The sequence below is a fragment of the Somniosus microcephalus genome, chromosome 13 (assembly GCF_052327205.1).
Source record: "Somniosus microcephalus isolate GS21.2 chromosome 13, FLI_Smic_1.0, whole genome shotgun sequence".
Lineage (NCBI taxonomy): Eukaryota > Metazoa > Chordata > Chondrichthyes > Squaliformes > Somniosidae > Somniosus > Somniosus microcephalus.
In genome coordinates, this window is record NC_140999.1 from 75,121,155 (window position 1) to 75,697,870 (window position 576,716).

Genomic DNA, 576,716 nt, shown 5'->3' on the forward strand with positions numbered 1-576,716 from the left:
ACTCAGCACAAAGATGAGAGCAATGCTGATTATCTTACGGAACTACGCAAGCTATCAAAGCACTGCCAGTTCGGAACAGGACTGGCAGATACCCTACGGGACAAATTTGTCTGTGGACTCCTGAGTGAAGGAACACAGAAGAAGTTACTCTCAGAGAAAGAGCTGACGCTAGATAAGGCTTTCAGCGTGGCAGTATCGTATGAAGCAGCAGCCAGGGGAGCTGCAGAAATTCAACAAAAACCATAGGAATACGGCACCCACGAAATGACACGGGGATTTGCAAAATGTTATCGCTGCGGCAGAACTAACCATGACCAGAAGGACTGCTGGTCCAAAGACAAAATATGCAGGCAATGCGGGAAGATGGGACACATTGCACGAGTTTGCAGGTCTGGGAAGAAGACCAGCGACAACAAATAGGCTACTAAGGAACCGTACAAGAAAGTACAAAAGATGACGGACAGTAGTTCCGAAGACCAGATGAGCGATAGTGAATCCGGGAACAGGAGACTAAGCTGTCTCAAACTTCACAATGTAATCACAAAAGAGGATCACCGAACCATTTGGGTCATCCTCACGATAGCAGGGTCCCAAGTTAAAATGGAATTGGATACAGGATCAGCGCTAACCGTCATGAATCAACGAGACTATGAGCGGCTATTTTCACACATACACTTGAGAGAGACATCCATCGTCTTGACGACGTATACGGGGCAAAAAGTATACCCCAGAGGAAAAATAAGGGTGCCTGTCGAATACAATGGCAAGAAAATACAGAAATTGTATCTCTACGTACTGCCAAATGGTGGACCACCGTTATTGGGATGGGAATGGATCAGGAAGATAAACTTAGATTGGCATTCCATTCATGCAATGACAGTGGACAGTAAAAAAGATGAAGACATCACTCCTGGATGATTGTCAACAATCTTAGCTAACGCCAAAGAGGTATTTCAACAAGAACTGGGCACGCTTAAAGGCGTAACCGCCTCAATAAAAATAGAAGAGAATGCAGTTCCCACGTTTCTCAAAGCAAGACCGGTACCATATGCAATTCGCCCAGCCGTCAAGGCAGAGCTGGAGAATCTGGAGAAGGCGGGCGTGTTGTCTAAGGTCGACTGGAGCGAGTGGGCGACACCCATCATTCCTGTCATGAAGAAAACGTTAAGCAATAAGTCCGGGGAGCCAAGGAAGATTCGCATCTGTGGGGATTTCAAGGTGACGGTGAACCCATTCCTTCACACAGTACAATATCCTCTTCCAAGGATAGAAGACATCTTCGCCTCACTGTCTGGAGGGAAGCGTTTTACAAAAATTGACCTAGCACAAGCATATTTGCAGATGGAGGTTGAAGAGTCCTCTAGGAAGTATCTCACGATAAACACTCACAAAGGTCTTTACCAGTATCATCGATTGGTATTCGGTGTAGCATCGGCTCTGGCGATATGGCAAAGAGCGATGGAACAAGTCCTGCAAGGGATTCCGGGGCTCAGTGTTACTTGGACGACATCCTTGTAACAGGTGAAGATGACAGTGAACACCTTAACAACCTAGAACAGGTGCTCACTAGACTACGGGAACATGGGCTGCGAGCCAACTGCCCCAAGTGCGAATTTTTTAAGAAACAGATATCGTATTGTGGCCACGTGATTGATGAAGAGGGGTTACATAAGTCCCCTGACAAAATTGAAGTGGTTGTTAAGGCCCCAGCACCTGAAAATGTGTTGCAACTGAGGTCATTCCTCGGATTGGTGAATTACTATCATAAGTTTTTGCCGAATTTGTCGACAATTCTGCACCCACTGAACGCCCTGCTACGAACGGGGGTAGCATGGAAATGGAGCGATGATTGTAAGCGTGCTTTTCAAAAGAGTAAGGACTTAATCACTTCAAGGGAAGTTTTGGCTCACTACAACCCAGCACTGTCAATCAGGCTGGCGTGTGATGCGTCTCCCTACGGCATTGGGGCGGTACTGTCACATAAATTCCTTGATGGTTTAGAGAGGCCGATAGCTTTTGCGTCATGCTCGTTAACTTCTGCTGAGCGTAACTACGCCCAGATTGACAGAGAGGCCCTCAGCGTAGTGTGGGGGGTGAAGAAGTTCAATCACTACCTGCACGGTCAAAAATTTACTCTACTAACTGATCATCAACCTCTTGTCTCCATTTTCAACCCTCAGAAGGGCGTACCGATAATGACAGCACAACGGCTGCAGAGATGGTCCCTTTTCCTAGGGGCACACCAATATGACATCGAGTACAAAGGAACTAAACAGCATGGAAATGCTGATGGATTGTCACGTCTACCGTTGCCGACGGTGGAAGAAGAAGACCTTGCAGTGGATCCAATGGAGTTATTCCACTCGACCATAGTCAAATGTCTCCCTGTGACGAATGCAAACATAGAAAAGGAAACACGGAATGACCCGACACTATCACGGGTCTATGATTTAACGGTGAAGGGATGGCCAGCACATGGCGAACCACTGCTGCCAGCATTCTCGCCGAGAAGAGAACAGCTGTCAGTGTGCAGAGGAACCTTGATGTGTGGATCCAGAGTAGTAATTCCACCTAAGTTGACGGATAGAGTGCTCAATGAGCTTCATGAGGGTCATCTGGGTGGGGTACAAATGAAGAACTTAGCCAGAGCGTTTGTGTGGTGGCCGGGAATCGATAGAGAAATTGAAGAGATGACCAAGAGCTGTGCAGGATGCCAGAAGGTCCAAAACTCCCCACCACAAGCTCCACTGCATCCATGGGAGTGGCCCTCATCTCCATGGCAAAGGGTGCACATTGATTTTGCTGGTCCCTTCATGGACTCGATGTTTTTAATTGCGGTGGATGCACATTCAAAGTGGCCAGAGGTAATAAAAATGTCCTCAACCACCACGGAAAAAACTATCACAGTTTTACGAACCATATTCGCCAGGAATGGGCTGCCTGAACAGATTTGCTCTGACAATGGACCACAGTTTGTGTCTGAAGAGTTCCGGAGGTTCTTAAAGAACAATTGCGTTAAGCATTACACATCTGCCCCATATCATCCAGCCACTAATGGATTGGCCGAGAGGTTTGTCCAAACATTCAAGAAGGCTATCAAGGCAATGTGTAATGAAGATAAACCCCTACAACACAAGGTGGACAACTTCTTGTTTGCCTACCGGAATGCGACACGTGGTTACCAACCAAACTCCAGCCATGATGTTCTTCAATCGAAGACTACGATGCCGCTTGGATTTGGTTAAGCCAAATGTCCGAAGAGATGTGGAGAACAGGCAGTTTCAGAATATGAATGAAAGGCCGACCAGGAGTTTTAAGATAGGTCAACCAGTTTTGGCCCGGGACTACCGCACTGAGAAATGGCAGCCAGGAACGATTTGTACACGACAAGGACCTCTCATGTATACCGTGGACGTTGGGGAGAGCATTGTAAGACGCCATGCTGACCAGATTCTAGAGCCACTGGAAAACGTCAACTCCACACCACGATCTGATACACCTGGTAATGAAATTGACGTTCCAATTGCAGCTACCGCAGAACCGGTAATATTGGAAGCAGATAAACCAAACAACGACATTGATCCCGACTCAACATTGCCAGAAGAACCTGATACCCCAAAGAGGCGTTATCCAGACAGAATCAGGAAGCCTCCTCAAAGACTGAGCTTATCATTGCTTAAACTTAACCAATGTATCTAGCAACAGTAATTGTGATTGTAATTAGTTATCATTTAGTTGTTAAATGAATGTTATGTACTGTTTATCTAAAAGGGGAGGAATTGTTGTGTATGTACCTTTAAGAGAATAACTGGTCTCAGACTGCAGTACCGGCAGTGACCACCCCTGTATAAAAGGTGCTAGTGAGCCTCTGTGTTTTTAGTTTTCACTATTGACTTCCACCAGTAAAGACTTATTTTGTTCACTCCTGCTGGCCGTGTCTCAATTATTCACGGACGTAACACACATGACGTCTCAAAACGTTCTCTCCCACACCCACAGTATACATCAGTGGTCCCTCTCTTGTGGATATTGTCCCTGGTTGCCACTTTTCCGTCCGGAAATCACGAGCAAGAACTGACTGTCCCACACTGAAGCTTCTTGTTGGCTTAGCATTCAAATGTTTGAACTGTTTGTTCTCTACATCACGACGTACATTCGGTTTAAGAAGGTCCATGCGAGATCTCAGGCTCCTGTTCAGAAACATCATCGCTGGAGTCTGATTAGTGGCTGCGTGTACTGCGTTCCGGTAAGCAAAGAGGAAATTGTCTATCTTGTGTTGCAGTGGTAGATTCTCACTGTACATTGCTTTGATGGCCTTCTTGAAAGTCTGTACGAATCTTTCTGCCAAGCCATTTGTAGCTGGATGGTACGGGGCAGATGTGTAGAGCTTGATTCCATTTTTCCTCATGAAACCTTGGAATTCGTCAGAGACAAATTGTCGTCCATTGTCTGTGCAGATTTGTTCTGGTAGGCCATTTCTAGCGAACATGGTCCTCAGAACTGAAATGGTCTTTTCAGATGTGGTTAATTTCATTTTAATGACCTCGGGCCATTTGGAATGTGCATCGACTGCAATCAAGAACATGGAGTCCATGAACGGTCCAGCAAAGTCGATGTGCACACATTGCCATGGTGATGAGGGCCATTCCCATGGATGGAGAGGGGCTTGTGGTGGTGCGTTCTGGACCTTTTGACATTCTGAGCAGCTCTTTGTCAGGTCCTTGATCTGTTTGTCAATTCCCGGCCACCACACGTATCCACGGGCAAGGCTTTTCATCTTTACCGTACCTAAGTGGCCTTCATGCAGTTCATCTAGCACTCGGTTACGAAGCTTGGGAGGAATCACAACTCGTGAGCCGCACGTCAGTGTTCCCCGACACACTGATAACTGCTCCCTCCTAGCTGAGAATGCTGGAAACAATGAGTCACCATGGGCTGGCCATCCCTTCACAGTGATGTCATAAACATTTGACAATGTAGGGTCATTGCGTGTTTCTCTTTCAATGAGGGAGTTTGTCACTGGTAGCTGCTCAACTATTGTTGTGTGAAATACCTCTGCTGAGTCAACTGTTGTAGTTCTCTGAGGTGACAAACCATCGGCATTGCCATGTTGCTTGGTCCCCTTGTATTCAATGTCATAACAGGTGAGCCCCTAGGAAGAGTGACCATCGCTGCAGCCGTTGTGCCATCATCACTGGAACGCCCTTCCTTGGGTTGAAGATTGAAATGAGAGGCTGGTGGTCAGTTAACAGTGTAAACTGTTGACCATACAAGTAGTGGTTGAATTTCTTGACTCCCCACACAAAGCTGAGGGCCTCTCGGTCAATCTGTACATAATTGCATTCAGCTGTAGTCAATGATCTTGAGGCAAAGGCTAGTGGTCTTTCTGAGCTGTCTGGGAACTTATGTGACAACACGGCACCAATGCCATGGGGTGAAGCATCACATGCCAGTTGAATAGGTAAGGATGGGTCAAAGTGAGCTAGCACTTCTTCTGAAGTAATGAGTCTTTTACTCTCTTGAAAAGCTTGTTCACAGCTGTCACTCCACTTCCATTGTGACCCTGTCTGTAGCAGTGCATTTAGTGGCTGTAACACTGTGGATAGGTTGGGCAAGAACTTGTGATAGTAGTTCACCAGTCCAAGATATGATCTCAACTGAGACACATTTTCAGGTGTTGGTGCATTAATCACAGCTTCAATCTTGTCTGGAGACTTGTGTAAACCGTCCTTGTCAATCACATGTCCACAGTATGAGATTTCCTTTTTGAAAAACTCACACTTGTCTTGGTTCGCTCGGAGCCCATACTCCCATAACCTGATGAGCACCTGTTCGAGGTTGGAAAGGTGGTCATTGCCATTCTTGCCAGTAAAGATGATGTCATCAAGATAACACTGAGTACCTGGGATCCCCTGCAGGACTTGGTCCATTGCCCTTTGCCAGATTGCAGGAGCTGATGCTATTCCGAATACCAGCCGATTGTACTGGTAAAGGCCTTTGTGCGTATTTATTGTCAGGTACTTCTTTGATGCATCATCAATATCCATTTGGAGATAGGCCTGGGCCAAGTCAATCTTTGTGAAGCATTCCCCTCTTGACAGGGAAGCAAAGATGTCCTCAATGCGAGGCAATGGGTACTGTACTGTGTGGAGGACTGGGTTAACAATCACTTTAAAGTCTCTGCAGATGCGCACTTTTCTTGGCTTTCCTGGTTTTGTGCTGGAGGTTTTCTTCATCACTGGAACTATAGGTGTGGCCCATTCACTCCAATCCACCTTGGACAGGACCCCTAACTGCTCCAAGTTCTCCAGCTCTGCTTCTACTGAAGGGTGAATTGCATAAGGCACTGGTCTGGTCTTGTGGAACTTTGGATTTGCGTTCTCCTCAATCTTAATTTTTGCTTTCATGCCCTTAAGTGTTCCTATTCCCTTCTTGAACACTTCCTGAGAGTCAGAGAGTATTTGTGACAGTCTCTCAGGAGTGGCGTTGCTGTCCTCCTTTGCTGACACAAACAGTGCTTGGATGGTGTGCCAATCCAACTGTATTTTCCTGAGCCATTCGCGTCCCAGCAATGGTGGTCCTCTTATGTTCATTAATAAATAGACATTCTTATTATGAACACAGCTAGCTTTTGCTAGTTACTTTATTGAGCACATGTGGACTAGGTACTGTATCTGTAGAGGCTTCCATCTTGACTGCTGCCTTGTGGGTAGCCTAGTGCCTCATGGGTAATGTAGTCTTAATATCTATACAGCTGGGTAGTGTAGTCTTATACATACGGCTCTACCTAGTGTCCACTATAGAATGACATGTTATTGATCATTACATCCCCCTTTCTTTGAGGTTTAACAAAATCAATATCAATCAACTTTCAAGAAAACAATAAAGATAATATCAGTAACACTTTTGTTAGTGCTCTATAATCATAAACATTTTCAAAACAGTCAACACATTTTCAAAGCTTTACATTGTACTCAAAGATTAAGTCTATCAGGCTCTTTTACTTCACGTGTGGATCTTCTCAACACGGGTAAGTCTGATGTGTCTTCATGAGATTGTTCTGGCGGTGAATGACAAGATGCAGTTGCGGCATTGTCATCAATCTGCTCTTGAATAGCCTCTTGTGTTTTTAGGAGGGAACGGCGGTTCCTCCTGAGAATCTGTCCTTCCTCAGTTCTAACAGTGTATGACCTTGGTCCTACTTCCTCAAGAACTGTAGCTTTCCTGTTCCATGCATCTGGATCATCAATCCTGACAACATCATCCCTTGTCAATGGTTTTAGAGTTTTGGATGACTTGTCATAGTATGATTTCTGTTTCAGCTTTAACAGTTGAAGTCTCTGTCTCAGTTCCTCACTTTGCTGTTCTTTTGCACAGCAGGGTAGCATGGTGCGCAACTTGTGACCCATTAGTAGTTCAGCAGGTGAAGAACCACAGTCTAAAGGTGAGGCTCGGTAGATCATCTGGGCGAGATAAGGATCAGACTTGCTTTCTGTCGCTTTCTTCAGTAGCTGCTTGAGAACTTGAACACCTTTCTCTGCCTTACCATTTGACTGAGCATACAAAGGACTGGATGTGATGTGCTGAAAGTCATACTGTGCTGCAAACTGTTGCCACTCCTTACAGTTGAAGCACGGACCATTGTCGCTAACGGCAATCCTGGGAATTCCGTGTCTGGCGAAGATGGATTTCACATGCATTATGACACTGCTTGCTGTGGTGCTTGAGAGCAACGCCATCTCAGGATAGTTAGAATAGTAGTCAATCACTATTAGATAGTCTTTACCATTTAAACGAAAAAGGTCCATACCAACCTTTTGCCATGGTGCTGTTGGTATGTCAGCTACTATCATTGGTTCCTTTGCTTGTTTGTTTTGGTGTTTCTGACATGTCTCACATTTGCCTATCATGTTCTTAATGTCCTTATTTATGCCAGGCCAATAAACAGTGTCTCTTGCCCTCCTTTTGCATTTTTCAATTCCGAGGTGTCCCTCATGAATCCTTTTGAGCATGTCTTGACGTAGAGCCTGTGGAATGACTATTCTGTTCTGTTTTAGTAATAGTCCACTTGCGACACTCAATTCTGACCTTATGTGAAAATATTTTGGACAGGAACCTTTTGGCCAACCATGATGAATGCTCTCTATTACTGTTTGTAATGCTGTATCTTTTACTGTTTCTTCTGCTATTTGCTTTGATTTTGTGTCTGACACGGGCAGCGCAGCAGTGACCATACTAACATGAACATCTACGTCGTCTTCAGTAGAGCTCACGTGACTCATTGTGGGTGCTCGGGATAGTGCATCTGCTAACACTATGTATTTGCCTGGTGTGTAGATCAGTTCAAAGTCATATCTTTGCAGCTTCATCATGAGTTGTTGAATCCTTGGAGACATCTCATTCAGGTTTTTTTTTATGATGGCAACCAGAGGGCTGTGGTCTGTCTCAACTGTGAAGGTGGGAAGTCCATATATGTAGCCATGAAACTTTTCTAGTCCAACTACCAAGCCTAGACATTCCTTTTCAATCTGGGCGTATCGACACTCAGTATCAGTCATAGACCTGGAGGCATAGGCAACAGGCTTCCAATCTTCACCCTCTGCTTGTAGCAAGACCGCACCTAGGCCATCTTTTGATGCATCCGTTGACACTTTGATTCTTTTTGTTGGGTCAAAGAAGGTGAGTACAGGTGTGGTTGTCAGCACTGTTTTGAGGTTTATCCGCTCTTGTTCATGTCTTTCTGTCCATGCGAACTCATTTGTTTTATGTAGCAGGTCTCGCAGACAGGCTGTCTTGGCTGACAAGTTAGGAATGAACTTTCCAATGAAGTTTATCATCCCCATGATGCGTAGCACTCCTTTTTTGTCAGTGGGTCGGGGCATTTTGAGTATGGCGTTTACTTTTTCCATATCTGGCTCTATTCCTTTACCAGATAGATTGTCTCCTAGGAAAGGGACTTCCTGGACGCCAAACTGACACTTGGCTTTGTTGAGCTTCAGTCCATTCCAGTGTATGCTCTGTAGCACTTTAGTCAGTCTCTCATTGTGTTCTTTCAGTGCGGAGCCCCAGATAATGATGTCATCAACATAGACCCGAACTCCTTCCAGACCTTCAATTATGTGTTCCATCGCCCTATGAAAGATTTCAGATGCAGATATTATCCCAAAAGGCATTCTGAGGAAACAAGACCTGCCAAATGGTGTGTTGAAGGTACAGTATTTGAAGTATCTGGCACCTGACATTTCACTGGTGATTTCTTCTCACTTGGGAATCTGGTAGTGTTCACGTTTTATGTTTGCATTTAAGTCCTTTGGATCCATGCATATTCTTAGATCATTGTTCTTTTTCTTTACACATACCATGGAGTTAACCCAGCCTGTTGGCTCTTCGACTTTCCTGATGACTCCTAGTGTGGTCATTCTGTCCAGTTCATTCTTGAGCCGGTCACGCAGGGGTGCTGGAACTCTTCGTGGAGCATGTACCACTGGCTGAGCATCCTGCTTTAGCTGGATCTTGTAAGTGAATGGTAGAACTCCAAATCCTTTGAACACATCCTGGAAATTATTCACTACAGAATCCACCAAGTCATCTGGTCTGCTTATGGCACAGTTTATACGGTAGACTCTCTTGACCAGTTCTAAGTCCTCACAAGCTTTGTCACCTAGTAGAGAATCAAGTCTTTCAGCCACAACAGAAAACATGAGCTGATGCACTTTGTCTTTGACTGTCACTTTAAGTCTGCATACACCTAAGCTATCTATTTTCTGTCCATTATAGTCCTTCAGTAGTACTGACTTTTTCTGTATTTTGGGCTTTTCTTTCATATTGTTAATGTCACTCATACTGATAAAGTTTGCTTTTGCCCCAGTGTCTAGTTTCAAGGTAACTAATGCTCCATTTACCTGCAGTGGGATCATCCATTTGTCCTCTTTTACTGCATTAACTTTATGTTCAGCATTGTCCATTTCTGAGGGCTGCACATTTTCTGTATCCTTTTTGATATTGTCACATGACACCATTCGTACAAAATATGTCTCACTTAAATCAGTGTCCTCAATTACATTAACTCGTTGCCCATTCTTAGTTTTTACTTTTGAAAAGCATTGTTTGGCAAAGTGATTCTTTCCATTACACTTTGTGCACATTTTTCCAAATGCTGGGCATTGTTTTAACTGGTGTTTGTAACCACAGCGTTTACAATTAAAAATTTCATCCTCCGATTGCTTTTCATTTCTGTTCTGCCCACGTTTCTTCCCCTTGTAGGACACAGCACCGACAGCAGCATTATCACTCATTACAATCGCATCATTATTGATTTCACTGAAAGTCTTCGTGTGCTTTCGAGCTAGCTCACTGGCTTGGCATATTTTCACTGCATTTTCCAAATTTAGTTCGGTTTCTCTCAACAGACGTTCCCTGACTTTTTTTATCATGAATACCAAACACAATCTGGTCACGAATCATGGATGCTTTGAGCTCAGAGAAATTACATGTCTGTGCTTTCAGTTTCAGATCAGTTATAAAGCTATCAAAAGTCTCATTTTGTTGCTGTGTCCGAGAACAGAAGATGTATCTTTCATACGTCTCATTCTTCTTGGGAGAGCAATGTGCATCAAAAATTTTTAGCACATCTTCTAATTTTTCTCTGTTCTCTGGATTAAATACAAATGTATTAAATACCTCTATCGCCTGTGGGCCTGTAACCATAAGCAGCAACACTATCTTCCTTGCATCTGGCTTTGTACCGAATCTGATGGCTGCAATGTAGAGTTCGAATTGTTGTTTAAAAGTCTGCCAATTGTAGTCGATTTTTCCTGTGAGTTTCAAATTCTCCATTTCGCTTTTCACAATTTTCAGCAGATCTTCACCATCTTGGTACCATCTTATGTTCATTAATAAATAGACATTCTTATTATGAACACAGCTAGCTTTTGCTAGTTACTTTATTGAGCACATGTGGTCTAGGTACTGTATCTGTAGAGGCTTCCATCTTGACTGCTGCCTTGTGGGTAGCCTAGTGCCTCATGGGTAATGTAGTCTTAATATATATACAGCTGGGTAGTGTAGTCTTATACATACAGCTATACACAGCTCTATGGCTCCACCTAGTGTCCACTATAGAATGACATGTTATTGATCATTACAGTCCTCCATTTTTCAGTGCATAGAGGTTCAATTGTGGTATTTTTTTTTCTTTGTATGTCACTGTCACTTTTATTTTACCTTTGGGGCACACTCTTTGTCCTGTGTATGTCTTTAACAGTACTTTAGTTGGCCTTAGCAGTATGTGTGAAAACAGTCGTTTGTAGTCATGTACAGAGATCACTGTTAAAGCTGAGCCTGTGTCCAACTCCATTTTCAGCCTAACTCCTGCCACTTCTGGAGTAATCCATATTATTCTGTGATCCTCTGTCTCTTTCACACTGTGTAGTTTCAGACAAGCCAAATCCTCTCCCTCTGAGTCTGTGTCACTTAATTTTATATCTGAACTCTTTCCAGTCACGTGGTGTACCTTCTTGTATCTTTCTTTGAAAGGTTTCTTATTTTCTGTCACTTGATGTACCTTCTTGTTACTCTGTATTGTATCAGTTTTCTGCTTCTTATTTGCTTTGCAGACTCTTTGTGCCCTTGCCTGCCACATTGTCTGCAGTCTTTGTCTTTAAACCAACAGTCATTGTGGTCATGTGACATTTTGCCACAGCGATAACACTTCTTTTCTTGTTTTAGTGACATTTTATTCATTGAATATTCCAGGGATTTTTGTTGTTCAGCTATGAGCAGTAGTTTGGGGCTTAAAGGGTCTTGGAGTGTATCCACTATTTGTTTGCATGTTTTGTTTGCTGGCTTTTCAGGGGTTAATAAACTACGTAGCAGCCCATATGTCTTTGCGCCCACAACACTCAGCAAAACAGTGGCTTTCTTTTCTACCTCCACTCCGTTAGCCTCACAGTACAACTCCACTCTTTCAATGTAAGTTGCCCAGTCTTCAATGCTGCTATCAAATGCTGCAATAGTGCCAATCATCACCATTTTTTTTTTTTTCCAAACCCGTTTTTCTTTCTTTACTAGTTAGCTAGCGTCATGCAAGTCACTGTGCACTTTTCACTTGACTTATGTATCCCCTGCCTAGCTTAGCAAGCGTGCTCCATTTTCTCTGCCTTCTCGCTCCTTTCTTCCAAGTTTCGGTGTCCTCTGGATGCGATGCCAGAATCGGAAGATGTAGGTTCATAATTCTCGTCGCCAATTGGTTGTGTTTGTACCGCTATACACAACTACATAACATAATAAAGCAGCAGAGACTGAGAGTAACTTCAAGTGATCGTTACTGGTTAACTGGAACTTTGGCACTGACTATACAAATCGATACCCGTCTGTTATATACGCTCGCAACTAAGGATGTACATCCATAAAACAAATTAGTCCCTTCAATGATGTATACATTACAATACTGAGAAGCCACTGGCCTCCTTCCAGTGATGGAAGGTCACCTAGGCAATTTGGTGGAGCTTGACACTTAGATGGGCACTGACCCCTCCCACGGGTGACCTCATGGTACATGACAGTCAGTCATTGCACACATGGTATCGCCAGTTACACACGCCATATGCACAGAGGGACCGACTCTCCTGAACAAAGCCATGATGGAGCCTCTGGGAAACCAAACTCTCATGATGCAGTCAAGGCAGGCTTCAACTCACTTGATGGGTAGTTCCAGGCAACCACGAGGGACTAGTGTCAGCTTGGCTCAGTTGGTAGTCAGAAGATCGCCAGAGTCTTGAGCACATAATCTAGACTCTCACTTCAGTGGATTGCTGAGACCATGCTGCACTGTCAGAGGGGAGCAGCTCACTAACATGATGGTTAGGGGCGTGTCTTGGATGTTGACTATATGGACTTCAAGAAGGCATTTGATAATGCTCTGCAAAAATGAGAGCGCATAGAATTGGAGGTTACCTTGTGATATGGGTCATTAATTGGTTGGGAGATAGGAGACAGAGAGTGGGGATAAAGGGAACATGGTCTGATTGGCAGGGTGTGACTAGTGGTGTTCCCCAGGGATCTGTACCAAGACCTCAGCTTTTCACCATGTATAGCAATGAGATAGATAAAGGAATAGAGAATTATAAATCCAAGTTTACAGATGAGACTAAGTTAGGAGGCACAGTAAGTTGTGCGGATGGGAGCAGAAAGTGACAAGGGGACATCGACAGACTAAGTGAGTGGGCAAAACTGGCAGATGGTGTTCAATGTGGGGAAGTGTGAGGTCATCCACTTTGGATCCAAGAAAGAGATCAGAGTATTTTTCTAAATGGTGCAAAACTAGTAACTGTGAAAGAGCAGAGGTTTTGGTGTTGATTGACACAAATCGCTAAAAGCTAGTGGACAGGTACAAAGAGTAATCAAAAAGGCTAATGGAATGTTGGCCTTTATCTCAAAGGGGCTGGAATACAAAGGGGAGGAAGTGATGCTTCAGTTGTACAGCGCCTTGGTCAGACACTATCTGGACACTGCGTTCAGTTCTGGGCCCCGCACCTCAGGAAGGGTGTATTGGCCTCGGAAGGGATACAGCGCAGATTCATCTGGGACTTAAAGGATTAAATTTTGAGGACGTGTTGCTTAAGCTTGGCTTGTATTCTCTTGAGTTTAGAAGGTTGTGGAGTGATCTGATCGAGATATTTTAAATGTTTAAACGATTTGATAGGGTGGATAGGGAAAAACTATTCCATCTGGTGGGGGAATCCAGGACAAGGGGGTACAATCTTAAAATTAGAGCCAAACCATTCAGGAGTGAAATCAGGAAGCACTTTTTCACAGAAGGCAGAGAAAATGGAGTACGCTTGTTAAGCTAGGCAGGGGATACGTAAGTCAAGTGAAAAGTGCACAGTGACTTGCATGACGCTAGCTAACTAGTAAAGAAAGAAAAACGGGTTTGGAACACTCAGACCGTAGATTAGGATCTCGTGAGGAGATGCCCTCTAGCAGTGGGATGCATGAAATAGTTGACCTACAGTGACCCGAACATAGGAGAGCCCTGCACTGATTCTGGTGCATCAGGGTTGGTCGTGGTTACAGACACAAGTGGGACAAATTTCCACTCCGGTTACCAGTAAAGTAGCGTTATCGGGTGGGAGTACAAAATTGCAGAGGCAGCTGGAAGTCCTCCGCACTGCAAGAAGCTTCCTGCCATGCCCCCCCCTTCAGCTGAGGAATCAGTACTCCTCCATATTGAGCACCACTTGGAAGAAACACTGTGGGAAGCAAAGGCACAGAAGACTAGGGTACCAGACGAGCCAAGTCTGCCAGCCTGGGCCTACCTGGTGAGGGAACCAACACCTACTTGACCGACAGCCCAAGACTAGTTGAAATAAAGAGTAGCTTGCCTTACAAAAGCTAGGCTTTATTAACCTTAAAAAACCAGCAGTACATGTTAAGCACCCAGTCTCAACCAAACTGTAGAGAACTGAATTTAAGATGGCCACCACAGGTCACATGGAATCAACTAACCAATAAGTTTACAGCATATATCTCAAGGCAGGAAAACAGGCAACCAATTACAATGCTTCTTATAAAACAAGAATAATCACCACATTCACCCCTCCTTTTAAAATATACTTCAACCTAGGTAGCCTTTACAGTTTACAATTAGTTATTTATGACTAGAGCAATACATGTATAATGCCTTCAACAATTTTAAAATTTTACTATTAAATTATTAATTATTTTAAAAATCCATTTTTAATCGGTCGACCGGATATCTTGTTCGTGTCGACCTTTTTAGCCTTGGTGGAGTTCCTTGCCCTCCCACACCAGGAGACACAAAAATATCTTCTGCAGGGAGGCTATCAATATCCCGATTATCAACGGTTTCCGGATTGGAAGTCCCATTAGAAGGTAGACTGGGAGGGTCATGAACATCCATCGGAGGCACACTAAGAGAATTGTAAGTGTCTTCAATAGGATTGGAAATATTCGTAGTATCTGTGACGACATCAACATTATCTGAATTATGGCTATTGTTAATGTCCTCAGGAGAGGGCTGGCCACCACAAGGAGCTAAGTCTTTAACTGAAACCGTACTTTCTTTCCCATCTTGGAATCGAATATGAGCATATTGGGAATTTGCCTCCAATAGCTCCACCTCCTCCACTAAAGGACCATACTTTGACAGTCTAACTTGGCATCAGAGCAGTACAGGTCCCTGCATAGTAAGCCATGAAGGTACCGAATATCCCGTAGAGGATCTCCGCGGATAGTTGAAGAGCCTTTCATGGGGGGTCACATTAGTAGCCGTTGAAAGCAATGATCTAATGGAATGCAGGGCATCAGGCAGTACCATTTCCCACTGTGTATTCTTAAGGTTCCGGGATGTCAAAGCCAACATAACTGCCTTCCAGATCACCCCATTGTATCGTTCGCACTGTCCATTACCCTGGGGATTATACGGGGTAGTTCTGCTAGTAGAAATTCCCCGACTCTGGAGGTATTCCTTCAACTGGGAAGACATAAAAGAACTTCCCTGATCCGAATGGATATACGCAGGCATCCCAAAGATGACAAAAAGTTGAGTCAGACATTTAATAACTGTAGCAGCTGATACATCTGCACAAGGAAAAGCAAAAGGGAACCTTGAAAACTCATCCACAACAGTAAATATATATCGATTCTGAGTCATTGAAGGAAGAGGCCCCTTAAAATCAACGCTCAGGCGTTCAAAGGGAGAAGTAGCCTTTATAAGATGAGCTCGTTGAGGCTTAAAGAAATTCGGTTTACACCGGGCGCAGACAGAGCATGACGAAGTCATCCGCTTGACGTCTTCAACTGAAAAGGGCAAATTCTTACTGCATACGAAGTGTATCATCCTCGTAACACCAGGATGGCACAAAGCATTATGAAGATTAATAAGCGTATCTCCATGAAGCACAGAACAATAAGCCCTCGACAGCGCATCAGCGGCAACATTATCCTTCCCCGGACGTTAGGCTATATCAAAATGATAGCATGCCAACTCGATCCTCCACCTCATTATTTTATCATTCTTAATCTTTCCGAAATGTTTGACATCAAACATGAAGGACACAGATTTTTGGTCAGTTACTAACGTAAAATGTCACCCAGATAAATAATGTCTCCATTTACGCAGTGCTTTTACTATTGCGTATGCCTCTTCCTCTATTGATGAATGTCTCTGCTCACTATTGCTCAGACTACGTGAGAAAAAGGCCACAGGTCTTCCATTTTGGTTCAGGGTAGCCCCAATTGCAAAATCGGAAGCATCCGTCTCAATCACAAAGGGAACCTGCTCATCAATAGAATGCACAACTGCTCCAAGGATATCCTTTTTAAGATTATCAAAACACATCCTGGCCTCCCATGATAGAGGATATGTCATAACCCGAATAAGGGGCCAGATCTTCTGTGAGAAGTTTGCAATCCAATTAGAATAACAAGCAAACAGTCCAACAACTCGTTGCAAGGCCTTAGAATTAGTAGGGCAAGGTAACTCAATCAGTGGTCGCAGCCGTTCTGGATCTGGTTTAATCTTGTTTCCCGAGATAATATACCCCAGTAAATTTACCTCGGTGGTCGAAAAGATACACTTCTCTTTATTGAAAGTTAAGCCAACTTTTTCCGCAACTTGAAGGAATCTTTCTAGATTAAAATTGTGCTCCACCCTTGATTTGCCACACACCGTGATGTCATCTAAATATGAAAAGGTGTCAGAGAGAGAGTTATCACTTATAAAAGCATCCATTGCCCGTTGAAAACAGGCGACACCGTTAGTAACACCGAATGGTACTCGGCAAAACTGGTACAGCTTTCCGCCAGCTTCAAAGGCCGTATATGGTTTGTCCCTCTTAGCGATAGGAATCTGATGATAAGCACTCTTTAGGTCAATAGTGCTAAAAACCTTATATTGAGATACTTTATTGATAAGCTCATCAATCTTAGGCAGGGGGTACGCATCTAATTGAGTATACCTGTTAATAGTGTGAGAGTAGTCTATCACCATTCGCTTCTTATGTCTCTCATTAGTGGTGACAACTACCTGTGCCCGCCAGGGCGAAAAACTAGGTTCAATGATTCCTTCCGATAAAAGACGTTGAACTTCAGAATTAATACATTCTTTATCCTGACTGCTATACCTTCTTGACTTGGTAGCAATTGGCTTACAGTCCGGCATCAAATTGGAAAAAAGTGATAATGGAGAAATGAATAAAGAAGTTAATCCACAAATAGACAAAGGTGGCTTAGTTCCTCCGAAAGAAAGACTGAGGGACTCATGTAATTGAAGCACATCATGACCAATCAAAATGTCCGCACAGAGATTAGGCAGAACGGATAGGTGTATATCAGTATACGTATTACCTAGGAGAATTAATTTCACAAGGCAACAACCAGCTACTTGTGAGGTGAGAGCTGTCTGAGCCATACACACCTGATAGGAAGCAGGCGAAATTTTCAAACGCTTCTCCCTCACAAACTGAAGACTTATAAAGCTCTCAGTACTGCCCGTATCTATAAGGGCCTTCACTTCTAACCCATTAACTTGGGCCATAACTATAGCTTTGTTTAGGCCATGGGAAAAGGCAGCAGAAACTGATGCAATAAACGCCCTATCTAAAGGCTGAATGGTCGCAGAGGAGGCAACCGATTTGCAAACACGTGCATAATGACCTCCCTTGCCGCATTTACTACACACAGCCTCCCGGGCAGGGCACTTCTGAATCCTAGAGGCAACAGCTGCCGAAGTAGAAACTGTTTCGAAATCTGGTAAACCACTCCTATTAAATCCACCTGACTCCCTTTCATCCAGAACTGCCGAAACCACGGTTGCAGGCCGATCAAAAAGAGCATAAGAATCCGAACTTCTCTGAGCCAAATCCAATGTAGAGGCTTGCTCAAAAGCACTCTTAAGATCCAAGGTCTTATTTTCTAATATCCGCTGACGAATTGATCTAGACAGTAATCCATTAATAAATGCATCCCGTACCGACTCTTCCTTATGTTCTTCTGCAGGCACGGCCTTATAATTACAGTTAGCACCAAGGCGCCGGAGTGCTTGTAAATAAGCATCCAAGGATTCTCCCGCCTGCTGCCTACGGGCAGATAAAAGGTGATGTGCAAATACCTCATTTTTGGGTTTAACAAAAATTTTTTCCAACGTAGCAATAGCCAATTCATAAGTTTCACAGTCCAAAATATACTTATACACATCCGGAGCAATGTAGTTGATTAGTATATCCAACTTATTCAGAGATTGCTGATCCAACACGCCCAAAAAGTTTTTTAATGTACGATACCAATGTTTCCATTGATCATCCACTCCTGCAGAATTAGGGTCAGCATTAAATCGTTCCGGTTGAAGATATCGTTCCATTATAGCAAAAGGTTAATAAATTGAAATAAAGAGTAGCTTGCCTTTCAAAAGCTAGGCTTTATTAACCTTAAAAAACCAGCAGTACATGTTAAGCACCCAGTCTCAACCAAACTGTAGAGAACTGAATTTAAGATGGCCACCACAGGTCACATGGAATCAACTAACCAATAAGTTTACAGCATATATCTCAAGGCAGGAAAACAGGCAACCAATTACAATGCTTCTTATAAAACAAGATTAATCACCACACTAGTTTCACCGCCACACCCACCTCCAGTGGAATTTTACAGCTCAGGAAAAAAAAAGGGGCAGAGACATTATCGAACTGGGCACGGCCCCAAATTCCAACCTGCTGACTTGCACCGCCCCCGTGTGTGGCCCTCACCCCCGCGTATGCCCCTCGCCCCCATGTGTACCCCTCGCCCACGTGGGTGCCCCTCACTCCCCATGTGTGCCCCTCGCCCCTGTGTGTGCCCCTCACCTCCATGTGTGCACCTCACCCCCACGTGTACCCCTCGCCCCGTGTGCCTCTCACCCCCTCACCCCATGTATGCCCCTCGCCCCCATGTGTACCCCTCACCCCCTCGCCCCATGTGTGCCCCTCGCCCCCGAGTGTGCCCCTCGCCCATTTGCCCCTCGCCCCCGAGTATGCCACTCACCCCCGCGTGTGCCCCTCGCCCCCGCGTGTGCCCCTCGCCCCATGTGTGCCCCTCGCCCCCAAGTATGCCCCTCGCCCCCGCGTGTGTCCCTCGCCCCCGCGTGTACTCCTCGCCCCCTTACCCCCCTCTTACCCATGTGTGCCCCTCGCCCCCTCACCCCCATTGCCCCGTGTGTTCCCCTCGGCCCCACGTATGCCCCTCGACCCGTGTGTGCCCCTCGCCCCGTGTGTGCCCCTCCCCCCGTGTGCACCCCTCCCCACGTGTGTGCCCCTCGCCCCCTCCCCCCGCGTGTGCCCCTCCCCCCTGCGTGTTCCCCTCCATGCGTGTTCCCCCCTCGTGTGCCTCTCGCCCCGCATGTGCCCCTCCACCGTGTGTGCCCCTTCCCCCCGTGTGTGCCCCTCCCCCCGTGTGTGTGCCCCTCCCCCCGCGTGTGTGCCCCTCCCCCGCGTGTGCCCCTCCCCCGCGTGTGCCCCTCCCCCCGCGTGTGCCCCTCCCCCCGCGTGTTCCCCTCCCCCGCGTGTTCCCTCCTCGTGTGCCTCTCGCCCCGCATGTGCCCCTCCACCGTGTGTGCCCCTTCCCCCCGTGTGTACCCCTCCCCCCTGCGTTTCCCACATTATAACAGTGACTCCACTCCAAAAGTACTCCATTGGCTGTAAAGTGCTTTGAGACGTCTGGTGGCCGTGAAAGGTGCTATAGAAATGCAAGTTTTTCTTGATGTGACTCCAGACCCACAGCAATGTACTTGACTCTTCACTGCCCTCTGAGGTGGCCCAGCGAGTGACTCTGTTGTATCGAGCCACCACTACCTTCTCAGGACAACTAGCGATGGGCAATAACTGCCAGCGACACCCACATCCAGAGAATGAATTTAACAAAACAGGAATCTAACACATCGGGGGATGCAACTATCCTTCGTTTTAACATCTTTTCTCTAGTAATAAAAGCTAATGTTTTGTTTGCCTGTCTCCATAACACAAAGCCTTCAATCCCAGAATCACGCCCAGCAGTTTTACCTCTGTGATCTTCGTTATACTGGTGCATTTGTGGATATATGTCACTTCCTGCCCTCTATGTTTGGTAGAGTGACACTCCTTTATTAACTCCCAAGTTGAGAATGTTTAATTGATAAGGAAATTACTGGTAAACAAGCACATGACCTCAAGGCATAAACACTCCCCAGTACAACAAACACCGGCGCCTTCTCCAGATGACCGTGAGTAACCTCAGCGACCAACGTGACAGGAAACCAACCAGGGGTGTAAACCACTTTTACTGTGAATTGGTAAACTGCGCAATCATTCAGGTTGTTGTCATACAAGATAAGCTTACTACCTGGAATTCAAAGAACAATTCAAAGAATAAATAGTGAAAAACTGGGCCAGTGTTTGAGAGGTGAGTGCCTCCTCAGCATATTGAAGAGCCCAACTGCTTCCCCACATCGAGATGAGCTTTTAGAACAGCTCCAAACTGAGGCCCAGCACAGATAACAGACTGAGATCTTATAATGGAAATTTATTACAAGGTTAAGGCAGATACTGAGGTGTTTACATCAGCGATAGACAAAAATGTTCACTTAATTGTGACATCTACACTCCCACATTACAACAGTGACCACACTTCAAAATCACTTCATTGGCTGCAAAGCGCTTTGGGACATCCTGAGGTTGTGAAAGGCGCTCAATAAATGTAAGTCTTACACTCCTCAATATCACTGCTAATGTATGTTAATACATGCTGGAATAATGTCAATAATGGATCTCAGACAGGGCAGAGTGAAATTCTTTCGCTTGAGTTAATGGTTGGGGATGAAGTTTAATGTAAACCACGGCTGCATATTTATACACAGCTCAATTGTCCAAATATTTGTCTAAAACATTTCAGCCCCAATTCTAACCCGGGCCAGGAATCGGGTGGGTGAGAGGCTGAGGCCAGGTGGGTGGGGTAAACGCCCACCCTCTGAATCTGCAGGACATGTTTACACCAAGCACACAACGAATGAGTCATTTTATGACAGCAAATAGAAATGAAGGGCTGGGAATACATTATAATTGTTGTGTATGTAATATGTGTGCTACTTTGAACCTATGGACAGGACTGCACTACTTGTTGGGCGTAGTGATACGCAGTACCACTCCTGGCCATAGGGGTATAAATAGTACTGTGGGTACTGATCCCCCTCAGTTCCCGCCTGTGGGTATGGAGGAAATAGACGACCCTCTCACTGGTCTAGCTCAGGACGACACCGAATATTACGATGTCCTGTCCTGCCCAGCTTGTAACTTCGACTCCCAAAGTGCAGAAATCATGGAGGAGCACCAAAAGTCTACGGAACATCGGGAGAAGCTGGCTCTACGACGGAAACAGGAGGAAGAGAAGGAGGAACTGCGCATGCAGCTGGCAGCTGTGGCAGCTGACAATGGAGCCCAGAGAGTCTCCAAGAAGCAGAAAAGGAAAAGTAAAAACAGAAGATGACCCATCTGAACCATTATCACCTCTACCAGATCACACACGTGGTCTCTCCGAACGGAGCCAATTCAGTTCGGAAGTTCAAACTGTTAAATCCATGGAAGGACTATTGAATGAGTCACTCCAGCAACGTGAACCGACTACACCACAGAGATTGAATCTGTGAACTGTTTTCCGCAGAGACTGAATCTGTGATCTGTTTTGACATGAAGTTATCTATGTATCTATGTTATTCTGTTATGTAAACCTGAAGTTATATATGTATATATGTTATTACGTTATGTTAAATGGGGAGATGACTGTAAAGCTAGGAAGGGAGGAATGTTGTGTATGTAATATGTGTGCTACTTTGAACCTATGGACAGGACTGCACTACTTGTTGGGCGTAGTGATACGCAGTACCACTCCTGGCCATAGGGGTATAAATAGTACTGTGGGTACTGATCCCCCTCAGTTCCCGCCTGTGGGCATGAAGTAAAGACCTATGTATAGTCCCTACCTCCAACCAGTAAAGACCTGTTTGAGTTATACGTTTAAGTCTTTGTGTTAATTGTTCAATACAATACACATACTTAACAATAATGTTGGGACCATTGATCGTTGATTATCCCTCCTCCTCCTCCCTCCAGATATCACCACTCCATTCTCCTCCTCCAACATCTCTCCTCCATGTCACCACCCTTTCAAACTTCAACTCTTACCTGTTCCAATGTAGCTAGCACATTTCCTGCAAGCCCATGTGACCACCTGCTGGTGTGCCCCAAGATATCCTCCTTGGCCCCTCTCATTACTCCTTTGCCCAAGATGCCATTCTCCTCGCTAATATATCATTGAATGGCGGAGCAGGCTCGAGGGGCCGAATGGCCTACTCCTGCTCTTATCTTCTATGTTTCTATACTGACCCTCAGCGACACTGTCCACTAGCTTGTGATCAAATTCCCCATGTGTGCTGACAATGTTCAGCTTTACATTTCCGTCACCACCTAACATCATAACATCACTGGCCTGGGTCTCAAACCCATTTCCACTATTCCTAAAATTCATATTCACCCCCTCACTGTCTACAATATTCTCCTTGTTGACCTCCAACCTCCAACCTACACAAAACCCTGTGACCCACAGACACTCGCAGCCTAATCCCACTTGCTTGTCACTCCAGGCTGCTTCTGACCGCTTCGTCTGTCACTTCTCCCAACTCTTCTCCCAGCTACTGCTTCGTGTTGGTCCTCCTCCCTCCCAATTGTGAAATACTTGGGACGTTTTGCTGTGTTAAGACACATTTGTTTCTTTGCAATCATCGTCAACTTGGGCAGCGGGTGAGGTGTTGCTCGGGATGAACGGCTTAGGGTGATGGTGTATGGATTGCTCTAATGTGATGGCATGCTTTATTCGTGAGGAGTCTCCAGAAAGAGAAGAGAATATTTAAAATGGGGTGTGAATCCAGCGAGTGGGGGGTAGGGGGTGATGGAGCGAGCGTAAACCCTCCGCATGAAGTAATGACCGTGAGACCCAGGCTATCATAACACATGGGTTTCACCTGCGTAGCCTGCGTCAGTCTCTCACCCAAACCCGGCCGTAAGAGCAGGATTTCGGGCCGCAGGAGCCCATCGCCAGGGGTCACTGGCAGTCAGGCTAGTGATTAGGCTCCTCCCGGCCCACGAGGAAACAAAAAAAAACTAGATTTGCTTACTTTTCTGGTCCCACTGCCGTTTGCCCTCAGGTTGGGTCTGGTTGGGATGGCAGGATGGGACAGGCCTGGGGTTAAAAGTGCAGTCGGGCCCCCATGACATCATAGGAGATGAGGTTCGTTCTTGCAGCTTTAGCCCTGCCCGCCTGGCAGTATTCTAACTGCCTGCCCGGTTTCTGCCAGGCGGGCAGGGCTAAAGCCGGCCTTTTAGTGGCTACTCCCCCTTCACAATGCCCATTCACCACCGATGCCACTTCACAATTGTCATTTTTTTTTTCTCTCTGCCAAAGCTGCAAGAACGAACCTCATCTCCTTCACTCAACCCTACCCCCATTGACGTGGCATTTCCAAACATCGACAACAGGGGTGGTTTAAATCAGCAGCTTTATTAAGACAAAAATAATCTGTACATATTTACATCAACAATACTGATCTCAACATAACGAGGCCTGATGACCATACATGACCTGCAGTCACAGGGCCCTGGTTGCTGTAGGCCCGGGCGGCTCAATTTACGCTCATTAATACCACGATGCATTGGGGCAGAAACCATCCATTGACTGCTAGCAGAAACTGTAGTGTTCGGCCTATCAATCTTACTCTGCCAAAGTGTAAGGAGCTTCTGAAATTCATCGTGTTTTATTCTTCTTCTTTCATATGGTCGTACCAAAAATCAAATCAAATGTCAATATCTAAGTCAGATACCCAGGCCAAAGCTTCCTCCAGTGTGACAGCATGGTGTCTTGTAGGCTGCCTGTGAGTTTCCTCTGAGGGCAGTGCTCAATGTGCTCCAGGGGCTGATCAGGCGCTCCACAGTTGCATGATGGGGGTGCTTTAATCTTCCATCTATGGAGAAGGTGGCAGCATCTACCATGACCGGTTCTGAGGCGGTTGTCCACTGTTTGCGAGGGAGGTTTGATTGTGTTTTATTGAAACACACTGGCAGCGGGAGTGCAGGTCCAGTCAATAAGGCTCGATTACAAAGCATTCCTCCAACACTGATCGAACCTCACGAACCAAAATCTTCAGCTCGGGTTCCTTTCTCACATGAACAGCTGCCATCACTGATCAACCGCGGAGTCAGGGGGCCTGATGCGCAGTTCAGTAAAGTGCTTATAACAGACGTACCAGGTGCTGCAGAAGAAACAAAAGTGTGGGCCGAAGGATGTGGAATAGTCCGCGTAAAGTTCAGCCACAATTAGGGGTGGCCAACTCTGGTTGGATGTATTCCTGGAGGTTTTGACACATGACCTCTCGCCTTGCCCTGCCCCCCCCCCCGGCCTCCAATATTTTCATAACTAATAAATAAAACTGACCAAAGAAAATGAAAAACAACACACACAGTTTTGTTTTACTGCCCCTATGAGCTTTCACCCGGGTTGTTCAAACAACATCCTGGAGATTATTCTTCAATTCCTGGAGACTTCTGGACAATCCTGGAGGGTGGCTGTAGTGTCTGTGCTTTAAGTCAGAACTACTTTTTACAGCTCCTGTATACTGTAGTACCGGCAGTAACCACACCGGTATATAAGCTGTGAGCATGCCTCTGTACTCCAGTCTAGAGATGACCCTCCTCCAGTAAAGGCCTGTTGTTTGTTTATATACAGCATCTGTGTAATTCTTTATCCACTGAACCACGGATCTAACAGTGGCGACGAGTGTTGATGCGAATCTACCTGCATCATTAAAAAAAAAAAATAGTCAAGTCCAGGAACACAGGCGTCGACCGCGAGCAACTGCCCAGCAGTCAGGCAGAGATCCACCTTCGCTGGGGAGGCTGTGGAGAGCCGGGCTTGGTTCCCCAGCCACAACAAGCAGTAAGAGACCGACGACAGGTCCTGAGCAGACCCTTCCCGAGCAGCGGCGGCTGGAGCCGACCGATGGCAGAGAGAGAGAGCCGGGTAGCGTCGACGGGGTAAGAAAAAGGGTGAAGAGAGCAGGGCGCAGCCGGGGGTTGATCACCGAGCGGCGTCGTGGAAAAATACTGTAAAATCGGAGAGAGAGAGGGTAAGAAACAGCCGGGTTCCAGACTGAGCGGCCTCGACAAATACCAAGAGAAGAATGCACAGAGCACAGCCAGGGATCACAGGCTGATCAGGGTCCGCGGGGCGAAGCAAGGGGAGATGCAATTGAGCCGCAGAGAAGCAGGGAGAGCGCGGGAGGTGCCATTGAGCCGCGGAGAAGCAGGGAGAGTGCAGGAGGCACCATTTTGCGAAGCCGCAGCGGAGAAGACGGGCGAGCGCGGGAAGGAAGGAAAGCGCGGGAGACGCCATTTTGTGCCAGCGGAGAAGAAGGGGAAGCGCGGGAGGCGCCATTGGGGATAGTTAGCGCACAACCAAGGATGCCGAAGAGTGGCAGTATCTCTACGTTCGACAATGAAGTCGAAGATTGGGCGACATATGTGGAACGTATTGAGGTGTACTGCAGGGCGAATGAAGTGCCAGATGTTAATAAAGCACTGATTCTGTTAAATTCCATGGGTACAAAAACTTATGGGTTACTGCGAAATCTAATAACCCCAGAGAAGTCGGTAAACAAGGATTTTGGAAGCATAGTAGAAATCCTACAGGACCACTTAAGCCCCACACCGCTGCTGATAGCAGAACGATTTAAGTTCCATAAAAGGAACCAACACAAAGACGAAAGCAATGCTGAGTACCTAACGGAACTGCACAAGCTATCAAAATACTGCCAGTTTGGAGCGGGACTAGCAGACACGTTAAGGGACAAGTTTGTGTGTGGGCTACAAAGTGAAGGAACCCAGAAACGGCCTCTATCAGAAAAGGACCTTACCAAAGCTTTCAATATGGCAGTATCACATGAAGCAGCCGCAAGGGGCGCTGCAGAGATACAACGGCGACTGCAAGAATACGGCACCAACGAAATGACCTATGGAAAAGGGAAGTGCTATCGCTGCGGCAGAACAACACATGACCAGAAAGATTGTTGGTTCAAGGACCAAGTGTGCAGACAGTGTGGGAAAGCAGGACACATAGCAAGAGTCTGCAGGTCTGGGAAGAAAACCAACAGTAAGAAATCTCCACAGGAGAAGTACAAAAAGGTACACCAGGTGATGGACAGTGGTTCAGACGAACAGAAAAGTGACACAGACTCCGGAAGCAAGGAGCTGGGTTGTCTGAAACTACATAATGTAACCGAAATAGAGGATCACCAGACTATCTGGGTTACACTCAAGATAGACGGAGTCCAAGTGGAAATGGAATTGGACACAGGGTCAGCTCTAACAGTCATAAATCAAAGAGACTACAAGCGGCTATTTTCACACATACCCTTGAAAGCTACAGAGATTGTCTTGAAGACGTATACGGGGCAAAAAGTCTACCCCAAAGGAAAAATAAGGGTGAAAGTGACATATAAAGGTCAGGAAATACCTAAAATGGATATATATGTATTGCCAAATGGAGGACCACCACTGCTAGGACGTGAGTGGATCTGGAAGATACATTAACGATTTGGAGGAGGGGACTGAGTGTAACATATCAAAATTTGCAGATGATATTAAGATGGGAGGGAAAGTAGTGAGTGAGGAGGACATAAAAAACCTGCAAGGGGACATCGACAGGCTAAGTAAGTGGGCAGAGATTTGGCAGATGGAATACAATACTGGAAAGTGTGAGGTTATGCACTTTGGCAGGAAAAATCGTAGAGCAAGTTATTATTTTAATGGCAAGAAACTGGAAAGTATTGAAGTACAAAGGGATCTGGGGGTCCTGGTGCACGAAACTCAAAAGGTTAGTATGCAGGTGCAGCAAGTGATTAAGAAGGCCAATGGAATGGGGGATAGAATATAAAAATAGGGAGGTATTGCTTCAGTTGTACAAGGTATTGGTGAGACCGCACCTGGAATACTGCGTACAGTTTTGGTGTCCATACTTAAGAAAGGACATACTTGCTCTCGAGTCAGTACAAAGAAGATTCACTCGGTTAATCCCGGGGATGAGGGGATGGACATATGAGGAGAGGTTGAGTAGATTGGGACTCTACTCATTGGAGTTCAGAAGAATGAGAGGCGATCTTATTGAAACATATAAGATTGTGAAGGGGTTGGATCGGGTGGATGCGGGGAAGATGTTCCCGATGATGGGTGAAACTAGAACTAGGGGGCATAGTCTTAGAATAAGGGGCTGCTCTTTCAAAACTGAGATGAGGAGGAACTACTTCACTCAGAGGGTGGTAGGTCCATGGAATATGCTGCCCCAAAAAGCTGTAGAAGCTACATCATTACATAAATTTAAAACAGAAATAGACAGTTTCCTAGAAGTAAAGGGAATTAAGGGTTACGGGGAGCGGGCAGGAATTTGGACATGAGTCTAGGTTCGGATCGGTCATGGCCCTGTGGGTAGTGGAGCGGGCCCAGGGGCCGTGTAGCCTGATCCTGCTCCTATTTCGTGTGTCTAATTCTGTTAGATTCAGGAGATGGTTCTGTGATAGTGGATTGGCGGTTAGGATCAGATCAGCCATGATCTTATTGAATGATGGAGCAGGCTCGAGGGGCCGATTGGCCTACTCCTGCTCCTATTTCTTATGTTCTTATGTTCTTATTTAGATTGGCATTCCATACAGGCACTGAAGGTGGAGGCCAAAAAGGATGACGACGTCATACCTGGACGACTGTCAAAAATGCTAACTGACGCAAAAGAAGTGTTCCAGGAGGGACTAGGAGCACTAAAAGGAATAACAGCAACAATTAAAATAGAGAATAATGCAAGCCCAAAGTTTCTGAAGGCCAGACCAGTGCCTTACGCGATCAGACCAGCAGTTGAAGCAGAGCTGGAAGGGTTGGAACGTTCAGGAGTACTGTCCAAAGTGGACTGGAGCGAGTGGGCTACACCCATCGTCCCTGTAATGAAGAGGTCATTGAGTAATACGCCTGGGGAACCAAAGAAGATCCGCATCTGTGGGGATTTTAAGGTGACGGTGAACCCAGTCCTTCACACGGTGCAATATCTGCTTCCACGAATTGAGGATATTTTCGCCTCACTATCTGGTGGTAAACACTTCACCAAAATTGATCTAGCCCAGGCGTACTTGCAGATGGAGGTCGAAGAAGCTTCGAAACATTACCTTACGATCAACACCAATAAAGGTCTCTATCAATACAACCGGCTGGTGTTTGGAGTAGCCTCGGCTCTGGCTATCTGGCAAAGGGCGATGGATCAGGTCCTGCAAGGGATTCCAGGGACCCAGTGTTATTTGGACGACATCTTGGTCACGGGCGAAAATGACGGTGATCACCTCGCTAACTTGGGGAAGGTGCTCGCCAGATTAAAGGAATATGGGCTACGAGCTAATTGCCACAAGTGCGAGTTTTTCCAGAAACAGATCTCGTATTGCGGCCACGGCATCGATGAAGAGGGGTTACTTAAGTCCCCTGACAAGATTGAGGCAGTAGTCAAGGCTCCAGCACCGGAAAATGTGTCACAACTGCGGTCGTTCCTCGGGCTGGTAAACTATTACCACAAGTTCTTACCAAATTTGTCTACGGTACTACACCCGCTGAACACCCTACTGCAAACAGGGGTACCATGGAAGTGGGATGACGAACGTAGACGAGCTTTCCAGAAGTGTAAAGAATTGATCACATCAAAAGAGGTGTTGGCCCATTTCAACCCAGCACTACCAATTCGTTTGGCATGTGATGCATCACCCTACGGCATTGGAGCGGTGCTGTCGCACAAATTCCCAGACGGGTTGGAGAGGCCAGTGGCCTTTGCGTCTCGGTCACTAACCTCAGCCGAGCGCAACTATGCCCAGATTGACAGGGAGGCCCTCAGCCTAGTATGGGGAGTAAAAAAATTCAACCAATATCTGCATGGGCAGAAGTTCACCTTGCTGACTGACCACCAACCACTTTTCTCCATCTTTAATCCTAAGAAGGGCGTGCCAGTAATGACTGCACAGCGGTTACAAAGATGGTCCCTGTTTCTAGGGGCGAATCAATATGAAATAGAATATAAAGGCACGAAACAGCATGGGAACGCTGATGGGCTATCGCGCCTGCCACTGCCTGCGGTGGAGGAAGCACCAGCAGTGGACCCTATCGAGATATTTTATTCATCGATAATTGAAGGATTGCCAGTAACAAACACGGATATAGAGAAGGAGACCCGCAATGATCCGACGCTGTCACGGGTATATGAATTGACGGTGAGGGGATGGCCAACACATGGCGACTCACTGTTGCCAGCATTCTCATCCAGAAGAGAACAGCTGTCAGTATGCCAGGGGACAGTGATGTGTTGATCCAGAGTGGTGATTCCACCCAAGTTAAGGGAGAGAGTGCTAAAGGAGCTACATGAAGGTCATCTGGGGGGAGTGAAAATGAAAAGCCTTGCTAGGGCTTATGCGTGGTGGCCGGGAATCGATCAACAAATCGAAGACCTAACTAAGAGCTGCTTAGGATGCCAGAAGGTCCAAAATGCACCACCACATGCCCATCTACACCCATGGGAGTGGCCCTCCTCTCCATGGCAACGGGTGCACATTGATTTCGCTGGTCCATTCATGGACTCAATGTTCTTAATAGCAGTGGATGCTCATTCAAAATGGCCTGAGGTGATAAAGATGTCTTCAACCACTATAGAGAAAACGATTGCAGTCCTACGGACCATATTTGCCAGAAATGGTTTGCCAGAGCAGATCTGCTCTGATAATGGACCACAGTTTGTGTCCGACGGCCCCGTATCATCCAGCCACCAATGGATTGGCTGAGAGGTTCGTACAAACCTTTAAGAAGGCAATAAAGGCCATGTGCAACGAGGAAATTCCACTACAGCATAAGATGGACAATTTCTTATTAGCCTACCGAAACGCGACACACGCAGTTACCAACCAGACCCCGGCCATGATGTTCTTTAACAGAAGGTTGAGATCTCGCCTGGATTTGCTCAGACCAAATGTGCGAAGAAATGTTGAGGACAAACAATTCCAGCACATCAACGAGAAGCCAACAAGGAGCTTCAATGTAGGGCAACCAGTCTTGGCCCGTGACTATCGAACAGAGAAGTGGCAACCCGGAACGATATGTACAAGGCAGGGGCCATTAATGTACACAGTGGATGTCGGGGAGAACATTGTGAGACGCCACGTCGATCAGATCTTAGCGTCACAGGAAGGCGTCAACCCCATGTCTCGAGTACCTGGGGATGAACCTGACATGCCGGTAGCATCTACTTCAGACCCAGTAGCAGTGGAACCCGATGGACTACCCGATGAAAAGGGGTCAGAATCGCCTCTGCACCAAGAACAAGAACCTCCGGAAAGGTGCTATCTCGAAAGGGTCAGGAAGCCGCCCCAAAGACTGAATCTATAAATGGACTTTTTGTTATTGAATGTACATGTAAAAATGTAATTGTTATTTGAATATTAAGGGGGTATTATTAATCTAAAAAGGGAGGAATTGTAGTGTATGTGCTTTAAGTCAGAACTACTTTTCACAGCTCCTGTATACTGTAGTACCGGCAGTAACCACACCGGTATATAAGCTGTGCGCATGCCTCTGTACTCCAGGCTAGAGATGACCCTCCTCCAGTAAAGACCTGTTGTTTGTTTATATACAGCATCCGTGTAATTCTTTATCCATTGAACCACGGATCTAACCGTGGTGAGGCGATGCGGGCTGGAACTCAGAACTGCTGAGCTGGCAACACTTGTTCAGGGGCAGACTGACATTAAACGGTGGCTCGGTAGGTTAGTGCCGTTCAGGGGCAGACTGGCATTAAACGGTGGCTCGGTAGGTTAGTGCCGTTCAGGGGCAGACTGGCATTAAACGGTGGCTCGGTAGGTTAGTGCCGTTCAGGGGCAGACTGGCATTAAACGGTGGCTCGGTAGGTTAGTGCCGTTCAGGGGCAGACTGGCATTAAACGGTGGCTCGGTAGGTTAGTGCCGTTCAGGGGCAGACTGGCATTAAACGGTGGCTCGGTAGGTTAGTGCCGTTCAGGGGCTGCTGGGAGATCCTACGTTGAAACAAACGTGTCAGCCGGGGCTCAGTGGGCAGCACTCTCTCACCTTCCGAGTCAGAAGGTTGTGGGTTCAATTCCCACTCCAGAAACTTGAGTGCAAAATCTAGGCTGACACTCCAGTGCAGTGCTGAGGGAGTGCGGCACTGTTGGAGGTGCCGTCTTTTGGATGAGACGTTAAACCGAGGCCCCGTCTGTTCTCTCGGGTGGACGTAAAAGATCCCATGGCACTATTTCGAAGAGCAGGGGAGTTATCCCCGGTGTCCTGGCCAATAGTTATCCCCCAATTAGCATAACAAAAACAGATTCTCTGGTATTATCACATTGCTGTTTGTGGGATCTTGCTGCGTGCAAATTTGCTGCCACATTTCCTACATTACAACAGTGACTACACTCCAAAATTACTTCATTGGCTGTGAAGCGCTTTGGGACGTCCGGTGGTCGTGAAGGGGGCTATAGAAATGCAAGCCTTTCTTTCTTTCAACCGGGAGAGCTAATGTTTTAATACACACAAGCAGCGTGCTTTTGTTAAAGGAGTGACCACCATGTTTACACAGGGTGAGCTGCCCAAACAACCACCACTTCAGCATCGGTTATAAGATGTTCACAGTGCAAAGCAGCCCGGCAATGGAGCAACAAATCTATCAGCAACATCCAACGAGGAGCTTAGAACAGGTTTTTAGTAAAAGATTTTTAAAAGAAAGTCAGTCAGGACTGTGACTTTATGAGCAGGACATAGGGAGGGGTCAGTGCGCTGTAGACTGTACCAACAGGGCAGGAGGGAGGGGTCAGTGCGCTGTAGACTGTACCAACAGGGCAGGAGGGAGGGGTCAGTGTGCTGTAGACTTTACCAACAGGGCAGGAGGGAGGGGTCAGTGCGCTGTAGACTGTACCAACAGGGTGGAGGGAGGGGTCAGTGTGCTGTAGACTTTACCAACAGGGCGGTGGGAGGGGTCAGTGCGCTGTAGACTGTACCAATAGGGCGGTGGGAGGGGTCAGTGCGCTGTAGACTGTACCAATAGGGCGGGGGGGGGGTCAGTGTGCTGTAGACTGTACCAATAGGGCGGTGGGAAGGGGCAGTGCGCTGTTGACTGTACCAATAGGGCGGAGGGGTGGTCAGTGCGCTGTAGACTGTACCAATAGGGCGGAGGGGGGGTCAGTGCGCTGTAGACTGTACCAATAGGGTGGAGGGGGGGGGTCAGTGCGCTGTAGACTGTGCCAATAGGGCGGAGGGGCGGTCAGTGCGCTGTAGACTGTACCAATAGGGCGGTGGGAGGGGTCAGTGCGCTGTAGACTGTACCAATAGGGTGGAGGGAGGGTCAGTGCGCTGTAGACTGCACCAATAGGGTGGTGGGAGGGGTCAGTGCACTGTAGACTGTACCAACAGGGCGGTGGGAGGGGTCAGTGCGCTGTAGACTGTACCAACAGGGTGGTGGGAGGGGTCAGTGCACTGTAGACTGTACCAACAGGGCGGTGGGAGGGGTCAGTGCGCTGTAGACTGTACCAACAGGGCGGTGGGAGGGGTCAGTGCACTGTAGGCTGTACCAACAAGGCGGTGGGAGGGGTCAGTGCACTGTAGACTGTACCAACAGGGCGGTGGGAGGGGTCAGTGCGCTGTAGACTGTATCAACAGGGTGGAGGGAGCGGTCAGTGCGCTGTAGACTGCACCAGTAGGGCGGTGGGAGGGGTCAGTGCACTGTAGACTGTACCAAAAGGGCAGGAGGGAGTGGTTAGTGCACTGTAGACTGTACCAACAGGGCAGGAGGGAGGGGTCAGTGCGCTGTAGACTGTACCAACAGGGCAGGAGGGAGGGGTCAGTGCGCTATAGACTGTACCAACAGGGCGGTGGGAGGGGTCAGTGCACTGTAGACTGTACCAACAGGGCGGAGGGAGGGGCCAGTGCGCTGTAGACTGTACCAACAGGGCGGAGGGAGGGGTCAGTGCACTGTAGACTGTACCAACAGGGTGGTGGGAGGGGTCAGTGTGCTGTAGACTGTAGCAACAGGGCAGAGGGAGGGGTCAGTGCACTGTAGACTGTATCAACAGGGCGGTGGGAGGGGTCAGTGTGCTGTAGACTGTACCAACAGGGCGGAGGGAGGGGTCAGTGCACTGTAGACTGTACCAACAGGGCGGAGGGAGGGGTCAGTGCACTGTAGACTGTATCAACAGGGCGGAGGGAGGGGTCAATGCACTGTACACTGTACCAACAGGGCGGAGGGAGGGGTCAGTGTGCTGTAGACTGTACCAACAGGGCGGAGGGAGGGGTCAGTGCACTGTAGACTGTACCAACAGGGCGGAGGGAGGGGTCAGTGCAATGTGGACTTTACCAACAGGGCGATGGGAGGGGTCAGTGTGCTGTAGACTGTACCAACAGGGCGGAGGGAGGGGTCAATGCACTGTACACTGTACCAACAGGGCGGAGGGAGGGGTCAGTGTGCTGTAGACTGTACCAACAGGGCGGAGGGAGGGGTCAGTGCACTGTAGACTGTACCAACAGGGCGGAGGGAGGGGTCAGTGCAATGTGGACTTTACCAACAGGGCGATGGGAGGGGTCAGTCTGCTGTTGACTGTACCAACAGGGCGGAGGGAGGGGTCAGTGCACTCTAGACTGTATCAACAGGGCGGTGGGAGGGGTCAGTGTGCTGTAGACTGTACCAACAGGGCGGAGGGAGGGGTCAGTGCACTGTAGACTGTATCAACAGGGTGGTGGGAGGGGTCAGTGTGCTGTAGACTGTACCAACAGGGCGGAGGGAGAGGTAAGGGCGCTGTAGACTGCACCAATAGGGCGGAGGGAGGGGTCAGTTAGCTGTAGACTGTACCAATAGGGCGGAGGGAGGGGTCAGTGCACTGTAGACTGTACCAACAGGGTGGGGGGAGGGGTCAGTGCGCTGTAGACTGTATCAACAGGGCGGTGGGAGGGGTCAGTGTGCTGTAGACTGTACGAACAGGGTGGAGGGAGGGGTCAGTGCGCTGTAGACTGCACCAATAATGTGGTAAACCACTGTATTGTATATTGCCACCTCTGGGTGTCGCTGTGTATGGAGGCATGCCTCAGCTGACTCCACCCACCACTGTGTGGGTTTCGTTCTAACTTGTTCAGTCACTCACGAAGAAGCATGGTCTCTTCTTAGCTAATAAAAGCCTTATTCATCTCTTCTTTCGACTCGTCATCTCTTCTTCGACTCATCACCTTTTATGAAGTAATTGATAAGCGTATCAGTTTTATTAGCTAAAAGTTAAATGGCGACACCTGAGGAGCAACAACAGCAACGGATACAGCAGACATTGCTGAGAGCCCTCAGACCACCACGCCTGGACCTCGACCCTCAAGATGTGGGTGCATCAGCCAAGTTTGAACACTGGCTGAGCTGCTTTGAATCCTTCCTCGCAATCTCACAGGTTACAGAGGAGGATCACAAACTGAAAATTTTGACCGCCCAGGTGAGCCATCAAGTATATATGCTAATCCGGGACTCTAATACTTACGTGGCGGCCCTCGAGCTACTAAAAGGGCAATATACGCGCCCAGTGAACACAATTTACGCCCGACACCTCTTGGGATCCCGCAGGCAGCAACCGGGAGAATCGGTAGGGGCATTTGCACGGGCGCTACTGGCACTCTGCAGAGACTGCGATTGTAAAGCGGTAACGGCTGTGGAGCACGCGCAGGGACTCGCCTGTGATGCCTTCGTCAGGGGCCTCCAGTCAGACCACACCCGGCAGAGACTGCTAGAAAGCAAGGAACCCGACCTGAAGACGGCCATTGCCCTTGCGCTCTCGTTAGAGGAGGCCCACCGAAACCTCGAGGCATACCCCCGTAACGGCGCCGAGACATGGCAATCGAAACCGTGGGACACGGGACCGCCGCCCCCGGCACCAACCGCTGCAGCGACCCAACCGAGACAGCAGCCTCCGGTAAGAACTGCTTCGATGCCCAGTAACCAGGCCCAAAAATGCTATTTCTGTGGCCAGTTAAAACATCCCAGAGCGCACTGCCCAGCTAAGACAGCTACCTGCTCGGGCTGCGGGAAGAAAGGCCATTACGCTAACGCCTGCAAGGGGAAGCCAGCCAGCAGCGCAGCGTGCGGGCCGTGGGAGCAGCCATCTTATCCGCCATTTTGTGTACCCCCGGCCGCATGGCATCCGCCGCCATCGTATCCAACGCACTCAACCGCCATTTCGTCACCGGAACCGACCACCGTCTCGGCGGATGACTATAGTGACTCACTAAGCCACATACTGGCCTCCGTGACGCTGGATCAAGGCCACCCTCACCATCTATCCAGCTCCATGATGGATATCGCGGTAAACGGCCGCGCCACCAGTTGCCTGATCGACAGCGGGAGCACAGAGAGTTTCGTCCACCCCGACACGGTACGTAGCCACTCCCTCACGATTCTGCCAACGCACCATCGCATTTCTATGGCGTCCAAGTCCCAGTCAATGGACATCAGCGGCTACTGTGTGGTGACCCTGTCAGTAGGGGGCACTGAATATCAAAAATTTAAAATGCTAGTCCTGCCCCGTCTTTGCGCTGCCGTCCTGCTAGGGTTGGATTTTCAGTGCCACCTTAAGAGTGTCACACTAGCATACGGTGGACCCCTCCCCCCACTCACAGTCTGCAACCAACAACTTTTAAATCGCCCGCTGCAAACCACCTGCAGCCTTTCCACATTAAAAGTCCCCCCCCCCTCCCCTGTTCGCTAACCTCACCCGCGACCGTAAACCCATCGCTACCAAAAGCAGGCGGTACAGTGCCGGGGACAGAGCTTTTATCAGCTCTGAGGTGGAGCGGCTCTTGAAGGAGGGCATTATCGAAGGTAGCACTAGCCCCTGGCGAGCCCAGGTTGTAGTCGTTAAAACCACTGCAAAACGCCGCATGGTAATCGACTACAGCCAAACCATAAACCGGTACACCCAGCTGGACGCGTACCCCCTCCCTCGCATATCTGATATGGTCAATCAGATTGCGCAATACAAAGTATTCTCCACCATCGACCTTAAGTCAGCGTACCACCAGCTGCCCATCCGCCATGAGGACCGCCAGTATACTGCCTTCGAGGCAAACGGCCGCCTCTACCACTTCCTTAGGGTCCCCTTCGGCGTCACCAACGGGGTTTCGGTCTTCCAAAGGGAGATGGACCGAATGGTTGACCAGAACGCGCTGCGGGCAACCTTCCCCTATTTGGATAACGTCACCATCTGCGGCCACGACCAGCAGGACCACGACGTTAATCTAGCAAATTTCCTCCGTACGGCCCAACGGCTGAACCTAACGTACAATAAGGAAAAATGTATGTTTCACACCAAGCGCCTGGCCATCCTCGGCTGCGTGGTGGAGAACGGAGTCATCGGGCCCGACCCCGACAGAATGCGCCCCCTAATGGAGCTACCCCTTCCCCACTGCCGAAAAGCACTGAAGAGATGCCTGGGGTTTTTCTCCTACTACGCCCAGTGGGTGCCCCTCTATGCAGACAAAGCCAGGCCCCTCATCAAAGCCACCTCCTTCCCCCTGACACCAGAGGCGTGTGCAGCCTTCACTCTTATCAAGAACGATATCGCGAAGGCCGCAATGCACGCGGTGGATGAGTCCATCCCCTTCCAAGTGGAGAGCGATGCCTCCGACTTCGCCCTAGCCGCGACCCTTAACCAGGCGGGCAGACCCGTGGCCTTTTTCTCAAGGACCCTCCAGGGCCCCGAGACGAGACACTCCTCCGTCGAAAAGGAGGCCCAGGCTATTGTAGAAGCGGTGCGTCACTGGAGGCATTACCTGGCCGGGAAACGATTTACCCTGCTCACTGACCAGCGTTCAGTAGCTTTTATGTTTAATAATAAGCAGAGGGGTAAAATCAAGAACGACAAGATCTTGAGGTGGAGAATCGAACTCTCCACCTACAATTATGATATCTTGTATCGGCCAGGGAAACTCAATGAGCCCCCAGATGCCCTATCACGTGGTACATGCGCCAACGCGCAGAGTGTTAGGCTGCAGTCCCTCCACAATGACCTCTGCCACCCGGGGGTCACCAGGTTTTTCCATTTTATCAAATCCCGTAACCTGCCCTACTCCATCGAGGAGGTCAGGACCATGACCAAGAGCTGCCAAATCTGCGCCGAGTGCAAACCGCACTTCTATAGGCCGGACAGAGCAAGCCTGATCAAGGCCACCCGCCCCTTCGAACGCCTGAGCGTCGATTTTAAAGGGCCCCTCCCCTCCGCTGACCGCAATGTGTACTTCCTCAACATAGTTGATGAGTACTCCCGTTTCCCCTTTGCCATCCCTTGCCCAGACATGACCAGTACCACGGTCATCAAGTGTCTGAATGACATCTTCGCTCTGTTCGGGTTCCCCAGCTATATACATAGCGACAGGGGCTCATCGTTCATGAGCGACGAACTTCGGCAGTACCTGCTAACAAGAGGTATCGCCACGAGCAGGACCACCAGTTACAACCCCCGGGGGAACGGCCAGGTGGAAAGGGAGAACGCGACGGTTTGGAAGGCAGTCCTCTTAGCACTAAAATCTAAGGGCCTTCTGACCTCCCGCTGGCAGGAGGTCCTCCCTGCAGCGCTTCACTCCATTCGGTCACTGCTTTGTACTGCCACTAATGCGACCCCTCATGAGAAAATGTTCGTTTTCCCCCGGAAGTCTACATCGGGAACCTCGCTACCGGCATGGTTGACTTCTCCTGGGCCCGTCCTACTGCGGAGGCACGTGAGGACGCATAAAACGGACCCCCTGGTCGAGCGGGTGCACCTCCTACACGCCAACCCCCAGTATGCCTGGGTGACATACCCAGACGGGCGGGAGGACACGGTCTCCATACGAGATCTCGCACCCTCGGGTACCCCTGAATTACCACCGTTATCCCCCTTACCACCGTTATCCCCCTTACCACTGTTATCCCCCACCACCCCTCCCAACCCAACCCCTGCAGACGGCATGCCAAAGCCCCAGGAATCTTCGCCAACCACCCAGACACCAGACCCGACGTCGGATGCTGCAACACCACCGCCGCCACCACGACGATCAGGACGTCAGACAAGGCCTCCTGATAGACTTAACTTGTAGTACCCTTCACCCCGCCGGACTTCACATGAAACAAGGGGTGAATGTGGTAAACCACTGTATTGTATATTGCCACCTCTGGGTGGCGCTGTGTATGGAGGCATGCCTCAGCTGACTCCACCCACCACTGTGTGGGTTTCGTTCAGACTTGTTCAGTCACTCACGAAGAAGCATGGTCTCTTCTTAGCTAATAAAAGCCTTATTCATCTCTTCTTTCGACTCGTCATCTCTTCTTCGACTCATCACCTTTTATGAAGTAATTGATAAGCGTATCAAATAGGGTGGAGGGAGGGGTCAGTGAGCTGTAGTCTGTATCAATAGGGCGGTGGGAGGGGTCAGTGCGCTGTAGACTGTATCAACAGGGCGGTGGGAGGGGTCAGTGTGCTGTAGACTGTACCAACAGGGCGGAGGGAGGGGTCAGTGCGCTGTAGACTGTACCAATAGGGCGGAGGGAGGGGTCATTGCGCTGTAGACTGTACCAACAGGGCGGAGGGAGGGGTCAGTGCTATGTGGACTTTACCAACAGGGCAGAGGGAGGGGTCAGTGCGCTGTAGACTGCACCAATAGGGCGGTGGGAGGGGTCAGTGCACTGTAGACTGTATCAACAGGGCGGTGGGTGGGGTCAGTGAGCTGTAGACTGTACCAATAGGGCGATGGGAGGGGTTAGTGCGCTGTAGACTGTACCAACAGGGCGGAGGGAGGGGTCTGTGTGCTGTAGACTGTATCAACAGGGCGGTGGGTGGGGTCAGTGAGCTGTAGACTGTACCAATAGGGCGATGGGAGGGGTTAGTGCGCTGTAGACTGTACCAACAGGGCGGAGGGAGGGGTCTGTGTGCTGTAGACTGTATCAACAGGGCGGTGGGTGGGGTCAGTGAGCTGTAGACTGTACCAATAGGGCGATGGGAGGGGTTAGTGCGTGTAGACTGTACCAACAGGGCGGAGGGAGGGGTCAGTGCGCTGTGGACTGTACCAATAGGGCTGGAGGGAGGGGTAGACTGTGCATCTTTGGATACCATTATATATAAAATATCTAAATTATTTTGGCAATATCGCAATACAAGCAATATCTAACAAACAGGTTCAACAGGTTCTTATTCAACTATCTTACAGTATATTTACAGAAATTTTACAATATATACAAATAAATACTGTGTCAACAAGTAAACACAAGGTCTAAAGGGGGAGTCCAATTGTGGGGACAATCTTTTGCTCGCCAGTGCTGATTCTAGGTGTGTCGATTTGGTCCAGTGGAACATCGCCAGTAACTCCGCTCAGTGGTTGTGACTGTGGGGACTGCAATAGGGAGAAAGATAAAAGGTGAAACACAACGTCAGCGACACAGAGATGGACGTCAGTCAGCTTTCACAGCCCTGCGTAGTAACAGGTGCATCGGTTCTGCTTGTCTGCACCTTAAAGCCTGACCTGCAGCTCTGCTTGAACCTCAATACCTGTCAGCTCGAGGGAAGATGGCAGCCTCCCCATTGCCCCCTCACTGTGGCCCTGATTTAACTCCAGGTGGATTACCCACTCAGGCCGGAGTTAAAATTACAGTTGGGTCTCAACATGCTTATGGGCGCGTGTCCTTGCTGCCTGCTCAAATTGCAAATGTTGCGGTCATGGCAGCTTTCAGAGCCAGGGCGATTTTAACTGCCCACCAACCAGGTTTCTGCTGAGCGAGAAGGGTTAAAATCGCCCCAGTCCCTGTCCCACTCCACCTGGTTATGGCTTCAAGTGTTGAATGGATGGGCGACATCCTACAAAGATCTAAGACATGGAAAGTGGACCAACAGTCAAGCCAAGGTCCCAGCAGTTCCTTGGTAAACTAGTAGCTGCCACAGCCTAGGGTGGCTGGAGACCCTCACTGCTGCTGTAGAATCATATTTAAATTCCAAAAGCGTGTGATATGATTGATTATACTAGGCGAGGCGGCCCTTTAAATTTTAAATCCCTTCTCACCCCCTGCCCTCACCCCTCCCCGCCCACTCACACTGAATACTGCCTTAAAATGGTGGAGCCCAGGAACGCGAGAGCGCTTTGACACCGTGCGCTACTGAGGCACCAATGATGGCAAGTACATCAGATGATGCATTCCAGTCATCAACCAATCAGCCGCTGTCCCTTCTGGTGGATAATTCCAGAAGCAGCAGGGGAGGCGAGGCGTCCCACCGCCACGCTTCCCGCTGGTGACATGGCTGAGTCATACGGACTGAGTCTTTGATCCCAAGTTAATCAAATGGTAGGTTCTTTAAAGGACAAGGGGACTTGGAAATGCTGATACACTTTAACCAAATGGGTTTTCCAATTGCTGTCAGGCTATCAAACTGCTCCAATTCCCAGTTCACACCTCGTCTGCCTGAGTGTTGTTAACATCACCTGAGTGTTGGCCAGAAATCATTTACCTTGGAAGGAGAAACTATCACTCAAAGACTCTCTCGGGTCTTCTGTTCCCCATCTGCTTCACTACAATGTGCTAATAGGGGCCCTGTGAGCAATCATCATACAGCATTTATCACCCAGATTGTTGCCAAGCTCTCAAGGGAGTATTTGAACAGTTTCTTTAGTTTGTAAGATTACATGGGCTGGGCGACTGAACTTTTTTTGACCTTTTTGCTTCTGTATAATATCTTGTCTGTAAATAAATCGGAACAAGTAGTTTACAGCCTGTTTGAGTTGGTCTTCAGAGCTGATGGAAGGATCCCATGTTTTTTCCTGTGAGCATTATACCACAAATATGGGCTAATTGTTCGGCCTGCTTGCACTAACCCAAGCATGACAGAGATTGAAGATGTAGGCCAATTTCTGTGCACAGGCAGCAAACCCCAACCCAGAGGCCAGAGGCCAGCCCACAATTGGGCCTTGGGCCTCGGTAACATTTTTTGCCCGTCTCCCACACCGCCAATCGCCAACCAGTTTCAGCAAGGCACCGAAAACATTTGTTCGGCCCCTCATTTACATATTAGGCGGCCGCCCGGGCCACCTGCAAAGCAGCCTTTACCAATACGGTGGTGCTTGTAATGCAGGCGCAGATTGGGTCTGGGATATTGCACCCTAAAATTGGTCCTTTTTGCCCCCATCTTCTGCCCACAAAATGAGGGCAGCCAGGACTCATTTCTACCACATAGATTTTGGTTCATAAGAATTCAGTCTGGTTGTGAACACAGGTGCAGGAGTTGGGAAAAAGCCCGAACTGGAACAGAGACTCAGGGTAAAACATTGTAACGCCACTGATCTTTTTCCCTGCTATGATTCTCGGAACCCAATACTGAATTCCTGAAAACTGGACGATGGGTTTTGAACAGTTTCCACTCCCGAGTCTGAAGTTCAGGAGGAGGGCAGGCATGGAAATGGATTTCAATCGCACAATCCTGAGTCAAAGAGCTTGGAGCAGAGTCCAAACCCCAGATCTCCACTCTGCAGGTAGTTTTATATCACAATCTGATGACAGGGGGCAGGGAACGGCACCAATGCTCGACCATAGGAGGCAGCACCCACAGCTCAGGCTCTCCCACTGCTCAACCACAGGAGGCAGCACCCACACCTCAGGCACTCCCACTGCTTGACCATAGGAGGCGGCACCCACACCTCAGGCACTCCCACTGCTCGACCACAGGAGGCAGCACTCCCACTGCTCAACTGTAGGAGGCAGCACCCACATCTCAGGCACTCCCACTGCTCGACCATAGGAGGCAGTACCCACATCTCAGGCACTCCCACTGCTCGACCATAGGAGGCAGCACCCACATCTCAGGCACTCCCACTGCTCGACCATAGGAGGCAGTACCCACACCTCAGGCACTCCCACTGCTCGACCATAGGAGGCAGCACCCACATCTCAGGCACTCCCACTGCTCGACCATAGGAGGCAGCACCCACACCTCAGGCACTCCCACTGCTCGACCACAGGAGGCAGCACCCACACCTCAGGCACTCCCATTGCTCGACCACAGGAGGCAGCACCCACACCTCAGGCACTCCCACTGCTCGACCATAGGAGGCAGCACCCACATCTCAGGCACTCCCACTGCTCGACCATAGGAGGCAGCACCGTTTTGTGGAGACGGGGGAAGGAGGACAAGAAGTTCAGAGTTAGTTGCAGCTCATCCTTACCTCACAGTAGATGCCAGCTCTAGGCTGTCTGGACATTTGATGAAGATGGCTTCCTGAGAGGGGGAGATTCCAGCCAAGGAGTCCTTCAAACAGAACGCCATCCTAGAGGGACAGAGACAAATCAGTGGGTGGGTCATTATGGAAACCCAAGCTGGCTCTAAATATAACTGAACGGAAAAGGCAACTCAAATGGCTTTCTTTTAATATTTCATTGTCTAATAATCTTTCACCGAGGGTTTGGTGTAATCATCTTTTTCTCATATTTACAAAATATTTTTATTTATGGATTCTCCGTTAATGCGGCCTCACAAAGCAGGGTAACCAGGGGCCTTTAAATCGTCAGTGTGGTACAGGGTTGAGCGCTGACTCTGGTCCATCGAGAGCTTGCTGCCCACCCTGGTACGGGGAGATTCCCCAACTGTAACTTGCCTCATGTTCACGTGTCAATCAAACCAACTGCGTTAACCAATCTTCCAATAACTCAGACTCCCGTGCCCAACCTCTGCCTTGGGACACCCCGTTACAGCTTCAGCACTGATCCACAACAATGCCCAAATAAAAACAGTTATTTAAGAACACTAGTGCGATCCTTCCACTGAGTGTGGAAACATGGAGACCAAGGGGAGACACGGTGCACTGTGACACTGTTCTGCACCCAGGTCCTGACTGAGTCCAGCTGGGACACAGGGCACGAGAGGTCCTCTCTCCGGCCAGCAGTGCTGATGGGATGAGCTCGGATGGACTCGGGCAGCACTCAGCGCCAGGAGAAAACTGCTGTCTCAGTTCACGTGAATTAACAGAGATTGCTCCGGAGGCTCCACAGTGAGAGACGAAGCTGGTTTAATGAGAAACTCCACTGTTTCATCCCAGTGATGATGCAAATGAAACTACACGGCCAGAATAATACCAAGGTTATTCCAGTCTATCCTGTTAACGATGCATTTAAAAGGAAGCTAGGTAAGCACATCAGGGAGCAAGGAATAGAAGTTTATGTTGATAGGGTGAGATGAAGAGGGGTTGGGAGGAGGCTCGTGTGGAGCATGAACATCGGCATGGACCAGATGGGCCGAATGGCCTGTTTCTGTGCTGTACATTCTATGTAATTCTATTTATGTCACACAAGACAACGCCAATAGTAGCCGAGTAGCCATCGTATTTCCCAGAACACCAGTGCTGAGGGGAAGAGCATCCTTGATCTGCACCACGTCCTTATAATCGATCATTTATATCTTAAGAGAGGAAGGACAACTGCTCTTTGTATCTGTAATTGAGCTGGCGGTCCCTCGCACATGTATCAAAGCACGCCAAATCAGCTTAGAGAATATTTTTGTGCAAATCCCTCCCTCCTTACTTCTTTTGTGTTTCTCCAGACTTCACCCGGATCCTGCGAACGTGGATATCAGATTTGGAAAGGATTGAGCTGGTCCAGAGTGGCAGCTTGTACCAGGATATGGAACTCTTCATGCTTTTCCAGAGTGAATTCCAGGTTAAGGACGACTCCCACTTAAACTTAATCAGCAACAGATCTCCAATGTCCACCTCCGTCACCACCAGGAATGAGTGGGTTTTGTTGGGCGCAAACCTCTCCATGCTAAATAATGGAATGAGACAACTCGAGTGAGAATTGCTAGTGTTACAAAAGGGAAGACAAGTTATCGGTTGTGTAAGTTCTTCAGGTGTCAACTGTGGATTTAAATTATCGGACCTTGGACGCGGGGGCTTAATGTAAACTCTTGTCACATTGAGTATTCGGCAGTTGTAGCATGGTGGGTGGCACGGTACTTGGAGACCCACACAGCACATTAAGTGGCAGTAGATTGACAGAGGCAGTGCAGTTGTAGCCTGCCAACCCATGGAGATTCCCTCATCGCATTTGTGTTGCTGTGGGAGAAAAGGAGTTCTCACCAAGGTCACTCTTGTGTGCCAAAGTCAGATAGGCACCGCCAGTTAATTGGTTCAACAAAGATCAGTCACAATTCTTCTTTTCGGGTCTAACAGACCAACAGAGTGAAGTTCAAGTGGGGTGGTGTAGGGGATGGGGGTGAAACTGATCCCCAATTGTGTGTGGTTAACAGACATAAAGAAAACACAAATTGTAAAATAGAAAGGAAATCAAAGATGCAAAATGGGGAATGGAAAAAAAAATAATATTCAAGACAGCAAACCAGGCTGTCCCAAAGTAAAGAGTGCCTGATTACAGACTCTTGGCCATCGATTGAGATCAGACAACAGACAACTCAACATGGTATTAGCTTAAAGCAGTGATAAACATGGATAGATTTTGATCTAGATGGCAATGGCTCTGAAGTCTCAACTATCTTTTCGATGAGATGTTAAACCGAGGCCCCATTAGAGTCTTAAACTTAAATAAAGCCAATTACATAGGTATGAGGGGCGAGTTGGCTAAGGTAGATTGGAAAAATAGTAGATAAGCAGTGGCTAGCATTTAAAGAAATATTTCATAATTCTCAATCAAAAATACATTCCATTGAGAAACAAAGGCCTAGAAATTCAGTTGGCTGCGCCAGGCGTTAGCGCCTTAGGAGGAGCAGATCTCGAGCGCGAGGCGCTTAGCGCCCGGGCGCTGCGCGATCTGCGCCTCGCCCCAACTTCAGTAGACATTTAGCGCCGGCGCAAAGTCTTTGCACGCGCTCAGCTGCGCGCGCAGATCATGACGTCATTTCGTCGTGCAACGCCCTTTGTGCGCCCGCAACCGGAACTTCACTCGCGCCGCCCCATTGTGCGCCGGGCGGCCCTAACGACTGTGAAGTGGAACGGTACACAGCCGAGGCGGACCGCGGGGAGCGCAAATTAAAGGGCACTTACCCTGCACTATAAATGGCAGCAATTTTGCAGCATTCACTCTTGTGCAACGGATTTTTGGAGAGAGACCAAGGAAGAGAGCTTACTGCTTTGGCCCAACACTAGGACAGGTCTTTTTGGCTTCAGGCCAGAGCTGTGCAATTCTCTTTGCCTTCATTGAGGTCTCAGTGTTTGCCAGCATATTATGGGGGCTGCATTGGGTGCCAACGCTGAGTTTCAGCCTTATGTCGGAAGGGCTTACAGACGCCGTGAGAGTGTGGCAGCCCTGGCTAGATGCAGAGGGGGCAACAGGCATCGCCAAGTGAGGCCTTACCCACCCAGGGTATACCACCAGCAGTTCTCCTATCTCAACATGTCTGCCGCGCAGTGTGTTAGGAGGCTGCGATTCAGAAGGGAGGTGGTCACAGACATCTGCCAGCTGCTTCACAGAGATCTGCGTCCACAGCTGATGCGCAGGACGTCTCTGTCGGTGGCAGTGAAGGTGACGGTGGCTCTCAACTTCTATGCCACCGGCTCCTTCCAATCCGCTACTGGGGACATCGCTAACATCTCCCAGTTCGCCGTGCATTGCTGCATCTGCCAGGTGACCAATGCCCTTTTCAGAAGGAGACGTCAATTCATCTCCTTCCCCATGACCCTGGACAAGCAGCAGCAGCGTGCAGTGGGATTTGCAAGAATAGCGGGCTTCCCCATGGTGCAGGGCGCCATTGACTGCACGCATGTGGCTTTGCGGGCACCTCTGGAGCATGCCGAGGATTACCGCAACCGGAAGGGCTACCATTCCCTCAATGTACAGCTGGTGTGTGACCACAGGCAGCGCATCCTAGCTGTCAATGCCCGCTTTCCAGGCAGCAGCCACGATGCCTTTATCCTGCGACAGACAACTGCGGCTGACATGTTCCAGGCACAGCCTCACCCAAGAGGATGGCTTATCGGGGACAAAGGCTATCCTTTGTGTACCTGGCTCATGACCCCGCTCCGCGCGCCCACGACCCCTGCTGAAGAGGCATACAACGAGAGCCATCAAGCGACCAGGAACCTCATCGAACAAACAATCGGCGTCCTGAAGCAACGGTTCCACTGTCTGGATCGCTCCGGGGGAGCCCTCCAGTATTCGCAGGAGCGAGTCTCCCAATTCGTCGTCGTTTGCTGCATGCTGCACAACCTGGCTATCCGCAGGACTCAGGCACTGCCACCTCACGTTGGACCACCACCTCAGGAGGAGGAGCATGAGGAGGAGGAGGACGAGGAGTACCAGCCCAGGAGGGAGGCAGAAGGTCCAAGGGCCGCCCGTCGGCGGCTTATTGAACGTCATTTCTAGGCCCCTGTCAGGGAATGGCTTGTGCCAATGAAAGAACATGATTGCAGCCGCTGTGCAAGCCCTCAGCCGGTTAAGGCAACAAACACTTCAAAGATCAAACATGGACAATGTGAATAAATAAAATGGTTTATTGTACAAACTCAGGGCTCTTCCCACATGAAAACCAAGATCACACGAAACCCCCAAAAAACACTCACACACATGAGTCACTCCCTCAACCTGGGGAGGATTAACCAAAGATGTAAATAAAAATGGCCTCATCCTCGGCCTTCAAAAAACAACCATTCCACAAAACACAACATTTGGACACACCCTCTACTTTGTGTCCCGCGAGGGCGATGCCCTCTGCAAACTTTGCCGGCCCCTGGACGCCCTGCTGCTCCTCCTCAAAGTGAGGCCAGTGGCTGCTGCAAGGCTGGGGGAAGGCTCCTGAGGGGCACATGTCGTGACGGCAGATGCCCTTGGGGGTCGGCCTAGACGAGGTCTGGCCCTCGAGGGGCCGGCTGTTGAATGCTGCAGCTGTGGCTGGCCAGCATCAGTCGCTGCAGCAGCTCGTGGCAGCTCCACTGGGGGAGTGGCAGTGGCGGCTGGAGCAATGGGGGCAAGCTGGCGGATGGCAGGCGCTCGCTGGTCGCCTGAGACACTGGCACTCGGCCGGGCCAGCACTGCAGCATGCGCAGCAATCTGCCGAGGGACAGACCGCTGTGCTGCTGCAGCGCGCCGGGTGCCCTGGCGATGCCTGGCTGACACAGCGAGTGTGGCAGCAGTGAGTGCCCGTGTTGCCCTGTTCTGTGACCGCATCAGAGCAGCCAGTGACTGCACGGCATCACTGATCACCTGGCCAGTTGCTGCCTGACCTGCCCCGAATTCCGCCAAACTGGTGGCCTGTGAGGCCCCGAATTCGGTCACACGCCGAGACAGGGACTCGATGGCCTCAGGCATCCGTGACACTACCCCCATGAGCTCCGTGTGCCGGCGCTCTGAGTCCGCGGACATGTCCTCGAGGCGGCGCATCTCCTCGGCGTTGACCGTCTCCGGGCTGGAGGCCGGACTCTCCCTCTGGGGAGAAGGCCGCCGAGCTGGCCGACCCTTCCTGCATTGCTGGACGCCGCTGGGCCCAGCAATTGGACTCCCCTCCGACCCTTCCCCCCTCTGGGGAGAAGGCCGCTGAGCTTCCACCCCCCTCCCGCGTTTCTGCAGGCCGCTGGTCCCAGGAGCTACACTCCCCTCCGACACTTCCCCCACGCTCCCCTCCAGGGAAGACGTCTCCCCTACAGTGGCATGGCTTGCCGCGGCTGAGGGTTCCCCTGATGGGCCGCCTTCCTCTTACTCCTCCTCCTCCTCCTCTTCCGAGGGGCTGTCACTGGCAACTTCAGGGACCTCCTCCTCACCATCTGAAAGCAGGAAGGCACAAGAGTAGCTTTAGAGTGAGGAGAGGGTGTCAGCGAGGGATGCATGAGTGGTGGCATTCAGCGCATTGGTCGGACAGTGGCAAAGGATGTAGATCTGATGCGCAAGTGGGACGAGAGAGGTCCAAAAAATGATGTCCTTACCATTGGTGCCCAGAACAGGGTCGGCATCCCCAGATGCAATGGGGCCAATCACCTGGGCACCCATGATGCGCTCCACGCGCTGTTGCAGCTCGGTGAGCGGCTGGATCTGGGGTCCGCCTCCCCCGGTCACAGTCCGGCTCCTCTTATTATTGGCCAGCTTGGCCTGCAAGAGAAAGGACGGCCTCTAAGTACAGTGTGTAGCCCTGATCTTGTGTGCACTGCCTCCCATGGTCGAATAGCCTGGCCAGTGTGTAGCCCTGATCTTGTGTGCACTGCCTCCCATGGTCGAATAGCCTGGCCAGTGTGTTAAGTGTACAATGTGCAATTGATGTTCATGACTGACCCATAGCTGCTGCATGAGGGCTGGCCATTAGGGCTTTCAGGTCCCTTTGCCTATAATGTGAGGTGCACATGCAAGGATGAGGAGGACACTGGAAAGGGTACTCACCCTGACAATCCTGGCGAGGTCATTTAGTTTCTTGCGGCATTGTACCGCGCTCCTGGGGACCTCACTGTTCGATGTCACCCTGGTGGCGACATGCCTCCAGGCTCTCCGGTAGACGCGGGTCGGCGGCTTCCTCCCATCGGCTTCCTCCCATTGTCTGGGAACAAAATATGGTGTCTCTTCTCCACAGCGCTAACCAGCACCCTCAGATCAAGCTCTGAGAAGCGCTGCGCTCGTTCACGGGCCTTCTCCATACTTTGAGGCGCTATATGGGTCCAGCAGCAGTGTTCAGGCCTAGCTGGAGGGCTCCAGTGTGCAGGGCGTGGCAGCAGACCAAGTCGACCCTTCCCCCTTAAGAGCTGGCCGGCGCCAGGGTGTCTGCTGTCAATCAAGAAATGGCCGCAGCTGCGCTGCGCCCGGCCTCGGCGGTATCGCTCAGCACCTCCGGCTTAGCGCCTAAAGAGAGCCGTGCATCGCCAGTTTTAGCGCTCGAGCAAACTCTTAAGGCGAAGCTAATGAATATCGGCGAAGTGGCCTCGAATTTGCGCCGGGCGCAAACTTTAGCGACCGCCCGACTTTACCGCCCCAAAAGTGGCTATAATGAATTTCTAGGCCAAAAACTCCACAGGAAAAGTGATCCAACCGTGGCGAACTAAAGAAGTTAAGGATAGCATTAGATTGAAAGAAGATTATAATGTTGTAAAGAATAATAGTAAGCCTGAGGATTGGGAGAGTTTCAGAAATAAGCAAAGGATGACCATAAAATTGATAAAAAGGGAAAAAATAGAATGAGAGAAAACTAGCAAAGTAATAAAAACAGATTGTAAGAGCTTCTACAAGTATGTAAAAAGGAAGAGTGTAGCAAAAGTAAATGTTGGTCCCTTAGGGGCTGAGACAGGAGAAATTATGGAGAATAAGGAAATGGCAGAAATGTTAAACAAATATTTTTCATAGTAGAAGACACAAAAAGCATACCAAAAATAGTGGGGAACCAAGGGTTTAATGAGGGTGAAGAACTTAACGCAATTAATATAAGTAGAGAAAAAGTACCAGAGAAACTAATGGGACTAAAAGCCAACAAATCCCCTGGACCTGACGGCCTACATCCTAGAGTTCTAAAAGAGGTGGCTGCATTGGTGTTGATCTTCCAAAATGTCCAAATTCTAGAATGGTCCCAGCGGATTGGAAGGTAGCAAATGTAACACTGCTGTTCAAGAAAGGAGGGAGAGAGAAAACGGAACTACAGACCAGTTAGCCTGACATCAGTCATCGGGGAAATGCTGGAATCCATTGTTAAGGAAGTGGTATCAGGGCACTTAGAAAATCATAACATGATTAGGCAGAGTCAACATGGTTTTATGAAAGGGAAATGGTGTTTGACAAATTTATTAGAGTTTTTTGAGGATGTAACTAGCAGGGAAGATAAAGGGGAGACAGTGGATGTAGTACATTTGGATTTCCAAAATGTTGTGTATGTAATATGTGTGCTACTTTGAACCTATGGACAGGACTGCACTACTTGTAGGGCATAGTGATACGCAGTACCACTCCTGGCCATAGGGGTATAAATAGTACTGTGGGTACTGATCTCCCCTCAGTTCCCGCCTGTGGGCATGAAGTAAAGACCTACGTGCAGTCCCTACCTCCAACCAGTAAAGACCTGTTTGAGTTATACGTTTAAGTCTTTGTGTTAATTGTTCAATACAATACACATACTTAACACTGGCGACGAGTCAGGTTCTTACCCTGCGGCAGTTGAAGAGAGGTTTCAAACATCACCACCCCACTAGAAGCGACAGGCTTTAGGACTCTGAAGCCTCCATCAGCGACTGAGCACTGGAGTGCAGCAGCCATCCTGACAGCTTCCAGCGACTGACAGAAGTCTTTCTGCAGTTTCCTTGTTCAACCTAGGTGGTGGGGTAAGCCATGCAGCGTTGGCTGCAAAGACAGGGCTGGGGAAGTTGGAGAAGATAAGGGCGATCGCAATCCCTGATAAGAGCCACGGTGAAACGCGCGAGCGGGTAAGCCAGAGCCCGGGAGGGAGCGAGCAAGAGCCGCGCGAGCGGGTGAGCCAGAGGCCGGGAGCCGCTTCAAGTGCGAGGCGCAGCGCGGGCCAGCGATCGGGACCAAAGATAAGGGCCGCACTCGGACTGAAAGGCGCGGCGGCTGCAGAAGCTCAAGGTGCGAGAGCCGCGGTGCACAGCGCGGGCTATCGATCGCGGCGGAGATAAGGGCCGCACTCGGGGGCTGAAGGGAGACGGTGTCGGGGGACGGGTGAAGACCGCCAAGCGCGGGAAAACCGCCATTTTGTGGGCGGAGGATGACGGCAAGAGCGGGAAGCCGACATCTTGGATAGCAGTAAAAAAAAAAAAAAATCTGAGAAATTGCAAATCTGATAAAGTACTACAATGCCTAAACACGGGAATATTAGCAACTTTGATAGTGACATCGAAGATTGGGCCATATATGTTGAAAGAGTAAAAAATTATTGTAAGGCCAATAAAATTCGTGACCAAGATAAAGCTCTAACATTATTAAATTTAATGGGTGCGAAGACATACGGGCAATTGAAACACCTGTTATCACCAGATGAACCGGCGGATAAGACGTTCGATGAGATTGTTACTGTCCTGAAAGATCATCTAAACCCCACGCCGCTGATGCTAGTGGAACGATTTAAATTTTATGACAGAAGGCAGCTACAGCATGAAAGCAATGCTGAATATTTGCTGGAATTGCGTAAATTAGCGAAATATTGTCAGTTTGGAACGGGACTGACAGATGCACTACGAGACAAATTTGTGTGTGGTTTATTTAAACAAGATACACAAAAGCGACTGCTCGAGGAGAATGAGCTGACGCTTGAGAAGGCGGTCACTATGGCAGCAGCACACGAAGCCGCAGCGAGAGGCACGGCAGTAATGCAGCTACGGTCACCGGAGCTCAGTGCACACAAATTGGGTGTGAGTTCTGGCAAATGTTATCGTTGTGGAAAGACAACGCATGATCAGAACCAGTGTTGGTTTAAAACCAAGAATGTAGAACTTGTGGTAGGCTTGGACATATAGCTAGAGTATGCAGGTCAGCGAAGAAGACCAGCAACAAGAAGTCACCGCAAGGGAAATACGCAAAGGTACACAAGGTGGCCGAACAGGAGTCCGATTCAGACGCAAGCAGTATTGAACTGGCTAGCTTAAGGGTACTCAACGTTGGTAAGGGTGCAGACCTCCAGACAATTTGGGTTACTCTTCAGATAGAAGGAGTCCAAGTAAAAATGGAATTGGACACTGGATCGGCATTGTCGGTCATGAATAAGAAAGATTACAGAAGGTTATTCCAACATATTCCCCTACAGGATACGGAGATTATATTGACAACCTACACGGGGCAGAGAGTGTACCCCATTGGGACAATAAAGGTTGCAGTGGCCAACAAGGGTGAAGGAAGTCAAATAATGGACTTATATGTGCTACTGGAGGGAGGTCCACCACTACTAGGCCGGGAGTGGTTTAGAAACATAAATATGGACTGGCATTCGCTAAAAGCCATAAAGAGTGAGAACTTGGTGCAGATAATCAGCCCAGACTCTAGAACTGATGATGGTAAGACCAACCCATGTGCAAAAGACAAAGTTTCAGCAAAGAATTCCACTGAGCAACAACAACATAGTTTAACAGAGAATTCTGAGTCTGTCAAGTCTACTGATATGCACATTTTTGAGGGACACTGGGCTCGAACTCAACTCCATTTCAAACTACAACAGCAATTAGAACAAATGATTCGCCGTTTTGAGCAAGAGATGAATGAAATAAAAAAGTTCTTTGTTACAGAGTGGGAGAATCTGGAAAGTCAGCAGAAGCAGCTGATGGAGAAAATGGAGCAGGAGCACACCAACCATCTGCGCGAGGAGGCCGAACGAATCAAAGCTGATTCAGGTTCTGAAGGTGCGTGCCATAATCTGGTGTCAGAAGAGTTAACGGTCAGCCAACTCCTTCATATGCTGAGGGACAAGACTCTGAAATGGGAAAAACTTGAACACGAGCTGCGATCTTCAAAGGAAAAGGGTTCGGAGTTCTCAAAAGTCATTGAGATGGCTGATGTGATGACACAGACTGAAACGACTGCAACAGAGCAGCCATTGGATGCAAAAAGTACGCTGACTCACGTCAATGTAGAACAACAGACCGCTGAAACAGCTGCTCCGGTAGAGGGATTGCATAGTCCGATCAATCAATCTCCAAAGGAAGTTGAAGTATTAAAATCACAAATGAGGTCACTAGTAAACGACTTGCTGAAAGCCCAGAAAAAGCTGGATGCAGAGGTACACATGAAGAAGTCTCTTCAGGAAAGATGTCTGGATTTGGAACAAGAGCTGGCTAACGTCCAGCTGGGTATGGAGGAAATAGACGACCCTCTCGCTGACCTGTCGGACGACTCCGAATATTACTATGTCCTGTCCTGCCCAACTTGTAACTTCGACTCCCACCATACAGAAATCATGGAGGAGCACCGAAAGTCTACGGAACATCGGGAGAAGGTGGCTCTACGACGGAAACAGGAGGAAGAGAAGGAGGAACTGCGCATGCAGCTGGCAGCTGTGGCAGCTGACAATGGAGCCCAGAGAGTCTCCAAGAAGCAGAAAAGGAAAAGTAAAAACAGAAGATGACCCATCTGAACCATTATTACCTCTACCAGATCACACACGTGGTCCCTCCGAACGGAGCCAATTCAGTTCGGAAGTTCAAACTGTTAAATCCATGGAAGGACTATTGAATGAGTCACTCCAGCAACGTGAACCGACTACACCACAGAGATTGAATCTGTGAACTGTTTTCCACAGAGACTGAATCTGTGATCTGTTTTGACATGAAGTTATCTATGTATCTATGTTATTCTGTTATGTAAACCTGAAGTTATATATGTATATATGTTATTACGTTATGTTAAATGGGGAGATGACTGTAAAGCTAGGAAGGGAGGAATGTTGTGTATGTAATATGTGTGCTACTTTGAACCTATGGACAGGACTGCACTACTTGTAACTTCGACTCCCACCATACAGAAATCATGGAGGAGCACCGAAAGTCTACGGAACATCGGGAGAAGCATGGATAGAGGATTGGTTAACGGACAGAAAACAAAGAGTAGGGATAAATGGGTCTTTTTCAGGTTGGCAGGCTGTAACTAGTGGGGTGCCGCAAGGATCAGTGCTGGGGCCTCAGCTATTTACAATCTATATTAATGACCTAGATGAAGGGACCGAGTGTAATGTATCCACATTTGCTGACGGTACACAGCTAGGTGGGACAGTAAGCTGTGAGGAGAACACAAAGAGTCTGCAAAGGGATATAGATAGACCAAGTGAGTGGGCAGTAAGGTGGCAGATGGAGTATAATGTAGAGAAATGTGAGGTTATTCACTTTGGTAGGAAGAATAGAAAAACAGAATATTTTTTAAATGGTGAGAAACTTTTAAAAGTTGGTGTTCAGAGAGATTTGGGTGTCCTTGTGCAAGAAACACAGAAAGCTAGCATGCAGGTACAACAAGCAATAAGGAAGGCAAATGGCATGTTGGCCTTTATTGCAAGGGGTTGGAGTACAAGAGTAAGGAAGTCCTGCTACAATTGAACAGGGCCTTGGTGAGACCACACCTGGAGTACTGTGCAGTTTTGGTCTCCTTATCTAAGGAAAGATATACTTGCCTTGGAGGCGGTGCAACGAAGGTTCACTGGATTGATTCCCGGGATAAGAGGGCTGTCCGAGGATGAGAGATTGTGTAGAATGGGCCTATACTCTCTGGAGTTTAGAAGAATGAGAGGTGATCTCATTGAAACATACAAGATCCTGAAGGGGATTGACAGGATAGATGCTGAAAGGTTGTTTCCCTTGGCTGGAGTGTCTAGAACCAGGGGGCATAGTCTCAGGATAAGGGGTAGGCCATTTAAGACTGAGATGAGGAGGAATTTTTTCACTCAGCAGGTTGTGAATCTTTGGAATTCTCTGCCGCAAAGGGCTGTGGATGCTGAATCTTTGAGTATATGCAAGGCTGAGATAGGGGAATCAAGGGATTTGGAGATCGGGCGGGAAAGTGGAGTTGAGGTCGATGATCAGCCATGATCTTATTGAATGGTGGAGCAGGCTCGAGGGGCCATATGGTCTACTACTGCTCCTATTTCTTATAACCTCTCAAGTGGATGTAAAAGATCCCATGGCACTATTCGAAGAAGAGCAGGTGAGTTCTCCCCGGTGACCTGGTCAATATATATCCCTTAACAAACACTACTAAAACAGATGATCTGTCATTACCACATTGCTAATGGTGGGATCTTGCTGTGCACAAATTGGCTGCCATGTTTCCTACATTCCAACAGTGACTACACTTCAAAAGTACTTCATTGGCTTTAAAGTGCTTTGCGACGTCCTGAGGTTGTGAAAGGCGCTACAGAAATGTAAGTCTTCTACATCATTGCCATGCAGTTTCAGAGCACTTTGATTTTGTGAAGTCCGAGTTCAACATGGACACAAATTGTCGCCCAACTCAGTTGCACTTTTGATGCCTTTATGAGCTCAAACTTGAAAATGGAACTCTCACATTGACTCAGTAACACAAGGGCTCAGTAACACAAGGACTCAGTAACACAAGGGCTCAGTAACACATTGACTCAGTAACACAAGGACTCAGTAACACAAGGACTCAGTAAAACAAGGGCTCAGGAACACATTGACTCAGTAACACAAGGACACAGTAACACAAGGACTCAGTAACACAAGGAATCAGTAAAACATTGACTCAGTAAGACATGGACTCAGTAACACAAGGATTCAGTAACACAAGGACTCAGTAAAATAAGGACTCAGTAACACATTGACTCAGTAACATAAGGACTCAATAAAACAAGGACTCAGTAACACAAGGACTCAGTAACACATTGACTCAGTAACACAAGGACTCAGTAACACAAGGATTCAGAAACACAAGGACTCAGTAACACATTGACTCAGTAACACAAGGACTCAGTAACACAAGGACTCAGCAACACAAGGAATCAGTAAAACAAGGACTCAGTAATACATTGACACAGTAACACATTGACTCAGTAACACAAGGACTCAGTAACACATTGACTCAGTAACACAAGGACTCAGTAAAACATTGACTCAGTAACACAAGGACTCAGTAACACAAGGACTCAGTAACACAAGGATTCAGTAACACAAGGACTCAGTGACACAAGGACTCAGTAAAACAAGGACACAGTAACACATTGACTCAGTAACACAAGGACTCAGTAAAACAAGGATTCAGTAAAACATTGACTCAGTAACACAAGGACTCAGTAACACAAGGCTCAGTAACACAAGGACTCAGTAACACAAGGACTCAGTAACACAAGGACTCAGTAACACATTGACTCAGTAACACATTGACACAGCAACACATTGACTCAGTAACACAAGGACTCAGTAACACATTGACTCAGTAACACAAGGACTCAGTAACACATTGACTCAGTAACACAAGGACTCAGTAAAACAAGGACTCAGTAACACAAGGACTAAGTAACACAAGGACTCAGTAACACAAGGACTCAGTAACACAAGGACTCAGTAACACAAGGATTCAGTAACACAAGGACTCAGTAACACATGGACTCAGTAACACAAGGACTCAGTAACACAAGGACTCAGTAACACATGGAATCAGTAACATAAGGACTCAGTAACATAAGGACTCAGTAACACAAGGACTCAGTAACACAAGGACTCAGTAACACAAGGACTCAGTAACACAAGGACTCAGTAAGACAAGGACTCAGTCACACAAGGACTCAGTAACACAAGGACTCAGTAACACAAGGACTCAGTAAAACATTGACTCAGCAACACAAGGACTCAGTAACACAAGGAAAAAGTAACAAAAGGAGTCAGTAACACAAGGACTGAGTAACACAAGGACTCAGTAACACATTGACTCAGTAACACAAGGACTCAGTAATACAAGGACTCAGTAACACAAGGATTCTGTAACACAAGGACTCAGTAACACAAGGACTCTTTAACACATTGACTCAGTAACACAAGGACTCAGTAAAACATTGACTCAGTAACACAAGGACTCAGTAACACAAGGACTCAGTAACACAAGGATTCAGTAACACAAGGACTCAGTGACACAAGGACTCAGTAAAACAAGGACACAGTAACACATTGACTCAGTAACACAAGGACTCAGTAAAACAAGGATTCAGTAAAACATTGACTCAGTAACACAAGGACTCAGTAACACAAGGCTCAGTAACACAAGGACTCAGTAACACAAGGACTCAGTAACACAAGGACTCAGTAACACATTGACTCAGTAACACATTGACACAGCAACACATTGACTCAGTAACACAAGGACTCAGTAACACATTGACTCAGTAACACAAGGACTCAGTAACACATTGACTCAGTAACACAAGGACTCAGTAAAACAAGGACTCAGTAACACAAGGACTAAGTAACACAAGGACTCAGTAACACAAGGACTCAGTAACACAAGGACTCAGTAACACAAGGATTCAGTAACACAAGGACTCAGTAACACATGGACTCAGTAACACAAGGACTCAGTAACACAAGGACTCAGTAACACATGGAATCAGTAACATAAGGACTCAGTAACATAAGGACTCAGTAACACAAGGACTCAGTAACACAAGGACTCAGTAACACAAGGACTCAGTAACACAAGGACTCAGTAAGACAAGGACTCAGTCACACAAGGACTCAGTAACACAAGGACTCAGTAACACAAGGACTCAGTAAAACATTGACTCAGCAACACAAGGACTCAGTAACACAAGGAAAAAGTAACAAAAGGAGTCAGTAACACAAGGACTGAGTAACACAAGGACTCAGTAACACATTGACTCAGTAACACAAGGACTCAGTAATACAAGGACTCAGTAACACAAGGATTCTGTAACACAAGGACTCAGTAACACAAGGACTCTTTAACACAAGGACTCAGTAACACAAGGACTCAGTAACACATTGACTGAGTAACACAAGGACTCAGTAACACAAGGATTCAGAAACACAAGGACTCAGTAACACATTGACTCAGTAACACAAGGACTCAGTAACACAAGGACTCAGCAACACAAGGAATCAGTAAAACAAGGACTCAGTAATACATTGACTCAGTAACACATTGACTCAGTAACACATGGACTCAGTAACACATTGACTCAGTAACACAAGGACTCAGTAACACAAGGACTCAGTAACACATTGACTCAGTAACACATGGACTCAGTAACACATTGACTCAGTAACACAAGGACTCAGTAAAACATTGACTCAGTAACACAAGGACTCAGTAACACAAGGACTCAGTAACATATTGACTCAGAAATACATTGACACAGTAACACATTGACTCAGTAACTCAAGTACTCAGTAACACATTGACTCAGTAACACAAGGACTCAGTAAAACATTGACACAGTAACACAAGGACTCAGTATCACAAGGACTCAGTAACACAAGGATTCAGTAACACAAGGATTCAGTAACACAAGGACTCAGTGACACAAGGACTCAGTAACACAAGGACTCAGTAACACAAGGACTCAGTAACGCAAGGACTCAGTAACACAAGGACTCAGTAAAACAAGGACACAGTAACACATTGACTCAGTAACACAAGGACTCAGTAACACAAGGACTCAGTAAAACAAGGACTCAGTAACACAAGGACTAAGTAACACAAGGACTCAGTAACACAAGGACTCAGTAACACAAGGACTCAGTAACACAAGGATTCAGTAACACAAGGACTCAGTAACACATGGACTCAGTAACACAAGGACTCAGTAACACAAGGACTCAGTAACACATGGAATCAGTAACATAAGGACTCAGTAACATAAGGACTCAGTAACACAAGGACTCAGTAACACAAGGACTCAGTAACACAAGGACTCAGTAACACAAGGACTCAGTAAGACAAGGACTCAGTCACACAAGGACTCAGTAACACAAGGACTCAGTAACACAAGGACTCAGTAAAACATTGACTCAGCAACACAAGGACTCAGTAACACAAGGAAAAAGTAACAAAAGGAGTCAGTAACACAAGGACTGAGTAACACAAGGACTCAGTAACACATTGACTCAGTAACACAAGGACTCAGTAATACAAGGACTCAGTAACACAAGGATTCTGTAACACAAGGACTCAGTAACACAAGGACTCTTTAACACAAGGACTCCGTAACACAAGGACTCAGTAACACATTGACTGAGTAACACAAGGACTCAGTAACACAAGGATTCAGAAACACAAGGACTCAGTAACACATTGACTCAGTAACACAAGGACTCAGTAACACAAGGACTCAGCAACACAAGGAATCAGTAAAACAAGGACTCAGTAATACATTGACTCAGTAACACATTGACTCAGTAACACATGGACTCAGTAACACATTGACTCAGTAACACAAGGACTCAGTAACACAAGGACTCAGTAACACATTGACTCAGTAACACATGGACTCAGTAACACATTGACTCAGTAACACAAGGACTCAGTAAAACATTGACTCAGTAACACAAGGACTCAGTAACACAAGGACTCAGTAACATATTGACTCAGAAATACATTGACACAGTAACACATTGACTCAGTAACTCAAGTACTCAGTAACACATTGACTCAGTAACACAAGGACTCAGTAAAACATTGACACAGTAACACAAGGACTCAGTATCACAAGGACTCAGTAACACAAGGATTCAGTAACACAAGGATTCAGTAACACAAGGACTCAGTGACACAAGGACTCAGTAACACAAGGACTCAGTAACACAAGGACTCAGTAACACAAGGACTCAGTAACACAAGGACTCAGTAACGCAAGGACTCAGTAACACAAGGACTCAGTAAAACAAGGACACAGTAACACATTGACTCAGTAACACATTGACTCAGTAACACATTGACTCAGTAACACATTGACTCAGTAACACAAGGACTCAGTAATACAAGGACTCAGTAACATAAGACTCAGTAACACAAGGACTCAGTAACACATTGACTCAATAACACAAGGATTCAGTAACACAAGGACACTGTAACACAAGGACTCATTAACACAAGGACTCAGTAACACAAGGAATCAGTAACACATTGACTCAGTAACACAAGGACTCAGTAACACAAGGATTCAGTAACATAAGGACTCAGTAAAACAAGGACTCAGTAAAACAAGGACTCAGTAACACAAGGACTCAGTAACACAAGGACTCAGTAACACAAGGACTCAGTAACACATTGACTCAGTAACACAAGGACTCAGTAAAACAAGGACTCAGTAACACAAGGACTCAGTAAAACAAGGACTCAGTAACACAAGGACTCAGTCACACATTGACTCAGTAACACAAGGACTCAGTAAAACAAGGACTCAGTAACACAAGGACTAAGTAACACAAGGACTCAGTAACACAAGGACTCAGTAACACAAGGACTCAGTAACACAAGGATTCAGTAACACAAGGACTCAGTAACACATGGACTCAGTAACACAAGGACTCAGTAACACAAGGACTCAGTAACACATGGAATCAGTAACATAAGGACTCAGTAACATAAGGACTCAGTAACACAAGGACTCAGTAACACAAGGACTCAGTAACACAAGGACTCAGTAACACAAGGACTCAGTAAGACAAGGACTCAGTCACACAAGGACTCAGTAACACAAGGACTCAGTAACACAAGGACTCAGTAAAACATTGACTCAGCAACACAAGGACTCAGTAACACAAGGAAAAAGTAACAAAAGGAGTCAGTAACACAAGGACTGAGTAACACAAGGACTCAGTAACACATTGACTCAGTAACACAAGGACTCAGTAATACAAGGACTCAGTAACACAAGGATTCTGTAACACAAGGACTCAGTAACACAAGGACTCTTTAACACATTGACTCAGTAACACAAGGACTCAGTAAAACATTGACTCAGTAACACAAGGACTCAGTAACACAAGGACTCAGTAACACAAGGATTCAGTAACACAAGGACTCAGTGACACAAGGACTCAGTAAAACAAGGACACAGTAACACATTGACTCAGTAACACAAGGACTCAGTAAAACAAGGATTCAGTAAAACATTGACTCAGTAACACAAGGACTCAGTAACACAAGGCTCAGTAACACAAGGACTCAGTAACACAAGGACTCAGTAACACAAGGACTCAGTAACACATTGACTCAGTAACACATTGACACAGCAACACATTGACTCAGTAACACAAGGACTCAGTAACACATTGACTCAGTAACACAAGGACTCAGTAACACATTGACTCAGTAACACAAGGACTCAGTAAAACAAGGACTCAGTAACACAAGGACTAAGTAACACAAGGACTCAGTAACACAAGGACTCAGTAACACAAGGACTCAGTAACACAAGGATTCAGTAACACAAGGACTCAGTAACACATGGACTCAGTAACACAAGGACTCAGTAACACAAGGACTCAGTAACACATGGAATCAGTAACATAAGGACTCAGTAACATAAGGACTCAGTAACACAAGGACTCAGTAACACAAGGACTCAGTAACACAAGGACTCAGTAACACAAGGACTCAGTAAGACAAGGACTCAGTCACACAAGGACTCAGTAACACAAGGACTCAGTAACACAAGGACTCAGTAAAACATTGACTCAGCAACACAAGGACTCAGTAACACAAGGAAAAAGTAACAAAAGGAGTCAGTAACACAAGGACTGAGTAACACAAGGACTCAGTAACACATTGACTCAGTAACACAAGGACTCAGTAATACAAGGACTCAGTAACACAAGGATTCTGTAACACAAGGACTCAGTAACACAAGGACTCTTTAACACAAGGACTCCGTAACACAAGGACTCAGTAACACATTGACTGAGTAACACAAGGACTCAGTAACACAAGGATTCAGAAACACAAGGACTCAGTAACACATTGACTCAGTAACACAAGGACTCAGTAACACAAGGACTCAGCAACACAAGGAATCAGTAAAACAAGGACTCAGTAATACATTGACTCAGTAACACATTGACTCAGTAACACATGGACTCAGTAACACATTGACTCAGTAACACAAGGACTCAGTAACACAAGGACTCAGTAACACATTGACTCAGTAACACATGGACTCAGTAACACATTGACTCAGTAACACAAGGACTCAGTAAAACATTGACTCAGTAACACAAGGACTCAGTAACACAAGGACTCAGTAACATATTGACTCAGAAATACATTGACACAGTAACACATTGACTCAGTAACTCAAGTACTCAGTAACACATTGACTCAGTAACACAAGGACTCAGTAAAACATTGACACAGTAACACAAGGACTCAGTATCACAAGGACTCAGTAACACAAGGATTCAGTAACACAAGGATTCAGTAACACAAGGACTCAGTGACACAAGGACTCAGTAACACAAGGACTCAGTAACACAAGGACTCAGTAACGCAAGGACTCAGTAACACAAGGACTCAGTAAAACAAGGACACAGTAACACATTGACTCAGTAACACAAGGACTCAGTAACACATTGACTCAGTAACACAAGGACTCAGTAACACATTGACACAGTAACACAAGGACTCAGTAAAACAAGGACTCAGTAACACAAGGACTAAGTAACACAAGGACTCAGTAACACAAGGACTCAGTAACACAAGGACTCAGTAACACAAGGATTCAGTAACACAAGGACTCAGTAACACATGGACTCAGTAACACAAGGTCTCAGTAACACAAGGATTCAGTAACACATGGAATCAGTAACATAAGGACTCAGGAACATAAGGACTCAGTAACACAAGGACACAGTAACACAAGGACTCAGTAAGACAAGGACTCAGTAAGACAAGGATTCAATTACACAAAGACTCAGTAACACAAGGACTCAGTAACACATTGATTCAGTAACACAAGGACTCAGTAACACAAGGACTCAGTAACACATTGACTCAGTAACACAAGGACTCAGTAACACAAGGATTCAGTAACATAAGGACTCAGTAAAACAAGGACTCAGTAAAACAAGGACTCAGTAACACAAGGACTCAGTAACACAAGGACTCAGTAACACAAGGACTCATTCACACATTGACTCAGTAACACATTGACACAGCAACACATTGCCTCAGTAAAACACGGACTCAGTAACACATTGACTCTCTAACACAAGGACTCAGTAACACATTGACTCAGTAACACAAGGACTCAGTAAAACAAGGACTCAGTAACACAAGGACTCAGTAAACCAAGGACTCAGTAACACAAGGACTCAGTCACACATTGACTCAGTAACACATTGACTCAGTAACACATTGACTCAGTAACACATTGACACAGCAAAACATTGACTTAGTAACACAAGGACTCTGTAACACAAGGACTCAATAACACAAGGACTCATTAACACATTGACTCAGTAACACATTGACTCAGTAACACATTGACTCAGTAACACATTGACTCAGTAACACAAGGACTCAGTAACACAAGGACTCAGTTACATAAGACTCAGTAACACAAGGACTCAGTAACACATTGACTCAGCAACACATTGACTCAATAACACAAGGATTCAGTAACACAAGGACACTGTAACACAAGGACTCATTAACAGAAGGACTCAGTAACACAAGGACTCAGTAACACATTGACTCAGTAACACAAGGACTCAGTAACACAAGGATTCAGTAACATAAGGACTCAGTAAAACAAGGACTCAGTAAAAGAAGGACTCAGTAACACAAGGACTCAGTAACACAAGGACTCAGTAACACAAGGACTCAGTAACACAAGGACTCAGTGACACAAGGACAGTAACACAAGGACTCAGTCACACATTGACTCAGTAACACATTGACACAGCAACACATTGTCTCAGTAAAACACGGACTCAGTAACACATTGACTCTCTAACACAAGGACTCAGTAACACATTGACTCAGTAACACAAGGACTCAGTAAAACAAGGACTCAGTAACACAAGGACTCAGTAAAACAAGGACTCAGTAACACAAGGACTCAGTCACACATTGACTCAGTAACACATTGACTCAGTAACACATTGACTCAGTAACACAAGGACACAGTAACACATAGACTCAGTAACACAAGGACTCTGTAACACAAGGACTCTGTAACACAAGGACTCAGTAACACAAGGACTCAGTAACACAAGGACTCAGTTACATAAGGACTCAGTAACATAAGGACTCAGTAAAACAGTGACTCAGTAACACAAGGATTCAGTAAAAAAAGGACTCAGTAACACAAGGACTCAGTGACACAAGGGCTCAATAACACAAGGACTCAGTAACACAAGGACTCAGTAACACAAGGACTCAGTAACACAAGGACTCAGTAACACAAGGACTCAGTAACACATGTACTAAATAACACAAGAACTGAGCAACACATTGACTCAGTAACACAAGGACTCAGTAACACAAGGATTCAATTACACAAAGACTCAGTAACACAAGGACTCAGTAACACATTGATTCAGTAACACAAGGACTCAGTAACACAAGGACTCAGTAACACAAGGACTCAGTAACACAAGGACTCAGTAACACATTGACTCAGCAACACATTGACTCAATAACACAAGGACTCAGTAACACAAGGACACTGTAACACAAGGACTCAGTAACACATTGACTCAGTAACACAAGGACTCAGTAACACAAGGACTCAGTAACACAAGGACTCAGTAACACATTGACTCAGTAACACAAGGACTCAGTAACACAAGGATTCAGTAACATAAGGACTCAGTAAAACAAGGACTCAGTAAAACAAGGACTCAGTAACACAAGGACTCAGTAACACAAGGACTCAGTAACACAAGGACTCAGTAACACAAGGACTCAGTCACACATTGACTCAGTAACAAAAGGACTCAGTAACACATTGACTCAGTAAAACAAGGACTCAGTAAACCAAGGACTCAGTAACACAAGGACTCAGTCACACATTGACTCAGTAACACATTGACTCAGTAACACATTGACTCAGTAACACATTGACACAGCAAAACATTGACTCAGTAACACAAGGACTCTGTAACACAAGGACTCAATAACACAAGGACTCATTAACACATTGACTCAGTAACACATTGACTCAGTAACACATTGACTCAGTAACACATTGACTCAGTAACACAAGGACTCAGTAATACAAGGACTCAGTAACATAAGACTCAGTAACACAAGGACTCAGTAACACATTGACTCAATAACACAAGGATTCAGTAACACAAGGACACTGTAACACAAGGACTCATTAACACAAGGACTCAGTAACACAAGGAATCAGTAACACATTGACTCAGTAACACAAGGACTCAGTAACACAAGGATTCAGTAACATAAGGACTCAGTAAAACAAGGACTCAGTAAAACAAGGACTCAGTAACACAAGGACTCAGTAACACAAGGACTCAGTAACACAAGGACTCAGTAACACATTGACTCAGTAACACAAGGACTCAGTAAAACAAGGACTCAGTAACACAAGGACTCAGTAAAACAAGGACTCAGTAACACAAGGACTCAGTCACACATTGACTCAGTAACACACTGACTCAGTAACACATTGACTCAGTAACACAAGGACTCAGTAACACAGACTCAGTAACACAAGGACTCTGTAACACAAGGACTCTGTAACACAAGGACTCAGTAACACAAGGACTCAGTAACACAAGGACTCAGTAAGACATAGATTCAGTAACATAAGGACTCAGTAACATAAGGACTCAGTAACATAAGGACTCAGTAAAACAGTGACTCAGTAACACAAGGATTCAGTAAAAAAAGGACTCAGTAACACAAGGACTCAGTAACAAAAGGACTCAGAAACACAAGGACTCAGTAACACAAGGACTCAGTAACACAAGGACTCAGTAATACAGGGACTCAGTCACACAAGGACTCAGTAACACAAGGACTCAGTGACACAAGGGCTCAATAACACAAGGACTCAGTAACACAAGGACTCAGTAACACAAGGACTCAGTAACACAAGGACTCAGTAACACATGTACTAAATAACACAAGAACTGAGCAACACATTGACTCAGTAACACAAGGACTCAGTAACACAAGGATTCAATTACACAAAGACTCAGTAACACAAGGACTCAGTAACACATTGATTCAGTAACACAAGGACTCATTAACACAAGGACTCAGTAACACAAGGACTCAGTAACACAAGGACTCAGTAAAACAAGGACTCAGTAACACATTGACTCAGCAACACATTGACTCAATAACACAAGGACTCAGTAACACAAGGACACTGTAACACAAGGATTCATTAACACAAGGACTCAGTAACACATTGACTCAGTAACACAAGAACTCAGTAACACAAGGATTCAGTAACACAAGGACTCAGTAAAACAAGGACTCAGTAAAACAAGGACTCAGTAACACAAGGACTCAGTAACACAAGGACTCAGTAACACAAGGACTCAGTAACACATTGACTCAGTAACACAAGAACTCAGTAACACAAGGATTCAGTAACACAAGGACTCAGTAAAACAAGGACTCAGTAAAACAAGGACTCAGTAACACATTGACTCAGTAACACAAGGACTCAGTAAAACAAGGACTCAGTAACACAAGGACTCAGTAAACCAAGGACTCAGTAACACAAGGACTCAGTCACACATTGACTCAGTAACACATTGACTCAGTAACACATTGACTCAGTAACACAAGGACTCTGTAACACAAGGACTCAATAACACAAGGACTCATTAACACATTGACTCAGTAACACATTGACTCAGTAACACATTGACTCAGTAACACATTGACTCAGTAACACAAGGACTCAGTAACACAAGGACTCAGTTACATAAGACTCAGTAACACAAGGACTCAGTAACACATTGACTCAGCAACACATTGACTCAATAACACAAGGATTCAGTAACACAAGGACACTGTAACACAAGGACTCATTAACAGAAGGACTCAGTAACACAAGGACTCAGTAACACATTGACTCAGTAACACAAGGACTCAGTAACACAAGGATTCAGTAACATAAGGACTCAGTAAAACAAGGACTCAGTAAAAGAAGGACTCAGTAACACAAGGACTCAGTAACACAAGGACTCAGTAACACAAGGACTCAGTAACACAAGGACTCAGTGACACAAGGACAGTAACACAAGGACTCAGTCACACATTGACTCAGTGACACATTGACACAGCAACACATTGTCTCAGTAAAACACGGACTCAGTAACACATTGACTCTCTAACACAAGGACTCAGTAACACATTGACTCAGTAACACAAGGACTCAGTAAAACAAGGACTCAGTAACACAAGGACTCAGTAAAACAAGGACTCAGTAACACAAGGACTCAGTCACACATTGACTCAGTAACACATTGACTCAGTAACACATTGACTCAGTAACACAAGGACACAGTAACACATAGACTCAGTAACACAAGGACTCTGTAACACAAGGACTCTGTAACACAAGGACTCAGTAACACAAGGACTCAGTAACACAAGGACTCAGTTACATAAGGACTCAGTAACATAAGGACTCAGTAAAACAGTGACTCAGTAACACAAGGATTCAGTAAAAAAAGGACTCAGTAACACAAGGACTCAGTGACACAAGGGCTCAATAACACAAGGACTCAGTAACACAAGGACTCAGTAACACAAGGACTCAGTAACACAAGGACTCAGTAACACAAGGACTCAGTAACACATGTACTAAATAACACAAGAACTGAGCAACACATTGACTCAGTAACACAAGGACTCAGTAACACAAGGATTCAATTACACAAAGACTCAGTAACACAAGGACTCAGTAACACATTGATTCAGTAACACAAGGACTCAGTAACACAAGGACTCAGTAACACAAGGACTCAGTAACACAAGGACTCAGTAACACATTGACTCAGCAACACATTGACTCAATAACACAAGGACTCAGTAACACAAGGACACTGTAACACAAGGACTCATTAACAGAAGGACTCAGTAACACAAGGACTCAGTAACACAAGGACTCAGTAACACATTGACTCTGTAACACAAGGACTCAGTAACACAAGGATTCAGTAACATAAGGACTCAGTAAAACAAGGACTCAGTAAAACAAGGACTCAGTAACACAAGGACTCAGTAACACAAGGACTCAGTAACACAAGGACTCAGTAACACAAGGACTCAGTCACACATTGACTCAGTAACACAAGGACTCAGTAACACATTGACTCAGTAACACAAGGACTCAGTAAACCAAGGACTCAGTAACACAAGGACTCAGTCACACATTGACTCAGTAACACATTGACTCAGTAACACATTGACTCAGTAACACATTGACACAGCAAAACATTGACTCAGTAACACAAGGACTCTGTAACACAAGGACTCAATAACACAAGGACTCATTAACACATTGACTCAGTAACACATTGACTCAGTAACACATTGACTCAGTAACACATTGACTCAGTAACACAAGGACTCAGTAATACAAGGACTCAGTAACATAAGACTCAGTAACACAAGGACTCAGTAACACATTGACTCAATAACACAAGGACTCAGTAACACAAGGATTCAGTAACATAAGGACTCAGTAAAACAAGGACTCAGTAAAACAAGGACTCAGTAACACAAGGACTCAGTAACACAAGGACTCAGTAACACAAGGACTCAGTAACACATTGACTCAGTAACACAAGGACTCAGTAAAACAAGGACTCAGTAACACAAGGACTCAGTAAAACAAGGACTCAGTAACACAAGGACTCAGTCACACATTGACTCAGTAACACACTGACTCAGTAACACATTGACTCAGTAACACAAGGACTCAGTAACACAGACTCAGTAACACAAGGACTCTGTAACACAAGGACTCTGTAACACAAGGACTCAGTAACACAAGGACTCAGTAACACAAGGACTCAGTAAGACATAGATTCAGTAACATAAGGACTCAGTAACATAAGGACTCAGTAACATAAGGACTCAGTAAAACAGTGACTCAGTAACACAAGGATTCAGTAAAAAAAGGACTCAGTAACACAAGGACTCAGTAACAAAAGGACTCAGAAACACAAGGACTCAGTAACACAAGGACTCAGTAACACAAGGACTCAGTAATACAGGGACTCAGTCACACAAGGACTCAGTAACACAAGGACTCAGTGACACAAGGGCTCAATAACACAAGGACTCAGTAACACAAGGACTCAGTAACACAAGGACTCAGTAACACAAGGACTCAGTAACACATGTACTAAATAACACAAGAACTGAGCAACACATTGACTCAGTAACACAAGGACTCAGTAACACAAGGATTCAATTACACAAAGACTCAGTAACACAAGGACTCAGTAACACATTGATTCAATAACACAAGGACTCAGTAACACAAGGACTCAGTAACACAAGGACTCAGTAACACAAGGACTCAGTAAAACAAGGACTCAGTAACACATTGACTCAGCAACACATTGACTCAATAACACAAGGACTCAGTAACACAAGGACACTGTAACACAAGGATTCATTAACACAAGGACTCAGTAACACATTGACTCAGTAACACAAGAACTCAGTAACACAAGGATTCAGTAACACAAGGACTCAGTAAAACAAGGACTCAGTAAAACAAGGACTCAGTAACACAAGGACTCAGTAACACAAGGACTCAGTAACACAAGGACTCAGTAACACATTGACTCAGTAACACAAGAACTCAGTAACACAAGGATTCAGTAACACAAGGACTCAGTAAAACAAGGACTCAGTAAAACAAGGACTCAGTAACACAAGGACTCAGTAACACAAGGACTCAGTAACACAAGGACTCAGTAACTCAAGGACTCAGTAACACAAGGACTCAGTAACACCAGGACTCAGTCACACATTGACTCAGTAACACAAGGACTCAGTAACACATTGACTCAGTAACACAAGGACTCAGTAAAACAAGGACTCAGTAACACAAGGACTCAGTAACACAAGGACTCAGCAACACATGGACTCAGTAACACATTGACTCAGTAACACAAGGACTCAGTAACACATTGACTCAGTAACACAAGGACTCAGTAACACAAGGAATCTGTAGCACAAGGACTCAGTAACACAAGGACTCAGTAGCACAAGGACTCAGTAACACAGGGACTCAGTAACACAAGGACTCAGTAACACAAGGACTCAGTAACACATTGACTCAGTAATAGAAGGACTCAGTAACACAAGGACTCAGTAACACAAGGAGTCAGTAACACAAGGACTCAGTAACACAAGGAATCAGTAACACAAGCAGTCAGTAACACAAGGACTCAGTCAGACAAGGACTCAGTAACACAAGGACTCAGTAACACAAGGACTCAGTAACACAAGCAGTCAGTAACACAAGGACTCAGTCAGACAAGGACTCAGTAACACAAGGACTCAGTAACACAACGAATCAGTAACACAAGGACTCATTAACACAAGGAATCAGTAACACAAGGACTCAGTCACACATTGACTCAGTAACACAAGGACTCAGTAACACAAGGACTCAGTAAAACAAGGACTCAGTAAAACAATGACTCAGTAACACATTGACTCAGCAACACAAGGACTCAGTAACACAAGGACTCAGTAACACAAGGACTCAGTAAAACAAGGACTCAGTAACACATTGACTCAGTAACACAAGGACTCAGTAACACAAGGAGTCAGTAACACAAGTACTCAGTGACACAAGGACTCAGTAACACAAGGACTCAGTAACACAAGGACTCAGTAACACAGGGACCCTGTAAAACAAGGATTCAGTAACACAAGGACTCAATAACACAAGGACTCAGTAACACATTGATTCAGTAACACATTGACTCAGTAACACATTGACTCAGTAACACATTGACTCAGTAACACAAGGACTCAGTAACACATTGACTCAGTAACACAAGGACTCAGTAACACAAGGACTCAGTAACACAGGGACTCAGTAACACAAGGACTCAGTAACACATTGACTCAGAAACACTGACTCAATAACACAAGGATTCAGTAACACAAGGACTCAGTAACACAAGGACTCAGTAACACAAGGACTCAGTCACACAAGGACTCAGTAACACAAGGACTCAATAACACATTGACTCAGTAACGCATTGACTCAGTAAAACAAGGACTCAGTCACACAAGGACTCAGTAACACAAGGACTCAATAACACAAGGACTCAGTAACACAAGGACTCAGTAACACAAGGGCTCAGTAACACACTGACTCAGTAACACAAGGACTCAGTAACACAAGGTCTCAGTAACACAAGGACTCAGTAACACAAGGATTCAGTAAAGCAATGACTCAGTAACACAAGGACTCAGTTACACATTAACTCAGTAACACATTGACTCAGTAACACAAGGACTCAGTAAAACAAGGACTCAGTAACACAAGGACTCAGTAAAACTAGGACTCAGTAACACAAGGACTCAGTAACACAACGGCTCAGAAACACATTGACTCAGTAACACAAAGACTCAGTAAAACAAGGACTCAGTAAAACAAGGACTCAGTAACACAAGGACTCAGTAACACAAGGACTCAGTAACACAAGGACTCAGTAACACAAGGACCCATTAACACAAGGAATCAGTAACACAAGGACTCAGTAACACATTGACTCAGTAACACAAGGACTCAGTAAAACAAGGAATCAGTAACACAAGGACTCAGTAACACAAGGAATCAGTAACACAAGGATTCAGTAACATATTGACTCAGTAACACAAGGACTCAGTAACACAAGGACTCAGAAACACAAGGAGTCAGTAACACAAAGAGTCAGTAACACAAGGAGTCAGTAACACAAGGAGTCAGTAACACAAGGACTCAGTAACACAAGGACTCAGTAAAACAAGGATTCAGTAACACATTGACTCAGTAACACAAGGACTCAGTAACACAAGGACTCAGTAACACAAGGCTCAGTAACACAAGGACTCAGTAACACAAGGACTCAGTAATACAAGGACTCAGTAACACAAGGACTCAGTAACACAAGGACTCAGTAACACAAGGATTCAGTAACACAAGGACTCAGTAACACAAGGGCTCAGTAACACAAGGACTCACTAACACATTGACACAGCAACACATTGACTCAGTAACACAAGGACTCAGTAACACATTGACTCAGTAACACAAGGACTCAGTAACACATTGACTCAGTAACACAAGGGCTCAGTAAAACAAGGACTCAATAACACAAGGACTCAGTAACACAAGGACTCAGTAACACATGGACTCAGTAACACAAGGACTCTGTAACACAAGGACTCTGTAACACAAGGACTCAGTAACACAAGGACTCAGTAACACAAGGACTCAGTAACACATTGACTCAGTAACACAAGGACTCAGTAACACATTGACTCAGTAACACAAGGACTCAGTAACACATTGATCAGTAACACAAGGACTCAGTAAAACACGGACTCAGTAACACAAGGACTCAGTAACACAAGGACTCTGTAACACAAGGACTCAGTAACACAAGGATTCAGTAACACAACACTCAGTAACACAAGGACTCAGTAACACAAGGACTCAGTAACACATGGACTCAGTAACACAAGGACTCAGTAACACAAGGACTCAGTAACACAAGGACTCAGTAACACATTGACTCAGTAACACAAGGACTCAGTAACACAAGGACTCAGTAACACATTGACTAAATAACACAAGAACTGAGTAACACATTGACTCAGTAACACAAGGACTCAGTAACACAAGGACTCAGTAACACAAGGACTCAGTAACACAAGGACTCATTAACACAAGGACTCAGTAACACAATAACTCAGTAACACATTGACTCAGTAACACAAGGACTCAGTAACACAAGGATTCAGTAACAGGAGGACTCAGTAAAACAAGGACTCAGTAAAACAAGGACTCAGTAACACAAGGACTCAGTAACACAAGGACTCAGTAACACAATGATTCAGTCACACATTGACTCAGTAACACATTGACACAGCAACACATTGTCTCAGTAAAACAAGGACTCAATAACACATTGACTCAGTAACACAAGGACTCAGTAAAACAAGGATTCAGTAACACAAGGACTCAGTAACACAAGGACTCAGTAACACAAGGACTCAGTAACACAAGGACTCAGTAACACATTGACTCAGTAACACAAGGACTCAGTAACACATTGACACAGCAACACATTGACTCAGTAACACAAGGACTCAGTAACACATTGACTCAGTAACACAAGGACTCAGTAACACATTGACTCAGTAACACAAGGACTCAGTAACACAAGGACTCAGTAACACAAGGACTCAGTAAAACAAGGGCTCAGGAACACATTGACTCAGTAACACAAGGACACAGTAACACAAGGACTCAGTAACACAAGGAATCAGTAAAACATTGACTCAGTAAGACATGGACTCAGTAACACAAGGATTCAGCAACACAAGGACTCAGTAAAATAAGGACTCAGTAACACATTGACTCAGTAACATAAGGACTCAATAAAACAAGGACTCAGTAACACAAGGACTCAGTAACACATTGACTCAGTAACACAAGGACTCAGTAACACAAGGATTCAGAAACACAAGGGCTCAGTAACACATTGACTCAGTAACACAAGGACTCAGTAACACAAGGACTCAGCAACACAAGGAATCAGTAAAACAAGGACTCAGTAATACATTGACACAGTAACACATTGACTCAGTAACACAAGGACTCAGTAACACATTGACGCAGTAACTCAAGGACTCAGTAAAACATTGACTCAGTAACACAAGGATTCAGTAACACAAGGACTCAGTGACACAAGGACTCAGTAACACAAGGATTCAGTAACACAAGGACTCAGTGACACAAGGACTCAGTAAAACAAGGACACAGTAACACATTGACTCAGTAACACAAGGACTCAGTAAAACAAGGATTCAGTAAAACATTGACTCAGTAACACAAGGACTCAGTAACACAAGGCTCAGTAACACAAGGACTCAGTAACACAAGGACTCAGTAACACAAGGACTCAGTAACACATTGACTCAGTAACACATTGACACAGCAACACATTGACTCAGTAACACAAGGACTCAGTAAAACATTGACTCAGTAACACAAGGACTCAGTAACACATTGACTCAGTAACACAAGGACTCAGTAAAACAAGGACTCAGTAACACAAGGACTAAGTAACACAAGGACTCAGTAACACAAGGACTCAGTAACACAAGGACTCAGTAACACAAGGATTCAGTAACACAAGGACTCAGTAACACATGGACTCAGTAACACAAGGACTCAGTAACACAAGGACTCAGTAACACATGGAATCAGTAACATAAGGACTCAGTAACATAAGGACTCAGTAACACAAGGACTCAGTAACACAAGGACTCAGTAACACAAGGACTCAGTAACACAAGGACTCAGTAAGACAAGGACTCAGTCACACAAGGACTCAGTAACACAAGGACTCAGTAACACAAGGACTCAGTAACACATTGACTCAGCAACACAAGGACTCAGTAACACAAGGAAAAAGTAACACAAGGAGTCAGTAACACAAGGACTGAGTAACACAAGGACTCAGTAACACATTGCTCAGTAACACAAGGACTCAGTAATACAAGGACTCAGTAACACAAGGATTCTGTAACACAAGGACTCAGTAACACAAGGACTCTTTAACACAAGGACTCAGTAACACAAGGACTCAGTAACACATTGACTCAGTAACACAAGGACTCAGTAACACAAGGATTCAGAAACACAAGGACTCAGTAACACATTGACTCAGTAACACAATGACTCAGTAACACAAGGACTCAGCAACACAAGGAATCAGTAAAACAAGGACTCAGTAATACATTGACAGAGTAACACATTGACTCAGTAACACAAGGACTCAGTAACACATTGACTCAGTAACACAAGGACTCAGTAAAACAGTGACTCAGTAACACAAGGACTCAGTAACACAAGGACTCAGTAACATATTGACTCAGAAATACATTGACACAGTAACACATTGACTCAGTAACTCAAGTACTCAGTAACACATTGACTCAGTAACACAAGGACTCAGTAAAACATTGACTCAGTAACACAAGGACTCAGTAACACAAGGACTCAGTAACACAAGGATTCAGTAACACAAGGACTCAGTGACACAAGGACTCAGTAACACAAGGACTCAGTAACACAAGGACTCAGTAACACAAGGACTCAGTAAAACAAGGACACAGTAACACATTGACTCAGTAACACAAGGACTCAGTAAAACAAGGATTCAGTAACACATTGACTCAGTAACACAAGGACTCAGTAACAAGGACTCAGTAACACAAGGCTCAGTAACACAAGGACTCAGTAACACATTGACTCAGTAACACAAGGACTCAGTAAAACAAGGACTCAGTAACACAAGGACTAAGTAACACAAGGACCCAGTAACACAAGGACTCAGTAACACAAGGACTCAGTAACACAAGGATTCAGTAACACAAGGACTCAGTAACACATGGACTCAGTAACACAAGGACTCAGTAACACAAGGATTCAGTAACACATGGAATCAGTAACATAAGGACTCAGGAACATAAGGACTCAGTAACACAAGGACACAGTAACACAAGGACTCAGTAAGACAAGGACTCAGTAAGACAAGGATTCAATTACACAAAGACTCAGTAACACAAGGACTCAGTAACACATTGACTCAGTAACACAAGGACTCAGTAACACAAGGACTCAGTAACACATTGACTCAGTAACACAAGGACTCAGTAACACAAGGATTCAGTAACATAAGGACGCAGTAAAACAAGGACTCAGTAAAACAAGGACTCAGTAACACAAGGACTCAGTAACACAAGGACTCAGTAACACAAGGACTCAGTCACACATTGACTCAGTAACACATTGACACAGCAACACATTGCCTCAGTAAAACACGAAATCAGTAACACATTGACTCTCTAACACAAGGACTCAGTAACACATTGACTCAGTAACACAAGGACTCAGTAAAACAAGGACTCAGTAACACAAGGACTCAGTAAACCAAGGACTCAGTAACACAAGGACTCAGTCACACATTGACTCAGTAACACATTGACTCAGTCACACATTGACTCAGTAACACATTGACACAGCAAAACATTGACTCAGTAACACAAGGACTCTGTAACACAAGGACTCAATAACACAAGGACTCATTAACACATTGACTCAGTAACACATTGACTCAGTAACACATTGACTCAGTAACACATTGACTCAGTAACACAAGGACTCAGTAACACAAGGACTCAATTACATAAGACTCAGTAACACAAGGACTCAGTAACACATTGACTCAGCAACACATTGACTCAATAACACAAGGATTCAGTAACACAAGGACACTGTAACACAAGGACTCATTAACAGAAGGACTCAGTAACACAAGGACTCAGTAACACATTGACTCAGTAACACAAGGACTCAGTAACACAAGGATTCAGTAACATAAGGACTGAGTAAAACAAGGACTCAGTAAAACAAGGACTCAGTAACACAAGGACTCAGTAACACAAGGACTCAGTAACACAAGGACTCAGTAACACAAGGACTCAGTGACACAAGGACAGTAACACAAGGACTCAGTCACACATTGACTCAGTAACACATTGACACAGCAACACATTGTCTCAGTAAAACACGGACTCAGTAACACTGACTCTCTAACACAAGGACTCAGTAACACTGACTCAGTAACACAAGGACTCAGTAAAACAAGGACTCAGTAACACAAGGACTCAGTAAAACAAGGACTCAGTAACACAAGGACTCAGTCACACATTGACTCAGTAACACATTGACTCAGTAACACATTGACTCAGTAACACAAGGACACAGTAACACATAGACTCAGTAACACAAGGACTCTGTAACACAAGGACTCTGTAACACAAGGACTCAGTAACACAAGGACTCAGTAACACAAGGACTCAGTTACATAAGGACTCAGTAACATAAGGACTCAGTAAAACAGTGACTCAGTAAGACAAGGATTCAGTAAAAAAAGGACTCAGTAACACAAGGAATCAGTGACGCAAGGGCTCAATAACACAAGGACTCAGTAACACAAGGACTCAGTAACACAAGGACTCAGTAACACAAGGACTCAGTAACACAAGGACTCAGTAACACATGTACTAAATAACACAAGAACTGAGCAACACATTGACTCAGTAACACAAGGACTCAGTAACACAAGGATTCAATTACACAAAGACTCAGTAACACAAGGACTCAGTAACACATTGATTCAGTAACACAAGGACTCAGTAACACAAGGACTCAGTAACACAAGGACTCAGTAACACATTGACTCAGCAATACATTGACTCAATAACACAAGGACTCAGTAACACAAGGACATTTTAACACAAGGACTCATTAACAGAAGGACTCAGTAACACAAGGACTCAGTAACACAAGGACTCAGTAACACATTGACTCAGTAACACAAGGACTCAGTAACACAAGGATTCAGTAACATAAGGACTCAGTAAAACAAGGACTCAGTAAAACAAGGACTCAGTAACACAAGGACTCAGTAACACAAGGACTCAGTAACACAAGGACTCAGTAACACAAGGACTCAGTAACACAAGGACTCAGTAACACAAGGACTCAGTCACACATTGACTCAGTAACACAAGGACTCAGTAACACATTGACTCAGTAACACAAGGACTCAGTAAACCAAGGACTCAGTAACACAAGGACTCAGTCACACATTGACTCAGTAACACATTGACTCAGTAACACATTGACTCAGTAACACATTGACACAGCAAAACATTGACTCAGTAACACAAGGACTCTGTAACACAAGGACTCAATAACACAAGGACTCATTAACACATTGACTCAGTAACACATTGACTCAGTAACACATTGACTCAGTAACACATTGACTCAGTAACACATTGACTCAGTAACACAAGGACTCAGTAACACAAGGACTCAGTAACATAAGACTCAGTAACACAAGGACTCAGTAACACATTTACTCAATAACACAAGGATTCATTAACACAAGGACACTGTAACACAAGGACTCATTAACACAAGGACTCAGTAAGACAAGGAATCAGTAACACATTGACTCAGTAACACAAGGACTCAGTAACACAAGGATTCAATAACATAAGGATTCAGTAAAACAAGGACTCAGTAAAACAAGGACTCAGTAACACAAGGACTCAGTAACACAAGGACTCAGTAACACAAGGACTCAGTAACACAAGGACTCAGTCACACATTGATTCAGTAACACATTGACACAGCAACAAATTGTCTCAGTAAAACACGGACTCAGTAACACATTGATACTCTAACACAAGGACTCAGTTACACATTGACTCAGTAACACAAGTACTCAGTAAAACAAGGACTCAATAACACAAGGACTCAGTAAAACAAGGACTCAGTAACACAAGGACTCAGTCACACATTGACTCAGTAACACATTGACTCAGTAACACATTGACTCAGTAACACAAGGACTCAGTAACACAGACTCAGTAACACAAGGACTCTGTAACACAAGGACTCTGTAACACAAGGACTCAGTAACACAAGGACTCAGTAAGACAATGATTCAGTAACATAAGGACTCAGTAACATAAGGACTCAGTAACATAAGGACTCAGTAAAACAGTGACTCAGTAACACAAGGATTCAGTAAAAAAAGGACTCAGTAACACAAGGACTCAGTAACAAAAGGACTCAGAAACACAAGGACTCAGTAACACAAGGACTCAGTAACACAAGGACTCAGTAATACAGGGACTCAGTCACACAAGGACTCAGTAACACAAGGACTCAGTGACACAAGGGCTCAATAACACAAGGACTCAGTAACACAAGGACTCAGTAACACAAGGACTCAGTAACACAAGGACTCAGTAAAACATGTACTAAATAACACAAGAACTGAGCAACACATTGACTCAGTAACACAAGGACTCAGTAACACAAGGATTCAATTACACAAAGACTCAGTAACACAAGGACTCAGTAACACATTGATTCAGTAACACAAGGACTCAGTAACACAAGGACTCAGTAACACAAGGACTCAGTAACACAAGGACTCAGTAAAACAAGGACTCAGTAACACATTGACTCAGCAACACATTGACTCAATAACACAAGGACTCAGTAACACAAGGACACTGTAACACAAGGACTCATTAACACAAGGACTCAGTAACACAAGGACTCAGTAACACAAGGACTCAGTAACACATTGACTCAGTAACACAAGAACTCAGTAACACAAGGATTCAGTAACATAAGGACTCAGTAAAACAAGGACTCAGTAAAACAAGGACTCATTAACACAAGGACTCAGTAACACAAGGACTCAGTAACACAAGGACTCAGTAACACAAGGACTCAGTAACACCAGGACTCAGTCACACATTGACTCAGTAACACAAGGACTCAGTAACACATTGACTCAGTAACACAAGGACTCAGTAAAACAAGGACTCAGTAACACAAGGACTCAGTAACACAAGGACTCAGCAACACATGGACTCAGTAACACATTGACTCAGTAACACCAGGACTCAGTAACACATTGACTCCGTAACACAAGGAATCAGTAACACAAGGAATCTGTAGCACAAGGACTCAGTAACACAAGGACTCAGTAGCACAAGGACTCAGTAACACAGGGACTCAGTAACACAAGGACTCAGTAACACAAGGACTCAGTAACACATTGACTCAGTAATAGAAGGACTCAGTAACACAAGGACTCAGTAACACAAGGAGTCAGTAACACAAGGAGTCAGTAACACAAGGACTCAGTAACACAAGGAATCAGTAACACAAGCAGTTAGTAACACAAGGACTCAGTCAGACAAGGACTCAGTAACACAAGGACTCAGTCACACATTGACTCAGTAACACATTGACTCAGTAACACATTGACTCAGTAACACATTGACACAGCAAAACATTGACTCAGTAACACAAGGACTCTGTAACACAAGGACTCAATAACACAAGGACTCATTAACACATTGACTCAGTAACACATTGACTCAGTAACACATTGACTCAGTAACACATTGACTCAGTAACACAAGGACTCAGTAACACAAGGACTCAGTAACATAAGACTCAGTAACACAAGGACTCAGTAACACATTGACTCAATAACACAAGGATTCAGTAACACAAGGACACTGTAACACAAGGACTCATTAACACAAGGACTCAGTAACACAAGGAATCAGTAACACATTGACTCAGTAACACAAGGACTCAGTAACACAAGGATTCAGTAACATAAGGACTCAGTAAAACAAGGACTCAGTAAAACAAGGACTCAGTAACACAAGGACTCAGTAAAACAAGGACTCAGTAACACAAGGACTCAGTCACACATTGACTCAGTAACACATTGACTCAGTAACACATTGACTCAGTAACACAAGGACTCAGTAACACAGACTCAGTAACACAAGGACTCTGTAACACAAGGACTCTGTAACACAAGGACTCAGTAACACAAGGACTCAGTAACACAAGGACTCAGTAAGACAATGATTCAGTAACATAAGGACTCAGTAACATAAGGACTCAGTAAAACAGTGAATCAGTAACACAAGGATTCAGCAAAAAAAGGACTCAGTAACACAAGGACTCAGTAACAAAAGGACTCAGAAACACAAGGACTCAGAAACACAAGGACTCAGTAACACAAGGACTCAGTAACACAAGGACTCAGTAATACAGGGACTCAGTCACACAAGGACTCAGTAACACAAGGACTCAGTGACACAAGGGCTCAATAACACAAGGACTCAGTAACACAAGGACTCAGTAACACAAGGACTCAGTAACACAAGGACTCTGTAACACATGTACTAAATAACACAAGAACTGAGCAACACATTGACTCAGTAACACAAGGACTCAGTAACACAAGGATTCAATTACACAAAGACTCAGTAACACAAGGACTCAGTAACACATTGATTCAGTAACACAAGGACTCAGTAACACAAGGACTCAGTAACACAAGGACTCAGTAACACAAGGACTCAGTAAAACAAGGACTCAGTAACACATTGACTCAGCAACACATTGACTCAATAACACAAGGACTCAGTAACACAAGGACACTGTAACACAAGGACTCATTAACACAAGGACTCAGTAACACAAGGACTCAGTAACACAAGGACTCAGTAACACATTGACTCAGTAACACAAGAACTCAGTAACACAAGGATTCAGTAACATAAGGACTCAGTAAAACAAGGACTCAGTAAAACAAGGACTCAGTAACACAAGGACTCAGTAACACAAGGACTCAGTAACACAAGGACTCAGTAACACAAGGACTCAGTAACACCAGGACTCAGTCTCACATTGACTCAGTAACACAAGGACTCAGTAATACATTGACTCAGTAACACAAGGACTCAGTAAAACAAGGACTCAGTAACACAAGGACTCAGTAACACAAGGACTCAGCAACACATGGACTCAGTAACACATTGACTCAGTAGCACAAGGACTCAGTAACACAGGGACTCAGTAACACAAGGACTCAGTAACACAAGGACTCAGTAACACAAGGACTCAGTAACACATTGACTCAGTAATAGAAGGACTCAGTAACACAAGGACTCAGTAACACAAGGAGTCAGTAACACAAGGACTCAGTAACACAAGGAATCAGTAAAACAAGCAGTCAGTAACACAAGGACTCAGTCAGACAAGGACTCAGTAACACAAGGACTCAGTAACACAAGGACTCAGTAACACAAGCAGTCAGTAACACAAGGACTCAGTCAGACAAGGACTCAGTAACACAAGGACTCAGTAACACAACGAATCAGTAACACAAGGACTCATTAACACAAGGAATCAGTAACACAAGGACTCAGTCACACATTGACTCAGTAACACAAGGACTCAGTAACACAAGGACTCAGTAAAACAAGGACTCAGTAAAACAATGACTCAGTAACACATTGACTCAGTAACACAAGGACTCAGTAACACAAGGACTCAGTAACACAAGGACTCAGTAAAACAAGGACTCAGTAACACATTGACTCAGTAACACAAGGACTCAGTAACACAAGGAGTCAGTAACACAAGTACTCAGTGACACAAGGACTCAGTAACACAAGGACTCAGTAACACAAGGACTCAGTAACACAGGGACCCTGTAAAACAAGGATTCAGTAACACAAGGACTCAATAACACAAGGACTCAGTAACACATTGACTCAGTAACACATTGACTCAGTAACACATTGACTCAGTAACACAAGGACTCAGTAACACATTGAATCAGTAACACAAGGACTCAGTAACACAAGGACTCAGTAACACAGGGACTCAGTAACACAAGGACTCAGTAACACATTGACTCAGAAACACTAACTCAATAACAAAAGGACTCAGTAACACAAGGACACAGTAACACAAGGACTCAGTAACACAAGGACTCAGTAACACAAGGACTCAGTCACACAAGGACTCAGTAACACAAGGACTCAGTAACACATTGACTCAGTAACGCATTGACTCAGTAAAACAAGGACTCAGTCACACAAGGACTCAGTAACACAAGGACTCAGTAACACAAGGGCTCAGTAACACACTGACTCAGTAACACAAGGACTCAGTAACACAAGGTCTCAGTAACACAAGGACTCAGTAACACAAGGATTCAATAAAGCAATGACTCAGTAACACAAGGACTCAGTTACACATTAACTCAGTAACACATTGACTCAGTAACACAAGGACTCAGTAAAACAAGGACTCAGTAACACAAGGACTCAGTAAAACTAGGACTCAGTAACACAAGGACTCAGTAACACAAGGGCTCAGTAACACATTGACTCAGTAACACAAAGGCTCAGTAAAACAAGGACTCAGTAAAACAAGGACTCAGTAACACAAGGACTCAGAAACACAAGGACTCAGTAACACAAGGACTCAGTAACACAAGGAATCAGTAACACAAGGACTCAGTAACACATTGACTCAGTAACACAAGGACTCAGTAAAACAAGGAATCAGTAACACAAGGACTCAGTAACACAAGGAATCAGTAACACGAGGATTCAGTAACATATTGACTCAGTAACACAAGGACTCAGTAACACAAGGACTCAGAAACACAAGGAGTCAGTAACACAAAGAGTCAGTAACACAAGGAGTCAGTAACACAAGGAGTCAGTAACACAAGGACTCAGTAACACAAGGACTCAGTAAAACAAGGATTCAGTAACACATTGACTCAGTAACACAAGGACTCAGTAACACAAGGACTCAGTAACTCAAGGCTCAGTAACACAAGGACTCAGTAACACAAGGACTCAGTAATACAAGGACTCAGTAACACAAGGACTCAGTAACACAAGGACTCAGTAACACAAGGATTCAGTAACACAAGGACTCAGTAACACAAGGACTCAGTAACACAAGGGCTCAGTAACACAAGGACTCAGTAACACATTGACACAGCAACACATTGACTCAGTAACACAAGGACTCAGTAACACATGGACTCAGTAACACAAGGACTCTGTAACACAAGGACTCTGTAACACAAGGACTCAGTAACACAAGGACTCAGTAACACAAGGACTCAGTAACACATTGACTCAGTAACACAAGGACTCAGTAACACAAGGACTCAGTAACACATTGATCAGTAACACAAGGACTCAGTAAAACATGGACTCAGTAACACAAGGACTCAGTAACACAAGGACTCTATAACACAAGGACTCAGTAACACAAGGATTCAGTAACACAACACTCAGTAACACAAGGACTCAGTAACCCAAGGACTCAGTAACACATGGACTCAGTAACACAAGGACTCAGTAACACAAGGACTCAGTAACACAAGGACTCAGTAACACATTGACTCAGTAACACAAGGACTCAGTAACACAAGGACTCAGTAACACATGGACTAAATAACACAAGAACTGAGTAACACATTGACTCAGTAACACAAGGACTCAGTAACACAAGGAGTCAGTAACACATTGACTCAGTAACACAAGGACTCAGTAACACAAGGAAAAAGTAACACACGGACTCAGTAATACAAGGACTCAGTAACACAAGGATTCTGTAACACAAGGACTCAGTAACACAAGGACTCCTTAACACAAGGACTCAGTAACACAATAACTCAGTAACACATTGACTCAGTAACACAAGGACTCAGTAACACAAGGATTCAGTAACAGAAGGACTCAGTAAAACAAGGACTCAGTAAAACAAGGACTCAGTAACACAAGGACTCAGTAACACAAGGACTCAGTAACACAAGGATTCAGTCACACATTGACTCAGTAACACATTGACACAGCAACACATTGTCTCAGTAAAACAAGGACTCAATAACACATTGACTCAGTAACACAAGGACTCAGTAAAACAAGGATTCAGTAACACAAGGACTCAGTAACACAAGGACTCAGTAACACAAGGACTCAGTAACACAAGGACTCAGTAACACATTGACTCAGTAACACAAGGACTCAGTAACACATTGACACAGCAACACATTGACTCAGTAACACAAGGAGTCAGTAACACATTGACTCAGTAACACAAGGACTCAGTAACACATTGACTCAGTAACACATGGACTCTGTAACACAAGGACTCTGTAACACAAGGACTCTGTAACACAAGGACTCAGTAACACAAGGACTCAGTAACACATTGACTCAGTAACACAAGGACTCAGTAACACATTGACTCAGTAACACAAGGACTCAGTAACACAAGGAATCTGTAGCACAAGGAGTCAGTAACACAAGGACTCAGTAGCACAAGGACTCAGTAACACAGGGACTCAGTAACACAAGGACTCAGTAACACAAGGACTCAGTAACACAAGGACTCAGTAACACAAGGACTCAGTAACACATTGACTCAGTAACACAAGGACTCAGTAACACATTGACTCAGTAACAGAAGGACTCAGTAACACAAGGACTCAGTAACACAAGGAGTCAGTAACACAAGGACTCAGTAACACAAGGAATCAGTAACACAAGCAGTCAGTAACACAAGGACTCAGTCAGACAAGGACTCAGTAACACAAGGACTCAGTAACACAAGGACTCAGTAACACAAGCAGTCAGTAACACAAGGACTCAGTCAGACAAGGACTCAGTAACACAAGGACTCAGTAACACAAGGACTCAGTAACACAACGAATCAGTAACACAAGGACTCATTAACACAAGGAATCAGTAACACAAGGACTCAGTCACACATTGACTCAGTAACACAAGGACTCAGTAACACAAGGACTCAGCAAAACAAGGACTCAGTAAAACAATGACTCAGTAACACATTGACTCAGTAACACAAGGACTCAGTAACACATTGACTCAGTAACACAAGGACTCAGTAACACAAGGAGTCAGTAACACAAGTACTCAGTGACACAAGGACTCAGTAACACAAGGACTCAGTAACAGAAGGACTCAGTAACACAGGGACCCTGAAAAACAAGGATTCAGTAACAAAAGGACTCAATAACACAAGGACTCAGTAACACATTGACTCTGTAACACATTGACTCAGTAACACGTTGACTCAGTAACACAAGGACTCAGTAACACAAGGACTCAGTAACACATGGAATCAGTAACATAAGGACTCAGTAACATAAGGTCTCAGTAACACATTGACTCAGTAACACAAGGACTCAGTAAAAAAAGGACTCAGTAACACAAGGACTCAGTAACACAAGGACTCAGTAACACAAGGACTCAGTAACACAAGGACTCAGTAACACAAGGACTCAGTAACACAAGGACTCAGTAACAAATGGAATCAGTAACATAAGGACTCAGTAACATAAGGACTCAGCAACACAAGGACTCAGTAACACAAGGATTCAGTAACACAAGGACTCAGTAACACAAGGACTCAGTAACACAAGGACTCAGTAACACAAGGACTCAGCAACACAAGGACTCAGTAACACAAGGACTCAGTAACACAAGGACTCAGTAACACAAGGACTCAGTAACACAAGGACTCAGTAACATATGTACTAAATAACACAAGAACTGAGGAACACATTGACTCAGTAACACAAGGACTCAGTAACACAAGGATTCAATTCCACAAGGACTCAGTAACGCAAGGACTCAGTAACAGAAGGACTCAGTAACACAAGGACTCAGTAACACACGGACTCAGTAACACATTGACTCAGTAACACCAGGACTCAGTAAAACAAGGACTCAGTAACACATTGATTCAGTAACTCAAGGACTCAGTAACACAAGGACTCAGTAACACAAGGACTCAGTAACACAAGGACTCAGTAACACAAGGACTCAGTAACCCAAGGACCCAGTAACACAAGGACTCAGTAACACAAGGACTCAGTAACACAAGGACTCATTAACACAAGGGCTCAGTAACACAAGGACTCAGTAACACAAGGACTCAGTAAAACAAGGACTCAGTAACACAAGGACTCAGTAACACAAGGACTCAATAACACAAGGACTCAGTAACACAAGGACTCAGTAACACAAGGGCTCAGTAACACACTGACTCAGTAACACAAGGACTCAGTAACACAAGGACTCAGTAACACAAGGACTCAGTAACACAAGGATTCAGTAACACAAGGATTCAGTAACACAAGGATTCAGTAAAGCAAGGACACAGTAACACAAGGACTCAGTCACACATTAACTCAGTAACACATTGACTCAGTAACACAAGGACTCAGTAAAACAAGGACTCAGTAACACAAGGACTCAGTAAAACAAGGACTCAGTAACACAAGGACTCAGTAACACAAGGGCTCAGTAACACATTGACTCAGTAACACAAAGACTCAGTAAAACAAGGACTCAGTAAAACAAGGACTAAGTAACACAAGGACTCAGTAACACAAGGACTCAGTAACACAAGGACTGAGTAACACAAGGACTCATTAACACAAGGAATCAGTAACACAAGGACTCAGTTACACATTGACTCAGTAACACAAGGACTCAGTAAAACAAGGAATCAGTAACACAAGGACACAGTAACACAAGGAATCAGTAACACAAGGACTCAGTAACACATTGACTCAGTAACACAAGGACTCAGTAACACAAGGACTCAGTAACACAAGGAGTCAGTAACACAAAGAGTCAGTAACACAAGGAGTCAGTAACACAAGGACTCAGTAACACAAGGACTCAGTAAAACAAGGATTCAGTAACACATTGACTCAGTAACACAAGGACTCAGTAACACAAGGACTCAGTAACACAAGGCTCAGTAACACAATGACTCAGTAACACAAGGACTCAGTAACACAAGGACTCAGTAACACAAGGACTCAGTAACACAAGGACTCAGAAACACAAGGACTCAGTAACACAAGGACTCAGTAACACAAGGACTCAGTAACACAAGGACTCAGTAACACATTGACACAGCAACACATTGACTCAGTAACACAAGGAATCAGTAACACATTGACTCAGTATCACAAGGACTCAGTAACACATTGACTCAGTAACACAAGGGCTCAGTAAAACAAGGACTCAGTAACACAAGGACTCAGTAACACAAGGACTCAGTAACACATGGACTCTGTAACACAAGGACTCTGTAACACAAGGACTCTGTAACACAAGGACTCTGTAACACAAGGACTCAGTAACACAAGGACTCAGTAACACAAGGACTCAGTAACACATTGACTCAGTAACACAAGGACTCAGTAACACAAGGAATCTGTAGCACAAGGTCTCAGTAACACAAGGACTCAGTAGCACAAGGACTCAGTAAGACAGGGACTCAGTAACACAAGCACTCAGTAACACAAGGACTCAGTAACACAAGGACTCAGTAACACAAGGACTCAGTAACACATTGACTCAGTAACACAAGGACTCAGTAACACATTGACTCAGTAACAGAAGGACTCAGTAACACAAGGACTCAGTAACACAAGGAGTCAGTAACACAAGGACTCAGTAACACAAGGAATCAGTAACACAAGCAGTCAGTAACACAAGGACTCAGTCAGACAAGGACTCAGTAACACAAGGACTCAGTAACACAAGGACTCAGTAACACAAGCAGTCAGTAACACAAGGACTCAGTCAGACAAGGACTCAGTAACACAAGGACTCAGTAACACAAGGACTCAGTAACACAACGAATCAGTAACACAAGGACTCATTAACACAAGGAATCAGTAACACAAGGACTCAGTCACACATTGACTCAGTAACACAAGGACTCAGTAACACAAGGACTCAGTAAAACAAGGACTCAGTAAAACAATGACTCAGTAACACATTGACTCAGTAACACAAGGACTCAGTAACACAAGGACTCAGTAACACATTGACACAGCAACACATTGACTCAGTAACACAAGGAATCAGTAACACATTGACTCAGTATCACAAGGACTCAGTAACACATTGACTCAGTAACACAAGGGCTCAGTAAAACAAGGACTCAGTAACACAAGGACTCAGTAACACAAGGACTCAGTAACACATGGACTCTGTAACACAAGGACTCTGTAACACAAGGACTCTGTAACACAAGGACTCTGTAACACAAGGACTCAGTAACACAAGGACTCAGTAACACAAGGACTCAGTAACACATTGACTCAGTAACACAAGGACTCAGTAACACAAGGAATCTGTAGCACAAGGTCTCAGTAACACAAGGACTCAGTAGCACAAGGACTCAGTAAGACAGGGACTCAGTAACACAAGGACTCAGTAACACAAGGACTCAGTAACACAAGGACTCAGTAACACAAGGACTCAGTAACACATTGACTCAGTAACACAAGGACTCAGTAACACATTGACTCAGTAACAGAAGGACTCAGTAACACAAGGACTCAGTAACACAAGGAGTCAGTAACACAAGGACTCAGTAACACAAGGAATCAGTAACACAAGCAGTCAGTAACACAAGGACTCAGTCAGACAAGGACTCAGTAACACAAGGACTCAGTAACACAAGGACTCAGTAACACAAGCAGTCAGTAACACAAGGACTCAGTCAGACAAGGACTCAGTAACACAAGGACTCAGTAACACAAGGACTCAGTAACACAACGAATCAGTAACACAAGGACTCATTAACACAAGGAATCAGTAACACAAGGACTCAGTCACACATTGACTCAGTAACACAAGGACTCAGTAACACAAGGACTCAGTAAAACAAGGACTCAGTAAAACAATGACTCAGTAACACATTGACTCAGTAACACAAGGACTCAGTAACACAAGGACTCAGTAACACAAGGACTCAGTAAAACAAGGACTCAGTAACACATTGACTCAGTAACACAAGGACTCAGTAACACAAGGAGTCAGTAACACAAGTACTCAGTGACACAAGGACTCAGTAACACAAGGACTCAGTAACAGAAGGACTCAGTAACACAGGGACCCTGTAAAACAAGGATTCAGTAACACAAGGACTCAATAACACAAGGACTCAGTAACACATTGACTCAGTAACACATTGACTCAGTAACACATTGACTCAGTAACACAAGGACTCAGTAACACATTGACTCAGTAATACAAGGACTCAGTAACACAAGGACTCAGTAACACAGGGACTCAGTAACACAAGGACTCAGGAACACATTGACTCAGAAACACTGACTCAATAACACAAGGACTCAGTAACACAAGGACACAGTAACACAAGGACTCAGTAACACAAGGACTCAGTAACACAAGGACTCAGTAACACATTGACTCAGTAAAACAAGGACTCAGTCACACAAGGACTCAGTAACACAAGGACTCAATAACACAAGGACTCAGTAACACAAGGACTCAGTAACACAAGGGCTCAGTAACACACTGACTCAGTAACACAAGGACTCAGTAACACAAGGACTCAGTAACACAAGGACTCAGTAACACAAGGATTCAGTAAAGCAATGACTCAGTAACACAAGGACTCAGTTACACATGAACTCAGTAACACATTGACTCAGTAACACAAGGACTCAGTAAAACAAGGACTCAGTAACACAAGGACTCAGTAAAACTAGGACTCAGTAACACAAGGACTCAGTAACACAAGGGCTCAGTAACACATTGACTCAGTAACACAAAGACTCAGTAAAACAAGGACTCAGTAACACAAGGACTCAGTAACACAAGGACTCAGTAACACAAGGACTCAGTAACACAAGGACTCAGTAACACAAGGACTCATTAACACAAGGAATCAGTAACACAAGGACTCAGTAACACATTGACTCAGTAACACAAGGACTCAGTAAAACAAGGAATCAGTAACACAAGGACTCATTAACACAAGGAATCAGTAACACAAGGATTCAGTAACATATTGACTCAGTAACAGAAGGACTCAGTAACACAAGGACTCAGTAACACAAGGAGTCAGTAACACAAAGAGTCAGTAACACAAGGAGTCAGTAACACAAGGAGTCAGTAACACAAGGACTCAGTAACACAAGGACTCAGTAAAACAAGGATTCAGTAACACATTGACTCAGTAACACAAGGATTCAGTAACACAAGGACTCAGTAACACAAGGCTCAGTAACACAGGGACTCAGTAACACAAGGACTCAGTAATAAAAGGACTCAGTAACACAAGGACTCAGTAACACAAGGACTCAGTAACACAAGGATTCAGTAACACAAGGACTCAGTAACACAAGGACTCAGTAACACAAGGGCTCAGTAACACAAGGACTCAGTAACACATTGACACAGCAACACATTGACTCAGTAACACAAGGACTCAGTAACACATTGACTCAGTAACACAAGGACTCAGTAACACATTGACTCAGTAACACAAGGGCTCAGTAAAACAAGGACTCAGTAACACAAGGACTCAGTAACACAAGGACTCAGTAACACAAGGACTCAGTAACACAAGGACTCAGTAACACATTGACTCAGTAACACAAGGACTCAGTAACACATTGACTCAGTAACACAAGGACTCAGTAACACATTGATCAGTAACACAAGGACTCAGTAAAACACGGACTCAGTCACACAAGGACTCAGTAACACAAGGACTCTGTAACACAAGGACTCAGTAACACAAGGAATCAGTAACACAAGGACTCAGTTACACATTGACTCAGTAACACAAGGACTCAGTAAAACACGGACTCAGTCACACAAGGACTCAGTAACACAAGGACTCTGTAACACAAGGACTCAGTAACACAAGGAATCAGTAACACAAGGACTCAGTTACACATTGACTCAGTAACACAAGGACTCAGTAAAACAAGGAATCAGTAACACAAGGACTCAGTAACACAAGGAATCAGTAACACAAGGACTCAGTAACACATTGACTCAGTAACACAAGGACTCAGTAACACAAGGACTCAGTAACACAAGGACTCAGTAACACAAGGACTCAGTAACACAAGCAGTCAGTAACACAAGGACTCAGTCAGACAAGGACTCAGTAACACAAGGACTCAGTAACACAAGGACTCAGTAACACAACGAATCAGTAACACAAGGACTCATTAACACAAGGAATCAGTAACACAAGGACTCAGTCACACATTGACTCAGTAACACAAGGACTCAGTAACACAAGGACTCAGTAAAACAAGGACTCAGTAAAACAATGACTCAGTAACACATTGACTCAGTAACACAAGGACTCAGTAACACAAGGACTCAGTAACACAAGGACTCAGTAAAACAAGGACTCAGTAACACATTGACTCAGTAACACAAGGACTCAGTAACACAAGGAGTCAGTAACACAAGTACTCAGTGACACAAGGACTCAGTAACACAAGGACTCAGTAAAAGAAGGACTCAGTAACACAGGGACCCTGTAAAACAAGGATTCAGTAACACAAGGACTCAATAACACAAGGACTCAGTAACACATTGACTCAGTAACACATTGACTCAGTAACACATTGACTCAGTAACACAAGAACTCAGTAACACATTGACTCAGTAATACAAGGACTCAGTAACACAAGGACTCAGTAACACAGGGACTCAGTAACACAAGGTCTCAGGAACACATTGACTCAGAAACACTGACTCAATAACACAAGGACTCAGTAACACAAGGACACAGTAACACAAGGACTCAGTAACACAAGGACTCAGTAACACAAGGACTCAGTAACACATTGACTCAGTAAAACAAGGACTCAGTCACACAAGGACTCAGTAACACAAGGACTCAATAACACAAGGACTCAGTAACACAAGGACTCAGTAACACAAGGGCTCAGTAACACACTGACTCAGTAACACAAGGACTCAGTAACACAAGGACTCAGTAACACAAGGACTCAGTAACACAAGGATTCAGTAAAGCAATGACTCAGTAACACAAGGACTCAGTTACACATGAACTCAGTAACACATTGACTCAGTAACACAAGGACTCAGTAAAACAAGGACTCAGTAACACAAGGACTCAGTAAAACTAGGACTCAGTAACACAAGGACTCAGTAACACAAGGGCTCAGTAACACATTGACTCAGTAACACAAAGACTCAGTAAAACAAGGACTCAGTAAAACAAGGACTCAGTAACACAAGGACTCAGTAACACAAGGACTCAGTAACACAAGGACTCATTAACACAAGGAATCAGTAACACAAGGACTCAGTAACACATTGACTCAGTAACACAAGGACTCAGTAAAACAAGGAATCAGTAACACAAGGACTCATTAACACAAGGAATCAGTAACACAAGGATTCAGTAACATATTGACTCAGTAACAGAAGGACTCAGTAACACAAGGACTCAGTAACACAAGGAGTCAGTAACACAAAGAGTCAGTAACACAAGGAGTCAGTAACACAAGTAGTCAGTAACACAAGGACTCAGTAACACAAGGACTCAGTAAAACAAGGATTCAGTAACACATTGACTCAGTAACACAAGGATTCAGTAACACAAGGACTCAGTAACACAAGGCTCAGTAAAACAGGGACTCAGTAACACAAGGACTCAGTAATACAAGGACTCAGTAACACAAGGACTCAGTAACACAAGGACTCAGTAACACAAGGATTCAGTGACACAAGGACTCAGTAACACAAGGACTCAGTAACACAAGGGCTCAGTAACACAAGGACTCAGTAACACATTGACACAGCAACACATTGACTCAGTAACACAAGGACTCAGTAACACATTGACTCAGTAATACAAGGACTCAGTAACACATTGACTCAGTAACACAAGGGCTCAGTAAAACAAGGACTCAATAACACAAGGACTCAGTAACACAAGGACTCAGTAACACATGGACTCAGTAACACAAGGACTCTGTAACACAAGGACTCTGTAACACAAGGACTCAGTAACACAAGGACTCAGTAACACAAGGACTCAGTAACACATTGACTCAGTAACACAAGGACTCAGTAACACATTGACTCAGTAACACAAGGACTCAGTAACACATTGATCAGTAACACAAGGACTCAGTAAAACACGGACTCAGTAACACAAGGACTCAGTAACACAAGGACTCTGTAACACAAGGACTCAGTAACACAAGGATTCAGTAACACAACACTCAGTAACACAAGGACTCAGTAACCCAAGGACTCAGTAACACATGGACTCAGTAACACAAGGACTCAGTAACACAAGGACTCAGTAACACAAGGACTCAGTAACACATTGACTCAGTAACACAAGGACTCAGTAACACAAGGACTCAGTAACACATGGACTAAATAACACAAGAACTGAGTAACACATTGACTCAGTAACACAAGGACTCAGTAACACAAGGAGTCAGTAACACATTGACTCAGTAACACAAGGACTCAGTAACACAAGGAAAAAGTAACACACGGACTCAGTAATACAAGGACTCAGTAACACAAGGATTCTGTAACACAAGGACTCAGTAACACAAGGACTCCTTAACACAAGGACTCAGTAACACAATAACTCAGTAACACATGGACTCAGTAACACAAGGACTCAGTAACACAAGGATTCAGTAACAGAAGGACTCAATAAAACAAGGACTCAGTAAAACAAGGACTCAGTAACACAAGGACTCAGTAACACAAGGACTCAGTAACACAAGGATTCAGTCACACATTGACTCAGTAACACATTGACACAGCAACACATTGTCTCAGTAAAACAAGGACTCAATAACACATTGACTCAGTAACACAAGGACTCAGTAAAACAAGGATTCAGTAACACAAGGACTCAGTAACACAAGGACTCAGTAACACAAGGACTCAGTAACACAAGGACTCAGTAACACATTGACTCAGTAACACAAGGACTCAGTAACACATTGACACAGCAACACATTGACTCAGTAACACAAGGACTCAGTAACACATTGACTCAGTAACACAAGGACTCAGTAACACATTGACTCAGTAACACAAGGGCTCAGTAAAACAAGGACTCAGTAACACAAGGACTCAGTAACACAAGGACTCAGTAACACAAGGACTCTGTAACACAAGGACTCTGTAACACAAGGACTCTGTAACACAAGGACTCAGTAACACAAGGACTCAGTAACACATTGACTCAGTAACACAAGGACTCAGTAACACATTGACTCAGTAACACAAGGACTCAGTAACACAAGGTATCTGTAGCACAAGGAGTCAGTAACACAAGGACTCAGTAGCACAAGGACTCAGTAACACAGGGACTCAGTAACACAAGGACTCAGTAACACAAGGACTCAGTAACACAAGGACTCAGTAACACAAGGACTCAGTAACACATTGACTCAGTAACACAAGGACTCAGTAACACATTGACTCAGTAACAGAAGGACTCAGTAACACAAGGACTCAGTAACACAAGCAGTCAGTAACACAAGGACTCAGTAACACAAGGAATCAGTAACACAAGCAGTCAGTAACACAAGGACTCAGTCAGACAAGGACTCAGTAACACAAGGACTCAGTAACACAAGGACTCAGTAACACAAGCAGTCAGTAACACAAGGACTCAGTCAGACAAGGACTCAGTAACACAAGGACTCAGTAACACAAGGACTCAGTAACACAACGAATCAGTAACACAAGGACTCATTAACACAAGGAATCAGTAACACAAGGACTCAGTCACACATTGACTCAGTAACACAAGGACTCAGTAACACAAGGACTCAGTAAAACAAGGACTCAGTAAAACAATGACTCAGTAACACATTGACTCAGTAACACAAGGACTCAGTAACACATTGACTCAGTAACACAAGGACTCAGTAACACAAGGAGTCAGTAACACAAGTACTCAGTGACACAAGCACTCAGTAACACAAGGACTCAGTAACAGAAGGACTCAGTAACACAGGGACCCTGAAAAACAAGGATTCAGTAACAAAAGGACTCAATAACACAAGGACTCAGTAACACATTGACTCTGTAACACATTGACTCAGTAACACGTTGACGCAGTAACACAAGGACTCAGTAACACAAGGACTCAGTAACACATGGAATCAGTAACATAAGGACTCAGTAACATAAGGTCTCAGTAACACATTGACTCAGTAACACAAGGACTCAGTAAAAAAAGGACTCAGTAACACAAGGACTCAGTAACACAAGGACTCAGTAACACAAGGACTCAGTAACACAAGGACTCAGTAACACAAGGACTCAGTAACACAAGGACTCAGTAACAAATGGAATCAGTAACATAAGGACTCAGTAACATAAGGACTCAGCAACACAAGGACTCAGTAACACAAGGATTCAGTAACACAAGGACTCAGTAACACAAGGACTCAGTAACACAAGGACTCAGTAACACAAGGACTCAGCAACACAAGGACTCAGTAACACAAGGACTCAGTAACACAAGGACTCAGTAACACAAGGACTCAGTAACACAAGGACTCAGTAACATATGTACTAAATAACACAAGAACTGAGGAACACATTGACTCAGTAACACAAGGACTCAGTAACACAAGGATTCAATTCCACAAGGACTCAGTAATGCAAGGACTCAGTAACAGAAGGACTCAGTAACACAAGGACTCAGTAACACACGGACTCAGTAACACATTGACTCAGTAACACCAGGACTCAGTAAAACAAGGACTCAGTAACACATTGACTCAGTAACTCAAGGACTCAGTAACACAAGGACTCAGTAACACAAGGACTCAGTAACACAAGTACTCAGTAACACAAGGACTCAGTAACCCAAGGACTCAGTAACACAAGGACTCAGTAACACAAGGACTCAGTAACACAAGGACTCATTAACACAAGGGCTCAGTAACACAAGGACTCAGTAACACAAGGACTCAGTAAAACAAGGACTCAGTAACACAAGGACTCAGTAACACAAGGACTCAATAACACAAGGACTCAGTAACACAAGGACTCAGTAACACAAGGGCTCAGTAACACACTGACTCAGTAACACAAGGACTGAGTAACACAAGGACTCAGTAACACAAGGACTCAGTAACACAAGGATTCAGTAACACAAGGATTCAGTAACACAAGGATTCAGTAAAGCAAGGACACAGTAACACAAGGACTCAGTCACACATTAACTCAGTAACACATTGACTCAGTAACACAAGGACTCAGTAAAACAAGGACTCAGTAACACAAGGACTCAGTAAAACAAGGACTCAGTAACACAAGGACTCAGTAACACAAGGGCTCAGTAACACATTGACTCAGTAACACAAAGACTCAGTAAAACAAGGACTCAGTAAAACAAGGACTAAGTAACACAAGGACTCAGTAACACAAGGACTCAGTAACACAAGGACTGAGTAACACAAGGACTCATTAACACAAGGAATCAGTAACACAAGGACTCAGTTACACATTGACTCAGTAACACAAGGACTCAGTAAAACAAGGAATCAGTAACACAAGGACTCAGTAACACAAGGAATCAGTAACACAAGGACTCAGTAACACATTGACTCAGTAACACAAGGACTCAGTAACACAAGGACTCAGTAACACAAGGAGTCAGTAACACAAAGAGTCAGTAACACAAGGAGTCAGTAACACAAGGACTCAGTAACACAAGGACTCAGTAAAACAAGGATTCAGTAACACATTGACTCAGTAACACAAGGACTCAGTAACACAAGGACTCAGTAACACAAGGCTCAGTAACACAATGACTCAGTAACACAAGGACTCAGTAACACAAGGACTCAGTAACACAAGGACTCAGTAACACAAGGACACAGAAACACAAGGACTCAGTAACACAAGGACTCAGTAACACAAGGACTCAGTAACACAAGGACTCAGTAACACATTGACACAGCAACACATTGACTCAGTAACACAAGGAATCAGTAACACATTGACTCAGTATCACAAGGACTCAGTAACACATTGACTCAGTAACACAAGGGCTCAGTAAAACAAGGACTCAGTAACACAAGGACTCTGTAACACAAGGACTCTGTAACACAAGGACTCTGTAACACAAGGACTCAGTAACACAAGGACTCAGTAACACAAGGACTCAGTAACACATTGACTTAGTAACACAAGGACTCAGTAACACAAGGAATCTGTAGCACAAGGTCTCAGTAACACAAGGACTCAGTAGCACAAGGACTCAGTAACACAGGGACTCAGTAACACAAGGACTCAGTAACACAAGGACTCAGTAACACAAGGACTCAGTAACACAAGGACTCAGTAACACATTGACTCAGTAACACAAGGACTCAGTAACACATTGACTCAGTAACAGAAGGACTCAGTAACACAAGGACTCAGTAACACAAGGAGTCAGTAACACAAGGACTCAGTAACACAAGGAATCAGTAACACAAGCAGTCAGTAACACAAGGACTCAGTCAGACAAGGACTCAGTAACACAAGGACTCAGTAACACAAGGACTCAGTAACACAAGCAGTCAGTAACACAAGGACTCAGTCAGACAAGAACTCAGTAACACAAGGACTCAGTAACACAAGGACTCAGTAACACAACGAATCAGTAACACAAGGACTCATTAACACAAGGAATCAGTAACACAAGGACTCAGTCACACCTTGACTCAGTAACACAAGGACTCAGTAACACAAGGACTCAGTAAAACAAGGACTCAGTAAAACAATGACTCAGTAACACATTGACTCAGTAACACAAGGACTCAGTAACACAAGGACTCAGTAACACAAGGACTCAGTAAAACAAGGACTCAGTAACACATTGACTCAGTAACACAAGGACTCAGTAACACAAGGAGTCAGTAACACAAGTACTCAGTGACACAAGGACTCAGTAACACAAGGACTCAGTAACAGAAGGACTCAGTAACACAGGGACCCTGTAAAACAAGGATTCAGTAACACAAGGACTCAATAACACAAGGACTCAGTAACACATTGACTCAGTAACACATTGACTCAGTAACACATTGACTCAGTAACACAAGGACTCAGTAACACATTGACTCAGTAATACAAGGACTCAGTAACACAAGGACTCAGTAACACAGGGACTCAGTAACACAAGGACTCAGGAACACATTGACTCAGAAACACTGACTCAATAACACAAGGACTCAGTAACACAAGGACACAGTAACACAAGGACTCAGTAACACAAGGACTCAGTAACACAAGGACTCAGTAACACATTGACTCAGTAAAACAAGGACTCAGTCACACAAGGACTCAGTAACACAAGGACTCAATAACACAAGGACTCAGTAACACAAGGACTCAGTAACACAAGGGCTCAGTAACACACTGACTCAGTAACACAAGGACTCAGTAACACAAGGACTCAGTAACACAAGGACTCAGTAACACAAGGATTCAGTAAAGCAATGACTCAGTAACACAAGGACTCAGTTACACATGAACTCAGTAACACATTGACTCAGTAACACAAGGACTCAGTAAAACAAGGACTCAGTAACACAAGGACTCAGTAACACAAGGGCTCAGTAACACAAGGACTCAGTAACACAAGGACTCAGTAACACAAGGATTCAGTAAAGCAATGACTCAGTAACACAAGGACTCAGTTACACATGAACTCAGTAACACATTGACTCAGTAACACAAGGACTCAGTAAAACTAGGACTCAGTAACACAAGGACTCAGTAACACAAGGGCTCAGTAACACATTGACTCAGTAACACAAAGACTCAGTAAAACAAGGACTCAGTAAAACAAGGACTCAGTAACACAAGGACTCAGTAACACAAGGACTCAGTAACACAAGGACTCAGTAACACAAGGACTCATTAACACAAGGAATCAGTAACACAAGGACTCAGTAACACATTGACTCAGTAACACAAGGACTCAGTAAAACAAGGAATCAGTAACACAAGGACTCATTAACACAAGGAATCAGTAACACAAGGATTCAGTAACATATTGACTCAGTAACAGAAGGACTCAGTAACACAAGGACTCAGTAACACAAGGAGTCAGTAACACAAAGAGTCAGTAACACAAGGAGTCAGTAACACAAGGAGTCAGTAACACAAGGACTCAGTAACACAAGGACTCAGTAAAACAAGGATTCAGTAACACATTGACTCAGTAACACAAGGATTCAGTAACACAAGGACTCAGTAACACAAGGCTCAGTAACACAGGGACTCAGTAACACAAGGACTCAGTAATAAAAGGACTCAGTAACACAAGGACTCAGTAACACAAGGACTCAGTAACACAAGGATTCAGTAACACAAGGACTCAGTAACACAAGGACTCAGTAACACAAGGGCTCAGTAACACAAGGACTCAGTAACACATTGACACAGCAACACATTGACTCAGTAACACAAGGACTCAGTAACACATTGACTCAGTAACACAAGGACTCAGTAACACATTGACTCAGTAACACAAGGGCTCAGTAAAACAAGGACTCAGTAACACAAGGACTCAGTAACACAAGGACTCAGTAACACAAGGACTCAGTAACACAAGGACTCAGTAACACATTGACTCAGTAACACAAGGACTCAGTAACACATTGACTCAGTAACACAAGGACTCAGTAACACATTGATCAGTAACACAAGGACTCAGTAAAACAAGGAATCAGTAACACAAGGACTCAGTAACACAAGGAATCAGTAACACAAGGACTCAGTAACACATTGACTCAGTAACACAAGGACTCAGTAACACAAGGACTCAGTAACACAAGGAGTCAGTAACACAAGGACTCAGTAACACAAGGAATCAGTAACACAAGCAGTCATTAACACAAGGACTCAGTCAGACAAGGACTCAGTAACACAAGGACTCAGTAACACAAGGACTCAGTAACACAAGCAGTCAGTAACACAAGGACTCAGTCAGACAAGGACTCAGTAACACAAGGACTCAGTAACACAAGGACTCAGTAACACAACGAATCAGTAACACAAGGACTCATTAACACAAGGAATCAGTAACACAAGGACTCAGTCACACATTGACTCAGTAACACAAGGACTCAGTAACACAAGGACTCAGTAAAACAAGGACTCAGTAAAACAATGACTCAGTAACACATTGACTCAGTAACACAAGGACTCAGTAACACAAGGACTCAGTAACACAAGGACTCAGTAAAACAAGGACTCAGTAACACATTGACTCAGTAACACAAGGACTCAGTAACACAAGGAGTCAGTAACACAAGTACTCAGTGACACAAGGACTCAGTAACACAAGGACTCAGTAACAGAAGGACTCAGTAACACAGGGACCCTGTAAAACAAGGATTCAGTAACACAAGGACTCAATAACACAAGGACTCAGTAACACATTGACTCAGTAACACATTGACTCAGTAACACATTGACTCAGTAACACAAGAACTCAGTAACACATTGACTCAGTAATACAAGGACTCAGTAACACAAGGACTCAGTAACACAGGGACTCAGTAACACAAGGTCTCAGGAACACATTGACTCAGAAACACTGACTCAATAACACAAGGACTCAGTAACACAAGGACACAGTAACACAAGGACTCAGTAACACAAGGACTCAGTAACACAAGGACTCAGTAACACATTGACTCAGTAAAACAAGGACTCAGTCACACAAGGACTCAGTAACACAAGGACTCAATAACACAAGGACTCAGTAACACAAGGACTCAGTAACACAAGGGCTCAGTAACACACTGACTCAGTAACACAAGGACTCAGTAACACAAGGACTCAGTAACACAAGGACTCAGTAACACAAGGATTCAGTAAAGCAATGACTCAGTAACACAAGGACTCAGTTACACATGAACTCAGTAACACATTGACTCAGTAACACAAGGACTCAGTAAAACAAGGACTCAGTAACACAAGGACTCAGTAAAACTAGGACTCAGTAACACAAGGACTCAGTAACACAAGGGCTCAGTAACACATTGACTCAGTAACACAAAGACTCAGTAAAACAAGGACTCAGTAAAACAAGGACTCAGTAACACAAGGACTCAGTAACACAAGGACTCATTAACACAAGGAATCAGTAACACAAGGACTCAGTAACACATTGACTCAGTAACACAAGGACTCAGTAAAACAAGGAATCAGTAACACAAGGACTCATTAACACAAGGAATCAGTAACACAAGGATTCAGTAACATATTGACTCAGTAACAGAAGGACTCAGTAACACAAGGACTCAGTAACACAAGGAGTCAGTAACACAAAGAGTCAGTAACACAAGGAGTCAGTAACACAAGTAGTCAGTAACACAAGGACTCAGTAACACAAGGACTCAGTAAAACAAGGATTCAGTAACACATTGACTCAGTAACACAAGGATTCAGTAACACAAGGACTCAGTAACACAAGGCTCAGTAAAACAGGGACTCAGTAACACAAGGACTCAGTAATACAAGGACTCAGTAACACAAGGACTCAGTAACACAAGGACTCAGTAACACAAGGATTCAGTAACACAAGGACTCAGTAACACAAGGACTCAGTAACACAAGGGCTCAGTAACACAAGCACTCAGTAACACATTGACACAGCAACACATTGACTCAGTAACACAAGGACTCAGTAACACATTGACTCAGTAATACAAGGACTCAGTAACACATTGACTCAGTAACACAAGGGCTCAGTAAAACAAGGACTCAATAACACAAGGACTCAGTAACACAAGGACTCAGTAACACATGGACTCAGTAACACAAGGACTCTGTAACACAAGGACTCTGTAACACAAGGACTCAGTAACACAAGGACTCAGTAACACAAGGACTCAGTAACACATTGACTCAGTAACACAAGGACTCAGTAACACATTGACTCAGTAACACAAGGACTCAGTAACACATTGATCAGTAACACAAGGACTCAGTAAAACACGGACTCAGTAACACAAGGACTCTGTAACACAAGGACTCAGTAACACAAGGATTCAGTAACACAACACTCAGTAACACAAGGACTCAGTAACCCAAGGACTCAGTAACACATGGACTCAGTAACACAAGGACTCAGTAACACAAGGACTCAGTAACACAAGGACTCAGTAACACATTGACTCAGTAACACAAGGACTCAGTAACACAAGGACTCAGTAACACATGGACTAAATAACACAAGAACTGAGTAACACATTGACTCAGTAACACAAGGACTCAGTAACACAAGGAGTCAGTAACACATTGACTCAGTAACACAAGGACTCAGTAACACAAGGAAAAAGTAACACACGGACTCAGTAATACAAGGACTCAGTAACACAAGGATTCTGTAACACAAGGACTCAGTAACACAAGGACTCCTTAACACAAGGACTCAGTAACACAATAACTCAGTAACACATTGACTCAGTAACACAAGGACTCAGTAACACAAGGATTCAGTAACAGAAGGACTCAGTAAAACAAGGACTCAGTAAAACAAGGACTCAGTAACACAAGGACTCAGTAACACAAGGACTCAGTAACACAAGGATTCAGTCACACATTGACTCAGTAACACATTGACACAGCAACACATTGTCTCAGTAAAACAAGGACTCAATAACACATTGACTCAGTAACACAAGGACTCAGTAAAACAAGGATTCAGTAACACAAGGACTCAGTAACACAAGGACTCAGTAACACAAGGACTCAGTAACACAAGGACTCAGTAACACATTGACTCAGTAACACAAGGACTCAGTAACACATTGACACAGCAACACATTGACTCAGTAACACAAGGACTCAGTAACACATTGACTCAGTAACACAAGGACTCAGTAACACATTGACTCAGTAACACAAGGGCTCAGTAAAACAAGGACTCAGTAACACAAGGACTCAGTAACACAAGGACTCAGTAACACAAGGACTCTGTAACACAAGGACTCTTTAACACAAGGACTCTGTAACACAAGGACTCAGTAACACAAGGACTCAGTAACACATTGACTCAGTAACACAAGGACTCAGTAACACATTGACTCAGTAACACAAGGACTCAGTAACACAAGGAATCTGTAGCACAAGGAGTCAGTAACACAAGGACTCAGTAGCACAAGGACTCAGTAACACAGGGACTCAGTAACACAAGGACTCAGTAACACAAGGACTCAGTAACACAAGGACTCAGTAACACAAGGACTCAGTAACACATTGACTCAGTAACACAAGGACTCAGTAACACATTGACTCAGTAACAGAAGGACTCAGTAACACAAGGACTCAGTAACACAAGGAGTCAGTAACACAAGGACTCAGTAACACAAGGAATCAGTAACACAAGCAGTCAGTAACACAAGGACTCAGTCAGACAAGGACTCAGTAACACAAGGACTCAGTAACACAAGGACTCAGTAACACAAGCAGTCAGTAACACAAGGACTCAGTCAGACAAGGACTCAGTAACACAAGGACTCAGTAACACAAGGACTCAGTAACACAACGAATCAGTAACACAAGGACTCATTAACACAAGGAATCAGTAACACAAGGACTCAGTCACACATTGACTCAGTAACACAAGGACTCAGTAACACAAGGACTCAGTAAAACAAGGACTCAGTAAAACAATGACTCAGTAACACATTGACTCAGTAACACAAGGACTCAGTAACACATTGACTCAGTAACACAAGGACTCAGTAACACAAGGAGTCAGTAACACAAGTACTCAGTGACACAAGGACTCAGTAACACAAGGACTCAGTAACAGAAGGACTCAGTAACACAGGGACCCTGAAAAACAAGGATTCAGTAACAAAAGGACTCAATAACACAAGGACTCAGTAACACATTGGCTCTGTAACACATTGACTCAGTAACACGTTGACTCAGTAACACAAGGACTCAGTAACACAAGGACTCAGTAACACATGGAATCAGTAACATAAGGACTCAGTAACATAAGGTCTCAGTAACACATTGACTCAGTAACACAAGGACTCAGTAAAAAAAGGACTCAGTAACACAAGGACTCAGTAAAACAAGGACTCAGTAACACAAGGACTCAGTAACACAAGGACTCAGTAACACAAGGACTCAGTAACACAAGGACTCAGTAACAAATGGAATCAGTAACATAAGGACTCAGTAACATAAGGACTCAGCAACACAAGGACTCAGTAACACAAGGATTCAGTAACACAAGGACTCAGTAACACAAGGACTCAGTAACACAAGGACTCAGTAACACAAGGACTCAGCAACACAAGGACTCAGTAACACAAGGACTCAGTAACACAAGGACTCAGTAACACAAGGACTCAGTAACACAAGGACTCAGTAACATATGTACTAAATAACACAAGAACTGAGGAACACATTGACTCAGTAACACAAGGACTCAGTAACACAAGGATTCAATTCCACAAGGACTCAGTAACGCAAGGACTCAGTAACAGAAGGACTCAGTAACACAAGGACTCAGTAACACACGGACTCAGTAACACATTGACTCAGTAACACCAGGACTCAGTAAAACAAGGTCTCAGTAACACATTGACTCAGTAACTCAAGGACTCAGTAACACAAGGACTCAGTAACACAAGGACTCAGTAACACAAGGACTCAGTAACACAAGGACTCAGTAACCCAAGGACTCAGTAACACAAGGACTCAGTAACACAAGGACTCAGTAACACAAGGACTCATTAACACAAGGGCTCAGTAACACATGGACTCAGTAACACAAGGACTCAGTAAAACAAGGACTCAGTAACACAAGGACTCAGTAACACAAGGACTCAATAACACAAGGACTCAGTAACACAAGGACTCAGTAACACAAGGGCTCAGTAACACACTGACTCAGTAACACAAGGACTCAGTAACACAAGGACTCAGTAACACAAGGACTCAGTAACACAAGGATTCAGTAACACAAGGATTCAGTAACACAAGGATTCAGTAAAGCAAGGACACAGTAACACAAGGACTCAGTCACACATTAACTCAGTAACACATTGACTCAGTAACACAAGGACTCAGTAAAACAAGGACTCAGTAACACAAGGACTCAGTAAAACAAGGAATCAGTAACACAAGTACTCAGTAACACAAGGGCTCAGTAACACATTGACTCAGTAACACAAAGACTCAGTAAAACAAGGACTCAGTAAAACAAGGACTAAGTAACACAAGGACTCAGTAACACAAGGACTCAGTAACACAAGGACTGAGTAACACAAGGACTCATTAACACAAGGAATCAGTAACACAAGGACTCAGTTACACATTGACTCAGTAATACAAGGACTCAGTAAAACAAGGAATCAGTAACACAAGGACTCAGTAACACAAGGAATCAGTAACACAAGGACTCAGTAACACATTGACTCAGTAACACAAGGACTCAGTAACACAAGGACTCAGTAACACAAGGAGTCAGTAACACAAAGAGTCAGTAACACAAGGAGTCAGTAACACAAGGACTCAGTAACACAAGGACTCAGTAAAACAAGGATTCAGTAACACATTGACTCAGTAACACAAGGACTCAGTAACACAAGGACTCAGTAACACAAGGCTCAGTAACACAATGACTCAGTAACACAAGGACTCAGTAACACAAGGACTCAGTAACACAAGGACTCAGTAACACAAGGACTCAGAAACACAAGGACTCAGTAACACAAGGACTCAGTAACACAAGGACTCAGTAACACAAGGACTCAGTAACACATTGACACAGCAACACATTGACTCAGTAACACAAGGAATCAGTAACACATTGACTCAGTATCACAAGGACTCAGTAACACATTGACTCAGTAACACAAGGGCTCAGTAAAACAAGGACTCAGTAACACAAGGACTCAGTAACACAAGGACTCAGTAACACATGGACTCTGTAACACAAGGACTCTGTAACACAAGGACTCTGTAACACAAGGACTCTGTAACACAAGGACTCAGTAACACAAGGACTCAGTAACACAAGGACTCAGTAACACATTGACTCAGTAACACAAGGACTCAGTAACACAAGGAATCTGTAGCACAAGGTCTCAGTAACACAAGGACTCAGTAGCACAAGGACTCAGTAACACAGGGACTCAGTAACACAAGGACTCAGTAACACAAGGACTCAGTAACACAAGGACTCAGTAACACAAGGACTCAGTAACACATTGACTCAGTAACACAAGGACTCAGTAACACATTGACTCAGTAACAGAAGGACTCAGTAACACAAGGACTCAGTAACACAAGGAGTCAGTCACACAAGGACTCAGTAACACAAGGAATCAGTAACACAAGCAGTCAGTAACACAAGGACTCAGTCAGACAAGGACTCAGTAACACAAGGACTCAGTAACACAAGGACTCAGTAACACAAGCAGTCAGTAACACAAGGACTCAGTCAGACAAGGACTCAGTAACACAAGGACTCAGTAACACAAGGACTCAGTAACACAACGAATCAGTAAGACAAGGACTCCTTAACACAAGGAATCAGTAACACAAGGACTCAGTCACACATTGACTCAGTAACACAAGGACTCAGTAACACAAGGACTCAGTAAAACAAGGACTCAGTAAAACAATGACTCAGTAACACATTGACTCAGTAACACAAGGACTCAGTAACACAAGGACTCAGTAACACAAGGACTCAGTAAAACAAGGACTCAGTAACACATTGACTCAGTAACACAAGGACTCAGTAACACAAGGAGTCAGTAACACAAGTACTCAGTGACACAAGGACTCAGTAACACAAGGACTCAGTAACAGAAGGACTCAGTAACACAGGGACCCTGTAAAACAAGGATTCAGTAAAACAAGGACTCAATAACACAAGGACTCAGTAACACATTGACTCAGTAACACATTGATTCAGTAACACATTGACTCAGTAACACAAGGACTCAGTAACACATTGACTCAGTAATACAAGGACTCAGTAAAACAAGGACTCAGTAACACAGGGACTCAGTAACACAAGGACTCAGGAACACATTGACTCAGAAACACTGACTCAATAACACAAGGACTCAGTAACACAAGGACACAGTAACACAAGGACTCAGTAACACAAGGACTCAGTAACACAAGGACTCAGTAACACATTGACTCAGTAAAACAAGGACTCAGTCACACAAGGACTCAGTAACACAAGGACTCAATAACACAAGGACTCAGTAACACAAGGACTCAGTAACACAAGGGCTCAGTAACACACTGACTCAGTAACACAAGGACTCAGTAACACAAGGACTCAGTAACACAAGGACTCAGTAACACAAGGATTCAGTAAAGCAATGACTCAGTAACACAAGGACTCAGTTACACATGAACTCAGTAACACATTGACTCAGTAACACAAGGACTCAGTAAAACAAGGACTCAGTAACACAAGGACTCAGTAAAACTAGGACTCAGTAACACAAGGACTCAGTAACACAAGGGCTCAGTAACACATTGACTCAGTAACACAAAGACTCAGTAAAACAAGGACTCAGTAAAACAAGGACTCAGTAACACAAGGACTCAGTAACACAAGGACTCAGTAACACAAGGACTCAGTAACACAAGGACTCATTAACACAAGGAATCAGTAACACAAGGACTCAGTAACACATTGACTCAGTAACACAAGGACTCAGTAAAACAAGGAATCAGTAACACAAGGACTCATTAACACAAGGAATCAGTAACACAAGGATTCAGTAACATATTGACTCAGTAACAGAAGGACTCAGTAACACAAGGACTCAGTAACACAAGGAGTCAGTAACACAAAGAGTCAGTAACACAAGGAGTCAGTAACACAAGGAGTCAGTAACACAAGGACTCAGTAACACAAGGACTCAGTAAAACAAGGATTCAGTAACACATTGACTCAGTAACACAAGGATTCAGTAACACAAGGACTCAGTAACACAAGGCTCAGTAACACAGGGACTCAGTAACACAAGGACTCAGTAATAAAAGGACTCAGTAACACAAGGACTCAGTAACACAAGGACTCAGTAACACAAGGATTCAGTAACACAAGGACTCAGTAACACAAGGACTCAGTAACACAAGGGCTCAGTAACACAAGGAGTCAGTAACACATTGACACAGCAACACATTGACTCAGTAACACAAGGACTCAGTAACACATTGACTCAGTAACACAAGGACTCAGTAACACATTGACTCAGTAACACAAGGGCTCAGTAAAACAAGGACTCAGTAACACAAGGACTCAGTAACACAAGGACTCAGTAACACAAGGACTCAGTAACACAAGGACTCAGTAACACATTGACTCAGTAACACAAGGACTCAGTAACACATTGACTCAGTAACACAAGGACTCAGTAACACATTGATCAGTAACACAAGGACTCAGTAAAACACGGACTCAGTCACACAAGGACTCAGTAACACAAGGACTCTGTAACACAAGGACTCAGTAACACAAGGAATCAGTAACACAAGGACTCAGTTACACATTGACTCAGTAACACAAGGACTCAGTAAAACAAGGAATCAGTAACACAAGGACTCAGTAACACAAGGAATCAGTAACACAAGGACTCAGTAACACATTGACTCAGTAACACAAGGACTCAGTAACACAAGGACTCAGTAACACAAGGAGTCAGTAACACAAGGACTCAGTAACACAAGGAATCAGTAACACAAGCAGTCATTAACACAAGGACTCAGTCAGACAAGGACTCAGTAACACAAGGACTCAGTAACACAAGGACTCAGTAACACAAGCAGTCAGTAACACAAGGACTCAGTCAGACAAGGACTCAGTAACACAAGGACTCAGTAACACAAGGACTCAGTAACACAACGAATCAGTAACACAAGGACTCATTAACACAAGGAATCAGTAACACAAGGACTCAGTCACACATTGACTCAGTAACACAAGGACTCAGTAACACAAGGACTCAGTAAAACAAGGACTCAGTAAAACAATGACTCAGAAACACATTGACTCAGTAACACAAGGACTCAGTAACACAAGGACTCAGTAACACAAGGACTCAGTAAAACAAGGACTCAGTAACACATTGACTCAGTAACACAAGGACTCAGTAACACAAGGAGTCAGTAACACAAGTACTCAGTGACACAAGGACTCAGTAACACAAGGACTCAGTAACAGAAGGACTCAGTAACACAGGGACCCTGTAAAACAAGGATTCAGTAACACAAGGACTCAATAACACAAGGACTCAGTAACACATTGACTCAGTAACACATTGACTCAGTAACACATTGACTCAGTAACACAAGAACTCAGTAACACATTGACTCAGTAATACAAGGACTCAGTAACACAAGGACTCAGTAACACAGGGACTCAGTAACACAAGGTCTCAGGAACACATTGACTCAGAAACACTGACTCAATAACACAAGGACTCAGTAACACAAGGACACAGTAACACAAGGACTCAGTAACACAAGGACTCAGTAACACAAGGACTCAGTAACACATTGACTCAGTAAAACAAGGACTCAGTCACACAAGGACTCAGTAACACAAGGACTCAATAACACAAGGACTCAGTAACACAAGGACTCAGTAACACAAGGGCTCAGTAACACACTGACTCAGTAACACAAGGACTCAGTAACACAAGGACTCAGTAACACAAGGACTCAGTAACACAAGGATTCAGTAAAGCAATGACTCAGTAACACAAGGACTCAGTTACACATGAACTCAGTAACACATTGACTCAGTAACACAAGGACTCAGTAAAACAAGGACTCAGTAACACAAGGACTCAGTAAAACTAGGACTCAGTAACACAAGGACTCAGTAACACAAGGGCTCAGTAACACATTGACTCAGTAACACAAAGACTCAGTAAAACAAGGACTCAGTAAAACAAGGACTCAGTAACACAAGGACTCATTAACACAAGGACTCAGTAACACAAGGACTCATTAACACAAGGAATCAGTAACACAAGGACTCAGTAACACATTGACTCAGTAACACAAGGACTCAGTAAAACAAGGAATCAGTAACACAAGGACTCATTAACACAAGGAATCAGTAACACAAGGATTCAGTAACATATTGACTCAGTAACAGAAGGACTCAGTAACACAAGGACTCAGTAACACAAGGAGTCAGTAACACAAAGAGTCAGTAACACAAGGAGTCAGTAACACAAGTAGTCAGTAACACAAGGACTCAGTAACACAAGGACTCAGTAAAACAAGGATTCAGTAACACATTGACTCAGTAACACAAGGATTCAGTAACACAAGGACTCAGTAACACAAGGCTCAGTAAAACAGGGACTCAGTAACACAAGGACTCAGTAATACAAGGACTCAGTAACACAAGGACTCAGTAACACAAGGACTCAGTAACACAAGGATTCAGTAACACAAGGACTCAGTAACACAATGACTCAGTAACACAAGGGCTCAGTAACACAAGGACTCAGTAACACATTGACACAGCAACACATTGACTCAGTAACACAAGGACTCAGTAACACATTGACTCAGTAACACAAGGACTCAGTAACACATTGACTCAGTAACACAAGGGCTCAGTAAAACAAGGACTCAGTAACACAAGGACTCAGTAACACAAGGACTCAGTAACACAAGGACTCAGTAACACAAGGACTCAGTAACACATTGACTCAGTAACACAAGGACTCAGTAACACATTGACTCAGTAACACAAGGACTCAGTAACACATTGATCAGTAACACAAGGACTCAGTAAAACACGGACTCAGTCACACAAGGACTCAGTAACACAAGGACTCTGTAACACAAGGACTCAGTAACACAAGGAATCAGTAACACAAGGACTCAGTTACACATTGACTCAGTAACACAAGGACTCAGTAAAACAAGGAATCAGTAACACAAGGACTCAGTAACACAAGGAATCAGTAACACAAGGACTCAGTAACACATTGACTCAGTAACACAAGGACTCAGTAACACAAGGACTCAGTAACACAAGGAGTCAGTAACACAAGGACTCAGTAACACAAGGACTCAGTAACACAAAGAGTCAGTAACACAAGGAGTCAGTAACACAAGGACTCAGTAACACAAGGACTCAGTAACACAAAGAGTCAGTAACACAAGGAGTCAGTAACACAAGGACTCAGTAACACAAGGACTCAGTAAAACAAGGATTCAGTAACACATTGACTCAGTAACACAAGGACTCAGTAACACAAGGACTCAGTAACACAAGGCTCAGTAACACAATGACTCAGTAACACAAGGACTCAGTAACACAAGGACTCAGTAACACAAGGACTCAGTAACACAAGGACTCAGAAACACAAGGACTCAGTAACACAAGGACTCAGTAACACCAGGACTCAGTAACACATTGACTCAGTAACACAAGGACTCAGTAACACATTGACACAGCAACACATTGATTCAGTAACACAAGGACTCAGTAACACATTGACTCAGTAACACAAGGACTCAGTAACACATTGACTCAGTAACACAAGGGCTCAGTAAAACAAGGACTCAGTAACACAAGGACTCAGTAACACAAGGACTCAGTAACACATGGACTCTGTAACACAAGGACTCTGTAACACAAGGACTCTGTAACACAAGGACTCAGTAACACAAGGACTCAGTAACACAAGGACTCAGGAACACAAGGACTCAGTAACACATTGACTCAGTAACACAAGGACTCAGTAACACAAGGAATCTGTAGCACAAGGTCTCAGTAACACAAGGAGTCAGTAGCACAAGGACTCAGTAACACAGGGACTCAGTAACACAAGGACTCAGTAACACAAGGACTCAGTAACACAAGGACTCAGTAACACAAGGACTCAGTAACACATTGACTCAGTAACACAAGGACTCAGTAACACATTGACTCAGTAACAGAAGGACTCAGTAACACAAGGACTCAGTAACACAAGGAGTCAGTAACACAAGGACTCAGTAACACAAGGAATCAGTAACACAAGCAGTCAGTAACACAAGGACTCAGTCAGACAAGGACTCAGTAACACAAGGACTCAGTAACACAAGGACTCAGTAACACAAGCAGTCAGTAACACAAGGACTCAGTCAGACAAGGACTCAGTAACACAAGGACTCAGTAACACAAGGACTCAGTAACACAACGAATCAGTAACACAAGGACTCATTAACACAAGGAATCAGTAACACAAGGACTCAGTCACACATTGACTCAGTAACACAAGGACTCAGTAACACAAGGACTCAGTAAAACAAGGACTCAGTAAAACAATGACTCAGTAACACATTGACTCAGTAACACAAGGACTCAGTAACACAAGGACTCAGTAACACAAGGACTCAGTAAAACAAGGACTCAGTAACACATTGACTCAGTAACACAAGGACTCAGTAACACAAGGAGTCAGTAACACAAGTACTCAGTGACACAAGGACTCAGTAACACAAGGACTCAGTAACAGAAGGACTCAGTAACACAGGGACCCTGTAAAACAAGGATTCAGTAACACAAGGACTCAATAACACAAGGACTCAGTAACACATTGACTCAGTAACACATTGACTCAGTAACACAAGGACTCAGTAACACATTGACTCAGTAATACAAGGACTCAGTAACACAAGGACTCAGTAACACAGGGACTCAGTAACACAAGGACTCAGGAACACATTGACTCAGAAACACTGACTCAATAACACAAGGACTCAGTAACACAAGGACACAGTAACACAAGGACTCAGTAACACAAGGACTCAGTAACACAAGGACTCAGTAACACATTGACTCAGTAAAACAAGGACTCAGTCACACAAGGACTCAGTAACACAAGGACTCAATAACACAAGGACTCAGTAACACAAGGACTCAGTAACACAAGGACTCAGTAACACACTGACTCAGTAACACAAGGACTCAGTAACACAAGGACTCAGTAACACAAGGACTCAGTAACACAAGGATTCAGTAAAGCAATGACTCAGTAACACAAGGACTCAGTTACACATGAACTCAGTAACACATTGACTCAGTAACACAAGGACTCAGTAAAACAAGGACTCAGTAACACAAGGACTCAGTAAAACTAGGACTCAGTAACACAAGGACTCAGTAACACAAGGGCTCAGTAACACATTGACTCAGTAACACAAAGACTCAGTAAAACAAGGACTCAGTAAAACAAGGACTCAGTAACACAAGGTCTCAGTAACACAAGGACTCAGTAACACAAGGACTCAGTAACACAAGGACTCATTAACACAAGGAATCAGTAACACAAGGACTCAGTAACACATTGACTCAGTAACACAAGGACTCAGTAAAACAAGGAATCAGTAACACAAGGACTCATTAACACAAGGAATCAGTAACACAAGGATTCAGTAACATATTGACTCAGTAACAGAAGGACTCAGTAACACAAGGACTCAGTAACACAAGGAGTCAGTAACACAAAGAGTCAGTAACACAAGGAGTCAGTAACACAAGGAGTCAGTAACACAAGGACTCAGTAACACAAGGACTCAGTAAAACAAGGATTCAGTAACACATTGACTCAGTAACACAAGGATTCAGTAACACAAGGACTCAGTAACACATGGCTCAGTAACACAGGGACTCAGTAACACAAGGACTCAGTAACACAAGGACTCAGTAACACAAGGACTCAGTAACACAAGGACTCAGTAACACAAGGATTCAGTAACACAAGGACTCAGTAACACAAGGACTCAGTAACACAAGGGCTCAGTAACACAAGGACTCAGTAGCACATTGACACAACAACACATTGACTCAGTAACACAAGGACTCAGTAACACATTGACTCAGTAACACAAGGACTCAGTAACACATTGACTCAGTAACACAAGGGCTCAGTAAAACAAGGACTCAGTAACACAAGGACTCAGTAACACAAGGACTCAGTAACACAAGGACTCAGTAACACATTGACTCAGTAACACAAGGACTCAGTAACACATTGACTCAGTAACACAAGGACTCAGTAACACATTGATCAGTAACACAAGGACTCAGTAAAACACGGACTCAGTCACACAAGGACTCAGTAACACAAGGACTCTGTAACACAAGGACTCAGTAACACAAGGATTCAGTAACACAAGGACTCAGTAACACAAGGACTCAGTAACACAAGGACTCAGTAACACATGGACTCAGTAACACAAGGACTCAGTAACACAAGGACTCAGTAACACTAGGACTCAGTAACACATTGACTCAGTAACACAAGGACACAGTAACACAAGGACCCAGTAACACATGGACTAAATAACACAAGAACTGAGTAACACATTGACTCAGTAACACAAGGACTCAGTAACACAAGGACTCAGTAACACAAGGACTCAGTAACACATTGACTCAGTAACACAAGGACTCAGTAACACAAGGAAAAAGTAACACAAGGACTCAGTAATACAAGGACTCAGTAACACATTGATTCTGTAACACAAGGACTCAGTAACACAAGGACTCATTAACACAAGGACTCAGTAACACAATAACTCAGTAACACATTGACTCAGTAACACAAGGACTCAGTAACACAAGGATTCAGTAAAATAAGGACTCAGTAAAACAAGGACTCAGTAAAACAAGGACTCAGTAACACAAGGACTCAGTAACACAAGGACTCAGTAACACAAGGACTCAGTAACACAAGGACTCAGTAACACAAGGATTCAGTCGCACATTGACTCAGTAACACATTGACACAGCAACACATTGTCTCAGTAAAACAAGGACTCAATAACACATTGACTCAGTAACACAAGGACTCAGTAAAACAAGGATTCAGTAACACAAGGACTCAGTAACACAAGGACTCAGTAAAACAAGGACTCAGTAAAACAAGGACTCAGTAACACAAGGACTCAGTCACCCATTGACTCAGTAACACATTGACTCAGTAACACGTTGACTCAGTAACACAAGGACTCAGTAACACAAGGACTCAGTAACACATGGAATCAGTAACATAAGGACTCAGTAACATAAGGTCTCAGTAACACATTGACTCAGGAACACAAGGACTCAGTAAAAAAAGGACTCAGTAACACAAGGACTCAGTAACACAAGGACTCAGTAACACAAGGACTCAGTAACACAAGGACTCAGTAACACAAGGACTCAGTAACACAAGGACTCAGTAACAAATGGAATCAGTAACATAAGGACTCAGTAACATAAGGACTCAGCAACACAAGGACTCAGTAACACAAGGATTCAGTAACACAAGGACTCAGTAACACAAGGACTCAGGAGCACAAGGACTCAGTAACACAAGGACTCAGCAACACAAGGACTCAGTAACACAAGGACTCAGTAACACAAGGACTCAGTAACACAAGGACTCAGTAACACAAGGACTCAGTAACATATGTACTAAATAACACAAGAACTGAGGAACACATTGACTCAGTAACACAAGGACTCAGTAACACAAGGATTCAATTCCACAAGGACTCAGTAACGCAAGGACTCAGCAACAGAAGGACTCAGTAACACAAGGACTCAGTAACACACGGACTCAGTAACACAAGGCTCAGTAACACAAGGAGTCAGTAACACAAGGACTCAGTAACACAAGGACTCAGTAAAACAAGGATTCAGTAACACATTGACTCAGTAACACAAGGACTCAGTAACACAAGGACTCAGTAACACAAGGCTCAGTAACACAATGACTCAGGAACACAAGGACTCAGTAACACAAGGACTCAGTAACACAAGGACTCAGTAACACAAGGACTCAGAAACACAAGGACTCAGTAACACAAGGACTCAGTAACACAAGGACTCAGTAACACATTGACTCAGTAACACAAGGACTCAGTAACACATTGACACAGCAACACATTGACTCAGTAACACAAGGACTCAGTAACACATTGACTCAGTAACACAAGGACTCAGTAACACATTGACTCAGTAACACAAGGGCTCAGTAAAACAAGGACTCAGTAACACAAGGACTCAGTAACACAAGGACTCAGTAACACATGGACTCTGTAACACAAGGACTCTGTAACACAAGGACTCTGTAACACAAGGACTCAGTAACACAAGGACTCAGTAACACATTGACTCAGTAACACAAGGACACAGTAACACATTGACTCAGTAACACAAGGACTCAGTAACACAAGGAATCTGTAGCACAAGGACTCAGTAACACAAGGACTCAGTAGCACAAGGACTCAGTAACACAGGGACTCAGTAACACAAGGACTCAGTAATACAAGGACTCAGTAACACAAGGACTCAGTAACACATTGACTCAGTAACACAAGGACTCAGTAACACATTGATTCAGTAACAGAAGGACTCAGTAACACAAGGACTCAGTAACACAAGGAGTCAGTAACACAAGGACTCAGTAACACAAGGAATCAGTAACACAAGCAGTCAGTAACACAAGGACTCAGTCAGACAAGGACTCAGTAACACAAGGACTCAGTAACACAAGGACTCAGTAACACAAGCAGTCAGTAACACAAGGACTCAGTCAGACAAGGAGTCAGTAACACAAGGACTCAGTAACACAAGGACTCAGTAACACAACGAATCAGTAACACAAGGACTCATTAACACAAGGAATCAGTAACACAAGGACTCAGTCACACATTGACTCAGTAACACAAGGACTCAGTAACACAAGGACTCAGTAAAACAAGGACTCAGTAAAACAATGACTCAGTAACACATTGACTCAGTAACACAAGGACTCAGTAACACAAGGACTCAGTAACACAAGGACTCAGTAAAACAAGGACTCAGTAACACATTGACTCAGTAACACAAGGACTCAGTAACACAAGGAGTCAGTAACACAAGTACTCAGTGACACAAGGACTCAGTAACACAAGGACTCAGTAACAGAAGGACTCAGTAACACAGGGACCCTGTAAAACAAGGATTCAGTAACACAAGGACTCAATAACACAAGGACTCAGTAACACATTGACTCAGTAACACATTGACTCAGTAACACATTGACTCAGTAACACATTGACTCAGTAACACAAGGACTCAGGAACACATTGACTCAGTAACACAAGGACTCAGTAACACAAGGACTCAGTAATACAGGGACTCAGTAACACAAGGACTCAGGAACACAAGGACTCAGTAACACAAGGAGTCAGTAACACAAAGAGTCAGTAACACAAGGAGTCAGTAACACAAGGAGTCAGTAACACAAGGACTCAGTAACACAAGGACTCAGTAAAACAAGGATTCAGTAACACATTGACTCAGTAACACAAGGACTCAGTAACACAAGGACTCAGTAACACAAGGCTCAGTAACACAAGGACTCAGTAACACAAGGACTCAGTAATACAAGGACTCAGTAACACAAGGACTCAGTAACACAAGGACTCAGTAACACAAGGATTCAGTAACACAAGGACTCAGTAACACAAGGACTCAGTAACACAAGGGCTCAGTAACACAAGGACTCAGTAACACATTGACACAGCAACACATTGACTCAGTAACACAAGGACTCAGCAACACATTGACTCAGTAACACAAGGACTCAGTAACACATTGACTCAGTAACACAAGGGCTCAGTAAAACAAGGACTCAGTAACACAAGGACTCAGTAACACAAGGACTCAGTAACACCTGGACTCAGTAACACAAGGACTCTGTAACACAAGGACTGTGTAACACAAGGACTCAGTAACACAAGGACTCAGTAACACAAGGACTCAGTAACACAAGGACTCAGTAACACATTGACTCAGTAACACAAGGACTCCGTAACACATTGATCAGTAACACAAGGACTCAGTAAAACACGGACTCAGTAACACAAGGACTCAGTAACACAAGGACTCTGTAACACAACGACTCAGTAACACAAGGATTCAATAACACAAGGACTCAGTAACACAAGGACTCAGTAACACAAGGACTCAGTAACACATGGACTCAGTAACACAAGGACTCAGTAACACAAGGACTCAGTAACACAAGGACTCAGTAACACATTGACTCAGTAACACAAGGACTCAGTAACACAAAGACCCAGTAACACATGGACTAAATAACACAAGAACTGAGTAACACATTGACTCAGTAACACAAGGACTCAGTAACACAAGGACTCAGTAACACAAGGACTCAGTAACACATTGACTCAGTAACACAAGGACTCAGTAACACAAGGAAAAAGTAACACAAGGACTCAGTAATACAAGGACTCAGTAACACAAGGATTCTGTAACACAAGGACTCAGTAACACAAGGACTCATTAACACAAGGACTCAGTAACACAATAACTCAGTAACACATTGACTCAGTAACACAAGGACTCAGTAACACAAGGATTCAGTAACATAAGGACTCAGTAAAACAAGGACTCAGTAAAACAAGGATTCAGTAACACAAGGACTCAGTAACACAAGGACTCAGTAACACAAGGACTCAGTAACACAAGGACTCAGTAACACAAGGACTCAGTAACACAAGGATTCAGTCGCACATTGACTCAGTAACACATTGACACAGCAACACATTCTCAGTAAAACAAGGACTCAATAACACAAGGACTCAGTAACACAAGGACTCAGTAAAACAAGGACTCAGTAAAACAAGGACTCAGTAACACAAGGACTCAGTCACACATTGACTCAGTAACACATTGACTCAGTAACACGTTGACTCAGTAACACAAGGACTCAGTAACACAAGGACTCAGTAACACATGGAATCAGTAACATAAGGACTCAGTAACATAAGGTCTCAGTAACACATTGACTCAGTAACAAAAGGACTCAGTAAAAAAAGGACTCAGTAACACAAGGACTCAGTAACACAAGGACTCAGTAACACAAGGACTCAGTAACACAAGGACTCAGTAACACAAGGACTCAGTAACAAATGGAATCAATAACATAAGGACTCAGTAACATAAGGACTCAGCAACACAAGGACTCAGTAACACAAGGATTCAGTAACACAAGGACTCAGTAACACAAGGACTCAGTAACACAAGGACTCAGTAACACAAGGACTCAGCAACACAAGGACTCAGTAACACAAGGACTCAGTAACACAAGGACTCAGTAACACAAGGACTCAGTAACACAAGGACTCAGTAACATATGTACTAAATAACACAAGAACTGAGGAACACATTGACTCAGTAACACAAGGACTCAGTAACACAAGGATTCAATTCCACAAGGACTCAGTAACGCAAGGACTCAGTAACAGAAGGACTCAGTAACACAAGGACTCAGTAACACACGGACTCAGTAACACAATGCTCAGTAACACAAGGACTCAGTAACACAAGGACTCAGTAATACAAGGACTCAGTAACACAAGGACTCAGTAACACAAGGACTCAGTAACACAAGGATTCAGTAACACAAGGACTCAGTAACACAAGGACTCAGTAACACAAGGGCTCAGTAACACAAGGACTCAGTAACACATTGACACAGCAACACATTGACTCAGTAACACAAGGACTCAGTAACACATTGACTCAGTAACACAAGGACTCAGTAACACATTGACTCAGTAACACAAGGGCTCAGTAAAACAAGGACTCAGTAACACAAGGACTCAGTAACACAAGGACTCAGTAACACATGGACTCAGTAACACAAGGACTCTGTAACACAAGGACTCTGTAACACAAGGACTCTGTAACACAAGGACTCAGTAACACAAGGACTCAGTAACACATTGACTCAGTAACACAAGGACTCAGTAACACATTGACTCAGTAACACAAGGACTCAGTAACACATTGATCAGTAACACAAGGACTCAGTAAAACACGGACTCAGTAACACAAGGACTCAGTAACACAAGGTCTCTGTAACACAAGGACTCAGTAACACAAGGATTCAGTAACACAAGGACTCAGTAACACAAGGACTCAGTAACACAAGGACTCAGTAACACATGGACTCAGTAACACAAGGACTCAGTAACACAAGGACTCAGTAACACAAGGACTCAGTAACACATTGACTCAGTAACACAAGGACTCAGTAACACAAGGACTCAGTAACACATGGACTAAATAACACAAGAAATGAGTAACACATTGACTCAGTAACACAAGGACTCAGTAACACAAGGACTCAGTAACACAAGGACTCAGTAACACATTGACTCAGTAACACAAGGACTCAGTAACACAAGGAAAAAGTAACACAAGGACTCAGTAACACAAGGACTCATTAACACAAGGACTCAGTAACACAATAACTCAGTAACACTGACTCAGGAACACAAGGACTCAGTAACACAAGGATTCTGTAACATAAGGACTCAGTAAAACAAGGACTCAGTAAAACAAGGACTCAGTAACACAAGGACTCAGTAACACAAGGACTCAGTAACACAAGGACTCAGTAACACAAGGACTCAGTAACACAAGGATTCAGTCACACATTGACTCAGTAACACATTGACACAGCAACACATTGTCTCAGTAACACAAGGACTCAATAACACATTGACTCAGTAACACAAGGACTCAGTAAAACAAGGATTCAGTAAAACAAGGACTCAGTAACACAAGGACTCAGTAAAACAAGAACTCAGTAAAACAAGGACTCAGTAACACAAGGACTCAGTAACACAAGGACTCAGTAACACATTGACTCAGTAACACATTGACACAGCAACACATTGACTCAGTAACACAAGGACTCAGTAACACATTGACTCAGTTAGACAAGGACTCAGTAACACATTGACTCAGTAACACAAGGACTCAGTAAAACAAGGACTCAGTAACACAAGGACTAAGTAACACAAGGACTCAGTAACACAAGGACTCAGTAACACAAGGACTCAGTAACACAAGGATTCAGTAACACAAGGACTCAGTAACACATGGACTCAGTAACACAAGGACTCAGTAACACAAGGACTCAGTAACACAAGGATTCAGTAACACATGGAATCAGTAATATAAGGACTCAGGAACATAAGGACTCAGTAACACAAGGACACAGTAACACAAGGACTCAGTAAGACAAGGACTCAGTAAGACAAGGATTCAATTACACAAAGACTCAGTAACACAAGGACTCAGTAACACATTGATTCAGTAACACAAGGACTCAGTAACACAAGGACTCAGTAACACATTGACTCAGTAACACAAGGACTCAGTAACACAAGGATTCAGTAACATAAGGACTCAGTCAAACAAGGACTCAGTAAAACAAGGACTCAGTAACACAAGGACTCAGTAACACAAGGACTCAGTAACACAAGGACTCAGTCACACATTGACTCAGTAACACATTGACACAGCAACACATTGCCTCAGTAAAACACGGACTCAGTAACACATTGACTCTCTAACACAAGGACTCAGTAACACATTGACTCAGTAACACAAGGACTCAGTAAAACAAGGACTCAGTAACACAAGGACTCAGTAAACCAAGGACTCAGTAACACAAGGACTCAGTCACACATTGACTCAGTAACACATTGACTCAGTAACACATTGACTCAGTAACACATTGACACAGCAAAACATTGACTCAGTAACACAAGGACTCTGTAACACAAGGACTCAATAACACAAGGACTCATTAACACATTGACTCCTTAACACATTGACTCAGTAACACATTGACTCAGTAACAAATGGAATCAGTAACATAAGGACTCAGTAACAGAAGGACTCAGCAACACAAGGACTTATTAACACAAGGATTCTGTAACACAAGGACTCAGTAACACAAGGACTCAGTAACACAAGGACTCAGTAACACAAGGACTCAGCAACACAAGGACTCAGTAACACAAGGACTCAGTAACACAAGGACTCAGTAACATATGTACTAAATAACACAAGAACTGAGGAACACATTGACTCAGTAACACAAGGACTCAGTAACACAAGGATTCAATTCCACAAGGAATCAGTAACGCAAGGACTCAGTAACAGAAGGACTCAGTAACACAAGGACTCAGTAACACACGGACTCAGTAACACATTGACTCAGTAACACAAGGACTCAGTAAAACAAGGATTCAGTAACACATTGACTCAGTAACTCAAGGACTCAGTAACACAAGGACTCAGTATCACAAGGACTCAGCAACACAAGGACTCAGTAACACAAGGACTCAGTAACACAAGGACTCAGTAACCCAAGGACTCAGTAACACAAGGACTCAGTAACACAAGGACTCAGTAACACAAGGACTCAGTAACACAAGGACTCATTAACACAAGGGCTCAGTAACACAAGGACTCAGTAACACAAGGACTCAGTAAAACAAGGACTCAGTAACACAAGGACTCAGTAACACAAGGACTCAATAACACAAGGACTCAGTAACACAAGGACTCAGTAACACAAGCGCTCAGTAACACACTGACTCAGTAACACAAGGACTCAGTAACACAAGGACTCAGTAACACAAGGACTCAGTAACACAAGGACTCAGTAACACAAGGATTCAGTAAAGCAAGGACACAGTAACACAAGGACTCAGTCACACATTAACTCAGTAACACATTGACTCAGTAACACAAGGACTCAGTAAAACAAGGACTCAGTAACACAAGGACTCAGTAAAACAAGGACTCAGTAACACAAGGACTCAGTAACACAAGGGCTCAGTAACACATTGACTCAGTAACACAAAGACTCAGTAAAACAAGGACTCAGTAAAACAAGGACTCAGTAACACAAGGACTCAGTAACACAAGGACTCAGTAACACAAGGACTGAGTAACACAAGGACTCATTAACACAATGAATCAGTAACACAAGGACTCAGTAACACATTGACTCAGTAACACAAGGACTCAGTAAAACAAGGAATCAGTAACACAAGGACTCAGTAACACAAGGAATCAGTAACACAAGGATTCAGTAAAGCAAGGACACAGTAACAGAAGGACTCAGTAACACAAGGATTCAGTAACACAAGGATTCAGTAAAGCAAGGACACAGTAACACAAGGACTCAGTCACACATTAACTCAGTAACACATTGACTCAGTAACACAAGGACTCAGTAAAACAAGGACTCAGTAACACAAGGACTCAGTAAAACAAGGACTCAGTAACACAAGGACTCAGTAACACAAGGGCTCAGTAACACATTGGCTCAGTAACACAAAGACTCAGTAAAAGAGGGACTCAGTAAAACAAGGACTCAGTAACACAAGGACTCAGTAACACAAGGACTCAGTAACACAAGGACTGAGTAACACAAGGACTCATTAACACAAGGAATCAGTAACACAAGGACTCAGTAACACATTGACTCAGGAACACAAGGACTCAGTAAAACAAGGATACAGTAACACAAGGACTCAGTAACACAAGGAATCAGTAACACAAGGACTCAGTAACACATTGACTCAGTAACACAAGGACTCAGTAACACAAGGACTCAGTAACACAAGGAGTCAGTAACACAAAGAGTCAGTAACAGAAGGAGTCAGTAACACAAGGACTCAGTAACACAAGGACTCAGTAAAACAAGGATTCAGTAACACATTGACTCAGTAACACAAGGACTCAGTAAGACAAGGACTCAGTAACACAAGGCTCAGTAACACAATGACTCAGTAACACAATGACTCAGTAACACAAGGACTCAGTAACACATTGACTCAGTAACACAAGGACTCAGTAACACATTGACTCAGTAACACAAGGACTCAGTAAAACAAGGACTCAGTAACACAAGGACTAAGTAACACAAGGACTCAGTAACACAAGGACACAGTAACACAAGGACTCAGTAACACAAGGATTCAGTAACACAAGGACTCAGTAACACATGGACTCAGTAACACAAGGACTCAGTAAGACAAGGACTCAGTAAGACAAGGATTCAATTACACAAAGACTCAGTAACACAAGGACTCAGTAACACATTGATTCAGTAACACAAGGACTCAGTAACACAAGGACTCAGTAACACATTGACTCAGTAACACAAGGACTCAGTAACACAAGGATTCAGTAACATAAGGACTCAGTCAAACAAGGACTCAGTAAAACAAGGACTCAGTAACACAAGGATTCAGTAACACAAGGACTCAGTAACACAAGGACTCAGTCACACATTGACTCAGTAACACATTGACACAGCAACACATTGCCTCAGTAAAACACGGACTCAGTAACACATTGACTCTCTAACACAAGGACTCAGTAACACATTGACTCAGTAACACAAGGACTCAGTAAAACAAGGACTCAGTAACACAAGGACTCAGTAAACCAAGGACTCAGTAACACAAGGACTCAGTCACACATTGACTCAGTAACACATTGACTCAGTAACACATTGACTCAGTAACACATTGACACAGCAAAACATTGACTCAGTAACACAAGGACTCTGTAACACAAGGACTCAATAACACAAGGACTCTGTAACACAAGGACTCAGTAACACAAGGACTCAGTAACACATTGACTCAGTAACACAAGGACTCAGTAACACATTGACTCAGTAACACAAGGACTCAGTAACACAAGGAATCTGTAGCACAAGGACTCAGTAGCACAAGGACTCAGTAACACAGGGACTCAGTAACACAAGGACTCAGTAACACAAGGACTCAGTAACACAAGGACTCAGTAACACAAGGACTCAGTAACACATTGACTCAGTAACAGAAGGACTCAGTAACACAAGGACTCAGTAACACAAGGAGTCAGTAACACAAGGACTCAGTAACACAAGGAATCAGTAACACAAGCAGTCAGTAACACAAGGACTCAGTCAGACAAGGACTCAGTAACACAAGGACTCAGTAACACAAGGACTCAGTAACACAAGCAGTCAGTAACACAAGGACTCAGTCAGACAAGGACTCAGTAACACAAGGACTCAGTAACACAAGGACTCAGTAACACAACGAATCAGTAACACAAGGACTCATTAACACAAGGAATCAGTAACACAAGGACTCAGTCACACATTAACTCAGTAACACAAGGACTCAGTAACACAAGGACTCAGTAAAACAAGGACTCAGTAAAACAATGACTCAGTAACACTGACTCAGTAACACAAGGACTCAGTAACACAAGGACTCAGTAACACAAGGACTCAGTAAAACAAGGACTCAGTAACACATTGACTCAGTAACACAAGGACTCAGTAACACAAGGAGTCAGTAACACAAGTACTCAGCGACACAAGGACTCAGTAACACAAGGACTCAGTAACAGAAGGACTCAGTAACACAGGGACCCTGTAAAACAAGGATTCAGTAACACAAGGACTCAATAACACAAGGACTCAGTAACACATTGACTCAGTAACACATTGACTCAGTAACACATTGACTCAGTAACACAAGGACTCAGTAACACATTGACTCAGTAACACAAGGACTCAGTAACACAAGGACTCAGTAACACAGGGACTCAGTAACACAAGGACTCAGTAACACATTGACTCAGAAACACTGACTCAATAACACAAGGACTCAGTAACACAAGGACACAGTAACACAAGGACTCAGTAACACAAGGACTCAGTAACACAAGGACTCAGTCACACAAGGACTCAGTAACACAAGGACTCAGTAACACATTGACTCAGTAACGCATTGACTCAGTAAAACAAGGACTCAGTCACACAAGGACTCAGTAACACAAGGACTCAATAACACAAGGACTCAGTAACACAAGGACTCAGTAACACAAGGGCTCAGTAACACACTGACTCAGTAACACAAGGACTCAGTAACAGAAGGACTCAGTAACACAAGGACTCAGTAACACAAGGATTCAGTAAAGCAATGACTCAGTAACACAAGGACTCAGTTACACATTAACTCAGTAACACATTGACTCAGTAAAACAACGACTCAGTAAAACAAGGACTCAGTAACACAAGGACTCAGTAACACATTGACTCAGTAACACAAAGACTCAGTAAAACAACGACTCAGTAAAACAAGGACTCAGTAACACAAGGACTCAGTAACACAAGGACTCAGTAACACAAGGACTCAGTAACACAAGGACTCATTAACACAAGGAATCAGTAACACAAGGACTCAGTAACACATTGACTCAGTAACACAAGGACTCAGTAAAACAAGGAATCAGTAATACAAGGACTCAGTAACACAAGGAATCAGTAACACAAGGATTCAGTAACATATTGACTCAGTAACACAAGGACTCAGTAACACAAGGACTCAGTAACACAAGGAGTCAGTAACACAAGGACTCAGTAACACAAGGACTCAGTAACACAAGGCTCAGTAACACAAGGACTCAGTCACACAAGGACTCAGTAATACAAGGACTCAGTAACACAAGGACTCAGTAACAGAAGGACTCAGTAACACAAGGATTCAGTAACACAAGGACTCAGTAACACAAGGACTCAGTAACACAAGGGCTCAGTAACACAAGGACTCAGTAACACATTGACACAGCAACACATTGACTCAGTAACACAAGGACTCAGTAACACATTGACTCAATAACACAAGGACTCAGTAACACATTGACTCAGTAACACAAGGGCTCAGTAAAACAAGGACTCAGTAACACAAGGACTCAGTAACACAAGGACTCAGTAACACATGGACTCAGTAACACAAGGACTCTGTAACACAAGGACTCTGTAACACAAGGAGTCAGTAACACAAGGACTCAGTAACACATTGACTCAGTAACACAAGGACTCAGTAACACATTGACTCAGTCACACAAGGACTCAGTAACACATTGATCAGTAACACAAGGACTCAGGAAAACACGGACTCAGTAGCACAAGGACTCAGTAACACAAGGACTCTGTAACACAAGGACTCAGTAACACAAGGATTCAGTAACACAAGGACTCAGTAACACAAGGACTCAGTAACACAAGGACTCAGTAACACATGGACTCAGTAACACATGGACTCAGTAACACAAGGACTCAGTAACACAAGGACTCAGTAACACATTGACTCAGTAACACAAGGACTCAGTAACACAAGGACCCAGTAACACATGGACTAAATAACACAAGAACTGAGTAACACATTGACTCAGTAACACAAGGACTCAGTAACACAAGGACTCAGTAACACAAGGACTCAGTAACACAAGGGCTCAGTAACACAAGGACTCAGTAACACATTGACACAGCAACACATTGACTCAGTAACACAAGGACTCAGTAACACATGGACTCAGTAACACAAGGACTCAGTAACACATTGACTCAGTAACACAAGGGCTCAGTAAAACAAGGACTCAGTAACACAAGGACTCAGTAACACAAGGACTCAGTAACACATAGGCTCAGTAACACAAGGACTCTGTAACACAAGGACTCTGTAACACAAGGACTCAGTAACACAAGGACTCAGTAACACAAGGACTCAGTAACACATTGACTCAGCAACACAAGGACTCAGTAACACATTGACTCAGTAACACAAGGACTCAGTAACACATTGATCAGTAACACAAGGACTCAGGAAAACACGGACTCAGTAGCACAAGGACTCAGTAACACAAGGACTCTGTAACACAAGGACTCAGTAACACAAGGATTCAGTAACACAAGGACTCAGTAACACAAGGACTCAGTAACACAAGGACTCAGTAACACATGGACTCAGTAACACAAGGACTCAGTAACACAAGGACTCAGTAACACAAGGACTCAGTAACACATTGACTCAGTAACACAAGGACTCAGTAACACAAGGACCCAGTAACACATGGACTAAATAACACAAGAACTGAGTAACACATTGACTCAGTAACACAAGGACTCAGTAACACAAGGACTCAGTAACACATTGACTCAGTAACACAAGGACTCAGTAACACAAGGAAAAAGTAACACAAGGACTCAGTAATACAAGGACTCAGTAACACAAGGATTCTGTAACACAAGGACTCAGTAACACAAGGACTCATTAACACAAGGACTCAGTAACACAATAACTCAGTAACACATTGACTCAGTAACACAAGGACTCAGTAACACAAGGATTCAGTAACATAAGGACTCAGTAAAACAAGGACTCAGTAAAACAAGGACTCAGTAACACAAGGACTCAGTAACACAAGGACTCAGTAACACAAGGACTCAGTAACACAATGATTCAGTCGCACATTGATTCAGTAACACATTGACACAGCAACACATTGTCTCAGTAAAACAAGGACTCAATAACACATTGACTCAGTAACACAAGGACTCAGTAAAACAAGGATTCAGTAACACAAGGAGTCAGTAACACAAGGACTCAGTAAAACAAGGACTCAGTAAAACAAGGACTCAGTAACACAAGGACTCAGTCACACATTGACTCAGTAACACATTGACTCAGTAACACGTTGACTCTGTAACACAAGGACTCAGTAACACAAGGACTCAGTAACACATGGAATCAGTAACATAAGGACTCAGTAACATAAGGTCTCAGTAACACATTGACTCAGTAACACAAGGACTCAGTAAAAAAAGGACTCAGTAACACAAGGACTCAGTAACACAAGGACTCAGTAACACAAGGACTCAGTAACACAAGGACTCAGTAACACAAGGACTCAGTAACAAATGGAATCAGTAACATAAGGACTCAGTAACATAAGGACTCAGCAACACAAGGACTCAGTAACACAAGGATTCAGTAACACAAGGACTCAGTAACACAAGGACTCAGTAACACAAGGACTCAGCAACACAAGGACTCAGTAACACAAGGACTCAGTAACACAAGGACTCAGTAACACAAGGACTCAGTAACACAAGGACTCAGTAACATATGTACTAAATAACACAAGAACTGAGGAACACATTGACTCAGTAACACAAGGACTCAGTAACACAAGGATTCAATTCCACAAGGACTCAGTAATGCAAGGACTCAGTAACAGAAGGACTCAGTAACACAAGGACTCAGTAACACACGGACTTAGTAACACATTGACTCAGTAACACAAGGACTCAGTAAAACAAGGACTCAGTAACACATTGACTCAGTAACTCAAGGACTCAGTAACACAAGGACTCAGTAACACAAGGACTCAGTAACACAAGGACTCAGTAACACAAGGACTCAGTAACACAAGGACTCAGTAACACATTGACTCAGTAACACAAGGACTCAGTAACACAAGGATTCAGTAACATAAGGACTCAGTCAAACAAGGACTCAGTAAAACAAGGACTCAGTAACACAAGGATTCAGTAACACAAGGACTCAGTAACACAAGGACTCAGTCACACATTGACTCAGTAACACATTGACACAGCAACACATTGCCTCAGTAAAACACGGACTCAGTAACACATTGACTCTCTAACACAAGGACTCAGTAACACATTGACTCAGTAACACAAGGACTCAGTAAAACAAGGACTCAGTAACACAAGGACTCAGTAAACCAAGGACTCAGTAACACAAGGACTCAGTCACACATTGACTCAGTAACACATTGACTCAGTAACACATTGACTCAGTAACACATTGACACAGCAAAACATTGACTCAGTAACACAAGGACTCTGTAACACAAGGACTCAATAACACAAGGACTCTGTAACACAAGGACTCAGTAACACAAGGACTCAGTAACACATTGACTCAGTAACACAAGGACTCAGTAACACATTGACTCAGTAACACAAGGACTCAGTAACACAAGGAATCTGTAGCACAAGGACTCAGTAGCACAAGGACTCAGTAACACAGGGACTCAGTAACACAAGGACTCAGTAACACAAGGACTCAGTAACACAAGGACTCAGTAACACAAGGACTCAGTAACACATTGACTCAGTAACAGAAGGACTCAGTAACACAAGGACTCAGTAACACAAGGAGTCAGTAACACAAGGACTCAGTAACACAAGGAATCAGTAACACAAGCAGTCAGTAACACAAGGACTCAGTCAGACAAGGACTCAGTAACACAAGGACTCAGTAACACAAGGACTCAGTAACACAAGCAGTCAGTAACACAAGGACTCAGTCAGACAAGGACTCAGTAACACAAGGACTCAGTAACACAAGGACTCAGTAACACAACGAATCAGTAACACAAGGACTCATTAACACAAGGAATCAGTAACACAAGGACTCAGTCACACATTAACTCAGTAACACAAGGACTCAGTAACACAAGGACTCAGTAAAACAAGGACTCAGTAAAACAATGACTCAGTAACACTGACTCAGTAACACAAGGACTCAGTAACACAAGGACTCAGTAACACAAGGACTCAGTAAAACAAGGACTCAGTAACACATTGACTCAGTAACACAAGGACTCAGTAACACAAGGAGTCAGTAACACAAGTACTCAGCGACACAAGGACTCAGTAACACAAGGACTCAGTAACAGAAGGACTCAGTAACACAGGGACCCTGTAAAACAAGGATTCAGTAACACAAGGACTCAATAACACAAGGACTCAGTAACACATTGACTCAGTAACACATTGACTCAGTAACACATTGACTCAGTAACACAAGGACTCAGTAACACATTGACTCAGTAACACAAGGACTCAGTAACACAAGGACTCAGTAACACAGGGACTCAGTAACACAAGGACTCAGTAACACATTGACTCAGAAACACTGACTCAATAACACAAGGACTCAGTAACACAAGGACACAGTAACACAAGGACTCAGTAACACAAGGACTCAGTAACACAAGGACTCAGTCACACAAGGACTCAGTAACACAAGGACTCAGTAACACATTGACTCAGTAACGCATTGACTCAGTAAAACAAGGACTCAGTCACACAAGGACTCAGTAACACAAGGACTCAATAACACAAGGACTCAGTAACACAAGGACTCAGTAACACAAGGGCTCAGTAACACACTGACTCAGTAACACAAGGACTCAGTAACAGAAGGACTCAGTAACACAAGGACTCAGTAACACAAGGATTCAGTAAAGCAATGACTCAGTAACACAAGGACTCAGTTACACATTAACTCAGTAACACATTGACTCAGTAAAACAACGACTCAGTAAAACAAGGACTCAGTAACACAAGGACTCAGTAACACATTGACTCAGTAACACAAAGACTCAGTAAAACAACGACTCAGTAAAACAAGGACTCAGTAACACAAGGACTCAGTAACACAAGGACTCAGTAACACAAGGACTCAGTAACACAAGGACTCATTAACACAAGGAATCAGTAACACAAGGACTCAGTAACACATTGACTCAGTAACACAAGGACTCAGTAAAACAAGGAATCAGTAATACAAGGACTCAGTAACACAAGGAATCAGTAACACAAGGATTCAGTAACATATTGACTCAGTAACACAAGGACTCAGTAACACAAGGACTCAGTAACACAAGGAGTCAGTAACACAAGGACTCAGTAACACAAGGACTCAGTAACACAAGGCTCAGTAACACAAGGACTCAGTCACACAAGGACTCAGTAATACAAGGACTCAGTAACACAAGGACTCAGTAACAGAAGGACTCAGTAACACAAGGATTCAGTAACACAAGGACTCAGTAACACAAGGACTCAGTAACACAAGGGCTCAGTAACACAAGGACTCAGTAACACATTGACACAGCAACACATTGACTCAGTAACACAAGGACTCAGTAACACATTGACTCAGTAACACAAGGACTCAGTAACACATTGACTCAGTAACACAAGGGCTCAGTAAAACAAGGACTCAGTAACACAAGGACTCAGTAACACAAGGACTCAGTAACACATGGACTCAGTAACACAAGGACTCTGTAACACAAGGACTCTGTAACACAAGGAGTCAGTAACACAAGGACTCAGTAACACATTGACTCAGTAACACAAGGACTCAGTAACACATTGACTCAGTCACACAAGGACTCAGTAACACATTGATCAGTAACACAAGGACTCAGGAAAACACGGACTCAGTAGCACAAGGACTCAGTAACACAAGGACTCTGTAACACAAGGACTCAGTAACACAAGGATTCAGTAACACAAGGACTCAGTAACACAAGGACTCAGTAACACAAGGACTCAGTAACACATGGACTCAGTAACACATGGACTCAGTAACACAAGGACTCAGTAACACAAGGACTCAGTAACACATTGACTCAGTAACACAAGGACTCAGTAACACAAGGACCCAGTAACACATGGACTAAATAACACAAGAACTGAGTAACACATTGACTCAGTAACACAAGGACTCAGTAACACAAGGACTCAGTAACACAAGGACTCAGTAACACAAGGGCTCAGTAACACAAGGACTCAGTAACACATTGACACAGCAACACATTGACTCAGTAACACAAGGACTCAGTAACACATGGACTCAGTAACACAAGGACTCAGTAACACATTGACTCAGTAACACAAGGGCTCAGTAAAACAAGGACTCAGTAACACAAGGACTCAGTAACACAAGGACTCAGTAACACATAGGCTCAGTAACACAAGGACTCTGTAACACAAGGACTCTGTAACACAAGGACTCAGTAACACAAGGACTCAGTAACACAAGGACTCAGTAACACATTGACTCAGCAACACAAGGACTCAGTAACACATTGACTCAGTAACACAAGGACTCAGTAACACATTGATCAGTAACACAAGGACTCAGGAAAACACGGACTCAGTAGCACAAGGACTCAGTAACACAAGGACTCTGTAACACAAGGACTCAGTAACACAAGGATTCAGTAACACAAGGACTCAGTAACACAAGGACTCAGTAACACAAGGACTCAGTCACACATGGACTCAGTAACACAAGGACTCAGTAACACAAGGACTCAGTAACACAAGGACTCAGTAACACATTGACTCAGTAACACAAGGACTCAGTAACACAAGGACCCAGTAACACATGGACTAAATAACACAAGAACTGAGTAACACATTGACTCAGTAACACAAGGACTCAGTAACACAAGGACTCAGTAACACATTGACTCAGTAACACAAGGACTCAGTAACACAAGGAAAAAGTAACACAAGGACTCAGTAATACAAGGACTCAGTAACACAAGGATTCTGTAACACAAGGACTCAGTAACACAAGGACTCATTAACACAAGGACTCAGTAACACAATAACTCAGTAACACATTGACTCAGTAACACAAGGACTCAGTAACACAAGGATTCAGTAACATAAGGACTCAGTAAAACAAGGACTCAGTAAAACAAGGACTCAGTAACACAAGGACTCAGTAACACAAGGACTCAGTAACACAAGAACTCAGTAACACAATGATTCAGTCGCACATTGATTCAGTAACACATTGACACAGCAACACATTGTCTCAGTAAAACAAGGACTCAATAACACATTGACTCAGTAACACAAGGACTCAGTAAAACAAGGATTCAGTAACACAAGGACTCAGTAACACAAGGACTCAGTAAAACAAGGACTCAGTAAAACAAGGACTCAGTAACACAAGGACTCAGTCACACATTGACTCAGTAACACATTGACTCAGTAACACGTTGACTCTGTAACACAAGGACTCAGTAACACAAGGACTCAGTAACACATGGAATCAGTAACATAAGGACTCAGTAACATAAGGTCTCAGTAACACATTGACTCAGTAACACAAGGACTCAGTAAAAAAAGGACTCAGTAACACAAGGACTCAGTAACACAAGGACTCAGTAACACAAGGACTCAGTAACACAAGGACTCAGTAACACAAGGACTCAGTAACAAATGGAATCAGTAACATAAGGACTCAGTAACATAAGGACTCAGCAACACAAGGACTCAGTAACACAAGGATTCAGTAACACAAGGACTCAGTAACACAAGGACTCAGTAACACAAGGACTCAGCAACACAAGGACTCAGTAACACAAGGACTCAGTAACACAAGGACTCAGTAACACAAGGACTCAGTAACACAAGGACTCAGTAACATATGTACTAAATAACACAAGAACTGAGGAACACATTGACTCAGTAACACAAGGACTCAGTAACACAAGGATTCAATTCCACAAGGACTCAGTAATGCAAGGACTCAGTAACAGAAGGACTCAGTAACACAAGGACTCAGTAACACACGGACTTAGTAACACATTGACTCAGTAACACAAGGACTCAGTAAAACAAGGACTCAGTAACACATTGACTCAGTAACTCAAGGACTCAGTAACACAAGGACTCAGTAACACAAGGACTCAGTAACACAAGGACTCAGTAACACAAGGACTCAGTAACCCAAGGACTCAGTAACACAAGGACTCAGTAACACAAGGACTCAGTAACACAAGGACTCAGTAACACAAGGACTCAGTAACACAAGGACTCATTAACACAAGGTCTCAGTAACACAAGGACTCAGTAACACAAGGACTCAGTAAAACAAGGACTCAGTAACACAAGGACTCAGTAACACAAGGACTCAATAACACAAGGACTCAGTAACACAAGGACTCAGTAACACAAGGACTCAGTAACACAAGGACTCAGTAACACAAGGATTCAGTAACACAAGGATTCAGTTACACAAGGATTCAGTAAAGCAAGGACACAGTAACACAAGGACTCAGTCACACATTAACTCAGTAACACATTGACTCAGTAACACAAGGACTCAGTAAAACAAGGACTCAGTAACACAAGGACTCAGTAAAACAAGGACTCAGTAACACAAGGACTCAGTAACACAAGGGCTCAGTAACACATTGACTCAGTAACACAAAGACTCAGTAAAACAAGGACTCAGTAAAACAAGGACTCAGTAACACAAGGACTCAGTAACACAAGGACTCAGTAACACAAGGACTGAGTAACACAAGGACTCATTAACACAAGGAATCAGTAACACAAGGACTCAGTAACACATTGACTCAGTAACACAAGGACTCAGTAAAACAAGGAATCAGTAACACAAGGACTCAGTAACACAAGGAATCAGTAACACAAGGACTCAGTAACAAATGGAATCAGTAACATAAGGACTCAGTAACATAAGGACTCAGCAACACAAGGACTCAGTAACACAAGGATTCAGTAACACAAGGACTCAGTAACACAAGGACTCAGTAACACAAGGACTCAGTAACACAAGGACTCAGCAACACAAGGACTCAGTAACACAAGGACTCAGTAACACAAGGACTCAGTAACATATGTACTAAATAACACAAGAACTGAGGAACACATTGACTCAGTAACACAAGGACTCAGGAACACAAGGATTCAATTCCACAAGGACTCTGTAACGCAAGGACTCAGTAACAGAAGGACTCAGTAACACAAGGACTCAGTAACACACGGACTCAGTAACACATTGACTCAGTAACACAAGGACTCAGTAAAACAAGGACTCAGTAACACATTGACTCAGTAACTCAAGGACTCAGTAACACAAGGACTCAGTAACACAAGGACTCAGTAACACAAGGACTCAGTAACACAAGGACTCAGTAACACAAGGACTCAGTAACACAAGGACTCATTAACACAAGGGCTCAGTAACACAAGGACTCAGTAACACAAGGACTCAGTAAAACAAGGACTCAGTAACACAAGGACTCAGTAACACAAGGACTCAGTAACACAAGGACTCAATAACACAAGGACTCAGTAACGCAAGGACTCAGTAACAGAAGGACTCAGTAACACAAGGACTCAGTAACACACGGACTCAGTAACACATTGACTCAGTAACACAAGGACTCAGTAAAACAAGGACTCAGTAACACAAGGACTCAGTAACACAAGGACTCAGTAAAACAAGGACTCAGTAACACATTGACTCAGTAACTCAAGGACTCAGTAACACAAGGACTCAGTAACACAAGGACTCAGTAACACAAGGACTCAGTAACACAAGGACTCAGTAACACAAGGACTCAGTAACACAAGGACTCAGTACCACAAGGACTCAGTAACACAAGGGCTCAGTAACACACTGACTCAGTAACACAAGGACTCAGTAACACAAGGACTCAGTAACACAAGGACTCAGTAACACAAGGATTCAGTAACACAAGTATTCAGTAACACAAGGATTCAGTAAAGCAAGGACACAGTAACACAAGGACTCAGTCACACATTAACTCAGTAACACATTGACTCAGTAACACAAGGACTCAGTAAAACAAGGACTCAGTAACACAACGACTCAGTAAAACAAGGACTCAGTAACACAAGGACTCAGTAACACAAGGGCTCAGTAACACATTGACTCAGTAACACAAAGACTCAGTAAAACAAGGACTCAGTAAAACAAGGACTCAGTAACACAAGGACTCAGTAACACAAGGACTCAGTAACACAAGGACTGAGTAACACAAGGACTCATTAACACAAGGAATCAGTAACACAAGGACTCAGTAACACATTGACTCAGTAACACAAGGACTCAGTAAAACAAGGAATCAGTAACACAATGACTCAGTAACACAAGGAATCAGTAACACAAGGACTCAGTAACACATTGACTCAGTAACACAAGGACTCAGTAACACAAGGACTCAGTAACACACGGACTCAGTAACACATTGACTCAGTAAAACAAGGACTCAGTAAAACAAGGACTCAGTAACACATTGACTCAGTAACTCAAGGACTCAGTAACACAAGGACTCAGTAACACAAGGACTCAGTAACACAAGGACTCAGTAACACAAGGACTCAGTAACCCAAGGACTCAGTAACACAAGGACTCAGTAACACAAGGACTCAGTAACACAAGGACTCATTAACACAAGGGCTCAGTAACACAAGGACTCAGTAACACAAGGACTCAGTAAAACAAGGACTCAGTAACACAAGGACTCAGTAACACAAGGACTCAATAACACAAGGACTCAGTAACACAAGGGCTCAGTAACACACTGACTCAGTAACACAAGGACTCAGTAACACAAGGACTCAGTAACACAAGGAGTCAGTAAAACAAGGATTCAGTAACACAAGGATTCAGTAAAGCAAGGACACAGTAAAACAAGGACTCAGTCACACATCAACTCTGTAACACATTGACTCAGTAACACAAGGACTCAGTAAAACAAGGACACAGTAACACAACGACTCAGTAAAACAAGGACTCAGTAACACAAGGACTCAGTAAAACAAGGACTCAGTAACACAAGGACTCAGTAACACAAGGACTCAGTAACACAAGGACTGAGTAACACAAGGACTCATTAACACAAGGAATCAGTAACACAAGGACTCAGTAACACATTGACTCAGTAACACAAGGACTCAGTAAAACAAGGAATCAGTAACACAAGGACTCAGTAACACAAGGAATCAGTAACACAACGACTCAGTAACACATTGACTCAGTAACACAAGGACTCAGTAACACAAGGACTCAGTAACACAAGGAGTCAGTAACACAAAGAGTCAGTAACACAAGGAGTCAGTAACACAAGGACTCAGTAACACAAGGACTCAGTAAAACAAGGATTCAGTAACACATTATCTCAGTAACACAAGGACTCAGTAACACAAGGACTCAGTAACACAAGGCTCAGTAACACAATGACTCAGTAACACAAGGACTCAGTAACACAAGGACTCAGTAACACAAGGACTCAGTAACACAAGGACTCAGAAACACAAGGACTCAGTAACACAAGGACTCAGTAACACAAGGACTCAGTAACACAAGGACTCAGTAACATATGTACTAAATAACACAAGAACTGAGGAACACATTGACTCAGAAACACAAGGACTCATTAACACAAGGATTCAATTCCACAAGGACTCAGTAACGCAAGGACTCAGTAACAGAAGGACTCAGTAACACAAGGACTCAGTAACACACGGACTCAGTAACACATTGACTCAGTAACACAAGGACTCAGTAAAACAAGGACTCAGTAACACATTGACTCAGTAACTCAAGGACTCAGTAACACAAGGACTCAGTAACACAAGGACTCAGTAACACAAGGACTCAGTAACACAAGGACTCAGTAACCCAAGGACTCAGTAACACAAGGACTCAGTAACACAAGGACTCAGTAACACAAGGACTCAGTAACACAAGGGCTCAGTAACACAAGGACTCAGTAACACAAGGACTCAGTAAAACAAGGACTCAGTAACACAAGGACTCAGTAACACAAGGACTCAATAACATAAGGACTCAGTACCACAAGGACTCAGTAACACAAGGGCTCAGTAACACACTGACTCAGTAACACAAGGACTCAGTAACACAAGGACTCAGTAACACAAGGACTCAGTAACACAAGGATTCAGTAACACAAGGATCCAGTAACACAAGGATTAAGTAAAGCAAGGACACAGTAACACAAGGACTCAGTCACACATTAACTCAGTAACACATTGACTCAGTAACACAAGGACTCAGTAAAACAAGGACTCAGTAACACAACGACTCAGTAAAACAAGGACTCAGTAACACAAGGACTCAGTAACACAAGGGCTCAGTAACACATTGACTCAGTAACACAAAGACTCAGTAAAACAAGGACTCAGTAAAACAAGGACTCAGTAACACAAGGACTCAGTAACACAAGGACTCAGTAACACAAGGACTGAGTAACACAAGGACTCATTAACACAAGGAATCAGTAACACAAGGACTCAGTAACACATTGACTCTGTAACACAAGGACACAGTAAAACAAGGAATCAGTAACACAAGGACTCAGTAACACAAGGAATCAGTAACACAAGGACTCAGTAACACATTGACTCAGTAACACAAGGACTCAGTAACACAAGGACTCAGTAACACACGGACTCAGTAACACATTGACTCAGTAACACAAGGACTCAGTAAAACAAGGACTCAGTAACACATTGACTCAGTAACTCAAGGACTCAGTAACACAAGGACTCAATAACACAAGGACTCAGTAACACAAGGACTCAGTAACACAAGGACTCAGTAACCCAAGGACTCAGTAACACAAGGACTCAGTAACACAAGGACTCAGTAACACAAGGACTCATTAACACAAGGGCTCAGAAACACAAGGACTCAGTAACACAAGGACTCAGTAAAACAAGGACTCAGTAACACAAGGACTCAGTAACACAAGGACTCAATAACACAAGGACTCAGCACCACAAGGACTCAGTAACACAAGGACTCAGTAACACAAGGACTCAGTAACACAAGGACTCAGTAACACAAGGATTCAGTAACACAAGGATTCAGTAACACAAGGATTCAGTAAAGCAAGGACACAGTAACACAAGGACTCAGTCACACATCAACTCAGAAACACATTGACTCAGTAACACAAGGACTCAGTAAAACAAGGACTCAGTAACACAACGACTCAGTAAAACAAGGACTCAGTAACACAAGGACTCAGTAACACAAGGGCTCAGTAACACAAGGACTCAGTAACACAAGGAGTCAGTAACACAAGGACTCAGTAACACAAGGAGTCAGTAACACAAAGAGTCAGTAACACAAGGAGTCAGTAACACAAGGACTCAGTAACACAAGGACTCAGTAAAACAAGGATTCAGTAACACATTATCTCAGTAACACAAGGACTCAGTAACACAAGGACTCAGTAACACAAGGCTCAGTAACACAATGACTCAGTAACACAAGGACTCAGTAACACAAGGACTCAGTAACACAAGGACTCAGTAACACAAGGACTCAGAAACACAAGGACTCAGTAACACAAGGACTCAGTAACACAAGGACTCAGTAACACAAGGACTCAGTAACATATGTACTAAATAACACAAGAACTGAGGAACACATTGACTCAGAAACACAAGGACTCATTAACACAAGGATTCAATTCCACAAGGACTCAGTAACGCAAGGACTCAGTAACAGAAGGACTCAGTAACACAAGGACTCAGTAACACACGGACTCAGTAACACATTGACTCAGTAACACAAGGACTCAGTAAAACAAGGACTCAGTAACACATTGACTCAGTAACTCAAGGACTCAGTAACACAAGGACTCAGTAACACAAGGACTCAGTAACACAAGGACTCAGTAACACAAGGACTCAGTAACCCAAGGACTCAGTAACACAAGGACTCAGTAACACAAGGACTCAGTAACACAAGGACTCAGTAACACAAGGGCTCAGTAACACAAGGACTCAGTAACACAAGGACTCAGTAAAACAAGGACTCAGTAACACAAGGACTCAGTAACACAAGGACTCAATAACATAAGGACTCAGTACCACAAGGACTCAGTAACACAAGGGCTCAGTAACACACTGACTCAGTAACACAAGGACTCAGTAACACAAGGACTCAGTAACACAAGGACTCAGTAACACAAGGATTCAGTAACACAAGGATCCAGTAACACAAGGATTAAGTAAAGCAAGGACACAGTAACACAAGGACTCAGTCACACATTAACTCAGTAACACATTGACTCAGTAACACAAGGACTCAGTAAAACAAGGACTCAGTAACACAACGACTCAGTAAAACAAGGACTCAGTAACACAAGGACTCAGTAACACAAGGGCTCAGTAACACATTGACTCAGTAACACAAAGACTCAGTAAAACAAGGACTCAGTAAAACAAGGACTCAGTAACACAAGGACTCAGTAACACAAGGACTCAGTAACACAAGGACTGAGTAACACAAGGACTCATTAACACAAGGAATCAGTAACACAAGGACTCAGTAACACATTGACTCTGTAACACAAGGACACAGTAAAACAAGGAATCAGTAACACAAGGACTCAGTAACACAAGGAATCAGTAACACAAGGACTCAGTAACACATTGACTCAGTAACACAAGGACTCAGTAACACAAGGACTCAGTAACACACGGACTCAGTAACACATTGACTCAGTAACACAAGGACTCAGTAAAACAAGGACGCAGTAACACATTGACTCAGTAACTCAAGGACTCAGTAACACAAGGACTCAATAACACAAGGACTCAGTAACACAAGGACTCAGTAACACAAGGACTCAGTAACCCAAGGACTCAGTAACACAAGGACTCAGTAACACAAGGACTCAGTAACACAAGGACTCATTAACACAAGGGCTCAGAAACACAAGGACTCAGTAACACAAGGACTCAGTAAAACAAGGACTCAGTAACACAAGGACTCAGTAACACAAGGACTCAATAACACAAGGACTCAGCACCACAAGGACTCAGTAACACAAGGACTCAGTAACACAAGGACTCAGTAACACAAGGACTCAGTAACACAAGGATTCAGTAACACAAGGATTCAGTAACACAAGGATTCAGTAAAGCAAGGACACAGTAACACAAGGACTCAGTCACACATCAACTCAGAAACACATTGACTCAGTAACACAAGGACTCAGTAAAACAAGGACTCAGTAACACAACGACTCAGTAAAACAAGGACTCAGTAACACAAGGACTCAGTAACACAAGGGCTCAGTAACACATTGACTCAGTAACACAAAGACTCAGTAAAACAAGGACTCAGTAAAACAAGGACTCAGTAACACAAGGACTCAGTAACACAAGGACTCAGTAACACAAGGACTGAGTAACACAAGGACTCATTAACACAAGGAATCAGTAACACAAGGACTCAGTAACACATTGACTCAGTAACACAAGGACTCAGTAAAACAAGGAATCAGTAACACAAGGACTCAGTAACACAAGGAATCAGTAACACAAGGACTCAGTAACACATTGACTCAGTAACACAAGGACTCAGTAACACAAGGACTCAGTAACACAAGGAGTCAGTAACACAAAGAGTCAGTAACACAAGGAGTCAGTAACACAAGGACTCAGTAACACAAGGACTCAGTAAAACAAGGATTCAGTAACACATTATCTCAGTAACACAAGGACTCAGTAACACAAGGACTCAGTAACACAAGGCTCAGTAACACAATGACTCAGTAACACAAGGACTCAGTAACACAAGGACTCAGTAACACAAGGACTCAGTAACACAAGGACTCAGAAACACAAGGACTCAGTAACACAAGGACTCAGTAACACAAGGACTCAGTAACACATTGACTCAGTAACACAAGGACTCAGCAACACATTGACACAGCAACACATTGACTCAGTAACACAAGGACTCAGTAACACATTGACTCAGTAACACAAGGACTCAGTAACACATTGACTCAGTAACAAAAGGGCTCAGTAAAACAAGGACTCAGTAACACAAGGACTCAGTAACACAAGGACTCAGTAACACATGGACTCTGTAACACAAGGACTCTGTAACACAAGGACTCTGTAACACAAGGACTCAGTAACACAAGGACTCAGTAACACATTGACTCAGTAACACAAGGACTCAGTAACACATTGACTCAGTAACACAAGGACTCAGTAACACAAGGAATCTGTAGCACAAGGACTCAGTAACACAAGGACTCAGTAGCACAAGGACTCAGTAACACAGGGACTCAGTAACACAAGGACTCAGTAACACAAGGACTCAGTAACACAAGGACTCAGTAACACATTGACTCAGTAACAGAAGGACTCAGTAACACAAGGACTCATTAACACAAATATCAGTAACACAAGGACTCAGTAACACAAGGATTCAGTAACACAATCAGTCAGTAACAGAAGGACTCAGTCAGACAAGGACTCAGTAACACAAGGACTCAGTAACACAAGGACTCAGTAACACAAGCAGTCAGTAACACAAGGACGCAGTCAGACAAGGACTCAGTAACACAAGGACTCAGTAACACAAGGACTCAGTAACACAACGAATCAGTAACACAAGGACTCATTAACACAAGGAATCAGTAACACAAGGACTCAGTCACACATTGACTCAGTAACACAAGGACTCAGTAACACAAGGACTCAGTAAAACAAGGACTCAGTAAAACAAGGACTCAGTAACACATTGACTCAGTAACACAAGGACTCAGTAACACAAGGAGTCAGTAACACAAGTACTCAGTGACACAAGGACTCAGTAACACAAGGACTCAGTAACAGAAGGACTCAGTAACACAGGGACCCTGTAAAACAAGGATTCAGTAACACAAGGACTCAATAACACAAGGACTCAGTAACACATTGACTCAGTAACACATTGACTCAGTAACACATTGACTCAGTAACACATTGACTCAGTAACACAAGGACTCAGTAACACATTGACTCAGTAACACAAGGACTCAGTAACACAAGGACTCAGTAACACAGGGACTCAGTAACACAAGGACTCAGTAACACATTGACTCAGAAACACTGACTCAATAACACAAGGACTCAGTAACACAAGGACACAGTAACACAAGGACTCAGTAACACAAGGACTCAGTCACACAAGGACTCAGTAACACAAGGACTCAGTAACACATTGACTCAGTAACGCATTGACTCAGTAAAACAAGGACTCAGTCACACAAGGACTCAGTAACACAAGGACTCAATAACACAAGGACTCAGTAACACAAGGACCCAGTAAAGCAATGACTCAGTAACACAAGGACTCAGTTACACATTAACTCAGTAACACATTGACTCAGTAACACAAGGACTCAGTAAAACAAGGACTCAGTAACACAGGGACTCAGTAAAACTAGGACTCAGTAACACAAGGACTCAGTAACACAAGGGCTCAGTAACACATTGACTCAGTAACACAAAGACTCAGTAAAACAAGGACTCAGTAAAACAAGGACTCAGTAACACAAGGACTCAGTAACACAAGGACTCAGTAACACATTGACTCAGTAACACAAGGACTCAGTAACACAAGGAGTCAGTAACACAAGTACTCAGTGACACAAGGACTCAGTAACACAAGGACTCAGTAACAGAAGGACTCAGTAACACAGGGACCCTGTAAAACAAGGATTCAGTAACACAAGGACTCAATAACACAAGGACTCAGTAACACATTGACTCAGTAACACATTGACTCAGTAACACATTGACTCAGTAACACATTGACTCAGTAACACAAGGACTCAGTAACACATTGACTCAGTAACACAAGGACTCAGTAACACAAGGACTCAGTAACACAGGGACTCAGTAACACAAGGACTCAGTAACACATTGACTCAGAAACACAAGGACTCAGTAACACAAGGACACAGTAACACAAGGACTCAGTAACACAAGGACTCAGTAACACAAGGACTCAGTCACACAAGGACTCAGTAACACAAGGACTCAGTAACACATTGACTCAGTAACGCATTGACTCAGTAAAACAAGGACTCAGTCACACAAGGACTCAGTAACACAAGGATTCAATAACACAAGGACTCAGTAACACAAGGACTCAGTAACACAAGGGCTCAGTAACACACTGACTCAGTAACACAAGGACTCAGTAACACAAGGACTCAGTAACACAAGGACTCAGTAACACAAGGATTAAGTAAAGCAATGACTCAGTAACACAAGGACTCAGTTACACATTAACTCAGTAACACATTGACTCAGTAACACAAGGACTCAGTAAAACAAGGACTCAGTAACACAAGGACTCAGTAAAACTAGGACTCAGTAACACAAGGACTCAGTAACACAAGGGCTCAGTAACACATTGACTGAGTAACACAAAGACTCAGTAAAACAAGGACTCAGTAAAACAAGGACTCAGTAACACAAGGACTCAGTAACACAAGGACTCAGTAACACAAGGACTCAGTAACACAAGGACTCATTAACACAAGGAATCAGTAACACAAGGACTCAGTAACACATTGACTCAGTAACACAAGGACTCAGTAAAACAAGGAATCAGTAACACAAGGACTCAGTAACACAAGGAATCAGTAACACAAGGATTCAGTAACATATTGACTCAGTAACACAAGGACTCAGTAACACAAGGACTCAGTAACACAAGGAGTCAGTAACACAAGGACTCAGTAACACAAGGACTCAGTAACACAAGGCTCAGTAACACAAGGACTCAGTAACACAAGGACTCAGTAATACAAGGACTCAGTAACACAAGGACTCAGTAACACAAGGACTCAGTAACACAAGGACTCAGTAAAACAAGGACTCAGTAACACAAGGACTCAGTAACACAAGGACTCAGTAACACATGGACTCAGTAACACAAGGACTCTGTAACACAAGGACTCTGTAACACAAGGACTCAGTAACACAAGGACTCAGTAACACAAGGACTCAGTAACACATTGACTCAGTAACACAAGGACTCAGTAACACATTGACTCAGTAACACAAGGACTCAGTAACACATTGATCAGTAACACAAGGACTCAGTAAAACACGGACTCAGTAACACAAGGACTCAGTAACACAAGGACTCTGTAACACAAGGACTCAGTAACACAAGGATTCCGTAACACAAGGACTCAGTAACACAAGGACTCAGTAACACAAGGACTCAGTAACACATGGACTCAGTAACACAAGGACTCAGTAACACAAGGACTCAGTAACACAAGGACTCAGTAACACATTGACTCAGTAACACAAGGACTCAGTAACACAAGGACCCAGTAACACATGGACTAAATAACACAAGAACTGAGTACCACATTGACTCAGTAACACAAGGACTCAGTAACACAAGGACTCAGTAACACAAGGACTCAGTAACACATTGACTCAGTAACACAAGGACTCAGTAACACAAGGCAAAAGTAACACAAGGACTCAGTAATACAAGGACTCAGTAACACAAGGACTCAGTAACACAAGGACTCAGTCACACAAGGACTCAGTAACACAAGGACTCAGTAACACATTGACTCAGTAACGCATTGACTCAGTAAAACAAGGACTCAGTCACACAAGGACTCAGTAACACAAGGACTCAATAACACAAGGACTCAGTAACACAAGGACTCAGTAACACAAGGGCTCAGTAACACACTGACTCAGTAACACAAGGACTCAGTAACACAAGGACTCAGTAACACAAGGACTCAGTAACACAAGGATTCTGTAAAGCAATGACTCAGTAACACAAGGACTCAGTTACACATTAACTCAGTAACACATTGACTCAGTAACACAAGGACTCAGTAAAACAAGGACTCAGTAACACAAGGACTCAGTAAAACTAGGACTCAGTAACACAAGGACTCAGTAACACAAGGGCTCAGTAACACATTGACTCAGTAACACAAAGACTCAGTAAAACAAGGACTCAGTAAAACAAGGACTCAGTAACACAAGGACTCAGTAACACAAGGACTCAGTAACACATTGACTCAGTAACACAAGGACTCAGTAACACAAGGAGTCAGTTACACAAGTACTCAGTGACACAAGGACTCAGTAACACAAGGACTCAGTAACAGAAGGACTCAGTAACACAGGGACCCTGTAAAACAAGGATTCAGTAACACAAGGACTCAATAACACAAGGACTCAGTAACACATTGACTCAGTAACACATTGACTCAGTAACACATTGACTCAGTAACACATTGACTCAGTAACACAAGGACTCAGTAACACATTGACTCAGTAACACAAGGACTCAGTAACACAAGGACTCAGTAACACAGGGACTCAGTAACACAAGGACTCAGTAACACATTGACTCAGAAACACTGACTCAATAACACAAGGACTCAGTAACACAAGGACACAGTAACACAAGGACTCAGTAACACAAGGACTCAGTAACACAAGGACTCAGTCACACAAGGACTCAGTAACACAAGGACTCAGTAACACATTGACTCAGTAACACAAGGAGTCAGTAACACAAGGACTCAGTAACACAAGGACTCAGTAACGCAAGGCTCAGTAACACAAGGACTCAGTAACACAAGGACTCAGTAATACAAGGACTCAGTAACACAAGGACTCAGTAACACAAGGACTCAGTAACACAAGGATTCAGTAACACAAGGACTCAGTAACACAAGGACTCAGTAACACAAGGGCTCAGTAACACAAGGACTCAGTAACACATTGACACAGCAACACATTGACTCAGTAACACAAGGACTCAGTAACACATTGACTCAGTAACACAAGGACTCAGTAAAACAAGGACTCAGTAACACAAGGACTCAGTAACACAAGGACTCAGTAACACATGGACTCAGTAACACAAGGACTCTTTAACACAAGGACTCTGTAACACAAGGACTCAGTAACACAAGGACTCAGTAACACAAGGACTCAGTAACACATTGACTCAGTAACACAAGGACTCAGTAACACATTGACTCAGTAACACAAGGACTCAGTAACACATTGATCAATAACACAAGGACTCAGTAAAACACGGACTCAGTAACACAAGGACTCAGTAACACAAGGACTCTGTAACACAAGGACTCAGTAACACAAGGATTCCGTAACACAAGGACTCAGTAACACAAGGACTCAGTAACACAAGGACTCAGTAACACAAGGACTCAGTAACACAAGGACTCAGTAACACAAGGACTCAGTAACACAAGGACTCAGTAACACAAGGATTCAGTAAAGCAATGACTCAGTAACACAAGGACTCAGTTACACATTAACTCAGTAACACATTGACTCAGGAACACAAGGACTCAGTAAAACAAGGACTCAGTAACACAAGGACTCAGTAAAACTAGGACTCAGTAACACAAGGACTCAGTAACACAAGGGCTCAGTAACACATTGACTCAGTAACACAAAGACTCAGTAAAACAAGGACTCAGTAAAACAAGGACTCAGTAACACAAGGACTCAGTAACACAAGGACTCAGTAACACATTGACTCAGTAACACAAGGACTCAGTAACACAAGGAGTCAGTAACACAAGTACTCAGTGACACAAGGACTCAGTAACACAAGGACTCAGTAACAGAAGGACTCAGTAACACAGGGACCCTGTAAAACAAGGATTCAGTAACACAAGGACTCAATAACACAAGGACTCAGTAACACATTGACTCAGTAACACATTGACTCAGTAACATATTGACTCAGTAACACATTGACTCAGTAACACAAGGACTCAGTAACACATTGACTCAGTAACACAAGGACTCAGTAACACAAGGACTCAGTAACACAGGGACTCAGTAACACAAGGACTCAGTAACACATTGACTCAGAAACACTGACTCAATAACACAAGGACTCAGTAACACAAGGAGATAGTAACACAAGGACTCAGTAACACAAGGACTCAGTAACACAAGGACTCAGTCACACAAGGACTCAGTAACACAAGGACTCAGTAACACATTGACTCAGTAACGCATTGACTCAGTAAAACAAGGACTCAGTCACACAAGGACTCAGTAACACAAGGATTCAATAACACAAGGACTCAGTAACACAAGGACTCAGTAACACAAGGGCTCAGTAACACACTGACTCAGTAACACAAGGACTCAGTAACACAAGGACTCAGTAACACAAGGACTCAGTAACACAAGGATTCAGTAAAGCAATGACTCAGTAACACAAGGACTCAGTTACACATTAACTCAGTAACACATTGACTCAGTAACACAAGGACTCAGTAAAACAAGGACTCAGTAACACAAGGACTCAGTAAAACTAGGACTCAGTAACACAAGGACTCAGTAACACAAGGGCTCAGTAACACATTGACTCAGTAACACAAAGACTCAGTAAAACAAGGACTCAGTAAAACAAGGACTCAGTAACACAAGGACTCAGTAACACAAGGACTCAGTAACACAAGGACTCAGTAACACAAGGACTCATTAACACAAGGAATCAGTAACACAAGGACTCAGTAACACATTGACTCAGTAACACAAGGACTCAGTAAAACAAGGAATCAGTAACACAAGGACTCAGTAACACAAGGAATCAGTAACACAAGGATTCAGTAACATATTGACTCAGTAACACAAGGACTCAGTAACACAAGGACTCAGTAACACAAGGAGTCAGTAACACAAGGACTCAGTAACACAAGGACTCAGTAACGCAAGGCTCAGTAACACAAGGACTCAGTAACACAAGGACTCAGTAACACAAGGACTCAGTAACACAAGGACTCAGTAACACATTGACTCAGTAACACAAGGACTCAGTAACACAAGGACCCAGTAATACATGGACTAAATAACACAAGAACTGAGTAACACATTGACTCAGTAACACAAGGACTCAGTAACACAAGGACTCAGTAACACAAGGACTCAGTAACACATTGACTCAGTAACGCATTGACTCAGTAAAACAAGGACTCAGTCACACAAGGACTCAGTAACACAAGGATTCAATAACACAAGGACTCAGTAACACAAGGACTCAGTAACACAAGGGCTCAGTAACACACTGACTCAGTAACACAAGGACTCAGTAACACAAGGACTCAGTAACACAAGGACTCAGTAACACAAGGATTCAGTAAAGCAATGACTCAGTAACACAAGGACTCAGTTACACATTAACTCAGTAACACATTGACTCAGTAACACAAGGACTCAGTAAAACAAGGACTCAGTAACACAAGGACTCAGTAAAACTAGGACTCAGTAACACAAGGACTCAGTAACACAAGGGCTCAGTAACACATTGACTGAGTAACACAAAGACTCAGTAAAACAAGGACTCAGTAAAACAAGGACTCAGTAACACAAGGACTCAGTAACACAAGGACTCAGTAACACAAGGACTCAGTAACACAAGGACTCATTAACACAAGGAATCAGTAACACAAGGACTCAGTAACACATTGACTCAGTAACACAAGGACTCAGTAAAACAAGGAATCAGTAACACAAGGACTCAGTAACACAAGGAATCAGTAACACAAGGATTCAGTAACATATTGACTCAGTAACACAAGGACTCAGTAACACAAGGACTCAGTAACACAAGGAGTCAGTAACACAAGGACTCAGTAACACAAGGACTCAGTAACACAAGGCTCAGTAACACAAGGACTCAGTAACACAAGGACTCAGTAATACAAGGACTCAGTAACACAAGGACTCAGTAACACAAGGACTCAGTAACACAAGGACTCAGTAAAACAAGGACTCAGTAACACAAGGACTCAGTAACACAAGGACTCAGTAACACATGGACTCAGTAACACAAGGACTCTGTAACACAAGGACTCTGTAACACAAGGACTCAGTAACACAAGGACTCAGTAACACAAGGACTCAGTAACACATTGACTCAGTAACACAAGGACTCAGTAACACATTGACTCAGTAACACAAGGACTCAGTAACACATTGATCAGTAACACAAGGACTCAGTAAAACACGGACTCAGTAACACAAGGACTCAGTAACACAAGGACTCTGTAACACAAGGACTCAGTAACACAAGGATTCCGTAACACAAGGACTCAGTAACACAAGGACTCAGTAACACAAGGACTCAGTAACACATGGACTCAGTAACACAAGGACTCAGTAACACAAGGACTCAGTAACACAAGGACTCAGTAACACATTGACTCAGTAACACAAGGACTCAGTAACACAAGGACCCAGTAACACATGGACTAAATAACACAAGAACTGAGTAACACATTGACTCAGTAACACAAGGACTCAGTAACACAAGGACTCAGTAACACAAGGACTCAGTAACACATTGACTCAGTAACACAAGGACTCAGTAACACAAGGCAAAAGTAACACAAGGACTCAGTAATACAAGGACTCAGTAACACAAGGACTCAGTAACACAAGGACTCAGTCACACAAGGACTCAGTAACACAAGGACTCAGTAACACATTGACTCAGTAACGCATTGACTCAGTAAAACAAGGACTCAGTCACACAAGGACTCAGTAACACAAGGACTCAATAACACAAGGACTCAGTAACACAAGGACTCAGTAACACAAGGGCTCAGTAACACACTGACTCAGTAACACAAGGACTCAGTAACACAAGGACTCAGTAACACAAGGACTCAGTAACACAAGGATTCAGTAAAGCAATGACTCAGTAACACAAGGACTCAGTTACACATTAACTCAGTAACACATTGACTCAGTAACACAAGGACTCAGTAAAACAAGGACTCAGTAACACAAGGACTCAGTAAAACTAGGACTCAGTAACACAAGGACTCAGTAACACAAGGGCTCAGTAACACATTGACTCAGTAACACAAAGACTCAGTAAAACAAGGACTCAGTAAAACAAGGACTCAGTAACACAAGGACTCAGTAACACAAGGACTCAGTAACACATTGACTCAGTAACACAAGGACTCAGTAACACAAGGAGTCAGTTACACAAGTACTCAGTGACACAAGGACTCAGTAACACAAGGACTCAGTAACAGAAGGACTCAGTAACACAGGGACCCTGTAAAACAAGGATTCAGTAACACAAGGACTCAATAACACAAGGACTCAGTAACACATTGACTCAGTAACACATTGACTCAGTAACACATTGACTCAGTAACACATTGACTCAGTAACACAAGGACTCAGTAACACATTGACTCAGTAACACAAGGACTCAGTAACACAAGGACTCAGTAACACAGGGACTCAGTAACACAAGGACTCAGTAACACATTGACTCAGAAACACTGACTCAATAACACAAGGACTCAGTAACACAAGGACACAGTAACACAAGGACTCAGTAACACAAGGACTCAGTAACACAAGGACTCAGTCACACAAGGACTCAGTAACACAAGGACTCAGTAACACATTGACTCAGTAACACAAGGAGTCAGTAACACAAGGACTCAGTAACACAAGGACTCAGTAACGCAAGGCTCAGTAACACAAGGACTCAGTAACACAAGGACTCAGTAATACAAGGACTCAGTAACACAAGGACTCAGTAACACAAGGACTCAGTAACACAAGGATTCAGTAACACAAGGACTCAGTAACACAAGGACTCAGTAACACAAGGGCTCAGTAACACAAGGACTCAGTAACACATTGACACAGCAACACATTGACTCAGTAACACAAGGACTCAGTAACACATTGACTCAGTAACACAAGGACTCAGTAAAACAAGGACTCAGTAACACAAGGACTCAGTAACACAAGGACTCAGTAACACATGGACTCAGTAACACAAGGACTCTTTAACACAAGGACTCTGTAACACAAGGACTCAGTAACACAAGGACTCAGTAACACAAGGACTCAGTAACACATTGACTCAGTAACACAAGGACTCAGTAACACATTGACTCAGTAACACAAGGACTCAGTAACACATTGATCAATAACACAAGGACTCAGTAAAACACGGACTCAGTAACACAAGGACTCAGTAACACAAGGACTCTGTAACACAAGGACTCAGTAACACAAGGATTCCGTAACACAAGGACTCAGTAACACAAGGACTCAGTAACACAAGGACTCAGTAACACATGGACTCAGTAACACAAGGACTCAGTAACACAAGGACTCAGTAACACAAGGACTCAGTAACACAAGGATTCAGTAAAGCAATGACTCAGTAACACAAGGACTCAGTTACACATTAACTCAGTAACACATTGACTCAGTAACACAAGGACTCAGTAAAACAAGGACTCAGTAACACAAGGACTCAGTAAAACTAGGACTCAGTAACACAAGGACTCAGTAACTCAAGGGCTCAGTAACACATTGACTCAGTAACACAAAGACTCAGTAAAACAAGGACTCAGTAAAACAAGGACTCAGTAACACAAGGACTCAGTAACACAAGGACTCAGTAACACATTGACTCAGTAACACAAGGACTCAGTAACACAAGGAGTCAGTAACACAAGTACTCAGTGACACAAGGACTCAGTAACACAAGGACTCAGTAACAGAAGGACTCAGTAACACAGGGACCCTGTAAAACAAGGATTCAGTAACACAAGGACTCAATAACACAAGGACTCAGTAACACATTGACTCAGTAACACATTGACTCAGTAACATATTGACTCAGTAACACATTGACTCAGTAACACAAGGACTCAGTAACACATTGACTCAGTAACACAAGGACTCAGTAACACAAGGACTCAGTAACACAGGGACTCAGTAACACAAGGACTCAGTAACACATTGACTCAGAAACACTGACTCAATAACACAAGGACTCAGTAACACAAGGAGATAGTAGCACAAGGACTCAGTAACACAAGGACTCAGTAACACAAGGACTCAGTCACACAAGGACTCAGTAACACAAGGACTCAGTAACACATTGACTCAGTAACGCATTGACTCAGTAAAACAAGGACTCAGTCACACAAGGACTCAGTAACACAAGGATTCAATAACACAAGGACTCAGTAACACAAGGACTCAGTAACACAAGGGCTCAGTAACACACTGACTCAGTAACACAAGGACTCAGTAACACAAGGACTCAGTAACACAAGGACTCAGTAACACAAGGATTCAGTAAAGCAATGACTCAGTAACACAAGGACTCAGTTACACATTAACTCAGTAACACATTGACTCAGTAACACAAGGACTCAGTAAAACAAGGACTCAGTAACACAAGGACTCAGTAAAACTAGGACTCAGTAACACAAGGACTCAGTAACACAAGGGCTCAGTAACACATTGACTCAGTAACACAAAGACTCAGTAAAACAAGGACTCAGTAAAACAAGGACTCAGTAACACAAGGACTCAGTAACACAAGGACTCAGTAACACAAGGACTCAGTAACACAAGGACTCATTAACACAAGGAATCAGTAACACAAGGACTCAGTAACACATTGACTCAGTAACACAAGGACTCAGTAAAACAAGGAATCAGTAACACAAGGACTCAGTAACACAAGGAACCAGTAACACAAGGATTCAGTAACATATTGACTCAGTAACACAAGGACTCAGTAACACAAGGACTCAGTAACACAAGGAGTCAGTAACACAAGGACTCAGTAACACAAGGACTCAGTAACGCAAGGCTCAGTAACACAAGGACTCAGTAACACAAGGACTCAGTAACACAAGGACTCAGTAACACAGGGACTCAGTAACACATTGACTCAGTAACACAAGGACTCAGTAACACAAGGACCCAGTAATACATGGACTAAATAACACAAGAACTGAGTAACACATTGACTCAGTAACACAAGGACTCAGTAACACAAGGACTCAGTAACACAAGGACTCAGTAACACATTGACTCAGTAACACAAGGACTCAGTAACACAAGGCAAAAGTAACACAAGGACTCAGTAATACAAGGACTCAGTAACACAAGGACTCAGTAACACAAGGACTCAGTCACACAAGGACTCAGTAACACAAGGACTCAGTAACACATTGACTCAGTAACGCATTGACTCAGTAAAACAAGGACTCAGTCACACAAGGACTCAGTAACACAAGGACTCAATAACACAAGGACTCAGTAACACAAGGACTCAGTAACACAAGGGCTCAGTAACACACTGACTCAGTAACACAAGGACTCAGTAACACAAGGACTCAGTAACACAAGGACTCAGTAACACAAGGATTCAGTAAAGCAATGACTCAGTAACACATTGACTCAGTAACACAAGGACTCAGTAAAACAAGGACTCAGTAACACAAGGACTCAGTAAAACTAGGACTCAGTAACACAAGGACTCAGTAACACAAGGGCTCAGTAACACATTGACTCAGTAACACAAAGACTCAGTAAAACAAGGACTCAGTAAAACAAGGACTCAGTAACACAAGGACTCAGTAACACAAGGACTCAGTAACACATTGACTCAGTAACACAAGGACTCAGTAACACAAGGAGTCAGTAACACAAGTACTCAGTGACACAAGGACTCAGTAACACAAGGACTCAGTAACAGAAGGACTCAGTAACACAGGGACCCTGTAAAACAAGGATTCAGTAACACAAGGACTCAATAACACAAGGACTCAGTAACACATTGACTCAGTAACACATTGACTCAGTAACACATTGACTCAGTAACACATTGACTCAGTAACACAAGGACTCAGTAACACATTGACTCAGTAACACAAGGACTCAGTAACACAAGGACTCAGTAACACAGGGACTCAGTAACACAAGGACTCAGTAACACATTGACTCAGAAACACTGACTCAATAACACAAGGACTCAGTAACACAAGGACACAGTAACACAAGGACTCAGTAACACAAGGACTCAGTAACACAAGGACTCAGTCACACAAGGACTCAGTAACACAAGGACTCAGTAACACATTGACTCAGTAACGCATTGACTCAGTAAAACAAGGACTCAGTCACACAAGGACTCAGTAACACAAGGATTCAATAACACAAGGACTCAGTAACACAAGGACTCAGTAACACAAGGGCTCAGTAACACACTGACTCAGTAACACAAGGACTCAGTAACACAAGGACTCAGTAACACAAGGACTCAGTAACACAAGGATTCAGTAAAGCAATGACTCAGTAACACAAGGACTCAGTTACACATTAACTCAGTAACACATTGACTCAGTAACACAAGGACTCAGTAAAACAAGGACTCAGTAACACAAGGACTCAGTAAAACTAGGACTCAGTAACACAAGGACTCAGTAACACAAGGGCTCAGTAACACATTGACTCAGTAACACAAAGACTCAGTAAAACAAGGACTCAGTAAAACAAGGACTCAGTAACACAAGGACTCAGTAACACAAGGACTCAGTAACACAAGGACTCAGTAACACAAGGACTCATTAACACAAGGAATCAGTAACACAAGGACTCAGTAACACATTGACTCAGTAACACAAGGACTCAGTAAAACAAGGAATCAGTAACACAAGGACTCAGTAACACAAGGAATCAGTAACACAAGGATTCAGTAACATATTGACTCAGTAACACAAGGACTCAGTAACACAAGGACTCAGTAACACAAGGAGTCAGTAACACAAGGACTCAGTAACACAAGGACTCAGTAACGCAAGGCTCAGTAACACAAGGACTCAGTAACACAAGGACTCAGTAATACAAGGACTCAGTAACACAAGGACTCAGTAACACAAGGACTCAGTACACAAGGATTCAGTAACACAAGGACTCAGTAACACAAGGACTCAGTAACACAAGGGCTCAGTAACACAAGGACTCAGTAACACATTGACACAGCAACACATTGACTCAGTAACACAAGGACTCAGTAACACATTGACTCAGTAACACAAGGACTCAGTAAAACAAGGACTCAGTAACACAAGGACTCAGTAACACAAGGACTCAGTAACACATGGACTCAGTAACACAAGGACTCTGTAACACAAGGACTCTGTAACACAAGGACTCAGTAACACAAGGACTCAGTAACACAAGGACTCAGTAACACATTGACTCAGTAACACAAGGACACAGTAACACATTGACTCAGTAACACAAGGACTCAGTAACACATTGATCAATAACACCAGGACTCAGTAAAACACGGACTCAGTAACACAAGAACTCAGTAACACAAGGACTCTGTAACACAAGGACTCAGTAACACAAGGATTCCGTAACACAAGGACTCAGTAACACAAGGACTCAGTAACACAAGGACTCAGTAACACATGGACTCAGTAACACAAGGACTCAGTAACACAAGGACTCAGTAACACAAGGACTCAGTAACACATTGACTCAGTAACACAAGGACTCAGTAACACAAGGACCCAGTAACACATGGACTAAATAACACAAGAACTGAGTAACACATTGACTCAGTAACACAAGGACTCAGTAACACAAGGACTCAGTAACACAAGGACTCAGTAACACATTGACTCAGTAACACTAGGACTCAGTAACACAAGGCAAAAGTAACACAAGGACTCAGTAATACAAGGACTCAGTAACACAAGGACTCAGTAACACAAGGACTCAGTCACACAAGGACTCAGTAACACAAGGACTCAGTAACACATTGACTCAGTAACGCATTGACTCAGTAAAACAAGGACTCAGTCACACAAGGACTCAGTAACACAAGGACTCAATAACACAAGGACTCAGTAACACAAGGACTCAGTAACACAAGGGCTCAGTAACACACTGACTCAGTAACACAAGGACTCAGTAACACAAGGACTCAGTAACACAAGGACTCAGTAACACAAGGATTCAGTAAAGCAATGACTCAGTAACACAAGGACTCAGTTACACATTAACTCAGTAACACATTGACTCAGTAACACAAGGACTCAGTAAAACAAGGACTCAGTAACACAAGGACTCAGTAAAACTAGGACTCAGTAACACAAGGACTCAGTAACACAAGGGCTCAGTAACACATTGACTCAGTAACACAAAGACTCAGTAAAACAAGGACTCAGTAAAACAAGGACTCAGTAACACAAGGACTCAGTAACACAAGGACTCAGTAACACATTGACTCAGTAACACAAGGACTCAGTAACACAAGGAGTCAGTAACACAAGTACTCAGTGACACAAGGACTCAGTAACACAAGGACTCAGTAACAGAAGGACTCAGTAACACAGGGACCCTGTAAAACAAGGATTCAGTAACACAAGGACTCAATAACACAAGGACTCAGTAACACATTGACTCAGTAACACATTGACTCAGTAACACATTGACTCAGTAACACATTGACTCAGTAACACAAGGACTCAGTAACACATTGACTCAGTAACACAAGGACTCAGTAACACAGGGACTCAGTAACACAAGGACTCAGTAACACATTGACTCAGAAACACTGACTCAATAACACAAGGACTCAGTAACACAAGGAGATAGTAACACAAGGACTCAGTAACACAAGGACTCAGTAACACAAGGACTCAGTCACACAAGGACTCAGTAACACAAGGACTCAGTAACACATTGACTCAGTAACGCATTGACTCAGTAAAACAAGGACTCAGTCACACAAGGACTCAGTAACACAAGGATTCAATAACACAAGGACTCAGTAACACAAGGACTCAGTAACACAAGGGCTCAGTAACACACTGACTCAGTAACACAAGGACTCAGTAACACAAGGACTCAGTAACACAAGGACTCAGTAACACAAGGATTCAGTAAAGCAATGACTCAGTAACACAAGGACTCAGTTACACATTAACTCAGTAACACATTGACTCAGTAACACAAGGACTCAGTAAAACAAGGACTCAGTAACACAAGGACTCAGTAAAACTAGGACTCAGTAACACAAGGACTCAGTAACACAAGGGCTCAGTAACACATTGACTCAGTAACACAAAGACTCAGTAAAACAAGGACTCAGTAAAACAAGGACTCAGTAACACAAGGACTCAGTAACACAAGGACTCAGTAACACAAGGACTCAGTAACACAAGGACTCATTAACACAAGGAATCAGTAACACAAGGACTCAGTAACACATTGACTCAGTAACACAAGGACTCAGTAAAACAAGGAATCAGTAACACAAGGACTCAGTAACACAAGGAATCAGTAACACAAGGATTCAGTAACATATTGACTCAGTAACACAAGGACTCAGTAACACAAGGACTCAGTAACACAAGGAGTCAGTAACACAAGGACTCAGTAACACAAGGACTCAGTAACGCAAGGCTCAGTAACACAAGGACTCAGTAACACAAGGACTCAGTAATACAAGGACTCAGTAACACAAGGACTCAGTAACACAAGGACTCAGTAACACAAGGATTCAGTAACACAATGACTCAGTAACACAAGGACTCAGTAACACAAGGGCTCAGTAACACAAGGACTCAGTAACACATTGACACAGCAACACATTGACTCAGTAACACAAGGACTCAGTAACACATTGACTCAGTAACACAAGGACTCAGTAAAACAAGGACTCAGTAACACAAGGACTCAGTAACACAAGGACTCAGTAACACATGGACTCAGTAACACAAGGACTCTGTAACACAAGGACTCTGTAACACAAGGACTCAGTAACACAAGGACTCAGTAACACAAGGACTCAGTAACACATTGACTCAGTAACACAAGGACTCAGTAACACATTGACTCAGTAACACAAGGACTCAGTAACACATTGATCAGTAACACAAGGACTCAGTAAAACACGGACTCAGTAACACAAGGACTCAGTAACACAAGGACTCTGTAACACAAGGACTCAGTAACACAAGGATTCCGTAACACAAGGACTCAGTAACACAAGGACTCAGTAACACAAGGACACAGTAACACATGGACTCAGTAACACAAGGACTCAGTAACACAAGGACTCAGTAACACAAGGACTCAGTAACACATTGACTCAGTAACACAAGGACTCAGTAACAAAAGGACCCAGTAACACATGGATTAAATAACACAAGAACTGAGTAAAACATTGACTCAGTAACACAAGGACTCAGTAACACAAGGACTCAGTAACACAAGGACTCAGTAACACATTGACTCAGTAACACAAGGACTCAGTAACACAAGGCAAAAGTAACACAAGGACTCAGTAATACAAGGACTCAGTAACACAAGGATTCTGTAACACAAGGACTCAGTAACACAAGGACTCATTAACACAAGGACTCAGTAATACAATAACTCAGTAACACATTGACTCAGTAACACAAGGACACAGTAACACAAGGATTCAGTAAGATAAGGACTCAGTAAAACAAGGACTCAGTAACACAAGGACTCAGTAACACAAGGACTCAGTAACACAAGGACTCAGTAACACAAGGACTCAGTAACACAAGGATTCAGTCGCACATTGACTCAGTAACACATTGACACAGCAACACATTGTCTCAGTAAAACAAGGACTCAATAACACATTGACTCAGTAACACAAGGACTCAGTAAAACAAGGATTCAGTAACACAAGGACTCAGTAAAACAAGGACTCAGTAACACAAAGACTCAGTAAAACAAGGACTCAGTAACACAAGGACTCAGTCACACATTGACTCAGTAACACATTGACTCAGTAACACGTTGACTCAGTAACACAAGGACTCAGTAACACAAGGACTCAGTAACACAAGGACTCAGTAACACAAGGACTCAGTAACACAAGGACTCAGTAACACAAGGATTCAGTAACACAAGGACTCAGTAACACAAGGACTCAGTAAAACAAGGACTCAGTAAAACAAGGACTCAGTAACACAAGGACTCAGTCACACATTGACTCAGTAACACATTGACTCAGTAACACGTTGACTCAGTAACACAAGGACTCAGTAACACAAGGACTCAGTAACACATGGAATCAGTAACATAAGGACTCAGTAACATAAGGTCTCAGTAACACATTGACTCAGTAACACAAGGACTCAGTAAAAAAAGGACTCAGTAACACAAGGACTCAGTAACACAAGGACTCAGTAACACAAGGACTCAGTAACACAAGGACTCAGTAACACAAGGACTCAGTAACACAAGGACTCAGTAACAAATGGAATCAGTAACATAAGGACTCAGTAACATAAGGACTCAGCAACACAAGGACTCAGTAACACAAGGATACAGTAACACCAGGACTCAGTAACACAAGGACTCAGGAACACAAGGACTCAGTAACACAAGGACTCAGCAACACAAGGACTCAGTAACACAAGGACTCAGTAACACAAGGACTCAGTAACACAAGGACTCAGTAACACAAGGACTCAGTAACATATGTACTAAATAACACAAGAACTGAGGAACACATTGACTCAGTAACACAAGGACTCAGTAACACAAGGATTCAATTCCACAAGGACTCAGTAACGCAAGGACTCAGTAACAGAAGGACTCAGTAACACAAGGACTCAGTAACACACGGACTCAGTAACACATTGACTCAGTAACACAAGGACTCAGTAAAACAAGGACTCAGTAACACAAGGACTCAGTAACACAAGGACTCAGTAACCCAAGGACTCAGTAACACAAGGACTCTGTAACACAAGGACTCAGTAACACAAGGACTCAGTAACACAAGGACTCAGTAACACAAGGACTCATGAACACAAGGGCTCAGTAACACAAGGACTCAGTAACACAAGGACTCAGTAACACAAGGACTCAGTAACACAAGGACTCAATAACACAAGGACTCAGTAACACAAGGACTCAGTAACACAAGGGCTCAGTAACACACTGACTCAGTAACACAAGGACTCAGTAACACAAGGACTCAGTAACACAAGGACTCAGTAAAACAAGGATTCAGTAACACCAGGATTCAGTAACACAAGGATTCAGTAAAGCAAGGACACAGTAACACAAGGACTCAGTCACACATTAACTCAGTAACACATTGACTCAGAAACACAAGGTCTCAGTAAAACAAGGACTCAGTAACACAAGGACTCAGTAAAACAAGGACTCAGTAACACAAGGACTCAGTAACACAAGGGCTCAGTAACACATTGACTCAGTAACACAAAGACTCAGTAAAACAAGGACTCAGTAAAACAAGGACTCAGTAACACAAGGACTCAGTAACACAAGGACTCAGTAACACAAGGACTGAGTAACACAAGGACTCATTAACACAAGGAATCAGTAACACAAGGACTCAGTAACACATTGACTCAGTAACACAAGGACTCAGTAAAACAAGGAATCAGTAACACAAGGACTCAGTAACACAAGGAATCAGTAACACAAGGACTCAGTAACACATTGACTCAGTAACACAAGGACTCCGTAACACAAGGAGTCAGTAACACAAAGAGTCAGTAACACAAGGAGTCAGTAACACAAGGATTCAGTAACACATTGACTCAGTAACACAAGGACTCATTAACACAAGGACTCAGTAACACAAGGCTCAGTAACACAATGACTCAGTAACACAAGGACTCAGTAACACAAGGACTCAGTAACATAAGGACTCAGTAACACAAGGACTCAGAAACACAAGGACTCAGTAACACAAGGACTCAGTAACACAAGGACTCAGTAACACATTGACTCAGTAACACAAGGACTCAGTAACACATTGACACAGCAACACATTGACTGAGTAACACAAGGACTCAGTAACACATTGACTCAGTAACACAAGGACTCAGTCACACATTGACTCAGTAACACAAGGGCTCAGTAAAACAAGGACTCAGTAACACAAGGACTCAGTAACACAAGGACTCAGTAACACATGGACTCTGTAACACAAGGACTCTGTAACACAAGGACTCTGTAACACAAGGACTCAGCAACACAAGGACTCAGTAACACATTGACTCAGTAACACAAGGACTCAGTAACACATTGACTCAGTAACACAAGGACTCAGTAACACATTGACTCAGTAACACAAGGACTCAGTAAAACACGGACTCAGTAACACAAGGACTCAGTAACAAAAGGACTCTGTAACACAAGGACTCAGTAACACAAGCATTCAGTAACACAAGGACTCAGTAACACAAGGACTCAGTAACACAAGGACTCAGTAACACATGGACTCAGTAACACAAGGACTCAGTAACACAAGGACTCAGTAACACAAGGACTCAGTAACACATTGACTCAGTAACACAAGGACTCAGTAAAACAAGGACTCAGTAACACATGGACTAAATAACACAAGAACTGAGTAACACATTGACTCAGTAACACAAGGACTCAGTAACACAAGGACTCAGTAACACAAGGACTCAGTAACACATTGACTCAGTAACACAAGGACTCAGTAACACAAGGAAAAAGTAACACAAGGAGTCAGTAACACAAGGACTGAGTAACACAAGGACTCAGTAACACATTGACTCAGTAACACAAGGACTCAGTAATACAAGGACTCTGTAACACAAGGACTCTGTAACACAAGGACTCAGTAACACAAGAATTCAGTAACACAAGGACTCAGTAACACAAGGACTCAGTAACACAAGGACTCAGTAACACATGGACTCAGTAACACAAGGACTCAGTAACACATGGAATCAGTAACATAAGGACTCAGTAACATAAGGACTCAGTAACACAAGGACTCAGTAACACAAGGACTCAGTAACACAAGGACTCAGTAACACAAGGACTCAGTCACACAAGGACTCAGTAACACAAGGACTCAGTAACACATGGACTAAATAACACAAGAACTGAGTAACACATTGACTCAGTAACACAAGGACTCAGTAACACCAGGACTCAGTAACACAAGGACTCAGTAACACATTGACTCAGTAACACAAGGACTCAGTAACACAAGGAAAAAGTAACACAAGGAGTCAGTAACACAAGGACTGAGTAACGCAAGGACTCAGTAACACATTGACTCAGTAACACAAGGACTCAGTAATACAAGGACTCAGTAACACAAGCATTCTGTAACACAAGGACTCAGTAACACAAGGACTCATTAACACAAGTACTCAGTAACACAAGGACTCAGTAATACATTGACTCAGTAACACAAGGAGTCAGTAACACAAGGATTCAGTAACATAAGGACTCAGTAAAACAACGACTCAGTAAAACAAGGACTCAGTAACAAAAGGACTCAGTAACACAAGGACTCAGTAACACAAGGACTCAGTAACACAAGGACTCAGTAACACAAGGACTCAGTAACACAAGGATTCAGTCACACATTGACACAGCAACACATTGTCTCAGTAAAACAAGGACTCAGTAACACATTGACTCTCTAACACAAGGACTCAGTAACACATTGACTCAGTAACACAAGGACTCAGTAAAACAAGAATTCAGTAACACAAGGACTCAGTAACACAAGGACTCAGTAACACAAGGACTCAGTAACAAAAGGACTCAGTAAAACAAGGACTCAGTAAAACAAGAACTCAGTAACACAAGGACTCAGTCACACATTGACTCAGTAACACATTGACTCAGTAACACATTGACTCAGTAACACAAGGACTCAGTAACACAAGGACTCAGTAACACATGGAATCAGTAACATAAGGACTCAGGAACATAAGGTCTCAGTAACACATTGACTCAGTAACACAAGGACTCAGTAACACAAGGACTCAGTAACACAAGGACTCAGTAACACAAGGACTCAGTAACACAAGGACTCAGTAACACAAGGACTCAGTCACACATTGACTCAGTAACACATTGACTCAGTAACACGTTGACTCAGTAACACAAGGACTCAGTAACACAAGGACTCAGTAACACAAGGACTCAGTAACCCAAGGACTCAGTAACACAAGGACTCAGTAACACAAGGACTCAGTAACACAAGGATTCAGTAACACAAGGACTCAGTAACACAAGGACTCAGTAAAACAAGGACTCAGTAAAACAAGGACTCAGTAACACAAGGACTCAGTCACACATTGACTCAGTAACACATTGACTCAGTAACACGTTGACTCAGTAACACAAGGACTCAGTAACACAAGGACTGAGTAACACAAGGACTCAGTAACACATTGACTCAGCAACACAAGGACTCAGTAATACAAGGACTCAGTAACACAAGGATTCAATAACACAAGGACTCAGTAACACAAGGACTCATTAACACAAGGACTCAGTAACACAAGGACTCAGTAACACATTGACTTAGTAACACAAGGACTCAGTAACACAAGGATTCAGTAACATAAGGACTCAGTAAAACAAGGACTCAGTAAAACAAGGACTCAGTAACACAAGGACTCAGTAACACAAGGACTCAGTAACACAAGGACTCAGTCACACATTGACTCAGTAACACATTGACACAGCAACACATTGACTCAGTAACACAAGGACTCAGTAACACAAGGACTCAGTAACACAAGGACTCAGGAACACATGGCATCAGTAACATAAGGGCTCAGTAACATAAGGTCTCAGCAACACATTGACTCAGTAACACAAGGACTCAGTAAAAAAAGGACTCAGTAACACAAGGACTCAGTAACACATGGACTCAGTAACACAAGGACTCAGTAACACAAGGACTCAGTAACACAAGGACTCAGTAACACAAGGACTCTAACACAAGGACTCAGTAACACAAGGACTCAGTAACACAAGGATTCAGTAACACAAGGACTCAGTAAAAAAATGGAATCAGTAACATAAGGACTCAGTAACACAAGGACTCAGTAACATAAGGACTCAGTAACACAAGGACTCAGTAACACAAGGACTCAGTAACACAAGTACTCAGTAACACAAGGACTCAGTAACACAAGGACTCAGTAACACATGTACTAAATAACACAAGAACCGAGGAACACATTGACTCAGTAACACAAGGACTCAGTAACACAAGGACTCAGTAACACAAGGACTCAGTAACACAAGGACTCAGTAACACAAGGACTCAGTAACACAAGGACTCAGTAACAGATTGACTCAGTAACACAAGGACTCAGTAACACAAGGAAAAAGTAACACAAGAAGTCAGTAAAACAAGGACTGAGTAACACAAGGACTCAGTAACACATTGACTCAGTAACACAAGGACTCAGTAATACAAGGACTCTGTAACACAAGGACTCTGTAACACAAGGACTCAGTAACACAAGGATTCAGTAACACAAGGACTCAGTAAAACAAGGACTCAGTAACACAAGGACTCAGTAACACATGGACTCTGCAACACAAGGACTCAGTAACACAAGGACACAGTAACACAAGGACTCAGTAACACATGGAATCAGTAACAGAAGGACTCAGTAACACAAGGACTCAGTAACACAAGGACTCAGTAACACAAGGACTCAGTAACACAAGGACTCAATAACACAAGGACTCAGTAACACAAGGACTCAGTAACACAAGGACTCAGTCACACAAGGACTCAGTAACACAAGGACTCAGTAACACAAGGACTCAGTAACACATGGACTAAATAACACAAGAACTGAGTAACACATTGACTCAGTAACACAAGGATTCAGTAACACAAGGACTCAGTAACACAAGGACTCAGTAACACAAGGAAAAAGTCAAACAAGGAGTCAGTAACACAAGGACTGAGTAACACAAGGACTCAGTAACACATTGACTCAGTAACACAAGGACTCAGTAACACAAGGACTCAGTAACACATGGACTAAATAACACAAGAACTGAGTAACACAGTGACTCAGTAACACAAGGACTCAGTAACACAAGGAATCCGTAACAGAAGGACTCAGTAACACAAGGACTCAGTAACACATTGACTCAGTAACACATGGACTCAGTAACACAAGGACTCAGTAACACAAGGACTCAGTAACACAAGGACTCAGTAACACATGGAATCAGTAACATAAGGACTCAGTAATATAAGGACTCAGTAACACAAGGACTCAGTAACACAAGGACTCAGTAACACAAGGACTCAATAACACAAGGACTCAGTAACAGAAGGACTCAGTAACACAAGGACTCAGTAACACAAGGACTCAGTAACAAATGCAATCAGTAACATAAGGACTCAGTAACATAAGGACTCAGTAACACAAGGACTCAGTAACACAAGGATTCAGTAACACAAGGACTCAGTAACACAAGGACTCAGTAACACATTGACTCAGTAACACAAGGACTCAGTAAAACAAGGACTCAGTAACACATGGACTAAATAACACAAGAACTGAGTAACACATTGACTCAGTAACACAAGGACTCAGTAACACAAGGACTCAGTAACACAAGGACTCAGTAACACATTGACTCAGTAACACAAGGACTCAGTAACACAAGGAAAATGTAACACAAGGAGTCAGTAACACAAGGACTGAGTAACACAAGGACTCAGTAACACATTGACTCAGTAACACAAGGACTCAGTAATACAAGGACTCTGTAACACAAGGACTCTGTAACACAAGGACTCAGTAACACAAGAATTCAGTAACACAAGGACTCAGTAACACAAGGACTCAGTAACACAAGGACTCAGTAACACATGGACTCAGTAACACAAGGACTCAGTAACACATGGAATCAGTAACATAAGGACTCAGTAACATAAGGACTCAGTAACACAAGGACTCAGTAACACAAGGACTCAGTAACACAAGGACTCAGTAACACAAGGACTCAGTAACACAAGGACTCAGTAACACAAGGACTCAGTAACACAAGGACTCAGTAACACAAGGATTCAGTCACACATTGACACAGCAACACATTGTCTCAGTAAAACAAGGACTCAGTAACACATTGACTCTCTAACACAAGGACTCAGTAACACATTGACTCAGTAACACAAGGACTCAGTAAAACAAGGATTCAGTAACACAAGGACTCAGTAACACAAGGACTCAGTAACACAAGGACTCAGTAACAAAAGGACTCAGTAAAACAAGGACTCAGTAAAACAAGAACTCAGTAACACAAGGACTCAGTCACACATTGACTCAGTAACACATTGACTCAGTAACACATTGACTCAGTAACACAAGGACTCAGTAACACAAGGACTCAGTAACACATGGAATCAGTAACATAAGGACTCAGGAACATAAGGTCTCAGTAACACATTGACTCAGTAACACAAGGACTCAGTAACACAAGGACTCAGTAACACAAGGACTCAGTAACACAAGGACTCAGTAACACAAGGACTCAGTAACACAAGGACTCAGTAACATATGTAATAAATAACACAAGAACTGAGGAACACATTGACTCAGTAACACAAGGACTCAGTAACACAAGGATTCAATTACACAAGGACTCAGTAACACAAGGACTCAGTAACACAAGGATTCAGTTACACAAGGACTCAGTAACACAAGGACTCGGTAACACAAGGACTCGGTAACACATTGACTCGGTAACACAAGGACTCAGTAAAACAAGGACTCAGCAACACATTGACTCAGTAACTCAAGGACTCAGTAACACAAGGACTCAGTAACACAAGGACTCAGTAACACAAGGACTCAGTAACCCAAGGACTCAGTAACACAAGGGCTCAGTAACACAAGGACTCAGTAACACAAGGACTCAGTAACACAAGGACTGAGTAACACATTGACTCAGCAACACAAGGACTCAGTAATACAAGGACTCAGTAACACAAGGATTCTGTAACACAAGGACTCAGTAACACAAGGACTCATTAACACAAGGACTCAGTAACACAAGGACTCAGTAACACATTGACTCAGTAACACAAGGACTCAGTAACACAAGGATTCAGTAACATAAGGACTCAGTAAAACAAGGACTCAGTAAAACAAGGACTCAGTAACACAAGGACTCAGTAACACATGGCATCAGTAACATAAGGACTCAGTAACATAAGGTCTCAGCAACACATTGACTCAGTAACACAAGGACTCAGTAACACAAGGACTCAGTAACACAAGGACTCAGTAACACAAGGACTCAGTAACACAAGGACTCAGTAACACAAGGACTCAGTAACACAAGGACTCAGTAACACAAGGACTCAGTAACACAAGGACTCAGTAACACATGGACTAAATAACACAAGAACTGAGTAACACATTGACTCAGTAACACATTGACTCAGTAACACGTTGACTCAGTAACACAAGGACTCAGTAACACAAGGACTCAGTAACACAAGGACTCAGTAACACAAGGACTCAGTAACACAAGGACTCAGTAACACAAGGACTCAGTAATACAAGGACTCAGTAACACAAGCATTCTGTAACACAAGGACTCAGTAACACAAGGACTCATTAACACAAGTACTCAGTAACACAAGGACTCAGTAATACATTGACTCAGTAACACAAGGAGTCAGTAACACAAGGATTCAGTAACATAAGGACTCAGTAAAACAACGACTCAGTAAAACAAGGACTCAGTAACAAAAGGACTCAGTAACACAAGGACTCAGTAACACAAGGACTCAGTAACACAAGGACTCAGTAACACAAGGACTCAGTCACACAAGGACTCAGTAACACAAGGACTCAGTAACACATGGACTAAATAACACAAGAACTGAGTAACACATTGACTCAGTAACACAAGGACTCAGTAACACCAGGACTCAGTAACACAAGGACTCAGTAACACATTGACTCAGTAACACAAGGACTCAGTAACACAAGGAAAAAGTAACACAAGGAGTCAGTAACACAAGGACTGAGTAACGCAAGGACTCAGTAACACATTGACTCAGTAACACAAGGACTCAGTAATACAAGGACTCAGTAACACAAGCATTCTGTAACACAAGGACTCAGTAACACAAGGACTCATTAACACAAGTACTCAGTAACACAAGGACTCAGTAATACATTGACTCAGTAACACAAGGAGTCAGTAACACAAGGATTCAGTAACATAAGGACTCAGTAAAACAACGACTCAGTAAAACAAGGACTCAGTAACAAAAGGACTCAGTAACACAAGGACTCAGTAACACAAGGACTCAGTAACACAAGGACTCAGTAACACAAGGACTCAGTAACACAAGGATTCAGTCACACATTGACACAGCAACACATTGTCTCAGTAAAACAAGGACTCAGTAACACATTGACTCTCTAACACAAGGACTCAGTAACACATTGACTCAGTAACACAAGGACTCAGTAAAACAAGAATTCAGTAACACAAGGACTCAGTAACACAAGGACTCAGTAACACAAGGACTCAGTAACAAAAGGACTCAGTAAAACAAGGACTCAGCAAAACAAGAACTCAGTAACACAAGGACTCAGTCACACATTGACTCAGTAACACATTGACTCAGTAACACATTGACTCAGTAACACAAGGACTCAGTAACACAAGGACTCAGTAACACATGGAATCAGTAACATAAGGACTCAGGAACATAAGGTCTCAGTAACACATTGACTCAGTAACACAAGGACTCAGTAACACAAGGACTCAGTAACACAAGGACTCAGTAACACAAGGACTCAGTAACACAAGGACTCAGTAACACAAGGACTCAGTCACACATTGACTCAGTAACACATTGACTCAGTAACACGTTGACTCAGTAACACAAGGACTCAGTAACACAAGGACTCAGTAACACAAGGACTCAGTAACCCAAGGACTCAGTAACACAAGGACTCAGTAACACAAGGACTCAGTAACACAAGGATTCAGTAACACAAGGACTCAGTAACACAAGGACTCAGTAAAACAAGGACTCAGTAAAACAAGGACTCAGTAACACAAGGACTCAGTCACACATTGACTCAGTAACACATTGACTCAGTAACACGTTGACTCAGTAACACAAGGACTCAGTAACACAAGGACTGAGTAACACAAGGACTCAGTAACACATTGACTCAGCAACACAAGGACTCAGTAATACAAGGACTCAGTAACACAAGGATTCAATAACACAAGGACTCAGTAACACAAGGACTCATTAACACAAGGACTCAGTAACACAAGGACTCAGTAACACATTGACTTAGTAACACAAGGACTCAGTAACACAAGGATTCAGTAACATAAGGACTCAGTAAAACAAGGACTCAGTAAAACAAGGACTCAGTAACACAAGGACTCAGTAACACAAGGACTCAGTCACACATTGACTCAGTAACACATTGACTCAGTAACACATTGACTCAGTAACACAAGGACTCAGTAACACAAGGACTCAGTAACACATGGAATCAGTAACATAAGGACTCAGGAACATAAGGTCTCAGTAACACATTGACTCAGTAACACAAGGACTCAGTAACACAAGGACTCAGTAACACAAGGACTCAGTAACACAAGGACTCAGTAACACAAGGACTCAGTAACACAAGGACTCAGTCACACATTGACTCAGTAACACATTGACTCAGTAACACGTTGACTCAGTAACACAAGGACTCAGTAACACAAGGACTCAGTAACACAAGGACTCAGTAACCCAAGGACTCAGTAACACAAGGACTCAGTAACACAAGGACTCAGTAACACAAGGATTCAGTAACACAAGGACTCAGTAACACAAGGACTCAGTAAAACAAGGACTCAGTAAAACAAGGACTCAGTAACACAAGGACTCAGTCACACATTGACTCAGTAACACATTGACTCAGTAACACGTTGACTCAGTAACACAAGGACTCAGTAACACAAGGACTGAGTAACACAAGGACTCAGTAACACATTGACTCAGCAACACAAGGACTCAGTAATACAAGGACTCAGTAACACAAGGATTCAATAACACAAGGACTCAGTAACACAAGGACTCATTAACACAAGGACTCAGTAACACAAGGACTCAGTAACACATTGACTTAGTAACACAAGGACTCAGTAACACAAGGATTCAGTAACATAAGGACTCAGTAAAACAAGGACTCAGTAAAACAAGGACTCAGTAACACAAGGACTCAGTAACACAAGGACTCAGTAACACAAGGACTCAGTCACACATTGACTCAGTAACACATTGACACAGCAACACATTGACTCAGTAACACAAGGACTCAGTAACACAAGGACTCAGTAACACAAGGACTCAGGAACACATGGCATCAGTAACATAAGGGCTCAGTAACATAAGGTCTCAGCAACACATTGACTCAGTAACACAAGGACTCAGTAAAAAAAGGACTCAGTAACACAAGGACTCAGTAACACATGGACTCAGTAACACAAGGACTCAGTAACACAAGGACTCAGTAACACAAGGACTCAGTAACACAAGGACTCTAACACAAGGACTCAGTAACACAAGGACTCAGTAACACAAGGATTCAGTAACACAAGGACTCAGTAAAAAAATGGAATCAGTAACATAAGGACTCAGTAACACAAGGACTCAGTAACATAAGGACTCAGTAACACAAGGACTCAGTAACACAAGGACTCAGTAACACAAGGACTCAGTAACACAAGGACTCAGTAACACAAGGACTCAGTAACACATGTACTAAATAACACAAGAACCGAGGAACACATTGACTCAGTAACACAAGGACTCAGTAACACAAGGACTCAGTAACACAAGGACTCAGTAACACAAGGACTCAGTAACACAAGGACTCAGTAACACAAGGACTCAGTAACACAAGGACTCAGTAACAGATTGACTCAGTAACACAAGGACTCAGTAACACAAGGAAAAAGTAACACAAGAAGTCAGTAAAACAAGGACTGAGTAACACAAGGACTCAGTAACACATTGACTCAGTAACACAAGGACTCAGTAATACAAGGACTCTGTAACACAAGGACTCTGTAACACAAGGACTCAGTAACACAAGGATTCAGTAACACAAGGACTCAGTAAAACAAGGACTCAGTAACACAAGGACTCAGTAACACATGGACTCAGCAACACAAGGACTCAGTAACACAAGGACACAGTAACACAAGGACTCAGTAACACATGGAATCAGTAACAGAAGGACTCAGTAACACAAGGACTCAGTAACACAAGGACTCAGTAACACAAGGACTCAGTAACACAAGGACTCAATAACACAAGGACTCAGTAACACAAGGACTCAGTAACACAAGGACTCAGTCACACAAGGACTCAGTAACACAAGGACTCAGTAACACAAGGACTCAGTAACACATGGACTAAATAACACAAGAACTGAGTAACACATTGACTCAGTAACACAAGGATTCAGTAACACAAGGACTCAGTAACACAAGGACTCAGTAACACAAGGAAAAAGTCAAACAAGGAGTCAGTAACACAAGGACTGAGTAACACAAGGACTCAGTAACACATTGACTCAGTAACACAAGGACTCAGTAACACAAGGACTCAGTAACACATGGACTAAATAACACAAGAACTGAGTAACACTGTGACTCAGTAACACAAGGACTCAGTAACACAAGGAATCCGTAACAGAAGGACTCAGTAACACAAGGACTCAGTAACACATTGACTCAGTAACACATGGACTCAGTAACACAAGGACTCAGTAACACAAGGACTCAGTAACACAAGGACTCAGTAACACATGGAATCAGTAACATAAGGACTCAGTAATATAAGGACTCAGTAACACAAGGACTCAGTAACACAAGGACTCAGTAACACAAGGACTCAATAACACAGGGACTCAGTAACAGAAGGACTCAGTAACACAAGGACTCAGTAACACAAGGACTCAGTAACAAATGCAATCAGTAACATAAGGACTCAGTAACATAAGGACTCAGTAACACAAGGACTCAGTAACACAAGGATTCAGTAACACAAGGACTCAGTAACACAAGGACTCAGTAACACATTGACTCAGTAACACAAGGACTCAGTAAAACAAGGACTCAGTAACACATGGACTAAATAACACAAGAACTGAGTAACACATTGACTCAGTAACACAAGGACTCAGTAACACAAGGACTCAGTAACACAAGGACTCAGTAAAACATTGACTCAGTAACACAAGGACTCAGTAACACAAGGAAAATGTAACACAAGGAGTCAGTAACACAAGGACTGAGTAACACAAGGACTCAGTAACACATTGACTCAGTAACACAAGGACTCAGTAATACAAGGACTCTGTAACACAAGGACTCTGTAACACAAGGACTCAGTAACACAAGAATTCAGGAACACAAGGACTCAGTAACACAAGGACTCAGTAACACAAGGACTCAGTAACACATGGACTCAGTAACACAAGGACTCAGTAACACATGGAATCAGTAACATAAGGACTCAGTAACATAAGGACTCAGTAACACAAGGACTCAGTAACACAAGGACTCAGTAACACAAGGACTCAGTAACACAAGGACTCAGTCACACAAGGACTCAGTAACACAAGGACTCAGTAACACATGGACTAAATAACACAAGAACTGAGTAACACATTGACTCAGTAACACAAGGACTCAGTAACACCCGGACTCAGTAACACAAGGACTCAGTAACACATTGACTCAGTAACACAAGGACTCAGTAACACAAGGAAAAAGTAACACAAGGAGTCAGTAACACAAGGACTGAGTAACGCAAGGACTCAGTAACACATTGACTCAGTAACACAAGGACTCAGTAATACAAGGACTCAGTAACACAAGCATTCTGTAACACAAGGACTCAGTAACACAAGGACTCATTAACACAAGTACTCAGTAACACAAGGACTCAGTAATACATTGACTCAGTAACACAAGGAGTCAGTAACACAAGGATTCAGTAACATAAGGACTCAGTAAAACAACGACTCAGTAAAACAAGGACTCAGTAACAAAAGGACTCAGTAACACAAGGACTCAGTAACACAAGGACTCAGTAACACAAGGACTCAGTAACACAAGGACTCAGTAACACAAGGATTCAGTCACACATTGACACAGCAACACATTGTCTCAGTAAAACAAGGACTCAGTAACACATTGACTCTCTAACACAAGGACTCAGTAACACATTGACTCAGTAACACAAGGACTCAGTAAAACAAGGATTCAGTAACACAAGGACTCAGTAACACAAGGACTCAGTAACACAAGGACTCAGTAACAAAAGGACTCAGTAAAACAAGGACTCAGTAAAACAAGAACTCAGTAACACAAGGACTCAGTCACACATTGACTCAGTAACACATTGACTCAGTAACACATTGACTCAGTAACACAAGGACTCAGTAACACAAGGACTCAGTAACACATGGAATCAGTAACATAAGGACTCAGGAACATAAGGTCTCAGTAACACATTGACTCAGTAACACAAGGACTCAGTAACACAAGGACTCAGTAACACAAGGACTCAGTAACACAAGGACTCAGTAACACAAGGACTCAGTAACATATGTAATAAATAACACAAGAACTGAGGAACACATTGACTCAGTAACACAAGGACTCAGTAACACAAGGATTCAATTACACAAGGACTCAGTAACACAAGGACTCAGTAACACAAGGATTCAGTTACACAAGGACTCAGTAACACAAGGACTCGGTAACACAAGGACTCGGTAACACATTGACTCGGTAACACAAGGACTCAGTAAAACAAGGACTCAGCAACACATTGACTCAGTAACTCAAGGACTCAGTAACACAAGGACTCAGTAACACAAGGACTCAGTAACACAAGGACTCAGTAACCCAAGGACTCAGTAACACAAGGGCTCAGTAACACAAGGACTCAGTAACACAAGGACTCAGTAACACAAGGACTGAGTAACACATTGACTCAGCAACACAAGGACTCAGTAATACAAGGACTCAGTAACACAAGGATTCTGTAACACAAGGACTCAGTAACACAAGGACTCATTAACACAAGGACTCAGTAACACAAGGACTCAGTAACACATTGACTCAGTAACACAAGGACTCAGTAACACAAGGATTCAGTAACATAAGGACTCAGTAAAACAAGGACTCAGTAAAACAAGGACTCAGTAACACAAGGACTCAGTAACACATGGCATCAGTAACATAAGGACTCAGTAACATAAGGTCTCAGCAACACATTGACTCAGTAACACAAGGACTCAGTAACACAAGGACTCAGTAACACAAGGACTCAGTAACACAAGGACTCAGTAACACAAGGACTCAGTAACACAAGGACTCAGTAACACAAGGACTCAGTAACACAAGGACTCAGTAACACAAGGACTCAGTAACACATGGACTAAATAACACAAGAACTGAGTAACACATTGACTCAGTAACACAAGGACTCAGTAACACCAGGACTCAGTAACACATTGACTCAGTAACACAAGGACTCAGTAATACAAGGACTCAGTAACACAAGCATTCTGTAACACAAGGACTCAGTAACACAAGGACTCATTAACACAAGTACTCAGTAACACAAGGACTCAGTAATACATTGACTCAGTAACACAAGGAGTCAGTAACACAAGGATTCAGTAACATAAGGACTCAGTAAAACAACGACTCAGTAAAACAAGGACTCAGTAACAAAAGGACTCAGTAACACAAGGACTCAGTAACACAAGGACTCAGTAACACAAGGACTCATTAACACAAGGACTCAGTAACACAAGGATTCAGTCACACATTGACTCAGTAACACATTGACACAGCAACACATTGTCTCAGTAAAACAAGGACTCAGTAACACATTGACTCTCTAACACAAGGACTCAGTAACACATTGACTCAGTAACACAAGGACTCAGTAAAACAAGGATTCAGTAACACAAGGACTCAGTAACACAAGGACTCAGTAAAACAAGGACTCAGTAAAACAAGAACTCAGTAACACAAGGACTCAGTCACACATTGACTCAGTAACACATTGACTCAGTAACACGTTGACTCAGTAACACAAGGACTCAGTAACACAAGGACTCAGTAACACATGGAATCAGTAACATAAGGACTCAGGAACATAAGGTCTCAGTAACACATTGACTCAGTAACACAAGGACTCAGTAACACAAGGACTCAGTAACACAAGGACTCAGTAACACAAGGACTCAGTAACACAAGGACTCAGTAACACAAGGACTCAGTAACATATGTACTAAATAACACAAGAACTGAGGAACACATTGACTCAGTAACACAAGGACTCAGTAACACAAGGATTCAATTACACAAGGACTCAGTAACACAAGGACTCAGTAACAGAAGGACTCTGTAACACAAGGACTGAGTAACACAAGGACTCAGTAACACATTGACTCAGTAACACAAGGACTCAGTAATACAAGGACTCAGTAACACAAGGATTCTGTAACACAAGGACTCAGTAACACAAGGACTCATTAACACAAGGACTCATTAACACAAGGACTCAGTAACACAAGGACTCAGTAACACATTGACTCAGTAACACAAGGACTCAGTAACACAAGGATTCAGTAACATAAGGACTCAGTAAAACAAGGACTCAGTAAAACAAGGACTCAGTAACACAAGGACTCAGTAACACATGGCATCAGTAACATAAGGACTCAGTAACATAAGGTCTCAGCAACACATTGACTCAGTAACACAAGGACTCAGTAAAAAAAGTACTCAGTAACACAAGGACTCAGTAACACAAGGACTCAGTAACACAAGGACTCAGTAACACAAGGACTCAGTAACACAAGGACTCAGTAACACAAGGACTCAGTAACACAAGGATTCAGTAACACAAGGACTCAGTAAAAAAATGGAATCAGTAACATAAGGACTCTAACACAATGACTCAGTAACATAAGGACTCAGTAACAAAAGGACTCAGTAACACAAGGATTCAGTAACACAAGGACTCAGTAACACAAGGACTCAGTAACACAAGGACTCAGTAACACAAGGACTCAGTAACACAAGGACTCAGTAACACAAGGACTCAGCAACACAAGGATTCAGTAACACAAGGACTCAGTAAAAAAATGGAATCAGTAACATTAGGACACAGTAACACAAGGACTCAGTAACATAAGGACTCAGTAACACAAGGACTCAGTAACACAAGGACTCAGTAACACAAGGACTCAGTAACACAAGGACTCAGTAACACAAGGACTCAGTAACACAAGGACTCAGTAACACAGGGACTCAGTAACACAAGGACTCAGTAACACAAGGACTCAGGAAAACATGGACTCAGTAACACATTGACTCAGTAACACAAGGACTCAGTAACACAAGGACTCTGTAGCACAAGGACTCTGTAGCACAATGACTCAGTAATACAAGGACTCAGTAACACAAGGACTCAGTAACACAGGGACTCAGTAACACAAGGACTCAGGAACACAAGGACTCAGTAACACAGGGACTCAGTAACACATTGACTCAGTAACAGAAGGACTCAGTAACACAAGGACTCAGTAACACAAGGAATCAGTAACACAAGGAATGAGTAACACAAGCTGTAAGTAACACAAGCAGTCAGTAACACAAGCAGTCAGTAACACATGGACTCAGTAAGACAAGGACTCAGTAACACAAGGACTCAGTAACACAAGGACTCAGTAACACAAGGACTCAGTAACACAAGGACTCAGTAACCCAAGGACTCAGTAACACAAGGACTCAGTAACACAAGGACTGAGTAACACAAGGACTCAGTAACACATTGACTCAGCAACACAAGGACTCAGTAATACAAGGACTCAGTAACACAAGGATTCATTAACACAAGGACTCAGTAACGCAAGGACTCATTAACACAAGGACTCAGTAACACAAGGACTCAGCAACACATTGACTTAGTAACACAAGGACTCAGTAACACAAGGATTCAGTAACATAAGGACTCAGTAAAACAAGGACTCAGTAAAACAAGGACTCAGTAACACAAGGACTCAGGAACACAAGGACTCAGTAACACAAGGACTCAGTCACACATTGACTCAGTAACACATTGACACAGCAACACATTGACTCAGTAACACAAGGACTCAGGAACACATGGCATCAGTAACATAAGGACTCAGTAACATAAGGTCTCAGCAACACATTGACTCAGTAACACAAGGACTCAGTAAAAACGGACTCAGTAACACAAGGACTCAGTAACACATGGACTCAGTAACACAAGGACTCAGTAACACAAGGACTCAGTAACACAAGGACTCAGTAACACAAGGACTCTTACACAAGGACTCAGTAACACAAGGACTCAGTAACACAAGGATTCAGTAACACAAGGACGCAGTAAAAAAATGGAATCTGTAACATAAGGACTCAGTAACACAAGGACTCAGTAACATAAGGACTCAGTAACACAAGGACTCAGTAACACAAGGACTCAGTAACACAAGGACTCAGTAACACAAGGACTCAGTAACACAAGGACTCAGTAACACAAGGACTCAGTAACACAAGGACTCAGTAACACAAGGACTCAGTAACACATGTACTAAATAACACAAGAACTGAGGAACACATTGACTCAGTAACACAAGGACTCAGTAACACAAGGACTCAGTAACACAAGGACTCAGTAACACAAGGACTCAGTAACACAAGGACTCAGTAACACAAGGACTCAGTAACACAAGGACTCAGTAACACAAGGACTCAGTAACACAAGGAAGAAGTAACACAAGGAGTCAGTAACACAAGGACTGAGTAACACAAGGACTCAGTAACACATTGACTCAGTAACACAAGGACTCAGTAATACAAGGACTCTGTAACACAAGGACTCTGTAACACAAGGACTCAGTAACACAAGGATTCAGTAACACAAGGACTCAGTAACACAAGGACTCAGTAACACAAGGACTCAGTAACACATGGACTCAGCAACACAAGGACTCAGTAACACAAGGACTCAGTAACACATGGAATCAGTAACAGAAGGACTCAGTAACACAAGGACTCAGTAACACAAGGACTCAGTAACACAAGGACTCAGTAACACAAGGACTCAATAACACAAGGACTCAGTAACACAAGGACTCAGTAACACAAGGACTCAGTCACACAAGGACTCAGTAACACAAGGACTCAGTAACACAAGGACTCAGTAACACAAGAACTGAGTAACACATTGACTCAGTAACACAAGGATTCAGTAACACAAGGACTCAGTAACACAAGGACTCAGTAACACATTGACTCTCTAACACAAGGACTCAGTAACACATTGATTCAGTAACACAAGGACTCAGTAAAACAAGGATTCAGTAACACAAGGACTCAGTAACACAAGGACTCAGTAAAACAAGGACTCAGTAAAACAAGAACTCAGTAACACAAGGACTCAGTCACACATTGACTCAGTAACACATTGACTCAGTAACACATTGACTCAGTAACACAGGGACTCAGTAACACAAGGACTCAGTAACACATGGAATCAGTAACATAAGGACTCAGGAACATAAGGTCTCAGTAACACATTGACTCAGTAACACAAGGACTCAGTAACACAAGGACTCAGTAACACAAGGACTCAGTAACAGAAGGACTCAGTAACACAAGGACTCAGTAACACAAGGACTCAGTAACATATGTACTAAATAACACAAGAACTGAGGAACACATTGACTCAGTAACACAAGGACTCAGTAACACAAGGATTCAATTACACAAGGACTCAGTAACACAAGGACTCAGTAACAGAAGGACTCAGTAACACAAGGACTCGGTAACACAAGGACTCGGTAACACATTGACTCGGTAACACAAGGACTCAGTAAAACAAGGACTCAGTAACACATTGACTCAGTAACTCAAGGACTCAGTAACACAAGGACTCAGTAACACAAGGACTCAGTAACACAAGGACTCAGTAACCCAAGGACTCAGTAACACAAGGGCTCAGTAACACAAGGACTCAGTAACACAAGGACTCAGTAACACAAGGACTGAGTAACACAAGGACTCAGTAACACATTGACTCAGCAACACAAGGACTCAGTAATACAAGGACTCAGTAACACAAGGATTCTGTAACACAAGGACTCAGTAACACAAGGACTCATTAACACAAGGACTCAGTAACACAAGGACTCAGTAACACATTGACTCAGTAACACAAGGACTCAGTAACACAAGGATTCAGTAACATAAGGACTCAGTAAAACAAGGACTCAGTAAAACAAGGACTCAGTAACACAAGGACTCAGTAACACAAGGACTCAGTAACACAAGGATTCAGTAACATAAGGACTCAGTAAAACAAGGACTCAGTAAAACAAGGACTCAGTAACACAAGGACTCAGTAACACATGGCATCAGTAACATAAGGACTCAGTAACATAAGGTCTCAGCAACACATTGACTCAGTAACACAAGGACTCAGTAAAAAAAGGACTCAGTAACACAAGGACTCAGTAACACAAGGACTCAGTAACACAAGGACTCAGTAACACAAGGACTCAGTAACACAAGGACTCAGTAACACAAGGACTCAGTAACACAAGGATTCAGTAACACAAGGACTCAGTAAAAAAATGGAATCAGTAACATAAGGACTCAGTAACACAATGACTCAGTAACATAAGGACTCAGTAACAAAAGGACTCAGTAACACAAGGATTCAGTAACACAAGGACTCAGTAACACAAGGACTCAGTAACACAAGGACTCAGTAACACAAGGACTCAGTAACACAAGGACTCAGTAACACAAGGACTCAGCAACACAAGGATTCAGTAACACAAGGACTCAGTAAAAAAATGGAATCAGTAACATAAGGACACAGTAACACAAGGACTCAGTAACATAAGGACTCAGTAACACAAGGACTCAGTAACACAAGGACTCAGTAACACAAGGACTCAGTAACACAAGGACTCAGTAACACAAGGACTCAGTAACACAAGGACTCAGTAACACAAGGACTCAGTAACACAAGGACTCAGTAACACAGGGACTCAGTAACACAAGGACTCAGTAACACAAGGACTCAGGAACACATGGACTCAGTAACACATTGACTCAGTAACACAAGGACTCAGTAACACAAGGACTCTGTAGCACAAGGACTCAGTAATACAAGGACTCAGTAACACAAGGACTCAGTAACACAGGGACTCAGTAACACAAGGACTCAGGAACACAAGGACTCAGTAACACAGGGACTCAGTAACACATTGACTCAGTAACAGAAGGACTCAGTAACACAAGGACTCAGTAACACAAGGAATCAGTAACACAAGGAATCAGTAACACAAGCTGTAAGTAACACAAGCAGTCAGTAACACAAGCAGTCAGTAACACATGGACTCAGTAAGACAAGGACTCAGTAACACAAGGACTCAGTAACACAAGGACTCAGTAACACAAGGACTCAGTAACACAAGGACTCAGTAACACAAGGACACTTACACAAGGACTCAGTAACACAAGGACTCAGTAACACAAGGATTCAGTAACACAAGGACGCAGTAAAAAAATGGAATCTGTAACATAAGGACTCAGTAACACAAGGACTCAGTAACACAAGGACTCAGTAACACAAGGACTCAGTAACACAAGGACTCAGTAACACATGTACTAAATAACACAAGAACTGAGGAACACATTGACTCAGTAACACAAGGACTCCGTAACACAAGGACTCAGTAACACAAGGACTCAGTAACACAAGGACTCAGTAACACAAGGACTCAGTAACACAAGGACTCAGTAACACAAGGACTCAGTAACAGATTGACTCAGTAACACAAGGACTCAGTAACACAAGGAAAAAGTAACACAAGGAGTCAGTAACACAAGGACTGAGTAACACAAGGACTCAGTAACACATGGACTCAGTAACACAAGGACTCAGTAATACAAGGACTCTGTAACACAAGGACTCTGTAACACAAGGACTCAGTAACACAAGGATTCAGTAACACAAGGACTCAGTAACACAAGGACTCAGTAACACAAGGACTCAGTAACACATGGACTCAGCAACACAAGGACTCAGTAACTCAAGGACTCAGTAACACAAGGACTCAGTAACACATGGAATCAGTAACAGAAGGACTCAGTAACACAAGGACTCAGTAACACAAGGACTCAGTAACACAAGGACTCAGTAACACAAGGACTCAATAACACAAGGACTCAGTAACACAAGGACTCAGTAACACAAGGACTCAGTCACACAAGGACTCAGTAACACAAGGACTCAGTAACACAAGGACTCAGTAACACAAGAACTGAGTAACACATTGACTCAGTAACACAAGGATTCAGTAACACAAGGACTCAGTAACACAAGGACTCAGTAACACATTGACTCTGTAACACAAGGACTCAGTAACACAAGGAAAAAGTAAAACAAGGAGTCAGTAACACAAGGAGTGAGTAACACAAGGACTCAGTAACACATTGACTCAGTAACACAAGGACTCAGTAACACAAGGACTCAGTAACACATGGACTAAATAACACAAGAACTGAGTAACACAGTGCCTCAGTAACACAAGGACTCAGTAACACAAGGAATCAGTAACAGAAGGACTCAGTAACACATTGACTCAGTAACACAAGGACTCAGTAACACAAGGATTCAGTAACATAAGGACTCAGTAAAACAACGACTCAGTAAAACAAGGACTCAGCAACAAAAGGACTCAGTAACACAAGGACTCAGTAACACAAGGACTCAGTAACACAAGGACTCAGTAACACAAGGACTCAGTAACACAAGGATTCAGTCACACATTGACTCAGTAACACATTGACACAGCAACACATTGTCTCATTAAAACAAGGACTCAGTAACACATTGACTCTCTAAGACAAGGACTCAGTAACACATTGACTCAGTAACACAAGGACTCAGTAAAACAAGGATTCAGTAACACAAGGACTCAGTAACACAAGGACTCAGTAACACAAGGACTCAGTAAAACATGGACTCAGTAAAACAAGAACTCAGTAACACAAGGACTCAGTCATACATTGACTCAGTAACACATTGACTCAGTAACACGTTGACTCAGTAACACAAGGACTCAGTAACACAAGGACTCAGTAACACATGGAATCAGTAACATAAGGACTCAGGAACATAAGGTCTCAGTAACACATTGACTCAGTAACACAAGGACTCAGTAACACAAGGACTCAGTAACACAAGGACTCAGTAACACAAGGACTCAGTAACACAAGGACTCAGTAACACAAGGACTCAGTAACATATGTACTAAATAACACAAGAACTGAGGAACACATTGACTCAGTAACACAAGGACTCAGTAACACAAGGATTCAATTACACAAGGACTCAGTAACACAAGGACTCAGTAACAGAAGGACTCAGTAACACAAGGACTCAGTAACACAAGGACTCGGTAACACATTGACTCGGTAACACAAGGACTCAGTAAAACAAGGACTCAGTAACATATTGACTCAGTAACTCAAGGACTCAGTAACACAAGGGCTCAGTAACACAAGGACTCAGTAACACAAGGACTCAGTAACCCAAGGACTCAGTAACACAAGGGCTCAGTAACACAAGGACTCAGTAACACAAGGACTCAGTAACCCAAGGACTCAGTAACACAAGGGCTCAGTAACACATTGACTCAGCAACACAAGGACTCAGTAATACAAGGACTCAGTAACACAAGGATTCTGTAACACAAGGACTCAGTAACACAAGGACTCATTAACACAAGGACTCAGTAACACAAGGACTCAGTAACACATTGACTCAGTAACACAAGGACTCAGTAACACAAGGATTCAGTAACATAAGGACTCAGTAAAACAAGGACTCAGTAAAACAAGGACTCAGTAACACAAGGACTCAGTAACACATGGCATCAGTAACATAAGGACTCAGTAACATAAGGTCTCAGCAACACATTGACTCAGTAACACAAGGACTCAGTAAAAAAAGGACTCAGTAACACAAGGACTCAGTAACACAAGGACTCAGTAACACAAGGACTCAGTAACACAAGGACTCAGTAACACAAGGACTCAGTAACACAAGGATTCAGTAACACAAGGACTCAGTAAAAAAATGGAATCAGTAACATAAGGACTCAGTAACACAATGACTCAGTAACAAAAGGACTCAGTAACACAAGGACTCAGTAACACAAGGATTCAGTAACACAAGGACTCAGTAACACAAGGACTCAGTAACACAAGGACTCAGTAACACAAGGACTCAGTAACACAAGGATTCAGTAACACAAGGACTCAGTAAAAAAATGGAATCAGTCACATAAGGACTCAGTAACACAAGGACTCAGTAACATAAGGACTCAGTAACACAAGGACTCAGTAACACAAGGACTCAGTAACACAAGGACTCAGTAACACAAGGACTCAGTAACACAAGGACTCAGTAACACATTGACTCAGTAACACAAGGACTCAGTAACACAGGGACTCAGTAACACAAGGACTCAGTAACACAAGGACTCAGGAACACAAGAACTCAGTAACACATTGACTCAGTAACACAAGGACTCAGTAACACAAGGACTCTGTAGCACAAGGACTCAGTAATACAAGGACTCAGTAACACAAGGACTCAGTAACACAGGGACTCAGTAACACAAGGACTCAGGAACACAAGGACTCAGTAACACAGGGACTCAGTAACACATTGACTCAGTAACAGAAGGACTCAGTAACACAAGGACTCAGTAACACAAGGAATCAGTAACACAAGGAATCAGTAACACAAGCAGTAAGTAACACAAGCAGTCAGTAACACAAGCAGTCAGTAACACATGGACTCAGTAAGACAAGGACTCAGTAACACAAGGACTCAGTAACACAAGGACTCAGTAATACAAGGACTCAGTAACACAAGGACTCAGTAACCCAAGGACTCAGTAACACAAGGACTCAGTAACACAAGGACTGAGTAACACAAGGACTCAGTAACACATTGACTCAGCAACACAAGGACTCAGTAATACAAGGACTCAGTAACACAAGGATTCAATAACACAAGGACTCAGTAACACAAGGACTCATTAACACAAGGACTCAGTAACACAAGGACTCAGTAACACATTGACTTAGTAACACAAGGACTCAGTAACACAAGGATTCAGTAACATAAGGACTCTGTAAAACAAGGACTCAGTAAAACAAGGACTCAGTAACACAAGGACTCAGTAACACAAGGACTCAGTAACACAAGGACTCAGTCACACATTGACTCAGTAACACATTGACACAGCAACACATTGACTCAGTAACACAAGGACTCAGTAACACAAGGACTCAGTAACACAAGGACTCAGGAACACATGGCATCAGTAACATAAGGACTCAGTAACATAAGGTCTCAGCAACACATTGACTCAGTAACACAAGGACTCAGTAAAAAAAGGACTCAGTAACACAAGGACTCAGTAACACATGGACTCAGTAACACAAGGACTCAGTAACACAAGGACTCAGTAACACAAGGACTCAGTAACACAAGGACTCTAACACAAGGACTCAGTAACACAAGGAGTCAGTAACACAAGGATTCAGTAACACAAGGACTCAGTAAAAAAATGGAATCAGTAACATAAGGACTCAGTAACACAAGGACTCAGTAACATAAGGACTCAGTAACACAAGGACTCAGTAACACAAGGACTCAGTAACACAAGGACTCAGTAACACAAGGACTCAGTAACACAAGGACTCAGTAACACAAGGACTCAGTAACACATGTACTAAATAACACAAGAACCGAGGAACACATTGACTCAGTAACACAAGGACTCAGTAACACAAGGACTCAGTAACACAAGGACTCAGTAACACAAGGACTCAGTAACACAAGGACTCAGTAACACAAGGACTCAGTAACACAAGGACTCAGTAACAGATTGACTCAGTAACACAAGGACTCAGTAACACAAGGAAAAAGTAACACAAGAAGTCAGTAAAACAAGGACTGAGTAACACAAGGACTCAGTAACACATTGACTCAGTAACACAAGGACTCAGTAATACAAGGACTCTGTAACACAAGGACTCTGTAACACAAGGACTCAGTAACACAAGGATTCAGTAACACAAGGACTCAGTAAAACAAGGACTCAGTAACACAAGGACTCAGTAACACATGGACTCAGCAACACAAGGACTCAGTAACACAAGGACACAGTAACACAAGGACTCAGTAACACATGGAATCAGTAACAGAAGGACTCAGTAACACAAGGACTCAGTAACACAAGGACTCAGTAACACAAGGACTCAGTAACACAAGGACTCAATAACACAAGGACTCAGTAACACAAGGACTCAGTAACACAAGGACTCAGTCACACAAGGACTCAGTAACACAAGGACTCAGTAACACAAGGACTCAGTAACACATGGACTAAATAACACAAGAACTGAGTAACACATTGACTCAGTAACACAAGGATTCAGTAACACAAGGACTCAGTAACACAAGGACTCAGTAACACAAGGAAAAAGTAAAACAAGGAGTCAGTAACACAAGGACTGAGTAACACAAGGACTCAGTAACACATTGACTCAGTAACACAAGGACTCAGTAACACAAGGACTCAGTAACACATGGACTAAATAACACAAGAACTGAGTAACACAGTGACTCAGTAACACAAGGACTCAGTAACACAAGGAATCCGTAACAGAAGGACTCAGTAACACAAGGACTCAGTAACACATTGACTCAGTAACACATGGACTCAGTAACACAAGGACTCAGTAACACAAGGACTCAGTAACACAAGGACTCAGTAACACATGGAATCAGTAACATAAGGACTCAGTAATATAAGGACTCAGTAACACAAGGACTCAGTAACACAAGGACTCAGTAACGCAAGGACTCAATAACACAAGGACTCAGTAACAGAAGGACTCAGTAACACAAGGACTCAGTAACACAAGGACTCAGTAACAAATGCAATCAGTAACATAAGGACTCAGTAACATAAGGACTCAGTAACACAAGGACTCAGTAACACAAGGATTCAGTAACACAAGGACTCAGTAACACAAGGACTCAGTAACACAAGGACTCAGTAACACAAGGACTCAGTAACACATTGACTCAGTAACAGAAGGACTCAGTAACACAAGGACTCAGTAACACAAGGAAACAGTAACACAAGCAGTAAGTAACACAAGCAGTCAGTAACACAAGCAGTCAGTAACACAAGGACTCAGTAAGACAAGGACACAGTAACACAAGGACTCAGTAACACAAGGACTCAGTAACACAAGGACTCAGTAACACAAGGACTCAATAACACAAGGAGTCAGTAACACAAGGAGTCACTAACCCAAGGACTCAGTAACCCAAGGACTCAGTAACACAAGGACTGATAAACACAAGGACTCAGTAACACATTGACTCAGTAACACAAGGACTCAGTAATACAAGGACTCAGTAACACAAGGATTCTGTAACACAAGGACTCAGTAACACAAGGACTCAGTCACACAAGGACTCACTAACCCAAGGACTCAGTAACCCAAGGACGCAGTAACACAAGGACTGATAAACACAAGGACTCAGTAACACATTGACACAGTAACACAAGGACTCATTAACACATTGACTCAGTAACACAAGGACTCAGTAACACAAGAACTGTGTAGCACAAGGACTCAGTAACACAAGGACTCAGTAACACAAGGACTCAGTAACACAGGGACTCAGTAACACAAGGACTCAGTAACACATGTACTAAATAACACAAGAACAGAGGAACACATTGACTCAGTAACACAAGGACTCAGTAACACAAGGACTCAGTAACACAAGGACTCAGTAACACAAGGACTCAGTAACACAAGGACTCAGTAACACAAGGACTCAGTAACACAAGGACTCAGTAACAGATTGACTCAGTAACACAAGGACTCAGTAACACAAGGAAAAAGTAACACAAGGAGTCAGTAACACAAGGACTGAGTAACACAAGGACTCAGTAACACATTGACTCAGTAACACAAGGACTCAGTAATACAAGGACTCTGTAACACAAGGACTCTGTAACACAAGGACTCAGTAACACAAGGATTCAGTAACACAAGGACTCAGTAACACAAGGACTCAGTAACACAAGGACTCAGTAACACATGGACTCAGCAACACAAGGACTCAGTAACACAAGGACTCAGTAACACAAGGACTCAGTAACACATGGAATCAGTAACAGAAGGACTCAGTAACACAAGGACTCAGTAACACAAGGACTCAGTAACACAAGGACTCAGTAACACAAGGACTCAATAACACAAGGACTCAGTAACACAAGGACTCAGTAACACAAGGACTCAGTCACACAAGGACTCAGTAACACAAGGACTCAGTAACACAAGGACTCAGTAACACAAGAACTGAGTAACACATTGACTCAGTAACACAAGGATTCAGTAACACAAGGACTCAGTAACACAAGGACTCAGTAACACATTGACTCAGTAACACAAGGACTCAGTAACACAAGGAAAAAGTAAAACAAGGAGTCAGTAACACAAGGAGTGAGTAACACAAGGACTCAGTAACACATTGACTCAGTAACACAAGGACTCAGTAACACAAGGACTCAGTAACACATGGACTAAATAACACAAGAACTGAGTAACACAGTGCCTCAGTAACACAAGGACTCAGTAACACAAGGAATCAGTAACAGAAGGACTCAGTAACACAAGGACTCAGTAACACATTGACTCAGTAACACAAGGACTCAGTAACACAAGGAAAAAGTAACACAAGGAGTCAGTAACACAAGGACTGAGTAACGCAAGGACTCAGTAACACATTGACTCAGTAACACAAGGACTCAGTAATACAAGGACTCAGTAACACAAGCATTCTGTAACACAAGGACTCAGTAACACAAGGACTCATTAACACAAGTACTCAGTAACACAATGACTCAGTAATACATTGACTCAGTAACACAAGGACTCAGTAACACAAGGACAGAGTAACGCAAGGACTCAGTAACACATTGACTCAGTAACACAAGGACTCAGTAATACAAGGACTCAGTAACACAAGCATTCTGTAACACAAGGACTCAGTAACACAAGGACTCATTAACACAAGTACTCAGTAACACAAGGACTCAGTAATACATTGACTCAGTAACACAAGGACTCAGTAACACAAGGATTCAGTAACATAAGGACTCAGTAAAACAACGACTCAGTAAAACAAGGACTCAGCAACAAAAGGACTCAGTAACACAAGGACTCAGTAACACAAGGACTCAGTAACACAAGGACTCAGTAACACAAGGACTCAGTAACACAAGGATTCAGTCACACATTGACTCAGTAACACATTGACACAGCAACACATTGTCTCAGTAAAACAAGGACTCAGTAACACATTGACTCTCTAACACAAGGACTCAGTAACACATTGACTCAGTAACACAAGGACTCAGTAAAACAAGGATTCAGTAACACAAGGACTCAGTAACACAAGGACTCAGTAACACAAGGACTCAGTAAAACATGGACTCAGTAAAACAAGAACTCAGGAACAAAAGGACTCAGTCACACATTGACTCAGTAACACATTGACTCAGTAACACGTTGACTCAGTAACACAAGGACTCAGTAACACAAGGACTCAGTAACACATGGAATCAGTAACATAAGGACTCAGGAACATAAGGTCTCAGTAACACATTGACTCAGTAACACAAGGACTCAGTAACACAAGGACTCAGTAACACAAGGACTCAGTAACACAAGGACTCAGTAACACAAGGACTCAGTAACACAAGGACTCAGTAACATATGTACTAAATAACACAAGAACTGAGGAACACATTGACTCAGTAACACAAGGACTCAGTAACACAAGGATTCAATTACACAAGGACTCAGTAACACAAGGACTCAGTAACAGAAGGACTCAGTAACACAAGGACTCAGTAACACAAGGACTCGGTAACACATTGACTCGGTAACACAAGGACTCAGTAAAACAAGGACTCAGTAACACATTGACTCAGTAACTCAAGGACTCAGTAACACAAGGGCTCAGTAACACAAGGAATCAGTAACACAAGGACTCAGTAACCCAAGGACTCAGTAACACAAGGGCTCAGTAACACAAGGACTCAGTAACACAAGGACTCAGTAACACAAGGACTCAGTAACACAAGGACTCAGTAACCCAAGGACTCAGTAACACAAGGGCTCAGTAACACATTGACTCAGCAACACAAGGACTCAGTAATACAAGGACTCAGTAACACAAGGATTCTGTAACACAAGGACTCAGTAACACAAGGACTCATTAACACAAGGACTCAGTAACACAAGGACTCAGTAACACATTGACTCAGTAACACAAGGACTCAGTAACACAAGGATTCAGTAACATAAGGACTCAGTAAAACAAGGACTCAGTAAAACAAGGACTCAGTAACACAAGGACTCAGTAACACATGGCATCAGTAACATAAGGACTCAGTAACATAAGGTCTCAGCAACACATTGACTCAGTAACACAAGGACTCAGTAAAAAAAGGACTCAGTAACACAAGGACTCAGTAACACAAGGACTCAGTAACACAAGGACTCAGTAACACAAGGACTCAGTAACACAAGGACTCAGTAACACAAGGATTCAGTAACACAAGGACTCAGTAAAAAAATGGAATCAGTAACATAAGGACTCAGTAACACAATGACTCAGTAAAAAAAGGACTCAGTAACACAAGGACTCAGTAACACAAGGATTCAGTAACACAAGGACTCAGTAACACAAGGACTCAGTAACACAAGGATTCAGTAACACAAGGACTCAGTAAAAAAATGGAATCAGTCACATAAGGACTCAGTAACACAAGGACTCAGTAACATAAGGACTCAGTAACACAAGGACTCAGTAACACAAGGACTCAGTAACACAAGGACTCAGTAACACAAGGACTCAGTAACACCAGGACTCAGTAACACAAGGACTCAGTAACACAAGGACTCAGTAACACAAGGACTCAGTAACACATTGACTCAGTAACACAAGGACTCAGTAACACAGGGACTCAGTAACACAAGGACCCAGTAACACAAGGACTCAGGAACACATGGACTCAGTAACACATTGACTCAGTAACACAAGGACTCAGTAACACAAGGACTCTGTAGCACAAGGACTCAGTAATACAAGGACTCAGTAACACAAGGACTCAGTAACACAGGGACTCAGTAACACAAGGACTCAGGAACACAAGGACTCAGTAACACAGGGACTCAGTAACACATTGACTCAGTAACAGAAGGACTCAGTAACACAAGGACTCAGTAACACAAGGAATCAGTAACACAAGGAATCAGTAACACAAGCAGTAAGTAACACAAGCAGTCAGTAACACAAGCAGTCAGTAACACATGGACTCAGTAAGACAAGGACTCAGTAACACAAGGACTCAGTAACACAAGGACTCAGTAACACAAGGACTCAGTAACACAAGGACTAAGTAACCCAAGGACTCAGTAACACAAGGACTCAGTAACACAAGGACTGAGTAACACAAGGACTCAGTAACACATTGACTCAGCAACACAAGGACTCAGTAATACAAGGACTCAGTAACACAAGGATTCATTAACACAAGGACTCAGTAACACAAGGACTCATTAACACAAGGACTCAGTAACACAAGGACTCAGTAACACATTGACTTAGTAACACAAGGACTCAGTAACACAAGGATTCAGTAACAGAAGGACTCAGTAAAACAAGGACTCAGTAAAACAAGGACTCAGTAACACAAGGACTCAGTAACACAAGGACTCAGTAACACAAGGACTCAGTCACACATTGACTCAGTAACACATTGACACAGCAACACATTGACTCAGTAACGCAAGGACTCAGTAACACAAGGACTCAGTAACACAAGGACTCAGGAACACATGGCATCAGTAACATAAGGACTCAGTAACATAAGGTCTCAGCAACACATTGACTCAGTAACACAAGGACTCAGTAAAAAAAGGACTCAGTAACACAAGGACTCAGTAACACATGGACTCAGTAACACAAGGACTCAGTAACACAAGGACTCAGTAACACAAGGACTCAGTAACACAAGGACTCTAACACAAGGACTCAGTAACACAAGGACTCAGTAACACAAGGATTCAGTAACACAAGGACTCAGTAAAAAAATGGAATCAGTAACATAAGGACTCAGTAACACAAGGACTCAGTAACATAAGGACTCAGTAACACAAGGACTCAGTAACACAAGGACTCAGTAACACAAGGACTCAGTAACACAAGGACTCAGTAACACAAGGACTCAGTAAAACAAGGACTCAGTAACACATGTACTAAATAACACAAGAACTGAGGAACACATTGACTCAGTAACACAAGGACTCAGTAACACAAGGACTCAGTAACACAAGGACTCAGTAACACAAGGACTCAGTAACACAAGGACTCAGTAACACAAGGACTCAGTAACAGATTGACTCAGTAACACAAGGACTCAGTAACACAAGGAAAAAGTAACACAAGAAGTCAGTAACACAAGGACTGAGTAACACAAGGACTCAGTAACACATTGACTCAGTAACAAAAGGACTCAGTAATACAAGGACTCTGTAACACAAGGACTCTGTAACACAAGGACTCAGTAACACAAGGATTCAGTAACACAAGGACTCAGTAAAACAAGGACTCAGTAACACAAGGACTCAGTAACACATGGACTCAGCAACACAAGGACTCAGTAACACAAGGACACAGTAACACAAGGACTCAGTAACACATGGAATCAGTAACAGAAGGACTCAGTAACACAAGGACTCAGTAACACAAGGACTCAGTAACACAAGGACTCAGTAACACAAGGACTCAATAACACAAGGACTCAGTAACACAAGGACTCAGTAACACAAGGACTCAGTCACACAAGGACTCAGTAACACAAGGACTCAGTAACACAAGGACTCAGTAACACATGGACTAAATAACACAAGAACTGAGTAACACATTGACTCAGTAACACAAGGATTCAGTAACACAAGGACTCAGTAACACAAGGACTCAGTAACACAAGGAAAAAGTAAAACAAGGAGTCAGTAACACAAGGACTGAGTAACACAAGGACTCAGTAACACATTGACTCAGTAACACAAGGACTCAGTAACACAAGGACTCAGTAACACATGGACTAAATAACACAAGAACTGAGTAACACAGTGACTCAGTAACACAAGGACTCAGTAACACAAGGAATCCGTAACAGAAGGACTCAGTAACACAAGGACTCAGTAACACATTGACTCAGTAACACATGGACTCAGTAACACAAGGACTCAGTAACACAAGGACTCAGTAACACAAGGACTCAGTAACACATGGAATCAGTAACATAAGGACTCAGTAATATAAGGACTCAGTAACACAAGGACTCAGTAACACAAGGACTCAGTAACACAAGGACTCAATAACACAAGGACTCAGTAACAGAAGGACTCAGTAACACAAGGACTCAGTAACACAAGGACTCAGTAACAAATGCAATCAGTAACATAAGGACACAGTAACATAAGGACTCAGTAACACAAGGACTCAGTAACACAAGGATTCAGTAACACAAGGACTCAGTAACACAAGGACTCAGTAACACAAGGACTCAGTAACACAAGGACTCAGTAACACATTGACTCAGTAACAGAAGGACTCAGTAACACAAGGTCTCAGTAACACAAGGAAACAGTAACACAAGCAGTAAGTAACACAAGCAGTCAGTAACACAAGCAGTCAGTAACACAAGGACTCAGTAAGACAAGGACACAGTAACACAAGGACTCAGTAACACAAGGACTCAGTAACACAAGGACTCAGTAACACAAGGACTCAATAACACAAGGAGTCAGTAACACAAGGACTCACTAACCCAAGGACTCAGTAACCCAAGGACTCAGTAACACAAGGACTGATAAACACAAGGACTCAGTAACACATTGACTCAGTAACACAAGGACTCAGTAATACAAGGACTCAGTAACACAAGGATTCTGTAACACAAGGACTCAGTAACACAAGGACTCAGTCACACAAGGACTCACTAACCCAAGGACTCAGTAACCCAAGGACGCAGTAACACAAGGACTGATAAACACAAGGACTCAGTAACACATTGACTCAGTAACACAAGGACTCATTAACACATTGACTCAGTAACACAAGGACTCAGTAACACAAGAACTGTGTAGCACAAGGACTCAGTAACACAAGGACTCAGTAACACAAGGACTCAGTAACACAGGGACTCAGTAACACAAGGACTCAGTAACACAAGGACTCAGGAACACATGGACTCAGTAACACATAGACTCAGTAACACAAGGACTCAGTAACACATTGACTCAGTAACACAAGGACTCAGTAACACAAGGACTCTGTAGCACAAGGAGTCAGTAATACAAGGACTCAGCAACACAAGGACTCAGTAACACAGGGACTCAGTAACACAAGGACTCAGTAACACAAGGACTCAGTAACACAAGGAATCAGGAACACAAGGATTCAGTAACACAAGCAGTAAGTAACACAAGCAGTCAGTAACACAAGCAGTCAGTAACACATGGACTCAGTAAGACAAGGACTCAGTAACACAAGGACTCAGTAATACAAGGACTCAGTAACACAAGGACTCAGTAACACAAGGACTCAGTAACCCAAGGACTCAGTAACACAAGTACTCAGTAACACAAGGACTGAGTAACTCAAGGACTCAGTAATACATTGACTCAGCAACACAAGGACTCAGTAAGACAAGGTCCCAGTAACACAAGGATTCTGTAACACAAGGACTTAGTAACACAAGGACTCATTAACACAAGGACTCAGTAACACAAGGACTCAGTAAAACAAGGACTCAGTAACACAAGGACTCAGTAACACAAGGACTCAGTAACACAAGGACTCAGTAACACAAGGACTCAGTATCACAAGGTCTCAGTCACACATTGACTCAGTAACACATTGACACAGCAACACATTGACTCAGTAACACAAGGACTCAGTAACACAAGGACTCAGTAACACAAGGACTCAGGAACACATGGCATCAGTAACATAAGGACTCAGTAACATAAGGTCTCAGCAACACATTGACTCAGTAACACAAGGACTCAGTAACACAAGGAAAAAGTAACACAAGGAGTCAGTAACACAAGGACTGAGTAACGCAAGGACTCAGTAACACATTGACTCAGTAACACAAGGACTCAGTAATACAAGGACTCAGTAACACAAGCATTCTGTAACACAAGGACTCAGTAACACAAGGACTCATTAACACAAGTACTCAGTAACACAATGACTCAGTAATACATTGACTCAGTAACACAAGGACTCAGTAACACAAGGACAGAGTAACGCAAGGACTCAGTAACACATTGACTCAGTAACACAAGGAATCAGTAATACAAGGACTCAGTAACACAAGCATTCTGTAACACAAGGACTCAGTAACACAAGGACTCATTAACACAAGTACTCAGTAACACAAGGACTCAGTAATACATTGACTCAGTAACACAAGGACTCAGTAACACAAGGATTCAGTAACATAAGGACTCAGTAAAACAACGACTCAGTAAAACAAGGACTCAGCAACAAAAGGACTCAGTAACACAAGGACTCAGTAACACAAGGACTCAGTAACACAAGGACTCAGTAACACAAGGACTCAGTAACACAAGGATTCAGTCACACATTGACTCAGTAACACATTGACACAGCAACACATTGTCTCAGTAAAACAAGGACTCAGTAACACATTGACTCTCTAATACAAGGACTCAGTAACACATTGACTCAATAACACAAGGACTCAGTAAAACAAGGATTCAGTAACACAAGGACTCAGTAACACAAGGACTCAGTAACACAAGGACTCAGTAAAACATGGACTCAGTAAAACAAGAACTCAGTAACACAAGGACTCAGTCACACATTGACTCAGTAACACATTGACTCAGTAACACGTTGACTCAGTAACACAAGGATTCAGTAACACAAGGACTCAGTAACACAAGGACTCAGTAACACAAGGAAAAAGTAAAACAAGGACTCAATAACACAAGGACTCAGTAACACAAGGACTCAGTAACACAAGGACTCAGTCACACAAGGACTCAGTAACACAAGGACTCAGTAACACAAGGACTCAGTAACACATGGACTAAATAACACAAGAACTGAGTAACACATTGACTCAGTAACACAAGGATTCAGTAACACAAGGACTCAGTAACACAAGGACTCAGTAACACAAGGAAAAAGTAAAACAAGGAGTCAGTAACACAAGGACTGAGTAACACAAGGACTCAGTAACACATTGACTCAGTAACACAAGGACTCAGTAACACAAGGACTCAGTAACACATGGACTAAATAACACAAGAACTGAGTAACACAGTGACTCAGTAACACAAGGACTCAGTAACACAAGGAATCCGTAACAGAAGGACTCAGTAACACAAGGACTCAGTAACACATTGACTCAGTAACACATGGACTCAGTAACACAAGGACTCAGTAACACAAGGACTCAGTAACACAAGGACTCAGTAACACATGGAATCAGTAACATAAGGACTCAGTAATATAAGGACTCAGTAACACAAGGACTCAGTAACACAAGGACTCAGTAACACAAGGACTCAATAACACAAGGACTCAGTAACACAAGGACTCAGTAACACAAGGACTCAGTAACACAAGGACTCAGTAACAAATGCAATCAGTAACATAAGGACACAGTAACATAAGGACTCAGTAACACAAGGACTCAGTAACACAAGGATTCAGTAACACAAGGACTCAGTAACACAAGGACTCAGTAACACAAGGACTCAGTAACACAAGGACTCAGTAACACATTGACTCAGTAACAGAAGGACTCAGTAACACAAGGTCTCAGTAACACAAGGAAACAGTAACACAAGCAGTAAGTAACACAAGCAGTCAGTAACACAAGCAGTCAGTAACACAAGGACTCAGTAAGACAAGGACACAGTAACACAAGGACTCAGTAACACAAGGACTCAGTAACACAAGGACTCAGTAACACAAGGACTCAATAACACAAGGAGTCAGTAACACAAGGACTCACTAACCCAAGGACTCAGTAACCCAAGGACTCAGTAACACAAGGACTGATAAACACAAGGACTCAGTAACACATTGACTCAGTAACACAAGGACTCAGTAATACAAGGACTCAGTAACACAAGGATTCTGTAACACAAGGACTCAGTAACACAAGGACTCAGTCACACAAGGACTCACTAACCCAAGGACTCAGTAAACCAAGGACGCAGTAACACAAGGACTGATAAACACAAGGACTCAGTAACACATTGACTCAGTAACACAAGGACTCATTAACACATTGACTCAGTAACACAAGGACTCAGTAACACAAGAACTGTGTAGCACAAGGACTCAGTAACACAAGGACTCAGTAACACAAGGACTCAGTAACACAGGGACTCAGTAACACAAGGACTCAGTAACACAAGGACTCAGGAACACATGGACTCAGTAACACATAGACTCAGTAACACAAGGACTCAGTAACACATTGACTCAGTAACACAAGGACTCAGTAACACAAGGACTCTGTAGCACAAGGAGTCAGTAATACAAGGACTCAGCAACACAAGGACTCAGTAACACAGGGACTCAGTAACACAAGGACTCAGTAACACAAGGACTCAGTAACACAAGGAATCAGGAACACAAGGATTCAGTAACACAAGCAGTAAGTAACACAAGCAGTCAGTAACACAAGCAGTCAGTAACACATGGACTCAGTAAGACAAGGACTCAGTAACACAAGGACTCAGTAATACAAGGACTCAGTAACACAAGGACTCAGTAACACAAGGACTCAGTAACCCAAGGACTCAGTAACACAAGTACTCAGTAACACAAGGACTGAGTAACTCAAGGACTCAGTAATACATTGACTCAGCAACACAAGGACTCAGTAAGACAAGGTCCCAGTAACACAAGGATTCTGTAACACAAGGACTTAGTAACACAAGGACTCATTAACACAAGGACTCAGTAACACAAGGACTCAGTAAAACAAGGACTCAGTAACACAAGGACTCAGTAACACAAGGACTCAGTAACACAAGGACTCAGTAACACAAGGACTCAGTATCACAAGGTCTCAGTCACACATTGACTCAGTAACACATTGACACAGCAACACATTGACTCAGTAACACAAGGACTCAGTAACACAAGGACTCAGTAACACAAGGACTCAGGAACACATGGCATCAGTAACATAAGGACTCAGTAACATAAGGTCTCAGCAACACATTGACTCAGTAACACAAGGACTCAGTAACACAAGGAAAAAGTAACACAAGGAGTCAGTAACACAAGGACTGAGTAACGCAAGGACTCAGTAACACATTGACTCAGTAACACAAGGACTCAGTAATACAAGGACTCAGTAACACAAGCATTCTGTAACACAAGGACTCAGTAACACAAGGACTCATTAAAACAAGTACTCAGTAACACAATGACTCAGTAATACATTGACTCAGTAACACAAGGACTCAGTAACACAAGGACAGAGTAACGCAAGGACTCAGTAACACATTGACTCAGTAACACAAGGACTCAGTAATACAAGGACTCAGTAACACAAGCATTCTGTAACACAAGGACTCAGTAACACAAGGACTCATTAACACAAGTACTCAGTAACACAAGGACTCAGTAATACATTGACTCAGTAACACAAGGACTCAGTAACACAAGGATTCAGTAACATAAGGACTCAGTAAAACAACGACTCAGTAAAACAAGGACTCAGCAACAAAAGGACTCAGTAACACAAGGACTCAGTAACACAAGGACTCAGTAACACAAGGACTCAGTAACACAAGGACTCAGTAACACAAGGATTCAGTCACACATTGACTCAGTAACACATTGACACAGCAACACATTGTCTCAGTAAAACAAGGACTCAGTAACACATTGACTCTCTAACACAAGGACTCAGTAACACATTGACTCAATAACACAAGGACTCAGTAAAACAAGGATTCAGTAACACAAGGACTCAGTAACACAAGGACTCAGTAACACAAGGACTCAGTAAAACATGGACTCAGTAAAACAAGAACTCAGTAACACAAGGACTCAGTCACACATTGACTCAGTAACACATTGACTCAGTAACACGTTGACTCAGTAACACAAGGACTCAGTAACACAAGGACTCAGTAACACATGGAATCAGTAACATAAGGACTCAGGAACATAAGGTCTCAGTAACACATTGACTCAGTAACACAAGGACTCAGTAACACAAGGACTCAGTAACACAAGGACTCAGTAACACAAGGACTCAGTAACACAAGGACTCAGTAACACAAGGACTCAGTAACACAAGGACTCAGTAACACAAGGACTCAGTAACATATGTACTAAATAACACAAGAACTGAGGAACACATTGACTCAGTAACACAAGGACTCAGTAACACATGGATTCAATTACACAAGGACTCAGTAACACAAGGACTCAGTAACAGAAGGACGCAGTAACACAAGGACTCGGTAACACAAGGACTCGGTAACACATTGACTCGGTAACACAAGGACTCAGTAAAACAAGGACTCAGTAACACATTGACTCAGTAACTCAAGGACTCAGTAACACAAGGGCTCAGTAACACAAGGAATCAGTAACACAAGGACTCAGTAACCCAAGGACTCAGTAACACAAGGGCTCAGTAACACAAGGACTCAGTAACACAAGGACTCAGTAACACAAGGACTCAGTAACACAAGGACTCAGTAACCCAAGGACTCAGTAACACAAGGGCTCAGTAACACATTGACTCAGCAACACAAGGACTCAGTAATACAAGGACTCAGTAACACAAGGATTCTGTAACACAAGGACTCAGTAACACAAGGACTCATTAACACAAGGACTCAGTAACACAAGGACTCAGTAACACATTGACTCAGTAACACAAGGACTCAGTAACACAAGGATTCAGTAACATAAGGACTCAGTAAAACAAGGACTCAGTAAAACAAGGACTCAGTAACACAAGGACTCAGTAACACATGGCATCAGTAACATAAGGACTCAGTAACATAAGGTCTCAGCAACACATTGACTCAGTAACACAAGGACTCAGTAACACAAGGACTCAGTAACACAAGGACTCAGTAACACAAGGACTCAGTAACATATGTACTAAATAACACAAGAACTGAGGAACACATTGACTCAGTAACACAAGGACTCAGTAACACATGGATTCAATTACACAAGGACTCAGTAACACAAGGACTCAGTAACAGAAGGACGCAGTAACACAAGGACTCGGTAACACAAGGACTCGGTAACACATTGACTCGGTAACACAAGGACTCAGTAAAACAAGGACTCAGTAACACATTGACTCAGTAACTCAAGGACTCAGTAACACAAGGGCTCAGTAACACAAGGAATCAGTAACACAAGGACTCAGTAACCCAAGGACTCAGTAACACAAGGGCTCAGTAACACAAGGACTCAGTAACACAAGGACTCAGTAACACAAGGACTCAGTAACACAAGGACTCAGTAACCCAAGGACTCAGTAACACAAGGGCTCAGTAACACATTGACTCAGCAACACAAGGACTCAGTAATACAAGGACTCAGTAACACAAGGATTCTGTAACACAAGGACTCAGTAACACAAGGACTCATTAACACAAGGACTCAGTAACACAAGGACTCAGTAACACATTGACTCAGTAACACAAGGACTCAGTAACACAAGGATTCAGTAACATAAGGACTCAGTAAAACAAGGACTCAGTAAAACAAGGACTCAGTAACACAAGGACTCAGTAACACATGGCATCAGTAACATAAGGACTCAGTAACATAAGGTCTCAGCAACACATTGACTCAGTAACACAAGGACTCAGTAAAAAAAGGACTCAGTAACACAAGGACTCAGTAACACAAGGACTCAGTAACACACGGACTCAGTAACACAAGGACTCAGTAACACAAGGACTCAGTAACACAAGGACTCAGTAACACAAGGATTCAGTAACACAAGGACTCAGTAAAAAAATGGAATCAGTAACATAAGGACTCAGTAACACAATGACTCAGTAAAAAAAGGACTCAGTAACACAAGGACTCAGTAACACAAGGATTCAGTAACACAAGGACTCAGTAACACAAGGACTCAGTAACACAAGGACTCAGTAACACAAGGACTCAGTAACACAAGGATTCAGTAACACAAGGACTCAGTAAAAAAATGGAATCAGTCACATAAGGACTCAGTAACACAAGGACTCAGTAACATAAGGACTCAGTAACACAAGGACTCAGTAACACAAGGACTCAGTAACACAAGGACTCAGTAACACAAGTACTCAGTAACACCAGGACTCAGTAACACAAGGACTCAGTAACACAAGGACTCAGTAACACAAGGACTCAGTAACACATTGACTCAGTAACACAAGGACTCAGTAACACAGGGACTCAGTAACACAAGGACTCAGTAACACAAGGACTCAGGAACACATGGACTCAGTAACACATTGACTCAGTAACACAAGGACTCAGTAACACAAGGACTCTGTAGCACAAGGACTCAGTAATACAAGGACTCAGTAACACAAGGACTCAGTAACACAGGGACTCAGTAACACAAGGACTCAGGAACACAAGGACTCAGTAACACAGGGACTCAGTAACACATTGACTCAGTAAAAGAAGGACTCAGTAACACAAGGACTCAGTAACACAAGGAATCAGTAACACAAGGAATCAGTAACACAAGCAGTAAGTAACACAAGCAGTCAGTAACACAAGCAGTCAGTAACACATGGACTCAGTAAGACAAGGACTCAGTAACACAAGGACTCAGTAACACAAGGACTCAGTAACACAAGGACTCAGTAACACAAGGACTCAGTAACCCAAGGACTCAGTAACACAAGGACTCAGTAACACAAGGACTGAGTAAATCAAGGACTCAGTAACACATTGACTCAGCAACACAAGGACTCAGTAATACAAGGACTCAGTAACACAAGGATTCATTAACACAAGGACTCAGTAACACAAGGACTCATTAACACAAGGACTCAGTAACACAAGGACTCAGTAACACATTGACTTAGTAACACAAGGACTCAGTAACACAAGGATTCAGTAACAGAAGGACTCAGTAAAACAAGGACTCAGTAAAACAAGGACTCAGTAACACAAGGACTCAGTAACACAAGGACTCAGTAACACAAGGACTCAGTCACACATTGACTCAGTAACACATTGACACAGCAACACATTGACTCAGTAACACAAGGACTCAGTAACACAAGGACTCAGTAACACAAGGACTCAGGAACACATGGCATCAGTAACATAAGGACTCAGTAACCTAAGGTCTCAGCAACACATTGACTCAGTAACACAAGGACTCAGTAAAAAAAGGACTCAGTAACACAAGGACTCAGTAACACATGGACTCAGTAACACAAGGACTCAGTAACACAAGGACTCAGTAACACAAGGACTCAGTAACACAAGGACTCTAACACAAGGACTCAGTAACACAAGGACTCAGTAACACAAGGATTCAGTAACACAAGGACTCAGTAAAAAAATGGAATCAGTAACATAAGGACTCAGTAACACAAGGACTCAGTAACATAAGGACTCAGTAACACAAGGACTCAGTACCACAAGGACTCAGTAACACAAGGACTCAGTAACACAAGGACTCAGTAACACAAGGACTCAGTAACACAAGGACTCAGTAACACATGTACTAAATAACACAAGAACTGAGGAACACATTGACTCAGTAACACAAGGACTCAGTAACACAAGGACTCAGTAACACAAGGACTCAGTAACACAAGGACTCAGTAACACAAGGACTCAGTAACACAAGGACTCAGTAACAGATTGACTCAGTAACACAAGGACTCAGTAACACAAGGAAAAAGTAACACAAGAAGTCAGTAACACAAGGACTGAGTAACACAAGGACTCAGTAACACATTGACTCAGTAACACAAGGACTCAGTAATACAAGGACTCTGTAACACAAGGACTCTGTAACACAAGGACTCAGTAACACAAGGATTCAGTAACACAAGGACTCAGTAAAACAAGGACTCAGTAACACAAGGACTCAGTAACACATGGACTCAGCAACACAAGGACTCAGTAACACAAGGACACAGTAACACAAGGACTCAGTAACACATGGAATCAGTAACAGAAGGACTCAGTAACACAAGGACTCAGTAACACAAGGGCTCAGTAACACAAGGACTCAGTAACACAAGGACTCAATAACACAAGGACTCAGTAACACAAGGACTCAGTAACACAAGGACTCAGTCACACAAGGACTCAGTAACACAAGGACTCAGTAACACAAGGACTCAGTAACACATGGACTAAATAACACAAGAACTGAGTAACACATTGACTCAGTAACACAAGGATTCAGTAACACAAGGACTCAGTAACACAAGGACTCAGTAACACAAGGAAAAAGTAAAACAAGGAGTCAGTAACACAAGGACTGAGTAACACAAGGACTCAGTAACACATTGACTCAGTAACACAAGGACTCAGTAACACAAGGACTCTGTAACACATGGACTAAATAACACAAGAACTGAGTAACACAGTGACTCAGTAACACAAGGACTCAGTAACACAAGGAATCCGTAACAGAAGGACTCAGTAACACAAGGACTCAGTAACACATTGACTCAGTAACACATGGACTCAGTAACACAAGGACTCAGTAACACAAGGACTCAGTAACACAAGGACTCAGTAACACATGGAATCAGTAACATAAGGACTCAGTAATATAAGGACTCAGTAACACAAGGACTCAGTAACACAAGGACTCAGTAACACAAGGACTCAATAACACAAGGACTCAGTAACAGAAGGACTCAGTAACACAAGGACACAGTAACACAAGGACTCAGTAACAAATGCAATCAGTAACATAAGGACTCAGTAACATAAGGACTCAGTAACACAAGGACTCAGTAACACAAGGATTCAGTAACACAAGGACTCAGTAACACAAGGACTCAGTAAGACAAGGACTCAGTAACACAAGGACTCAGTAACACATTGACTCAGTAACAGAAGGACTCAGTAACACAAGGTCTCAGTAACACAAGGAAACAGTAACACAAGCAGTAAGTAACACAAGCAGTCAGTAACACAAGCAGTCAGTAACACAAGGACTCAGTAAGACAAGGACACAGTAACACAAGGACTCAGTAACACAAGGACTCAGTAACACAAGGACTCAGTAACACAAGGACTCAATAACACAAGGAGTCAGTAACACAAGGACTCACTAACCCAAGGACTCAGTAACCCAAGGACTCAGTAACACAAGGACTGATAAACACAAGGACTCAGTAACACATTGACTCAGTAACACAAGGACTCAGTAATACAAGGACTCAGTAACACAAGGATTCTGTAACACAAGGACTCAGTAACACAAGGACTCAGTCACACAAGGACTCACTAACCCAAGGACTCAGTAACCCAAGGACGCAGTAACACAAGGACTGATAAACACAAGGACTCAGTAACACATTGACTCAGTAACACAAGGACTCATTAACACATTGACTCAGTAACACAAGGACTCAGTAACACAAGAACTGTGTAGCACAAGGACTCAGTAACACAAGGACTCAGTAACACAAGGACTCAGTAACACAGGGACTCAGTAACACAAGGACTCAGTAACACAAGGACTCAGGAACACATGGACTCAGTAACACATAGACTCAGTAACACAAGGACTCAGTAACACATTGACTCAATAACACAAGGACTCAGTAACACAAGGACTCTGTAGCACAAGGAGTCAGTAATACAAGGACTCAGCAACACAAGGACTCAGTAACACAGGGACTCAGTAACACAAGGACTCAGTAACACAAGGACTCAGTAACACAAGGAATCAGGAACACAAGGATTCAGTAACACAAGCAGTAAGTAACACAAGCAGTCAGTAACACAAGCAGTCAGTAACACATGGACTCAGTAAGACAAGGACTCAGTAACACAAGGACTCAGTAATACAAGGACTCAGTAACACAAGGACTCAGTAACACAAGGACTCAGTAACCCAAGGACTCAGTAACACAAGTACTCAGTAACACAAGGACTGAGTAACTCAAGGACTCAGTAATACATTGACTCAGCAACACAAGGACTCAGTAAGACAAGGTCCCAGTAACACAAGGATTCTGTAACACAAGGACTTAGTAACACAAGGACTCATTAACACAAGGACTCAGTAACACAAGGACTCAGTAACACATTGACTCAGTAATACAAGGACTCAGTAACACAAGGATTCAGTAACATAAGGACTCAGTAAAACAAGGACTCAGTAAAACAAGGACTCAGTAACACAAGGACTCAGCAACACAAGGACTCAGTAACACAAGGACTCAGTAACACAAGGACTCTGTATCACAAGGACTCAGTCACACATTGACTCAGTAACACATTGACACAGCAACACATTGACTCAGTAACACAAGGACTCAGTAACACAAGGACTCAGTAACACAAGGACTCAGGAACACATGGCATCAGTAACATAAGGACTCAGTAACATAAGGTCTCAGCAACACATTGACTCAGTAACACAAGGACTCAGTAAAAAAAGGACTCAGTAACACAAGGACTCAGTAACACATGGACTCAGTAACACAAGGACTCAGTAACACAAGGACTCAGTAACACAAGGACTCTAACACAAGGACTCAGTAACACAAGGACTCAGTAACACAAGGATTCAGTAATACAAGGACTCAGTAAAAAAATGGAATCAGTAACATAAGGACTCAGTAACACAAGGACTCAGTAACATAAGGACTCAGTAACACAAGGACTCAGTAACACAAGGACTCAGTAACACAAGGACTCAGTAACACAAGGACTCAGTAACACAAGGACTCAGTAACACAAGGACTCAGTAACACATGTACTAAATAACACAAGAACTGAGGAACACATTGACTCAGTAACACAAGGACTCAGTAACACAAGGACTCAGTAACACAAGGACTCAGTAACACAAGGACTCAGTAACACATGGACTCAGTAACACAAGGACTCAGTAACACAAGGACTCAGTAACACAAGGACTCAGTAACACATTGACTCAGTAACACAAGGACTCAGTAAAACAAGGACTCAGTAACACATGGACTAAATAACACAAGAACTGAGTAACACATTGACTCAGTAACACAAGGACTCAGTAACACAAGGACTCAGTAACACAAGGACTCAGTAACACATTGACTCAGTAACACAAGGACTCAGTAACACAAGGAAAAAGTAACACAAGGAGTCAGTAACACAAGGACTGAGTAACACAAGGACTCAGTAACACATTGACTCAGTAACACAAGGACTCAGTAATACAAGGACTCTGTAACACAAGGACTCTGTAACACACGGACTTAGTAACACAAGAATTCAGTAACACAAGGACTCAGTAACACAAGGACTCAGTAACACAAGGACTCAGTAACACATGGACTAAATAACACAAGAACTGAGTAACACAGTGACTCAGTAACACAAGGACTCAGTAACACAAGGAATCAGTAACAGAAGGACTCAGTAACACAAGGACTCAGTAACACATTGACTCAGTAACACATGGACTCAATAACACAAGGACTCAGTAACACAAGGACTCAGTAACACAAGGACTCAGTAACACATGGAATCAGTAAAATAAGGACTCAGTAATATAAGGACTCAGTAACACAAGGACTCAGTAACACAAGGACTCAGTAACACAAGGACTCAATAACACAAGGACTCAGTAACAGAAGGACTCAGTAACACAAGGACTCAGGAACACAAGGACTCAGTAACAAATGCAATCAGTAACATAAGGACTCAGTAACATAAGGACTCAGTAACACAAGGACTCAGTAACACAAGGATTCAGTAACACAAGGACTCAGTAACACAAGGACTCAGTAACACAAGGACTCAGTAACACAAGGACTCAGTAACACATTGACTCAGTAACAGAAGGACTCAGTAACACAAGGACTCAGTAACACAAGGACTCAGTAACACATGGAATCAGTAACATAAGGACTCAGTAATATAAGGACTCAATAACACAAGGACTCAGTAACACAAGGACTCAGTAACACAAGGACTCAATAACACAAGGACTCAGTAACAGAAGGACTCAGTAACACAAGGACTCAGGAACACAAGGACTCAGTAACAAATGCAATCAGTAACATAAGGACTCAGTAACATAAGGACTCAGTAACACAAGGACTCAGTAACACAAGGATTCAGTAACACAAGGACTCAGTAACACAAGGACTCAGTAACACAAGGACTCAGTAACACAAGGACTCAGTAACACATTGACTCAGTAACACAAGGACTCAGTAACACAAGGACTCAGTAACACATGGACTCTGTAACACAAGGACTCTGTAACACAAGGACTCTGTAACACAAGGACTCAGCAACACAAGGACTCAGTAACACATTGACTCAGTAACACAAGGACTCAGTAACACATTGACTCAGTAACACAAGGACTCAGTAACACATTGACTCAGTAACACAAGGACTCAGTAAAACACGGACTCAGTAACACAAGGACTCAGTAACAAAAGGACTCTGTAACACAAGGACTCAGTAACACAAGGATTCAGTAACACAAGGACTCAGTAACACAAGGACTCAGTAACACAAGGACTCAGTAACACATGGACTCAGTAACACATGGACTCAGTAACACAAGGACTCAGTAACACAAGGACTCAGTAACACATTGACTCAGTAACACAAGGACTCAGTAAAACAAGGACTCAGTAACACATGGACTAAATAACACAAGAACTGAGTAACACATTGACTCAGTAACACAAGGACTCAGTAACACAAGGACTCAGTAACACAAGGACTCAGTAACACATTGACTCAGTAACACAAGGACTCAGTAACACAAGGAAAAAGTAACACAAGGAGTCAGTAACACAAGGACTGAGTAACACAAGGACTCAGTAACACATTGACTCAGTAACACAAGGACTCAGTAATACAAGGACTCTGTAACACAAGGACTCTGTAACACACGGACTCAGTAACACAAGAATTCAGTAACACAAGGACTCAGTAACACAAGGACTCAGTAACACAAGGACTCAGTAACACATGGACTCAGTAACACAAGGTCTCAGTAACACATGGAATCAGTAACATAAGGACTCAGTAATACAAGGACTCTGTAACACAAGGACTCTGTAACACAAGGACTCAGTAACACAAGGATTCAGTAACACAAGGACTCAGTAAAACAAGGACTCAGTAACACAAGGACTCAGTAACACATGGACTCAGCAACACAAGGACTCAGTAACACCAGGACACAGTAACACAAGGACTCAGTAACACATGGAATCAGTAACAGAAGGACTCAGTAACACAAGGACTCAGTAACACAAGGACTCAGTAACACAAGGACTCAGTAACACAAGGACTCAATAACACAAGGACTCAGTAACACAAGGACTCAGTAACACAAGGACTCAGTCACACAAGGACTCAGTAACACAAGGACTCAGTAACACAAGGACTCAGTAACACATGGACTAAATAACACAAGAACTGAGTAACACATTGACTCAGTAACACAAGGATTCAGTAACACAAGGACTCATTAACACAAGGACTCCGTAACACAAGGAAAAAGTAAAACAAGGAGTCAGTAACACAAGGACTGAGTAACACAAGGACTCAGTAACACATTGACTCAGTAACACAAGGACTCAGTAACACAAGGACTCAGTAACACATGGACTAAATAACACAAGAACTGAGTAACACAGTGACTCAGTAACACAAGGACTCAGTAACACAAGGAATCAGTAACAGAAGGACTCAGTAACACAAGGACTCAGTAACACATTGACTCAGTAACACATGGACTCAATAACACAAGGACTCAGTAACACAAGGACTCAGTAACACAAGGACTCAGTAACACATGGAATCAGTAACATAAGGACTCAGTAATATAAGGACTCAGTAACACAAGGACTCAGTAACACAAGGACTCAGTAACACAAGGACTCAATAACACAAGGACTCAGTAACAGTAGGACTCAGTAACACAAGGACTCAGGAACACAAGGACTCAGTAACAAATGCAATCAGTAACATAAGGACTCAGTAACATAAGGACTCAGTAACACAAGGACTCAGTAACACAAGGATTCAGTAACACAAGGACTCAGTAACACAAAGACTCAGTAACACAAGGACTCAGTAACACAAGGACTCAGTAACACATTGACTCAGTAACAGAAGGACTCAGTAACACAAGGACTCAGTAACACAAGGAAACAGTAACACAAGCAGTAAGTAACACAAGCAGTCAGTAACACAAGCAGTCAGTAACACAAGGACTCAGTAAGACAAGGACACAGTAACACAAGGACTCAGTAACACAAGGACTCAGTAACACAAGGACTCAGTAACACAAGGACTCAATAACACAAGGAGTCAGTAACACAAGGACTCACTAACCCAAGGACTCAGTAACCCAAGGACTCAGTAACACAAGGACTGATAAACACAAGGACTCAGTAACACATTGACTCAGTAACACAAGGACTCAGTAATACAAGGACTCAGTAACACAAGGATTCTATAACACAAGGACTCAGTAACACAAGGACTCAGTCACACAAGGACTCACTAACCCAAGGACTCAGTAACCCAAGGACGCAGTAACACAAGGACTGATAAACACAAGGACTCAGTAACACATTGACTCAGTAACACAAGGACTCATTAACACATTGACTCAGTAACACAAGGACTCAGTAACACAAGAACTGTGTAGCACAAGGACTCAGTAACACAAGGACTCAGTAACACAAGGACTCAGTAACACAGGGACTCAGTAACACAAGGACTCAGTAACACAAGGACTCAGGAACACATGGACTCAGTAACACATAGACTCAGTAACACAAGGACTCAGTAACACATTGACTCAGTAACACAAGGACTCAGTAACACAAGGACTCTGTAGCACAAGGACTCAGTAATACAAGGACTCAGCAACACAAGGACTCAGTAACACAGGGACTCAGTAACACAAGGACTCAGTAACACAAGGACTCAGTAACACAAGGAATCAGTAACACAAGGATTCAGTAACACAAGCAGTAAGTAACACAAGCAGTCAGTAACACAAGCAGTCAGTAACACATGGACTCAGTAAGACAAGGACTCAGTAACACAAGCAGTCAGTAACACAAGGACTCAGTAAGACAAGGACACAGTAACACAAGGACTCAGTAACACAAGGACTCAGTAACACAAGTACTCAGTAACACAAGGACTGAGTAACTCAAGGACTCAGTAATACATTGACTCAGCAACACAAGGACTCAGTAAGACAAGGTCCCAGTAACACAAGGATTCTGTAACACAAGGACTTAGTAACACAAGGACTCATTAACACAAGGACTCAGTAACACAAGGACTCAGTAACACATTGACTCAGTAATACAAGGACTCAGTAACACAAGGATTCAGTAACATAAGGATTCAGTAAAACAAGGACTCAGTAAAACAAGGACTCAGTAACACAAGGTCTCAGTAACACAAGGACTCAGTAACACAAGGACTCAGTAACACAAGGACTCAGTAACACAAGGACTCAGTCACACATTGACTCAGTAACACATTGACACAGCAACACATTGACTCAGTAACACAAGGACTCAGTAACACAAGGACTCAGGAACACATGGCATCAGTAACATAAGGACTCAGTAACATAAGGTCTCAGCAACCCATTGACTCAGTAACACAAGGACTCAGTAACACATGGACTCAGTAACACAAGGACTCAGTAACACAAGGACTCAGTAACACAAGGACTCAGTAACACAAGGACTCTAACACAAGGACTCAGTAACACAAGGACTCAGTAACACAAGGATTCAGTAACACAAGGACTCAGTAAAAAAATGGAATCAGTAACATAAGGACTCAGTAACACAAGGACTCAGTAACATAAGGACTCAGTCACACAAGGACTCAGTAACACAAGGACTCAGTAACACAAGGACTCAGTAACACAAGGACACAGTAACACAAGGACTCAGTAACACAAGGACTCAGTAACACAAGGACTCAGTAACAAATTGACTCGGTAACACAAGGACTCAGTAACACATTGACTCAGTAACACAAGGACTCAGTAACACAAGGACTCAGTAACACAAGGACTCAGTAACACAAGGACTCAGTAACACAAGGACTCAGTAACACAAGGTCTCAGTAACACATTGACTCAGTAACACAAGCACACAGTAACACAAGAAATCAGTAACACAAGGAATCAGTAACACAAGGACTCAGTAACAAAAGGACTCTGTAACACAAGGATTCAGTAACACATGGACTCTGTAACACAAGGACTCAGTAACACAAGGACTCAGTAACACATTGACTCAGTAACACAAGGACTCAGTAACACAAGGACTCAGTAACACAAGGACTCAGTAACACAAGGACTCAGTAAAACAAGGATTCAGTAACACAAGGACTCAGTAAAACAAGGACTCAGTAAAACAAGGACTCAGTAACTCAAGGACTCAGTAACTCAAGGACTCAGTAACACAAGGACTCAGTAACACAAGGACTCAGTAACATAAGGTCTCAGTAACACAAGGACTCAGTAACACAAGGACTCAGTAACTCAAGCACTCAGTAACACAAGGACTCAGTAACACAAGGACTCAGTAACACAAGGACTCAGTAACACATTGACTCAGTAACACAAGGACTCAGTAAAACAAGGACTCAGTAACACATTTACTCAGTAAAACAAGGACTCAGTAACACAAGGAGTCAGTAACACAAGTACTCAGTAACACAAGGACTCAGTAACACAAGGACTCAGTAACACAAGGACTCAGTAACACAGGGACCCTGTAAAACAAGGATTCAGTAACACAAGGACTCAGTAACACAAGGACTCAGTAACACAAGGACTCAGTAACACAAGGACTCAGTATCACAAGGACTCAGGAAGAAAAGGACTCAGTAAAACAAGGACTCAGTCACACATTGACTCAGTAACACATTGAATCAGTAACACAAGGACTCAGTAACACATTCACTCAGTAACACATTGACTCAGTAACACATTGACTCAGTAACACAAGGACTCAGTAACACATTGACTCAGTAACACAAGTACTCAGCAAAACAAGGACTCAGTAACACAAGGACTCAGTAACACAAGGACACAGTAACACAAGGACTCAATAACACAAGGACTCAGTAACACATTGACTCAGCAACACATTGACTCAGTAACACAAGGACTCAGTCACACAATGACTCAGTAACACATTGACTCAGTAACACTGACTCAGTAACACAAGGTCTCACTAACACATTGACTCAGTAAAACAAGGACTCAGTAACACAAGGACTCAGTCACACATTGACTCAGTAACACATTGACTCAGTAACACATTGATTCAGTAACACAAGGACTCAGTAACACAAGGACTCAGTAACAGATGGCATCAGTAACATAAGGACTCAGTAACATAAGGTCTCAGTAACACATTGACTCAGTAACACAAGGACTCAGTAACACAAGTACTCATTAACACAAGGACTGAGTAACACAAGGACTCAGTAACACAAGGACTCAGTAACACAAGGACTCAGTAACACAAGGACTCAGTAACACAAGGAATCAGTAACACAAGGAATCAGTAACACAAGGACTCAGTAACACAAGGACTCAGTAACACAAGGACTCAGTAACACAAGGACTCAGTAACACAAGGACTCAGTAACACAAGGATTCTAACACAAGGACTCAGTAACAGAAGGACTCAGTAACACACGGACTCTGTAACACAAGGACTCTGTAACACAAGGACTCAGTAACACAAGGACTCAGTAACACAAGGACTCAGTAACACAAGGACTCAGTAACACAAGGGCTCAGTAACACAAGGACTCAGTCACAAATTGACTCAGTAACACAAGGACTCATTAACACAAGGAGTCAGTAACACAAGTACTCAGTAATACAAGGACTCAGTAACACAAGGACTCAGTAACAAATGGACTCAGTAACAAATGGACTCAGTAACACAAGGACTCAGTAACACAGGGACCCTGTAAAACAAGGATTCAGTAACACAAGGCCTCAGTAACACAAGGAATCAGTAACGCCAGGCCTCATTAAAAAAGGACTCAGTAACACAAGGAATCAGTAACAAATTGACTCAGTAACACATTGACTCAGTAACACATTGACTCAGTAACACAAGGATTCACTAACACAAGGACTCAGTAACACAAGGACTCAGTAACACAAGGACTCAGTACACAAGGACTCAGTAACACAAGGACTCAGTAACACGAGGACTCAGTAACACGAGGACTCAGTAACACAAGGAATCAGTAACACAAGGACTCAGTAACACAAGGACTCAGTAACACAAGGACACAGTAACACTGACTCTGTAACACAAGGACTCACTAACACAAGGACTCAGTAACACAAGGACTCAGTAACACAAGGACTCAGTAACACAAGGACTCAGTAACACAAGGACTCAGTAACACAAGGACTCAGTAACACGAGGACTCAGTAACACGAGGACTCAGTAACACGAGGACTCAGTAACACAAGGAATCAGTAACACAAGGACTCAGTAACACAAGGACTCAGTAACACAAGGACTCAGTAACACTGACTCAGTAACACAAGGACTCAGTAACACAAGGACTCAGTAACACAAGGACTCGGTAACACAAGGACTCAGTAACACAAGGACTCAGTAAAACAAGGACTCAGTAACACAAGGACTCAGTAACACAAGCACTCAGTAACACAAGAACTCAGTAACACAAGGACTCAGTAACAAATGGACTCAGTAACAAATGGAGTCAGTAACACAAGGACTCAGTAACACAGGGACCCTGTAAAACAAGAATTCAGTAACACAAGGAGTCAGTAACACAAGGACTCAGAAACACAAGGATTCAGTCACACATTGACTCAGTAACACATTGACTCAGTAATTAATTGACTCAGTAACACAAGGACACAGTAACACAAGGACTCATTAACACAAGGACTCAGTAACACAAGGACTCAGTAACACAAGGACTCAGTAACACAAGGACTCAGTAACACAAGGACTCAGTAAGACAAGGACTCAGTAACACAAGGACTCAGTAACACGAGGACTCAGTAACACAAGGAATCAGTAACACAAGGACTCAGTAACACACGGACTCTGGAACACAAGGACTCTGTAACACAAGGACTCAGTAACAGGTTGACTCAGTAACACAAGGACTCAGTAACACAAGGACTCAGTAACACAAGGACTCAGTAACACAAGGTCTCAGTAACACATTGACTCAGTAACACAAGGACACAGTAGCACAAGTAATCAGTAACACAAGGAATCAGTAACACAAGGAATCAGTAACACAAGGACTCAGTAACACAAGGACTCAGGAACACAAGGACTCAGTAACACAAGGACTCAGTAACAGAAGGATTCTAACACAAGGACTCAGTAACAGAAGGACTCAGTAACACAAGGACTCAGTAACACAAGGACTCAGTAACACACGGACTCTGTAACACAAGGACTCAGTAACACATTGACCCAGTAACACATTGATTCAGTAACACAAGGACTCAGTAACACAAGGACTCAGTAACACAAGGACACAGTAACACAAGGACTCAGTTACACAAGGACTCAGTAACACAAGGATTCAGTAAAACAAGGACTCAGTAACACAAGGACTCAGTCACACATTGACTCAGTAACACAAGGACTCAGTAACACACGGACTCTGTAACACAAGGACTCAGTGACACAAGGACTCAGTAATAGATTGACTCAGTAACACAAGGACTCAGTAACACAAGGACTCAGTAACACAAGGTCTCAGTAACACAAGGACTCAGTAACACAAGGACTCAGTAACAAATTGACTCAGTAACACAAGGACTCAGTAACACAAGGAGTCAGTAACACAAGGAATCAGTAACACAAGGACTCAGGAACACAAGGACTCAGTAACACAAGGACTCAGTAACAAATTGACTCAGTGACACAAGGACTCAGTAACACAAGGAGTCAGTAACACAAGTATTCAGTAACACAAGGACTCAGTAACACAAGGACTCAGTAACAAATGGACTCAGTAACAAATGGACTCAGTAACACAAGGACTCAGTCACACAGGGACCCTGTAAAACAAGGATTCAGTAACACAAGGACTCAGTAACAGAAGGACTCAGAAACACAAGGACTCAGTCACACATTGACTCAGTAACACATTGACTCAGTAACAAATTGAATCAGTAACACAAGGACTCAGTAACACAAGGACTCAGTTACACAAGGACTCAGTAACACAAGGACTCCGTAACACAAGGACTCAGTAACACAAGGACTCAGTAAGACAAGGACTCAGTAACACAAGGACTCAGTAACACGAGGACTCAGTAACACATGGAATCAGTAACACAAGGACTCAGTAACACACGGACTCTGGAACACAAGGACTCTGTAACACAAGGACTCAGTAACAGGTTGACTCAGTAACACAAGGACTCAGTAACACAAGGACTCAGTCACACAAGGACTCAGTAACACAAGGACTCAGTAACACAAGGACTCAGTAACACAAGGACTCAGTAACACAAGGACTCAGTAACAAATTGACTCAGTAACACAAGGACTCAGTAACACAAGGAGTCAGTAACACAAGGACTCAGTAACACAAGGACTCAGGAACACAAGGACTCAGTAACACAAGGACTCAGTAACACAAGGACTCAGTAACACGAGGACTCAGTAACACGAGGACTCATTAACACGAGGACTCAGTAACACAAGGAATCAGTAACACAAGGACTCAGTAACACAAGGACTCAGTAACACAAGGACTCAGTAACACTGACTCAATAACACAAGGACTCAGTAACACAAGGACTCAGTAACACAAGGACTCAGTAACACAAGGTCTCGGTAACACAAGGACTCAGTAACACAAGGACTCAGTAAAACAAGGACTCAGTAACACAAGGACTCAGTAACACAAGCACTCAGTAACACAAGAACTCAGTAACACAAGGACTCAGTAACAAATGGACTCAGTAACAAATGGACTCAGTAACACAAGGACTCAGTAACACAGGGACCCTGTAAAACAAGGATTCAGTAACACAAGGACTCAGTAACACAAGGACTCAGAAACACAAAGACTCAGTCACACATTGACTCAGTAACACATTGACTCAGTTACAAATTGACTCAGTAACACAAGGACACAGTAACACAAGGACTCAGTAACACAAGGACTCAGTAACACAAGGACTCAGTAACACAAGGACTCAGTAACACAAGGACTCAGTAAGACAAGGACTCAGTAACACAAGGACTCAGTAACACGAGGACTCAGTAACACAAGGAATCAGTAACACAAGGACTCAGTAACACACGGACTCTGGAACACAAGGACTCTGTAACACAAGGACTCAGTAACAGGTTGACTCAGTAACACAAGGACTCAGTAACACAAGGACTCAGTAACACAAGGACTCATTAACACAAGGTCTCAGTAACACATTGACTCAGTAACACAAGGACACAGTAGCACAAGGAATCAGTAACACAAGGAATCAGTAACACAAGGAATCAGTAACACAAGGACTCAGTAACACAAGGACTCAGGAACACAAGGACTCAGTAACACAAGGACTCAGTAACAGAAGGCTTCTAACACAAGGACTCAGTAACAGAAGGACTCAGTAACACAAGGACTCAGTAACACAAGGACTCAGTAACACACGGACTCTGTAACACAAGGACTCAGTAAAACATTGACCCAGTAACACATTGACTCAGTAACACAAGGACTCAGTAAAACAAGGACTCAGTAACACAAGGACTCAGTCACACATTGACTCAGTAACACAAGGACTCAGTAACACACGGACTCTGTAACACAAGGACTCAGTGACACAAGGACTCAGTAACAGATTGACTCAGTAACACAAGGACTCAGTAACACAAGGACTCAGTAACACAAGGACTCATTAACACAAGGACTCAGTAACACAAGGACTCAGTAACACAAGGACTCAGTAACAAATTGACTCAGTAACACAAGGACTCAGTAACACAAGGAGTCAGTAACACAAGGACTCAGTAACACAAGGATTCAGTAACACAAGGACTCAGTAACAAATTGACTCAGTGACACAAGGACTCAGTAACACAAGGAGTCAGTAACACAAGTACTCAGTAACACAAGGACTCAGTAACACAAGGACTCAGTAACACAAGGACTCAGTAACAAATTGACTCAGTAACAAAAGGACTCAGTAACACAAGGAGTCAGTAACACAAGTACTCATTAACACAAGGACTCAGTAACACAAGGACTCAGTAACACAAGGACTCAGTAACACAAGGACTCAGTAACACAAGGACTCAGTAACACAAGGAATCAGTAACACAAGGAATCAGTAACACAAGGACTCAGTAACACAAGGACTCAGTAACACAAGGACTCAGTAAGACAAGGACTCAGTAACACAAGGACTCAGTAACACAAGGACTCAGTAACACAAGGATTCTAACACAAGGACTCAGTAACAGAAGGTCTCAGTAACACACGGACTCTGTAACACAAGGACTCTGTAACACAAGGACTCAGTAACACAAGGACTCAGTAACACAAGGACTCAGTAACACAAGGACTCAGTAACACAAGGACTCAGTCACCAATTGACTCAGTAACACAAGGACTCATTAACACAAGGAGTCAGTAACACAAGTACTCAGTAACACAAGGACTCAGTAACACAAGGACTCAGTAACAAATGGACTCAGTAACAAATGGACTCAGTAACACAAGGACTCAGTCACACAGGGACCCTGTAAAACAAGGATTCAGTAACACAAGGACTCAGTAACAGAAGGACTCAGAAACACAAGGACTCAGTCACACATTGACTCAGTAACACATTGACTCAGTAACAAATTGAATCAGTAACACAAGGACTCAGTAACACAAGGACTCAGTTACACAAGGACTCAGTAACACAAGGACTCAGTAACACAAGGACTCAGTAACACAAGGACTCAGTAAGACAAGGACTCAGTAACACAAGGACTCAGTAACAAATGGACTCAGTAACAAATGGACTCAGTAACACAAGGACTCAGTAACACAGGGACCCTGTAAAACAAGGATTCAGTAACACAAGGCCTCAGTAACACAAGGACTCAGTAACGCCAGGCCTCATTAAAAAAGGACTCAGTAACACAAGGACTCAGTCACACATTGACTCAGTAACACATTGACTCAGTAACACAAGGACTCAGTAACAAATTGACTCAGTAACACATTGACTCAGTAACACATTGACTAAGTAACACAAGGACTCACTAACACAAGGACTCAGTAACACAAGGACTCAGTAACACAAGGACTCAGTAACACAAGGACTCAGTACACAAGGACTCAGTAACACAAGGACGCAGTAACGCAAGGACTCAGTAACTCAAGGACTCAGTAACACAAGGACTCAGTAACACATTGAATCAGTAACAGAAGGACTCAGTAACACAAGGACTCAGTAACACAAGGAATCAGTAGCACAAGCAGTAAGTAACACAAGCAGTCAGTAACACAAGCAGTCAGTAACACAAGGACTCAGTAAGACAAGGACTCAGTAACACAAGGACTCAGTAACACAAGGACTCAGTAACACAAGGACTCAGTAACTCAAGGACTCAGTAACACAAGGACTCAGTAACACAAGGACTCAGTAACACAAGGACTCAGTAACACAGGGACCCTGTAAAACAAGGATTCAGTAACACAAGGACTCAGTAACACAAGGACTCAGTAACACAAGGACTCAGTAACACAAGGACTCAGGAAGAAAAGGACTCAGTAAAACAAGGACTCAGTCACACATTGACTCAGTAACACATTGAATCAGTAACACAAGGACTCAGTAACACATTCACTCAGTAACACATTGACTCAGTAACACATTGACTCAGTAACACAAGGACTCAGTAACACATTGACTCAGCAACACAAGTACTCAGCAAAACAAGGACTCAGTAACACAAGGACTCAGTAACACAAGGACTCAGTAACACAAGGACTCAGTAACACATTGACTCAGCAACACATTGACTCAGTAAAACAAGGACTCAGTCACACAATGACTCAGTAACACATTGACTCAGTAACACTGACTCAGTAACACAAGGTCTCACTAACACATTGACTCAGTAAAACAAGGACTCAGTAACACAAGGACTCAGTCACACATTGACTCAGTAACACATTGACTCAGTAACACATTGATTCAGTAACACAAGGACTCAGTAACACAAGGACTCAGTAACACATGGCATCAGTAACATAAGGACTCAGTAACATAAGGTCTCAGTAACACATTGACTCAGTAACACAAGGACCCAGTAACACAAGGACTCAGTAACACAAGGACTCAGTAACACAAGGACTTTGTAACACAAGGACTCAGTAACACAAGGACTCAGTAACAAATGGAATCAGTAACATAAGGACTCAGTAACATAAGGACTCAGTAACATAAGGGCTCAGTCACACAAGGACTCAGTAACACAAGGACTCAGGAACACAAGGACTCAGTCACACAAGGACACAGTAACACAAGGAATCAGTAACACAAGGACTCAGTAACACAAGGACTCAGTAACAAATTGACTCAGTAACACAAGGACTCAGTAACACATTGACTCAGTAACACAAGGAGTCAGTAACACAAGGACTCAATAACACAAGGACTCAGTAACACAAGGTCTCAGTAACACATTGACTCAGTAACACAAGGACACAGTAACACAAGAAATCAATAACACAAGGAATCAGTAACACAAGGACTCAGTAACACAAGGACTCTGTAACACAAGGACTCAGTAACACACGGACTCTGTAACACAAGGACTCAGTAACACAAGGACTCAGTAACAGATTTACTCAGTAACACAATGACTCAGTAACACAAGGACTCAGTAACACAAGGACTCAGTAACACAAGGACTCAGTAACACAAGGACTCAGTAACACAAGGACTCAGTAACACAAGGACTCAGAAACAAATTGACTCAGTAACACAAGGACTCAGTAACACAAGGAGTCAGTAACACAAGGACCCAGTAACACAAGGACTCAGTAACACAAGGACTCAGTAACAAATTGACTCAGTAACAAAAGGACTCAGTAACACAAGGAGTCAGTAACACAAGTACTCATTAACACAAGGACTGAGTAACACAAGGACTCAGTAACACAAGGACTCAGTAACACAAGGACTCAGTAACACAAGGATTCTAACACAAGGACTCAGTAACAGAAGGACTCAGTAACACACGGACTCTGTAACACAAGGACTCTGTAACACAAGGACTCAGTAACACAAGGACTCAGTAACACAAGGACTCAGTAACACAAGGACTCAGTAACACAAGTACTCAGTCACAAATTGACTCAGTAACACAAGGACTCATTAACACAAGGAGTCAATAACACAAGTACTCAGTAATACAAGGACTCAGTAACACAAGGACTCAGTAACAAATGGACTCAGTAACAAATGGACTCAGTAACACAAGGACTCAGTAACACAGGGACCCTGTAAAACAAGGATTCAGTAACACAAGGCCTCAGTAACACAAGGAATCAGTAACGCCAGGCCTCATTAAAAAAGGACTCAGTAACACAAGGACTCAGTAACAAATTGACTCAGTAACACATTGACTCAGTAACACATTGACTCAGTAACACAAGGATTCACTAACACAAGGACTCAGTAACACAAGGACTCAGTAACACAAGGACTCAGTAACACAAGGACTCAGTACACAAGGACTCAGTAACACAAGGACTCAGTAACACGAGGACTCAGTAACACGAGGACTCAGTAACACAAGGAATCAGTAACACAAGGACTCAGTAACACAAGGACTCAGTAACACAAGGACACAGTAACACTGACTCTGTAACACAAGGACTCACTAACACAAGGACTCAGTAACACAAGGACTCAGTAACACAAGGACTCAGTAACACAAGGACTCAGTAACACAAGGACTCAGTAACACAAGGACTCAGTAACACAAGGACTCAGTAACACAAGGACTCAGTAACACAAGGACTCGGTAACACAAGGACTCAGTAACACAAGGACTCAGTAAAACAAGGACTCAGTAACACAAGGACTCAGTAACACAAGCACTCAGTAACACAAGAACTCAGTAACACAAGGACTCAGTAACAAATGGACTCAGTAACAAATGGAGTCAGTAACACAAGGACTCAGTAACACAGGGACCCTGTAAAACAAGGATTCAGTAACACAAGGAGTCAGTAACACAAGGACTCAGAAACACAAGGACTCAGTCACACATTGACTCAGTAACACATTGACTCAGTAATTAATTGACTCAGTAAAACAAGGACACAGTAACACAAGGACTCATTAACACAAGGACTCAGTAACACAAGGACTCAGTAACACAAGGACTCAGTAACACAAGGACTCAGTAACACAAGGACTCAGTAACACAAGGACTCAGTAAGACAAGGACTCAGTAACACAAGGACTCAGTAACACGAGGACTCAGTAACACAAGGAATCAGTAACACAAGGACTCAGTAACACACGGACTCTGGAACACAAGGACTCTGTAACACAAGGACTCAGTAACAGGTTGACTCAGTAACACAAGGACTCAGTAACACAAGGACTCAGTAACACAAGGACTCAGTAACACAAGGTCTCAGTAACACATTGACTCAGTAACACAAGGACACAGTAGCACAAGGAATCAGTAACACAAGGAATCAGTAACACAAGGAATCAGTAACACAAGGACTCAGTAACACAAGGACTCAGGAACACAAGGACTCAGTAACACAAGGACTCAGTAACAGAAGGATTCTAACACAAGGACTCAGTAACAGAAGGACTCAGTAACACAAGGACTCAGTAACACAAGGACTCAGTAACACACGGACTCTGTAACACAAGGACTCAGTAACACATTGACCCAGTAACACATTGACTCAGTAACACAAGGACTCAGTAACACAAGGACTCAGTAACACAAGGACACAGTAACACAAGGACTCAGTTACACAAGGACTCAGTAACACAAGGACTCAGTAACACAAGGACTCAGTAACACAAGGACTCAGTAACATGAGGACTCAGTAACACGAGGACTCAGTAACACGAGGACTCAGTAACACAAGGAATCAGTAACACAAGGACTCAGTAACACAAGGACTCAGTAACACAAGGACTCAGTAACACTGACTCAGTAACACAAGGACTCAGTAACACAAGGACTCAGTAACACAAGGACTCAGTAACACAAGGACTCGGTAACACAAGGACTCAGTAACACAAGGACTCAGTAAAACAAGGACTCAGTAACACAAGGACTCAGTAACACAAGCACTCAGTAACACAAGAACTCAGTAACACAAGGACTCAGTAACAAATGGACTCAGTAACAAATGGACTCAGTAACACAAGGACTCAGTAACACAGGGACCCTGTAAAACAAGGATTCAGTAACACAAGGACTCAGTAACACAAGGACTCAGAAACACAAGGACTCAGTCACACATTGACTCAGTAACACATTGACTCAGTTACAAATTGACTCAGTAACACAAGGACACAGTAACACAAGGACTCAGTAACACAAGGACTCAGTAACACAAGGACTCAGTAACACAAGGACTCAGTAACACAAGGACTCAGTAAGACAAGGACTCAGTAACACAAGGACTCAGTAACACGAGGACTCAGTAACACAAGGAATCAGTAACACAAGGACTCAGTAACACACGGACTCTGGAACACAAGGACTCTGTAACACAAGGACTCAGTAACAGGTTGACTCAGTAACACAAGGACTCAGTAACACAAGGACTCAGTAACACAAGGACTCAGTAACACAAGGTCTCAGTAACACATTGACTCAGTAACACAAGGACACAGTAGCACAAGGAATCAGTAACACAAGGAATCAGTAACACAAGGAATCAGTAACACAAGGACTCAGTAACACAAGGACTCAGGAACACAAGGACTCAGTATCACAAGGACTCAGTAACAGAAGGATTCTAACACAAGGACTCAGTAACAGAAGGACTCAGTAACACAAGGACTCAGTAACACAAGGACTCAGTAACACACGGACTCTGTAACACAAGGACTCAGTAAAACATTGACCCAGTAACACATTGACTCAGTAACACAAGGACTCAGTAACACAAGGACTCAGTAACACAAGGACTCAGTAACACAAGGACTCAGTTACACAAGGACTCAGTAACACAAGGATTCAGTAAAACAAGGACTCAGTAACACAAGGACTCAGTCACACATTGACTCAGTAACACAAGGACTCAGTAACACACGGACTCTGTAACACAAGGACTCAGTGACACAAGGACTCAGTAACAGATTGACTCAGTAACACAAGGACTCAGTAACACAAGGACTCAGTAACACAAGGACTCATTAACACAAGGACTCAGTAACACAAGGACTCAGTAACACAAGGACTCAGTAACAAATTGACTCAGTAACACAAGGACTCAGTAACACAAGGAGTCAGTAACACAAGGACTCAGTAACACAAGGATTCAGTAACACAAGGACTCAGTAACAAATTGACTCAGTGACACAAGGACTCAGTAACACAAGGAGTCAGTAACACAAGTACTCAGTAACACAAGGACTCAGTCACACAAGGACTCAGTAACAAATGGACTCAGTAACAAATGGACTCAGTAACACAAGGACTCAGTCACACAGGGACCCTGTAAAACAAGGATTCAGTAACACAAGGACTCAGTAACAGAAGGACTCAGAAACACAAGGACTCAGTCACACATTGACTCAGTAACACATTGACTCAGTAACAAATTGAATCAGTAACACAAGGACTCAGTAACACAAGGACTCAGTTACACAAGGACTCAGTAACACAAGGACTCAGTAACACAAGGACTCAGTAACACAAGGACTCAGTAAGACAAGGACTCAGTAACACAAGGACTCAGTAACAAATGGACTCAGTAACAAATGGAATCAGTAACACAAGGACTCAGTAACACAGGGACCCTGTAAAACAAGGATTCAGTAACACAAGGCCTCAGTAACACAAGGACTCAGTAACGCCAGGCCTCATTAAAAAAGGACTCAGTAACACAAGGACTCAGTCACACATTGACTCAGTAACACATTGACTCAGTAACACAAGGACTCAGTAACAAATTGACTCAGTAACACATTGACTCAGTAACACATTGACTCAGTAACACAAGGACACACTAACACAAGGACTCAGTAACACAAGGACTCAGTAACACAAGGACTCAGTAACACAAGGACTCAGTACACAAGGACTCAGTAACACAAGGACGCAGTAACGCAAGGACTCAGTAACACAAGGACTCAGTAACACAAGGACTCAGTAACACATTGAATCAGTAACAGAAGGACTCAGTAACACAAGGACTCAGTAACACAAGGAATCAGTAGCACAAGCAGTAAGTAACACAAGCAGTCAGTAACACAAGCAGTCAGTAACACAAGGACTCAGTAAGACAAGGACTCAGTAACACAAGGACTCAGTAACACAAGGACTCAGTAACACAAGGACTCAGTAACTCAAGGACTCAGTAACACAAGGACTCAGTAACACAAGGACTCAGTAACAAAAGGACTCAGTAACATAAGGTCTCAGTAACACAAGGACTCAGTAACACAAGGACTCAGTAACTCAAGGACTCAGTAACACAAGGACTCAGTAACACAAGGACTCAGTAACACAAGGACTCAGTAACACATTGACTCAGTAACACAAGGACTCAGTAAAACAAGGACTCAGTAACACATTGACTCAGTAACACAAGGACTCAGTAACACAAGGAGTCAGTAACACAAGTACTCAGTAACACAAGGACTCAGTAACACAAGGACTAATAACACAAGGACTCAGTAACAGAAGGGACCCTGTAAAACAAGGATTCTGTAACACAAGGACTCAGTAACACAAGGACTCAGGAGCACAAGGACTCAGTAACACAAGGACTCAGTAACACAAGGACTCAGGAAGAAAAGGACTCAGTAAAACAAGGACTCAGTCACACATTGACTCAGTAACACATTGAATCAGTAACACAAGGATTCAGTAACACATTGACTCAGTAACACATTGACTCAGTAACACATTGACTCAGTAACACAGGGACTCAGTAACACATTGACTCAGTAACACAAGGACTCAGTAACACAAGGAGTCAGTAACACAAGGACTCAGTAACACAAGGACTCAGGAACACAAGGACTCAGTAACACAAGGACTCAGTAACACAAGGACTCAGTAACACAAGGACTCAGTAACACAAGGACTCAGTAACACGAGGACTCAGTAACACGAGGACTCAGTAACACGAGGACTCAGTAACCCGAGGACTCAGTAACACAAGGAATCAGTAACACAAGGACTCAGTAACACAAGGACTCAGTAACACAAGGACTCAGTAACACTGACTCAGTAACACAAGGACTCAGTAACACAAGGACTCAGTAACACAAGGACTCAGTAACACAAGGACTCGGTAACACAAGGACTCAGTAACACAAGGACTCAGTAAAACAAGGACTCAGTAACACAAGGACTCAGTAACACAAGCACTCAGTAACACAAGAACTCAGTAACACAAGGACTCAGTAACAAATGGACTCAGTAACAAATGGACTCAGTAACACAAGGACTCAGTAACACAGGGACCCTGTAAAACAAGGATTCAGTAACACAAGGACTCAGTAACACAAGGAATCAGAAACACAAGGACTCAGTCACACATTGACTCAGTAACACATTGACTCAGTTACAAATTGACTCAGTAACACAAGGACACAGTAACACAAGGACTCAGTAACACAAGGACTCAGTAACACAAGGACTCAGTAACACAAGGACTCAGTAAGACAAGGACTCAGTAACACAAGGACTCAGTAACACGAGGACTCAGTAACACAAGGAATCAGTAACACAAGGACTCAGTAACACACGGACTCTGGAACACAAGGACTCTGTAACACAAGGACTCAGTAACAGGTTGACTCAGTAACACAAGGACTCAGTAACACAAGGACTCAGTAACACAAGGACTCAGTAACACAAGGTCTCAGTAACACATTGACTCAGTAACACAAGGACACAGTAGCACAAGGAATCAGTAACACAAGGAATCAGTAACACAAGGAATCAGTAACACAAGGACTCAGAAACACAAGGACTCAGGAACACAAGGACTCAGTAACACAAGGACTCAGTAACAGAAGGATTCTAACACAAGGACTCAGTAACAGAAGGACTCAGTAACACAAGGACTCAGTAACACAAGGACTCAGTAACACACGGACTCTGTAACACAAGGACTCAGTAAAACATTGACCCAGTAACACATTGACTCAGTAACACAAGGACTCATTAACACAAGGAGTCAGGAACACAAGTACTCAGTAACACAAGGACTCAGTAACACAAGGACTCAGTAACAAATGGACTCAGTAACAAATGGACTCAGTAACACAAGGACTCAGTCACACAGGGACCCTGTAAAACAAGGATTCAGTAACACAAGGACTCAGTAACAGAAGGACTCAGAAACACAAGGACTCAGTCACACATTGACTCAGTAACACATTGACTCAGTAACAAATTGAATCAGTAACACAAGGACTCAGTAACACAAGGACTCAGTTACACAAGGACTCAGTAACACAAGGACTCAGTAACACAAGGACTCAGTAACACAAGGACTCAGTAAGACAAGGACTCAGTAACACAAGGACTCAGTAACAAATGGACTCAGTAACGCCAGGCCTCATTAAAAAAGGACTCAGTAACACAAGGACTCAGTCACACATTGACTCAGTAACACATTGACTCAGTAACACAAGGACTCAGTAACAAATTGACTCAGTAACACATTGACTCAGTAACACAAGGACTCACTAACACAAGGACTCAGTAACACAAGGACTCAGTAACACAAGGACTCAGTAACACAAGGACTCAGTACACAAGGACTCAGTAACACAAGGACGCAGTAACGCAAGGACTCAGTAACACAAGGACTCAGTAACACAAGGACTCAGTAACACATTGAATCAGTAACAGAAGGACTCAGTAACACAAGGACTCAGTAACACAAGGAATCAGTAGCACAAGCAGTAAGTAACACAAGCAGTCAGTAACACAAGCAGTCAGTAACACAAGGACTCAGTAAGACAAGGACTCAGTAACACAAGGACTCAGTAACACAAGGACTCAGTAACACAAGGACTCAGTAACTCAAGGACTCAGTAACACAAGGACTCAGTAACACAAGGACTCAGTAACAAAAGGACTCAGTAACATAAGGTCTCAGTAACACAAGGACTCAGTAACACAAGGACTCAGTAACTCAAGGACTCAGTAACACAAGGACTCAGTAACACAAGGACTCAGTAACACAAGGACTCAGTAACACATTGACTCAGTAACACAAGGACTCAGTAAAACAAGGACTCAGTAACACATTGACTCAGTAACACAAGGACTCAGTAACACAAGGAGTCAGTAACACAAGTACTCAGTAACACAAGGACTCAGTAACACAAGGACTAATAACACAAGGACTCAGTAACAGAAGGGACCCTGTAAAACAAGGATTCTGTAACACAAGGACTCAGTAACACAAGGACTCAGTAGCACAAGGACTCAGTAACACAAGGACTCAGTAACACAAGGACTCAGGAAGAAAAGGACTCAGTAAAACAAGGACTCAGTCACACATTGACTCAGTAACACATTGAATCAGTAACACAAGGATTCAGTAACACATTGACTCAGTAACACATTGACTCAGTAACACATTGACTCAGTAACACAGGGACTCAGTAACACATTGACTCAGTAACACAAGGACTCAGTAACACAAGGAGTCAGTAACACAAGGACTCAGTAACACAAGGACTCAGGAACACAAGGACTCAGTAACACAAGGACTCAGTAACACAAGGACTCAGTAACACAAGGACTCAGTAACACAAGGACTCAGTAACACGAGGACTCAGTAACACGAGGACTCAGTAACACGAGGACTCAGTAACCCGAGGACTCAGTAACACAAGGAATCAGTAACACAAGGACTCAGTAACACAAGGACTCAGTAACACAAGGACTCAGTAACACTGACTCAGTAACACAAGGACTCAGTAACACAAGGACTCAGTAACACAAGGACTCAGTAACACAAGGACTCGGTAACACAAGGACTCAGTAACACAAGGACTCAGTAAAACAAGGACTCAGTAACACAAGGACTCAGTAACACAAGCACTCAGTAACACAAGAACTCAGTAACACAAGGACTCAGTAACAAATGGACTCAGTAACAAATGGACTCAGTAACACAAGGACTCAGTAACACAGGGACCCTGTAAAACAAGGATTCAGTAACACAAGGACTCAGTAACACAAGGACTCAGAAACACAAGGACTCAGTCACACATTGACTCAGTAACACATTGACTCAGTTACAAATTGACTCAGTAACACAAGGACACAGTAACACAAGGACTCAGTAACACAAGGACTCAGTAACACAAGGACTCAGTAACACAAGGACTCAGTAAGACAAGGACTCAGTAACACAAGGACTCAGTAACACGAGGACTCAGTAACACAAGGAATCAGTAACACAAGGACTCAGTAACACACGGACTCTGGAACACAAGGACTCTGTAACACAAGGACTCAGTAACAGGTTGACTCAGTAACACAAGGACTCAGTAACACAAGGACTCAGTAACACAAGGACTCAGTAACACAAGGTCTCAGTAACACATTGACTCAGTAACACAAGGACACAGTAGCACAAGGAATCAGTAACACAAGGAATCAGTAACACAAGGAATCAGTAACACAAGGACTCAGTAACACAAGGACTCAGGAACACAAGGACTCAGTAACACAAGGACTCAGTAACAGAAGGATTCTAACACAAGGACTCAGTAACAGAAGGACTCAGTAACACAAGGACTCAGTAACACAAGGACTCAGTAACACACGGACTCTGTAACACAAGGACTCAGTAAAACATTGACCCAGTAACACATTGACTCAGTAACACAAGGACTCAATAACACAAGGACTCAGTAACACAAGGACTCAGTAACACAAGGACTCAGTTACACAAGGACTCAGTAACACAAGGATTCAGTAAAACAAGGACTCAGTAACACAAGGACTCAGTCACACATTGACTCAGTAACACAAGGACTCAGTAACACACGGACTCTGTAACACAAGGACACAGTGACACAAGGACTCAGTAACAGATTGACTCAGTAACACAAGGACTCAGTAACACAAGGACTCAGTAACACAAGGACTCATTAACACAAGGACTCAGTAACACAAGGACTCAGTAACACAAGGACTCAGTAACAAATTGACTCAGTAACACAAGGACTCAGTAACACAAGGAGTCAGTAACACAAGGACTCAGTAACACAAGGATTCAGTAACACAAGGACTCAGTAACAAATTGACTCAGTGACACAAGGACTCAGTAACACAAGGAGTCAGTAACACAAGTACTCAGTAACACAAGGACTCAGTAACACAAGGACTCAGTAACACAAGGACTCAGTAACACAAGGACTCAGTAACAAATTGACTCAGTAACACAAGGACTCAGTAACACAAGGAGTCAGTAACACAAGGACTCAGTAACACAAGGACTCAGTAACACAAGGACTCAGTAACACAAGGACTCAGTAACAAATTGACTCAGTAACAAAAGGACTCAGTAACACAAGGAGTCAGTAACACAAGTACTCATTAACACAAGGACTCAGTAACACAAGGACTCAGTAACACAAGGACTCAGTAACACAAGGACTCAGTAACACAAGGACTCAGTAACACAAGGAATCAGTAAGACAAGGACTCAGTAACACAAGGACTCAGTAACACAAGGACTCAGTAACACAAGGACTCTGTAACACAAGGACTCAGTAACACAAGGACTCAGTAACACAAGGACTCAGTAACACAAGGACTCAGTAACACAAGGACTCAGTCACCAATTGACTCAGTAACACAAGGACTCATTAACACAAGGAGTCAGTAACACAAGTACTCAGTAACACAAGGACTCAGTAACACAAGGACTCAGTAACAAATGGACTCAGTAACAAATGGACTCAGTAACACAAGGACTCAGTCACACAGGGACCCTGTAAAACAAGGATTCAGTAACACAAGGACTCAGTAACAGAAGGACTCAGAAACACAAGGACTCAGTCACACATTGACTCAGTAACACATTGACTCAGTAACAAATTGAATCAGTAACACAAGGACTCAGTAACACAAGGACTCAGTTACACAAGGACTCAGTAACACAAGGACTCAGTAACACAAGGACTCAGTAACACAAGGACTCAGTAAGACAAGGACTCAGTAACACAAGGACTCAGTAACAAATGGACTCAGTAACAAATGGACTCAGTAACACAAGGACTCAGTAACACAGGGACCCTGTAAAACAAGGATTCAGTAACACAAGGCCTCAGTAACACAAGGACTCAGTAACGCCAGGCCTCATTAAAAAAGGACTCAGTAACACAAGGACTCAGTCACACATTGACTCAGTAACACATTGACTCAGTAACACAAGGACTCAGTAACAAATTGACTCAGTAACACATTGACTCAGTAACACATTGACTCAGTAACACAAGGACTCACTAACACAAGGACTCAGTAACACAAGGACTCAGTAACACAAGGACTCAGTAACACAAGGACTCAGTACACAAGGACTCAGTAACACAAGGACGCAGTAACGCAAGGACTCAGTAACACAAGGACTCAGTAACACATTGAATCAGTAACAGAAGGACTCAGTAACACAAGGACTCAGTAACACAAGGAATCAGTAGCACAAGCAGTAAGTAACACAAGCAGTCAGTAACACAAGCAGTCAGTAACACAAGGACTCAGTAAGACAAGGACTCAGTAACACAAGGACTCAGTAACACAAGGACTCAGTAACACAAGGACTCAGTAACTCAAGGACTCTGTAACACAAGGACTCAGTAACACAAGGACTCAGTAACACAAGGACTCAATAACACAGGGACCCTGTAAAACAAGGATTCAGTAACACAAGGACTCAGTAACACAAGGACTCAGTAACACAAGGACTCAGTAACACAAGGACTCAGTAACACAAGGACTCAGGAAGAAAAGGACTCAGTAAAACAAGGACTCAGTCACACATTGACTCAGTAACACATTGAATCAGTAACACAAGGACTCAGTAACACATTCACTCAGTAACACATTGACTCAGTAACACATTGACTCAGTAACACAAGGACTCAGTAACACATTGACTCAGTAACACAAGTACTCAGCAAAACAAGGACTCAGTAACACAAGGACTCAGTAACACAAGGACTCAGTAACACAAGGACTCAGTAACACAAGGACTCAGTAACACATTGACTCAGCAACACATTGACTCAGTAACACAAGGACTCAGTCACACAATGACTCAGTAACACATTGACTCAGTAACACTGACTCAGTAACACAAGGTCTCACTAACACATTGACTCAGTAAAACAAGGACTCAGTAACACAAGGACTCAGTCACACATTGACTCAGTAACACATTGACTCAGTAACACATTGATTCAGTAACACAAGGACTCAGTAACACAAGGACTCAGTAACACATGGCATCAGTAACATAAGGACTCAGTAACATAAGGTCTCAGTAACACATTGACTCAGTAACACAAGGACTCAGTAACACAAGGACTCAGTAACACAAGGACTCAGTAACACAAGGACTTTGTAACACAAGGACTCAGTAACACAAGGACTCAGTAACAAATGGAATCAGTAACATAAGGACTCAGTAAGATAAGGACTCAGTAACACAAGGACACAGTAATACAAGGAATCAGTAACACAAGGACTCAGTAACACAAGGACTCAGTAACAAATTGACTCAGTAACACAAGGACTCAGTAACACATTGACTCAGTAACACAAGGACTCAGTAACACAAGGAGTCAGTAACACAAGGACTCAGTAACACAAGGACTCAGTAACACAAGGTCTCAGTAACACATTGACTCAGTAACACAAGGACACAGTAACACAAGAAATCAATAACACAAGGAATCAGTAACACAAGGACTCAGTAACACAAGGACTCTGTAACACAAGGACTCAGTAACACACGGACTCTGTAACACAAGGACTCAGTAACACAAGGACTCAGTAACAGATTTACTCAGTAACACAATGACTCAGTAACACAAGGACTCAGTAACACAAGGACTCAGTAACACAAGGACTCAGTAACACAAGGACTCAGTAACACAAGGACTCAGTAACAGATTGACTCAGTAACACAAGGACTCAGTAACAGAAGGACTCAGAAACACAAGGACTCAGTCACACATTGACTCAGTAACACATTGACTCAGTAACAAATTGAATCAGTAACACAAGGACTCAGTAACACAAGGACTCAGTTACACAAGGACTCAGTAACACAAGGACTCAGTAACACAAGGACTCAGTAACACAAGGACTCAGTAAGACAAGGACTCAGTAACACAAGGACTCAGTAACAAATGGACTCAGTAACGCCAGGCCTCATTAAAAAAGGACTCAGTAACACAAGGACTCAGTCACACATTGACTCAGTAACACATTGACTCAGTAACACAAGGACTCAGTAACAAATTGACTCAGTAACACATTGACTCAGTAACACAAGGACTCACTAACACAAGGACTCAGTAACACAAGGACTCAGTAACACAAGGACACAGTAACACAAGGACTCAGTACACAAGGACTCAGTAACACAAGGACGCAGTAACGCAAGGACTCAGTAACACAAGGACTCAGTAACACAAGGACTCAGTAACACATTGAATCAGTAACAGAAGGACTCAGTAACACAAGGACTCAGTAACACAAGGAATCAGTAGCACAAGCAGTAAGTAACACAAGCAGTCAGTAACACAAGCAGTCAGTAACACAAGGACTCAGTAAGACAAGGACTCAGTAACACAAGGACTCAGTAACACAAGGACTCAGTAACACAAGGACTCAGTAACTCAAGGACTCAGTAACACAAGGACTCAGTAACACAAGGACTCAGTAACAAAAGGACTCAGTAACATAAGGTCTCAGTAACACAAGGACTCAGTAACACAAGGACTCAGTAACTCAAGGACTCAGTAACACAAGGACTCAGTAACACAAGGACTCAGTAACACAAGGACTCAGTAACACATTGACTCAGTAACACAAGGACTCAGTAAAACAAGGACTCAGTAACACATTGACTCAGTAACACAAGGACTCAGTAACACAAGGAGTCAGTAACACAAGTACTCAGTAACACAAGGACTCAGTAACACAAGGACTAATAACACAAGGACTCAGTAACAGAAGGGACCCTGTAAAACAAGGATTCTGTAACACAAGGACTCAGTAACACAAGGACTCAGTAGCACAAGGACTCAGTAACACAAGGACTCAGTAACACAAGGACTCAGGAAGAAAAGGACTCAGTAAAACAAGGACTCAGTCACACATTGACTCAGTAACACATTGAATCAGTAACACAAGGATTCAGTAACACATTGACTCAGTAACACATTGACTCAGTAACACATTGACTCAGTAACACAAGGACTCAGTAACACAAGGAGTCAGTAACACAAGGACTCAGTAACACAAGGACTCAGGAACACAAGGACTCAGTAACACAAGGACTCAGTAACACAAGGACTCAGTAACACAAGGACTCAGTAACACAAGGACTCAGTAACACGAGGACTCAGTAACACGAGGACTCAGTAACACGAGGACTCAGTAACCCGAGGACTCAGTAACACAAGGAATCAGTAACACAAGGACTCAGTAACACAAGGACTCAGTAACACAAGGACTCAGTAACACTGACTCAGTAACACAAGGACTCAGTAACACAAGGACTCAGTAACACAAGGACTCAGTAACACAAGGACTCGGTAACACAAGGACTCAGTAACACAAGGACTCAGTAAAACAAGGACTCAGTAACACAAGGACTCAGTAACACAAGCACTCAGTAACACAAGAACTCAGTAACACAAGGACTCAGTAACAAATGGACTCAGTAACAAATGGACTCAGTAACACAAGGACTCAGTAACACAGGGACCCTGTAAAACAAGGATTCAGTAACACAAGGACTCAGTAACACAAGGACTCAGAAACACAAGGACTCAGTCACACATTGACTCAGTAACACATTGACTCAGTTACAAATTGACTCAGTAACACAAGGACACAGTAACACAAGGACTCAGTAACACAAGGACTCAGTAACACAAGGACTCAGTAACACAAGGACTCAGTAAGACAAGGACTCAGTAACACAAGGACTCAGTAACACGAGGACTCAGTAACACAAGGAATCAGTAACACAAGGACTCAGTAACACACGGACTCTGGAACACAAGGACTCTGTAACACAAGGACTCAGTAACAGGTTGACTCAGTAACACAAGGACTCAGTAACACAAGGACTCAGTAACACAAGGACTCAGTAACACAAGGTCTCAGTAACACATTGACTCAGTAACACAAGGACACAGTAGCACAAGGAATCAGTAACACAAGGAATCAGTAACACAAGGAATCAGTAACACAAGGACTCAGTAACACAAGGACTCAGGAACACAAGGACTCAGTAACACAAGGACTCAGTAACAGAAGGATTCTAACACAAGGACTCAGTAACAGAAGGACTCAGTAACACAAGGACTCAGTAACACAAGGACTCAGTAACACACGGACTCTGTAACACAAGGACTCAGTAAAACATTGACCCAGTAACACATTGACTCAGTAACACAAGGACTCAATAACACAAGGACTCAGTAACACAAGGACTCAGTAACACAAGGACTCAGTTACACAAGGACTCAGTAACACAAGGATTCAGTAAAACAAGGACTCAGTAACACAAGGACTCAGTCACACATTGACTCAGTAACACAAGGACTCAGTAACACACGGACTCTGTAACACAAGGACACAGTGACACAAGGACTCAGTAACAGATTGACTCAGTAACACAAGGACTCAGTAACACAAGGACTCAGTAACACAAGGACTCATTAACACAAGGACTCAGTAACACAAGGACTCAGTAACACAAGGACTCAGTAACAAATTGACTCAGTAACACAAGGACTCAGTAACACAAGGAGTCAGTAACACAAGGACTCAGTAACACAAGGATTCAGTAACACAAGGACTCAGTAACAAATTGACTCAGTGACACAAGGACTCAGTAACACAAGGAGTCAGTAACACAAGTACTCAGTAACACAAGGACTCAGTAACACAAGGACTCAGTAACACAAGGACTCAGTAACACAAGGACTCAGTAACAAATTGACTCAGTAACACAAGGACTCAGTAACACAAGGAGTCAGTAACACAAGGACTCAGTAACACAAGGACTCAGTAACACAAGGACTCAGTAACACAAGGACTCAGTAACAAATTGACTCAGTAACAAAAGGACTCAGTAACACAAGGAGTCAGTAACACAAGTACTCATTAACACAAGGACTCAGTAACACAAGGACTCAGTAACACAAGGACTCAGTAACACAAGGACTCAGTAACACAAGGACTCAGTAACACAAGGAATCAGTAACACAAGGAATCAGTAACACAAGGACTCAGTAACACAAGGACTCAGTAACACAAGGACTCAGTAAGACAAGGACTCAGTAACACAAGGACTCAGTAACACAAGGACTCAGTAACACAAGGATTCTAACACAAGGACTCAGTAACAGAAGGTCTCAGTAACACACGGACTCTGTAACACAAGGACTCTGTAACACAAGGACTCAGTAACACAAGGACTCAGTAACACAAGGACTCAGTAACACAAGGACTCAGTAACACAAGGACTCAGTCACCAATTGACTCAGTAACACAAGGACTCATTAACACAAGGAGTCAGTAACACAAGTACTCAGTAACACAAGGACTCAGTAACACAAGGACTCAGTAACAAATGGACTCAGTAACAAATGGACTCAGTAACACAAGGACTCAGTCACACAGGGACCCTGTAAAACAAGGATTCAGTAACACAAGGACTCAGTAACAGAAGGACTCAGAAACACAAGGACTCAGTCACACATTGACTCAGTAACACATTGACTCAGTAACAAATTGAATCAGTAACACAAGGACTCAGTAACACAAGGACTCAGTTACACAAGGACTCAGTAACTCAAGGACTCAGTAACACAAGGACTCAGTAACACAAGGACTCAGTAAGACAAGGACTCAGTAACACAAGGACTCAGTAACAAATGGACTCAGTAACAAATGGACTCAGTAACACAAGGACTCAGTAACACAGGGACCCTGTAAAACAAGGATTCAGTAACACAAGGCCTCAGTAACACAAGGACTCAGTAACGCCAGGCCTCATTAAAAAAGGACTCAGTAACACAAGGACTCAGTCACACATTGACTCAGTAACACATTGACTCAGTAACACAAGGACTCAGTAACAAATTGACTCAGTAACACATTGACTCAGTAACACATTGACTCAGTAACACAAGGACTCACTAACACAAGGACTCAGTAACACAAGGACTCAGTAACACAAGGACTCAGTAACACAAGGACTCAGTACACAAGGACTCAGTAACACAAGGACGCAGTAACGCAAGGACTCAGTAACACAAGGACTCAGTAACACATTGAATCAGTAACAGAAGGACTCAGTAACACAAGGACTCAGTAACACAAGGAATCAGTAGCACAAGCAGTAAGTAACACAAGCAGTCAGTAACACAAGCAGTCAGTAACACAAGGACTCAGTAAGACAAGGACTCAGTAACACAAGGACTCAGTAACACAAGGACTCAGTAACACAAGGACTCAGTAACTCAAGGACTCTGTAACACAAGGACTCAGTAACACAAGGACTCAGTAACACAAGGACTCAATAACACAGGGACCCTGTAAAACAAGGATTCAGTAACACAAGGACTCAGTAACACAAGGACTCAGTAACACAAGGACTCAGTAACACAAGGACTCAGTAACACAAGGACTCAGGAAGAAAAGGACTCAGTAAAACAAGGACTCAGTCACACATTGACTCAGTAACACATTGAATCAGTAACACAAGGACTCAGTAACACATTCACTCAGTAACACCTTGACTCAGTAACACATTGACTCAGTAACACAAGGACTCAGTAACACATTGACTCAGTAACACAAGTACTCAGCAAAACAAGGACTCAGTAACACAAGGACTCAGTAACACAAGGACTCAGTAACACAAGGACTCAGTAACACAAGGACTCAGTAACACATTGACTCAGCAACACATTGACTCAGTAACACAAGGACTCAGTCACACAATGACTCAGTAACACATTGACTCAGTAACACTGACTCAGTAACACAAGGTCTCACTAACACATTGACTCAGTAAAACAAGGACTCAGTAACACAAGGACTCAGTCACACATTGACTCAGTAACACATTGACTCAGTAACACATTGATTCAGTAACACAAGGACTCAGTAACACAAGGACTCAGTAACACATGGCATCAGTAACATAAGGACTCAGTAACATAAGGTCTCAGTAACACATTGACTCAGTAACACAAGGACTCAGTAACACAAGGACTCAGTAACACAAGGACTCAGTAACACAAGGACTTTGTAACACAAGGACTCAGTAACACAAGGACTCAGTAACAAATGGAATCAGTAACATAAGGACTCAGTAACATAAGGACTCAGTAACACAAGGACACAGTAATACAAGGAATCAGTAACACAAGGACTCAGTAACACAAGGACTCAGTAACAAATTGACTCAGTAACACAAGGACTCAGTAACACATTGACTCAGTAACACAAGGACTCAGTAACACAAGGAGTCAGTAACACAAGGACTCAGTAACACAAGGACTCAGTAACACAAGGTCTCAGTAACACATTGACTCAGTAACACAAGGACACAGTAACACAAGAAATCAATAACACAAGGAATCAGTAACACAAGGACTCAGTAACACAAGGACTCTGTAACACAAGGACTCAGTAACACACGGACTCTGTAACACAAGGACTCAGTAACACAAGGACTCAGTAACAGATTTACTCAGTAACACAATGACTCAGTAACACAAGGACTCAGTAACACAAGGACTCAGTAACACAAGGACTCAGTAACACAAGGACTCAGTAACACAAGGACTCAGTAACACAAGGACTCAGAAACAAATTGACTCAGTAACACAAGGACTCAGTAACACAAGGAGTCAGTAACACAAGGACCCAGTAACACAAGGACTCAGTAACACAAGGACTCAGTAACAAATTGACTCAGTAACAAAAGGACTCAGTAACACAAGGAGTCAGTAACACAAGTACTCATTAACACAAGGACTCAGTAACACAAGGACTCAGTAACACAAGGACTCAGTAACACAAGGACTCAGTACACAAGGACTCAGTAACACAAGGACGCAGTAACGCAAGGACTCAGTAACACAAGGATTCAGTAACACAAGGACTCAGTAACACATTGAATCAGTAACAGAAGGACTCAGTAACACAAGGACTCAGTAACACAAGGAATCAGTAGCACAAGCAGTAAGTAACACAAGCAGTCAGTAACACAAGCAGTCAGTAACACAAGGACTCAGTAAGACAAGGACTCAGTAACACAAGGACTCAGTAACACAAGGACTCAGTAACACAAGGACTCAGTAACTCAAGGACTCTGTAACACAAGGACTCAGTAACACAAGGACTCAGTAACACAAGGACTCAATAACACAGGGACCCTGTAAAACAAGGATTCAGTAACACAAGGACTCAGTAACACAAGGACTCAGTAACACAAGGACTCAGTAACACAAGGACTCAGTAACACAAGGACTCAGGAAGAAAAGGACTCAGTAAAACAAGGACTCAGTCACACATTGACTCAGTAACACATTGAATCAGTAACACAAGGACTCAGTAACACATTCACTCAGTAACACATTGACTCAGTAACACATTGACTCAGTAACACAAGGACTCAGTAACACATTGACTCAGTAACACAAGTACTCAGCAAAACAAGGACTCAGTAACACAAGGACTCAGTAACACAAGGACTCAGTAACACAAGGACTCAGTAACACAAGGACTCAGTAACACATTGACTCAGCAACACATTGACTCAGTAACACAAGGACTCAGTCACACAATGACTCAGTAACACATTGACTCAGTAACACTGACTCAGTAACACAAGGTCTCACTAACACATTGACTCAGTAAAACAAGGACTCAGTAACACAAGGACTCAGTCACACATTGACTCAGTAACACATTGACTCAGTAACACATTGATTCAGTAACACAAGGACTCAGTAACACAAGGACTCAGTAACACATGGCATCAGTAACATAAGGACTCAGTAACATAAGGTCTCAGTAACACATTGACTCAGTAACACAAGGACTCAGTAACACAAGGACTCAGTAACACAAGGACTCAGTAACACAAGGACTTTGTAACACAAGGACTCAGTAACACAAGGACTCAGTAACAAATGGAATCAGTAACATAAGGACTCAGTAACATAAGGACTCAGTAACACAAGGACACAGTAATACAAGGAATCAGTAACACAAGGACTCAGTAACACAAGGACTCAGTAACAAATTGACTCAGTAACACAAGGACTCAGTAACACATTGACTCAGTAACACAAGGACTCAGTAACACAAGGAGTCAGTAACACAAGGACTCAGTAACACAAGGACTCAGTAACACAAGGTCTCAGTAACACATTGACTCAGTAACACAAGGACACAGTAACACAAGAAATCAATAATACAAGGAATCAGTAACACAAGGACTCAGTAACACAAGGACTCTGTAACACAAGGACTCAGTAACACACGGACTCTGTAACACAAGGACTCAGTAACACAAGGACTCAGTAACAGATTTACTCAGTAACACAATGACTCAGTAACACAAGGACTCAGTAACACAAGGACTCAGTAACACAAGGACTCAGTAACACAAGGACTCAGTAACACAAGGACTCAGAAACAAATTGACTCAGTAACACAAGGACTCAGTAACACAAGGAGTCAGTAACACAAGGACCCAGTAACACAAGGACTCAGTAACACAAGGACTCAGTAACAAATTGACTCAGTAACAAAAGGACTCAGTAACACAAGGAGTCAGTAACACAAGTACTCATTAACACAAGGACTGAGCAACACAAGGACTCAGTAACACAAGGACTCAGTAACACAAGGACTCAGTAACACAAGGACTCAGTAACACAAGGAATCAGTAACACAAGGACTCAGTAACACAAGGACTCAGTAACACAAGGACTCAGTAACACAAGGATTCTAACACAAGGACTCAGTAACAGAAGGACTCAGTAACACACGGACTCTGTAACACAAGGACTCTGTAACACAAGGACTCTGTAACACAAGGACTCAGTAACACAAGGACTCAGTAACACAAGGACTCAGTAACACAAGGACTCAGTAACACAAGGACTCAGTCACAAATTGACTCAGTAACACAAGGACTCCTTAACACAAGGAGTCAGCAACACAAGTACTCAGTAATACAAGGACTCAGTAACACAAGGACTCAGTAACAAATGGACTCAGTAACAAATGGACTCAGTAACACAAGGACTCAGTAACACAGGGACCCTGTAAAACAAGGATTCAGTAACACAAGGCCTCAGTAACACAAGGAATCAGTAACGCCAGGCCTCATTAAAAAAGGACTCAGTAACACAAGGACTCAGTAACAAATTGACTCAGTAACACATTGACTCAGTAACACATTGACTCAGTAACACAAGGATTCACTAACACAAGGACTCAGTAACACAAGGACTCAGTAACACAAGGACTCAGTAACACAAGGACTCAGTACACAAGGACTCAGTAACACAAGGACTCAGTAACACGATGACTCAGTAACACGAGGACTCAGTAACACAAGGAATCAGTAACACAAGGACTCAGTAACACAAGGACTCAGTAACACAAGGACACAGTAACACTGACTCTGTAACACAAGGACTCACTAACACAAGGACTCAGTAACACAAGGACTCAGTAACACAAGGACTCAGTAACACAAGGACTCAGTAACACGAGGACTCAGTAACACGAGGACTCAGTAACACGAGGACTCAGTAACACGAGGACTCAGTAACACGAGGACTCAGTAACACGAGGACTCAGTAACACAAGGAATCAGTAACACAAGGACTCAGTAACACAAGGACTCAGTAACACAAGGACTCAGTAACACAAGGACTCAGTAACACTGACTCAGTAACACAAGGACTCAGTAACACAAGGACTCAGTAACACAAGGACTCAGTAACACAAGGACTCGGTAACACAAGGACTCAGTAACACAAGGACTCAGTAAAACAAGGACTCAGTAACACAAGGACTCAGTAACACAAGCACTCAGTAACACAAGAACTCAGTAACACAAGGACTCGGTAACAAATGGACTCAGTAACAAATGGAGTCAGTAACACAAGGACTCAGTAACACAGGGACCCTGTAAAACAAGGATTCAGTAACACAAGGAGTCAGTAACACAAGGACTCAGAAACACAAGGACTCAGTCACACATTGACTCAGTAACACATTGACTCAGTAATTAATTGACTCAGTAACACAAGGACACAGTAACACAAGGACTCATTAACACAAGGACTCAGTAACACAAGGACTCAGTAACACAAGGACTCAGTAACACAAGGACTCAGTAACACAAGGACTCAGTAAGACAAGGACTCAGTAACACAAGGACTCAGTAACACGAGGACTCAGTAACACAAGGAATCAGTAACACAAGGACTCAGTAACACACGGACTCTGGAACACAAGGACTCTGTAACACAAGGACTCAGTAACAGGTTGACTCAGTAACACAAGGACTCAGTAACACAAGGACTCAGTAACACAAGGACTCAGTAACACAAGGTCTCAGTAACACATTGACTCAGTAACACAAGGACACAGTAGCACAAGGAATCAGTAACACAAGGAATCAGTAACACAAGGAATCAGTAACACAAGGACTCAGTAACACAAGGACTCAGGAACACAAGGACTCAGTAACACAAGGACTCAGTAACAGAAGGATTCTAACACAAGGACTCAGTAACAGAAGGACTCAGTAACACAAGGACTCAGTAACACAAGGACTCAGTAACACACGGACTCTGTAACACAAGGACTCAGTAACACATTGACCCAGTAACACATTGACTCAGTAACACAAGGACTCAGTAACACAAGGACTCAGTAACACAAGGACACAGTAACACAAGGACTCAGTTACACAAGGACTCAGTAACACAAGGATTCAGTAAAACAAGGACTCAGTAACACAAGGACTCAGTCACACATTGACTCAGTAACACAAGGACTCAGTAACACACGGACTCTGTAACACAAGGACTCAGTGACACAAGGACTCAGTAAGAGATTGATTCAGTAACACAAGGACTCAGTAACACAAGGACTCAGTAACACAAGGACTCAGTAACACAAGGTCTCAGTAACACAAGGACTCAGTAACACAAGGACTCAGTAACAAATTGACTCAGTAACACAAGGACTCAGTAACACAAGGAGTCAGTAACACAAGGAATCAGTAACACCAGGACTCAGGAACACAAGGACTCAGTAACACAAGGACTCAGTAACAAATTGACTCAGTGACACAAGGACTCAGTAACACAAGGAGTCAGTAACACAAGTATTCAGTAACACAAGGACTCAGTAACACAAGGAATCAGTAACAAATGGACTCAGTAACAAATGGACTCAGTAACACAAGGACTCAGTCACACAGGGACCCTGTAAAACAAGGATTCAGTAACACAAGGACTCAGTAACAGAAGGACTCAGAAACACAAGGACTCAGTCACACATTGACTCAGTAACACATTGACTCAGTAACAAATTGAATCAGTAACACAAGGACTCAGTAACACAAGGACTCAGTTACAGAAGGACTCAGTAACACAAGGACTCAGTAACACAAGGACTCAGTAACACAAGGACTCAGTAAGACAAGGACTCAGTAACACAAGGACTCAGTAACACGAGGACTCAGTAACACATGGAATCAGTAACACAAGGACTCAGTAACACACGGACTCTGGAACACAAGGACTCTGTAACACAAGGACTCAGTAACAGGTTGACTCAGTAACACAAGGACTCAGTAACACAAGGACTCAGTCACACAAGGACTCAGTAACACAAGGACTCAGTAACAAATTGACTCAGTAACACAAGGACTCAGTAACACAAGGAGTCAGTAACACAAGGACTCAGTAACACAAGGACTCAGGAACACAAGGACTCAGTAAAACAAGGACTCAGTAACACAAGGACTCAGTAACACAAGGACTCAGTTACACAAGGACTCAGTAACACGAGGACTCAGTAACACGAGGACTCAGTAACACGAGGACTCAGTAACACAAGGAATCAGTAACACAAGGACTCAGTAACACAAGGACTCAGTAACACAAGGACTCAGTAACACTGACTCAGTAACACAAGGACTCAGTAACACAAGGACTCAGTAACACAAGGACTCAGTAACACAAGGACTCGGTAACACAAGGACTCAGTAACACAAGGACTCAGTAAAACAAGGACTCAGTAACACAAGGACTCAGTAACACAAGCACTCAGTAACACAAGAACTCAGTAACACAAGGACTCAGTAACAAATGGACTCAGTAACAAATGGACTCAGTAACACAAGGACTCAGTAACACAGGGACCCTGTAAAACAAGGATTCAGTAACACAAGGACTCAGTAACACAAGGACTCAGAAACACAAGGACTCAGTCACACATTGACTCAGTAACACATTGACTCAGTTACAAATTGACTCAGTAACACAAGGACACAGTAACACAAGGACTCAGTAACACAAGGACTCAGTAACACAAGGACTCAGTAACACAAGGACTCAGTAACACAAGGACTCAGTAAGACAAGGACTCAGTAACACAAGGACTCAGTAACACGAGGACTCAGTAACACAAGGAATCAGTAACACAAGGACTCAGTAACACACGGACTCTGGAACACAAGGACTCTGTAACACAAGGACTCAGTAACAGGTTGACTCAGTAACACAAGGACTCAGTAACACAAGGACTCAGTAACACAAGGACTCAGTAACACAAGGTCTCAGTAACACATTGACTCAGTAACACAAGGACACAGTAGCACAAGGAATCAGTAACACAAGGAATCAGTAACACAAGGAATCAGTAACACAAGGACTCAGTAACACAAGGACTCAGGAACACAAGGACTCAGTATCACAAGGACTCAGTAACAGAAGGATTCTAACACAAGGACTCAGTAACAGAAGGACTCAGTAACAGAAGGACTCAGTAACACAAGGACTCAGTAACACACGGACTCTGTAACACAAGGACTCAGTAAAACATTGACCCAGTAACACATTGACTCAGTAACACAAGGACTCAGTAACACAAGGACTCAGTAACACAAGGACTCAGTAACACAAGGACTCAGTTACACAAGGACTCAGTAACACAAGGATTCAGTAAAACAAGGACTCAGTAACACAAGGACTCAGTCACACATTGACTCAGTAACACAAGGACTCAGTAACACACGGACTCTGTAACACAAGGACTCAGTGACACAAGGACTCAGTAACAGATTGACTCAGTAACACAAGGACTCAGTAACACAAGGACTCAGTAACACAAGGACTCATTAACACAAGGACTCAGTAACACAAGGACTCAGTAACACAAGGACTCAGTAACAAATTGACTCAGTAACACAAGGACTCAGTAACACAAGGAGTCAGTAACACAAGGACTCAGTAACACAAGGATTCAGTAACACAAGGACTCAGTAACAAATTGACTCAGTGACACAAGGACTCAGTAACACAAGGAGTCAGTAACACAAGTACTCAGTAACACAAGGACTCAGTAACACAAGGACTCAGTAACACAAGGACTCAGTAACACAAGGACTCAGTAACAAATTGACTCAGTAACACAAGGACTCAGTAACACAAGGAGTCAGTAACACAAGGACTCAGTAACACAAGGACTCAGTAACACAAGGACTCAGTAACACAAGGACTCAGTAACAAATTGACTCAGTGACACAAGGACTCAGTAACACAAGGAGTCAGTAACACAAGTACTCATTAACACAAGGACTCAGTAACACAAGGACTCAGTAACACAAGGACTCAGTAACACAAGGACTCAGTAACACAAGGACTCAGTAACACAAGGACTCAGTAACACAAGGAATCAGTAACACAAGGAATCAGTAACACAAGGACTCAGTAACACAAGGACTCAGTAACACAAGGACTCAGTAACACAAGGACTCAGTAACACAAGGACTCAGTAACACAAGGATTCTAACACAAGGACTCAGTAACAGAAGGTCTCAGTAACACACGGACTCTGTAAGACAAGGACTCTGTAACACAAGGACTCAGTAAAACAAGGACTCAGCAACACAAGGACTCAGTAACACAAGGACTCAGTCACCAATTGACTCAGTAACACAAGGACTCATTAACACAAGGAGTCAGGAACACAAGTACTCAGTAACACAAGGACTCAGTAACACAAGGACTCAGTAACAAATGGACTCAGTAACAAATGGACTCAGTAACACAAGGACTCAGTCACACAGGGACCCTGTAAAACAAGGATTCAGTAACACAAGGACTCAGTAACAGAAGGACTCAGAAACACAAGGACTCAGTCACACATTGACTCAGTAACACATTGACTCAGTAACAAATTGAATCAGTAACACAAGGACTCAGTAACACAAGGACTCAGTTACACAAGGACTCAGTAACACAAGGACTCAGTAACACAAGGACTCAGTAACACAAGGACTCAGTAAGACAAGGACTCAGTAACACAAGGACTCAGTAACAAATGGACTCAGTAACAAATGGAATCAGTAACACAAGGACTCAGTAACACAGGGACCCTGTAAAACAAGGATTCAGTAACACAAGGCCTCAGTAACACAAGGACTCAGTAACGCCAGGCCTCATTAAAAAAGGACTCAGTAACACAAGGACTCAGTCACACATTGACTCAGTAACACATTGACTCAGTAACACAAGGACTCAGTAACAAATTGACTCAGTAACACATTGACTCAGTAACACATTGACTCAGTAACACAAGGACTCACTAACACAAGGACTCAGTAACACAAGGACTCAGTAACACAAGGACTCAGTAACACACGGACTCAGTACACAAGGACTCAGTAACACAAGGACGCAGTAACGCAAGGACTCAGTAACACAAGGACTCAGTAACACAAGGACTCAGTAACACATTGAATCAGTAACAGAAGGACTCAGTAACACAAGGACTCAGTAACACAAGGAATCAGTAGCACAAGCAGTAAGTAACACAAGCAGTCAGTAACACAAGCAGTCAGTAACACAAGGACTCAGTAAGACAAGGACTCAGTAACACAAGGACTCAGTAACACAAGGACTCAGTAACACAAGGACTCAGTAACTCAAGGACTCAGTAACACAAGGACTCAGTAACACAAGGACTCAGTAACACAAGGACTCAGTAACATAAGGTCTCAGTAACACAAGGACTCAGTAACACAAGGACTCAGTAACTCAAGGACTCAGTAACACAAGGACTCAGTAACACAAGGACTCAGTAACACAAGGACTCAGTAACACATTGACTCAGTAACACAAGGACTCAGTAAAACAAGGACTCAGTAACACATTGACTCAGTAACACAAGGACTCAGTAACACAAGGAGTCAGTAACACAAGTACTCAGTAACACAAGGACTCAGTAACACAAGGACTAAGTAACACAAGGACTCAGTAACAGAAGGGACCCTGTAAAACAAGGATTCTGTAACACAAGGACTCAGTAACACAAGGACTCAGTAGCACAAGGACTCAGTAACACAAGGACTCAGTAACACAAGGACTCAGGAAGAAAAGGACTCAGTAAAACAAGGACTCAGTCACACATTGACTCAGTAACACATTGAATCAGTAACACAAGGATTCAGTAACACATTGACTCAGTAACACATTGACTCAGTAACACATTGACTCAGTAACACAGGGACTCAGTAACACATTGACTCAGTAACACAAGTACTCAGCAACACAAGGACTCAGTAACACAAGGACTCAGTAACACAAGGACTCAGTAACACAAGGACTCAGTAACACAAGGACTCAGTAACACAAGGGCTCAGTAACACTGACTCAGCAACACATTGACTCAGTAACACAAGGACTCAGTCACACATTGACTCAGTAACACATTGACTCAGTAACACATTGACTCAGTAACACAAGGTCTCAGTAACACATTGACTCAGTAAAACAAGGACTCAGTAACACAAGGACTCAGTCACACATTGACTCAGTAAGACATTGATTCAGTAACACATTGATTCAGTAACACAAGGACTCAGTAAGACAAGGACTCAGTAACACAAGGACTCAGTAACACATGGCATCAGTAACATAAGGACTCAGTAACATAAGGTCTCAGTAACACATTGACTCAGTAACACAAGGACTCAGTAACACAAGGACTCAGTAACACAAGGACTCAGTAACACAAGGACTCAGTAACACAAGGACTCAGTAACACAAGGACTCAGTAACACAAGGACTCAGTAACAAATGGAATCAGTAACATAAGGACTCAGTAACATAAGGACTCAGTAACATAAGGACTCAGTCACACAAGGACTCAGTAACACAAGGACTCAGTAACACAAGGACTCAGTAACACAAGGACACAGTAACACAAGGACTCAGTAACACAAGGACTCAGTAACACAAGGACTCAGTAACAAATTGACTCAGTAACACAAGGACTCAGTAACACATTTACTCAGTCACACAAGGACTCAGTAACACAAGGACTCAGTAACACAAGGACTCAGTAACACAAGGACTCAGTAACACAAGGACTCAGTAACACAAGGTCTCAGTAACACATTGACTCAGTAACACAAGGACACAGTAACACAAGAAATCAGTAACACAAGGAATCAGTAACACAAGGACTCAGTAACAAAAGGACTCTGTAACACAAGGATTCAGTAACACATGGACTCTGTAACACAAGGACTCAGTAAAACAAGGACTCAGTAACACATTGACTCAGTAACACAAGGACTCAGTAACACAAGGACTCAGTAACACAAGGACTCAGTAACACAAGGACTCAGTAAAACAAGGATTCCGTAACACAAGGACTCAGTAAAACAAGGACTCAGTAAAACAAGGACTCAGTAACACAAGGACTCAGTAACACAAGGACTCTGTAACACAAGGACTCAGTAACAAAAGCACTCAGTAACACAAGGACTCAGTAACACAAGGACTCAGTAACAAAAGGACTCAGTAACACAAGGACTCAGTAACACAAGGACTCAGTAAAACAAGGATTCAGTAACACAAGGACTCAGTAAAACAAGGACTCAGTAAAACAAGGACTCAGTAACACAAGGACTCAGTAACACAAGGACTCAGTAACACAAGGACTCAGTAACAAAAGCACTCAGTAACACAAGGACTCAGTAACACAGGGACTCAGTAACACAAGGACTCAGTAACACATTGTCTCAGTTACACAAGGACACAGTAAAACAAGGACTCAGTAACACAAGGACTCAGTAACACATTGACTCAGGAACACATGGACTCAGTAACACATTGACTCAGTAACACAAGGACTCAGTAACACATTGACTCAGTAACACAAGGACTCAGTAACACAAGGACTTAGTAACACAGGGACTCAGTAACACAAGGACGCAGTAACACAAGGACTCAGTAACACAAGGACTCAGTAACACAAGGACTCAGTAACACATTGAATCAGTAACAGAAGGACTCAGTAACACAAGGACTCTGTAATACAAGGAATCAGTAACACAAGCAGTAAGTAACACAAGCAGTCAGTAACACAAGCAGTCAGTAACACAAGGACTCAGTAAGACAAGGACTCAGTAAGACAAGGACTCAGTAACACAAGGACTCAGTAACACAAGGACTCAGTAATACAAGGACTCAGTAACACAAGGACTCAGTAACTCAAGGCTCAGTAACTCAAGGACTCAGTAACACAAGGACTCAGTAACACAAGGACTCAGTAACATAAGGTCTCAGTAACACAAGAACTCAGTAACACAAGGACTCAGTAACTCAAGCACTCAGTAACACAAGGACTCAGTAACACAAGGACTCAGTAACACAAGGACTCAGTAACACATTGACTCAGTAACACAAGGACTCAGTAAAACAAGGACTCAGTAACACATTTACTCAGTAAAACAAGGACTCAGTAACACAAGGAGTCAGTAACACAAGTACTCAGTAACACAAGGACTCAGTAACACAAGGACTCAGTAACACAAGGACTCAGTAACACAGGGACCCTGTAAAACAAGGATTCAGTAACACAAGGACTCAGTAACACAAGGACACAGTAACACAAGGACTCAGTAACACAAGGACTCAGGAAGAAAAGGACTCAGTAAAACAAGGACTCAGTAACAAATTGACTCAGTAACACAAGGACTCAGTAACACAAGGAGTCAGTAACACAAGGACTCAGTAACACAAGGACTCAGGAACACAAGGACTCAGTAACACAAGGACTCAGTAACACAAGGACTCAGTAACACAAGGACTCAGTAACACAAGGACTCAGTAACACGAGGACTCAGTAACACGAGGACTCAGTAACACGAGGACTCAGTAACACAAGGAATCAGTAACACAAGGACTCAGTAACACAAGGACTCAGTAACACAAGGACTCAGTAACACTGACTCAGTAACACAAGGACTCAGTAACACACGGACTCAGTAACACAAGGACTCAGTAACACAAGGACTCGGTAACACAAGGACTCAGTAACACAAGGACTCAGTAAAACAAGGACTCAGTAACACAAGGACTCAGTAACACAAGCACTCAGTAACACAAGAACTCAGTAACACAAGGACTCAATAACAAATGGACTCAGTAACAAATGGACTCAGTAACACAAGGACTCAGTAACACAGGGACCCTGTAAAACAAGGATTCAGTAACACAAGGACTCAGTAACACAAGGACTCAGAAACACAAGGACTCAGTCACACATTGACTCAGTAACACATTGACTCAGTTACAAATTGACTCAGTAACACAAGGACACAGTAACACAAGGACTCAGTAACACAAGGACTCAGTAACACAAGGACTCAGTAACACAAGGACTCAGTAACACAAGGACTCAGTAAGACAAGGACTCAGTAACACAAGGACTCAGTAACACGAGGACTCAGTAACACAAGGAATCAGTAACACAAGGACTCAGTAACACACGGACTCTGGAACACAAGGACTCTGTAACACAAGGACTCAGTAACAGGTTGACTCAGCAACACAAGGACTCAGTAACACAAGGACTCAGTAACACAAGGACTCAGTAACACAAGGTCTCAGTAACACATTGACTCAGTAAAACAAGGACACAGTAGCACAAGGAATCAGTAACACAAGGAATCAGTAACACAAGGAATCAGTAACACAAGGACTCAGTAACACAAGGACTCAGGAACACAAGGACTCAGTATCACAAGGACTCAGTAACAGAAGGATTCTAACACAAGGACTCAGTAACAGAAGGACTCAGTAACACAAGGACTCAGTAACACAAGGACTCAGTAACACACGGACTCTGTAACACAAGGACTCAGTAAAACATTGACCCAGTAACACATTGACTCAGTAACACAAGGACTCAGTAACACAAGGACTCAGTAACACAAGGACTCAGTAACACAAGGACTCAGTTACACAAGGACTCAGTAACACAAGGATTCAGTAAAACAAGGACTCAGTAACACAAGGACTCAGTCACACATTGACTCAGTAACACAAGGACTCAGTAACACACGGACTCTGTAACACAAGGACTCAGTGACACAAGGACTCAGTAACAGATTGACTCAGTAACACAAGGACTCAGTAACACAAGGACTCAGTAACACAAGGACTCATTAACACAAGGACTCAGTAACACAAGGACTCAGTAACACAAGGACTCAGTAACAAATTGACTCAGTAACACAAGGACTCAGTAACACAAGGAGTCAGTAACACAAGGACTCAGTAACACAAGGATTCAGTAACACAAGGACTCAGTAACAAATTGACTCAGTGACACAAGGACTCAGTAACACAAGGAGTCAGTAACACAAGTACTCAGTAACACAAGGACTCAGTAACCCAAGGACTCAGTAACACAAGGACTCAGTAACACAAGGACTCAGTAACAAATTGACTCAGTAACACAAGGACTCAGTAACACAAGGAGTCAGTAACACAAGGACTCAGTAACACAAGGACTCAGTAACACAAGGACTCAGTAACACAAGGACTCAGTAACAAATTGACTCAGTAACAAAAGGACTCAGTAACACAAGGAGTCAGTAACACAAGTACTCATTAACACAAGGACTCAGTAACACAAGGACTCAGTAACACAAGGACTCAGTAACACAAGGACTCAGTAACACAAGGACTCAGTAACACAAGGAATCAGTAACACAAGGAATCAGTAACACAAGGACTCAGTAACACAAGGACTCAGTAACACAAGGACTCAGTAAGACAAGGACTCAGTAACACATGGACTCAGTAACACAAGGACTCAGTAACACAAGGATTCTAACACAAGGACTCAGTAACAGAAGGTCTCAGTAACACACGGACTCTGTAAGACAAGGACTCTGTAACACAAGGACTCAGTAACACAAGGACTCAGTAAAACAAGGACTCAGTAACACAAGGACTCAGTAACACAAGGACTCAGTCACCAATTGACTCAGTAACACAAGGACTCATTAACACAAGGAGTCAGGAACACAAGTACTCAGTAACACAAGGACTCAGTAACACAAGGACTCAGTAACAAATGGACTCAGTAACAAATGGACTCAGTAACACAAGGACTCAGTCACACAGGGACCCTGTAAAACAAGGATTCAGTAACACAAGGACTCAGTAACAGAAGGACTCAGAAACACAAGGACTCAGTCACACATTGACTCAGTAACACATTGACTCAGTAACAAATTGAATCAGTAACACAAGGACTCAGTAACACAAGGACTCAGTTACACAAGGACTCAGTAACACAAGGACTCAGTAACACAAGGACTCAGTAACACAAGGACTCAGTAAGACAAGGACTCAGTAACACAAGGACTCAGTAACAAATGGACTCAGTAACAAATGGAATTAGTAACACAAGGACTCAGTAACACAGGGACCCTGTAAAACAAGGATTCAGTAACACAAGGCCTCAGTAACACAAGGACTCAGTAACGCCAGGCCTCATTAAAAAAGGACTCAGTAACACAAGGACTCAGTCACACATTGACTCAGTAACACATTGACTCAGTAACACAAGGACTCAGTAACAAATTGACTCAGTAACACATTGACTCAGTAACACATTGACTCAGTAACACAAGGACTCACTAACACAAGGACTCAGTAACACAAGGACTCAGTAACACAAGGACTCAGTAACACAAGGACTCAGTACACAAGGACTCAGTAACACAAGGACGCAGTAACGCAAGGACTCAGTAACACAAGGACTCAGTAACACAAGGACTCAGTAACACATTGAATCAGTAACAGAAGGACTCAGTAACACAAGGACTCAGTAACACAAGGAATCAGTAGCACAAGCAGTAAGTAACACAAGCAGTCAGTAACACAAGCAGTCAGTAACACAAGGACTCAGTAAGACAAGGACTCAGTAACACAAGGACTCAGTAACACAAGGACTCAGTAACACAAGGACTCAGTAACTCAAGGACTCAGTAACACAAGGACTCAGTAACACAAGGACTCAGTAACACAAGGACTCAGTAACATAAGGTCTCAGTAACACAAGGACTCAGTAACACAAGGACTCAGTAACTCAAGGACTCAGTAACACAAGGACTCAGTAACACAAGGACTCAGTAACACAAGGACTCAGTAACACATTGACTCAGTAACACAAGGACTCAGTAAAACAAGGACTCAGTAACACATTGACTCAGTAACACAAGGACTCAGTAACACAAGGAGTCAGTAACACAAGTACTCAGTAACACAAGGACTCAGTAACACAAGGACTAAGTAACACAAGGACTCAGTAACAGAAGGGACCCTGTAAAACAAGGATTCTGTAACACAAGGACTCAGTAACACAAGGACTCAGTAGCACAAGGACTCAGTAACACAAGGACTCAGTAACACAAGGACTCAGGAAGAAAAGGACTCAGTAAAACAAGGACTCAGTCACACATTGACTCAGTAACACATTGAATCTGTAACACAAGGATTCAGTAACACATTGACTCAGTAACACATTGACTCAGTAACACATTGACTCAGTAACACAGGGACTCAGTAACACATTGACTCAGTAACACAAGTACTCAGCAACACAAGGACTCAGTAACACAAGGACTCAGTAACACAAGGACTCAGTAACACAAGGACTCAGTAACACAAGGACTCAGTCACACAGGGACCCTGTAAAACAAGGATTCAGTAACACAAGGACTCAGTAACAGAAGGACTCAGAAACACAAGGACTCAGTCACACATTGACTCAGTAACACATTGACTCAGTAACAAATTGAATCAGTAACACATTGACTCAGTAACACAAGGACTCAGTAACTCAAGGACTCAGTAACACAAGGACTCAGTAACACAAGGACTCAGTAACACAAGGACTCAGTAATATAAGGTCTCAGTAACACAAGGACTCAGTAACACAAGGACTCAGTAACTCAAGGACTCAGTAACACAAGGACTCAGTAACACAAGGACTCAGTAACACAAGGACTCAGTAACACATTGACTCAGTAGCACAAGGACTCAGTAAAACAAGGACTCAGTAACACATTGACTCAGTAACACAAGGACTCAGTAACACAAGGAGTCAGTAACACAAGTACTCAGTAACACAAGGACTCAGTAACACAAGGACTAAGTAACACAAGGACTCAGTAACAGAAGGGACCCTGTAAAACAAGGATTCTGTAACACAAGGACTCAGTAACACAAGGACTCAGTAGCACAAGGACTCAGTAACACAAGGACTCAGTAACACAAGGACTCAGGAAGAAAAGGACTCAGTAAAACAAGGACTCAGTCACACATTGACTCAGTAACACATTGAATCAGTAACACAAGGATTCAGTAACACATTGACTCAGTAACACATTGACTCAGTAACACATTGACTCAGTAACACAGGGACTCAGTAACACATTGACTCAGTAACACAAGTACTCAGCAACACAAGGACTCAGTAACACAAGGACTCAGTAACACAAGGACTCAGTAACACAAGGACTCAGTAACACAAGGGCTCAGTAACACTGACTCAGCAACACATTGACTCAGTAACACAAGGACTCAGTCACACATTGACTCAGTAACACATTGACTCAGTAACACATTGACTCAGTAACACAAGGTCTCAGTAACACATTGACTCAGTAAAACAAGGACTCAGTAACACAAGGACTCAGTCACACATTGACTCAGTAAGACATTGACTCAGTAACACATTGATTCAGTAATACAAGGACTCAGTAAGACAAGGACTCAGTAACACAAGGACTCAGTAACACATGGCATCAGTAACATAAGGACTCAGTAACATAAGGTCTCAGTAACACATTGACTCAGTAACACAAGGACTCAGTAACACAAGGACTCAGTAACACAAGGACTCAGTAACACAAGGACTCAGTAACACAAGGACTCAGTAACACAAGGACTCAGTAACACAAGGACTCAGTAACACAAGGACTCAGTAACAAATGGAATCAGTAACATAAGGACTCAGTAACATAAGGACTCAGTAACATAAGGACTCAGTCACACAAGGACTCAGTAACACAAGGACTCAGTAACACAAGGACTCAGTAACACAAGGACACAGTAACACAAGGACTCAGTAACACAAGGACTCAGTAACACAAGGACTCAGTAACAAATTGACTCAGTAACACAAGGACTCAGTAACACATTGACTCAGTAACACAAGGACTCAGTAACACAAGGACTCAGTAACACAAGGACTCAGTAACACAAGGACTCAGTAACACAAGGACTCAGTAACACAAGGTCTCAGTAACACATTGACTCAGTAACACAAGGACACAGTAACACAAGAAATCAGTAACACAAGGAATCAGTAACACAAGGACTCAGTAACAAAAGGACTCTGTAACACAAGGATTCAGTAACACATGGACACTGTAACACAAGGACTCAGTAACACAAGGACTCAGTAACACATTGACTCAGTAACACAAGGACTCAGTAACACAAGGACTCAGTAACACAAGGACTCAGTAACACAAGGACTCAGTAAAACAAGGATTCAGTAACACAAGGACTCAGTAAAACAAGGACTCAGTAAAACAAGGACTCAGTAACACAAGGACTCAGTAACACAAGGACTCTGTAACACAAGGACTCAGTAACAAAAGCACTCAGTAACACAAGGACTCAGTAACACAAGGACTCAGTAACAAAAGGACTCAGTAACACAAGGACTCAGTAACACAAGGACTCAGTAAAACAAGGATTCAGTAACACAAGGACTCAGTAAAACAAGGACTCAGTAAAACAAGGACTCAGTAACACAAGGACTCAGTAACACAAGGACTCAGTAACACAAGGACTCAGTAACAAAAGCACTCAGTAACACAAGGACTCAGTAACACAGGGACTCAGTAACACAAGGACTCAGTAACACATTGACTCAGTTACACAAGGACACAGTAAAACAAGGACTCAGTAACACAAGGACTCAGTAACACTGACTCAGGAACACATGGACTCAGTAACACATTGACTCAGTAACACAAGGACTCAGTAACACATTGACTCAGTAACACAAGGACTCAGTAACACAAGGACTTAGTAACACAGGGACTCAGTAACACAAGGACGCAGTAACACAAGGACTCAGTAACACAAGGACTCAGTAACACAAGGACTCAGTAACACATTGAATCAGTAACAGAAGGACTCAGTAACACAAGGACTCTGTAATACAAGGAATCAGTAACACAAGCAGTAAGTAACACAAGCAGTCAGTAACACAAGCAGTCAGTAACACAAGGACTCAGTAAGACAAGGACTCAGTAAGACAAGGACTCAGTAACACAAGGACTCAGTAACACAAGGACTCAGTAATACAAGGACTCAGTAACACAAGGACTCAGTAACTCAAGGACTCAGTAACTCAAGGACTCAGTAACACAAGGACTCAGTAACACAAGGACTCAGTAACATAAGGTCTCAGTAACACAAGGACTCAGTAACACAAGGACTCAGTAACTCAAGCACTCAGTAACACAAGGACTCAGTAACACAAGGACTCAGTAACACAAGGACTCAGTAACACATTGACTCAGTAACACAAGGACTCAGTAAAACAAGGACTCAGTAACACATTTACTCAGTAAAACAAGGACTCAGTAACACAAGGAGTCAGTAACACAAGTACTCAGTAACACAAGGACTCAGTAACACAAGGACTCAGTAACACAAGGACTCAGTAACACAGGGACCCTGTAAAACAAGGATTCAGTAACACAAGGACACAGTAACACAAGGACTCAGTAACACAAGGACTCAGGAAGAAAAGGACTCAGTAAAACAAGGACTCAGTCACACATTGACTCAGTAACACATTGAATCAGTAACACAAGGACTCAGTAACACATTGACTCAGTAACACATTGACTCAGTAACACAAGGACTCAGTAACACATTGACTCAGTAACACAAGTACTCAGCAAAACAAGGACTCAGTAACACAAGGACTCAGTAACACAAGGACTCAGTAACACAAGGACTCAGTAACACAAGGACTCAGTAACACAAGGACTCAGTAACACATTGACTCAGCAACACATTGACTCAGTAACATAAGGACTCAGTCACACAATGACTCAGTAACACATTGAGTCAGTAACATTGACTCAGTAACACAAGGACTCAGTAACACAAGGAGTCAGTAACACAAGTACTCAGTAACACAAGGACTCAGTAACACAAGGACTAAGTAACACAAGGACTCAGTAACAGAAGGGACCCTGTAAAACAAGGATTCTGTAACACAAGGACTCAGTAACACAAGGACTCAGTAGCACAAGGACTCAGTAACACAAGGACTCAGTAACAAGGACTCAGGAAGAAAAGGACTCAGTAAAACAAGGACTCAGTCACACATTGACTCAGTAACACATTGAATCAGTAACACAAGGATTCAGTAACACATTGACTCAGTAACACATTGACTCAGTAACACATTGACTCAGTAACACAGGGACTCAGTAACACATTGACTCAGTAACACAAGTACTCAGCAACACAAGGACTCAGTAACACAAGGACTCAGTAACACAATGACTCAGTAACACAAGGACTCAGTAACACAAGGACTCAGTAACACAAGCGCTCAGTAACACTGACTCAGCAACACATTGACTCAGTAACACAAGGACTCAGTCACACATTGACTCAGTAACACATTGACTCAGTAACACATTGACTCAGTAACACAAGGTCTCAGTAACACATTGACTCAGTAAAACAAGGACTCAGTAACACAAGGACTCAGTCACACATTGACTCAGTAAGACATTGACTCAGTAACACATTGATTCAGTAACACAAGGACTCAGTAAGACAAGGACTCAGTAACACAAGGACTCAGTAACACATGGCATCAGTAACATAAGGACTCAGTAACATAAGGTCTCAGTAACACATTGACTCAGTAACACAAGGACTCAGTAACACAAGGACTCAGTAACACAAGGACTCAGTAACACAAGGACTCAGTAACACAAGGACTCAGTAACACAAGGACTCAGTAACACAAGGACTCAGTAACACAAGGACTCAGTAACAAATGGAATCAGTAACATAAGGACTCAGTAACATAAGGACTCAGTAACATAAGGACTCAGTCACACAAGGACTCAGTAACACAAGGACTCAGTAACACAAGGACTCAGTAACACAAGGACACAGTAACACAAGGACTCAGTAACACAAGGACTCAGTAACACAAGGACTCAGTAACAAATTGACTCAGTAACACAAGGACTCAGTAACACATTGACTCAGTAACACAAGGACTCAGTAACACAAGGACTCAGTAACACAAGGACTCAGTAACACAAGGACTCAGTAACACAAGGACTCAGTAACACAAGGTCTCAGTAACACATTGACTCAGTAACACAAGGACACAGTAACACAAGAAATCAGTAACACAAGGAATCAGTAACACAAGGACTCAGTAACAAAAGGACTCTGTAACACAAGGATTCAGTAACACATGGACTCTGTAACACAAGGACTCAGTAACACAAGGACTCAGTAACACATTGACTCAGTAACACAAGGACTCAGTAACACAAGGACTCAGTAACACAAGGACTCAGTAACACAAGGACTCAGTAAAACAAGGATTCAGTAACACAAGGACTCAGTAAAACAAGGACTCAGTAAAACAAGGACTCAGTAACACAAGGACTCAGTAACACAAGGACTCTGTAACACAAGGACTCAGTAACAAAAGCACTCAGTAACACAAGGACTCAGTAACACAAGGACTCAGTAACAAAAGGACTCAGTAACACAAGAACTCAGTAACACAAGGACTCAGTTAAACAAGGATTCAGTAACACAAGGACTCAGTAAAACAAGGACTCAGTAAAACAAGGACTCAGTAACACAAGGACTCAGTTACACAAGGACTCAGTAACACAAGGACTCAGTAACAAAAGCACTCAGTAACACAAGGACTCAGTAACACAGGGACTCAGTAACACAAGGACTCAGTAACACATTGACTCAGTTACACAAGGACACAGTAAAACAAGGACTCAGTAACACAAGGACTCAGTAACACATTGACTCAGGAACACATGGACTCAGTAACACATTGACTCAGTAACACAAGGACTCAGTAACACATTGACTCAGTAACACAAGGACTCAGTAACACAAGGACTCAGTAACACAGGGACTCAGTAACACAAGGACGCAGTAACACAAGGACTCAGTAACACAAGGACTCAGTAACACAAGGACTCAGTAACACATTGAATCAGTAACAGAAGGACTCAGTAACACAAGGACTCAGTAATACAAGGAATCAGTAACACAAGCAGTAAGTAACACAAGCAGTCAGTAACACAAGCAGTCAGTAACACAAGGACTCAGTAAGACAAGGACTCAGTAACACAAGGACTCAGTAACACAAGGACTCAGTAACACAAGGACTCAGTAATACAAGGACTCAGTAACACAAGGACTCAGTAACTCAAGGACTCAGTAACTCAAGGACTCAGTAACACAAGGACTCAGTAACACAAGGACTCAGTAACATAAGGTCTCAGTAACACAAGGACTCAGTAACACAAGGACTCAGTAACTCAAGCACTCAGTAACACAAGGACTCAGTAACACAAGGACTCAGTAACACAAGGACTCAGTAACACATTGACTCAGTAACACAAGGACTCAGTAACACAAGGACTCAGTAACTCAAGGACTCAGTAACACAAGGACTCAGTAACACAAGGACTCAGTAACACAAGGACTCAGTAACACATTGACTCAGTAGCACAAGGACTCAGTAAAACAAGGACTCAGTAACACATTGACTCAGTAACACAAGGACTCAGTAACACAAGGAGTCAGTAACACAAGTACTCAGTAACACAAGGACTCAGTAACACAAGGACTAAGTAACACAAGGACTCAGTAACAGAAGGGACCCTGTAAAACAAGGATTCTGTTACACAAGGACTCAGTAACACAAGGACTCAGTAGCACAAGGACTCAGTAACACAAGGACTCAGTAACACAAGGACTCAGGAAGAAAAGGACTCAGTAAAACAAGGACTCAGTCACACATTGACTCAGTAACACATTGAATCAGTAACACAAGGATTCAGTAACACATTGACTCAGTAACACATTGACTCAGTAACACATTGACTCAGTAACACAGGGACTCAGTAACACATTGACTCAGTAACACAAGTACTCAGCAACACAAGGACTCAGTAACACAAGGACTCAGTAACACAAGGACTCAGTAACACAAGGACTCAGTAACACAAGGACTCAGTAACACAAGCGCTCAGTAACACTGACTCAGCAACACATTGACTCAGTAACACAAGGACTCAGTCACACATTGACTCAGTAACACATTGACTCAGTAACACATTGACTCAGTAACACAAGGTCTCAGTAACACATTGACTCAGTAAAACAAGGACTCAGTAACACAAGGACTCAGTCACACATTGACTCAGTAAGACATTGACTCAGTAACACATTGATTCAGTAACACAAGGACTCAGTAAGACAAGGACTCAGTAACACAAGGACTCAGTAACACATGGCATCAGTAACATAAGGACTCAGTAACATAAGGTCTCAGTAACACATTGACTCAGTAACACAAGGACTCAGTAACACAAGGACTCAGTAACACAAGGACTCAGTAACACAAGGACTCAGTAACACAAGGACTCAGTAACACAAGGACTCAGTAACACAAGGACTCAGTAACACAAGGACTCAGTAACAAATGGAATCAGTAACATAAGGACTCAGTAACATAAGGACTCAGTAACATAAGGACTCAGTCACACAAGGACTCAGTAACACAAGGACTCAGTAACACAAGGACTCAGTAACACAAGGACACAGTAACACAAGGACTCAGTAACACAAGGACTCAGTAACACAAGGACTCAGTAACAAATTGACTCAGTAACACAAGGACTCAGTAACACATTGACTCAGTAACACAAGGACTCAGTAACACAAGGACTCAGTAACACAAGGACTCAGTAACACAAGGACTCAGTAACACAAGGACTCAGTAACACAAGGTCTCAGTAACACATTGACTCAGTAACACAAGGACACAGTAACACAAGAAATCAGTAACACAAGGAATCAGTAACACAAGGACTCAGTAACAAAAGGACTCTGTAACACAAGGATTCAGTAACACATGGACTCTGTAACACAAGGACTCAGTAACACAAGGACTCAGTAACACATTGACTCAGTAACACAAGGACTCAGTAACACAAGGACTCAGTAACACAAGGACTCAGTAACACAAGGACTCAGTAAAACAAGGATTCAGTAACACAAGGACTCAGTAAAACAAGGACTCAGTAAAACAAGGACTCAGTAACACAAGGACTCAGTAACACAAGGACTCTGTAACACAAGGACTCAGTAACAAAAGCACTCAGTAACACAAGGACTCAGTAACACAAGGACTCAGTAACAAAAGGACTCAGTAACACAAGAACTCAGTAACACAAGGACTCAGTTAAACAAGGATTCAGTAACACAAGGACTCAGTAAAACAAGGACTCAGTAAAACAAGGACTCAGTAACACAAGGACTCAGTTACACAAGGACTCAGTAACACAAGGACTCAGTAACAAAAGCACTCAGTAACACAAGGACTCAGTAACACAGGGACTCAGTAACACAAGGACTCAGTAACACATTGACTCAGTTACACAAGGACACAGTAAAACAAGGACTCAGTAACACAAGGACTCAGTAACACATTGACTCAGGAACACATGGACTCAGTAACACATTGACTCAGTAACACAAGGACTCAGTAACACATTGACTCAGTAACACAAGGACTCAGTAACACAAGGACTCAGTAACACAGGGACTCAGTAACACAAGGACGCAGGAACACAAGGACTCAGTAACACAAGGACTCAGTAACACAAGGACTCAGTAACACATTGAATCAGTAACAGAAGGACTCAGTAACACAAGGACTCAGTAATACAAGGAATCAGTAACACAAGCAGTAAGTAACACAAGCAGTCAGTAACACAAGCAGTCAGTAACACAAGGACTCAGTAAGACAAGGACTCAGTAACACAAGGACTCAGTAACACAAGGACTCAGTAACACAAGGACTCAGTAATACAAGGACTCAGTAACACAAGGACTCAGTAACTCAAGGACTCAGTAACTCAAGGACTCAGTAACACAAGGACTCAGTAACACAAGGACTCAGTAACATAAGGTCTCAGTAACACAAGGACTCAGTAACACAAGGACTCAGTAACTCAAGCACTCAGTAACACAAGGACTCAGTAACACAAGGACTCAGTAACACAAGGACTCAGTAACACATTGACTCAGTAACACAAGGACTCAGTAAAACAAGGACTCAGTAACACATTTACTCAGTAAAACAAGGACTCAGTAACACAAGGAGTCAGTAACACAAGTACTCAGTAACACAAGGACTCAGTAACACAAGGACTCAGTAACACAAGGACTCAGTAACACAGGGACCCTGTAAAACAAGGATTCAGTAACACAAGGACTCAGTAACACAAGGACACAGTAACACAAGGACTCAGTAACACAAGGACTCAGGAAGAAAAGGACTCAGTAAAACAAGGACTCAGTCACACATTGACTCAGTAACACATTGACTCAGTAACACATTGACTCAGTAACACAAGGACTCAGTAACACATTGACTCAGTAACACAAGTACTCAGCAAAACAAGGACTCAGTAACACAAGGACTCAGTAACACAAGGACTCAGTAACACAAGGACTCAGTAACACAAGGACTCAGTAACACATTGACTCAGCAACACATTGACTCAGTAACACAAGGACTCAGTCACACAATGACTCAGTAACACATTGACTCAGTAACACTGACTCAGTAACACAAGGTCTCACTAACACATTGACTCAGTAAAACAAGGACTCAGTAACACAAGGACTCAGTCACACATTGACTCAGTAACACATTGACTCAGTAACACATTGATTCAGGAACACAAGGACTCAGTAACACAAGGACTCAGTAACACATGGCATCAGTAACATAAGGACTCAGTAACATAAGGTCTCAGTAACACATTGACTCAGTAACACAAGGACTCAGTAACACAAGGACTCAGTAACACAAGGACTCAGTAACACAAGGACATTGTAACACAAGGACTCAGTAACACAAGGACTCAGTAACAAATGGAATCAGTAACATAAGGACTCAGTAACATAAGGACTCAGTAACATAAGGGCTCAGTCACACAAGGACTCAGTAACACAAGGACTCAGGAACACAAGGACTCAGTAACACAAGGACACAGTAACACAAGGAATCAGTAACACAAGGACTCAGTAACACAAGGACTCAGTAACAAATTGACTCAGTAACACAAGGACTCAGTAACACATTGACTCATTAACACAAGGACTCAGTAACACAAGGACTCAGTAACACAAGGACTCAGTAACACAAGGACTCAGTAACACAAGGTCTCAGTAACACATTGACTCAGTAACACAAGGACACAGTAACACAAGAAATCAATAACACAAGGAATCAGTAACACAAGGACTCAGTAACACAAGGACTCTGTAACACAAGGACTCAGTAACACACGGACTCTGTAACACAAGGACTCAGTAACACAAGGACTCAGTAACAGATTTACTCAGTAACACAATGACTCAGTAACACAAGGACTCAGTAACACAAGGACTCAGTAACACAAGGACTCAGTAACACAAGGACTCAGTAACACAAGGACTCAGTAACACAAGGACTCAGAAACAAATTGACTCAGTAACACAAGGACTCAGTAACACAAGGAGTCAGTAACACAAGGACTCAGTAACACAAGGACTCAGTAACACAAGGACTCAGTAACAAATTGACTCAGTAACAAAAGGACTCAGTAACACAAGGAGTCAGTAACACAAGTACTCATTAACACAAGGACTGAGTAACACAAGGACTCAGTAACACAAGGACTCAGTAACACAAGGACTCAGTAACACAAGGACTCAGTAACACAAGGAATCAGTAACACAAGGAATCAGTAACACAAGGACTCAGTAACACAAGGACTCAGTAACACAAGGACTCAGTAACACAAGGACTCAGTAACACAAGGACTCAGTAACACAAGGATTCTAACACAAGGACTCAGTAACAGAAGGACTCAGTAACACACGGACTCTGTAACACAAGGACTCTGTAACACAAGGACTCAGTAACACAAGGACTCAGTAACACAAGGACTCAGTAACACAAGGACTCAGTAACACAAGGACTCAGTAACACAAGGACTCAGTCACAAATTGACTCAGTAACACAAGGACTCATTAACACAAGGAGTCAGTAACACAAGTACTCAGGAATACAAGGACTCAGTAACACAAGGACTCAGTAACAAATGGACTCAGTAACAAATGGACTCAGTAACACAAGGACTCAGTAACACAGGGACCCTGTAAAACAAGGATTCAGTAACACAAGGCCTCAGTAACACAAGGAATCAGTAACGCCAGGCCTCATTAAAAAAGGACTCAGTAACACAAGGACTCAGTAACAAATTGACTCAGTAACACATTGACTCAGTAACACATTGATTCAGTTACACAAGGATTCACTAACACAAGGACTCAGTAACACAAGGACTCAGTAACACAAGGACTCAGTAACACAAGGACTCAGTACACAAGGACTCAGTAACACAAGGACTCAGTAACACGAGGACTCAGTAACACGAGGACTCAGTAACACAAGGAATCAGTAACACAAGGACTCAGTAACACAAGGACTCAGTAACACAAGGACACAGTAACACTGACTCTGTAACACAAGGACTCACTAACACAAGGACTCAGTAACACAAGGACTCAGTAACACAAGGACTCAGTAACACAAGGACTCAGTAACACAAGGACTCAGTAACACGAGGACTCAGTAACACGAGGACTCAGTAACACGAGGACTCAGTAACACAAGGAATCAGTAACACAAGGACTCAGTAACACAAGGACTCAGTAACACAAGGACTCAGTAACACTGACTCAGTAACACAAGGACTCAGTAACACAAGGACTCAGTAATACAAGGACTCAGTAACACAAGGACTCGGTATCACGAGGACTCAGTAACACAAGGACTCAGTAAAACAAGGACTCAGTAACACAAGGACTCAGTAACACAAGCACTCAGTAACACAAGAACTCAGTAACACAAGGACTCAGTAACAAATGGACTCAGTAACAAATGGACTCAGTAACACAAGGACTCAGTAACACAGGGACCCTGTAAAACAAGGATTCAGTAACACAAGGACTCAGTAACACAAGGACTCAGAAACACAAGGACTCAGTCACACATTGACTCAGTAACACATTGACTCAGTAATTAATTGACTCAGTAACACAAGGACACAGTAACACAAGGACTCATTAACACAAGGACTCAGTAACACAAGGACTCAGTAACACAAGGACTCAGTAACACAAGGACTCAGTAAGACAAGGACTCAGTAACACAAGGACTCAGTAACAAGAGGACTCAGTAACACAAGGAATCAGTAACACAAGGACTCAGTAACACACGGACTCTGGAACACAAGGACTCTGTAACGCAAGGACTCAGTAACAGGTTGACTCAGTAACACAAGGACTCAGTAACACAAGGACTCAGTAACACAAGGACTCAGTAACACAAGGTCTCAGTAACACATTGACTCAGTAACACAAGGACACAGTAGCACAAGGAATCAGTAACACAAGGAATCAGTAACACAAGGAATCAGTAACACAAGGACTCAGTAACACAAGGACTCAGGAACACAAGGACTCAGTAACACAAGGACTCAGTAACAGAAGGATTCTAACACAAGGACTCAGTAACAGAAGGACTCAGTAACACAAGGACTCAGTAACACAAGGACTCAGTAACACACGGACTCTGTAACACAAGGACTCAGTAACACATTGACCCAGTAACACATTGACTCAGTAACACAAGGACTCAGTAACACAAGGACTCAGTAACACAAGGACACAGTAACACAAGGACTCAGTTACACAAGGACTCAGTAACACAAGGATTCAGTAAAACAAGGACTCAGTAACACAAGGACTCAGTCACACATTGACTCAGTAACACAAGGACTCAGTAACACACGGACTCTGTAACACAAGGACTCAGTGACACAAGGACTCAGTAATAGATTGACTCAGTAACACAAGGACTCAGTAACACAAGGACTCAGTAACACAAGGACTCAGTAACACAAGGACTCAGTAACACAAGGACTCAGTAACACAAGGACTCAGTAACAAATTGACTCAGTAACACAAGGACTCAGTAACACAAGGAGTCAGTAACACAAGGACTCAGTAACACAAGGACTCAGGAACACAAGGACTCAGTAACACAAGGACTCAGTAACAAATTGACTCAGTGACACAAGGACTCAGTAACACAAGGAGTCAGTAACACAAGTATTCAGTAACACAAGGACTCAGTAACACAAGGACTCAGTAACAAATGGACTCAGTAACAAATGGACTCAGTAACACAAGGACTCAGTCACACAGGGACCCTGTAAAACAAGGATTCAGTAACACAAGGACTCAGTAACAGAAGGACTCAGAAACACAAGGACTCAGTCACACATTGACTCAGTAACACATTGACTCAGTAACAAATTGAATCAGTAACACAAGGACTCAGTAACACAAGGACTCAGTTACACAAGGACTCAGTAACACAAGGACTCAGTAACACAAGGACTCAGTAACACAAGGACTCAGTAAGACAAGGACTCAGTAACACAAGGACTCAGTAACACGAGGACTCAGTAACACATGGAATCAGTAACACAAGGACTCAGTAACACACGGACTCTGGAACACAAGGACTCTGTAACACAAGGACTCAGTAACAGGTTGACTCAGTAACACAAGGACTCAGTAACACAAGGACTCAGTAACACAAGGACTCAGTAACACAAGGACTCAGTAACACAAGGACTCAGTAACACAAGGACTCAGTAACACAAGGACTCAGTAACACAAGGACTCAGTAACAAATTGACTCAGTAACACAAGGACTCAGTAACACAAGGAGTCAGTAACACAAGGACTCAGTAACACAAGGACTCAGGAACACAAGGACTCAGTAACACAAGGACTCAGTAACACAAGGACTCAGTAACACGAGGACTCAGTAACACGAGGACTCAGTAACACGAGGACTCAGTAACACAAGGAATCAGTAACACAAGGACTCAGTAACACAAGGACTCAGTAACACAAGGACTCAGTAACACTGACTCAGTAACACAAGGACTCAGTAACACAAGGACTCAGTAACACAAGGACTCAGTAACACAAGGACTCGGTAACACAAGGACTCAGTAACACAAGGACTCAGTAAAACAAGGACTCAGTAACAAATGGACTCAGTAACACAAGGACTCAGTAACACAGGGACCCTGTAAAACAAGGATTCAGTAACACAAGGACTCAGTAACACAAGGACTCAGAAACACAAGGACTCAGTCACACATTGACTCAGTAACACATTGACTCAGTAACAAATTGACTCAGTAACACAAGGACACAGTAACACAAGGACTCAGTAACACAAGGACTCAGTAACACAAGGACTCAGTAACACAAGGACTCAGTAACACAAGGACTCAGTAAGACAAGGACTCAGTAACACAAGGACTCAGTAACACGAGGACTCAGTAACACAAGGAATCAGTAACACAAGGACTCAGTAACACACGGACTCTGGAACACAAGGACTCTGTAACACAAGGACTCAGTAACAGGTTGACTCAGTAACACAAGGACTCAGTAACACAAGGACTCAGTAACACAAGGACTCAGTAACACAAGGTCTCAGTAACACATTGACTCAGTAACACAAGGACACAGTAGCACAAGGAATCAGTAACACAAGGAATCAGTAACACAAGGAATCAGTAACACAAGGACTCAGTAACACAAGGACTCAGGAACACAAGGACTCAGTAACACAAGGACTCAGTAACAGAAGGATTCTAACACAAGGACTCAGTAACAGAAGGACTCAGTAACACAAGGACTCAGTAACACACGGACTCTGTAACACAAGGACTCAGTAACACATTGACCCAGTAACACATTGACTCAGTAACACAAGGACTCAGTAACACAAGGACTCAGTAACACAAGGACTCAGTAACACAAGGACTCAGTTACACAAGGACTCAGTAACACAAGGATTCAGTAAAACAAGGACTCAGTAACACAAGGACTCAGTCACACATTGACTCAGTAACACAAGGACTCAGTAACACACGGACACTGTAACACAAGGACTCAGTGACACAAGGACTCAGTAACAGATTGACTCAGTAACACAAGGACTCAGTAACACAAGGACTCAGTAACACAAGGACTCAGTAACACAAGGACTCAGTAACACAAGGACTCAGTAACACAAGGACTCAGTAACAAATTGACTCAGTAACACAAGGACTCAGTAACACAAGGAGTCAGTAACACAAGGACTCAGTAACACAAGGATTCAGTAACACAAGGACTCAGTAACAAATTGACTCAGTGACACAAGGACTCAGTAACACAAGGAGTCAGTAACACAAGTACTCAGTAACACAAGGACTCAGTAACACAAGGACTCAGTAACAAATGGACTCAGGAACAAATGGACTCAGTAACAAATGGACTCAGGAACACAAGGACGCAGTCACACAGGGACCCTGTAAAACAAGGATTCAGTAACACAAGGACTCAGTAATAGAAGGACTCAGAAACACAAGGACTCAGTCACACATTGACTCAGTAACACATTGACTCAGTAACAAATTGAATCAGTAACACAATGACTCAGTAACACAAGGACTCAGTAACACAAGGACTCAGTAACACAAGGACTCAGTAACACAAGGACTCAGTAAGACAAGGACTCAGTAAGACAAGGACTCAGTAACACGAGGACTCAGTAACACATGGAATCAGTAACACAAGGACTCAGTAACACACGGACTCTGGAACACAAGGACTCTGTAACACAAGGACTCAGTAACAGGTTGACTCAGTAACACAAGGACTCAGTAACACAAGGACTCAGTAACACAAGGACTCAGTAACACAAGGACTCAGTAACACAAGGACTCAGTAACACACGGACTCAGTAACAAATTGACTCAGTAACACAAGGACTCAGTAACACAAGGAGTCAGTAACACAAGGACTCAGTAACACAAGGACTCAGGAACACAAGGACTCAGTAACACAAGGACTCAGTAACACAAGGACTCAGTAACAGAAGGACTCAGTAACACAGGGACTCAGTAACAAAAGGACTCAGTAACACACGGACTCTGTAACACAAGGACTCAGTAACACATTGACCCAGTAACACATTGACTCAGTAACACAAGGACTCAGTAACACAAGGACTCAGTAACACAAGGACTCAGTAACACAAGGACTCAGTTACACAAGGACTCAGTAACACAAGGATTCAGTAAAACAAGGACTCAGTAACACAAGGACTCAGTCACACATTAACTCAGTAACACAAGGACTCAGTAACACACGGACTCTGTAACACAAGGACTCAGTGACACAAGGACTCAGTAACAGATTGACTCAGTAACACAAGGACTCAGTAACACAAGGACTCAGTAACACAAGGACTCAGTAACACAAGGACTCAGTAACACAAGGACTCAGTAACACAAGGACTCAGTAACAAATTGACTCAGTAACACAAGGACTCAGTAACACAAGGAGTCAGTAACAGAAGGACTCAGTAACACAAGGACTCAGGAACACAAGGACTCAGTAACACAAGGACTCAGTAACAAATTGACTCAGTGACACAAGGACTCAGTAACACAAGGAGTCAGTAACACAAGTACTCAGTAACACAAGGACTCAGTAACACAAGGACTCAGTAACAAATGGACTCAGTAACAAATGGACTCAGTAACACAAGGACTCAATCACACAGGGACCCTGTAAAACAAGGATTCAGTAACACAAGGACTCAGTAACAGAAGGACTCAGAAACACAAGGACTCAGTCACACATTGACTCAGTAACACATTGACTCAGTAACAAATTGACTCAGTAACACAAGGACTCAGTAACACAAGGACTCAGTAACACAAGGACTCAGTAACACAAGGACGCAGTAACACAAGGATTCAGTAACACAAGGACTCAGTAACACGAGCACTCAGTAACACAAAGAATCAGTAACACAAGGACTCTGCAACACAAGAACTCAGTAACAGATTGACTCAGTAACACAAGGACGCAGTAACACAAGGATTCAGTAACACGAGCACTCAGTAACACAAGTACTCAGTAACACAAGGACTCAGTAACACAAGGACTCAGTAACAAATGGACTCAGTAACAAATGGACTCAGTAACACAAGGACTCAGTAACACAAGGACTCAGTAACACAAGGACTCAGTAATACCAGGCCTCAGTAACAAAAGGACTCAGTAACACAAGGACTCAGTCACACATTGACTCAGGAACACATTGACTCAGTAACACAAGGACTCAGTAACAAATTGACTCTGTAACACATTGACTCAGTAACACATTGACTCAGTAACACAAGGACTCAGTAACATGAGGACTCAGTAACACAAGGACTCAGTAACACAAGGACTCAGTAACACAAGGACTCGGTAACACAAGGACTCAGTAACACAAGGAATCAGTAATACAAGGACTCAGTAACACAAGGACTCAGTAACACAAGGACTCAGTAACACAAGGATTAAGTAACACAAGGACTCAGTAACAAATTGACTCAGTAACACAAGGACTCAGTAACACAAGCACTCAGTAACACAAGAACTCAGTAACACAAGGACTCAGTAATAAATGGACTCAGTAACAAATGGACTCAGTAACACAAGGACTCAGTAACACAGGGACCCTGTAAAACAAGGATTCAGTAACACAAGGACTCAGTAACACAAGGACTCAGAAACACAAGGACTCAGTCACACATTGACTCACTAAAACATTGAATCAGTAACAAATTTACTCAGTAACACAAGGACACAGTAACACAAGGACTCAGTAACACAAGGACTCAGTAACACAAGGACTCAGTAACACAAGGACTCAGTAACACAAGGACTCAGTAAGACAAGGACTCAGTAACACAAGGACTCAGTAACACGAGGACTCAGTAACACAAGGAATCAGTAACACAAGGACTCAGTAACACACGGACTCTGGAACACAAGGACTCTGTAACACAAGGACTCAGTAACAGGTTGACTCAGTAACACAAGGACTCAGTAACACAAGGACTCAGTAACACAAGGACTCAGTAACACAAGGTCTCAGTAACACATTGACTCAGTAACACAAGGACACAGTAGCACAAGGAATCAGTAACACAAGGAATCAGTAACACAAGGAATCAGTAACACAAGGACTCAGTAACACAAGGACTTCGGAACACAAGGACTCAGTAACACAAGGACTCAGTAACAGAAGGATTCTAACACAAGGACTCAGTAACAGAAGGACTCAGTAACACAAGGACTCAGTAACACAAGGACTCAGTAACACACGGACTCTGTATCACAAGGACTCAGTAACACATTGACCCAGTAACACATTGACTCAGTAACACAAGGACTCAGTAACACAAGGACTCAGTAGCACAAGGACTCAGTAACACAAGGACTCAGTTACACAAGGACTCAGTAACACAAGGATTCAGTAAAACAAGGACTCAGTAACACAAGGACTCAGTCACACATTGACTCAGTAACACAAGGACTCAGTAACACACGGACTCTGTAACACATGGACTCAGTGACACAAGGACTCAGTAACAGATTGACTCAGTAACACAAGGACTCAGTAACACAAGGACTCAGTAACACAAGGACTCAGTAACACAAGGACTCAGTAACACAAGGACTCAGTAACACAAGGACTCAGTAACAAATTGACTCAGTAACACAAGGACTCAGTAACACAAGGAGTCAGTAACACAAGGACTCAGTAACACACGGACTCTGGAACACAAGGACTCTGTAACACAAGGACTCAGTAACAGGTTGACTCAGTAACACAAGGACTCAGTAACACAAGGACTCAGTAACACAAGGACTCAGTAACACAAGGTCTCAGTAACACATTGACTCAGTAACACAAGGACACAGTAGCACAAGGAATCAGTAACACAAGGAATCAGTAACACAAGGAATCAGTAACACAAGGACTCAGTAACACAAGGACTCAGGAACACAAGGACTCAGTAACACAAGGACTCAGTAACAGAAGGATTCTAACACAAGGACTCAGTAACAGAAGGACTCAGTAACACAAGGACTCAGTAACACACGGACTCTGTAACACAAGGACTCAGTGACACAAGGACTCAGTAACAGATTGACTCAGTAACACAAGGACTCAGTAACACAAGGACTCAGTAACACAAGGACTCAGTAACACAAGGACTCAGTAACACAAGGACTCAGTAACACAAGGACTCAGTAACAAATTGACTCAGTAACACAAGGACTCAGTAACACAAGGAGTCAGTAACACAAGGACTCAGTAACACAAGGACTCAGGAACACAAGGACTCAGTAACACAAGGACTCAGTAACAAATTGACTCAAGTGACACTAGGACTCAGTAACACAAGGAGTCAGTAACACAAGTACTCAGCAACACAAGGACTCAGTAACACAAGGACTCAGTAACAAATGGACTCAGTAACAAATGGACTCAGTAACACAAGGACTCAGTCACACAGGGACCCTGTAAAACAAGGATTCAGTAACACAAGGACTCAGTAACAGAAGGACTCAGAAACACAAGGACTCAGTCACACATTGACTCAGTAACACATTGACTCAGTAACAAATTGACTCAGTAACACAAGGACTCAGTAACACAAGGACTCAGTAACACAAGGACTCAGTAACACAAGGACTCAGTAACACAAGGACTCAGTAACACAAGGACTCAGTAACAAATTGACTCAGTGACACAAGGACTCAGTAACACAAGGAGTCAGTAACACAAGTACTCAGTAACACAAGGACTCAGTAACACAAGGACTCAGTAACAAATGGACTCAGTAACAAATGGACTCAGTAACACAAGGACTCAATCACACAGGGACCCTGTAAAACAAGGATTCAGTAACACAAGGACTCAGTAACAGAAGGACTCAGAAACACAAGGACTCAGTCACACATTGACTCAGTAACACATTGACTCAGTAACAAATTGACTCAGTAACACAAGGACTCAGTAACACAAGGACTCAGTAACACAAGGACTCAGTAACACAAGGACTCAGTAACACAAGGACGCAGTAACACAAGGATTCAGTAACACAAGGACTCAGTAACACGAGCACTCAGTAACACAAGGAATCAGTAACACAAGGACTCAGTAACACACGGACTCTGTAACACAAGGACTCTGCAACACAAGGACTCAGTAACAGATTGACTCAGTAACACAAGGACTCAGTAACACAAGGACTCAGTAACACAAGGACTCAGTAACACAAGGACTCAGTAACACAAGGACTCAGTAAAAAATTGACTCAGTAACACAAGGACTCAGTAACACAAGGACTCAGTAACACAAGGACTCAGTAACACAAGGACTCGGTAACACAAGGACTCAGTAACACAAGGACTCAGTAAAACAAGGACTCAGTAACACAAGGACTCAGTAACACAAGCACTCAGTAACACAAGAACTCAGTAACACAAGGACTCGGTAACAAATGGACTCAGTAACAAATGGAGTCAGTAACACAAGGACTCAGTAACACAGGGACCCTGTAAAACAAGGATTCAGTAACACAAGGAGTCAGTAACACAAGGACTCAGAAACACAAGGACTCAGTCACACATTGACTCAGTAACACATTGACTCAGTAATTAATTGACTCAGTAACACAAGGACACAGTAACACAAGGACTCATTAACACAAGGACTCAGTAACACAAGGACTCAGTAACACAAGGACTCAGTAACACAAGGACTCAGTAACACAAGGACTCAGTAAGACAAGGACTCAGTAACACAAGGACTCAGTAACACGAGGACTCAGTAACACAAGGAATCAGTAACACAAGGACTCAGTAACACACGGACTCTGGAACACAAGGACTCTGTAACACAAGGACTCAGTAACAGGTTGACTCAGTAACACAAGGACTCAGTAACACAAGGACTCAGTAACACAAGGACTCAGTAACACAAGGTCTCAGTAACACATTGACTCAGTAACACAAGGACACAGTAGCACAAGGAATCAGTAACACAAGGAATCAGTAACACAAGGAATCAGTAACACAAGGACTCAGTAACACAAGGACTCAGGAACACAAGGACTCAGTAACACAAGGACTCAGTAACAGAAGGATTCTAACACAAGGACTCAGTAACAGAAGGACTCAGTAACACAAGGACTCAGTAACACAAGGACTCAGTAACACACGGACTCTGTAACACAAGGACTCAGTAACACATTGACCCAGTAACACATTGACTCAGTAACACAAGGACTCAGTAACACAAGGACTCAGTAACACAAGGACACAGTAACACAAGGACTCAGTTACACAAGGACTCAGTAACACAAGGATTCAGTAAAACAAGGACTCAGTAACACAAGGACTCAGTCACACATTGACTCAGTAACACAAGGACTCAGTAACACACGGACTCTGTAACACAAGGACTCAGTGACACAAGGACTCAGTAAGAGATTGATTCAGTAACACAAGGACTCAGTAACACAAGGACTCAGTAACACAAGGACTCAGTAACACAAGGTCTCAGTAACACAAGGACTCAGTAACACAAGGACTCAGGAACAAATTGACTCAGTAACACAAGGACTCAGTAACACAAGGAGTCAGTAACACAAGGAATCAGTAACACCAGGACTCAGGAACACAAGGACTCAGTAACACAAGGACTCAGTAACAAATTGACTCAGTGACACAAGGACTCAGTAACACAAGGAGTCAGTAACACAAGTATTCAGTAACACAAGGACTCAGTAACACAAGGAATCAGTAACAAATGGACTCAGTAACAAATGGACTCAGTAACACAAGGACTCAGTCACACAGGGACCCTGTAAAACAAGGATTCAGTAACACAAGGACTCAGTAACAGAAGGACTCAGAAACACAAGGACTCAGTCACACATTGACTCAGTAACACATTGACTCAGTAACAAATTGAATCAGTAACACAAGGACTCAGTAACACAAGGACTCAGTTACAGAAGGACTCAGTAACACAAGGACTCAGTAACACAAGGACTCAGTAACACAAGGACTCAGTAAGACAAGGACTCAGTAACACAAGGACTCAGTAACACGAGGACTCAGTAACACATGGAATCAGTAACACAAGGACTCAGTAACACACGGACTCTGGAACACAAGGACTCTGTAACACAAGGACTCAGTAACAGGTTGACTCAGTAACACAAGGACTCAGTAACACAAGGACTCAGTCACACAAGGACTCAGTAACACAAGGACTCAGTAACAAATTGACTCAGTAACACAAGGACTCAGTAACACAAGGAGTCAGTAACACAAGGACTCAGTAACACAAGGACTCAGGAACACAAGGACTCAGTAACACAAGGACTCAGTAACACAAGGACTCAGTAACACAAGGACTCAGTTACACAAGGACTCAGTAACACGAGGACTCAGTAACACGAGGACTCAGTAACACGAGGACTCAGTAACACAAGGAATCAGTAACACAAGGACTCAGTAACACAAGGACTCAGTAACACAAGGACTCAGTAACACTGACTCAGTAACACAAGGACTCAGTAACACAAGGACTCAGTAACACAAGGACTCAGTAACACAAGGACTCGGTAACACAAGGACTCAGTAACACAAGGACTCAGTAAAACAAGGACTCAGTAACACAAGGACTCAGTAACACAAGCACTCAGTAACACAAGAACTCAGTAACACAAGGACTCAGTAACAAATGGACTCAGTAACAAATGGACTCAGTAACACAAGGACTCAGTAACACAGGGACCCTGTAAAACAAGGATTCAGTAACACAAGGACTCAGTAACACAAGGACTCAGAAACACAAGGACTCAGTCACACATTGACTCAGTAACACATTGACTCAGTTACAAATTGACTCAGTAACACAAGGACACAGTAACACAAGGACTCAGTAACACAAGGACTCAGTAACACAAGGACTCAGTAACACAAGGACTCAGTAACACAAGGACTCAGTAAGACAAGGACTCAGTAACACAAGGACTCAGTAACACGAGGACTCAGTAACACAAGGAATCAGTAACACAAGGACTCAGTAACACACGGACTCTGGAACACAAGGACTCTGTAACACAAGGACTCAGTAACAGGTTGACTCAGTAACACAAGGACTCAGTAACACAAGGACTCAGTAACACAAGGACTCAGTAACACAAGGTCTCAGTAACACATTGACTCAGTAACACAAGGACACAGTAGCACAAGGAATCAGTAACACAAGGAATCAGTAACACAAGGAATCAGTAACACAAGGACTCAGTAACACAAGGACTCAGGAACACAAGGACTCAGTATCACAAGGACTCAGTAACAGAAGGATTCTAACACAAGGACTCAGTAACAGAAGGACTCAGTAACAGAAGGACTCAGTAACACAAGGACTCAGTAACACACGGACTCTGTAACACAAGGACTCAGTAAAACATTGACCCAGTAACACATTGACTCAGTAACACAAGGACTCAGTAACACAAGGACTCAGTAACACAAGGACTCAGTAACACAAGGACTCAGTTACACAAGGACTCAGTAACACAAGGATTCAGTAAAACAAGGACTCAGTAACACAAGGACTCAGTCACACATTGACTCAGTAACACAAGGACTCAGTAACACACGGACTCTGTAACACAAGGACTCAGTGACACAAGGACTCAGTAACAGATTGACTCAGTAACACAAGGACTCAGTAACACAAGGACTCAGTAACACAAGGACTCATTAACACAAGGACTCAGTAACACAAGGACTCAGTAACACAAGGACTCAGTAACAAATTGACTCAGTAACACAAGGACTCAGTAACACAAGGAGTCAGTAACACAAGGACTCAGTAACACAAGGATTCAGTAACACAAGGACTCAGTAACAAATTGACTCAGTGACACAAGGACTCAGTAACACAAGGAGTCAGTAACACAAGTACTCAGTAACACAAGGACTCAGTAACACAAGGACTCAGTAACACAAGGACTCAGTAACACAAGGACTCAGTAACAAATTGACTCAGTAACACAAGGACTCAGTAACACAAGGAGTCAGTAACACAAGGACTCAGTAACACAAGGACTCAGTAACACAAGGACTCAGTAACACAAGGACTCAGTAACAAATTGACTCAGTAACAAAAGGACTCAGTAACACAAGGAGTCAGTAACACAAGTACTCATTAACACAAGGACTCAGTAACACAAGGACTCAGTAACACAAGGACTCAGTAACACAAGGACTCAGTAACACAAGGACTCAGTAACACAAGGAATCAGTAACACAAGGAATCAGTAACACAAGGACTCAGTAACACAAGGACTCAGTAACACAAGGACTCAGTAACACAAGGACTCAGTAACACAAGGACTCAGTAACACAAGGATTCTAACACAAGGACTCAGTAACAGAAGGTCTCAGTAACACACGGACTCTGTAAGACAAGGACTCTGTAACACAAGGACTCAGTAAAACAAGGACTCAGCAACACAAGGACTCAGTAACACAAGGACTCAGTCACCAATTGACTCAGTAACACAAGGACTCATTAACACAAGGAGTCAGGAACACAAGTACTCAGTAACACAAGGACTCAGTAACACAAGGACTCAGTAACAAATGGACTCAGTAACAAATGGACTCAGTAACACAAGGACTCAGTCACACAGGGACCCTGTAAAACAAGGATTCAGTAACACAAGGACTCAGTAACAGAAGGACTCAGAAACACAAGGACTCAGTCACACATTGACTCAGTAACACATTGACTCAGTAACAAATTGAATCAGTAACACAAGGACTCAGTAACACAAGGACTCAGTTACACAAGGACTCAGTAACACAAGGACTCAGTAACACAAGGACTCAGTAACACAAGGACTCAGTAAGACAAGGACTCAGTAACACAAGGACTCAGTAACAAATGGACTCAGTAACAAATGGAATCAGTAACACAAGGACTCAGTAACACAGGGACCCTGTAAAACAAGGATTCAGTAACACAAGGCCTCAGTAACACAAGGACTCAGTAACGCCAGGCCTCATTAAAAAAGGACTCAGTAACACAAGGACTCAGTCACACATTGACTCAGTAACACATTGACTCAGTAACACAAGGACTCAGTAACAAATTGACTCAGTAACACATTGACTCAGTAACACATTGACTCAGTAACACAAGGACTCACTAACACAAGGACTCAGTAACACAAGGACTCAGTAACACAAGGACTCAGTAACACACGGACTCAGTACACAAGGACTCAGTAACACAAGGACGCAGTAACGCAAGGACTCAGTAACACAAGGACTCAGTAACACAAGGACTCAGTAACACATTGAATCAGTAACAGAAGGACTCAGTAACACAAGGACTCAGTAACACAAGGAATCAGTAGCACAAGCAGTAAGTAACACAAGCAGTCAGTAACACAAGCAGTCAGTAACACAAGGACTCAGTAAGACAAGGACTCAGTAACACAAGGACTCAGTAACACAAGGACTCAGTAACACAAGGACTCAGTAACTCAAGGACTCAGTAACACAAGGACTCAGTAACACAAGGACTCAGTAACACAAGGACTCAGTAACATAAGGTCTCAGTAACACAAGGACTCAGTAACACAAGGACTCAGTAACTCAAGGACTCAGTAACACAAGGACTCAGTAACACAAGGACTCAGTAACACAAGGACTCAGTAACACATTGACTCAGTAACACAAGGACTCAGTAAAACAAGGACTCAGTAACACATTGACTCAGTAACACAAGGACTCAGTAACACAAGGAGTCAGTAACACAAGTACTCAGTAACACAAGGACTCAGTAACACAAGGACTAAGTAACACAAGGACTCAGTAACAGAAGGGACCCTGTAAAACAAGGATTCTGTAACACAAGGACTCAGTAACACAAGGACTCAGTAGCACAAGGACTCAGTAACACAAGGACTCAGTAACACAAGGACTCAGGAAGAAAAGGACTCAGTAAAACAAGGACTCAGTCACACATTGACTCAGTAACACATTGAATCAGTAACACAAGGATTCAGTAACACATTGACTCAGTAACACATTGACTCAGTAACACATTGACTCAGTAACACAGGGACTCAGTAACACATTGACTCAGTAACACAAGTACTCAGCAACACAAGGACTCAGTAACACAAGGACTCAGTAACACAAGGACTCAGTAACACAAGGACTCAGTAACACAAGGACTCAGTAACACAAGGGCTCAGTAACACTGACTCAGCAACACATTGACTCAGTAACACAAGGACTCAGTCACACATTGACTCAGTAACACATTGACTCAGTAACACATTGACTCAGTAACACAAGGTCTCAGTAACACATTGACTCAGTAAAACAAGGACTCAGTAACACAAGGACTCAGTCACACATTGACTCAGTAAGACATTGACTCAGTAACACATTGATTCAGTAACACAAGGACTCAGTAAGACAAGGACTCAGTAACACAAGGACTCAGTAACACATGGCATCAGTAACATAAGGACTCAGTAACATAAGGTCTCAGTAACACATTGACTCAGTAACACAAGGACTCAGTAACACAAGGACTCAGTAACACAAGGACTCAGTAACACAAGGACTCAGTAACACAAGGACTCAGTAACACAAGGACTCAGTAACACAAGGACTCAGTAACAAATGGAATCAGTAACATAAGGACTCAGTAACATAAGGACTCAGTAACATAAGGACTCAGTCACACAAGGACTCAGTAACACAAGGACTCAGTAACACAAGGACTCAGTAACACAAGGACACAGTAACACAAGGACTCAGTAACACAAGGACTCAGTAACACAAGGACTCAGTAACAAATTGACTCAGTAACACAAGGACTCAGTAACACATTTACTCAGTCACACAAGGACTCAGTAACACAAGGACTCAGTAACACAAGGACTCAGTAACACAAGGACTCAGTAACACAAGGACTCAGTAACACAAGGTCTCAGTAACACATTGACTCAGTAACACAAGGACACAGTAACACAAGAAATCAGTAACACAAGGAATCAGTAACACAAGGACTCAGTAACAAAAGGACTCTGTAACACAAGGATTCAGTAACACATGGACTCTGTAACACAAGGACTCAGTAAAACAAGGACTCAGTAACACATTGACTCAGTAACACAAGGACTCAGTAACACAAGGACTCAGTAACACAAGGACTCAGTAACACAAGGACTCAGTAAAACAAGGATTCCGTAACACAAGGACTCAGTAAAACAAGGACTCAGTAAAACAAGGACTCAGTAACACAAGGACTCAGTAACACAAGGACTCTGTAACACAAGGACTCAGTAACAAAAGCACTCAGTAACACAAGGACTCAGTAACACAAGGACTCAGTAACAAAAGGACTCAGTAACACAAGGACTCAGTAACACAAGGACTCAGTAAAACAAGGATTCAGTAACACAAGGACTCAGTAAAACAAGGACTCAGTAAAACAAGGACTCAGTAACACAAGGACTCAGTAACACAAGGACTCAGTAACACAAGGACTCAGTAACAAAAGCACTCAGTAACACAAGGACTCAGTAACACAGGGACTCAGTAACACAAGGACTCAGTAACACATTGACTCAGTTACACAAGGACACAGTAAAACAAGGACTCAGTAACACAAGGACTCAGTAACACATTGACTCAGGAACACATGGACTCAGTAACACATTGACTCAGTAACACAAGGACTCAGTAACACATTGACTCAGTAACACAAGGACTCAGTAACACAAGGACTTAGTAACACAGGGACTCAGTAACACAAGGACGCAGTAACACAAGGACTCAGTAACACAAGGACTCAGTAACACAAGGACTCAGTAACACATTGAATCAGTAACAGAAGGACTCAGTAACACAAGGACTCTGTAATACAAGGAATCAGTAACACAAGCAGTAAGTAACACAAGCAGTCAGTAACACAAGCAGTCAGTAACACAAGGACTCAGTAAGACAAGGACTCAGTAAGACAAGGACTCAGTAACACAAGGACTCAGTAACACAAGGACTCAGTAATACAAGGACTCAGTAACACAAGGACTCAGTAACTCAAGGCTCAGTAACTCAAGGACTCAGTAACACAAGGACTCAGTAACACAAGGACTCAGTAACATAAGGTCTCAGTAACACAAGAACTCAGTAACACAAGGACTCAGTAACTCAAGCACTCAGTAACACAAGGACTCAGTAACACAAGGACTCAGTAACACAAGGACTCAGTAACACATTGACTCAGTAACACAAGGACTCAGTAAAACAAGGACTCAGTAACACATTTACTCAGTAAAACAAGGACTCAGTAACACAAGGAGTCAGTAACACAAGTACTCAGTAACACAAGGACTCAGTAACACAAGGACTCAGTAACACAAGGACTCAGTAACACAGGGACCCTGTAACACAAGGACTCAGTAACACAAGGACACAGTAACACAAGGACTCAGTAACACAAGGACTCAGGAAGAAAAGGACTCAGTAAAACAAGGACTCAGTAACAAATTGACTCAGTAACACAAGGACTCAGTAACACAAGGAGTCAGTAACACAAGGACTCAGTAACACAAGGACTCAGGAACACAAGGACTCAGTAACACAAGGACTCAGTAACACAAGGACTCAGTAACACAAGGACTCAGTAACACAAGGACTCAGTAACACGAGGACTCAGTAACACGAGGACTCAGTAACACGAGGACTCAGTAACACAAGGAATCAGTAACACAAGGACTCAGTAACACAAGGACTCAGTAACACAAGGACTCAGTAACACTGACTCAGTAACACAAGGACTCAGTAACACACGGACTCAGTAACACAAGGACTCAGTAACACAAGGACTCGGTAACACAAGGACTCAGTAACACAAGGACTCAGTAAAACAAGGACTCAGTAACACAAGGACTCAGTAACACAAGCACTCAGTAACACAAGAACTCAGTAACACAAGGACTCAATAACAAATGGACTCAGTAACAAATGGACTCAGTAACACAAGGACTCAGTAACACAGGGACCCTGTAAAACAAGGATTCAGTAACACAAGGACTCAGTAACACAAGGACTCAGAAACACAAGGACTCAGTCACACATTGACTCAGTAACACATTGACTCAGTTACAAATTGACTCAGTAACACAAGGACACAGTAACACAAGGACTCAGTAACACAAGGACTCAGTAACACAAGGACTCAGTAACACAAGGACTCAGTAACACAAGGACTCAGTAAGACAAGGACTCAGTAACACAAGGACTCAGTAACACGAGGACTCAGTAACACAAGGAATCAGTAACACAAGGACTCAGTAACACACGGACTCTGGAACACAAGGACTCTGTAACACAAGGACTCAGTAACAGGTTGACTCAGCAACACAAGGACTCAGTAACACAAGGACTCAGTAACACAAGGACTCAGTAACACAAGGTCTCAGTAACACATTGACTCAGTAACACAAGGACACAGTAGCACAAGGAATCAGTAACACAAGGAATCAGTAACACAAGGAATCAGTAACACAAGGACTCAGTAACACAAGGACTCAGGAACACAAGGACTCAGTATCACAAGGACTCAGTAACAGAAGGATTCTAACACAAGGACTCAGTAACAGAAGGACTCAGTAACACAAGGACTCAGTAACACAAGGACTCAGTAACACACGGACTCTGTAACACAAGGACTCAGTAAAACATTGACCCAGTAACACATTGACTCAGTAACACAAGGACTCAGTAACACAAGGACTCAGTAACACAAGGACTCAGTAACACAAGGACTCAGTTACACAAGGACTCAGTAACACAAGGATTCAGTAAAACAAGGACTCAGTAACACAAGGACTCAGTCACACATTGACTCAGTAACACAAGGACTCAGTAACACACGGACTCTGTAACACAAGGACTCAGTGACACAAGGACTCAGTAACAGATTGACTCAGTAACACAAGGACTCAGTAACACAAGGACTCAGTAACACAAGGACTCATTAACACAAGGACTCAGTAACACAAGGACTCAGTAACACAAGGACTCAGTAACAAATTGACTCAGTAACACAAGGACTCAGTAACACAAGGAGTCAGTAACACAAGGACTCAGTAACACAAGGATTCAGTAACACAAGGACTCAGTAACAAATTGACTCAGTGACACAAGGACTCAGTAACACAAGGAGTCAGTAACACAAGTACTCAGTAACACAAGGACTCAGTAACCCAAGGACTCAGTAACACAAGGACTCAGTAACACAAGGACTCAGTAACAAATTGACTCAGTAACACAAGGACTCAGTAACACAAGGAGTCAGTAACACAAGGACTCAGTAACACAAGGACTCAGTAACACAAGGACTCAGTAACACAAGGACTCAGTAACAAATTGACTCAGTAACAAAAGGACTCAGTAACACAAGGAGTCAGTAACACAAGTACTCATTAACACAAGGACTCAGTAACACAAGGACTCAGTAACACAAGGACTCAGTAACACAAGGACTCAGTAACACAAGGACTCAGTAACACAAGGAATCAGTAACACAAGGAATCAGTAACACAAGGACTCAGTAACACAAGGACTCAGTAACACAAGGACTCAGTAAGACAAGGACTCAGTAACACATGGACTCAGTAACACAAGGACTCAGTAACACAAGGATTCTAACACAAGGACTCAGTAACAGAAGGTCTCAGTAACACACGGACTCTGTAAGACAAGGACTCTGTAACACAAGGACTCAGTAACACAAGGACTCAGTAAAACAAGGACTCAGTAACACAAGGACTCAGTAACACAAGGACTCAGTCACCAATTGACTCAGTAACACAAGGACTCATTAACACAAGGAGTCAGGAACACAAGTACTCAGTAACACAAGGACTCAGTAACACAAGGACTCAGTAACAAATGGACTCAGTAACAAATGGACTCAGTAACACAAGGACTCAGTCACACAGGGACCCTGTAAAACAAGGATTCAGTAACACAAGGACTCAGTAACAGAAGGACTCAGAAACACAAGGACTCAGTCACACATTGACTCAGTAACACATTGACTCAGTAACAAATTGAATCAGTAACACAAGGACTCAGTAACACAAGGACTCAGTTACACAAGGACTCAGTAACACAAGGACTCAGTAACACAAGGACTCAGTAACACAAGGACTCAGTAAGACAAGGACTCAGTAACACAAGGACTCAGTAACAAATGGACTCAGTAACAAATGGAATTAGTAACACAAGGACTCAGTAACACAGGGACCCTGTAAAACAAGGATTCAGTAACACAAGGCCTCAGTAACACAAGGACTCAGTAACGCCAGGCCTCATTAAAAAAGGACTCAGTAACACAAGGACTCAGTCACACATTGACTCAGTAACACATTGACTCAGTAACACAAGGACTCAGTAACAAATTGACTCAGTAACACATTGACTCAGTAACACATTGACTCAGTAACACAAGGACTCACTAACACAAGGACTCAGTAACACAAGGACTCAGTAACACAAGGACTCAGTAACACAAGGACTCAGTACACAAGGACTCAGTAACACAAGGACGCAGTAACGCAAGGACTCAGTAACACAAGGACTCAGTAACACAAGGACTCAGTAACACATTGAATCAGTAACAGAAGGACTCAGTAACACAAGGACTCAGTAACACAAGGAATCAGTAGCACAAGCAGTAAGTAACACAAGCAGTCAGTAACACAAGCAGTCAGTAACACAAGGACTCAGTAAGACAAGGACTCAGTAACACAAGGACTCAGTAACACAAGGACTCAGTAACACAAGGACTCAGTAACTCAAGGACTCAGTAACACAAGGACTCAGTAACACAAGGACTCAGTAACACAAGGACTCAGTAACATAAGGTCTCAGTAACACAAGGACTCAGTAACACAAGGACTCAGTAACTCAAGGACTCAGTAACACAAGGACTCAGTAACACAAGGACTCAGTAACACAAGGACTCAGTAACACATTGACTCAGTAACACAAGGACTCAGTAAAACAAGGACTCAGTAACACATTGACTCAGTAACACAAGGACTCAGTAACACAAGGAGTCAGTAACACAAGTACTCAGTAACACAAGGACTCAGTAACACAAGGACTAAGTAACACAAGGACTCAGTAACAGAAGGGACCCTGTAAAACAAGGATTCTGTAACACAAGGACTCAGTAACACAAGGACTCAGTAGCACAAGGACTCAGTAACACAAGGACTCAGTAACACAAGGACTCAGGAAGAAAAGGACTCAGTAAAACAAGGACTCAGTCACACATTGACTCAGTAACACATTGAATCTGTAACACAAGGATTCAGTAACACATTGACTCAGTAACACATTGACTCAGTAACACATTGACTCAGTAACACAGGGACTCAGTAACACATTGACTCAGTAACACAAGTACTCAGCAACACAAGGACTCAGTAACACAAGGACTCAGTAACACAAGGACTCAGTAACACAAGGACTCAGTAACACAAGGACTCAGTCACACAGGGACACTGTAAAACAAGGATTCAGTAACACAAGGACTCAGTAACAGAAGGACTCAGAAACACAAGGACTCAGTCACACATTGACTCAGTAACACATTGACTCAGTAACAAATTGAATCAGTAACACAAGGACTCAGTAACACAAGGACTCAGTTACACAAGGACTCAGTAACACAAGGACTCAGTAACACAAGGACTCAGTAACACAAGGACTCAGTAAGACAAGGACTCAGTAACACAAGGACTCAGTAACAAATGGACTCAGTAACAAATGGAATTAGTAACACAAGGACTCAGTAACACAGGGACCCTGTAAAACAAGGATTCAGTAACACAAGGCCTCAGTAACACAAGGACTCAGTAACGCCAGGCCTCATTAAAAAAGGACTCAGTAACACAAGGACTCAGTCACACATTGACTCAGTAACACATTGACTCAGTAACACAAGGACTCAGTAACAAATTGACTCAGTAACACATTGACTCAGTAACACATTGACTCAGTAACACAAGGACTCACTAACACAAGGACTCAGTAACACAAGGACTCAGTAACACAAGGACTCAGTAACACAAGGACTCAGTACACAAGGACTCAGTAACACAAGGACGCAGTAACGCAAGGACTCAGTAACACAAGGACTCAGTAACACAAGGACTCAGTAACACATTGAATCAGTAACAGAAGGACTCAGTAACACAAGGACTCAGTAACACAAGGAATCAGTAGCACAAGCAGTAAGTAACACAAGCAGTCAGTAACACAAGCAGTCAGTAACACAAGGACTCAGTAAGACAAGGACTCAGTAACACAAGGACTCAGTAACACAAGGACTCAGTAACACAAGGACTCAGTAACTCAAGGACTCAGTAACACAAGGACTCAGTAACACAAGGACTCAGTAACACAAGGACTCAGTAACATAAGGTCTCAGTAACACAAGGACTCAGTAACACAAGGACTCAGTAACTCAAGGACTCAGTAACACAAGGACTCAGTAACACAAGGACTCAGTAACACAAGGACTCAGTAACACATTGACTCAGTAACACAAGGACTCAGTAAAACAAGGACTCAGTAACACATTGACTCAGTAACACAAGGACTCAGTAACACAAGGAGTCAGTAACACAAGTACTCAGTAACACAAGGACTCAGTAACACAAGGACTAAGTAACACAAGGACTCAGTAACAGAAGGGACCCTGTAAAACAAGGATTCTGTAACACAAGGACTCAGTAACACAAGGACTCAGTAGCACAAGGACTCAGTAACACAAGGACTCAGTAACACAAGGACTCAGGAAGAAAAGGACTCAGTAAAACAAGGACTCAGTCACACATTGACTCAGTAACACATTGAATCTGTAACACAAGGATTCAGTAACACATTGACTCAGTAACACATTGACTCAGTAACACATTGACTCAGTAACACAGGGACTCAGTAACACATTGACTCAGTAACACAAGTACTCAGCAACACAAGGACTCAGTAACACAAGGACTCAGTAACACAAGGACTCAGTAACACAAGGACTCAGTAACACAAGGACTCAGTAACACAAGGGCTCAGTAACACTGACTCAGCAACACATTGACTCAGTAACACAAGGACTCAGTCACACATTGACTCAGTAACACATTGACTCAGTAACACATTGACTCAGTAACACAAGGTCTCAGTAACACATTGACTCAGTAAAACAAGGACTCAGTAACACAAGGACTCAGTCACACATTGACTCAGTAAGACATTGACTCAGTAACACATTGATTCAGTAACACAAGGACTCAGTAAGACAAGGACTCAGTAACACAAGGACTCAGTAACACATGGCATCAGTAACATAAGGACTCAGTAACATAAGGTCTCAGTAACACATTGACTCAGTAACACAAGGACTCAGTAACACAAGGACTCAGTAACACAAGGACTCAGTAACACAAGGACTCAGTAACACAAGGACTCAGTAACACAAGGACTCAGTAACACAAGGACTCAGTAACACAAGGACTCAGTAACAAATGGAATCAGTAACATAAGGACTCAGTAACATAAGGACTCAGTAACATAAGGACTCAGTCACACAAGGACTCAGTAACACAAGGACTCAGTAACACAAGGACTCAGTAACACAAGGACACAGTAACACAAGGACTCAGTAACACAAGGACTCAGTAACACAAGGACTCAGTAACAAATTGACTCAGTAACACAAGGACTCAGTAACACATTGACTCAGTAACACAAGGACTCAGTAACACAAGGACTCAGTAACACAAGGACTCAGTAACACAAGGACTCAGTAACACAAGGACTCAGTAACACAAGGTATCAGTAACACATTGACTCAGTAACACAAGGACACAGTAACACAAGAAATCAGTAACACAAGGAATCAGTAACACAAGGACTCAGTAACAAAAGGACTCTGTAACACAAGGATTCAGTAACACATGGACTCTGTAACACAAGGACTCAGTAAAACAAGGACTCAGTAACACATTGACTCAGTAACACAAGGACTCAGTAACACAAGGACTCAGTAACACAAGGACTCAGTAACACAAGGACTCAGTAAAACAAGGATTCAGTAACACAAGGACTCAGTAAAACAAGGACTCAGTAAAACAAGGACTCAGTAACACAAGGACTCAGTAACACAAGGACTCTGTAACACAAGGACTCAGTAACAAAAGCACTCAGTAACACAAGGACTCAGTAACACAAGGACTCAGTAACAAAAGGACTCAGTAACACAAGGACTCAGTAACACAAGGACTCAGTAAAACAAGGATTCAGTAACACAAGGACTCAGTAAAACAAGGACTCAGTAAAACAAGGACTCAGTAACACAAGGACTCAGTAACACAAGGACTCAGTAACACAAGGACTCAGTAACAAAAGCACTCAGTAACACAAGGACTCAGTAACACAGGGACTCAGTAACACAAGGACTCAGTAACACATTGACTCAGTTACACAAGGACACAGTAAAACAAGGACTCAGTAACACAAGGACTCAGTAACACATTGACTCAGGAACACATGGACTCAGTAACACATTGACTCAGTAACACAAGGACTCAGTAACACATTGACTCAGTAACACAAGGACTCAGTAACACAAGGACTTACTAACACAGGGACTCAGTAACACAAGGACGCAGTAACACAAGGACTCAGTAACACAAGGACTCAGTAACACAAGGACTCAGTAACACATTGAATCAGTAACAGAAGGACTCAGTAACACAAGGACTCTGTAATACAAGGAATCAGTAAGACAAGCAGTAAGTAACACAAGCAGTCAGTAACACAAGCAGTCAGTAAGACAAGGACTCAGTAAGACAAGGACTCAGTAACACAAGGACTCAGTAACACAAGGACTCAGTAATACAAGGACTCAGTAACACAAGGACTCAGTAACTCAAGGACTCAGTAACTCAAGGACTCAGTAACACAAGGACTCAGTAACACAAGGACTCAGTAACATAAGGTCTCAGTAACACAAGAACTCAGTAACACAAGGACTCAGTAACTCAAGCACTCAGTAACACAAGGACTCAGTAACACAAGGACTCAGTAACACAAGGACTCAGTAACACATTGACTCAGTAACACAAGGACTCAGTAAAACAAGGACTCAGTAACACATTTACTCAGTAAAACAAGGACTCAGTAACACAAGGAGTCAGTAACACAAGTACTCAGTAACACAAGGACTCAGTAACACAAGGACTCAGTAACACAAGGACTCAGTAACACAGGGACCCTGTAAAACAAGGATTCAGTAACACAAGGACTCAGTAACACAAGGACACAGTAACACAAGGACTCAGTAACACAAGGACTCAGGAAGAAAAGGACTCAGTAAAACAAGGACTCAGTCACACATTGACTCAGTAACACATTGAATCAGTAACACAAGGACTCAGTAACACATTGACTCAGTAACACAAGGACTCAGTAACTCAAGGACTCAGTAACACAAGGACTCAGTAACACAAGGACTCAGTAACACAAGGACTCAGTAATATAAGGTCTCAGTAACACAAGGACTCAGTAACACAAGGACTCAGTAACTCAAGGACTCAGTAACACAAGGACTCAGTAACACAAGGACTCAGTAACACAAGGACTCAGTAACACATTGACTCAGTAGCACAAGGACTCAGTAAAACAAGGACTCAGTAACACATTGACTCAGTAACACAAGGACTCAGTAACACAAGGAGTCAGTAACACAAGTACTCAGTAACACAAGGACTCAGTAACACAAGGACTAAGTAACACAAGGACTCAGTAACAGAAGGGACCCTGTAAAACAAGGATTCTGTAACACAAGGACTCAGTAACACAAGGACTCAGTAACACAAGGACTCAGTAACACAAGGACTCAGTAACTCAAGGACTCAGTAACACAAGGACTCAGTAACACAAGGACTCAGTAACACAAGGACTCAGTAACATAAGGTCTCAGTAACACAAGGACTCAGTAACACAAGGACTCAGTAACTCAAGGACTCAGTAACACAAGGACTCAGTAACACAAGGACTCAGTAACACAAGGACTCAGTAACACATTGACTCAGTAACACAAGGACTCAGTAAAACAAGGACTCAGTAACACATTGACTCAGTAACACAAGGACTCAGTAACACAAGGAGTCAGTAACACAAGTACTCAGTAACACAAGGACTCAGTAACACAAGGACTAAGTAACACAAGGACTCAGTAACAGAAGGGACCCTGTAAAACAAGGATTCTGTAACACAAGGACTCAGTAACACAAGGACTCAGTAGCACAAGGACTCAGTAACACAAGGACTCAGTAACACAAGGACTCAGGAAGAAAAGGACTCAGTAAAACAAGGACTCAGTCACACATTGACTCAGTAACACATTGAATCTGTAACACAAGGATTCAGTAACACATTGACTCAGTAACACATTGACTCAGTAACACATTGACTCAGTAACACAGGGACTCAGTAACACATTGACTCAGTAACACAAGTACTCAGCAACACAAGGACTCAGTAACACAAGGACTCAGTAACACAAGGACTCAGTAACACAAGGACTCAGTAACACAAGGACTCAGTAACACAAGGGCTCAGTAACACTGACTCAGCAACACATTGACTCAGTAACACAAGGACTCAGTCACACATTGACTCAGTAACACATTGACTCAGTAACACATTGACTCAGTAACACAAGGTCTCAGTAACACATTGACTCAGTAAAACAAGGACTCAGTAACACAAGGACTCAGTCACACATTGACTCAGTAAGACATTGACTCAGTAACACATTGATTCAGTAACACAAGGACTCAGTAAGACAAGGACTCAGTAACACAAGGACTCAGTAACACATGGCATCAGTAACATAAGGACTCAGTAACATAAGGTCTCAGTAACACATTGACTCAGTAACACAAGGACTCAGTAACACAAGGACTCAGTAACACAAGGACTCAGTAACACAAGGACTCAGTAACACAAGGACTCAGTAACACAAGGACTCAGTAACACAAGGACTCAGTAACACAAGGACTCAGTAACAAATGGAATCAGTAACATAAGGACTCAGTAACATAAGGACTCAGTAACATAAGGACTCAGTCACACAAGGACTCAGTAACACAAGGACTCAGTAACACAAGGACTCAGTAACACAAGGACACAGTAACACAAGGACTCAGTAACACAAGGACTCAGTAACACAAGGACTCAGTAACAAATTGACTCAGTAACACAAGGACTCAGTAACACATTGACTCAGTAACACAAGGACTCAGTAACACAAGGACTCAGTAACACAAGGACTCAGTAACACAAGGACTCAGTAACACAAGGACTCAGTAACACAAGGTATCAGTAACACATTGACTCAGTAACACAAGGACACAGTAACACAAGAAATCAGTAACACAAGGAATCAGTAACACAAGGACTCAGTAACAAAAGGACTCTGTAACACAAGGATTCAGTAACACATGGACTCTGTAACACAAGGACTCAGTAAAACAAGGACTCAGTAACACATTGACTCAGTAACACAAGGACTCAGTAACACAAGGACTCAGTAACACAAGGACTCAGTAACACAAGGACTCAGTAAAACAAGGATTCAGTAACACAAGGACTCAGTAAAACAAGGACTCAGTAAAACAAGGACTCAGTAACACAAGGACTCAGTAACACAAGGACTCTGTAACACAAGGACTCAGTAACAAAAGCACTCAGTAACACAAGGACTCAGTAACACAAGGACTCAGTAACAAAAGGACTCAGTAACACAAGGACTCAGTAACACAAGGACTCAGTAAAACAAGGATTCAGTAACACAAGGACTCAGTAAAACAAGGACTCAGTAAAACAAGGACTCAGTAACACAAGGACTCAGTAACACAAGGACTCAGTAACACAAGGACTCAGTAACAAAAGCACTCAGTAACACAAGGACTCAGTAACACAGGGACTCAGTAACACAAGGACTCAGTAACACATTGACTCAGTTACACAAGGACACAGTAAAACAAGGACTCAGTAACACAAGGACTCAGTAACACATTGACTCAGGAACACATGGACTCAGTAACACATTGACTCAGTAACACAAGGACTCAGTAACACATTGACTCAGTAACACAAGGACTCAGTAACACAAGGACTTACTAACACAGGGACTCAGTAACACAAGGACGCAGTAACACAAGGACTCAGTAACACAAGGACTCAGTAACACAAGGACTCAGTAACACATTGAATCAGTAACAGAAGGACTCAGTAACACAAGGACTCTGTAATACAAGGAATCAGTAAGACAAGCAGTAAGTAACACAAGCAGTCAGTAACACAAGCAGTCAGTAAGACAAGGACTCAGTAAGACAAGGACTCAGTAACACAAGGACTCAGTAACACAAGGACTCAGTAATACAAGGACTCAGTAACACAAGGACTCAGTAACTCAAGGACTCAGTAACTCAAGGACTCAGTAACACAAGGACTCAGTAACACAAGGACTCAGTAACATAAGGTCTCAGTAACACAAGAACTCAGTAACACAAGGACTCAGTAACTCAAGCACTCAGTAACACAAGGACTCAGTAACACAAGGACTCAGTAACACAAGGACTCAGTAACACATTGACTCAGTAACACAAGGACTCAGTAAAACAAGGACTCAGTAACACATTTACTCAGTAAAACAAGGACTCAGTAACACAAGGAGTCAGTAACACAAGTACTCAGTAACACAAGGACTCAGTAACACAAGGACTCAGTAACACAAGGACTCAGTAACACAGGGACCCTGTAAAACAAGGATTCAGTAACACAAGGACTCAGTAACACAAGGACACAGTAACACAAGGACTCAGTAACACAAGGACTCAGGAAGAAAAGGACTCAGTAAAACAAGGACTCAGTCACACATTGACTCAGTAACACATTGAATCAGTAACACAAGGACTCAGTAACACATTGACTCAGTAACACAAGGACTCAGTAACTCAAGGACTCAGTAACACAAGGACTCAGTAACACAAGGACTCAGTAACACAAGGACTCAGTAATATAAGGTCTCAGTAACACAAGGACTCAGTAACACAAGGACTCAGTAACTCAAGGACTCAGTAACACAAGGACTCAGTAACACAAGGACTCAGTAACACAAGGACTCAGTAACACATTGACTCAGTAGCACAAGGACTCAGTAAAACAAGGACTCAGTAACACATTGACTCAGTAACACAAGGACTCAGTAACACAAGGAGTCAGTAACACAAGTACTCAGTAACACAAGGACTCAGTAACACAAGGACTAAGTAACACAAGGACTCAGTAACAGAAGGGACCCTGTAAAACAAGGATTCTGTAACACAAGGACTCAGTAACACAAGGACTCAGTAGCACAAGGACTCAGTAACACAAGGACTCAGTAACACAAGGACTCAGGAAGAAAAGGACTCAGTAAAACAAGGACTCAGTCACACATTGACTCAGTAACACATTGAATCAGTAACACAAGGATTCAGTAACACATTGACTCAGTAACACATTGACTCAGTAACACATTGACTCAGTAACACAGGGACTCAGTAACACATTGACTCAGTAACACAAGTACTCAGCAACACAAGGACTCAGTAACACAAGGACTCAGTAACACAAGGACTCAGTAACACAAGGACTCAGTAACACAAGGGCTCAGTAACACTGACTCAGCAACACATTGACTCAGTAACACAAGGACTCAGTCACACATTGACTCAGTAACACATTGACTCAGTAACACATTGACTCAGTAACACAAGGTCTCAGTAACACATTGACTCAGTAAAACAAGGACTCAGTAACACAAGGACTCAGTCACACATTGACTCAGTAAGACATTGACTCAGTAACACATTGATTCAGTAATACAAGGACTCAGTAAGACAAGGACTCAGTAACACAAGGACTCAGTAACACATGGCATCAGTAACATAAGGACTCAGTAACATAAGGTCTCAGTAACACATTGACTCAGTAACACAAGGACTCAGTAACACAAGGACTCAGTAACACAAGGACTCAGTAACACAAGGACTCAGTAACACAAGGACTCAGTAACACAAGGACTCAGTAACACAAGGACTCAGTAACACAAGGACTCAGTAACACAAGGACTCAGTAACAAATGGAATCAGTAACATAAGGACTCAGTAACATAAGGACTCAGTAACATAAGGACTCAGTCACACAAGGACTCAGTAACACAAGGACTCAGTAACACAAGGACTCAGTAACACAAGGACACAGTAACACAAGGACTCAGTAACACAAGGACTCAGTAACACAAGGACTCAGTAACAAATTGACTCAGTAACACAAGGACTCAGTAACACATTGACTCAGTAACACAAGGACTCAGTAACACAAGGACTCAGTAACACAAGGACTCAGTAACACAAGGACTCAGTAACACAAGGACTCAGTAACACAAGGTCTCAGTAACACATTGACTCAGTAACACAAGGACACAGTAACACAAGAAATCAGTAACACAAGGAATCAGTAACACAAGGACTCAGTAACAAAAGGACTCTGTAACACAAGGATTCAGTAACACATGGACACTGTAACACAAGGACTCAGTAACACAAGGACTCAGTAACACATTGACTCAGTAACACAAGGACTCAGTAACACAAGGACTCAGTAACACAAGGACTCAGTAACACAAGGACTCAGTAAAACAAGGATTCAGTAACACAAGGACTCAGTAAAACAAGGACTCAGTAAAACAAGGACTCAGTAACACAAGGACTCAGTAACACAAGGACTCTGTAACACAAGGACTCAGTAACAAAAGCACTCAGTAACACAAGGACTCAGTAACACAAGGACTCAGTAACAAAAGGACTCAGTAACACAAGGACTCAGTAACACAAGGACTCAGTAAAACAAGGATTCAGTAACACAAGGACTCAGTAAAACAAGGACTCAGTAAAACAAGGACTCAGTAACACAAGGACTCAGTAACACAAGGACTCAGTAACACAAGGACTCAGTAACAAAAGCACTCAGTAACACAAGGACTCAGTAACACAGGGACTCAGTAACACAAGGACTCAGTAACACATTGACTCAGTTACACAAGGACACAGTAAAACAAGGACTCAGTAACACAAGGACTCAGTAACACATTGACTCAGGAACACATGGACTCAGTAACACATTGACTCAGTAACACAAGGACTCAGTAACACATTGACTCAGTAACACAAGGACTCAGTAACACAAGGACTTAGTAACACAGGGACTCAGTAACACAAGGACGCAGTAACACAAGGACTCAGTAACACAAGGACTCAGTAACACAAGGACTCAGTAACACATTGAATCAGTAACAGAAGGACTCAGTAACACAAGGACTCTGTAATACAAGGAATCAGTAACACAAGCAGTAAGTAACACAAGCAGTCAGTAACACAAGCAGTCAGTAACACAAGGACTCAGTAAGACAAGGACTCAGTAAGACAAGGACTCAGTAACACAAGGACTCAGTAACACAAGGACTCAGTAATACAAGGACTCAGTAACACAAGGACTCAGTAACTCAAGGACTCAGTAACTCAAGGACTCAGTAACACAAGGACTCAGTAACACAAGGACTCAGTAACATAAGGTCTCAGTAACACAAGGACTCAGTAACACAAGGACTCAGTAACTCAAGCACTCAGTAACACAAGGACTCAGTAACACAAGGACTCAGTAACACAAGGACTCAGTAACACATTGACTCAGTAACACAAGGACTCAGTAAAACAAGGACTCAGTAACACATTTACTCAGTAAAACAAGGACTCAGTAACACAAGGAGTCAGTAACACAAGTACTCAGTAACACAAGGACTCAGTAACACAAGGACTCAGTAACACAAGGACTCAGTAACACAGGGACCCTGTAAAACAAGGATTCAGTAACACAAGGACACAGTAACACAAGGACTCAGTAACACAAGGACTCAGGAAGAAAAGGACTCAGTAAAACAAGGACTCAGTCACACATTGACTCAGTAACACATTGAATCAGTAACACAAGGACTCAGTAACACATTGACTCAGTAACACATTGACTCAGTAACACATTGACTCAGTAACACAAGGACTCAGTAACACATTGACTCAGTAACACAAGTACTCAGCAAAACAAGGACTCAGTAACACAAGGACTCAGTAACACAAGGACTCAGTAACACAAGGACTCAGTAACACAAGGACTCAGTAACACAAGGACTCAGTAACACATTGACTCAGCAACACATTGACTCAGTAACATAAGGACTCAGTCACACAATGACTCAGTAACACATTGAGTCAGTAACATTGACTCAGTAACACAAGGACTCAGTAACACAAGGAGTCAGTAACACAAGTACTCAGTAACACAAGGACTCAGTAACACAAGGACTAAGTAACACAAGGACTCAGTAACAGAAGGGACCCTGTAAAACAAGGATTCTGTAACACAAGGACTCAGTAACACAAGGACTCAGTAGCACAAGGACTCAGTAACACAAGGACTCAGTAACAAGGACTCAGGAAGAAAAGGACTCAGTAAAACAAGGACTCAGTCACACATTGACTCAGTAACACATTGAATCAGTAACACAAGGATTCAGTAACACATTGACTCAGTAACACATTGACTCAGTAACACATTGACTCAGTAACACAGGGACTCAGTAACACATTGACTCAGTAACACAAGTACTCAGCAACACAAGGACTCAGTAACACAAGGACTCAGTAACACAATGACTCAGTAACACAAGGACTCAGTAACACAAGGACTCAGTAACACAAGCGCTCAGTAACACTGACTCAGCAACACATTGACTCAGTAACACAAGGACTCAGTCACACATTGACTCAGTAACACATTGACTCAGTAACACATTGACTCAGTAACACAAGGTCTCAGTAACACATTGACTCAGTAAAACAAGGACTCAGTAACACAAGGACTCAGTCACACATTGACTCAGTAAGACATTGACTCAGTAACACATTGATTCAGTAACACAAGGACTCAGTAAGACAAGGACTCAGTAACACAAGGACTCAGTAACACATGGCATCAGTAACATAAGGACTCAGTAACATAAGGTCTCAGTAACACATTGACTCAGTAACACAAGGACTCAGTAACACAAGGACTCAGTAACACAAGGACTCAGTAACACAAGGACTCAGTAACACAAGGACTCAGTAACACAAGGACTCAGTAACACAAGGACTCAGTAACACAAGGACTCAGTAACAAATGGAATCAGTAACATAAGGACTCAGTAACATAAGGACTCAGTAACATAAGGACTCAGTCACACAAGGACTCAGTAACACAAGGACTCAGTAACACAAGGACTCAGTAACACAAGGACACAGTAACACAAGGACTCAGTAACACAAGGACTCAGTAACACAAGGACTCAGTAACAAATTGACTCAGTAACACAAGGACTCAGTAACACATTGACTCAGTAACACAAGGACTCAGTAACACAAGGACTCAGTAACACAAGGACTCAGTAACACAAGGACTCAGTAACACAAGGACTCAGTAACACAAGGTCTCAGTAACACATTGACTCAGTAACACAAGGACACAGTAACACAAGAAATCAGTAACACAAGGAATCAGTAACACAAGGACTCAGTAACAAAAGGACTCTGTAACACAAGGATTCAGTAACACATGGACTCTGTAACACAAGGACTCAGTAACACAAGGACTCAGTAACACATTGACTCAGTAACACAAGGACTCAGTAACACAAGGACTCAGTAACACAAGGACTCAGTAACACAAGGACTCAGTAAAACAAGGATTCAGTAACACAAGGACTCAGTAAAACAAGGACTCAGTAAAACAAGGACTCAGTAACACAAGGACTCAGTAACACAAGGACTCTGTAACACAAGGACTCAGTAACAAAAGCACTCAGTAACACAAGGACTCAGTAACACAAGGACTCAGTAACAAAAGGACTCAGTAACACAAGAACTCAGTAACACAAGGACTCAGTTAAACAAGGATTCAGTAACACAAGGACTCAGTAAAACAAGGACTCAGTAAAACAAGGACTCAGTAACACAAGGACTCAGTTACACAAGGACTCAGTAACACAAGGACTCAGTAACAAAAGCACTCAGTAACACAAGGACTCAGTAACACAGGGACTCAGTAACACAAGGACTCAGTAACACATTGACTCAGTTACACAAGGACACAGTAAAACAAGGACTCAGTAACACAAGGACTCAGTAACACATTGACTCAGGAACACATGGACTCAGTAACACATTGACTCAGTAACACAAGGACTCAGTAACACATTGACTCAGTAACACAAGGACTCAGTAACACAAGGACTCAGTAACACAGGGACTCAGTAACACAAGGACGCAGTAACACAAGGACTCAGTAACACAAGGACTCAGTAACACAAGGACTCAGTAACACATTGAATCAGTAACAGAAGGACTCAGTAACACAAGGACTCAGTAATACAAGGAATCAGTAACACAAGCAGTAAGTAACACAAGCAGTCAGTAACACAAGCAGTCAGTAACACAAGGACTCAGTAAGACAAGGACTCAGTAACACAAGGACTCAGTAACACAAGGACTCAGTAACACAAGGACTCAGTAATACAAGGACTCAGTAACACAAGGACTCAGTAACTCAAGGACTCAGTAACTCAAGGACTCAGTAACACAAGGACTCAGTAACACAAGGACTCAGTAACATAAGGTCTCAGTAACACAAGGACTCAGTAACACAAGGACTCAGTAACTCAAGCACTCAGTAACACAAGGACTCAGTAACACAAGGACTCAGTAACACAAGGACTCAGTAACACATTGACTCAGTAACACAAGGACTCAGTAACACAAGGACTCAGTAACTCAAGGACTCAGTAACACAAGGACTCAGTAACACAAGGACTCAGTAACACAAGGACTCAGTAACACATTGACTCAGTAGCACAAGGACTCAGTAAAACAAGGACTCAGTAACACATTGACTCAGTAACACAAGGACTCAGTAACACAAGGAGTAGGTAACACAAGTACTCAGTAACACAAGGACTCAGTAACACAAGGACTAAGTAACACAAGGACTCAGTAACAGAAGGGACCCTGTAAAACAAGGATTCTGTTACACAAGGACTCAGTAACACAAGGACTCAGTAGCACAAGGACTCAGTAACACAAGGACTCAGTAACACAAGGACTCAGGAAGAAAAGGACTCAGTAAAACAAGGACTCAGTCACACATTGACTCAGTAACACATTGAATCAGTAACACAAGGATTCAGTAACACATTGACTCAGTAACACATTGACTCAGTAACACATTGACTCAGTAACACAGGGACTCAGTAACACATTGACTCAGTAACACAAGTACTCAGCAACACAAGGACTCAGTAACACAAGGACTCAGTAACACAAGGACTCAGTAACACAAGGACTCAGTAACACAAGGACTCAGTAACACAAGCGCTCAGTAACACTGACTCAGCAACACATTGACTCAGTAACACAAGGACTCAGTCACACATTGACTCAGTAACACATTGACTCAGTAACACATTGACTCAGTAACACAAGGTCTCAGTAACACATTGACTCAGTAAAACAAGGACTCAGTAACACAAGGACTCAGTCACACATTGACTCAGTAAGACATTGACTCAGTAACACATTGATTCAGTAACACAAGGACTCAGTAAGACAAGGACTCAGTAACACAAGGACTCAGTAACACATGGCATCAGTAACATAAGGACTCAGTAACATAAGGTCTCAGTAACACATTGACTCAGTAACACAAGGACTCAGTAACACAAGGACTCAGTAACACAAGGACTCAGTAACACAAGGACTCAGTAACACAAGGACTCAGTAACACAAGGACTCAGTAACACAAGGACTCAGTAACACAAGGACTCAGTAACAAATGGAATCAGTAACATAAGGACTCAGTAACATAAGGACTCAGTAACATAAGGACTCAGTCACACAAGGACTCAGTAACACAAGGACTCAGTAACACAAGGACTCAGTAACACAAGGACACAGTAACACAAGGACTCAGTAACACAAGGACTCAGTAACACAAGGACTCAGTAACAAATTGACTCAGTAACACAAGGACTCAGTAACACATTGACTCAGTAACACAAGGACTCAGTAACACAAGGACTCAGTAACACAAGGACTCAGTAACACAAGGACTCAGTAACACAAGGACTCAGTAACACAAGGTCTCAGTAACACATTGACTCAGTAACACAAGGACACAGTAACACAAGAAATCAGTAACACAAGGAATCAGTAACACAAGGACTCAGTAACAAAAGGACTCTGTAACACAAGGATTCAGTAACACATGGACTCTGTAACACAAGGACTCAGTAACACAAGGACTCAGTAACACATTGACTCAGTAACACAAGGACTCAGTAACACAAGGACTCAGTAACACAAGGACTCAGTAACACAAGGACTCAGTAAAACAAGGATTCAGTAACACAAGGACTCAGTAAAACAAGGACTCAGTAAAACAAGGACTCAGTAACACAAGGACTCAGTAACACAAGGACTCTGTAACACAAGGACTCAGTAACAAAAGCACTCAGTAACACAAGGACTCAGTAACACAAGGACTCAGTAACAAAAGGACTCAGTAACACAAGAACTCAGTAACACAAGGACTCAGTTAAACAAGGATTCAGTAACACAAGGACTCAGTAAAACAAGGACTCAGTAAAACAAGGACTCAGTAACACAAGGACTCAGTTACACAAGGACTCAGTAACACAAGGACTCAGTAACAAAAGCACTCAGTAACACAAGGACTCAGTAACACAGGGACTCAGTAACACAAGGACTCAGTAACACATTGACTCAGTTACACAAGGACACAGTAAAACAAGGACTCAGTAACACAAGGACTCAGTAACACATTGACTCAGGAACACATGGACTCAGTAACACATTGACTCAGTAACACAAGGACTCAGTAACACATTGACTCAGTAACACAAGGACTCAGTAACACAAGGACTCAGTAACACAGGGACTCAGTAACACAAGGACGCAGTAACACAAGGACTCAGTAACACAAGGACTCAGTAACACAAGGACTCAGTAACACATTGAATCAGTAACAGAAGGACTCAGTAACACAAGGACTCAGTAATACAAGGAATCAGTAACACAAGCAGTAAGTAACACAAGCAGTCAGTAACACAAGCAGTCAGTAACACAAGGACTCAGTAAGACAAGGACTCAGTAACACAAGGACTCAGTAACACAAGGACTCAGTAACACAAGGACTCAGTAATACAAGGACTCAGTAACACAAGGACTCAGTAACTCAAGGACTCAGTAACTCAAGGACTCAGTAACACAAGGACTCAGTAACACAAGGACTCAGTAACATAAGGTCTCAGTAACACAAGGACTCAGTAACACAAGGACTCAGTAACTCAAGCACTCAGTAACACAAGGACTCAGTAACACAAGGACTCAGTAACACAAGGACTCAGTAACACATTGACTCAGTAACACAAGGACTCAGTAAAACAAGGACTCAGTAACACATTTACTCAGTAAAACAAGGACTCAGTAACACAAGGAGTCAGTAACACAAGTACTCAGTAACACAAGGACTCAGTAACACAAGGACTCAGTAACACAAGGACTCAGTAACACAGGGACCCTGTAAAACAAGGATTCAGTAACACAAGGACTCAGTAACACAAGGACACAGTAACACAAGGACTCAGTAACACAAGGACTCAGGAAGAAAAGGACTCAGTAAAACAAGGACTCAGTCACACATTGACTCAGTAACACATTGACTCAGTAACACATTGACTCAGTAACACAAGGACTCAGTAACACATTGACTCAGTAACACAAGTACTCAGCAAAACAAGGACTCAGTAACACAAGGACTCAGTAACACAAGGACTCAGTAACACAAGGACTCAGTAACACAAGGACTCAGTAACACATTGACTCAGCAACACATTGACTCAGTAACACAAGGACTCAGTCACACAATGACTCAGTAACACATTGACTCAGTAACACTGACTCAGTAACACAAGGTCTCACTAACACATTGACTCAGTAAAACAAGGACTCAGTAACACAAGGACTCAGTCACACATTGACTCAGTAACACATTGACTCAGTAACACATTGATTCAGTAACACAAGGACTCAGTAACACAAGGACTCAGTAACACATGGCATCAGTAACATAAGGACTCAGTAACATAAGGTCTCAGTAACACATTGACTCAGTAACACAAGGACTCAGTAACACAAGGACTCAGTAACACAAGGACTCAGTAACACAAGGACATTGTAACACAAGGACTCAGTAACACAAGGACTCAGTAACAAATGGAATCAGTAACATAAGGACTCAGTAACATAAGGACTCAGTAACATAAGGGCTCAGTCACACAAGGACTCAGTAACACAAGGACTCAGGAACACAAGGACTCAGTAACACAAGGACACAGTAACACAAGGAATCAGTAACACAAGGACTCAGTAACACAAGGACTCAGTAACAAATTGACTCAGTAACACAAGGACTCAGTAACACATTGACTCATTAACACAAGGACTCAGTAACACAAGGACTCAGTAACACAAGGACTCAGTAACACAAGGACTCAGTAACACAAGGTCTCAGTAACACATTGACTCAGTAACACAAGGACACAGTAACACAAGAAATCAATAACACAAGGAATCAGTAACACAAGGACTCAGTAACACAAGGACTCTGTAACACAAGGACTCAGTAACACACGGACTCTGTAACACAAGGACTCAGTAACACAAGGACTCAGTAACAGATTTACTCAGTAACACAATGACTCAGTAACACAAGGACTCAGTAACACAAGGACTCAGTAACACAAGGACTCAGTAACACAAGGACTCAGTAACACAAGGACTCAGTAACACAAGGACTCAGAAACAAATTGACTCAGTAACACAAGGACTCAGTAACACAAGGAGTCAGTAACACAAGGACTCAGTAACACAAGGACTCAGTAACACAAGGACTCAGTAACAAATTGACTCAGTAACAAAAGGACTCAGTAACACAAGGAGTCAGTAACACAAGTACTCATTAACACAAGGACTGAGTAACACAAGGACTCAGTAACACAAGGACTCAGTAACACAAGGACTCAGTAACACAAGGACTCAGTAACACAAGGAATCAGTAACACAAGGAATCAGTAACACAAGGACTCAGTAACACAAGGACTCAGTAACACAAGGACTCAGTAACACAAGGACTCAGTAACACAAGGACTCAGTAACACAAGGATTCTAACACAAGGACTCAGTAACAGAAGGACTCAGTAACACACGGACTCTGTAACACAAGGACTCTGTAACACAAGGACTCAGTAACACAAGGACTCAGTAACACAAGGACTCAGTAACACAAGGACTCAGTAACACAAGGACTCAGTAACACAAGGACTCAGTCACAAATTGACTCAGTAACACAAGGACTCATTAACACAAGGAGTCAGTAACACAAGTACTCAGGAATACAAGGACTCAGTAACACAAGGACTCAGTAACAAATGGACTCAGTAACAAATGGACTCAGTAACACAAGGACTCAGTAACACAGGGACCCTGTAAAACAAGGATTCAGTAACACAAGGCCTCAGTAACACAAGGAATCAGTCACGCCAGGCCTCATTAAAAAAGGACTCAGTAACACAAGGACTCAGTAACAAATTGACTCAGTAACACATTGACTCAGTAACACATTGATTCAGTTACACAAGGATTCACTAACACAAGGACTCAGTAACACAAGGACTCAGTAACACAAGGACTCAGTAACACAAGGACTCAGTACACAAGGACTCAGTAACACAAGGACTCAGTAACACGAGGACTCAGTAACACGAGGACTCAGTAACACAAGGAATCAGTAACACAAGGACTCAGTAACACAAGGACTCAGTAACACAAGGACACAGTAACACTGACTCTGTAACACAAGGACTCACTAACACAAGGACTCAGTAACACAAGGACTCAGTAACACAAGGACTCAGTAACACAAGGACTCAGTAACACAAGGACTCAGTAACACGAGGACTCAGTAACACGAGGACTCAGTAACACGAGGACTCAGTAACACAAGGAATCAGTAACACAAGGACTCAGTAACACAAGGACTCAGTAACACAAGGACTCAGTAACACTGACTCAGTAACACAAGGACTCAGTAACACAAGGACTCAGTAACACAAGGACTCAGTAACACAAGGACTCGGTAACACGAGGACTCAGTAACACAAGGACTCAGTAAAACAAGGACTCAGTAACACAAGGACTCAGTAACACAAGCACTCAGTAACACAAGAACTCAGTAACACAAGGACTCAGTAACAAATGGACTCAGTAACAAATGGACTCAGTAACACAAGGACTCAGTAACACAGGGACCCTGTAAAACAAGGATTCAGTAACACAAGGACTCAGTAACACAAGGACTCAGAAACACAAGGACTCAGTCACACATTGACTCAGTAACACATTGACTCAGTAATTAATTGACTCAGTAACACAAGGACACAGTAACACAAGGACTCATTAACACAAGGACTCAGTAACACAAGGACTCAGTAACACAAGGACTCAGTAACACAAGGACTCAGTAAGACAAGGACTCAGTAACACAAGGACTCAGTAACAAGAGGACTCAGTAACACAAGAAATCAGTAACACAAGGACTCAGTAACACACGGACTCTGGAACACAAGGACTCTGTAACGCAAGGACTCAGTAACAGGTTGACTCAGTAACACAAGGACTCAGTAACACAAGGACTCAGTAACACAAGGACTCAGTAACACAAGGTCTCAGTAACACATTGACTCAGTAACACAAGGACACAGTAGCACAAGGAATCAGTAACACAAGGAATCAGTAACACAAGGAATCAGTAACACAAGGACTCAGTAACACAAGGACTCAGGAACACAAGGACTCAGTAACACAAGGACTCAGTAACAGAAGGATTCTAACACAAGGACTCAGTAACAGAAGGACTCAGTAACACAAGGACTCAGTAACACAAGGACTCAGTAACACACGGACTCTGTAACACAAGGACTCAGTAACACATTGACCCAGTAACACATTGACTCAGTAACACAAGGACTCAGTAACACAAGGACTCAGTAACACAAGGACACAGTAACACAAGGACTCAGTTACACAAGGACTCAGTAACACAAGGATTCAGTAAAACAAGGACTCAGTAACACAAGGACTCAGTCACACATTGACTCAGTAACACAAGGACTCAGTAACACACGGACTCTGTAACACAAGGACTCAGTGACACAAGGACTCAGTAATAGATTGACTCAGTAACACAAGGACTCAGTAACACAAGGACTCAGTAACACAAGGACTCAGTAACACAAGGACTCAGTAACACAAGGACTCAGTAACACAAGGACTCAGTAACAAATTGACTCAGTAACACAAGGACTCAGTAACACAAGGAGTCAGTAACACAAGGACTCAGTAACACAAGGACTCAGGAACACAAGGACTCAGTAACACAAGGACTCAGTAACAAATTGACTCAGTGACACAAGGACTCAGTAACACAAGGAGTCAGTAACACAAGTATTCAGTAACACAAGGACTCAGTAACACAAGGACTCAGTAACAAATGGACTCAGTAACAAATGGACTCAGTAACACAAGGACTCAGTCACACAGGGACCCTGTAAAACAAGGATTCAGTAACACAAGGACTCAGTAACAGAAGGACTCAGAAACACAAGGACTCAGTCACACATTGACTCAGTAACACATTGACTCAGTAACAAATTGAATCAGTAACACAAGGACTCAGTAACACAAGGACTCAGTTACACAAGGACTCAGTAACACAAGGACTCAGTAACACAAGGACTCAGTAACACAAGGACTCAGTAAGACAAGGACTCAGTAACACAAGGACTCAGTAACACGAGGACTCAGTAACACATGGAATCAGTAACACAAGGACTCAGTAACACACGGACTCTGGAACACAAGGACTCTGTAACACAAGGACTCAGTAACAGGTTGACTCAGTAACACAAGGACTCAGTAACACAAGGACTCAGTAACACAAGGACTCAGTAACACAAGGACTCAGTAACACAAGGACTCAGTAACACAAGGACTCAGTAACACAAGGACTCAGTAACACAAGGACTCAGTAACAAATTGACTCAGTAACACAAGGACTCAGTAACACAAGGAGTCAGTAACACAAGGACTCAGTAACACAAGGACTCAGGAACACAAGGACTCAGTAACACAAGGACTCAGTAACACAAGGACTCAGTAACACGAGGACTCAGTAACACGAGGACTCAGTAACACGAGGACTCAGTAACACAAGGAATCAGTAACACAAGGACTCAGTAACACAAGGACTCAGTAACACAAGGACTCAGTAACACTGACTCAGTAACACAAGGACTCAGTAACACAAGGACTCAGTAACACAAGGACTCAGTAACACAAGGACTCGGTAACACAAGGACTCAGTAACACAAGGACTCAGTAAAACAAGGACTCAGTAACAAATGGACTCAGTAACACAAGGACTCAGTAACACAGGGACCCTGTAAAACAAGGATTCAGTAACACAAGGACTCAGTAACACAAGGACTCAGAAACACAAGGACTCAGTCACACATTGACTCAGTAACACATTGACTCAGTAACAAATTGACTCAGTAACACAAGGACACAGTAACACAAGGACTCAGTAACACAAGGACTCAGTAACACAAGGACTCAGTAACACAAGGACTCAGTAACACAAGGACTCAGTAAGACAAGGACTCAGTAACACAAGGACTCAGTAACACGAGGACTCAGTAACACAAGGAATCAGTAACACAAGGACTCAGTAACACACGGACTCTGGAACACAAGGACTCTGTAACACAAGGACTCAGTAACAGGTTGACTCAGTAACACAAGGACTCAGTAACACAAGGACTCAGTAACACAAGGACTCAGTAACACAAGGTCTCAGTAACACATTGACTCAGTAACACAAGGACACAGTAGCACAAGGAATCAGTAACACAAGGAATCAGTAACACAAGGAATCAGTAACACAAGGACTCAGTAACACAAGGACTCAGGAACACAAGGACTCAGTAACACAAGGACTCAGTAACAGAAGGATTCTAACACAAGGACTCAGTAACAGAAGGACTCAGTAACACAAGGACTCAGTAACACACGGACTCTGTAACACAAGGACTCAGTAACACATTGACCCAGTAACACATTGACTCAGTAACACAAGGACTCAGTAACACAAGGACTCAGTAACACAAGGACTCAGTAACACAAGGACTCAGTTACACAAGGACTCAGTAACACAAGGATTCAGTAAAACAAGGACTCAGTAACACAAGGACTCAGTCACACATTGACTCAGTAACACAAGGACTCAGTAACACACGGACACTGTAACACAAGGACTCAGTGACACAAGGACTCAGTAACAGATTGACTCAGTAACACAAGGACTCAGTAACACAAGGACTCAGTAACACAAGGACTCAGTAACACAAGGACTCAGTAACACAAGGACTCAGTAACACAAGGACTCAGTAACAAATTGACTCAGTAACACAAGGACTCAGTAACACAAGGAGTCAGTAACACAAGGACTCAGTAACACAAGGATTCAGTAACACAAGGACTCAGTAACAAATTGACTCAGTGACACAAGGACTCAGTAACACAAGGAGTCAGTAACACAAGTACTCAGTAACACAAGGACTCAGTAACACAAGGACTCAGTAACAAATGGACTCAGGAACAAATGGACTCAGTAACAAATGGACTCAGTAACACAAGGACGCAGTCACACAGGGACCCTGTAAAACAAGGATTCAGTAACACAAGGACTCAGTAATAGAAGGACTCAGAAACACAAGGACTCAGTCACACATTGACTCAGTAACACATTGACTCAGTAACAAATTGAATCAGTAACACAATGACTCAGTAACACAAGGACTCAGTAACACAAGGACTCAGTAACACAAGGACTCAGTAACACAAGGACTCAGTAAGACAAGGACTCAGTAAGACAAGGACTCAGTAACACGAGGACTCAGTAACACATGGAATCAGTAACACAAGGACTCAGTAACACACGGACTCTGGAACACAAGGACTCTGTAACACAAGGACTCAGTAACAGGTTGACTCAGTAACACAAGGACTCAGTAACACAAGGACTCAGTAACACAAGGACTCAGTAACACAAGGACTCAGTAACACAAGGACTCAGTAACACAAGGACTCAGTAACACACGGACTCAGTAACAAATTGACTCAGTAACACAAGGACTCAGTAACACAAGGAGTCAGTAACACAAGGACTCAGTAACACAAGGACTCAGGAACACAAGGACTCAGTAACACAAGGACTCAGTAACAGAAGGACTCAGTAACACAGGGACTCAGTAACAAAAGGACTCAGTAACACACGGACTCTGTAACACAAGGACTCAGTAACACATTGACCCAGTAACACATTGACTCAGTAACACAAGGACTCAGTAACACAAGGACTCAGTAACACAAGGACTCAGTAACACAAGGACTCAGTTACACAAGGACTCAGTAACACAAGGATTCAGTAAAACAAGGACTCAGTAACACAAGGACTCAGTCACACATTAACTCAGTAACACAAGGACTCAGTAACACACGGACTCTGTAACACAAGGACTCAGTGACACAAGGACTCAGTAACAGATTGACTCAGTAACACAAGGACTCAGTAACACAAGGACTCAGTAACACAAGGACTCAGTAACACAAGGACTCAGTAACACAAGGACTCAGTAACACAAGGACTCAGTAACAAATTGACTCAGTAACACAAGGACTCAGTAACACAAGGAGTCAGTAACAGAAGGACTCAGTAACACAAGGACTCAGGAACACAAGGACTCAGTAACACAAGGACTCAGTAACAAATTGACTCAGTGACACAAGGACTCAGTAACACAAGGAGTCAGTAACACAAGTACTCAGTAACACAACGACTCAGTAACACAAGGACTCAGTAACAAATGGACTCAGTAACAAATGGACTCAGTAACACAAGGACTCAATCACACAGGGACCCTGTAAAACAAGGATTCAGTAACACAAGGACTCAGTAACAGAAGGACTCAGAAACACAAGGACTCAGTCACACATTGACTCAGTAACACATTGACTCAGTAACAAATTGACTCAGTAACACAAGGACTCAGTAACACAAGGACTCAGTAACACAAGGACTCAGTAACACAAGGACGCAGTAACACAAGGATTCAGTAACACAAGGACTCAGTAACACGAGCACTCAGTAACACAAAGAATCAGTAACACAAGGACTCTGCAACACAAGAACTCAGTAACAGATTGACTCAGTAACACAAGGACGCAGTAACACAAGGATTCAGTAACACGAGCACTCAGTAACACAAGTACTCAGTAACACAAGGACTCAGTAACACAAGGACTCAGTAACAAATGGACTCAGTAACAAATGGACTCAGTAACACAAGGACTCAGTAACACAAGGACTCAGTAACACAAGGACTCAGTAATACCAGGCCTCAGTAACAAAAGGACTCAGTAACACAAGGACTCAGTCACACATTGACTCAGGAACACATTGACTCAGTAACACAAGGACTCAGTAACAAATTGACTCTGTAACACATTGACTCAGTAACACATTGACTCAGTAACACAAGGACTCAGTAACATGAGGACTCAGTAACACAAGGACTCAGTAACACAAGGACTCAGTAACACAAGGACTCAGTAACACAAGGACTCAGTAACACATTGACTCAGTAACACAAGGACTCAGTAACACAAGGACTCGGTAACACAAGGACTCAGTAACACAAGGAATCAGTAATACAAGGACTCAGTAACACAAGGACTCAGTAACACAAGGACTCAGTAACACAAGGATTAAGTAACACAAGGACTCAGTAACAAATTGACTCAGTAACACAAGGACTCAGTAACACAAGCACTCAGTAACACAAGAACTCAGTAACACAAGGACTCAGTAATAAATGGACTCAGTAACAAATGGACTCAGTAACACAAGGACTCAGTAACACAGGGACCCTGTAAAACAAGGATTCAGTAACACAAGGACTCAGTAACACAAGGACTCAGAAACACAAGGACTCAGTCACACATTGACTCACTAACACATTGAATCAGTAACAAATTGACTCAGTAACACAAGGACACAGTAACACAAGGACTCAGTAACACAAGGACTCAGTAACACAAGGACTCAGTAACACAAGGACTCAGTAACACAAGGACTCAGTAAGACAAGGACTCAGTAACACAAGGACTCAGTAACACGAGGACTCAGTAACACAAGGAATCAGTAACACAAGGACTCAGTAACACACGGACTCTGGAACACAAGGACTCTGTAACACAAGGACTCAGTAACAGGTTGACTCAGTAACACAAGGACTCAGTAACACAAGGACTCAGTAACACAAGGACTCAGTAACACAAGGTCTCAGTAACACATTGACTCAGTAACACAAGGACACAGTAGCACAAGGAATCAGTAACACAAGGAATCAGTAACACAAGGAATCAGTAACACAAGGACTCAGTAACACAAGGACTTCGGAACACAAGGACTCAGTAACACAAGTACTCAGTAACAGAAGGATTCTAACACAAGGACTCAGTAACAGAAGGACTCAGTAACACAAGGACTCAGTAACACAAGGACTCAGTAACACACGGACTCTGTATCACAAGGACTCAGTAACACATTGACCCAGTAACACATTGACTCAGTAACACAAGGACTCAGTAACACAAGGACTCAGTAGCACAAGGACTCAGTAACACAAGGACTCAGTTACACAAGGACTCAGTAACACAAGGATTCAGTAAAACAAGGACTCAGTAACACAAGGACTCAGTCACACATTGACTCAGTAACACAAGGACTCAGTAACACACGGACTCTGTAACACATGGACTCAGTGACACAAGGACTCAGTAACAGATTGACTCAGTAACACAAGGACTCAGTAACACAAGGACTCAGTAACACAAGGACTCAGTAACACAAGGACTCAGTAACACAAGGACTCAGTAACACAAGGACTCAGTAACAAATTGACTCAGTAACACAAGGACTCAGTAACACAAGGAGTCAGTAACACAAGGACTCAGTAACACAAGGACTCAGGAACACAAGGACTCAGTAACACAAGGACTCAGTAACAAATTGACTCAAGTGACACAAGGACTCAGTAACACAAGGAGTCAGTAACACAAGTACTCAGCAACACAAGGACTCAGTAACACAAGGACTCAGTAACAAATGGACTCAGTAACAAATGGACTCAGTAACACAAGGACTCAGTCACACAGGGACCCTGTAAAACAAGGATTCAGTAACACAAGGACTCAGTAACAGAAGGACTCAGAAACACAAGGACTCAGTCACACATTGACTCAGTAACACATTGACTCAGTAACAAATTGACTCAGTAACACAAGGACTCAGTAACACAAGGACTCAGTAACACAAGGACTCAGTAACACAAGGACTCAGTAACACAAGGACTCAGTAACACAAGGACTCAGTAACAAATTGACTCAGTGACACAAGGACTCAGTAACACAAGGAGTCAGTAACACAAGTACTCAGTAACACAAGGACTCAGTAACACAAGGACTCAGTAACAAATGGACTCAGTAACAAATGGACTCAGTAACACAAGGACTCAATCACACAGGGACCCTGTAAAACAAGGATTCAGTAACACAAGGACTCAGTAACAGAAGGACTCAGAAACACAAGGACTCAGTCACACATTGACTCAGTAACACATTGACTCAGTAACAAATTGACTCAGTAACACAAGGACTCAGTAACACAAGGACTCAGTAACACAAGGACTCAGTAACACAAGGACTCAGTAACACAAGGACGCAGTAACACAAGGATTCAGTAACACAAGGACTCAGTAACACGAGCACTCAGTAACACAAGGAATCAGTAACACAAGGACTCAGTAACACACGGACTCTGTAACACAAGGACTCTGCAACACAAGGACTCAGTAACAGATTGACTCAGTAACACAAGGACTCAGTAACACAAGGACTCAGTAACACAAGGACTCAGTAACACAAGGACTCAGTAACACAAGGACTCAGTAAAAAATTGACTCAGTAACACAAGGACTCAGTAACACAAGGAGTCAGTAACACAAGTACTCAGTAACACAAGGACTCAGTAACAAATGGACTCAGTAACAAATGGACTCAGTAACACAAGGACTCAGTAACACAAGGACTCAGTAACACAAGGACTCAGTAACACCAGGCCTCAGTAACAAAAGGACTCAGTAACACAAGGACTCAGTCACACATTGACTCAGGAACACATTGACTCAGTAACACAAGGACTCAGTAACAAATTGACTCTGTAACACATTGACTCAGTAACACATTGACTCAGTAACACAAGGACTCAGTAACATGAGGACTCAGTAACACAAGGAATCAGTAACACAAGGACTCAGTAACACACGGACTCTGGAACACAAGGACTCTGTAACACAAGGACTCAGTAACAGGTTGACTCAGTAACACAAGGACTCAGTAACACAAGGACTCAGTAACACAAGGACTCAGTAACACAAGGTCTCAGTAACACATTGACTCAGTAACACAAGGACACAGTAGCACAAGGAATCAGTAACACAAGGAATCAGTAACACAAGGAATCAGTAACACAAGGACTCAGTAACACAAGGACTTCGGAACACAAGGACTCAGTAACACAAGGACTCAGTAACAGAAGGATTCTAACACAAGGACTCAGCAACAGAAGGACTCAGTAACACAAGGACTCAGTAACACAAGGACTCAGTAACACACGGACTCTGTATCACAAGGACTCAGTAACACATTGACCCAGTAACACATTGACTCAGTAACACAAGGACTCAGTAACACAAGGACTCAGTAGCACAAGGACTCAGTAACACAAGGACTCAGTTACACAAGGACTCAGTAACACAAGGATTCAGTAAAACAAGGACTCAGTAACACAAGGACTCAGTCACACATTGACTCAGTAACACAAGGACTCAGTAACACACGGACTCTGTAACACATGGACTCAGTGACACAAGGACTCAGGAACAGATTGACTCAGTAACACAAGGACTCAGTAACACAAGGACTCAGTAACACAAGGACTCAGTAACACAAGGACTCAGTAACACAAGGACTCAGTAACACAAGGACTCAGTAACAAATTGACTCAGTAACACAAGGACTCAGTAACACAAGGAGTCAGTAACACAGGGACTCAGTAACACAAGGACTCAGGAACACAAGGACTCAGTAACACAAGGACTCAGTAACAAATTGACTCAGTGACACAAGGACTCAGTAACACAAGGAGTCAGTAACACAAGTACTCAGCAACACAAGGACTCAGTAACACAAGGACTCAGTAACAAATGGACTCAGTAACAAATGGACTCAGTAACACAAGGACTCAGTCACACAGGGACCCTGTAAAACAAGGATTCAGTAACACAAGGACTCAGTAACAGAAGGACTCAGAAACACAAGGACTCAGTCACACATTGACTCAGTAACACATTGACTCAGTAACAAATTGACTCAGTAACACAAGGACTCAGTAACACAAGGACTCAGTAACACAAGGACTCAGTAACACAAGGACTCAGTAACACAAGGACGCAGTAACACAAGGATTCAGTAACACAAGGACTCAGTAACACGAGCACTCAGTAACACAAGGAATCAGTAACACAAGGACTCAGTAACACACGGACTCTGTAACACAAGGACTCTGCAACACAAGGACTCAGTAACAGATTGACTCAGTAACACAAGGACTCAGTAACACAAGGACTCAGTAACACAAGGACTCAGTAACACAAGGACTCAGTAACACAAGGACTCAGTAAAAAATTGACTCAGTAACACAAGGACTCAGTAACACAATGAGTCAGTAACACAAGTACTCAGTAACACAAGGACTCAGTAACAAATGGACTCAGTAACAAATGGACTCAGTAACACAAGGACTCAGTAACACAAGGACTCAGTAACACAAGGACTCAGTAACACCAGGCCTCAGTAACAAAAGGACTCAGTAACACAAGGACTCAGTCACACATTGACTCAGGAACACATTGACTCAGTAACACAAGGACTCAGTAACAAATTGACTCTGTAACACATTGACTCAGTAACACATTGACTCAGTAACACAAGGACTCAGTAACATGAGGACTCAGTAACACAAGGACTCAGTAACACAAGGACTCAGTAACACAAGGACACAGTAACACAAGGACTCAGTAACACATTGACTCAGTAACACAAGGACTCAGTAACACAAGGACTCGGTAACACAAGGACTCAGTAACACAAGGAATCAGTAATACAAGGACTCAGTAACACAAGGACTCAGTAACACAAGGACTCAGTAACACAAGGATTAAGTAACACAAGGACTCAGTAACAAATTGACTCAGTAACACAAGGACTCAGTAACACAAGCACTCAGTAACACAAGAACTCAGTAACACAAGGACTCAGTAACAAATGGACTCAGTAACAAATGGACTCAGTCACACAACGACTCAGTAACACAGGGACCCTGTAAAACAAGGATTCAGTAACACAAGGACTCAGTAACACAAGGACTCAGAAACACAAGGACTCAGTCACACATTGACTCACTAACACATTGACTCAGTAACAAATTGACTCAGTAACACAAGGACACAGTAACACAAGGACTCAGTAACACAAGGACTCAGTAACACAAGGACTCAGTAACACAAGGACTCAGTAACACAAGGACTCAGTAAGACAAGGACTCAGTAACACAAGGACTCAGTAACACGAGGACTCAGTAACACAAGGAATCAGTAACACAAGGACTCAGTAACACACGGACTCTGGAACACAAGTACTCTGTAACACAAGGACTCAGTAACAGGTTGACTCAGTAACACAAGGACTCAGTAACACAAGGACTCAGTAACACAAGGACTCCGTAACACAAGGTCTCAGTAACACATTGACTCAGTAACACAAGGACACAGTAGCACAAGGAATCAGTAACACAAGGAATCAGTAACACAAGGAATCAGTAACACAAGGACTCAGTAACACAAGGACTTCGGAACACAAGGACTCAGTAACACAAGGACTCAGTAACAGAAGGATTCTAACACAAGGACTCAGTAACAGAAGGACTCAGTAACAGAAGGACTCAGTAACACAAGGACTCAGTAACACACGGACTCTGTATCACAAGGACTCAGTAACACATTGACCCAGTAACACATTGACTCAGTAACACAAGGACTCAGTAACACAAGGACTCAGTAGCACAAGGACTCAGTAACACAAGGACTCAGTTACACAAGGACTCAGTAACACAAGGATTCAGTAAAACAAGGACTCAGTAACACAAGGACTCAGTCACACATTGACTCAGTAACACAAGGACTCAGTAACACACGGACTCTGTAACACAAGGACTCAGTGACACAAGGACTCAGGAACAGATTGACTCAGTAACACAAGGACTCAGTAACACAAGGACTCAGTAACACAAGGACTCAGTAACACAAGGACTCAGTAACACAAGGACTCAGTAACAAATTGACTCAGTAACACAAGGACTCAGTAACACAAGGAGTCAGTAACACAAGGACTCAGTAACACAAGGACTCAGGAACACAAGGACTCAGTAACACAAGGACTCAGTAACAAATTGACTCAGTGACACAAGGACTCAGTAACACAAGGAGTCAATAACACAAGTACTCAGCAACACAAGGACTCAGTAACACAAGGACTCAGTAACAAATGGACTCAGTAACAAATGGACTCAGTAACACAAGGACTCAGTCACACAGGGACCCTGTAAAACAAGGATTCAGTAACACAAGGACTCAGTAACAGAAGGACTCAGAAACACAAGGACTCAGTCACACATTGACTCAGTAACACATTGACTCAGTAACAAATTGACTCAGTAACACAAGGACTCAGTAACACAAGGACTCAGTAACACGAGGACTCAGTAACACAAGGAATCAGTAACACAAGGACTCAGGAACACACGGACTCTGTAACACAAGCACTCTGCAACACAAGGACTCAGTAACACAAGGACTCAGTAACACAAGGACTCAGTAACACACGGACTCTGTAACACAAGGACTCAGAAACACAAGGACTCAGGAACAGATTGACTCAGTAACACACGGACTCTGTAACACAAGGACTCAGAAACACAAGGACTCAGGAACAGATTGACTCAGTAACACAAGGACTCAGTAACACAAGGACTCAGTAACACAAGGACTCAGTAACACAAGGACTCAGTAACACATTGACTCAGTAACACAAGGACTCAGTAACACAAGGACTCAGTAACACAAGGACTCAGTAACACAAGGACTCAGTAACACAAGGACTCAGTAAAACAAGGACTCAGTAACACAAGGACTCAGTAACACAAGGACTCAGTAACACATTGACTCAGTAACACAAGGACTCAGTAACACAAGGACTCAGTTACACAAGGACTCTGTAATACAAGGACTCAGTAACACAAGGACTCAGGAGCAAAAGGACTCAGTAACACAAGGACTCAGTAACACATTGACTCAGTAACACAAGGACTCTGTAACACAAGGACTCGGTAACACAAGGACTCAGTAACACAAGGACTCAGTAAAACAAGGACTCAGTAACACAAGCACTCAGTAACACAAGGACTCAGTAACACAAGGATTCAGTAACACAAGGACTCAGTAACAAATTGACTCAGTAACACAAGTACTCAGTAACACAAGCACTCAGTAACACAAGAACTCAGTAACACAAGGACTCAGTAACAAATGGACTCAGTAACAAATGGACTCAGTAACACAAGGACTCAGTAACGCAGGGACCCTGTAAAACAAGGATTCAGTAACACAAGGACTCAGTAACACAACGACTCAGAAACACAAGGACTCAGTCACACATTGACTCAGTAACACATTGACTCAGTAACAAATTGACTCAGTAACACAAGGACACAGTAACACAAGGACTCAGTAACACAAGGACTCAGTAACACAAGGACTCAGTAACACAAGGACTCAGTAAGACAAGGACTCAGTAACACAAGGACTCAGTAACACGAGTACTCAGTAACACAAGGAATCAGTAACACAAGGACTCAGTAACACACGGACTCTGGAACACAAGGACTCTGTAACACAAGGACTCAGTAACAGGTTGACTCAGTAACACAAGGACTCAGTAACACAAGGACTCAGTAACACAAGGACTCAGTAACACAAGGTCTCAGTAACACATTGACTCAGTAACACAAGGACACAGTAGCACAAGGAATCAGTAACACAAGGAATCAGTAACACAAGGAATCAGTAACAGAAGGACTCAGTAACACAAGGACTTAGGAACACAAGGACTCAGTAACACAAGGACTCAGTAACAGAAGGATTCTAACACAAGGACTCAGTAACAGAAGGACTCAGTAACACAAGCACTCAGTAACACAAGGACTCAGTAATACACGGACTCTGTATCACAAGGACTCAGTAACACATTGACCCAGTAACACATTGACTCAGTAACACAAGGACTCAGTAACACAAGGACTCAGTAGCACAAGGACTCAGTAACACAAGGACTCAGTTACACAAGGACTCAGTAACACAAGGATTCAGTAAAACAAGGACTCAGTAACACAAGGACTCAGTCACACATTGACTCAGTAACACAAGGACTCAGTAACACACGGACTCTGTAACACAAGGACTCAGTGACACAAGGACTCAGTAACAGATTGACTCAGTAACACAAGGACTCAGTAACACAAGGACTCAGTAACACAAGGACGCAGTAACACAAGGACTCAGTAACACAAGGACTCAGTAACACAAGGACTCAGTAAAAAATTGACTCAGTAACACAAGGACTCAGTAACACAAGGAGTCAGTAACAGAAGGACTCAGTAACACAAGGACTCAGGAACACAAGGACTCAGTAACACAAGGACTCAGTAACAAATTGACTCAGTGACACAAGGACTCAGTAACACAAGGAGTCAGTAACACAAGTAATCAGTAACACAAGGACTCAGTAACACAAGGACTCAGTAACAAATGGACTCAGTAACAAATGGACTCAGTAACACAAGGACTCAATCACACAGGGACCCTGTAAAACAAGGATTCAGTAACACAAGGACTCAGTAACAGAAGGACTCAGAAACACAAGGACTCAGTCACACATTGACTCAGTAACACATTGACTCAGTAACAAATTGACTCAGTAACACAAGGACTCAGTAACACAAGGACTCAGTAACACAAGGACTCAGTAACACAAGGACTCAGTAACGCAAGGACGCAGTAACACAAGGATTCAGTAACACAAGGACTCAGTAACACGAGCACTCAGTAACACAAGGAATCAGTAACACAAGGACTCAGTAACACACGGACTCTGTAACACAAGGACTCTGCAACACGAGGACTCAGTAACAGATTGACTCAGTAACACAAGGACTCAGTAACACAAGGACTCAGTAACACAAGGACTCAGTAACACAAGGACTCAGTAACACAAGGACTCAGTAAAAAATAGACTCAGTAACACAAGGACTCAGTAACACAAGGAGTCAGTAACACAAGTACTCAGTAACACAAGGACTCAGTAACACAAGGACTCAGTAACAAATGGACTCAGTAACAAATGGACTCAGTAACACAAGGACTCAGTAACACAAGGACTCAGTAACACAAGGACTCAGTAACACCAGGCCTCAGTAAAAAAAGGACTCAGTCACACAAGGACTCAGTCACACATTGACTCAGGAACACATTGACTCAGTAACACAAGGACTCAGTAACAAATTGACTCTGTAACACATTGACTCAGTAACACATTGACTCAGTAACACAAGGACTCAGTAACATGAGGACTCAGTAACACAAGGACTCAGTAACACAAGGACTCAGTAACACAAGGACTCAGTAACACAAGGACTCAGTAACACATTGACTCAGTAACACAAGGACTCAGTAACACAAGGACTCGGTAACACAAGGACTCAGTAACACAAGGAATCAGTAATACAAGGACTCAGTAACACAAGGACTCAGTAACACAAGGACTCAGTAACACAAGGATTAAGTAACACAAGGACTCAGTAACAAATTGACTCAGTAACACAAGGACTCAGTAACACAAGCACTCAGTAACACAAGAACTCAGTAACACAAGGACTCAGTAACAAATGGACTCAGTAACAAATGGACTCAGTAACACAAGGACTCAGTAACACAGCGACCCTGTAAAACAAGGATTCAGTAACACAAGGACTCAGTAACACAAGGACTCAGAAACACAAGGACTCAGTCACACATTGACTCACTAACACATTGACTCAGTAACAAATTGACTCAGTAACACAAGGACACAGTAACACAAGGACTCAGTAACACAAGGACTCAGTAACACAAGGACTCAGTAACACAAGGACTCAGTAACACAAGGACTCAGTAAGACAAGGACTCAGTAACACAAGGACTCAGTAACACGAGGACTCAGTAACACAAGGAATCAGTAACACAAGGACTCAGTAACACACGGACTCTGGAACACAAGGACTCTGTAACACAAGGACTCAGTAACAGGTTGACTCAGTAACACAAGGACTCAGTAACACAAGGACTCAGTAACACAAGGACTCAGTAACACCAGGTCTCAGTAACACATTGACTCAGTAACACAAGGACACAGTAGCACAAGGAATCAGTAACACAAGGAATCAGTAACACAAGGAATCAGTAACACAAGGACTCAGTAACACAAGGACTTCGGAACACAAGGACTCAGTAACACAAGGACTCAGTAACAGAAGGATTCTAACACAAGGACTCAGTAACAGAAGGACTCAGTAACACAAGGACTCAGTAACACAAGGACTCAGTAACACACGGACTCTGTATCACAAGGACTCAGTAACACATTGACCCAGTAACACATTGACTCAGTAACACAAGGACTCAGTAACACAAGGACTCAGTAGCACAAGGACTCAGTAACACAAGGACTCAGTTACACAAGGACTCAGTAACACAAGGATTCAGTAAAACAAGGACTCAGTAACACAAGGACTCAGTCACACATTGACTCAGTAACACAAGGACTCAGTAACACACGGACTCTGTAACACAAGGACTCAGTGACACAAGGACTCAGTCACAGATTGACTCAGTAACACAAGGACTCAGTAACACAAGGACTCAGTAACACAAGGACTCAGTAACACAAGGACTCAGTAACACAAGGACTCAGTAACAAATTGACTCAGTGACACAAGGACTCAGTAACACAAGGACTCAGTAACACAAGGACTCAGGAACACAAGGACTCAGTAACACAAGGACTCAGTAACAAATTGACTCAGTGACACAAGGACTCAGTAACACAAGGAGTCAGTAACACAAGTACTCAGCAACACAAGGACTCAGTAACACAAGGACTCAGTAACAAATTGACTCAGTAACAAATGGACTCAGTAACACAAGGACTCAGTCACACAGGGACCCTGTAAAACACGGATTCAGTAACACAAGGACTCAGTAAAAGAAGGACTCAGAAACACAAGGACTCAGTCACACATTGACTCAGTAACACATTGACTCAGTAACAAATTGACTCAGTAACACAAGGACTCAGTAACACAAGGACTCAGTAACACAAGGACTCAGTAACACAAGGACTCAGTAACACAAGGACTCAGTAACACGAGGACTCAGTAACACAAGGAATCAGTAACACAAGGACTCAGTAACACACGGACTCTGTAACACAAGCACTCTGCAACACAAGGACTCAGTAACACAAGGACTCAGTAACACAAGGACTCAGTAACACAAGGACTCAGTAACACACGGACTCTGTAACACAAGGACTCAGAAACACAAGGACTCAGGAACAGATTGACTCAGTAACACACGGACTCTGTAACACAAGGACTCAGAAACACAAGGACTCAGGAACAGATTGACTCAGTAACACAAGGACTCAGTAACACAAGGACTCAGTAACACAAGGACTCAGTAACACAAGGACTCAGTAACACAAGGACTCAGTAACACATTGACTCAGTAACACAAGGACTCAATAACACAAGGACTCAGTAACACAAGGACTCAGTAACACAAGGACTCAGTAACACAAGGACTCTGTAAAACAAGGACTCAGTAACACAAGGACTCAGTAACACAAGGACTCAGTAACACAAGGACTCAGTAACACAAGGACTCAGTTACACAAGGACTCTGTAACACAAGGACTCAGTAACACAAGGACTCAGGAACAAAAGGACTCAGTAACACAAGGACTCAGTAACACATTGACTCAGTAACACAAGGACTCAGTAACACAAGGACTCGGTAACACAAGGACTCAGTAACACAAGGACTCAGTAAAACAAGGACTCAGTAACACAAGCACTCAGTAACACAAGGACTCAGTAACACAACGATTCAGTAACACAAGGACTCAGTAACAAATTGACTCAGTAACACAAGTACTCAGTAACACAAGCACTCAGTAACACAAGAACTCAGTAACACAAGGACTCAGTAACAAATGGACTCAGTAACAAATGGACTCAGTAACACAAGGACTCAGTAACACAGGGACCCTGTAAAACAAGGATTCAGTAACACAAGGACTCAGTAACACAACGACTCAGAAACACAAGGACTCAGTCACACATTGACTCAGTAACACATTGACTCAGTAACAAATTGACTCAGTAACACAAGGACACAGTAACACAAGAACTCAGTAACACAAGGACTCAGTAACACAAGGACTCAGTAACACAAGGACTCAGTAACACAAGGACTCAGTAAGACAAGGACTCAGTAACACAAGGACTCAGTAACACGAGTACTCACTAAAACAAGGAATCAGTAACACACGGACTCTGGAACATAAGGACTCTGTAACACAAGGACTCAGTAACAGTTTGACTCAGTAACACAAGGACTCAGTAACACAAGGACTCAGTAACACAAGGACTCAGTAACACAAGGTCTCAGTAACACATTGACTCAGTAACACAAGGACACAGTAACACAAGGAATCAGTAACACAAGGAATCAGTAACACAAGGAATCAGTAACAGAAGGACTCAGTAACACAAGGACTTAGGAACACAAGGACTCAGTAACACAAGGACTCAGTAACAGAAGGATTCTAACACAAGGACTCAGTAACAGAAGGACTCAGTAACACAAGGACTCAGTAACACAAGGACTCAGTAACACACGGACTCTGTATCACAAGGACTCAGTAACACATTGACCCAGTAACACATTGACTCAGTAACACAAGGACTCAGTAACACAAGGACTCAGTAACACAAGGACTCAGTAGCACAAGGACTCAGTAACACAAGGACTCAGTTACACAAGGACTCAGTAACACAAGGATTCAGTAAAACAAGGACTCAGTAACACAAGGACTCAGTCACACATTGACTCAGTAACACAAGGACTCAGTAACACACGGACTCTGTGACACAAGGACTCAGTGACACAAGGACTCAGTAACACAAGGACTCAGTAACACAAGGACTCAGTAACACAAGGACTCAGTAACACAAGGACTCAGTAACACAAGGACTCAGTAACACAAGGACTCAGTAACACAAGGACTCAGTAACAAATTGACTCAGTAACACAAGGATTCAGTAACACAAGGAGTCAGTAACACAAGGACTCAATAACACAAGGACTCAGGAACACAAGGACTCAGTAACACAAGGACTGAGTAACAAATTGACTCAGTGACACAAGGACTCAGTAACACAAGGAGTCAGTAACACAAGTACTCAGCAACACAAGGACTCAGTAACACAATGACTCAGTAACAAATGGACTCAGTAACAAATGGACTCAGTAACACAAGGACTCAGTCACACAGGGACCCTGTAAAACAAGGATTCAGTAACACAAGGACTCAGTAACAGAAGGATTCAGAAACACAAGGACTCAGTCACACATTGACTCAGTAACACATTGACTCAGTAACAAATTGACTCAGTAACACAACGACTCAGTAACACAAGGACTCAGTAAAACAAGGACTCAGTAACACAAGGACTCAGTAACGCAAGGACTCAGTAACACAAGGGCTCAGTAACACGAGGACTCAGTAACACAAGGAATCAGTAACACAAGGACTCAGTAACACACGGACTCTGTAACACAAGCACTCTGCAACACAAGGACTCAGTAACACAAGGACTCAGTAACACAAGGACTCAGTAACACAAGGACTCAGTAACACAAGGACTCAGTAACACACGGACTCTGTAACACAAGGACTCAGAAACACAAGGACTCAGGAACAGATTGACTCAGTAACACAAGGACTCAGTAACACAAGGACTCAGTAACACAAGGACTCAGGAACACATTGACTCAGTAACACAAGGACTCAGTAACACAAGGACTCAGTAACACAAGGACTCAGTAAAACAAGGACTCAGTAACACAAGGACTCAGTAACACAAGGACTCAGTAACACATTGACTCAGTAACACTAGGACTCAGTAACACAAGGACTCAGTTACACAAGGACTCAGTTACACAAGGACTCAGTTACACAAGGACTCTGTAACACAAGGGCTCTGTAACACATGGACTCAGTAACACAAGGACTCAGTAAAACAAGGACTCAGTAACACAAGGACTCAGTAACACAAGGACTCAGTAACACAAGGACTCAGTAACAGAAGGATTCAGAAACACAAGGACTCAGTCACACATTGACTCAGTAACAAATTGACTCAGTAACACAAGGACTCAGTAACACAAGGACTCAGTAACACAAGGACTCAGTAACACAAGGACTCAGTAACACAAGGACTCAGTAACATGAGGACTCAGTAACACAAGGAATCAGTAACACAAGGACTCAGTAACACAAGGACTCTGTAACACAAGCACTCTGCAACACAAGGACTCAGTAACACGAGGACTCAGTAACACAAGGAATCAGTAACACAAGGACTCAGTAACACGAGGACTCAGTAACACAAGGAATCAGTAACACAAGGACTCAGTAACACAAGGACTCTGTAACACAAGCACTCTGCAACACAAGGACTCAGTAACACAAGGACTCAGTAACACAAGGACTCAGTAACACAAGGACTCAGTAACACAAGGACTCAGTAACACACGGACTCTGTAACACAAGGACTCAGAAACACAAGGACTCAGGAACAGATTGACTCAGTAACACAAGGACTCAGTAACACAAGGACTCAGTAACACAAGGACTCAGTAACACATTGACTCAGTAACACAAGGACTCAGTAACACAAGGACTCAGTAACACAAGGACTCAGTAACACAAGGACTCAGTAACACAAGGACTCAGTAAAACAAGGACTCAGTAACACAAGGACTCAGTAACACAAGGACTCAGTAACACATTGACTCAGTAACACTAGGACTCAGTAACACAACGACTCAGTTACACAAGGACTCAGTTACACAAGGACTCAGTTACACAAGGACTCTGTAACACAAGGGCTCTGTAACACATGGACTCAGTAACACAAGGACTCAGTAAAACAAGGACTCAGTAACACAAGGACTAAGTAACACAAGGACTCAGTAACACAAGGACTCAGTAAAACAAGGACTCAGTAACACATTGACTCAGTAACACAAGGACTCAGTAACACAAGGACTCAATAACACATGGACTCAGTAACACAAGGAGTCAGTTACACAAGGACTCAGTTACACAAGGACTCAGTTACACAAGGACTCTGTAACACAAGGACTCTGTAACACAAGGACTCTGTAACACATGGACTCAGTAACACAAGGACTCAGTTACACAAGGACTCAGTGACACAAGGACTCAGTAACACAAGGACTCAGTAACACAAGGACTCAGTAAAAAATGGACTCAGTAACACAAGGAATCAGTAAAACAAGGACCCTGTAAAACAAGGATTCAGTAACACAAGGACTCAGTAACACAAGGACTCAGTAACACAAGGACTCAGGAACACAAGGACCCTGTAAAACAAGGATTCAGTAACACAAGGACTCAGTAACACATGGACTCAGTAACACAAGGACTCAGTCACACAAGTACTCAGTAGCACAAGGACTCAGTAACACAAGGACTCAGTAACACAAGGACTCAGTAACAAGGACTAAGTAACACAAGGACTCAGTAACACAAGGACTCAGTAACACAAGGACTCAGTAACAAAAGGACTCAGCAACACAAGGACTCAGTAACACAAGGACTCAGTAACACAAGGACTCAGTAACACAAGGTCTCAGTAACACATTGACTCAGTAACACAAGGACACAGTAGCACAAGGAATCAGTAACACAAGGAATCAGTAACACAAGGAATCAGTAACACAAGGACTCAGTAACAGAAGGATTCAGAAACACAAGGACTCAGTCACACAAGGACTCAGTAACACACGGACTCAGTAACTCAAGGACTCAGTAACACACGGACTCTGTAACACAAGGACTCAGTAACACATTGACCCAGTAACACATTGACCCAGTAACACATTGACTCATTCGCACAAGGACTCAGTAACACAAGGACTCAGTAACACAAGGACTCAGTAACACAAGGACTCAGTAACACAAGGACTCAGTAAAACAGGGACTCAGTAACACAAGGGCTCAGTAACACAAGGACTCAGTCACACATTGACTCAGTAACACAAGGACTCAGTAACACACGGACTCTGTAACACAAGGACTCAGTGACACAAGGACTCAGTAACAGATTGACTCAGTAACACAAGGACTCAGGAACACAAGGACTCAGTAACACAAGGACTCAGTAACACAAGGACTCAGTAACACAAGGCTTCAGTAACAAATTGACTCAGTAACACAAGGACTCAGTAACACAAGGAGTCAGTAACACAAGGACTCATTAACACAAGGACACAGGAACACAAGGACTCAGTAACACAAGGACTGAGTAACAAATTGACTCAGTGACACAAGGACTCAGTAACACAAGGAGTCAGTAACACAAGTACTCAGCAACACAAGGACTCAGTAACACAAGGACTCAGTAACAAATGGACTCAGTAACAAATGGACTCAGTAACACAAGGACTCAGTCACACAGGGACCCTGTAAAACAAGGATTCAGTAACACAAGGACTCAGTAACAGAAGGATTCAGAAACACAAGGACTCAGTCACACATTGACTCAGTAACACATTGACTCAGTAACAAATTGACTCAGTAACACAAGGACTCAGTAACACAAGGACTCAGTAACACAAGGACTCAGTAACACAAGGACTCAGTAACATGAGGACTCAGTAACACAAGGAATCAGTAACACAAGGACTCAGTAACACAAGGACTCTGTAACACAAGCACTCTGCAACACAAGGACTCAGTAACACGAGGACTCAGTAACACAAGGAATCAGTAACACAAGGACTCAGTAACACGAGGACTCAGTAACACAAGGAATCAGTAACACAAGGACTCAGTAACACAAGGACTCTGTAACACAAGCACTCTGCAACACAAGGACTCAGTAACACAAGGACTCAGTAACACAAGGACTCAGTAACACAAGGACTCAGTAACACAAGGACTCAGTAACACACGGACTCTGTAACACAAGGACTCAGAAACACAAGGACTCAGGAACAGATTGACTCAGTAACACAAGGACTCAGTAACACAAGGACTCAGTAACACAAGGACTCAGTAACACATTGACTCAGTAACACAAGGACTCAGTAACACAAGGACTCAGTAACACAAGGACTCAGTAACACAAGGACTCAGTAACACAAGGACTCAGTAAAACAAGGACTCAGTAACACAAGGACTCAGTAACTCAAGGACTCAGTAACACATTGACTCAGTAACACTAGGACTCAGTAACACAACGACTCAGTTACACAAGGACTCAGTTACACAAGGACTCAGTTACACAAGGACTCTGTAACACAAGGGCTCTGTAACACATGGACTCAGTAACACAAGGACTCAGTAAAACAAGGACTTAGTAACACAAGGACTAAGTAACACAAGGACTCAGTAACACAAGGACTCAGTAAAACAAGGACTCAGTAACACATTGACTCAGTAACACAAGGACTCAGTAACACAAGGACTCAATAACACATGGACTCAGTAACACAAGGAGTCAGTTACACAAGGACTCAGTTACACAAGGACTCAGTTACACAAGGACTCTGTAACACAAGGACTCTGTAACACAAGGACTCTGTAACACATGGACTCAGTAACACAAGGACTCAGTTACACAAGGACTCAGTGACACAAGGACTCAGTAACACAAGGACTCAGTAACACAAGGACTCAGTAAAAATGGACTCAGTAACACAAGGAATCAGTAAAACAAGGACCCTGTAAAACAAGGATTCAGTAACACAAGGACTCAGTAACACAAGGACTCAGTAACACAAGGACTCAGGAACACAAGGACCCTGTAAAACAAGGATTCAGTAACACAAGGACTCAGTAACACATGGACTCAGTAACACAAGGACTCAGTCACACAAGTACTCAGTAGCACAAGGACTCAGTAACACAAGGACTCAGTAACACAAGGACTCAGTAACAAGGACTAAGTAACACAAGGACTCAGTAACACAAGGACTCAGTAACACAAGGACTCAGTAACAAAAGGACTCAGCAACACAAGGACTCAGTAACACAAGGACTCAGTAACACAAGGACTCAGTAACACAAGGACTCAGTAACACAAGGTCTCAGTAACACATTGACTCAGTAACACAAGGATTCAGTAACACAAGGACACAGTAGCACAAGGAATCAGTAACACAAGGAATCAGTAACACAAGGAATCAGTAACACAAGGACTCAGTAACACAAGGACTCAGTAACACAAGGACTCAGTAACACAAGGACTCAGTAACAGAAGGATTCTAACACAAGGACTCAGTAACAGAAGGACTCAGTAACACAAGGACTCAGTAACACAAGGACTCAGTAACACACGGACTCAGTAACACAAGGACTCAGTAACACACGGACTCTGTAACACAAGGACTCAGTAACACATTGACCCAGTAACACATTGACCCAGTAACACATTGACTCAGTAACACAAGGACTCAGTAACACAAGGACTCAGTAACACAAGGACTCAGTAACACAAGGACTCAGTAACACAAGGACTCAGTAAAACAGGGACTCAGTAACACAAGGACTCAGTAACACAAGGACTCAGTAACACATTGACTCAGTAACACAAGGACTCAGTAACACAAGGACTCAGTAACACAAGGACTCAGTTAACCAAGGACTCAGTAACACATTGACTCAGTAAAACAAGGGCTCAGTAACACAAGGACTCAGTTACACAAGGACTCAGTAACACAAGGACTCAGTAACACAAGGACTCAGTTTCACAAGGACTCAGTAACACAAGGACTCAGTAACACACGGACTCTGTAACACAAGGACTCAGTAACACAAGGACACAGTAACAGATTGACTCAGTAACACAAGGACTCAGTAACACAAGGACTCAGTAACACATTGACTCAGTAACACAAGGACTCAGTAACACAAGGACTCAGTAACACAGGGACCCTGTAAAACAAGGATTCAGTAACACAAGGACTCAGTAACACAAGGACTCAGTAACACCAGGCCTCAGCAACAAAAGGGCTCAGTAACACAAGGACTCAGTCACACATTGACTCAGTAACACATTGACTCAGTAACACAAGGGCTCAGTAACAAATTGTCTCAGTAACACATTGACTCAGTAACACATTGACCCAGTAACACAAGGACTCAGTAACACAAGGACTCATTAACACAAGGACTCAGTAACACAAGGACTCAGTAACACAAGGACTCAGTAACACACGGACTCTGTAACACAAGGACTCAGTAACACAAGGACTCAGTAACAGATTGACTCAGTAACACAAGGACTCAGTAACACAAGGACTCAGTAACACATTGACTCAGTAACACATTGGCTCAGTAACACAAGGACTCAGTAACACAAGGACTCAGTGACACAAGGACTCAGTAACACAAAGACTCAGTTACACAAGGACTCAGTTACACAAGGACTCAGTAAAAAATGGACTCATTAACACAAGGACTCAGTAACACAAGGACTCTGTAAAACAAGGACCCAGTAACACAAGGACCATGTAGAACAAGGATTCAGTAACACAAGGACTTAGTAACACATTGACTCAGTAACACAAGGACACAGTAACACAAGGAATCAGTAACACAAGGAATCAGTAACACAAGGAATCAGTAACACAAGGACTCAGTAACACAAGGACTCAGTAACACAAGGACTCAGTAACACAAGGACTCAGTAAAACAGGGACTCAGTAACACAAGGACTCAGTAACACAAGGACTCAGTAACACATTGACTCAGTAACACAAGGACTCAGTAACACAAGGACTCAGTTAACCAAGGATTCAGTAACACATTGACTCAGTAAAACAAGGGCTCAGTAACACAAGGACTCAGTTACACAAGGACTCAGTAACACAAGGACTCAGTAACACAAGGACTCAGTTTCACAAGGACTCAGTAACACAAGGACTCAGTAACACACGGACTCTGTAACACAAGGACTCAGTAACACAAGGACTCAGTAACACAAGGACTCAGTAATACAAGGACTCAGTAACACAAGGACTCAGTAACACATTGACTCAGTAACACAAGGACTCAGTAACACAAGGACTCAGTAACACAGGGACCCTGTAAAACAAGGATTCAGTAACACAAGGACTCAGTAACACAAGGACTCAGTAACACCAGGCCTCAGCAACAAAAGGGCTCAGTAACACAAGGACTCAGTCACACATTGACTCAGTAACACATTGACTCAGTAACACAAGGACTCAGTAACAAATTGTCTCAGTAACACATTGACTCAGTAACACATTGACCCAGTAACACAAGGACTCAGTAACACAAGGACTCATTAACACAAGGACTCAGTAACACAAGGACTCAGTAACACAAGGACTCAGTAACACACGGACTCTGTAACACAAGGACTCAGTAACACAAGGACTCAGTAACAGATTGACTCAGTAACACAAGGACTCAGTAACACAAGGACTCAGTAACACATTGACTCAGTAACACATTGACTCAGTAACACAAGGACTCAGTAACACAAGGACTCAGTGACACAAGGACTCAGTAACACAAAGACTCAGTTACACAAGGACTCAGTTACACAAGGACTCAGTAAAAAATGGACTCATTAACACAAGGACTCAGTAACACAAGGACTCTGTAAAACAAGGACCCAGTAACACAAGGACCATGTAGAACAAGGATTCAGTAACACAAGGACTTAGTAACACATTGACTCAGTAACACAAGGACACAGTAACACAAGGAATCAGTAACACAAGGAATCAGTAACACAAGGAATCAGTAACACAAGGACTCAGTAACACAAGGACTCAGTAACACAAGGACTCAGTAACACAAGGACTCAGTAACACAAGGACTCAGTAACACATTGACCCAGTAACACATACTCAGTAACACAAGGACTCAGTCACACAAGGACTCAGTAACACAAGGACTCAGTAACACAAGGACTCAGTAACACAAGGACTCCGTAACACAAGGACTCAGTAAAACAAGGACTCAGTAACACATTGACTCAGTAACACAAGGACTCAGTAACACAAGGACTCAGTAACACATGGACTCAGTAATACAAGGACTCAGTAACACAAGGACTCAGTAACACCAGGACTCAGTAACACACGGACTCTGTAACACAAGGACTCAGTAACACATTGACCCAGTAACACATTGACTCAGTAACACAAGGACTCAGTAACACCAGGACTCAGTAACACAAGGACTCAGTAACACAAGGACTCAGTAACACAAGGACTCAGTAACAGAAGGATTCTAACACAAGGACTCAGTAACAGAAGGACTCAGTAACACAAGGACTCAGTAACACAAGGACTCAGTAACACACGGGCTCTGTAACACAAGGCCTCAGTAACACATTGACCCAGTAACACATTGACTCAGTAACACAAGGACTCAGTAACACAAGGACTCAGTAACACAAGGACTCAGTAACACAAGGACTCAGTAACACAAGGACTCAGTAAAACAAGGACTCAGTAACACATTGACTCAGTAACACAAGGACTCAGTAACACAAGGACTCAGTGACACATGGACTCAGTAACACAAGGACTCAGTTACACAAGGACTCAGTTACACAAGGACTCAGTTACACAAGGACTCTGTAAAACAAGGACTCTGTAACACAAGGACTCTGTAACACATGGACTCAGTAACACAAGGACTCAGTAACACAAGGACTCAGTAACACAAGGACTCAGTGACACAAGGACTCAGGAACACATTGACTCAGTAACACAAGGACTCAGTAACACAAGGACTCAGTAACACAAGGACTCAGGAACACATTGACTCAGTAACACATTGACTCAGTAACACAAGGACTCTAACACAAGGACTCAGTAACACAAGGACTCAGTAACACAAGGACTCAGTAACACAAGGACTCAGTAACACAAGGACTCAGTAGCACATTGACTCAGTAACACAAGGACTCAGTAACACAAGGACTCAGTAACACAAGGACTCAGTAACACAAGGACTCATTTGCACAAGGACTCAGTTGCACAAGGACTCTGTAACACAAGGACTCTGTAACACATGGACTCAGTAACACAAGGACTCAGTAAAACAATGACTCAGTAACACAAGGACTCAGTAACACAAGGACTCAGTAACACAAGGACTCAGTAAAACAAGGACTCAGTAACACATTGACTCAGTAACACATGGAATCAGTAACACAAGGACTCAGTAACACATGGACTCAGTTACACAAGGACTCTGTAACACAAGTACTCTGTAACACAAGGACTCTGTAACACATGGACTCAGTAACACAAGGACTCAGTAACACAAGGACTCAGTAACACAAGGACTCAGTGACACAAGGACTCAGTAACACAAGGACTCAGTAACACAAGGACTCAGTAACACAAGGACTCAGTAAAAAATGGACTCAGTAACACAAGGACTCAGTAACACAAGGACCCTGTAAAACAAGGATACAGTAACACAAGGACTCAGTAACACAAGGACTCAGTAACACAAGGACTCAGTAACACAAGGACCCTGTAAAACAAGGATTCAGTAACTCAAGGACTCAGTAACACATTGACTCAGTAACACAAGGACACAGTAACACAAGGAATCAGTAACACAAGGAATCAGTAACACAAGGAATCAGTAACACAAGGACTCAGTAACACAAGGACTCAGTAACACAAGGACTCAGTAACGGAAGGATTCTAACACAAGGACTCAGTAACAGAAGGACTCAGTAACACAAGGACTCAGTAACACAAGGACTCAGTAACACAAGGACTCAGTAACACAAGGACTCTGTAACACAAGGCCTCAGTAACACAAGGACTCAGTAACACATTGACCCAGTAACACATTGACCCAGTAACACATTGACTCAGTAACACAAGGACTCAGTAACACAAGGACTCAGTAACACACGGACTCAGTAACACAAGGACTCAGTAACACAAGGACTCAGTAACACACGGACTCTGTAACACAAGGACTCAGTAACACATTGACCCAGTAACACACTGACCCAGTAACACATTGACTCAGTAACACAAGGACTCAGTAACACAAGGACTCAGTAACACAAGGACTCAGTAACACAAGGACTCAGTAATACAAGGACTCAGTAACACAAGGACTCAGTAAAACAGGGACTCAGTAACACAAGGACTCAGTAACACAAGGACTCAGTAACACATTGACTCAGTAACACAAGGACTCAGTCACACAAGGACTCAGTAACACAAGGACTCAGTAACACAAGGACTCAGTTAACCAAGGACTCAGTAACACATTGACTCAGTAACACAAGGGCTCAGTAACACAAGGACTCAGTAACACAAGGACTCAGTAACACAAGGACTCAGTAACACACGGACTCTGTAAAACAAGGACTCAGTAACACAAGGACACAGTAACAGATTGACTCAGTAACACAAGGACTCAGTAACACAAGGACTCAGTAACACAAGGACTCAGGAACACATTGACTCAGTAACACATTGACTCAGTAACACAAGGACTCAGTAACACAAGGACTCAGTAACACAAGGACTCAGTAACACAAGGACTCAATAGCACATTGACTCAGTAACACAAGGACTCAGTAACACAAGGACTCAGTAACACAAGGACTCATTTACACAAGGACTCAGTTACACAAGGACTCTGTAACACAAGGATTCTGTAACACATGGACTCAGTAACACAAGGACTCAGTAAAACAAGGACTCAGTAACACAAGGACTACACAAGGACTCAGTAACACAAGGACTCAGTAAAACAAGGACTCAGTAACACATTGACTCAGTAACACAAGGACTCAGTAACACAAGGACTCAGTAACACATGGACTCAGTTACACAAGGACTCTGTAACACAAGGACTCTGTAACACAAGGACTCTGTAACACATGGACTCAGTAACACAAGGACTCAGTAACACAAGGACTCAGTAACACAAGGACTCAGTGACACAAGGACTCAGTAACACAAGGACTCAGTAACACAAGGACTCAGTAACACAAGGATTCAGTAAAAAATGGACTCAGTAACACAAGGACTCAGTAACACAAGGACCCTGTAAAACAAGGATTCAGTAACACAAGGACTCAGTAACACAAGGACTCAGTAACACAAGGACACAGTACCACAAGGAATCAGTAACACAAGGAATCAGTAACACAAAGAATCAGTAACACAAGGACTCAGTAACACAAGGACTCAGTAACACAAGGACTCAGTAACACAAGGACTCAGTAACACACGGACTCTGTAACACAAGGACTCAGTAACACACGGACTCTGTAACACAAGGCCTCAGTAACTCATTGACCCAGTAACACATTGACTCAGTAACACAAGGACTCAGTAACACAAGGACTCAGTAACACAAGGACTCAGTAACACAAGGACTCAGTAACACAAGGACTCAGTAAAACAAGGACTCAGTAACACATTGATTCAGTAACACAAGGACTCAGTAACACAAGGACTCAGTAACACATGGACTCAGTTACACAAGGACTCAGTTACACAACGACTCAGTTACACAAGGACTCTGTAAAACAAGGACTCTGTAACACAAGGACTCTGTAACACATGGACTCAGTAACACAAGGACTCAGTAACACAAGGACTCAGTAACACAAGGACTCAGTGACACAAGGACTCAGTAATACAAGGACTCAGAAACACAAGGACTCAGTAACACAAGGATTCAGTAAAAAATGGACTCAGTAACACAAGGACTCAGTAACACAAGGATCCAGTAAAACAAGGATTCAGTAACACAAGGACTCAGTAACACAAGGACTCAGTAACACAAGGACCCTGTAAAACAAGGATTCATTAACACAAGGACTCAGTAACACATTGACTCAGTAACACAAGGACACAGTCACACAAGGAATCAGTAACACAAGGAATCAGTAACACAAGGAATCAGTAACACAAGGCTCAGTAACACAAGGACTCAGTAACACAAGGACTCAGTAACACACGGACTCTGTAAAACAAGGACTCAGTAACACATTGACCCAGTAACACATTGACTCAGTAACACAAGGACTCAGTAACACAAGGACTCAGTAACACAAGGACTCAGTAACACAAGGACTCAGTAACACAAGGACTCCGTAACACAAGGACTCAGTAAAACAAGGACTCAGTAACACATTGACTCAGTAACACAAGGACTCAGTAACACAAGGACTCAGTAACACATGGACTCAGTAACACAAGGACTCAGTTACACAAGGACTCAGTTACACAAGGACTCAGTAACACAAGGACTCAGTAACACAAGGACTCCATAACACAAGGACTCAGTAACACAAGGACTCAGTAAAACAAGGACTCAGTAACACATTGACTCAGTAACACAAGGACTCAGTAACACAAGGACTCAGTAACACAAGGACTCAGTAACACAAGGACTCAGCAACACATGGACTCAGTAACACAAGGACTCAGTTACACAAGGACTCAGTTACACAAGGACTCAGTTACACAAGGACTCTGGAACACAAGGACTCTGTAACACAAGGACTCTGTAACACATGGACTCAGTAACACAAGGACTCAGTAACACAAGGACTCAGTAACACAAGGACTCAGTAACACAAGGACTCAGTAACACAAGGACCCTGTAAAACAAGGATTCAGTAACACAAGGACTCAGTAACACAAGGACTCAGTAACACAAGGGCACAATAACACAAGGACCCTGTAAAACAAGGATTCAGTAACACAAGGACTCAGTAAAACATTGACTCAGTAACACAAGGACACAGTAACACAAGGAATCAGTAACACAAGGAATCAGTAACACAAGGACTCAGTAACACAAGGACTCAGTAACACAAGGACTCAGTAACACCAGGACTCAATAACACACGGACTCAGTAACACAAGGACTCAGTACCACAAGGACTCAGTAACACAAGGACTCAGTAACACAAGGACTCAGTAACACAAGGACTCAGTAACACAAGGACTCAGTAACACAAGGACTCAGTAACACATTGATTCAGTAACACAAGGACTTAGTAAGACAAGGACTCAGTAACACAAGGACTCAGTTACACAAGGTCTCAGTTACACAAGGACTCAGTTACACAAGGACTCAGTTACACAAGGACTCAGTGACACAAGGACTCTGTAACACAAGGACTCTGTAACACAAGGACTCTGTAACACAAGGATTCTGTAACACAAGGACTCTGTAACACAAGGACTCTGTAACACAAGGACTCTGCAACACAAGGACTCTGTAACACAAGGAATCTGTAACACAAGGACTCTGTAACACAAGGACTCTGCAACACAAGGACTCTGTAACACAAGGACTCAGTAACACAAGGACTCAGTAATACAAGGACTCAGTAACACAAGGACTCAGTAACACATTGACTCAGTAACACAAGGACGCAGTAACACAAGGACTCAGTAACACAGGGACCCTGTAAAACAAGGATTCAGTAACACAAGGACTCAGTAACACAAGGACTCAGTAACACCAGGCCTCAGCAACAAAAGGACTCAGTAACACAAGGACTCAGTCACACATTGACTCAGTAACACATTGACTCAGTAACACAAGGACTCAGTAACAAATTGTCTCAGTAACACATTGACTCAGTAACACATTGACCCAGTAACACAAGGACTCAGTAACACAAGGACTCATTAACACAAGGACTCAGTAACACAAGGACTCAGTAACACAAGGACTCAGTAACACACGGACTCTGTAACACAAGGACTCAGTAACACAAGGACTCAGTAACAGATTGACTCAGTAACACAAGGACTCAGTAACACAAGGACTCAGTAACACATTGACTCAGTAACACATTGACTCAGTAACACAAGGACTCAGTAACACATGGACTCAGTAACACAAGGACTCAGTTACACAAAGACTCAGTTACACAAGGACTCAGTTACACAAGGACTCTGTAACACAAGGACTCTGTAACACAAGGACTCTGTAACACATGGACTCAGTAACACAAGGACTCAGTGACACAAGGACTCAGTAACACAAGGACTCAGTAACACAAGGACTCAGTAACACAAGGACTCAGTAAAAAATGGACTCATTAACACAAGGACTCAGTAACACAAGGACTCTGTAAAACAAGGACCCAGTAACACAAGGACCATGTAGAACAAGGATTCAGTAACACAAGGACTTAGTAACACATTGACTCAGTAACACAAGGACACAGTAACACAAGGAATCAGTAACACAAGGAATCAGTAACACAAGGAATCAGTAACACAAGGACTCAGTAACACAAGGACTCAGTAACACAAGGACTCAGTAACACAAGGACTCAGTAACACAAGGACTCAGTAACACATTGACCCAGTAACACATACTCAGTAACACAAGGACTCAGTCACACAAGGACTCAGTAACACAAGGACTCAGTAACACAAGGACTCAGTAACACAAGGACTCCGTAACACAAGGACTCAGTAAAACAAGGACTCAGTAACACATTGACTCAGTAACACAAGGACTCAGTAACACAAGGACTCAGTAACACATGGACTCAGTAATACAAGGACTCAGTAACACAAGGACTCAGTAACACCAGGACTCAGTAACACATGGACTCTGTAACACAAGGACTCAGTAACACATTGACCCAGTAACACATTGACTCAGTAACACAAGGACTCAGTAACACCAGGACTCAGTAACACAAGGACTCAGTAACACAAGGACTCAGTAACACAAGGACTCAGTAACAGAAGGATTCTAACACAAGGACTCAGTAACACAAGGACTCAGTAACACAAGGACTCAGTAACACAAGGACTCAGTAACACACGGGCTCTGTAACACAAGGCATCAGTAACACATTGACCCAGTAACACATTGACTCAGTAACACAAGGACTCAGTAACACAAGGACTCAGTAACACAAGGACTCAGTAACACAAGGACTCAGTAAAACAAGGACTCAGTAACACATTGACTCAGTAACACAAGGACTCAGTAACACAAGGACTCAGTGACACATGGACTCAGTAACACAAGGACTCAGTTACACAAGGACTCAGTTACACAAGGACTCAGTTACACAAGGACTCTGTAAAACAAGGACTCTGTAACACAAGGACTCTGTAACACATGGACTCAGTAACACAAGGACTCAGTAACACAAGGACTCAGTAACACAAGGACTCAGTGACACAAGGACTCAGTAACACAAGGACTCAGTAACACAAGGACTCAGTAACACAAGGACTCAGTAAAAAATGGACTCAGTAACACAAGGACTCAGTAACACAAGGATCCTGTAAAACAAGGATTCAGTAACACAAGGACTCAGTAACACAGGGACTCAGTAACACAAGGACGCAGTAACACAACGACCCTGTAAAACAAGGATTCAGTAACACAAGGACTCAGTAACACATTGACTCAGTAACACAAGGACACAGTAACACAAGGAATCAGTAACACAAGGAATCAGTAACACAAGGAATCAGTAACACAAGGACTCAATAACACAAGGACTCAGTTACACAAGGACTCAGTTACACAAGGACTCAGTTGCACAAGGACTCTGGAACACAAGGACTCTGTAACACAAGGACTCTGTAACACATGGACTCAGTAACACAAGGACTCAGTAACACAAGGACTCAGTAACACAAGGACTCAGTGACACAAGGACTCAGTAACACAAGGACTCAGTAACACAAGGACTCACTAACACAAGGACTCAGTAAAAAATGGACTCAGTAAAACAAGGACTCAGTAACACAAGGACCCTGTAAAACAAGGATTCAGTAACACAAGGACTCAGTAACACAAGGACTCAGTAACACAAGGACTCATTAACACAAGGACCCTGTAAAACAAGAATTCAGTAACACAAGGACTCAGTAACACATTGACTCAGTAACACAAGGACACAGTAACACAAGGAATCAGTAACACAAGGAATCAGTAACACAAGGACTCAGTAACACAAGGACTCAGTAACACAAGGACTCAGTAACACAAGGACTCAGTAACACCAGGACTCAGTAACACACGGACTTTGTAACACATGGACTCAGTAACACATTGACCCAGTAACACATTGACTCAGGAACACAAGGACTCAGTAACACAAGGACTCAGTAACACAAGGACTCAGTAACACAAGGACTCAGTAACACAAGGACTCAGTAAAACAAGGACTCAGTAACACAAGGACTCAGTAACACAAGGACTCAGTAACACATTGATTCAGTAACACAAGGACTCAGTAACACAAGGACTCAGTAACACAAGGACTCAGTTACACAAGGTCTCAGTTACACAAGGACTCAGTTACACAAGGACTCAGTTACACAAGGACTCAGTGACACAAGGACTCTGTAACACAAGGACTCTGTAACACAACGACAATGTAACACAAGGACTCTGTAACACAAGGACTCTGTAACACAAGGATTCTGTAACACAAGGACTCTGTAACACAAGGACTCTGTAACACAAGGACTCTGCAACACAAGGACTCTGTAACACAAGGAATCTGTAACACAAGGACTCTGTAACACAAGGACTCTGTAAAACAAGGACGCTGTAACACAAGGACTCTGTAACACAAGGACTCAGTAACACAAGGACTCAGTAACACAAGGACTCAGTAACACATTGACTCAGTAACACAAGGACTCAGTAACACAAGGACTCAGTAACACAGGGACCCTGTAAAACAAGGATTCAGTAACACAAGGACTCAGTAACACAAGGACTCAGTAACACCAGGCCTCAGCAACAAAAGGACTCAGTAACACAAGGACTCAGTCACACATTGAATCAGTAACACATTGACTCAGTAACACAAGGTCTCAGTAACAAATTGTCTCAGTAACACATTGACTCAGTAACACATTGACCCAGTAACACAAGGACTCAGTAACACAAGGACTCATTAACACAAGGACTCAGTAACATAAGGACTCAGTAACACAAGGACTCAGTAACACAAGGACTCAGTAACACACGGACTCTGTAACACAAGGACTCAGTAACACAAGGACTCAGTAACAGTTTGACTCAGTAACACAAGGACTCAGTAACACAAGGACTCAGTAACACAAGGACTCAGTAACACATTGACTCAGTAACACATTGACTCAGTAACACAAGGACTCAGTAACACATGGTATCAGTAACACAAGGACTCAGTTACACAAAGACTCAGTTACACAAGGACTCAGTTACACAAGGAATCTGTAACACAAGGACTCTGTAACACAAGGACTCTGTAACACATGGACTCAGTAACACAAGGACTCAGTGACACAAGGACTCAGTAACACAAGGACTCAGTAACACAAGGACTCAGTAACACAAGGACTCAGTAAAAAATGGACTCATTAACACAAGGACTCACTAACACAAGGACTCTGTAAAACAAGGATTCAGTAACACAAGGACTCAGTAACACAAGGACTCAGTAACACAAGGACCCAGTAACACAAGGACCCAGTAACACAAGGACCCTGTAAAACAAGGATTCAGTTACACAAGAACTTAGTAACATATTGTCTCAGTAACACAAGGACACAGTAACACAAGGAATCAGTAACACAAGGAATCAGTAACACAAGGACTCAGTAACACAAGGACTCAGTAACACAAGGACTCAGTAACACAAAGGCTCAGTAACACATTGACCCAGTAACAGATTGACTCAGTAACACAAGGACTCAGTAACACAAGGACTCAGTAACACAAGGACTTCGTAACACAAGGACTCAGTAAAACAAGGACTCAGTAACACATTGACTCAGTAACACAAGGACTCAGTAACACAAGGACTCAGTAACACATGGACTCAGTAACACAAGGACTCAGTTACACAAGGACTCAGTTACACAAGGACTCAGTTACACAAGGACTCTGTAACACATGGACTCAGTTACACAAGGACTCAGTAACACAAGGACTCAGTAACACAAGGACTCAGTGACACAAGGACTCAGTAACACAAGGACTCAGTAACACAAGGACTCAGTAAAATATGGACTCAGTAACACAAGGACTCAGTAACACAAGGACCCTGTAAAACAAGGATTCAGTAACACAAGGACTCAGTAACACAAGGACTCAGTAACACAAGGACCCTGTAAAACAAGGAATCAGTAACACAAGGACTCAGTAACACATTGACTCAGTAACACAAGGATACAGTAACACAAGGAATCAGTAACACAAGGAATCAGTAACACAAGGAATCAATAACACAAGGACTCAGTAACACAAGGACTCAGTAATACAAGGACTCAGTAACACAAGGACTCAGTAACACCAGGACTCAGTAACACACGGACTCTGTAACACAAGGACTCAGTAACACATTGACCCAGTAACATATTGACTCAGTAACACAAGGCCTCAGTAACACCAGGACTCAGTAACACAAGGACTCAGTAACACAAGGACTCAGTAACACAAGGACTCAGTAACACAAGGACTCAGTAAAACAGGGACTCAGTAACACAAGGACTCAGTAAGACAAGGACTCAGTAACACATTGACTCAGTAACACAAGGACTCAGTAACACAAGGACTCAGTTACACAAGGACTCAGTTACACAAGGACTCAGTTGCACAAGGACTCAGTTACACAAGGACTCTGTAACACAAGGACTCTGTAACACAAGGACTCTGTAACACAAGGACTCTGTAACACAAGGATTCTGTAACACAAGGACTCTGTAACACAAGGACACTGTAACACAAGGACTCTGTAAAACAAGGACTCTGTAACACAAGGACTCAGTAACACAAGGATTCAGTAACACAAGGACTAAGTAACACAAGGATTAAGTAACACAAGGACTCAGTAACACAAGGACTCAGTAACACAAGGACTCAGTAACACAGGGACCCTGTAAAACAAGGATTCAGTAACACAAGAACTCAGTAACACAAGGACTCTGTAACACCAGGCCTCAGCAACAAAAGGACTCAGTAACACAAGGACTCAGTCACACATTGACTCAGTAACACATTGACTCAGTAACACAAGGACTCAGTAACAAATTGTCTCAGTAACACATTGGCTCAGTAACACATTGACCCAGTAACACAAGGACTCAGTAACACAAGGACTCATTAACACAAGGACTCAGTAACACAAGGACGCAGTAACACATGGACTCAATAACACAAGAACTCAGTAACACACGGACTCTGTAACACAAGGACTCAGTAACACAAGGACTCAGTAACAGATTGACTCAGTAACACAAGGACTCAGTAACACAAGGACTCAGTAACACAAAGACTCAGTAACACATTGACTCAGTAACACATTGACTCAGTAACACAAGGACTCAGTAACACAAGGACTCAGTAACACAAGGACTCAGTAACACAAGGACTCATTAACACAAGGACTCAGTAACACAAGGACTCAGTAACACATGGACTCAGTAACACAAGAACTCAGTAACACACGGACTCTGTAACACAAGGACTCAGTAACACAAGGACTCAGTAACAGATTGACTCAGTAACACAAGGACTCAGTAACACAAGGACTCAGTTACACAAGGACTCTGTAACACATGGACTCAGTAACACAAGGACTCAGTAAAACAAGGACTCAGTAACACAAGGACTCAGTAACACAAGGCTCAGTAACACAAGGACTCAGTAACACAAGGACTCAGTAACACAAGGACTCAGTAAAACAATGACTCAATAACACATTGACTCAGTAACACAAGGACTCAGTAACACAAGGACTCAGTAACACATGGACTCAGTAACACAAGGACTCAGTTACACAAGGACTCAGTTACACAAGGACTCAGTTACACGAGGACTCTGTAACACAAGGACCCTGTAACACAAGGACTCTGTAACACATGGACTCAGTAACACAAGGACTCAGTAACACAAGGACTCAGTAAAAAATGGACTCATTAACACAAGGACTCACTAACACAAGGACTCTGTAAAACAAGGATTCAGTAACACAAGGACTCAGTAACACAAGGACTCAGTAACACAAGGACCCAGTAACACAAGGACCCAGTAACACAATGACCCTGTAAAACAAGGATTCAGTAACACAAGAACTTAGTAACATATTGTCTCAGTAACACAAGGACACAGTAACACAAGGAATCAGTAACACAAGGAATCAGTAAAACAAGGACTCAGTAACACAAGGACTCAGTAACACAAGGACTCAGTAACACAAGGGCTCAGTAACACATTGACCCAGTAACAAATTGACTCAGTAACACAAGGACTCAGTAACACAAGGGCTCAGTAACACAAGGACTTAGTAACACAAGGACTCAGTAAAACAAGGACTCAGTAACACATTGACTCAGTAACACAAGGACTCAGTAACACAAGGACTCAGTAACACATGGACTCAGTAACACAAGGACTCAGTTACACAAGGACTCAGTTACACAAGGACTCAGTTACACAAGGACTCTGTAACACATGGACTCAGTTACACAAGGACTCAGTAACACAAGGACTCAGTAAAACAAGGACTCAGTGACACAAGGACTCAGTAACACAAGGACTCAGTAACACAAGGACTCAGTAAAATATGGACTCAGTAACACAAGGACTCAGTAACACAAGGACCCTGTAAAACAAGGATTCAGTAACACAAGGACTCAGTAACACAAGGACTCAGTAACACAAGGACTCAGTAACACAAGGACCCTGTAAAACAAGGAATCAGTAACACAAGGACTCAGTAACACATTGACTCAGTAACACAAGGATACAGTAACACAAGGAATCAGTAACACAAGGAATCAGTAACACAAGGAATCAATAACACAAGGACTCAGTAACACAAGGACTCAGTAATACAAGGACTCAGTAACACAAGGACTCAGTAACACCAGGACTCAGTAACACACGGACTCTGTAACACAAGGACTCAGTAACACATTGACCCAGTAACACATTGACTCAGTAACACAAGGCCTCAGTAACACCAGGACTCAGTAACACAAGGACTCAGTAACACAAGGACTCAGTAACACAAGGACTCAGTAACACAAGGACTCAGTAACACAAGGACTCAGTAAAACAGGGACTCAGTAACAAAAGGACTCAGTAAGACAAGGACTCAGTAACACATTGACTCAGTAACACAAGGACTCAGTAACACAAGGACTCAGTTACACAAGGACTCAGTTACACAAGGACTCAGTTGCACAAGGACTCAGTTACACAAGGACTCTGTAACACAAGGACTCTGTAACACAAGGACTCTGTAACACAAGGACTCTGTAACACAAGGATTCTGTAACACAAGGACTCTGTAACACAAGGACACTGTAACACAAGGAATTTGTAAAAAAAGGACTCTGTAACACAAGTACTCAGTAACACAAGGATTCAGTAACACAAGGACTAAGTAACACAAGGATTAAGTAACACAAGGACTCAGTAACACAAGGACTCAGTAACACAAGGACTCAGTAACACAGGGACCCTGTAAAACAAGGATTCAGTAACACAAGAACTCAGTAACACAAGGACTCTGTAACACCAGGCCTCAGCAACAAAAGGACTCAGTAACACAAGGACTCAGTCACACATTGACTCAGTAACACATTGACTCAGTAACACAAGGACTCAGTAACAAATTGTCTCAGTAACACATTGGCTCAGTAACACATTGACCCAGTAACACAAGGACTCAGTAACACAAGGACTCATTAACACAAGGACTCAGTAACACAAGGACTCAGTAACACATGGACTCAGTAACACAAGAACTCAGTAACACACGGACTCTGTAACACAAGGACTCAGTAACACAAGGACTCAGTAACAGATTGACTCAGTAACACAAGGACTCAGTAACACAAGGACTCAGTAACACAAAGACTCAGTAACACATTGACTCAGTAACACATTGACTCAGTAACACAAGGACTCAGTAACACAAGGACTCAGTAACACAAGGACTCAGTAACACAAGGACTCATTAACACAAGGACTCAGTAACACAAGGACTCAGTAACACATGGACTCAGTAACACAAGAACTCAGTAACACACGGACTCTGTAACACAAGGACTCAGTAACACAAGGACTCAGTAACAGATTGACTCAGTAACACAAGGACTCAGTAACACAAGGACTCAGTTACACAAGGACTCTGTAACACATGGACTCAGTAACACAAGGACTCAGTAAAACAAGGACTCAGTAACACAAGGACTCAGTAACACAAGGCTCAGTAACACAAGGACTCAGTAACACAAGGACTCAGTAACACAAGGACTCAGTAAAACAATGACTCAATAACACATTGACTCAGTAACACAAGGACTCAGTAACACAAGGACTCAGTAACACATGGACTCAGTAACACAAGGACTCAGTTACACAAGGACTCAGTTACACAAGGACTCAGTTACACGAGGACTCTGTAACACAAGGACCCTGTAACACAAGGACTCTGTAACACATGGACTCAGTAACACAAGGACTCAGGAACACAAGGACTCAGTGACACAAGGACTCAGTAACACAAGGACTCAGTAACACAAGGACTCTGTAACACAAGGACTCAGTAAAAAATGGACTCAGTAACACAAGGACTCAGTAACACAAGGACCCTGTGAAACAAGGATTCAGTAACACAAGGACTCAGTAACACAAGGACTCAGTAACAAATGGACTCAGTAACACAAGGACTCAGTAACACAACGACCCTGTAAAACAAGGATTCAGTAACACATTGACTCAGTAACACAAGGACTCAGTAACACAAGGACTCAGTAGCACAAGGACTCAGTAACACAAGGACTCCGTAAAACAAGGTCTCAGTAACACAAGGACTCAGTAACAAATGGAGTCAGTAACACAAGGACTCAGTAACACAAGGACCCTGTAAAACAAGGATTCAGTAACACATTGACTCAGTAACACAAGGACTCAGTAACACAAGGACTCAGTAACACAAGGACTCAGTAACACAAGGACTCAGTAACACAAGGACTCATTAACACAAGGACTCAGTAACACATTGACTCAGTAACACAAGGACTCAGTAACACAAGGACTCAGTAACACAAGGACTCAGTAACACAAGGACTCAGTAACACAAGGACTCAGTAACACAAGGACTCAGTAACACAAGGACTCAGTAACACAAGGACTCAGTTATGCAAGGACTCAGTTACACAAGGGCTCAGTTACACAAGGACTCAGTTACACGAGGACTCTGTAACACAAGGACTCTGTAACACAAGGACTCTGTAACACATGGACTCAGTAACACAAGGACTCAGGAACACAAGGACTCAGTAACACAAGGACTCAGTGACACAAGGACTCAGTAACACAAGGACTCAGTAACACAAGGACTCAGTAACACAAGGACTCAGTAAAAAATGGACTCAGTTACACAAGGACTCAGTTACACAAGGACTCTGTAACACATGGACTCAGTTACACAAGGACTCAGTAACACAAGGACTCAGTAACACAAGGACTCAATAACACATGGACTCAGTAACACAAGAACTCAGTAACACACGGACTCTGTAACACAAGGACTCAGTAACACAAGGACTCAGTAACAGATTGACTCAGTAACACAAGGACTCAGTAACACAAGGACTCAGTAACACAAAGACTCAGTAACACATTGACTCAGTAACACATTGACTCAGTAACACAAGGACTCAGTAACACAAGGACTCAGTAACACAAGGACTCAGTAACACAAGGACTCAGTAACACAAGGACTCAGTAACACAAGGACTCAGCAACACAAGGACTCAGTAACACAAGGAATCAATAACACATTGACTCAGTAACACAAGGACTCAGTAACACAAGGACTCAGTAACACAAGGACTCAGTAACACAAGGACTCAGTTACACAAGGACTCAGTTACACAAGGACTCTGTAACACATGGACTCAGTAACACAAGGACTCAGTAAAACAAGGACTCAGTAACACAAGGACTCAGTAACACAAGGCTCAGTAACACAAGGACTCAGTAACACAAGGACTCAGTAACACAAGGACTCAGTAACACAAGGACTCAGTAAAACAATGACTCAATAACACATTGACTCAGTAACACAAGGACTCAGTAACACAAGGACTCAGGAACACAAGGACTCAGTGACACAAGGACTCAGTAACACAAGGACTCAGTAACACAAGGACTCAGTAACACAAGGACTCAGTAAAAAATGGACTCAGTAACACAAGGACTCAGTAACACAAGGACCCTGTGAAACAAGGATTCAGTAACACAAGGACTCAGTAACACAAGTACTCCATAACACAAGGACTCAGTAACACAAGGACTCAGTAACAAATGGACTCAGTAACACAAGGACTCAGTAACACAACGACACTGTAAAACAAGGATTCAGTAACACATTGACTCAGTAACACAAGGACTCAGTAACACAAGGACTCAGTAGCACAAGGACTCAGTAACACAAGGACTCCGTAAAACAAGGTCTCAGTAACACAAGGGCTCAGTAACAAATGGAGTCAGTAACACAAGGACTCAGTAACACAAGGACCCTGTAAAACATGGATTCAGTAACACATTGACTCAGTAACACAAGGACTCAGTAACACAAGGACTCAGTAACACAAGGACTCAGTAACACAAGGACTCAGTAACACAAGGACTCAGTAACACAAGGACTCAGTAACACAAGGACACAGTTACGCAAGGACTCAGTTACACAAGGACTCAGTTACACGAGGACTCAGTTACACGAGGACTCTGTAACACAAGGACTCTGTAACACAAGGACTCTGTAACACATGGACTCAGTAACACAAGGACTCAGGAACACAAGAACTCAGTAACAGAAGGACTCAGTGACACAAGGACTCAGTAACACAAGGACTCAGTAACACAAGGACTCATTAACACAGGGACCCTGTAAAACAAGGATTCAGTAACACAAGGACTCAGTAACACAAGGACTCAGTAACACCAGGCCTCAGCATCAAAAGGACTCAGTAACACAAGGACTCAGTCACACATTGACTCAGTAACACATTGACTCAGTAACACAAGGACTCAGTAACAAATTGTCTCAGTAACACATTGGCTCAGTAACACATTGACCCAGTAACACAAGGACTCAGTAACACAAGGACTCATTAACACAAGGACTCAGTAACACAAGGACTCAGTAACACATGGACTCAGTAACACAAGAACTCAGTAACACACGGACTCTGTAACACAAGGACTCAGTAACACAAGGACTCTGTAACAGATTGACTCAGTAACACAAGGACTCAGTAACACAAGGACTCAGTAACACAAAGACTCAGTAACACATTGACTCAGTAACACATTGACTCAGTAACACAAGGACTCGGTAACACAAGGACTCAGTAACACAAGGACTCAGTAACACAAGGACTCAGTAACACAAGGACTCAGTAACACAAGGACTCAGCAACACAAGGACTCAGTAACACAAGGAATCAATAACACATTGACTCAGTAACACAAGGACTCAGTAACACAAGGACTCAGTAACACAAGGACTCAGTAACACAAGGACACAGTTACACAAGGACTCAGTTACACAAGGACTCTGTAACACATGGACTCAGTAACACAAGGACTCAGTAAAACAAGGACTCAGTAACACAAGGACTCAGTAACACAAGGCTCAGTAACACAAGGACTCAGTAACAAAAGGACTCAGTAACACAAGGACTCAGTAAAACAATGACTCAATAACACATTGACTCAGTAACACAAGGACTCAGTAACACAAGGACTCAGGAACACAAGGACTCAGTGACACAAGGACTCAGTAACACAAGGACTCAGTAACACAAGGACTCAGTAACACAAGGACTCAGTAAAAAATGGACTCAGTAACACAAGGACTCAGTAACACAAGGACCCTGTGAAACAAGGATTCAGTAACACAAGGACTCAGTAACACAAGTACTCCATAACACAAGGACTCAGTAACACAAGGACACAGTAACAAATGGACTCAGTAACACAAGGACTCAGTAACACAACGACCCTGTAAAACAAGGATTCAGTAACACATTGACTCAGTAACACAAGGACTCAGTAACACAAGGACTCAGTAGCACAAGGACTCAGTAACACAAGGACTCCGTAAAACAAGGTCTCAGTAACACAAGGACTCAGTAACAAATGGAGTCAGTAACACAAGGACTCAATAACACAAGGACCCTGTAAAACAAGGATTCAGTAACACATTGACTCAGTAACACAAGGACTCAGTAACACAAGGACTCAGTAACACAAGGACTCAGTAACACAAGGACTCAGTAACACAAGGACTCAGTAACACAAGGACTCAGTAACACAAGGACTCAGTAACACAAGGACTCAGTTATGCAAGGACTCAGTTACACAAGGACTCAGTTACACAAGGACTCAGTTACACGAGGACTCTGTAACACAAGGACTCTGTAACACAAGGACTCTGTAACACATGGACTCAGTAACACAAGGACTCAGGAACACAAGGACTCAGTAACACAAGGACTCAGTGACACAAGGACTCAGTAACACAAGGACTCAGTAACACAAGGACTCAGTAACACAAGGACTCAGTAAAAAATGGACTCAGTTACACAAGGACTCAGTTACACAAGGACTCTGTAACACATGGACTCAGTTACACAAGGACTCAGTAACACAAGGACTCAGTAACACAAGGACTCAGTAAAATATGGACTCAGTAACACAAGGACTCAGTAACACAAGGACCCTGTAAAACAAGGATTCAGTAACACAAGGACTCAGTAACACAAGGACTCAGTAACACAAGGACTCAGTAACACAAGGACCCTGTAAAACAAGGAATCAGTAACACAAGGACTCAGTAACACATTGACTCAGTAACACAAGGATACAGTAACACAAGGAATCAGTAACACAAGGAATCAGTAACACAAGGAATCAATAACACAAGGACTCAGTAACACAAGGACTCAGTAACACAAGGACTCAGTAACACAAGGACTCAGTAACACAAGGACCCTGTAAAACAAGGAATCAGTAACACAAGGACTCAGTAACACATTGACTCAGTAACACAAGGATACAGTAACACAAGGAATCAGTAACACAAGGAATCAGTAACACAAGGAATCAATAACACAAGGACTCAGTAACACAAGGACTCAGTAATACAAGGACTCAGTAACACAAGGACTCAGTAACACCAGGACTCAGTAACACACGGACTCTGTAACACAAGGACTCAGTAACACATTGACCCAGTAACACATTGACTCAGTAACACAAGGCCTCAGTAACACCAGGACTCAGTAACACAAGGACTCAGTAACACAAGGACTCAGTAACACAAGGACTCAGTAACACAAGGACTCAGTAAAACAGGGACTCAGTAACACAAGGACTCAGTAAGACAAGGACTCAGTAACACATTGACTCAGTAACACAAGGACTCAGTAACACAAGGACTCAGTTACACAAGGACTCAGTTACACAAGGACTCAGTTGCACAAGGACTCAGTTACACAAGGACTCTGTAACACAAGGACTCTGTAACACAAGGACTCTGTAACACAAGGACTCTGTAACACAAGGATTCTGTAACACAAGGACTCTGTAACACAAGGACACTGTAACACAAGGACTCTGTAAAACAAGGACTCTGTAACACAAGGATTCAGTAACACAAGGACTAAGTAACACAAGGATTAAGTAACACAAGGACTCAGTAACACAAGGACTCAGTAACACAAGGACTCAGTAACACAGGGACCCTGTAAAACAAGGATTCAGTAACACAAGAACTCAGTAACACAAGGACTCTGTAACACCAGGCCTCAGCAACAAAAGGACTCAGTAACACAAGGACTCAGTAACACAAAGACTCAGTAACACAAAGACTCAGTAACACATTGACTCAGTAACACAAGGACTCAGTAACACAAGGACTCAGTAACACAAGGACTCAGTAACACAAGGACTCATTAACACAAGGACTCAGTAACACAAGGACTCAGTAACACATGGACTCAGTAACACAAGAACTCAGTAACACACGGACTCTGTAACACAAGGACTCAGTAACACAAGGACTCAGTAACAGATTGACTCAGTAACACAAGGACTCAGTAACACAAGGACTCAGTTACACAAGGACTCTGTAACACATGGACTCAGTAACACAAGGACTCAGTAAAACAAGGACTCAGTAACACAAGGACTCAGTAACACAAGGCTCAGTAACACAAGGACTCAGTAACACAAGGACTCAGTAACACAAGGACTCAGTAAAACAATGACTCAATAACACATTGACTCAGTAACACAAGGACTCAGTAACACAAGGACTCAGTAACACATGGACTCAGTAACACAAGGACTCAGTTACACAAGGACTCAGTTACACAAGGACTCAGTTACACGAGGACTCTGTAACACAAGGACCCTGTAACACAAGGACTCTGTAACACATGGACTCAGTAACACAAGGACTCAGGAACACAAGGACTCAGTGACACAAGGACTCAGTAACACAAGGACTCAGTAACACAAGGACTCAGTAACACAAGGACTCAGTAAAAAATGGACTCAGTAACACAAGGACTCAGTAACACAAGGACCCTGTGAAACAAGGATTCAGTAACACAAGGACTCAGTAACACAAGGACTCAGTAACAGATTGACTCAGTAACACAAGGACTCAGTAACACAAGGACTCAGTAACACAAAGACTCAGTAACACATTGACTCAGTAACACATTGACTCAGTAACACAAGGACTCAGTAACACAAGGACTCAGTAACACAAGGACTCAGTAACACAAGGACTCAGTAACACAAGGACTCAGTAACACAAGGACTCAGCAACACAAGGACTCAGTAACACAAGGAATCAATAACACATTGACTCAGTAACACAAGGACTCAGTAACACAAGGACTCAGTAACACAAGGACTCAGTAACACAAGGACTCAGTTACACAAGGACTCAGTTACACAAGGACTCTGTAACACATGGACTCAGTAACACAAGGACTCAGTAAAACAAGGACTCAGTAACACAAGGACTCAGTAACACAAGGCTCAGTAACACAAGGACTCAGTAACACAAGGACTCAGTAACACAAGGACTCAGTAACACAAGGACTCAGTAAAACAATGACTCAATAACACATTGACTCAGTAACACAAGGACTCAGTAACACAAGGACTCAGGAACACAAGGACTCAGTGACACAAGGACTCAGTAACACAAGGACTCAGTAACACAAGGACTCAGTAACACAAGGACTCAGTAAAAAATGGACTCAGTAACACAAGGACTCAGTAACACAAGGACCCTGTGAAACAAGGATTCAGTAACACAAGGACTCAGTAACACAAGTACTCCATAACACAAGGACTCAGTAACACAAGGACTCAGTAACAAATGGACTCAGTAACACAAGGACTCAGTAACACAACGACACTGTAAAACAAGGATTCAGTAACACATTGACTCAGTAACACAAGGACTCAGTAACACAAGGACTCAGTAGCACAAGGACTCAGTAACACAAGGACTCCGTAAAACAAGGTCTCAGTAACACAAGGGCTCAGTAACAAATGGAGTCAGTAACACAAGGACTCAGTAACACAAGGACCCTGTAAAACATGGATTCAGTAACACATTGACTCAGTAACACAAGGACTCAGTAACACAAGGACTCAGTAACACAAGGACTCAGTAACACAAGGACTCAGTAACACAAGGACTCAGTAACACAAGGACTCAGTAACACAAGGACACAGTTACGCAAGGACTCAGTTACACAAGGACTCAGTTACACGAGGACTCAGTTACACGAGGACTCTGTAACACAAGGACTCTGTAACACAAGGACTCTGTAACACATGGACTCAGTAACACAAGGACTCAGGAACACAAGAACTCAGTAACAGAAGGACTCAGTGACACAAGGACTCAGTAACACAAGGACTCAGTAACACAAGGACTCATTAACACAGGGACCCTGTAAAACAAGGATTCAGTAACACAAGGACTCAGTAACACAAGGACTCAGTAACACCAGGCCTCAGCATCAAAAGGACTCAGTAACACAAGGACTCAGTCACACATTGACTCAGTAACACATTGACTCAGTAACACAAGGACTCAGTAACAAATTGTCTCAGTAACACATTGGCTCAGTAACACATTGACCCAGTAACACAAGGACTCAGTAACACAAGGACTCATTAACACAAGGACTCAGTAACACAAGGACTCAGTAACACATGGACTCAGTAACACAAGAACTCAGTAACACACGGACTCTGTAACACAAGGACTCAGTAACACAAGGACTCTGTAACAGATTGACTCAGTAACACAAGGACTCAGTAACACAAGGACTCAGTAACACAAAGACTCAGTAACACATTGACTCAGTAACACATTGACTCAGTAACACAAGGACTCGGTAACACAAGGACTCAGTAACACAAGGACTCAGTAACACAAGGACTCAGTAACACAAGGACTCAGTAACACAAGGACTCAGCAACACAAGGACTCAGTAACACAAGGAATCAATAACACATTGACTCAGTAACACAAGGACTCAGTAACACAAGGACTCAGTAACACAAGGACTCAGTAACACAAGGACACAGTTACACAAGGACTCAGTTACACAAGGACTCTGTAACACATGGACTCAGGAACACAAGGACTCAGTAAAACAAGGACTCAGTAACACAAGGACTCAGTAACACAAGGCTCAGTAACACAAGGACTCAGTAACAAAAGGACTCAGTAACACAAGGACTCAGTAAAACAATGACTCAATAACACATTGACTCAGTAACACAAGGACTCAGTAACACAAGGACTCAGGAACACAAGGACTCAGTGACACAAGGACTCAGTAACACAAGGACTCAGTAACACAAGGACTCAGTAACACAAGGACTCAGTAAAAAATGGACTCAGTAACACAAGGACTCAGTAACACAAGGACCCTGTGAAACAAGGATTCAGTAACACAAGGACTCAGTAACACAAGTACTCCATAACACAAGGACTCAGTAACACAAGGACACAGTAACAAATGGACTCAGTAACACAAGGACTCAGTAACACAACGACCCTGTAAAACAAGGATTCAGTAACACATTGACTCAGTAACACAAGGACTCAGTAACACAAGGACTCAGTAGCACAAGGACTCAGTAACACAAGGACTCCGTAAAACAAGGTCTCAGTAACACAAGGACTCAGTAACAAATGGAGTCAGTAACACAAGGACTCAGTAACACAAGGACCCTGTAAAACAAGGATTCAGTAACACATTGACTCAGTAACACAAGGACTCAGTAACACAAGGACTCAGTAACACAAGGACTCAGTAACACAAGGACTCAGTAACACAAGGACTCAGTAACACAAGGACTCAGTAACACAAGGACTCAGTAACACAAGGACTCAGTTATGCAAGGACTCAGTTACACAAGGACTCAGTTACACAAGGACTCAGTTACACGAGGACTCTGTAACACAAGGACTCTGTAACACAAGGACTCTGTAACACATGGACTCAGTAACACAAGGACTCAGGAACACAAGGACTCAGTAACACAAGGACTCAGTGACACAAGGACTCAGTAACACAAGGACTCAGTAACACAAGGACTCAGTAACACAAGGACTCAGTAAAAAATGGACTCAGTTACACAAGGACTCAGTTACACAAGGACTCTGTAACACATGGACTCAGTTACACAAGGACTCAGTAACACAAGGACTCAGTAACACAAGGACTCAGTGACACAAGGACTCAGTAACACAAGGACTCAGTAACACAAGGACTCAGTAAAATATGGACTCAGTAACACAAGGACTCAGTAACACAAGGACCCTGTAAAACAAGGATTCAGTAACACAAGGACTCAGTAACACAAGGACTCAGTAACACAAGGACTCAGTAACACAAGGACCCTGTAAAACAAGGAATCAGTAACACAAGGACTCAGTAACACATTGACTCAGTAACACAAGGATACAGTAACACAAGGAATCAGTAACACAAGGAATCAGTAACACAAGGAATCAATAACACAAGGACTCAGTAACACAAGGACTCAGTAATACAAGGACTCAGTAACACAAGGACTCAGTAACACCAGGACTCAGTAACACACGGACTCTGTAACACAAGGACTCAGTAACACATTGACCCAGTAACACATTGACTCAGTAACACAAGGCCTCAGTAACACCAGGACTCAGTAACACAAGGACTCAGTAACACAAGGACTCAGTAACACAAGGACTCAGTAACACAAGGACTCAGTAAAACAGGGACTCAGTAACACAAGGACTCAGTAAGACAAGGACTCAGTAACACATTGACTCAGTAACACAAGGACTCAGTAACACAAGGACTCAGTAACACAAGGACTCAGTTACACAAGGACTCAGTTACACAAGGACTCAGTTGCACAAGGACTCAGTTACACAAGGACTCTGTAACACAAGGACTCTGTAACACAAGGACTCTGTAACACAAGGACTCTGTAACACAAGGATTCTGTAACACAAGGACTCTGTAACACAAGGACACTGTAACACAAGGACTCTGTAAAACAAGGACTCTGTAACACAAGGATTCAGTAACACAAGGACTAAGTAACACAAGGATTAAGTAACACAAGGACTCAGTCACACATTGACTCAGTAACACATTGACTCAGTAACACAAGGACTCAGTAACAAATTGTCTCAGTAACACATTGGCTCAGTAACACATTGACCCAGTAACACAAGGACTCAGTAACACAAGGACTCATTAACACAAGGACTCAGTAACACAAGGACTCAGTAACACATGGACTCAGTAACACAAGAACTCAGTAACACACGGACTCTGTAAAACAAGGACTCAGTAACACAAGGACTCAGTAACAGATTGACTCAGTAACACAAGGACTCAGTAACACAAGGACTCAGTAACACAAAGACTCAGTAACACAAAGACTCAGTAACACATTGACTCAGTAACACAAGGACTCAGTAACACAAGGACTCAGTAACACAAGGACTCAGTAACACAAGGACTCATTAACACAAGGACTCAGTAACACAAGGACTCAGTAACACATGGACTCAGTAACACAAGAACTCAGTAACACACGGACTCTGTAACACAAGGACTCAGTAACACAAGGACTCAGTAACAGATTGACTCAGTAACACAAGGACTCAGTAACACAAGGACTCAGTTACACAAGGACTCTGTAACACATGGACTCAGTAACACAAGGACTCAGTAAAACAAGGACTCAGTAACACAAGGACTCAGTAACACAAGGCTCAGTAACACAAGGACTCAGTAACACAAGGACTCAGTAACACAAGGACTCAGTAAAACAATGACTCAATAACACATTGACTCAGTAACACAAGGACTCAGTAACACAAGGACTCAGTAACACATGGACTCAGTAACACAAGGACTCAGTTACACAAGGACTCAGTTACACAAGGACTCAGTTACACGAGGACTCTGTAACACAAGGACCCTGTAACACAAGGACTCTGTAACACATGGACTCAGTAACACAAGGACTCAGGAACACAAGGACTCAGTGACACAAGGACTCAGTAACACAAGGACTCAGTAACACAAGGACTCAGTAACACAAGGACTCAGTAAAAAATGGACTCAGTAACACAAGGACTCAGTAACACAAGGACCCTGTGAAACAAGGATTCAGTAACACAAGGACTCAGTAACACAAGGACTCAGTAACAAATGGACTCAGTAACACAAGGACTCAGTAACACAACGACCCTGTAAAACAAGGATTCAGTAACACATTGACTCAGTAACACAAGGACTCAGTAACACAAGGACTCAGTAGCACAAGGACTCAGTAACACAAGGACTCCGTAAAACAAGGTCTCAGTAACACAAGGACTCAGTAACAAATGGAGTCAGTAACACAAGGACTCAGTAACACAAGGACCCTGTAAAACAAGGATTCAGTAACACATTGACTCAGTAACACAAGGACTCAGTAACACAAGGACTCAGTAACACAAGGACTCAGTAACACAAGGACTCAGTAACACAAGGACTCAGTAACACAAGGACTCAGTAACACAAGGACTCAGTTACGCAAGGACTCAGTTACACAAGGACTCAGTTACACAAGGACTCAGTTACACGAGGACTCTGTAAAACAAGGACTCTGTAACACAAGGACTCTGTAACACATGGACTCAGTAAAACAAGGACTCAGGAACACAAGGACTCAGTAACACAAGGACTCAGTTACACAAGGACTCAGTTACACAAGGACTCAGTTGCACAAGGACTCAGTTACACAAGGACTCTGTAACACAAGGTCTCTGTAACACAAGGACTCTAACACAAGGACTCTGTAACACAAGGATTCTGTAACACAAGGACTCTGTAACACAAGGACACTGTAACACAAGGACTCTGTAACACAAGGACTCTGTAACACAAGGACTCTGTAACACAAGGACTCAGTAACACAAGGACTAAGTAACACAAGGACTAAGTAACACAAGGACTCAGTAACACAAGGACTCAGTAACACAAGGACTCATTAACACAGGGACCCTGTAAAACAAGGATTCAGTAACACAAGGACTCAGTAACACAAGGACTCAGTAACACCAGGCCTCAGCATCAAAAACACTCAGTAACACAAGGACTCAGTCACACATTGACTCAGTAACACATTGACTCAGTAACACAAGGACTCAGTAACAAATTGTCTCAGTAACACATTGGCTCAGTAACACATTGACCCAGTAACACAAGGACTCAGTAACACAAGGACTCATTAACACAAGGACTCAGTAACACAAGGACTCAGTAACACATGGACTCAGTAACACAAGAACTCAGTAACACACGGACTCTGTAACACAAGGACTCAGTAACACAAGGACTCAGTAACAGATTGACTCAGTAACACAAGGACTCAGTAACACAAGGACTCAGTAACACAAAGACTCAGTAACACATTGACTCAGTAACACATTGACTCAGTAACACAAGGACTCAGTAACACAAGGACTCAGTAATACAAGGACTCAGTAACACAAGGACTCAGTAACACAAGGACTCAGTAACACAAGGACTCAGCAACACAAGGACTCAGTAACACAAGGAATCAATAACACATTGACTCAGTAACACAAGGACTCAGTAACACAAGGACTCAGTAACACAAGGACTCAGTAACACAAGGACTCAGTTACACAAGGACTCAGTTACACAAGGACTCTGTAACACATGGACTCAGTAACACAAGGACTCAGTAAAACAAGGACTCAGTAACACAAGGACTCAGTAACACAAGGCTCAGTAACACAAGGACTCAGTAACACAAGGACTCAGTAACACAAGGACTCAGTAACACAAGGACTCAGTAAAACAATGACTCAATAACACATTGACTCAGTAACACAAGGACTCAGTAACACAAGGACTCAGGAACACAAGGACTCAGTGACACAAGGACTCAGTAACACAAGGACTCAGTAACACAAGGACTCAGTAACACAAGGACTCAGTAAAAAATGGACTCAGTAACACAAGGACTCAGTAACACAAGGACCCTGTGAAACAAGGATTCAGTAACACAAGGACTCAGTAACACAAGTACTCCATAACACAAGGACTCAGTAACACAAGGACTCAGTAACAAATGGACTCAGTAACACAAGGACTCAGTAACACAACGACCCTGTAAAACAAGGATTCAGTAACACATTGACTCAGTAACACAAGGACTCAGTAACACAAGGACTCAGTAGCACAAGGACTCAGTAACACAAGGACACCATAAAACAAGGTCTCAGTAACACAAGGGCTCAGTAACAAATGGAGTCAGTAACACAAGGACTCAGTAACACAAGGACCCTGTAAAACATGGATTCAGTAACACATCGACTCAGTAACACAAGGACTCAGTAACACAAGGACTCAGTAACACAAGGACTCAGTAACACAAGGACTCAGTAACACAACGACTCAGTAACACAAGGACTCAGTTACGCAAGGACTCAGTTACACAAGGACTCAGTTACACGAGGACTCAGTTACACGAGGACTCTGTAACACAAGGACTCTGTAACACAAGGACTCTGTAACACATGGACTCAGTAACACAAGGACTCAGGAACACAAGAACTCAGTAACAGAAGGACTCAGTGACACAAGGACTCAGTAACACAAGGACTCAGTAACACAAGGACTCAGTAACACAAGGACTCATTAACACATTGACTCAGTAACACAAGGACTCGGTAACACAAGGACTCAGTAACACAAGGATTCAGTAACACAAGGACTCAGTAACACAAGGACTCAGTAACACAAGGACTCAGCAACACAAGGACTCAGTAACACAAGGAATCAATAACACATTGACTCAGTAACACAAGGACTCAGTAACACAAGGACTCAGTAACACAAGGACTCAGTAACACAAGGACTCAGTTACACAAGGACTCAGTTACACAAGGACTCTGTAACACATGGACTCAGTAACACAAGGACTCAGTAAAACAAGGACTCAGTAACACAAGGACTCAGTAACACAAGGCTCAGTAACACAAGGACTCAGTAACAAAAGGACTCAGTAACACAAGGACTCAGTAAAACAATGACTCAATAACACATTGACTCAGTAACACAAGGACTCAGTAACACAAGGACTCAGGAACACAAGGACTCAGTGACACAAGGACTCAGTAACACAAGGACTCAGTAACACAAGGACTCAGTAACACGAGGACTCAGTAAAAAATGGACTCAGTAACACAAGGACTCAGTAACACAAGGACCCTGTGAAACAAGGATTCAGTAACACAAGGACTCAGTAACACAAGTACTCCATAACACAAGGACTCAGTAACACAAGGACACAGTAACAAATGGACTCAGTAACACAAGGACTCAGTAACACAACGACCCTGTAAAACAAGGATTCAGTAACACATTGACTCAGTAACACAAGGACTCAGTAACACAAGGACTCAGTAGCACAAGGACTCAGTAACACAAGGACTCCGTAAAACAAGGTCTCAGTAACACAAGGACTCAGTAACAAATGGAGTCAGTAACACAAGGACTCAGTAACACAAGGACCCTGTAAAACAAGCATTCAGTAACACATTGACTCAGTAACACAAGGACTCAGTAACACAAGGACTCAGTAACACAAGGACTCAGTAACACAAGGACTCAGTAACACAAGGACTCAGTAACACAAGGACTCAGTAACACAAGGACTCAGTTATGCAAGGACTCAGTTACACAAGGACTCAGTTACACAAGGACTCAGTTACACGAGGACTCTGTAACACAAGGACTCTGTAACACAAGGACTCTGTAACACATGGACTCAGTAACACAAGGACTCAGGAACACAAGGACTCAGTAACACAAGGACTCAGTGACACAAGGACTCAGTAACACAAGGACTCAGTAACACAAGGACTCAGTAACACAAGGACTCAGTAAAAAATGGACTCAGTTACACAAGGACTCAGTAACACAAGGACCCTGTGAAACAAGGATTCAGTAACACAAGGACTCAGTAACACAAGTACTCCATAACACAAGGACTCAGTAACACAAGGACTCAGTAAAAATTGGACTCAGTAACACAAGGACTCAGTAACACAAGGACCCTGTAAAACAAGGATTCAGTAACACATTGACTCAGTAACACAAGGACTGAGTAACACAAGGACTCAGTAGCACAAGGACTCAGTAACACAAGGACTCCGTAAAACAAGGATTCAGTAACACAAGGACTCAGTAACAAATGGAGTCAGTAACACAAGGACTCAGTAACACAAGGACCCTGTAAAACAAGGATTCAGTAACACATTGACTCAGTAACACAAGGACTCAGTAACACAAGGACTCAGTAGCACAAGGACTCAGTAACACAAGGATTCAGTAACACAAGGACTCAGTAACACAAGGACTCAGTAACACAAGGACTCAGTAACACAAGGACTCAGTAACACAAGGACTCAGTAACACAAGGTCTCAGTAACACATTGACTCAGTAACACAACGACACAGCAACACAAGGAATCGGTAACACAAGGAATTAGTAACACAAGGAATCAGTAACACAAAGACTCAGTAACACAAGGACTCAGTAACACAAGGACTCAGTAACAGAAGAATTCTAACACAAGGACTCAGTAACAGAAGGACTCAGTAACACAAGGACTCAGTAACACAAGGACTCAGTAACACACGGAATGTGTAACACAAGGACTCAGTAACACATTGACCCAGTAACACATTGACTCAGTAACACAAGGACTCAGTAACACAAGGACTCAGTAAAACAAGGACTCAGTAACACAAGGACTCAGTAAAACAAGGACTCAGTAACACAAGGACTCAGTGAAACAAGGACTCAGTAACACAAGGACTCAATAACACAAGGACCCTGTAAAACAAGGATTCAGTAACACAAGGACTCAGTAACACATTGACTCAGTAACACAAGGACACAGTAACACAAGGAATCAGTAACACAAGGAATCAGTATCACAAGGAATCAGTAACACAAGGACTCAGTAACACAAGGACTCAGTAACAGAAGGATTCTAACACAAGGACTCAGTAACAGAAGGACTCAGTAACACAAGGACTCAGTAACACAACGACTCAGTAACACACGGACTCTGTAACACAAGGACTCAGTAACACATTGACCCAGTAACACATTGACTCAGTAACACAAGGACTCAGTAACACAAGGACTCAGTAACACAAGGACTCAGTAACACAAGAACTCAGTAACACAAGGACTCAGTAACACATTGACTCAGTAACACAAGGGCTCGGTAACACAAGGACTCAGTAACAGAAGGACTCAGTAACACAAGGACTCAGTAACACAAGGACTCAGTAACACACGGACTCTGTAACACAAGGACTCAGTAAAACATTGACCCAGTAACACATTGACTCAGTAACACAAGGACTCAGTAACACAAGGACTCAGTAACACAAGGACTCAGTAACACAAGGAGTCAGTAACACAAGGACTCAGTAAAACAAGGACTCAGTAACACATTGACTCAGTAACACAAGGACTCAGTAACACAAGGACTCGGTAACACATGGACTCAGTAACACAAGGACTCTGTAACACAAGGACTCTGTAACACATGGACTCAGCAACACAAGGACTCAGTAACACAAGGGCTCAGTAACACAAGGACTCAGTAACACAAGGACTCAGTAACACAAGGACTCAGTAAAAAATGGACTCAGTAACACAAGGACTCAGTAACACAAGGACCCTGTAAAACAAGGATTCAGTAACACAAGGACTCAGTAACACAAGGACTCAGTAACACAAGGACTCAATAACACAAGGACCCTGTAAAACAAGGATTCAGTAACACAAGGACTCAGTAACACATTGACTCAGTAACACAAGGACTCAGGAACACATTGATCCAGTAACACATTGACTCAGTAACACAAGGACTCAGTAACACAAGGACTCAGTAACACAAGGACTCAGTAACACAAGGACTCAGTAACACAAGGACTCAGTAAAACAAGGACTCAGTAACACAAGGACTCAGTAACACAAGGACTCAGTAACACATTGACTCAGTAACACAAGGACTCAGTAACACAAGGACTCAGTAACACAAGGACTCAGTTACACAAGGACTCAGTTGCACAAGGACTCAGTTACACAAGGACTCAGTTACACAAGGACTCAGTTACACAAGGACTCTGTAACACAAGGACTCTGTAACACAAGGACTCTGTAACACAAGGACTCAGTAACACCAGGTCTCAGTAGCACATTGACTCAGTAACACAAGGACACAGTAACACAAGGAATCAGGAACACAAGGACTGAATAACACAAGGACTCAGTAACACAAGGACTCAGTAACACAAGGACTCAGTAACACAAGGAATCAGTAACACAAGGACTCAGTAACACAAGGACTCAGTAACACAAGGACTCAGTAACACAAGGTCTCAGTAACACATTGACTCAGTAACACAAGGACACAGTAACACAAGGAATCAGTAACACAAGGAATCAGTAACACAAGGACTCAGTAACACAAGGACTCAGTATCACAAGGACTCAGTATCACAAGGACTCAGTAACAGAAGGATTCTAACACAAGGACTCAGTAACAGAAGGACTCAGTAACACAAGGACTCAGTAACACAAGGACTCAGTAACACACAGACTCAGTAACACAAGGACTCAGTAACACACGGACTCTGTAACACAAGGACTCTGTGATAAATCTGTGAGTTATCTAGTTAATTAAGACACAGACTAATTAATAACAATCAAAAACAGGGCTTTACTGGTTGGAGGTAGGAACTATTCTGAATACAAGATTACTGCACAGTGCTTATATACCGGTGTATTCACCCCCGGTATTACGTCTACAGCAGCCTGAGAAAGTAGTACATCTCTTAAGGGGGAACAGGTTTAAGCTCTCTTAAGGTGGAACAGGTTACATACACAACACTCCTCCCTTCTTAGCTTTATAGTCATCCCCCCCATTTAACATAACGTAATAACATATATAACTTCATGTTTAACGTAACATATCACAGATTCAGTCTCTGCGGAAAACAGTTCACAGATTCAATCTCTGTGGTGTAGTCGGTTCACGTTACTCATTCAATAGCCCTTTCATGGATTTAACAGCTTGAACTTCCGAACTGATCTGGCTCCGTTCGGAGGGACCACATGTGTGTTCTGGTAGAGATGATAATGGTTCAGATGAGTCATCTTCTGTTTTTACTTTTCCTTTTCTGCTTCTTGGAGACTCTCTGGGCTCCATTGTCAGCTGCCACAGCTGCCAGCTGCATGCGCAGTTCCTCCTTCTCTTCCTCCTTTTTTTTTTGTAGGATAGCCACCTTCTCCCGATGTTCCCTAGACTTTCGGTGCTCCGCCATGATTTCTTTATGGTGGGAGTCGAAGTTACAAGTTGGGCAGGACAGGACATAGTAATATTCGGAGTCGTCCGACAGGTCAGCGAGAGGGTCGTCTATTTCCTCCATACCCAGCTGGATGTTAGCCAGCTCTTGTTCCAAATCCAGACATCTTTCCTGAAGAGACTTCTTCATGTGTACCTCTGCCTCCAGCTTTTTCTGGGCTTTCAGCAAGTCGTTTACTAGTGACCTCATTTGTGATTTTAATACTTCAACTTCCTTTGGAGATTGATTGATCGGACTATGCAATCCCTCTACCGGAGCAGCTGTTTCAGCGGTCTGTTGTTCTACATTGACGTGAGTCAGCGTACTTTTGGCATCCAGTGGCTGCTCTGTTGCAGTCGTTTCAGTCTGTGTCGTCACATCAGCCATCTCAATGACTTTTGAGAGCTCCGAACCCTTTTCCTTTGAAGATCGCAGCTCGTGTTCAAGTTTTTCCCATTTCAGAGTCTTGTCCCTCAGCATATGAAAGAGTTGGCTGACCATTAACTCTTCTGACACCAGATTATGGCACGCACCTTCAGAACCTGAATCAGCTTTGATTCGTTTGGCCTCCTCGCGCAGATGGTTGGTGTGCTCCTGCTCCATTTTCTCCATCAATTGCTTCTGTTGCCTTTCCAGATTCTCCCACTCTGTAACAAAGAACTTTTTTATTTCATTCATCTCTTGCTCAAAACGGTGAATCATTTGTTCTAATTGCTGTTGTAGTTTGAAATGGAGTTGAGTTCGAGCCCAGTGTCCCTCAAAAATGTGCATATCAGTAGACTTGACAGACTCAGAATTCTCTGTTAAACTATGTTGTTGTTGCTCAGTGGAATTCTGTGCTGAAACTTTGTCTTTTGCACATGGGTTGGTCTTACCATCATCAGTTCTAGAGTCTGGGCTGATTATCTGCACCGAGTTCTCACTCTTTATGGCTTTTAGCGAATGCCAGTCCATATTTATGTTTCTAAACCACTCCCGGCCTAGTAGTGGTGGACCTCCCTCCGGTAGCATATATAAGTCCATTATTTGACTTCCTTTGCCCTTGTTGGCCACTGCAACCTTTATTGTCCCGATGGGGTACACTCTCTGCCCCGTGTAGGTTGTCAATATAATCTCCGTATCCTGTAGGGGAATATGTTGGAATAACCTTCTGTAATCTTTCTTATTCATGACCGACAATGCCGATCCAGTGTCCAATTCCATTTTTACTTGGACTCCTTCTATCTGAAGAGTAACCCAAATTGTCTGGAGGTCTGCACCCTTACCAACGTTGAGTACCCTTAAGCTAGCCAGTTCAATACTGCTTAAGCCAGCCAGTTCATTACTGCTAGCGTCTGAATCGGACTCCTGTTCGGCCACCTTGTGTACTTTTGCGTATTTTCCTTGCGGTGACTTCTTGTTGCTGGTCTTCTTCGCTGACCTGCATACTCTAGCTATATGTCCAAGCCTACCACAAGTTCTACATTCTTGGTTTTTAAACCAACACTGGTTCTGATCATGCGTTGTCTTTCCACAACGATAAAATTTGCCAGAACTCACACCCAATTTGTGTGCACTGAGCTCCGGTGACCGTAGCTGCATTACTGCCGTGCCTCTCGCTGCGGCTTCGTGTGCTGCTGCCATAGTGACCGCCTTCTCAAGCGTCAGCTCATTCTCCTTGAGCAGTCGCTTTTGTGTATCCTGTTTAAATAAACCACACACAAATTTGTCTCGTAGTGCATCTGTCAGTCCCGTTCCAAACTGGCAATATTTCGCTAATTTATGCAATTCCAGCAAATATTCAGCATTGCTTTCATGCTGTAGCTGCCTTCTGTCATAAAATTTAAATCGTTCCACTAGCATCAACGGCGTGGGGTTTAGATGATCTTTCAGGACAGTAACAATCTCATCGAACGTCTTATCCGCCGGTTCATCTGGTGATAACAGGTGTTTCAATTGCCCGTATGTCTTCGCACCCATTAAATTTAATAATGTTAGTGCTTTATCAGCCTCACGAATTTTATTGGCCTTACAATAATTTTTAACTCGTTCAACATATATGGCCCAATCTTCGATGTCACTATCAAAGTTGCTAATATTCCCGTGTTTAGGTATTGTAGTACTTTATCAGATTTGCAATTTCTCTGATTTTTTTTTTTTACTGCTATCCAAGATGGCGGCTTCCCACTCTTGCCGTCGTCCTCCGCCCACAAAATGGTGGTTTTCCCACGCTTGGCGGTCTTCACCCGTCCCCCGACGCCGTCTCCCTTCAGCCCCCGAGTGCGGCCCTTATCTTCGCCGCGATCGCCCGAGTGCGGCCTTATCAGCGGATGCGATCGCTGGATCGCGAAGTGGCTCCCGACCGAAGCGGCTCTCGGCCCTTATCTGGAGATGCGATCGCTCTCGCGGCTCTCGGCCCTTATCAGGAGATGCGATCGCTCTGTTGAAACGCCTCCCGCTCGAAGCGGCTCCCGCGCCCTATTCCTCCGGCTCCCCCAGCCCCGTTCGTGCAGCCAACGTGGTCGACTGCCTGTCGCGTCGCTGCCCGGCTCAGACAACGGCTTACCCACCACTAATTTGGAGAAGAAGCTGACGGTCGCCGATGGAGGCTCCGAGGTCAGGATGTCTTCCAGTGGGGTGGAGAGGGTGGAAACCTCTCCGCAACGTCCTGGCTGTGGACGAAGCTGCCGTGGAGTGATTGCCGCAGGGTCCGAATCAGACTCGTCGCCAGTGTAAAATCTGTGAGTTATCTAGTTAATTAAGACACAGACTAATTAATAACAATCAAAAACAGGTCTTTACTGGTTGGAGGTAGGAACTATTCTGAATACAAGATTACTGCACAGTGCTTATATACCGGTGTGTTCACCCCCGGTATTACGTCTACAGCAGCCTGAGAAAGTAGTACATCTCTTAAAGTGGAACAGGCTTAAGCTCTCTTAAGGTGGAACAGGTTACATACACAACACTCTGTAACACAAGGACTCAGTAACACAAGGACTCAGTAACAGATTGACTCAGTAACACAAGGACTCAGTAACACAAGGACTCAGTAACACAAGGACTCAGTAACACATGGACTCATTAAGACAAGGACTCAGTAACACAAGGACTCAGTAACACAAGGACTCAGTAACACAAGGACTCAGTTACACAAGGACTCAGTAACACAAGGACTCTGTAACACAAGGACCCAATAACACAAGGACTCAGTAACACATGGACTCAGTAACACAAGGATTCAGTAACACAAGGACTCAGTAACACAAGGGCCTAGAAATTCAGTATAGACACTTTTGGGGCGGCAAATTCGGGCGGACACTAAAGTTTGCGCCCTGCGCAATGTCGAGCCCCCTTCACCGATATTCAGTTGCATCGCCCTAAGAGGTTGCTGCTGCGCTAAAACTGGTGATGCACGACTATCATTAGCCACTAAGCCGGCAGCCCAGGGCGCTAACACCGGAAGTTGTGCGCAGGGCAGGTGCGGTGAGCAGCTGATTGCCAGCAGACACTCTGGCTCCGGTGAGCTCTTAAAGGGGGAGGGTGGATTTGTTTTTTTGAAAGGCCGAGACTAGTGTATTTGTGTTTTTGGGGAGGGCTTCTCTCCATCAGTTTTTTATGTGGTACCGGTTCGGTCTCCTCCTCCTCCTCCTCCTCCTCGCCCCCCCCCCGCCCCAAAGGAGTGTTGCAAAAGGACTGCCTTTTCTACTGCAGGAGTGCCCTTTAATTTGCGCTCCCCGCGGCCCGCATTGGCTAAGCACCGTTTGATTCAACAGTCGCTAGGGCCGGCAGGCGCACAATGGGGCGGCGCGGGTGAAGTTTCGGTTCCGGGCGCACAAAGGGCGTTGCACGGCGAAATGACATCATGATCTGCGCGCGCAGATGAGCGCGCGCAATGACTTTGCGCCGGCACTAAATGTCTACTGAAGTTGGGGCGAGGTGCAGATCGCGCTGCGCCCGGGCGCTAAGCGCCTAGCGCTCGAGAACTACTCCTCCTAAGGCGCTAATGGCTGGCGCAGCGAACTGAATTTCTAAGCCAAGGACTCTAACACAAGGACTCAGTAACACAAGGACTCAGTAACACAAGGACTCAGTAACACAAGGACTCAGTAACACATTGACACAGTAACACAAGGACTCAGTAACACAAGGACTCAGTAACACAAGGACTCAGTAACACAAGGACTCAGTAACACAAGGTCTCAGTAACACAAGGACTCAGTAACACAAGGACTCAGTAACACAAGGTCTCAGTATCACAAGGAGTCAGTAACACAAGGACTCAATAACATATGGACTCAGTAACACAAGGACTCAGTAACACAAGGACTCAGTAACACATTGACTCAGTAACACAAGGACTCAGTAACACATGGACTCAGTAACACAAGGACTCAGTAACGCAAGGACTCAGTAACACAAGGACTCAGTAACACAAGGACTCAATAACACAAGGACTCAGTAACACAAGGACTCAGTAACACATGGACTCAGTAACACAAGGACTCAGTAACACATTAACTCAGTAACACATTGACTCAGTAACACAAGGACTCTGTAACACAAGGACTCAGTAACACAAGGACTCAGTAACACAAGGACTCAGTAACACAAGGTACTCAGTAACACATTGACTCAGTAACACAAGGTACTCAGTAACACATTGACTCAGTAACACAAGGACTCAGTAACACAAGGATTCAGTAACACAAGGACTCAGTAACACATTGACTCCAGAAGGGCTCAGTAACACAAGGACTCAGTAACACAAGGACTCAGTAACACAAGGACTCAGTAACACAAGGACTCAGTAACACAAGGACTCAGTAACAGAAGGGCTCAGTAACACAAGGACTCAGTAACACAAGGACTCAGTAACACAAGGATTCTAACACAAGGACTCAGTAACACAAGGACTCAGTAACACAAGGACTCAGTAACACACGGACTCAGTAACACACGGACTCAGTAACACAAGGACTCAGTAGCACAAGGACTCAGTAACACAAGGACTCAGTAACACATTGACACAGTAACACAAGGACTCAGTTACACAAGGACTCAGTAACACAAGGACTCAGTAACACAAGGACTCAGTAACACAAGGACTCAGTAACACAAGGACTCAATAACACAAGGACTCAGTAACACATGGACTCAGTAACACAAGGACTCAGTAACACAAGGACTCAGTAACACAAGGGTCTAGAAATTCAGTATAGCCACTTTTGGGGCGGTAAAGCCGGGCGGCCGCTGATGTTTGCGCCCGGCGCAAAGTCGAGCCGCGTTCGCCGATATTCAGTTGCATCGCCCTAAGAGGTTGCTGCTGCGCTAAAACAGGTGATGCACGACTATCATTAGGCGCTAAGCCGGCAGCCCGGGGCGCTAACATCGGAAGTTGGGCGCAGGGCAGGTGCGGCGAGCTGCTGATTGCCGGCAGACACTCTGGCTCCGGTGAGCTCTTAAAGGGAGAGGGTGGATTTGTTTTTATGAAAGGCCGAGACTAGTATATTTGTGTTTTTGGGGAGGGCTTCTCTCCATCAGTTTTTTATGTGGTACCGGTTCGGTCTCCTCCTCCTCCTCCTCCTCCTCCCCCCCCCCGCCCCAAAGGAGTGTTGCAAAACGGCTGCCTTTTCTACTGCAGGAGTGCCCTTTAATTTGCGCTCCCCGCGGCCCGCATCGGCTGAGCACCGTTCGACTCAACAGTCGCTAGGGCCGGCAGGCGCACAATGGGGCGGCGTGAGTGAAGTTCCGGTTCCGGGCGCACAAAGGGCGTTGCATGACGAAATGACGTCATGATCTGCGCGCGCAGATGAGCGCGCGCAATGACTTTGCGCTGGCGCTAAATGTCTACTGAATTTGGGGCGAGGCGCAGATCGCGCTGCACCCGGGTGCTAAGCGCCTAGCGCTCGAGATCTACTCCTCCTAAGGCGCTAATGGCTGGCGCAGCCAACTGAATTTCTAGGCCAAGTACTCTAACACAAGGACTCAGTAACACAAGGACTCAGTAACACAAGGACTCAGTAACACAAGGACTCAGTAACACAAGGACTCAGTAACACAAGGACTCAGGTACACAAGGACTCAGTAACACAATGACTGAGTAACACAGGGACTCAGTAACACAAGGACTCAGTAACACAAGGACTCAGTAACACAAGGACATCGCTGGTAATTACTGCCTTTCCAATCTCCTGGTCTGGCAACTAACTGGCTCTGTAGTTGGGTATGGTGGTGTAACGGTTATGTTACTGGACGAGTAATCCAGAGGCCTGGACTAATGTGGAACGTAAGCTTAATATTTGAGATATTTGAATTCAGTTTGAAAAATCTGGAAATAAAAACCGGCATCAGTAAAAGTGACCATGAGCTGACTCTTAACTCCCAAAACTGGGTGGGCTGGCGTTGGGTCAGACGTTAAAATTCAAAAAATCTGCAACAGGAACCCAACCCTCCCACTTCCGTATTTAACGAGGTGCAGGACGATGGGCGGGCAACCAATCCGCTCGCAGGAGGCGGGTTGTTCATTTAAATATTATAATGAGGCTGCCTGCCTTCATTCCAACAGTCATTCTATTTTTAACTCATGTCGGCTGGGTTCCCCAGGTCTCAGCAAACCCGGCAGCTGAAATTTGGCGAGAAGGTCTGAATCCATGAGGTAACTGCCTTTACAGCACTGTCTTTGGCAGGAGTGTTTCCACCCGGCCTAACAAGCTACCCAGTAAACCACCCCCCCGCGATCTGTCTGCTCCTCCCCTCTCCGTGACCAGACCCCCCCCCACGATCTCGCCCACCCCCCCCACTAGACCCGCCAGCTCTCAGACCAGCTTGGCTATGGTCTTGTACTGTAGATTTTCCTGCCCGCAGGCCTCCAGCCTGTCAATCAGGGCGGGAAAACTAAAGCAAAAAATGTAAAGTCATCCTGCAGTTAAAAGATGCAGGACATTCGGGAAACCTGTACTTCCAGGTTTCCCGACCTCAAAATAGCCCCCTCGCCCCATGCGGAATGCACCTCCAAGCTACAAATCCAGGCCCATGAAGCTGTCGGATTGTTGTAAAAACACAACTGGTTCACAAATGCCCTTTAGGGAAGGAAACCTGCCGTCCTTACCCGCTCTGGCCTACATGTGACTCCAGTCCCACACCAGCATGGTTGACTCCTAACTGCCTCTGAAGTGGCCGAGTGAGCCCCTCAGATTAGGAAAGTGTTGTGTCCGTGTATAATAAGACACAGACTGCAGGAGAACGGTACTACAGGTGTTTACTCAACGTGGCGCACACGGGAACTGATCTGTACAGATTACTACTCAGTGCTATATACAGGTGTGGTCACTGCTGGTACTGCAGTATACATGAGCTGTAAAAGATAGTTCCCCCCTTAAAGGTATATACATTACAATTCCTCCCCTTTTAGATTAACAGTACCATAACACTCATTTAACAATTAAATATCAAACAAATTACAATTATCACTTTTAACATGCAACATTAGCTGAAAATAGTCTATTTATATATTCCGTCTTTGGGGAGGCTTCCTGATCCTTTCTGGATAGCGCCTTTCCCGAGTGTCTTGCTCTTGGTGCGGAGGCGATTCTGGCCCCCTGTCGTCGGTTGGTTCATCAGCTTCCGATGCTACTGTTTCTGGGGTAGATGCGACCTGTACGTCGGGTTCATCACCAGGTACGTATGGGCGAGGCATGGGGTTGACTTGTTCCTGTGACTCTAGGATCTGGTCAGCATGGCGTCTCACGATGCTCTCCCCAACGTCCACTGTGTACATTAGTGGGCCCTGCCGTGTGCATATCGTTCCTGGCTGCCATTTTTCTGTTCGTTAGTCGCGGCCAAGACTGGTTGCCCCACATTGAAGCTCCTTGTTGGCTTCTCATGGATATGCTGGAATTGCTTACTCTCAACATCTCTTCATACGTTTGGTCTGAGCAAATCCAGGCGAGATCTTAACCTTCGGTTAAAGAACGTCATGGCTGGGGCCTGGTTGGTGACTGCATGTGTCGCATTCTGGTAGGCGAACAGGAAATTGTCCACCTTGTGCTGCAGCAGAATGTTGTCATTGTACATAGCCTTTATTGCCTTCTTAAAGGTTTGTACGAACCTCTCAGCCAATCCATTTGTGGCTGGATGATACGGGGCGGATGTGTAATGCCTTACCCCATTCTTTTTCAAGAACCTTTGGAACTCTTCGGACACAAACTGTGGTCCGTTGTCGGAGCAAATCTGTTCTGGCAAGCCATTCCTGGCAAAAATGGTCCGTAGGACTGCAATAGTTTTCTCCGTGGTGGTGGAGGACATTTTGATGACCTCAGGCCATTTCGAGTGTGCATCCATGGCTATTAAAAACATTGAGTCCATGAATGGACCAGCAAAATCAATATGCACCCATTGCCATGAAGATGAGGGCCACTCCCATGGGTGTAGAGGGGCCTGTGGTGGTGCATTTTGGACTTTCTGGCATCCTGAGCAGCTCTTGGTCAGGTCCTCGATTTGTTTATCGATTCCCGGCCACCACACATAAGCCCTGGCTAGGCTTTTCATTTTAAGCCCTCCCAGATGACCCTCATGAAGCTCATTGAGCACTCTATCCTTTAACTTGGGTGGAATTACCACTCGGGATCCACACATCAAGGTCCCCCGGCACACTGACAGCTGTTCTCTCCTTGTTGAGAATGCTGGCAACAGTGAGTCGCCATGTGCTGGCCATCCCTTCACCGTCAAATCATATACCCGAGACAGTGTCGGGTCATTTTGGGTTTCCTTTTCGATACAAGCATTAGTTACCGGTAGGTATTCAACTATAGTCGAATGGAATATTTCAACAGGATCCACTGCTGGTGCTTCCTCCGCAGTAGGCAGTGGCAGGCGTGATAGCCCATCAGCATTTCCATGCTGTTTCGTGCGCTTATATTCAATTTCATAGTGGTGCGCCCCTAGAAAAAGTGACCATCTTTGTAGTCGTTGTGCAGTCATCACCGGAACGCCCTTCTTCGGATTAAAAAATGGAGACAAGAGGCTGGTGATCAGTCAGCAAGGTGAATTTCTGCCCGTGCAGATAGTGATTGAACTTTTTCACTCCCCACACTAGGCTGAGGGCCTCCCTGTCAATCTGGGTGTAGTTACGCTCGGCTGAGGTTAGTGATCGTGACGCAAAGGCTATTGGCCTCTCTGAGTTGTCCGAGAATTTGTGCGACAGCACCGCTCCAATGCCGTAGGGTGACGCATCACATGCCAACCGAATTGGTAATACTGGGTTGTAATGGGCCAATACCTCTTTTGATGTGATTAGTGTTTTGCTCTTCTGGTAAGCTCATCTACATTCGTCACTCCACTTCCATGGCACCCCAGTTTGCAGTAGGGTGTTCAGTGGGTGTATTATTGTAGACAAATTTGGCAAGAACTTATGGTAGTAGTTTACCAGCCCGAGGAACGACCTCAGTTGTGACACATTTTCCGGTGCTGGAGCCTTGACTACTGCCTCAATCTTCTCTGGGGACTTATGTAACCCCTTTTTATCGATAACGTGGCCACAACACGAGATCTGTTTTCTAAAAAACTCGCATTTGGGGCGGTTAGCTCGGAGCCCATATTCCTGCAATCTAGTGAGCACCTGCTCCAGGTTGGCAAGGTGATCACTGTCATTTTCGCCCGTGACCAGGATGTCGTCCAAATAACACTGGGTCCCTGGGATCCCTTGCAGGACTTGTTCCATTGCCCTCTGCCAAATAGCCGGAGCTGATGCTACCCCGAATATCAGCCGGTTGTATTGGTAGAGACCTTTATGGGTGTTGATTGTGAGGTATTTTTTTGATGCTTCTTCTACCTCCATTTGCAGATACGCCTGGGCCAGATCAATCTTAGTGAAGCATTTCCCTCCAGATAGCGAGGTGAAAATATCTTCAATCCGCGGAAGTGGATATTGTACGGTGTGAAGGATCGGGTTCACTGTTACCTTAAAGTCCCCACAGATGCGAACCTTCCTTGGTTCCCCAGGCGTGCTGCTCAACGACTTTTTCATCACAGGGACGATGGGTGTAGCCCACTCACTCCAGTCTATCTTGGGCAGTACACCTGAACGTTCCAGACTCTCCAGCTCTGCTTCGATGGCTGGGCGGATCGCAGAAGGTACCGGTCTGGCCTTAAAAAATTTTAGGCTTGCGTTTTCTTCAATTTTAATCATCGCTGTCATGCCTTTTAGTGTTCCGAGTCCTTGCTGGAACACTTCTTTCGCGTCAGTTAGGATCTTTGACAGTCGCCCAGGTGTGACGTCGTCATCCTTTTTGTCAGCGACAGTCAGTGCCTGTATGGAATGCCAATCCAGTTGTATTTACCGGATCTATTCACGTCCCAGTAATGGTGGTCATCCATCTTGCAATACATACAGGTCTAGTTTTGGTGTTTCCTTACCGTTATAACGGTTACCCTTATTTTTCCTTTGGGGTAGACTTTTTGCCCCGTGTACGTCTTCAAAGTCATTTTTGTGTCTCTCAAGGGTATGTGTCATAGAGTCATAGGGCTAGATTTTCAGTTGATTGCGCCAGCAGTTAGCGCCTTAAGAGAAGTGAATTCCGGGCGCTATGCGTGTAGCACCCGGGCGCAGCGCAGTTTGCGCCTCGCCCCAAATTAAGTTGGCCGTTAGCGCCGGTGCAAAGTTTAGCGCCCGCCCGGATGCGCGCGCAGAAAATGACGTCACATCCTCGTGCAACGCCCTTTGGCCGCCCCGATTCCAAACTTCAGTCGGACCGCCCCATTGTGCGGCTGGCGGCCGAAGCGTTTGAAAAAAGGAATGCAACACAACCAGCGCGGGCCCCGGGGGGCGCAAATTAAAGGGGACGTGCCCTCCAGTATAAAGGCCAGCCATTTCTCAGCAAACACTCTTGTGCAACGCATTTCTGGACACACAACAAGGAGGATAGCTAACTGGTTTCAAGCAGCAACAGCTCAGGTATTTTTGGACTCAGGCCAGAGCGCTGCAAGTGGCCTTTTGGAAATTTGAGTGTTTGCCAGGATTTGATGGGGGTTGCATGGGGGGCCAACGCGGAGCTGCAGCGCCATGTCCGTAGGGCTCGCAGACGCATTGTGAGAGGGGCAGCCCTGGCTAGAGGCAGAGGGGGCTACAGGCGTCGGCCACGTAGGCCTTACCCAGTCAGGCTATACCGCCAGCAGCGCTCCTACCTAAACATGAGTGCCTTGCGATGTGTTAGAAGGCTCCGATTCCGAAAGGAGGTGATTGCAGAGATCTGCCACCTGCTTCGCAGAGATCTGCGGCCAAAGCTCAGGTGCAGGACGTCTCTGTCGGTGGAAGTGAAGGTGACGGTGGCATTGAACTTCTATGCCACCGGCTCCTTCCAATCCGCTGCTGGGGACATAGCAAACATCTCCCAGTACAGCGCGCATCGCTGCATCCGCCAGGTGACCGAAGCACTGTTCAGAAGGAGAAGCCAATTCATCTCCTTCCCCAAGGCCCTGGAGAGCCAGCATCAGCGCGCATTGGGATTTGCCAGACTCGGGGACTTCCCCTTGGTGCAGGGCGCCATTGACTGTACGCATGTGGCTTTGCAGGTCCCTCTGGAGCATGGCGAGCAGTATCGCAACAAGAAGGGCTACCATTCTCTGAATGTGCAGCTGGTCTGTGACCACAAGCAGCGCATCATGGCTGTCAATGCCAGCTTCCCAGGCAGCAGCCACGATGCCTTTATCCTGCGGCAGAATACTGTGCATGACATGTTCGAGGCACAGCCTCCCCCAAGAGGATGGCTACTCGGGGACAAAGGCTATCCTTTGTGTACCTGGCTCATGACCCCGCTCCACGCGCCCAGGACCGCTGCTGAAGAGGCTTACAACGAGAGCCATCAAACCACCCGCAACATCATCGAGCAAACTATTGGGGTCCTCAAGCAGCGGTTCCGCTGCCTTGATTGCTCCGGAGGAGCTCTCCAGTATTCGTCGGACCGGGTCTCCCAATTTGTGGTAGTTTGCTGCATGCTACACAACCTGGCTATCCGCAGGACTCAGGCACTGCCACCTGACGTTGGAGCAGCACCTCAGGAGGAGGAGGAGGAGGAGCAGGAGGAGGAGGAGGAGGAGCAGGAGTACGTTCCCAGGAGGGAGCGACCAGGGCCAAGGGCCGCGCGACGCCACCTTATTACACGGTACTTCTAAGCCCCCTGTCAGGGAATGCCTTGGGGCCATGAGGGAAGATGAATGCAGCCGCTCCGCAAGCCCTCAGCCGGCGAAGCCAACAAACACTAAGAAGAACAACCATGGAGACTGCATGAATAAAGATAACTATTTATTACACAAAAATGAAAACCCCTTCCCACATGAATCCCCCAAAACAATCATCGGGCCCCACAAAAAGCCCAACAAACGACTCACTCTCACAAACTGGGGAGGAGTCACTTCACATTTGAACAACCCGGGCCTCAACCTCGGCCTAACGCAAAAAATAAGCCCACGAACCAAACAACCATGGGCAAAAGAAAGATGGCCACCGCCATATAAAATGATAGCTGGCCACACCCTCTACTGAGTGGCCCGCGAGGGCGAGACCTTGCCCAGCCTTTTGCCTCCCCTGCCCGGCCTGCTGCTCCTTCGCAAGCTCTGCCCAGTGGCTGCTGCGAGGCTGGGGGAAGGTGCCTGAGGCTCAGATGTCCTTCCGCCACATGCCGCTGGGGGGCGGCCTACACGGTCTTTGGGCCTCGAGGGGCCGTCTGCTGAGTGGCGCACCTCAGCCTGGCCAACATCAGCTCCAGCCGCTTGCCCTTGATGCCCCAGTGGGGGAATGGCGGCGACGGATGGCGCAATGTGGGCCAGCTGGCATCTGGGATGCGCTGGCTGGTGCTGTGGCGCGCTGCCACTCGGCTGGGCCCGCACTGCAGGATCCGCAGCAATCAGCCGAGGGGCGGCTCGCTGGGATGCTCCAGCGCGGCGGCTGCCCTGGCGATGCCTGCCTGAGACAGCGCGTGTGGCAGCAGTGAGTGCCCCTGTTGTCCTGGTGTGCGCCCGCATCACACCCGCCAGGGTCTTGACGGCATCAGCCAGCATGCGGCCACTCGCGGAGGTTGATGCCCCGAACTCGCGCACACTGGTCGCCAGCGACTCGATGGCCTCAGGCATGCGCCCCACCACGATCATGAGCTCCGTGTGGCACCGGTCCGAATCCTCGGCCATCTTATCCAGCTTCCGCGCCTCCTCCGAGGTGAAGGTGTCCGGACTGGTTTCGCGACTCTCCCGCTGGGGAGGAGGGGACCGAAGTAGGGGAACCTTGCCACGTTGGTGGCGGCGAGTGTGCTGATCAACAGCACTCCCCTCTGATCCTTCCCCCCTTTGGGGGGAAGGCCGCGGGCCACGCGCACGGCTCCTGGGTGGCTGGACGCCACTGGTCCCAGAAGCTGCATTCCCCTGCGACAGCTCGTCCAGGCACTCGTCCAGTGAGGACGTGTCAAGCATTTCGTCCTCTCCTGTGGGACCTGAGTGTTCCCCCGATGGTCCAGCTTGCTGTTGCTCCTCCTCCTCCTCCTGCTCGGAGGGGCTGTCACTGGCAGCTTCAGGGTCCTGGTCGTCACCAGCTGAAAGCAGGAATGCACAAGAGTAGCTTCAGAGTGAGGAGACAGCGTCAGCGAGGGAGTTAGGACTGGTGGCATTCAGCGCATTGGTGGGACAGTGGCAAAGGAGGTAGCTCGGATGCGCAAGTGCGATGCGAGAGGGCCAAAAGGCGAGGTCCTTACCATTGCCGGGCAGTGGAGGCTCAGCTACTCCGCACGCTGTGGGGACGATCAGCCGGGCTCCCATGAGCACACACACGCGCTCCTCCAGCCGAGTGAGCTTCTGCAGCTTGGCGTGTCCTCCCCTGGCCCTGGCACGGGCCTGGCGATTATAGGCAACTTTAGCCTGCAAGAGAAAGGACGGGCTGTAAGTGCGCAGTGTAGCCCTGATGTAGTGTGCACTGCCTCCCATGGTGGAATAGCTTGGCCAGAGTGTAGCCCTGATGTAGTGTGCACTGCCTCCCATGGTGGAATAGCTTGGCCAGAGTGTAGCCCTGATGTCCTGTGCACTGCCTCCCATGGTGGAATAGCTTGGCCAGAGTGTAGCCCTGATGTCCTGTGCACTGCCTCCCATGGTGGAGTAGCTTGGCCAGAGTGTAGCCCTGATGTCCTGTGCACTGCCTCCCATGGTGGAATAGCTTGGCCAGAGTGTAGCCCTGATGTCCTGTGCACTGCCTCCCATGGTGGAATAGCTTGGCCAGAGTGTAGAGTGCAGAATGGCCAATTGATGCTCATGCCTGTCCCAATGCTGCTGGCTGAGGGCTGGCCATTAGGACTTTGAGCTCCCTTTGCCCATCATGTCAGGTGTACATGCAAGAATGAGGAGGAGACTGGAAAGGGTACTCACCCTGACAATCCTGGTCAGGTCGTTGTATTTTTTACGACATTGTTTGTGGGTCCTGGGGGCATCGCCAGTGAACGTCACCCTGTGGGCGATCTGCTTCCAGGCTCTGGTGTAATCGTGGTGGGTCGGATTCCTCCCACTCTCTGGGAACAAGATCCTGCGCCTCTGCTCCAGAGCTATGACCATTATTTCCAGATCACCCTCTGAGAAGCGCAGGGCACGCTCACGGGCCTTCTCTGGCGTTGCCATGACTCCCTGGGGCTGAGCAGCAGTGTTGAGGCCTCTTTGCAAGGCTGCAGTGTGCAGGGCGTGGCAGCAGACCAATTCGTCCCTTCCCCCTTTAAGAGCTGGTCGGCGCCACGGGGTCTGCTGTCAATCAAAAAATGACCGCACCCGCGCTGCGCCCCGCCTGGGCGCTATCCCTCTGGACCGCCGGCTTAGCGCCTAAAGATAGTAGTGGAACGCCTCTTTTAGCGCTCCAACAACCTCTTAGGGCGAAGCCACTGAATTTCCGGCAACGGGGCGCAACTGACGGGCGGGCGCTAACTTCGGGCGGGCGCTAAGGTTAGCGCCCCAAAACTGGCTATACTGAAATTCTAGGCCATAGAGTTATACAGCACGGATAGAGGCCCTTCGGCCCATCGTGTCCGTGCCGGCCATCAAGCCCTGTCTAATCTAATCCCAGCACGGTGGCATAGTGGTTAGCACTGTTGCCTCACAGCGCCAGGGACCCGGGTTCGAATCCGGCCTCGGGTGACTGTCTGTGTGGAGTTTGCACATTCTCCCCGTGTTTGCGTGGGTTTCCTCCGGGTGCTCTGGTTTCCTCCCACAGTCCAAAGATGTGCGGGTTAGGTTGATTGGCTATGATAAATTGACCCTTAGTGTTAGGGGGGATTAAATATGCGGGATTACGGGGATAGGGTGGGATATGTGTTGGTGTAGGGGTTACGGGGATCGGGTGGGATATGTGTCAGTGCAGGCTCGATGGGCCGAAATGGCCTCTATCTGCACTGTGGGGTTTCTGTGATTTCTGTGATATTCCAGCATTTGGTCCGTAGCCTTGTATGTTATGGCATTTCAAGTGCTCATCCAAATGCTTCTTAAATGTTGTGAGGGTTCCTGCCTCCACAACCCTTTCAGGCAGTGAGTTCCAGACTCCAACCACCCTCTGCGTGAAAAAGTTCTTTCTCAAATCCCCTCTAAACCTCCCGCCTTTTACCTTGAATCTATGCCCCCTAGTTATTGACCCTTCTACTAAGGGAAAAAGCTCCTCAGTATCCATCCTATCTATGCCCCTCATAATTTTGTACACCTCAATCATGTCCCCCCTCAGCCTCCTCTGCTCCAAGGAAAACAAACCCAATCTGCCCAGTCTTTCTTCATAGCTGAAGCGCTCCAGCCCTGGTAACATCCTGGTGAATCTCCTCTGCACCCTCTCCAAAGCGATCACATCCTTCCTGTAGTGTGGCGACCAGAACTGCACACAGTATTCCAGCTGTGGCCTAACCAGTGTTTTATACAGCTCCATCATAACCTCCTTGCTCTTATATTCTATGCCTCGGCTAATGAAGGCAAGTATCCCATATGCCTTTTTTACCACTTTATCCACCTGTTCCGCCGCCTTCAGGGATCTGTGTACTTGCACACCCAGATCCCTCTGCCCCTCCGTCTTGCCTAGGGTCTTACCATTCATAGTGTATTCCCTTGCCTTGTTAGTCCCCCCAAAGTGCATCACCTCGCACTTTTCCGGGTTAAATTCCATTTGCCACTGTTCTGCCCATCTGACCAACCCATCTATATCGTCCTGCAGACTGAGGCTACCCTCCTCGCTATTTACCACCCTACCAATTTTTGTATCATCCGCACGGTGGCATAGTGGTTAGCACTGTTGCCTCACAGCGCCAGGGACCCGGGATCGAATCCGGCCTTGGGTGACTGTCTGTGTGGAGTTTGCACATTCTCCCCGTGTTTGCGTGGGTTTCCTCCGGGTGCTCCGGTTTCCTCCCACAGTCCAAAGATGTGCGGGTTAGGTTGATTGGCTATGATAAATTGACCCTTAGTGTTAGGAGGATTAAATACGTGGGGTTACGGGGATAGGGTGGGATATGTGTTAGTGTAGGTGGTTGCGGGGATCGGGTGGGATATGTGTCGGTGCAGGCTCGATGGGCCAAAATGGCCTCTATCTGCACTGTGGGGTTTCTGTTCTGTCTGTGACTAACTTACTGATCATACCTTTTACATTCATATTCAAGTCATTAATGTAGACCACAAACAGCAAGGGACCCAGCACCGATCCCTGTGGTACCCCACTGGCCACAGGCTTCCAGTCACAAAAACAACCTTCGACATCACCCTCTGCCTTCTGCCACTAAGCCAGTTTTGTATCCAATGTGCCAAGGCACCCTGGATTCCATGGGCTCTTACCTTCTTGACCAGTCTCCTGTGCGGGACTTTATCGAAGGCCTTACTGAAATCCATGTATACCACATCCACTGCGTTACCCTCATCCACACACCTAGCCACCCCCTCAAAAAATTCAATCAAATTAGTCAGACATGATCTTCCCTTGACAAAGCAATGTTGACTATCCCTGATTAATCCTTGTCTCTCCAAGTGGAGACTAATTTTGTCCCTCAGAATTTTTTCCAATAATTTTCCTACCACTGATGTTAGGCTCACTGGCCTGTAGTTCCCCGGTTTTTCCCTACTTCCCTTCTTGAATAATGGTACTACATTAGCGGTTCTCCAGTCCTCTGGCACATCCCCTGTGGCCAGAGAGGTCCTGAATATATGTGTTAGATCCCCCGCAATCTCTTCCTTTGCCTCAGACAGCAGCCTGGGATACATTTCGTCCGGGCCTGGGGATTTATCCATTTTTAGGCCTGCTAAAACCGCCAATACCTCCTCCCTCTCGATGTTAATATGTTCGAGCATATCACAGTCCCCCCGCCCTATTTCTATGTCTACATCGTCCTCCTCCTCCATAGTGAAAACAGATGCAAAAAATTCATTTAGAACCCCTCCTACATCTTCCGGCTCCACACACAGATTGCCACTTTTGTCCCTAATGGGCCCTATTTTTTCCCTAGTTATCCTCTTACCCTTAATATACTTATAAAGCATCTTAGGATTTTCCTTTATTTTGCTCGCCAGTGTTATTTCATGGCCCCTCCTTGATCTCCTAATTTCTTTTTTAAGTATCCCCCTGCACTTTTTGTACTCCTCTAGGGCTTCCTCCGTCTTTAGCCTTTTGTATCTGCCAAAAGCCCTCCTTTTTTTCCTAATCCATTCTCGTATATCCCCTGACATCCAAGGTTCCCTGTGGTTTTTGGAACCACCCTTGACCTTTACGGGAACATGTTGCCATTGTATGATCTCAATCTCCCTTCTGAAAGCCTCCCATTGCTCCGATGCAGATTTTCCTACAAGTAGCTGATCCCAGTCCATTTTGGCCAGATCCTGCCTGTGAGAATAGCCGCTCGTAGTCCCATCGGTTTATGACTGTTAGGGCTGATCCTGTGTCCAATTCCATCTTTACCTGGACTCCTGCTATCTTGAGAGTGACCCAAATGGTTCGGTGATCCTCCGTTGTGATCACATTATGTAGTTTCAGACAACTCAGTTCCCTGCTTTCGGAGTCATTATCACTCTTTTGTTCATCTGAACTATTCTCCATCATCTTATGTACCTTCTTGTACTTTTCTTTGGTAGGTTTCTTATTGCTGGTTTTCTTTCCCGACCTGCAGACTCGTGCTATGTGTCCTACTTTTCCACATTGTCTGCACACTTTGTCTTTGAACCAGCAATCATTCTGGTCGTGTGTTGTTCTGCCGCAGCGATAGCACTTCTCTGTCCCATATGGCATTTCGTTTGTGCCATATTCTTGCGGTCTCTGTTGTATCTCTGCAGCGCCCCGTGCTGCTGCTTCATATGATACCGCAATGCTGAAAGCCTTTTCCAGTGTAAGGTCCTTTTCAGATAAAAGCCGTTTCTGGGTTCCTTCACTTTGAAGCCCACACACAAACTTGTCCCTTAAGGTATCTGCCAGTCCCGCTCCAAACTGGCAGTGTTTCGATAGTTTGCGCAGTTCTGTTAAATAATCAGCATTGCTTTCATCCTTATGCTGGTTCCGTTTGTGAAACTTGAATCTTTCTGCTATCAGCAGCGGTGTGGGGTTTAAATGTCCCTGTAGTATCGTTACTATGTCTTCAAAACTCTTTTCCATTGGCTTCATTGGGGTTACTAGATTTCGTAATATACCATACGTCTTTGCACCCAATAAATTTAACAATACCGACGCTTTCTTGTCATCTGACACCTCATTTGCCTTGCAGTACACCTCTATTCATTCGACATATGTAGTCCAATCTTCGACTTCATTGTCAAATGCGGTGATACTGCCACTCTTCGGCATTTTGGGTGTGGTTTAAAATGGCGTCTCCCAATGGCATAAAATGGCATCTCCCGCACTTTCCTTCCTCCCCCGCTGCTGCCAACGCCGCTCCCGGCGGTTCTCGTGGCAATGGCGGCGCCCTGTAGGTTTCGCGCGCTTCTCCTGCGCTGCTGCCAATGCCACTCTCGGCGGTCCTCGTGGCAATGGCGGTGCCTCGCGGGTTTCTGCGCATCTCTCTCTCCCTCTCTTCGACGCTGCTCGGCCTCTAAACACCGGCTGCGCCCTGTGCGCTCTGCCCTCTCTCTCTCTCCCCTGTCGACGCTGCTCGGCCCTTTGCTGTGCCGCTCGGTCGGGCTCTAGCCCGCCGCTGTCCAGGAAGGGTCTGCGCACTACCTGTTGCCAGCCCGTTTCGCTGGACCACCTCGACTGGAAAGCCAAGCCTGGCTCTCGACAGCCTCCCCCGCAATTCTTGAGTCTCTGCTGGATGACTGGGCGGTTGCCCGTGGTCGACGCCCAAGTCTCTGGCCTTGACCTCCAATCCACTGATCTCCAGGATGAATCCCCGGGAGGTGATGCAGAGTTGCAGGTAGGTTCGAACTTGCCTTGTCGCCAATGTTGTGTCCGTGTATAATAAGGCACAGACTGCAGGAGAACGGTACTACAGGTGTTTACTCAAGGTGGCTCACACGGGAACTGATCTGTACAGATTACTACTCAGTGCTATATACAGGTGTGGTCACTGCCAGTACTGCAGTATACATGAGCTGTAAAAGATAGTTCCCCCCTTAAAGGTATATACATTACAGAAAGGGCAATAAATACCAGCCTTGCCAATGATGCCCTTGTATTACTTGGAAAATAAGAATCTAAATGGGGTAGAGGAGCAAAGGGATCTCGGAGTACAAATACACAAATCACTAAAAGTATCGACACAGGTTAACAAGGCCATAAAAAAAGCAAACCAAGCACTAGGGTTTATTTCTAGAGGGATTGAATTGAAAAGTAGAGAAGTTATACTAAACCTGTATCAAACCTTGGTTAGACCACAGTTACAGTACTGCGTACAATTCTGGTCGCCATGTTATAAAAAGGATATAGAGGCACTGGAGAGGGTGCAGAGAAGATTTACAAGGATGACACCAGAACTGCAAGGTTATACATATCAGGAAAGGATGAACAGGCTGGGTCCCTTTTGAAAAAAGAAGGCTGAGGGTTGACCTAATAGAGGTCTTTAAAATTATGAAAGATTTTGATAGAGTGGATACAGAGAGAATGTTTCCACTTGTGGGGAAGAGCATAACTAGAGGCCATCAATATAAGATAGTCACCAAGAAATCAAATATGGAAATCACAAGAAACTTCTTTACCCAGAGAGTGGTGAGAATGTGAAACTCGCTCCCACAGGGAGTGGTTGAAGCAAATAGTATAGATGCATTTAAGGGGAGGCTGGACAAGCACGTGAGGGGGAAGGGAATAGAGGGTTATGCTGATAGATTTAGATGAGGAAAGACGGGAGGAGGCTCGAGTGGAGCATAAAGACCGGCATGGACTGGTTGGGCCGAATGGCCTGTTTCTGTGCCGTATAGCCGATGCCCACATGCTGAGAATGGATATAAAATGGAATTGTAATTTTAGATTTGGAGCTGGGGTTGAATTTGGCAGGCTGAAGGTTGTCCCAGTGGGTTACCACACTGCCGTTTTAACCACTGGGCCGGCACTTACACAGCCAGACCTCAGGAAGAAAAATCTAAAGCTCTCCTCTCTCTGCTAGTTCTAAGGTTTCGACTTCAAACAGCCTCAGCTCACTTCTTATTAAAACTGGCAATCTCAGGGAAACCATAGTGTGTGGGAAATGGAAATCACGTTGCTGCAGGAAGGGGCTGGAATCCAGGCACACTGTTGGGGCCGATCAGAGGCAACTCTTCTCTGCTTCAGACTAATGGTGACCTGGAGATTCTTGATACGGGGCAAAAGAAAATCAAAAGGTTTCCATTTCCAGCGCTGACCTCCCTCAAGTTGACAAGCACAACATTCATCCTAAGGAAAGAGAAACCTAAGAACAGGACTAGGCTGTCCAGCCCCTGGAGCCTGTTCCACCATTACATCATGGCACCTCAACTCCATTTACCCGCCTTTGATCCAAGTAACTCCTGCTATGGAGTCTCACTACATTGGAACACGAGCCACCAGCGGCCTGATTCTGCAACCTGCCATCAGGTCCCGTGAGGTCTTGCTAAGTTACCTCTCGTTCATCTCCTCGGGGATAGACTGGGTTCAGCTGGGTGACACTGTCTGTAGACAAATCAAGGCCGAGCTCAAACCTGCTGGTGTAAAGCGGAGTTAGTTTCAAACACTGCTTGTCGTTGGGTGGAGTTATACTCACATTTCAATATGAAGATTCTCAACGTCATCCTTAGTCCCATGAAGAGACACGGAGAGCGTGGGGTCGATGTCGAACTGGGTGATTTTGCTGGAGAAGTGAATCTTCAGCTGGTAGTGATAAACTGGGAAGGGAAAAAAGAGTCTGGTTAGTGGCCAGCAATGGCAAATCAGCTTCCAGCTTCCACTCAATGCACCAGACAGTGGTACTGTCATGTTTAGGGCCTCCCCTGTGAGGGCATGCACCTTCTCTTAGCTTACTTTTTCCTCTCTCCGGTAGGTCCACAGCCAATGTCGTTGTCATATCTTCCCCTTGGAGAACAGCGTGATGTAATGGAAGGATTCACAGGCCGATTCGCACGCTGTCGGGCTCCTTCCCTGGCTGTGACCATCTCTATACCGGTCGATAGTGGGGTGGGGGGGGTGGTTAGCCCTGTACAGCGGGAGGGTTTAATGAGCTCCCACAACCCATTCGATGGGCATTCACCCACACCCACCTTCTGACTTGGAGGCGGGATGCTAGCACTGAACTAAATGCTGGCTCCGCAGCCCATGATGTCCTCAGTCAACTGCCAGGTGACAGGTGGGAGTAACCAATGGAGACAGCCCACACATGAGATGATGCCCGATCTCCATTAACTGCCTCCCCATCCAACACTAGAGTATCGGCACCCGGCAGAGCAGTGCGAGAGCTCAAACCTGCATCCATCCAGTCTGTGCCAAAGTGAAACCGGTTTACGCACCGCAGTGCAATTTGTGGTTGTGTAATCAATACAATGACACCCACTCCAGCACGTTCCCCAGAGCGTGACTCACCCACATCACTACAGCCCAAACCCACACCCGTCAGCTGTCACCCTGCGGGGATTTACCATGTAATTAGTTTGCTAGAACCTTCCATGAAGCATTAGCTGCAAGTGTCAGAGAAAGGGTTAAAACACCGCAGGAAGAGCTGGCACGGGACAGGCCAGTGGAATGCAACCCTGCAAATCGGCACAGCTACATCCGTATCACACTGTCAGCTACTTCCCAGAGAAATTCATGTCCTCAGATATTTAACTGATGTGGGATTTGCATCATATTTGCACAGACTCAGTGGGAGGTTTTAATGATTGAGGTAGGAACACAGACACAACTCAATAAAGGATTTATTCAGAATCCCGTGTTTTTGCTTTGATGATTAAAACTCAATCTAATAAAATAGCTCGCTGTAGGCCTTCTATCCAACAAACTTTGCACCCCTGATCCCAGCTAAAGAATCAAAGAATGATACAGCTCAGAAGGAGGCCATTCGGCCCATTGTGCCAGTGCCGGCTCTTTGTTAGAGCTATCCAATTAATCCCACTCCCCTGCTCATTCCCCATAGCCCTGCACATTTCTCCTTTTCAAGTATACATCCAATTCTCTTTTGAAAGTTACAATGGCTGAAGATTCAATAACCAGAGGGCACAGATTGAAGGTGATTGGCCAAAGAACCAGAGGCAACAAGAGGAAAAGCTTTTTTACCCAATGAGTGATTGCAATTTGGAATGCACTGCCTGATAGGGTGGTGGATACAGATTCAATAGTAGCCTTCAAAAGGGAATTAGATAAATACTTGAAGGAGAAAAAATTGCAGGGATATGGGGAAAGAGCGGGGGAGTGGGACTAACTGGATTGCTCTTTGATCTAGCCAGCGCAGACTCGATGGGCCGAATGGCCTCTTTTGTGCTGTACTATTCGGTGATTCTGTGATTATACCCTAACCCTAACCCTAAACCCCCCCCTCCCCAGTTCTTTTGTCAATTGCCTTAAATCTGTGTCCTCTGGTTATCGACCCTCCTGCCACTGGAAACAGTTTCTCTCAATCTAAACAACTCATGATTTTGAACACCTCTATTAAATCTCCCTTTCCCCCTGAACCCTCTCTGCTCTGAGGAGAACAATGCCTGTTAAATTGGCACAGCCGTTAAACTCACACTGCAAGTGACTGGAACCGATTTTAACCCCACCCGCCTGTCACAACCCAGGTGTGCGGGTGCCTTCTCCGGCCTATTTCCCGCCTGCTCCGTGCCGATCCCGATTTTAACTCTGCCCTGAGCGGGGAAGCCATGGGAAGAGGAGCCGTGACCAGAAGAGGGCCAAACAGGTCAGTTTTGTTTACTTTCCTTGTGGGCCAGGAGGTGTAGGAGTTCTGCTCCGGGCCTCACAAGGACAGTTTAGGCCTCCCAGGCCCCAGGCCCCAGGCCCACCCCCTTCCCTCCCGCGAGATCTTCTCAATACCCATTCCCTGCGACTAACCTTCTGCTGCCCGAGCTTCCTCTCCCGCTCAATGGCCTGCGGCTACTGTCAACACATTTCGGTCGGGCAGCTGACCCAGGGGACAAGAACACCCGGGCCAAACGAGGATATTTAGTGCTCTCCCCACCAAGGTCCTGCTCCCAGTTAAAATTCAGAAAGGAATGTCCATCCGACCTATCCAGGAAAGGCATCTCCGCCCCCGACCTACCCGGGAAAGGAATCTCGGCCCCCGGCCTACCCAGGAAAGGCATCTCGGCCCCTGGCCTACCCGGGAAAGGCATCTCGGCCACCGGCCTGCCCGGGAAAGGCATCTCGGTCCCCGGCCTACCCAGGAAAGGCAAGTTGGCCCCCGGCCTACCCAGGAAAGGCAACTCGGCCCCCGGCCTACCCGGGAATGGCATCTCGGCCCCCGGCCAACCCGGGAAAGGCATCTCGGCCCCCGGCCTACCCGGGAAAGGCATCTCAGCCCCCGGCCTACCTGGGAAAGGCATCTCGGCCCCCGGCCTACCCAGGAAAGGCATCTCTGCCCTCAGCCTACCAGAGAAAGGCATCTCGGCCCCCGGCCTACCCAGGAAAAGCATCTCAGCACCTGGCCTATCCAGGAAAGGCATCTCGGCCCCCAGCCTACCCGGGAAAGGCATCTGGGCACCCGGCCTACCCAGGAAAGGCATCTTGACCCCCGGCCTACCCAGGAAAGGCATCTTGGCCCCCAGCCTACTCAGGAAAGGCATCTTGACCCCCGGCCTACCCAGGAAAGGCATCTCGGCCACCGGCCTACCCAATGTAGGGGTTCACAAAAAATCCCCTAAGCCCCGAAGATGCTGGAGGTATTAATCTACATCGTGGATGGAGACTGTGCATGACTTTAAATTTCCTCTGGGTTGGACAATGTTTTAAAATGTGCCCAGAACCGCAAAAGGCTGCATTGCAGCACGTGGACAACACCGGAATCGAGGAACTTTGCGGAAAAATTTGCACACTTTAAGTACATGTTATTAATAAAATTGTTCCCTGGAGTTTGGTAAATTACAAAGGGGTTTAAAAATGGCCGTCAGAACAGCATGGCCGAGACAATGGGGCTTGGAAAAGCAGCTAGCAGCTTGTAGTATGTCTGTGAGAAAGACCTGCCGATCAAAGGGGGTTTCCCTTCTCTACAGAAGCAATGATGTTTGTTTATTGACATAAGGGATTATCCACTTAGGTTGCAGTTATGCTGACCGCAGGACAATAGGCTTCTGTTTGCCTAGCAATTCAACTCCATTCAGAACCCCTTACACACAATGAGACACATCAAAGCTCCGGAAAAGAACTTTTGAAAGAGAACAGTTTGGAATGAATGGGTTTTGAATCACCCATTATTCAGGTGTGTCCCCTTTGGTTAGCCCAGAAACTCCGGATGTAGGCGGGAACACTTCGGCCCCAGAAAGTAGACACATTCAAACCACTCCAAGCTTTATTTGAATCAGCCAATCACAGCCTTTCTCTTGTGTATTCGAACTTTTCAGCGCAAATTTTGCACACAGACCCTTTCAGCGCCAAACAGCAGGAGCTCGCAGGATATAAAGATAGCTCCCGAGAAGCTATCTCTCTCTTACTTCCTTGGACCACAGGTGAGCAGGTTTCTGACTCCTCAGCAAGGCAATCTAGTAAGGAGTTAAAGGGGGGGGTATTTTAAGGGAAATTGCTAAGATTGTTTAATTAACATTGTAGCCATTTATCCCTCATTTTGCCATCTGTCTTCCCCCATTTAAGCAATTGTACAGTGATTACTAAAATCGTGTGGTGTAGTTTTCTTTAGTGTAATAAAAGTTGATTTTCTCACATCCAGTCCAGTTGTCCGTTTTAATATATCATTAATTATAAGTCCTCCAGTCAGAACTGGAAGGGTCGGTTTAGCGATTTGAAACCGCTGTTTGGGATTGGTCAGAGTGTAGTAGCAAAAGGCTGCCTGACCAGGTGAATTACCGTAAACCCCAGAAAGGATGCCCCCCTACAAATTGACGACCGCGGCAGGACTGGAGGCAGTTCTTGATATGATGAGTGGTCTGGATCTAGGAGAAAGCATCAGCTATTGCTTTTCTTGTTTTCCGTCTGTGGGTAGCCCTGCAGATGTTAGCGGCAGCATGTAAACTGACCTATTATAGCATAGGTGGCTGGGTTAAGAAGGGTGAGATGAGGAAGCAGGAGCAGGTGACAGAGGCCAAGAATCGGGAGTCAGAGTTGGAAAAATGCCAGGCAGAGATAGAGCGCCTTGTGCAGGAAGCCACTGAGGCCAGAGATAGCGAGATGAGACTGCGGGAAGAGAATGTCCGCCTCATCTCAGAAGTTACAGCAGCTTATAAGCTGGCCTGCGGCCAAAGGTTTAGTGAAGCAGATCATGGCTCCTGTAGGGCAGAGACAGAAAGCCTTAACATGGCTTTAAAAGGAGCAAGGGGGATGATTTGCCTGATCGGCCCGAAGGCAGGTCAGCCGGATTTTACCAGCAGCCCAAATCAAGCCGCCCCACAGGCAGCACCCAGGGAAAGGCTGGCTAGGGAATTAGAGATCCCAAGACAGCAGCCCACAGCTCTGGGTTTTGAGGAGCTCTGGCAGCAAGAAGGGGTGGACAATGGGGTGGTAGGAGAATGCCAGCAGGTCCCGCTAGGCAGGCGGGGACCAGGACCAGTGTACCCCCTCCGACAACGGAGGTACGGTCCGCCCATGAGCGATAATAACCATGGGGCTGTTCAGCATACCTATCTGGTACCCTATGATAACCAACAGCTCAGAGGCCTGGTGAAACATATTCCCATGCTCTCTGAAAAGGGAGACCCCTCAATGCACTTCCAACAAGTAGAACAGGCAGCCGGTGTTAACGGCTGTGATGATGAAGAGAAAGCCAAAATGTTGCTTTTCTCTGTGGATAGCAAGCTCTATCAGACCCTTTCAGATGAGGCTAAGAGAGAGCAGAAGGGTTTTGAGGACCTGAAGGAGGAAATACTGGAAGCCATGGGTGCGAAAGACGGCAATCCATTTGATCATGTAGGGAAAACCCTGCAGAAGGAAGGGGAGACCCCATAGGCATTTGCAGACAGGCTGTGGCCAGTCTACAACAGCGCATGTACAGGGGGACAAAATAGGGCACAACTGAACTAGCGGCAGCAGACCCAATGGCTTCATTGCCTGGTGTCCAATTGCCTACCCCAGATAAAAGTAAAAGCTGATACTTGGTTTGACCACCGAAACCCCCTAGTAACCGAAGAGACTGTAACCCGGCAGCTCATGGTAGCATATAGGAACAGGAGGAATAGTGAGACCCCCCAGCAAAAGGGTAAAGTCCACGAGGTTAAACCTGGGGCTCAATATAAGAAAGAGTGGCGCCAGGAGGGGAGCCATCCCTCCCAGAACAAGGTCACTTGTTACAAGTGCAGGGAGGATGGCCACTGGCGCAGGGATTGTAAAAAGCCTGGGAGAGACGATAAAGCCAGGACCCCCGCAGCCCCAACTCAGAAGGCAGAGACAGAAACTCCTCCCAGGACAGTCGAGTCCGTCTTGGAGTCGATAAAATCTTTCCTCAGGGCCAATCAGGGAAAGGTAGCAGCCATCAGTGGTGCTGCAGCCCCTTCGCCCACCTCTACCTCCCCACAATGACTGGCCGGTAGGCTGGCCAAGGAGGGTGCATGAGCAGGCACTTTCTGGGACCCATATGAGTCCGGGCCAGTGGCAGCGATTACAGGCAGGGATGGGACACAGGGAAAATCAGGAAAATTGTATAAATCTGACAACACAATTTCAAGTTCACAGCCTGTAAAGACGGGCGCTGTGGCTTGTTTCCAGGGGAAAGTTGTCCAGCCCACAAATTGGGACACTTCCCTGCCCCAGTGGAACCTAAGTTTTGGCCAAAGTTTAAATTTGAACAAGTTATGTGGCTCAGAAACAGAGGAACAGCAACCTGAGATTAGAAACCTGCAGGCTGCTGCAAATCCATTCACAGAGACTGCTCACGCAGGCACGGTTCCCCAGCCCATGACCCAAGCGGCTCCTTTTCAGTTTTCCCACGCAGGCGCAGTCGCGCACCTGAGGGGAGAGGTTTCCCAACACCGGGTTCGCACAGGCGCAGTCGTGGACTCAGAACCCCCAGCGACTCCTTTTCTCTGTGAGGCCGAGCACGCAGGCGCAGTCGGCCATTTAAAGGTCCCCGCTTCCCAATCTATATGCGCAGGCACAGTAGCCTGCTTGGAAGACCCAGCGGTTCTTCCTACCCTTTTCAGCCAAATCAAATGCGCAGGCGCAGTTGCCTGCAGGACCCCAGCGGCTCCTCTTCGGTTTTCCAGCACAGGCGTAGTCGCCTGTTTGAAGACAGAGGCTTCACAGCCTCTGCTGCGGGACTCCAGGGAGGAGAAACTGAACTGGACCAGCCGTATAAATACAGTGGCTACAAGAGCAGGCCAGAGGCTGGGAATTCTGCGGCGAGTGTCTCACCTCCTGACTCCCCAAAGCCTTTCCACCATCTACAAGGCACAAGTCAGGAGTGTGATGGAATACTCTCCACTTGCCTGGATGAGTGCAGCTCCAACAACACTCAAGAAGCTCGACACCGTTCAGGATTAAGCAGCCCGCTTGATTGGCACTCCATCCACCACCTTCAACATTCACTCCCTCCACCACTGGTGCACTGTGGCTGCAGTGTGTACCATCTACAAGATGCACTGCAGCAACTCGCCAAAGCTCCTTCAACAGCACCTTCCAAACCCGCGACCTCTACCACTTAGAAGGACAAGGGCAGCAGATGCATGGGAACATCACCACCTACAAATTCCCCTCCAAGCCACACACCATCCTGACTTGGACCTGTATCGCTGTTCCTTCACTGTCGCTGGGCCAAAATCCTGGAACTCCCTTCCTAACAGCATTGTGGGTGTACCTACACCATATGGACTGCAGCGGTTCAAGAAGGCAGCTCACCACAATCTTCTCAAGGGCAATTAGGGATGGGCACTAAATGCAGGCCTAGCCAGCCAGCGACGCCCACATCCCATCAATGAATAATAAAAATTTAAAAAAATTTAAGATTCGCGCAGGCGCAGTTGCCTGCGGGACCCCAGCGGCTCCTCTTCGGTTTTCCCGCGCAGGTGCCATCGCCAGTTTGAAGACAGAGGCTTCACAGCCTCTGCTGCGGGACTCCGGGGAGGAGATTCACGCAGGCGCAGTTGCCTGCGGGACCACAGCGGCTCTTTCTCAGTTTTTTCATGCAGGCGCAGCCGCCTGTTTGGATACAGAGGCTTCACAGCCTCTGCCACGGGATTCCAGGGAGGAGATTCACGCAGGCGCAGCCACCTGTTTAAAGGAACAAGCTTCCCAGCCCACTTCTAGAGTGGTCCCCCCCCCATGATGTGGGACCCTGGGGTGGCAGGGATAGCAATTCCTCTTGCAGGGGAGTTGGTACCAGGTTTTGGACCTGGAGAGGACGTTTTTCAGCCATCAGCAGCGGGTGTTGAGGCAATACCTGCCCCCAGCACAGGAGTGGGTAGGGAAAGGGAGACAAACCCGGAGTACCGGCAGGCTGCCAGGTATATTATACAGTCCGGGCTGTTTGCACCAGGGGGAGAAGGTTCCCAGCCAGCTAGGGCTGTGACCCAGGCTCAGGGTCCGCCAGCCAAAGTTTCCCCCTCAGAGATGCCCCTCAGAAGGTCTCAGCGGGTCCGCAAGCCCAAGAAAAGATGGTCACCAGAGTACCTGCCACAGAGAGCAATCTCCCAAGCCCGGGAGGAAACCGAACACAGGTGTCCCGAATCAGCAGCCATAAGCTGCAAGGGACCAGAAGCAGAAGGCAGTCCAGCTTCGCTGCAGGCAGCAGTAATCTGCGACAGTGTCAGAGATTAGCCTGGCCGTCCGGAGACGGGCGGCATTTGTATTATAGCTTTGGTTTGATTATAATTTTGATTATAGCGTGCTTTTAAGGTGAATTTTAAGTTTAGAATTAACATTTTGTAGTTTTGAGTTTAAATTTAAAGTTTAAGTTTACAAGTATGCCAAATGCTTTTATTTTGGTCCAAGTTCGAGGGACCCGACCATGTCTCCACCTAAGGCAGCAGGTCAGTGAGAGACCTGTCTGCATGTCCTTTTAAGTTTTTACAGGAGAGTGGACCAAGGAGCAGCCCTGTTCGCCTAGCCCGAGCTGGACATCGAATGAAGATATGGATACAGAATGTTGGGGATCACCTCGCCACTGGACAAATCCAAGAGGAGACCCTGCAGCGACCTTCAGGGGAAACCGGACAGGGTCCGGAGAAACTTGTCATCTCCTCCTACACGGAAGAGATGACACAGCTGGGTGGGGCACGGCCCCCAACCCAGCACTATCCTGACCGAAGTTCACTTGCGGGAGACCTCGCTGTTGAGTCATGGTGGGGAAGCGCGGGCGCCTTGTCAGATAGGGACACGTTCCCCGGGAGTGGGTGGTGATGGCCTGGGAAAGATTGTAAAGGGGAGGGGGAGACCCAAGAGTCACGTGTGTGCGTTCAGGGAAGGGAGAAACTCACCCGGGGCCCACGGGAAAAGTTAGAGTGTAAGTGTGGCTGGGGAGGATGAGTGGGTGGCCGGATCTGGGATCCAATTTTGAGTGTGGGGCCAGGGAGAGCCGCCACACAGGCACCCATCATTCTCTCCAGCCAGTCGAGGGAAGACGGGAGGGGGAGGGACTGGGAGTCGTGATCCCATACTCCCCGGTCTCGGTCTGTGCCAAGGTAAATTAAACATGAGGGGTACGCCACCTCCACAAAGGGACAAGGGAACAGCTCGGGGCTGGTGGAGCAGACTGTTCTGTAAAATCCATTCTTCTGTTTTTAAAAGGTTTAAGACCATTCAAGGGGGGGTGGAAGGAACATTTACTGCCCGGGTGGGAGGAGCAATACCCACTCGAATTTCGCGACCCATCATTGGCACGTGATGGTCAGGGTTTATTTAAGCATGTTGTTAAACAAGATTTCTTTTTTGTATTTTGTTACAGCTCCAAGCTGAGCAGAGGCATAGGACCCTCTCCATGCTTGGGATCATTTTGTGACAACTACAAGCTGAGCAGAGGCGTAGGACCCTCTCCATGCTTGGGATCATTGTGATTACATTGTATAACCAAGATTGCAAAATGTTGTAATATGTTATAATATAACGAGTGATACAGGGGTATGAGACCCCTACAGTGTAAATTGATGTATCTGTAGGTGCCTACCGTACCACGGTTTTTTCTCAAATTTGAGGGGAATAGACAGGTTGGGGGATCAATGGTAGGTAGCTATTATGTAAATACAGGGGATGGTTGTTTGTCGGGGGTCAGAAAATTTGCTCACTTCTTTGAGTGGATACTACAAGCAAGTTGGAAGTATCCAAAGGGAGAAATGTAAGGGTTCACAAAAAATCCTCTCAGCCCCGAAGATACTGGAGGTATTAATCTACATCATGGACAGAGACTGTGCGTGACTTTAAATTGCCTCTGGGTTGGACAATGTTATAAAACGTGCCCAGAACCGCAAAAGGCTGCGTTGCAGCACGTGGACAACACCGGAATCGAGGAACTTCGTGGAAAAATTTGCACACTTTAAGTACATGTTATTAATAAAATTGTTCCCTGGAGTTTGGTAAATTACAAAGGGGTTTAAAAATGGCCGTCAGAAAAGCATGGCCGAGACAATGGGGCTTAGAAAAGCAGCTAGCAGCTTGTAGTATGTCTGTGAGAAAGACCTACCGATCAAAGGGGGTTTCCTTTCTCTACAGAAGCAATCGATGTTTGTTTATTGACATAAGGGATTATCCACTTTGGTTGCAGTTATGCTGACCGCAGGACAATAGGCTTCTGTTTGCCTAGCAATTCAACTCCATTCAGAACCTCTTACACACAATGAGACACATCAAAACTCTGGAAAAGGACTTTTGAAAGAGAACAGTTTGGAATGAATGGGTTTTGAATCACCCATTATTCAGGTGTGTCCCCTTTGGTTAGCCCAGAAACTCCGGATGTAGGCGGGAACACTTCGGCCCCAGAATGTAGACACATTCAAACCACTCCAAGCTTTATTTGAATCAGCCAATCACAGCCTCTCTCTTGTGTATTCGAACTTTTCGGCGTGAATTTTGCACACAGACCCTTTCAGCGCCAAACAGCAGGAGCTCGCAGGATATAAAGATAGCTCCCGAGAAGCTATCTCTCTCTTATTTCCTTGGACCACAGGTGAGCAGGTTTCTGACTCCTCAGCAAGGCAATCTAGTAAGGAGTTAAAGGGGGGTGGTATTTTAAGGGAAATTGCTAAGATTGTTTAATTAACATTGTAGCCATTTATCCCTCGTTTTGCCGTCTGTCTTCCCCCATTTAAGCAATTGTACAGTGATTACTAAAATTGTGTGGTGTAGTTTTCTTTAGTGTAATAAAAGTTGATTTTCTCACATCCAGACCAGTTGTCCATTTTAATATATCATTAATTATAAGTCCTCCAGTCAGAACTGGAAGGGTGGGTTTAGCGATTCGAAACCGCTGTTTGGGATTGGTCAGAGTGTAGTAGCAAAAGGTTGCCTGACCAGGTGAATTACCGTAAACCAGGTAAAGGCAGGTAAATTACCGTAAACCCCAGAAAGGATGCCCCCCTACACCAGGAAAGGCATATAGGCTCCCATCCTACCCAGGAAAGGCATCTCGGCCCCCGGCCTACCCAGGAAAGGCATCTTGGGCCCCGGCTTACCCAGGTAAGATAGCAGCCCTGGCCTACCTCGGAAGGGCATGTCGGCCCTTGTCTTCAGGTACATCTTGGTGCTTCTCTTGCTTCGGACCCGATTGGCGTTGTAGCCCAGCTTATTGCAGCGATTCTTGCGGCAGTTCAGACACATCCCTTTCTCGAAAGATCTGTGGTTGCTACAACGATACGCCATGCACGGTTGATCCTTGTACAATAGGGAATCGATGAATAAATGGATCGAGCGTTCGTGCTCACACTTCACAGCTTCAGAAAATGCTGTGGGAAGAAAAGAAAGAAAGACTTGCATTTATATAGTGCCTTTCATGGCTGCCGGATGTCTCAAAGCGCTTTACAGCCAATGAAGTACTTTTGGAGTGGAGTCACTGTTGTAATGTGGGAAACACAGCAGCCAATTTGGGCACAGCAAGGTCCCACAAACAGCAATATGAAAATGACTAGATAATCTGTTTTAGTGATGTTGATTGAGGGATAAATATTGGTTCCAGGACATTGGGGATAATTCCCCTGCTCTTCTTCTAAATAATGCAATGAGATCTTTTACATCCACCTGAGAGAGCAGGCGGGGCCTCGGCTTAACGTCTCACCCAAAAGACAGCCTCTCCGGCAGTGCAGCCCTCCCTCAGCACTGCACTGGAGTATCAGCCTAGCTTTATGTGCTCAATGTCCCGGGATTGGGACTTGAACCCCCAACCTTCTGACTCAGAGGCAAGTGTGCTGCCCATTTAAAAAAATATATACTTTATTGAACCTTAAGAACATTTACAACATCGTGATCATTTCATTGTATGATACAAATCAATTCCACCGCTCTGCACAGCCATTCCGCCACCACATTTTAACATCAAAACCTGAAGTTTAATTTGTCTCCTGTAACATATATTAATCAATTGTACTTTAAAAATTGGTTGTAAAATACTATCCTTAAAATCCTTTCTGAATAAAACATCCACAGAGCCTTATAATGATCTTTTAGCTTATATTTAAAATACTCTTTTAGATTGATTCTTCTCCCCTTAAAAAACAGAGCATTCCTTCTTTGCACAATCTCGAATCTAGCCAAACTGAACATTAAATTAATTGCCGCTCCGCTAGACTCAGGCAGACTCTACTGCAATCCCCATCTCAAAATTGAGTTCCACAGGATTCCCATTCTTGCTCTTCGGTCCCCACCCAGCAAAAAAGCTTCACACAACTGTCGAACATAGTACTTAAAGTCATTTAACTGCGGACATAACACCAGTAAATGGGACAGAGTCTCATCCCGTGTCCCACACACTGGGCAAGTTGCCGCCTCCACTCGTCCAATCTTGCACAAGACCGTCATGGTAAAAATCCAGTTGTGAGCCAATTTGAAATCCAGTTCAATCCATTCTGGACATTTAAAATTCGCCCACACTCCCTTCCAAATCCTATTGAAGTCCAGCTGTGGGTATATACTCTGCCAAAACTCCTGACCAGCAGGTGTCTTGAATCTCCATTCTCTAAATACCTCATAGAAATCTCGAGTATTACAGTTGTCAAATTGGACCAACTCTCCCACTTTCTCCAGTACAAAGCTTGGAAAAGCAGGACGCATTTTACTTCCTTTGGAGATTTCGCATTTATTTCTTCCATCCAATCCTGTGGTATTGCCCTCACAATCTTCTCATATGTGATTCCTATTGCTTTTTCCTCTACCTCCTGATCCTCCTCCCACACCATGTCCCTCACTATCGCTTCCGGCAACCAACCTGGAATTACCTCGTATAATACATCTTTCACAGATATAATCCCAGCTTTTATAAAAGCTTGATTAAATAAAACCTCTCCTTCGATATTGACCCACCTGTTCAAAAATAAGGGCTGTTCTAAAAATTCCTCAGCCCCCTTGGGCATAAACTGCTCACTTTTTAAAAATTGGGCCCAAGTCTCTACAACCCTCTTATAAAACCTAGGGAGAAGTTTAATCGATTTCAAAAGCATATTATTGTATTCCATATACAATATCCCCTGCATAACTACAGAAAATGCTGGAAAAACTCAGCAGGTCAGGCAACATCCATGGAGAGAAATTTGAGTTGACGTTTTGGGTCGAACCCTTCTTCAAAACTGGAAAGAAATGAAAATAGATCGAAGGCAGGGCTGCGATCGGACAAAAGAATTAAAAGAAACAAAAGAAGTAAAAGAGACAATAAAAGGTATTCGAAGCTAGACGAGATGGTAATAGGCTGAGATTAGGTGTGAAGTGTACTGGCAGGGCAAGAGATAGCTGCCAGGTGTGAGAGAGAAACAAAAGGAAAGGAGGGCGGGGGGAAAGGAGCGGAAAAATTACGAGAAAAAATGTAATAGGGGCCGAGGTTATGATCTGAAATTGTTGAACTCGATATTGAGTCCGGAAGACTGCAGAGTGCCTAATCGGAAATTGAGTTGCTGTTCCTTGAGTTTACGTTGAGCTTCCGTGAAACAATACAAGAGGGCAAGGACGGTGATGTCCGAGTGGGAATGGAGCGGTGAATTAAAATGACAGGCGACCGGAAGCTCGGGGTCACCCTTACGGACTGAACGGAGGTGTTCCGCAAAGCGGTCACCCAATCTGCGTTTGGTCTCTCCAATGTAGAGGAGACCGCATCGTGAGCAGCGAATACAGTATACTAGATTGCGAGAAGTACAAGTAAATTGCTGTTTCACCTGGAAGGGGTGTTTGGGGCCCTTGACAGTGGGAAGGGGGGGAGGCATAGGGGCAGGTGTTACATCTCCGCTTGCACGGGAAGGTGCCAGGCGAAGGGGAAGGGCTGTTAGGGGTGATAGAGGAGTGGACTAGGGTGTCTCGGAGGGAGCGGTCCCTACGGAATGCTGAAAGTAGGGACTGCCCCCTCTGAGACACCCTAGTCCACTCCTCTATCACCCCTAACAGCCCTTCCCCTTCGCCTGGCACCTTCCTGTGCAAGCGGAGGAGATGTAACACCTGCCCCTATACCTCCCCCCCTTCCCACTGTCAAGGGTCCCAAACACCCCTTCCAGGTGAAACAGCAATTTACTTGTACTTCTCGCAATCTAGTATACTGTATTCGCTGCTCACGATGCGGTCTCCTCTACATTGGGGAGGCCAAACGCAGATTGGGTGACCGCTTTGCGGAACACCTCCATTCAGTCCGTAAGGGTGACCCCGAGCTTCCGGTTGCCTGTCATTTTAATTCACCGCTCCATTCCCACTCGGATCTCACCTTCCTTGGCCTCTTGTATTGTTCCACGGAAGCTCAACGTAAACTCAAGGAACAGCACCTCATCTTCCGATTAGGCACTCTGCAGCCTTCCGGACTCAATATCGAGTTCAACAATTTCAGATCATAACCTCGGCCCCTATTACATTTTTTCTCGTAATTTTTCCACTCCTTTCCCCCCGCCCTCCTTTCCTTTTGTTTCTCGCTCACACCTGGCAGCTATCTCTTGCCCTGCCAGTACACTTCACACCTAATCTCAGCCTATTGCCATCTCGTCTAGCTTCGAATACCTTTTATCGTCTCTTTTACTTCTTTTGTTTCTTTTAATTCTTTTGTCCGATCACAGCCCTGCCTTCGATCTATTTTCTTTTCTTTCCAGTTTTGAAGAAGGGTTCGACCCGAAACGTCAACTCAAATTTCTCTCCACGGATGTTGCCTGACCTGCTGAGTTTTTCCAGCATTTTCTGTTGTTATTTCGGATTTCCAACATCTGCAGTATTTTGCTATCGTACAATATCCCCTGCCCTCCTATCCCACTTCGTTTCAAAAAATGCTCAAAACAACTCTTCCAAAAACTTGTATTTGACTTCTGAAGAAATCTCTTCACCCATTTGATTCTAAAGGATTTTTTCTTCAAATCAATATCTGGGAAATTGAGTCCTCCCTGATTTCTCCGTCCAATTATGGTATTGTAAGCCACCAAGGCTGGTTTCCCTTCCCATAAAAACCTCACAGAAGCCTCTCGGATGGACTTTTCTGCCCACTCAGGAATATCCTCCACCGTCAATAAGTACCATAGCTTAGATAGCAGGAGAGCAGGCACCACTGTTGCTCTTCCTTGCACTTTCAACCACCTTCTTTCCCATCTTCCCAAAATCTTTTTAATTTTCATAACCTTTGGTTCCCAATTTAATCGATCCACTTCATCCCTGTCTTTCTTGCACCCCATATGCACCCCCAGAACTTCCAAAACCTCCACCACCTTAAAGGGACATTCCTCCATCCCTTCCCCCCTACCCCTCCCTGCAACCAGGCATTGGGACTTACTATAATTCACTCTGGCTCCTGAAGCTCTACAATATTCCTCCACTACATCCATAGCTTTCCTCACTGACTCCCCATTTCTCAATGTTAAGATTGTGTTATCTGCATATTGGTGTATCACCGACACCAGCCCAGAACTAGGGACCACAATCCCAACTACACCTTGTTTCTTTCGCATCATGTAACCTAATGGTTCTGCTACCAATGTGTACAACAATGGGGACAGGGGACAACCCTGTCTCACTGATCTCTGTATCGGAAAATACTTGGATAAAAAACCATTACATTTAACACAGCTAAATATGATTGAACAAAAATCCTTATCCACTGAATGAAATTTTCCTTGAAACCAAATGCTTCCAAAACCTTCAATAAAAACTCATGAGAGACCCTATCAAAGGCTTTCTCTTGATCTATCTTTAATATATAAGCCTCCCTCCCACTCTCTTCTATGAGCTCTATCGCATCTCGGATTGAGAACACAGAGTCTGCGATGTCCCGGCCTATGACTCCATAGGACTGAGAGGGCAAAACTATCTGCGGTAACACTTCCTTCAAATGATTTGCCATAACCCTCACCAAGATCTTATAATCCACATTTAATAATGTGATGGGCCTCCAATTCTTCAGATCCCATCTATCCCCTTTACTTTTATAAGCTAAGCTTATGACACCTCTTCTCATAAATGGAGCCAGGCTTCCCTCAATTTTAATTTCCTTAAAAACTTCTAAGGACAATGGACTTAAAATCTCAAAAAATTCTTTGTAAAATTCTGCACTTAGTCCATCGGACCCTGGGCTTTTCCCCCCCTTCATTCCACTTATTGCTACTTTTATTTCCGCTAATCCTACTTCTTTGTCACACATGCTTCTCTCATCCTCCTTTAAACCCTCTTCAATAAAAGCAGTAACCTTCTCCATCGCCAAATTGGAAATGTCTTCTTTTGTATATAACTCTTGATAAAAGCTGCTAGCCGCCTCTAAAATCTCCCCACTTTCATGAATGATCTTCTCCCCAACCTTCAACTCTTCAATTAACGATAATCTCTGTCGCAGCTTCTCTTGCTCTAGAAAATATCTAGTGCATATTTCGCCCTCCAATGCATCTCTAGCCTTTGCACAGAGAATGGCCCCCTTGCATTTTTCAGCTTGCAATAATTCCCACTCTTCCTTTAGCACCAGGAACTTAGGCTCTGCTCCTTTATCCCCTCCGTCAACTGCTTTACAGACATCCGTAAACCTTTTGTTTATATTCTCTTCTCGACGCCGGTTAGCTGCCGCCCTCTTTTTCCCATAACGTACCAAAAAAACTTTTACCTCATATTTGAAATTGTCCCACCAAACTCTTCTTTCTTTCAAGAACAAAGGTTCCTTCCGAGCATTCTTTATTATATTTATAATCCCTTCTTTATAAGCAATTTCTTTCAGGTATTGATTGTTTAAAATCCACACCCCTGAACCGATCTTAACTCTGCTGTTCCTAATTCTAAGAACCAAAGCCGAGTGATTACTAAGAAATACTTTTTTATAATAAATCTCCATCACCTCTGAACTTAACCCTTCCCGCATTAACACAAAATCTATTCGGCTCTGTTTTAAAACATCACCCACCCAACCTGACCTGGAGAACTCCCTTTTTATGGGGTTCCGGTCCCTCCATAAGTCTCTCAAATTTAAATTTGCCATCATTTTTACAATCGTCCCTCTGGAGTTATCATCCTTAAAGGTCATCTGGGCTGAAATGTCCAGCCGAGATAAAAATACATTAAAATCCCCCACTATACAAGGATTTTCCACCTCTGCCACTTCAGTGAATAACCCCAGAAAAAACTCGCGACGCTTGCAATGGTCGTTCGGTGCATAGATATTAAAGAGATCGCAATTAAATCCCTCCATTTTTACCCTTAGCCGTAAAAATCTCCCCTCAGTGTCCTTGTCCACCAAGGCAACATTCTCTTTCATGGACGGACTCACCAAAACAGCCACCCCTCTACGGTTATTGTTTGCACAACTTGCAAACACCTCGCCCTTCCAAACCTTCTGAACTCTTTCTAGGATATCCTCATCCCAAAAGGTTTCTTGCAGACACAAGTCCGTACCTTTAAAACCCTGTAACAACCGCTGCAATTTCTTCTCAACCCTCAGTCCATTCACATTAATCTAGACCAATGTAATCATGGCTCCAAAGAAGGGAAGTATGCCTGATAATCTCCCCATCATTTAATCTCTGGCCCTTCCCTCCTCACATGCTGCTTCCCAACTTTTCGGCCAGCTGTTGCTTTTTCCTGCAGCCTCCGACTTTTTCACCTCCTGTTTGAACCTTCCCTGCTGTTTCAGCCTCTTCTTTGCATTAAGTTTGGGCCCAGGAGCTGCCCTTTCTCCCTCCTTCTGCCCCTCACTAACCTTTCCCTTTCCACATGATACCACCCCACCCCCGATTTCCATGTCTCTGTCCCCCTCTAATTCCTCACTCTCAAGCTCTTCTGCAACCCTCTGTGCCTGCTCCCCGTCAGATACATAATCCTGTTCCCCATCAGATACATCATCTCCCATAGTCTTCCTCCTATCGCGGTTTCTCCGACTGTGCCGCTCCCTTCGACCTCATATCCACCTCTGACCCTTGCTCCCTGATCCTTCTCTCTATGGGACAATGGCGCACCTATATTGTTCCCTTCTGGCGTCTTTGTCTCGCCGATCCCGTCCTGCTGCCCCTTTAAAGCTCCTGCCTCTTGCACCCTCTCCTTGTCTTGCCCCCTCCTGCTCACTGAGATGTCTGACTCCCCGTCTTTCTTTGGAGTACTTACATTTACCATGCACCCCGCTCCTGCCTCCTCTCCCCCCGTGGACACCAGATTCTTTAGGGAGAGCTGAACCGTATTAAGGCTCGAGTCTGCACTCGACCCTTGCTGCCCGCTGCTGTCTTTGTTCTTTTCCACTGTACTTGGTGTGTTTTCCACCATCTCCATCCTGTTCTCTGCTCCGCAATTTTCTGCCTCTTCCTGTGCTCTTTTCTCCTTCAATCTACCAGCCGTGTCCTCCGACTGCTCCACTCCTCCGGCCGTTCCACTCACATCTCCTGCTCCTGCTCCTTCTCCCATCTCCTCATCACTCATCGAGCTTCCTTCTGCCTCACGCTCACAGCGGGTGGGGCCTTTGTGGCACACCCCACAGCTCGTATCTCCTTATCCTCGCACTGAACCACCACCGTGTTTTCTTTTCCAAACCTCCTGGGGTCCCGGCCCAAATCTTTGGGCCTTTTTCTTTCCCTTCCAACCACAGTTTCTTCCCTAATTAAATTCCTCTTGGGAACACTGTCCTCTGAGGGGCCCGGCACCCCAGACCCCTCAGCAGACATCTGGCTGTTTTTGTGGGCCAAAAAGGCCCTAAAACCTGAAAACAAAAACCCCAAAACCCACCACCAACTTTTTACAAACTCACTCCAACTCCCTGCTGCAATCAGGCAACCAGTGACACCTGGTTCACTCCTAGCCCCTCCCACCTAGAGAGTGCCGCCCACTGAGCCACAGCTGACGCTGACGAGAGGCAGATGTTGAATAAATCCTGCTTACTTTGTGCTACGTGCCGGAGTTACAAATTCGGCTCTGCCACAGGTATCAACATAGGTTCTGTGGTGTTAGTCACTCCCTTAAGTTGTCTGGACCACTTGCTTCAGTATACACATTGGGGCAGTAATTCGGGTCGGGGGCTTGCCGCGCGTGCAAGCCCCCTATCTGCACTTACCCGACACGCCTGCCGGTCACCTCCAGGGATGCCTGGAATTCCATTTTGAAACTGAAGAATCCCGGGCAGCGTCTGACGTCACGCCGCCCAGGAGTGCAGCCAGCGCGAAGCCTGGAGCGCGCTGTGCAAGTGAGACACGCCCGTTGAGGTCTCAGTTTAAAAGGACACGCCCCCAATGCTTCTCACAAGCTGCAAAGCATTTTTACATGTAGAGCAGCATTTTAAATAGGTTTTCTGTATTTTTAAGAAGCTTTTGGTAACTTTTATAAACTATTAAAAACGTTTAAATTATTTTGAAGAATCTGAAGTAGTTTTAAACAGAATTAAAGCGATTTCAGGACTTTTAAAAGCCCTGAAAGCATTTTTTTCATTCCATTTATTTAATTAGCAACGTCGTCATCGTACGTGTCTTCACACTGTTCCCTTTGGGGAACGGTATGAAGTGGTGGAAGGATTTCTGGCCATGATTAATGCTCCTTCTGTGACCGTAACCATCTTTGTACCAGCCATTAGGGTGGTTAGTCCTATGGCGGGAGGGTTTTACGGGCTCCCACAACCTATACGAGGAGGGGGTGCCACCCACAGCCATGGACGCAAATATCCCACTGGATGTCTACCCAGAATTTAGAGCTGGAGCTCCGACTCCACTTGCTGGGACTGTCTGGAGCGGGGTTTGAAACCCTACGCCGTGTGGCCCAGTGGCGGGGATGCTACCGCTACGCCAAAGGCCCACTCAGATTAGCAACGTGAAATGGCTGGAATGAGCACAATTCACGGCATTAAAAGAACTCACAATTGAACTGATGATGACCTCAGCAATCTCCTCAATGAAGTGGAGGTGCAGCGCCTGCTCATCATTGGCAATGAGAAGTCCAAGGCGCCGGAAAAAGGACAGATGATAGCTTGGTCTTTCAAGTGGCAGCATAGGGCTCCAGTCACGGGGAGGGAAAAGGTGCAGGAAACGTAAGGGTGTCATCTTTTGCGTGGAGTGGGCCTTTTGCGTAGCGGTAAGCATCTCCGCCGCTGGGCCAGAAGGAGTAGGGTTTCGAACCCCGCTCCAGCCAGTCCCGGCAAGTGTAGTCGGAGCTCCAACTATAAATTCTGGGTGGACAGCCAGCGGGATACTTGCGTCCGCGGGTGTGGGTGGCCCCCCCCCTCGGATGGGTTGTGGGAGCCCGTAAAACCCTCGCGCCATAGGACTAACCACCCTAATGGCTGGTATGAAGATGGTTATGGTCACAGAAGGAGTGTTAACGTGGCCAGAAATCCTTCCACCACTTCATACAGTTCCCGAAAGGGAACAGTGTGAGGATACGTACGATGATGACCTCTTGCGCAATGCACCTCCTTGGGCCCTCAGTCGCAGATGCGAGAGGGCAAATCGTGCAATTGTTAAATTTTTCATTTTATTGACATGTAAAATGTTGGCCCAGTAATTCCGTTCCAAACGAGTGAGTACGGTCGGGGTACTCACGCGTCTGGCCGGAGGAAATGCCGGTTTTCAGCATGCGGGGAAAACCGGCATTCCCTGTCCTCTGAACGAAGGGGTTCAGAGGCAAAACGCGTGCGATTGTACAGGCAGCGCGTGCGCAGTAAAATTCGCCGGTTTCATTCATGCTTTCAGTGAGGTTAAGTCCTTACAACTTACACATGAAAAAAGCATGAGTACAGTTGCTCCAGAGGCTGCGGAGGAAGATATTTTTTATCGTGGAGCTTCTGAAAGGCAATATTTTTGTTTGGGAAAGGGAGGAAAGTTATTTTAAGAAATGCTGAGGTAAGTTTTAAAGTTTATTTTTGTTTTTTAAAACGGGTTTTCAGTACTGTAGGTAGAAGGATCAATTGTGGCTATGTGAATTGAATTTGCTGTGTTTATTAAATGTAAAAATGACTCCAACATTTTTAAGAAAGAAACTTTTCATCAGTAATATATTCTTTTAAGTAATTATGTATGTATGTCTGTATATATTCCTTTGCGTGTATGTATATATTCCTTTACTTATTTGTATGAATGTATGTATTTAATTATGACTTTCAGAGAAAGTAACTTATTGGAAAATCATAATTAAAAACATACATTCATACACATAAGTAAAGGAATATAAAACATACATACATATACGTAAAGGAATATATACGAACATGCATACATAATTACTTATTACTGATGAAAAGTTTCTTTCTTAAAAGTGTTGGAAATGTTACATTACTCATTTTAGAACACTCATTTTCACATTCAATTCACACAGCCACAATTGCTCCTTCTACCTACAGTACTGAAAACCTGTTTAAAAAAAAAAATTAAACTTTAAAACTTACCTCAGCATTTCTTAAAATAACTTTCCTCCCTTTCCCAAGAAGCTCCACGGTAAAATATATCTTCCTCCGCAGCCTCTGGAGCAACTTTACACATGCTTTTTTCAAGTGTAACTTGTAAGGACTTAACCTCACTGAATCCATGAATGAAATCGATGAAGTTCACTGCGCAAGCGCTGCCTGTGCAGTCGCACGCGCTGTGCCTCTGAAACCCTTCGTTCAGAGGACTGGAAATGCCGGTTTTCCCCGCATGCGCTGTGCATGCTGAAAACCGGCATTTCCTCCGGCCAGACGCGTGAGTACCCCGACCGTACTCACGCGTTTGGAACGGAATTACTGGGCCATTAACTCCTACTGTCCTCTGTCTGCTATTGTGGTAGCAGGGCAATGAAACTCCCTTGTGATCTGGACTGGATCTCCATGTCTTAAGCATGTATACTCTTAGGAACAGGAGGAAGCCATTCAGCCCCTTGAGCCTGCTTCACCATTCAATTAGGTCATGGCTGATCTGTACGTCAAATTCATCTACCTGCCTTTAATCCATAGACCTGATATCTTTACCTAACAAAAATCTGTCGATCTCAGTTTTGAAAGCTGCAATTGTCCCCCAGCATCCACAGCCTTTTGAGGAGAGTGTTCCAGATTCCCACTACCCTTGATCTGGATTCCAGATCCAGAGGAAATAGTTTCTCTCTATCTACCCGATTGAATACTGTGGCAACAAGAGCATAAATACTGTGGCAACAAGAGCAGGTCAGAGGCTGGGTATTCTGTGGTGAGTGTCTCACCTCCTGACTCCCCAAAGCCTTTCCACCATCTACATGGCACAAGTAAGGAGTGTGATGGAATACTCCCCACTTGCCTGGATGAGCGCAGCTCCAACAACACTAAAGAAGCTCGACACCATCCAGGACAAAGCAACCCACTTGATTGGCAACCCCATCCACCACCTTAAACATTCACTCCCTCCACCACCGGCGTACCGTGGCTGCAGTGTGGACCATCTACAAGATGCACTGCAGCAACTTGCCAAGGCTTCTTCGGCAGCACCTCCCAAACCTGTGACCTCTTCCACCTAGAAGGACAAGGGCAGCAGGCGCATGGGAACAACACCACCTCCAAGTTCCCCTCCAAGTCACACACCATCCTGACCAGAAGTATATCGCCATTCCTTCATCATCGCTGGGTCAAAATCCTGGAACTCCCTCCCTAACAGCACTGTGGGAGCACCCTCACCACACAGACTGCAGCGGTTCAAGAAGGCGGCTCACCACCAGCTTCTCAAGGGCAACTAGGGATGGGCAATTAATGCTGGCCTTGCCAGCAATGCCCACATCCCATAAACGAATTTTTAAAAATCCCTTTATTATTTGAAACACCTTGATTAGATCACCCCTCAATCTTCTAAACTCAACGGAATCTAAGCCAATTTATGCAACCTGTCCTCATTATTTAACCCCATATAAGCCTGGCAAAAGTGGACCAAGTTAACACTGGGTGAGACATCATTTGGTTTTGCTCATAAGCTGCTTTATTTCACGGTAACTAAAATATATAGCACACCGGATATGCTGAAAGTCACTTGGTGCACTCAGCCCATGTTCTGCTTGCGTACTGCTACAGAAATAAAGAACACTTGTGGGGAGTTTCTTACTTAATCTAGAGAGAAAGTATAGTAATCTGGGATGTTATGATTAAGGTTATCCACCAGGTGGCGCTGTAGCCAATGCTGCTGTCAAGGGCAGAGGTTTGCTTCCTGTTAAGGTTAGAGATTTGCTTCCTGTCAAGGTCAGCAAAGGTGCAATGCCTGGATGCAAGCCTGCCTGGTTGTTTCACAGTCGTTTAATAAAGTACTCTTATTAATCCTAATACCTCGCCTCTTCGAGTCCTTGTCTCACTACATGGATTTATCACATTTGGCGACGAAGATAACTAAAGGACCCTGAATAAAGAAGAAAAGTCTGCCAGGACGTTTAAACAACAAAATTACGAGCTATGGTTAGCTGCCACGGTAGGAATGGTTTCCGCTTTTGATAGTCAAGCACAAACCTGGGAGGAATACTGTGAAGTGTTGGGTTATTTTTTCAAAGCAAATGAAATAAATGATGCCGGACAAAGGAAAGCCATTCTGCTTAGTTCAGTGGGAAGCCAAACCTACAGTTTGATGAAGAATCTGCTCAGTCCTGAAAAGCCTGGAGACAAATCATTTGTTGAATTAGTGGCCTTGCTAAAAGAACATTTCAACCCTAAGCCTAGTGAGATTGTACAGCGGTTCAAGTTTAATTCAAGGAACAGGAAAGAGGAAGAGAGTGTAATGGACTATGTAGCGGTATTGCGTAAATTAGCACAAGATTGCAATTATGGGAACAGCCTGAAGGAAATGCGGAGAGATAGGCTAGTTTGTGGATGACCGAATGTAGCGCAGATTATTATCCGAGACTGGGCTTACTTATGAAAAAGCATTGGAACTTGCTCAAGCCATAGAGACAGCGAACCGAGATGTAAAAGAAATACAGGGTTCAGACAGAGCTAATGCTACACAAGTTGCAGGTCAGGTTGTTGTGCACAAGTTGAACATGCATCAGAAACCACAACGTGAGCATGTGAAGGCATGTTATAGATGCAAGGGCGATCACCGGGCAAGTGAATGCCGGTTTCTGGAGGAAAAGTGCTACAAATGTGGGAAACAAGGACATATAAAACGAGCTTGCAGGGCGAAATCACCTGTGGAGTAATCCAACCCAAAAGGGGGAGGACAGCAAAACCAAGGGAGAGAAGCGAAAAAACATGGAGCACACCACATCAGCGGGGAAGCTGAGGAAGAAGAGGATATGTTCATAATGTATAGCATGTTAGAGAACATTCCAAAATTGGCTCCTATCACATTGCAACTGACAGTAAATGACTCTAAGGTGAACTTTGAAGTGGTTACAGGGTGTGGCGTGACCATACTGAACAAGGCAGAGTACTCAAAATTGTGGAACCATGCAAAAGTTCCAGAGTTAAAGCCTTGCTCCCTGCATCTTAAAACATATACAGGTGAACGAGTAGCGACATTAGGTACAGCTAATGTAACTGTGCAACACAGGGACATAGTGGAACAGCTACCTATAGTTATAGTATCAGGTACCGGACCAAACCTGTTAGGTCGGGGCTGGATAAAAGAACTTAAATTAGACTGGGGAGCAGTACATCAAATAGATGCGGGCAAACAGTTGACTTTGTAAGAAGTGTTGAGTGAACATGAGAATGTGTTCAAGGAGGAACTTGGCACATTTAATGGCCCACCAGCTAAGATGTATGTAGACAAGGAGGCGCCGCCAAGGTTTTTTAAACAACGACCTGTGCCTTATGCCATGAAGCCAAAGGTAGAGGCTGAGCTTGACTGTCTATTGAGAGAGAACATACTGGAGCCAGTGAAATGTTCGGAATGGGCAGCTCCCATAGTACCTGTTTTAAAACCGGACAATTCGGTAAGACTCTGTGGAGACTATAAATTGACAGTCAATTGGGTGTCCAAACTAGAGCAGTATCCAATTCCCAAAACAAAGGATCTCTTTGCAAACCTGGCTGGAGGAAAGAAATTCACAAAGTTGGATATGAGTCATGCCTACTTGCAGATTACACTGGATGACGAATCAAAGAAGTATGTCACCATAAATACACACAAGGGCTTGTTTACATATAACCGCTTACCGTTTGGTGTCTCATCTAGTCCAGCTACCTTCCAGAGGACAATCGAAGGTGTACTGCAAGGGATTCCACATGTTTCCATCTATCTGGATGACATTCTGGTGACGGGAAGAACCGACCAGGAGCATCTGAGCACTCTGAGAGAGGTACTACAGAGATTGGAGAGGGCAGGGTTCCGGCTCAAGAGGAGTAAGTGCACTTTCCTGGGGAATGAGGCAGTGTTCCTGGGACACAGAGTGGATGCCACCGGGCTCCACCCACTCAAGGAGAAGGTACAAGCACTGCAGGACGCCCCTGCTCCTACAAATGTGGCTGAGTTAAAAGCTTACCTGGGACTGCTGAACTATTATAACAGGTTATTACCAAACTTGTCAACTGTGTTAGCACCTCTTCACAAACTACTGCGCAAGGAGACACAGTGGCAGTGGGGAGAGGAGCAGGGGGTTTCATTTGAACAGTCCAAGAAACTGATGCTGTCCTCGGATGTGCTGGTTCACTACAATGCAGAGAAAGACATCATTCTCTCTTGTGATGCTTCACCTTACGGGGTGGGGGCAGTTCTTTCACACTGCATGGAAGATGGAACTGAAAGACCAATAGGGTTTATGTCCTGAACTCTAACACCAGCAGAAAAAAACTATTCCCAGTTAGACAAAGAGGGGTTAGCAGTAATGTTTGGGTTACAGAGGTTCCACAAGTACATATATGGCAGGAAGTTCACCACATGCACCGATCATAAACCTCTTCTCTCTCTTTTCAATGAAATGAAAGCAGTTCCACAGATGGTGTCACCCCAGATCCAGAGGTGGGCAGTGACGTTGAGGGCATATGAGTATGTCATCGTCTACAAGGCGGGCAAGTACCATGGGAACACAGATGCCTTGAGCCATCTTCTACTGCCAGGCACACCTATCTGTGCAGCTCCAGAGGACAGAGTTTTGATGTTGGAGGACACTGACACAGCACTTGTGACTGCAGAGCAAGTAAGAACATGGACAGGTAAAGATCCAGTACTGTCTAGAGTTCAAGAATATGTGGTGAGGGGATGGCCACAGCATCCGGAAGGGGCTGACTTCACACCCTACAGTGTCAGGAAAACAGAGCTGAGTGTGCAGGATGGTTGCGTGTTGTGGGGAGCACGAGTGATTATTCCACAGCCAGCACGGCAGTCTATCCTAGAGCAACTACATCAGTGTCATCCTGGGGTCTCACATGTGAAAGCCTTGGCTAGGAGTTACTTGTGGTGGCCAAAGCTAGATGAGGAGATAGAAAATCTAGTCAAGACCAGCGGCTCCTCTCCTCCCCTGGGAGTGGCCGGATAAACCATGGAGAATATTGCACTTAGATTATGTGGGTCCATTCATGGGGAAGATGTTCCTCATAATCATTGATGCACATTCCAAATGGATGGATGTTTATCCTGTAAATTCTGCTTCCGCCACTACTACTATAGACTGCCTGCGTCAGAGCTTCAGTAATCAAGGGCTACCGGAGATCGTGGTGAGTGGCAATGCCACTTGTTTTGTGAGTACAGAGACAAAAGAGTTCTTGAGAAAAAATGGCACAGTGCAGGTGACCTCGACTCCATATCATCCGTCCTCGAATGGACTTGCGGAGAGAGCCGTACAAACATTTAAGAAGATGATGAAAAAAAGTGCAGAAGGGAGTTTAGCAGCCAAAGTGTCACGGGTTCTGTTCAGCTACAGAATAACACCTCAATCCACCACAGGACTCTCTCCTGCTGAGATGTTATTAGGTCGTAGACTACGCTCCACTCTTGACCTTGCCCACCCAGACCTAAAAAGGAAAATGGAAAACAGACAAAACAAACAAAAAGAGAACCATGACAAACAAACAAAGAGCTGAAGTTTTGGAGAAGGAGATGCAGTCCTTACCAGGAATTTCAGTTATGGACCAAAGTGGATTCCTGGCTTCATCGACTCAATGACAGGTCCAGTATCATACAAGGTCATGTTGGGAGATGGTAGGGTAGTACGCAGACATGTAGATCAGATACTTCCCAGACAAGGGGAAATTGAAATGAAGGTTCCAGATGCAATGACTGAAGACAGGGTTGCCCCCAGTTATCCAAGTGCATCTGTGGAGCCACCACCAGGGACAGAGACAATTCCACAGGAACCTATTCGTCAAGAGGAAACCATCGTTGCAGAGTCAGATACTCTGAGCACTGCTCAGGAGCAGCTGGTGGCTTCACCACAAACAATCAGGGACTTTACTGTTAGACGTTCACAAAGGCCTCGCAAGCCACCAGAGAGATTGATACTGAACTGTTAGGTTCGTCAAGTATGGAACATGATGAATGGAGACTCCTTATGTGACCCTCAGGAATGGTTGTTTGTTAAGAAATTCATACTGAAATCTTAAGGAGGGAGGGATATAGTAATCTGGGATGTTATGATGAATGTTATCCACCAGGTGGTGCTGTAGCCAATGCTGCTGTCAAGGTCAGAGGTTTGCTTCCTGTTAAGGTCAGAGGTTTGCTTCCTGTCAAGGTCAGCAAAGGTGCAATGCCTGGATGCAAGCCTGCCTGGTTGTTTCGCAGTCATTTAATAAAGTACTCTTATTAATCCTAATACCTCGCCTCTTCGAGTCCTTGTCTCACTACATGGATTTATCACAGAAAGATTCAGTGTTGTCTCTGTCCTGTTGACTGGACAGAGTTTATTTCCTCCTCACATGCTTTCTGCTGTCTTGGCTGATTGATCTCAGGTGTGCTGATTCTTAAAAAGGCTCCCTTCAAAAACAACAAGGTGCCAGATGTCTTCCTGAGTGGGAAGAGATTGCTAGCAAAGGATCACTGCTCACGATGTGGTCTCCTCTACATTGGGGAGACCAAACGCAGATTGGGTGACCGCTTTGCGGAACACCTCCGTTCAGTCCGTAAGGGGCACCCCGAGCTCCCGGTGGCCTGTCACTTTAATTCACAGCCCCATTCCCACTCAGACCTCACCATCCTCGGTCTCTTGCATTGTTCCACGGAAGCTCAGCGTAAGCTCGAGGAACAGCACCTCATCTTTCGATTAGGCACTCTACAGCCCTCTGGGCTCAACATAGAGTTCAACAATTTCAGATCATAACCTCGGCCCCTATTTTTTTTAATCCACACTTTCGTCTGGCCTTTTTTCTTCCCTCCCACATGGCAGCCATTCATCATTCTGCCAGCGCCATTCACACTTCATCTTAAGCCATCCTTTGTTCCTTTACCTGTCCCATCACCACCTCCTCTGGCCTTCAATATCTCTTAATGTCTCTTTATTATCCTGATTTCTATCCTATCACTGACCTTCCCTTTTGCTCTTTCATCCCCTCCCCCTTTTCCCAGCCTCCAACTTGCTTTAAAATCTATTCCCTTTCCTGCTTTTTTCTAGTTCTGACGAAGGATCATCGACCTGAAACGTTAACTCTGTTTCTCGCTCCACGGATGCTGCCCTGGCCTGCTGAGTTTTTCCAGAATTTTCTGTTGTTATTTTCGATTTCCAGCATCCGCAGTATTTTGCTATCGTGCTAGCAAAGGAGCCATTGTTTAGGCTCTGTGCAAAACAACTGCCTATCTGCATTTAAATACCTCTTGCATGCCTATGGTGGTCAACCCAGCAAGGGGCTGTCTGGAGAAACGACTCCCTATTAGGTAAGCACCTGCCCAAAAGACACATTGAGATTCCTATGTTCAAGCCTTTTTCTGGGGAAAAATTAGCACAGAATCCATCTTCATGAGTGTGCTTCACTTCTATTTAGAAGATAGATGATGGTGCCAATGCCCTACTCGGGGTATCTGATGTCTTCTGGACTTACTTGGGGGTCAGCCAAAGGCTCCTGTCCCTCCTCTAAGAAATATGACCTAATAGCTTGGCTGAGAATGGACTCAGACCCTCACCTTTGAGTAACCTATCAGAGCAGAGAGGTGGAGACAATACAGGCTCATTTTCAAATTGATTTAAACTTTTTACAAGTTTTTTGGTCTGTTATAGATAATCTCTCAGGCACAGCAGTGCTAGTCACTCCCATAAGTGCTCTGAGTGTCTTATGTTCAGGAGTGCACCCACACTGCCTAATATCTAATTATATCACAGCATAGCCAAGAGGTGTAACGATAAGACCCTCTTGGGATCTACGGTAGATATTGTGTCTTTCACAAGTGCCTTTCTCCAACCTTTCTCAAAGTGGACTGAGAACCACTTTAGATACAAATAGTTAGGCTGCTTTATTGAATGAACAGGGTAAGAATTGCAATCAAATATCACCTTGTCTCAACTAAACCCTTTCTCTAAGTGGCTTCAGCCTGTGCCTTTTAAACCTGTACTAAGTCACTGCTTTAAAACCCACACTTAAACATAACACATTCCCAAATCTGTTCTGTGAAGACAAAAAAATTTAAGATCCCAAAACGTGACAGATTCCTAACTGTGATTATTCCCTTACTGAGCTAAAGGTTCTGAGTGCTGGGAATGGAACATCTTTTGTACTACTTCCTGCATTTAGTGTCAGCATAAAGATGAATTAGAGCACAGAGTAATCACAGAGTAAAGCACCCCTTACTCTTACCCCACAAGGGGCCTTAATTCTTGTCAGTAGAGTGCCCCTGACTACATGAGTTGTAACATCTTTCAGGTTGAGACTTACAAGTTAGTGTCAATTTACTTTATGAACATACACCCACTAGACCTGAATAGTAATTGTTCCAAACCATTTCACCTACAATTCTCAGTCAAAATGAGACTTTCATAGAATGATACAGCACAGAAGAGAGCGATTCGGCCCATCGTGCCTGTGTCGGCTCTTTGAAAGAGCTCTCCAATTAGTTCCACTCCCCTGCTCTTTCCCCAAAGCCTTGCAATTTTTTTCCTTTTCAAGTATATATCCAATTCTCTTTTGAAAGTTATTATTGAATCAGCATCCACTACCCTTTGAGACAGTGCATTCTTGATTATAACAACGCGCTGCATAATAAAAAATGTCATCTCGCCACTGATTCTTTTGCCAATTATCTTAAATCTGTGCCCTCTGGTTACCGATCCTCCTGCCATTGGAAACAGTTTCTCCTTACTTACTCTATCAAAACCCCTCATGATTTTGAACACCTCTATCAGATCTCCTCTTAACCTTCTCTGCTCTAAGGAAAACAACCCCAGCTTCTCCAGTCTCTCCACATAACTGAGGTCCCTCACCCCCAGTATCATTCTAGAAAATCCCCTCTGCATCCTCTCCAAGGCCTTGACAGCCTTCATCCCATTGTCCTGGGTTGGATCTAAACCACACAGTCACTGTGCCCCCCACTGCCCCCTCTTACCGTAGATGCCATACGTGGCAATGTTGTTCACAGCCTTCTGTAGATCACACCCAGGCTGGAAGCTGCCTCCATTTGGGTAGATGTCGACATGCCCAACTGGCTGCCGAATCCCAATGCTCATTCCCAGAGATTCCCGGGTGAAGGTGTGGAGAACGTCAACAAAAGTGGCATCATCGGGAGAAAGCCGGCCATGAGCATGCACCCCTTCAAACACCGGCCCAGCTGGGTCCAGCCCTAAAGGAAGGATCGGACAATTAGAGTCAGATTTTACCAACATGCTTTTTATCTAAATTTTGGTTGCCGATTTTAAGGTTGCTCTTCTCTCCTCACTCTGTCCCCACAGCCTCCTTGTAGCGCATTGCGCGATCCTATGACCTGATCAGTACAGTCATTGATATCAGCACTGCCCGCCTGGAAAGGTAGGGGAGGATCCGACAACCTTCATCGAAGGGTGGGTCATCTACCTGGAAAGGGGGGGAGGGAAAACCTGCCTGGAAAAGGGAGGACCTTCTGCCTGAAAAGGGGAAACATCTGCCTGGAAAGAGGGTGGAGAGGGCAGGCAAAGTGTCTGCCTCCACTTAGGGTCTCGTATTAACGGTACATCCAAGCTGGGATGTGCCAGGCAGAGAATGATTGGGCACAAGCACATGTCCTGCCATGAGATGCTGCACACACCCACAATTCTGTGCACCACGATGTGCTGATCAAGGACACAATGAGCCAATCACAAATGTTTTGAGGCTTCCGCTGCATTACCTGTAATCCTGCCAATCCTATTGGCTGTGTGGCTCCCTGCAAAGCCAGCCACGTGAGCTCCGAGGCTATAGCCAATCAGGTGCATCTCGTTAAGTGGAATGCTTTCTTGTTTCTACGAGAACCATAAAAACAGATGCTATTGGTTTAAAAGGAACTCAAGTGATGAAGTAATTAAAGCTGCCTCCGGCAGCAGCCAATGTTTCGACCTCCTCACCTCCAACCAGTCAATGAGCTTGGCGATATCTTGACCAACCAGCATGGTATTCTGGGCTGCTATTGGGTAATGCTGGTGGGCACGATCGAGCCAATCCACAACGAGGACATTAGCATCGGGCTCCCTCTGGTACAGGGCAATGACTAACTTTTCAATCCAGCTCTCAAACATTCCACTCAGCTGAAAAGGTACAAACAAGGAGTCAATCCCTGCCTCAACAAGTTCATGAGCAGCCTCAGAAACATTCAGAGCACTTGAGGTGGGCTAGAGACTCTGGCATCCTGGGTTTCTGCACCCTCCTGATCAGGGCCAAGCTCCTTCCCCTCCTCGAGACCTTCCGCACATCCCAGGCATCTTCAGCCTCAGCACAGGGCTTCCTTCGCTGTCCCATTCACTCTTCCCTCTCACCCTTACAACTTTTAACCATTTTCTTTTCTTAACCACCATGTCCGCCTCTTCCAGTACAATTTGTCACTTAGCAGCTTACGAGGAGGCTATAAAGTGTAAACTAACCATTGCTCATCCCAGTTCGTGTGAGGCGACATCAGGGCCTGAACCTGGGATGCTTATTATTTACATTTGAACATGTTTCTGTGGAGAATTTTCCAGAATGTTTAGAAGAGGAGGCAGCTTTACACTCTGTGTATAAGGAAACACTGGAATGGGAGTGATCTGGTGTGGAATCAATCCCGAAGCAAATCCCTCCCCCCACTCCACCCTCACAGTATCAAACAAGCAGTGCTTAAAGGGGCTTCATTAACATGCTTAAAAACCTATTTTATTATTAGGAAAATGAGGAGACCATTCAGCCCCTTGAGCCTGTTCTACCATTCAATTCATCTGTATCTTAACTCCACTTACCCGCCTTGGCTTCATATCCCTTAATACCCTTGCCTAACAAAAATCTACCAATCTCAGTTTTGAAATTTTCAATTGACCCCCAGCCTCAGTTTTTTGGGCGAGAGAGTTCCAGATTTCCACTAGCCTTTGCGTGAAGACGTTCGTCCTGACATCACCCCTGAATGGCCTACCTCTAATTTTAAGTTTATGCCCCCTTGATTTTAAAATTCTCATCCTTGTGTTCAAATCCCTCCACGGCCTCGCCCCTCCCTATCTCTGTAACCTCCTCCAGCTCTACAACCCTCCAAGATCTCTGCACTCTTCCAATTCTGGCCTCTTGCGCATCCCCAATTTCCTTCACCCCACCATTGGTGGCCGTGCCTTCTGTTGCCTAGGCCCCAAGCTCTGGAATTCCCTGCCTAAACCTCTCTGCCTCTCGACCTCTCTCTCCTCCTTTAAGTCACTCCCTAAAACCTACCTCTGTGACCAAGCACCTGTCCTCTAATATCTCCTTATGTGGCTTGGTGCCAAATGTTGTCTGATAACCGCTCCAGTGAAGCGTCTTGGGACATTTTATTACATTAAAGGTGCTGTATAAATGCAGGTTGTTGTTGTTTTGGACATCCCACCAGAAAAAATAGTTTCTCTCTATCTACCCTATTAATTATCTTAAACATCTTAAACACCTCAAATATCTGAAACTCTTCAATTCGTTCACCCCTTAATCTTCTATATTTGTGGGAATACAAGCCTAGTCTAAGCAACCTGTCCTCACAATTGAGCCCTCTAAGGTGTTTAGGAATGTGTAGAATGTATAAAGCTGGTGAGGCCTGTGCTAGCTTTCGCTGTCGTGCTCTGATTGAACACCGCGCTGTGCATAGTCAGTTTAAAGCACTCACACTCCAGCCATGGATGATTAGGAAAGTCTTGCTGGTGGTGTTGAAGTTGCATTTGCTCAGAGAGTCCACTTGGCCGGGGATTATATAACACGTGTCCTCCTCCGGCTCCGACACTGTCCGCAGCGAGAACCTGCTTTTAATGGAGTTCAGATCTTCAATACTGTTGCTCTGGAGTTCAGTTGCGCTTTCTGGGAAAACAGGTGGAGCAACAGGTTTAGCTAAATGTTCACTGACCCTTGCAGGAGCTTGTAGCGGGCAGGCAACTAACTCCTATATCATGCACCCAACACACTAGCCAAAACAACAGAGGGAAGGAAACCGTGTGGGGTTAAATCAATGGAGACACATTACTCTTGACAGAACTTCTTCAAAGCACACGGATCCAGACTGCCCTCTCCCTGAGGCCAGTGCCAATACTCAACTAATCTCCTTCATGGAATTTGCTCTTTAGTTCATGACCCATTTCCCAAATATAAGAAAAGCAATAAATCGCTGCCAGCCTTCTTCAAACTGTTCCTTATTGGATCACTGATGTTGAAACTTTTCAAATCCTTCCATCCCTCTACTAGCCAACCGTCAGACTGAGATTAGGTAGGATGTAACCCAGGGGAATGGCTGAACAGCTCGGGGCCTAGAAATTAGGTATAGCCCCGCCAGGTCTTTAGCGCCTGAAATTTAGCGCTCGGCCGGATTCCCGTAGCGCCCGCCTGAAATTCAGTTGCGCCGCCCCAACACGGAGGCGGGCGCTATTGGAGGGTTTGGCCGCCTCATTTGGGGTGAAGAATGTCAGTTTCAGGCGTCCAGTTGCCGCTGCGGCACCCGATGTGGTGCGGCAGGCTGGGGTACTGCAGGCCTCCTCCTTCTCTTAAGGAGGAGCTGCCTGCAGCCGTGAGATCGCCGCTGGATTCCCCCGGCAAATGAGCCCGGCACCACGGAGAAGTGCCGGGCTCGCGGGAGTGACACACCAATGCCGCGGGGGGGTGGTGCAGGAGTCCGGGGAGGGAGGTGCGGCCAGGCGGCCGCCGGGAAAGCGGCCGGCCGCCCCTCCACCTTTATGCGCCGGCCTCTCGGAGCTGCAAGGCACCGTTTTGCAAACGCTGTTTGCGGCCGCCATGGGAGAGGCGGCCGCAACTGAATTTGGCGGTCGGACCGGAATTGCATTGGAACCGGGGCGCTGCGCACACCGATGATGTCATCGGTGCCGGCGCAGCGCTACCGGCTAACGTCGATGTTACGGACCAACTGAATTTCGGGCGCGAAAAAACTTCCGGCGCAAACCACTCTATAGCCCATAAGTGGGCGCAAACGCGACTGAATTTCTAGGCCAGTGAGTCAGTACCTCCATATACTGCACCCTCACACAGTGCCAATTAAGTGGAATGCTTTGTCTTGGATGGTGTCGACCTTCTTGAGTATTCCCTCACATTCCTGACTTGTGCCTTGTAGATGGTGGAAAGGCTTTGGGGAGTCAGGAGGTGAGACACTCGCCACAGAATACCCAGCCTCTGACCTGCTCTTGTAGCCACAGTATTTATGTGGCTGGTCCAGTTGAGTTTCTGGTCAATGGTGACCCCCAGGATGTTGATGTTGGGGTTTTAGCGATGGTAATGCCGTTGAATGTCAAAGGGCGGTGGTTGTGCTCTCTCTTGTTGGAGATAGTCATTGCCTGGCACTTCTGTGGCGTGAATGCTCCTTGTCACTTATCAGCCCAAGCCTGGGTGTCGTCCAGATCTTGCTGCATGCGGGTATGGACTGCTTCATTATCTGAGGAGCTGCAAATGGAACTGAACATTGTGCATTCATCAGCGAATATCCCCACTTCTGACCTTATGATGGAGGGAAGGTCATTGATGAAGCAGCTGAAGATGATTGGGCCTAGGACACTGCCCTGAGGAACTCCTGCAGCAATATCCTGGGGCTGTGATGATTGACCTTCAACCACCACAACCATCTTCCTTTGTGCGAGGTATGACTCCAGCTAGTGGAGAGTTTTCTCCCCGACTCCCATTGACTTCAGTTTTACGAGGGCTCCTTGATGCCACACTCGGTCAAATGCTGCCTTGATGTCAAGGGCAGTCACTCTCACCTCACCTCTGGAATTGAGCTCTTTTGTCCATGTTTGGACCAAGGCTGTAATGTGGCTGGAGCCGAGTGGTCTTGGCAGAACCCAAACTGAGCAGGTTATTGGTGAGTAAGTGCCAACGACAAATTCCATCACTTTGCTGATGATTGAGAGTCGGCTGAATGGGCAGTAGTTTGCCAGGTTGTATTTGTCTTGCTTTTTGTAGACAGGACATGCTTGGGCAATTGTTGGGTAGATGCCAGTGTTGTAGCTGTGCTGGAATAGCTTGGCTAGGCTAGTTCTGGAGCACAAGTCTTCAGCATGATAGCCGGGATGTTGTTGGGACCCATAGCCTTTGCTGCATCCAGTGCGCTCAGCTGTTTCTTGATAATATGTGGAGTGAATTGAATTGGCTGAAGGCCAACATCTGTGATGGTGGGGACCTCAGGAATAGGCCGAGAAGGATCATCCACTCGGCACTTCTGGCTGAAGATGGTTGCAAACACTTCAGCCTTGTCTTTTGCACTCACGTGCTGGGCTCTACCATCTTTGAGGATGGGAATATTCACGGAGTCTCCTCCTCCCGTTAGTTGTTTAATGGTCCATCACCATTCAATACTGGATGTGGTAGGACTGCAGAGCTTTGATCTGATCCGTTGGTTGCGGGATCGATTAGCCCTGTCTATAGCATGCTGCTTCCTCTATTTAGCAAGCATGTAGTCCTGTGTTGTGGCTTCACAAAGTTGGCACCTCATTTTTAGGTATGCCTGGTGCTGCTCCTGGCATGCTCTTCTACACTCCTTATTGAACTAGGGTTGGTCCCCTGGCTTGATGGTAATGGTAGAGTGAGGGATATGCCGGGCCATGCGGTTACATATTGTGGTGGAATACAATTCTGCTGCTGATGGCCCACAGCGCCTCATGGATGCCCAGTTTTGAGCTGCTAGATCTGTTCTGAATCTATCCCATTTAGCAAGGTGGTAGTGCCACACAATACGATGGAGGGTGTCCTCAGTGTGAAGACGGGACTCATCTTCACAATGACTGTGCGGTGACACTAGGCTAGCTGTGAGTCTTACTCCTTCAGATTTTTTTAGAATGGAAAGGCTGACAGTTGGATAAATGCTATTATTTTATTTAACACAGATAGACAACCAAGAGATCAGGTCACACTATCTCACAGCACCCCCACCCCACCATTCACACATACACGAGGGAATAATGACCCCGTGAAGAATGCCATGGTGTCCCTATGATGCCAATTGTGCTGCCGAACTTTAAATATCATTTGAAAAGATACAGACTCCAAAAATAAAAGCCAAAAATCCTCATGCCCTGCAGACACAGCACGGGCTAAACCGTAGCACAAACAGTTAACCCAAACAACCTGCTGTCATCACACAACCTGTCCAGAGCCTGTCCCTTTAAGAGTTGGTGTGAAGCATTCCATCTAGCCAAGTGAACAATGAATTGCTAGTCAGCACATTCCAGTCGATCACTGACCCTGCGCTGCAGTAACCCGAATCACCGGCGGCAACCAGCAGTCACACCATCGTGACGTGGTGAAGTCTCACACACTCTGCATCTCATTACGCTCAAAGACAACAGAGACCTTACAGCCGGTTATCTGGAGTAGCGCCACAGTCTGACGATTGGTTTAGTTTTGTCCGGGAACACTGGCTTTCTCTGCAACATCCCATACATTGCGCCAGTACAACAACAACAACCTGCATTTATATAGCGCCTTTACTGTAGTGAAGCAACGCAAGGCGCATCACAGGAGTCTAAGTACCATCAAAACCCTCTGTACATGCAGTCACAACGCCCCATACACACAGAGACATGGACACACCGACACACACCAACACATGTGGAAACACACATGGACACACACACGGAAACACACACGGAAACACACATGGATACACATATGGATACACACGCGGAAAGACACATGGATACACTCGCAGAAACACACAAATACACACACGGACACACACATGGACACACAGACACACACACATGAATACACACATGGATGCACACACGGAAACACATGAATACACACACAGACACACAGACACACACACATGAATACGCACATGGATACACACATGGAAACACACAAATACACACACGGAAACACACAAATACACACACAGACACATACACGGACACACAGATACATACACACACATGAATACACACATGGATACACATGTGGAAACACACAAATACACACAGCCTCGCACACACGGGCACACACATGGACACACACACGGATACACACATGGACACACGCACAGTCACACACGGACACCCATGGACACACATGGATACACACACGGACACACACACAAATACACACATGGACACACACACATGGACATACACACGGACACACACACATGGACATACATACGGACACACATGGATACACATGCGGAAACACACAAAAACCATGTCAGCCGTGGCTCAGTGACTCAGTGACCCTTGTCTCTAAATCCGAAGGTTGTGGGTTCAAATCCCACTCCAGGGACTTGAGCACAAAAATCTAGGCTGACATTCCAGGGCAGTACTGAGGGAGTGCGGCACTGTCGGAGGTGCCGTTTTTTGGATGAGACGTTAAACCGAGGCCCCATCTGTTCTCTCCGGTGGACGTAAAAGATCCCATGGCACTATTTTGAAGGAGAGCAGGGGAGTTATCCCAGTGTCCTGGCCAATTTTTATCCCTCAATCAACATAACAAAAACAGATTACCTGGTCATTATCACATTGCTATTTGTGGGAGCTTGCTGTGCGCAAATTGACTGCCGCGTTTCTTACATTACAGCAGTGACTACACTTCAAAAGTACTTCATTGGCGGTAAAGCACTTTTGGATGTCCGGTGCTCGTGAAAGGTGCTATATAAATGCAAGTCTTTCTTCTATTTACACATTTGGAAACAGACGGATACACACACGGACGCAGACAGACACACACGGATATACACATGGACGCAGACAGATGCACACGGATACACAAACAGATGCAGACAGATGCACATGGATACACACACGGACACAGACAGACACACACGGATACACACACGGATGCAGACAGATGCACATGGATACACACACGGATGCAGACAGACACACACGGATACACACACGGATGCAGACAGATGCACACGGATACACACACGGATGCAGACAGATGCACACGCATACACACACGGACGCAGGCAGACACACACGGATACACACACGGACGCAGACAGACACACACGGATACACACATGGATGCAGACGCACACACACGGATACACACACGGATGCAGACAGATGCACACGGATACACACACGGATGCAGACAGACACACACGGATACACACACAGATGCACATGGATACACACACGGATGCAGACATATGCACACTGATACACACACGGATGCAGACAGACACACACATGGATGCAGACAGACACACACGGATACACATACGGACGCAGACATACACACACGGATAAACACATGGATGCAGACAGATGCACACGGATACACACACGGACACAGACAGACAGATACTGATACACACATGGATGCAGACATACGCACACTGATACACACATGGACGCAGACATACGCACACTGATACACACATGGACGCAGATCGACACACATGGATACACACATGGACGCAGACAGACACACACGGATATACATACGGATGCAGACAGACACACACGGATACACACACAGACGCAGACAGATGCATACGGATACACATACAGATGCAGACAGACGCACACAGATACACACACGGATGCAGACAGACACACATGGATACACACACGGATGCAGACAGACACACATGGATACACACACGGACGCAGACAGATGCACATAGATACACACAGATGCAGACAGACACACATGGATACACACATGGACGCAGACGCACACGGATACACATATGGACGCAGACAGACACACACGGATACACACACGGACGCAGACAGACACATACATGGATGCAGACAGATGCACACGGATACACACATGGACGCAGATGCACACGGATACACACACGGATACACACATACTCTCTCCCACAACATACACTCTATTTTGCAAGTGGGCAGAGGGTCGTATGATAGTAAATGATGTTTGTTAAATCTACAAGTTAGTATCCTGTGAAGTTCACTGATAGTCTGCAGTGTAAAGATAGTCCCACTCTGCTACTCTGCTCAGTTACAATATTAAAAGTGTTGTTTATCCGGAGGGGGGGGGGGTGGGTATCAGAGCTCTTGCAAACAACTTCACTGCGATGGCAACATTATAAACACACAATGATCAAATGACACTAATCACATTATCGCCTCAGAAATGATAGTCCAGTCACGAGTTCACAGTGATGGGAAACCTCTGCAGGAGGTGGTGTGTCCCTTTAAGAGACATTAAACAACTTCCTTAAAGCATCAAGTGGAACTGGAGGAGGAGAGAAATCAGACTGGCTTTTGAAAACATGGGGGAGGGGTTGGAGGGCCAGTGAAGGTCAAGCAATGTTGAATTCTGTAGGCTGCTGGTGGTGGGCTCTCACACCACTCGACTGTCGAGAGCAGAGAGAGGGGCACAGACACACAGCTCGCCCCTACCAGTCAGTGGAGCTGGATCAATACCAGCCCTGCACCTTCCCAAATACACCAAGCCCATTGCCTGCTGCATCCTTGCAATGCTGGTCCCTCGAAGAGGACCGCTGTTCATTGATAAATGTAACGAGCTGAAATTGCTCCTTTAATGAAAATGGCAGAATGCCAGTCCTTGTTGCTTACCCGCTAGAATGAATGAGATGCTAACAAAATCTCAATCTCAGAAATCTCACATTCCGAAGCCAACATTCCCGGGATTTTGTGCGGCGGTCACGCATTACAGTAAGAATTCTCCCGATTTCTCATTAAAAGAGGAATTTGAAGAGGATCCGTGGCGATGCAGCTCATCCCAACCCCAGCACAGCAGGCATTATCCCAGCCTGTTACAGTCAGGGTTTCAAACAGCTAAACATCGGCCTCCTGGTCCTCAGTCAGATCTCACCTTATTCTAGATCTCTGGGATTAGTGTCAGCCCGCCAGTTCCCGCTTTGTTTCCTGCCCAGTGACAGGGCGAACAAGAGAGGGAATAATGCGCCCGGGCAACAAAAAATCAAAACATTCCAGTAATAAATCTGTCCAATATAAATTATACAGTAATATGTATACAAGCCCTTTGACAAGGGGAAATCCCACAGCCTCTGAACATAGGAAACTGCCGGTATCTAGAGTCTGAATGTTAACTGATTATTTACATATTATCAATTTAAAGTCCAACTCTACAACTTCAACTTTCTTAAAGTTGTAAAACTTGGCCATATTTTCTCTCACTCACTCTCTCATTCTCTCACACTCACTCTCTCTCTCTCACACTCATTCCTTCTCTCACTCACACTCATTCTCTCACTCTCTCAATCGCACTCATTCTCTCACTCACTCGCTCACTCTCTCATTCTCTCACTCATTCTCTCACTCTCTCACACTCATTCCTTCTCTCACTCACTCGCTCACTCTCTTACTCACTCTCTCACTCTCTCTCACTCATTCTCTCACTCACTCGCTCACACTCGCACTCATTCTCTCACTCTCTCACACTCATTCCTTCTCTCACTCACTCGCTCACTCTCTCACTCACTCTCTCACTCTCTCTCACTCATTCTCTCACTCACTCGCTCACACTCGCACTCATTCTCTCACTCACTCTCTCTCACTCACTCACTCGCTCACTCTCTCACACTCACTCTCTCTCACTCACTCACTCACTCACACTCACTCTCTCACTCACTCTCTCACTCGCTCACTCGCTCATTCACTCACTCACTCACTCACACTCATTCTCTCACTCACTCGCTCACTCACTCTCACTCTCTCACTCACACTCATTCTCTCTCTCACTCTCTCACTCGCTCACTCTCTCATTCACTCACTCACTCTCACTCTCTCTCACTCACACACTCATTCTCTCACTCACTCTCTCACTCGCTCACTCTCTCATTCATTCACTCACTCTCACTCTCACTCACTCACTCACACTCATTCTCTCACTCACTCTCTCACTCTCTCACTCTCTCGCTCGCTCACTCGCTCACTCTCTCGCTCGCTCACTCTCTCATTCACTCTCTCACACTCATTCTCTCACTCACTCTCTCACTCACTCACTCTCTCACTCACTCTCTCACTCACTCACACTCACTCTCTCACTCACTCTCTCACACTCACTCTCTCACTCACTCACTCACTCTCTCACACTCATTCTCTCACTCACTCGCTCACACTCGCACTCTCTCACACTCACTAAATCTCCCTCACTCGCTCCTTCCCTCTCCTTCACTCATTTTCATTCCTTCATTTTCTCTCACCATCACACTCTCACCGTCAGTACTTATTTCACTCTCTCCCTCTCAATCTTACAACTTTCTCTTTCTCTCTCTCACCCCTTTCTCACTTTAACCCCTTTCTCTCTCTTTCAGTTCTTCCTTTTCTCTTATTGGCTCTGACTCCTTCACCCATTTCTCTCCCTCTCTCTTTCACTCCTGACTCACCTGTCGCGTTTCCGGTCCTCGCTTTCTCGATCCACATGAGCAGGATGGTGAAGCCGAGGAGCGGCGCAATGCGGGCAGGACAGAGCGACAGAGCCATGGTGAGAAGTATTTTGCTATCGTGAGAAGCAGCGTCCTGGGCGGAGTGGGAGAGCCCTCAGTGCGCGGAGCTGAGCCTGTGTGAGAGGAGCCTCCAGCAAGCACTGATAGCAAACACACAAACTCACCCTTTAAATACCTCCAGCACCGCCTGGCTCGTCTCTCAGCAACTACAAGCTTTCAATCTGTTTCCAGCAACTACACAGGAGGCAATGTCCCGGGCCAAGTGTCAGTCTGTACCCGACCCCTTACCCAATCCACCCTCACCCAACCCACTCCACTCCACCCTCACCCACTCCACCAATTCAATTCAATTCAATTCAAATCGCTTTATTGGCATGACAAGGTACATCTTATGTTGCCAAAGCATCGAAAAACATTTATGGTTGAACACATAAACGCAGATCTATCCATACAGTGTATAAACAGATATATCCCTGAGTGTATAAATATACATTCATATAATTTATATATACTCTTTTCTTAGATTTAATGGTTGTCCCTCTGTTTATGGCAAGCTGTAACATAGTGTGCCGCTAAGGTTACACAGTTTCTCTGTTCCCCTAGTAGGTATGGGAGTTTTTGGTCGTCATTCAAATTTCTGAATTCAGGGCATATTTGTGTGAATTTTGGGTAGAAATTCTCTCTTATGCCACTCCACCAACCCCACTCCACCCTCACCCTCACCAACTCCACCCTCACCCACTCCACCAACCCCACTCCACTCCACTCCACCAACCCCACTCCACCCTCACCCTCACCAACTCCACACTCACCCACTCCACCAACCCCACTCCACTCCACCCTCACCCACCCCACCAACCCCACTCCACCCCCACCCTCACCCATGCCACCCTCACTCACTCCACCCTCACCAACTCCACCCTCACCCACCCCACTCCACCCTCACCCACTCCACCCTCACCCTCACCCACTCCACCCTCACACTCACCCACGCCACCCTCACCAACTCCACCCTCACCCACTCCACTCCACACTCACCCACTCCAATCCATTCTCACCCGCTCCAATCCACCCTCAGCCACTTCAATCCACACTCACCCAATCCACCCTCACCCAGTCCACTCCACTCTCACCCACTCCACCCCACCCTCACCCACTCCACCCCACCCTCATCTGCTCCACCCCACTCTCACCCAGTCCACTCCACTCTCACCCACTCCACCCCACCCTCACCCACTCCACCCCACCCTCACCCACTCCACCCCACTCTCAACCAGTCCACTCCACTCTCACCCACTCCACCCCACCCTCACCCACTCCACCCAAACCTCACCCGCTCCACCCTACTCTCACCTACTCCACTCTACTCTCACCCACTCCACTCCACCTCACCCGCTCCACCCCACCCTCACCCACTCCAACCCACCTTCACCCGCTTCACTCCACCCTCACCCACTCCACCTCACCCTCACCACCCCTCCCTCACCCATTCCAATCCACCCTCACCCACTCCAGCCCTCCCTCACCCGCTCCACCCCTCCCTCACCCACTCCACTCCAACCTCACCCAGTCCAATCCACCCTCACCCACTCCAATCCAACCTCACCCACTCCACTCCACCCTCACCCACCACAATCCACCCTCATCCATGCCAATCCACCCTCACCCACTCCACTCCACCCTCACCCACTCCACTCCACCCTCACCCACCACAATCCACCCTCACCCATGCCAATCCACCCTCACCTACTCCAATTGACCCTCACCCACTCCACTCCAGCCTCACTCACTCCAATCCACCCTTACCCATGCCAATCCACCCTCACCCACTCCACTCCACCCTCACACACTCCAAAACATCCGATCCCACTCCACTCCACCCTCACCTACTCCACCCCACCCTCACCCACTCCACTCCACCCTCACCCAGTCCAATCCACCCTCACCCACTCCAATCCACCCTCACCCACTCCACTCCACCCTCACACACTCCAAAACATCCGATCCCACTCCACTCCACCGTCACCCACTCCACCCCACCCTCACCCACTCCACTCCACCCTCACCCAGTCCAATCCACCCTCACCCACTCCACTCCACCCTCACCCAGTCCAATCCACCCTCACCCACTCCACTCCACCCTCACCCAGTCCAATCCACACTCACCCACTCCACTCCACCCTCACCCAGTCCAATCCACCCTCACCCACTCCACTCCACCCTCACCCAGTACAATCCACCCTCACCCACTGCACCCCACCCTCACCCATCCCACTCCACCCTCACCCGCTCCACTCCACTCTCACCTGGTCCATTCCACCCTCACCCACTCCACTCCACCCTCACCTAGTCCAACCCACCCTCACCCACTCCACTCCACGCTCACCCAGTCCAATCCACCTGTAGGGGATGGTGTGTGGCCAGTCAGTTATGCCCCTGACTGCCTGCAAGCGGTTTGAATCGCTCCCTCACCCCTGGGTTCTCAACACTGGACTTAGGTGCAGGCGGCGATACAGGAAAAACGGGTAGACAATTGGTTTGGTACAAGAAGACCATGAACTTTATTAAAACGATGATAAAAATTACAAATACTGAGAAAATCACTATGTAGTTAAAGGCTTATCAAAACGAAAATACACTTAAATGGGAATGGGGAACGCACAGCACATCGAGGGAAAACAAACTACATTAACAATCCCCTTATACTTATCCCACCCCTATACCTAACTAGATTAAGCTAAGAGGGGCCAGGAATTCATGCTCACTGAGTCAAAATCAGCTGAGTTAAAACGGTTGTGGGGCTTGGGGTTCGCTTTTTGTGCTCTCTGGGGCCTGCCGTCATCACGTGGTCTCAGGGCGCCGCAAGGACGTCGTCCAGGTAAAGTACCCCGAGATTAAAGTCTTTGCTTGGGTACTTTACCTCGCAGGGATGATGGTTCCTCTTCTTTGGGTGGTGGCAGTTGAAGTTTGCATGAAGATAGTCACAGGTTAGCTGGATTGAAGGCTCGATTATTCAAAGCGTTCTTCAATCTTCTTCCAATTCATCTCGTCTCATCTCATCTCATCTCATCTCGTCTCATCTCATCTCATCTCATCTCATCTCGTCTCACCTCATCCCGCCTCGTCTGGCCTGGTTTGCCTGTGTTTGCCTGGTGCGATACCGGGTGTCCCTGATCGATTTGGGGAAAACACGGGCAGTGGCCAGGCGGCAAGCACAGGAGGAAGAGAGCAAGAGCCAAGAGGGCAAGAGAGCGTTGGTTACCGATGGGCCTACAATTATACTCCTTCTGATGGCCCTTATCTGCGCGCCAAATCAGGTCAGTCTATTGTCCAACTTTTGGCGGGCTGTTTTAAATGATTATACCAATCTAAGTTAAATGGCTTTAGATGACTGTTTATCACATCTGATGGCCCCAATGTCTGGGTTGTATTGTCATTAATGCATTTTAATCAGCCTGTCCAGCCTTGGTGGCTCCCTTAAGCTGTTTCTGATTATTTATGCGGACAAACTAATGGCCTCATGTTTAGGCCTAACTGGGCTTGATCTGTTTTGACCTGATGCAATGCATATTCAATGTTTGCCTAACTGTCTGGCTTTTCAAACACAAAGTCCTTTTCACAGAAATGCATTTTAAGTTTTGATTTCCCAAAACTGCCTGTTCTGTGCTGCAGAGTCCAAGCTTTTAAAATCTTACAGGCTTTTGGCCACAAGGTGCGGACGCCATCTTTTGGGTACCCTTTTTAAATTGTCCATACAGGGTCCCTTTTATTAATAACCTTGGGGGAATGTGGGGATTTTGTGAATCCTACACTCCCCCCGTAATACTAAAACTTGCTTGAAGTATCATCCTTACAAGGTGAGCAAAATTTCTGACCCTCCATAGTCAGTTTTCCCCTGTAATTACCTATCTAATATACCCACGACACATGCACTTGCCATTCTGCGAAAATGTAGTGTACATAAGCATACATAGAATAACTACAGTCTTTAACACACATCCAAGCATGGAGGGTCCAACGCCCCTGCACCATTTGGTACACATACATCTTTATTAACAACGCGTCGCTAAATCTTTATTAAAAACAACAAACACAAAAAACAATCTTTAATCAGAAATACAAAAAACTCAAACAGGTGTATCTCCCTCCACCTTCACATAATGTTCCTTCCAGATCCTCTGGTTTTGGAATTCTAGCATCTGACCTTTTCCCTTGCACTGAATGCAGACTAGATACAACACTATCCCTATCTGGCAAACCACGAGAATGTGGAAGGCCAGTCTGATCCACGAAGGGACCTCTATGTTATTGAAAATGTCCCACCAAGGTGGAATCACAATATCCAATATCTTAGCCCCTATCTCTAGTGTTTTCTGCTCTAGAGTGTAAAAATGTTTCTGCAAACTATAACGGCTTTGAGTATTTTGGTAAGGTGTTCTGGGAGAGGGGGAATTTCATAGCTAAAATGCGCCACATACTTCTGCAAATTGGTAAAATTCTCCTTCACAGTGAAGTGAACAGTGGAGGGTTCAGGGATGGGGACAATTCGTTCCTGAGCCACTTGAACTTCTACCTCAGGTTTAAAGCAGAAACTGCTGTCACCAGCTATGCTGTCCATGCTGGTAGTGGGACGCGCTTGTGGTGACACAATATGTCCCACCTATATATGCTACCTGCGGGGGAACATGGCCTTGTGCCATTGCCTCCATGGTACAATTTTTAGGTTTCGCGCCAGCAGCTCTGAACCCGCACTGCGGTTTTGAATAGGCATTCAAGTGCTGGGGACACAGGGTTATGTGTGCTCCCCGGCTCCGGCACCCTGAGAGGTCAGTACCTGTCATAGTGTGCTCCCACTTTATGACATAAGGTGGGACCGCTGTGAAATGAATGAGTGCTCCCCCCTTGATTGACTCCAATGTTCTCAACCCTGTATACCGGTGTAGGTTGGGCTGTCCTACCCATGACCGGCATCCTAACTACTATTCCCATGATCGTTTGGTTGGACCGCCCACAATCCACTGGTACTGGGTAGGCTTCGGAAGCTAGCCAGAGTTGGCACGGGCTTATTGCATTCTCAAACGGGTGGAGGGCTGCGAGGTGTTTGTTGCTGATCTAGGAGGGGACTAAACCCTGTTTTAGATCCTCCAGATTACTGCGGCCTTCGCCCAGCAACCACGCCCCATACAGCACGCACACCTCGTTCTGCGTAGCCTGGTCAGAAGCGTTTCTGTCCTCCCTTATGAGGGCATTTACCATCTTTGCGTGCTTCTCCAACTCCGCTATAATCTCCTTTAAATGGACTGTCATGGCCAGGTCCTCATGCAACTCCGAGCCCACTAGAGGTAGACTATCCTTTATCCGAAAACCTCGGGACCAGCCGTGTTTCGGTTTTCGGAAAATTTCGGATTTCGGAAGGTGGGTCGGCGGGGGTCGGCGGGGGTCTGCGGGGGGGGTCGGCGGGGGTCGGGGTCGGCGGGGGTCCACGGGGGGGTCGGCGGGGGTCGGGGTCGGCGGGGGTCCGCGGGGGGGTCGGCGGGGGTCCGCGGGGGGTTCGGCGGGGGTCGGGGTCTGCGGGGGTCCGCGGGCGGGTCGGCGGGGGTCCGCGGGGGGGTCCGCAGTCGTGGCTTGTCCGTCGCTGCTAGCCTGGAATGCAATGAAGTTCCGCATTTCCACCAACAGGTCGTCGTGCTCGGTCGGAACAGGGGCCGGCACCGCCACGGGCTCAGAGCTCTCGTTGCTTTCGAGCCTTTGGAAGAGTGTTAGGTGGTTCCGTGGGGGGGTCGGCAGGGGGTCGTGCGCACGACTTACGCTGACCCTCTGCTCAGCGTAAGTCGGCGGGGGTCGGGGTCGGCGGTGGTCGGCGGGGGTCCGGCGGGGGTCAGGGTCGGCGGGGGGGTCGGCGGGGGTCCGCGGGGGCTCGTGCGCACGACTTACGCTGACCCTCTGCTCAGCGTAACTTGTGCGCCACTCTGGTCATGTCGTGCGCACGACTTACGCTGAACGAAAAAACCTTCGGTTTTTAGAGGGTTTCGGTTTTCGGAAGTTCGGATAAAAGGTAGTCTACCTGTACCTTGTTTTCATCCATTAATATCTTCCTTAACTGTGTTTTTAAACCGTTTATCTGGGTCTGCAGCTCTATTTCATCCGAACTGTTGATGACAGAGTACCCAGTGTTAAACGCAATAAAAACATCATTCCATACTCCCCTTCTTTGTCTCCCTGTGTTACTCAAAAACTCGCGGTGTGTGGTGTACAGTTCAGTTTTGTCAACATTGGTGAAATCGAACTCGTAAAACTTCTTGAACATGTCCTTTAATAATAGGGCCTGGTATAGCTGCTCTGTTTCTTTGGGATACCACTCCGGCAAATGTACCTCGGTGAGATTTAAAATCATGGAAGTTACAGCGTAGTGTACCCCCTGGTACAGCATCTGGTCGGTAGGCACTAGTACCAACCCATTCCCTGGTCCCTTGGTGGTGGTGGGGCACCCCTCCCTGGGTAACCTCGCCGCCTGCGCTGTGGGCAGGGGCTTTCGGGGGTGGGTAACAAGCTCAGTGGCATTGACTGGGATCGGGGAGTATGGGACCGCACACACCTTCCGGCTGGTATCCCACTTCATCCCCTCCCCGGTGTCTCGCCACTGTCGGTGGAAAATAATGGATATGCCTGAGGGGCTGACCCTCTCATACAGATGTAAATCCCTTGATCCAGTTCCCACCACTTGTCCCAACACACGCTTAATCCCCCGTGGGTCCCTGTAATCGTCCGGTGGGTATTGTTCCCCAACCGTTCCCACTCGACTGCGGGGTTTCTCATATCTTTGCTCAGCTTTCTGAGCCACCACCACCTATCCAGAGGAATGTGTCCCTTGCACTTTAGACATACACGCTTCCTTACGGTGACGCTGACCCTTGTGGTAACGACCCGTACCCTGGGGCACAGGAGGGAGGCCTCCTCATATGTGAATCCGGTCTGGCTGGCGTACTGAGACGAATTGGACCCCAGCCACCCTGGCCACCTTTCCTCGTGGACGTAGACGGCGGTCTCCTCTGTATCCCGTTTGCCGCTTCCGTCGGTTGCTATCGGCTCGCTATCTCCTGAGCACCCATAGATGTGAGAGTCCTCCACATCGCCCCTCTTTCCCAGGCTCAGTCCCATCAGGGCGAGTAGGATTACGATCCCCTTCATCCTGAAAGTCTTTCTGCAACAGATACAAAAACATGCAGCCAGGTCCCCAAGAGATTCTCTGGCTTGGGTGAAGCATAGTCAGCCTTGCGGCCTTGACTCAAATACACACACTCTTAGCAGGTTATTACTCAATTAAAACTACCCATCACCTTACTTAACTTAAGCTAAAACACCCAAACTTAAGCTAAATACCTGACTTAAAATATAAACATACATTACCTAAACTATATACATCCGCCGCCCGTTTACGGGCGGCCAGACTAATTCCTTTTTGGGCTGCGGCACACCGCTCCCTCTGTCATGGCCGCACCGTTCTGCACTGTTGGTTCCTTGCCGCCTGTGGCTGCTGGCTGGGGACCTCTGTCCTTTGACTTCCCCCTGACTCGGGAGGCTGTGCATTTGAACTGGGGAGCTGGTGACCATGGCTTCCTTGGCTGGGGCGTCCATGGGGACCTTCTAGGGACCTTGGCGGGTGGGGCTTTCTTGGCTGATGGGCCTTTAACCCGAACCGCTGCTCCCTCAGGCTTGACCTCTCCCGAACCTGGGCTAGGGGCAGGTAACTCTTCGCAGCCTGTTGCTGCAAGCCGAGAGTCTCCACCCCTAGGTCCCATGGCTGGGTCCGGGGTGGGGTTTTCGACCTCAGGTCCCTTCTCCTCTACACCTGGGTCCGGGGCGGGGTTTTCGACCTCAGGTCCCTTCTCCTCTACACCTGGGTTAGGGGCAGGGTTTTCGCCCTTGGGTCCCTCCTCATCTGGATCCCAGAAGAGTGGGGAGTGTCCCAATCAGTGGGCGGGATGGCCCCTCCCCTTAAACAAGCCACAGCGCCTGCCTGTGCAGTCTGTGAACTCGCTCCTGCTGCAGGCTGAGGATTTTTATCCTCAGACCCTACCCCAACTGGCTGTTTTCTCCTTTCAGGTTTAAACAGTTTGCACTGATTGATATAACCAGCAGCCTATTTCAAAACCTCATCCGTTGCCCCGAACGGGACTTCTTGGGACTCCCCATTCTCTCTCCTTACCGGGACGGCCTCACAGACGGGATCTCGGGCTTGGACCTGCTTTAGGTCTGGGGCCAATGCTACCCACTGTGTGCCTCCCTTGTCCCAGACTGCAGCTACCGGGCCTGCTCTACAGGGATCCCAGAACTCTCCTTTCCTGGCCCCCTGCTTGGCCACCTCATGGGTCTTTTGGTTACCCTCCCACGTGGTAGGGAGGGATCCTAAAACTATGGCCAAAGGTTTGACCATTTCCCCAGCCTGCTCGTTCCCTGTGACTCCCATTAGGCTAAATGGGACCTAGTTAGACCTGGGTGGATTGGTCGGGTCTTCCGAATGGACCACCGTGCTGGAAGCTTCAGTGTCCACTGAATATCTCCCCTGCACCGTCTCCACCCACGTCTTAACACAGGGCCTGCTCCCCTCGTCATTTTCAAGGGGACACAGGTCGACAGGCTGCGCTGGCTCTAGTCAGGGCTGTGGGTTGGATGGGGCTGACGGGGTCAGAGCACCGGTAGCGGCTGCTACCCTCACTTGGCCAGTCAATATGGACCTTATTGCGTCCAAAAATGACTCAACCGCAGCGGGAGGGATTCCTGCCTCCGCCTTTTGGGCTGGGGCTGTGGAATTCTTTCCCTTGTTGTCTTTCCAAGGGTTTTTACACTCCTTCCGCCAATGACCATCCTTCCTGCACCCGTAACAATTTGTCTTTGTGTTGGGGGGGTTATTCCCTTCCTGGTGCCACTCTTTCCTACCCGGTCCAGGTTTTACCTCATGCACCTTCCCCTTAGGTGGGTGTGCATCGGTTCCCCTACTGTTTTTATAGGCTAAAGTCAACTGTCTGATCACCGTAAGTTCGGTGGTCTGGGGATTCTTGGGGTCGAACCAGACCTCCGCCTTGGCCTGGACCTGTGGCAAGCTGTTCGCCACCAGGCAACGGAGCCAATGGGCCAGGGGATCCCCGTTCAGGAACGCCCGGTTCGGAGTCCCCGGACAGGCCCTCCGGTACACCGGCCATAACCGGTCCGCGAAAGCCTACGGGGTTTCCCCTGCGAGCTGGACTGTCTTCTCCACACGGGATAAAGGACTTCCCTCATTCATCCCCATGGCCTCCAGAACTTCATCCCTGAGCGCCTCATACCCGCTCTGCCCCCTCTTACACTCGTCAGAGAGGGATTGGAGGAGACTACTCTCCAGGGAGAATAGCAGCATCTTGGCTTGCTCAGCGCTATCGCAGTCGTTGACGCTGGCTGCCTGCTCTATTTCCCTGAAGTGGATCGAGGGGTCTCCCTTTTCGGAGAGCTTTGGGATATGGTTCACCATAGCCCTAAGCTGTTGGGTGCTATAGGGTTGTAATGAAATCTGTTTGTCTTGATCCTGTATTCGTTTTACACTCATGTATATTACCCTCCCCCACTGTGTATAATTTCACTTCCTCTTTCCCGATTTAATTTAAATCCAATTAATTAAAGGGGATACTAGCATCTATAATCGGGCAGAGGGTGTCCATAATTAACAATAATTTTTTTTTTTTAATTAATTACATAGAATGGAGCAGGTGATGTGTTACTGTTGTGAGATGTGGGAGCCGGTAGACCCCATTGAGGCTAACGGTGATTACATCTGTGACAAGTGTCTGCTGCTACAGGATCTCCAGCCCCGTGTTGATGAGCTGGAGTCTGAGCTTCGGACACTGTGACACATCAGGGAGGGGGAGAAGTACCTGGACTCTGTGTATCAGGAGGTGGTCACACCTATGAAGTTAACTAATTCAGATGTAGCCCATGGCCAGGGTCAGGACGGTGTGACTACGAGTGAGGCAGGTACGGGGATCCAGGAGGTAGTGTTGGAGGAGCCGCAGCCCTTGCTCTTGTCCAACAGGTTCGAGGCTCTTACTCCCTGTGTGGACGGGAGCAGGGACTGCAGGGAGGATGAGCAACCTGGCCACAGCACCATGGAGCGGGGGGCCATTCAAGAGGGGGGAGTAAATAGAAATGTTGTAGTGGTAGGGGATAGTATTATTAGAGGGATAGATAGAGTTCTCTGCAGCCAAGAGCGAGAGTCCCGTAGGCTGTGTTGCCTACCCAGTGCCAGGGTTAAGGACATCTCCTCTGGGCTGGAAAGAAACTTGCAGTGAAGGGGGTGGATCCAGTCGTCGTGGTCCATGTTGGTACAAACGACATAGATAGGACTAGGAAGCCGGTTCTGTTAAAGGAGTATGAGCAGCTAGGGGTCAAATTAAAAAACAGAACCTCAAGGGTAATAATCTCTGGATTATTACCTGAGCCACGAGCGAATTTGGCTAGGACAAATAAAATAAGAGAGTTAAATGCGTGGCTCAAAGACTGGTGTGGGAGAAATGGGTTTTGCTTCCTGGGACACTGGCACCAGTACTGGGGCAGGAGGGAGCTGTTCCGTTGGGACGGGCTTCACTTGGCCAGTGCTGGGACTAGAGTCCTGGCGGATCATATAACTAGAGCTGTAGAGAGGGCTTTAAACTAACTAGTGGGGGGGAGGTTCCTAGAGAACAAATAATAAAAATGACAACAGAGAAGGTCATAGACTTAGGTAGCAGTGGGGAAATTAAAAACCAGAGCATGTCAGGAAGGGGCAGGAGGTATGGAGTAAAAGGTAAAGTAATAAAAAGGGCAAAAGCAGGAACTAAGTGTCACAAAACACATTTGAAAGTTCTCTATCTGAATGCACGTAGCATTCGTAACAAAATAGACGAGTTAATGGCACAAATAGCTACATATGGGTATGATCTTGTGGCCATTACAGAAACATGGCTGCAGGGTGACAATGCCTGGGAATTAAACATACCAGGTTATTTAACAATCAGGAAGGACAGGCAGGAAGGAAGGGGAGGTGGGGTGGCTATGTTAATAAAGGAAGGAATCACTGTAATACAGAGAAATGATATTGGGTCAAAAGATCAGGATAATGAAACAGTTTGGGTGGAGATAAGGAATAATAAGGGGAAAAAAACACTAGTGGGCGTAGTCTATAGGCCTCCGAACAGTCGCAACTCGGTTGGACGGAGTATCAATCAGGAAATAGTTGAGGCTTGTAATAAGGGAACATCTATAATTATGGGGGATTTTAACTATCATATTAATTGGACAAATCAAATTGGGCAGGGCTGCCTTGAGGATGAGTTCATTGAGTGTATTAGGGATGGGTTTCTTGAGCAGTATGTAACTGAACCGACCAGAGGGCAAGCAACCTTAGATCTGGTCCTGTGTAACGAGACAGGATTAATTAAAAATGTCCTAGTAAAGGATCCCCTGGGAATGAGTAACCATAACATGGTTGAATTCCATATTCAATTAGAGGGTGAGGAGGTTGTATCTCAAACAAGCGTGCTAAGCTTGAATAAAGGAGACTATGAAGGTATGAGAGCGGAATTGAGTAAAGTGGATTGGGAAAATAGATTAAAGGGTAAGACGATACATGATCAGTGGTGTACATTTAAGGAGTTATTTTACAACTTCCAAAAAAAGTATATTCCACTAAGAAGAAAAGGGTGTAAAAGAAAGGACAGCCATCCGTGGCTAAGTAAAGAAATTAAGGATAGTATTCGACTAAAAACAAGGGCATATAAGGTAGCCAAATCTAGTGGGAGGATAGAGGATTGGGAAAACTTTAAAAGACAGCAAAAAATAACAAAAAGATTGATTAAGAAAGGGAAGATAGATTATGAAAGTAAACTAGCAAAAAATATAAAAACAGATAGTAACAGTTTTTATAATTATATAAAAAGAAAAAGGGTGGCTAAAGTAAATGTCGGTCCCTTAGAGGATGTGATCGGGAAATTAATGGTGGGAAATATTGAGATGGCAAAAACACTGAATGAATATTTTGTATCAGTCTTTACAGTAGAGGACACCAAGAATATCCCAACACTGGACAAGCAGGGGGCTATAGGGGGGGAGGAGATAAACACGATCAAAATCACGAAGGAAGTGGTACTCGGTAAAATAATGGGACTCAAGGCGGATAAATCGCTTGGACCTGATGGCTTACATCCTAGGGTCTTGAGGGAAGTGGCGGTAGGGATTGTGGATGCATTGGTAATAATCTTCCAAAACTCCCTGGACTCAGCAAAGGTCCCGGCAGACTGGAAAACTGCTAATGTAACACCCTTATTTAAAAAGGGCAGCAGACAGAAGGCTGGAAACTATAGACCGGTTAGCCTAACATCTGTGGTAAGTAAAATTTTGGAGTCCATTATTAAGGAGACAGTAACAGGACATTTGGATAATCATAATTTAATAGGACAAAGTCAGCATGGTTTTATGAAGGGGAAGTCATGTTTGACAAATTTGCTGGAGTTCTTTGAGGAAGTGACATATAGGGTGGATAAAGGTGAACCAGTGGACGTAGTGTATTTAGACTTCCAAAAGGCATTTGACAAGGTGCCACACAAAAGATTATTGCGTAAGGTAAAAAATCACGGGATTGGGGGTAATATTCTGGCATGGATAGAGGATTGGCTATCTAACAGAAGGCAGAGAGTTGGGATAAATGGTTCATTCTCAGGCTGGCAATCAGTAACCAGTGGTGTTCCGCAGGGGTCAGTGCTGGGTCCCCAACTCTTTACAATCTATATTAACGATTTGGAGGAGGGGACCGAGTGTAACATATCAAAGTTTGCAGATGATACTAAGATGGGAGGGAAAGTAGCGAGTGAGGAGGACATATAAAACCTGCAAGGGGACATAGACAGGCTAAGCAAGTGGGCAGAGATTTGGCAGATGGAATACAATACTGGAAAGTGTGAGGTTATGCACTTTGGCAGGAAAAATCGTAGAGCAAGTTATTATCTTAATGGCAAGAAACTGGAAAGTACTGAAGTACAAAGTGATCTGGGGGTCCTGGTGCACGAAACTCAAAAGGTTAGTATGCAGGTGCAGCAAGTGATTAAGAAGGCCAATGGAATGTTGGCTTTCATTGCTAGGGGGGTTAGAATATAAAGATAGGGAGGTATTGCTTCAGTTGTACAAGGTATTGTTGAGACCGCACCTGGAATACTGCATACAGTTTTGGTGTCCATACTTAAGAAAAGACATACTTGCTCTCGAGTCAGTACAAAGAAGGTTCACTCGGTTAATCCCGGGGATGAGGGGATGGACATATGAGGAGAGGTTGAGTAGATTGGGACTCTACTCATTGGAGTTCAGAAGAATGAGAGGCGATCTTATTGAAACATATAAGATTGTGAAGGGGTTGGATCGGGTGGATGCAGGGAGGATGTTCCAGATGATGGGTGAAACTAGAACTAGGGGGCATAGTCTTAGAATAAGGGGCTGCTCTTTCAAAACTGAGATGAGGAGGAACTACTTCACTCAGAGGGTGGTAGGACCATGGAATATGCTGCCCCAAAAAGCTGTCGAAGCTACATCATTACATAAATTTAAAACAGAAATAGACAGTTTCCTAGAAGAAAAGGGAATTAAGGGTTACGGGGAGCGGGCAGGAATTTGGACATGAGTCTAGGTTCGGATCGGGCATGGCCCTGTGGGTAGCGGAGTGGGCCCAGGGGCCGTGTAGCCTGATCCTGCTCCTGTTTCGTGCGTCTAATTCTGTTGGATTCAGGAGATAGTCCTGTCATAGTGGATTGGCGGTTAGGATCAGATCAGCCATGATCTTATTGAATGGCGGAGCAGGCTCGAGGGGCCAATTGGCCTACTCCTGCTCCTATTTCTTATGTTCTTATGTAACCTGGGAGGTTCCAGGTCTTGGCTCTTGGCTCCGCCCCTGACTTCTCATACATAAAGATCCCAGGATCTGTATGACTCATTCCTGTGAACCAGTCGGCGTGTTGAGATGTTAGCTCTGATCTTAGTGATTAAAAGCCAACTTGTTTAAGTCTATAACTTCTAGTTTTGTGGTTATTGAAGGCCCATCAATTTTAATCACTAAAGAATACTAGGATGGATCGACTCCTAAAACCAGAGCGTCTGGACTTGGATCCACATTCTGCTGAAGCATCAAATCAATTTGGACACAGGCTCAAATGCTTCGAACTCTTCGCGGGGGCCTCATCCGCTAGCGAGGTAGATAAACTGAGTCTACTGACTACTCGCGTAAGTCATCGGATTTATTCGTTCATCCGGGATGCAACCTCTTACATGGAGGCCATCACTATCCTGAAGGCCCAATACCAGAGGCCGGTAAACGAAGTGTGCGCCACACATCTGCTGGCTACACGCAGGCAGCGACCAGAGGAATCAATGGACGATTTCTTACAGGGCCAAAAGGACCTGGTCCGGGACTGTAACTGCAAGGCTGTGACGGCCAATGCGTACTCTGAAGAATTGGTCCGCGATTCCTTCATCACGGGCCTCAAATCGAATTATATCCGGCAGAGACTGCTGCAGAAGGAGGTCCTGGACTTAAAAAAGGCAGTGGCCACTGCGCAATCGCTGGACGTGGCCCAGAAAAACTCTGACTCTTATTCTTCCAGCCATGCGGCCCTCACCGCCTCGTGCGCGCCGAGGGGGCCGCCATCTTGGAATCAGCCATCTTCCCCATCCAGGTCTCAGACCAGCTCTACGCCGCCGGAGTCCCCACACAGAAGTTCACCCAGGAGTCCTACTACAGCGGCAATGTCTCGAGGCCCAAAATGCTACTTCTGCGGCCAGGCCAAGCACCCCAGACAACGATGCCCAGCGAAGGACGCTACATGCTTCAAATGTAAGAAAAAGGGGCATTTTAGCAAAGTCTGCAGGGGGAATCTGATTTCCAACTCCGTCACCGCCTCGTGCGTGCCGTGCGGGCCGCCATCTTGGGATCCACCATCTTTTCCAGACTCAACGGCCGCCCAGGGCCCAACAGTGGCTTCGATCACGGTGGATCAATCCAGGCCACACCCGTTGACAAAATCCATGATGGACATACAGGTAAACGGGAATTTAACGAAATGTTTAATTGACTGTGGGAGTACTGAGAGTTTTATCCACCCTAGCCTGGTACGGCGGCACTCATTAACGGTAACCCCTACATGGAGCAGAATTGCTATGGCTGCTAAGCCCCACACTTCGGACATTTTGGGCTACTGTGCGGTAACACTGACTGTAAAAGGCACGGACTACAAGGATTTTAAACTCCTCGTGATGCCAGAACTCTGTGTTAATGTAATCTTGGGCCTGGACTTCCAGTGCCACCACGAAAGTGTCACGCTAGCATATGGCGGGTCCCAGCCGCCACTCACAGTCTGTGGCCTATCAACCTTAAAAATCAGCCCGCCCTCTTTATTCGCTAATCTCGCTCCGAACTGTAGGCCCATAGCGACCAAAAGTAGACGGTACAGTCTGGAAGACAGACACTTTATCAAGGCGGAAGTGGACAGACTCCTGCGGGAAGGCATTATTGAATGCAGTACCAGCCCGTGGCGTGCCCAAGTAGTCATAGTTAAAAATAGCGAAAAGAAACGGATGGTAATTGACTACAGCCAGACTGTTAATATTTGTACCCAGCTGGACGCCTACCCTTTACCCCGCATATCAGAAATGGTCAACCAGATTGCGCAATACCGAGTCTTCTCGACTATCGACCTCAAATCCGCGTATCACCAGCTCCCCATTAGAACGGAGGACCGCCCATACACCGCCTTTGAGGCGAATGGGCGCCTCTACCATTTTCTCACAGTGCCCTTCGGAGCAACAAATGGGGTCTCGGTCTTCCAACGTGAGATGGACCGCATGGTTGACGAGAATAAACTACAAGCTACCTACCCCTATCTGGACAATGTCACTATCTGCAGGCACAACCAGCAAGACCACGATCTAAATCTTGCGAGATTTTGAAAAACTGCCCTAAAGCTGAATCTAACCTACAACGAAGACAAACGTGTCTTCAACACAACCCGTCTCTGCATCCTCGGCTGTGTGGTGGAAGATGGGATAATTGGACCGGACCCTGACCGATTACTCCCCCAAAAGGAACTGGCCCTGCCACACAATCCCAAAGCTTTAAAAAGGTGCCTGGGATTTTTTTCGTATTATGCCCAATGGGTGCCCAATTACTCTGATAAGGCCTGACCCCTCATTAAATCGACGTCCTTCCCACTATCAGCTGAAGCTCGGGAGGCTTTCACCAGTATTAAACAGGACATTGAAAGGGCTGCAGTGTGTGCAGTGGACGAATGCTTTCCCTTTCAAGTCGAAAGCGATGCGTCAGACTTTGCATTAGCTGCGACCCTCAATCAGGCTGGGAGACCTGTGGCCTTCATCTCCCGAACCCTTCAGGGACCTGAAATCAGGCACTCTTCTGTCGAGAAGGAGGCACAGGCTATAGTGGAGGCAGTGCGGCACTGGAGACACTACCTAGCCGGCAAACATTTCACCCTGCTCACCGACCAGCGGTCGGTGGCTTTCATGTTTAATAACAAACAAAGGGGGAAAATTAAGAATGACAAAATACTCAGGTGGAGGATCGAACTATTCACGTTCGACTATGATATTATGTACAGGCCGGGAGCCCTTAATGAACCCCCAGACGCCCTATCGCGGGGAATGTGTGCCAGCATTCATACGGACAAATTACAGGGTCTCCACAATGACCTCTGTCACCCAGGGGTCACCCGACTATACCATTTTATAAAGTCTCGCAATCTGCCCCACTCCATCGAGGAGGTCAGGGCAATGACCAGAGCCTGCCGCATCTGTGCGGAATGCAAGCCTCGTTTCTACAGGCCTGACCGTGCACACCTTATCAAAGCCACACGGCCATTCGAGCGCCTAAGTCTGGACTTCAAGGGACCCCTTCCCTCTGCCGACCGTAACGTATACTTCCTCAATATCATTGATGAATATTCCCGCTTCCCCTTCGCCATTCCCTGCCCAGACATGACCAGTGCCACGGTCATCAAGTGTCTCTGTAATCTATTCTGCATGTTTGGCATGCCGAACTACATACACAGCGATAGGGGGACGTCATTCATGAGTGATGAGCTGCGCCAGTTCTTGCTCTCGAAGGGGATAGCCACTAGCAGAACCACTAGCTACAGCCCCCGGGGTAATGGGCAAGTGGAAAGGGAGAATGCTACTGTTTGGAAGGCTGTCACTTTAGCCTTAAAGTCAAAAGGCCTTCCGACCTCCCGCTGGCAGGAAGTCCTCCCAGACGTGCTCCACTCCATAAGGTCTCTGTTATGTACTGCCACTAACGCTACCCCTCACGAAAAGATGTTCGTTTTCCCCCGGAAATCCACCTTGGGCATATCTCTACCCGCGTGGCTGACGTCTCCGGGGACAGTACTATTGCGGAAGCACGTGAGAGGCCATAAAACGGACCCCCTTGTGGAAAAGGTACAGCTCCTCCATGCAAACCCTCAGTATGCCTATATCGAATACTCTGACGGGCGAGAGGACACTTTTTCCATAAAAGACCTCGCTCCCTCGGGGAGCGGAGAGAACGATGGGAGACTACCCGATGAAGACCTACACTACAAAGAGACAGGACGCCCAGAGGTATCAATACCCAACTTTAACCTGGAGGACACTGCAGATAACCTGGAAGACACTGCGGAGGCCCGGACAGCGGAGGAGCCAGAATCCACTCCCCTAGAGGCACCCCAAGTGGCTTTGCGCCGATCACTGAGAACTGCAAAACCTCCTGACAGACTCACTGATACCAACTTTTAAGAAACATCAGCCCGATGGACTAAATCTATAGAAGGGGTGAATGTAATGAAATCTGTTTGTCTTGATCCTGTATTCGTTTTGCACTCATGTATATTACCCTCCCTCACTGTGTATAGTTTCACTTCCTCTTTCCCGACTAACCTGGGAGGTTCCAGGTCTTGGCTCTTGGCTCCGCCCCTGACTTCTCTTACATAAAGCTCCCAGGATCTGTATGACTCATTCCTGTGAACCAGTCGGCGTGTTGAGATGTTAGCTCTGATCTTAGTGATTAAAAGCCAACTTGTTTAATTCTATAACTTCTATTTTTGTGGTTATTGAAGGCCCATCAATTTTAATCACTAAAGAATACTAGGATGGATCGACTCCTAAAACCAGAGCGTCTGGACTTGGATCCACATTCTGCTGAAGCATCAAATCAATTTGGACACAGGCTCAAATGCTTCGAACTCTTCGCGGGGGCCTCATCCGCTAGCGAGGTAGATAAACTGAGTCTACTGACTACTCGCGTAAGTCATCGGATTTATTCGTTCATCCGGGATGCAACCTCTTACACGGAGGCCATCACTATCCTGAAGGCCCAATACCAGAGGCCGGTAAACGAAGTGTGCGCCACACATCTGCTGGCTACACGCAGGCAGCGACCAGAGGAATCAATGGACGATTTCTTACAGGGCCTAAAGGACCTGGTCCGGGACTGTAACTGCAAGGCTGTGACGGCCAATGCGTACTCTGACGAATTGGTCCACGATTCCTTCATCACGGGCCTCAAATCGAATTATATCCGGCAGAGACTGCTGGAGAAGGAGGTCCTGGACTTAAAAAAGGCAGTGGCCACTGCACAATCGCTGGACGTGGCCCAGAAAAACTCTGACTCTTATTCTTCCGGCCATGCGGCCCTCACCGCCTCGTGCGTGCCGAGGGGGCCGCCATCTTGGAATCAGCCATCTTCCCCATCCAGGTCTCAGACCAGCTCTACGCCGCCGGAGTCCCCACACAGAAGTTCACCCAGGAGTCCTACGACAGCGGCAATGTCTCGAGGCCCAAAATGCTACTTCTGCGGCCAGGCCAAGCACCCCAGACAACGATGCCCAGCAAAGGACACTACATGCTTCAAATGTAAGAAAAAGGGGCATTTTAGCAAAGTCTGCAGGGGGAATCCGATTTCCAACTCCGTCACCGCCTTGTGCGTGCCGTGCGGGCTGCCATCTTGGGATCCGCCATCTTTTCCAGACTCAACGGCCGCCCAGGGCCCAACAGTGGCTTCGATCACGGTGGATCAATCCAGGCCACACCCGTTGACAAAATCCATGATGGACATACAGGTAAACGGGAATTTAACGAAATGTTTAATTGACTGTGGGAGTACCGAGAGTTTTATCCACCCTAGCCTGGTACGGCGGCACTCATTAACGGTAACCCCTACATGGAGCAGAATTGCTATGGCTGCTAAGCCCCACACTTCGGACATTTTGGGCTACTGTGTGGTAACACTGACTGTAGAAGGCACGGACTACAAGGATTTTAAATTCCTCGTGATGCCAGAACTCTGTGTTAATGTAATCTTGGGCCTGGACTTCCAGTGCCACCACGAAAGTGTCACGCTAGCATATGGCGGGTCCCAGCCGCCACTCACAGTCTGTGGCCTATCAACCTTAAAAATCAGCCCGCCCTCTTTATTCGCTAATCTCGCTCCGAACTCTAGGCCCATAGCGACCAAAAGTAGACGGTACAGTCTGGAAGACAGACACTTTATCAAGGCGGAAGTGGACAGACTCCTGCGGGAAGGCATTATTGAATGCAGCACCAGCCCGTGGCGTGCCCAAGTAGTCATAGTTAAAAATAGCGAAAAGAAACGGATGGTAATTGACTACAGCCAGACTGTTAATATTTATACCCAGCTGGACGCCTACCCTTTACCCCGCATATCAGAAATGGTCAACCAGATTGCGCAATACCGAGTCTTCTCGACTATCGACCTCAAATCCGCGTATCACCAGCTCTCCATTAGAATGGAGGACCGCCCATACACCGCCTTCGAGGCGAACAGACGCCTCTACCATTTTCTCAGAGTGCCCTTCGGAGTAACAAATGGGGTCTCGGTCTTCCAACGTGAGATGGACCGCATGGTTGACGAGAATAAACTACAAGCTACCTACCCCTATCTGGACAATGTCACTATCTGCAGGCACAACCAGCAAGACCACGATCTAAATCTTGCGAGATTTTGAAAAACTGCCCTAAAGCTGAATCTAACCTACAACGAAGACAAACGTGTCTTCAACACAACCCGTCTCTGCATCCTCGGCTGTGTGGTGGAAGATGGGGTAATTGGACCGGACCCTGACCGATTACGACTCCTAAAGGAACTGCCCCTGCCACACAATCCCAAAGCTTTAAAAAGGTGCCTGGGATTTTTTTCGTATTATGCCCAATGGGTGCCCAATTACTCTGATAAGGCCCGACCCCTCATTAAATCGACGTCCTTCCCACTATCAGCTGAAGCTCGGGAGGCTTTCACCAGTATTAAACAGGACATTGAAAGGGCTGCAGTGTGTGCAGTGGACGAATGCATTCCCTTTCAAGTCGAAAGTGATGCGTCAGACTTTGCCTTAGCTGCGACCCTCAATCAGGCTGGGAGACCTGTGGCCTTCTTCTCCCGAACCCTTCAGGGACCTAAAATCAGGCACTCTTCTGTCGAGAAGGAGGCACATGCTATAGTGGAGGCAGTGCGGCACTGGAGACACTACCTAGCTGGCAAACGTTTCACCCTGCTCACCGACCAGCGGTCGGTGGCTTTCATGTTTAATAAAAAACAAAGGGGGAAAATCAAGAATGACAAAATACTCAGGTGGAGGATCGAACTATCCACGTTCGACTATGATATTATGTACAGGCCGGGAGCCCTTAATGAACCCCCAGACGCCCTATCGCGAGGAATGTGTGCCAGCATTCATACGGACAAATTACAGGGTCACCACAACGGCCTCTGTCACCCAGGGGTCACCCGACTATACCATTTTATAAAGTCTCGCAATCTGCCCCACTCCATCGAGGAGGTCAGGGCAATGACCAGAGCCTGCCGCATCTGTGCGGAATGCAAGCCTCGTTTCTACAGGCCTGACCGTGCACACCTTATCAAAGCCACACGGCCATTCGAGCGCCTAAGTCTGGACTTCAAGGGACCCCTTCCCTCTGCCGAACATAACGTATACTTCCTCAATATCATTGATGAATATTCCCGCTTCCCCTTCGCCATTCCCTGCCCAGACATGACCAGTGCCACGGTCATCAAGTGTCTCTGTAATCTATTCTGCATGTTTGGCATGCCGAACTACATACACAGCGATAGGGGGACGTCATTCATGAGTGATGAGCTGTGCCAGTTCTTGCTCTCGAAGGGGATAGCCACTAGCAGAACCACTAGCTACAACCCCCGGGGTAATGGGCAAGTGGAAAGGGAGAATGCTACTGTTTGGAAGGCTGTCACGTTAGCCTTAAAGTCAAAAGGCCTTCCGACCTCCCGCTGGCAGGAAGTCCTCCCAGACGTGCTCCACTCCATAAAGTCTCTGTTATGTACTGCCACTAACGCTACCCCTCATGAAAAGATATTCGTTTTCCCCCGGAAAGCCACCTCGGGCATATCTCTACCCGCGTGGCTGACGTCTCCGGGGACAGTACTATTGCGGAAGCACGTGAGAGGCCATAAAACGGACCCCCTTGTGGAAAAGGTACAGCTCCTCCATGCAAACCCTCAGTACGCCTATATCGAATACTCTGACGGGCGAGAGGACACTTTTTCCATAAAAGACCTCGCTCCCTCGGGGAGCGGAGAGAACGATGGGAGACTACCCGATGAAGACCTACACTACAAAGAGACAGGACGCCCAGAGGTATCAATACCCAACTTTAACCTGGAGGACACTGCAGATAACCTGGAAGACACTGCGGAGGCCCGGACAGCGGAGGAGCCAGAATCCACTCCCCTAGAGGCACCCCAAGTGGCTTTGCGCCGATCACTGAGAACTGCAAAACCTCCTGACAGACTCACTGATACCAACTTTTAAGAAACATCAGCCCGATGGACTAAATCTATAGAAGGGGTGAATGTAATGAAATCTGTTTGTCTTGATCCTGTATTCGTTTTGCACTCATGTATATTACCCTCCCCCACTGTGTATAGTTTCACTTCCTCTTTCCCGACTAACCTGGGAGGTTCCAGGTCTTGGCTCTTGGCTCCGCCCCTGACTTCTCTTACATAAAGATCCCAGGATCTGTATGACTCATTCCTGTGAACCAGTCGGCGTGTTGAGATGTTAGCTCTGATCTTAGTGATTAAAAGCCAACTTGTTTAAGTCTATAACTTCTAGTTTCGTGGTTTTTGAAGGCCCATCAAGGGTAATAAGAACTGGTTTTGGAGGGGTCCCTCATCGTCGCCATTGACGGGTGGACCAAACCTCCGATGCCGTGCTGGGCACATCGGTCCCGGCTCCGACCTCTCTGGCGGGTGTTGCTCCACCTCCGCTTCCACTCTCACTCCACCCCCCCTTGCTGCCAGACCTCGCTGAAGCTTGGCGCTACGGGTGGTGGTCGTGAGACCTCCTGTCCCTCAACCGGGTCGTCCTTGGGCACTACCGGTGACGTTGGAACTGTCCACCCCTCGTTCCCCATAAAGTCCGCCTGACCTGCCTTTGGGCTTATGAGGCACACCATGCCTTTTGCCTTCCTGAGGGCCAGGCTCAGATTTTCTATCCGCTCTTTGCAGGGGCCGTGGTCTGCCTCCTCAAACCCCCGTTTGCTCGCTAGCTTCTAAGCTGCCTTTACCTCATGTACTTTCTCCTCCTGCTCCCTAACTTGCCTTGCCAAGCGGGTGTTCTTTTCCCGCAACCTTAACTCATTTCCCTTGGCTTCGGTGACTTAGCACTGTAGGTATTCCAACTGGGCCTTGTGTTCTCCCATTAAATACACTCTCTCCTGATTCAGGGCCTGCAATGCTACCAATAACTTCTCCCCTGCTAGAGCCTTATCCTGGATCTCCAAGGCTGACTCCTTTAACTCGGCTGCCTGTGCTGCAACGAGCCTGTCCAAAAGCTGGACCTGCTTTTTGAAACACATCAGCCAGACTGCCTTCTCTAAAGACTTCTTGTGTTCCTTTCCCTCTGTCCACCTAGCTGCTGCATCTACTGGACGCCCAGCCCTTAACAGAGTGGTGATCCACTTCTTAGTGATATTCACCTTGCTAAACACATAATCAGAAATCCTTTCCTCCATCATGGTTTGTTCATCCGAACCATTGTCTACTGTATCGCAACCCTGCTGCCGGTGTCCTGCCGTGGTCGCCATTTTCTGTAGGGAGTGGCGTGTGGCCAGTCAGTTATGCCCCTGACTGCCTACGAGTGGTTCGAATCGCTCCCACACCCCTGGGTTCTCGACACCGGACTTAGGTGCAGGCGGCGTTACAGGACAAACGGGTAGACAATTGGTTTGGTACAAGAAAACCGTGAACTTTATTAAAACGATGATAAATATTACAAATACTGAGAAAATCACTATGTAGTTACAGGCTTATCAAAAAGAAAATACACTTAAATGGGAATGGGGAACACACGGCACATCGAGGGAAAACAAACTACATTAACAATCCCCTTATCCTTATCCCACCCCTATACCTAACTAGATTAAGCTAAGAGGGGCCAGGAATTCATGCTCACCGAGTCAAAATCTGCTGAGTTAAAACGGTTGTGGGGCTTGGGGTTCGCTCTTTGTGCTCTCTGGGGCCTGCCGTCATCACGTGGTCTCAGGGCGCTGCAAGGACGTCGTCCAGGTAAAGTACCCCGAGATTAAAGTCTTTGCTTGGGTACTTTACCTCGCAGGGATAATGGTTCCTCTTCTTCGGGTGGCTGCAGTTGAAGTTTGCATGAAGATAGTCACAGGTTAGCTGGATTGAAGGCCCGATTATTCGACGCGTTCTTCAATCTTCTTCCAATTCGTCTCGTCTCATCTCATCCCACCTCGTCTGACCTGGTTTGCCCGTGTTTGCCTGGTGCGACACCGGGCGTCCCTGATGGATTTGGGGAAGACACGGGCAGTGGCCAGGCGGCAAGCGTGGGAGGAAGAGAGCAAGAGCCAAGAGGGCAAGAGAGCGTTGGTTACCGATGGGCCTACAATTATACTCCTTCTGATGGCCCTTATCTGTGCACCAAATCAGGTCAATCTATTGTCCAACTTTTGGCAGGCTGTTTTAAATGATTATACCAATCTAAGTTAACTGGCTTTAGATGACCGTTTATCGCACCCGATGGCCCCGATGTCTGGGGTGTATTGTCATTAATGCATTTTAATCGGCCTGTCCAGCCTTGGTGGCTCCCTTAAGCTGTTTCTGATTATTTATGCGGACAAACTAATGGCCTCATGTTTAGGCCTAACTGGGCTTGATCTGTTTCAATCTGACGCAATGCATATTCAGTGTTTGCCTAGCTGTCTGGCTTTTCAAACACAAAGTCCTTTACGCAGAAATGCATTTTAAGTTTCGATTTCCCAAAACTGCCTGTTCTGTGCTGCAGAGTCCAAGCTTTTAAAATCTTACAGGCTTTTGGTCACGAGGTGCGAACGCCATCTTTTGGGTACCCTTTTTAAATTGTCCATACAGGGTCCCTTTTATTAATAACCTTGGGGGAATGTGGGGATTTTGCGAATCCTACACACCCTCACCCATTCCACTCCACCCTCACCCGCTCCACCCAACCCTCACCCATTTCAATCCGCCCTCACCCAATCCACCCCACCCTCACCCACTCCACCCCAATCCAACCCACTCCAATCCACCCTCACCCACTCCAATCTACCCTGACCAACTCCACCCTGTCCTCACCCGCTCCACTCCACCCTCAACCACTCCACCCCACCCTCACCCACTCCAATCCACTCTTACCCACTCCACTCCACCTTCACCCAGTCCAATCCACCCTCACCCACTCCACTCCACCCTCACCCAGTCCAATCCAGCCTAACCCACTCCAATCCACCCTCACCTGCTCCACCCAACCCTCACCCAATTCAATCCACCCTCACCAACTCCACCCTGCCCTCACCCGCTCCACTCCACCCTTACCCACTCTACCGCAACCCAACCCACTCCAATCCACCCTCACCCAATCCACCCCACCCTTACCCACTCCATTAAACCCAACCCACTCCAATCCATTCACACCCACCCCAATGCACCTTCACCCACCCCAATCGACCCTCGCCCACACCAATTCACCCTCACCCACTCCAATACACCCTCACCCACTCCAATCCGCCCTCACCCACTCCACTCCACCCTCACCCAATCCACCCTCACCCAATACACCCTCACACACTCCAATCCACCCTCACCCACCCAACTCCACCGTCACCCACTCCAGTCCACCCTCACCCACTCCACTCCAACCTCAGCCAATCCACCCTCACCCAATCCACCCTCACCCACTCCACTCCACCCTCACCCACTCCACCCTCACCCAATCCAACCTCACCCACTCCACTCCGCCCTCACCCGCTCCACCCTCACCCACTCCACCCTCACCCAATCCACCCTCAGCCAATCCACCCTCACCCACTCCAATCCACCCTCACCCACTCCAGTCCACCCTCACCCACTCCACCCTCACCCACTCCACCCTCACCCAATCCACCCTCAGCCATCCACCCCCACCCACTCCAGTCCACCCTCACCCACTCCACCCTCACCCAATCCACCCTCACCCACTCCACTCCACCCTCACCCACTCCACCATCACCCAATCCAACCTCACCCACTCCACTCCGCCCTCACCCACTCCGCCCTCACCCACTCCACCCTCGCCCAATCCACCCTCAGCCAATCCACCCTCACCCACTCCAATCCACCCTCACCCACTCCAGTCCACCCTCACCCACTCCACCCTCACCCACTCCACCCTCACCCAATCCACCCTCAGCCAATCCACCCTCACCCACTCCAGTCCACCCTCACCCACTCCAGTCCACCCTCACCCACTCCAATCCACCCTCACCCTCTCCACCCTCAACCAATCCACCCTCAGCCAATCCACCCTCGCCCACTCCACCCTCACCCAATCCACCCTCACCCACTCCACTCCGCCCTCACCCACTCCACCCTCACCCACTCCACCCTCACCCAATCCACCCTCAGCCAATCCACCCTCACCCACTCCACTCCACACTCACCCACAATTCACAATTCACAATTCAAATCGCTTTATTGGCATGATAAGTTACATCTTATGTTGCCAAAGCATCAAAATACATTTATGGTTTAGCACATAAACGCAGTTCTATTCATACAGTGTATAAACAGGTATATCCCTGAGTGTATAAATATACATTTGCATTGTTTATATATATTCTTTTCTTAGTTTACTGGTTGTCCCTCTGTTCATGGCAAGCTGTAACATAGTGTCCACACTCACCCACTTCAATCCACCCTCACCCACCACAATCCACCCTCACCCACTCCACTCCACCCTCACCCACTCCACCCTCACCCACTCCACTCCACCCTCACCCACTCCACCCTCACCCACTCCACTCCACCCTCACCCGCTCCCATCCACCCTCACCCGCTCCCATCCACCCTCATCCACTCCAATCTACCCTTTCTCACTCCACTCCACCCTTTTCTATTCCATTCTACGCTTTCCCACTCTAATGTTCCCTTACCCACTACTTTCTAGGCTTACGCTCTCCAATCTACCGTTACCCATCCCAATACCCTTTAGCTCATTCCAATATTCACCCTTACCCGCCCCAAAACACCATTACTCCCCCCACTATTCGCCCTTGCCCAACACATTACTAGAGTTAGCCGTTGATAATTCCTGTTACTCTATGTTATCGGTGATTCTTTATTGAAGCTTCATTCACTAGAAATTCATAAAACTTGAAATATACAATGACCCATTGCACCATGTTACAGGGCTGAGGGCAATGTGCAAGGTCCAGGGAAGTGTGGACACTGAATACACCTAGAAATCCTCACACATTGAGTTGGTGATTTGAACTGTGGAACCGCGAGGAACTGCGGGTGGAGTCCGAGCTCATTCCGCACAGAGAGGTAGATTCAGTGGGAAATCAGCCCAGACTGCTTCACATGGTTGGTGGATGTTTTCAAAGAATCACCATCAGAGGGCAGGGGAGAAGGTCACCCACCAACACTGTCCAGCACAGCACAAACACCAAGGGAGGGCAGGTAAACAACTGCAGGAAAATATTGCAAATCTGATCCTCCACACAACAAAAAAATAGTTCTAACGTGTGGCTGCCCATTCAAACATCAAATTAAGCTGATGCTTCTTGGAACATCAATCACTCAGCCAGTTATAAGCTGCACATCTCATTGAATCTTACAAAAAAAATATCAAATGTGCGAAATGTCATAAACCTGACAGCTGTTTTCTAACCCTTACACATGGTACTCTGGTAGTCTGAATCACCTAGGTGTCAGCCGTGGTTCAGTCGGTAGAAACATAGAAACATAGAAAAATAGGAGCAGGAGTCGGCCATTCGGCCCTTCAAGCCTGCTCCGCCATTCAATATGATCATGGCTGATCCTCTGCCTCTCGCCTCTAAATGGTAGAGGTGGTGGGTTCATGTCCCACTCCTTTGAGACTGTAGCACACAATCCAGACCGCCACTGCAGTGCTGAGGGAGTGCTGCACTGTCAGGGGCAGTACTGAGGGAATGCTGCACTGTTGAAGGTGCCATTTTTTGGATGAGGCGTTAAACCCTGTCTGCCCCCTCTGGTGGATGGAAAAAATCCCACGGCACTATTTCAAAGAAGAGCAGGGGAGTTCTCCCAATGTCCTAGCCAATGTTTATCCTTCAATCAACATAACTGAAAAACAGGTTATGTGGTCATTATCTCATTGCTGTTTGTGGAATTATAGAATCATAGAAATTTACAGCACAGAAGGAGGCCGTTTCAGCCCATCTTGTCCGCGCCGGCCGACAAAGAGCTATCCAGCCTAATCCCACTTTCCAGCTCCTGGTCTGTAGCTCTGTAGGTTACGGCACTTCAAGTTCACATCCAAGTACTTTTTAAATGTGGTTAGGGTTTCTGCCTCTACCACCCTTTCAGGCAGTGAGTTCCAGACACCCACCACCCTCTGGGTGAAGAAATTTCCCCTCAAATCCCCTCTAATCCATCCACCAATTACTTTAACTCTATGCCCCCTGGTTTTTGACCCCTCTGCTAAGGGAAATAGGTCCTTCCTATCCACTCTCTCTCGGCCATTCATAATTTTATACACCTCAATTAGGTCTCCCCTCAGCTTCCTCTGTTCCTAAGAAAACAACCCCAGCCTATTCAATCTTTCCTCATAGCTAAAATTCCCCAGTCCTGGCAACATCCTCGTAAATCTCCTCTGCACCCTCTCTAGTGCAATCACATTTTTCCTGTAATGTGATGACCAGAATTGCACGCAGTTCTCTAGCTGTGCCCTAACAAGTGTTTGTTTGATGCAGTTTAAGCATAACCTCCCTGCTCTTGTATTGTATGCCACGGCTAATAAAGGCAAGCATTCCGTATGCCTTCTTAACCACCTTATCTACCTGGCCTGTTACCTTCAGGGATCTGTGGACATGCACTCCAAGGTCCCTTTGTTCCTCTACACTTCGCAGTGTCCTACCATTTAATGTGTATTCCCTTACCTTGTTAGCCCTCCCAAAATGCATTACCTCACACTTCTCCGGATTGAATTCCATTTGCCACTGTTCTCCCCACCTGACCTGAAGATTGATATCTTCCTGCAGTCTACAGCTTTCTTCTTCCGTATCAACCACACGGCCGATTTTAGTATCATCTGCAAACTTCTTTATCATACCCCCTACATTCAAGTCTAAATCATTGACATATACCACAAAAAGCAAGGGACCTAGTACTGAGCCCTGCGGAACCCCACTGGAAACAGCCTTCCAGTCAGAAAAACACCCTTCGACCATTACCCTCTGCTTCCTGCCTCTGAGCCAATTTTGGATCCAACCTGCCACTTTGCCCTGGATTCCATGGGCTTTTAACTTCGTGACCAGTCTGCCATGTGGCACCTTATCAAAAGCCTTGCTAAAACCCATATACACTACATCAAACACACTACCCTCATCGACCCTCCTTGGAATCTTGCTGTGCACACATTGGCCGCCATGTTTCCATTCATTACAACAGTGACTACATTTCAAAAATACTTAGTTGGCTGTGAAACGCTTTGGGACGTCCTGAGGTCATGAAATACACTATCTAAATTTCCTTTCCTTTCCTCCTGCTCAAACCCTAACCAAAACAATACTACTTGGCTATTGTGTGTTTGTAGTGACCTGACAGGTCAGTCATTCTGACGGGTTATAGGTGGAGTCTGTGGGGAAATGCCTGAAAGTCACAACACGTTCTGAGAATGTGGACCAGTAGCATACATTGGACATGACAGTTTAAAATTAGACCCCCACCCCACTAACAATAGGATAACATGGAAAGTTTTGGATCAAATGTCACATATTCCAAAATTCCAATCCCTGGAAACTGACCTACTGCTTGTCAAGAGCAAGAGCATGTGGAACAGCTGACAACTGTTGTCACGGCAATGATATCAAATGATGTCATAGCTCGAGGCTCCAGCCAGCTATCAGAATGATGTTGACTATAAGTGGAAACTACTCCCTGTTTCATCCCTGCACTCATGCATCCTCGTGGCAGGGAGATAGAATGGCTGGCAACTCTCGTGATCAAGACATCATGTTACTTTTGGCAGCCAAGCCAATCAAACATTCCCTATCAGCACCAGCAAGTTAATAAGAGTTAACTAAACCTCCTTCAGGGGAGGAACATTCGAACATCTGAAAGTAAAGATTTTCTGACCTCTTGCTTTGCCTCATGTTTATGATTTACTAACTCACATTTGGTGTGTGGGGCCTGTTTCACTCCATCAAGCCCAAGGCATTCTTTCCGAGATTCTCAGGTTTTTAAATATGCATTTCAAAATAATATTTCAAGTCTTATTTTCTTTCATTTACCTTTTATAAAGTGGCCTGCAGGTGAGAGGCTCTCTTTAAAGGGGACACTGTTGGTAAGGCACCTCTTTAAAGGGGAGACTGTTAGTACGTCATCTCTTTAAAGGGGAGACTGTTAGTACGTCATCTCTTTAAAGGGGACACTGTTGGTAAGGCACCTCTTTAAAGGGGAGATTGTTAGTACGTCATCTCTTTAAAGGGGACACTGTTGGTAAAGCACCTCTTTAAAGGGGAGACTGTTAGTATGTCATCTCTTTAAAGGGAACACTGTTGGTAAAGCACCTCTTTAAAGGGGAGACTGTTAGTACGTCATCTCTTTAAAGGGGACATTGTTGGTACGTCATCTCTTTAAAGGGGAGACTGTTAGTACGTCATCTCTTTAAAGGGGAGACTGTTAGTACGTCATCTCTTTAAAGGGGAGACTGTTAGTATGTCATCTCTTTAAAGGGGAGACTGTTAGTACGTCATCTCTTTAAAGGGGAGACTGTTAGTACGTCATCTCTTTAAAGGGGAGACTGTTAGTACGTCATCTCTTTAAAGGGGAGACTTTTAGTACGTCATCTCTTTAAAGGGGAGACTGTTAGTACGTCATCTCTTTAAAGGGGACACTGTTGGTACGTCATCTCTTTAACGGGGAGACTGTTAGTACGTCATCTCTTTAAAGGGGAGACTTTTAGTATGTCATCTCTTTAAAGGGGAGACTTTTAGTACGTCATCTCTTTAAAGGGGACACTGTTGGTAAGGCACCTCTTTAAAGGGGACACTGTTAGTACGGCATCTCTTTAAAGGGGACACTGTTGGTACAGCACCTCTTTAAAGGCGACACTGTTAGTATGACATCTCTTTAAAGGCGACACTGTTGCTATGTCACCATATGAAAGTAAATCTGTGTGACTGTCGCTCGATTTTTCCTATCCCATTATAGAATTGCCTGCCCCCAAATGCATCTCACACTTAGGGAATGATCTGAACCTTTCTCCATCCTCTACATATTCCCAAAAGGAGAATCCAGTAAGGTCCCCATGTGTGTTTGTGTAGGAATCAGGGGTGAGCCTTGACCGTGTCCTGGTTTTGTATAAATACAGGGCACTGACAAGCACTTTCATCTGGTCGGTGTGGGCTGAATTCAAACGTAGATGCTACAGGTGAAAGGCCAGAGGTCAACCCATTGCATCACCCAGTGCACCCTCTTAACATTTGAACTGATAAAGGAAGTGCCAACAAGGCACAATCAGCGCCTTTTGTCAACATTTACATGGTTAGTGTATTGACTGCTCCAGGCTCTGATCCTACCTGCAGCCGATGAAGCCTGCTGTGAACTGATTGCCTCCCTCCAATTTATCTTCTCTAAAAGCTTTGATTATGTTGCCATCTGCTGCTCCCTCCCAATTGATCGCTCTTCCTATGTGGGCAGAGGGAGTGAGTGTTGGCACGGTTTGCAACCCTGGGAGGCACAACGTGCTCTTCAGAGCAGAGGTTGGTGGATATAAGTCTGGAGGAAAAGCCCTGGTTGTTGTGTTCCCCTCCACTGGACCGGAGGAGCAACTCTAAAGACAACTTCACTATGATCAGCTAACCCAGCAAACACACAATATGGGCTCTTCCCACTTATTCTCACTAGATAAACTGACACAACAATAAAGGTTACATCAAAGCCAATGTTTGCTTCCAGATTCCCATCCGTTTCTAAACAAGGAGGCTCTTCATTTACAATAAAAGTCACATTTTTCAGCTGAAACGGCAGCTCCCAGAGATATCTCTCCCAGTGATATATCTCCCAGTGACACCTCTCCCAGTGACACATCTCTCACTGACATCTCCCCCAGCGACAAGTCTCCCAATGATATCTCTCCAAGTGAAACCTCTCCCAGTGACACCTCACCCAGTGACATCTCTCCCAGTGACATCTCTCCCAGTGACACCTCTCCAAGTGAAATCTCTCTCAGTGACTCCTCTCCCAGTGACACCTCTCCCAGTGACATCTCTCCCAGTGCCACCTCTCCAAATGAAATCTCTCTCAGTGACTCCTCTCCCAGAGATGTCTCTCCCAGTGCCACCTCTCCTAGTTAATCCTCTCCCAGTGGTTCCTCTCCCACTGACACCTCTCCCAGTGACATCTCTCCCAGTGACATCTCTCCCAGTGAAACCTCTCCCAGTGACACCTCTGCCAGTGACTCCTCTCCCAGTGACACCTCTCCCAGTGACATTTCTCCCAGTGATATCTCTCCCAGTGACATCTCTCCCAGTGACATCTTTCACAGTAACATCTCTCACAGTGACACCTCTCCGAGTGACTCCTCTCCCAGTGACACCTCTCCGAGTGACTTCTCTCTGAGTGACTTCTCTCTCAGTGACACCTCTCCCAGTGACACCGCTCACAGTGACATCTCTCCCAGTGACATCTCTCCAAGTGACATCTCTCCAAGTGACATCTCGCCCAGTGACATCGCTCCCAGTGACTCCCCTCCCAGTGACATCTCTCCCTGTGACTCCCCTCCCAGTGACATCTCTCCCTGTGACATCTCTCCCAGTGACATCTCTCCCAGTGACATCTCTCCCAGTGACATCTCTCCAAGTGGCATCTCGCCCAGTGACATCTCTCCCAGTGACTCCTCTCCCAGTTACACCTCTCCCAGTGACAGCTCTCCCAGTGACATCTCTCCCAGTGACATCTCTCACAGTGAAATCTCTCCCAGTGACATCTCTCCCAGTGATATCTCTCCCATTGACATCTCTCCCAGTGACATCTCTCCCAGTGACACCACTCCCAGTGATATCTCTCCCAGTGACATCTCTCCCAGTGACATCTTTCCCAGTGACATCTCTCCCAGTGACATCCCTCCCAGTGACATTTTTTCAGTAACACCTCTCCCAATGAAATCTCTCCCAGTGACACCTCCGCCAGTGACTTCTCTCCCAGGGACTTCTCTCACATTGACTCCACTCCAAGTGACATCTCTCCCAATGACTCCTTTCCCAGTGATATCTTTCCCAGTGACATCTCATCCAGTGACATCTCTCCCAGTGAATTCTTTCCCAGTGACACCTCTCCCAGTGATATCTCTCACAGTGACACCTCTGCCAGTGACATCTCTCCCAATGACATCTCTCCCAGTGACATCTCTCCCAGTGACATCTCTCCAAGTGACATCTCGCCCAGTGACATCTCTCCCAGTGACTCCTCTCCCAGTTACACCTCTCCCAGTGACAGCTCTCCCAGTGACATCTTTCCCAGTGACATCTCTCCCAGTGACATCTCTCCCAGTGACATCTTTCCCAGTGACATCTCTCCCTGTGACATCTCTCCCAGTGACATCTCTCCCAGTGACATCCCTCCCAGTGACATCTTTCCCAGTGACATCTCTCCCAGTGACTTCTCTCCCAGTGACATCTCTCCAAGTGACATCTCGCCCAGTGACATCTCTCCCAGTGACTCCTCTCCCAGTTACACCTCTCCCAGTGACAGCTCTCCCAGTGACATCTCTCCCAGTGACATCTCTCCCAGTAACATCTCTCCCAGTGATATCTCTCCCAGTGATATCTCTCCCATTGACATCTCTCCCAGTGACATCTCTCCCAGTGACACCACTCCCAGTGACATCTCTCCCAGCGACATCTCTCCCAGTGACATCTTTCCCAGTGACATCTCTCCCAGTGACATCCCTCCCAGTGACATTTTTTCAGTAACACCTCTCCCAATGAAATCTCTCCCAGTGACACCTCCGCCAGTGACTTCTCTCCCAGGGACTTCTCTCACATTGACTCCACTCCAAGTGACATTTCTCCCAATGACTCCTTTCCCAGTGATATCTTTCCCAGTGACATCTCATCCAGTGAAATCTCTCCCAGTGAATTCTTTCCCAGTGACACCTCTCCCAGTGATATCTCTCACAGTGACATCTCTCCCAGTGACATTTCTCCCAGTGACATCTCTCCCAGTGACATCTCTCCAAGTGACATCTCGCCCAGTGACATCTCTCCCAGTGACTCCTCTCCCAGTTACACCTCTCCCAGTGACAGCTCTCCCAGTGACATCTTTCCCAGTGACATCTCTCACAGTGACATCTCTCCCAGTGACATCTCTCCCAGTGATATCTCTCCCAGTGATATCTCTCCCATTGACATCTCTCCCAGTGACATCTCTCCCAGTGACACCACTCCCAGTGACATCTCTCCCAGTGACATCTCTCCCAGTGACATCTTTCCCAGTGACATCTCTCCCAGTGACATCCCTCCCAGTGACATTTTTTCAGTAACACCTCTCCCAATGAAATCTCTCCCAGTGACACCTCCGCCAGTGACTTCTCTCCCAGGGACTTCTCTCACATTGACTCCACTCCAAGTGACATCTCTCCCAATGACTCCTTTCCCAGTGATATCTTTCCCAGTGACATCTCATCCAGTGAAATCTCTCCCAGTGAATTCTTTCCCAGTGACACCTCTCCCAGTGATATCTCTCACAGTGACATCTCTCCCAGTGACATTTCTTCCAGTGACATCTCTCCCAGTGACATCTCTCCAAGTGACATCTCGCCCAGTGACATCTCTCCCAGTGACTCCTCTCCCAGTTACACCTCTCCCAGTGACAGCTCTCCCAGTGACATCTTTCCCAGTGACATCTCTCACAGTGACATCTCTCCCAGTGACATCTCTCCCAGTGATATCTCTCCCAGTGATATCTCTCCCATTGACATCTCTCCCAGTGACATCTCTCCCAATGACACCACTCCCAGTGACATCTCTCCCAGTGACATCTCTCCCAGTGACATCTTTCCCAGTGACATCTCTCCCAGTGACATCCCTCCCAGTGACATTTTTTCAGTATCACCTCTCCCAATGAAATCTCTCCCAGTGACACCTCCGCCAGTGACTTCTCTCCCAGGGACTTCTCTCACATTGACTCCACTCCAAGTGACATCTCTCCCAATGACTCCTTTCCCAGTGATATCTTTCCCAGTGACATCTCATCCAGTGACATCTCTCCCAGTGAATTCTTTCCCAGTGACACCTCTCCCAGTGATATCTCTCACAGTGACACCTCTGCCAGTGACATCTCTCCCAATGTCATCTCTCACATTGACTCCTCTCCAAGTGATAACACTCCCAGTGACATCTCTCTCAGTTATTTCACTCCAAGTGACATCTCTCCCAGTGACACATCTCCCAGTGACATCTCTCCCAGTGACCTCTCTCCCAGTGACATCTCTCCCAGTGAAACCTCTCCCAGTGACATCTCTACCAGTGACAACTCTCCCCGTGAAATCTCTCCCAGTGACACCTCTCCCAGTGACTCCTCTGTCAGTGACTCATCACCAAGTGACGTCTCTCCCAGTGACTCCTCTCCCAGTGACATCTCTCCCATTGACACCTCCCCAGTGACATTTCTCCCAGTGACATCTCTACCAGTGACATCTCTCCCAGTGATATTTTTCGCAGTAACATCTCTCCCAGTGACACCTCTCCCAGTGACTCCTCTCCCAGTGACACCTCTCCCAGTGACATTTCTCCCAGTGACATCTCTACCAGTGACATCTCTCCCAGCGACATCTTTTACAATGATATCCCTCACAGTGACACCTCACCCAGTGACACCTCTCCCAGTGACTCCTCTCCCAGTGAATTCTCTCCCAGTGACACCTCCCCAGTGACATCTCTCCTAGTCATATTTTTCACAGTAACATCTCTCCCAGTGATACCTCTCCCAGAGACTCCTCTGCCAGTGACATCTCTCCCAGTGACACCTCTCCCAGGGACATTTCTCCCAGTGACATCTCTCCCAGTGACATCTCTCCCAGTGACATCTTTCACAGTGTCATCTCTCACAGTGACACCTCTCTGAGTGAATGCTCTCCCAGTGACACCTCTCCCAGTGCCACCTCTCCCAGTGACAACTCTCCCAGTGACATATCTCCAATTGGCATCTCTCCCAGTGAGATTATTTGGCAGTGATATCGCTCCCAGTGACATCTCTCACAGTGACTCCTCTCCCAGTGACACCTCTCCCAGTGACACCTCTCCCAGTGACATCTCTCCCAGTGACATCTCTCCAAGTGTCATCTCTTCCAGTGAGATCTTTGACAGTGACATCGCTCCCAGTGACATCTCTCACAGTGACTCCTCTCCCAGTGACACCTCTCCCAGTGACACCTCTCCCAGTGACATCTCTCCCAGTGACATCTCTCCCAGTGACATCTTTCACAATGACATCTCTCCCAGTGACATCTCTCCCAGTGACATCTCACCCAGTGACACCTCTCCCACTGGCATCTCTCCCAGTGACATTTTTCCCAGTGACACCTCTCCCATTGACATCTCTCCCAGTGAGATCTCTCCCAGTGAAACCACTCACAGTGACATCTCTCCCAGTGACATCTCTCCCAGTGAGATCTTTCCCAGTGACATCTCTCCCAGTGAGATCTTTCCCAGTGACATCTCTTCCAGTGAAATCCCTCCCAGTGATATCTTTTCAGTAAAACCTCTCCCAATGATATCTCTCCTAGTGAAATTTTTCCCAGTGACACCTCTCCCATTGACATCTCTCCCAGTGACATCTCTCCCAGTGACATCTTTCCCAGTGATATCTTCCCCAGTGACATCTCATCCAGTGACATCACTCCCAGTGACTTCTTTCCCAGTGATACCTCTCCCAGTGAAAACTCTCCCAGTGCCATCTCTCTCGATGATTTCACTCCAAGTGACATTTCTCCCAATGACAGCTATCCCAGTGGCACCTCTCCCAGTGACTCCTCTCTCAGTGACTCCTCACCCAGTGACATCTCTCCCAGTGATGCCTCTCCCAGTGACATCTCTCCCAGTGACACATCCTCCAGTGACATCTCTCCCAGTGACATCTCTCCCAGTGACTCCTCTCCAGTGACACCTCTCCCAGTGACACCTCTCCCAGTGACACCTCTCCCAGTGACATCTCTCCCAGTGACACCTCTCCAGTGACACCTCTCTCAGTGACTCCTCTCCAGTGACACCTCTCCCAGTGACACCTCTCCCAGTGACACCTCTCCCAGTGTTACCTCTCCCAGTGACATCTCTCCCAGTGACATCTCTCCCAGTGACATCTCTCCCAGTGACATCATTGCCAGTTAATTCTCTCCCAGTGACACTTTACCCAGTGACACATCACCCAATGACACCTCCCCAGTGAAATCTCCTCCAGAGAAATCTCTCCCAATGTCATCTCTCACATTGACTCCTCTCCAAGTGAAAACTCTCCCAGTGCCATCTCTCTCGATGATTTCACTCGAAGTGACATTTCTCCCAATGACACCTTTCCCAGTAAAAACTCTCCCAGTGACATCTCTCCCAGTGATATCTCTCCCAGTGAAACCTCTCCCAGTGACATCTCTCCCAGTGACAACTCTCCCAGTGAAACCTTTCCCAGTGGCACCTCGCCCATTGACTCCTCTCTCAGTGACTCCTCACCCAGTGACATCTCTCCCAGTGATACCTCTACCAGTGACTTCTCTCCCAGTGACTCCTCTCCCACTGACACCTCTCCCAGTGAAACCTCTCCCAGTGACACCTCTCCCAGTGAAACCTCTCCCAGTGACACCTCTCCCAGTGACATGTCTCCCAGTGAATCCTCTCCCAGTGACATCATTCACAGTGACACCTCCCAAGTGACATTTCTCCCAGTGATATTTTTCACAGTAACATCTCTTCCAGTGACACCACTCCCAGAGACTCCTTTCCCAGTGACACCTCTCCCAGTGACACCTCTCCCAGTGACATTTCTCCCAGTGACATCTCTCCCACTGACATCTCTCCCAGTGACATCTTTCACAGTGACATCTCTAACAGTGACAACTCACCCAGTGACATCTCTCCCAGTGACTCCTCTCCCAGTGACATCTCTCCCAGTGACATCTCTCCCAGTGACACCTCTCCCGGAGACATCTCTCCCAGTGGCATTTTTCTCCGTGACACCTCTCCCATTGAATACTCTCCCAGTGACATCTCTCCCAGTATCACCACACCCAGTGACATCTCTCCCAGTGACACCTCTCCCATTGACATCTCTCCCAGTGACATCTCTCACAGTGACACCTCTCCCAGTGACATCTCTCCAAATGATATCTCTCCCAGTGACATCTTACCCAGTGACACATCTCCCAATGAAACCTCCCCAGTGATATCTCCTCCAGTGAAATCTCTCCCAATGTCATCTCTCACATTGACTCCTCTCCAAGTGAAAACTCTCCCAATGCCATCTCTCTTGATGATTCATTCCAAGTGACATTTCTCCCAATGACACCTTTCCCAGTGAAACCTCTCCCAGTGACATGTCTCCCAGTGACATCAGTCCAAGTGACATCTCTCCCATTGAGATTATTTGGCAGTGATATCGCTCCCAGTGACATCTCTCTGAGTGACTCCTCTCCCAGTGTCACCTCACCCAGTGACACCTCTCCCAGTGACATTTCTCCCAGTGACATCTCTCCCAGTGACATCTCTCCCAGTGACATCTTTCACAATTACATCTCTCACAGTGACACCTCTCCGAGTGACTCCTCTCCCAGTGAAACCTCTCCCAGTGCCACCTCTCCCAGTGACATTTCTCCCAGTGACATCTCTCCCAGTGACATCTCTCCCAGTGACATCTTTCACAGTGACATGTCTCACACTGACACCTCACCCAGTGACATCTCTCCCAGTGACTCCTCTCCCAGTGACATCTCTCCCAGTGATATTTTTCGCAGTAACATATCTTCCAGTGACACCTCTCCCAGAGACTTCTCTCTGAGTGACACCGCTCCCAGTGACACCTCTCCCAGTGACATCTCTCCCAGTGACATCTCTCCCAGTGACACCTCTCCCAGTGACATCTCTCCCAGTGAAACCTCTCTCATTGACACCTCTCCCGGACACATCTCTCCCAGTGGCATTTTTCTCTGTGACACCTCTCCCATTGAAATCTCTCCCAGTGACATCTCTCCCAGTGACACCACACCCAGTGACATTTCTCCCAGTGACATCTCTCCCAGTGAGATCTTTCGCAGTGACATCATTGCCAGTGAAATCCCTCCTTGTGACATTTTTTCAGTAACACCTTTCCCAATGAAATCTCTCCCAGTGTCATATTTTGAAGTGACACCTCTCCCATTGACATCTCTCCCAGTGACATCTCTCACAGTGACACCTCTCCCAGTGACATCTCTCCAAATGATATCTCTCGCAGTGAAACCTTACCTAGTGACACATCTCCCAATGACACCTCCCCAGTGAAATCTCCTCCAGTGAAATATCTCCCAATGTCATCTCTCACATTGACTCCTCTCCAAGTGAAAACTCTTCCAGTGACATCTCTCCCAGTGACATCTCTCCAAGTGAAACCTCTCCCAGTGACATTTCTCCCAGTGACATCTCTCCAAGTGAAACCTCTCCCAGTGACATCTCTCCAAGTGAAACCTCTCCCAGTGACATTTCTCCCAGTGACATCTCTCCAAGTGAAACCTCTCCCAGGGACATCTCTACCAGTGACAACTCTGCCAGTGGAACCTCCCGCAGTGACACCTCTCCCAGTGACTCCTCTCTCAGTGACTCCTCACCCAGTGATATCTCTCCCAGTGAAGCCTCTCCCAGTGACTTCTCTCCCAGTGACACGTCCCCCAGTGATATCTCTCCCAGTGACATCTCTCCCAGTGACATCTCTCCCAGTGACATCTCTCCCAGTGACATCTTTCGCAGTGACATCTCTCACAGTGACACCTCTCCGAGTGAATTCTCTCCCAGTGACAGCTCACTCAGTGACACCTCTCCCAGTGACATCTCTCCCAGTGACATCTCTCCCAAAGACATCTCTCCCATTGACATCTTTGGCAGTGACATCTCTCCCAGTGACATCTGTCCCAGTGAAATCTTTCACAGAGACATCTCTCACAGTGACACATCTCCAAGTGACTGCTCTCCCAGTGACACCTCTCCCAGTGACACCGCTCCCAGTGAAATCTCTCGCAGTGACATCTCTCCCAGTGACATCTTTCCCAGTGACATCTCTCCCAGTTACATCTCTCACAGTGACATCTTTCACAGTGACATCTCTCACAGTGAGACCTCTCTGAGTGAATCCTCTCCCAGTGACAATTCTCCCAGTGTCACTTCTCCCAGTGACATCTCTCCCAGTGACATCAGTCCAAAGGACATCTCTCCCAGTGAGATTATTTGGCAGTGACATCGCTCCCAGTGACATCTCTCTGAGTGACTCCTCTCCCAGTGTCACCTCACCCAGTGACACCTCTCCCAGTGACATTTCTCCCAGTGACATCTCTCCCAGTGACATCTCTCCCAGTGACATCTTTCACAATGACATCTCTCACAGTGACACCTCTCCGAGTGACTCCTCTCCCAGTGAAACCTCTCCCAGTGCCACCTCTCCCAGTGACATTTCTCCCAGTGACATCTCTCCCAGTGACATCTCTCCCAGTGACATCTTTCACAGTGACATCTCTCACACTGACACCTCACCCAGTGACATCTCTCCCAGTGACTCCTCTCCCAGTGACATCTCTCCCAGTGATATTTTTCGCAGTAACATATCTTCCAGTGACACCTCTCCCAGAGACTTCTCCCCCGGTGACACCGCTCCCAGTGACACCACTCCCAGTGACATTTCTCCCAGTGACATCTCTCCCAGTGACATCTCTCCCAGTGACATCTTTCACAGTGACATCTCTCACAGTGACACCTCACCCAGTGACATGTCTCCCAGTGACTCCTCTCCCAGTGACATCTCTCCCAGTGACACCTCCCGAGTGACATTTCTCCCAGTGATATTTTTCGCAGTAACATCTCTTCCAGTGACACCACTCCCAGAGACTCCTCTCCCAGTGACACCTCTCCCAGTGACACCTCTCCCAGTGACATTTCTCCCAGTGACATCTCTCCCAGTGACATCTCTCCCAGTGACATCTTTCACAAGGACATCTCTCACAGTGACACCTCTCCGAGTTACTCCTCTCCCAGTGAAACCTCTCCCAGTGCCACCACTCCCAGTGACATCTCTCCCAGTGACATCAGTCCAAGTGACATCTCTCCCAGTGAGATTATTTGGCAGTGACATCGCTCCCAGTGACATCTCTCTGAGTGACTCCTCTCCCAGTGTCACCTCACCCAGTGACACCTCTCCCAGTGACATCTCTCCCAGTGACATCTCCTCAAGTGTCATCTCTTCCAGTGAGATCTTTGACAGTGACGTTGCTCCCAGTGACATCTCTCGCAGTGACATCTCTCCCAGTGACTTCTCTCCCAGTGACATCTCTCACAGTGACATCTTTCCCAGGGACATCTCGCCCAGTTACATCTCTCCCAGTGACATCTCTCTGAGTGACTCCTCTCCCAGTGTCACCTCACCCAGTGACACCTCTCCCAGTGACATTTCTCCCAGTGACATCTCTCCCAGTGACATCTCTCCCAGTGACACCTTTCACAATGACATCTCTCACAGTGACACCTCTCCGAGTGACTCCTCTCCCAGTGAAACCTCTCCCAGTGCCACCTCTCCCAGTGACATTTCTCCCAGTGACATCTCTCCCAGTGACATCTCTCCCAGTGACATCTTTCACAGTGACATCTCTCACACTGACACCTCACCCAGTGACATCTCTCCCAGTGACTCCTCTCCCAGTGACATCTCTCCCAGTGATATTTTTCGCATTAACATATCTTCCAGTGACACCTCTCCCAGAGACTTCTCTCCCAGTGACACCGCTCCCAGTGACACCTCTCCCAGTGACATCTCTCCCAGTGACATCTCTCCCAGTGACACCTCTCCCAGTGACATCTCTCCCAGTGACACCTCTCTCAGTGACACCTCTCCCGGACACATCTCTCCCAGTGGCATTTTTCTCTGTGACACCTCTCCCATTGAAATCTCTCCCAGTGACATCTCTCCCAGTGACACCACACCCAGTGACATCTCTCCCAGTGACATCTCTCCCAGTGAGATCTTTCCCAGTGACATCATTGCCAGTGAAATCCCTCCCTGTGACATCTTTTCAGTAACACCTTTCCCAATGAAATCTCTCCCAGTGTCATATTTTGAAGTGACACCTCTCCCATTGACATCTCTCCCAGTGACCTCTCTCACAGTGACACCTCTCCCAGTGACATCTCTCCAAATGATATCTCTCCCAGTGAAACCTTACCTAGTGACACATCTCCCAATGACACCTCCCCAGTGAAATCTCCTCCAGTGAAATATCTCCCAATGTCATCTCTCACATTGACTCCTCTCCAAGTGAAAACTCTTCCAGTGACATCTCTCCCAGTGACATCTCTCCAAATGAAACCTCTCCCAGTGACATTTCTCCCAGTGACATCTCTCCAAGTGAAACCTCTCCCAGTGACATCTCTCCAAGTGAAACCTCTCCCAGTGACATTTCTCCCAGTGACATCTCTCCAAGTGAAACCTCTCCCAGGGACATCTCTACCAGTGACAACTCTGCCAGTGGAACCTCCCGCAGTGACACCTCTCCCAGTGACTCCTCTCTCAGTGACTCCTCACCCAGTGATATCTCTCCCAGTGATGCCTCTCCTAGTGACTTCTCTCCCAGTGACACGTCCCCCAGTGATATCTCTCGAAGTGACATCTCTCCCAGTGACATCTCTCCCAGTGACATCTCTCCCAGGGACACCTTTTGCAGTGACATCTCTCACAGTGACACCTCTCCGAGTGAATTCTCTCCCAGTGACAGCTCACTCAGTGACACCTCTCCCAGTGACATCTCTCCCAGTGACATCTCTCCCAATGACATCTCTCCCACTGACATCTATGGCAGTGACATCTCTCCCAGTGACATCTGTCCCAGTGAAATCTTTCGCAGAGACATCTCTCACAGTGGCACATCTCCAAGTGACTGCTCTCCCAGTGACACCTCTCCCAGTGACACCTCTCCCAGTGAAATCTCTCGCAGTGACATCTCTCCCAGTGACATCTTTCCCAGTGACATCTCTCCCAGTTACATCTCTCACAGTGACATCTTTCACAGTGACATCTCTCACAGTGAGACCTCTCTGAGTGAATCCTCTCCCAGTGACAACTCTCCCAGTGTCACCTCTCCCAGTGACATCTCTCCCAGTGACATCAGTCCAAGTGACATCTCTCCCAGTGAGATTATTTGGCAGTGACATCGCTCCCAGTGACATCTCTCTGAGTGACTCCTCTCCCAGTGTCACCTCACCCAGTGACACAACTCCCAGTGACATCTCTCCCAGTGACATCTCCTCAAGTGTCATCTCTTCCAGTGAGATCTTTGACAGTGACATTGCTCCCAGTGACACCTCTCGCAGTGACATCACTCCCAGTGACTTCTCTCCCAGTGACATCTCTCCCAGTGACATCTTTCCCAGGGACATCTCGCCCAGTTACATCTCTCCCTGTGACATCACTCCCAGTGACTCCTCTCCCAGTGGCATCTCTCCCAGTGCCATTTTTCCCAGTGACACCTCTCCCATTGACATCTCTCACATCTCCTCAAGTGTCATCTCTTCCAGTGAGACCTTTGACAGTGACATTGCTCCCAGTGACATCTCTCGCAGTGACATCTCTCCCAGTGACACCACTCCCAGTGACATCTCTCCCAGTGACATCTCTCCCAGTGAGATCTTTCCCAGTGACTTCTCTCCCAGTGAAATCCCACCTAGTGACATCTTTTCAGTAACACCTCTCCCAATGAAATCTCTCCCAGTGAAATTTTTCCCAGTGACCTCTCTCCCATTGACATCTCTCCCAGTGACATCTCTCCCAGTGACACCTCTCCCAGTGACATATCTCCCAGTAGCATCTCTCCCAGTGACATATTTCCCAGTGATATCTTTCCCAGTGACATCTCATCCAGTGACATCTCTCCCAGTGAATTCTTTCCCAGTGATAACTCTCCCAGTGAAACCTCTCCCAGTGACATCTATCCCAGTGACATCTCTCACAATGACACGTCTCCCAGTGACATCTCTCCAAGTGATATCTCTCCCAGTGACATCTTTCCCAGTGACACATCTCCCAATGACACCTCCCCAGTGAAATCTCCTCCAGTGAAATCTCTCCCAATGCCATCTCTCACATTGACTCCTCTCCAAGTGAAAACTCTCCCAGTGCCATCTCTCTCGATGATTTCACTCCAAGTGACATCTCTCCCAATGATACCTGTCCCAGTGAAACCTCTCCCAGTGACACCTCACCCAGTGACATCTCTCCCAGTGACTCCTCTCCCAGTGACATCTCTCCCAGTGATATTTTTCGCATTAACATATCTTCCAGTGACACCTCTCCCAGAGACTTCTCTCCCAGTGACACCGCTCCCAGTGACACCTCTCCCAGTGACATCTCTCCCAGTGACATCTCTCCCAGTGACACCTCTCCCAGTGACATCTCTCCCAGTGACACCTCTCTCAGTGACACCTCTCCCGGACACATCTCTCCCAGTGGCATTTTTCTCTGTGACACCTCTCCCATTGAAATCTCTCCCAGTGACATCTCTCCCAGTGACACCACACCCAGTGACATCTCTCCCAGTGACATCTCTCCCAGTGAGATCTTTCCCAGTGACATCATTGCCAGTGAAATCCCTCCCTGTGACATCTTTTCAGTAACACCTTTCCCAATGAAATCTCTCCCAGTGTCATATTTTGAAGTGACACCTCTCCCATTGACATCTCTCCCAGTGACCTCTCTCACAGTGACACCTCTCCCAGTGACATCTCTCCAAATGATATCTCTCCCAGTGAAACCTTACCTAGTGACACATCTCCCAATGACACCTCCCCAGTGAAATCTCCTCCAGTGAAATATCTCCCAATGTCATCTCTCACATTGACTCCTCTCCAAGTGAAAACTCTTCCAGTGACATCTCTCCCAGTGACATCTCTCCAAATGAAACCTCTCCCAGTGACATTTCTCCCAGTGACATCTCTCCAAGTGAAACCTCTCCCAGTGACATCTCTCCAAGTGAAACCTCTCCCAGTGACATTTCTCCCAGTGACATCTCTCCAAGTGAAACCTCTCCCAGGGACATCTCTACCAGTGACAACTCTGCCAGTGGAACCTCCCGCAGTGACACCTCTCCCAGTGACTCCTCTCTCAGTGACTCCTCACCCAGTGATATCTCTCCCAGTGATGCCTCTCCTAGTGACTTCTCTCCCAGTGACACGTCCCCCAGTGATATCTCTCGAAGTGACATCTCTCCCAGTGACATCTCTCCCAGTGACATCTCTCCCAGGGACACCTTTTGCAGTGACATCTCTCACAGTGACACCTCTCCGAGTGAATTCTCTCCCAGTGACAGCTCACTCAGTGACACCTCTCCCAGTGACATCTCTCCCAGTGACATCTCTCCCAATGACATCTCTCCCACTGACATCTATGGCAGTGACATCTCTCCCAGTGACATCTGTCCCAGTGAAATCTTTCGCAGAGACATCTCTCACAGTGGCACATCTCCAAGTGACTGCTCTCCCAGTGACACCTCTCCCAGTGACACCTCTCCCAGTGAAATCTCTCGCAGTGACATCTCTCCCAGTGACATCTTTCCCAGTGACATCTCTCCCAGTTACATCTCTCACAGTGACATCTTTCACAGTGACATCTCTCACAGTGAGACCTCTCTGAGTGAATCCTCTCCCAGTGACAACTCTCCCAGTGTCACCTCTCCCAGTGACATCTCTCCCAGTGACATCAGTCCAAGTGACATCTCTCCCAGTGAGATTATTTGGCAGTGACATCGCTCCCAGTGACATCTCTCTGAGTGACTCCTCTCCCAGTGTCACCTCACCCAGTGACACAACTCCCAGTGACATCTCTCCCAGTGACATCTCCTCAAGTGTCATCTCTTCCAGTGAGATCTTTGACAGTGACATTGCTCCCAGTGACACCTCTCGCAGTGACATCACTCCCAGTGACTTCTCTCCCAGTGACATCTCTCCCAGTGACATCTTTCCCAGGGACATCTCGCCCAGTTACATCTCTCCCTGTGACATCACTCCCAGTGACTCCTCTCCCAGTGGCATCTCTCCCAGTGCCATTTTTCCCAGTGACACCTCTCCCATTGACATCTCTCACATCTCCTCAAGTGTCATCTCTTCCAGTGAGACCTTTGACAGTGACATTGCTCCCAGTGACATCTCTCGCAGTGACATCTCTCCCAGTGACACCACTCCCAGTGACATCTCTCCCAGTGACATCTCTCCCAGTGAGATCTTTCCCAGTGACTTCTCTCCCAGTGAAATCCCACCTAGTGACATCTTTTCAGTAACACCTCTCCCAATGAAATCTCTCCCAGTGAAATTTTTCCCAGTGACCTCTCTCCCATTGACATCTCTCCCAGTGACATCTCTCCCAGTGACACCTCTCCCAGTGACATATCTCCCAGTAGCATCTCTCCCAGTGACATATTTCCCAGTGATATCTTTCCCAGTGACATCTCATCCAGTGACATCTCTCCCAGTGAATTCTTTCCCAGTGATAACTCTCCCAGTGAAACCTCTCCCAGTGACATCTATCCCAGTGACATCTCTCACAATGACACGTCTCCCAGTGACATCTCTCCAAGTGATATCTCTCCCAGTGACATCTTTCCCAGTGACACATCTCCCAATGACACCTCCCCAGTGAAATCTCCTCCAGTGAAATCTCTCCCAATGCCATCTCTCACATTGACTCCTCTCCAAGTGAAAACTCTCCCAGTGCCATCTCTCTCGATGATTTCACTCCAAGTGACATCTCTCCCAATGATACCTGTCCCAGTGAAACCTCTCCCAGTGACATCTCTCCCAGTGACATTACTCCCAGTGACATCTTTCCCAGTGACATCTCTCCCAGTGACATCTCTCCCAGTGATAACTCTCCCGGAGACATCTCTCCCAGTGGCATTTTTCTCTGTGACACCTCTCCCATTGACATCTTTCCCAGTGACATCTCTCCCAGTGACACCACACCCAGTGACAACGCTCCCAGTGACATCTCTCCCATTGAGAACTTTCCCAGTGACAGCATTGCCAGTGAAATCCCTCCCAGTGACATCTTTTCAGTAACACCTCTCCCAATGAAAACACTCCCAGTGACATATTTTCCAGTGACACCTGTCCCATTGACATCTCTCCCAGTGACATCTCTCACAATGACACCTCTCCCAGTGTCATCTCTCCAAATGATATCTCTCCCAGTGGCACATTACCCAGTGACACATCTCCCAATGACACCTCCCCAGTGAAATCTCATCCAGTGAAATATCTCCCAATGTCATCTCTCACATTGACTCCTCTCCAAGTGAAAACTCTCCCAGTGCCATCTCTTTTGATGATTTCACACCAAGTGACATTTCTCCCAATGACACCTCTGCCAGTGAAACCTCTCCCAGTGACATCTCTCCCAGTGACATCTCTCCAAGTGAAACCTCTCCCAGGGACATCACTACCAGTGACAACTCTCCCAGTGGAACCTCTCCCAGGGACATCTCTACCAGTGACACCTCTCCCAGTGAATCCTCTCTCAGTGACTCCTCGCCCAGTGATATCTCTCCCAGTGATGCCTCTCCCAGTGACATCTCTCACAGTGACACTTCCCCATAGTGATATCTCTCCCAGTGACATCTCTCCCAGTGACATCTCTCCCAGTGACATCTTTCACAGAGACATCTCTCACAGTGACACCTCTCCGAGTGAATTCTCTCACAGTGACACCTCTCCCAGTGACACCTCTCCCAGTGACATCTCTCCCAGTGACATCTCTCCCTATGACATCTCTCCCACTGACATCTTTGGCATTGACATCTCTCCCAGTGACACCTCTCCCAGTGCCATCTCTCCCAGTGACATCTCTCCCAGTGACATCTATCCCAGTGACATCTCTCACAGTGACATCTCTCCCAGTGACAACTCTCCCAGTGCCACCTCACCCAGTGACACCTCTCCCAGTGACATCTCTCCAAGAGACATCTCTCCCAGTGAGATTATTTGGCAGTGACATCGCTCCCAGTGACATCTCTCTGAGTGACTCCTCTCCCAGTGTCACCTCTCCCAGTGACACCTCTCCCAGTGACATCTTTCCCAGGGGCATCTCGCCCAGTTACATCTCTCCCAGTGACATCACTCCCAGTGACACCTCTCCCAGTGGCATCTCTCCCAGTGACATCTCTCCCAGTGACATCACTCCCAGTGACATCTCTCCCAGTGACATCTCTCCCAGTGAGATCTTTCCCAGTGACATCTCTCCCAGTGAAATCCCTCCCAGTGACATCTTTTCAGTAACACCTCTCCCAATGAAAACTCTCCCAGTGAAATTTTTCACAGTGACCCCTCTCCCATTGACATCTCTCCCAGTGACATCTTTCCCAGTGACACCTCTCCCAGTGACATGTCTCCCAGTAGCATCTCTCCCAGTGACATCTTTCCCAGTGATATCTTTCCCAGTGACATCTCATCCAGTGACATCTCTCCCAGTGACATCTCTCATAATGACACCTCTCCCAGTGACATCTCTCCAAGTGATATCTCTCCCAGTGACACTTTCCCAGTGACACATGCCCCAATGACACCTCCCCAGTGAAATCTCCTCCATTGAAATCTCTCCCAATGCCATCTCTCACATTGACTCCTCTCCAAGTGAAAACTCTCCCAGTGCCATCTCTTTTGATGATTTCACACCAAGTGACATTTCTCCCAATGACACCTCTGCCAGTGAAACCTCTCCCAGTGACATCTCTCCCAGTGACATCTCTCCAAGTGAAACCTCTCCCAGGGACATCTCTACCAGTGACAACTCTCCCAGTGGAACCTCTCCCAGTGACACCTCTCCCAGTGACTCCTCTCTCAGTGACTCCTCACCCAGTGATATCTCTCCCAGTGATGCCTCTCCCAGTGACACCTCTCCCAGTGATATCTCTCCCAGTGACATCTCTCCCTATGACATCTCTCCCACTTACATCTTTGGCATTGACATCTCTCCCAGTGACACCTCTCCCAGTGCCACCTCTCCCAGTGACACCTCTCCCAGTGACATCTCTCCCAGTGACATCTCTCGCAGTGACATCTCTCCCAGTGACAACTCTCCCAGTGCCACCTCACCCAGTGACATCTCTCCCAGTGACATCTCTCCAAGAGACATCTCTCCCAGTGAGATTATTTGGCAGTGACATCGCTCCCAGTGACATCTCTCTGAGTGACTCCTCTCCCAGTGTCACCTCTCCCAGTGACACCTCTCCCAGTGACATCTTTCCCAGGGGCATCTCGCCCAGTTACATCTCTCCCAGTGACATCACTTCCAGTGACACCTCTCCCAGTGGCATCTCTCCCAGTGACATCTCTCCCAGTGACATCACTCCCAGTGACATCTCTCCCAGTGACATCTCTCCCAGTGAGAACTTTCCCAGTGACATCTCTCCCAGTGAAATCCCTCCCAGTGACATCTTTTCAGTAACACCTCTCCCAATGAAATCTCTCCCAGTGAAATTTTTCCCAGTGACCCCTCTCCCATTGACATCTCTCCCAGTGACATCTTTCCCAGTGACACCTCTCCTAGTGACATGTCTCCCAGTAGCATCTCTCCCAGTGACATCTTTCCCAGTGATATCTTTCCCAGTGACATCTCATCCAGTGACATGTCTCCCAGTGACATCTCTCACAATGACACCTCACCAAGTGACATCTCTCCAAGTGATATCTCTCCCAGTGACACTTTCCCAGTGAAACATGCCCAATGACACCACCCCAGTGAAATCTCCTCCATTGAAAACTCTCCCAATGCCATCTCTCACATTGACTCCTCTCCAAGTGAAAACTCTCCCAGTGCCATCTCTCTCGATGATTTCACTCCAAGTGACATTTCTCCCAATGTCACCTCTCCCAGTGAAACCTCTCCCAGTGACATCTCTCCCAGTGAAACCTCTCCCAGTGAAACCTATCCCAGTGACATCTCTACCAGTGACAACTATCCCAGTGAAAACTCTCACAGTGACACCTCTCCCAGTGACTCCTCTCTCAGTGACTCCTCACCCAGTGACATCTCTCCCAGTGATGCCTCACCCAGTGTCATCTCTCCTAGTGACACATCCTCCAGTGACATCTCTCCCAGAGACATCTCTCCCAGTGACGTCTCTCCCAGTGACACCTCTCCCAGTGATACCTCTCCCAGTGACATCTCTCCCAGTGACTCCTCTCCCAGTGACATCTATCCCAGTGACACCTCCCCAGTGACATCTCTCCCAGTGATATTTTTTGCAGTAACATCTCTCCCAGTGAAACATCTCCCAGTGACCTCTCTCCCAGTCACATCTCTCCCAGTGACATCTTTCACAGTGACATCTCTCACAGTGACACCTCACCCAGTGACATCTCTCCCAGTGACTCCTCTCCCAGTGACATCTCTCCCAATGACACCTCCCCAGTGACATCTCTCACAGTGATATTTTTAGCAGTAACATCTCTTCCAGTGACACCTCTCCCAGTGATACCTCTCCCAGAGACATCTCTCCCAGTGACTCCTCTCCCAGTGACATCTCTCCCAGTGACACCTCCCCAGTGACATCTCTCCCAGTGATATTTTTTGCAGTAACATCTCTCCCAGTGAAACGTCTCCCAGTGACCCCTCTCCCAGAGAATCCTCTCCCAGTGACACCTCTCCCAGTGACACCTCTCCCAGTGACATTTCTCCCAGTGACATCTCTCCCAGTGACATCTCTCCCAGTGACACCTCTCCATGTGACTCCACTCCTAGTGACACCTCTCCCAGTGCCACCTCTCCCAGTGACATCTCTCCCAGTGACATCTCTCCCAGTGACATTTTTCCCAGTGACACCTCTCCCATTGACATCTCTCCCAGTGAATCCTCTCCCAGTGACATCTCTCCCAATGACACCTCCCCAGTGACATCTCTCACAGTGATATTTTTAGCAGTAACATCTCTTCCAGTGACACCTCTCCCAGTGATACCTCTCCCAGTGACATCTCTCCCAGTGACTCCTCTCCCAGTGACATCTCTCCCAGTGACACCTCCCCAGTGACATCTCTCCCAGTGATATATTTTGCAGTAACATCTCTCCCAGTGAAACGTCTCCCAGTGACCCCTCTCCCAGAGAATCCTCTCCCAGTGACACCTCTCCCAGTGACACCTCTCCCAGTGACATTTCTCCCAGTGACATCTCTCCCAGTGACATCTCTCCCAGTGACACCTCTCTGTGTGACTCCACTCCTAGTGACACCTCTCCCAGTGCCACCTCTCCCAGTGACATTTCTCCCAGTGACATCTCTCCCAGTGACATCTCTCCCAGCGACATTTTTCCCAGTGACACCTCTCCCATTGACATCTCTCCCAGTGAATCCTCTCCCAGTGACATCTCTCCCAATGACACCACCCCAGTGACATTTCTCCCAGTGATATCTTTTGCAGTAACATCTCTCCCAGTGAAAGCTCTCCCAGTGAAACCTCTTCCAGTGACACCTTTCCCAGTGACATTTCTCCCAGTGACATCTCTCCCAGTGACATCTCTCCCAATGAGACCTCCCCAGTGACATCTCTCCCAGTGATATTTTTCGCAGTAACATCTCTTCCAGTGACACCTCTCCCAGAGAATCCTCACCCAGTGACACCTCACCCAGTGACACCTCTCCCAGTGACATTTCACCCAGTGACATCACTCCCAGTGACATCTCACACAGTGACATCTTTCACAGTGACATCTCTCACAGTGACACCTCACCCAGTGACATCTCTCCCAGTGACTCCTCTCCCAGTGACATCTCTCCCAGTGACACCTCTCCAGTGACATCTCTACCAGTGATATTTTTCACAGCAACATCTCTTCCAGTGACACATCTCCCAGAGACTCCTCTCCCAGTGACACCTCTCCCAGTGACACCTCTCCCAGTGACATCTCTCCCAGTGACATCTCTCCCAGTGACATCTTTCCCAGTGACATCTCTGCCAGTGACATCTCTCCCAGTGACATCTCTCCCTGTGACACCGCTCCCGGAGACATATCTCCCGGTGACATTTTTCCCAGTGACACCACAACCAGTGACATCTCTCCCAGTAACACCTCTCCCAGTGACATCTCATCCAGTGACAACTCTTCCAGTGACTTCGTAGAGCAAGTTATTATCTTAATGGCAAGAAACTTGAAAGTACTGAAGTACAAAGGTATCTGGGGGTCCTGGTGCACGAAACTCAAAAGGTTAGTATGCAGGTGCAGCAAGCGATTAAGAAGGCCAATGGAAGGTTGGCTTTCATTGCTAGGCGGATAGAATATAAAAATAGGGAGGTATTGCTTCAGTTGTACAAGGTATTGTTGAGACCACACCTGGAATACTGCGTACAGTTTTGGTGTCCATGCTTAAGAATGGACATACTTGCTCTCGAGTCAGTACAAAGAAGGTTCACTCGGTTAATCCCGGGGATGAGGGGATGGACATATGAGGAGAGGTTGAGTAGATTGGGATTCTACTCATTGGAGTTCAGAAGAATGAGAGGTGATCTTATTGAAACATATAAGATTGTGAAGGGGTTGGATCGGGTGGATGCGGGGAGGATGTTCCCGATGATGGGTGAAACTAGAACTAGGGGGCATAGTCTTAGAATAAGGGGCTGATCTTTCAAAACTGAGATGAGGAGGAACTACTTCACTCAGAGGGTGGTAGGTCCATGGAATATGCTGCCCCAAAAAGCTGTAGAAGCTACATCATTACATAAATTTAAAACAGAAATAGACAGTTTCCAAGAAGTGAAGGGAATTAAGGGTTACGGGGAGCGGGCAGGAATTTGGACATGAGTCTAGGTTCGGATCGGTCATGGCCCTGTGGGCAGCGGAGTGGGCCCAGGGGCCATGTAGCCTAATCCTGCTCCTATTTCGTGTGTCTAATTCTGTTAGATTCAGGAGATGGTTCTGTGATAGAGGATTGACGGTTAGGATCAGATCAGCCATGATCTTATTGAATGGCGGAGCAGGCTCGAGGGGCCGATTGGCCTACTCCTGCTCCTGCTTCTGATGTTCTTATGTTCTTATGTTCCCATTGATACCTCTCCCAGTGAAATCTCTCCCAGTGACATCTATCCCAGTGACATCTCTCACAATGACACCTCTCCCAGTGACATCTCTCCCAGTGACATCTCTCCAAGAGACATCTCTCCCAGTGAGATTATTTGGCAGTGACATCGCTCCCAGTGACATCTCTCTGAGTGACTCCTCTCCCAGTGTCACCTCTCCCAGTGAAACCTCTCCCAGTGACATCTTTCCCAGGGGCATCTCGCCCAGTTACATCTCTCCCAGTGACATCACTTCCAGTGACACCTCTCCCAGTGGCATCTCTCCCAGTGACATCTCTCCCAGCGACATCACTCCCAGTGACATCTCTCCCAGTGACATCTCTCCCAGTGAGATCTTTCCCAGTGACATCTCTCCCAGTGAAATCCCTCCCAGTGACATCTTTTCAGTAACACCTCTCCCAATGAAATCTCTCCCAGTGAAATTTTTCCCAGTGACCCCTCTCCCATTGACATCTCTCCCAGTGACATCTTTCCCAGTGACACCTCTCCTAGTGACATGTCTCCCAGTAGCATCTCTCCCAGTGACATCTTTCCCAGTGATATCTTTCCCAGTGACATCTCATCCAGTGACATCTCTCCCAGTGACATCTCTCACAATGACACCTCGCCAAGTGACATCTCTCCAAGTGATATCTCTCCCAGTGACACTTTCCCAGTGAAACATGCCCAATGACACCTCCCCAGTGAAATCTCCTCCATTGAAAACTCTCCCAATGCCATCTCTCACATTGACTCCTCTCCAAGTGAAAACTCTCCCAGTGCCATCTCTCTCGATGATTTCACTCCAAGTGACATTTCTCCCAATGTCACCTCTCCCAGTGAAACCTCTCCCAGTGACATCTCTCCCAGTGAAACCTCTCCCAGTGAAACCTATCCCAGTGACATCTCTACCAGTGACAACTATCCCAGTGAAAACTCTCACAGTGACACCTCTCCCAGTGACTCCTCTCTCAGTGACTCCTCACCCAGTGACATCTCTCCCAGTGATGCCTCTCCCAGTGTCATCTCTCCTAGTGACACATCCTCCAGTGACATCTCTCCCAGTGACATCTCTCCCAGTGACATCTCTCCCAGTGACACCTCTCCCAGTGATACCTCTCCCAGTGACATCTCTCCCAGTGACTCCTCTCCCAGTGACATCTCTCCCAGTGACACCTCCCCAGTGACATCTCTCCCAGTGATATTTTTTGCAGTAACATCTCTCCCAGTGAAACATCTCCCAGTGACCCCTCTCCCAGTGACACCTCTCCCAGTGACATTTCTCCCAGTGACATCTCTCCCAGTCACATCTCTCCCAGTGACATCTTTCACAGTGACATCTCTCACAGTGACACCTCACCCAGTGACATCTCTCCCAGTGACTCCTCTCCCAGTGACATCTCTCCCAATGACACCTCCCCAGTGACATCTCTCACAGTGATATTTTTAGCAGTAACATCTCTTCCAGTGACACCTCTCCCAGTGATACCTCTCCCAGTGACATCTCTCCCAGTGACTCCTCTCCCAGTGACATCTCTCCCAGTGACACCTCCCCAGTGACATCTCTCCCAGTGATATTTTTTGCAGTAACATCTCTCCCAGTGAAACGTCTCCCAGTGACCCCTCTCCCAGAGAACCCTCTCCCAGTGACACCTCTCCCAGTGACACCTCTCCCAGTGACATTTCTCCCAGTGTCATCTCTCCCAGTGACATCTCTCCCAGTGACACCTCTCCCAGTGGCATCTCTCCCAGTGACATTTTTCCCAGTGACACCTCTCCCATTGACATCTCTCCCAGTGACATCTCTCCCAGTGACACCACTCCCGGTGACATCTCTCCCAGTGGCATCTCACCCAGTGAGATTGTAGTGTCCGTGTGTTGATAAAGACTCTGAAGACAGGAATTGGTTCATAGGTATTTAGTAAGCAAAGTCTGGGGCGGTTTCTAACGGATATGCACAATATACAGGCTTATATAGCCCGAGTGGCAATTACCGGCATTGCAGCACACCTGGGGCTCTTAAAGGCACATACACCACAATTCCTCCCCTTTTAGCTAACCAGTACATCATATTTTAAGTAATTATTAATTACATGTTATAAGCAAAATAATATACATTGCTGTAGTTAATTATTTATAAGTTAGTCTCTCAGGAGGCTTCCTGACCCGGTCCGGATAACGTCTCAGGGGTGTAATAGTTTCTGGTGGTGTAGTAGGTTCTTCTGGCAAGGCTGATTCGGCTTGAATGCCAGTGTCGGGTTCATCGGGTTCCAGTATCACCGGATCGGCGGTAGATATGGGTATCTCTACTTCATCGTAAGATGTATAGAGTTGTGGTGCAGGTTGTCCCTTTTCGGATGACTTTATGATTTGGTCAGCATGGCGCCTTATTATGCTTTCTCCGATGTCCACGGTATACATCAGTGGTCCTAGTCGTGTGCAGATAGTTCCAGGCTGCCATTTCTCGGTACGGTAGTCCCGGGCCAAAACTTGTTGACCTATCTGGAAGGTTCTAGTTGGCCTTTCATTCATGCCTTGAAACTGCCGGTTCTCCACGTCCCTTCTGATGTTGGGCTTGACCAAATCCAGCCGGCATCTTAGGTTTCTATTGAAGAACATCATGGCGGGAGTTTGGTTGGTAACCATATGTGTTGCATTCCTGTATGCGAATAAGAAGTTATCCACCTTGTGCTGAAGTTTTATGTCTTCATTACCCATGGCCTTTATGGCCTTCTTGAAGGTCTGGACAAACCTTTCAGCCAATCCATTGGTGGCGGGATGGTGTGGGGCAGACGTGTAGTGCTTAACCCCATTGTTTTTTAAGAACTTTCTGAATTCTTCGGACACAAATTGCGGTCCATTATCAGAACATATCTGTTCCGGCAGCCCATTCCTGGCAAATGTGGTCCTTAATACTGTGATGGTTTTTTCCGTGGTGGTGGAGGACATCTTTATTACCTCTGGCCACTTGGAGTGTGCATCAACCGCGATTAAGAACATTGAGTCCATAAATGGACCAGCAAAGTCGAACTGCACCCTTTGCCAGGGAGATGAGGGCCACTCCCATGGATGTGGAGGGGCTTGTGGTGGTGCGTTTTGGACTTTCTGGCATCCTAGGCAGCTCTTGGTCATTTCTTCGATGTCTCCATCGATACCTGGCCACCATACAAACGCCCTAGCTAGTTTCTTCATTTTCACTCCACCCAGATGCCCCTCGTGAAGCTCCTTTAGCACTTTATCCTGGAGTTTGGGTGGAATCACCACTCTGGATCCACACATCAAGGTTCCTCGGCACACTGACAGCTGTTCTCTTCTTTGCGAGAATGCTGGCAACAGTGGTTTGCCATGTGCTGGCCATCCCTTCACTGTTAAATCGTAGACCCGTGAGAGAGTAGGGTCATTTCTCGTCTCCCTTTCAATGGCAGAATTTGTCACTGGTAGACATTCCACTATGGTAGAGTGGAACATCTCTAGTGGGTCTACTGTAGGTGCCTCTTCTACCGTTGGCAACGGTAGGCGCGATAAACCGTCAGCATTCCCATGCTGTTTTGACCCTTTGTATTCTATGTTGTATTGGTGTGCCCCTAGAAAAAGGGACCACCTCTGTAGCCTTTGCGCTGTCATAATGGGAACACCTTTTTTAGGGTTGAATATGGAGATGAGGGGTTGATGGTCAGTCAACAAGGTAAATTTTTGTCCGTGTAGGTAATGGTTGAATTTCTTCACTCCCCATACCAGGCTGAGTGCTTCCCTGTCCATTTGGGCATAGTTACGCTCAGCTGAGTTTAATGAGCGTGACGCAAAAGCTATCGGCTGTTCTGAGCCATCAGGGAATTTATGGGATAATACTGCTCCTATGCCGTAAGGGGATGCATCGCACGCCAGTCTGATTGGCAGTGATGGGTTGTAATGAGCCAAAACTTCTTCGGATGTGATTAAGTCTTTGCATTTATGGAAGGCACGTTTACAGTCTTCGTTCCATTTCCAAATCACTCCTGTTTGTAGAAGTTCATTAAGAGGGTGTAGAAGAGTTGATAAGTTTGGTAAAAATTTATGATAGTAATTTATTAATCCCAGGAACAACCTTAATTGTGAAACATTTTCAGGTGCTGGGGCTTTTATAACCGCTTCAATTTTTTCAGGTGACTTATGCAACCCTTCATTATTAATTATGTGGCCACAATATGATATCTGATTTTGGAAAAATTCGCACTTGGGGCGATTCGCTCATAGGCCCCGTTTTTTCAGCCTAGTGAGCACCTGCTCCAAATTGGCAAGGTGCTCGTTGTCGTTTTCTCCTGTTACAAGGATGTCGTCTAGGTAGCATTGAGTCCCTGGAATCCCTTGCAGGACTTGCTCCATAGCTCTTTGCCAGATAGCTGGAGCTGATGCTACTCCAAAAACCAGTCGATTGTACTGGTACAGGCCTTCGTGTGTGTTTATCGTGAGATACTTTTTAGAGGCCTCCTCAACCTCCATCTGTAGATATGCCTGTGCCAAGTCAATTTTGGTGAAACATTTCTGATGCGCTATCAATTACTCATAAAAGACTGAGAATTAAGAGAGTAACTAAAGGCTTTTATTAACAAAAGAATGAAGGTCTGCCTCGAGTGGTCGACCGGTCCAGAAATACAAAGGGCTGGGGAGCAGTCACCTTTATACTAGGACTTGTGGGAGGAGTCAGCCGAGGCATGTCCAGGCATGTACACAGTGGAATACAAACAGTGGTTTACCACATTCACCCCTTGTTTAAAATTGAGTCCGGCGGGGTGAAGTGTATTAAAAGTTAGTGTATTGGAGTCTCTCCGGAGGTCTTGTCTGCCGCTGTGATCGGCGTGGTGACAGCAGGGGTAGTGGAGCTTCCGGCGTCGAGTCCTGCGTGGGCTGTGGCACAGGCGTGTCGTCCTCGTAGATGTCGAGCGGGTCGCGGGGCCCAGGCCTGCCGTCTGCTGGGGCTGGATATCGGATCGTGGGGGGGGGTGGTAGTGAGTAGTGGGTTACTGCGGCCCCCGAGGGTGCAAGGTCTCTTATGGAGAATGTGTCCTCCCGCCCGTCCGGGTATGCAATGTAAGCATACTGGGGGTTGGCGTGGAGGAGGTCGACCCTCTCGACCAGGGGGTCCGTTTTATGGGTCCTCACATGCCTTCTCAGTAGGACCAGCCCTGGGGACGTCAGCCATGGCGGTAGCGATGTCCCCAATGTAGACTTCCTTGGGAAGACAAACATTTTCTCATGAGGGGTGGCGTTAGTGGCAGTGCAGAGCAGTGACCGAATAGAGTGGAGCGCATCGGGGAGCACATCCTGCCAGCGGGAGGTTGGAAGGCCCCTAGACTTTAAGGCTAGCAGGGCAGCCTTCCAAACTGTCGCATTTTCTCTTTCCACCTGTCCGTTCCCCCGGGGGTTGTAACTGGTGGTCCTGCTTGTGGCAATACCCCTAGTTAGCAGGTACTGACGGAGTTCGTCGCTCATAAACGATGAGCCCCGGTCGCTATGGATATAGCTGGGGAAACCGAACAGGGTGAAGAGGTCGTTCAGACATTTAATGACCGTGGCACTGGTCATGTCCGGGCAGGGGATGGTGAACGGGAAACGGGAGTACTCATCAATAATATTGAGGAAGTACACATTGCGGTCGGAGGAGGGGAGAGGCCCTTTAAAATCAACGCTCAGGTGCTCGAAGGGGCGAGTGGCTTTTATCAGGTGGGCCCTGTCTGGTCTATAAAAGTGCGGTTTGCACTCAGCGCAGACTTGGCAGTTCCTGGTCATGGTCCTGACCTCCTCAATAGAGTAAGGCAGGTTGTGGGCCTTGATGAAGTGGAAGAACCTGGTGACCCCCCCCGGGTGGCAGAGGTCATTGTGGTGGGCCCGCAGTCTATCGATCTGCGCGCTGGCGCAGGTGCCACGCGATAGCGCATCCGGGGGTTCATTGAGCTTCCCGGGCCGGTACAAGAACTCGTAATTGTAGGTGGAAAGTTCGATTCTCCACCTCAAGATCTTGTCATTTTTGATTTTGCCCCTCTGCTTGTTGTTAAACATGAAAGCAATTGAACGTTGGTCAGTGAGCAGGGTAAATCGTTTTCCGGCCAGGTAGTGCCTCCAATGACGCACAGCCTCCACAATCGCCTGGGCCTCCTTCTCAACAGCGGAGTGTCTGGTCTCCGGGCCTTGGAGGGTTCATGAAAAGAAGGCCATGGGTCTCCCCGCCTGATTGAGGGTAGCGGCCAGGGCAAAGTCGGACGTGTCGCTTTCCACCTGGAAGGGGATGGATTCGTCCACTGCATGCATGGTGGCTTTGGCAATGTCTTCCTTGATACGGTGGAAGGCTAAGCGGGCCTCTGCCGTCAAGGGAAAAGAGGTGGACTTGATCAGCGGATGGGCCTTGTCCGCATAGTAGGGGACCCACTGGGCATAATAGGAGAAAAACCCTAGGCACCTCTTCAGGGCCTTGAGGCAGTGGGGCAGTGGGAGTTCCATAAGGGGACGCATCCGGTCGGGGTCGGGGCCGATGACTCCGTGTTCCACAACACAGCCAAGGATGGTGAGGCGGTTTGTGCGGAATATGCACTTCTCCTTGTTATATGTCAGGTTCAGGAGTTGGGCGGTGCGGAGGAATTTTTCGAGGTTTGCGTCATGGTCCTGCAAGTCATGGCCGCAGATGGTCACATTGTCCAGATATGGGAAAGTGGCCTGCAACGCATTTTGATCTACCATCCGGTCCATCTCCCTTTGGAAGACGGAGACCCCGTTGGTGACGCCAAAGGGAACCCTAAGGAAGTGGTAGAGGCGGCCGTTTGCCTCAAAGGCAGTATACTGGCAGTCCTCAGGGCGGATAGGGAGCTGGTGGTACGCTGATTTCAGGTCAATGGTCGAGAAGACGCGGTACTGAGCGATCTGGTTGACCATATCAGCTATACGGGGGAGTGGGTAGGCGTCCAGCAGGGTGTAGCGATTTATTGTCTGGCTGTAGTCGATGACCAGGCGCTGCTTCTCGCCGGTCTTAACGACCACAACCTGGGCTCGCCAGGGGCTGGTGCTGCCCTCAATAATCCCTTCCTTCAGGAGCCGCTCCACTTCGGTTTTAATGAAAACCCTGTCCCCGGCACTGTATCGCCTGCTCTTTGTGGCGATGGGCTTACAGTCGGGGGTGAGGTTAGCAAACAGTGGGGGGGGGGGGGACTCTGAGTGTGGAGAGGTTGCACCTGGTGCGCGGCGGGCAATTTGGGAGCTGCTGGCTGCGGACTGTGAGTGGGGGTAGTGGTCCACCGTATGCCATCGTAACACTTTTAAGGTGGCACTGAAAATCTAACCCCAGCAGGACGGCAGCGCAGAGGTCGGGCAGGACCAGAAGTTTAAAATGATCGTACACGGTCCCGTCTACTACGAGTGTCACTACGCAGTAGCCGCCGATGTCCGCCGACTGGGACTCGGAGGCCATAGAAATCCGCAGGTGCGCAGGCAGGACTGGGAGAGAGCAACGCCGCACCGTGTCGGGGTGGATGAAGCTCTCCGTGCTCCCAGAGTCAAAAAGGCAGATTGTATCGTGGCCATTTACCTTAATGTCCATTGTGGAACTGGCCAGCTGGTGCGGTCTCACTTGGTCCAGTGTAACGGATGCCAGCGTAAGGGTCGGTGTGTCGCTGCGGGTATCAGATGAGGCGGTGTTGGGGGCCTGCTGCGTTCCGGCTGTCGTCCAAGATGGCGGCGTCCATGATCCCCATGTGGCTGGAGGCGTCCAAAATGGCTGCTGTACCGGTGGTTCGCACATGGCCGGGGAGGCCCAAGATGGCGGCCCGCATGGCCCACACGCAGCGCTGCTGGGGTTCGGGGTGGCTTTGGCCCTGCAGATGTTAGCGTAGTGTCCCTTCTTCCCACAGCCCGAGCAGATCGCGTTTTTCACCGGGCAGCGCGCTCTGGGGTGTTTTGCCTGGCCACAGAAGCAGCATTTCTGGCCTTGGGGCACTGCTGCGGTAGTTGGGCCATTGCTGGGGTGTGGCTGGGGTGGCACGGCGCTATGAGGTGGTCCTACCATGTCCCAGGCTGTCATTCCCCGCGGCGTCCACGGTGCAGAAGAGTAGGCATCCATGCCCCGGTAGGCTGCATCCAATGATAGTGCGAGTTCAGAGGCCTTGTTGAGGTCGAGGTCACTCTGCTCCAACAGTCGCTGTCGGGTGTAATTGGATCTGTGGCCCGCTACAAAAGCGTCCCGGATAAGTTCCTCTGTGTACATGGCGGCCTTTACATCCTTACAACCACAGGCCCGGCCAAGCACAGACAGTGCCTGAAGGTATTCCACGGTCGAATCCCCAGGTTGTTGTTTACGACTCCCCAGAAGGTGCCTGGCGTACACTTCGTTCACTGGGCGTGTGTACTGGTCCTTGAGGAGCTTGATAGCGTCCGCGTACGAGGTCGCGTCTTGGATGACCGAGTACACTCGGTGGTTCACTTTGGAGGTCAGGACATCCAGTTTGTCCTCGTCCGATTTGATTGCTGCGGAGGCGGTCAGGAATTTTTCGAAACACTTAAGCCAGTGAGTAAACTTGGTGGATGAGTCCGCCTCCCGATGATCTAAGTCCAGGCATGCTGGTGTGAGGATCTTCTCCATTATAAAAATTTTGTTAATAAAATTGATGCGCTATCAATTACTCATAAAAGACTGAGAATTAAGAGAGTAACTAAGGGCTTTTATTAACAAAAGAATGAAGGTCTGCTTCGAGTGGTCGACCGGTCCAGAAATACAAAGGGCTGGGGAGCAGTCACCTTTATACTAGGACTTGTGGGAGGAGTCAGCCGAGGCATGTCCAGGCATGTACACAGTGGAATACAAACAGTGGTTTACCACAGTTTTCCTCCGGATAGTGAGGCGAAAATATCTTCTATCCTCGGAAGAGGATACTGTACTGTGTGAAGGACCGGGTTTACAGTCACCTTGAAGTCAGCACAGATGCGAATTTTTCTCTGTTCTTCAGATTTATCTTTATTCAATGCTTTTTTCATGACTGGAACGATGGGTGTTGCCCATTCGCTCCAATCTATTTTGGATAATATGCCTGCTTTTTCCAAATTCTCCAGCTCTGCCTCAACTGCTGGACGTATTGCGTATGGCACCGGTCTTGCCTTAAAAAATTTGGGAATTGCTGCATCTTCCACTTTTATTGAGGTGGTGATGCCTTTCAAGGTTCCTAGTTTCTCTTGAAACACTTCTTTGGCGTTGGCCAAGATGTCTTTTAATCGTTCAGGTATGATGTCATCATTGTTTTTTTCCTTACTGGTCACCGTCAGTGCCTGAATGGAGTGCCAGTCTAAACGTATCTTCCTGATCCATTCACGTCCCAACAACGGTGGACCACCATCTTGTAGAATGTATAAATACAACTTTTGTATTTCTTTGCCGTTGTATACAACAGGCACCCTTATTTTTCCTTTGGGGTATACTTTCTGCCCCGTATATGTTTTTAAGAAAATACCTCTTTTAGAGGTATATGCGAAAATAGCCTCTCGTAATCCCGCCGATTTATTACGGTTAGAGCTGATCCTGTATCTAGCTCCATTTTAACTGGGGACCCTGCTATTGTGAGAGTAACCCAAATGGTTTGGTAATCATCTTTGGCAAGTACATTATGTAATTTGAGACAGCTTAGTCTCTTGTTTTCGAAGTCGCTATCGCTCTTCTGGTCTTCGGAGCTACTGTCCGACATCATTTGTACCTTCCTGTAATTTTCTTTATTGATTTTTTTTTCTGTCAGTGGATTTATTTTGTCCAGATCGGCATACCTGTGCAATGTGTCCAATCTTTCCGCATTGCCTGAATGCTTTGTCCTTGAACCAGCAGTCCCTCTGGCTATGGGTGGATCTGCCGCAGCGATAACATCTTTCAAAACCCTGTGTCATTTCATGGGTGCCGAAGTCCTGTGTCTTTTGTTGTATCTCTGCAGCTCCTTTTGCTGCTGCTTCGTATGATACAGCCATATTGAAAGCTTTGTCCAATGTTAAATCTTTTTCAGAAAGCAGTCTTTTTTGTGTTCCTTCACTTAAGTGACCACAAATGAATTTGTCTCGAAGATAATCTGATAGTCGTGCCCCGAATTGGCAGTACTTTGATAGCTTTCTTAATTCGGTTAGGTAATCAGCGTTACTTTCATTCTTGTGTTGATTTCTCTTGAAGAACTTGAATCGTTCCGTTATCAGCAACGGTGTTGGGTTTAAGTGCTCCTGCAGGGTATCAACAATTTCTTTAAAATTCTTGTCCTTTGGTTTGGCTGGAGTGATTAAATTTCGTAACAGCCTTTATGTCTTTGCGCCCATTAAGTTCAGAAGTACTGAAGCTTCTTTTTCATCTTCTATTCCATTTGCAGTGCAATATACCTCTACTCTTTCCACGTATGTGGTCCAATCCTCTATTTCGCTATCAAAAGCATCAATATTGCCAGACTTAGGCATTTCAGAAAAGATATGGTGCTTCCCGCGCTTATTTTTTCTTTTCTGTAGCAAAGGTATGGCGCTTCCCGTGCTTTCCCGCCGCTGCTGCCGATAACAACGCTGTTTACTGCGGTTTCCGTTCTTTTTTTTAAAATTTACTGTTGGAGACTCGTTCCCGCCGGCCGTCTCCCGAGTGCTCCCTCCCAGTCCGTTATTGCTTGCCTCCGATTTCGCTGCCTGTCTCAGCTGTAGAGCCAGCCGCTGGAGCCCCAGCCTGATGCCCAGGAAGGATTAGCGCAGTACCTGCCACCAGCTTGGCCAGCTGGTGAAACCACAGCTTCTCTCACTTCCTTGAGTCTTCTGGACGCCCGAGGAATCGATGTCCTTGAGGTGCTGCCGAATTGCAGGTAAGTCCGTTTCCACTTCGTCGCCACTGTAGTGTCCGTGTGTTGATAAAGACACTGAAGACAGGAGTTGGTTCATAGGTATTTACTAAGCAAAGTCTGGGGGGGGAGGGTTCTAATGGATATACACAATATACAGGCTTATATAGCCTGAGTGGCAATTACCGGCATTACAGCACACCTGGAGCTCTTAAAGGCACATACACCACAGAGATCTTTCCCAGTGACATCTCTCCCAGTGAAATCCCACCCAGTGACATCTTTTCAGTAACACCTCTCCCAATGAAATCTCTCCCAGTGACATGTCTCCCAGTAGCATCTCTCCCAGTGACATCTTTCCCAGTGATATCTTTCCCAGTGACATCTCATCCAGTGACATCTCTCCCAGTGACTTCGTAGAGCAAGTTATTATCTTAATGGCAAGAAACTGGAAAGTACTGAAGTAAAAAGGTATCTGGGGGTCCTGGTGCACGGAACTCAAAAGGTTAGTATGCAGGTGCAGCAAGTGATTAAGAAGGCCAATGGAATGTTGGCTTTCATTGCTAGGGGGATAGAATATAAAAATAGGGAGGTATTGCTTCAGTTGTACAAGGTATTGGTGAGACCGCATCTGGAATACTGCGTACAGTTTTGGTGTCCATACTTAAGAAAGGACATACTTGCTCTCGAGTCAGTACAAATAAGGTTCACTCGGTTAATCCCGGGGATGAGGGGGTGGACATATGAGGAGAGGTTGAGTAGATTGGGACTCTACTCATTGGAGTTCAGAAGAATGAGAGGCGATCTTATTGAAAGATATAAGATTGTGAAGGGGTTGGATCGGGTGGATGCGGGGAGGATGTTCCCGATGATGGGTGAAACTAGAACTAGGGGGCATAGTCTTAGAATAAGGGGCTGCTCTTTCAAAACTGAGATGAGGAGGAACTACTTCACTCAGAGGGTGGTAGGTCCATGGAATATAAGAACATAAGAACATAAGAAATAGGAGCAGGAGTAGGCCAATCGGCCCCTCGAGCCTGCTCCGCCATTCAATAAGATCATGGCTGATCTGATCCTAACCGCCAATGCACTATCACAGAACCATCTCCTGAATCTAACAGAATTAGACACACAAAATAGGAGCAGGATCAGGCTACACGGCCCCTGGGCCCGCTCCGCTACCCACAGGGCCATGACCGATCCGAACCTAGACTCATGTCTAAATTCTTGCCCGCTCCCCATAACCCTTAATTCCCTTTACTTCTAGGAAACTGTCTATTTCTGTTTTAAATTTATGTAATGATGTAGCTTCTACAGCTTTTTGGGGCAGCATATTCCATGGACCTACCACCCTCTGAGTGAAGTAGTTCCTCCTCATCTCAGTTTTGAACGAGCAGCCCCTTATTCTAAGACTATGCCCCCAGTTCTAGTTTCACCCATCATCGGGAACATCCTCCTCGCATCCACCCGATCCAACCCCTTCACAATCTTATATGTTTCAATAAGATCGCCTCTCATTCTTCTGAACTCCAATGAGTAGAGTCCCAATCTACTCAACCTCTCCTCATATGTCCGTCCCCTCATCCCCGGGATTAACCGAGTGAACCTTCTTTGTACTGACTCGAGAGCAAGTATGTCCTTTCTTAAGTATGGACACCAAAACTGTACGCAGTATTCCAGGTGAGGTCTCACCAATACCTTGTACAACTGAAGCAATACCTCCCTATTTTTATATTCTATCCCCCTAGTAATGAAAGCCAACATTCCATTGGCCTTCTTCATCACTTGCTGCACCTGCATACTAACCTTTTGAGTTTCGTGCACCAGGACCCCCAGATCCCTTTGCACTTCAGTACTTTCCAGTTTCTTGCCATTAAGATAATAACTTGCTCTACGATTTTTCCTACCAAAGTGCATAACCTCACACTTTCCAGTGTTGTATTCCATCTGCCAAATCTCTGCCCACTTACTTAGCCTGTCTATGTGCCTTGCAGGTTTTTTATGTCTTCATCACTCACTACTTTTCCTCCCATCTTAGTATCATCTGCAAACTTTGATATGTTACACTCGGTCCCCTCCTCCAAATCGTTAATATAGATTGTAAAGAGTTGGGGACCCAGCAAGGACCCCTGCGGAACACCACTAGTTACTGATTGCCAGTCTGAGAATGAATCATTTATCCCAACTCTCTGCCTTCTGTTAGATAGCCAATCCTCTATCCATGCCAGAATATTACCCCCATCCCGTGATTTTTTATCTTAAGCAATAATCTTCTGTGTGGCACCTTGACAAATGCCTTTTGGAAGTCTAAATACACTACATCCACTGGTTCCCCTTTATCCACCCTATATGTTACTTCCTCAAAGAACTCCAGCAAATTTGTCAAACATGACTTCCCCTTCATAAAACCATGCTGACTTTGTCCTATTAAATTATGATTATCCAAATGTCCTGTTACTGTCTCCTTAATAATGGACTCCAAAATTTTACCTACCACAGATGTTAGGCTAACCGGTCTATAGTTTCCAGCCTTCTGTCTACTGCCCTTTTTAAATAAGGGTGTTACATTAGCAGTTTTCCAGTCTGCCGGGACCTTTGCCGAGTCCAGCGAGTTTTGGAAAATTATTACCAATGCATCCACATTCCCTACCGCCACTTCCCTCAAGACCCTAGGATGTAAGCCATCAGGTCCAGGTGATTTATCCGCCTTGAGTCCCATTATTTTACCGAGTACCACTTCCTTAGTGATTTTGATCGTGCTAAGCTCCTCCCCCCCTTTAGCCCCCTGTTTGTCCAGTGTTGGGATATTCTTAGTGTCTACTACTGTAAAGACTGATACAAAATATTCATTCAGTGTTTTTGCCATCTCCATATTTCCCACCATTAATTTCCCGGTCTCATCCTCTAAGGGACCAACATTTACTTTAGCCACCTTTATCTTTTTATATAACTATAAAAACTCTTACTATCTGTTTTTATATTTTTTGCTAATTTACTTTCATAATCTATCTTCCCTTTCTTAATCAAGCTTTTTGTTATTTTTTGCTGTCTTTTAAAGTTTTCCCAATCCTCTATCCTCCCACTAGATTTGGCTACCTTATATGCCCTTGTTTTTAGTCGAATACTATCCTTAATTTCTTTACTTAGCCACGGATGGCTGTCTTTTCTTTTACACCCTTTTCTTCTCAGTGGAATATATATATATATATTTTTTTATGCTGCCCCAAAAAGCTGTAGAAGCTACATCATTACATAAATTTAAAACAGAAATAGACAGTTTCCTAGAAGTAAAGGGAATTAAGGGTTACGGGGAGCGGGCAGGAATTTGGACATGAGTCTAGGTTCGGATCGGTCATGGCCCTGTGGGTAGTGGAGCGGGACGAGGGGCCGTGTAGCCTGATCCTGCTCCTATTTCATGTGTATAATTCTGTTAGATTCAGGAGATGGTTCTGTGATAGTGGATTGGCGGTTAGGATCAGATCAGCCATGATCTTATTGAATGGCGGAGCAGGCTCGAGGGGCCGATTGGCCTACTCCTGCTCCAATTTCTTATGTTCTTATGTTCTTATGTTCCCAGTGATACCTCTCCCAGTGAAATCTCTCCCAGTGACATCTATCCCAGTGACATCTCTCACAATGACACCTCTCCCAGTGAAATCTCTCCAAGTGATATCTCTCCCAGTGACACCATTCCCAGTGACACATCTCCCAATGACACCTCCCCAGTGAAATCTCCTCCAGTGAAATCTCTCCTAATGCCATCTCTCACATTGACTCCTCTCCAAGTGAAAACTCTCCCAGTGACATCTCTCTCGATGATTTCACTCCAAGTGACATCTCTCCCAGTGACATCTCTCCCAGTGAAACCTCTCCCAGTGATATCAATACCAGTGACATCTCTCCCAGTGAAACCTCTCCCAGTGCCACCTCTCCAAGTGACTCCTCTCTCAGTGACTCCTCACCCAGTGACATCTCTCCCAGTGATGCCTCTCCCAGTGACATCTCTCCCAGTGACACGTCCTCCAGTGACATCTCTCCCTTTGACATCTCTCCCAGTGACATCTCTCCCAGTGACACCTCTCCCAGTGATACCTCTCCCAGTCACATCTCTCCCAGTGACTCCTCTCCCAGTGACATCTCTCCCAGTGACACCTCCCCAGTGACATCTCTCCCAGTGATATATTTCGCAGTAACATCTCTCCCAGTGAAACCACTCCCAGTGACACCACTCCCAGTGACATTTCTCCCAGTGACATCTCTCCCAGTGACATCTCTCCCAGTGACATCTTTCACAGTGACATCTCTCACAGTGACACCTCACCCAGTGACATCTCGCCCAGTGATTCCTCTCCCAGTGACAACTCTCCCAGTGACACCTCCCCAGTGACATCTCTCCCAGTGATATTTTATGCAGAAACATCTCTTCCAGTGAAACTTCTCCCAGAGACTCCTCTCCCAGTGACACCTCTCCCAGTGACACCTCTCCCAGTGACATTACTCCCAGTGACATCTCTCCCAGTGACATCTCTCCCAGTGACATCTTTCACAGAGACATCTCTCACAGTGACACCTCACCCAGGGAAATCACTCCCAGTGACTCCTCTCCCAGTGACATCTCTCCCAGTGATATTTTTCACAGTAACATCTCTTCCAGTGACACCTCTCCCAGAGAATCCTCTCCCAGTGACACCTCTCCCAGTGACATCTCTCCCAGTGACATCTCTCCCAGTGACATCTCTCCCAGTGACATCTCTCCCAGTGACATCTTTCCCAGGGATATCTCTCCCAGTGACACCTCTTCTGGAGACATCTCTCCCAGTGACATTGTTCCCAGTGAAACCACACCCAATGACATCTCTCCCAGTGACACATCTCCCATTGACATCTCTGCCAGTGACATCTCTCCCAGTGACACCTCTCCCAGTGACATCTCTCCCAGTAGCATCTCTTCCAGTGACATCTTTCCCAGTGTTATCTTTCCCAGTGACATCTCATCCAGTTACTTCTCACCCAGTGACTACTTTCCCAGTGATACCTCTCCCAGTGAAATCTCTCCAAGTGACATCTATCCCAGTTACATCTCTGACAGTGACACCTCTCCCAGTGACATCTCTCCAAGTGATATCTCTCCCAGTGACACCTTTCCCAGTGACACATCTCCCAATGACACCTCCCCAGTGAAACCTCATCCAGTGAAATCTCTCGCAATGTCATCTCTCACATTGACTCCTCAACAGTTGAAAACTCTCCCAGTGCCATCTCTCTCGATGATTTCACTCCAAGTGACATTTCTCCCAATGACACCTCTCCCAGTGAAACCTCTCCCAGTGACATCTCTCCCAGTGACATCTCTCCCAGTGAAACATCTCCCAGTGAAATCTCTACCAGTGACAACACTCCCAGTGAAACCTCTCCCAGTGACACCTCTCCCAGTGACTCCTCTCTCAGTGACTCCTCACCCAGTGACATCTCTCCCAGTGATGCATTACCCAGTGACATCTCTCCCAGTGACACGTCCCCAGTGCTATCTCTCCCAGTGACATCTCTCCCAGTGACATCTCTCCCAGTGCAACCTCTCCCAGTGACATCTCTACCAGTGACAACTCTCCCAGTGAAACCTCTCCCAGTGACACCTCTCCCAGTGACTCATCTCTCAGTGACTCCTCTCCCAGTGATATCTCTCCCAGTGACACATCCCCCAGTGCTATCTCTCCCAGTGACATCTCTCAAAGTGACACCGCTCCGTTGGAATTTGCTCCCAGTGACACCTCTCCCAGTGACACCTCTCCCAGAGACATCTCTCCCAGTGACATCTCTCCCGATGACATCTCTCCCAGTGACATCTATGGCAGTGACATCTCTCCCAGTGACATCTCTCCCAGTGACACCTCTCCCAGTGAACCCTCTCCCAGTGACATCTCTGCCAGTGACATCACTCCCAGTGACTTCTGTCCCAGTGACATCTTTCGCAGTGACATCTCTCCCAGTGATGCCTCTCCCAGTGACAGCTCTCCCAGTGACATGTCCTCCAGTGACATCTCTCCCAGTGACATCTCTCCCAGTGACGTCTCTCCCAGTGATACCTCTCCCAGTGATAACTCTCCCAGTGACATCTCTCCCAGTGACTCCTCTCCCAGTGACATCTCTCCCAGTGACACCTCCACAGTGATATCTCTCCCAGTGATATTTTTCACAGTAACATCTCTCCCAGTGAAACCTCTCCCAGTGACACCTCTCCCAGTGACACCACTCCCAGTGACATTTCTCCCAGTGACATCTCTCCCAGTGACATCTCTCCCAGTGACGTCTTTCAATGTGGCATCTCTCACAGTGACATCTCACCCAGTGACCTCTCTCCCAGTGACTCCTCTCCCAGTGACATCTCTCCAAATGACACCTCCCCAGTGACATCTCTCCCAGTGACATTTTTCACAGTAACATCTCTTCCAGTGATACCTCTACCAGTGACGCCTCTCCCAGTGACACCTCTCCCAGTGACATTTTTCCCAGTGACATCTCTCCCAGTGACATCTCTCCCAGTGACATCTTTCACAGTGACATCTCTCACAGTGGTACCTCACCCAGTTACATCTCTCCCAGTGACTCCTCTCCCAGTGATATCTCTCCCGGTGACACATCCACAGTGACATCTGTCCCAGTGATATTTTTCACAGTAACATCTCTTCCAGTGACACCTCTCCCAGAGACTCTTCTCCCAGTGACACCTCTCCCACTGACACCTCTCCCAGTGACTTCTCTCCAAGTGACATCTCTCCCAGTGACATCTCTCCCAGTGACACCTCTCCCAGAGACTTCTCTCCCAGTGACACCTCTCCCAGTGAAACCACACCCAATGACATCTCTCCCAGTGACTTCTCTCCCAGTGAGATATTTCCCCGCGACATCTCTCCCAGTGAAATCCCTCCCACTGACATCTTTTCAGTAACACCTCTCCCAATGAAACCTCACCTAGTGACATATTTCCCAGTGACACGTTCCCATTGACATCTCTCCCAGTGACATCTCTCCCATTGACACCTCTCCCAGTGACATCTCTCCCAGTAGCATCTCTCCCAGTGACATCCTTCCCAGTGATATCTTTCCCAGTGACATCTCATCCAGTGACTTCACTCCCAGTGACTACTTTCCCAGTGATACCTCTCCAAGTGATTTCTCTCCCAGTGACACCTTTCCCAGTGACACATCTCCCAATGACACCTCCCCAGTGGAATCTCATCCAGTGAAATCTCTCCCAATGTCATCTCTCGCATTGACTCCTCTCCAAGTGAAAACTCTCCCAGTGCCATCTCTCTCGATGATTTCACTCCAAGTGACATTTCTCCCAATGACACCTCTCCCAGTGAAACCTCTCCCAGTGACATCTCTCACAGTGACATCTCTCCCAGTGAAGCCTCTCCCAATGACATCTCTACCAGTGACAACTCTCCCAGTGAAACCTCTCCCAGTGACACCTCTCCCAGTGACATCTATCCCAGTGACATCTCTCCCAATGACATCTCTCACAGTGACATCTCTCACAGTGATACCTCTCCTTGTGACACCTCTCCCAGTGGCACCTCTCCCAGTGACATTTCTCCCAGTGACATCTCTCCCAGTGACATCTTTCACAGTGACATCTCACACAGTGACACCTCACCCAGTGACATCTCTCCCAGTGACTCCTCTCCCAGTGACATCTCTCCCAATGACAACTCCCCATTGACAGCTCTCCCAGTGATATTTTTCGCAGTAACATCTCTTCCAGTGACACCTCTCCCAGAGACTCCTCTCCCAGTGACACCTCTCCCAGTGACACCTCTCCCAGTGACATTTCTCCCATTGACATCTCTCCCAGTGACATCTCTCCCAGTGACATATTTCACAATGACATCTCTCACAGTGACACCTCTCCGAGTGACTCCACTCCTAGTGACACCTCTCCCAGTGCCACCTCTCCCAGTGACATTTCTCCCAGTGACATCTCTCCCAGTGACATCTCTCCCAGTGACATCTTTCACAGTGACATCTCTCACAGTGACACCTCACCCAGTGACATCTCTCCCAGTGACACCTTTCCCAGTGACACAGCTCCCAATGACACCTCACCAGTGAAATCTCCTCCAGTGAAATCTCTCCCAATGCCATCTCCAATATTGACTCCTCTCCAAGTGAAAACTCTCCCAGTGCCATCACTCTCGATGATTTCACTCCAAGTGACATCTCTCCCAGTGACATTTCTCCCACTGAAACCTCTCTCAGTGACTCCTCACCCAGTGACATCTCTCCCAGTGATGCCGCTCCCAGTGACATCTCTCCGAGTGACACGTCCTCCAGGGACATCTCTCCTAGTGACATCTCTCCCAGTGACTTCTCTCCCAGTGACACCTCCCGTTTCATCTCTCCCAGTGATATTTTTCACATTAACATCTCTCCCATTGAAACCTCTCCCAGGGAAACCTCTCCCAGTGACATCTCTCCCAGTGACATTTCTCCCAGTGACATCTCTCCCAGTGACATCTCTCCCAGTGACACCTCTCCCAGTGACATCTCTCCCAGTAGCATCTCTTCCAGTGACATCTTTCCCAGTGTTATCTTTCCCAGTGACATCTCATCCAGTTACTTCTCACCCAGTGACTACTTTCCCAGTGATACCTCTCCCAGTGAAATCTCTCCAAGTGACATCTATCCCAGTTACATCTCTGACAGTGACACCTCTCCCAGTGACATCTCTCCAAGTGATATCTCTCCCAGTGACACCTTTCCCAGTGACACATCTCCCAATGACACCTCCCCAGTGAAAACTCATCCAGTGAAATCTCTCCCAATGTCATCTCTCACATTGACTCCTCAACAGTTGAAAACTCTCCCAGTGCCATCTCTCTCGATGATTTCACTCCAAGTGACATTTCTCCCAATGACACCTCTCCCAGTGAAACATCTCCCAGTGACATCTCTCCCAGTGACATCTCTCCCAGTGAAACATCTCCCAGTGAAATCTCTACCAGTGACAACACTCCCAGTGAAACCTCTCCCAGTGACACCTCTCCCAGTGACTCCTCTCTCAGTGACTCCTCACCCAGTGATATCTCTCCCAGTGATGCATTACCCAGTGACATCTCTCCCAGTGACATCTCTCCCAGTGAAACCTCTCCCAGTGACATCTCTACCAGTGACAACTCTCCCAGTGAAACCTCTCCCAGTGACACCTCTCCCAGTGACTCCTCTCTCAGTGACTCCTCTCCCAGTGATATCTCTCCCAGTGACACATCCCCCAGTGCTATCTCTCCCAGTGACATCTCTCAAAGTGACATCGCTCCGTTGGAATTTGCTCCCAGTGACACCTCTCCCAGTGACACCTCTCCCAGAGACATCTCTCCCAGTGACATCTCTCCCGATGACATCTCTCCCAGTGACATCTATGGCAGTGACATCTCTCCCAGTGACATCTCTCCCAGTGACACCTCTCCCAGTGAACCCTCTCCCAGTGACATCTCTGCCAGTGACATCTCTCCCAGTGACTTCTGTCCCAGTGACATCTTTCGCAGTGACATCTCTCCCAGTGATGCCTCTCCCAGTGACAGCTCTCCCAGTGACATGTCCTCCAGTGACATCTCTCCCAGTGACATCTCTCCCAGTGACGTCTCTCCCAGTGATACCTCTCCCAGTGATAACTCTCCCAGTGACATCTCTCCCAGTGACTCCTCTCCCAGTGACATCTCTCCCAGTGACACCTCCCCAGTGATATCTCTCCCAGTGATATTTTTCACAGTAACATCTCTCCCAGTGAAACCTCTCCCAGTGACACCTCTCCCAGTGACACCACTCCCAGTGACATTTCTCCCAGTGACATCTCTCCCAGTGACATCTCTCCCAGTGACGTCTTTCACTGTGACATCTCTCACAGTGACATCTCACCCAGTGACTTCTCTCCCAGTGACTCCTCTCCCAGTGACATCTCTCCAAATGACACCTCCCCAGTGACATCTCTCCCAGTGACATTTTTCACAGTAACATCTCTTCCAGTGATACCTCTACCAGTGACGCCTCTCCCAGTGACACCTCTCCCAGTGACATTTTTCCCAGTGACATCTCTCCCAGTGTCATATCTCCCAGTGACATCTTTCACAGTGACATCTCTCACAGTGGTACCTCACCCAGTTACATCTCTCCCAGTGACTCCTCTCCCAGTGACATCTCTCCCGGTGACACATCCACAGTGACATCTGTCCCAGTGATATTTTTCACAGTAACATCTCTTCCAGTGACACCTTTCACAGAGACTCTTCTCCCAGTGACACCTCTCCCACTGACACCTCTCCCAGTGACTTCTCTCCAAGTGACATCTCTCCCAGTGACATCTTTCCCAGTGACATCTCTCCCAGTGACATCTCTCCCAGTGACATCTCTCCCAGTGACACCTCACCCAGAGACTTCTCTCCCAGTGACACCTCTCCCAGTGAAACCACACCCAATGACATCTCTCCCAGTGACATCTCTCCCAGTGAGATATTTCCCCGCGACATCTCTCCCAGTGAAATCCCTCCCACTGACAACTTTTCAGTAACACCTCTCCCAATGAAACCTCACCTAGTGACATATTTCCCAGTGACACGTTCCCATTGACATCTCTCCCAGTGACATCTCTCCCAGTGACACCTCTCCCAGTGACATCTCTCCCAGTAGCATCTCTCCCAGTGACATCCTTCCCAGTGATATCTTTCCCAGTGACAACTCATCCAGTGACTTCACTCCCAGTGACTACTTTCCCAGTGATACCTCTCCAAGTGATTTCTCTCCCAGTGACACCTTTCCCAGTGACACATCTCCCAATGACACCTCCCCAGTGGAATCTCGTCCAGTGAAATCTCTCCCAATGTCTTCTCTCGCATTGACTCCTCTCCAACTGAAAACTCTCCCAGTGCCATCTCTCTCGATGATTTCACTCCAAGTGACATTTCTCCCAATGTCACCTCTCCCAGTGAAACCTCTCCCAGTGACATCTCTCACAGTGACATCTCTCCCAGTGAAGCCTCTCCCAATGACATCTCTACCAGTGACAACTCTCCCAGTGAAACCTCTCCCAGAGACACCTCTCCCAGTGACATCTCTCCCAATGACATCTCTCACAGTGACATCTCTCACAGTGATACCTCTCCTTGTGACACCTCTCCCAGTGGCACCTCTCCCAGTGACATTTCTCCCAGTGACATCTCTCCCAGTGACATCTCTCCCAGTGACATCTTTCACAGTGACATCTCTCACAGTGACACCTCACCCAGTGACATCTCTCCCAGTGACTCCTCTCCCAGTGACATCTCTCCCAATGACAAATCCCCATTGACAGCTCTCCCAGTGATATTTTTCGCAGTAACATCTCTTCCAGTGACACCTCTCCCAGAGACTCCTCTCCCAGTGACACCTCTCCCAGTGACACCTCTCCCAGTGGCATTTCTGCCATTGACATCTCTCCCAGTGACATCTCTACCAGTGACATATTTCACAATGACATCTCTCACAGTGACACCTCTCCGAGTGACTCCACTCCGAGTGACACCTCTCCCAGTGCCACCTCTCCCAGTGACATTTCTCCCAGTGACATCTCTCCCAGTGACATCTCTCCCAGTGACATCTTTCACAGTGACATCTCTCACAGTGACACCTCACCCAGTGACATCTCTCCCAGTGACACCTTTCCCAGTGACACAGCTCCCAATGACACCTCACCAGTGAAATATCCTCCAGTGAAATCTCTCCCAATGCCATCTCCAATATTGACTCCTCTCCAAGTGAAAAGTCTCCCAGTGCCATCACTCTCGATGATTTCACTCCAAGTGACATCTCTCCCAGTGACATCTCTCCCACTGAAACCTCTCTCAGTGACTCCTCACCCAGTGACATTTCTCCCAGTGATGCCGCTCCCAGTGACATCTCTCCGAGTGACACGTCCTCCAGTGACATCTCTCCTAGTGACATCTCTCCCAGTGACATCTCTCCCAGTGACACCTCCCGTTTCATCTCTCCCAGTGATATTTTTCACAGTAACATCTCTCCCAGTGAAACCTCTCCCAGGGAAACCTCTCCCAGTGACATCTCTCCCAGTGACATTTCTCCCAGTGACATCTCTCCCAGTGACATCTCTCCCAGTGACATCTTTCACAGTGACATCTCTCCCAGTGACTCCTCTCCCAGTGACATCTCTCCCAATGACACCTCCCCAGTGACATCTCTTCCAGTGATATTTATCGCAGTAACATCTCTTCCAGTGACACCTCTCCCAGAGACTCCTCTCCCAGTGCCACCTCTCCCAGTGACATTTCTCCCAGTGACATCTCTCCCAGTCACATCTCTCCCAGTGACATCTTTCACAGTGACATCTCTCACCATGACACCTCACCCAGTGACATCTCTCCCAGTGACGTCTCTCCCAGTGATACCTCTCCCAGTGATAACTCTCCCAGTGACATCTCTCCCAGTGACTCCTCTCCCAGTGACATCTCTCCCAGTGACACCTCCCCAGTGATATCTCTCCCAGTGATATTTTTCACAGTAACATCTCTCCCAGTGAAACCTCTCCCAGTGACACCTCTCCCAGTGACACCACTCCCAGTGACATTTCTCCCAGTGACATCTCTCCCAGTGACATCTCTCCCAGTGACGTCTTTCACTGTGACATCTCTCACAGTGACATCTCACCCAGTGACTTCTCTCCCAGTGACTCCTCTCCCAGTGACATCTCTCCAAATGACACCTCCCCAGTGACATCTCTCCCAGTGACATTTTTCACAGTAACATCTCTTCCAGTGATACCTCTACCAGTGACGCCTCTCCCAGTGACACCTCTCCCAGTGACATTTTTCCCAGTGACATCTCTCCCAGTGTCATATCTCCCAGTGACATCTTTCACAGTGACATCTCTCACAGTGGTACCTCACCCAGTTACATCTCTCCCAGTGACTCCTCTCCCAGTGACATCTCTCCCGGTGAAACATCCACAGTGACATCTGTCCCAGTGATATTTTTCACAGTAACATCTCTTCCAGTGACACCTTTCACAGAGACTCTTCTCCCAGTGACACCTCTCCCACTGACACCTCTCCCAGTGACTTCTCTCCAAGTGACATCTCTCCCAGTGACATCTTTCCCAGTGACATCTCTCCCAGTGACATCTCTCCCAGTGACATCTCTCCCAGTGACACCTCACCCAGAGACTTCTCTCCCAGTGACACCTCTCCCAGTGAAACCACACCCAATGACATCTCTCCCAGTGACATCTCTCCCAGTGAGATATTTCCCCGCGACATCTCTCCCAGTGAAATCCCTCCCACTGACAACTTTTCAGTAACACCTCTCCCAATGAAACCTCACCTAGTGACATATTTCCCAGTGACACGTTCCCATTGACATCTCTCCCAGTGACATCTCTCCCAGTGACACCTCTCCCAGTGACATCTCTCCCAGTAGCATCTCTCCCAGTGACATCCTTCCCAGTGATATCTTTCCCAGTGACAACTCATCCAGTGACTTCACTCCCAGTGACTACTTTCCCAGTGATACCTCTCCAAGTGATTTCTCTCCCAGTGACACCTTTCCCAGTGACACATCTCCCAATGACACCTCCCCAGTGGAATCTCGTCCAGTGAAATCTCTCCCAATGTCTTCTCTCGCATTGACTCCTCTCCAACTGAAAACTCTCCCAGTGCCATCTCTCTCGATGATTTCACTCCAAGTGACATTTCTCCCAATGTCACCTCTCCCAGTGAAACCTCTCCCAGTGACATCTCTCACAGTGACATCTCTCCCAGTGAAGCCTCTCCCAATGACATCTCTACCAGTGACAACTCTCCCAGTGAAACCTCTCCCAGAGACACCTCTCCCAGTGACATCTCTCCCAATGACATCTCTCACAGTGACATCTCTCACAGTGATACCTCTCCTTGTGACACCTCTCCCAGTGGCACCTCTCCCAGTGACATTTCTCCCAGTGACATCTCTCCCAGTGACATCTCTCCCAGTGACATCTTTCACAGTGACATCTCTCACAGTGACACCTCACCCAGTGACATCTCTCCCAGTGACTCCTCTCCCAGTGACATCTCTCCCAATGACAAATCCCCATTGACAGCTCTCCCAGTGATATTTTTCGCAGTAACATCTCTTCCAGTGACACCTCTCCCAGAGACTCCTCTCCCAGTGACACCTCTCCCAGTGACACCTCTCCCAGTGGCATTTCTGCCATTGACATCTCTCCCAGTGACATCTCTACCAGTGACATATTTCACAATGACATCTCTCACAGTGACACCTCTCCGAGTGACTCCACTCCGAGTGACACCTCTCCCAGTGCCACCTCTCCCAGTGACATTTCTCCCAGTGACATCTCTCCCAGTGACATCTCTCCCAGTGACATCTTTCACAGTGACATCTCTCACAGTGACACCTCACCCAGTGACATCTCTCCCAGTGACACCTTTCCCAGTGACACAGCTCCCAATGACACCTCACCAGTGAAATATCCTCCAGTGAAATCTCTCCCAATGCCATCTCCAATATTGACTCCTCTCCAAGTGAAAAGTCTCCCAGTGCCATCACTCTCGATGATTTCACTCCAAGTGACATCTCTCCCAGTGACATCTCTCCCACTGAAACCTCTCTCAGTGACTCCTCACCCAGTGACATTTCTCCCAGTGATGCCGCTCCCAGTGACATCTCTCCGAGTGACACGTCCTCCAGTGACATCTCTCCTAGTGACATCTCTCCCAGTGACATCTCTCCCAGTGACACCTCCCGTTTCATCTCTCCCAGTGATATTTTTCACAGTAACATCTCTCCCAGTGAAACCTCTCCCAGGGAAACCTCTCCCAGTGACATCTCTCCCAGTGACATTTCTCCCAGTGACATCTCTCCCAGTGACATCTCTCCCAGTGACATCTTTCACAGTGACATCTCTCCCAGTGACTCCTCTCCCAGTGACATCTCTCCCAATGACACCTCCCCAGTGACATCTCTTCCAGTGATATTTATCGCAGTAACATCTCTTCCAGTGACACCTCTCCCAGAGACTCCTCTCCCAGTGCCACCTCTCCCAGTGACATTTCTCCCAGTGACATCTCTCCCAGTCACATCTCTCCCAGTGACATCTTTCACAGTGACATCTCTCACCATGACACCTCACCCAGTGACATCTCTCCCAGTGACTCCTCTCCCAGTGACATCTCTCCCAGGGACACCTCCAACGTGACATCTCTCACCGTGATATATTTCACAGAAACATCTCTTCCATTGACACCTCTCCCAGAGACTCCCCTCCCAGTGAATCCTCTCCCAGTGACTCCTCTCCCAGTGACATCTCTCCCAGTGACATCTTTCCCAGTGATATCTCTCCCAGTGACACCTCTTCCAGAGACATCTCACCCAGTGACATTTTTCCCAGTGAAACCACACCCAATGACATCTCTCCCAGTAGCATCTCTTCCAGTGACATCTTTCCCAGTGTTATCTTTCCCAGTGACATCTCATCCAGTTACTTCTCACCCAGTGACTACTTTCCCAGTGATACCTCTCCCAGTGAAATCTCTCCAAGTGACATCTATCCCAGTCACATCTCTGACAGTGACACCTCTCCCAGTGACATCTCTCCAAGTGATATCTCTCCCAGTGACACCTTTCCCAGTGACACATCTCCCAATGACACCTCCCCAGTGAAACCTCATCCAGTGAAATTTCTCCCAATGTCATCTCTCACATTGACTCCTCAACAGTTGAAAACTCTCCCAGTGCCATCTCTCTCTCGAGGGTTTCACTCCAAGTGACATTTCTCCCAATGACACCTCTCCCAGTGAAACCTCTCCCAGTGACATCTCTCCCAGTGACATCCCTCCCAGTGAAACATCTCCCAGTGAAATCTCTACCAGTGACAACACTCCCAGTGAAACCTCTCCCAGTGACACCTCTCCCAGTGACTCCTCTCTCAGTGACTCCTCACCCAGTGACATCTCTCCCAGTGATGCATTACCCAGTGACATCTCTCCCAGTGACACGTCCCCAGTGCTATCTCTCCCAGTGACATCTCCCCCAGTGACATCTCTCCCAGTGACATCTCTCCCAGTGAAACATCTCCCAGTGACATCTCTACCAGTGACAACTCTCCCAGTGAAACCTTTCCCAGAGACACCTCTCCCAGTGACTCCTCTCTCAGTGACTCCTCTCCCAGTGATATCTCTCCCAGTGACACATCCCCCAGTGCTATCTCTCCCAGTGACATCTCTCAAAGTGACACCGCTCCGATTGAATTTGCTCCCAGTGACACCTCTCCCAGTGACACCTCTCCCAGAGACAACTCTCCCAGTGACATCTCTCCCGATGACATCTCTCCCAGTGACATCTTTGGCAGTGACATCTCTCCCAGTGACATCTCTCCCAGTGACACCTCTCCCAGTGAACCCTCTCCCAGTGACATCTCTGCCAGTGACATCTCTCCCAGTGACTTCTGTCCCAGTGACATCTTTCGCAGTGACATCTCTCCCAGTGATGCCTCTCCCAGTGACAGCTCTCCCAGTGACAAGTCCTCCAGTGACATCTCTCCCAGTGACATCTCTCCCAGTGACGTCTCTCCGAGTGATACCTCTCCCAGTGTTACCTCTCCCAGTGACATCTCTCCCAGTGACTCCTCTCCCAGTGACATCTCTCCCAGTGACACCTCCCCAGTGATATCTCTCCCAGTGATATTTTTCACAGTAACATCTCTCCCAGTGAAACCTCTCCCAGTGACACCTCTCCCAGTGACACCACTTCCAGTGACATTTCTCCCAGTGACATCTCTCCCAGTGACATCTCTCCCAGTGACATCTTTCACTGTGACATCTCTCACAGTGACACCTCACCCAGTGACATCTCTCCCAGTGACCCCTCTCCCAGTGACATCTCTCCAAATGACACCTCCCCAGTGACATCTCTCCCAGTGACATTTTTAACAGTAACATCTCTTCCAGTGATACCTTTACCAGTGACTCCTCTCCCAGTGACACCTCTCCCAGTGACACCTCTCCCAGTGACATTTCTCCAAGTGACATCTCTCCCAGTGACATCTCTCCCAGTGACATCTTTCACATTGACATCTCTCACAGTGGTACCTCACCCAGTTACATCTCTCCCAGTGACTCCTCTCCCAGTGACATCTCTCCCGGTGACACATCCACAGTGACATCTGTCCCAGTGATATTTTTCACAGTAACATCTCTTCCAGTGACACCTCTCCCAGAGACTCTTCTCCCAGTGACACCTCTCCCATTGACACCTCTCCCAGTGACTTCTCTCCAAGTGACATCTCTCCCAGTGACATCTTTCCCAGTGACATCTCTCCCAGTGGCATCTCTCCCAGTGACATCTCTCCCAGTGACACATCTCCCAGAGACTTCTCTCCCAGTGACACCTCTCCCAGTGAAACCACACCCAGTGACAACTCTCCCAGTGACATCTCTCCCAGTGAGATATTTCCCAGCGACATCTCTCCCAGTGAAATCCCTCCCACTGACATCTTTTCAGTAACACCTCTCCCAATGAAACCTCACCTAGTGACATATTTCCCAGTGACACGTCCCCATTGACATCTCTCCCAGTGACATCTCTCCCAGTGACAACTCTCCCAGTGACATCTTTCCCAGTAGCATCTCTCCCAGTGACATCCTTCCCAGTGATATCTTTCCCAGTGACATCTCATCCAGTGACTTCACTCCCAGTGACTACTTTCCCAGTGATACCTCTCCAAGTGTTATCTCTCCCAGTGACACCTTTCCCAGTGACACATCTCCCAATGACACCTCTCCAGTGGTATCTTCTCCAGTGAAATCTCTCCCAATGTCATCTCTCGCATTGACTCCTCTCCAAGTGAAAACTCTCCCAGTGCCATCTCTCTCGATGATTTCACTCCAAGTGACATTTCTCCCAATGACACCTCTCCCAGTGAAACCTCTCCCAGTGACATCTCTCCCAGTGACATCTCTCCCAGTGAAACCTCTCCCAATGACATCTCTACCAGTGACAACTCTCCCAGTGAAACCTCTCCCAGTGACACCTCTCCCAGTGACATCTATCCCAGTGACATCTCTCCCAGTGACATCTCTCACAGTGACATCTCTCACAGTGATACCTCTCCTTGTGACATCTCTCCCAGTGACGTCTCTCCCAGTGATACCTCTCCCAGTGATACCTCTCCGAATGACATCTCTCCCAGTGACTCCTCTCCCAGTGACATCTCTCCCAGTGACACCTCCCCAGTGATATCTCTCCCAGTGATATTTTTCACAGTAACATCTCTCCCAGTGAAACCTCTCCCAGTGACATATTTCACAATGACATCTCTCCCAGTGACATCTCTCCCAGTGACATATTTCACAATGACATCTCTCACAGTGACACCTCTCCGAGTGACTCCACTCCTAGTGACACCTCTCCCAGTGCCACCTCTCCCAGTGACATTTCTCCCAGTGACATCTCTCCCAGTGACATCTCTCCCAGTGACATCTTTCACAGTGACATCTCTCACAGTGACACCTCACCCAGTGACATCTCTCCCAGTGACACCTTTCCCAGTGACACAGCTCCCAATGACACCTCACCAGTGAAATCTCCTCCAGTGAAATCTCTCCCAATGCCATCTCCAATATTGACTCCTCTCCAAGTGAAAACTCTCCCAGTGCCATCACTCTCGATGATTTCACTCCAAGTGACATCTCTCCCAGTGACATTTCTCCCACTGAAACCTCTCTCAGTGACTCCTCACCCAGTGACATCTCTCCCAGTGATGCCGCTCCCAGTGACATCTCTCCGAGTGACACGTCCTCCAGGGACATCTCTCCTAGTGACATCTCTCCCAGTGACATCTCTCCCAGTGACACCTCCCGTTTCATCTCTCCCAGTGATATTTTTCACAGTAACATCTCTCCCAGTGAAACCTCTCCCAGGGAAACCTCTCCCAGTGACATCTCTCCCAGTGACATTTCTCCCAGTGACATCTCTCCCAGTGACATCTCTCCCAGTGACACCTCTCCCAGTGACATCTCTCCCAGTAGCATCTCTTCCAGTGACATCTTTCCCAGTGTTATCTTTCCCAGTGACATCTCATCCAGTTACTTCTCACCCAGTGACTACTTTCCCAGTGATACCTCTCCCAGTGAAATCTCTCCAAGTGACATCTATCCCAGTTACATCTCTGACAGTGACACCTCTCCCAGTGACATCTCTCCAAGTGATATCTCTCCCAGTGACACCTTTCCCAGTGACACATCTCCCAATGACACCTCCCCAGTGAAAACTCATCCAGTGAAATCTCTCCCAATGTCATCTCTCACATTGACTCCTCAACAGTTGAAAACTCTCCCAGTGCCATCTCTCTCGATGATTTCACTCCAAGTGACATTTCTCCCAATGACACCTCTCCCAGTGAAACCTCTCCCAGTGACATCTCTCCCAGTGACATCTCTCCCAGTGAAACATCTCCCAGTGAAATCTCTACCAGTGACAACACTCCCAGTGAAACCTCTCCCAATGACACCTCTCCCAGTGACTCCTCTCTCAGTGACTCCTCACCCAGTGATATCTCTCCCAGTGATGCATTACCCAGTGACATCTCTCCCAGTGACACATCCCCAGTGCTATCTCTCCCAGTGACCTCTCTCCCAGTGACATCTCTCCCAGTGAAACCTCTCCCAGTGACATCTCTACCAGTGACAACTCTCCCAGTGAAACCTCTCCCAGTGACACCTCTCCCAGTGACTCCTCTCTCAGTGACTCCTCTCCCAGTGATATCTCTCCCAGTGACACATCCCCCAGTGCTATCTCTCCCAGTGAAAACTCTCAAAGTGACATCGCTCCGTTGGAATTTGCTCCCAGTGACATCTCCCAGTGACACCTCTCCCAGAGACATCTCTCCCAGTGACATCTCTCCCGATGACATCTCTCCCAGTGACATCTATGGCAGTGACATCTCTCCCAGTGACATCTCTCCCAGTGACACCTCTCCCAGTGAACCCTCTCCCAGTGACATCTCTGCCAGTGACATCTCTCCCAGTGACTTCTGTCCCAGTGACATCTTTTGCAGTGACATCTCTCCCAGTGATGCCTCTCCCAGTGACAGCTCTCCCAGTGACATGTCCTCCAGTGACATCTCTCCCAGTGACATCTCTCCCAGTGACGTCTCTCCCAGTGATACCTCTCCCAGTGATAACTCTCCCAGTGACATCTCTCCCAGTGACTCCTCTCCCAGTGACATCTCTCCCAGTGACACCTCCCCAGTGATATCTCTCCCAGTGATATTTTTCACAGTAACATCTCTCCCAGTGAAACCTCTCCCAGTGACACCTCTCCCAGTGACACCACTCCCAGTGACATTTCTCCCAGTGACATCTCTCCCAGTGACATCTCTCCCAGTGACGTCTTTCACTGTGACATCTCTCACAGTGACATCTCACCCAGTGACTTCTCTCCCAGTGACTCCTCTCCCAGTGACATCTCTCCAAATGACACCTCCCCAGTGACATCTCTCCCAGTGACATTTTTCACAGTAACATCTCTTCCAGTGATACCTCTACCAGTGACGCCTCTCCCAGTGACACCTCTCCCAGTGACATTTTTCCCAGTGACATCTCTCCCAGTGACATCTCTCCCAGTGACATCTTTCACAGTGACATCTCTCACAGTGGTACCTCACCCAGTTACATCTCTCCCAGTGACTCCTCTCCCAGTGACATCTCTCCCGGTGACACATCCACAGTGACATCTGTCCCAGTGATATTTTTCACAGTAACATCTCTTCCAGTGACACCTTTCACAGAGACTCTTCTCCCAGTGACACCTCTCCCACTGACACCTCTCCCAGTGACTTCTCTCCAAGTGACATCTCTCCCAGTGACATCTTTCCCAGTGACATCTCTCCCAGTGACATCTCTCCCAGTGACATCTCTCCCAGTGACACCTCTCCCAGAGACTTCTCTCCCAGTGACACCTCTCCCAGTGAAACCACACCCAATGACATCTCTCCCAGTGACATCTCTCCCAGTGAGATATTTCCCCGCGACATCTCTCCCAGTGAAATCCCTCCCACTGACAACTTTTCAGTAACACCTCTCCCAATGAAACCTCACCTAGTGACATATTTCCCAGTGACACGTCCCCATTGACATCTCTCCCAGTGACATCTCTCCCAGTGACAACTCTCCCAGTGACATCTCTCCCAGTAGCATCTCTCCCAGTGACATCCTTCCCAGTGATATCTTTCCCAGTGACATCTCATCCAGTGACTTCACTCCCAGTGACTACTTTCCCAGTGATACCTCTCCAAGTGTTATCTCTCCCAGTGACACCTTTCTCAGTGACACATCTCCCAATGACACCTCCCCAGTGGTATCTTCTCCAGTGAAATCTCTCCCAATGTCATCTCTCGCATTGACTCCTCTCCAAGTGAAAACTCTCCCAGTGCCATCTCTCTCGATGATTTCACTCCAAGTGACATTTCTCCCAATGACACCTCTCCCAGTGAAATCTCTCCCAGTGACATCTCTCCCAGTGACATCTCTCCCAGTGAAACCTCTCCCAATGACATCTCTACCAGTGACAACTCTCCCAGTGAAACCTCTCCCAGTGACACCTCTCCCAGTGACATCTATCCCAGTGACATCTCTCCAAGTGACATCTCTCACAGTGACATCTCTCACAGTGATACCTCTCCTTGTGACATCTCTCCCAGTGACGTCTCTCCCAGTGATACCTCTCCCAGTGATACCTCTCCGAATGACATCTCTCCCAGTGATTCCTCTCCCAGTGACATCTCTCCCAGTGACACCTCCCCAGTGATATCTCTCCCAGTGATATTTTTCACAGTAACATCTCTCCCAGTGAAACCTCTCCCAGTGACACCTCTCCCAGTGACACCTCTCCCAGTGACACCACTCCCAGTGACATTTCTCCCAGTGACATCTCTCCCAGTGACATCTCTCCCAGTGACGTCTTTCACTGTGACATCTCTCCCAGTGACTCCTCTCCCAGTGACATCTCTCCAAATGACACCTCCCCAGTGACATCTCTCCCAGTGACATTTTTCACAGTAACATCTCTTCCAGTGATACCTCTACCAGTGCCTCCTCTCCCAGTGACACCTCTCCCAGTGACACCTCTCCCAGTGACTTCTCTCTAAGTGAAATCTCTCCCAGTGACATCTTTCCCAGTGACATCTCTCCCAGTGACATCTCTCCCAGTGACATCTCTCCCAGTGACACCTCTCCCAGAGACTTCTCTCCCAGTGACACCTCTCCCAGTGAAACCACACCCAGTGACATCTCTCCCATTGACATCTCTCCCAGTGAGATATTTTCCAGTGACATCTCTCCCAGTGAAATCCCTCCCACTGACATCTTTTCAGTAACACCTCTCCCAATGAAACCTCACCTCGTGACATATTTCCCAGTGACACGTCCCCATTGACATCTCTCCCAGTGACGTCTCTCCCAGTGACACCCCTCCCAGTGACATCTCTCCCAGTAGCATCTCTCCCAGTGACATCCTTCCCAGTGATATCTTTCCCAGTGACATCTCATCCAGTGACTTCACTCCCAGTGATTACTTTCCCAGTGATACCTCTCCAAGTGTTATCTCTCCCAGTGAAACCTTTCCCAGTGACACATCTCCCAATGACACCTCCCCAGTGGAATCTCCTCCAGTGAAATCTCTCCCAATGTCATCTCTCGCATTGACTCCTCTCCAAGTGAAAACTCTCCCAGTGCCATCTCTCTCGATGATTTCACTCCAAGTGACATTTCTCCCAATGACACCTCTCCCAGTGAAACCTCTCCCAGTGACATCTCTCCCAGTGACATCTCTCCCAGTGAAACCTCTCCCAATGACATCACTACCAGTGACAACTCTCCCAGTGAAACCTCTCCCAGTGACACCTCTCCCAGTGACATCTCTCACAGTGACATCTCTCACAGTGATACCTCTCCTTGTGACATCTCTCCCAGTGACTCCTCTCCCAGTGACATCTCTCCCAGTGACACCTCCCCAGTGATATCCCTCCCAGTGATATTTTTTGCAGTAACATCTCTCACAGTGAAATCTCTCCCAGTGACACCTCTCCCAGTGACACCTCTCCCAGTGACATTTCTCCCAGTTACATCTCTCCCAGTGACATCTCTCCCAGTGACATCTTTCACAGTGACATCTCTCACAGTGACACCTCACCCAGTGACATCTCTCCCAGTGACTCCTCTCCCAGTGACATCTCTCCCAATGACACCTATCCATTGACAGCTCTCCCAGTGATATTTTTCGCAGTAACATCTCTTCCAGTGACACCTCTCCCAGAGACTCCTTTCCCAGTGACACCTCTCCCAGTGACATATTTCACAATGACATCTCTCACAGTGACACCTCTCCGAGTGACTCCACTCCTAGTGACACCTCTCCCAGTGCCACTTCTCCCAGTGACATTTCTCCCAGTGACATCTCTCCCAGTGACATCTCTCCCAGTGACATCTTTCACAGTGACATCTCTCACAGTGACACCTCACCCAGTGACATCTCTCCCAGTGACACCTTTCCCAGTGACACATCTCCCACTGAAAACTCCCCAGTGAAATCTCCTCCAGTGAAATCTCTCCCAATGCCATCTCCAATATTGACTCCTCTCCAAGTGAAAACTCTCCCAGTGCCATCACTCTCGATGATTTCACTCCAAGTGACATCTCTCCCAGTGGCATCTCTCCCAGTGAAACCTCTCTCAGTGACCCCTCACCCAGTGACATCTCTCCCAGTGATGCTGCTCCCAGTGACATCTCTCCCAGTGACACGTCCTCCAGTGACATCTCTCCTAGTGACATCTCTCCCAGTGACACCTCCCCGTGTCATCTCTCCCAGTGATAGTTTTCACAGTAACATCTCTCCCAATGAAACCTCTCCCAGGGAAACCTCTCCCAGTGACATCTCTACCAGTGACATTTCTCCCAGTAACATCTCTCCCAGTGACATCTCTCCCAGTGACATCTATCACAGTGACATTTCTCCCAGTGACATCTCTCCCAGTGACAACTCTCCCAGTGACACCTCCCCAGTGACATCTCTTCCAGTGATATTTATCGCAGTAACATCTCTCCCAGTGACATCTCTCCCAGTGACATCTTTCACAGTGACATCTCTCACAGTGACACCTCTCCCAGTGACTCCGCTCCCAGCGACACCTCTCCCAGTGCCACCTCTCCCAGTGACATTTCTCCCAGTGACATCTCTCCCAGTCACATCTCTCCCAGTGACATCTTTCACAGTGACATCTCTCACCGTGACACCTCACCCAGTGACATCTCTCCCAGTGACTCCTCTCCCAGTGACATCTCTCCCAGTGACACCTCCAAAGTGACATCTCTCCCAGTGATATATTTCACAGGAACATCTCTTCCATTGACACCTCTCCCAGAGACTCCCCTCCCAGTGAATCCTCTCCCAGTGACTCCTCTCCCAGTGACATCTCTCCTAGTGAGATACTTCCCAGTGACATCTCTCCCAGAGTAATCCCTCCCAGTGACATCTTTTGAGTAACACCTCTCCCAATGAAATCTCTCCCAGTGACATATTTCCCAGTGACACGTCTCCCATTGACATCTCTCCCAGTGACATCTTTCCCAGGGATATCTTTCCCAGTGACAACTCATCCAGTGACTTCTCTCCCAGTGACTACTTTCCCAGTGATACCTCTCCCAGTGAAATCTCTCCCAGTGACATCTATCCCAGTGAAACCTTTCCCAGTGACACATCTCGCAATGACATCTCCCCAGTGGAATCTCCTCCAGTGAAATCTCTCCCAATGTCATCTCTCACATTGATTCCTCTCCAACTGAAAACTCTCCCAGTGCCATCTCACTCGATGATATCACTCCAAGTGACATTTCTCCCAATGACACCTCTCCCAGTGAAACCTCACCCAGTGACATCTCTCTCAGTGACATCTCTCCCAGTGAAACATCTCCCAGTGACACCTCTCCCAGTGACTCCTCTCTCAGTGACTACTCACCCAGTGACATCTCTCCCAGTGATGACTCTCCCAGTGACATCTCTCCCAGTGACACGTCCCCCGGTGCTATCTCTCCCAGTGATATCTCTCCCAGTGACATCTCTCCCAGTAAAAACTCTCCCAGTGACATCTCTCTCAGTGACAACTTTCGCAGTGACATCTCTCCGAGTTACATCTCTCTGAGTGAATTTTCTCCCAGTGACACCTCTCCCAGCGATACCTCTCCCAGTGACATCTCTACCAGTGACAACTCTCCCAGTGAATCCTCTCCGAGTGACACCTCTCCCAGTGACTCCTCTCTCAGTTACTCCTCACCCAGTGACATCTCTCCCAGTGATGCCTCTCCCAGTGATATCTCTCCCAGTGACACATCCCCCAGTGCTATCTCGCCCAGTGACATCTCTCCCAGTGACATCTCTCCCAGTGACATCTATCACAGTGACATCTCTCACAGTGACACCTCTCTGAGTGAATTTTCTCCCAGTGACACCTCTCCCAGTGACATCTCTCCCACTGATGTCTCTCCCAATGACACCTCTCCCAGTGATACCTCACCCAGTGACATCTCATGCAGTGAATCCTCTCCCAGTGACTTCTCTCCCAGTGACACCTCCCCAGTAATATGTCTCCGAGTGATATTTTTCACAGTAACATCTCTCCCCGTGAAACCTCTCCCAGTGACACCTCTCCCAGTGACTTCTTTCACAGTGACATCTCTCACAGTGACACCTCACCCAGTGACATCTCTCCCAGTGACTCCTCTCCCAGTGACATCTCTCCTAGTGACATTTTTCACAGTGACTACTCTCACAGTGACACCTCTCCCAGAGAGTCCTCTACCAGTGACACTTCTCCCAGAGACACCTCTCCCAGTGACATTTCTCCCAGTGACATCTCTCCCAGTGACATATCTACCAGTGACATTTTTCACAGTGACATCTCTCACAGTGACACCTCTCCGAGTGACTCCACTCCTAGTGAAACCTCTCCCAGTGCCATCTCTCTCGATGATTTCACTCCAAGTGACATTTCTCCCAATGACACCTCTCCCAGTGAAATCTCTCCCAGTGACATCTCTCCCAGTGACATCTCTCCCAGTGAAACCTCTCCCAATGACATCTCTACCAGTGACAACTCTCCCAGTGAAACCTCTCCCAGTGACACCTCTCCCAGTGACATCTATCCCAGTGACATCTCTCCAAGTGACATCTCTCACAGTGACATCTCTCACAGTGATACCTCTCCTTGTGACATCTCTCCCAGTGACGTCTCTCCCAGTGATACCTCTCCCAGTGATACCTCTCCGAATGACATCTCTCCCAGTGATTCCTCTCCCAGTGACATCTCTCCCAGTGACACCTCCCCAGTGATATCTCTCCCAGTGATATTTTTCACAGTAACATCTCTCCCAGTGAAACCTCTCCCAGTGACACCTCTCCCAGTGACACCACTCCCAGTGACATTTCTCCCAGTGACATCTCTCCCAGTGACATCTCTCCCAGTGACGTCTTTCACTGTGACATCTCTCACAGTGACACCTCACCCAGTGACATCTCTCCCAGTGACTCCTCTCCCAGTGACATCTCTCCAAATGACACCTCCCCAGTGACATCTCTCCCAGTGACATTTTTCACAGTAACATCTCTTCCAGTGATACCTCTACCAGTGCCTCCTCTCCCAGTGACACCTCTCCCAGTGACACCTCTCCCAGTGACATTTCTCCAAGCGACATCTCTCCCAGTGACATCTCTCCCAGTGACATCTTTCACAGTGACATCTCTCACAGTGGCACCTCACCCAGTTACATCTCTCCCAGTGACTCCTCTCCCAGTGACATCTCTCCCGGTGACACATCCACAGTGACATCTGTCCCAGTGATATTTTTCACAGTAACATCTCTTCCAGTGACACCTCTCCCAGAGACTCTTCTCCCAGTGACACCTCTCCCATTGACACCTCTCCCAGTGACTTCTCTCTAAGTGAAATCTCTCCCAGTGACATCTTTCCCAGTGACATCTCTCCCAGTGACATCTCTCCCAGCGACATCTCTCCCAGTGACACCTCTCCCAGAGACTTCTCTCCCAGTGACACCTCTCCCAGTGAAACCACACCCAGTGACATCTCTCCCATTGACATCTCTCCCAGTGAGATATTTTCCAGTGACATCTCTCCCAGTGAAATCCCTCCCACTGACATCTTTTCAGTAACACCTCTCCCAATGAAACCTCACCTCGTGACATATTTCCCAGTGACACGTCCCCATTGACATCTCTCCCAGTGACGTCTCTCCCAGTGACACCTCTCCCAGTGACATCTCTCCCAGTAGCATCTCTCCCAGTGACATCCTTCCCAGTGATATCTTTCCCAGTGACATCTCATCCAGTGACTTCACTCCCAGTGATTACTTTCCCAGTGATACCTCTCCAAGTGTTATCTCTCCCAGTGAAACCTTTCCCAGTGACACATCTCCCAATGACACCTCCCCAGTGGAATCTCCTCCAGTGAAATCTCTCCCAATGTCATCTCTCGCATTGACTCCTCTCCAAGTGAAAACTCTCCCAGTGCCATCTCTCTCGATGATTTCACTCCAAGTGACATTTCTCCCAATGACACCTCTCCCAGTGAAACCTCTCCCAGTGACATCTCTCCCAGTGACATCTCTCCCAGTGAAACCTCTCCCAATGACATCACTACCAGTGACAACTCTCCCAGTGAAACCTCTCCCAGTGACACCTCTCCCAGTGACATCTATCCTAGTGACATCTCTCCCAGTGACATCTCTCACAGTGACATCTCTCACAGTGATACCTCTCCTTGTGACATCTCTCCCAGTGACTCCTCTCCCAGTGACATCTCTCCCAGTGACACCTCCCCAGTGATATCCCTCCCAGTGATATTTTTTGCAGTAACATCTCTCACAGTGAAATCTCTCCCAGTGACACCTCTCCCAGTGACACCTCTCCCAGTGACATTTCTCCCAGTTACATCTCTCCCAGTGACATCTCTCCCAGTGACATCTTTCACAGTGACATCTCTCACAGTGACACCTCACCCAGTGACATCTCTCCCAGTGACTCCTCTCCCAGTGACATCTCTCCCAATGACACCTATCCATTGACAGCTCTCCCAGTGATATTTTTCGCAGTAACATCTCTTCCAGTGACACCTCTCCCAGAGACTCCTTTCCCAGTGACACCTCTCCCAGTGACATATTTCACAATGACATCTCTCACAGTGACACCTCTCCGAGTGACTCCACTCCTAGTGACACCTCTCCCAGTGCCACTTCTCCCAGTGACATTTCTCCCAGTGACATCTCTCCCAGTGACATCTCTCCCAGTGACATCTTTCACAGTGACATCTCTCACAGTGACACCTCACCCAGTGACATCTCTCCCAGTGACACCTTTCCCAGTGACACATCTCCCACTGAAAACTCCCCAGTGAAATCTCCTCCAGTGAAATCTCTCCCAATGCCATCTCCAATATTGACTCCTCTCCAAGTGAAAACTCTCCCAGTGCCATCACTCTCGATGATTTCACTCCAAGTGACATCTCTCCCAGTGGCATCTCTCCCAGTGAAACCTCTCTCAGTGACCCCTCACCCAGTGACATCTCTCCCAGTGATGCTGCTCCCAGTGACATCTCTCCCAGTGACACGTCCTCCAGTGACATCTCTCCTAGTGACATCTCTCCCAGTGACACCTCCCCGTGTCATCTCTCCCAGTGATAGTTTTCACAGTAACATCTCTCCCAGTGAAACCTCTCCCAGGGAAACCTCTCCCAGTGACATCTCTACCAGTGACATTTCTCCCAGTAACATCTCTCCCAGTGACATCTCTCCCAGTGACATCTATCACAGTGACATTTCTCCCAGTGACATCTCTCCCAGTGACAACTCTCCCAGTGACACCTCCCCAGTGACATCTCTTCCAGTGATATTTATCGCAGTAACATCTCTCCCAGTGACATCTCTCCCAGTGACATCTTTCACAGTGACATCTCTCACAGTGACACCTCTCCCAGTGACTCCGCTCCCAGCGACACCTCTCCCAGTGCCACCTCTCCCAGTGACATTTCTCCCAGTGACATCTCTCCCAGTCACATCTCTCCCAGTGACATCTTTCACAGTGACATCTCTCACCGTGACACCTCACCCAGTGACATCTCTCCCAGTGACTCCTCTCCCAGTGACATCTCTCCCAGTGACACCTCCAAAGTGACATCTCTCCCAGTGATATATTTCACAGGAACATCTCTTCCATTGACACCTCTCTCAGAGACTCCCCTCCCAGTGAATCCTCTCCCAGTGACTCCTCTCCCAGTGACATCTCTCCTAGTGAGATACTTCCCAGTGACATCTCTCCCAGAGTAATCCCTCCCAGTGACATCTTTTGAGTAACACCTCTCCCAATGAAATCTCTCCCAGTGACATATTTCCCAGTGACACGTCTCCCATTGACATCTCTCCCAGTGACATCTTTCCCAGGGATATCTTTCCCAGTGACAACTCATCCAGTGACTTCTCTCCCAGTGACTACTTTCCCAGTGATACCTCTCCCAGTGAAATCTCTCCCAGTGACATCTATCCCAGTGAAACCTTTCCCAGTGACACATCTCGCAATGACAACTCCCCAGTGGAATCTCCTCCAGTGAAATCTCTCCCAATGTCATCTCTCACATTGATTCCTCTCCAACTGAAAATTCTCCCAGTGCCATCTCATTCGATGATATCACTCCAAGTGACATTTCTCCCAATGACACCTCTCCCAGTGAAACCTCACCCAGTGACATCTCTCTCAGTGACATCTCTCCCAGTGAAACATCTCCCAGTGACACCTCTCCCAGTGACTCCTCTCTCAGTGACTACTCACCCAGTGACATCGCTCCCAGTGATGACTCTCCCAGTGACATCTCTCCCAGTGACACGTCCCCCGGTGCTATCTCTCCCAGTGATATCTCTCCCAGTGACATCTCTCCCAGTAAAAACTCTCCCAGTGACATCTCTCTCAGTGACAACTTTCGCAGTGACATCTCTCCGAGTTACATCTCTCTGAGTGAATTTTCTCCCAGTGACACCTCTCCCAGCGATACCTCTCCCAGTGACATCTCTACCAGTGACAACTCTCCCAGTGAATCCTCTCCGAGTGACACCTCTCCCAGTGACTCCTCTCTCAGCTACTCCTCACCCAGTGACATCTCTCCCAGTGATGCCTCTCCCAGTGATATCTCTCCCAGTGACACATCCCCCAGTGCTATCTCGCCCAGTGACATCTCTCCCAGTGACATCTCTCCCAGTGACATCTATCACAGTGACATCTCTCACAGTGACACCTCTCTGAGTGAATTTTCTCCCAGTGACACCTCTCCCAGTGACATCTCTCCCACTGATGTCTCTCCCAATGACACCTCTCCCAGTGATACCTCACCCAGTGACATCTCATGCAGTGAATCCTCTCCCAGTGACTTCTCTCCCAGTGACACCTCCCCAGTAATATGTCTCCGAGTGATATTTTTCGCAGTAACATCTCTCCCCGTGAAACCTCTCCCAGTGACACCTCTCCCAGTGACTTCTTTCACAGTGACATCTCTCACAGTGACACCTCACCCAGTGACATCTCTCCCAGTGACTCCTCTCCCAGTGACATCTCTCCTAGTGACATTTTTCACAGTGACTACTCTCACAGTGACACCTCTCCCAGAGAGTCCTCTACCAGTGACACTTCTCCCAGAGACACCTCTCCCAGTGACATTTCTCCCAGTGACATCTCTCCCAGTGACATATCTACCAGTGACATTTTTCACAGTGACATCTCTCACAGTGACACCTCTCCGAGTGACTCCACTCCTAGTGAAACCTCTCCCAGTGCCACCTCTCTCAGTGACTCCTCTCCCAGTGATATCTCTCCCAGTGACACGTCCCCCAGTGCTATCTCTCCCAGTCACATCTCTCACAGTGACACCTCTCCGATTGAATTTGCTCCCAGTGACACCTCTCCCAGTGACACCTCTCCCAGTGACATCTCTCCCGATGACATCTCTCCCAGTGACATCTTTGGCAGTAACATCTCTCCCAGTGACATCTCTCCCAGTGACACCTCTCCCAATGACCCCTCTCCCAGTGACATCTCTGCCAGTGACATCTCTCCCAGTGACTTCTGTCCCAGTGATATCTTTCGCAGTGACATCTCTCCCAATGATGCCTCTCCCAGTGACAGCTCTCCCAGTGACACGTCCTCCAGTGACATCTCTCCCAGTGACATCTCTCCCAGTGACTTCTCTCCCAGTGATATCTCTCCCAGTGATACCTCTCCCAGTGACATCTCTCCCAGTGACTCCTCTCCCAGTGGCATCTCTCCCAATGACACATCCCCAGTGATATCTCTCCCAGTGATATTTTTCACAGTAACATCTCTCCCAGTGAAATCTCTCCCAGTGACACCTGTCCCAGTGACACCACTCCCAGTGACATTTCTCCCAGTGACATCTCTCCCAGTGACATCTCTCCCAGTGATGTCATTCACTGTGACACCTCTCACAGTGACACCTCACCCAGTGACATCTCTACCAGTGACTCCTCTCCCAGTGACATCTCTCCAAATGACACCTCCCCAGTGACATCTCTCCCAGTGATATTTTTCACAGTAACATTTCTTCCAGTGATACCTCTACCAGAGACTCCATTCCCAGTGAAACCTCTCCCAGTGACACCTCTCCCAGTGATATTTCTCCCAGTGACATCTCTCCCAGTGACATCTCTCCCAGTGATACCTCTCCCAGTGATACCTCTCCCAGTGACATCTCTCCCAGTGACTCCTCGCCCAGTGACATCTCTCCCAATGACACCTCCCCAGTGATATCTCTCCCAGTGATATTTTTCACAATAACATCTCTCCCAGTGAAATCTCTCCCAGTGACACCTGTCCCAGTCACACCACTCCCAGTGACATTTCTCCCAGTGACATCTCTCCCAGTGACATCTCTCCCAGTGATGTCATTCACTGTGACATCTCTCACAGTGACACCTCACCCAGTGACATCTCTACCAGTGACTCCTCTCCCAGTGACATCTCTCCAAATGACACCTCCCCAGTGACATCTCTCCCAGTGATATTTTTCACAGTAACATTTCTTCCAGTGATACCTCTACCAGAGACTCCATTCCCAGTGAAACCTCTCCCAGTGACACCTCTCCCAGTGATATTTCTCCCAGTGACATCTCTCCCAGTGACATCTCTCCCAGTGATACCTCTCCCAGTGATACCTCTCCCAGTGACATCTCTCCCAGTGACTCCTCTCCCAGTGACATCTCTCCCAATGACACCTCCCCAGTGATATCTCTCCCAGTGATATTTTTCACAGTGACTACTCCCACAGTGACACCTCTCCCAGAGAGTCCTCTACCAGTGACACTTCTCCCAGTGACACCTCTCCCAGTGACACCTCTCCCAGTGACATTTCTCCCAGTGACATCTCTCCCAGTGACATCTCTATCAGTGACATTATTCACAGTTACATCTCTCACAGTGACACCTCTCCGAGTGACTCCACTCCTAGTGAAACCTCTCCCAGTGCCACTTCTCTCAGTGATTCCTCTCCCAGTGATATCTCTCCCAGTGACACGTCCCCCAGTGCTATCTCTCCCAGTCACATCTCTCACAGTGACACCTCTCCGAGTGACATCTCTCCCGATGACATCTCTCCCAGTGACATCTTTGGCAGTAACATCTCTCCCAGTGACATCTCTCCCAGTGACACTTCTCCCAATGACCCCTCTCCCAGTGACATCTCTGCCAGTGACATCTCTGCCAGTGACTTCTGTCCCAGTGATATCTTTCGCAGTGACATCTCTCCCAATGATGCCTCTCCCAGTGACAGCTCTCCCAGTGACACGTCCTCCAGTGACATCTCTCCCAGTGACAGCTCTCCCAGTGACATCTCTCCCAGTGATACCTCTCCCAGTGATACCTCTCCCAGTGACATCTCTCCCAGTGACTCCTCTCCCAGTGACATCTCTCCCAATGACACCTCCCCAGTGATATCTCTCCAAGTGATATTTTTCACAGTAACATCTCTCCCAGTGAAATCTCTCCCAGTGACACCTGTCCCAGTGACACCACTCCCAGTGACATTTCTCCCAGTGACATCTCTCCCAGTGACATCTCTCCCAGTGATGTCATTCACTGTGACATCTCTCACAGTGACACCTCACCCAGTGACATCTCTCCCAGTGATATTTTTCACAGTAACATTTCTTCCAGTGATACCTCTACCAGAGACTCCATTCCCAGTGAAACCTCTCCCAGTGACACCTCTCCCAGTGATATTTCTCCCAGTGACAGCTCTCCCAGTGACATCTCTCCCAGTGAAATCTTTCACAGTGACATCTCTCACAGTGACACCTCACCCAGTTACATCTCTCCCAGTGACTCCTCTCCCAGTGACATCTCTCCCGGTGACACATCCACAGTGACATCTCTCCCAGTCATATTTTTCACAGTAACATCTCTTCCAGTGACACCTCTCCCAGAGACTCCTCTCCCAGTGACACCTCTCCCATTGACACCTCTCCCAGTGACATCTCTCCCAGTGACATCTCTCCCAGTGACATCTTTCCCAGTGACATCTCTCCCAGTGACATCTCTCCCAGTGACACCTCTCCCAGAGACTTCTCTCCCAGTGACAACTCTCCCAATGAAACCACACCCAGTGACAACTCTCCCAGTGACATCACTCCCAGTGAGATATTTCCCAGTGACATCTCTCCCAGTGAAATCCCTCCCACTGACATCTATTCAGTAACTCCTCTCCCAATGAAATCTCTCCCAATGACATATTTCCCAGTGACACGTCCCCATTGACATCTCTCCCAGTGACATCTCTCCCAGTGACACCTCTCCCAGTGACATCTCTCCCAGTAGCATCTCTCCCAGTGACATCTTTCCCAGTGATATCTTTCCCAGTGATACCTCTCCAAGTGATATCTCTCCCAGTGACACCTTTCCCATTGACACATCTCCCAATGACACCTCCCCAGTGAAATCTCCTCCAGTGAAATCGCTCCCAATGTCATCTCTCGCATTGACACCTCTCCAAGTGAAAACTCTCCCAGTGCCATCTCTCTCGATGATTTCACTCCAAGTGACATTTCTCCCAATGACACCTCTCCCAGTGAAACCTCTGCCAGTGACATCTCTCCCAGTGAAACCTCTCCCAATGACATCTCTACCACTGACAACTCTCCCAGTGAAACCTCTCACAGTGACACCTCTCCCAGTAACTCCTCTCTCAGTGAATCCTCACCCAGTGACATCTATCCCAGTGACATCTATCCCAGTGACATCTCTCCCAGTGACATCTCTCACAGTGACATCTCTCACAGTGACACCTCTCCAAATGAATTTTCTCCCAGTGACACCTCTCCCAGTGACATCTCTCCCAGTGACATCTCTCCCGATGACATTTCTCCCAGTGACATCTTTGGCAGTGACATCTCTCCCAGTGACACCTCTCTGAGTGACACCTCACCCAGTGACCCCTCTCCCAGTGATATCTCTGCCAGTGACATCTCTCCCAGTGACTTCTGTCCCAGTGACATCTCTCCCAGTGATGCATCTCCCAGTGACATTTCTGCCAGTAACACGTCCTCCAGTGACATCTCTCCCAGTGACATCTCTCCCAGTAATGTCTCTCACAGTGACGCCTCTCCCAATTCACAATTCACAATTCAAATCGCTTTATTGGCATGATAAGTTACATCTTATGTTGCCAAAGCATCATAATACATTTATGGTTGAGCACATTAACACAGTTCTATTCATACAGTGTATAAACAGGTATATCCCTGAGTGTATAAATATACATTCGCATTGTTTATATATATTCATTTCTTAGTTTACTGGTTGTCCCTCTGTTCATGGCAAGCTGTAACATAGTGTGCCACCAGTGTTACACAGCTTCTCTCCTCTCCCAGTAGGAATGGGAGTTTTTGGTTGTCTTTCAGATTTCTGAATTCAGGGCATATTTGTGAGAATTTTTGGTAGAAATTCTCCCTGATACCTCTCCCAGTGACATCTCTCCCAGGGACTCCTCTCCCAGTGACACCTCTCCCATTGACACCTCACCCAGTGACATCTCTCCCAGTGACATCTCTCCCAGTGACATCTCTCCCAGTGACTTCTCTCCCAGTGATATCTCTCCCAGTGATACCTCTCCCAGTGACATCTCTCCCAGTGACTCCTCTCCCAGTGGCATCTCTCCCAATGACACCTCCCCAGTGATATCTCTCCCAGTGATATTTTTCACAGTAACATCTCTCCCAGTGAAATCTCTCCCAGTGACACCTGTCCCAGTGACACCACTCCCAGTGACATTTCTCCCAGTGACATCTCTCCCAGTGACATCTCTCCCAGTGATGTCATTCACTGTGACACCTCTCACAGTGACACCTCACCCAGTGACATCTCTACCAGTGACTCCTCTCCCAGTGACATCTCTCCAAATGACACCTCCCCAGTGACATCTCTCCCAGTGATATTTTTCACAGTAACATTTCTTCCAGTGATACCTCTACCAGAGACTCCATTCCCAGTGAAACCTCTCCCAGTGACACCTCTCCCAGTGATATTTCTCCCAGTGACATCTCTCCCAGTGACATCTCTCCCAGTGATACCTCTCCCAGTGATACCTCTCCCAGTGACATCTCTCCCAGTGACTCCTCGCCCAGTGACATCTCTCCCAATGACACCTCCCCAGTGATATCTCTCCCAGTGATATTTTTCACAATAACATCTCTCCCAGTGAAATCTCTCCCAGTGACACCTGTCCCAGTCACACCACTCCCAGTGACATTTCTCCCAGTGACATCTCTCCCAGTGACATCTCTCCCAGTGATGTCATTCACTGTGACATCTCTCACAGTGACACCTCACCCAGTGACATCTCTACCAGTGACTCCTCTCCCAGTGACATCTCTCCAAATGACACCTCCCCAGTGACATCTCTCCCAGTGATATTTTTCACAGTAACATTTCTTCCAGTGATACCTCTACCAGAGACTCCATTCCCAGTGAAACCTCTCCCAGTGACACCTCTCCCAGTGATATTTCTCCCAGTGACATCTCTCCCAGTGACATCTCTCCCAGTGATACCTCTCCCAGTGATACCTCTCCCAGTGACATCTCTCCCAGTGACTCCTCTCCCAGTGACATCTCTCCCAATGACACCTCCCCAGTGATATCTCTCCCAGTGATATTTTTCACAGTGACTACTCCCACAGTGACACCTCTCCCAGAGAGTCCTCTACCAGTGACACTTCTCCCAGTGACACCTCTCCCAGTGACACCTCTCCCAGTGACATTTCTCCCAGTGACATCTCTCCCAGTGACATCTCTATCAGTGACATTATTCACAGTTACATCTCTCACAGTGACACCTCTCCGAGTGACTCCACTCCTAGTGAAACCTCTCCCAGTGCCACTTCTCTCAGTGACTCCTCTCCCAGTGATATCTCTCCCAGTGACACGTCCCCCAGTGCTATCTCTCCCAGTCACATCTCTCACAGTGACACCTCTCCGAGTGACATCTCTCCCGATGACATCTCTCCCAGTGACATCTTTGGCAGTAACATCTCTCCCAGTGACATCTCTCCCAGTGACACTTCTCCCAATGACCCCTCTCCCAGTGACATCTCTGCCAGTGACATCTCTGCCAGTGACTTCTGTCCCAGTGATATCTTTCGCAGTGACATCTCTCCCAATGATGCCTCTCCCAGTGACAGCTCTCCCAGTGACACGTCCTCCAGTGACATCTCTCCCAGTGACAGCTCTCCCAGTGACATCTCTCCCAGTGATACCTCTCCCAGTGATACCTCTCCCAGTGACATCTCTCCCAGTGACTCCTCTCCCAGTGACATCTCTCCCAATGACACCTCCCCAGTGATATCTCTCCAAGTGATATTTTTCACAGTAACATCTCTCCCAGTGAAATCTCTCCCAGTGACACCTGTCCCAGTGACACCACTCCCAGTGACATTTCTCCCAGTGACATCTCTCCCAGTGACATCTCTCCCAGTGATGTCATTCACTGTGACATCTCTCACAGTGACACCTCACCCAGTGACATCTCTACCAGTGACTCCTCTCCCAGTGACATCTCTCCAAATGACACCTCCCCAGTGACATCTCTCCCAGTGATATTTTTCACAGTAACATTTCTTCCAGTGATACCTCTACCAGAGACTCCATTCCCAGTGAAACCTCTCCCAGTGACACCTCTCCCAGTGATATTTCTCCCAGTGACAGCTCTCCCAGTGACATCTCTCCCAGTGAAATCTTTCACAGTGACATCTCTCACAGTGACACCTCACCCAGTTACATCTCTCCCAGTGACTCCTCTCCCAGTGACATCTCTCCCGGTGACACATCCACAGTGACATCTCTCCCAGTCATATTTTTCACAGTAACATCTCTTCCAGTGACACCTCTCCCAGAGACTCCTCTCCCAGTGACACCTCTCCCATTGACACCTCTCCCAGTGACATCTCTCCCAGTGACATCTCTCCCAGTGACATCTTTCCCAGTGACATCTCTCCCAGTGACATCTCTCCCAGTGACACCTCTCCCAGAGACTTCTCTCCCAGTGACAACTCTCCCAATGAAACCACACCCAGTGACAACTCTCCCAGTGACATCACTCCCAGTGAGATATTTCCCAGTGACATCTCTCCCAGTGAAATCCCTCCCACTGACATCTATTCAGTAACTCCTCTCCCAATGAAATCTCTCCCAATGACATATTTCCCAGTGACAAGTCCCCATTGACATCTCTCCCAGTGACATCTCTCCCAGTGACACCTCTCCCAGTGACATCTCTCCCAGTAGCATCTCTCCCAGTGACATCTTTCCCAGTGATATCTTTCCCAGTGATACCTCTCCAAGTGATATCTCTCCCAGTGACACCTTTCCCATTGACACATCTCCCAATGACACCTCCCCAGTGAAATCTCCTCCAGTGAAATCGCTCCCAATGTCATCTCTCGCATTGACACCTCTCCAAGTGAAAACTCTCCCAGTGCCATCTCTCTCGATGATTTCACTCCAAGTGACATTTCTCCCAATGACACCTCTCCCAGTGAAACCTCTGCCAGTGACATCTCTCCCAGTGAAACCTCTCCCAATGACATCTCTACCACTGACAACTCTCCCAGTGAAACCTCTCACAGTGACACCTCTCCCAGTAACTCCTCTCTCAGTGAATCCTCACCCAGTGACATCTATCCCAGTGACATCTATCCCAGTGACATCTCTCCCAGTGACATCTCTCACAGTGACATCTCTCACAGTGACACCTCTCCAAATGAATTTTCTCCCAGTGACACCTCTCCCAGTGACATCTCTCCCAGTGACATCTCTCCCGATGACATTTCTCCCAGTGACATCTTTGGCAGTGACATCTCTCCCAGTGACACCTCTCTGAGTGACACCTCACCCAGTGACCCCTCTCCCAGTGATATCTCTGCCAGTGACATCTCTCCCAGTGACTTCTGTCCCAGTGACATCTCTCCCAGTGATGCATCTCCCAGTGACATTTCTGCCAGTAACACGTCCTCCAGTGACATCTCTCCCAGTGACATCTCTCCCAGTAATGTCTCTCACAGTGACGCCTCTCCCAATTCACAATTCACAATTCAAATCGCTTTATTGGCATGATAAGTTACATCTTATGTTGCCAAAGCATCATAATACATTTATGGTTGAGCACATTAACACAGTTCTATTCATACAGTGTATAAACAGGTATATCCCTGAGTGTATAAATATACATTCGCATTGTTTATATATATTCATTTCTTAGTTTACTGGTTGTCCCTCTGTTCATGGCAAGCTGTAACATAGTGTGCCACCAGTGTTACACAGCTTCTCTCCTCTCCCAGTAGGAATGGGAGTTTTTGGTTGTCTTTCAGATTTCTGAATTCAGGGCATATTTGTGAGAATTTTTGGTAGAAATTCTCCCTGATACCTCTCCCAGTGACATCTCTCCCAGGGACTCCTCTCCCAGTGACACCTCTCCCATTGACACCTCACCCAGTGACATCTCTCCCAGTGACATCTCTCCCAGTGACATCTCTCCCAGTGACATCTCTCCCAGTGACACCTCTCCCAGAGACTTCTCTCCCAGTGACATCTCTCCCAGTGAAACCACACCCAGTGACATCTCTCCCAGTGACATCTCTCCCAGTGAGATATTTCCCAGTGACATCTCTCCCAGTGAAATCCCTCCCACTGACATCTTTTCAGTAACTCCTCTCCCAATGAAATCTCTCCCAGTGACATATTTCCCAGTGACACGTCCCCATTGACATCTCTCCCAGTGACATCTCTCCCAGTGACACCTCTCCCAGTGACATCTCTCCCAGTAGCATCTCTCCCAGTGACATCTTTCCCAGTGATATCTTTCCCAGTGACATCTTATCCAGTGACTTCACTCCCAGTGACTACTTTCCCAGTGATACCTCTCCAAGTGCTATCTCTCCCAGTGACACATTTCCCAGTGACACATCTCCCAATGACACCTCCCCAGTGAAATCTCCTCCAGTGAAATCTCTCCCAATGTCATCTCTCGCATTGACTCCTCTCCAGGTGAAAACTCTCCTAGTGCCATCTCTCTCGATGATTTCACTCCAAGTGACATTTCTCCCAATGACACCTCTCCCAGTGAAACCTCTGCCAGTGACATCTCTCCCAGTGACATGTCTCCCAGTGAAAACTCTCCCAATGATATTTCTACCGCTGACAACTCTCCCAGTGAATCCTCTACCAGTGAAACCTCTCCCAGTAACTCCTCTCTCAGTGAATCCTCACCCAGTGACATCTCTCCCAGTGACATCTATCCCAGTGACATCTCTCCCAGTGACATCTCTCACAGTGACATCTCTCACAGTGACACCTCTCCAAATGAATTTTCTCCCAGTGACACCTCTCCCAGTGACATCTCTCCCAGTGACATCTCTCCCGATGACATCTCTCCCAGTGACATCTTTGGCAGTGGCATCTCTCCCAGTGACACCTCTCCGAGTGACACCTCACCCAGTGACCCCTCTCCCAGTGACATCTCTGCCAGCGAAATCTCTCCCAGTGACTTCTGTCCCAGTGACGTCTCTCCCAGTGATGCATCTCCCAGTGACATTTCTGCCAGTAACACGTCCTCCAGTGACATCTCTCCCAGTGACACCTCCCCAGTGATTCTCCCAGTGATATTATTTGCAGTAACATCTCTCCCAATGAAACCTCTCCCAGTGAAACCTCTCCCAGTGACACCTCTCCCAGTGACATTTCTCCCAGTGACATCTCTCCCAGTGACATCTATCACAGTGACATCTCTCACAGTGACACCTCTCTGAGTGAATTTTCTCCCAGTGACACCTCTCCCAGTGACATCTCTCCCACTGATGTCTCTCCCAATGACACCTCTCCCAGTGATACCTCACCCAGTGACATCTCATGCAGTGAATCCTCTCCCAGTGACTTCTCTCCCAGTGACACCTCCCCAGTAATATGTCTCCGAGTGATATTTTTCGCAGTAACATCTCTCCCCGTGAAACCTCTCCCAGTGACACCTCTCCCAGTGACTTCTTTCACAGTGACATCTCTCACAGTGACACCTCACCCAGTGACATCTCTCCCAGTGACTCCTCTCCCAGTGACATCTCTCCTAGTGACATTTTTCACAGTGACTACTCTCACAGTGACACCTCTCCCAGAGAGTCCTCTACCAGTGACACTTCTCCCAGAGACACCTCTCCCAGTGACATTTCTCCCAGTGACATCTCTCCCAGTGACATCTCTACCAGTGACATTTTTCACAGTGACATCTCTCACAGTGACACCTCTCCGAGTGACTCCACTCCTAGTGAAACCTCTCCCAGTGCCACCTCTCTCAGTGACTCCTCTCCCAGTGATATCTCTCCCAGTGACACGTCCCCCAGTGCTATCTCTCCCAGTCACATCTCTCACAGTGACACCTCTCCGATTGAATTTGCTCCCAGTGACACCTCTCCCAGTGACACCTCTCCCAGTGACATCACTCCCGATGACATCTCTCCCAGTGACATCTTTGGCAGTAACATCTCTCCCAGTGACATCTCTCCCAGTGACACCTCTCCCAATGACCCCTCTCCCAGTGACATCTCTGCCAGTGACATCTCTCCCAGTGACTTCTGTCCCAGTGATATCTTTCGCAGTGACATCTCTCCCAATGATGCCTCTCCCAGTGACAGCTCTCCCAGTGACACGTCCTCCAGTGACATCTCTCCCAGTGACATCTCTCCCAGTGACTTCTCTCCCAGTGATATCTCTCCCAGTGATACCTCTCCCAGTGACATCTCTCCCAGTGACTCCTCTCCCAGTGGCATCTCTCCCAATGACACCTCCCCAGTGATATCTCTCCCAGTGATATTTTTCACAGTAACATCTCTCCCAGTGAAATCTCTCCCAGTGACACCTGTCCCAGTGACACCACTCCCAGTGACATTTCTCCCAGTGACATCTCTCCCAGTGACATCTCTCCCAGTGATGTCATTCACTGTGACATCTCTCACAGTGACACCTCACCCAGTGACATCTCTCCCAGTGACATCTCTCCCAGTGAAACCACACCCAGTGACATCTCTCCCAGTGACATCTCTCCCAGTGAGATATTTCCCAGTGACATCTCTCCCAGTGAAATCCCTCCCACTGACATCTTTTCAGTAACTCCTCTCCCAATGAAATCTCTCCCAGTGACATATTTCCCAGTGACACGTCCCCATTGACATCTCTCCCAGTGACATCTCTCCCAGTGACACCTCTCCCAGTGACATCTCTCCCAGTAGCATCTCTCCCAGTGACATCTTTCCCAGTGATATCTTTCCCAGTGACATCTTATCCAGTGACTTCACTCCCAGTGACTACTTTCCCAGTGATACCTCTCCAAGTGCTATCTCTCCCAGTGACACATTTCCCAGTGACACATCTCCCAATGACACCTCCCCAGTGAAATCTCCTCCAGTGAAATCTCTCCCAATGTCATCTCTCGCATTGACTCCTCTCCAGGTGAAAACTCTCCTAGTGCCATCTCTCTCGATGATTTCACTCCAAGTGACATTTCTCCCAATGACACCTCTCCCAGTGAAACCTCTGCCAGTGACATCTCTCCCAGTGACATGTCTCCCAGTGAAAACTCTCCCAATGATATTTCTACCGCTGACAACTCTCCCAGTGAATCCTCTACCAGTGAAACCTCTCCCAGTAACTCCTCTCTCAGTGAATCCTCACCCAGTGACATCTCTCCCAGTGACATCTATCCCAGTGACATCTCTCCCAGTGACATCTCTCACAGTGACATCTCTCACAGTGACACCTCTCCAAATGAATTTTCTCCCAGTGACACCTCTCCCAGTGACATCTCTCCCAGTGACATCTCTCCCGATGACATCTCTCCCAGTGACATCTTTGGCAGTGGCATCTCTCCCAGTGACACCTCTCCGAGTGACACCTCACCCAGTGACCCCTCTCCCAGTGACATCTCTGCCAGCGAAATCTCTCCCAGTGACTTCTGTCCCAGTGACGTCTCTCCCAGTGATGCATCTCCCAGTGACATTTCTGCCAGTAACACGTCCTCCAGTGACATCTCTCCCAGTGACACCTCCCCAGTGATTCTCCCAGTGATATTATTTGCAGTAACATCTCTCCCAGTGAAACCTCTCCCAGTGAAACCTCTCCCAGTGACACCTCTCCCAGTGACATTTCTCCCAGTGACATCTCTCCCAGTGACATCTATCACAGTGACATCTCTCACAGTGACACCTCTCTGAGTGAATTTTCTCCCAGTGACACATCTCCCAATGACACCTCCCCAGTGAAATCTCCTCCAGTGAAATCTCTCCCAATGTCATCTCTCGCATTGACTCCTCTCCAGGTGAAAACTCTCCTAGTGCCATCTCTCTCGATGATTTCACTCCAAGTGACATTTCTCCCAATGACACCTCTCCCAGTGAAACCTCTGCCAGTGACATCTCTCCCAGTGACATGTCTCCCAGTGAAAACTCTCCCAATGATATTTCTACCGCTGACAACTCTCCCAGTGAATCCTCTACCAGTGAAACCTCTCCCAGTAACTCCTCTCTCAGTGAATCCTCACCCAGTGACATCTCTCCCAGTGACATCTATCCCAGTGACATCTCTCCCAGTGACATCTCTCACAGTGACATCTCTCACAGTGACACCTCTCCAAATGAATTTTCTCCCAGTGACACCTCTCCCAGTGACATCTCTCCCAGTGACATCTCTCCCGATGACATCTCTCCCAGTGACATCTTTGGCAGTGGCATCTCTCCCAGTGACACCTCTCCGAGTGACACCTCACCCAGTGACCCCTCTCCCAGTGACATCTCTGCCAGCGAAATCTCTCCCAGTGACTTCTGTCCCAGTGACGTCTCTCCCAGTGATGCATCTCCCAGTGACATTTCTGCCAGTAACACGTCCTCCAGTGACATCTCTCCCAGTGACACCTCCCCAGTGATTCTCCCAGTGATATTATTTGCAGTAACATCTCTCCCAGTGAAACCTCTCCCAGTGAAACCTCTCCCAGTGACACCTCTCCCAGTGACATTTCTCCCAGTGACATCTCTCCCAGTGACATCTATCACAGTGACATCTCTCACAGTGACACCTCTCTGAGTGAATTTTCTCCCAGTGACACCTCTCCCAGTGACATCTCTCCCACTGATGTCTCTCCCAATGACACCTCTCCCAGTGATACCTCACCCAGTGACATCTCATGCAGTGAATCCTCTCCCAGTGACTTCTCTCCCAGTGACACCTCCCCAGTAATATGTCTCCGAGTGATATTTTTCGCAGTAACATCTCTCCCCGTGAAACCTCTCCCAGTGACACCTCTCCCAGTGACTTCTTTCACAGTGACATCTCTCACAGTGACACCTCACCCAGTGACATCTCTCCCAGTGACTCCTCTCCCAGTGACATCTCTCCTAGTGACATTTTTCACAGTGACTACTCTCACAGTGACACCTCTCCCAGAGAGTCCTCTACCAGTGACACTTCTCCCAGAGACACCTCTCCCAGTGACATTTCTCCCAGTGACATCTCTCCCAGTGACATCTCTACCAGTGACATTTTTCACAGTGACATCTCTCACAGTGACACCTCTCCGAGTGACTCCACTCCTAGTGAAACCTCTCCCAGTGCCACCTCTCTCAGTGACTCCTCTCCCAGTGATATCTCTCCCAGTGACACGTCCCCCAGTGCTATCTCTCCCAGTCACATCTCTCACAGTGACACCTCTCCGATTGAATTTGCTCCCAGTGACACCTCTCCCAGTGACACCTCTCCCAGTGACATCACTCCCGATGACATCTCTCCCAGTGACATCTTTGGCAGTAACATCTCTCCCAGTGACATCTCTCCCAGTGACACCTCTCCCAATGACCCCTCTCCCAGTGACATCTCTGCCAGTGACATCTCTCCCAGTGACTTCTGTCCCAGTGATATCTTTCGCAGTGACATCTCTCCCAATGATGCCTCTCCCAGTGACAGCTCTCCCAGTGACACGTCCTCCAGTGACATCTCTCCCAGTGACATCTCTCCCAGTGACTTCTCTCCCAGTGATATCTCTCCCAGTGATACCTCTCCCAGTGACATCTCTCCCAGTGACTCCTCTCCCAGTGGCATCTCTCCCAATGACACCTCCCCAGTGATATCTCTCCCAGTGATATTTTTCACAGTAACATCTCTCCCAGTGAAATCTCTCCCAGTGACACCTGTCCCAGTGACACCACTCCCAGTGACATTTCTCCCAGTGACATCTCTCCCAGTGACATCTCTCCCAGTGATGTCATTCACTGTGACATCTCTCACAGTGACACCTCACCCAGTGACATCTCTCCCAGTGACATCTCTCCCAGTGAAACCACACCCAGTGACATCTCTCCCAGTGACATCTCTCCCAGTGAGATATTTCCCAGTGACATCTCTCCCAGTGAAATCCCTCCCACTGACATCTTTTCAGTAACTCCTCTCCCAATGAAATCTCTCCCAGTGACATATTTCCCAGTGACACGTCCCCATTGACATCTCTCCCAGTGACATCTCTCCCAGTGACACCTCTCCCAGTGACATCTCTCCCAGTAGCATCTCTCCCAGTGACATCTTTCCCAGTGATATCTTTCCCAGTGACATCTTATCCAGTGACTTCACTCCCAGTGACTACTTTCCCAGTGATACCTCTCCAAGTGCTATCTCTCCCAGTGACACATTTCCCAGTGACACATCTCCCAATGACACCTCCCCAGTGAAATCTCCTCCAGTGAAATCTCTCCCAATGTCATCTCTCGCATTGACTCCTCTCCAGGTGAAAACTCTCCTAGTGCCATCTCTCTCGATGATTTCACTCCAAGTGACATTTCTCCCAATGACACCTCTCCCAGTGAAACCTCTGCCAGTGACATCTCTCCCAGTGACATGTCTCCCAGTGAAAACTCTCCCAATGATATTTCTACCGCTGACAACTCTCCCAGTGAATCCTCTACCAGTGAAACCTCTCCCAGTAACTCCTCTCTCAGTGAATCCTCACCCAGTGACATCTCTCCCAGTGACATCTATCCCAGTGACATCTCTCCCAGTGACATCTCTCACAGTGACATCTCTCACAGTGACACCTCTCCAAATGAATTTTCTCCCAGTGACACCTCTCCCAGTGACATCTCTCCCAGTGACATCTCTCCCGATGACATCTCTCCCAGTGACATCTTTGGCAGTGGCATCTCTCCCAGTGACACCTCTCCGAGTGACACCTCACCCAGTGACCCCTCTCCCAGTGACATCTCTGCCAGCGAAATCTCTCCCAGTGACTTCTGTCCCAGTGACGTCTCTCCCAGTGATGCATCTCCCAGTGACATTTCTGCCAGTAACACGTCCTCCAGTGACATCTCTCCCAGTGACACCTCCCCAGTGATTCTCCCAGTGATATTATTTGCAGTAACATCTCTCCCAGTGAAACCTCTCCCAGTGAAACCTCTCCCAGTGACACCTCTCCCAGTGACATTTCTCCCAGTGACATCTCTCCCAGTGACATCTATCACAGTGACATCTCTCACAGTGACACCTCTCTGAGTGAATTTTCTCCCAGTGACACATCTCCCAATGACACCTCCCCAGTGAAATCTCCTCCAGTGAAATCTCTCCCAATGTCATCTCTCGCATTGACTCCTCTCCAGGTGAAAACTCTCCTAGTGCCATCTCTCTCGATGATTTCACTCCAAGTGACATTTCTCCCAATGACACCTCTCCCAGTGAAACCTCTGCCAGTGACATCTCTCCCAGTGACATGTCTCCCAGTGAAAACTCTCCCAATGATATTTCTACCGCTGACAACTCTCCCAGTGAATCCTCTACCAGTGAAACCTCTCCCAGTAACTCCTCTCTCAGTGAATCCTCACCCAGTGACATCTCTCCCAGTGACATCTATCCCAGTGACATCTCTCCCAGTGACATCTCTCACAGTGACATCTCTCACAGTGACACCTCTCCAAATGAATTTTCTCCCAGTGACACCTCTCCCAGTGACATCTCTCCCAGTGACATCTCTCCCGATGACATCTCTCCCAGTGACATCTTTGGCAGTGGCATCTCTCCCAGTGACACCTCTCCGAGTGACACCTCACCCAGTGACCCCTCTCCCAGTGACATCTCTGCCAGCGAAATCTCTCCCAGTGACTTCTGTCCCAGTGACGTCTCTCCCAGTGATGCATCTCCCAGTGACATTTCTGCCAGTAACACGTCCTCCAGTGACATCTCTCCCAGTGACACCTCCCCAGTGATTCTCCCAGTGATATTATTTGCAGTAACATCTCTCCCAGTGAAACCTCTCCCAGTGAAACCTCTCCCAGTGACACCTCTCCCAGTGACATTTCTCCCAGTGACATCTCTCCCAGTGACATCTATCACAGTGACATCTCTCACAGTGACACCTCTCTGAGTGAATTTTCTCCCAGTGACACCTCTCCCAGTGACATCTCTCCCACTGATGTCTCTCCCAATGACACCTCTCCCAGTGATACCTCACCCAGTGACATCTCATGCAGTGAATCCTCTCCCAGTGACTTCTCTCCCAGTGACACCTCCCCAGTAATATGTCTCCGAGTGATATTTTTCGCAGTAACATCTCTCCCCGTGAAACCTCTCCCAGTGACACCTCTCCCAGTGACTTCTTTCACAGTGACATCTCTCACAGTGACACCTCACCCAGTGACATCTCTCCCAGTGACTCCTCTCCCAGTGACATCTCTCCTAGTGACATTTTTCACAGTGACTACTCTCACAGTGACACCTCTCCCAGAGAGTCCTCTACCAGTGACACTTCTCCCAGAGACACCTCTCCCAGTGACATTTCTCCCAGTGACATCTCTCCCAGTGACATCTCTACCAGTGACATTTTTCACAGTGACATCTCTCACAGTGACACCTCTCCGAGTGACTCCACTCCTAGTGAAACCTCTCCCAGTGCCACCTCTCTCAGTGACTCCTCTCCCAGTGATATCTCTCCCAGTGACACGTCCCCCAGTGCTATCTCTCCCAGTCACATCTCTCACAGTGACACCTCTCCGATTGAATTTGCTCCCAGTGACACCTCTCCCAGTGACACCTCTCCCAGTGACATCACTCCCGATGACATCTCTCCCAGTGACATCTTTGGCAGTAACATCTCTCCCAGTGACATCTCTCCCAGTGACACCTCTCCCAATGACCCCTCTCCCAGTGACATCTCTGCCAGTGACATCTCTCCCAGTGACTTCTGTCCCAGTGATATCTTTCGCAGTGACATCTCTCCCAATGATGCCTCTCCCAGTGACAGCTCTCCCAGTGACACGTCCTCCAGTGACATCTCTCCCAGTGACATCTCTCCCAGTGACTTCTCTCCCAGTGATATCTCTCCCAGTGATACCTCTCCCAGTGACATCTCTCCCAGTGACTCCTCTCCCAGTGGCATCTCTCCCAATGACACCTCCCCAGTGATATCTCTCCCAGTGATATTTTTCACAGTAACATCTCTCCCAGTGAAATCTCTCCCAGTGACACCTGTCCCAGTGACACCACTCCCAGTGACATTTCTCCCAGTGACATCTCTCCCAGTGACATCTCTCCCAGTGATGTCATTCACTGTGACATCTCTCACAGTGACACCTCACCCAGTGACATCTCTCCCAGTGACATCTCTCCCAGTGAAACCACACCCAGTGACATCTCTCCCAGTGACATCTCTCCCAGTGAGATATTTCCCAGTGACATCTCTCCCAGTGAAATCCCTCCCACTGACATCTTTTCAGTAACTCCTCTCCCAATGAAATCTCTCCCAGTGACATATTTCCCAGTGACACGTCCCCATTGACATCTCTCCCAGTGACATCTCTCCCAGTGACACCTCTCCCAGTGACATCTCTCCCAGTAGCATCTCTCCCAGTGACATCTTTCCCAGTGATATCTTTCCCAGTGACATCTTATCCAGTGACTTCACTCCCAGTGACTACTTTCCCAGTGATACCTCTCCAAGTGCTATCTCTCCCAGTGACACATTTCCCAGTGACACATCTCCCAATGACACCTCCCCAGTGAAATCTCCTCCAGTGAAATCTCTCCCAATGTCATCTCTCGCATTGACTCCTCTCCAGGTGAAAACTCTCCTAGTGCCATCTCTCTCGATGATTTCACTCCAAGTGACATTTCTCCCAATGACACCTCTCCCAGTGAAACCTCTGCCAGTGACATCTCTCCCAGTGACATGTCTCCCAGTGAAAACTCTCCCAATGATATTTCTACCGCTGACAACTCTCCCAGTGAATCCTCTACCAGTGAAACCTCTCCCAGTAACTCCTCTCTCAGTGAATCCTCACCCAGTGACATCTCTCCCAGTGACATCTATCCCAGTGACATCTCTCCCAGTGACATCTCTCACAGTGACATCTCTCACAGTGACACCTCTCCAAATGAATTTTCTCCCAGTGACACCTCTCCCAGTGACATCTCTCCCAGTGACATCTCTCCCGATGACATCTCTCCCAGTGACATCTTTGGCAGTGGCATCTCTCCCAGTGACACCTCTCCGAGTGACACCTCACCCAGTGACCCCTCTCCCAGTGACATCTCTGCCAGCGAAATCTCTCCCAGTGACTTCTGTCCCAGTGACGTCTCTCCCAGTGATGCATCTCCCAGTGACATTTCTGCCAGTAACACGTCCTCCAGTGACATCTCTCCCAGTGACACCTCCCCAGTGATTCTCCCAGTGATATTATTTGCAGTAACATCTCTCCCAGTGAAACCTCTCCCAGTGAAACCTCTCCCAGTGACACCTCTCCTAGTGACATTTCTCCCAGTGACATCTCTCCCAGTGACATCTATCACAGTGACATCTCTCACAGTGACACCTCTCTGAGTGAATTTTCTCCCAGTGACACCTCTCCCAGTGACATCTCTCCCACTGATGTCTCTCCCAATGACACCTCTCCCAGTGATACCTCACCCAGTGACATCTCATGCAGTGAATCCTCTCCCAGTGACTTCTCTCCCAGTGACACCTCCCCAGTAATATGTCTCCGAGTGATATTTTTCGCAGTAACATCTCTCCCCGTGAAACCTCTCCCAGTGACACCTCTCCCAGTGACTTCTTTCACAGTGGCGTCTCTCACAGTGACACCTCACCCAGTGACATCTCTCCCAGTGACTCCTCTCCCAGTGACATCTCTCCTAGTGACATTTTTCACAGTGACTACTCTCACAGTGACACCTCTCCCAGAGAGTCCTCTACCAGTGACACTTCTCCCAGAGACACCTCTCCCAGTGACATTTCTCCCAGTGACATCTCTCCCAGTGACATCTCTACCAGTGACATTTTTCACAGTGACATCTCTCACAGTGACACCTCTCTGAGTGACTCCACTCCTAGTGAAACCTCTCCCAGTGCCACCTCTCTCAGTGACTCCTCTCCCAGTGATATCTCTCCCAGTGACACGTCCCCCAGTGCTATCTCTCCCAGTCACATCTCTCACAGTGACACCTCTCCGATTGAATTTGCTCCCAGTGACACCTCTCCCAGTGACACCTCTCCCAGTGACATCACTCCCGATGACATCTCTCCCAGTGACATCTTTGGCAGTAACATCTCTCCCAGTGACATCTCTCCCAGTGACACCTCTCCCAATGACCCCTCTCCCAGTGACATCTCTGCCAGTGACATCTCTCCCAGTGACTTCTGTCCCAGTGATATCTTTCGCAGTGACATCTCTCCCAATGATGCCTCTCCCAGTGACAGCTCTCCCAGTGACACGTCCTCCAGTGACATCTCTCCCAGTGACATCTCTCCCAGTGACTTCTCTCCCAGTGATATCTCTCCCAGTGATACCTCTCCCAGTGACATCTCTCCCAGTGACTCCTCTCCCAGTGGCATCTCTCCCAATGACACCTCCCCAGTGATATCTCTCCCAGTGATATTTTTCACAGTAACATCTCTCCCAGTGAAATCTCTCCCAGTGACACCTGTCCCAGTGACACCACTCCCAGTGACATTTCTCCCAGTGACATCTCTCCCAGTGACATCTCTCCCAGTGATGTCATTCACTGTGACATCTCTCACAGTGACACCTCACCCAGTGACATCTCTACCAGTGACTCCTCTCCCAGTGACATCTCTCCAAATGACACCTCCCCAGTGACATCTCTCCCAGTGATATTTTTCACAGTAACATTTCTTCCAGTGATACCTCTACCAGAGACTCCATTCCCAGTGAAACCTCTCCCAGTGACACCTCTCCCAGTGATATTTCTCCCAGTGACATCTCTCCCAGTGACATCTCTCCCAGTGATACCTCTCCCAGTGATACCTCTCCCAGTGACATCTCTCCCAGTGACTCCTCTCCCAGTGACATCTCTCCCAATGACACCTCCCCAGTGATATCTCTCCCAGTGATATTTTTCACAGTAACATCTCTCCCAGTGAAATCTCTCCCAGTGACACCTGTCCCAGTCACACCACTCCCAGTGACATTTCTCCCAGTGACATCTCTCCCAGTGACATCTCTCCCAGTGATGTCATTCACTGTGACATCTCTCACAGTGACACCTCACCCAGTGACATCTCTACCAGTGACTCCTCTCCCAGTGACATCTCTCCCAATGACACCTCCCCAGTGACATCTCTCCCAGTGATATTTTTCACAGTAACATTTCTTCCAGTGATACCTCTACCAGAGACTCCATTCCCAGTGAAACCTCTCCCAGTGACACCTCTCCCAGTGATATTTCTCCCAGTGACATCTCTCCCAGTGACATCTCTCCCAGTGATACCTCTCCCAGTGATACCTCTCCCAGTGACATCTCTCCCAGTGACTCCTCTCCCAGTGACATCTCTCCCAATGACACCTCCCCAGTGATATCTCTCCCAGTGATATTTTTCACAGTGACTACTCCCACAGTGACACCTCTCCCAGAGAGTCCTCTACCAGTGACACTTCTCCCAGTGACACCTCTCCCAGTGACACCTCTCCCAGTGACATTTCTCCCAGTGACATCTCTCCCAGTGACATCCCTACCAGTGACATTATTCACAGTTACATCTCTCACAGTGACACCTCTCCGAGTGACTCCACTCCTAGTGAAACCTCTCCCAGTGCCACTTCTCTCAGTGACTCCTCTCCCAGTGATATCTCTCCCAGTGACACGTCCCCCAGTGCTATCTCTCCCAGTCACATCTCTCACAGTGACACCTCTCCGATTGAATTTGCTCCCAGTGACACCTCTCCCAGTGACACCTCTCCCAGTGACATCTCTCCCGATGACATCTCTCCCAGTGACATCTTTGGCAGTAACATCTCTCCCAGTGACATCTCTCCCAGTGACACTTCTCCCAATGACCCCTCTCCCAGTGACATCTCTGCCAGTGACATCTCTGCCAGTGACTTCTGTCCCAGTGATATCTTTCGCAGTGACATCTCTCCCAATGATGCCTCTCCCAGTGACAGCTCTCCCAGTGACACGTCCTCCAGTGACATCTCTCCCCGTGACAGCTCTCCCAGTGACATCTCTCCCAGTGATACCTCTCCCAGTGATACCTCTCCCAGTGACATCTCTCCCAGTGACTCCTCTCCCAGTGACATCTCTCCCAATGTCACCTCCCCAGTGATATCTCTCCAAGTGATATTTTTCACAGTTACATCTCTCCCAGTGAAATCTCTCCCAGTGACACCTGTCCCAGTGACACCACTCCCAGTGACATTTCTCCCAGTGACATCTCTCCCAGTGACATCTCTCCCAGTGATGTCATTCACTGTGACATCTCTCACAGTGACACCTCACCCAGTGACATCTCTACCAGTGACTCCTCTCCCAGTGACATCTCTCCAAATGACACCTCCCCAGTGACATCTCTACCAGTGATATTTTTCACAGTAACATTTCTTCCAGTGATACCTCTACCACAGACTCCATTCCCAGTGAAACCTCTCCCAGTGACACCTCTCCCAGTGATATTTCTCCCAGTGACAGTTCTCCCAGTGACATCTCTCCCAGTGAAATCTTTCACAGTGACATCTCTCACAGTGACACCTCACCCAGTTACATCTCTCCCAATGACTCCTCTCCCAGTGACATCTCTCCCGGTGACACATCCAAAGTGACATCTCTCCCAGTCATATTTTTCACAGTAACATCTCTTCCAGTGACACCTCTCCCAGAGACTCCTCTCCCAGTGACACCTCTCCCATTGACACCTCTCCCAGTGACATATCTCCCAGTGACATCTCTCCCAGTGGCATCTTTCCCAGTGACATCTCTCCCAGTGACATCTCTCCCAGTGACACCTCTCCCAGAGACTTCTCTCCCAGTGACACCTCTCCCAGTGAAACCACACCCAGTGACATCTCTCCCAGTGACATCACTCCCAGTGAGATATTTCCCAGTGACATCTCTCCCAGTGAAATCCCTCCCACTGACATCTATTCAGTAACTCCTCTCCCAATGAAATCTCTCCCAATGACATATTTCCCAGTGACACGTCCCCATTGACATCTCTCCCAGTGACATCTCTCCCAGTGACACCTCTCCCAGTGACATCTCTCCCAGTAGCATCTCTCCCAGTGACATCTTTCCCAGTGATATCTTTCCCAGTGATACCTCTCCAAGTGATATCTCTCCCAGTGACACCTTTCCCATTGACACATCTCCCAATGACACCTCCCCAGTGAAATCTCCTCCAGTGAAATCGCTCCCAATGTCATCTCTCGCATTGACACCTCTCCAAGTGAAAACTCTCCCAGTGCCATCTCTCTCGATGATTTCACTCCAAGTGACATTTCTCCCAATGACACCTCTCCCAGTGAAACCTCTGCCAGTGACATCTCTCCCAGTGACATCTCTCCCAGTGAAACCTCTCCCAATGACATCTCTACCACTGACAACTCTCCCAGTGAAACCTCTCACAGTGACACCTCTCCCAGTAACTCCTCTCTCAGTGAATCCTCACCCAGTGACATCTATCCCAGTGACATCTATCCCAGTGACATCTCTCCCAGTGACATCTCTCACAGTGACATCTCTCACAGTGACACCTCTCCAAATGAATTTTCTCCCAGTGACACCTCTCCCAGTGACATCTCTCCCAGTGACATCTCTCCCGATGACATCTCTCCCAGTGACATCTTTGGCAGTGACATCTCTCCCAGTGACACCTCTCCGAGTGACACCTCACCCAGTGACCCCTCTCCCAGTGATATCTCTGCCAGTGACATCTCTCCCAGTGACTTCTGTCCCAGTGACATCTCTCCCAGTGATGCATCTCCCAGTGACATTTCTGCCAGTAACACGTCCTCCAGTGACATCTCTCCCAGTGACATCTCTCCCAGTAATGTCTCTCACAGTGACGCCTCTCCCAATTCACAATTCACAATTCACAATTCAAATCGCTTTATTGGCATGATAAGTTACATCTTATGTTGCCAAAGCATCATAATACATTTATGGTTGAGCACATTAACGCAGTTCTATTCATACAGTGTATAAACAGGTATATCCCTGAGTGAATAAATATACATTCGCATTGTTTATATATATTCATTTCTTAGTTTACTGGTTGTCCCTCTGTTCATGGCAAGCTGTAACATAGTGTGCCACCAGTGTTACACAGCTTCTCTCCTCTCCCAGTAGGAATGGGAGTTTTTGGTTGTCATTCAGATTTCTGAATTCAGGGCATATTTTGAGAATTTTTGGTAGAAATTCTCCCTGATACCTCTCCCAGTGACATCTCTCCCAGGGACTCCTCTCCCAGTGACACCTCTCCCATTGACACCTCACCCAGTGACATCTCTCCCAGTGACATCTCTCCCAGTGACATCTTATCCAGTGACTTCACTCCCAGTGACTACTTTCCCAGTGATACCTCTCCAAGTGCTATCTCTCCCAGTGACACATTTCCCAGTGACACATCTCCCAATGACACCTCCCCAGTGAAATCTCCTCCAGTGAAATCTCTCCCAATGTCATCTCTCGCATTGACTCCTCTCCAAGTGAAAACTCTCCCAGTGCCATCTCTCTCGATGATTTAACTCCAAGACACATTTCTCCCAATGACACCTCTCCCAGTGAAACCTCTGCCAGTGACATCTCTCCCAGTGACATGTCTCCCAGTGAAAACTCTCCCAATTATATTTCTACCGCTGACAACTCTCCCAGTGAATCCTCTACCAGTGAAACATCTCCCAGTAACTCCTCTCTCAGTGAATCCTCACCCAGTGACATCTCTCCCAGTGACATCTATCCCAGTGACATCTCTCCCAGTGACATCTCTCACAGTGACATCTCTCACAGTGACACCTCTCCAAATGAATTTTCTCCCAGTGACACCTCTCCCAGTGACATCTCTCCCAGTGACATCTCTCCCGATGACATCTCTCCCAGTGACATCTTTGGCAGTGGCATCTCTCCCAGTGACACCTCTCCGAGTGACACCTCACCCAGTGACCCCTCTTCCAGTGACATCTCTGCCAGCGAAATCTCTCCCAGTGACTTCTGTCCCAGTGACGTCTCTCCCAGTGATGCATCTCCCAGTGACATTTCTGCCAGTAACACATCCTCCAGTGACATCTCTCCCAGTGACACCTCCCCAGTGATTCTCCCAGTGATATTATTTGCAGTAACATCTCTCCCAGTGAAACCTCTCCCAGTGAAACCTCTCCCAGTGACACCACTCCCAGTGACATTTCTCCCAGTGTCATCTCTCCCAGTGACATCTCTCCCAGTGACATCTCTCACAGTGGCACCTCACCCAGTGACATCTCTCCCAGTGACTCCTCTCCCAGTGACATCTCTCCCAATGGCACCTCCCCAGTGACTGCTCGCCCAGTGATATTTTTCGCAGTAACATCTCTTCCAGTGACACCTCTCCCAGAGATTCCTCTCCCAGTGACACCTCTCCCAGTGACACCTCTCCCAGTGACATTTCTCCCAGTGACATCTCTCCCAGTGACATCTCTCCCAGTGACATATTTCACAGTGACATCTCTCACAGTGACACCTCTCCGAGTGACTCCACTCCTAGTGACACCTCTCCCAGTGCCACCTCTCCCAGTGACATTTCTCCCAGTGACATCTCTCCCAGTGACATCTCTCCCAGTGACATCTTTCACAGTGACATCTCTCACAGTGACACCTCACCCAGTGACATCTCTCCCAGTGACTCCTCTCCCAGTGACATCTCTCAAAGTGACACCTCCCCAGTGACATCTCTCCCAGTGATATTTTTCACAGTATCATCTCTTCCAATGACACCACTCCCAGAGACTCCTCTCCCAGTGACACCTCTCCCAGTGACACCTCTCCCAGTGACATCTCTCCCAGTGACATCTTTCCCAGTGACACCTCTCCCAGTGAAATCTCTCCCTGTGACATCTCTCACAGTGACACTGCTCCTGGAGACATCTCTCCCAGTGACATTTTTCCCAGTGACACCACAACCAGTGACATCTCTCCCAGTGACATCTCTCCCAGTGACATCTCTCCAAGTATCATCTCTTCCAGTGAGATCTTTCACAGTGACATTGATCCCAGTGACATCTCTCGCAGTGACTCCTCTCCCAGTGACACCTCTCCCAGTCACACATCTTCCAGTGACATCTCTCCCAGTGACATCTCTCCCAGTGACATCTCTCCGAGTGACACCTTTCCCAGGGACATCTCTCCCAGTGATATCTCTCCCAGTGACATCTCTCCAAGTGACACCACTCCCAGTGGCATCTCTCCCAGTGACATTATTCCCTGAAAAACCTCTCCCATTGACATCTCTCCCAGTGATATCTCTCCCAGTGTCACCAGTCCCAGTGACATCTCTCCCAGTGACATCTCTCCCAGTGAGATCTTTCCCAGTGACATCTCTCCCAGTGAAATCCCTCGCAGTGACATCTTTTCAGTAACACCTCTCCCAATGAAATCCCTCCGAGTGAAATTTTTCCCAGTGACACCTCTCCCATTGACATCTCTCCCAGTGACATCTCTCCCAGTGACTCCTCTCCCAGTGACATCTCTCCAAATGACACCTCCCCAGTGACATCTCTCCCAGTGATATTTTTCACAGTATCATCTCTTCCAGTGATACCTCTACCAGAGACTCCTCTCCCAGGGAAACCTCTCCCAGTGACACCTCTCCCAGTGATATTTCTCCCAGTGACATCTCTCCCAGTGACATCTCTCCCAGTGACATCTTTCACAGTGACATCTCTCACAGCGACACCTCACCCAGTTACATCTCTCCCAGTGACTCCTCTCCCAGTGACATCTCTCCCGGTGACACATCCACAGTGACATTTGTCCCAGTGATATTTTTCACAGTAACATCTCTTCCAGTGACACCTCTCCCAGAGACTCCTCTCCTAGTGACACCTCTCCCATTGACACTTCTCCCAGTGACATCTCTCCCAGTGACATCTCTCCCAGTGACATCTTTCCCAGTGACATCTCTCCCAGTGACATCTCTCCCAGTGACATCTCTCCCAGTGACACCTCTCCCAGAGACTTCTCTCCCAGTGACACCTCTCCCAGTGAAACCACACCCAGTGACATCACTCCCAGTGACACCTCACCCAGTGACTTCTCTCCCAGTGACTCCTCTCACAGTGACATCTCTCCCAATTGCACCTCCCCAGTGACAGCTCACCCAATGATATTTTTCACAGTAACATCTCTTCCAGTGACACCTCTCCCAGTGACACCTCTCCCAGTGACATTTCTCCCAGTGACATCTCTCCCAGTGACATCTCTCCCAGTGACATATTTCACAGTGACACCTCTCACAGTGACACTTCTCCGAGTGACTCCACTCCGAGTGACACCTCTCCCAGTGCCACCACTCCCAGTGAGAATTCTCCCAGTGACCTCTCTCCCAGTGACATCTCTCCCAGTGACATCTTTCAGAGTGACATCTCTCACAGTGTCACCTCACCCAGTGACATCTCTCCCAGTGACACCTCCCCAGTGACATCTCTCCCAATGATATTTTTCACAGTAACATCTCTTCCAGAGATACCACTCCCAGAGACTCCTCTCCCAGTGACACCTCTCCCAGTGACATCTTTCCCAGTGACATCTCTCCCAGTGAAATCTCTCCCCGTGACATCTCTCCCAGTGACACTGCTCCTGAAGACATCTCTCCCAGTGACATTTTTCCAAGTGAAACCACACCCAGTGACATCTCTCCCAGTGACATCTCTCCCCGTGACATCTCTCCAAGTGTCATCTCTTCCAGTGAGATCTTTCACAGTGGCATTTCTCCCAGTGACATCTCTCACAGTGACTCCTCTCCCAGTGACATCTCTCCCAGTCACAACTCTCCCAGTGACATCTCTCCCAGTGACATCTCTCCCAGTGACATATCTCTGAGTGACACCTTTCCCAGGGACATCTCTCCCACTGACATCTCTCCCAGTGACATCTCTCCAAGTGACACCACTCCCAGTGGCATCTCTCCCAGTGACATTTTCCCCGAGAAACCTCTCCCATTAACATCTCTCCCAGTGATATCTCTCCCAGTGACACCAGTCCCAGTGACATCTCTCCCAGTGACATCTCTCCCAGTGAGATATTTCCCAGTGACATCTCTCCCAGTGAAATCCCTCGCAGTGACATCTTTTCAGTAACACCTCTCCCAATGAAATCCCTCCCAGTGAAATATTTCCCAGTGACACCTCTCCCATTGACATCTCTCCCAGAGACATCTCTCCCAGTGGCAGCTCTCCCAGTGACATGTCTCCCAGTAGCATCTCTCCTAGTGACATCTTCCCCGTGATATCTTTCCCAGTGACATCTCATCCAGTGACATCTCCCCCAGTGACTTCTTTCCCAGTGATATCTCTCCCAGTGAAATCTCTCCCAGTGACATCTATCCCAGTGACATCTCTCACAATGACACCTCTCCCAGTGACATCCCTCCAAGTGATATCTCTCCCAGTGACACCTTTCCCAGTGAAATCTCCTCCAGTGAAATCTCTCCCAATGCCATCTCCAATATTGACTCCTCTCAAAGTGAAAACTCTTCCAGTGCCATCACTCTCGATGATTTCATTCCAAGTGACATCTCTCCCAGTGACATCTCTCCCAGTGAAACCTCTCCCAGTGACATCTCTACCAGTGACAACTATCCCAGTGAATCCTCTCCCAGTGACACCTCTCACAGTGACTCCTCTCTCAGTGACTCCTCACCCAGTGACATCTCTCCCAGTGATGCCTCTCCCAGTGACATCTCTCCCAGTGACACGTCCTCCAGTGACATCTCTCCTAGTGACATCTCGCCCAGTGGCATCTCTCCCAGTGACACCTCCCCGTGACATCTCTCCCAGTGATATTTTTCGCAGTAACATCTCTCCCAGTGAAACGTCTCCCAGGGAAACCTCTCCCAGTGACATCTCTCCCAGTGACATTTCTCCCAGTGACTCCTTTCCCAGTGACAACTCTCCCAGTGACACCTCCCCAGTGACATTTCTCCCAGTGACATCTCTCCTAGTTACATCTCTCCCAGTGACATCTTTCACAGTGACATATCTCACAGTGACACCTCTCCGAGTGACTCCTCTCCTATTGACACCTCACCCAGTGCCACCTCTCCCAGTGACATCTCTCCCAGTGACATCTCTCCCAGTGACATCTTTCACAGTGACATCTCTCACAGTGACACCTCACCCAGTGACATCTCTCCCAGTGACTCCTCTCCCAGTGACATCTGTCCCAGTGACACCTCCCCAGTGACATCTCTCCCTGTGATATTTTTCACAGTAACATCTCTTCCAATGACACCACTCCCAGAGACTCCTCTCCCAGTGACACCTCTCCCAGTGAAACCTCTCCCAGTGACATCTCTCCCAGTGACATCTCTCCCAGTGACATCTTTCCCAGTGACATCTCTCCCAGTGAAATCTCTCCCTGTGACATCTCTCACAGTGACACTGCTCCTGGAGACATCTCTCCCAGTGACATTTTTCCCAGTGACACCACACCCAGTGACATCTCTCCCAGTGACACCTCTCCCAGTGACATCTCTCCAAATGTCATCTCTTCCAGTGAGATCTTTCACAGTGACATTGCTCCCAGTGACATCTCTCGCAGTGATTCCTCTCCCAGTGACACCTCTCCCAGTCACACCTCTTCCAGTGACATCTCTCCCAGTGACATCTCTCCCAGTGACATCTCTCCGAGTGACACCTTTCCCAGGGACATCTCTCCCAGTGACATCTCTCCCAGTGACATCTCTCCAAGTGACACCACTCCCAGTGACATTATTCCCTGAAAAACCTCTCCCATTGACATCTCTCCCAGTGATATCTCTCCCAGTGTCACCAGTCCCAGTGACATCTCTCCCAGTGACATCTCTCCCAGTGAGATCTTTCCCAGTGACATCTCTCCCAGTGAAATCCCTCGCAGTGACATCTTTTCAGTAACACCTCTCCCAATGAAATCCCTCCCAGTGAAATTTTTCCCAGTGACACCTCTCCCATTGACATCTCTCCCAGTGACATCTCTCCCAGTGCCACCTCTCCCAGTGACATCTCTCCAAATGACACCTCCCCAGTGACATCTCTCCCAGTGATATTTTTCACAGTAACATCTCTTCCAGTGATAACTCTACCAGAGACTCCTCTCCCAGTGAAACCTCTCCCAGTGACACCTCTTCCAGTGATATTTCTCCCAGTGACATCTCTCCCAGTGACATCTCTCCCAGTGACATCTTTCACAGTGACATCTCTCACAGTGACACCTCACCCAGTTACATCTCTCCCAGTGACTCCTCTCCCAGTGACATCTTTCCCGGTGACACATCCACAGTGACATTTGTCCCAGTGATATTTTTCACAGTAACATCTCTTCCAGTAACACCTCTCCCAGAGACTCCTCTCCCAGTGACACCTCTCCCATTGAACCCTCTCCCAGTGACATCTCTCCCAGTGACATCTCTCCCAGTGACATCTTTCCCAGTGACATCTCTCCCAGTGACACCTCTCCCAGTGACACCTCTCCCAGAGACTTCTCTCCCAGTGACACCTCTCCCAGTGAAACCACACCCAGTGACATCACTCCCAGTGACACCTCACCCAGTGACATCTCTCCCAGTGACTCCTCTCACAGTGACATCTCTCCCAATGGCACCTCCCCAGTGACAGCTCACCCAATGATATTTTTCGGAGTAACATCTCTTCCAGTGACACCTCCCCAGAGACTCCTCTCCCAGTGACACCTCTCCCAGTGACACCTCTCCCAGTGACATTTCTCCCAGTGACATCTCTCCCAGTGACATCTCTCCCAGTGACATATTTCACAGTGACACCTCTCACAGTGACACTTCTCCGAGTGACTCCACTCCTAGTGACACCTCTCCCAGTGCCACCACTCCCAGTGAGATTTCTCCCAGTGACATCTCTCCCAGTGACATCTCTCCCAGTGACATCTTTCACAGTGACATCTCTCACAGTGACACCTCACCCAGTGACATCTCTCCCAGTGACTCCTCTCCCAGGGACATCTCTCCCAGTGACACCTCCCCAGTGACATCTCTCCCAATGATATTTTTCACAGTAACATCTCTTCCAGAGATACCACTCCCAGAGACTCCTCTCCCAGTGAAACCTCTCCCAGTGACATCTTTCCCCGTGACATCTCTCCCAGTGACACTGCTCCTGGAGACATCTCTCCCAGTGACATTTTTCCCAGTGAAACCACACCCAGTGACATCTCTCCCAGTGACATCTCTCCCCGTGACATCTCTCCAAGTGTCATCTCTTCCAGTGAGAACTTTCACAGTGGCATTTCTCCCAGTGACATCTCTGACAGTGACTCCTCTCCCAGTGACACCTCTCCCAGTCACAACTCTCCCAGTGACTTCTCTCCCAGTGACATCTCTCCCAGTGACATATCTCTGAGTGACACCTTTCCCAGGGACATCTCTCCCACTGACATCTCTCCCAGTGACATCTCTCCAAGTGACACCACTCGCAGTGGCATCTCTCCCAGTGACATTTTTCCCCGAGAAACCTCTACCATTAACATTTCTCCCAGTGATATCTCTCCCAGTGACACCAGTCCCAGTGACATCTCTCCCAGTGACATCTCTCCCAGTGAGATCTTTCCCAGTGACATCTCTCCCAGTGAAATCCCTCGCAGTGACATCTTTTCAGTAACACCTCTCCCAATGAAATCCCTCCCAGTGAAATATTTCCCAGTGACACCTCTCCCATTGACATCTCTCCCAGTGACATCTCTCCCAGTGGCAGCTCTCCCAGTGACATGTCTCCCAGTAGCATCTCTCCTAGTGACATCTTCCCCGTGATATCTTTCCCAGTGACATCTCATCCAGTGACATCTCCCCCAGTGACTTCTTTCCCAGTGATATCTCTCCCAGTGAAATCTCTCCCAGTGACATCTATCCCAGTGACATCTCTCACAATGACACCTCTCCCAGTGACATCCCTCCAAGTGATATCTCTCCCAGTGACACCTTTCCCAGTGACACATCACCCAATGACACCTCCCCAGTGAAACCTCCTCCAGTGAAATCTCTCCCAATGCCATCTCCAATATTAACTCCTCTCAAAGTGAAAACACTCCCAGTGCCATCACTCTCGATGATTTCATTCCAAGTGACATCTCTCCCAGTGACATCTCTCCCAGTGAAACCTCTCCCAGTGACATCTCTACCAGTGACAACTCTCCCAGTGAATCCTCTCCCAGTGACACCTCTCACAGTGACTCCTCTCTCTGTGACTCCTCACCCAGTGACATCTCTCCCAGTGATGCCTCTCCCAGTGACATCTCTCCCAGTGACACGTCCTCCAGTGACATCTCTCCTAGTGACATCTCGCCCAGTGACATCTCTCCCAGTGACACCTCCCCGTGACATCTCTCCCAGTGATATTTTTCGCAGTAACATCTCTCCCAGTGAAACGTCTCCCAGGGAAACCTCTCCCAGTGACATCTCTCCCAGTGACATTTCTCCCAGTGACTCCTCTCCCAGTGACAACTCTCCCAGTGACACCTCCCCAGTGACATTTCTCCCAGTGACATCTCTCCTAGTTACATCTCTCCCAGTGACATCTTTCACAGTGACATATCTCACAGTGACACCTCTCCGAGTGACTCCTCTCCCATTGACACCTCACCCAGTGCCACCTCTCCCAGTGACATCTCTCCCAGTGACATCTCTCCCAGTGACATCTTTCACAGTGACATCTCTCACAGTGACACCTCACCCAGTGACATCTCTCCCAGTGACTCCTCTCCCAGTGACATCTCTCCCAGTGACACCTCCCCAGTGACATCTCTCCCAGTGATATTTTTCACAGTAACATCTCTTCCAATGACACCACTCCCAGAGACTCCTCTCCCAGTGACACCTCTCCCAGTGACACCTCTCCCAGTGACATCTCTCCCAGTGACATCTCTCCCAGTGACATCTTTCCCAGTGACATCTCTCCCAGTGAAATCTCTCCCTGTGACATCTCTCACAGTGACACTGCTCCTGGAGACATCTCTCCCAGTGACATTTTTCCCAGTGACACCACACCCAGTGACATCTCTCCCAGTGACATCTCTCCCAGTGACATCTCTCCAAGTGTCATCTCTTCCAGTGAGATCTTTCACAGTGACATTGCTCCCAGTGACATCTCTCGCAGTGACTCCTCTCCCAGTGACACCTCTCCCAGTCACACCTCTTCCAGTGACATCTCTCCCAGTGACATCTCTCCCAGTGACATCTCTCCGAGTGACACCTTTCCCAGGGACATCTCTCCCAGTGACATCTCTCCCAGTGACATCTCTCCAAGTGACACCACTCCCAGTGGCATCTCTCCCAGTGACATTATTCCCTGTGAAACCTCTCCCATTGACATCTCTCCCAGTGATATCTCTCCCAGTGTCACCAGTCCCAGTGACATCTCTCCCAGTGAGATCTTTCCCAGTGACATCTCTCCCTGTGAAATCCCTCGCAGTGACATCTTTTCAGTAACACCTATCCCAATGAAATCCCTCCCAGTGAAATATTTCCCAGTGACACCTCTCCCATTGACATCTCTCCCAGTGACATCTCTCCCAGTGACTCCTCTCCCAGTGACATCCCTCCAAATGACACCTCCCCAGTGACATCTCTCCCAGTGATATTTTTCACAGTATCATCTCTTCCAGTGATACCTCTACCAGGGACTCCTCTCCCAGTGAAACCTCTCCCAGTGACACCTCTCCCAGTGATAGTTCTCCCAGTGACATCTCTCCCAGTGACATCTCTCCCAGTGACATCTTTCACAGTGACATCTCTCACAGTGACACCTCACCCAGTTACATCTCTCCCAGTGACTCCTCTCCCAGTGACATCTCTCCCGGTGACACATCCACAGTGACATTTGTCCCAGTGATATTTTTCACAGTAACATCTCTTCCAGTGACACCTCTCCCAGAGACTCCTCTCCCAGTGACATCTTTCCCAGTGACATCTCTCCCAGTGACATCTCTCCCAGTGACATCTCTCCCAGTGACACCTCTCCCAGAGACTTCTCTCCCAGTGACACCTCTCCCAGTGAAACCACACCCAGTGACATCACTCCCAGTGACACCTCACCCAGTGACATCTCTCCCAGTGACTCCTCTCACAGTGACATCTCTCCCAATTGCACCTCCCCAGTGACAGCTCACCCAATGATATTTTTCGCAGTAACATCTCTTCCAGTGACACCTCTCCCAGAGACTCCTCTCCCAGTGACACCTCTCCCAGTGACACCTCTCCCAGTGACATTTCTCCCAGTGACATCTCTCCCAGTGACATCTCTCCCAGTGACATATTTCACAGTGACACCTCTCACAGTGACACTTCTCCGAGTGACTCCACTCCTAGTGACACCTCTCGCAGTGCCACCACTCCCAGTGAGATTTCTCCCAGTGACATCTCTCCCAGTGACATCTCTCCCAGTGACATCTTTCACAGTGACATCTCTCACAGTGACACCTCACCCAGTGACATCTCTCCCAGTGACTCCTCTCCCAGGGATATCTCTCCCAGTGACACCTCCCCAGTGACATCTCTCCCAATGATATTTTTCACAGTAACATCTCTTCCAGTGATACCACTCCCAGAGACTCCTCTCCCAGTGACACCTCTCCCAGTGACATCTTTCCCAGTGACATCTCTCCCAGTGAAATCTCTCCCCGTGACATCTCTCCCAGTGACACTGCTCCTGGAGACATCTCTCCCAGTGACATTTTTCCCAGTGAAACCACACCCAGTGACATTTCTCCCAGTGACATCTCTCCCCATGACATCTCTCCAAGTGTCATCTCTTCCAGTGAGATCTTTCACAGTGGCATTTCTCCCAGTGACATCTCTCACAGTGACTCCTCTCCCAGTGACACCTCTCCCAGTCACAACTCTCCCAGTGACATCTCTCCCAGTGACATCTCTCCCAGTGACATCTCTCTGAGTGACACCTTTCCCAGGGACATCTCTCCCACTGACATCTCTCCCAGTGACATCTCTCCAAGTGACACCACTCCCAGTGGCATCTCTCCCAGTGACATTTTTCCCCGAGAATCTTCTCCCATTAACATCTCTCCCAGTGATATCTCTCCCAGTGACACCAGTCCCAGTGACATCTCTCCCAGTGACATCTCTCCCAGTGAGATCTTTCCCAGTGACATCTCTCCCAGTGAAATCCCTCGCAGTGACATCTTTTCAGTAACACCTCTCCCAATGAAATCCCTCCCAGTGAAATATGTCCCAGTGACACCTCTCCCATTGACATCTCTCCCAGTGACATCTCGCCCAGTGGCAGCTCTCCCAGTGACATGTCTCCCAGTAGCATCTCTCCTAGTGACATCTTCCCCGTGATATCTTTCCCAGTGACATCTCATCCAGTGACATCTCCCCGAGTGACTTCTTTCCCAGTGATATCTCTCCCAGTGAAATCTCTCCCAGTGACATCTATCCCAGTGACATCTCTCACAATGACACCTCTCCCAGTGACATCGCTCCAAGTGATATCTCTCCCAGTGACACCTTTCCCAGTGACACATCTCCCAATGACACCTCCCCAGTGAAATCTCCTCCAGTGAAATCTCTCCCAATGCCATCTCCAATATTGACTCCTCTCAACGTGAAAACTCTCCCAGTGCCATCACTCTCGATGATTTCATTCCAAGTGACATCTCTCCCAGTGACATCTCTCCCAGTGAAAGCTCTCCCAGTGACATCTCTACCAGTGACAACTCTCCCAGTGAATCCTCTCCCAGTGACACCTCTCACAGTGACTCCTCTCTCAGTGACTCCTCACCCAGTGACATCTCTCCCAGTGATGCCTCTCCCAGTGACATCTCTCCCAGTGACACGTCCTCCAGTGACATCTCTCCTAGTGACATCTCGCCCAGTGACATCTCTCCCAGTGACACCTCCCCGTGACATCTCTCCCAGTGATATTTTTCGCAGTAACATCTCTCCCAGTGAAACGTCTCCCAGGAAACCTCTCCCAGTGACATCTCTCCCAGCGACATTTCTCCCAGTGACTCCTCTCCCAGTGACAACTCTCCCAGTGACACCTCCCCAGTGACATTTCTCCCAGTGACATCTCTCCCAGTTACATCTCTCCCAGTGACATCTTTCACAGTGACATATCTCACAGTGACACCTCTCCGAGTGACTCCTCTCCCATTGACACCTCTCCCAGTGCCACCTCTCCCAGTGACATTTCTCCCAGTGACAGCTCTCCCAGTCACATCTCTCCCAGTGACATCTTTCACAGTGACATCTCTCACCGTGACACCTCACCCAGTGACATCTCTCCCAGTGACTCCTCTCCCAGGGACACCTCTCCCAGTGACAGCTCCAAAGTGACATCTCTCCCAGTGATATTATTCACAGGGAAATCTCTTCCAGTGACACCGCCCCCAGAGAGTCCCCTCCCAGTGACTCCTCTCCCAGTGACTCCTCTCCCAGTGACACCTCTCCCAGTGACATCTCTCCCAGTGACATCTTTCCCAGTGACATCTCTCCCAGTGACATCTCTCTCAGTGACATCTCTTCCGGAGACATCTTTCCCAGTGACATTTTTCCCAGTGAAACCACACCCAGTGACATTTCTCCCAGTGACAACTCTTACAGTGAGATATTTCCCAGTGACATCTCTCCCAGAGTAATCCCTCCCAGTGACATCTTTTCAGTGACACCTCTCCCAATGAAATCTCTCCCAGTGACATATTTCCCAATGACACGTCTCCAATTGACATCTCTCCCAGTGCCATCTACCCCAGTGACACCTCTCCCAGTGACATCTCTCCCAGTAGCATCTCTCCCAGTGACATCATTCCCAGTGATATCTTTCCCAGTGACATCTGATCCGGTGACTTCTCTCCCAGTGACTACTTTCCCAGTGATACCTCTCCCAGTGAATTCTCTCCCAATGAAATCTATCCCAGTGACATCTCTCACAGTGACACCTCTCCCAGTGTCATCTCTCCAAGAGATATTTCTCCTAGTGACACATTTCCCAGTGACACATCGCCCAATGACACCTCCCCAGTGAAACCTCCTCCAGTGAATTCACTCCCAATGTCATCGCTCACATTGACTCCTCTCCAAGTGAAAACTCTCCCAATGCCATCTCTATCGATGATTTCACACCCAGTGACATCTCTCCCAGTGATTCCTCACCCAGTGACATCTCTCCCACTGATATCTCTCCCAGTGACATCTCTCGCAGTGCCATCTTTTGCAGTGACATCTCTCACAGTGACACCTCGCCAAGTGAATTTTCTCCCAGTGACACCTCTCCCAGTGACACCTCTCCCAGTGACATCTCTCCCAGTGACATCTCTCCTGATGACATCTCTCCCAGTGACATCTTTGGCAGTGACATCTCTAGCAGTGACATCTCTCCCAGTGACACCTCTCACAGTGACCCCTCTCCCAGTGATATCTCTGCCAGTGACATCTCTCCCAGTGACTTCTGTCCCAGTGACACCTTTTGCAGTGACATCTCTCCCAGTGATGCATGTCCCAGTGACATATCTCCCAGTGACACGTCCTCCAGTGACATCTCTCCCAATGACATCTCTTCCAGTGACGTCTCTTCCAGTGACACCTCTCCCAGTGATTCCTCTCCCAGTGACATCTCTCCCAGTGACTCCTCTCCCAGTGACATCTCTCCCAGTGACACCTACACAGTGATATCTCTCCCAGTGATATTTTTTGCAGTAACTTCTCTCCCAGTGAAACTTCTCCCAGTGACACCTCTCCCAGTGACATTTCTCCCGGCGACATCTCTCCCAGTGCCATCTCTCCCAGTGACTCCTCTCCCAGTGACATCTCTCCCAATGAGACCTCCCCAGTGACATCTCTCCCAGTGATATTTTTCACAGTAACACCTCTTCCAGTGACTCCTCTCCCAGTGACATCTCTCCCAGTGACACGTCCCCAGTGACATCTCTCCCAGTGATATTTTTCACAGTAACATCTCTTCCAGTGACACCTGTCCCAGAGACTCCTCTCCCAGTGACACTTATCCCAGTAACACCTCTCCCAGCGACATCTTTCCCAGTGACATCTCTCCCAGTGGCATCTTTCCCAGTGACATCTCTCCCAGTGACATCTTTCCCTGTGACATCTTTCCCAGTGACACCTCTTCCGGAGACATCTCTCCCAGTGACATTTTTCCCAGTGAAACCACACCCAGTGACATCTCTCACAGTGACATCTCTCCCAGTGCGATATTTCCCAGTGAAATCTCTCCCAATGAAATCTCTCCCAGTGACATATTTCCCAGTGACACATCTCCCATTGAGATCTCTCCCAGTGGCATCTCTCCAAGAGATATTTCTCCCAGTGACACATTTCCCAGTGACACATCTGCCAATGACACCTCCCCAGTGAAACCTCCTCCAGTGAAATCACTCCCAATGTCATCTCGCACATTGACTCCACTCCAAGTGAAAACTCTCCCAGTGCCATCTATCTCGCTGATTTCACTCCAAGTGCCATTTCTCCCAATGACACCTCTCCCAGTGAAACCTCTCCCAGTGACATCTCTCCCAGTGACATCTCACCCAGTGAAACCTCTCCCAATGACATTTCTACCAGTGACAACTGTCCCAGTGAAAGGTCTCCCAGTGACACCTCTCCCAGTGACTCCTCTGTCAGTGACTCCTCACCCAGTGACATCGCTCCCTGTGATGCCTCTCCCAGTGACATCTCTCCCACTGACGCATCCCCCAGTTCTATCTCTCCCAGTGACATCTCTCCCAGTGATATCTTTCCCAGTGACATCTCTCACAGTGACACCTCTCCGATTGAATTTTCTCCCAGTGACACATCTCCCAGTGACACCTCTCCCAGTGACATCTCTACCAGTGACAACTCTCCCAGTGAATCCTCTCCCAGTGACACCTCTCACAGTGACTCCTCTCTCAGTGACTCCTCACCCAGTGACATCTCTCCCAGTGATGCCTCTCCCAGTGACATCTCTCCCAGTGACACGTCCTCCAGTGACATCTCTCCTAGTGACATCTCGCCCAGTGACATCTCTCCCAGTGACACCTCCCTGTGACATCTCTCCCAGTGATATTTTTCGCAGTAACATCTCTCCCAGTGAAACGTCTCCCAGGGAAACCTCTCCCAGTGACATCTCTCCCAGTGACATTTCTCCCAGTGACTCCTCTCCCAGTGACAACTCTCCCAGTGACACCTCCCCAGTGACATTTCTCCCAGTGACATCTCTCCTAGTTACATCTCTCCCAGTGACATCTTTCACAGTGACATATCTCACAGTGACACCTCTCCGAGTGACTCCTCTCCCATTGACACCTCACCCAGTGCCACCTCTCCCAGTGACATCTCTCCCAGTGACATCTCTCCCAGTGACATCTTTCACAGTGACATCTCTCACAGTGACACCTCACCCAGTGACATCTCTCCCAGTGACTCCTCTCCCAGTGACATCTCTCCCAGTGACACCTCCCCAGTGACATCTCTCCCAGTGATATTTTTCACAGTAACATCTCTTCCAATGACACCACTCCCAGAGACTCCTCTCCCAGTGACACCTCTCCCAGTGACACCTCTCCCAGTGACATCTCTCCCAGTGACATCTCTCCCAGTGACATCTTTCCCAGTGACATCTCTCCCAGTGAAATCTCTCCCTGTGACATCTCTCACAGTGACACTGCTCCTGGAGACATCTCTCCCAGTGACATTTTTCCCAGTGACACCACACCCAGTGACATCTCTCCCAGTGACATCTCTCCCAGTGACATCTCTCCAAGTGTCATCTCTTCCAGTGAGATCTTTCACAGTGACATTGCTCCCAGTGACATCTCTCGCAGTGACTCCTCTCCCAGTGACACCTCTCCCAGTCACACCTCTTCCAGTGACATCTCTCCCAGTGACATCTCTCCCAGTGACATCTCTCCGAGTGACACCTTTCCCAGGGACATCTCTCCCAGTGACATCTCTCCCAGTGACATCTCTCCAAGTGACACCACTCCCAGTGGCATCTCTCCCAGTGACATTATTCCCTGTGAAACCTCTCCCATTGACATCTCTCCCAGTGATATCTCTCCCAGTGTCACCAGTCCCAGTGACATCTCTCCCAGTGAGATCTTTCCCAGTGACATCTCTCCCAGTGAAATCCCTCGCAGTGACATCTTTTCAGTAACACCTATCCCAATGAAATCCCTCCCAGTGAAATATTTCCCAGTGACACCTCTCCCATTGACATCTCTCCCAGTGACATCTCTCCCAGTGACTCCTCTCCCAGTGACATCCCTCCAAATGACACCTCCCCAGTGACATCTCTCCCAGTGATATTTTTCACAGTATCATCTCTTCCAGTGATACCTCTACCAGGGACTCCTCTCCCAGTGAAACCTCTCCCAGTGACACCTCTCCCAGTGATATTTCTCCCAGTGACATCTCTCCCAGTGACATCTCTCCCAGTGACATCTTTCACAGTGACATCTCTCACAGTGACACCTCACCCAGTTACATCTCTCCCAGTGACTCCTCTCCCAGTGACATCTCTCCCGGTGACACATCCACAGTGACATTTGTCCCAGTGATATTTTTCACAGTAACATCTCTTCCAGTGACACCTCTCCCAGAGACTCCTCTCCCAGTAACATCTTTCCCAGTGACATCTCTCCCAGTGACATCTCTCCCAGTGACATCTCTCCCAGTGACACCTCTCCCAGAGACTTCTCTCCCAGTGACACCTCTCCCAGTGAAACCACACCCAGTGACATCACTCCCAGTGACACCTCACCCAGTGACATCTCTCCCAGTGACTCCTCTCACAGTGACATCTCTCCCAATTGCACCTTCCCAGTGACAGCTCACCCAATGATATTTTTCGCAGTAACATCTCTTCCAGTGACACCTCTCCCAGAGACTCCTCTCCCAGTGACACCTCTCCCAGTGACACCTCTCCCAGTGACATTTCTCCCAGTGACATCTCTCCCAGTGACATCTCTCCCAGTGACATATTTCACAGTGACACCTCTCACAGTGACACTTCTCCGAGTGACTCCACTCCTAGTGACACCTCTCGCAGTGCCACCACTCCCAGTGAGATTTCTCCCAGTGACATCTCTCCCAGTGACATCTCTCCCAGTGACATCTTTCACAGTGACATCTCTCACAGTGACACCTCACCCAGTGACATCTCTCCCAGTGACTCCTCTCCCAGGGATATCTCTCCCAGTGACACCTCCCCAGTGACATCTCTCCCAATGATATTTTTCCCAGTAACATCTCTTCCAGTGATACCACTCCCAGAGACTCCTCTCCCAGTGACACCTCTCCCAGTGACATCTTTCCCAGTGACATCTCTCCCAGTGAAATCTCTCCCCGTGACATCTCTCCCAGTGACACTGCTCCTGGAGACATCTCTCCCAGTGACATTTTTCCCAGTGAAACCACACCCAGTGACATTTCTCCCAGTGACATCTCTCCCCATGACATCTCTCCAAGTGTCATCTCTTCCAGTGAGATCTTTCACAGTGGCATTTCTCCCAGTGACATCTCTCACAGTGACTCCTCTCCCAGTGACACCTCTCCCAGTCACAACTCTCCCAGTGACATCTCTCCCAGTGACATCTCTCCCAGTGACATCTCTCTGAGTGACACCTTTCCCAGGGACATCTCTCCCACTGACATCTCTCCCAGTGACATCTCTCCAAGTGACACCACTCCCAGTGGCATCTCTCCCAGTGACATTTTTCCCCGAGAATCTTCTCCCATTAACATCTCTCCCAGTGATATCTCTCCCAGTGACACCAGTCCCAGTGACATCTCTCCCAGTGACATCTCTCCCAGTGAGATCTTTCCCAGTGACATCTCTCCCAGTGAAATCCCTCGCAGTGACATCTTTTCAGTAACACCTCTCCCAATGAAATCCCTCCCAGTGAAATATTTCCCAGTGACACCTCTCCCATTGACATCTCTCCCAGTGACATCTCGCCCAGTGGCAGCTCTCCCAGTGACATGTCTCCCAGTAGCATCTCTCCTAGTGACATCTTCCCCGTGATATCTTTCCCAGTGACATCTCATCCAGTGACATCTCCCCGAGTGACTTCTTTCCCAGTGATATCTCTCCCAGTGAAATCTCTCCCAGTGACATCTATCCCAGTGACATCTCTCACAATGACACCTCTCCCAGTGACATCGCTCCAAGTGATATCTCTCCCAGTGACACCTTTCCCAGTGACACATCTCCCAATGACACCTCCCCAGTGAAATCTCCTCCAGTGAAATCTCTCCCAATGCCATCTCCAATATTGACTCCTCTCAACGTGAAAACTCTCCCAGTGCCATCACTCTCGATGATTTCATTCCAAGTGACATCTCTCCCAGTGACATCTCTCCCAGTGAAAGCTCTCCCAGTGACATCTCTACCAGTGACAACTCTCCCAGTGAATCCTCTCCCAGTGACACCTCTCACAGTGACTCCTCTCTCAGTGACTCCTCACCCAGTGACATCTCTCCCAGTGATGCCTCTCCCAGTGACATCTCTCCCAGTGACACGTCCTCCAGTGACATCTCTCCTAGTGACATCTCGCCCAGTGACATCTCTCCCAGTGACACCTCCCCGTGACATCTCTCCCAGTGATATTTTTCGCAGTAACATCTCTCCCAGTGAAATGTCTCCCAGGGAAACCTCTCCCAGTGACAATTCCAATTCCAATTCCAATTAAAATGCTTTATTGGCATGAAAGTTTACAGAGAACCATATTGCCAAAGCTTACATAGCAAAAAGGTACAGTTTTCCAACATTCTGTAGGTGTCAATCGATTTGACATTTGTTGGGTACATACAATATTACTTTTAAACAATATTAATTTTAAACAGTCTTTGTACTTCATTTGGTACGTTCAATATTAATTTTAAACAGTCTTAATTTTAAACAGTCCTCAGGTTGTGACATGTTGTTACATATTTGGCCCCAAGGTATGGTCTGTCTCCTTCTCCTAGGACTAATCTCAATTTTGACAGATCATCCAATTCCTTGAAATCTGGGGTTGTTTGGCTTAGCTTGTTGAATAATATGTTTCTTGATGTGTTGAATTTTTCGCATTTTAGGAGGAAATGCATTTCTGTTTCAACCTCGCCAGCCAGACATTGATCGCATATTCTATTCTCTCTAGGCTGCCAGGATTTCTTGTATCTGCCTTTTTCAATTTCCAGTTGGTGGTCGCTTAGTCTGTACCTGGTGAGGGTCTGTCTCTGTTTTGTGTCTCTGATGGTCGTGAGGTAGTCTGCCAGTTTATATTCTCTTTTTAGGGCCCGGTAACATTCTAATCTGCTTTGGCTTTCGGTTATTTTGTTCCAATGTTCCAGGTAGGTTTCTTTGCATTTTTTAATGATTTGGTTCACTCGGATTGGTGTTTGGGCGGCTGTGTTGGTCTGGGGCTGGTCAGGGTCCGGCTGAGTACTTAGTTTCCGTAGCAGCTGACTCAGGGGACTCTTTTCTGGGTTTAGCTCTTGGGTCTGAAAGGCTTTGAAATGAAGGGTGTCTGGGGAGCTAGATTTGAGGTGATTTAGGAAGTTTAGTGCTCGTTTTTGGATGTTTATTATCAGTGGGTATCTGCCTAGTTCGGCTCTGCATGCATTTGTTGGCGTTTTCCTTTGGATGCGAAGGATGCTTCGGCAGAATTCTGCATGTAGGGCTTCTATTGTATGTTTTTCCCATTTAGTGTAGCTTTGGTGATTTAGCGGGCCCCATACTTCACTACCGTACAGTGCAATGGGCAGGATTATGCTGTCAAATATTTTGAGCCAGATTTTGATTGGGATTTGGATGTTGTAGAATTTTCTTTTTATTGCATATAGGGCTCTTCGGGCTTTTTCTTTTAGTGCATTCACTGCTATGCTGAAGCTCCCTGATGCTGTAATAGTTAGACCAAGGTAGGTGTAGCTCATAGTGTGTCCTATAGTGATATCACTGAGGGTAAACTGGTATTTGTTTTCCTGACATCTGGGCCTTTTTTGAAAAATCATGATGTTGGTTTTCTTTAGATTTACTGTTAGAGCCCAATTTTGGCAGTATTTGTCGAGTAGGTCTAGTTGTTGCTGTAATCCCTGTTCTGTGGGAGACAGCAGAACCAGGTCGTCCGCATAGAACAGGGATTTCACTTCTCCATCTAGGAGACGGAGACCTGGTGACTCGCTTTGCTCCAGCATGTCTGCTAATTCATTTATGTATATGTTGAACAGGGTCGGGCTCAAATTGCAGCCCTGCCGGACGCCTCTTCTCTGGGTGAAGAAATCGGTGCGTTTGTCTCCAATTTTGACCCCGCATTTGTTTTTCAGATACATTGATTTAATAAGGTCATAGACTTTGCCCCCTATTCCACATTGAAGAAGTTTATAATAGAGCCCTTCGTGCCATATAGAGTCAAAGGCTTTCTTGAAGTCGATGAAACAGGCGAATATTTTCCCATTTTTTGTTTGGTGTATATGTTTTTCAATGAGGGTGTGAAGGGTATAGATATGGTCGGCGGTGCGGTGTTTTGGAAGAAAGCCTATTTGGTTTTTTCTGAGGATATTATGTTTGTTAAGAAAATCAAGTAATCTACTATTTAGAATACTGCAGAATAACTTCCCTAGACAACTGTTGACACAGATGCCGCGGTAGTTATTTGGGTCTGATTTGTTTCCGCTTTTATATATGGGGGAGATTAGTCCTTGGCACCAGATATCGGGAAAACAGCCTGAACGTAATATGATGTTGAATAATTTGAGTACCGCACCCTGCATCTCCATATTGCTGAACTTGAGCATTTCATTTTTGATGTTGTCTGGGCCACAGGCTTTCTTTAGGTGGAGAGATTTTGTTTTTGTGGCCATTTCTTTCCATGTGATTGGGGAGTCTAGAGGGTTTTGGTTGTCTTTGATTGTTGCTTCTAATGTGTGGAGTTTTTCTGTGACCTGATGTTGACTTGGGTTTGTTTCGTTTATTGGGATGTCTTTGTAGAGGTTTTCAAAATGTGTTCTCCAGATGTCGCCATCTTGGATTGGTAATGCTTGCAATTGTGTTGTACTCAGGTTATTCCACATTTCCCAGAATTGTTTTGGGTTGGTGGAGTTTTCAATTTCTTCTAGTATTTTGTGGGTATAGTTTTGTGTTTTGTTCCTAATGGTGTGTTTATATCTTTTGAGGGTTTCATTGTATCTAGTACGTAGGTCCGGATTGTTTGGTTGGCGATGCTTTTGGTTTGATATTTTTCTCAGGTCTTTTCTGGCATTTTTGCATTCGTGGTCAAACCATTTCTTATTTTTATTTTGTCTTTTGTGACTCTTCCTCTTCTGTTTCACGAGGTCGGCTTTTACAGCTGCCTCATGAAAGATCATATTTATATCCTCTATGGCCATGTTTACCCCATCTCTGGTGATCTCATATAGATTTTCTTTAAATTTTGAAATTTTACTTGTGAGATCAGGTGAATTTAGTGCTGTGATGAATTTATCTCCACTGTCTGGGGCCCATCTGTATGTCTGGTTTATTTTATGTAGCTTACTGGGTTCCTTTTTTGTGTCTGTAGTTTGGGCAGAAAGTTTAAGGTACACATTTATTTGGTTATGGTCTGAGAGGGGGGATTGCTGCCTGACAGTGAATGCGTTGATATCGCAGGGGTCCAGGTCAGTGATTGTATAATCCACCACACTAGACCCAAGAGTTGAGGAATATGTGAGTCTCCCTAAGGAGTCCCCTCTGAACCTACCGTTAACTATGTACAGGCCTAAGGCTCGGCAGAGTTGCACTACCTCCCTACCGCTTTTATTTATTTCACAATCGAGGTTGTTTCGGTTTGCGATGGCTGGTGTGACATATAGAGGGGTCTGGCCAAACACATGGTTGTTGCCCTGTGGGTCTATGAAGTCAGGTTCACATCCTGTCCTTGCATTTAGGTCCCCACATAGTAGCACCTTTCCTTGGGCCTGGAAATGGCTGATTTCCATGTGGAGAGTGTCAAATATCTCCTCTTCAAAATATGGCGATTCTATTGGAGGTATGTAGATCGCACATAAGTAAACATCGTTTTTTTCTATTCCTATATTTTTATCTAATTTTAGCCATACGTGTGATTTTCCCTGTTTTATCGGTGAGATGTGTTTGTTCAGTTCTCCTTTATACCACACCAGGATTCCCCCGGAGGTTCTGCCCTTGCGTGTCTTAATGTTCTTTACTGAAGGCACAATAATTTCATGGTACATTGGGGGACAGTGGGTCGGCATGTCCTTTTGGCACCATGTTTCTGTTAACACAATTATATCAATGTCTTTTATAGCTTTTAGGAATTCAGGGTCTGTACTCTTCATCCCAAAAGTTGAGGAGCGGAGGCCCTGGATATTCCAGCAGCTTATGTGGAAAGAACGCATTTATATAGTTCAATAAAACGAAATAAAATGGACCTATTTTGTGGGATGAGTGTGGAAACACTATTTTCTATAATGCTAAATGATGATTTAGTATAAATTTCATGAGGCATGCACATATATCTATCTAATAGTAGTAATAATACTGATAAGATAACAATAATGATAATGATAAATAACAATATTAATAATTTCTCCGGCTTTCTATCAGGCTGTTCAGCGACATTTCTCCCAGTGACTCCTCTCCCAGTGACAACTCTCCCAGTGACACCTCCCCAGTGACATTTCTCCCAGTGACATCTCTCCCAGTTACATCTCTCCCAGTGACATCTTTCACAGTGACATATCTCACAGTGACACCTCTCCGAGTGACTCCTCTCCCATTGACACCTCTCCCAGTGCCACCTCTCCCAGTGACATTTCTCCCAGTGACATCTCTCCCAGTCACATCTCTCCCAGTGACATCTTTCACAGTGACATCTCTCACCGTGACACCTCACCCAGTGACATCTCTCCCAGTGACTCCTCTCCCAGGGACACCTCTCCCAGTGACAGCTCCAAAGTGACATCTCTCCCAGTGATATTATTCACAGGGAAATCTCTTCCAGTGACACCGCCCCCAGAGAGTCCCCTCCCAGTGACTCCTCTCCCAGTGACTCCTCTCCCAGTGACACCTCTCCCAGTGACATCTCTCCCAGTGACATCTTTCCCAGTGACATCTCTCCCAGTGACATCTCTCTCAGTGACATCTCTTCCGGAGACATCTTTCCCAGTGACATTTTTCCCAGTGAAACCACACCCAGTGACATTTCTCCCAGTGACAACTCTTACAGTGAGATATTTCCCAGTGACATCTCTCCCAGAGTAATCCCTCCCAGTGACATCTTTTCAGTGACACCTCTCCCAATGAAATCTCTCCCAGTGACATATTTCCCAATGACACGTCTCCAATTGACATCTCTCCCAGTGCCATCTACCCCAGTGACACCTCTCCCAGTGACATCTCTCCCAGTAGCATCTCTCCCAGTGACATCATTCCCAGTGATATCTTTCCCAGTGACATCTGATCCGGTGACTTCTCTCCCAGTGACTACTTTCCCAGTGATACCTCTCCCAGTGAATTCTCTCCCAATGAAATCTATCCCAGTGACATCTCTCACAGTGACACCTCTCCCAGTGTCATCTCTCCAAGAGATATTTCTCCTAGTGACACATTTCCCAGTGACACATCGCCCAATGACACCTCCCCAGTGAAACCTCCTCCAGTGAATTCACTCCCAATGTCATCGCTCACATTGACTCCTCTCCAAGTGAAAACTCTCCCAATGCCATCTCTATCGATGATTTCACACCCAGTGACATCTCTCCCAGTGATTCCTCACCCAGTGACATCTCTCCCACTGATATCTCTCCCAGTGACATCTCTCGCAGTGCCATCTTTTGCAGTGACATCTCTCACAGTGACACCTCGCCAAGTGAATTTTCTCCCAGTGACACCTCTCCCAGTGACACCTCTCCCAGTGACATCTCTCCCAGTGACATCTCTCCTGATGACATCTCTCCCAGTGACATCTTTGGCAGTGACATCTCTAGCAGTGACATCTCTCCCAGTGACACCTCTCACAGTGACCCCTCTCCCAGTGATATCTCTGCCAGTGACATCTCTCCCAGTGACTTCTGTCCCAGTGACACCTTTTGCAGTGACATCTCTCCCAGTGATGCATGTCCCAGTGACATATCTCCCAGTGACACGTCCTCCAGTGACATCTCTCCCAATGACATCTCTTCCAGTGACGTCTCTTCCAGTGACACCTCTCCCAGTGATTCCTCTCCCAGTGACATCTCTCCCAGTGACTCCTCTCCCAGTGACATCTCTCCCAGTGACACCTACACAGTGATATCTCTCCCAGTGATATTTTTTGCAGTAACTTCTCTCCCAGTGAAACTTCTCCCAGTGACACCTCTCCCAGTGACATTTCTCCCGGCGACATCTCTCCCAGTGCCATCTCTCCCAGTGACTCCTCTCCCAGTGACATCTCTCCCAATGAGACCTCCCCAGTGACATCTCTCCCAGTGATATTTTTCACAGTAACACCTCTTCCAGTGACTCCTCTCCCAGTGACATCTCTCCCAGTGACACGTCCCCAGTGACATCTCTCCCAGTGATATTTTTCACAGTAACATCTCTTCCAGTGACACCTGTCCCAGAGACTCCTCTCCCAGTGACACTTATCCCAGTAACACCTCTCCCAGCGACATCTTTCCCAGTGACATCTCTCCCAGTGGCATCTTTCCCAGTGACATCTCTCCCAGTGACATCTTTCCCTGTGACATCTTTCCCAGTGACACCTCTTCCGGAGACATCTCTCCCAGTGACATTTTTCCCAGTGAAACCACACCCAGTGACATCTCTCACAGTGACATCTCTCCCAGTGCGATATTTCCCAGTGAAATCTCTCCCAATGAAATCTCTCCCAGTGACATATTTCCCAGTGACACATCTCCCATTGAGATCTCTCCCAGTGGCATCTCTCCAAGAGATATTTCTCCCAGTGACACATTTCCCAGTGACACATCTGCCAATGACACCTCCCCAGTGAAACCTCCTCCAGTGAAATCACTCCCAATGTCATCTCGCACATTGACTCCACTCCAAGTGAAAACTCTCCCAGTGCCATCTATCTCGCTGATTTCACTCCAAGTGCCATTTCTCCCAATGACACCTCTCCCAGTGAAACCTCTCCCAGTGACATCTCTCCCAGTGACATCTCACCCAGTGAAACCTCTCCCAATGACATTTCTACCAGTGACAACTGTCCCAGTGAAAGGTCTCCCAGTGACACCTCTCCCAGTGACTCCTCTGTCAGTGACTCCTCACCCAGTGACATCGCTCCCTGTGATGCCTCTCCCAGTGACATCTCTCCCAGTGACGCGTCCCCCAGTTCTATCTCTCGAAGTGACATCTCTCCCAGTGATATCTTTCCCAGTGACATCTCTCACAGTGACACCTCTCCGATTGAATTTTCTCCCAGTGACACATCTCCCAGTGACACCTCTCCCAGTGACATCTCTACCAGTGACAACTCTCCCAGTGAATCCTCTCCCAGTGACACCTCTCACAGTGACTCCTCTCTCAGTGACTCCTCACCCAGTGACATCTCTCCCAGTGATGCCTCTCCCAGTGACATCTCTCCCAGTGACACGTCCTCCAGTGACATCTCTCCTAGTGACATCTCGCCCAGTGACATCTCTCCCAGTGACACCTCCCTGTGACATCTCTCCCAGTGATATTTTTCGCAGTAACATCTCTCCCAGTGAAACGTCTCCCAGGGAAACCTCTCCCAGTGACATCTCTCCCAGTGACATTTCTCCCAGTGACTCCTCTCCCAGTGACAACTCTCCCAGTGACACCTCCCCAGTGACATTTCTCCCAGTGACATCTCTCCTAGTTACATCTCTCCCAGTGACATCTTTCACAGTGACATATCTCACAGTGACACCTCTCCGAGTGACTCCTCTCCCATTGACACCTCACCCAGTGCCACCTCTCCCAGTGACATCTCTCCCAGTGACATCTCTCCCAGTGACATCTTTCACAGTGACATCTCTCACAGTGACACCTCAACAAGTGACATCTCTCCCAGTGACTCCTCTCCCAGTGACATCTCTCCCAGTGACACCTCCCCAGTGACATCTCTCCCAGTGATATTTTTCACAGTAACATCTCTTCCAATGACACCACTCCCAGAGACTCCTCTCCCAGTGACACCTCTCCCAGTGACACCTCTCCCAGTGACATCTCTCCCAGTGACATCTCTCCCAGTGACATCTTTCCCAGTGACATCTCTCCCAGTGAAATCTCTCCCTGTGACATCTCTCACAGTGACACTGCTCTTGGAGACATCTCTCCCAGTGACATTTTTCCCAGTGACACCACACCCAGTGACATCTCTCCCAGTGACATCTCTCCCAGTGACATCTCTCCAAGTGTCATCTCTTCCAGTGAGATCTTTCACAGTGACATTGCTCCCAGTGACATCTCTCGCAGTGACTCCTCTCCCAGTGACACCTCTCCCAGTCACACCTCTTCCAGTGACATCTCTCCCAGTGACATCTCTCCCAGTGACATCTCTCCGAGTGACACCTTTCCCAGGGACATCTCTCCCAGTGACATCTCTCCCAGTGACATCTCTCCAAGTGACACCACTCCCAGTGGCATCTCTCCCAGTGACATTATTCCCTGTGAAACCTCTCCCATTGACATCTCTCCCACTGATATCTCTCCCAGTGTCACCAGTCCCAGTGACATCTCTCCCAGTGAGATCTTTCCCAGTGACATCTCTCCCAGTGAAATCCCTCGCAGTGACATCTTTTCAGTAACACCTATCCCAATGAAATCCCTCCCAGTGAAATATTTCCCAGTGACACCTCTCCCATTGACATCTCTCCCAGTGACATCTCTCCCAGTGACTCCTCTCCCAGTGACATCCCTCCAAATGACACCTCCCCAGTGACATCTCTCCCAGTGATATTTTTCACAGTATCATCTCTTCCAGTGATACCTCTACCAGGGACTCCTCTCCCAGTGAAACCTCTCCCAGTGACACCTCTCCCAGTGATATTTCTCCCAGTGACATCTCTCCCAGTGACATCTCTCCCAGTGACATCTTTCACAGTGACATCTCTCACAGTGACACCTCACCCAGTTACATCTCTCCCAGTGACTCCTCTCCCAGTGACATCTCTCCCGGTGACACATCCACAGTGACATTTGTCCCAGTGATATTTTTCACAGTAACATCTCTTCCAGTGACACCTCTCCCAGAGACTCCTCTCCCAGTGACATCTTTCCCAGTGACATCTCTCCCAGTGACATCTCTCCCAGTGACATCTCTCCCAGTGACACCTCTCCCAGAGACTTCTCTCCCAGAGACTCCTCTCCCAGTGACATCTTTCCCAGTGACATCACTCCCAGTGACACCTCACCCAGTGACATCTCTCCCAGTGACTCCTCTCACAGTGACATCTCTCCCAATTGCACCTCCCCAGTGACAGCTCACCCAATGATATTTTTCGCAGTAACATCTCTTCCAGTGACACCTCTCCCAGAGACTCCTCTCCCAGTGACACCTCTCCCAGTGACACCTCTCCCAGTGACATTTCTCCCAGTGACATCTCTCCCAGTGACATCTCTCCCAGTGACATATTTCACAGTGACACCTCTCACAGTGACACTTCTCCGAGTGACTCCACTCCTAGTGACACCTCTCGCAGTGCCACCACTCCCAGTGAGATTTCTCCCAGTGACATCTCTCCCAGTGACATCTCTCCCAGTGACATCTTTCACAGTGACATCTCTCACAGTGACACCTCACCCAGTGACATCTCTCCCAGTGACTCCTCTCCCAGGGATATCTCTCCCAGTGACACCTCCCCAGTGACATCTCTCCCAATGATATTTTTCACAGTAACATCTCTTCCAGTGATACCACTCCCAGAGACTCCTCTCCCAGTGACACCTCTCCCAGTGACATCTTTCCCAGTGACATCTCTCCCAGTGAAATCTCTCCCCGTGACATCTCTCCCAGTGACACTGCTCCTGGAGACATCTCTCCCAGTGACATTTTTCCCAGTGAAACCACACCCAGTGACATTTCTCCCAGTGACATCTCTCCCCATGACATCTCTCCAAGTGTCATCTCTTCCAGTGAGATCTTTCACAGTGGCATTTCTCCCAGTGACATCTCTCACAGTGACTCCTCTCCCAGTGACACCTCTCCCAGTCACAACTCTCCCAGTGACATCTCTCCCAGTGACATCTCTCCCAGTGACATCTCTCTGAGTGACACCTTTCCCAGGGACATCTCTCCCACTGACATCTCTCCCAGTGACATCTCTCCAAGTGACACCACTCCCAGTGGCATCTCTCCCAGTGACATTTTTCCCCGAGAATCTTCTCCCATTAACATCTCTCCCAGTGATATCTCTCCCAGTGACACCAGTCCCAGTGACATCTCTCCCAGTGACATCTCTCCCAGTGAGATCTTTCCCAGTGACATCTCTCCCAGTGAAATCCCTCGCAGTGACATCTTTTCAGTAACACCTCTCCCAATGAAATCCCTCCCAGTGAAATATTTCCCAGTGACACCTCTCCCATTGACATCTCTCCCAGTGACATCTCGCCCAGTGGCAGCTCTCCCAGTGACATGTCTCCCAGTAGCATCTCTCCTAGTGACATCTTCCCCGTGATATCTTTCCCAGTGACATCTCATCCAGTGACATCTCCCCGAGTGACTTCTTTCCCAGTGATATCTCTCCCAGTGAAATCTCTCCCAGTGACATCTATCCCAGTGACATCTCTCACAATGACACCTCTCCCAGTGACATCGCTCCAAGTGATATCTCTCCCAGTGACACCTTTCCCAGTGACACATCTCCCAATGACACCTCCCCAGTGAAATCTCCTCCAGTGAAATCTCTCCCAATGCCATCTCCAATATTGACTCCTCTCAACGTGAAAACTCTCCCAGTGCCATCACTCTCGATGATTTCATTCCAAGTGACATCTCTCCCAGTGACATCTCTCCCAGTGAAAGCTCTCCCAGTGACATCTCTACCAGTGACAACTCTCCCAGTGAATCCTCTCCCAGTGACACCTCTCACAGTGACTCCTCTCTCAGTGACTCCTCACCCAGTGACATCTCTCCCAGTGATGCCTCTCCCAGTGACATCTCTCCCAGTGACACGTCCTCCAGTGACATCTCTCCTAGTGACATCTCGCCCAGTGACATCTCTCCCAGTGACACCTCCCCGTGACATCTCTCCCAGTGATATTTTTCGCAGTAACATCTCTCCCAGTGAAACGTCTCCCAGGGAAACCTCTCCCAGTGACATCTCTCCCAGCGACATTTCTCCCAGTGACTCCTCTCCCAGTGACAACTCTCCCAGTGACACCTCCCCAGTGACATTTCTCCCAGTGACATCTCTCCCAGTTACATCTCTCCCAGTGACATCTTTCACAGTGACATATCTCACAGTGACACCTCTCCGAGTGACTCCTCTCCCATTGACACCTCTCCCAGTGCCACCTCTCCCAGTGACATTTCTCCCAGTGACATCTCTCCCAGTCACATCTCTCCCAGTGACATCTTTCACAGTGACATCTCTCACCGTGACACCTCACCCAGTGACATCTCTCCCAGTGACTCCTCTCCCAGGGACACCTCTCCCAGTGACAGCTCCAAAGTGACATCTCTCCCAGTGATATTATTCACAGGGAAATCTCTTCCAGTGACACCGCCCCCAGAGAGTCCCCTCCCAGTGACTCCTCTCCCAGTGACTCCTCTCCCAGTGACACCTCTCCCAGTGACATCTCTCCCAGTGACATCTTTCCCAGTGACATCTCTCCCAGTGACATCTCTCTCAGTGACATCTCTTCCGGAGACATCTTTCCCAGTGACATTTTTCCCAGTGAAACCACACCCAGTGACATTTCTCCCAGTGACAACTCTTACAGTGAGATATTTCCCAGTGACATCTCTCCCAGAGTAATCCCTCCCAGTGACATCTTTTCAGTGACACCTCTCCCAATGAAATCTCTCCCAGTGACATATTTCCCAATGACACGTCTCCAATTGACATCTCTCCCAGTGCCATCTACCCCAGTGACACCTCTCCCAGTGACATCTCTCCCAGTAGCATCTCTCCCAGTGACATCATTCCCAGTGATATCTTTCCCAGTGACATCTGATCTGGTGACTTCTCTCCCAGTGACTACTTTCCCAGTGATACCTCTCCCAGTGAATTCTCTCCCAATGAAATCTATCCCAGTGACATCTCTCACAGTGACACCTCTCCCAGTGTCATCTCTCCAAGAGATATTTCTCCTAGTGACACATTTCCCAGTGACACATCGCCCAATGACACCTCCCCAGTGAAACCTCCTCCAGTGAATTCACTCCCAATGTCATCGCTCACATTGACTCCTCTCCAAGTGAAAACTCTCCCAATGCCATCTCTATTGATGATTTCACACCCAGTGACATCTCTCCCAGTGATTCCTCACCCAGTGACATCTCTCCCACTGATATCTCTCCCAGTGACATCTCTCGCAGTGCCATCTTTTGCAGTGACATCTCTCACAGTGACACCTCGCCAAGTGAATTTTCTCCCAGTGACACCTCTCCCAGTGACACCTCTCCCAGTGACATCTCTCCCAGTGACATCTCTCCTGATGACATCTCTCCCAGTGACATCTTTGGCAGTGACATCTCTAGCAGTGACATCTCTCCCAGTGACACCTCTCACAGTGACCCCTCTCCCAGTGATATCTCTGCCAGT

General features: G+C 45.5%; 1 protein-coding gene across 6 annotated transcripts; it reads right to left on the reverse strand.

Moving 5' to 3' along the window:
• Positions 1-39,314: 39,314 nt before the first annotated feature.
• On the reverse strand, positions 39,315-428,346 carry LOC147108425 (lipoprotein lipase-like). Of its 6 annotated transcripts, XM_086005046.1 has the most exons (10): positions 428,102-428,333; positions 419,426-419,613; positions 417,687-417,866; positions 417,473-417,584; positions 416,717-416,950; positions 397,430-397,672; positions 386,419-386,539; positions 43,698-43,937; positions 42,347-42,448; positions 39,315-39,532 (listed from the first exon to the last, which is right to left on the reverse strand). In XM_086005046.1, exons 1-10 carry the CDS (start codon positions 428,196-428,198, stop codon positions 39,511-39,513), a joined length of 1,539 nt encoding a protein of 512 aa, XP_085861172.1. In that variant the 5' UTR covers positions 428,199-428,333; the 3' UTR covers positions 39,315-39,510. The 6 variants fall into 6 exon arrangements, with proteins under 6 accessions (XP_085861172.1, XP_085861174.1, XP_085861176.1 ...); XM_086005048.1 differs by lacking the exon at positions 43,698-43,937 and having other exon boundaries at positions 428,102-428,339; XM_086005050.1 differs by lacking the exons at positions 39,315-39,532; positions 43,698-43,937 and adding an exon at positions 378,982-379,144 and having other exon boundaries at positions 42,360-42,448; positions 428,102-428,346.
• Positions 428,347-576,716: the final 148,370 nt, after the last annotated feature.

Bases quoted from the DNA above. Each gene is read 5' to 3' on its own strand.
- LOC147108425 (XM_086005046.1), bottom strand. From the start codon at position 428,198: ATGGCTCTGTCGCTCTGTCCTGCCCGCATTGCGCCGCTCCTCGGCTTC. The intron at 419,614-428,101 runs GTGAGTCAGGAG...CTGTTTTCCCAG, and splicing joins GAGGACCGGAAACGCGACAG to AAAGCGCAACTGAACTCCAG. The intron at 416,951-417,472 runs GTAATGCAGCGG...TCCTTCCTTTAG, and splicing joins TAGGATTGGCAGGATTACAG to GGCTGGACCCAGCTGGGCCG.